We start from the raw sequence: 416629 nt of genomic DNA, 5'->3' as shown, positions 1-416629 counted from the left end.
GTAGTCATTTTTTTAGTTGCACACACAAACTTTATTGTTCCACCTTTAGAATTGTTTCACATTTCAGAACACCAGCATTTAGGATCCTATACCTATGTTTTCAATAGAAAATGAGTAATTGACAGAACATAAAATGATCTTGTGGCCACAAGACATCTAAATAAAAAAAATGCTTTATCATTTTAACCAGTTAAAAATTCTGATTTTACAGAGGGGTGACAAATCATTTTGGCAATGTATGTACACTGTACAAATTATGATCTAAGACAATGAGAAACAAAAGAAGGCGCCTCTTAGTGCAATAAAATTTCAAATGTGGAAATCCTCCCTTTATGTGATATACTCACAAGTGGAGCAGCACCAAGCATGCTAATTGATGCAGACTGAGATCTCACAGTGTCTCAGCTCACTGAACCAGGGTGTGGAGTCGGCTACTCCCAGCTGGGCTTAATCAGCCTCACAGTAATGAAGATGTGAACGCAAAAACGTTGTTTACGAATAAAACACCATGTATTAAAACATATTAAAATCTTTAGGGCTGATTTGCATGTCAGACTCTTAAAAACAGATACGCTACACATTTCTCAGCCTTGAAGAGCGGCCGTTACAGCTACACAACAGTAGAACTACTTTTGGGAGCAACCTGTTATTGGACACACATCTGAATCTTATGGGATTCACTTTGTGGGACTGTGCACATCCTAAGATCCCTCAGTGGTAACAATTTTTGAAAGTTTGTGTTGCTTACACTGTACAAATTTGCTTGACATAGTGATAAATGTACCCTTTCTCGCTAAACTCAGCGGCTTTGGCCATCCAAAGCACAGCGCTCTGAGGGGACGTTTCCACCTCTAAACCAATAGCCGTGCTAGCATACAGAACAGTGCCAAATGACTAGCACAGCTATTGGTTTAGAGGTGGAAACGTTACCTCATTTAAAAAAAGAGCAGTGTTGTGGGTGGCTGGAGCCTCTGAGTTTAGCGAGGAGGCTGCGGCACAGGAAGGGTACGTTTATCACACTTTTTTATAAAGTGATGACTGAAAGTACTATTTATTTCTAGTGATGGTAAATCCTAGCATTTTTAACCCATAGGATTTACAATCACTTTAAGATTTACATGTGAAGTTATTTACCTTGGGGGTTATGTAAGGGTTAGCGGCTATTTAAAATGAGTGCTCTATGGATTTCTGTTTTATTAATATGATCCTCAGAGCACGGCAAGTAAAACATAAAGAAAAAACCTGCACATAAGTGGTTAAAAAGCATCATGACCATGCAGTAATAATAACCTTTCAGCGCACTGATAATGTCAAAAATGGATATACCCTCAGGAAAACATATTTGGAAAGCACTTTAAAAGTCACTTGTAAAAGTCTTGGTAAAATATTCTAAACAATTCCCCATTGATCCCAAAATAGAAAAAATGATATTTTGGGAGGAACCCAGTCCTGCTTTTAATATGCAGTAGAAATGTTTCTATAATATAGAGTTCAAAAAGTGTATAGAACATGTTGTAATACTTTATGTATGACTAAAAAATAAAGGAAAAAGAAAATAAGTAAAGGCAATGCATCTATAATTGCAGTGTAAATAGTTTGTGTGTAAGACTGGCAGGTTTCAAATCATATTATAAATGCACTTTATTTAGTTTATACTCCACCCACAGACACCCAGAAACTGAAGCAGTCTTTTATCCAGCATGCAAGAGGATAGTACAGTACAGCCAATGAGATGCAGTACTGCCCGCCCATAGAGAGAGAGACCTGTTCCTTTGCTTTAGACGACTGATGGTAGTCAGACGGCAATTTCATTTTAAAATGTATCCAATAAATAATGTTTAATAGTATATTTAAATAATCTGAGTAGGGTTAGGTTTCTTTAATATGTAATTTAGTTTATTTAATTGGTAGTTTAATTTAATTGTAGGATAATACTTAGAGTAAGTTAATTAATAGTTTAATATAGTTTATTTTAATTCTACAGGTAAGTTTACATTTATTTGAAGATAGGGATGTTATAATGTTAATTTAAAGTTAGCAGGTTTTTAGGTTTAGGGGTTAATAGCTTAATTTAGTTTTTGGCAATGTGGGGGCTGACGGTTTAGGGGTTAATAGGTTTAGTTACTGGTAGTGATATGGGAGGCCAGAGGTTTAGGGGTTAATACGTTTATTTAGTGGCGGCAGTGGCGGGGAGCGGCGAGATAGGGGTTAATAAGTTTATTTAGGTTGCTGCGATGTCGGGGAGTGGCGGGATAGGAGTTAATGAGTTTATTTAGGTTGCGGCGATGTCGGGGAGCGGCGGGATAGGGGTTAATAAGTTTAGGTTGCGGCGGTGGCGGGATAGGGGGTTAAACATTTTAGTATAGTGGCGGCGTTTAGTGATAGGGTATAAATAAAGTTGGGAAAAAGCCGAATAGACTCAAGATCGATGACTGCTAGTTAACAACAGTCCGATGCACATCGCCCCGTATTTGGTGCACGTCTTTTTGCCGTCTTTTTTCATAAATAAGGAGAGCGTATTGATATACGCGGCCGCAATGTTAGGCGTTAGCTCTGTTTAACTGTAAAAAACTGTCAAAATGCACTGAGATATAGGAGGTGGTTTTTAACAGTTTAGAAATCAGTTTAAGTCTACCTAGGTTTAGCTTGCAGCAAATAATACCAAAAGAACAAAGCAAATTTTATGATAAAAGTAAATTGGAAAGTTGTTTAAAATGGCATACATACCCTATCTGAATCATGAAAGTTTAATTTTGACTAGACTGTCCCTTTAAGGTGATAAAAAGATTGCCTTCCAATACATTTCAATTATTTATGACATATAATTGGACCTTGTGGGACAATTTGACCCAGGTGAAATATAATAGGGGTGGTATACAGGGAGAGCCTATTCTGGTTAATAACTGTTTTTCACTAATAATATGGGATCCATCAACAGAGTACCATCAAGCTCTTATGTTAAATATCAGTCTGTTGAACTTTATATCTTTTAGACTGCTGGCTAACTATGGTCATATTAGTTCATTAGGTGCCGGTGTGATCAAAAAGGTCTAACCAGCTTGCATGCTCCTGAAGGGAGCTGGAGCTCATCAGGGGCCCATGTCATATGGCATCGAGAGGTTCAGTCGCTGTAATCCTGCACACCTATAAGCACCAAGTAGAAGTGTAGGCTCCAAGAGGATATGTGAGAGGGGATCAGGATCTATTATATCATCAATTTATTTGCTTCATGTTCTTTGGCATATATGTATATAAATAAATATATGTTATATATATATATATATATATATATATATATGTGTGTGTGTTTGTATATATATATATATATATATATATATATATATATATATATATTACATATATAATATGTTAGTAAATATTAAAAATATTGAATATTGTTGGAAATATCTTTAAAGTTCATTATAGAGGATATATATTTAAAAAATAATGTATAGTACAGGTAATGATTAGTAATTTTATTAAATCTGAAATTTCATGTCATACCTTATTTATTATTATTGAAAACAATTTCCTTGTCAAGGGACCTGCAATTTCTTGGGGCTAGGGGGGCACCAAATAGGACTTGTCCCCCGGCACTTCATGCCCTTGCTAATTCTAAGGGTTTATTGAAATCTGCCATGCAGTCATCTGAAGAATAAAAGGACCATACGAGATAAACCTCCTATTACATCCTTATGTGAAGAAAGAGAGTTGTTAACTTGTAGAGGTCTTCAGCCTAAGATTCGTAGGGGGGAGTAACCCCTAGGTCGTCACCTAGTTGACGTCACCTCTCCCATCCCAGGGCATCACTCATCTCTCTCCCTGCCCGCTCACAAGGCCCTGACCGACTGCCAGCTAGGGTATCAACTACCAGCCAGTAAGGCAACCTTCTCTGACGAGTCATGCAACACGGCAGAAACAGGCCGGAGGCTACATAAAAACCTGGTCTTACAGGGCTAGCTCACCTAAACCTAATGTAAACTGGTGGCAGCATCTAAACCAAACCCCTACTGACAGACGGTCAGGGCCCCTTTCGGTGTCTGCAGCGCGGCACGGGTTCCACACGCTCAACGGCAGAGAGAGTTGTTAACTTGTAGAGGTCTTCGGCCTAAGATTCGTAAGGGGGAGTAACCCCTAGGTTGGCACCTAGTGGGCATCTCCTCCCCATCCCAGGGCATCACTCATCTCTCTCCCTGCCCGCTCACAAGGCCCTGACCGACTGCCACAAGAGGAAAGATAACTACTCTTGCCGCAACCTTACACCAAAAAATATGTCCAGTAAATATTATGTTTTTTTTTATATACAACAGTTAACAAAGCCATCCGCCAGGAGTACTCCATCAGGGCGATAAAGAGCCTAATTTTCAGCCATTATAGAGTCATGCCTGATGACAAAGCCGCCTAAAGCCGTGACCGCTCTTCCCACCACCCTGTTCAACTTCTTCCTCACATTGTATGCTGTCCTCTGTGTGACTATGTACCTCCAACACAATCATAAAACCACATTGGACCACCCTATTTTCACACTGTGGAGCCAAGCACACAACCAGCAAAGGTCTGAAGAACCCCAAGTCATTGCCACCCAGGTGTATAACAATAATGTGAGGTTTCCCCAACCTCCTGTGTGAGTCCTGGAGAATAGCTGGTAACTCATCCCAAATCAAACCCCTGCGGCCTAGACAACGAATGCTCGCTCTGGTGGATGGAAATCCTAGTTGCTTCCCGTCTGGCAAATGTAGTGCCCTGATGGCTGCTCAATGAATAAAGGAATGCCCTATTATCCATACCCGCACTGGTGGGGAATTCATGCCTGGAATAACACGATAAGTACACTCAGTAAAATCTCACAGAATTTGGAAACAAAAGACATTAGACACTAACCCAGTTCCCCTTACCTTCTGGGCCAGGGATAGGATATATAATCCCCTCCCAATCACAATGTGGGTTTTTCTTTTTTTTTTATTCACCCTGTATGGGTCTAATGTATAGCTTGTATCTCCCTGACTTCCACTGCCCCAGTTTCTTTATTTCCATGCTAGAAGACCCATGAGCCGCTATGCTCGTAGCTGCTCTAATCCGAAATGAATGTGGGACAACCTTACCCAGGTCAAGCCCCAACTCTGTTGCGATCTTATTCAAAACTTTACGGAACTGGAAAACAGACAACGACCTGCCATCCTCATGGATGAGCAGTTGATCACACCCTGAAGGCCTCAACTGATGGTATAACTCAAAGTTCCTGACCGGACAGCATTCAGGTACCTCGTGTCTGCACATGTTCCATTTTAATGCCACCAGAACCACCGGTTCTTGATGAGGCCACCAGTTCGCCGAGCCTTAAAGCCCCTGCAAACGCAAATGAGAATGCTGTGCGGAATAACAAAACCTTGTATGGAGATATGCATATTGATGGTAGCCTGCCAACCAGCTCCCTTAAACGAAGAGGCGTGATGGGCTCCCTGGTGTCCTTATGACGAGGGGCTAACCAACCCCAACCCTTTAAAACTTACCTAACCAAGAACGCCCTTGAACAATCCGCTATACCAAATGCCTTGTTAAAGAAAGCCACTGCAGCTAACCTACTCTGTACAGCTAGTTTAGATACCCCTTCTGTTTGCAAGCACGCCAACCATTCAAGCATCTGTACCTGTGTAGCCTGGTGAATTATGAACCCCTGCTGCCTGGCAAAAGTCTCCCAAGCCCTCCAATGTTTCTCATACGTGGTCCATGTTTGTGGCGCCAAAGATGCCCAGACTAAGGGGATAATGGTTTTCCATCCTCTACCATCTGCCAAAGAAAGGATGGGCAAGTCAGGCCTGTTATTTCTGACTTAGGAGCTGTCTGCCTAAAGAGATCCCACTTAAACCTAGATAGGGTGTCTGCTATAACTTTCTGAACCCCCAGCACATGCCTCGCAGTGAACAAAATGTTATGCTGCAGGCAGCGCCACACCAGGTGTCTCATATAGGTGACTACCACTGGCGAGGATGCAGATAGGTGATTAATAAAGTACACAATGCTCATATTATGCAACCAAAAAATTACTGCCTTATTCGCTAACTTCCCACCCCACAATTCAATGGCCACAATGATTGGGAATAGCTCTAATAAAGTGAGATTCCTCGTCAAACCAGAAGAATTCCAGCCCTGCGGCCATGAAGCCACGCTCCATGCCCCCTCCAGGTATGCTCCGTACCCGAATGCTCCTGCTGCATCAGTGAATAAGTGCAATGTTTGATTTGAGAGTGGTTCATCTCTCCAAAGGCATATGCCATTGAATTTATTCAGAAATTCCTCCCATACCCAAAGCTCATCACACATGTCCCGTGTTACCCTGATATGTTTACGTGCCCCACAAGGCCCTTTCAGCTGACCCTCCAGTCTTCAATTGAAGACCCTCCCCATCGGGATAGCCCTACCTGCGAAATTCAAGAGACCCAACAACGATTGCACTGCACAAACCACCTGCAATAGGCGGTCAACCTTGTCCTGCGGGAGTCTGCAGACTGCCGCCACTGTGTCTATCTCTATGCCCAGGAAAGTGAGGCATGTACAAGAACCTTGTGTCTTGTCCTCTGCAAATGGTACCCCGAACCTGCTCATCATGTCCTGCATAATGTCTATCAATGTCCACACATCCCCAGAGCCTCCCCATCCCCAGACACCTTCTGCACCACCCAGTGAAGAAATGAGCTGAAACTTTCGAACAGAGTGCATGACAATGAGCAACCCATTGGAAGGCACCTGTTGACGTAATATGCACCCTTAAACTTGATGCCCATCACATGAAAGGATGAGGGATTCAATGGCAGTAACCTGAAAGCTGACTCTATGTCTAATTTTGCCATCAGGGCTCCCAACCCTTTGACCCTAACCAGTGCCAAAGCGTCATCAAATGACTGGTAGTGTACAGAGCTCAGCATAGGGTCGATGGCGTCATTGACTGACTCCCCTTTCAGGTATGACAAGTGGTGTATCAACCTAAACTTGCCCGTGTGCTCCTTCGGCACCACCCCTAAGGGTGACACGACCAAATCTGGGTATGGTCGTTCCCAGAAAGGCCCCGCCACCCTACCCATCGCAAGCTCCTTCCCTAATTTCTCTCTCACTACCTGTAGTAATTTGCTAGCCAACTTGTTTCCTATGGACCGATGCCCCCACTACAACTGAAGCAACTGGAATCTTAAACCCGTCCTCCAACCCAGATAACAGAATCCCAGCCACCTCCCTATCTGAGTATCTCGCCAACCATGGCGGCATTGCTAATGGATTGAGTGGCGTTGGCGTCCTTAGCCCCAGGACCCCCTCTGGTATTAGCTTTCTCAGGCCCTGTCTCCCGCTTCCTACTTCAATCTGCTCTGGGGTGTGGGCCACTTCAGTATCTGCAGATGTGCCGAAAGGAACAACTCGTTCACCTGTCACACTGCTTGTCCTGAAATTTCCAGCACTCCCTTCCCTTCCGTTTCGGACAGGTTGGAGCCCGTGGTGTACCCGGATGTGCTCCAATTGGAGATGCAGACGCACCCTCAATCCCCAATTTAGACCACAGGTGCAAGTCCTGGGTGCCAAAATGAAGGAGGGAGATGCCCACCATCTTCCTCCTAAAGGCCATGTCGTACTCCCGCCATGCCACATCCTTATACCTAGTGTGAATATCACCTATGGTATCCTCATATTTAAATATATTATGACCCTGCGACGGTCACTTATCCAAGTAGCACGTTGTCAATACTCTAACACAACGTTGCCATTCCTCATAAGTCTCTGGTCTATTTATTTTCTTAGGGCCAGTACCGTCTGCAGCCCGCTCCTTGGCCCTGTACGCCTCAGGTGAAAGCTCAAAGATGTTCACTTCTGCGACCATCCTGAATCTTTCTCTCTAATTTCGCCTTTAGATGCCCGTATAATGAGTGAACCAGACAGGGATAAGTATCCCCCTGTGCTGCCACTTTTCTGCTGGTCAGCTTCCCTATCCTGGAAATGTCATTTCTCGCAACTTGCTCTGCAGGAACTAGCTCGCTCCCCGGAACCGGCCCTGCCTTGGCCTTGACCTGCACTGTCACCAATTTTTTTTATCATTTTGAACATTTCCTTCTGACCTTTCCCCATTAAACCCAGGTGTTCATCGCTATCAGAACCTGACTCACTAGATGTAGTGGCAATGTCTGCGTGTGTGGAAGTGCCCAAAAAAAAACTCACCGCTGTGGGCCAATAGCTGACTTGTTCCAGACGCGGAAGGCTGCATGCCGGAAGTTGAAGTGCAGATTGCAGGTTGTGAGGTCCAGAGGCCGGCTGCGTACAGGCTGCTGCACCACCCTGCTCACTGAGATTACTTGGCACACTCTGTGGAGACAAACCAATATGGGGAGTACTCTGGGCAAATGAGGGGGCCCCCGAGGGGCCACCTGCGCTACTTACACCCCCACTTGCATTTCCACACATCCCCAGAGCCTCTGCCACCGCTCTCTGTATCATCTCCTCATTCACACCACTGAAATGACATGCTGACGTAGCAAACGTGCTCTGCACTATTCCTGAGGTATTAACATATGGAATGAAGGAAAACAATGAGGATACTCAGGAACTTGTAACCAAAGTGGTTTATTCAAACAGACAGGTGAAACACTAAACAGTGTACAAGGTAGGCAGGATCTGACGTGTTTCACGCATATTAACATATGCCTGTGCGCTATTGTCATTTGCAGCCATCATAGGACTGTCATAATTCCCTGATAATGGTCCCCTGCAATGCCCCCTGTTGGCATTCCATGCGCTACCATATGCATCCTTCCCGTTCACAGCCCGCCTTCCATTGATATCGTCTGCGCCACTCACACACTCATTGCCCCGCCCCACATCATTCCTTCGCTCCGCAGCACTCCCTCTCACCGGAGCATGCAACACCCTCTTTGATGGAGCCTTCCCTCTCGTCTTCCTACTGCTCACACTACTTCCCCCACCCCCAAGAGGAACTTACTTGGGGCTGAATTAGGCGAACTTCTACTCGACTTGCTCCTTGATCTTCACCGCCTACGCATGTGTCCACGCTCCTCCCCACTGCATACGTCAGAGGAGGAGGTAGCATGCGGCACCTCATGCGTAGGGGCGCAGTCTAGCACCAATAACAGCCTAGCACAAGGGGAAGCCTGCGACAGGCCACTGCCATTGCCACCAACACCTGGACTGCTCCCCCCAGCCCTTGAACCGCTGGGACACGTGACCGCCCCCAGGGACTGAGCCATAGACAGAACAGTCGCTAAGGCCGCAGGAGGCAATGACTGCAACTGCTGCCATGCGGCCACCAACCAATCCCTTCTTGGGGCCTAGTAATGGGGACAACCAGGGAGTGTGAACTAGAGGGGACCCCTAGAGAACCTGGGGCATAAGAGCTATCTCAGATATTGACTCCACTGCCCTTGCCTGCCTACCCAATCCCCTCCTCACTGCCTGTCTGTGACTTATGGCTGCTCTAGCTGGTGTTTTGGGTTGAGGGGTGGGGGATACCACATCTTCAACAACAGATCCACTGCTCTCCCTTCAAGGTCCTCTTCTAGATGCCGGAACTTCTACCACATCATGGAATCTTTTAGGAGGTATAGACTTCCTCTTCGCTCGCTCCATCATCCAGATCCCATGACTGTGACACCACGAGAAGGCACCCTTGAACTCTGGATACGAGGAACAAAGAGGCCGGATCTACTGCAACAAGAACCTATAAAGGTAAGCAGAGACACCCGCCCCCAAACTTGCAACAATGTAACCCACACCTAGCACACTCCAGACTTCAAGTCAGTTATCCCTTAATTTTGTTACAGGCCCACTAGAGGGCCCTCCACTGCCATGATCGTCTCTAACATATTGACTTTGCACAGTTATTTCAGTCTTAAAGTGACAGTAAACTTTAGCTAATTGAATGCTATATATGTAATCTTTGCCATTAAAAAAGTATATGTGTCCTTTTTTTTTAATCTATCCATGAAAAGGGTTAAATCCGTACCTATAGTAATTTTTTTATTACAATGTTATGCTGGCCCACTGGGATGAACTTTTTTTTTTTAATGAAAAAAAGCCAAAAGAAGAAATGAAAGGGAGCAGAGGGACAGAAGATACCATGTAGGATTATATATCTTGTATTACAAAAGTATATACACTTTTTAAGAAAATTATTATGTGGTTTTGCCTGTACAATAATATATTTTTCATTGCAACATTAAAGTCTGAAATTTAAAATTAAAGTTTCATGATTCATGCAATTTTACAAACCTTTCCAATTGACTTCCATTATCAAAATGTGCACAGTCTTTTTATATGTACACTTCATGAGGCACCAGCTCCTACTGAGCATGTGCAAGAGTTCATAATATACATGTATATGTGGTTTATGATTTACTGTTGGCTGTCACATGATAACAGGGAAAAATGGAAGGAAAAAATCTACTAGTCGTTTGAATTTCAGACTAAGGGCCCAATAATCTAAAGGTCTCTTGGCTTGCAAGATTATTAAAGAATCCTCACCAGTAGTTCTATTTCCCAGGTGTCTCGCTAAGGGGTGTATGCTGCATTTTCGGATGGGGAGATGATGCATACATTACAAAAGTACACAATAAAATTTGTATTATAAATATCTTACAAAACAAATTATTGAACCATTCACAGAAAAAATATACAGTTAAAAAATGTATTGCTAAGGCACTTAAAAATTGTAACAAAATTGTTCACCAAAAATCGTATTTTACCAAAAATGTAAAATTTGTGTCTAAATTACACAGAAATAAAGCGTAAATTGTAATTTAAGAACACTGGCTGTGCAAAACACACACAGAAATTCATACTTATAAGTACAAAATACCGCATAATTTTTTTTTCCGTAAAATGGGCTGAACATGAGCTTTCCATGTGTGTATATGAAATTGTCTCAGTAATCCCAGCTTAATTCTGTAAAGAGTTTCGCACTACAGATCTTACAGTTTTCAACAAACTAAAATATAGTAAGCTTTTCTCAAAACACTCAAAATACTTAATACCCTAACAGAAAAACAAATGCATACGAAAATATTGGCGATTGTAAGATGCTATATGCAGAAAGCAGCGTAATGTGATTTATAATGGCTGCGGATTTAATTTTTAAAGTGCGCCCCTTGCTCACTGCTAACTTCGCTTTAGGGAGCAAAATGTCCCTTTACAGTGAGCGCTATTACTTTCAATAGGAGACATCTCGTCACTCTCAGGGACTGACACTTTTCTATGATAATTCCACCAGGGCAGTCCCTGCGAGAGTCGGTGAGAAGAACAACATCTGATCTGGTGAAGTATAGATAATCGGTCCCTAATTGCTAATGCATTGTATTTTTATTAACCCCTTAGTTAATGCGGTGTTTGTGTTTAGCTGTAATTTTCCTCTTACTCATTTAATGTACCCACACATATTATATACTGTTTTTCTTGCCATTAAATGGACTTTCTAAAGATGCCATTAGTTTCATCATATCTTTTAATTTACTATAAAAAAAAAATTATAATGAAAAATAGAAAAAAAACCACACTTTTTCTAAATTTGAACCCCAAAATTTCTTACTCATCTACAACCACCAAAAAACTCCCATGCTAAATAGTTTCTAAATTTTATCCTGAGTTTAGAAATACCCAATGTTTACATGTTTTTTTGTTTTTTTGCAAGTTTTAGGGCAATAAGTACAAGTAGCACTTTCCAAACCATTTTTTTTTTTCAAAATTAGCGCTAGTTACATTGTAACACCGATATCTGTCAAGAATCCCTAAATAACCCTTCACATGTATATATATTTTTTTTTTTAGGAGACAACCCAAAGTATTGATCTAGGCCCATTTTGGTATATTTTATGCCACCATATCACCGCCAAATGCGATCAAATAAAAAATTTTTTTAACTTTTTCACAAAATTTAGGTTTCTCACTGAAATAATTTACAAACAGCTTGTGCAATCATGGCACAAATGGTTGTAAATGCTTCTCTGTGATCCCCTTTTTTCAGAAATAGCAGACATAAATGGCTTTGGCTTTACTTTTTGGTATTTAGAAGGCCACTAAGTGCCGCTGCGCACCACACTTGTATTATGCCCAGCAGTGAAGTGGTTAATAAGGTAGCTTATAGGGAGCTTGTAGGGTTAATTTTAGCTTTAGTGTAGTGTAGTAGACAACTCAAAGTATTGATCTAGACCAATTTTGGTATATTTCATGCCACTATTTCACCGCCAAATGCGATCAAATAAAAAAAATTGTTCACTTTTTCACAAACTTTAGGTTTCTCACTGAAATTATTTACAAACAGCTTGTGCAATTATGGCACAAATAGTTATAAATGCTTCTCTGTGATCATTTTTTTTTCAGAAATAGCAGACATTTATGGCTTTAGCATTACTTTTTTGTAATTAGAAGGCCGCAAAATGCTGCTGCGCACCACACTTGTATTATGCCCAGCAGTGAAGGTGTTAATTATGTAGCTTGTAGGGAGCTTATAGGGTTTATTTTAGCTTTAGTGCAGAGATCAGCCTCTCACCTGACACATCACACCCCCTGATCCCTCCCTGACCCCTATCAAACAGCTCTCTTCCCTCCCCCACCTCACAATTGTCAATGCCATCTTAAGTACTGGTAGAAAGTCTGCCAGTATAAAAATAAATGTATTTGTATATAAGGGAAGCTGGATCAAGGGATGCATCAATTGTTGAAAACTCCTTTAGGTACTATCCAGATTGACCACAAAGTGTGCGGTTTCTCAATGGCACTAAAGGAAAACTCACAATAGTGTAGTATGCCAATATGAGGAAGATAACCAAAAAGGAAAGTACTTACAGGATGTACAGATGAGGGTTTATTGAAGACAAAATTACAGCTTCTTATTGTAGAAATATTAGCGTTTATTGTGCCCAACGCGTTTTATTGGTCTCTCACCGCCTATCTCAAATGCTTGAAAACTTCACAAAATAGCTATAAACACTTCCGCGACCATAGCGGTTTTAATTTATACAATAAACACCATCCCTTTTGGCAATCAATTTAGTGTTCCGGTTTAGGCATGTTACAATAAACCATTGTTTAAAAACATAATTGCTAAAAATGTACAAAGTTACATCGTTGTATAATAATATTTATTAAAACAAAAATGATCAAAGCTTAAAAAGCATTTGGCGTTATAAAAATAACCATTTTACAATTTAACGAAGTACTAAACCAATCACAGTGTTAATACGTATTCAAAACAGTAGCATTCGTAAAAAAAAGTGAGCAATCCATATCTATACAATTCAGTCCTCAATCGAGTCCTTTCCGATCACTTGATTCCATGATCCAACCCGCTTCTGTCATAAACATCTTGCTCGGTTCCCTTTCAAGTGGTATAAGCCACTTAGTCCCCATTCAGGTTCGCTTTACAGAGTCTATCATAATCTGCCTTACTTATTAACGAGAGTTAATAGGAAAGGAGTTTTGAATATCTGACGCATCCCTAGGTCCAGCGCCTCTTATTCAGATAGTGCAAACTTTCCAATTTACTTCTATTATCTAATTTTATTTGTTCTTTTGATATGCTTTGTTAAAACACATAGGGCTAGATTATGAGTGGAGCACAATTTATCGCTCCAGCTCGTGTGTTAACTGCACTATAAGTAAGCTTTTTGCACGAGTCGGGTATCGAAAGTATTTTAAGTTGAAAGTAATAAGTTTTTGCACATGCGCTCACTCAACGCACAAAGTCAATGGAAATGAAAAAGTGGGAAAAAACACCCTACTAATGCGCAAACCCAATCATATTTTCTCCATTGAGCTAACCGAACATGAAAATATGAATATTTTACATTCCAATATTCTTCTCATAGCAGACTATGATTTGTTTATTCATAAATACATATCTCTCCCTCTCTCTCTCTCTCTCTCTCTCTCTCTCTCTATATATATATATATATATATATATATAAATCAGCACAGGTCGATTTTGGGCCTTTACAATTTACCAGGAGTGCTTCTACCATCCTCCTTTGCTATATATATATATATATATATATATATATATAATTAAAGATTTGTGGATGGAAAAATTGCATTAACTAGTTACGAGTGTTTTATAGGCAATATGTAAAACTACAAAGCCTATAGATGGTCCCAATACTTACAAAATGACTGTATTAGAACAGAAAAAAATGGTGCAGTCCCATAAATTAATATCTAAATAAGAAAAAAAAGGGAGATATAGTGATACATAATAATATCACTAGAAAAGACTGGGAATTCAGCACTCTTTTATAGTATCAAAAAAACAGAACACTCCTTAGAATAAAGTATCAAAATGTAAGGTTTATTTGTGCAAAATACTGAGCAAGGGCCCAGGGCAGAAACAACATCCAGGTTGGCACAAGATACTACATTTAGCGTGATTAAAACACTAAAATTTAAACAAATACATTATCTTAGTTTAATGGATAGAACCGGCCCCAGTGTCTAACAATGCAGGTAATGAAAAACTGGCAGGGATATATCTACCAAAGAACAAAATAAACACAGTATATGCGGTATAATATATATGACTAGGTGTGTACAGACCAGTAAGGCCCGTTCAGATACTCAGACCCATATAGGTTTTAGTGACAAACTGAGCTGAAACGAATAGAGGACCAATACTGTCTGGGCACAGCCACCATAGTTAATTAACTAATACATATGTATCTTAATGTACAAACAATCATATAGCTTATAACATATTAAATGTGTTTTATATGTACAAGGTAGGCTAACTGCGTGGCCACGCATAGAGAGTAGAAAAGAAGGCTCAGTATATGTAGGTAGTAGGGCGGAGTAAAGTAGCTGTTGCTGATAGTAAATAAAACGGACAAGTAATTTGTCAAAAACTGTTCTTAGTTTTGAAAACTGGATCAAGTATAGCTGTCCATTTGTTAGTAGCAAACCATTATTGCAGTTGGAGCTGATATGTTAGATCAATCTCAGAGTTCAGCAGAAATAAAGTCGTTTTTTAAAACCATCAGTTTAGATAGTACATAGCGGAGCCAAGGCAGTCAAGCACACAAAGGACTGAGCGCATTAAGCATAGGGTTAGTATTGCAAAGACACGATGCAGGAGGATACCTCTTTAGTGATTCCGTACCCCTCTGTCAACTGCACCTGTTTCAAAAGCATACATCAACATGTACCCAACAGTCCTAGACAGTGCTGCTCCACACAGGAGAACTTCTCTTTCAAAAATCACAATACGGCTAGCTTGCTTCTCTGCTTCACCAAACACCAGGATACACCTGTCAGCTCAAATTTCAGCTTAAACTTTCAGCGTGTTTGAACTGGTACTCCGCCACAAACAAAAACCAGCATATTAGATCACGAGGGACAGTCAGCCAATTGATGACGCGCGTCTCACCCCCTCGTACATATGAAACACATTTAATATGTTATATGCTATATAATTGTTTGTACATTAAGATACATATGTATTAGTTAATTAACTATGGTGGCTGTGCCCAGACAGTATTGGTCCTATATTCGGTTCAGCTCAGTTTGTCACTAAAACCTATAAGGGTCTGAGTATCTGAATGGGCCTTACTGGTCTGTACACACCTAGTCATATATATTATACCGCATATACTGTGTTTATTTTGTTCTTTGGTAGATATATCCCTGCCAGTTTTTCATTACCTGCATTGTTAGACACTGGGGCCGGTCCTATCCATTAAACTAAGATAATGAGGGATATCTATCAAGTCGTCAACCGCAAATACTCTGGAATTCCGCAGCGTAATTGTGGCGAGCCTGATTCGACTTAGTTATCAAAGCCTACAGCTCGGCAAAAGTTGAAATTTGTGACGTAACATACGATCCGCCGGTCTCAATCCGACACAGATCGATGCTTACGTCATTACAGATGTTCCAAATACAAATTCTGCACTATCTGACAACTTTTGCAAGTTAACAAATTTCTAACAGGTACGCTCGCCACTATTCTGACCCAGCGTACCTGGTTTACAATCCGCCACCCTGGAGACTGCGGATGCCATAGGAATCAATGGGAGTCTGAAAGCAGCGAAAGCTCATGTTCGATGCTGACAGATATCCCAATTGATTTCTATGGTAGAAAACAAGTTACGTTTACACCTAACACCCTTACATAAGCCCGAGTCCAAACACCCCTAATCTGCTGCACCGACACCGCCACCACTAAATAAAAGTATTAACCCCTATCCTGCTGCTCCCGGACCCCACCGCAACTAAATAAAAGTATTAACCCCTATCCCGCCGTTCCCAGAGCCCACCGCAACTAAATAAATGTATTAACACCTATCCCGCTGCTCCCGGACCCTGCTGCAACTGTAATAAAATAATTAACCCCTAAACCCCTGGCATCCCACATCACTACCACTAACTAAACCTATTAACCCCTAAACCGCCAGCCCCCCACATCGCCATAAACTAAATTAAGCTATTAACCCCAAAACCTAACAACCCGCTAACTTTATATTAAATATTAACTCATCCCTATCTTATAATAAATATAAGATAGAATTAAAATAAACTATATTAAACTATTAATTAACCTACCCTAACTATTATACTAAAATTACATTAAACTAACAATTAAATTAACTATATTACATATTTAAAAACCTAACCCTACTCAAGTTATTTAAATCTACTATTAAAAATTACTAATTTACAGAAAAATAACAACGTAAAGTTACAAAAATAAAAAAAAAACCTAGCCTACAATAAACTAGCAATGGCCCTTAAAAGGGCCTTTTGCAGGGCATTGCCCCAAAGAAATCAGCTCTTTTACCTGTTAAAAAAAATACAAACACCCCCCAACAGTAAAACCCACCACCCAACCAACCAACTCCCACAAATAAAAAACCTATCTAAAAAAAACTAAGCTCCCCATTGCCCTGAAAAGGGCATTTGTATGGGCATTGCCCTTAAAATGGCATTTAGCTCTTTTACTACCCAAAGTCCCTAACCTAAAATTAAAACCCACCCAATAAACCCTTAAAAAAAAACCTAACACTAACCACCAACGATCCACTTACAGTTTTCGAAGACCGGACATCCATCCTCATCCAAGCGAAGTCTTCATCCAAGCGGGCCGAAGTCTTCATCCAAGTGGGCAGAAGTCTTCATCCAGATGGCATCTTCTATCTTCATCCATCCGGCGCGGAGCGGCTCCATCTTCAAGACATCCGGCGCGGAGCATCCTCTTCTTCCAACGTATGTTGAAGAATGAAGTTTCCCTATAAATGACGTCATCCAAGATGGCGTCCCTTACATTCCTATTGGCTGATAGAATTCTATCAGCCAATAGGAATTAAGGGGTAAAAAATCCTATTGGCTGTTGCAATCAGCCAATAGGATTGAGCTTTCATCCTATTGGCTGATCCAATCAGCCAATAGGATTGAGCTTGCATTCTATTGGCTGATTGGAATAACCAATAGAATGCAAGCTCAGGTAAAAGAGCTGATTGACCTTTTATACACACACACTAATTACAAGCAAACATATCACAGGTGAGGATGGTTACCTTTAATAGCCATTCAAACCCCTTTGTGTCAACTTGTGTGCATGTTATCAGGCCAAATCACCAGGGTATGTAAACTTTTGATCAGGGTCATTTGGGAAGTTTCTATTGTCATAATGATTTAAAAAGAGTAAACACAGTTGATTGATAATAAATGGCTTCAGCCAGACACTAACCATGAGTGAAAGAAACGTTTTTGTGTTATCATTCATATTCTCTGAAAAATGGCCAAGAAATCATAAATTCTGCCGGGGTATGTAAACTTATGAGCACAACTGTATATATATATATATATATATATATATATATATATATATATATGTGTGATATTTATGGGTTAAAATATATATCTATACCTATATATAATAAATCCGATATCGCTTGCGCAAAACAGTTAGCGCTACACTCATAATCTAGCCTATAGCTAGGTAGGCTCAGGAGCAGCAATATACTGCTGGGAGATATCTGCTGATTGGTGGTTGCACATACATGCCTCTTGTCATTTTCTCACCAGATGTGATCAGCTAACTTCCAGGAATGTATTGCTGCTCCTTCAACAAAGGATACTAAGAGAATGAAACAACTGCAGGTTATAAAATGTATGATACATTGTTCCTTTATGTTTCTTTTTGTAAATTAAATAGTTTATTTGCTCTTTGATACCACAACCCATCAAAATCAGCTAAGCTTGCAGAGAGATCAGACATCCTTATTTTATCACTCAAATGCATCCCTTTCTTATCTCTGTGTCTATACAATTCTTAGAAAGAACAATTGAAAATGAACATGTCAGAACTTTATCTTTTCCACTCTCCACTGGGAGTGTAATTTCTTCTTCTGACTGTGTTTACATAGCTTGCTTATAGCCAATACTTAAGAATAAAACCTTTCAGTATAGGTAGGGATACCACAGGCAAAATCAGCTATTTGAAATGCTGATATGAAGGCAAAGGAGCATTTTGTAAACAATTTAATGCGCTCCAGGGAGTAAAATTGATTATTGGGAACAAATTAAAGGGGAGAAAAATTTATGGAAAACTGTCCCTTTAAACTCCATCTAAATTATTGCTAACATTCCAGATCTTTTTATACAAAGGGAAAAGTTTACCATCACTTTATCAAGCCTATCCTTGCCTATATCTCCCTAATTTGCAGTCTGTTATCTTCAATGCTGACAGCCAACAATGGAGATTTTCTTAACAGAATCACAAGTGACAAGCCCTGTGACAAATGTTGTAATTAAAATGTGTTTACTGTCCCTTTAAGTACCAAGACATTTAAAAAAAACATTTTTTTTAGATTCAATGACATACATTTTTAAATTAGCAGAATGTCACATTTTTGTACTTGTGCATTTAAAAAAAAAAATATATAAATGTTTTTGTCCACGTGCACAGTTAATATTTTGCACCAACTCTTTGTTTTACCAGAACAGATAGCTTTTGTATTGCACAGTAGTTGCTTTATATACATTTCAGCCAGTCCAGGATAACATTGAATGGAGGAATTTGTTATTTTTTTTTCTTTTTAATAAACTTTATCAATAATTAATACAATTAACAACTGTTTTTAACCTTTTAAAGCTGTTATGCCGTTCCATTCCGTCATAATTAGACTGGGCTTTAAAGCCGTTATGACGGAATGGAACGTCATAACTAACGGCTGTCCTGAAGCCTTCTGTGCTTCAGGGATTTAATCGCGGTCTGGAGGGCGTTCCTAGGATTGTAGGGACGCCCCCCAGATGCGATCCAATAATTGAAATCTCGCGATCGTATGCACGATCGCGTAGTTTCAATTTGTCTACATCGGAACAGTTGTTCCGATGTAGGCACTTTAACCCTGTCACGAAAGGGTTAATGGATCTGAAAATAACACATTTCAAAAGGCAAAATTAGTGACAAGTAATCTGTGACAAAAGGAGAGCTGGATCATTTTGAAATTAACCAACTGATTGCCAAAACCAAAGATATATACCAAATATGTCTATTGTAGTCTAAAGTTATCGTTGCTTACAAAAAAATAAATTAAAACATGATGGTGATGCCTTGTACTGTTGACTTCAAGTGCATATTAATTTAATTATTATTTTTTTAAATGTAAATTTAGCCTTGAGGAACAAAAACTACTGCTAGGTTTCATACACATGTTACTATTGCTTGATGACATGTGGCATATGTGCATAGCCACAAGCTAGGTCCCCATAGGATATTGCTATTGTGTTAAACTCTGTTGCAGGGGTTAAACACAATCCTTTAGAAAAACTATAATATATCTATAAATTAATCCCTATAGCCTTTAATAGTGTATTGTGTAGAAAAATAATTACATGAGCACTGTAATGTCTCTTCTCATTGGTGCATACACCCAGGGCCGCCACAAGAAATTTACTTAACCATTGATCATTCCCCCCGCCGCCTTTGACGTGCAATTTTTGACCAAGTGACTAAAACGTATATGCACTTTATTTTTAAGTGTAGTCAAACTTAAAAATGTTGTAAAGTTAGTAACACACAAACACAGAAACACACAGACATACTCATACACTGAAACACACACTCACACATAAGGATTTACATATAGGCCTCTATTTATCAAGCTGTCAACCACAAATACGATGGAATTCCGCAGTGTATTTGTGGCGAGCCTGATTCGCCTTAGTTATCAAACCCTACAGACCGGCAAAAGTAGAATTTAGTGACGTAACATACGATCCGCCGGACTCAGTCCGACACAGATCAATGCTTACGTCACTACAGATGATCCGAACGTAAGTTCGGCACAATCTGACTACTTTTGCTAGTTATCAAATAACTAGCAGGTACGCTCTGCACTTTTCCAGTCCAGCGTACCTGGTTTTCAATCCGCCGACCTGGAGGCCGCGGATGCCATAGGAATCAATGGGAGTCGGAAAGCAGCGAAAGCTCATTTTCGCTGCTGCCCGATATCCCATTGATTCCTATGGGAATGTCTACACCTAACACCCTAACATGTACCCCGAGTCTAAACACCCGTAATCTGCCCCCCCTACACCGCCGCCACCTACTTTATACTTATTAGCCCCTAAACCGCCGCTCCCGGACCCTGCCACAACTAAATAAAGTATTTAACCCCTAAACCGCCGCTCCCGGAGCCCACCGCCACCTACATTATACTTATTAACCACTAATCTGCCCCCCTACACCGCCGCCACCTACATTATATTTCTTAACCCTTAATCTGCCCCCCTACACCGCCACCACTATATTAAATATATTAACCCCTAAACCTAAGTCTAACCCTAACCCTAACACCCACTCACTTAAATATAATCTAACCAAGTCTAAATAAATTTTTCCTATTTAAAACTAAATACTTACCTATAAAATAAACCCTAAGATAGCTACAATATAACTAATAGTTACATTGTAGCTATCTTAGGATTTATTTTTATTTTACAGGCAACTTAGTATTTATTTTAACTAGCTACAATAGTTATTAAATAGTTATTAACTATTTAATAACTACCTAGCTAAAATAAATACAAAAGTACCTGTAAAATAAAACCTAACCTAAGTTACAATTACACCTAACACTACACTATCATTAAATTAATTACCTATATTAACTACAATTAAATAACATTAAATAAAATTATCTAAAGTACAAAAACAAACACTAAATTACAGAAAATAATAAAATAATTACAAGTTTTTTAAACTAATTACACCTAGTCTAATCCCCCTAATAAAATAAAAAAGCCCCCTAAAATAATAAAAAGCCCTACCCTATACTAAATTACGAATAGCCCTTAAAAGGGCCTTTTGCGGGGCATTGCCCCAAAGTAATCAGCTCTTTTACCTGTAAAAAAAAGTACAATACCCCCCCAACATTAAAACCCACCACCCACACACCCAAGCCTACTATAAAACCCACCCAATCCCCTCTTAAAAAAACCTAACACTAACCCCTTGAAGATCACCCTACCTTGAGACGTCTTCACCCAACCAGGCCGAAGTCCTCCACAAAGCCGGCCAGAAGAGGTCCTCCAGATGGGCAGAAGTCTTCATCCAGGCAGCATCTTATATCTTCATCCATCCGGCGCGGAGCAGGTCCATCTTCAAGACATCAAACGCAGAGCATCCTCTTCCAATGACATCCAACGACTGAATGAAGGTACCTTTAAGTGACGTCATCCAAAATGGTGTCCCTTGAATTCTGATTGGCTGATAAAATTCTATCAGCCAATCGGAATTAAGGTAGGAAAAATCCTATTTGCTGGTTCAATAAGCCAATAGGATTGAAGTTCAATCCTATTTGCTGATCCAATCAGCCAATAGGTTTGAGCTTGCATTCTATTGGCTAATTGGAACAGCCAATAGAATGCGTGCTCAATCCTATTGGCTGATTGGATCAGCCAATAGGATTGAATTTCAATCCTATTGGCTAATTGCATCAGCCAATAGGATTTTTCCTACCTTAATTCCGATTGGCTGATAGAATTCTATCAGCCAATCAGAATTCAAGGGACACCATCTTGGATGACGTCACTTAAAGGTACCTTCATTCAGTCGTTGGATGTCATTGGAAGAGGATGCTCTGCGTCGGATGTCTTGAAGATGGACCTGCTCCGCGCCGGATGGATGAAGATAGAAGATGCCGCCTGGATGAAGACCTCTGCCCGTCTGGAGGACCTCTTCTGGCCAGCTTGGATGAAGACTTCTGCCCGTCTGGAGGACCACTTCTCCCGGCTTCGTGGAGGACTTCGGCCCGGTTGGGTGAAGACGTCTCAAGGTAGGGTGATCTTCAAGGGGTTAGTGTTAGGTTCTTTTAAGGGGTGATTGGGTGAGTTTTAGAGTAGGCTTTGGAGTGTGGGTGGTGGGTTTTAATGTTGGGGGGGTATTGTACTTTTTTTTACAGGTAAAAGAGCTGATTACTTTGGGGCAATGCCCCGTAAAAGGCCCTTTTAAGGGCTATTTGTAATTTAGTATAGGGTAGGGCTTTTTAATTTTTTGGGGGGCTTTTTTATTTTATTAGGTTAATTAGTTTAAAAAACTTGTAATTATTTTATTATTTTCTGTAATTTAGTGTTTGTTTTTTTTGTACTTTAGATAATTTTATTTAATTTTATTTAATTGTATTTAATGTAGGTAATTAATTTAATGATAGTGTAGTGTTAGGTGTAATTGTAACTTAGGTTAGGTTTTATTTTACAGGTACTTTTGTATTTATTTTAGCTAGGTAGTTATTAAATAGTTAACAACTATTTAACAACTATTGTAGCTAGTTAAAATAAATACAAAGTTTCCTGTAAAATAAAAATAAATCCTAAGATAGCTACAATGTAACTATTAGTTATATTGTAGCTATCTTAGGGTTTATTTTATAGGTATTTAATTTTAAATAGGAATAATTTATTTAGATTTATTTAAATTATATTTAAGTTAGGGGGTGTTAGGGTTAGACTTAGGTTTAGGGGTTAATACATTTAATATAGTGGCGGCGGTGTAGGGGGGGCAGATTAGGGGTTAATAAATATAATGTAGGTGGCGGCGGTGTAGGGGGGCAGATTAGGGGTAAATAAATATAATGTAGGTGGCGGTGGGTCCGGGAGCGGCGGTTTAGGGGTTAAACACTTTATTTAGTTGCGGCGGGGTCCGGGAGCGGGGTATAACTTTATGTAGGTGGCAGCGGTATAGGGGGCGGAAGATTAGGGGTTAATATGTATAATGTATGTGGCGGTGGGCTCCGGGAGCGCCGGTTTAGGGGTTAATACATTTATTAGAGTTGCGGTGGGCTCCGGGAGCAGTGGTTTAGGGGTTAATAACTTTATTTAGGTGCTGCGGGGTCTGGAGCGGCGGTATATGGGGTAAACAGTATAGTATAGTGTGGGTGTTTAGTGACAGGGTACCAAGAAAGCTGTAAAAAAGCCGAAGAGCAGCGAGATCGAAGACTGTTAGTTAACAACAGTCCACTGCTCATCGCCTCATACTTGGTGCGCGGCTTTTTGACAGCTTTTTTGGTAACTTTGGAGAACGTATTCAGGTCCGCGGCAGCAATGTTAGGCGAACTTAGGTTAGCGTATTGGTGCCGTTGAATGCAAGAAAGTTGACGGCTTGATAAATAGAGGCCTTAGACACTCTAGCAGACACGAAAAGAAACACACAAACACACTCAGACACAGACACCCAGACAGACACTCAGCACTTGTTTACATTGACCTGACAAGTAATGAGGTAGACTACAGTTTTGTCAAAAAGGAGATTTACAAGTTAAAATATGGAGTTCTGATCATCTTTTTTGTCAAGGAAGATGCCAACTATATGATGACAACAGCATGCAGTGGCTGAAAGGAAGGGCCCTAAACTGCCTAAAAACAATTTAAAGTGAATGTAAATTTTGATGTTTAAGTGCCCGGTTTTTAAAACTTTGATTAAAAACAGGGGCACTTTAATTCATCAAAATTTACATTTCACTCCTGTTGTGACAAAAAACTTACCTTATAAACTTCACAGCAGCTGCTGCTTCCTCCGGTCTCACAAGCCATTTCTGATGTCAGAAATGATTGATAGGTCATCCTCCAATCACAGATTCCCCCCCCGGGGGATTCAGTGTCTGATTCACTGCTGTGATTGGAGGAAGCCAGATACCTCATTTTAGACCCAGGAAGAGGCTTTGAAACAGGTGGAGGAAGCTGGAGCTGCTGTGAAGATTAAAAAGTAAGTTTATTTTCACAACAGGAGTGAAATGAAAATATTGATGAATTAAAGTGCCCCTGTTTTTAATCAAAGTTTTAAAAACCGGACACTTTAGCATCAAAATTTACATTCACTTTAAAGGTTAAGTGGTGGATTGGTGACTTAAAGGGACGTAAAACCCAAAATTGTTCTTTCATGATTCAGATAGAGAATACAATTTTAAACAACTTTCCAATTTACTTCTATTATTTAATTTGCTTCCTTCTCTTGTTATCCTTTGCTGAAAGGTTTATTTATGAAAGCTCAGGAGCAGCAAAGAACCTAGTTTCTAGCTGCTGATTGGTGGCTGCATATATATATATATACCGATTGTCATTGGCTCACCCATGTTTTCAGTCAACAACCAGTAGTGCACTGCTGCTCATTCAACAAATAATACCAAGAGAGCAAAGAAAAAGTGATAGTAGGAGTAAATTAAAAAGTTGCTCAAAACTGCATGCTCTATCTGAAATCATGAAAGAAAAAATTTGTGTTTCATATTCCTTTAAGGAAAGGCCTCAATGGTCTCAAAATCTGTAGAAAGATGTGAATATTCAGTAGTAAAGTCAAAATGTCCTAAAATGGAACAGACAATGGACACACACACACACACACAAACTCAAACACAAACTTGCACATACAACCAAAGAAACACCCACAAAGACAGCATCAGAAAACACACAAAGACATACACACTCATAGACACCCACAGAAAACACACACACACAGAGACACCCACAGAAAATGCACAAAGACATACGCACACATCCTCACAGAGACACCCACAGAAAACACAGACATATGCACACACCCTCACAGAGACACCCACAGAAAATACACACACATATGCACACACCATCACAGAGACACCCACAGAAAACACAAAGACATATGCACAAACCCTCACATAGACACCCACAGAAAACACACAGACATATGCACACACCCTCACATAGACACCCACAAAAAACACACAGACATATGCACACACCCTCACAGAGACATCCACAGAAAACACACAGACATTCATACACACAAACCCTCACAGGGACATCCACAGAAAACACAGACATACATACACACACACACCCTCACAGAGACATCCACAGAAAACACACAAAGACATAGACACCCACCCTCACATAGGCATCCACTGAAAACACACAAAGACATACATACACACACACACCCTCACAAAGACACCCACAAAAATGCCCAAAGAAATATGCACATACCCTCACAGAGACATCCACAGAAAACACACAAAGACATACACACCCACCCTCACAGAGGTATCCACAGAAAATACACAGACTTACACACACACCCTCACAGAGAAACCCACAGAAAATGCACAAAGACATACGCACACACCGTCACATAGATATCCACAGAAAACACAGACATACATACACACACCCTCACAGAGACATCCACAGAAAACACACAAAGACAAGAACACCCACCCTCATAGAGGCATCCACAGAAAATACACAGACATACATACACATACCCTCACAGAAACACCCACAGAAAAGGCACAAAGACATACGCACACACCCTCACAGAGAGATCCACGGAAAAAAATACATACACACTCATAGAGACATCAACAAAAGCACAAAGACATAAACACAGACACCCACATTAACACTCGCAGGAGGTAAAATTTCTGCACATTGCTATCCCCTAAATCAACAGTGAGTGACATGCATAATAAAAAATAGCAGAGATTAAAAGATCATTCTTTAAAGAATCGTTTTTGTAAATGTGCAAACAAAAATACTTCTGTGAATTCAAAATTGTTCATTAATGATCTGTCAGAATGGGTAGATGAAGAAAAGTACTTTTAAAAGGTTGACATATGTTTGGGGTTTTTTTCCTCTCCATTTTCCCCAACCAAGAGCACCACTTCAAATCTGGTGTACAAATGTTCCCATCTGTCAGCTGTACTTATGATTTTGAAAATGCTGTAATCTATATGGTCTTGGTGGAACCATAAGCTGTGGTACTCAGTCTGGTTAAATGCAGGATTTAGGCTTGTTTGTATGTATTTCAAAATGAAGTCAGCCGTAGTGTAAACTGGGCAGTGTTAAGTTAACCTGTCTCATTTCAAGCACTAAGCAATCTTAGCCTGAGAATAGCACATGTAAAAATCTTAGATAAAATGCCTCCTGGCATCTGGAAAGTCCTTGCATAAAGGGGAATGTAATTCATATATATATATATATATATATATATATATATATATATATATATATACAGACATCCCAAGTCTCGCAGAAGCTCCGGGAGTCTCCCGGATTGAAATAGCTGCTCCCTGACGCCCGCAAATCAATTTGGATATCCTGGAAGTTCAACCTAGTACGGCAACTAACTTACTATGGTAAAATTTCTTCAGCTAGAAACAGAGCGTGCATAGCGATTTTTTGTGTGATGACCACACAAAACAAATCGTTATGCATGCTCTGTTACTAGGCAGTAACTAAACTGGTTGTTTGGTCTCGCGATCGCTGCCTTTCTGAACTTCAGCAGTTTTGTGATTGGCTGCTGTCTGCTTCATTTGCATTCATCTGTGTACAGTGTTCCAATTCCAGTTGCTGCGGTACTAGTTAGATCATATACTACTGTCTACACCGAGGATTGAAGTAAACAGTGATTCAGATTCAAACGTGGTATTTAACAAGAATGCTGATCTAATGTGATAGGCCTACACCACTGCTTTATAGCCCTTTACATACACAGGCCAATCATGAGTACATAACTGCTGCTTTTATACACTAGTTATTCTTGTTATAATTTGCTTATAGCATAGTAGCATGGTAGTGTAGGGTTGCAGGATGTAACTGGGGTCTAAATTATACCTTTTAACATGGCAGATTTTTTTTATTGCATATGTAATTTTTTATATTTGGGGGGGACCTCCCTGAAATGAGTTTTTGCAGGTTGGGATGTCCGTATATATATAAATTAAAAAAAATAATATCTGCCAAAAGGGCACCTACCATTTGTGTATTGAGGAGGAAACATTTCTGCATGGTTTCAAGTATAGAATTTCTACAGCATTGTCAAATCAACATAAATATACTGCTGCATATTGCTAAAAAAAAATGTGTTTTTATGGACCGCTGGCCCCACCATACAACTACCACATTAAAGTTACAATCTGAAATTGCACAAAGAAATAAAAAACGTTTACTAAGTAAGTCCTACCTCCTCTGCAAATGAAAGTGATCTGCCGTCTGACTCAGGCACAAACTGTACAAACTGAAGTGCCAAGTCTGTTTCACACTGTGCATAGTGGTTTAGTGCACACTCAGAAATCCTCTCAAATGCTAATGCTTTACTCCTTGTAATCACTTTTCCTGCGCTCAACAGCACTCTGCCAAAATTATTATTATTTTTTTAATAATAGTTGTGCTTGCCTCATGGGGACCCGCTGGCCCAGTGGGCCCCTGACAGGAGTCACCCCCTGGTACACCCCACACATTCACTTGCCGTTTTTTATTCTTTTAATATAAACATGATAATTACCCTAATTCTAAAACAACTATGCATAACCAATGCTACCTAATAATGGTATTGATTACAAGTAGAGCACAGTCAATAAAAGGGGGAACATTATATTAAGCTAGGCCCCATGCAAAGAATAATGCTCAACGAAAACATCTTAAAAAGGGATAATAACCCCAATTTTTTTCTTCCATGATCCAGATAGAGCATGCAATTTGAAGCAACACTCTAATTTACTCCTATTATCACATTTTCTTCATTCTCTTGGTATCTTTATTTGAAAAGCAGGAGCCGGACCATTTTTGGTTCAGAACCTGGGTAGCACTTGCTGATTGGTGTCTAAATGTAGCCACCAATCAGCAAGCGCTATCCAGGGTGCTGAATCAAAAATGGGCACAAAAGTTATATAAAGAAAATAAAGTTTTGGAGTAGAATTAAAGGGATATGGTATATGACAAGGGGCGTGACTAGGAAATGGTTAAAGGTGTATGTGTGTGCACGTGTGCGTGTCGGTATGTGAGTAAAAGTGTGTGCGTTGTTGTGTGCATGTGTATGTGTGTGTATTTGACAAGTGTTTTATTCTTAAAGACACAGCCTAGTCAAAATTAAACTTTCATGATTCAGATAGGGCATGCAATTTTTGGTATTCTTTCTTGAAAGCTAAACCTAGGTAGGCAGTCAGTCATATGCTAATTTGTAAGCCATTGAAGGCCACCTCTTATCTCAGTGCATTTTTACAGTTTTTCACAGCTAGAGAGCGCTAGTTCATGTGTGCTATATAGATTACATTGTGTTCACTCCAGTATAGTCAGCAATGATTGGCTGAAATTCAAATCTGTCAAAAGAACTGAAAGGGGGCAGTCTGCAGAGGCTTAGATACAAGGAAATCACAGAGGCAAAAAGTATATTAATATAACCGTGTTGATTATGCAAAACTGTGGAATGTGTAATAAAGGGATTAACTATCTTTTAAAACAATAAAAATTCTGGAATAGACTGTCCCTTTAAGTTTCATTGAAATAGTATAGCACATAACTGAATGAAATCCACTACTTGAGTGCTAAGCCAATGGACAGCAAAAAATCCGCTCATGCAAATTCAACATAAATTTTACTTATGTGAAGAAATTAACACACCTCTCCTATCTGACATACAGATGCTAGCGTACAGTATATCATGAAAGATAAAAAACAGTTTGGACTTGTTATATAATTGTAAACATGTATTGAGCTCATGTTCATGAGATAACATTTTTGCGTTTTACTTGTAGACCTTGCATAATGATTATGTACAAATATAAATTATATAATCATTATATATAAATACTCTAACATGAATGGGTTAAAAATCAATTAAATTTAGTGAATCAAAACTTTTAAATTTAGAAACTATACGATACAAGGATACTTTTTAAAGGGATACGAAAGCCAATTCTTTTCTTTCATAATTCAGATAGAGCATGCAATTTTAAGCAACTTTCTAATTTACATTTAGCCATCAATCAGAAAGCGCTACCCAAGTGCTGAACCAAAAATGGGCTTGCTCCTAAGCTTACATTCCTGCTTTTTCAAATAAAGATATGAAGAGAACAAATAAAAAATAATAATAGGAGTAAATTAGAAAGTTTCTTAAAATTGCATGCTCTATCTGAATAAAAAAAAAATTGGGTTTCATATCCCTTAAAAAAGAATTGCTATTTTTATTTGCCATTTAAAGGGAGCATGCAATTTTAAATTTCTTTCAATATTGTTTCTGTTATATAATTTGTTTTTTATTTTATTAGTATCCGTTGTTAAAAAGTATACCTAGGTAGGCTCAAAAGCTGCTGATTGGTGGCTGCACATATACACATCTTGTCATTGACTTTGAGCAAACTCCCACTGCTCCTTCAGTAAAGGATATCAAGAGAATAAAGTGTATTAAATAGAAGTAAGTTGGAAGCCGTTTAAAATTGCATGCTCTTTCTAATTCATAAAAGAAAAAAATGGGGTTTCATGTCCCTTTAATGAATTCAAGACAACATTTTCCTATTTTCTGCATCACAGTTTAAATTGGAACAAACATCTACGGCATGGTAAACAACAAACTGAAATTTGGGGGAGCACCTACCCCCCCCCCCCCCTTAAGTTGTTCCATGCCTAAATCTTATATATAAATCGTATATAAGCTATAAATAGTAAAAAGACCATCCTTAACAAATCACAATCACCCTGACCCACCAACACACAATGAACCCTATCACTATAAAAACAGAGTATTGGTTACAGAGTATATCCTAAACCACAAATGATCGTAAAGGAACATGAAACACAATTTTTTTTCTTTCAGGATTCAGACAAAGAATACAATTTTAAAGAACATTCCAATTTACTTCTATTATTTGTTTCAATTTTCAGATATCCTTTGTTGAAGAAATATCAATGCACATGGGTGAGCCAAACACAAGGCATCTATGTGCAGCCACCAATCAGCAGCTACTGAGCCTATTTAGATATGTTTTTCAACAAAGAATATAGAGAGAATGAAGCAAATTAGATAGTAGACGTAAATTGGAAAGCTGTTTAAAATTGCATGCTCTTTCTAAATCATGAAAGAATAAATTTTGATTTCATGTCCCTTAAAAAAAAAAAAAAAATCAGCTCCATCCTGACGCAAAGACCACTTGTAATCCAACAGATCTAACTAAAATAATTCAGTAACCTATAGTTGATGTAAAAAAAATGACTCCAAGGGGTCGATTTATGAAGCAGCGGATGCTGCTTCCGACCCACTCCGCTTCCGTTCCGCCTGAAGCGGAAGTTAAGAAGCAGCGGTCCTAAGACCGCTGCTTTTTAACTCGTCCGCCACCTCTGAGGTGGCGGACAGAATTCAGCTCGATCGAATACAATCGGGTTGATTGACACCCCCTGCTAGCGGCCAATTAGCTGCGAATCTGCGGGGGGCGGTATTGCACCAGCAGTTCACAAGAACTGCTGGTGCATTGATAAATGCCGACAGCGAATGCTATCGACATTTATCGTTGTGCAGCGGACATGATACGCTACATTGTTTCATGTCCGCTCGCACAATAATAAATTTACCCCCAGGAAGATACATTAAATACATGAAGTCAGACCATATTTCAGATGAAAGGTATCTAGAAAATGTGTCCATTTTGTCTCTCTAAACAAAAGGGCTTTAGTTCTATAATGACCTCCACACATTCTAGAGGCCTTTTGCAGCACCATAAACTGAAGTTGTCTGACCTGATTACTGTTTTCATGAACGTGCGTCCGAATGGTTATATAGTTAAGCTCTGAAGAATAGAAGATTTATGCTGGCTGATGAACTTAATTTTTTTCTGCAGTGTCCATTATATAAAAAGGTCACATGGACATTTCAGCAAATAAAACCCAGCTCCTATCATCTCTAAAAACATTTTTTTTTTATCTGTATACAAATTAAAGGAACACAATAACCCCATTTTTTTTCTTTTATGATTCAGATAGAGAATACAATTAAAAAAATAGAAGTTTCCAATTTACTTATATTATATAATGTACATTTTTCTCATTTTGTTGAAGAGATATCTAGATAGGTAGCGTGCACATGTCTGAAGTACTACATGACAGGAAATAGTGCTGCCGCCTAATGTTTAAACAGCTGTCATATAGTACTGCATACACGTGCACACTCCTGAACATACCTTACGGCTTTTTAACAAAAGATAACATAAAAACTAAGGAAATTTGATAATAGAAGTAAATTGAAAAGTTGTTTAAAAATTGTATGTTCTATCAATTTGTACATCTGTTCTAACCCAACACTTGCCTATTGGTTAATAGTAGCTATAGTGCAATACAGAGCTTCACGTGGCAAAAAAAAAATGCCTTCGAAATTCCATTAAAATATGTTTAAAAATGCTGAACAGATTTATCAGTCACTGTTGGAATCAGAAGCATAACTAGAAACCACAGGGCCCAGGTGCAAGAATCTAAGAAGGGCCCCCCACCCCCCAAAAAAGTGAATTTGATACTTATCTTTTGTTTTTTCTTTTTTTTTTACATTTAACACAAAAAAAAATGTGAATCAGATTACATGTCTACAAAAGGAGGTACCCTGTGCCCACAGTCTGTGAGATGGTCTGACCCCCTATTACTATATATAGTGACAACGTTTAACCCACCATTACTGTATATAGTGAGTCAGTGACACAGTCTGTAATCTGCCGGTGAGATGGCTGGCCTGACCCTACCCGCCCCGGTACTTTATAAAGTGACCACTTTATAAAGCAATTGCGACCTCTGCCCCCCCTGTAGTTTCGCCCCTGGTTGGAATAATCCTGTGAAGAAGAAGTTTTGTCCACTGCTCCCTTTGCATGCCCCTGGATCATAATTTAAAGGGACATGCCAATTTTCCATGATTCAGATAGAGAATACAATTTTAAACAACTTTCCAATTTACTTCTATTAACTAATTTGCTTCCATCTTTTGGTATCCTCTGTTAAAAGGGATACCTAGACAGACTCAGGAACACCACACACTAATGGGTGCTAGCTGCTGATTGGTGGCTGCACATAGTTTATTTGCCTCTTATCATCTGTTCTTCCTATATGTTCAGCTAGCTCCCAGTAGTGCTTTGCTGCTCCTTCAACAAAGGATACCATTTTAATGAGGCAAATTGGATAATAGAAGAAAATTGCAAAGTTGCTTTAAATGATATGCTCTATCTGAATTATGAAAGAAGAAATTTGGGTTTAATGCCCCTTTAAGTCGAAATGGGCTGTCAATCACCTGAGTATTTCTTTGACTCCAACAGCTGAAAATACAGTGGGACTTACTTCAGAATGTTAAAGAGAATTAGTACTAAAGCTTGTTGCCTAGTTTTGTATTAATGCTCACTTGTAATTAAAGGGACAGTAAAGTCATAATAGACATTCATGATTTAGACAGCATAAAAATGTTAAACAACTTTCAAATGTACTTCTATTATTTAATTTGCTTCCTTATTTTGTTATCCTTTGCTGAAATGTTTATCTAGAAAAACTCAGGAGCAGCAAAGAATCTAGGTTCTAGCTGCTGATTGGTGGCTGCATATATATACTGATTGTCATTGGCTCACTCATGTGTTCAATTAGTAACCAGTAGTGCATTGCTGCTCCTTCAACAAATGATACCAAGAGAATTAAGCAAATTTGATAATAAAAGTAAACTAGAAAGTTGTTTAAAATTGTATGTTCTACCTAAATCATGAAAGAAAAATTTTAGGTTTCATGTCCCTTTAAGAAACAGGCAATACATCTGTAAAAACCTCATTGTAGCATTTTTGATTTTATGATAATTTTTGTCTACATTAATTTGAGCACCAACAGAAAATTAATTTTAACTTGCTTCTCCATATTAAAACTGGACTCCTGTGTCTACCAGTAAGTATACCAACTGTGAACCAGGTGGGACAACGGGACCCAGGCGGCATTGGACAGTGGAGCACATAGAACAAGAATATTCTGGCTAATACAATCTCACAATAATTGGACCAGGTGTAACCATGGGACACAGGGGCAAATATGAAGACTGCTATGTGAAACTTATATCTGTTGAATTTGAAAGGGACGTAAAACCATATTAACTAATTTGCTTCCTTCTCTTGGTATCCTTGGTTGAAAACCATACATAGGTAGGCTCAGTAACAGCAATGCACTACTGAAAGCCAGCTTCTGATTGGTGACTGCACATATATGTATCTTGTCATTGTCTTACCCTATGTGTTCAGATAGGTCCCAGTAGTGCATTGCTGTTTCTTCAACAAAAGATACAAAGAGAATGAAGCAATATATGTAATTTGGAAAGTGGTTTAAATTTGTACGCTCTACCTGAATAATTAAGAAAAGGTGGTTTCATGTCAGACTCGTTACAGGTTGGGCATAGATTACAGTGGAAGGAACGGCAGGAGCATCATCTCATTCTTAGACCCAGTAAGCACATATATTGAGATACCCCCCTCAAATGTTATACAATAAATGTAATTTTAAGCATTTCTTTCAATTTACATCTCAAATTTGCTGCATTTTCTTGGTATCCTTTTTTGAACACTAAATCTAGGTAGGCTCATAACAGCTCAGAAGTGTGCATGTCTTAAATGGCCAGTAAACCCACAAAATAATATTATACAATTCTGCACTAGCAGCTAGATTACGAGTTTTGAGTGCTATAGGGAAATTAATGACCGCAACATTTTCGGAATTATTTCACCTCCCTATAGTGCTGCTATTACAGGTTTTAAAAAAGCAGGCTTGTGCGGGCGATATGGTTGCTTTGAGCTCCATACCGCACGCTGCTTTGACGTGCTCGTGCATGATTTCCCCATAGACATCAATGGGGAGAGCCGGCAAAAAAAAGCCTAACAACTGCGATCGCAGAAAGAAAAGCTCCGTAACGCAGCCCCATTGATGTCTATGGGGAAAAGAAAAAGTTACATTTAAACCTAACACCCTAACATAAACCCTGTGTCTAAACACCCCTAATCTGCTGCCCCTAACATCACCGCTACCTACATTACAGTTCTTAACCCTTAATCTGCTGCCCCTAACATCGCCGCCACCTACATTAGTTATTAACCCATAATCTGCCGCCCCCGATATCGCTGTCACCCACATACAGTTATTAACCACTAATCTGCTGCCCCTAACATCGCCGCCACCTACATTACAGTTATTAACCCCTAATCTGCTGTCCCCAATGTCGCCGCCACTATACTAAAGTTATTAACCCCTAAACCTAACCCTAACTTAATCATAAGCCTAAATCTAACCCTAACACCCCCTAACTTAAATATAATTAAAATAAATCTAAATAAACTTTATCCAGCCGGCAAGAAGTCTTCATCCGGGCGGCCTCTTCCATCTTCATCCAGACGGCGAAGTCCTTATCGAGATGGCAAGAAGTCTTCATCCAGACGGCATCTTCTATCTTCATCCATCCAGCACGGAGCGGGTCCATCTACAAGACATCCAGCACGGAGCATCCTCTTCTTATGGTCTTCGCTGGAAAATGAAGTTTCTCTTTAAGTTATGTTATCCAAGATGGCGTACTTTACATTCCTATTGGCTGAAAGATTTCTATCAGCCAATAGGAATTAAAGGGGAAAAAATCCTATTGGCTGTTGCAATCAGCCAATAGGATTGAGCTTTCATCCTATTGGCTGATCCAATCAGCCGATAGGATTGACCTCTCATTCTGATAGATGAAGACTTCTTGCCGCCTGGATGATGACTGGATGGATGTCCGGACTTCGATAACTGTAAGAGGATTGTCGGGGGTTAGTGTTAGGTTTTTTAAGGGCTTTTTGGGTGGGTTTTTTTTTTAGGTTATGGTTTTGGGAAATGTAAAAGAGCTAAATGCCCTTTTAAGGGCAATGCCTATCCAAATACCCTTTTCAGGGCAATGTTTAGCTTAGGTTTATTTAGACTAGGTTTTTATTTGGGGGGTTTGGTTGGGTGGGTGGTGGGTTTTACTGTTGGGGGGTGTTTGTATTTTTTAACAGGTAAAAGAGCTGATTTATTTGGGGCAATGCCCCGCAAAAGGCCCTTTTAAGGTCCATTGGCAGTTTAGTGTAGGCTAGGGTTTTTTTATTTTGGGGGGGGGGGGGCTTTTTTATTTTGATAGGGTTATTAGATTATGAGTAATTTGTTTTTATTTTTGATAATTTCGTTTTTTATTTTTTGTAATTTAGTGTTTATTTTATTTGTAAGTTAGAAAATTGTATTTTAATAATTTAACTTATTTTTTTTTATTGTAATGTTTGTTTGTAGTGTAAGGCATGTTTTATTTTAAAGGTAACTTTGTATTTATTTTAACTAGGTAGTTATTAAATAGTTAATAACTATTTACTAACTAGTCTACCTAGTTAAAATAAATACAAACTTACCTGTGAAATAAAAATAAAACCTAAGCTAGCTACAATATAACTATTAGTTATTTTGTAGCTAGCTTAGGTATTTTTTTTACAGGTAAGTTTGTATTTAGTTTTAAATATGAATTATTTAGTTAATAATTGTAAGGTTTATTTAGATTTATTTTAATTATATTTATGTTAGGGGGTGTTAGGCTTAGGGTTACGTTAGGGTTAGGAGTTAATATATTTATGTAGAGTTAGTGATGTGGGAGGTCAGAGGTTTAGAGGTTAATAATTTATTAAAGTATATTTTGTTGTGGGGGGCTTGCAGTTTAGTGGTTAATAGGTTTATTATAGCGGCAGTGTGGGCGGACGGCAGATTAGGGGTTAATTATATTTAAATAGTGTTTGCGATGCGGGAGGGCGGCGGTTTAGGGTTTAATAGGTTTATTATAGTGGCAACGATGTCGGGGAGGGGCGTAATAGGGGTTAATAAATTTTAATAGTGGCTGCGATATCGGGAGCAGCAGATTAGGGGTTAATACATTTATTATAGTGTTTGCGATGCAGGAGGGCCTCGGTTTAGGGGTTAATAGGTAGTTTATGGGTGTTAGAACTCATAACTACTGACTTTAGATGGCGGTACGGATCTTTTCGGTATAGGGTGTACTGCTCACTTTTTTGCCTCCCAGGCAAACTCGTAATACCGGCGCTATGGGAGTCCCATTGAAAAAGGACTTTTTTAAAAGTGCGGTAATGACGTTGCGTGACGGCCAAAAAGGTGTGCGGTACACCTATACCGACAAGACTTGTAATAGCAGCGTTAGGGAAAAAGCAGCGTTATGAAGCATAACGCTGCTTTTTCTCTCATAACGCCAAACTCGTAATCTAGCTGATAGTGCAGTATAATTTAACATCAGCTTAGCTCCAGCTTTCTACCTGAAAGGATTTCAGAAAAAAATTCCTACGAAAATTACTTTTACAGTACGCCGCTCCTGGCTCTACTGAGTGGGTCTGTTTGTTTTCCCTAAGCGCATCGGGCACACTGTCTATTCACAGCCGGCCATTAAACTCAATGTAGCTTGCTCCTGCTACCAGACCAGAGCGGGAGTGAGCTACATTGAGTTTAATGGCACGATTGAACCGGATGTGAATAGACAGCGTGCCCGATGCGCTTAGAGGGAAACAAACAGACCCGCTCAGTAGAGCCAGGAGCGGCGTACTGTAAAAGTAATTTTCGTAGGAATTTTTCTCTGAATTCCTTTCAGGTAGAAAGCTGACGCTAAGCTGATGTTTATTTTGTGGGTTTACTGGCCCTTTAAGTACTCTATGGTAGTAGTATTTTGCATCATTGTTTATACCTTAGTTATACACTGTTGCAAACACTGCTGCCATAGAGTATTAAAGACACATGCACGCTCCTCAGCTCTTATGAGCCTACCTAGATTTAGTCTCCAACAAAAGAATACCAAGTAAAATTAAGCAATTTTGATAATAGCAGTAAATTAGAAAGTTGTTTTAAATGTCATGTTCTTTGTACATAATTAAAGTTTCATTTTGACTTTACTATACCTTTAATTCCCTATAAAATGTCTAAGTATGAGTAATAAAAACTTTGTAAAGTCATTTTATTATTGATTTTGTCTTTTAACCTGCAACTTAACTCTGAGAATTGTGTTTTTCCACTGATCTCTATATAGACTTGAATGTATTGTGAAGAATCCTCACCCTGCACCATTCTCCTTGGAAATGGTTAAATATACATAGGAGTGACAGTCACGAAGAATGTAATCAAACGCAGTCACAAGGAGGGGCGGAGCCAACATGCAGCAGACTCTTTAAACACAAAGCTGACTTGTAATCTGCATCCATTCATAAAAACAGACTGCATATTTTATATAAACAATAGCCCATAGTGAATGATTACTGCACAGTGTTTTTAAGAGTTTAATAAATGTGTATTACTTTTATGAGAAAGGCTTCTGCTATTTGAAACTGTTAGCCTGACAGTATATTCTTAGGCAAGCACTTTACACACCAGTGGTAATGCTCTAAACCTTGTGAGTAAAGACTCAGCACCTTAAAGGGACATGAAACCCTACATTTTTCTTTCATTATTCAGATAGAGAATACAATTTTTAAAAAGTTTCCAATGTACTCCTGTTATCAAATTTCCTTTGTTCTCATGTTATTCTTTGTTAAAGAGATACCTAGGTAGGTAGCGTGCACATGCCTGAAAAACTTATATATATATATATATATTACTTTATTGTGTAAACTTATACACAGTGATTGCTTGATCAGTTTATGGACACCTCTATATCTCACTCTTGTTGGCCACAGCAAATAAGATAAGATAAACATGTTCTAGTGGCTTTGCAAAGGATATGTCCCTAGACTGCAAAAAATAATTCCATCGTTGCTAGTAAAGCAACAATTTTAAATACTTTTAAAACACTTATTTTGTAGGCAGATCTTTTTCAGTACTTCTTTGGTGATATATTAAGAATATGTTAAAAAAAAAAAAAAACTTTACTTCCCTTTCATTATTTGAATAAAACAGGCTTATAACTGGAAGTTCATTTACATTTAAAGGGATATTTTAGCACACAATTTTAAACGTCTTTCCATATTACTTCTATTACGTAATTTGCTTTGTACTCTTGGTATCCTTTGTTGGAAAGCATACCTAGATACTCTCAGAATCAGCAATGCACTGCTGAAGCTAGCTGCAGATTGGTGGCTGAACATTTATGCCTCTTTTTATTGGCTCACCCAATGTTTTCAGCTAGCTCCTAGTAGTGCATTGCGTGTTCCATTAACAAAGGATACCAAGAGGATGAAACAAATTTGACCATAGAAGTAAATTGCAAAGCTGTTTAACCCCTTAACGACCGACGACGTATGCCATACGTCCTCAAAAAAAAAGCACTTAACAACCGAGGACGTATGGCATACGTCGTCGGTTTAACAGAGCACTGGAAGCGATCGGAATCGCTTCCAGCTGCTCTAACAGTATTGCAGGCTTGCCTTGAGGTCTAGGCATCCTGCAATACTGTTCCCGAGTGCCGGGACCGGATTGATCACTCCCCCACGAGTGATCACTTCCGGTTTCGCTCCACGTGGAGCCCGGCAGTGTTTCAGAGCATCGGAAGCGATCGGACATGCTTCCGATGCTCTGATTGTGTGCTAAGTGCCTCGGTGGGTCGAGGCACTTAGTTAGTTATAAAATAAAAGTAATAATAAAAAAATAAAAAAAAACGTATATTAAAAAAAAGCCCTAAATAGCCCCCCCCCCCCCTTCACTAGGCATCCAAGATGGCGATGCCCAGTGCATCATGGGGCCTCTGGGGGTGTCCCTAGCCTGCCTCATCATAGGGGCAAGCTAGGGTCACCCAATCTGAGCCTCCCACCCTAAAAAAAAAAATAATAATAAAATACCCCATTTGTCTGATCATGTCAATATTTGTAAATATTGACTATGATCAGTGTGGATCTCCCTCCCTCTCCTCACTTGCCATTTTGTTGGAGAGAGAGAGAGACCTGTATTTAGCAGAGAGAGAGATTTATTTCTTTTATTTGTTAAAAAATATAGAACCAAAGGCTCTTTTCAGAGCCATTAACCCCTAGCTTGCCAGTGATCACTATATATCACTGGCAGTAACATAGGTGCACTTTTTTTTTGCTGCATTTTGCTGTCTGTGCATTTTTTAGGGGTTAATTTTGTTGTTATAATTTTTTAAAAACCCAAAGGCTCTTTTCAGAAACATTTAGTTAATTTAATTTAATTTTCAGAGCCATTAACCCCTAGCTTGCCAGTGATCACTATATATCACTGGCAGTAGCATAGGTGCACTTTTTTTTGCTGCATTTTGCTGTCTGTGCATTTTTTTAGGGGTTAATTTTGTTGTTGTAATTTTTTAAAAACCCAAAGGCTCTTTTCAGAAACATTTAGTTAATTTAATTTAATTTTCAGAGCCATTAACCCCTAGCTTGCCAGTGATCGCTATAAATCACTGGCAGTTGCATAGCTGTACTTTTTTGCTGTCTGTGCATTTTTTTTAGGGGTTAATTTTGTTGTTGTAATTTTTTAAAAACCCAAAGGCTCTTTTCAGAAACATTTAGTTAATTCAATTTAATTTTCAGAGCCATTAACCCCTAGCTTGCCAGTGATCGCTACAAATCACTGGCAGTTGCATAGCTGTACTTTTTTGCTGTCTGTGCATTTTTTTAGGGGTTAATTTTGTTGTTGTAATTTTTTAAAAACCCAAAGGCTCTTTTCAGAAACATTTAGTTAATTTAATTTAATTTTCAGAGCCATTAACCCCTAGCTTGCCAGTGATCGCTATAAATCACTGGCAGTAGCATAGCTGTACTTTTTTGCTAGTTAATTTAGTTAATTAATTTAGTTAATTTAATTTAATTTTCAGAGCCATTAACCCCTAGCTTGCCAGTGATCGCTATAAATCACTGGCAGTTGCATAGCTGTACTTTTTTGCTGTCTGTGCATTTTTTTAGGGGTTAATTTTGTTGTTGTAATTTTTTAAAAACCCAAAGGCTCTTTTCAGAAACATTTAGTTAATTTAATTTTCAGAGCCATTAACCTCTAGCTTGCCAGTGATCGCTATAAATCACTGGCAGTAGCATAGCTGTACATTTTTGCTAGTTAATTTAGTTAATTAATTTAGTTAATTTAATTTTTTTTAGTAATTGTTTTCTGTGACAGATACAAAAATGTCACAGAAAAGATATAGTGCTGAGGAGGCGTATGCCATCCTTGCGTCAGAGTCAGATGCCTCTATTTCTGACTCAGACCCCAATTTTGACCCTGCCATGTGCTCAGATACATCACTAGATGCAGTCTCAACTGATAGTGATGTATCTGTGGCTGCTAGCCCCCCTGCCAGCCCTCCTGCTAGCCCCCCTGCCAGAAGGAGGCGTGTTGCTGCCATTGCTGCTGAAGAGTGGGTAACGCCTCATCTCCAGAGGCCAGATATCCCACCCTTCACAGCAAATGCTGGCATAAATATAGATGTGGCAGGTTTTAGCCCCCAGCAGTTTCTGGAAGTGTTTCTGGGCGATGATATATTGGGGAACATTGTCGCCCAAACTAATTTATATGCCCATCAGTTCCGTGCTGCAAAGCCTGGAACATATTTGGCAAAGCAGCAATGGGCCCCCATCAATGTGCCAGAATTCAAAAAATTCTGGGCATTGACTATGCTGATGGGCATCATAAAGAAACCCTCCATTCGCTCCTACTGGAGTACTAGCCCCATCTGCTCTACCCCCATTTTCTCCCAGACTATGTCGAGGAAGAGGTATGAAATGATTCTGCATTTCATGCACTTCAGCGACAACAGCCTGTGCCCCCCTAGGGAGCATCCCCAATTTGACAGGCTGTATAAAATCCGCCCCCTGATAACCCACTTTTCTGCTAGGTTTGCAGAGGCTTATACACCTGGAAGGAATATATGCGTTGATGAATCCCTAATGAAGTATAAGGGAAGGCTGGGATTCAAGCAGTATATTCCTTCCAAACGCTCCAGATATGGGGTAAAGGTGTATAAGCTCTGTGACAGCGAGACTGGGTATACTCAGGCCTTCCGGGTGTATGAGGGAAAGGATAGCCACCTTGACCCTCCAGGTTGCCCAGAACATATGGGAACCACTGGCAAGATTGTCTGGGACCTGATATTACCCCTAATGAACAAAGGGTATCACTTGTACTTAGACAATTTTTATACAAGTGTCCTTTTGTTCAAGCTACTGTATTGCTTTGATACAGTAGCTTGCGGTACAATTAAAAAGAACCGCGCAGGTTTCCCAGGACAGCTTGTACGCACCCGGCTACGAAGGGGGGAGACCTCAGCTCTGCGTCAAGAGGAGCTGTTGGCACTGAAGTACAGAGACAAGAAGGATGTATACCTTCTTACCACCATCCACACAGAGAGGACGGTGGCGGTTTCTGTACGTGGCAGAGCTGAGATCATAAGGAAGCCAGTGTGCATCAAGTCTTATAACCGGCATATGGGTGGGGTTGATCTGGCTGATCAGCTGCTGCAGCCCTACCTAATTATGCGGAAGACAAGGGCCTGGTACAAAAAGGTTGCAATTTACCTAATGCAGATTGCAACCCACAACGCTTTTTTGTTGTTCAAAAAAGCAAACCCCAGAGTTAAAAAGACTTTTTTACAGTTTCAGCTCCAGATTATTACGGGGATTTTGTACCATGATGCACCTGCTCCCCGGGCGGTGATGGGAGAGAGCAGAGTTGGGGCTACCCATTTTATTTTTAAAATCCCCCCTACTGCCACAAAGCAGAAACCACAAAAAAAATGCAGAGTCTGTACCAAGAGGGGGAAGAGAAGGGACACCATATATTACTGTCCTGATTGCCCTGGACAGCCTGCACTCTGCATTGGGGACTGCTTCAAGCGGTACCATACAATGGTCAATTTTTTAAAAAATAAATACATTTGCTGTTACATATATATATTTTTTTTTTTGGTTATGTTTACAGTTAGATGTTTTTTTGTTTTTTTTACTTTTACTGTGCCAGATTTTTACATTTCACTACTCTATTTTTTTTCTAAAATTGGGCCTGTTTTTTTTTAACCAAAACCCCTGTCAAACCTATGCATGGGGGACATAGGTGTTCTCAGGGTGCCTTGCAGAAAACAACCTGAAGTATGTTTTTGTAATAACTTACAACAGTCTCTCCTAAATTATAGTCAAAAAGCAATGTGTCTGTAAAAATGAAAATTGAAAAATTACCACCATACACTTTCTCCAATTTTTTGGGCTAAAACGGTTGCTTCAAAGGCATCAAAGCACACCATATACAATACCTTGGGGTGTCAACATTTAAAAAATATACACTTTGAATGCAATAAATAAAAGTGGGGTATGCGATAGGCCCCAAACTAAAGATAGGCCTATCAGAAGAAATACTCTCATTTTTAATAACTAAAATCACAAGTCATAAAATTGTAACATAACCTTCCCAAAATCCTGGCAAACCTATGCATGGGGGGCATAGGTGTACTCAGGGTGCCTTGCAGAAAACAACCTGAAGTATTCTTTTGCAATAACTTACAACAATCTCTCCTAAATCATAGTCAAAAAGCAATGTGTCTGTAAAAATGAAAATTGAAAAATTACCACCATATACTTTCTCCAATTTTTTGGGCTAAAACGGTTGCTTCAAAGGCATCAAAGCACACCATATACAATACCTTGGGGTGTCAACATTTAAAAAATATACACTTTGAATGCAATAAATAAAAGTGGGGTATGCGATAGGCCCCAAACTAAAGATAGGCATATCAGAAGAAATACTCTCATTTTTAATAACTAAAATCACAAGTCATAAAATTGTAACATAACCTTCCCAAAATCCTGGCAAACCTATGCATGGGGGGCATAGGTGTACTCAGGGTGCCTTGCAGAAAACAACCTGAAGTAATTCTTTTGCAATAACTTACAACAATCTCTCCTAAATCATAGTCAAAAAGCAATGTGTCTGTAAAAATGAAAATTGAAAAATTACCACCATATACTTTCTCCAATTTTTTGGGCTAAAACGGTTGCTTCAAAGGCATCAAAGCACACCATATACAATACCTTGGGGTGTCAACATTTAAAAAATATACACTTTGAATGCAATAAATAAAAGTGGGGTATGTGATAGGCCCCAAACTAAAGATAGGCCTATCAGAAGAAATACTCTCATTTTTAATAACTAAAATCATGTAACATAACCTTCCCAAAATCCTGGCAAACCTATGCATGGGGGGCATAGGTGTACTCAGGGTGCCTTGCAGAAAACAACCTGAAGTATTCTTTTGCAATAACTTACAACAGTCTCTCCTAAATCATAGTAAAAAAGCAATGTGTCTGTAACAATGAAAATTGAAAAATTACCACCATATACTTTCTCCAATTTTTTGGGCTAAAACGGTTGCATCAAAGTCATCAAACCACTCCATGTATAATACCTTGGGGGGTCAACTTTTTAAATATAATCACATTTATGGAAAACAAATAAATTGGGGTATGTTAAAAGACCCCCAAAAAAGACAATAGGCAAAGAAAATATGTTAAATGTGAAAAAAAATCACAAACACATGTCAGACATTTGGCATTGCACCGCCCAAACAAGCCACCAAACCTATGCATAGGTGGTATCACTGAACTCAGGAGATGTTGGTGACCACATATTGGTGTCTTCTTTGGTAGTAACACATAACAGGATCTGTGAATCCATGTCTAAAGTACAATGTATGTGAAAAATAACACAAAGAAATGAATGCCCAATAGTTTGACAAAGACTAGTGGTTGAATTAGTGTATGGAAAGTGTTAAAACACCTGCATTTGAAATACCCTAGGATGTCTACTTTTCAAAAATATATGGTTTTATGGGGGTAAATTACATTGGCCGGCTTCAGAAATGTCTTAAATAGAACATGGGTGCATGGGATGTGAAAAGGGGAAGTGTAAAAAATGGAATGCGCTTCCTAAAAATAAGGCCTTCTAGCCCCCAGAGAACCCAACACACCTATACATGGGTGGTATCACTGTACTCAGGAGATGTTGTTGAACACATATTGAGGTGTTTTTTGGCAGTAACACATAACAGGAACTGGGAATCCATGCCTAAAGTACAATGTGTGTGAAAAATAACACAAAAAAATGATTACCCAAAAGTTTGACAAAGACTGGTGGTTAAATAAGTTCATGGAAAGTGTGAAAATACCAGCATTTCAAATACCCTAGGGGGTCTACTTCTCAAAAATATATGGTTTGATGGGGGTAAATTCCATTGACCAGCTTCAGAAATGTCCCAAATAGGACATGGGTGCATGATGACCGATGTGAAAATTCCAAGTTGAAAAACTGGAATGCGCTTCCTAAAATTAAGGCCTTTTAGCCCCCAGAGAACCCGACACACCTATACATGGGTGGTATCACTGTACTCAGGAGATGTTGTTGAACACATATTGAGGTTTTTTTTGGTAGTAACACATAACAGGAACTGAGAATCCATGCCTAAAGTACAATGTGTTTGAAAAATAACACAAAATAATGACTACCCAAAAGTTTGACAAAGACTGGTGGTTGAATTAGTGCATGGAAAGTGTTAAAATACAAGCATTTGAAATACCCTAGGGTGTCTACTTTTCAAAAATATATGGTTTGATGGGGGTAAATTCCATTGACCAGCTTCAGAAATGTCCCAAAAAGGACATGGGTGCATGATGACCGCTGTGAAAATTCCAAGTTGAAAAACTGGAATGCGCTTCCTAAAATTAAGGCCTTTTAGCCCCCAGAGAACCCGACACACCTATACATGGGTGGTATCACTGTACTCAGGAGATGTTGTTGAACACATATTGAGGTTTTTTTTGGTAGTAACACATAACAGGAACTGAGAATCCATGCCTAAAGTACAATGTGTGTGAAAAATAACACAAAATAATGACTACCCAAAAGTTTGACAAAGACTGGTGGTTGAATTAGTGCATGGAAAGTGTTAAAATACAAGCATTTGAAATACCCTAGGGTGTCTACTTTTCAAAAATATATGGTTTGATGGGGGTAAATTCCATTGACCAGCTTCAGAAATGTCCCAAATAGGACATGGGTGCATGATGACCGATGTGAAAATTCCAAGTTGAAAAACTGGAATGCGCTTCCTAAAATTAAGGCCTTTTAGCCCCCAGAGAACCCGACACACCTATACATGGGTGGTATCACTGTACTCAGGAGATGTTGTTGAACACATATTGAGGTTTTTTTTGGTAGTAACACATAACAGGAACTGAGAATCCATGCCTAAAGTACAATGTGTTTGAAAAATAACACAAAATAATGACTACCCAAAAGTTTGACAAAGACTGGTGGTTGAATTAGTGCATGGAAAGTGTTAAAATACAAGCATTTGAAATACCCTAGGGTGTCTACTTTTCAAAAATATATGGTTTGATGGGGGTAAATTCCATTGACCAGCTTCAGAAATGTCCCAAAAAGGACATGGGTGCATGATGACCGATGTGAAAATTCCAAGTTGAAAAACTGGAATGCGCTTCCTAAAATTAAGGCCTTTTAGCCCCCAGAGAACCCGACACACCTATACATGGGTGGTATCACTGTACTCAGGAGATGTTGTTGAACACATATTGAGGGTTTTTTTGGTAGTAACACATAACAGGAACTGAGAATCCATGCCTAAAGTACAATGTGTGTGAAAAATAACACAAAATAATGACTACCCAAAAGTTTGACAAAGACTGGTGGTTGAATTAGTGCATGGAAAGTGTTAAAATACAAGCATTTGAAATACCCTAGGGTGTCTACTTTTCAAAAATATATGGTTTGATGGGGGTAAATTCCATTGACCAGCTTCAGAAATGTCCCAAATAGGACATGGGTGCATGATGACCGATGTGAAAATTCCAAGTTGAAAAACTGGAATGCGCTTCCTAAAATTAAGGCCTTTTAGCCCCCAGAGAACCCGACACACCTATACATGGGTGGTATCACTGTACTCAGGAGATGTTGTTGAACACATATTGAGGTTTTTTTTGGTAGTAACACATAACAGGAACTGAGAATCCATGCCTAAAGTACAATGTGTGTGAAAAATAACACAAAATAATGACTACCCAAAAGTTTGACAAAGACTGGTGGTTGAATTAGTGCATGGAAAGTGTTAAAATACAAGCATTTGAAATACCCTAGGGTGTCTACTTTTCAAAAATATATGGTTTGATGGGGGTAAATTCCATTGACCAGCTTCAGAAATGTCCCAAAAAGGACATGGGTGCATGATGACCGATGTGAAAATTCCAAGTTGAAAAACTGGAATGCGCTTCCTAAAATTAAGGCCTTTTAGCCCCCAGAGAACCCGACACACCTATACATGGGTGGTATCACTGTACTCAGGAGATGTTGTTGAACACATATTGAGGTTTTTTTTGGTAGTAACACATAACAGGAACTGAGAATCCATGCCTAAAGTACAATGTGTTTGAAAAATAACACAAAATAATGACTACCCAAAAGTTTGACAAAGACTGGTGGTTGAATTAGTGCATGGAAAGTGTTAAAATACAAGCATTAGAAATACCCTAGGGTGTCTACTTTTCAAAAATATATGGTTTGATGGGGGTAAATTCCATTGACCAGCTTCAGAAATGTCCCAAAAAGGACATGGGTGCATGATGACCGATGTGAAAATTCCAAGTTGAAAAACTGGAATGCGCTCCCTAAAAATAAGAGCTTTTAGCCCCCAGAGAACCCGACACACCTATACATGGGTGGTATCACTGTACTCAGGAGATGTTGTTGAACACATATTGAGGTTTTTTTTGGTAGTAACACATAACAGGAACTGAGAATCCATGCCTAAAGTACAATGTGTTTGAAAAATAACACAAAATAATGACTACCCAAAAGTTTGACAAAGACTGGTGGTTGAATTAGTGCATGGAAAGTGTTAAAATACAAGCATTTGAAATACCCTAGGGTGTCTACTTTTCAAAAATATATGGTTTGATGGGGGTAAATTCCATTGACCAGCTTCAGAAATGTCCCAAAAAGGACATGGGTGCATGATGACCGATGTGAAAATTCCAAGTTGAAAAACTGGAATGCGCTTCCTAAAATTAAGGCCTTTTAGCCCCCAGAGAACCCGACACACCTATACATGGGTGGTATCACTGTACTCAGGAGATGTTGTTGAACACATATTGAGGGGTTTTTTGGTAGTAACACATAACAGGAACTGAGAATCCATGCCTAAAGTACAATGTGTGTGAAAAATAACACAAAATAATGACTACCCAAAAGTTTGACAAAGACTGGTGGTTGAATTAGTGCATGGAAAGTGTTAAAATACAAGCATTTGAAATACCCTAGGGTGTCTACTTTTCAAAAATATATGGTTTGATGGGGGTAAATTCCATTGACCAGCTTCAGAAATGTCCCAAATAGGACATGGGTGCATGATGACCGATGTGAAAATTCCAAGTTGAAAAACTGGAATGCGCTTCCTAAAATTAAGGCCTTTTAGCCCCCAGAGAACCCGACACACCTATACATGGGTGGTATCACTGTACTCAGGAGATGTTGTTGAACACATATTGAGGTTTTTTTTGGTAGTAACACATAACAGGAACTGAGAATCCATGCCTAAAGTACAATGTGTGTGAAAAATAACACAAAATAATGACTACCCAAAAGTTTGACAAAGACTGGTGGTTGAATTAGTGCATGGAAAGTGTTAAAATACAAGCATTTGAAATACCCTAGGGTGTCTACTTTTCAAAAATATATGGTTTGATGGGGGTAAATTCCATTGACCAGCTTCAGAAATGTCCCAAAAAGGACATGGGTGCATGATGACCGATGTGAAAATTCCAAGTTGAAAAACTGGAATGCGCTTCCTAAAATTAAGGCCTTTTAGCCCCCAGAGAACCCGACACACCTATACATGGGTGGTATCACTGTACTCAGGAGATGTTGTTGAACACATATTGAGGTTTTTTTTGGTAGTAACACATAACAGGAACTGAGAATCCATGCCTAAAGTACAATGTGTTTGAAAAATAACACAAAATAATGACTACCCAAAAGTTTGACAAAGACTGGTGGTTGAATTAGTGCATGGAAAGTGTTAAAATACAAGCATTAGAAATACCCTAGGGTGTCTACTTTTCAAAAATATATGGTTTGATGGGGGTAAATTCCATTGACCAGCTTCAGAAATGTCCCAAAAAGGACATGGGTGCATGATGACCGATGTGAAAATTCCAAGTTGAAAAACTGGAATGCGCTCCCTAAAAATAAGAGCTTTTAGCCCCCAGAGAACCCGACACACCTATACATGGGTGGTATCACTGTACTCAGGAGATGTTGTTGAACACATATTGAGGGTTTTTTTTGGTAGTAACACATAACAGGAACTGAGAATCCATGCCTAAAGTACAATGTGTTTGAAAAATAACACAAAATAATGACTACCCAAAAGTTTGACAAAGACTGGTGGTTGAATTAGTGCATGGAAAGTGTTAAAATACAAGCATTTGAAATACCCTAGGGTGTCTACTTTTCAAAAATATATGGTTTGATGGGGGTAAATTCCATTGACCAGCTTCAGAAATGTCCCAAAAAGGACATGGGTGCATGATGACCGATGTGAAAATTCCAAGTTGAAAAACTGGAATGCGCTTCCTAAAATTAAGGCCTTTTAGCCCCCAGAGAACCCGACACACCTATACATGGGTGGTATCACTGTACTCAGGAGATGTTGTTGAACACATATTGAGGGGTTTTTTTGGTAGTAACACATAACAGGAACTGAGAATCCATGCCTAAAGTACAATGTGTGTGAAAAATAACACAAAATAATGACTACCCAAAAGTTTTACAAAGACTGGTGGTTGAATTAGTGCATGGAAAGTGTTAAAATACAAGCATTTGAAATACCCTAGGGTGTCTACTTTTCAAAAATATATGGTTTGATGGGGGTAAATTCCATTGACCAGCTTCAGAAATGTCCCAAATAGGACATGGGTGCATGATGACCGATGTGAAAATTCCAAGTTGAAAAACTGGAATGCGCTTCCTAAAATTAAGGCCTTTTAGCCCCCAGAGAACCCGACACACCTATACATGGGTGGTATCACTGTACTCAGGAGATGTTGTTGAACACATATTGAGGTTTTTTTTGGTAGTAACACATAACAGGAACTGAGAATCCATGCCTAAAGTACAATGTGTGTGAAAAATAACACAAAATAATGACTACCCAAAAGTTTGACAAAGACTGGTGGTTGAATTAGTGCATGGAAAGTGTTAAAATACAAGCATTTGAAATACCCTAGGGTGTCTACTTTTCAAAAATATATGGTTTGATGGGGGTAAATTCCATTGACCAGCTTCAGAAATGTCCCAAATAGGACATGGGTGCATGATGACCGATGTGAAAATTCCAAGTTGAAAAACTGGAATGCGCTTCCTAAAATGAAGGCCTTTTAGCCCCCAGAGAACCCGACACACCTATACATGGGTGGTATCACTGTACTCAGGAGATGTTGTTGAACACATATTGTGGGTTTTTTTTGGTAGTAACACATAACAGGAACTGAGAATCCATGCCTAAAGTACAATGTGTGTGAAAAATAACACAAAATAATGACTACCCAAAAGTTTGACAAAGACTGGTGGTTGAATTAGTGCATGGAAAGTGTTAAAATACAAGCATTTGAAATACCCTAGGGTGTCTACTTTTCAAAAATATATGGTTTGATGGGGGTAAATTCCATTGACCAGCTTCAGAAATGTCCCAAATAGGACATGGGTGCATGATGACCGATGTGAAAATTCCAAGTTGAAAAACTGGAATGCGCTTCCTAAAATTAAGGCCTTTTAGCCCCCAGAGAACCCGACACACCTATACATGGGTGGTATCACTGTACTCAGGAGATGTTGTTGAACACATATTGAGGTTTTTTTTGGTATTAACACATAACAGGAACTGAGAATCCATGCCTAAAGTACAATGTGTTTGAAAAATAACACAAAATAATGACTACCCAAAAGTTTGACAAAGACTGGTGGTTGAATTAGTGCATGGAAAGTGTTAAAATACAAGCATTAGAAATACCCTAGGGTGTCTACTTTTCAAAAATATATGGTTTGATGGGGGTAAATTCCATTGACCAGCTTCAGAAATGTCCCAAAAAGGACATGGGTGCATGATGACCGATGTGAAAATTCCAAGTTGAAAAACTGGAATGCGCTCCCTAAAAATAAGAGCTTTTAGCCCCCAGAGAACCCGACACACCTATACATGGGTGGTATCACTGTACTCAGGAGATGTTGTTGAACACATATTGAGGTTTTTTTTTGGTAGTAACACATAACAGGAACTGAGAATCCATGCCTAAAGTACAATGTGTTTGAAAAATAACACAAAATAATGACTACCCAAAAGTTTGACAAAGACTGGTGGTTGAATTAGTGCATGGAAAGTGTTAAAATACAAGCATTTGAAATACCCTAGGGTGTCTACTTTTCAAAAATATATGGTTTGATGGGGGTAAATTCCATTGACCAGCTTCAGAAATGTCCCAAAAAGGACATGGGTGCATGATGACCGATGTGAAAATTCCAAGTTGAAAAACTGGAATGCGCTTCCTAAAATTAAGGCCTTTTAGCCCCCAGAGAACCCGACACACCTATACATGGGTGGTATCACTGTACTCAGGAGATGTTGTTGAACACATATTGAGGGTTTTTTTGGTAGTAACACATAACAGGAACTGAGAATCCATGCCTAAAGTACAATGTGTGTGAAAAATAACACAAAATAATGACTACCCAAAAGTTTGACAAAGACTGGTGGTTGAATTAGTGCATGGAAAGTGTTAAAATACAAGCATTTGAAATACCCTAGGGTGTCTACTTTTCAAAAATATATGGTTTGATGGGGGTAAATTCCATTGACCAGCTTCAGAAATGTCCCAAATAGGACATGGGTGCATGATGACCGATGTGAAAATTCCAAGTTGAAAAACTGGAATGCGCTTCCTAAAATTAAGGCCTTTTAGCCCCCAGAGAACCCGACACACCTATACATGGGTGGTATCACTGTACTCAGGAGATGTTGTTGAACACATATTGAGGTTTTTTTTGGTAGTAACACATAACAGGAACTGAGAATCCATGCCTAAAGTACAATGTGTGTGAAAAATAACACAAAATAATGACTACCCAAAAGTTTGACAAAGACTGGTGGTTGAATTAGTGCATGGAAAGTGTTAAAATACAAGCATTTGAAATACCCTAGGGTGTCTACTTTTCAAAAATATATGGTTTGATGGGGGTAAATTCCATTGACCAGCTTCAGAAATGTCCCAAATAGGACATGGGTGCATGATGACCGATGTGAAAATTCCAAGTTGAAAAACTGGAATGCGCTTCCTAAAATTAAGGCCTTTTAGCCCCCAGAGAACCCGACACACCTATACATGGGTGGTATCACTGTACTCAGGAGATGTTGTTGAACACATATTGAGGGGTTTTTTGGTAGTAACACATAACAGGAACTGAGAATCCATGCCTAAAGTACAATGTGTGTGAAAAATAACACAAAATAATGACTACCCAAAAGTTTGACAAAGACTGGTGGTTGAATTAGTGCATGGAAAGTGTTAAAATACAAGCATTTGAAATACCCTAGGGTGTCTACTTTTCAAAAATATATGGTTTGATGGGGGTAAATTCCATTGACCAGCTTCAGAAATGTCCCAAATAGGACATGGGTGCATGATGACCGATGTGAAAATTCCAAGTTGAAAAACTGGAATGCGCTTCCTAAAATTAAGGCCTTTTAGCCCCCAGAGAACCCGACACACCTATACATGGGTGGTATCACTGTACTCAGGAGATGTTGTTGAACACATATTGAGGTTTTTTTTGGTAGTAACACATAACAGGAACTGAGAATCCATGCCTAAAGTACAATGTGTTTGAAAAATAACACAAAATAATGACTACCCAAAAGTTTGACAAAGACTGGTGGTTGAATTAGTGCATGGAAAGTGTTAAAATACAAGCATTTGAAATACCCTAGGGTGTCTACTTTTCAAAAATATATGGTTTGATGGGGGTAAATTCCATTGACCAGCTTCAGAAATGTCCCAAAAAGGACATGGGTGCATGATGACCGATGTGAAAATTCCAAGTTGAAAAACTGGAATGCACTTCCTAAAATTAAGGCCTTTTAGCCCCCAGAGAACCCGACACACCTATACATGGGTGGTATCACTGTACTCAGGAGATGTTGTTGAACACATATTGAGGTTTTTTTTGGTAGTAACACATAACAGGAACTGAGAATCCATGCCTAAAGTACAATGTGTTTGAAAAATAACACAAAATAATGACTACCCAAAAGTTTGACAAAGACTGGTGGTTGAATTAGTGCATGGAAAGTGTTAAAATACAAGCATTTGAAATACCCTAGGGTGTCTACTTTTCAAAAATATATGGTTTGATGGGGGTAAATTCCATTGACCAGCTTCAGAAATGTCCCAAAAAGGACATGGGTGCATGATGACCGATGTGAAAATTCCAAGTTGAAAAACTAGAATGCGCTCCCTAAAAATAAGAGCTTTTAGCCCCCCGAGAACCCGACACACCTATACATGGGTGGTATCACTGTACCCAGGAGATGCTGCTGAAGACATATGAGGGTGTTATTTGGCAGTAACCCTTAATATTATCAGTAAATGTATTCTTAAATTGCTATTTTGTCAAAAAATCAAATTATTTTTTTTCCCCCCCAAACTTTGGCATAGATTGGTGGTGAAATGGTTGCATGAAAAAAGTCAAAATACCCCAAGTTTAATACCTTAGGTTGTCTTCTTTTAAAAAATATATACATTTGAAGGGTTATTCAGGGATTCATGACAGATATTGGTGTTACAATGTAACTATCGCCAATTTTGAAAAAACATGGTTTTGAAATAGCAAAGTGCTACTTGTACTTATTGCCCTATAACTTGCAAAAAAAGCAAAGAACATGTAAACATTGGGTATTTATAAACTCAGGACAAAATTTAGAAACTGTTTAGCATTGGTATTTTATGGTGGTTGTAGATGTGTAAGAAATTTTGGGGCTCAAAGTTAGAAAAAGTGCATTTTTTTTTCATTTTTTCCTCATATTTTATATTTTTTTTTATAGTAAATTATAAGATATGATGAAAATAATCATATCTTTAGAAAGTCCATTTAATGGCGAGAAAAACAGTATATAATATGTGTGGGTACAGTAAATGAGTAAGAGGAAAATTACAGTTAAACACAAACATCGCAGAAATGCAAAAATAGCCTTGGTCCCAGATGGTCAACAAATTGAAAAGTGGTCTGGTCACTAAGGGGTTAAGGTGAGTGAAATATAAAACTTTTTTGCGCTGCCTAATGGGGTAAGCCTTTTACTCCTAGGATATTTTCCCCAAAAAATATCTAACTTAGGTGTACAGGAGAGGTTTTGGAAATTTTTTGGAGTGTAGGCGCAAGTGAATGCTTTTACCCCTGTCTTGATTATTCAGTATCCTTATCTAAGGTAATTGTATAAAAAATTTGACACTTGTTTAAATAACAAATATATTTATTTGAAAAATAAGAAAAGAAATCTCTTTAAAAATTCCAATATGGACTTTGTGACACATGGTTTACAAGTTCTGATAGGTATTGTAACTAATATGTGAAGTCTATGACTAGTGTTACAAGATTAATGGTATAGGTGTATAGTAACAATATGTTTGGTAATGATATATTTAGTGACAATATGTTCATAAGAAATGCAATGAAACAACCTATGTGTTTGGATAATGTTTTAAAAATTAGGACTCGTTAGAGTGTTGTACCTAGTGCATTGAAAACCTAGTACACAGTCTGAAAAGTCAAATTTACAGTTTGGAAGGGATCTTTATGTTTGTAGAGTTTTGCTAATCCAAATATTTCTAGTTTTGCTATATATATAGAAAAATATTCTTGGTGCTTGTTCCTGGTATCAACACTTATTAGCTTTCACATAAATCACTGTCATATGAGAGAGGAAAGGAAAATGTTTGGACATTTGTTGCTTAAAATCTTACAAGTATTTGTTGCTTGAAATCTTACAAATATTTCATAAAACATATATTGCTAAAAAATGTAAACATATATATTTACGGTTAAAACTGTATTTCTGCAATTATAAAACTGTATTTCTGCAATTATAAAACATATATTGCTAAAAATGTAAAAATATATATTAAAGGTTGAAACTGTATTTCTGCAATTTTAAACTAGCTCATAGTCGGCCGACTAGTGTATGGCAATTTAAATTGCACAGGAAATTTTTTATATTCGTTGGTAACCCAGTATCAATGTTAAAAGAAAGAAAAAAACCACCGGTGGATTTGTTATTTGAAAGTCGTTTTTCTTAAAAGCTTTTTTTGAATAATTTGTGTCGGTTTATATTAGACACTCCTATTTGCGCCAGTATCCTTGAGTGTTTAACACTGTCAATATGTGTTGAAATAAGAACTATAATTACCACAGCTCTACGGTCTAGGGAAGTATTAGAGTAAGGAGCGTTAAGACTTACTGTACTCCTAGCCGATTCTGGAGCCTGGTTCGAGTTGTTGCGCTCTTTTTTGGAGGATGTCGAGTTCCGCTGACTGTGTGCAGCTCCGTTTCTCTTCTGATGTGGGTAGTCTTTGTAACGGTCTGCTGGTATAGACTGAAGTGCTGGAGTAGATACAAATTGGAAGTGTTTTTCTTTGAAGGCTTTGATCCGTCTTTTACCGCTTATCCAAAAAGCGGAAGGTGTAAAAAAACTGGGCTTATATCAGGAATAGTTTATAGCCTCAGTAGGTGAAATCTTTTCTTTGTTAGTATTTCGCTACGCGTTTCGGCCGTTACACTGGCCTTTTTCAAGCTGTAATACTGTGTGTTGGTTTGGCGGTCTTTTTATCTGCACAATATCTTCAATTAGATACTTAGTGTTCAATCATTCAATTTATTTTTCAATGGATGGGCATGCAGCTGTTTTAAGTTGTCTTTGTAGTTACATTTTATGTACCACCCATAGATGTAACAGTATTCGTTCCTAATTATAAAGATGTAGGTAATTTTCTTTGTGGTTACATTTTGTAGCAATAATCATTCATAATTGTAATGAAGTCGAGAGCGAACAACTTTTTGCATGCAGATATAGTAGTAGTAGCTAATGCGTGTTAAAAAGTGCGTGTTAAAAATGTTTTTAAACTATTCTGATGTGAGAGAGTGTAAACACGAATTTCTGAAGATATAGACAAAATTTAAACAAAATTTAAACAAAATTTAAACAAATTTCTGAAGAGATGAAAAATAGAATAAAAAATACTTGGTAAAGTCAGAGGATAAAATGCTTTGTCTTTTGTTGAAGATCATTTGGTAATAATATATTTGTATATGGTATGTTTATACTTTTATTAAAAAACTTATTTTAACCCTCATATTCCTTTGTTGAGGAGACCTATGATTATCTGAAAGAGGTTTTTGAATATGTTTAAACAAATTCGTGATCCTTTGTTGAAGGGTTTAGAGATTTATGATTGTATGGAAAAAATGTATGATTGTATGGGAAAGAATGTAGGAAAAAATGTTGGAGAAATATTTTTTCAGATATAATACGATCCAAAATATATATATATATATATATATATATATATATATATATACTTCTCCAATCTTAGTTGTTTTTTGAAGAATTAGAGATTTTTCTATCTGAAAATTTTTTTCTTTTTTTGTAAAAAGATTTTTTCAAAATTTCATCATATTGTGAGGACTTATATTATTGACTATTTGGGGGTATTTTATTGTTTTAAGAAGCTGTTAAGGTTGAAATCTATATTCAGACCCTTTGGCTGTAGTGTTTGTAATTTAAAAATCCATTTTGCTTCTGCTTGTAGTAGTGCTGTGGATTGGTTACCCCCTCTAATGTTTTTCTTTATCTTTTCTATAGCTGTAAAATTAAAGAATTTTAGATTGCTGTTATTACATAGTCTGAAGTGTTTTGGGACAGGTAGTTCTAAATTTCTTTTCTCTTCTGAGTTTTCTATAGACAGGATGTGTTCACGTATCCTTTCTCTTATAGTTCTTTCTGTTTCTCCTGTATATTGTAGATTGCATTTTTTGCATTCTATAAGATAAATTATATTTTTGTCCATACACCTGATAGTATTGTTTATCTTGTATGTTTGTTTCGTATTATTAGATGTAAATGTGTGGGTCTTTTTTGAGTGCCTGCAGGCCTTACAGATATGGCAAGGATAAAAACCTTTTAGCTCAGTTCCTAGTACCCCTTTCTCAACGTTTTTACATCTGTTATTCTTCATTGATGGTGCTAGTCTATTTTTTAAAGTGTTTGCTCTCCGATATATGAATCTTGGCCTTTTTGGTAGTAGAGGTCCAATATCTGGATCATAGCTTAGGATGTTCCAGTGTTTATTTATGATTTTTTCTATTGCCTGCTTATCTTCTCCATATTGAGTGATAAATGGTACATTTATTCTGTCTATTGTTGTGTTTGGAAGTTTATTTTTCTTGGTATTGTGATTCAGGATGTCTGATCTATTAGTGTTCCTTACTTCTTCTATATCTTTTTCTATTTGTGATATATTGTAACCTCTATCTATAAATTTTTGTTTAAAAATTTCACTTTGTTCTTCAAAGACTTTGGGATCATTGCAGTTTCTTTTTAATCTTAGAAACTGTCCTTTAGGTATGTTTTGTTTCCATCTTTTTAAATGGCAGCTTTCCCAGTGGATGTAATTATTTGCATCCACTTCTTTGAAGAATGTTTTTGTATTAATTTTTTCATTATTTGTTGAGATTTCTAGATCTAAATAGCTGATTTTATCTTTACTGAAGGTGTGTGTAAAAGTTAAGTTTTTATTGTTATTGTTCATGGTCTGTATGCAGTTTGTCAGATCTTCCTCATTGCCTTTCCATATAAAAAAGAGATCATCTATGTATCTCTTGTACAGTATAATGTTCTTTTTGTATGGACTATTGTTGAAAAAATTGTCTTCCCATAGGCCCATGAACAGGTTTGCGTAACTGGGGGCGAATTTTGTGCCCATGGCAGTCCCGCAAACCTGTTCATAGAAAGCCCCATCATATAGGAAGTAATTATGTGTTAAGATAAAATTGATTCCATCTAAGATGAATTCAATTTGATTTGGTGGCATTCCACCTTCAACAGTTAGATAGTGTTTGATTGCATCTATTCCATCACTGTGCTTTATACATGTGTATAGTGATGAAACATCACATGTTGCTAGTAAATAATCTGATTCCCATGGAATTTCCTCCAGTATTTTTAGGAGACTGGAAGAATCTCTTAAATAAGAGTCTAGTTTTTTCACATGCAGTTGAAGAAACTTATCTATATATGCAGATAAATTAGATGTCAGGGAGTTTATTCCCGATATTATCGGACGTCCTGGAGGATTTTTTAAGTCTTTGTGTATTTTGGGGAGTCCATAGATAATAGGAATTCTCGGATAAGTTGGGTATAAATAGTCGTATTCTTTGTCAGTTATAATTCCACATGTTTTAGCCTTCTCTAGGTGATGTTTTAAGAAGATTTGATATACTCTAGTGGGGTTACTAGTCATTTTCTTGTATGTATTAGTATCATCCAATAATTTAAAAATCATATCATTATATTGTGATTTGTCCAGGATCACTATACCTCCCCCTTTGTCTGCTGGTTTAATGATAATTTCATTGTTCTTCTCTAATTCTGTTATTAATAGTTTTTGTTTTCTAGTAAGGTTCTGTTTTTTTGTCTTTTTTTCTTTTAAGTTACTTATGTCAGTTGTTATTAATTTTTCGAACGTGTCTATATATTTACCTTTTTCATTTTTGGGGTAAAAATTTGATTTTCTTTTTAGGTCAGTGTGTATATAGCCTTTTTCATCTTTAAAGAAAGTTTTTGTTTCCCTTATTTTGTTGGTTTCACCATTAGATGTTTCTATTGGATTTTTTATAAAATATTTCTTTAATGTCAAATTTCGGACAAATTTGTGTGCATCTATAAATGTATTAAATTTGTCTATTGTTTGAGTAGGTGCAAAAGATAGCCCTTTATTCAATATTTGTTTTTGTTCGTCATTAAGCTGAATTTTGCTAAGATTATATATTCCCTGTTGGGTTTTTACTTCTTTCTTTTCATTTCCTGAAAGTGTGCCCTCTGATGATATTGTTGTTCTTTTTGATCTTTTTGGTCTCCCTCCTCTTGTTCCCCTCTTTCTGAATTTCTTCTCTTTCTTCTCCCTGAGTTTTGGTTTGGGCCTAGTTCTAAAAAAGAGGGATGTTGGTTTATGTTGGTTGTGTGTGGTGTGTTTTTATCTTCTTCCCTTCTTGGTTCTTTTATTTCATTCCTTTTTGGTATTTCATAATTTTCTAGAGCTGAGAATCTATTGTAGTTGCTAAATGATTTATTGTGTGTATTTTGGTATCCGTTATAGGTGTTAACTGATTGGTAATGTGCTCTTTGTTGTTCATGTGTTCTTTTATAATCATTATGATTTTGATAGTATGTTTGGTTGTGCTGAAACCTCACATGTTCTTGAGGTCTCCTATTACGCCAGTAGTTATTCTCATTGTAGTAGTTGTTATAAGGTTCATTTCTATAGTAATTATGTTGTACGGAGTCTGTCTGGTGGTAGTTATTTTTTTCTTTTTTGTATTCTACTCTTTGCCAGGATGGTCTTAATCTATAATCCTTCTGTTCTCTTTTTTCAATTTTTTTTCAATTCTGTTATCTCAATCTTAATGAAATTGAAAAAAGAGAACAGAAGGATTATAGATTAAGACCATCCTGGCAAAGAGTAGAATACAAAAAAGAAAAAAATAACTACAATGAGAATAACTACTGGCGTAATAGGAGACCTCAAGAACATGTGTGGTTTCAGCACAACCAAACATACTATCAAAATCATAATGATTATAAAAGAACACATGAACAACAAAGAGCACATTACCAATCAGTTAACACCTATAACGGATACCAAAATACACACAATAAATCATTTAGCAACTACAATAGATTCTCAGCTCTAGAAAATTATGAAATACCAAAAAGGAATGAAATAAAAGAACCAAGAAGGGAAGAAGATAAAAACACACCACACACAACCAACATAAACCAACATCCCTCTTTTTTAGAACTAGGCCCAAACCAAAACTCAGGGAGAAGAAAAAGAAGAAATTCAGAAAGAGGGGAACAAGAGGAGGGAGACCAAAAAGATCAAAAAGAACAACAATATCATCAGAGGGCACACTTTCAGGAAATGAAAAGAAAGAAGTAAAAACCCAACAGGGAATATATAATCTTAGCAAAATTCAGCTTAATGACGAACAAAAACAAATATTGAATAAAGGGCTATCTTTTGCACCTACTCAAACAATAGACAAATTTAATACATTTATAGATGCACACAAATTTGTCCGAAATTTGACATTAAAGAAATATTTTATAAAAAATCCAATAGAAACATCTAATGGTGAAACCAACAAAATAAGGGAAACAAAAACTTTCATTAAAGATGAAAAAGGCTATATACACACTGACCTAAAAAGAAAATCAAATTTTTACCCCAAAAATGAAAAAGGTAAATATATAGACACGTTCGAAAAATTAATAACAACTGACATAAGTAACTTAAAAGAAAAAAAGACAAAAAAACAGAACCTTACTAGAAAACAAAAACTATTAATAACAGAATTAGAGAAGAACAATGAAATTATCATTAAACCAGCAGACAAAGGGGGAGGTATAGTGATCCTGGACAAATCACAATATAATGATATGATTTTTAAATTATTGGATGATACTAATACATACAAGAAAATGACTAGTAACCCCACTAGAGTATATCAAATCTTCTTAAAACATCACCTAGAGAAGGCTAAAACATGTGGAATTATAACTGACAAAGAATACGACTATTTATACCCAACTTATCCGAGAATTCCTATTATCTATGGACTCCCCAAAATACACAAAGACTTAAAAAATCCTCCAGGACGTCCGATAATATCGGGAATAAACTCCCTGACATCTAATTTATCTGCATATATAGATAAGTTTCTTCAACTGCATGTGAAAAAACTAGACTCTTATTTAAGAGATTCTTCCAGTCTCCTAAAAATACTGGAGGAAATTCCATGGGAATCAGATTATTTACTAGCAACATGTGATGTTTCATCACTATACACATGTATAAAGCACAGTGATGGAATAGATGCAATCAAACACTATCTAACTGTTGAAGGTGGAATGCCACCAAATCAAATTGAATTCATCTTAGATGGAATCAATTTTATCTTAACACATAATTACTTCCTATATGATGGGGCTTTCTATGAACAGGTTTGCGGGACTGCCATGGGCACAAAATTCGCCCCCAGTTACGCAAACCTGTTCATGGGCCTATGGGAAGACAATTTTTTCAACAATAGTCCATACAAAAAGAACATTATACTGTACAAGAGATACATAGATGATCTCTTTTTTATATGGAAAGGCAATGAGGAAGATCTGACAAACTGCATACAGACCATGAACAATAACAATAAAAACTTAACTTTTACACACACCTTCAGTAAAGATAAAATCAGCTATTTAGATCTAGAAATCTCAACAAATAATGAAAAAATGAATACAAAAACATTCTTCAAAGAAGTGGATGCAAATAATTACATCCACTGGGAAAGCTGACATTTAAAAAGATGGAAACAAAACATACCTAAAGGACAGTTTCTAAGATTAAAAAGAAACTGCAATGATCCCAAAGTCTTTGAAGAACAAAGTGAAATTTTTAAACAAAAATTTATAGATAGAGGTTACAATATATCACAAATAGAAAAAGATATAGAAGAAGTAAGGAACACTAATAGATCAGACATCCTGAATCACAATACCAAGAAAAATAAACTTCCAAACACAACAATAGACAGAATAAATGTACCATTTATCACTCAATATGGAGAAGATAAGCAGGCAATAGAAAAAATCATAAATAAACACTGGAACATCCTAAGCTATGATCCAGATATTGGACCTCTACTACCAAAAAGGCCAAGATTCATATATCGGAGAGCAAACACTTTAAAAAATAGACTAGCACCATCAATGAAGAATAACAGATGTAAAAACGTTGAGAAAGGGGTACTAGGAACTGAGCTAAAAGGTTTTTATCCTTGCCATATCTGTAAGGCCTGCAGGCACTCAAAAAAGACCCACACATTTACATCTAATAATACGAAACAAACATACAAGATAAACAATACTATCAGGTGTATGGACAAAAATATAATTTATCTTATAGAATGCAAAAAATGCAATCTACAATATACAGGAGAAACAGAAAGAACTATAAGAGAAAGGATACGTGAACACATCCTGTCTATAGAAAACTCAGAAGAGAAAAGAAATTTAGAACTACCTGTCCCAAAACACTTCAGACTATGTAATAACAGCAATCTAAAATTCTTTAATTTTACAGCTATAGAAAAGATAAAGAAAAACATTAGAGGGGGTAACCAATCCACAGCACTACTACAAGCAGAAGCAAAATGGATTTTTAAATTACAAACACTACAGCCAAAGGGTCTGAATATAGATTTCAACCTTAACAGCTTCTTAAAACAATAAAATACCCCCAAATAGTCAATAATATAAGTCCTCACAATATGATGAAATTTTGAAAAAATCTTTTTACAAAAAAAGAAAAAAATTTTCAGATAGAAAAATCTCTAATTCTTCAAAAAACAACTAAGATTGGAGAAGTATATATATATATATATATATATATATATTTTGGATCGTATTATATCTGAAAAAATATTTCTCCAACATTTTTTCCTACATTCTTTCCCATACAATCATACATTTTTTCCATACAATCATAAATCTCTAAACCCTTCAACAAAGGATCACGAATTTGTTTAAACATATTCAAAAACCTCTTTCAGATAATCATAGGTCTCCTCAACAAAGGAATATGAGGGTTAAAATAAGTTTTTTAATAAAAGTATAAACATACCATATACAAATATATTATTACCAAATGATCTTCAACAAAAGACAAAGCATTTTATCCTCTGACTTTACCAAGTATTTTTTATTCTATTTTTCATCTCTTCAGAAATTTGTTTAAATTTTGTTTAAATTTTGTTTAAATTTTGTCTATATCTTCAGAAATTCGTGTTTACACTCTCTCACATCAGAATAGTTTAAAAACATTTTTAACACGCACTTTTTAACACGCATTAGCTACTACTACTATATCTGCATGCAAAAAGTTGTTCGCTCTCGACTTCATTACAATTATGAATGATTATTGCTACAAAATGTAACCACAAAGAAAATTACCTACATCTTTATAATTAGGAACGAATACTGTTACATCTATGGGTGGTACATAAAATGTAACTACAAAGACAACTTAAAACAGCTGCATGCCCATCCATTGAAAAATAAATTGAATGATTGAACACTAAGTATCTAATTGAAGATATTGTGCAAATAAAAAGACCGCCAAACCAACACACAGTATTACAGCTTGAAAAAGGCCAGTGTAACGGCCGAAACGCGTAGCGAAATACTGTGGTACTAACAAAGAAAAGATTTCACCTACTGAGGCTATAAACTATTCCTGATATAAGCCCAGTTTTTTTACACCTTCCGCTTTTTGGATAAGCGGTAAAAGACGGATCAAAGCCTTCAAAGAAAAACACTTCCAATTTGTATCTACTCCAGCACTTCAGTCTATACCAGCAGACCGTTACAAAGACTACCCACATCAGAAGAGAAACGGAGCTGCACACAGTCAGCGGAACTCGACATCCTCCAAAAAAGAGCGCAACAACTCGAACCAGGCTCCAGAATCGGCTAGGAGTACAGTAAGTCTTAACGCTCCTTACTCTAATACTTCCCTAGACCGTAGAGCTGTGGTAATTATAGTTCTTATTTCAACACATATTGACAGTGTTAAACACTCAAGGATACTGGCGCAAATAGGAGTGTCTAATATAAACCGACACAAATTATTCAAAAAAAGCTTTTAAGAAAAACGACTTTCAAATAACAAATCCACCGGTGGTTTTTTTCTTTCTTTTAACATTGATACTGGGTTACCAACGAATATAAAAAATTTCCTGTGCAATTTAAATTGCCATACACTAGTCGGCCGACTATGAGCTAGTTTAAAATTGCAGAAATACAGTTTCAACCTTTAATATATATTTTTACATTTTTAGCAATATATGTTTTATAATTGCAGAAATACAGTTTTATAATTGCAGAAATACAGTTTTAACCGTAAATATATATGTTTACATTTTTTAGCAATATATGTTTTATGAAATATTTGTAAGATTTCAAGCAACAAATACTTGTAAGATTTTAAGCAACAAATGTCCAAACATTTTCCTTTCCTCTCTCATATGACAGTGATTTATGTGAAAGCTAATAAGTGTTGATACCAGGAACAAGCACCAAGAATATTTTTCTATATATATAGCAAAACTAGAAATATTTGGATTAGCAAAACTCTACAAACATAAAGATCCCTTCCAAACTGTAAATTTGACTTTTCAGACTGTGTACTAGGTTTTCAATGCACTAGGTACAACACTCTAACGAGTCCTAATTTTTAAAACATTATCCAAACACATAGGTTGTTTCATTGCATTTCTTATGAACATATTGTCACTAAATATATCATTACCAAACATATTGTTACTATACACCTATACCATTAATCTTGTAACACTAGTCATAGACTTCACATATTAGTTACAAGACCTATCAGAACTTGTAAACCACGTGTCACAAAGTCCATATTGGAATTTTTAAAGAGATTTCTTTTCTTATTTTTCAAATAAATATATTTGTTATTTAAACAAGTGTCAAAATTTTTTATACAATTACCTTAGATAAGGATACTGAATAATCAAGACAGGGGTAAAAGCATTCACTTGCGCCTACACTCCAAAAAATTTCCAAAACCTCACTAAGGGGTTAAACCTGCATGCTCTATCTGAATCAAATAATTTGGGATACATGCCCCTTAACATAAAAGTGTAATAAGAAAATGCTTTAATTTGCTAGCACAAACCTCATAAAACTATGACAAATCAAGAGCAACACAGCACAACTGGGAGCTAGCTGAACACAGATAATGAGCCAATGACCAACCATTTCTCTATCTCTGGAGCTAATTTACCTATGTGTTAAACCATTTGCAGGGGGTTCAACAACTCATAGATAACCATATACAAGGAAGAGCATAATAATAAAATGCTTTAAACAATTAGAGCATTTTTTTGCACTTGTATATGCCTTTAAACTATAGTTATAGAATAATTGTATCTATGATACAATATATTAGATTTGCAGGCAGTTTTCAATTTAATAATTATAATCTATTTAGTATATAAGTGTTATTATATAGAGAATTATAACTGTTTATGTTGTTGCTGATCTATGCAAAATATGCCATAGCTGTTTGCATGTAATCAGTTGAGCAGGAAGTGGCATAATCTACATGTTCTTACTGATTTCATAAACACTCAAAGTCAATCTGATTCAATTTGTGGCTTTCCAAGCTCCAGTTGCTGCTGCTGTAGTGAGCAACATCTGTTCGAGTCCACCTTAAGAGAACAAAGCTAAGAAAGGCTTTGAGAGAGTGAGAGGAGGGGTCAGATGCTGAATGCTGGTGCATGAGAGAGCGCTACACAATCTGATGGGGATACACAATCTGTTACTATCACTTCTCTTCTCCCCCTCCCTTTGCTTTTTTCTCTCACACTCTTTTCGCTCCCTCCCTCTATATTTCATCCTCTGTCTTTCTCGCTCTCTCTTTTTTTCTCCCTCTATTCCTCCTGGTTGGGTGCTGAAGTTGGGGCGGATGGCAGCAACACATCTCGGCTAGAGAGCATCGCAGCCTCTCCCGGACAGCTCCTTTCCAGGCAGCAGCTGCGGCAGCCCCCTGTGCAAAGCGAGTGGTAAGATACGACCTGCAATATAAAATATAACAACTCTCCTCTTCCTTATATCAAATATAACAACCCTCCTCTTCCTTTAGCACCTTTACCTTCCTGCAATCACTTCACCCCCACAGCACCAATATGTCTGCTTTATAAAAAGAAAATAAAGGCACAATAAGACTGTGTGATAAATAAATAATTATAGGAGAAAAAAAAAGAGAGAAACTGCTTGCAGGGTCTACCCTTAAAAAAAAAAATGATGGCAGAGTGAAGTCATCCTTAGAATGCTGCAGCTTTATTGAAATACTTTAAATGGCTCATAAATATATTTTATTATATTTGTATAGTTTATGTATATGATTAGTTTTTCTACCTTTTTTATATATGTGCTGTACATTATTTGAGCGTTTTTATTCTGACATCTGGATTGTGCATTTGTCTGGTGCTGCAGTAGCTGGATTTGCACTATAGCAGCATCACACCAGCAGTTTAGCAGCTACAGAGGGATGTAGAGTTGATACTGGCAGCTGCAACAGATATGGGAGGGGAAATAGAGGGGGAACAACATACCCGATCATCAGGAAAAACCTTATCAAAAAACGTGAGTGCTGGAGGCGGTGATGGAGGATGAGAAATAGGGGAGGGGGAGAAACAGAAAGGGAGGGGTGATTAGGAGGGAATATCATGACAATATTTACAAGTTATACATTTAGTAATTATTACCCACTCTTTTTCAGTTTAATGGTGTCATATTCTTGCTGTGGGTAACACTGATTTTTAATGGAGGGTAACGAATCACTGTATGTGCTCCCCAGTCCCCCTCTCACGGTGAATTAAGGTCATTGTCGAGTTCCCAGTATATTCCAAGAGTTGGGGGAGGAGAGATGCATAATATTTATGCCTTTCTCTAATGCATTGCTTTAAAGCCCTACAGTTGTAGGGGAGGAACGCCCACTGGATCTGGTTGCTGTGTTTGTAAATTCCTCTATGATCATTGCACATTGTGCACACACTGGGCAAATATTGATAAATGTTTACTAATTGCTATGAGTTATTTGTTTAACACGTATGCAGCATCCTTCTTAGAAATAAGCCTTCTGTGCTGCAGCAAATCAGACATGAGAGGACTAAAAAAGGGCTCATTTTTTTCCTGGTTATTTCTATGTTTATTTGTTAATCTGAACAGGAGACTGTCACTCCCTCTTCCTTTAAAATGTTGCTAGTCAGTGAGTTTTTGATCATTGGACCCTATGTGTTTGTATGTACATGTATATATCCATCTTTCTATATGTTGTTTTCAGACACATATATATATTAACACCCACAGATAGACAGGGAGACAGACATACAATAGATAGATATATAGATTAGATAGATAGATAGATAAATGGGTGTATATATATATATATATATATATATATATATATATATATATATATATATATATATATATATATATATATATATATACACACACATCTATATAGATAGATAGATGGGTGTATATATATATATGTATATATATATATATATATATATATATATATATATACACACACACACACACACATCTATATAGATAGATAGATAGATAGATAGATAGATAGATAGATAGATAGATAGAGATAGATAGATAGAGATAGATAGATAAAGATAGATATATGTGTGTGTGTGTATATATATATATATATATATACATCTATATAGATAGATAGATAGATAGATACAGATAGATAGATAAAAAATAGATAGATAAAGAAAGATAGATAGATAGATAGATATAGACAGGTAAATAGATAGACAGACAGACAGATAGATGGATAATGTAATCATATCTTAATTTTTACCTCACAAAAATGCAAATCTCTATTCTTTCTGTTTTTCTAATTACCTTACATTTCATATGGCATTAGTGCAGCAAATAAATTATTGAAAGTGTATTATAAGAAATGCCCTTTTAAAAAAGTACCATCTATTAAATCTTTACACTCTATTGGCAGTTTATCTGGGTTAAAAAGATAAAGTTTCAAAATAAAATGTTGCATATAACTGTATGTTGAACTTCTACAATGAGATTAAACTCAGAGTTAAAGTCAGCTGCAGAGCAACAGTGCACTACTGGTAACTAGAGAACATGGCTGGTGAGCTAAGAGGCATATGTGTGTAGACACTGTCACTCGCTAGCTCCCAGTAGTGCATTGCTGCTCTTAAATCTGCCTAGGTATAGTTTTCAGCAAATTATATCACAATAGCAAGTTAAATTTGATAACAGTTATAAAATAAAAATTCTCTAAAAACTGCATGCTCTAAGTGAATCAGTAAAGTTACATTTTACATCCATAACCCGTTTAAGCAAAATATCAGTTTGTAATGACATAAAAAAAAAGGCAATTGTACAATTATGGGAATGGACACTACACACCTGTGTTTTCCTAAATAACGCCCAAGAGATACAATGCAGCCTATCTAGTACTTCTAATATCCCATCCAACACCATTTGTCTAACTCATTTTCTACACATAAAGTGTTCACAAATTGTATCTGATCTTATATATATATATATATATATATATATATATTATACACATATTAACACATAAATATATATGTATCTAAGCATATACTAAATGTACATATATATATACATTGCAGTCTATGAGAGCACACAGTTCCCCTAGACCGCAATGTAAAGGCACTTTCAGTGCCATTTTTTTCTCACCCCACTTCTACCAACTTTAAATCCCCAAAACTGCCTAGTGCATTTTTTTTTATTTAAAAAAAAAAGCAAATTTTTTTAAATTAAAAAACTATAATGCCCTCTATTTTGAGGGCATTTGGGATAATTTTAGAAAATTAACCAGAGGTCAGATTTCTGGTTAATTTTCGTGGTGCTAATTGCTACCGCAAGGTCGTGGTAGCAATAACTGGCCACTTGTAATGGCCGGTTAATAATTGCGCTTGCACAAACGGGCAAATTTGCCCGTTTGCTGGAGCGCAATAATTTAGCGCTCCACTTGTAATCTAGCCCAAATTACTTTGTGTAATACATTTTAGACCATATCCTTATGATTAGAAAACAGTATGTGTATATGGAATTTCTTTAACCGCTTCATGCCATTAGGACAACATGGAACGTCCAAACTTATATGGCGCCCTGCACCATAGGCAGCATCGTAGGCAGTTCCTCATGATCCGATCCCGGCCTTAAAATCACGTGATTGCATCAGTGATCTTGGGATTTAATTTTTCTAGCAAGTGTTTAGATTAAAACTTCATTCCGATGTTAAATACTTGCTACCAGCATGAAGGGATTCAAATTTTAAAGGACAAGAAATCCAATTTTCTATCTTTCATGCAATTTTAAACAACTTTCTAACTTACTACTATTATCACATTTTCTCCATTCTGTTGGTATCTTTTGTTGAAAAGCAGGATGCAAGCTCAGAAGCATGAACGTGTCTGGAACACTATATATGGCAGCAGTTTTGCAGGAATGGTATCCATTTGTAAGCTGTAGATGTCAGCACTATTTCCTGCCATGTAGTGCTCAGACACCTAGTATCTCTTCAACAAAGAATACCATGGGAACAAAGCAAATTTAATAATAGAAGTAAACTGGATTTTTTTTTAAATTGTATCCTCTGTCTCAATAACAAAATAAAAAGTTTGGGTTTCATATCCCTTGGAGAGAAACATAGTCGGGTTTCATAAAAGTACACATGTATCTAGTTCGTAGGATAGCTTTATGCTTAGTCCAGTCATTCTTAAAGTGTTTGTTATTACCACCTCTTGTGGGAGTTTGTTCCATGAATCAATCACCCTTTCTGTAAAGAAGTGCCTCCGTAAATTACTCCTGAATATACTACTCTTCAGCTTGAGATCATGACCTCTTGTTCTTGAATTTTTCTTTTTATGAAAAATACAACCCCAGCTTTACTAAGCCCCTTAAAGTAAAGGTAAAGTTGGAACAATTTGAAGACACAAATTAATCATTCAAGACCTAAATAAACTAATCGCTAAGTTTTTTTCACTAACTTTTTCTATACTTATGAAATAAAACATATTTATAATTCCCTACTGTTGTGATCTTTACTCCTCCCAACCGCTATTTCCATATTTTCTATTGAGTGACGTATAGAGCGGTCCCACCTGCTCTATACGTGTTTCCAAAGCGAGTTCACGATCCTCAGATCAACTGCTCATGCACGAATCGACGATTCTTTCCCTACTGCGCATGCGATAATCCTCTACTCGTTTTTCTGATGCTCATGCATTATTTTTTCTTATTACCTACTATTGGAATTCCAGAATAACACTACTAGGCATGCGCGAAACGGGAGCGCGCTTGTATTTAGAAATGAAGCAATAAATCTTATTGCATGCGCACATGATCTTGGAGGCAGATGACCAACCCTTAAAAAAACGGGTTGAATTTGCCGGCAAAGAAACAGTGAGTACAAACAGCAATAACTTACTTTAGAATGCTAATTAAAAAAATATTATGAATGAAACTCATATTCGTTTTGGGCAAAGAATATTATTACAGTTTCATAGCGAGTTAACTTTACCTTCACTTTAATATACTTGAACGTTGCTATCATATCACCTCTTTCCCTTCTCTCCTCTAAGCTATACATATTTAGGCCATTGAGCCTCTACTGGTACGTTTTATTTCTTAGACCATGTACCATTTTGGTAGCCCTCCTTTGCACAGATTCCAGTTTGTTTATATCCTTTTGGAGATATGGCCTCCAGAACTGCACACGATACTCAAAATGAGGCCTACCCAATGATCTGTAAAGTGGCATAAGAACCTTACTTTTTCTGCTGCAAATACCTCTACCAATAAATCAAAGCATTCTGCTGGCCTTACTTGCTGTAATACTACATTGTTTACTAAATTTTAAATCATCTGAAATAATTCCTAAGTCCCGTTCCTCATTTGTAACAGTAAAGTGTCATTGAGTCTGTAATTAGCATTTGGATTTTTCTTCGCTAAATGCGTAATTTTGCACTTTGCCCAGTCATTTGTCCAATCCTCCAATTTTTGTGTATCACTTTTCATTTTGTCTACCCCCCTGGAACATCTATTTTATTACACATTTTTGTATCATCTGCAAACATACTCTCCCCTGTAGCCCTTTGCTATTACTATATTACATAGAGCATGTAGTTTTAAGAGAGTTTTAAATTTACTTATATTAGCAAATGTAGTTTGTTCTTTTGGTATCGTTTGTTGAAAAGCACACTTAGGTAGGCTCAGGAGCAGCAATTCACAATGGGCCAGATTACAAGGGGCGTGCTATTTAGCGCTTTCGCTTGTGCGCAAACACTGCCATAAGTAATATTTTAACGCAAGAGGGTTAGTGCGCATATTACAAGTTTTACAAGTTGAAAGTAAAATGTTTTTAAATATGTATTTAAAAATACATAATACATTTTCTCCTATGTGAAGAACACTAGAATGTAAAATATGTTCAGTACATACAGTAAAACACATTCTAAAATAATAAAATTTACTAAAAATGTTTTTTCATGTTTTTAGGTATCTATGTATTTATGTATGCGTGTGTGTGTGTTTTTGTACACACACATTTTATATGTGTATATATTTAGTTATATACATATATAAACACATAAATACGCATATACAGTGGATATAAAAGTCTACACACCCCTGTTAAAATGTCAGTTTTCTGTGCTGTAAAAAAATGAGACAAAGATAAACAATTTCAGAACTTTTTCCACCTTTAATGTGACCTTTAAACTGTACAACACAATTGAAAAACAAACTGAAATCTTTTAGGTGGAGGGAAATAAACAAAAAACCTAAAATAACATGGTCTTATAACTGGGGAGGTAGCTGTGTTCAGAATTAACCAATCACATTCAAAATCATGTTAAATAGGAGTCAGTACACACCTCTCATCATTTAAAGTGCCTCTGTTTAATCCCAAATAAAGTTCAGCTGCTCTAGTTGGTCTTTTCTGACATTTTCTTAGTCGCATCCTACAGCAAAGCCATGGTCCACAGAGAGCTTCCAAAGCATCAGAAGGATCTCATTGTTAAAAGGTATCAGTCAGGAGAAGGGTACAAAAGAATTTCCAAGGCATTAGATATGCCATGGAACACAGTGAAGACAGTCATCATCAAGTGAAGAAAATATGGCGCAACAGTGACATTACCAAGAACTGGACGGCCCTCCAAAATTGATGAAAAGACGAGAAGTAAACTGATCTGGGAGGCTGCCAAGAGGCCTACAGCAACATTAAAGGAGCTGCAGGAATATCTGGCAAGTACTGCCTGTGTGGTACATGTGACAACAAACTCCTGTATTCTTTAAATGTCTGGGATATGGGGTAGATGGCAAGACGGAAGCCTTTTCTTACAAAGAAAAAACATCCAAGTCAGGCTACATTTTGCAAAAGCACATCTGAAGTCTCCCAAAAGCATGTGGGAAAAAAGTGTTATGGTCTGATAAACCAAGGTTGAACTTTTTGGCCAAAATTCCAAAAGATATGTTTGGGGCAAAAACAATACTGCACATCACCAAAAGAACACAGTGAAGCATGGTGGTGGCAGCATCATGCTTTGGGGCTGTTTTTATTCAGCTGGAACTGGGGCCTTAGTCAAGGTAGAGGGATTTATGAACAGTTCCAAATACCAGTCAATATTGGCACAAAACTTCAGGCTTCTGCTAGAAAGCTGAACATGAAGAGGAACTTCATCGTTCAGCATGACAACGATCCAAAGCATACATCCAAATCAACAAAGGAATGGCTTCACCAGAAGAAGATTAAAGATTTTGAATGGCCCAGCCAGAGTCCAGACCAGAATTCAGATCGAAAATCTGTGGGGTGATCTATAGAAGGCTGTGCACAGGAGATGCCCTTGCAATCTGACAGGTTTGCACTGTTTTTGCAATGAAGAGTGGACAAATCTTACCAAGTCAAGATGTGCCATGCTGATAGAGTCATACCCAAAAAGACTGAGTGCTGTAATAAAATCAAAAGATGCTTCAACAAAGTAGTAGTTTAAGGGTGTGCACACTTATGCAACCACATTATTTTAGTTTTTTGTTTACTTCCCTCCACCTAAAAGATTTCAGTTTGTTTTTTCAATTGAGTTGTACAGCTTATAGGTCACATTAAAGGTGGAAAACGTTCTGAAATAATTTATCTTTGTCTAATTTTTTTACATCACAAAAACCTGACATTTAAACAGGGGTGTGTAGGCTTTTATATCCACTGTATACATATATATATATATATATATATATATATATATATATATATATATATATATATATATATACACTGTGTGCAGAATTATTAGGCAAATGAGTATTTTGACCACATCATCCTCTTTATGCATGTTGTCTTACTCCAAGCTGTATAGTCTCGAAAGCCTACTACCAATTAAGCATATTAGGTGATGTGCATCTGTGTAATGAGAAGGGGTGTGGTCTAATGACATCAACACCCTATATCAGGTGTGCATAATTATTAGGCAACTTCCTTTCCTTTGGCAAAATGGGTCAAAAGAAGGACTTGACAGGCTCAGAAAAGTCAAAAATAGTGAGATATCTTGCAGAGGGATGCAGCACTCTTAAAATTGCAAAGCTTCTGAAGCGTGATCATCGAACAATCAAACGTTTCATTCAAAATAGTCAACAGGGTCGCAAGAAGCGTGTGGAAAAACCAAGGCGCAAAATAACTGCCCATGAACTGAGAAAAGTCAAGCGTGCAGCTGCCAAGATGCCACTTGCCACCAGTTTGGCCATATTTCAGAGCTGCAACATCACTGGAGTGCCCAAAAGCACAAGGTGTGCAATACTCAGAGACATGGCCAAGGTAAGAAAGGCTGAAAGACGACCACCACTGAACAAGACACACAAGCTGAAACGTCAAGACTGGGCCAAGAAATATCTCAAGACTGATTTTTCTAAGGTTTTATGGACTGATGAAATGAGAGTGAGTCTTGATGGGCCAGATGGATGGGCCCGTGGCTGGATTGGTAAAGGGCAGAGAGCTCCAGTCTGACTCAGGCGCCAGCAAGGTAGAGGTGGAGTACTGGTTTGGGCTGGTATCATCAAAGATAAGCTTGTGGGGCTTTTTCGGGTTGAGGATGGAGTCAAGCTCAACTCCCAGTCCTTCTGCCAGTTTCTGGAAGACACCTTCTTCTAGCAGTGGTACAGGAAGAAGTCTGCATCCTTCAAGAAAAACATGATTTTCATGCAGGACAATGCTCCATCACACGCGTCCAAGTACTCCACAGCGTGGCTGGCAAGAAAGGGTATAAAAGAAGAAAATCTAATGACATGGCCTCCTTGTTCACCTGATTTGAACCCCATTGAGAACCTGTGGTCCATCATCAAATGTGAGATTTACAAGGAGGGAAAACAGTACACCTCTCTGAACAGTATCTGGGAGGCTGTGGTTGCTGCTGCACGCAATGTTGATGGTGAACAGATCAAAACACTGACAGAATCCATGGATGGCAGGCTTTTGAGTGTCCTTGCAAAGAAATGTGGCTATATTGGTCACTGATTTGTTTTTGTTTTGTTTTTGAATGTCAGAAATGTATATTTGTGAATGTTGAGATGTTATATTGGTTTCACTGGTAAAAATAAATAATTGAAATGGGTATATATTTGTTTTTTGTTAAGTTGCCTAATAATTATGCACAGTAATAGTCACCTGCACACACAGATATCCCCCTAAAATACCTATAACTAAAAACAAACTAAAAACTATTTCCAAAACTATTCAGCTTTGATATTAATGAGTTTTTTGGGTTCATTGAGAACATGGTTGTTGTTCAATAATAAAATTAATCCTCAAAAATACAACTTGCCTAATAATTCTGCACTCCCTGTATATATATATATATATATATATATATATATATATATATATATATATATATATATATATATATATATATATATATATATATATATATATATATATATATATATACAGTGTATATAAATATATATATATATATACACATATTTAGACATGTATATGTATGCATGTATACATTATATCCCTTTCCATTCAAATAACTTGTAATATACATATAACTTTTAGCCCTTATAACTTTTTAAAATATTTATATGAATATTTTTTATTAGATAGTGTATACATGAGTGTAACACTTTATTTTAACAACTTATATTTAAGCCCTAACCCTTTACACAAGGACTTCAGTCGTGCTAACCCAAAGAGCCCAAATTTACTTTGCACTTGTGTGGTCACGTTTACTTTTTACTTGTAATACACACGAAATTTAGCGCAGGAGCGATATTTCAATATGGTGAGCTCTAACATTAGGGCGCCACTTGTAGTCTAGGTCTATGAGAGCTAACATCTAGTCTTTGACTCACCAGATGTGTTACACTACCTCCCAGTAGTGCAGGGGTAAAACAGTTATATTTAAGCAATAGTGCAATAGGAAAATATGCTAACACAATACAGAATTTTCTTTTTGCACTTTAATGTCATTTTAAGCACTAATAGTAGTGTGCCATAATTATATTTATCTTACATTAAATAATATTTTACTGGTGAGTAAAGGGAGATTCTGTTGTTTTTTTTTACTTTTTAGAAAAGTTGAGGGGGATTTTTACATTTTAGAAAATCAGTGCATATCGTGTCCCTTTAAAAAAAAAAAAAACTTCTAATAATCCCTTCTAGAACAACACTGAACCAATAGAAGCTATATGGTAAAGATCTGGCTCTGAATCAGCTTATGTTTATTTTTAGTAAGGAAACGAAAATGGCTAGATTTTGAATGTTTAAAAGTCAATTTGTTAGAGAAATTAAATTGTTTTGCAGTCCATAGACATACACCTTAAAGAGCCACTTGAGTATTTGTTATCTCCTTAAGGGACACATATATTAATTCCTACACTGACCAATCATGTTTCCCTGCAGAATTATAAATTATACATGTTGCAGAGAGGAACATAAACTGTTCATATACTGCTGCACTTTACGTGTTTCTCCCTGCAGCATGTTTAACTTATAGCTATACAGGAAAACTTGGTAAAGGTGGCAACCAAATCAAAAGTCTGAAACAAATTCCCCAACAAGACGTTAAAGGGACACTCAAGTCAAAATTAAACTTTCATGATTCAGATAGAGCATGCAGTTTTAAACAACTTTCCAATTTATTTCCATTAACAAAATGTGCACAGTCTTTTTATATTTAAACGTTTTGAGTCACCAGCTCCTACTGAGCATGTTCAATAATTCATAGAACAAACATTTATGCATTGGTGATTGGCTGATGGCTGTCACATGGTACGTGTATGCATTTGTGATTGGTTGATGGCTCTCACATGGTACAGGGGGAGTGGAAACAGACATAACTTTTAAAATTGTCAGAAAAAAATCTACTACTTATTTGAAGTTCAGACTAAGTGCTGTTGCATTGTCTTGTTATCTTGCATTTGTTGATTATGCAAATCTACTGTTGACTGGTCCTTTAATTGTATATTTTTGAGGTCTCCTATGCATTTCTTCTGTTTCTTAACCATTTCCACACTATCATCTTCTTCTTATGCATTGAACATTCTCACTTGTTCTCTTACCAACCTTCTTTCATCAGGTTTTACTCAATATTATCATTATTCTTCTCTTTTAATCCACCATACCCAATGTAATCCATATTTCATACCTCACAAAATATTCCAGAACTAGGGAAGTGTAGGAAACCTATGGAAGGTGCCAAGGAATCCAAGGTGCAGAGTTAGCGTGTTACCAGGTCAGATGGGTTCAAACAGGGCATGGGTAGGATTGAGGTGACCCAGAGGCAGGCAGGAGGGATAGAGTTCCCAAACCTGGACTATGAGGAAGAATGTGGGACAGTTTCATATATTTATCCCTCCTGGACTCTGCAGAATACTCCCAGATGACAATGCAATTGGTTTCTGGTCATTTTGGCATAATCATTTATTAAATGTTTGGGTGTTGAGGTTGGTGTTTTTTTATTTCTAGTTATTTTTGGTCTTTGGTGTATGTGTGCACATATATTAGATTATCCTTTTCTTGATGTGTGATGAAGGGGCATGCCTGTCCCAATCTGGATTTACCTTCATCTTACACCCTTATACACACACACACACACACACATATATATATATATATATATATATATATATATATATATATATATATATAGACACACAACATCTCACAAAAGTGAGTACACCGCTCACATTTTTGTAAATATTTTATTATAGTAAACCATTTCTGTGTTGATTTTGATGTATGTTTTGGATCATTACCACAGCCCATTTTAAGCTTTTTGGCAGATATATATATATATATATGCTAGACATTACGTGCTATCTCTTATTCAGTTCTTTTACTTTGGTTTATAGGTTAGGCATGTATTGGTTCCTTGCATGGTGGCGGGTTAGCCGCAACCGATTGGCAATGATACTTTTCCTAAACCTTGGTCACCAGCTTATTTGCATATTTTGTTGCTATGGCAACCAGTAACTTAGTGAGGCACGGAGCTTCTTGTTTATGCCACGGCAGGGTGCCGTGATGAGTGGGTCCCTCGTAACAATTAAGTGCTTTACCGCAACTTAAATAGACTGGACCAGGTAGATAAATATTGAATGAACAATTGGGCTTGAATCAGCCTCAGTAAAGTGGAAACTGTCATGTGTTAACAGAGTGGCGATCGTAGCATTTCTAAGTCTTTTCCACCGGCTGTTCTATGTGTATTGTTGCTATGGCAACTAACAATCTAGTGAGGTATGGCGCTTACTGTTTACGTCACGGCCGTGAGGAGCGTGTCCCCCGCTACAACTTAGTGCTTCATCGCAACTGGAATATACTGGAACAGGTATTTAGGTATTTAAATATTGAATTAGAATGATAGAGTTTGAACTACCTTTAGTAAAACAGTATAAACATGTACCGGAGGTAATATGATGTTTCTGTGAACCTGGATTATGATTATATGATTTAGCTCAATTACGGTCCTCAGATATTATGTTTCCTGGTGTCCATCTAGGTTGTTAAACATAAACACTATCAATCACTAGACACTGCACTAACTAGGTATATTATGTACACAGTTCACCTTAACCAGGGTGCTAGGGGACACATGTGGGATAGTTGTATATGTATCACGATTTTTGAGATGATACTATTGTGTATGCCATTACAATACAGCACATTATGGGAATGAATATATTTTTCAAATGTATTTTCACATGAAATGCTCTTTGTAATATGTTGTTTTTTTTATTTTTATGCTTATATAGAGCTCTTCTGTTATTGAGTATGATGCCCTGTGCACTAGGCTCTAGATCAGTGTTTTTCAACCAGTGTGCCGTGGCACACTAGTGTGCCGTGAGAGATCCTCAGGTGTGCCACGGCAGACTGACAACAGTGTGACATATTTTTTAAACTTTGCTTGTTTTTTACTCCCAGTGCAGGGGTAGTTTGTAGGAGGCATGGAATAACAGCACAATACATACAGTATGTGTTTTTTTGTTTGTATGTGTATATATATATGCTGTATTAGGCTACAATATGTGATTTTTTTTAAATTTTGGAATGGTGGTGTGCCACGGGATTTTTTAATGTAAAAAAGTGTGCCACGGCAAAAAAAGGTTAAAAATCACTGCTCTAGATAGCCAGTACTTGTTTATTGAGGATCACTATGACAACTGTTTTTTGGCGCAATTTCTTCACTGGGGGAGGGGCTTATTTTGTTTAAATTTTCAGTTGAATGCAGTTTTTGTTTGTCTGAGGAAGGGGAGTGTGCCCCCGAAACCTCACGCTTGATTAAATACTCACCAAAAGACCAGAGAGTGCTTTCCTTCATTTATATACATATCCGCTAGCACCCTGGCATTTAAACTTTGGAAGTGACAGTGCTCTCATTGAATCATTATATATATATATATATATATATATATATATATATATATATATATATATATATATATATATATATATATATATATATATATACAGTATCTCACAAAAGTGAGTACACCTCTCAAACTTTTGTAAATATTTTGTTATATCTTTTCATGTGACAACACTGAAGAAATTACACTTTGCTACAATGTAAAGTAGTGAGTGTACAGCCTGTATAACAGTGTAAATTTGCTGTCCTCTCAGAATAACTCAACATACAGCCATTAATGTCTAAACTATTGGCAACAAAAGTGAGTACACCCCTAAGTGTAAATGTCCAAATTGGGCCCAATTAGCCATTTTCCCTCCCCGGTGTCATGTGACTCATTAGTGTTACAAGGTCTCAGGTGTGAATGGCGAGCAGGTGTGTTAAATTTGGTGTTATCACTCTCGCACTCTCTCATACTGGTCACTGGAAGTTCAACATAGCACATCATGGCAAAGAACTCTCTGAGGATCTGAAAAAAAGAATTGTTGCTCTACATCAATGTTTTTCAACCAGTGTGCCGTGGCACACTAGTGTGCCGTGAGAGATCCTCAGGTGTGCCGCGGCAGACTGACAACAGTGCGGGGGTGTATTTGAATGAATGTCAATATGTCATGTATAGTTTGTAGGAGGCATGGCATGACAGCACAGTACAGTGTGTGTGTGTGTATATATATATATATATATATATATATATATATATCCTGTATTAGGCTACGTGTGATTTTGTAAAATTTTGGGATGGTGGTGTGCCACAGGATTTTTTAATGTAAATAACTGTGCCACGGCACAAAAAAGGTTGCAAATCACTGCTCTACATAAAGATGGCCTAGGCTATAAGAAAATTGCCAAGACCCTGAAACTGAGCTGCAGCACGGTGGGCAAGACCATACAGCGGTTTTACAGGACAGGTTTCACTCAGAACAGGCCTCGCCATGGTTGACCAAAGAAGTTGAGTACATGTGCTCAGCATCATATCCAGAGATTGTCTTTGGGAAATAAACATATGAGTGCTGCCAGCATTGCTGCAGAGGTTGAAGGGGTGGGTGGTCACCCTGTCATTGCTCAGACCATAAGCCGCACACTGCATCAAATTGGTCTGCATGGCTGTTGTCCCAGAAGAAGCCTCTTCTAAAGATTATGCACAAGAAAGCCTGCAAACAGTTTGCTGAAGACAAGCAGACTAAGGACATGGATTACTGGAACCATGACCTGTGGTCCGATGAGACCAAGATAAACTTATCTGGTTCAGATGGTGTCAAGAGAGTGTGGTGGCAACCAGGTGAGGAGTACAAAGACAAGTGTGTCTTGCCTACAGTCAAGCATGGTGGTGCGAGTGTCATAGTCTGGGCCTGCATTAGTGCTGCCGGCACTGGGGAGCTACAGTTCGTTGAGGGAACCATGAATGGCAACATGTACTATGACATACTGAAGCAGAGCATGATCCCCTTCCTTCATGGACTGGGCCGCAGGGCAGTATTCCAACATGATAACGACCCCAAACACATATCCAAGATGACTACTGCCTTGCTTAAGAAGATGAGGGTAAAGGTGATGGACTGGCCAAGCATGTCTCCAGAGCTAAACCCTATTGAGCATCTGTGAGGCATCCTCAAACGGAAGGTGGGGGAGCGAAAGGTCTCTAACATCCACCAGCTCCATGATGTCGTCATGGAAGAGTGGAAGAGGACTCCAGTAGCAACCTGTGAAGCTCTGGTGAACTCCCTGCCAAATTGGGTTAAGTGAAGTTAAGTGCACGTGCTCAGCATTATATCCAGAGGTTGTCTTTGGGAAATAGACGTATGAGTGCTGCCAGCATTACTGCAAAGGTTGAAGGGGTGGGGGGGTCAGCCTGTCAGTGCTCATACCATACACGGCACACTGCATCAAATTGGTCTGCATGGCTGTCGTCCCAGAAGAAAGCCTCTTCTAAAGATGATGCACAAGAAAGCCTGCAAACAGTTTGCTGAAGACTAGGACATGGATTACTGGAACCAAGATAAACTTATTTGGTTCCGATGGTGTTAAACGTGTTTTGCGGCAACCAGGTGAGGAGTACAAAGATAAGTGTGTCTTGCCTACAGTCAAGCATGGTGGTGGGAGTGTCATGGTCTGTGCCTGCATTGGTGCTGCCGGCACTGGGGAGCTACAGTTTATTGGGGGAACCATGAATGCCAACATTAACTGTGACATACTGAAGAAGAGCATGAACCCCTCCCTTCGGAGACTGGGCCGCAGGACAGTATTCCTACATGATAACGACCCCAAACACACCTCCATGACGACCACTGCCTTTTTAAAGAAGCTGAGGATAGAGGTGATGGACTGGCTAAGCATGTCTCCAGACCTAAACCCAATTGAGCATCTGTGGGGCATCCTAAAACGGAAGGTGGGGGAGCGCAAGGTCTCTAACATCCACCAGCTCCATGATGTTGTCATGGAGGAGTGGAAGAGGACTCCAGTGGCAACTTTTGAAGCTCTGGTGAACTCCATGCCCAAGAGGGGTAAGGCAGTGCTGGAAAATAATGGTGGCCACACAAAATATTGACACTTTGGGCCCAATTTGGACATTTCCACTTAGTGGTGTACTCACTTTTGTTGCCAATGGTTTAGACATTAATGGCTGTGTGATGAGTTATTTTGAGGGGACAGCAAATTTACACTGTTATGCAGGCTGTACACTCACTACTTTACATTGTAGCAAAGTGTCATTTCTTCAGTGTTGTCACATGAAAAGATATAACAAAATATTTACAAATATTTGAGGGGTGTACTCACTTTTGTGAGATACTGTATGTATATATATATATATATATATATATATCTGCCAGAAAGCTTAAAATGGGCTGTGGTAATGATCCAAAACATACATCAAAATCAACACAGAAATGGTTTACTGACCACAAAATCAACGTCCTGCCATGGCCATCCTAGTCCCTTGACGTTAACCCCATAGAAAACCTGTGAGGTGAGCTATACAGGAGGTTCCACCAGCGTTTACCTCAAAATTTGAAGGATCTGGAGAGATTCTGTATGGAGGAATTGTCTCAGATCCCTTGCCATGTATTCTCAAACCTCACCAGACATTATAGGAGAAGACTCAGAGCTGTTATCTAGGCAAAGGGAGGTAGCAAAAAGTATTGACTAAAAGGGTGCCAATAATTGTGCTACACATATATTTAACAAAGATTGTTTTATTTGGAATAACCTGTGTTGTGTTTTCAATTGTTTGATATCCATGAGACCAGAGTATTTTGTTTACTTTTTGAACAAAAGATCAAAAGGTTAAACATTAAAGATAATTGTTCACAACCTTCTTTGCTAATATTTACCAAGGGTGCCAATATTCGTAGATGGCACTGTGTATATATATATATATATGTATATATATATATATATATATATATATATATAGTCCATGTAAAAAACAAGGTAACAGCACCACAGCACACAATCTTCTTTTAAAGGTGAAAAATCTTTATTTGAGGTTTAGCAACCAGTAAAAAGCGACGTTTCGGACCTACATAGTCCTTAATCATGCATGATTAAGGACTATGTAGGTCCGAAACGTCGCTTTTACCTTGTGGTGCTGTTACCTTGTTTTTTACATGGACTGTATACACTGGAGTTTGGCTGATACTCCTTGGTAACGTGCACACAGGTGGGAAAGAAATTTTACTAAAACCTATGGTGCTGGATTCAACTCACTTACTTATATATATATATATACACACACACACAGTAGTGTTCAAAAGTTTGGGGTCATTTAGAAATTTCCTTGTTTTCGAAAAAAGCATATTATTTGTCCATTAAAATAACATCAAATTGATCAAAAATACAGTGCAGAAATTGTTAATGTTGTAAACGACTATTGTAGCTGGATATGGCTGATTTTTAATGGATTATCTAAATAGGCGTACAGAGTCCCATTATCAGCAACCATCTGTCCTGTGTTCCAATGGCACATTGTGTTTGCTAATCCAAGTTTAAAAGGCAAACTGATCATTAGAAAATTATTTTGCGCCTTTAATCAGCACAGCTGAAAACTGTTGAGCTGATTAAAGGCGCAAAATAAACTGGCCTTCATTAGACTAGTTGAGTATCTTGAGCATCAGCAATTGTGGGTTCGATTAAAGGCTCAAGATGGCCAGAAACACAGAACTTTCTTCTGAAACTCGTCAGTCTATTCTTGTTCTGAGAAATTAAAGCTATTCCATGCGTGAAATTGCCAAGAAACTGAAAATCTCGTACAACACTGTGTTCTACTCCCTTCACAGAACAGTGCAAACTGGATCTAACCAGAATAGAAAGAAGAGTGTGAGGCCCCATCAATCAAATACAACTTGTGGGATGTGCTTCAGGAAGCATGGGGTGAAATCTCTTCAGATTACCTTAACAAATTAACAACTAGAATGCTGAATTTCCTATTCAAACTTATTTCATGAATGTTTTCCTGGAAAATAAGGGATTTTTTACGTAACCCCAAACTTTTGAACGCCAGTGTATATATATATGTATGTATATATATATATATATATATATATACAGTCTACTGACCAAAGACATATTTTTCTGGGACAAGGAGGTAAGGGGGACTTGTGAGTGTGGTGACCAAACTTTTTTGTGTGGATGGGACCACAGTGAGATGGGCGTGGCCATGGGAATGTTGAGGTCAGGGCATGGCATCAGTGTGTGTGTGGTCCAAGTGGAGTCTGTAATTTCCTGGGTGGAGCTGGTGCTGTCCCAAATATCTGAAAAACGTATCCTGGCTGGAGAAGCTGTAGGTTATATAGTGGGCAGACCACTCAACCCATCACAATTCCACAGGATCTGGGAGGGTTGGCCATCTACAAATGGATTATGAAATTTGATTGACATACATTTTAGGGGGTTATGGTTCTTTGAGACGAAGCAAGTTAATTTGGACAATAGTTCCAGAACTATTTTCATTTAAAAAGCATATATAATAATTTGTATGTGCATTCTCTGCAAAAAATAAATAAATCTATAACATTATTTTTGAGGTGCTTTTGTAATCATTTCATTTGTGCATATACATTTTGTATTTAATCTGTAGACTGTAGGCCCTTCCTGCTCCTGTATCAATTTGCATTATTATGTCTAATTGTAATGTATAGTACACTCCAATAATTATTTGCTCAGCTCTGTGAAAAAAGCTGGCATATTAGATTTTTTTTTTTTTAACAGATTATTATTATTTTATTATTATCGGTTATTTGTAGAGCGCCAACAGATTCAGCAGCGCTATAAACAAAGGGGGAGTACAACAAAACAATTATAGGGATCAAATGGGTAGAGGGCCCTGCCAAGAGTTGCACTGTTGTAGTCAGCTCTTAAGAAGGTGATCTACAGACAGCTGGACTCTTAGGCTTACATGCTAAGGGGGTTCAGGGGATAGCAATGGAGGAGTGGACCTGGTATAAAGTAAGGTAAGCGTAGGTTGTATGCATCCCTGAACAGTAGAGTCTTTAGGGAGCGCTTGAAGCTTTCAAAACAGATAATGTTATTATTAATAATTAATTATAATAATAATAATTGGAATCTGTTTGATTGAATTAAATAGTTTGTAGTGTTATTATTATTATTATCATCATCATCATGTATTTATTAAAGGGGCATGCTTCACAAAATGCGTTTTGTTGTTTTGTTCCATTCTAAAAGATAGTCTTTCAAAATGTATTATTGTTTTTTTTCCGAATATACTGCAATTACTTACTTGTACAGTGTCAAAAGAACTGAAATAAGGGGCAGTTTGCAGAGGGTTAGAAACAAAATAATCATTGAGGTAAAACGTGTATTAATATAACTGTGTTGGTTATGCAAAACTAGGGAATGGGTAATAAAGGGATTATCTATCTTTTAAAACAATAAATATTCTGGTGTAGACTGTCCCTTTAAAGCTCCATCTTATATGAGAGGAAATTACACTGCTGTCTCATACAATGGCTATATTCTTTTGTAGTGGATTGTCACAAAATATAAACTAAATAATAAGTGAAAATATTTTTGTATCGTCCTGTTTCTGATTTTAGTACTAAGAGGTAACATATAAATAATTATTAATTTTAATAATAAACAATATTAATATATATTCTGTGGTACAAAACAGTATAGACGTACAATATAATGAGTTTAGTATAATTCAAAGTATTAAATGTCAAGCTTTTTACACTATTTAGTTTAACCCCTTGAGGACCACTCATATAAGATAAAAACTTGCCCAAAAGACCAGAGAATTTTTAGCATTTTTGCCATAACTTCATTTAACCCCTTTGCCTAAAAAGACGTGTATATATATATATATATATATATATATATATATATATATATATATATATATATACATATATATACGTTGTGCAGTATTTTGGCTATCATATCACATGACGTATATATACGTCGAAGCTTCAGGAAGCTCCAGCAGTCTCAGATTTTAAATTGATGGTAAATCCTAACGTTTGCGAAACACTAGGATTTACCAGTGGAACAAATAAACTAGACTTTCAGTCATGATACTTCAAAGTTCCTTTATTTGTCTGAAGCTTTAACTGCACTGAGCTCCTCAGGCAGTCCACGGCAAAGAGTGCTGAGAGATGACGTTTCCACCTCTTAGCCAACAGCCGTGCCTATTGGCTAAGATCACCTCACAGCAAAATAGCGTTCTGCCGTGGGCTGCCTGAGGAACACTTCAGACAAATAAAGGAACTTTCTGCATGAAGTATTTTATACTTCGTGACTGAAAGCTCCCTTTATTTGTTCCACTGGTAAATCTTAGCGTTTCACAAACACTAGGATTTACCATGGCTTTAAGTTACAGCCGAGAACTGGAGTTCCTGAGCACCAGACATCTGACCGCATATGGAGCCACAGCACCAAAATGAGGGCAGATGCCAGATTGTCTGTGTTATTGTGTGTAACGATCATCTTTTGGTGCCGACGGGAGGTGTGGGAGGGAATCCGGGAGGCGGGTGGGTGGCCCAGCAATGGAGGGGGAGGGAGGCAGCGGAAGTGCGATGGGCCGAAATAAAAAAAAAAATAAAGGTAGAGGGAGTGAAGGGGTGCTACAGAAAAATGGTAGGGTGGGGGTGTGGGGGACAGCTGCCAGTACTAAAAATGAAGGCACTAGTTAGAGGGTGGGAGGATTAGAGAGCTGTTTAAGAAGAACCATGGAGGTTGGAGAGCAAGGGGGATCCTACACAGTAGAAAATATAAAAAATAAAAAAATAAAAAATTTAATAATAAAAAAAGCCTTTTATTTTCACGTTGGCAGACTGTCTGCCAGTACCTAAGATTGGGGGTGACCAGTGGGGGGTGAGGGAGAAAATAGAGATGTTTGGGAGGGATTAGGGGGTGGGAAGAGTCAGATCAGAGGGTGATCACTACATTATAGCTAAAATTAACCTTAGAAGCTACCTAATTAACCCCTTCACTGCTGGGAATAATAGAAGTGTGGTGCGCAGCTGCAATTAGCAGCATTCTAATTACTAAAAAGTAATGCAAAGCCATGTGTGTCTGCTATTTCTGAACAAAGGGTATCCCAGAGAGGCTTTTACAATCATTTGTGCCATGATTGCATAAGTGGTATGTACATAATTTCAGTGACAAACGCAAAGTTTGTGAAAAAGTTAACAATTTTTTTTATATGACCGCATTTGGCGGGGAAATGGTGGCATGAAATATACCAAAATGGGCCTAGATCAATACCTTTGGGTTGTCTACAAAAGGTAAATAAAAATTTTTTTCAATGTACAAAATTTTTTTTGGTGTCACATATTGAACTAAAGTATTACTAACAAAATAAATGAATATATTGAGATTACATCAAACCTAGAAATTTACATAAATAAAAAATAATAATAATAAATAAATATATATATATATATACAGTGTATATATATATATATATATATATATATATATATATATATATATATATATATACTGTGTATATATATATATATATATATATATATATATATATACAATACAGTGTATAAATATATATATATATATATATATATACACACACACTCACGTTTTAGTAGTTTCCAAATAACGCAGCACTTGCTGGTCTTTCTATAGCACACTGTTTGTTTAAAGGGACAGTTCACCCAAAAATTTTCTCCCATTTAAATTGTTCCCAGTGATCTATTTTACCTGCTGGAGTGTATTAAATTGTTTACAAGTAGCTCCTTTACCCCTATTTTGGCCTTTAAAATATCTGATTTAGCTTGTGGTTTCCCAACCTATACTAAAAGTTTTGATACTGGAGTCTCAGCTATTGAATAAGCCTAAGTAAACACAGCCAGCAAAATAATTGATACACACAGTGTGGTGCAGGATAGTTAAGTAATAAAATGATAATTTTCCATTGTTCTCTCTATGTATTGAGCTTTAGTTTTCCAGACACATATAAGATAAGGAAGCAAGTGTGTGGACATAAAAGTGATAACATAATAAGATCTGATATTACCTGAAGCTAATAGGATGTGGTTAAAAAGCACAAAACCAGCTACTTCATATACACAAATAAGCATGAAAATGCAATTTCTCATACATTTTATACTCTGCAGCTGGTTTAACAAGTCATTGAAATTATATTAATATAAAAGCAGTATTACAGTGTACTGTCCCTTTAATGTTGACTACATATTAGGGAGTAGAGGTAGATATCAGTTTGATGTTAGAAGGGTTAGATTCACTGAGAGTGAGGTAGAAACAGCAGACAAACTAATTGGGTCTGATAGGGAGGAACCCCCGATTGCCATAAATGTAGCACACACAGAGACAACAAAGATTGACCCACAAACTCAGGTAGTAAGACCAAAAATAAAACCTATTCTAACCCAACCCCCACCAAGATATGAGTACAGAAATGACAACAGAAATGATAACAGAACAGAAAATATTAGCAAATACAAATGTGACTCTCACAGATATTGATAAGGTTTTTCAGTTGCGCCCAAAAGAACCTGAAGCCCCCCTTCAAAAGTACAAAAGTAAATATAAACCAAAATTCCCAGGTGTTACAACAGGAGTCACAACTGCAGACACAAGAGCAAGTAAAACAAACTTGATAGCCACAGAGGAGGGGACAATACACAAAGTACCATTAGATAATGTCACCAACATTTCTGACTATAATTTGAATGATATGGAAAGAAAAGTACTTAAGAAAGGGCTTAACTTTGTTCCTTCTTCAAATTTAAATTTATTTAACATGTTACTTGATGTGAATAAATTGATCAGAAATGTAATCCTTAAAAAGTTTTTTCAAAGATAAGGATAGGAGGATTATTGACACAACCAATCACACACTAACTAAAGAACTACGGTTAACATTCACTGAGGATTGTGATGTAGGAGCATTAGATTATTTATATTTAGAAGGGGAAGTATGAGGTACTGAAGCAGTTAAACTCCCAAAATTTCAAAGCAAATCTAATTTTTACCCTATACAAAACAGAGGTCAAACCGTAGAAACATTTCAAAAGAGAGTGGAAAAAGACCTAACCACTCTGGCAGAGAATGTACAAAAGACTATCAACAAACATAATTTAACTAGTAAGGAAAGACTAGCTTTAAAACAATTACAAGATATGGACAATCTTACAATCAGGGCAGCTGACAAAGGTGGATCTATTGTTGTGATGAATAGAGAACAATTTATAACTGAAGCTCTCAGATAACTTGAGGATTTAGAACAATATACACAATTAAAGCAAGATCCCACAGCATTATATGAGAGAGAATTGAGACACCTTTTAGATGAAGGCAAAGATCTAGCAATCTTTGACGACAATACCTACAAATACCTATGTGTTAAGGATCCGATAACTCCGGTCTTTAATCACTTGCCTAAAATTCATAAGCCAGGTCCCCAAATACAGGGTTGCCCGATAATCAGCGGTATTGGTTCTCTCATGGAACATCTTTCACAATGGCTGGATGCAATCCTCCAACCTTTTGTGGGAGGTTTGACCAGCCATCTAACTGACACCAAACACCTTCTGGGCCTACTCAGGGAGCATGAATGGTCAGAATGCATGATGTGGTTAACTATTGACGTGAAGGCCTTATACTCTGCAATACCCCATAAGGATGGCCTTAGAGCGATATATCTTTTTCTCCACAGATCAGACCAGTTTAGTGAGGATCATTGTGAATTTATTTTAAGGGTAACAAAATTTCTTCTTGCACATAACTATTTTTGTTTCGAGAGTGAGTTCTATCTCCAGAGATGTGGGAATGCTATGGGGGCGAAATTCGCCCCCTCCTACGCTAACCTCTTTATGGGGTGGTGGGAGCGGTCCCACATCTATGGAGATGGAAACAAGTTTAAGAACAGCATTGCCTTCTATAAGAGGTTCATTGATGACCTGACCTTGATTTGGGATTGTGAAAAGGGAGACATTGAAGAGTTTATTAAGGCCATAAACACCAATAATATAGGTCTCTCCTTTACCTTTGAAGTCAAATAAATTACCTAGATGTCACTCTAACAGGTGTATATAGTAAAAATGGAGGTCATATTGAGACAAGAATCTACCGAAAACCTACAGCTAAGAACACAATATTGCATACAAAAAGCAGTCACCCCAATAGAGTCTTTAAGGCTATTACAAAGGGGCAATTTGTTAGAACACTCAGGAACTGCTCACATGGGGTGGTGTTCATCAAACAAGCAGATGAACTAACAGAGAGGCTGTTATCGAGAAATTACCCCAAAAGGATGGTTAGGGGTATCAGAGAAGATGTTGAGAAAAGAGAGAGGGATGATTTACTGTTAAATATCAGGAGATCCTCTAAAAGAAACATAGAAGGATGTGAAAAGATGACATTTCTCACAACATATAGTGAGCAGTTTGGACAAATCTGTGAGATAATACAGAAACATTATCCACTATTAAAGGCAGATGATGATTTAGTGAATGTAGTAGGGAAAGGTTGCAGATTTGCCTACAAAAGGGGTTTAACTATTGGTAATAGGGTGGCCCCTACATGCTTGAGAATTAAGTGCACTAACAAACAAAGCTCGTGGCTAACAGTGAAAGGGGTCTATAAGTGTCACAACACCAACTGTAGGGCCTGTGAATTTGTACAAATGGGCAATGGTTTTCAGAGCATTACCTTTAGAGAGATGTTCCAACATAAGAGATGCTACAACTGTAGAGCCACGTATGTGATATATTTACTCACCTGTTCCATCTGTAACCTACAGTATGTAGGTATAACCTCCAGAGAAATTAAGTCACGTATCCGTGAACACGTGTGCAATATTAAATCAGGCATGTTAACCACCATGAATTTCAATATCCACCATAATAAAAGTCCAGAAAGTTTGAGATAGACCATAGTGGAACCTATACCTGTCCCACATGGGGGGGGGGGGGAATAGAGATCAGCTTCTAGCTAGAAAGGAGGTTTATTGGATATTGACACTTAAAACACGTAAACCACAAGGGATAAATAGTGAATATGACTTAATCAATTATTGGAATTAGACTTTTCTAAGATTATTATAAAATATGACTGTGTTGTATTTTTTGCAGTGGTCTGTTCATTTACTATCTAATGATGTACACCACTGCACTCTTCAACTCCTGTATATGATGCTATGTAAGGACAAGTGAGCAAATTATTATAATAATGTTTTTCCATCTATGCACGATCTTATGCTATGTACATATCCATTTATATGTCTAAAACTACCCCTATATTTGAGGCAGTATGCATATCCCTTTAAATGTCTGAACACCATTTGTGGTTCCAAGAAATAAAAAATAACAAATATAGTCTTACAGGGTAACATAAACTTGGGACAGTAAGAACCTACAATGTTTAAGGACAGAGTGCATGGTTTTTTTCATAGTTAGCAGTCACTAAAAGAGTATTCCAGAAAATCAGCTAATAATCAGTTTAGTAACGGTTAGCTGTCTGGAATACTATATTTCTAATCTGTATAATACACAGTCAAGATGCAAAAATAATTGTAATGGCCTCACAATTATAAGTGGTAAATGAAATTTTGACAATTAAATGTAAAAAGTGATGTCAATTGTTTTTAACCAATCATGTTCTTGTTTAAAAAAAACACCCGGTTTGCTTGCCAGTAATTATGCTATGACTAAGGCCCACACAGCCGAAACGCGTCAGACTAAATGACAAGCAAACTTTGATACCTAGAGAAAGTGTCGCTGTGAAGGATGACGGTGTCTTCTATGTTTTTAAGTTGAAATTTGGAATAAAAGTGGTTTTATTCAAGCAAGCTCCAAGGGTTGTACTTGCAAATTATTTCTTCAGTACATTTTAGTGACATCAACCTGACTTGACAAAGAAAAAGTAAAATAGACCAAACCTAGTAAACTGTAGTACAGGTTAAAAAAAAACATTTTCCAAACAGCCAAGGACTGGAAAAGATTTGGATTTCGGAATAGTTTGGATTTTGTAATATTTGCATCTGTAAAATAGCACAGTTTGGAGATGAGAACTAAGTATAAACAATATTATCTTATGTAATTTAGGCAATATTTACATGTCATAATACAGCTTATACATGCAACCTAAAGGTAGTTTTATATCATTGTTAATACTTGTGTATACATAGTACAATCAGAAAGATTGTACAGTACTGTAATCAGAAAGGTAATATTTGTTGTTTTAAATAAATAAGTATATACTATTATTTGCATTTTAAAAATGAAACCAAAGACACAGACAGAGAATATTGTGATATACAGGCGGGAAAATATAGTATTTTTTTTATTTCAAGTGAAACATTATTGCAATGTATATTCATTATTTATTTTGCAGCCTTCTGCTGTAAAATACATTTAAAATGTGTACTTGTTTCACTTTCTCCCAGGGAGGCTTGGGTTAATAAGTTTAGGCACTTTATGTGAGCTTTTTTTTACTTTTCCCTCACTCACTAAGCTTCTGGGGTGTCACATGCTTTTAAAAGGTGGATTATCAGTTTTGCATCAACAATCATGATATTAAAAGCTTTCTTTGCAATAGTAACTTGCATTTAAGCCTATTAGTGCTGTGTTGTTAGAATCAGCAGTATATGGCTCACATGAACTAGCTTCCCCTGTTGTGAAAAGCAAATACAAAAGCATGTGATCATGGGGCTGTTTTTAGGGACTTAGAAACAGATAGAAAAGTTGAGGTTTAAAGGTTAAAAGTATGTTAATATTACCATGTTGGTTGTGCAAAGCTGGGGAATGGGTAATAAAGGCATTATCTATCTTTTTAAACAATAACAATTTTTGTGTTGACTGTCCCTTTAAGGGAATACAAGAGGCCGGGCTACCCCAGTCTGCACACGTGCAAACAGATTTTGTGCTATATCTGTATATTAGTTGGTGATTGGTTAGCAGGGGATATTTTGTTATGTGGGACTGGGAAATCAGTTAAAAGAATAAACATAAAACAATATAGTAATTTGTCAAAAGAAAGCTGAAGTTTTTATTGCAAAATTATTCTTATATATGAAGGTTTATAATCATGTAGTTTACAATTTGTGTCCCTTTAATTAAAAATTTTGGATTTTAAAATAAGTTTGGATTTTGGAATTATGGATTTGGGGATTTTTACCTGTAACCAATTAAAATAGAAGCACATTTTTTTAATTTTTATTATATGCCAATTTAAATATAAAAAAGAGCAGCAAATTTTAGCAACAGCATCTCTACAATGATTACATCATAAGAAGCTGAAAACTGCTAAATATATCCAATATGTATCTCAGAAGCCTCTCCTGGCCTTAAACAAATTGAGCAATTGGAGAGTGCTAAAGTGACCTTAAAGGGAGGTAAATGTGTACTACGAATGTCAAATATGCTATAATGTGTAAGTATATGCCTCAAGGCAGACCATGCTGTTATCTGAGATGTCATTGTAGAAAATGCAGCAAATAGAACAGGTTGCAAGCAGGAACTGTTAGCACTTTCCCTTTGCCGCTCTGCTCCTTATCAGGCTGTAATCTTTAAACAGCGCTGTGCTCTGGCTGCACTGTGTAAGTTTTCCTTAACATAGTGTAGACACAGAGAAGTGCTGTTTGAAGAGGACAGTCAAATACAGAGCAGCACTGCAAAGCAGCAGTGCATTGATTGATGACCTTCAATGCTTTAGTTTAACTGCCTAATTTAAAATTGAATTTTATTTCAAACTGATCTGCAGAAACATTTTAATTTAAAAACTCTCATTACAGAAAGCTAACAAAAGGTTCTGCCTCTGGGAGTATATGCAAGCAAATGTGAAATGATAAAATGTTTTGTTTGTCTAATCCCTGAAAAAGTGCTAACATTAGCACCAGAGCCACAATGCTCTATCTGAACACATTTAATGAGCCAATGACTAGAGGCATATGTGTGCATCCACCAATCACCAGTTAGCTCTCAGTAGTGCATTGCTGTTCCTAAGCCTACATATGTATGCTTTTTAACAAAGAACAAAGTTAAATTAGTAAAAGAATAAATTGAAAGGTCTCTTAAAATGGCATGCTCTATCCGAATCATGAAAATTGACTTGTCCCTTTAAGTTGTTCATTTGTTGTCATGGCAACCTTTTTGCCACAGGATGCTGCATTACAAGTGGCAGTTGCAGGCAGAAAGGTTCTCTACTTCAAAACATACCTGCAATCTAAAAGAGGCACCATTTTGGTGGCTGATGCTTAAAGGAACATTAAAGTCAATGTTGATTTCCCTATAAAATAGAATTATGCAGAGTAAAACTGCTTTGTATTGTACTTTACACTAGTGGTGACCAACCATTTTTTTATGCAGGGCCAACCATTAATGAATTTTTATACAAAGGACCAATCCCAAATGGCACAATTTGTTGTGGGCCTCATTGCATTACACTCACACTGCTAAATTTAACACTATAAAATAAAATTAGATTATAAAATACATAGGTATTTAGTTACTATTAATGATTTTAGTTTAACATTGTGTGCTACAAAATGACACATGCCTAATTACCTAATGAGAAGTGTGATTTTTTTAAATATTTTTTTTATAACTAATTACTGATGCTGGTTTTCTGCTCAGTAGTGCTGAAGTCCACGCAAAAATCCTTGGAAGGCTTTATTTGGCACTCAGGCCATAGTTTGGTTGGGCCTTCTCTACCATACCTCCCAACATTTCTCGTGGTAAGTGGCCCAAAAACATCAGGATGGTGGGCACACAGATGGGCCTTGGGTTTGTCTAGGCTCATCATGGCACAGGCAGTCATTTAAAACTGGGACACCAAAGAGCTGCGGCTGGGGGCTAGACCTCCAAAGCTCTGTGAAGTATGCTCTACACAATGATTGCTTGTTCAGTGCAGGATCTCATTTATATCTGTCCCTAATTGGCCTCAGCAAAATAAGACGAATAGATATACTTGAGGGTTTTCAAATAATGTGCCACAGGCCAGCAAAGTGTAGCTTTAAACACTTTTAAAACATTTATATAGTTTACAGAAGTTTGTGCAGTGACATGCTTAGGTTTGGAAATAAACTATGCAGAAATACAAAAAATACTTTAAAAAACATGAAACATTTCTTGCTTTTGTGTAAAATTGGTGCTTTTCCCACACTCCCTAGAGAGGCAAAAATGTAAATTAGCCAACTTGAACCACATTACCCACACCATAATTTCTCAACACCTTGTCCTCAAGTACCCCCAACAGGCCAGGTTTTCATTATAGCTGAACAAGTGCGCAAGGGAAATAATTAGCTTATGGATGAGAGCAGGTTAGTAACCATGGTTACTGATCAGCTGATTACTTCACTTGTGCACTGGTTCATCTATAATGAAAACCTGGCCTGTTGGGGTACCGCAGTTGAAAAACACTGACCCACACCATACTCATGGCCCCGCCCCTCCTACCAGGGCTCTGCCCACCAAATACCGCTGGGTCACTGCCCACAAATCTACCTCACCTACCTGTCCTGGGAGGAATGCGTTGAGTACTTGTGTACAAATACAAATACAACTTCTACAGGTGGAGAGGAATATGCCTCTGAAAACGCATAAGATTTATTGAGACCAGAAATATGTATTTATTATACAAAACAAAACTGTTAAACACTTTAAGGTGAAGCAAAAAAAAATAAAAAAATATTACGTCTTTTTAATCCCAATCCTTACTTCCTGCCAAGAGCTTCCCTTCATATTATCACCAGCTATTTCTCACTGTATATATACAGTGCTTTGGTGTAATAGTGTGAGGATGCAGTATGGAATGTAGGCCAGACTGATTGGGCATCTTGCCTAGGGTCACAATCAATTTAGATCTGGATTTGCTTTTTATAATTTGTCACTATATTGAACATACAGTTGGGTTTTTCGTCCCTGCCATTTAAGGAATTTTTGTTAAAGGGGCATTCCGGTGTAAAAAGAAAATTCTGTATTTCATTAGGACATTTTTTAAAACAAATTCCCTTTGTTTACTATGTGTTTAACTCCTTCAAAAGGGTTAATTGTTTGCAAAGTTGCAGTCCTGGAACAGGCCTTTCCTACTCCCACCAATGGCTAGAGTATACGCATGTATGCTTGCGTCTCATTTCTTTGCAAGCTATAACTAGGGTTGCCACCAAGCTGGTAAAATTGTAATATAGAAATAAAGATGCTATCAAGGTCTAACTTCTTCTAAGTGTATATGAATCCAATTATAAAAAAAAGATTAGTTCTTAATTTATGATGTATGATAATTTATGCAAATGTGTGCTAATGAGCCTTGCCATTATTTTATTTTTTTCAGAAAAGGTGACATCCCTAGCTATAACCTTATCTGGACTGTCACAGGAGCACAACCTCAACTATGCATTTAACCCCTCTGCAGAGGGTTATCTAATAAAAAAAGATCATTTTCTACAATAGAACATCCCTTAAATTAAACTTTTATGCACCCAACTCTTCATAAGAGTTCTGGTATTTCTTTCTTTTTTTTTTTTTTCTTAGTAATTATTAATAATATAACTTATTTCAGTAACCAACATGTTCTCCAGTGCCAAATAATTAAGGTTGGGTCACATGATGGGAGCTAGAAAGAATAGCCTTTGCTTTGTAACTCAGTCGCTCTCCCACCTTGGTTAGTTTGTGCCAGAGGATATGCAATTGTGCAACTATCCTGTACAAATATGGCAGCCTTTTTGTTATTGTACGACGTATAGCAATACTGCAAGGGACATCTTGGAAGCCCTGTCACTAAATTATCCTGATTACAGGGTCAGATGGGACATATATATATATATATATATATATATATATACACACACTCATATTTATACATATGCACACATACTCATATTTATACATATGCACACATACTCATATTTATACATATGCACACATACTCATATTTATACATATGCACACATACTCATATTTATACATATGCACACATACTCATATTTATACATATGCACACATACTCATATTTATACATATGCACACACACTCATATTTATACATATGCACACACACTCATATTTATACATATGCACACATACTCATATTTATACATATGCACACACACTCATATTTATACATATGCACACATACTCATATTTATACATATGCACACATACTCATATTTATACATATGCACACATACTCATATTTATACATATGCACACACACTCATATTTATACATATGCACACATACTCATATTTATACATATGCACACATACTCATATTTATACATATGCACACACACTCATATTTATACATATGCACACATACTCATATTTATACATATGCACACATACTCATATTTATACATATGCACACATACTCATATTTATACATATGCACACATACTCATATTTATACATATGCACACATACTCATATTTATACATATGCACACATACTCATATTTATACATATGCACACACACTCATATTTATACACACACAGGTCCCATTTGGCCCTGCAATTATTTATATAAATATTTAAAGTCTCCTCACTTTTTCATCAAATCTCCACTCTCCCTAACCTACTACCACCAAGAATGAAGTTTAAAGTTACTTTTAATGACAATAGATTAGATACTTGTATATGTTTAATATTAAAACACAATAAACGTATTCTGTCTGCTTATTTAATTACATAAATTCAATTATTGGCACAAAGCAAACACTTCAGGGCTTACGAGTTATTAAAATAGGGTAAATATAACTTCAATTGGAAAAAGAAATGCTTATCATTCATCAGCTTTTCTTAGGGTTTCCAAAGCTTTCTTTTTTTCACTGCTTTCCCATGTCATATGACATGCTACATAAATTGTCACGGGGCAGCCGAACTGTCAACAACGTCTATTTGAATGGAAAAGAATGATTTTGCTTTAATAAAATGATTGCATTTATCATTGCCAGAAATTGTGACAAACACATTTAATTTTGGGATCAGACATTATATTGATGTAATTAAAAGCAGACAAATCAATTACAAAGGAATGCCTGAAGTATTTAACAGACTGTATGCACTTATTATGTTACACACATCTGAAAAAAAGACATGCAAAGCAAAAAGAATCTAATTTTGTACACAAAGGAGCAGTTTGACTTTGTTTTATTTAGTTAAAGGCACATGCAAGTACTAATGCATGAACATAAAACTTATAATTTTGTTCCATAAACAATGTTTAATTTGGCAGAATGAAAACACTTTGCAATGTATTTCATTGTTTAATTTGGCTATTTTTGCTGTAATGTGTATATGAAAATGGTAGTTTCAACTCCCCCCGAAAGACGATGGAGTATTACATTCAGTTGGATGTAGAACCCTGACTGTTCTACATGCTGCACACTGATTGGATGTTATGCGTACTAGCTTGTTTATATCTGTCCCAAATAAACAACCTTCAAGAGGCTTTAAAAGGGGTGTCTCCTGGGAGTGCAAAACAATGCATATTTTTCTAACAAAAAAGTGACATTTTAAAATGATTTTAAAACATTAAGGGCCAGATTACGAGAGGAGCGCAAAATTGCTGATCCTGATCCTACCTAGGTATGCTTTTCATCAAAGGATAGCAAGAGAATGAAGCAAATGAGATGATAGGGTTTTATGTCCCTTTCAATCATTAACAATGACCTTTTGAAATCTTCTTTTCAATAGAGGTGCATTCTATTTTCTATCTGCCCCACTTCACTACAAGGAATCAATAGACTTGCATTCCTTGTTTGCCATTAAAAGCTTATTTTGTGCATTTGAAAATCTAAATATAATATCTAATAATGACGGTACCTATACGCAGCTTACTGTGCAAAATCAATGACTTCATTCCAGTAAATCGTAGTCTAAAAAAATACATAAAATACATTTTCATTTATTATTATTATTTAAAATGTATTATAAATATTTATCTTGCTCCATAGAAAAGCAATATTTACAATTTTGAAGATCACTGCAATCTTTATTATTCATCATTGTAAAATGATTTTACCTTTTATATTTTTTTAAACTTTATTTCTAAAGGGTCCATTACTTCCTCTCACAGCCACAGAAGGGGGCTGTGGTCTCTACAGGAAAGCAAGAGAGCAGATTTCTCTTTGATGTGGTTGGTAGGAGACACCTATAATAGCTGCAGTCAATTTATAGCTCATGCCCAGAAGATGTTTGCCACAAACAATGTGTGATAGTAGAACTTAAGTTCTGTAATGTCCACTCTCTTATTTCACTAAAGGCAGTGGTTACACTGAGAATTACTAATTTGCCAAGAAAACAAGTTTTTTTTTTTTTGTTAACAGGCTGTTTCTTTTTATGTTCACTTTGATTTAACATTTTTTTTAATTTTTTTTACTAAATGAGCACTATTTTATATCCCTTTTTAAACACAAGGAGAATGGCACCTTTTTTCGGACCAGAAGTTTTTATTGCAAGCAGTATTTGATTATAGCACACTGTGTGCAGTATAAGCTCCTGAGCCTTACTGGGAAAGAGGTGAGCGAGGGGACCTTCTGTGATCTCCTGCATGGGGTGTGTTATAATATAACACTGCACACAAGAAATGATTTTGCAATATGTGATAATTATTTATTTTGTCCCTTTTGCATGTAATTAGCTCAGAAAACTGAGCAAATTCTAATTCTGAGAACGTGCACCCTGCTGACTTCTCAAAGCTAATTTTGCTACATATCTGTCCCTAACTGGTTTTATTGAATACAAACTTCAAAACAATTTACTTTATACTAACTTTATAACAGAGAATAGCCTTGTTGTCTGCAGACTAGAGCCCAGATTGGCTCCTAATAAGCTAAATGATGGGTGGAGTTTGGCTATTAAAAAATAATTGCAGTAAAAAATATGTTAAATTGTTAAAACATTTAGACTTGGCTGATATGTTACTCTACAGCAACACAACATAAATGTCTTACTGTATAATGTGTGTGACAGTGTATGTGTAACTGTCTGTGTTGGACGATCTGGCTTCATATGATAAAGGGAGCGCGATCAGCACTCCCTTACCATATAAAGGCAGATGCCTTCTACCTATGACTTCAGTTTTAGACAGCCGGGACCTCAACATGGGGCAGAAGGTTGCATGTAGGTGCTATGTCACAGGTTACTTTGCCTAGTGTACCCTGTTGACGTAGTACCTACATGCAACCTTCTGCACCCTGAGCAGTGTTTGCTGATTGGTGGCTACATTTAGCCACCAATCAGCAAGTCCTACCCAGGTGCTGAACCAAAGACAGACCAGCTGCTATGCTTATTCCTCCTTTTCAAATAAAGATACCAAGAGAATGAAGAAAATGGATAATAGGAGTAAATTAGAAGGTTGCTTAGAATTGCATGCTCTATGTGAATCATGAAATAAAAAAATTGTGTTTAGTATCCCTTTAATGTTGCATACTGCAGTATTTGTGCTTATTAGTTTATAAGGGTACTTCCCATCAATGTTTTGATTGATGAAATAGAATTCTGAAAAGAATTTAAAAAAAAACTATAAATAAATTATAATACATTAGGTTCCACATGAACTAAAAATTAAAAAAAAAATACTATGCTCTTTATAGTTCTGTTTTAATATATTTAATTTATTGGAAAGAGATAGCAATTACCTTTAAAATGAGGGTTCTCGGGTGTCTGTGGCTAGTAAGGGAGCCTATCCAGTTTCTGTCACTTCCTGCCACTTATGTTTTGTGTCCCTCCTATTATGTCACCACACGTTTGAGGCAACTTCACCAGCGCTCCCATTACATACCTCCCAACATTAGTGGCTAGGTATTAGTGAGTCAAGAAGTTGAGGGGGGGCGTCACTATTGTCTTGCGAGGGGCTGGGGTCATAGGTTGATCATGGGTGTGTTTGGTTTGTTAATGGACGTTTCTGGCTAGAACAGTGGGACAAAGTTCAGAATTAGGGACTGTCCCTCAAAAATAGGGAAAATTTGGAGGTCTTCCATTAAGGCCCCAGAGTATCCTCCTCAATATACCGAGGATTAAAGGGACATGAAACTCAAAAATTATCCTTCATTATTTAGATTGAGGCAGAACATACAATTTTGAACAACCTTCCAGTTTACTTCAGTTATCAATTTTGCTTCATTCACTTTGTGTCCTTTACTTGAGGAACTTCAGTGTGTTATTGGGAACTAGCTGAAAATAACAGTAAACCAATCACAAGAGGCATATATGTGCAGCCACCAGTTAGCAGCTAGTTTCCTGAGCCTACCTATGAATACTTTTCAACTAAGAATACCAAGAGAACAAAGTAAATTTGATCATAGAAGTACATTGGAAAGATGTTCAAAATTGTATGCACTACCTGAATCATGAAAGAAAATGTTTGGGTTTCATATCTCTTTAACTGCTTGTAATGCCAGGGATCCCAAAAACAGCATTGGATCAGTGAATCCCGTTCATGACAAAGAAGCGTTTATCATTTGCACGCAGGCACTAATACAGATGGTGACAACGGGTCGTCATGTGCATCAAAATGTTAATTAGAGAGATATACAGTATATGAAAGTTATTAAATATATTTGTTAGAAGATTTTTTAAAATGGTGAATCAAAAACAACTTTTCAGATAAAAAAATATGTTCATTAAAGGGCTAGGAAAGTCAAAATTAAAATGGCATGATTCAGACAGAGCATGAAATTTTAAGACACTTTTAAATTCACTTCTATTTTCAAATGTGCTTTGTTCTCTTGTTATCCCTTGTTGAAAAAAGAATACACACATATCCTACACTAGTGGGAGCTGCTGCTAATTGGTTCCTGCGCACATTTGTCTCTTGTAATTGGCTATCTAGATGTGTTCAACTAGCTACCAGTAGTGCAATGCTGCTCATTCCGCAAAGGATAACAAGAGAATGAAGCTAAATTTGATAATTGAAGTAAATTGGAGAGTTAATTGAAATTATATGTTCTAACTGAATCAAGAAATAAAATTTTGGCTATTACCTTTATTTACTTTTATGATAAGGGCCAGCCTATTTTCTTTGAGAATTATGTCAGATTAAAATATTGCAAGATCTGCAATACACTGTACAAATAAATCCTTAATCAACCCTTTGTGTAAAGACAAGAGGAGGATTCCTTTTTTAATTTTTATAGCAATCTTATGACTATGAATTATGGCCATATGGAATAAGTTTAATATATATTTCCAAGAACCCTTAAGAAGACATAAACCAATATATTTCTTCTGCCTTGAGATAAATGATTTAGTGCAAACGCTGTGAATTATGACTACTTGCTTGTACTTTAAAAGGACATGAAACCCAAAATTTTTCTTTTATGATTTAGATAGATCACGCAATGTTAAACAACTTTCTAATTCACATCTATTATCAAATTTTCTTTTTTTTCTTAGTATCCTTTGTTAAAAAGCAGGAAAATATACTCATGAGTGTTCACATGTTTGGAGCAATATATGGCAGCCGTTTTGCAAGAATGTTATCCATTTGCAAGAGCACGAGATATCAGCACTATTTCCTGCCATGCACTGCTTCAGACAACTACCTAGGTATCTCTTCAACAAAGAATAACATGAGAACGAAGCAAATCTGAAGTAAATTGGAAACTTTTTAAAATTGTATGCTCTGACTCACAAAATAAACTTTTGATTGGACTTCATTTTGTTTTAGTGAAATACAGCATAATGTGTTTATCTAATTGAACCAAAGTCTATAAACAGTTTTAACTTGTTTTATAAAAAGATTGATTAGATATGAAGAAATGTTATGGTGAAAAACAAGATTTGTATTCATGTTAATAAGAAAGACAAGATAACAGTGCAAGAATTCAAAACATTCAGCAGATTATTTAAAGTAAATATCTTTGGGTTATTGGTTCATGTAAAAATGTAATTATAAACATCATATTAGTTTTTATATGTTGAGATGTAGTCTTGTGAATCTATTAAAATAGTGATGGGAGAAAAAATGTCCCTATATAAATGTTGCCTGATTTTATTTTATTTTTTGTAATTGTTTTCTCGATATGTTTTTGTTTTTTTTTATAATTTTTTATCCAACAACATGAACAACAGTACAGGTTATATATCATGACGCTTATAGTTGCCTATAGTCCGTATGCACATATCATTGGGTTTTTTGTTTTTTTTTAACACACAACCACTACAAGCAAAGACACAAAAAAAAAACAAAAAAAAAAAATTTAAAACTAAAACCATTACATTCTCCTATTGGAAAAGATGTTTCTCTGTAGAAATAATATGTATATACAGGTTGACATAGGTTAGCAAATTTACTGTGAAGTGTTGTTACCCCAGGATTATTAAGTAGCTTGGCTGTAATATGAGCTGTATAGTGGGGTCAGGACCAGACTGTCAATAATATAATATTGATTGTATATGTTAATCGCTATTTGGGATATCCTCTGCATCTTGCATATGTAGCTTGTTTGTTAACTGTAATTCTCTATAAAGACATAAAGAGGATACCGTTATACAATTTCTGCTATACGTATTAGGGAATACTATCAAGTCCCCTATATTAATAAAGCTTATTGTCAAGCCCAATGTATTATTGTTTGGATATGCTGCCTCATTGGGGAAGTCTGGGAAGAATACAGTTAATGTACACTTATTCAATAGAAAATCACTGTGTCATTTTTAACACAGAAAGTAATTGTATAGACTAGAGGTTACTCGTGTTGGACTGGATTTCTAGGGAAGGCTGTTTATGTTAACTCTGTACTAAAACGATGAGAGAGTATACTATTATACAGTGCTTGACAAATCTGTTTAAAAATTAAGAGCCAGTAAGAATATTTAGGAGCCAGACAATGTGATTTGTATATAGATATATGGAGAATAACTAAAAAGGTTAGGAGCCAGGGTTAAAATTCTAGGAGCCAGTGGCTCCCAAGCTCCTGGGTTTGTCGAGCCCTGGAGTATAGTAATGTTTTCATATCAGGTATACTATGGGTTTTAGTAAACTGAAATGTAGAATAATATGCGTGTTTAGAAGGGGTAGAGTGAGCCATGTATATGTATTATACGTATAATTGTCATCCAAACTGTGAAATAAGAAGCTTGATATGGTTTTTGGAACTAATACAATGTAAGATTGTTCCTATATGTGCATGGCATGTTAGAGCTAAAGGCGGGCATGTAATATAAAATTAAAATAGAGATACAGGGATATACTGTGTAAGTATTTTTAAATTCATAGTGGATTTGCAGTAGGTTGGCTTGTAATTTTTTTTAGCAGTGCTGAGAGGATTACCACAATTAAAACGGATCCATCAACATAGTAAGTAAATGGAAGCATTTCACCGCAGCGGCTAATGTTAAACATGGCTCATGAGAGCACAGGTCACAGCAAACAGTAAACACAAATTGTTATTACTTAAGGAGAACGATTAGATAAAATCAAACTAAAAAAAAATCATAACTTAAAACAGTAGCACATAACCTTAACAATATGTTGTAACAGTCCCACATGACCAGACTCCGGTCGGTTTCTCCGATATAGATCTACATTAAACTAGGGGAGATTGTACCAGTAGTCTACCACTGTGTGGTGGGTTGAGGCATCTGTACGTGTAGTCAGTGTTCCGTAGATAACAAAACAGGATAATAGCCAGCAGAGCTCTACCCTGAAGTGTCAGAGAATCGTAAGAGCTAATTAATATAGGTGGGTGCTTGACCCATAGCATCTTTGTTGAACCTATTATCCGATGCCCATTGACCTGTGAATGTATGAGGTTGAAGCCATCAGTATCTGCAAATAGTTCCACTGTAGGTGTTAGCGTAGGGGTTAGCGTTAGCTGAGTCGCCTGCAATTGTAATCTTCTATATAACTCCCTACCATGTTGCTGGTTTATAGCTTGAGAGATAGCTTTGTTTAGTGACTGTTGGGAGAAAGAATAAATGCCAGAATCACACCACAGTGAGGGCGTGCTCTTGTTCATCATTTTGTCTTTCATATCTGTAGTGGCTTCCTCCTCCCTGAGCTGTGGTGCGAAGTATTGAGCCGATGCAGTTAAGTTATGCAGTGGAATCCCCATCTGCCACCCCTGGAATCTCAGTTTGTTCTATCTGGTGTACACTCTGGAATCATGCAAGCCCTCTCATTGAATTGGCGCCTTTTTGAAGCAGAGCACAAGGGATCTCTGATTCGGGCTTCTGTAAGTAGTCTTTGGAAGGAATATTCCAGCTTGTTTAATGCCGGTAGAAATAGGTCCTGTAGAGAAGTTATCAGGTCTTGTGTTTGGAGAACTGATTCAACTGGAAAGGTCTCCATTGTTGCTTCCATAGCTTCTGTTGCGACAACTGGGGGCTAGGGCCGATGGTACACCCTACACTAATAGATTTTCGACTGGAGAGGACCAGGACACGATTACCCAGTAAGAAATAGGCAGTGGGGGGTTGAATGGTCGCCTTGGAGCAAGAAAAACTGCAGATTTTTAGAATTTTAGAGCGGAGCTCTTGCCGTTTGCTTCCACTCGATAGTCCTGCCCACCGGAAGTCCCGTTTTCTCAATATATTTATACACAAGTTATGTTTGCTTCTTTACAAACTTTGGATGTGTTCCTGTTACAGAGTTAGGTTGATCATCCATTCCAAGTAGATCTATTAATGGAACACTACTAGGGAAAAGTAATGTTACAAGCATAATCCTTAAAGGGATATTAAACCCAATTTTTTTCTTTCATGATTCAGATAGAGCATGCAATTTTAAGTAACATTATAATTTAGTCCTATTATCAATTGTTCTTCGTTCTCTTGGTATCTTTATTTAAAAAATGCAGGAATGTAATCTTAGGAGCCAGCCCTTTTTTGGTCCAGCACCCTGGGTAGCGCTTGCTGATTGGTTGCTATATTTAGCTAATAATCAGCAAGTGCTACCCAGGGGCTGAACCTATAATGGGACGGCTCCTAAGCTTACATTCCTCCTTTTTCAAATAAAGATACTGTACCAGTTTACTTCTATTATCAAATTTGTTTTGTTCTCTTGGCATCCTTTGTTGACGAGCATACCTAGGTAGGTATCATGCTTGCTTCTGAAGCAGTTTGTGCAAATTCTCCTGCCATCTTGTGCTATGTATAACATTCTTGCGAAACTGCTGCCATAAAGTGCTTCAGACATGGGCATGCCCCTGAGCCTACCGACCTGGGTAACAAGAGAAAGAAGTAAAATAAATAAATTGGAACTTTTAATAAGTTTTGTTATTTTTAAATTTACATTCTATCTTTAAAGCGACAGTGAACACCTTGAGATTTGTGTATAAAATGTTTATTTATACACAATGAAACTACTTTGCAATATATTTTCATTATTTATTTTTCCTCCTTTTCATGTAATTTAGGTCTGGAATGCAAGCTCAATCTGATTGGCTGATTGGATCAGCCAATCGGATTGAACTTGATTCTGATTGGCTGATTCCATCAGCCAATCAGAATATTCCTACCTTAATTCCGATTGGCTGATAGAATCCTATCAGCCAATCGGAATTCGAGGGACGCCATCTTGGATGACGTCCCTTAAAGGAACCGTCATTCTTCAGTTAGACGTCGCCGGATGAAGATGGGTCCGCGGTGGAGGTCTTCAGGATGGATCCGGTCCTCATCGGATGAAGATAGAAGATGCCGCTTGGAAGATGATGGTTGCCGGTCCGGATCTACTCTTCTTCCCGGATAGGATGAAGACTTTGGAGCCTCTTCTGGACCTCTTCAGCCACCGGATGATGGATCGCCAGCCCCCGCTTGGGTTGGATGAAGATTTTGGAGCCAGGACCGATCGGTGATACCCGGTGAGGTGAAGACAAGGTAGGATGATCTTCAGGGGCTTAGTGTTAGGTTTATTTAAGGGGGGTTTGGGTTAGATTAGGGGTATGTGGGTGGTGGGTTGTAATGTTGGGGGGGGGTATTGTATGTGGGTTTCTCCAACATAGGTGTGTCCGGTCCACGGCGTCATCCTTACTTGTGGGATATTCTCTTCCCCAACAGGAAATGGCAAAGAGCCCAGCAAAGCTGGTCACATGATCCCTCCTAGGCTCCGCCTACCCCAGTCATTCTCTTTGCCGTTGTACAGGCAACATCTCCACGGAGATGGCTTAGAGTTTTTTAGTGTTTAACTGTAGTTTTTCATTATTCAATCAAGAGTTTGTTATTTTCAAATAGTGCTGGTATGTACTATTTACTCAGAAACAGAAAAGAGATGAAGAATTCTGTTTGTATGAGGAAAATGATTTTAGCAACCGTAACTAAAATCCATGGCTGTTCCACACAGGACTGTTGAGAGCAATTAACTTCAGTTGGGGGAACAGTGTGCAGTCTCTTGCTGCTTGAGGTATGACACATTCTAACAAGACGATGTAATGCTGGAAGCTGTCATTTTCCCTATGGGATCCGGTAAGCCATTTTTATTAAGATAGTAAATAAGGGCTTCACAAGGGCTTATTAAGACTGTAGACTTTTTCTGGGCTAAATCGATTCATTATTAACACATATTTAGCCTTGAGGAATCATTTATTCTGGGTATTTTGATATGATTATATCGGCAGGCACTGTTTTTGACACCTTATTCTTTAGGGGCTTTCCCTAATCATAGTCAGAGCCTCATTTTCGCGCCGGTAATGGCGCACTTGTTTTTGAGGACAGCATGGCATGCAGCTGCATGTGTGTGGAGCTCTGATACATAGAAAAGTCTTTCTGAAGGCATCATTTGGTATCGTATTCCCCTTTGGGCTTGGTTGGGTCTCAGCAAAGCAGATTCCAGGGACTGTAAAGGGGTTAAATATAAAAACGGCTCCGGTTCCGTTATTTTAAGGGTTAAAGCTTCCAAATTTGGTGTGCAATACTTTTAAGGCTTTAAGACACTGTGGTGAAATTTTGGTGAATTTTGAACAATTCCTTCATACTTTTTCGCAATTGCAGTAATAAAGTGTGTTTAGTTTAAAATTTAAAGTGACAGTAACGGTTTTATTTTAAAACGTTTTTTGTGCTTTGTTATCAAGTTTATGCCTGTTTAACATGTCTGAACTACCAGATAGATTGTGTTCTGAATGTGGGGAAATCAAGGTTCCTTCTCATTTAACTATATGTATTTTATGTCATAAAAAATTTAGTAAAAATGATGCCCAAGATGATTCCTCAAGTGAGGGGAGTAAGCATGGTACTGCATCATCCCCTACTTCGTCTACACCAGTCTTGCCCATACAGGAGGCCCCTAGTACATCTAGTGCGCCAATACTCCTTACTATGCAACATTTAACGGCTGTAATGGATAATTCTATCAAAAACATTTTAGCCAATATGCCCACTTATCAGCGAAAGCGCGACTGCTCTGTTTTAGAAAATTCTGTAGAGCATGAGAACGCTGATGATATGGTTTCTGAAGGGCCCCTACACCAGTCTGAGGGGGCCAGGGAGGTTTTGTCTGAGGGAGAAATTTCAGATTCAGGAAACATTTCTCAACAAGCTGAACCTGATGTGATTAATTTTAAATTTAAGTTGGAACATCTCCGCGCTCTGCTTAAGGAGGTGTTATCCAATTTGGATGATTGTGATTATCTGGTCATTCCAGAACCACTATGTAAAATAGAAAAGTTCTTAGAGGCCCCGGGGCCCCCCGAAGCTTTTCCTATATCCAAGCGGGTGGCGTACATTGTTAGTAAAGAATGGGACAGGCCCGGTATACCTTTAGTACCTTCCCCCATATTTATAAAATTGTTTTCCTATAGTCGACCCCAGAAAGGACTGATGGCAGACAGTCCCCAAGGTCGAGGGGGCGGTTTCTACTCTACACAAGCGCGCCACTATACCCATAGAAGATAGTTGTGCTTTCCAAGATCCTATGGATAAAAAATTAGAAGGTCTGCTAAAGATGTTTGTTCAGCAAGGTTCCCTTCTACATCCAATTGCATGCATTGTCCCTGTCACTGCAGCCGCGTGTTTCTAGTTTGATGAGCTAGGAAAGGCGATTATTAGTAATTCTTCTTCTTATGAGGAGATTATGGACAGAATTCGTGCTCTTAAATTGGCTAATTCTTTCACCCTAGACGCCACCTTGCAATTGGCTAGGTTAGCGGCGAAAAAATTCTGGGTTTTGCTATTGTGGCGCAGAGCGCTTCGGTTAAAATCTTGGACAGCGGATGCGTCTTCCAAGAACAAATTGCTTGACATTCCTTTCAAGGGGAAAACACTCTTTGGCCCTGACTTGAAAGAGATTATCTCTGATATCACTGGGGGCAAGGGCCACGCCCTTCCTCGGGATAGGTCTTTTCAAGACCAAAAATAAACCTAAGTTTAAGCAGGAAGGTAATACTTCTCAAGCCAATCCAGCCTGGAGACCTATGCAAGGCTGGAACATAGGAAAGCAGGCCAGGAAACCTGCCACTGCTACCAAGACAGCATGAAATGCGGGCCCCCGATCCGGGACCGGATCTGGTGGGGGGCAGACTCTCTCTCTTCGCTCAGGCTGGGGCAAGAGATGTTCTGGATCCTTGGGCGTTAGAAATAGTCTCCCAAGGTTATTCTCTGGAGTTCAAGGGGCTTCCTCCTAGGGGGAGGTTCCACAGGTCTCAGTTGTCTTCAGACCACATAAGAAGACAGGCATTCTTACATTGGGTAAAAGACCTGCTAAAAATGGGAGTGATTCATCCTGTTCCATTAGGAGAACAAGGGATGGGGTTCTACTCCAATCTGTTCATAGTTCCCAAAAAAGAGGGAACGTTCAGACCAATCTTCGATCTCAAGATCTTGAACAAGTTTCTCAAGGTTCCATCGTTCAAGATGGAAACCATTCGAACACTTCTTCCTTCCATCCAGGAAGGTCAATTCATGACCAAGGTGGATTTCAAGGATGCGTATCTACATATTCCTATCCACAAGGAACATTATCGGTTCCTAAGGTTTGCATTCCTGGACAAGCATTTCCAGTTCGTGGCGTTTTCTTTCGGATTAGCCACTGCTCCTAGGTTTTTCTCATAGGTACTAGGGTCCCTTCTGGCGGTGCTAAGACCAAGGGGCATTGCTGTAGTACCTTACTTGGACGACATTCTGATTCGAGCGTCGTCCCTTCCTCAAGTATAGGCTCACACGGACATTGTCCTGGCCTTTCTCAGATCTCACGGATGGAAAGTGAACGTGGAAAAGAGTTCTCTATCTCCGTCAACGAGGGTTCCCTTCTTGGGAACTATAATAGACTCCTTAGAAATGAGGATTTTTCTGACAGAAGCCAGAAAAACAAAACTTCTAGACTCTTGTCGGATACTTCATTCCGTTCCTCTTCCTTCCATAGCGCAGGGCATGGAAGTGATAGGTTTGATGGTAGCGGCACTGGACATAGTTCCTTTTGTGCGCATTCATCTAAGACCATTACAACTGTTCATGCTCAGTCAGTGGAATGGGGACTATTCAGACTTGTCTCCGAAGATACAAGTAAATCAGAGGACCAGAGACTCATTCCGTTGGTGGCTGTCCCTGGACAACCTGTCACAAGGGATGACCTTCTGCAGACCAGAGTGGGTCATTGTCACGACCGACGCCAGTCTGATGGGCTGGGGCGCGGTCTGGGGATCCCTGAAAGCTCAGGGTCTTTGGTCTCGGGTAGACTCTCTTCTACCGATAAATATTCTGGAACTGAGAGCGATATTCAATGCTCTCAAAGCTTGGCCTCAGCTAGCGAGGGCCAAGTTCATACATCAACCATCAGGGGGGAACAAGGAGTTCCCTAGCGATGGAAGAAGTGACCAAAATCATTCTATGGGCGGAGTCTCACTCCTGCCACCTGTCTGCTATCCACATCCCAGGAGTGGAAAATTGGGAAGCGGATTTTCTGAGTCGTCAGACATTGCATCCGGGGGAGTGGGAACTCCATCCGGAAATCTTTGCCCAAGTCACTCAACCGTGGGGCATTCCAGACATGGATCTGATGGCCTCTCGTCAGAACTTTAGAGTTCCTTACTACGGGTACAGATCCAGGGATCCCAAGGCGGCTCTAGTGGATGCACTAGTAGCACCTTGGACCTTCAAACTAGCTTATGTGTTCCCGCCGTTTCCTCTCATCCCCAGGCTGGTAGCCAGGATCAATCAGGAGAGGGCGTCGGTGATTTTGATAGCTCCTGCGTGGCCACGCAGGACTTGGTATGCAGATCTGGTGAATATGTCATCGGCTCCACCATGGAAGCTACCTTTGAGACGAGACCTTCTTGTTCTAGGTCCGTTCGACCCACTCCAGCTGACTGCTTGGAGATTGAACGCTTGATCTTATCAAAGCGAGGGTTCTCAGATTCTGTTATTAATACTCTTGTTCAGGCCTGAAAGCCTGTAACCAGAAAAATTACCACATAATTTGGTATATCTGTTGGTGTGAATCTGCAGGATTCCCTTGGGACAAGGTTAAGATTCCTAAGAGTCTATCCTTCCTTCGAGAAGGATTGGAAAAAGGATTATCTGCAAGTTCCTTGATGGGACAGATTTCTGCCTTGTCCGTGTTACTTCACAAAAAGCTGGCAGCTGTGCCAGATGTTCTAGCCTTTGTTCAGGCTCTGGTTAGAATCAAGCCTGTTTACAAAATTTTTGACTCCTACTTGGAGTCTCAACCTAGTTCTTTCAGTTCTTCAGGGGGTTCCGTTTGAACCCTTACATTCCGTTGATATTAAGTTATTATCTTGGAAAGTTTGTTTTTGGTTGCAATTTCTTCTGCTAGAAGAGTTTCAGAATTATCTGCTCTGCAGTGTTCTTCTCCTTATCTGGAGTTCCATGCAGATAAGGTGGTTTTGCGTACTAAACCTGGTTTTCTTCCAAAAGTTGTTTCTAACAAAGACATTAACCAGGAGATAGTTGTACCTTTCTTTGTGTCCTAATCCAGTTTCAAAGAAGGAACGTTTGTTGCACAACTTGAATGTAGTTCGTGCTCTCAAATTTTACTTAGCAGCTACTAAGGATTTCAGACAAACTTTGTCTTTGTTTGTTGTTTATTCTGGTAAACGGAGAGGTCAAAAAGCAACTTCTACCTCTCTCTCCTTCTGGATTAAAAGCATTATCCGATTGGCTTATGAGACTGCCGGACGGCAGCCTCCTGAAAGAATCACAGCTCACTCCACTAGGGCTGTGGCTTCCACATGGGCCTTCAAGAACGAGGCTTCTGTTGATCAGATATGTAGGGCAGCGACTTGGTCTTCACTGCACACTTTTACCAAATTTTACAAGTTTGATACTTTTGCTTCTTCTGAGGCTATTTTTGGGAGAAGGGTTTTGCAAGCCGTGGTGCCTTCCATTTAGGTGACCTGATTTGCTCCCTCCCTTCATCCGTGTCCTAAAGCTTTGGTATTGGTTCCCACAAGTAAGGATGACGCCGTGGACCGGACACACCTATGTTGGAGAAAACAGAATTTATGTTTACCTGATAAATTTCTTTCTCCAACGGTGTGTCCGGTCCACGGCCCGCCCTGGTTTTTTTAATCAGGTCTGATAATTTATTTTCTTTAACTACAGTCACCACGGTACCATATGGTTTCTCCTATGCAAATATTCCTCCTTAACGTCGGTCGAATGACTGGGGTAGGCGGAGCCTAGGAGGGATCATGTGACCAGCTTTGCTGGGCTCTTTGCCATTTCCTGTTGGGGAAGAGAATATCCCACAAGTAAGGATGACGCCGTGGACCGGACACACCGTTGGAGAAAGAAATTTATCAGGTAAACATAAATTCTGTTTTTTTTACAGGCAAAAGAGCTGAACTTCTTGGGGCATGCCCCGCAAAGGGCCCTGTTCAGGGCTGGTAAGGTAAAAGAGCTTTGAACTTTAGTAATTTAGAATAGGGTAGGGCATTTTTTATTTTGGGGGTCTTTGTTATTTTATTAGGGGGCTTAGAGTAGGTGTAATTAGTTTAAAATTGTTGTAATATTTTTCTTATGTTTGTAATTATTTTTTTATTTTTTGTAACTTAGTTCTTTTTAATTTTTTGTACTTTAGTTAGTTTATTTCATTGTAGTTATTTGTAGGTATTGTATTTAATTAATGTATTGATAGTGTAGTGTTTAATTGTAGGTAATTGTAGGTATTTTATTTAATTAATTTAATGATAGTATAGTGTTAGGTTTAATTGTAACTTAGGTTAGGATTTATTTTACAGGTAATTTTGTAATTATTTTAACTATTTTAGCTATTAAATAGTTCTTAACTATTTAATAGCTATTGTACCTGGTTAAAATAAATACAAAGTTACCTGTAAAATAAATATTAATCCTAAAATAGCTATAATATAATTATAATTTATATTGTAGCTATATTAGGATTTATTTTACAGGTAAGTATTTAGCTTTAAATAGGAATAATTTATTTAATAAGAGTTAATTAATTTCGTTAGATTTAAATTATATTTAAGTTAGGGGGGTGTTAGTGTTAGGGTTAGACTTAGCTTTAGGGGTTAATACATTTATTAGAATAGCGGTGAGCTCCGGTCGGCAGATTAGGGGTTAATAATTGAAGCTAGGTGTCGGCGATGTTAGGGAGGGCAGATTAGGGGTTAATACTATTTATTATAGGGTTAGTGAGGCGGATTAGGGGTTAATAACTTTATTATGATAGCGGTACGGTCCGCTCGGCAGATTAGGGGTTAATAAGTGTAGGCAGGTGGAGGCGACGTTGTGGGGGGCAGATTAGGGGTTAATAAATATAATATAGGGGTCGGCGGTGTTCGGGGCAGCAGATTAGGGGTACATAAGGATAATGTAAGTAGCTGCGGTTTACGGAGCGGCAGATTAGGGGTTAAAAATAATATTCAGGGGTCAGCGATAGCGGGGGCGGCAGATTAGGGGTTAATAAGTGTAAGGCTAGGGGTATTTAGACTCGGGGTACATGTTAGGGTGTTAGGTGCAGACGTAGGAAGTGTTTCCCCATAGCAAACAATGGGGCTGCGTTAGGAGCTGAACGCGGCTTTTTTGCAGGTGTTAGGTTTTTTTCAGCTCAAACAGCCCCATTGTTTCCTATGGGGGAATCGTGCACGAGCACGTTTTTGAGGCTGGCCGCGTCCGTAAGCAACTCTGGTATCGAGAGTTGAAGCTGCGTTAAATATGCTCTACGCTCCTTTTTTGGAGCCTAACGCAGCCTTTATGTGGACTCTCAATACCAGAGTTATTTTTATGGTGCGGCCAGAAAAAAGCCGGCGTTAGCTACGCGGGTCCTTACCGACAAAACTCTAAATCTAGCCGTAAGACTTTGCTGATATATTATTCTGTAGCAGCACAACAGAAATGCAATTTAATTACAAGGTGTTACTGACCCTTTAACCTCTGATTATCTTGTTTGTATGTTTATAGAATGACATGATCACAATTTATTTGATAAGAAAAGATGGCGTTAAAAAAAATGGAAGCTTTATCTATAGTCCCCTTACCGCTATTATATTTTATTATTTTCTTTTAACCTAGCTTCTTCTATGTATATAAGCTAGGTATCGGAGGAGATAATTTATATTTTATTAGAATATGACAACCCTAGTACAGTCTTTAATTCTTATTGTAGCCACTATAAAATATTACTCATAAAAAGTAAATAAGAAAATATTTTCTTTTTTTTTGACTAGCAAATCGAATAGTGCACGGGTTAAAAATTAGTTTTGTCCAAAAGATTTGTTTCAGTTTTTTTAAAAAAACGTTCGGTTTGGCTGAATTTCATCCATACAGGCATTCGTTTCGGAGGCATATTGGATTTGGCTTTGATACCGTTATTTCCAATGGGAACAGTAATATAGACAATTAAAATTAATAAAAAATCTTACATTATAGCATTCAATTAATAGAACTTTCAACCTACTTTTAATGTCAAAAGAACATACGACTCCTGTATGACTAAAATCCAGTTTTTAGTGCCTGACCGGTTATCCATAACATCAGTTATTTGTAACACTATGGCAGGATTGGACAGGGGACAATGGACAAATGGATAGTAAGACCCCCTGTACATCATTACAAACACATTTTTTTAGAAAATTCAGTGACTTCAGACCCTGTGAAGTCTGCTTTATAATCTCTCTCAATGTTTGATTATCTGGCGGTAGAAAGTAATTAAGCTCTTTGGGAAACAGTTTTTTAGTTTCACTTTAAATAGAAGAAATGCAAAGTGCAATTAAATTTGTACTAGATACACATAAATATAAAAAGTATGACCCTATTTGTTAAAGTTAAGCAGAAACTGTGAAACCATAATCAGCATTTGTAAATTCTGATTATGCAAAGTTTAAATGTAATAAAAGTTAATTTGAAGTGTAAAATTATATAAAATACAAAGCACAAAGTGTAAATGCAGCAGAACTCTCATATCTTGCAATAATATATTGCACTGGGTTTGTCTCTCCTTCACATACAGAAATGCAGGGAACGCCCCTTGGAGAAGTAAACAAAAGCTGCGTTTTGAAAATTTCACTAAGGATCTCTCAGTGCTGGAGGAACATTTTAGAATATCTCACCTGAGCTACGAGGTTTTGAATATCAGGCCCTAAGTCTCAAGGTGAATAAATGTAAAACTTAAGTCAAACATTGCCCAGAGAATAATAGTCACAGTTAGCTACTTACAGCAACTATTTCATTATTTGAACAAACTTATTAACTAATTATAGATATTATATTGAAAACGAACCACATACCCATTACTAGTACATCATACCCACTAGTGTACATATGTGTATATATATATATATATATATATATATATATATATATATATAAAAGCATAAAATAAGCTGCAGCACTCCAAATTTCTTTTTGTGTTATTTTATTACAAGCAGTAAGACATAGGCGACGTTTCGGGCTTTCGCCCTTTCTCAAGCCAAGTGATTAAACACATAGTTAAGGCCTACTTTTTATAGGCTAGAAGTGTAGAAAAAACACAGGTGCAAAACATGACAGTAATTGAATTTTAAAGAAACAGTGTTATCTGTGACATCAAATATTTTCATATTCTTTTTATATAGCATTGATGCAGCAATGTAACATTTTTAAGTGCAGGAATTAAAAAAACAATGTAACATATATTTATATATATTGCATTAAGTGAATACTGTGTTTTCATATATAAAAAATTATATTTTTGTGATTTTTTTAAACCAATTATGTGCATTTATTTGTTGGTGCATTAAATAAGTAAAAAACTATTAAAGGGACAGTCTACACCAGAATTTTTATTGTTTTAAAAGAAAGATAATCCCTTTATTACCCATTTCCCAGTTTTGCATAACCAACACAGTTATAATAATATACTTTTAACCTCTGTGATTATCTTGTATCTAAGCCTCTGCAAACTGCCCCTTTTTTCAGTTCTTTTGACAGACTTGCAGTCTAGCCAATCAGTGCCTGCTTCCAGATTACTTCACGTGCACGAGCACAGTGTTATCTATATGAAATATGTGAACTAAAACCCTCTAGTGGTGAAAAACTGTTAAAATGCAATCTGAAAGAGGTGGGCTTCAAGGTCTAAGAAATTAGCATATGAACCTCCTAGGTTAAGCTTTCAACTAAGAATACCAAGAGAACAAAGCAAAATTGGTGATAAAAGTAAATTGGAAAATTCATGAAAGTTTATTTTGGCCTAGACTGTCCCTTTAATTTTAAAATTATCTGATTTGGTTAGTTGACACCAACAAATAGTTGTTAATCATTTAAGAAGTGTTTATCTTTTAAGATGGATGTTAAGGAGAGCTGAAAACTAATAAACCGCTAAAGCTAGAGTGGACATGATTCAGATGAATTTATATAGAAAAATATCAATACAAAGTCTAATGATCCTAAATCTATACCTGGTGACTAAGGTTAACAAAGAAAATCATCTTTTATAGAAAAATATTTTTTTTATTTTTTATTTTTAATTTGATATTGTTATTTGTAACCTGGTTATACATTGAATATAAGTTTTTGTAGATTTGGCTTCCTTTGGCCTAGATTTAGAGTTCGGCGGTAAAAGGGCTGTTAACGCTCCGCGGGTTTTTTTCTGGCCGCACCATAAATTTAACTCTGGTATCGAGAGTTCAAACAAATGCTGCGTTAGGCTCCAAAAAAGGAGCGTAGAGCATTTTTACCGCAAATGCAACTCTCGATACCAGAGCTGCTTACGGACGCGGCCGGCATCAAAAACGTGCTCGTGCACGATTCTCCCATAGGAAACAATGGGGCTGTTTGAGCTGAAAAAAAACCTAACACCTGCAAAAAAGCAGCATTCAGCTCCTAACGCAGCCCCATTGTTTCCTATGGGGAAACACTTCCTACGTCTGCACCTAACACTCTAACATGTACCCCGAGTCTAAACACCCCTAGCCTTACACTTATTAACCCCTAATCTGCCGCCCACGCTATCGCTGACCCCTGCATTACACTTTTAACCCCTAATCTGCCGCTCCGTAAAACGCAGCCACCTACGTTATCCCTATGTACCCCTAATCTGCTGCCCTAACATCGCCGACCCCTATGTTATATTTATTAACCCCTAATCTGCCCCCCACAACGTCGCCGACACCTACCTACACTTATTAACCCCTAATCTGCCGAGCGGACCTGAGCGCTACTATAATAAAGTTATTAACCCCTAATCCGCCTCACTAACCCTATCATAAATAGTATTAACCCCTAATCTGCCCTCCCTAACATCGCCGACACCTACCTTCAATTATTAATCCCTAAACTTCCGATCGGAGCTCACCGCTATTCTAATAAATGGATTAACCCCTAAAGCTAAGTCTAACCCTAACACTAACACCCCCCTAAGTTAAATATAATTTTTATCTAACGAAATAAATTAACTCTTATTAAATAACTTATTCCTATTTAAAGCTAAATACTTACCTGTAAAATAAATCCTAATATAGCTACAATATAAATTATAATTATATTATAGCTATTTTAGGATTAATATTTATTTTACAGGCAACTTTGTAATTATTTTAACCAGGTACAATAGCTATTAAATAGTTAAGAACTATTTAATAGTTACCTAGTTAAAATAATAACAAATTTACCTGTAAAATAAATCCTAACCTAAGTTATAATTAAACCTAACACTACCCTATCAATAAAATAATTAAATAAACTACCTACAATTACCTACAATTAACCTAACACTACACTATCAATAAATTAATTAAACACAATTGCTACAAATAAATACAATTAAATAAACTAGCTAAAGTACAAAAAATAAAAAAGAACTAAGTTACAGAAAATAAAAAAATATTTACAAACATAAGAAAAATATTACAACAATTTTAAACTAATTACACCTACTCTAAGCCCCCTAATAAAATAACAAAGCCCCCCAAAATAAAAAATTCCCTACCCTATTCTAAATTAAAAAAGTTACAAGCTCTTTTACCTTACCAGCCCTGAACAGGGCCCTTTGCGGGGCATGCCCCAAGAATTTCAGCTCTTTTGCCTGTAAAAGAATAAATACAATACCCCCCCCCAACATTACAACCCACCACCCACATACCCCTAATCTAACCCAAACCCCCCTTAAATAAACCTAACACTAAGCCCCTGAAGATCTTCCTACCTTGTCTTCACCATCCAGGTATCACCGATCCGTCCTGGCTCCAAGATCTTCATCCAACCCAAGCGGGGGTTGGCGATCCATAATCCGGTGCTCCAAAGTCTTCCTCCTATCCGGCAAGAAGAGGACATCCGGACCGGCAAACATCTTCTCCAAGCGGCATCTTCGATCTTCTTCCATCCGGTGCGGAGCGGGTCCATCTTGAAGCAGGCGACGCGGATCCATCCTCTTCTTCCGATGTCTCCCGACTAATGACGTCCCTTAAAGGAACCGTCATTAGTCGGGAGACATCGGAAGAAGAGGATGGATCCGCGTCGCCTGCTTCAAGATGGACCCGCTCCGCACCGGATGGAAGAAGATCGAAGATGCCGCTTGGAGAAGATGTTTGCCGGTCCGGATGTCCTCTTCTTGCCGGATAGGAGGAAGACTTTGGAGCACCGGATTATGGATCGCCAACCCCCGCTTGGGTTGGATGAAGATCTTGGAGCCAGGACGGATCGGTGATACCTGGATGGTGAAGACAAGGTAGGAAGATCTTCAGGGGCTTAGTGTTAGGTTTATTTAAGGGGGGTTTGGGTTAGATTAGGGGTATGTGGGTGGTGGGTTGTAATGTTGGGGGGGGGTATTGTATTTATTCTTTTACAGGCAAAAGAGCTGAAATTCTTGGGGCATGCCCCGCAAAGGGCCCTGTTCAGGGCTGGTAAGGTAAAAGAGCTTGTAACTTTTTTAATTTAGAATAGGGTAGGGAATTTTTTATTTTGGGGGGCTTTGTTATTTTATTAGGGGGCTTAGAGTAGGTGTAATTAGTTTAAAATTGTTGTAATATTTTTCTTATGTTTGTAAATATTTTTTTATTTTCTGTAACTTAGTTCTTTTTTATTTTTTGTACTTTAGCTAGTTTATTTAATTGTATTTATTTGTAGCAATTGTGTTTAATTAATTTATTGATAGTGTAGTGTTAGGTTAATTGTAGGTAATTGTAGGTAGTTTATTTAATTATTTTATTGATAGGGTAGTGTTAGGTTTAATTATAACTTAGGTTAGGATTTATTTTACAGGTAAATTTGTTATTATTTTAACTAGGTAACTATTAAATAGTTCTTAACTATTTAATAGCTATTGTACCTGGTTAAAATAATTACAAAGTTGCCTGTAAAATAAATATTAATCCTAAAATAGCTATAATATAATTATAATTTATATTGTAGCTATATTAGGATTTATTTTACAGGTAAGTATTTAGCTTTAAATAGGAATAAGTTATTTAATAAGAGTTAATTTATTTCGTTAGATAAAAATTATATTTAACTTAGGGGGGTGTTAGTGTTAGGGTTAGACTTAGCTTTAGGGGTTAATCCATTTATTAGAATAGCGGTGAGCTCCGATCGGAAGTTTAGGGGTTAATAATTGAAGGTAGGTGTCGGCGATGTTAGGGAGGGCAGATTAGGGGTTAATACTATTTATGATAGGGTTAGTGAGGCGGATTAGGGGTTAATAACTTTATTATAGTAGCGCTCAGGTCCGCTCGGCAGATTAGGGGTTAATAAGTGTAGGCAGGTGTCGGCGACGTTGAGGGGGGCAGATTAGGGGTTAATAAATATAATATAGGGGTCGGCGGTGTTAGGGGCAGCAGATTAGGGGTACATAGGGATAACGTAGGTGGCGGCGATTTGCGGTCGGAAGATTAGGGGTTAATTATTGTAAGTAGCTGGCGGCGACGTTGTGGGGGGCAGGTTAGGGGTGAATAAATATAATACAGGGGTCGGCGGGGTTAGGGGCAGCAGATTAGGGGTACATAAATATAACGTAGGTGGCGGTCGGCAGATTAGGGGTTAAAAATTTTAATCGAGTGGCGGCGGTGTGGGGGGACCTCGGTTTAGGGGTACATAGGTAGTTTATGGGTGTTAGTGTACTTTAGGGTACAGTAGTTAAGAGCTTTATAAACCGGCGTTAGCCAGAAAGCTCTTAACTCCTGCTATTTTCAGGCGGCTGGAATCTTGTCGTTAGAGCTCTAACGCTCACTTCAGAAACGACTCTAAATACCGGCGTTAGAAAGATCCCATTGAAAATATAGGCTACGCAAATGGCGTAGGGGGATCTGCGGTATGGAAAAGTCGCGGCTGAAAAGTGAGCGTTAGACCCTTTAATCACTGACTCCAAATACCAGCGGGCGCCCAAAACCAGCGTTAGGAGCCTCTAACGCTGGTTTTGACGGCTACCGCCGAACTCTAAATCTAGGCCTTTGTTTCTTATTTCTTATGTAAATCTTGATCTAAATTGATAGAGAAAAAGAGAAAGACATAATTTATTGTATACAAAGCACTGGTTAAAGGAACAAAAATTTTTTTAAAAAAAATAATAGGATCTGGTAGGGTTCGGGGGGTGGGGGTACTGGGGGGGGGCAGCTACACTACAGAAAAAAACGAAAAAACTACTAAAAATAAAAAAAAAAAACACTTTATTTTTTGGGGAAAACTGGGTACTGGCAGACAGCTGCCAGTACCCAAGATGGTGGCAAATAGGTAGGTGGGGAGGGTTAGAGAGGTGTTTGGGGGGGATCAGGGAGGTTGGGGGTTAAGGCAGGGGTCCATCACAGCTGAATAATTTAAAAAAAAACAAAAAAAAAAACCACCTTTTATTTTAGTACTGGCAGACTTTCTGCCAGTACTTAAGATGGCGGGGACAATTGTGGGGTGGGGGAGGGAAGAGAGCTGTCTGGGAGGGATCAGAGGGTGGGATGTGTCAGGTGGGAGGCTAATCTCTACACTAAAGCTAAAATTAACCCTGCAAGCTCTCTACAAGCTACCTAATTAACCCCTTCACTGCTGGGCATAATACAAGTGTGGTGCGCAGCAGCATTTAGCGGCCTCCTAATTGCCAAAAAGCAACACCAAAGCCATATATGTCTGCTATTTCTGAACAAAGGAGATCCCAGAGAAGCATTTACAACCATTTGTGCCATAATTGCACAAGCTGTTTGTAAATAATTTAAGTGAGAAACCTAAAATTGTGAAAAATGTCACTTTTTTTTTTATTTGCTCGCATTTGGCGGTGAAATGGTGGCATGAAATATACCAAAATGGGCCTAGATCAATACTTTGGGTTGTCTACTACACTACACTAAAGCTAAAATTAACCCTTCAAGGTCCCTACAAGATCCCTAATTAACCCCTTCACTGCTGGGCATAATACATGTGTGGTGCACAGCGGCATTTAGTGGCCTTCTAATTACAAAAAAACAATGCCAAAGCCATATATGTCTGCTATTTCTGAACAAAGGGGATCCCAGAGAAGCATTTACAACCATTTGTGCCATAATTGCACAAACTGTTTGTAAATAATTTCAGTGAGAAACCTAAAGTTTGTGACAAATTTTGTGAAAAAGTGAACGATTTTTTTTATTTGCTCGCATTTGGCAGTGAAATGGTGGCATGAAATATACCAAAATGGGCATAAATCAATACTTTGGGTTGTCTTCTAAAAAAAAATATATACATGTCAAGGGATATTCAGAGATTCCGGACAGATATCAGTGTTCCAATGTAACTAGCGCTAATTTTGAAAAAAAGTGGTTTGGAAATAGCAAAGTTCTACTTGTACTTATTGCCCTATAACTTGCAAAAAAAGCAAACAACATGTAACCATTGGGTATTTCTAAACTCAGGACAAAATTTAGAAACTATTTAGCATGGGTGTTTTTTTGGTGATTGTAGATGTGTAACAGATTTTGGAGGTCAAAGTTAGAAAAAGTGTGGTTTTTTCCATTTTTTCCTCATATTTTATATATTTTTTATATTAAATTATAAGATATGATGAAAAAAATGGTATCTTTAGAAAGTCTATTTAATGGCGAGAAAAACGGTATATAATATGTGTGGGTACAGTAAATGAGTAAGAGGAAATTACAGCTAAACACTAACACTGCAGAAATGTAAAAATAGCCATTGTCATTAAGGGTAAGAAAACTGAAAAATGGTCCGGTCATTAAGGGGTTAAAGTGTGCAGAGACTGGTAAATCTAACATGCCTTTACGTATGGTATATTTATGTTGAGTAAGTCTATCCTTTATTTTCTGACTTGTTTCCCCTATATAAATTAGTCCACATGGACATTTTAATAAATATATCACATGATCAGTTTGACAAGTATATAGCCCATTTATATTATATTGTTTTCCTGTATAAGGGTGTGTCACCTTATCTCCTCTTATAACACTATTACAGTGTGAGCAATTATAGCATGGAAAGGTGCCTTTTTTACTTGAAGTTAACATTTTAGTTTTGCTACTACCTATGTCTGTTTTGACTAAATTGTCATATAGATTCCTAAGACGTTTATAGGACAATAACGGGGGATTTTGAAACTCTTTAATGTCTTTATAACTATTTTTAAGGATGTACCAATGTTTTTTAATGACTCCAGTTATTTGTCTACTACATATATATATATATATATATATATATATAGAACAAGCAATGAAAGTAAGGTAAAGGCGCTTCGAAGGAATATGTATATGTTAAGCCACCATGTGGATGTCTATTCCATTCAACCCCTATAAAGGCTTCATAAACAGTTCGCTGTAAAAAGCCAGAATGTCCAATCACAAGATGTGCAAGGATTCTGTAGGGATGCCTAGGTGTATTCTGAAAAACACACAAGGCACACATAAACAAGTGAGCATAAATGGCTCTACTAATATTACTGATGTTATAGCTGTGACACCAAAAGCTCTACACATACAGGGTGCAAATACCGCCAAAAATACACAAAACAAGACACACACTGTCAAAGGCACAAAGTATGTAAGTAGCACCAATCAGAATACAGCTAATGAAATGAATACCATAGGCCTTTGATCAGGTTTTTCACCAGGTACAGGACAAAACTGGGATAGGGCAGGAGAAGAGGTACCCACAGAGGATAAACAAAAACACCAAGTATCAGTAACATCTACTAATGATAACATCTATAATGTAATTAACCTCTCCACTGCCACTCTATCTAATATGCAATTAAAGGTTCTCAGTTACGGCCTAAATTTTGCCCCCACTACTTCATTTAACCTTTTTAATACAATGTTAGATGTTAACAGGCTAATCAGAAATTTAACCTTGAAGAAATTCTTTCATAGTGCTGATAACACTACAGATACTAGTGAATTTTTGACACAGTCACATAAATCCACTCTTGATGTTGTACATCTATCTTTCTCAGAGTCTTGTGATATGTTGTCTCTGCATGAACTTAAAAGACAGGGGACCAATGAGACTGAAACAGGGACTATCAAATGTCACAGTGGTTTTAAGAAACCATCTGACTTCTACCCATTACAGTGTCGTGGTCCTGTCTTAGAGACTTTCTTTAAAAGGATTGAGAGGGACCTCACTTCCCTGGCCTCTACTAAAACTGAAATCAACAACAGTAGGCCGAATTTGTCCTTCAAAGAGAGACAGGCACTGTCAGAACTACAACAAAATGACAGTTTGGTCATTCGATCCGCCGATAAAGGCGGATCTGTTGTTGTTCTTGATAAATCTGAATATGTCAAAGAGCCCCTTAGGCAACTCCACAATGACGTAAACTATCAGAGACTAGACAGGGATCCCACTTGGTGCTTTCAGAAAGAACTTAAGTGCCTTTTGGATGATGGTTTGGAGGATGGGTTCTTTGACCAAGACACACATGACTATCTGTTGGTGGAACACCCGGTAGTGCCCATCTTCCACCATCTTCCAAAGGTGCACAAATCCTTAATTGGAGTACAGGGAAGACCTATAGTCAGTGGGATAGGTTCCCTCTTGGAACACCTGTCCCAGTGGCTAGACAGCATTCTGTATCCTCTACTCTCCTCCCTACAGAGCTACCTGAAGGATACCAAGGATTTATTAAATCTTATGGACACCTTTTGTTGGGATGTTGACAGACACATGTGGTTAACAGTAGACGTAGTGTCACTGTATTCTACCATCCCACATGAGGAAGGTCTCAAGGCTCTATCTTATATTTTAGAGAATTTTTCTGATTTGAACACTGATTTGGTGAAATATGTGGTTAGGGCGACAGGTTTCACCTTGACTCACAATTATTTCCGTTTTGGAGAGCAATACTATCTCCAGAGATGTGGGACAGCTATGGGGGCCAAATTTGCGCCCTCATACGCCAACATCTTTATGGGTTGGTGGGAGCTGTCCCACATCTATGGAGATAGCAATGAATATAGAGTTAATATCGCCTTTTATAGGCGATATATTGACGATTTGCTCTTCATATGGCAGGGCTCTGAGGCCTCTCTCTTTGAATTTCTTGGTCTCTTAAATTCCAATGATGTCGGTCTTAGTTTCACATTTGAGATGAACTCTAGGACCATTAATTACCTGGATCTGACTTTGACTGCAGGGGATGATGGAAAAATCATGAGCAATATGTACAGGAAGCCTATATCTAAAAACACTCTGCTACACGCAAAAAGCTGCCATCCTGTACATGTCCCTATGGCAGTAGCCAAGGGACAGCTCATCAGAGTTAAACGGAACTGCAGCAATAGTGATACTTGCAGAGCACAAAGTCTAGAAATGCAGAACAGAATTAGAGAAAGAGGTTATTCTGGACATGTAATAAACAGAGCACAGAGACAGGTAGACTTACTGGATCGTCATTCTCTTTTGAACGAATCCAATCGTCAGAATGTAAAAGAGAATACCAACGCACAACACAAGGTCACTTTTGTGACGGACTTCAGTACTGACTACAAGGATATCTGTAGGATTGTCAAGAAACATTTTAGTTTGCTATCTGCAGATGACAGCCTTGTAAGCTGTGTGGAGGGTGGCTTGCGTTGCTCTAATAGGAAGAACAGGACCCTGGGAAATATTCTGGCCCCCTCAGAGGTTTTGGCAAAAAAAACAGACGGACAAAGCTCATGGTTGCAACATAGGGGGATGTACAGGTGCGGCAGATCAAGATGCAGGCCGTGTGAATTCATCATTGCATCTGATGATTTTAGATCAGAGGTCACTGGAGAGATCTTTAAGATATCTTCCTGCCTAAACTGTACATCCTCCTATGTTATCTATCTATTATACTGCTTGGAGTGTCATCTTCAGTATGTAGGGCTTACCACTACTGACGTGAACACTAGAATTAGAAACCATCTTTCTACAATCAAATTGGGTGAAGCCAGTACCCCACTGGTTAAACATTTCCGAAATTTTCACAACAAAAGTAACTCCACACTTAGATGGCAGGCCATTGAACATGTCAAGGCACCATCTAGAGGAGGTGACAGGAATCAGCTGCTCAGCAAGCATGAGATGTTTTGGATCTTTAAATTGCGTACTAGAGTACCAGAGGGTCTTAACTCCGAATACGATTTGATCAACTATTGGAAATAACAATTACAGTGAAATTTACATCTCACGCATGCCGAGCATATACCACACACACTCTCTTTTTCTCTACATTTTTGCTCCAAATTTAGAATTTATTATTCAAAATTTAAAATGTGATATTTGGTATTTTAGGGAAAATTTTTAAAGCTTGAAATCTGAAAATCAACTTTCTAAAATCAACATTTATATTCAAATTTACATTTTCCTATATATATGTACACATATATACATTCCATATATTGATTTTGTTATCTGTACTCTCCTGGTAGGTCATTATCCATTAGTGGATAGACTGTTTATGCAGGATATACCCTTTGTCTATTGAGGACTGTGCAGGCACCTTGTTATCCACACTTACTCCTAGTATATTCTTAGGACTCTTTTATAATCATATATATATACATCATATTTCCCATTATATTTATGGATACCATTCTTGCTATTTCCCTTAGTATTTCCAGGCTTCTATAGTTGTGCAATCAACTAAATTAACCCTTTATACATCCGGGTCACTGTTACCCCCTTGTATTGATACATACCTGTTACTTTAACATGGTAGGGAATTCAATGAAAAATACAATATAATGTATATAATGTTTGTGATTAGGGCATTTAGGTACTACAGCAGTCCTTATTTTGATACTCTTCCCATTTGTCACATTCCTAATAAGTTGGTATATATATACATATATTTTCTATATATATTTTTGTTTACATATTTTTGTTTACATACTTTTGCTCATATATTCATATATACTTATTTACATGTTGGGATGTTTCTGGAGTAAGGTGTGTGTTTTAACTCTATTACTGTGAGCACTCTCTGTCCTCAATATATGTTCTCTCATCTGTAACATTGCCATACGCTTTAGGGGCTCTATTTATCATTCCAATTCTCCTATATTTTCTCCTAAAAGTTCTCATGAGAAATAATTCTCCTATTTATTATTCAATAATACTCCTAAAATTGGGCAAGTTTGACTGTAATATTCTCCTACTCTGTTCTAACTCTCCTTGGAGAACATGTTCTCCAAAAAAAGGGTTAAAATAGATCTTTTTAGTCGTATTTCATATAGTTCTCCTAATAATTCTCCTAGTTACAAATTTATCATTTATATTCTCCTGTGGAGGACTGACAGTTCTCCTGCAAGTTCCTACCTTAAAGTTCTCCATAGCTACAGTGGAGAACAGAATTAGAAATCTATTCTCTACCAGTTGTAGAAGCAGTTACACACACAAAAAGGGCTCTACAAGGTGCAAAAATTATCTGTAACAAAGCACAATAATAATGGTTATTGGAGTGCAATAATAATTTATGATGGAGTAAAAAAAATAAAATATAATGGAGCACCAAAATAATATATAACAGAGCACAAAAATGATATCTATTGGGGCATAAAAATAAGATATAAAAAAGCGTTAAAATTGATGCACAAAAACAATGAAAATGTAGATCTATTTCATATATGAATGTTTGCTGAAGAGGGGCGTTAACAAAGCTACTTGGAAGGCTGTATAAAGATTTCTATTGGTTTATATATGATTGACATGGAGAATAGTTGCTTATTTTTAGTGATAAATAAGGAGAAGATACTAATCCGACTGGAGAAATTTATCATTAGTTCTCCCCAGCTCTCCTCAGCTCTCCCATGGAGAAAAAACTACTTTTTTATGATAAATATGGGCGCACATGTACTCCTCTCCTAAGGAGAGCTGTGGAGAACTGATAGGAGAACAGAAAGGAGAATTCCCCAAATGATTGATAAATAGAGCCCTAGGTGTAGTATTTAACATTTAACATATGCTCCAACTTTTACTGCTTCCTCTTTCTATTGTTTATCACTCACAGCCTCCACCTAATTGATCACCTTTTTTGGTGTGGCCTGTGAGTATGTTAACTGAGATGTCAGGGAGTGTTTGTTTTTCATTCATTCATTTTCTAAATTTACAAGTGTGACCATTCTATTGGTTTTAACATTGTCCAATAAGTGTTGTTTCTGTCTTTTAAAAAGCCAGCACACCAGACTCCAATTAGCTATGATTACGGTTTTCACCGAAACATGTTAGCGGAGCTTCTTGTTTACACTGATATGCTGGATCCCCCTGTCGCTTTTTTATCCTAAGTGTAATTTAATAAAGACTTTGTTTTAAATTTTGCAGCCTGGATATTACTTTCTTTTTTGGCTATATATATATATATATATATATATATATATATATATATATATATATATATATATATATATATATATATATATATATATATATATATATATATATATATATATATATATATATATATATATATATATATATATATATATATATATATATTGAGAGAGAGAGATAGAGTTTCAGTTAACCAAGAGTTCAGACCCTATGAAGTCTGCTTTATAATCTCTCTCAATGTTTGATTACATGGCCGTAGAAAGTAATTAAAGGTACACTGAACCCAATTTTTTTCTTTCATGATTCAGATAGAGCATGCAATTTTAAGCAACGTTCTAATTTACTCCTATTATAAAATTTTCTTCATTCTCTTGGTATCTTTATTTGAAATGCAAGAATGTAAGTTTAGATGCCAGCCCATTTTTGGTGAACAACCTGGGTTATCCTTGCTGATTGGTGGATAAATTCATCCACCAATAAAAAAAGTGCTGTCCAGAGTACTGAAAAAAAAAAAAAAAAAAAGTTTAGATGCCTTCTTTTTCAAATAAAGATAGCAAGAGAACGAAGAAAAAATGATAATAGGAGTAAATTGGAAAGTTGCTTAAAATTGCATGCTCTATCTGAATCACGAAAGAAACAAATTGGGTTCAGTGTCCCTTTAAGCTCTCTGGGAAACAGTTTTTCAGTTTCACTTTAAATAGAAGAAATGCAAAGTCCAATTACATTTGTACAAGATACACATAAATATACAAAGTATGACCATATTTGTTAAAGTTAAGCAGAAATTGTGTAAGCATAATCAGAATTTGTAAAATTACAATCCTAAATACACTGTTGTATACAAAATAAAATCCAAAACATAAAGTGCAAAGTTTGAATGTAATAAAAGTTAATTTGAAGTGTAAAATTATATAAAATACAAAGCACAAATTGTAAATGCAGCAGAACTTTCATATCTTGCAATAATATATTGCACTGGGTTTGTCTCTCCTTCACATACAGAAATGCAGGGAACGCCCCTTGGAGAAGTAAACAAAAGCTACGTTTTGAAAATTTCACTAAGGATCTCGCAGTGCTGGAGGAACATTTTAGAATATCTTACCTGAGCTACGAGGTTTTGAATATCAGGCCCTAAGTCTCAAGGTGAATAAAAGTAAAACTTAAGTCAAACATTGCCTAGAGAATAATAGTCACAGCTACTTACAGCAACTATTTCATTATTTGCACAAACTTATTAACTAATTATAGATAATATATTGACAAACAAACCACATCCCCAATACCAGTACATCATACCCACTAGTGTAAATATGTATATAGATACAGTATTTTACAAAAGTGAGTACACCCCTCACATTTTTGTAAATATTTCATTATATCTTTTCATGTGACAACACTGAAGAAATGACACTAAGCTACAATGTAAAGTAGTGAGTGTACAACCTGTAAAATAGTGTAAATTTGCTGTCCCCTCAAAATAACTCAAAACACAGCCAATAATGTCTAAACCATTGGAAACAAAAGTGAGTACACCCCTAAGTGGAAATGTCCAAATTGGGCCCAATTAGCCATTTTCCCTCCCCGGTGTCATGTGACTCATTAGTGTTACAATGTCTCAGGTGTGAATGGGGAGCAGGTGTGGTGTGGTGTTATCGCACTCACACTCTCTCATACTGGTCACTGGAAGTTCAATATGGCACCTCATGGCAAAGAACTCTCTGAGGATCTGAAAAAAGAATTTTTGCTCTACATAAACTTGGCTTAGGCTATAAGAAAATTGCCAAGACCCGGAAACTGAGCTGCAGCACGGTGGGCAAGACCATACAGTGTTTTCACTGGACAGGTTCCACTCAGAACAGGCCTCACCATGGTCGAGCAAAGAAGTGGAGTGCACATGCTTAGCGTCATATCCAGAGGTTGTCTTTGGGAAATAGACGTATGAGTGCTGCCAGCATTGCTGCAGAGGTTGAAGAGGTGGGGGGTCAGCATGTCAGTGCTCAGACCATACGCTGCACACTGCATCAAATCGGTCTGCATGGCTTTCGTCCCAGAAGGAAGCCTCTTCTAAAGATGATGCACAAGAAAGACCACAAACAGTTTGCTAAAGACAAGTAGACTAAGGACATGGATTACTGGAACAATGTCCTGTGGTCCGATGAGACCAAGATAAACTTATTTGGTTCATATGGTGTCAAGTGTGTGTGGCAGCAACCAGTTGAGGAGTACAAAGACAAGTGTGTCTTGCCTACAGTCAAGCATAGTGGTGGAAATGTCATGGCCTGGGCTTGCATGAGTGCTGCCGGCACTGGGGAGCTACCGTTCATTTAGGGAACCATGAATGCCAACATGTACTGAAGCAGAGACTGGGCTGCAGGGCAGTATTCCAACATGATAATGACCCCAAACACACTTCCAAGATGACCACTGCCTTGCTAAAGAAGCTGAGGGTAAAGGTGATGGACTGGCCAAGCATGTCTCCAGACCTAAACCCTATTGAGCATCTGTGGGGCATCCTCAAATGAAAGGTGGGGGAGCGCAAGGTCTCTAACATCCACCAGCTCTGTGATGTTGTCATGGAGGAGAAGAGAATGACTCCAGTGGCAACCTGTGAAGCTCTGGTGAACTCCATGCTCAAGAGGGTTAAGGCAGTGCTGGAAACAAATGGTGGCCACACAAAATATTGATACTTTGGGCCCAATTTGGACATTTCCACAAAGGGCTGTACTCAATTTTGTTGCCAACGGTTTATACATTAATGGCTGTGTGTTGAGTTATTTTGAGGGGACAGCAAATTTACACTATTATACAGGCTGTACACTCACTACTTTATATTGTAGCAAAGTGTCATTTCTTCAGTGTTGTAACATGAAAAGATATAATAAAATATTTACAAAAATGTGAGGGGTGTACTCACTTTTGTTAGATACTGTATATATATTGAGAGAGATAGAGTTTCAGTTAACCACCTTTGTGCAAATATGATCTCATACAGTCAAAAAGCTAAAAATGCAGAATTTTTACTCAAGTGGGTCAAAATATCTGGTTTGTGAATATATATATATATATATATATATATATATATATATATATATATATATATATATATATATATATATATATATATATATATATATACTGTATATATATATATATATATAAAAAATTGTTTTATTTTTTCCACTAGTCTATCAGTTCCAGTAATACATTGAAGTTGATGAGTAAGAAATGTTTTTTTATATATTTATCATTGACTATATATATTTAGATATAGGCAGCATCGGGGAAAGGACTCCTGAGAATACTCGCCCTTGACCAAAGAAGACTGTTCATGTGCACAGCCACTTAATGATGTCATTATAAATGAAACAATGTGTACGTCAGCTCCTGGGGGCAAGTTTCCACATTCAGAATGCAAAGTGAAAGAAAAAGAAAAATTAAATATTTTTAGAACACCAGTCTTTTAGATTATTCAATAATTAATTAATTTCAAAAATATTGTTTAAGAAAATATAGATAAATGTTTTAGCCATTTAATTTATTAGTAAAAGTGATTTATCAACAGAAAATGTACTTTGTGTTAGATCATTCAATAGAAAATAACTTTATTGTCAGATATTTACAAATGATCCAAATGAAAATATTTAAAGGACCACTCAATTCAGTAGAATTACACAATTAACAAATGCATAATAAAAAGACAATGCAATAGCACTTTCTCTTTCAAATAAGCAGTAGATTTTTTTTTCTGACAAATTTATTTTTTCTCGTATTTTCTGCTCCCCCCCTGTATCATGTGACAGACATCAGCCAATCAGAGACTGGTATATGTATATCATGTTAGCTTGTGCACATGTTCAGTAGGATCTCGTTCCCCAGAAACTGTGTATATAAAAAGACTGTGCAAAATTTGATAATGGAAGTAAATTGGAAAGTGTCTTAAAACTGCATGCTTTATCTGAATTTTAAAAGTTAATTTTGACTTGAGTGTCCCTTTAAAGGGATAGGAAAGTCAAAATTAAACTTGCATGATTCTGATAGATCATGTCATTTTAAGACTCTTATAAATTCACTTCAATTTTCAAATGTGCTTCATTCTCTTGGTATCCCTTATTAAAAAAGAATACGCACATATCATACACTAGTGGGACCTAGCTGCTGATTGGAGCCTGCATACATTTGTCTCTTGTGATTGGCTAACTAGATGTGTTCAGCTATCTGCCAATAGTGCAATGTTGTTCCTTCAGCAAAGAATAACACAAGAATTAAGCAAATTTGATAACAGATGTAAAAAGGAAAGTTGTTTAAAATTGTATGTTCTTTCCAAATCAAGAAAGAAAATGTTGATGTTTCCTATCCCTTTAAAGGGACACTGAACACAATTTTTTACTTTCATGATTCAGATAGAGCATGCAAATTTAAGCAACTTTCTAATTTACTCCTATGATCAATTTCTTCTTTATTCTCTTGCTTTCTTTATTTGAAAAAGAATGCATCTAAGCTATTTTTTGGTTCAGGCTCATGGAAAGCACTAGTTTATTGGTGGGTGAATTTATCCACCAACAACAAGAACAACACAGTGTGTTCACCAAAAATGGGCCGGCATCTAAACTTACATTCTTGCATTTCAAATAAAGATACCAAGAGAATGAAGAAAATTTGATAATAGGAGTAAATTAGAAAGTTGCTTAAAATTGCATGCTCTATATGAATCACATATGAATCACGAAAGAAAAAAAATGGGTTCAGTGTCCCTTTAACTGTTTCTAGTGTCTAAGAGATATTCATAAAGCATAAAATAGAATGAAAATGGCTTATATAAATGTTTGCAATCCAGCATTAAAATAAGATTGTGCAGTAGACTTTCAAAATCTATATATGAGAGTAAAAGGGATCAAAAACTATTAATATATAAACATGAATACAATTTACAATACCCTTTTAGGAGCAATGAAAAACACCCCCCCCCCCCCCCCAGAAATGAAGACTGACATATTAGTATATTAGTTGAACTTATACATGTTTTTTGCAGTGTTAAACATTTTGCGATGCTGTGATGTTGTATTGATATTGTCGTTTAGAAACCTCTTTGCCAAAAAGAATGTTGGTATATGGTGCCATCTAGTGTCTGTAGAACTTAACACAGACATTAATAGATTTTTAACTAAAAGAATATTATAGTCTGCATTTTAGGCTGGATGTAATTAAATATATAGGAATATTTGTAAACACTATACAATGTATATATTTAATTTTAAAAGTATAATTCTAGGAATTGATTTTATTTCTGACTATTAAATGAATACCTGGCAGCCTTGAAATGAATTTGAATATTAGCCAATTAAAATAAATGCTATTTATATATAATTCAATCTAACAGGATGCACTCTCTGGATTTACAAGATCCCAAACTTTATTGTGAACGCTTTCGGGGCTTTCACCCCTTCCTCAAACAAATTTAAAGCGACAGTCTAGTCCAAAATAAACTTTAATGATTCAGATAGGGCATTTAATTTTAAACAACTTTCCAATTTATTTTTATCACCAATTTTGCTTTATTCTCTTGGTATTCTTAATTGAAAGCTAAACCTAGGAAATTCATATGCTAATTTATTAGACCTTGAAGGCCGCCTCTAAGCTGAATGCATATTGACAGTTTTTCACCACTAGAGGGTGTTAGTTCATGTGAGTCATATAGCTAACACTGTGCTCACGCACGTGGAGTTACCTAGGAGTCAGCACTGATTGGCTAAAATGCAAGTCTGTCAAAAGAACTGAAATAAGGGGGCAGTTTGCAGAGGCTTAGATATAAGATAATCACAGAGGTAAAATGTGTATTAATATAACTGCTGGTTATGCAAAACTGGGGAATGGGTAATAAAGGGATTATCTATCCTTTAAAACAATTCTGGTGTAGACTGTCCTTTTAAGTGAGAACAAACCATATTATATACCACATGTGAACTCCCCCCCCCCCCCCCAGTGCACAGCCTATCAGAAGACAAGTAATCAAATCAATTACAATTATATCAGCTGTACTCCAGGTCACAAATCATTATAGCTGTAAATCAAAAAAATCATTATTCAATATATAAACAAACAATTCTCATAGTAAAAATGTTGTGTGTACATACAATCATGTGTACAAAGTGACCGTCAGTGACATAAATTACTTAAAGTATTCAATAAGGATTGTGAAATGTAGAAATAAGCAGCTTAAAGGACAAGTCAACACATTAGATTTGCATAATCAACAAATGCAAGACAACAAGACAATGCAATAGCACTTAGTCTGAACCTCAAATGAGTAGTAGATTTTTTTATAACAAATTTCAAAGTTATGTATATTTCCCCTCCCCCTGTACCATGTGATAGCAATCATCCAATCACAAATGCATATATGTATAGTCTGTGAATTCTTGCACATGCTCAGTAGGATCTGGTGACTCAAAAATTGTAAATATAAAAGACAGTGCACATTTTTTTTAAATGGAAGTAAATTAGAAAGTTGTTTAAAATGACATGCTGTATCTGAATCTTGAAAGTTTAATATAACCTGAGTGTCCCTTTAAAAGAAAAAAGTCTCGGATATTAGCTGAAAGTTTGTTGAGAGATCGCTGTAATTTTAACAGCTATGATATCTTGGGGTATCTTGTATCCAATTGTATCGGTTACTTAGGTGAAGTGAGCGTTCCTCTGTGTTCCGCTGTGTGAGGCTAGTAGCCTTTATGCTGATAAGGTCAGGAGCTGGGCCGTCATGCGGTTCCAATCAGACTAGTCTGTCAGCGTTGTAGCAATTATCCAAGTGTTCAGCGTATGACTTAGTTTGAATAAGGCGATGCTCAGATGTAGGTGAAACAAAGATTCTCACTGTAGGCACTAGTTACGGTAGTTATGTGTAATGACCCTCATATTTACAAAGGAACAATTGACACCCGTTTAGCCCTATAAGGATCAGCGTTCAAATGTACATCAGATTTTAGGGTATCAGGTAAAAAGGTGCATCTACGCGTTTCGGCTGCAGGCCAGCCTTTATCAAGAGGACTACCACTTATCCCAGATACATCTATATGTTTTTAATACAAATATGTTGAATATTCAGGCAGAACATGTGCTTTGTTATGTTTTAAACAGTGCCGGCACTATACTTGTTTATTATAAGGATATTTTATCCTTAAATAAATTTGCATTTTTATTTAAACACTACTGTTTTTACATAGGTGCTTTATAAATCCCTATTGTACAATATTCCTTCCAAACACAACAGGCAAACTATTCTAAAACACTATGGCCTAGATTTAGAGTTCGGCGGTAGCCGTCAAAACCAGCGTTAGAGGCTCCTAACGCTGGTTTTGGGCGCCCGCTGGTATTTGGAGTCAGTGATTAAAGGGTCTAACGCTCACTTTTCAGCCGCGACTTTTCCATACCGCAGATCCCCCTACGCCATTTGCGTAGCCTATCTTTTCAATGGGATCTTTGTAACGCCGGTATTTAGAGTCGTTTCTGCAGTGAGCGTTAGAGCTCTAACGACAAGATTCCAGCCGCCTGAAAATAGCAGGAGTTAAGAGCTTTCTGGCTAACGCCGGTTTATAAAGCTCTTAACTACTGTACCCTAAAGTACACTAACACCCATAAACTACCTATGTACCCCTAAACCGAGGTCCCCCCACACCGCCGCCACTCGATTAAAATTTTTAACCCCTAATCTGCCGACCGCCACCTACGTTATATTTATGTACCCCTAATCTGCTGCCCCTAACCCCGCCGACCCCTGTATTATATTTATTAACCCCTAACCTGCCCCCCACAACGTCGCCGCCAGCTACTTACAATAATTAACCCCTAATCCACCGACCGCAAATCGCCGCCACCTACGTTATCCCTATGTACCCCTAATCTGCTACCCCTAACACCGCCGACCCCTATATTATATTTATTAACCCCTAATCTGCCCCCCTCAACGTCGCCGACACCTGCCTACACTTATTAACCCCTAATCTGCCGAGCGGACCTGAGCGCTACTATAATAAAGTTATTAACCCCTAACCCGCCTCACTAACCCTATCATAAATAGTATTAACCCCTAATCTGCCCCCCTCAACGTCGCCGACACCTAACTTCAATTATTAACCCCTAATCTGCCGACCGGAGCTCACCGCTATTCTAATAAATGTATTAACCCCTAAAGCTAAGTCTAACCCTAACACTAACACCCCCCCTAAGTTAAATATAAGTTTTATCTAACGAAATTAATTAACTCTTATTAAATAACTTATTCCTATTTAAAGCTAAATACTTACCTGTAAAATAAATCCTAATATAGCTACAATATAAATTATTATTATATTATAGCTATTTTAGGATTAATATTTATTTTACAGGCAACTTTGTAATTATTTTAACCAGGTACAATAGCTATTAAATAGTTAAGAACTATTTAATAGTTACCTAGTTAAAATAATAACAAATTTACCTGTAAAATAAATCCTAACCTAAGATATAATTAAACCTAACACTACCCTATCAATAAAATAATTAAATAAACTACCTACAATTACCTACAATTAACCTAACACTACACTATCAATAAATTAATTAAACACAATTCCTACAAATAAATACAATTAAATAAACTAGGTATCACCGATCCGTCCTGGCTCCAAGATCTTCATCCAACCCAAGCGGGGGTTGGCGATCCATAATCCGGTGCTCCAAAGGCTTCCTCCTATCCGGCAAGAAGAGGACATCCGGACCGGCAAACATCTTCTCCAAGCGGCATCTTCGATCTTCTTCCATCCGGTGCGGAGCGGGTCCATCTTGAAGCAGGCGACGCGGATCCATCCTCTTCTTCCGATGTCTCCCGACTAATGACGGTTCCTTTAAGGGACGTCATCCAAGATGGCGTCCCTCGAATTCCGATTGGCTGATAGGATTCTATCAGCCAATCGGAATTAAGGTAGGAATTTTCTGATTGGCTGATGGAATCAGCCAATCAGAATCAAGTTCAATCCGATTGGCTGATCCAATCAGCCAATCAGATTGAGCTCGCATTCTATTGGCTGTTCCGATCAGCCAATAGAATGCGAGCTCAATCTGATTGGCTGATGGGATCGGCCAATCGGATTGAACTTGATTCTGATTGGCTGATTCCATCAGCCAATCAGAAAATTCCTACCTTAATTCCGATTGGCTGATAGAATCCTATCAGCCAATCGGAATTCGAGGGACGCCATCTTGGATGACGTCCCTTAAAGGAACCGTCATTAGTCGGGAGACATCGGAAGAAGAGGATGGATCCGCGTCGCCTGCTTCAAGATGGACCCGCTCCGCACCGGATGGAAGAAGATCGAAGATGCCGCTTGGAGAAGATGTTTGCCGGTCCGGATGTCCTCTTCTTGCCGGATAGGAGGAAGCCTTTGGAGCACCGGATTATGGATCGCCAACCCCCGCTTGGGTTGGATGAAGATCTTGGAGCCAGGACGGATCGGTGATACCTGGATGGTGAAGACAAGGTAGGAAGATCTTCAGGGGATTAGTGTTAGGTTTATTTAAGGGGGGTTTGGGTTAGATTAGGGGTATGTGGGTGGTGGGTTGTAATGTTGGGGGGGGGGTATTGTATGTTTTTTTTTACAGGCAAAAGAGCTGAAATTCTTGGGGCATGCCCCGCAAAGGGCCCTGTTCAGGGCTGGTAAGGTAAAAGAGCTTGTAACTTTTTTAATTTAGAATAGGGTAGGGAATTTTTTATTTTGGGGGGCTTTGTTATTTTATTAGGGGGCTTAGAGTAGGTGTAATTAGTTTAAAATTGTTGTAATATTTTTATTATGTTTGTAAATATTTTTTTATTTTCTGTAACTTAGTTCTTTTTTATTTTTTGTACTTTAGCTAGTTTATTTAATTGTATTTATTTGTAGGAATTGTGTTTAATTAATTTATTGATAGTGTAGTGTTAGGTTAATTGTAGGTAATTGTAGGTAGTTTATTTAATTATTTTATTGATAGGGTAGTGTTAGGTTTAATTATATCTTAGGTTAGGATTTATTTTACAGGTAAATTTGTTATTATTTTAACTAGGTAACTATTAAATAGTTCTTAACTATTTAATAGCTATTGTACCTGGTTAAAATAATTACAAAGTTGCCTGTAAAATAAATATTAATCCTAAAAAAGCTATAATATAATTATAATTTATATTGTAGCTATATTAGGATTTATTTTACAGGTAAGTATTTAGCTTTAAATAGGAATCATTTATTTAATAAGAGTTAATTTATTTCGTTAGATAAAACTTATATTTAACTTAGGGGGGTGTTAGTGTTAGGGTTAGACTTAGCTTTAGGGGTTAATACATTTATTAGAATAGCGGTGAGCTCCGATCGGAAGTTTAGGGGTTAATAATTGAAGGTAGGTGTCGGCGATGTTAGGGAGGGCAGATTAGGGGTTAATACTATTTATGATAGGGTTAGTGAGGCGGATTAGGGGTTAATAACTTTATTATAGTAGCGCTCAGGTCCGCTCGGCAGATTAGGGGTTAATAAGTGTAGGTAGGTGTCGGCGACGTTGTGGGGGGCAGATTAGGGGTTAATAAATATAACATAGGGGTCGGCGATGTTAGGGCAGCAGATTAGGGGTACATAGGGATAACATAGGTTGCGGCGGTTTACGGAGCGGCAGATTAGGGGTTAAAAATAATATACAGGAGTCAGCGATAGCGGGGGCGGCAGAATAGGGGTTAATAAGTGTAAGGTTAGGGGTGTTTAGACTCGGGGTACATGTTAGAGTGTTAGGTGCAGACGTAGGAAGTGTTTCCCCATAGGAAACAATGGGGCTGCGTTAGGAGCTGAACGCTGCTTTTTTGCAGGTGTTAGGTTTTTTTTCAGCTCAAACAGCCCCATTGTTTCCTATGGGGGAATCGTGCACGAGCACGTTTTTGAGGCCGGCCGCGTCCGTAAGCAACTCTGGTATCGAGAGTTGCATTTGCGGTAAAAATGCTCTACGCTCCTTTTTTGGAGCCTAACGCAGCATTTGTTTGAACTCTCGATACCAGAGTTAAATTTATGGTGCGGCCAGAAAAAAGCCCGCGGAGCGTTAACAGCCCTTCTACCGCCGAACTCTAAATCTAGGCCTATATATATATATTTTTTTCACACCAATCAATTTTCCTCTCTAGCAGAGCGCTAACCCACTGCTCCCTTTCCCTTTTTCATAGTTCTATACCCCATTTTATGAGAGATTAGTGTGGTATTCTGAGTTTAGCTTATACTCTGACAACTTAGTAGCTCTCATACACACACCCATTCTTCCTTTGTCAGTTCTTTGCAGTGTGGCTTATACTGTGAGTTTTAGAATAAAATAGGTGCCTTATATTGTTTATTTCATTTTATTACCTAAAAGTTTGTTAGCCAACATTCTGAAATATTGTCTGGAGCACTCCTTTTTTATTGTTTTGTTCTAATTTCTAATTAATGAACTTTTCACATCAGTATTTCTTAGAGTTCATTAATTAACAATGTTTACTTAAAGGGACATTAAACACTTCCAGATGTAATATATAATGATAAATAGTATATATATATATATATATAAAAAAAAATCTGCAATATACTTTCATTATTTATTTTGTCTGCTTTTCCTGCATTTCCATTTTGAAATTGTGAGCTTTTTAGTTCCTTTTATAAATAGAAGTGCAGAACACTGTTATATTCCACACAACCATTGGCTGCACACTGTAGTGACATATTTATAACTGTCTCTAATTGGCCACAGCAGAGAAGGTACAACATAGTAGCTCCCTTTGTTTAATAAAGACTTAAACGTTATACTTATTTTGTCAATATTTAAACAGCTAATGAAACTTTAAAAATACATCTACATGTTATTGTCAGACTGATTTTTTTCTTTTGAATGCATCATGCTATCTAGCATTAATTAATTGTTTAATATCCCTTTAACCCTTTAAGGACACAGCTTTCAGTTTGCTCAGTTGTTTTATGACGGAAAAATTCCGTCATATGTCCTTAAGAGGTTAAGTAGCTAGTAAATATTATCTTTAGATAGCACAAATTAAGAAATTATGATTAAGCATATGTATTTGTTATCTATTATCTATCTATATCTATATATCTATCTATTTGTCTATCCATATTATATTAATACATATAATTGTAAATATAATTGACTTATGATAAAGAATCTTGGTTAGAATATAAAAAGAGAAACCTGATTTTCTTGCATTCCTCAGCTTTCTCATTGTGTAAATGATACACGGTTCTTGCACATATTATGTGTATGCAAACATGTCCTTATGAGCTGTTTTCAATACTTGTGACATGAACCAAAGGGTGTGAGATTCTTATGTGGGAAAATATACATTTATTAAAAAATAAATAAATGCAGCATAACTTCTACATATAATCATAATACACTATGTAATAATTTTATAATTGAAGAAAACCTGAAAGCTCTTTAAAAAAAAAAAAAAAAATGCTGTGTCTGAAGTGTGAAACTTATTTTTTTAATTTAGTTTTCTCTTTAATCACTATTTTCATTTCAAAATCATGTTGTGAACAAAAACAGTGAGCTTTTATTTCCCTTTATGGTTACAAATGATATTTTTTTAGTTAGATTTTTGTTCTGCTCTTGTTTTGTGTCAAATAATTATCATTTCTCCTGTTAAGTGTGGTCAGTCCACGGGTCATCATTACTTCTGGGATATTATCTCCTCCCCTACAGGAAGTGCAAGAGGATTCACCCAGCAGAGCTGCTATATAGCTCCTCCCCTCTACGTCACCTCCAGTCATTCTCTTGCACCCAACGAATAGATAGGATGTGTGAGAGGACTGTGGTGATTTAATTAGTTTATTACCTTCAATCAAAAGTTTGTTATTTTATAATAGCACCGGAGTGTGTTATTCATTCTCTGGTAGAATTTGAAGAAGAATCTACCTGAGTTTTTTTCTATGATTTTAGCCGGAGTAGTTAAGATCATATTGCTGTTTCTCGGCCATCTGAGGAGAGGTAAACTTCAGATCAGGGGACAGCGGGCAGATTAATCTGCAAAGAGGTATGTAGCAGTTTGTTATTTTCTGACATGGAATTGATGAGAAAATCCTGCCATACCGTTATAATGTAAACTCAGCCTTAAATGCAGTAGATGTAGCTGGTATCAGGCTGTCATGTATGTATATTTTACACTTCAGTATTCTGGGGGATGGTACTTCACTGGATTATACTGTATGCATAGACTTAACCTAATTTGCAGGGACTTGCAATAGGTTTTAAATAACAATTAATTTATTGAGGTTAAACGTTTTTTTGCTGGCATGTAAAAACGTTTATTTCTCTGAGGTACTGGGTGAAAAAATGTTTTGGGCACTATTTTCTCCACTTGGCAATAGTTTTGTTTAATTTAAAGCAGTTCACTGATCTCTCTCACTGTTATGTGTGAGGGGGAGGGGCCATTTTTGGCGCTTTTACTACGCATCAAAAAATCTCAGTCAGAGGTTCCTTTTCTTCCTGCATGATCCGGTTCATCTTACAGAACTCAGGGATCTCCAAAGCCTTGTTTGAGGGAGGTAATCATCACAGCAGAGCTGTGAAGAGTGTAGTTTACTGTGATAAAAAACTTTTTTTTTTTTTTTGTGTATTTTTTCTGCTGCCAGGGTTAGTTATCCTTGCTAATGGGAACAATCCTTTGCTAAAATTGTTTATTTCTTACAAAGATTTGATGCTATAACTTAGTTATTCTCAACTGTCATAATTTTTTCTGTGCTTCTTATAAGCACAGTTCGTTTTCATATTATTGTAAATTACTTAAAAAGCATTTCCAAGTTGCTAGTTAATTGCTAGTGTGTTAAACATGTCTGATTCAGAGGAAGATACATGTTCTATATGTGCTAATGCCAAAGTGGAGCCCAATAGAAATTTATGTACTAACTGTATTGATGCTACTTTAAATAAGAGTCAATCTGTACAAATTGAACATATTTCACCAGACAACGAGGGGAGAGTTATGCCGACTAACTCGCCTCACGTGTCAGTACCTACATCTCCCGCTCGGGAGGTGCGTGATATTGTAGCGCCGAGTACATCTGGGCGGCCATTTCAAATCACATTACAGGATATGGCTACTGTTATGACTGAAGTTTTGGCTAAATTACCAGAACTTAGAGGCAAGCGTGATCACTCTGGGGTGAGAACAAAGTGCGCTGATAATATTAGGGCCATGTCAGACACCGCGTCACAGGCGGCAGAACATGAGGACGGAGAACTTCATTCTGTGGGTGACGGTTCTGATCCAAATAGATTGGATTCAGATATTTCAAACTTTAAATTTAAGCTGGAAAACCTCCGTGTATTACTAGGGGAGGTGTTAGCGGCTCTGAATGATTGTAACACAGTTGCAATACCAGAGAAAATGTGTAGGTTGGATAAATATTTTGCGGTACCGGCGAGTACTGATGTTTTTCCTATACCTAAGAGACTTACTGAAATTGTTACTAAGGAGTGGGATAGGCCCGGTGTACCGTTCTCACCCCCTCCGATATTTAGAAAAATGTTTCCAATAGACGCCACCACACGGGACTTATGGCAAACGGTCCCTAAGGTGGAGGGAGCAGTTTCTACTTTAGCTAAGCGTACCACTATCCCGGTGGAGGATAGCTGTGCCTTTTCTGATCCAATGGATAAAAAATTAGAGGGTTACCTTAAGAAAATGTTTGTTCAACAAGGTTTTATATTGCAACCTCTTGCATGTATTGCGCCTATCACGGCTGCAGCAGCATTTTGGTTTGGGTCTCTGGAAGAGACACTTCAATCATCTACACTAGATGAGATTACAGACAAACTTAGAACCCTTAAGTTAGCTAACTCATTTATTTCAGATGCCGTAGTACATTTAACTAAACTTACGGCTAAGAATTCCGGATTTGCCATTCAGGCACGCAGAGCACTGTGGCTAAAATCCTGGTCAGCTGATGTTACTTCCAAATCTAAATTGCTTAATATACCCTTCAAAGGGCAAACCTTGTTCGGGCCCGGGTTGAAGGAGATTATCGCTGACATTACAGGAGGTAAAGGCCATGCCCTGCCTCAGGACAAAGCCAAACCTAGGGCTAGACAGTCTAATTTTCGTTCCTTTCGTAATTTCAAAGCAGGAACAGCATCAACCTCCTCTGCACCAAAACAGGAAGGAGCTGTTGCTCGCTACAGACAAGGCTGGAAACCTAACCAGTCCTGGAACAAGGGCAAGCAGGCCAGGAAACCTGCTGCTGCCCCTAAGACAGCATGAATCGAGGGCCCCCGATCCGGGACCGGATCTAGTAGGGGGCAGACTTTCTCTCTTCGCCCAGGCTTGGGCAAGAGATGTTCAGGATCCCTGGGCGTTAGAGATCATATCTCAGGGATACCTTCTGGACTTCAAATCCTCTCCCCCAAGAGGGAGATTTCATCTGTCAAGGTTATCAACAAACCAAATAAAGAAAGCAGCTTTCCTACGCTGCGTACAAGATCTTTTATTAATGGGAGTGATCCATCCAGTTCCGCGGTCGGAACAAGGACAAGGGTTTTACTCAAATCTGTTTGTAGTTCCCAAAAAAGAGGGAACTTTCAGGCCAATCTTGGATTTAAAGATCCTAAACAAATTCCTAAGAGTTCCATCGTTCAAGATGGAAACGATTCGAACAATTCTGCCCATGATCCAAGAGGGTCAGTACATGACCACAGTGGATTTAAAGGATGCTTACCTTCACATACCGATTCACAGAGATCATTACCGGTATCTAAGGTTTGCCTTTCTAGACAGGCATTACCAGTTTGTAGCTCTTCCATTCGGACTGGCTACGGCTCCAAGAATCTTCACAAAGGTTCTGGGTACTCTTCTGGCGGTACTAAGACCGCGAGGAATTTCGGTAGCTCCGTACCTAGACGACATTCTGATACAAGCTTCAAGCTTTCAAACTGCCAAGTCTCATACAGAGTTAGTACTGGCATTTCTAAGGTCGCATGGATGGAAGGTGAACGAAAAGAAGAGTTCTCTCTTTCCACTCACAAGAGTTCCCTTCTTGGGGACTCTGATAGATTCTGTAGAAATGAAGATTTACCTGACAGAAGACAGGTTAACAAAGCTTCAAAATGCATGCCGGGTCCTTCATTCCATTCAACACCCGTCAGTAGCTCAATGCATGGAGGTGATCGGCTTAATGGTAGCGGCAATGGACGTAGTACCTTTTGCACGCCTACATCTCAGACCGCTGCAATTGTGCATGCTAAGTCAGTGGAATGGGGATTACTCAGATTTGTCCCCCACTCTGAATCTGAATCAAGAGACCAGAAACTCTCTTCTATGGTGGCTTTATCGGCCACACCTGTCCAGGGGGATGCCATTCAGCAGGCCAGACTGGTCAATTGTAACAACAGACGCCAGCCTACTAGGTTGGGGCGCTGTCTGGAATTCTCTGAAGGCTCAGGGACTATGGAATCAGGAGGAGAGTCTCCTTCCAATAAACATTCTGGAATTGAGAGCAGTTCTCAATGCCCTTCTGGCTTGGCCCCAGTTAACAACTCGGAGGTTCATCAGGTTTCAGTCGGACAACATCACGACTGTAGCTTACATCAACCATCAGGGAGGGACAAGAAGCTCCCTAGCAATGATGGAAGTATCGAAGATAATTCGCTGGGCAGAGTCTCACTCTTGCCATCTGTCTGCAATCCACATCCCGGGAGTGGAGAACTGGGAGGCGGATTTCTTAAGTCGTCAGACTTTTCATCCGGGGGAGTAGGAACTTCATCCGGAGGTCTTTGCCCAGATACTTCGACGTTGGGGCAAACCAGAGATAGATCTCATGGCGTCTCGTCAGAACGCCAAGCTTCCTCGCTACGGGTCCAGATCCAGGGATCCGGGAGCGGTTATGATAGATGCTTTGACAGCACCTTGAACCTTCGGGATGGCTTATGTGTTTCCACCCTTCCCGATGCTTCCTCGATTGATTGCCAGAATCAAGCAGGAGAGAGCATCAGTGATTCTAATAGCACCTGCATGGCCACGCAGGACTTGGTATGCAGATCTAGTGGACATGTCATCCTGTCCGCCTTGGTCTCTACCTCTGAAACAGGACCTTCTGATTCAGGGTCCATTCAAACATCAAAATCTAACTTCTCTGAAGCTGACTGCTTGGAAATTGAACGCTTGATTTTATCAAAACGTGGGTTTTCTGAGCCAGTTATTAATACCTTAATACAGGCTAGGAAGCCTGTTACCAGAAGGATTTACCATAAAATATGGCATAAATACTTATATTGGTGCGAATCCAAGAGTTACTCATGGAGTAAGGTTAGGATTCCAAAGATATTGTCTTTTCTACAAGAAGGTTTAGAAAAGGGGTTATCCGCTAGCTCTTTAAAGGGACAGATTTCAGCTCTGTCCATTCTTTTGCACAAACGTCTGTCAGAAGTTCCAGACGTTCAAGCTTTTTGTCAGGCTTTAGCTAGGATCAAGCCTGTGTTTAAAACTGTTGCTCCACCATGGAGTTTGAACTTAGTTCTTAATGTTTTACAGGGTGTTCCGTTTGAACCCCTTCATTCCATTGATATCAAGTTGTTATCTTGGAAAGTTCTGTTTTTAATGGCTATTTCCTCAGCTCGAAGAGTCTCTGAGTTATCTGCCTTACATTGTGATTCTCCTTATCTGATTTTTCATTCAGACAAGGTAGTTCTGCGTACTAAACCTGGGTTCCTACCTAAGGTGGTCACTAACAGGAATATCAATCAAGAGATTGTTGTTCCATCCTTGTGTCCTAATCCTTCCTCGAAGAAGGAACGTCTGCTACACAATCTAGATGTAGTCCGTGCCCTGAAATTTTATCTACAGGCAACTAAGGAGTTTCGGCAAACGTCTTCCCTGTTTGTCGTTTATTCTGGCCAGAGGAGAGGTCAAAAAGCTTCGGCTACCTCTCTCTCGTTTTGGCTTCGTAGCATAATACGATTAGCCTATGAGACTGCTGGACAGCAGCCTCCTGAAAGAATTACAGCTCATTCTACTAGAGCTGTGGCTTCCACTTGGGCCTTTAAGAATGAGGCTTCTGTTGAACAGATTTGCAAGGCTGCAACTTGGTCTTCTCTTCATACTTTTTCCAAATTTTACAAATTTGACACTTTTGCTTCTTCGGAGGCTGTTTTTGGGAGAAAGGTTCTTCAGGCAGTGGTTCCCTCCGTATAAAGAGCCTGCCTGTCCCTCCCGTCATCCGTGTACTTTTGCTTTGGTATTGGTATCCCAGAAGTAATGATGACCCGTGGACTGACCACACTTAACAGGAGAAAACAAAATTTATGCTTACCTGATAAATTCCTTTCTCCTGTAGTGTGGTCAGTCCACGGCCCGCCCTGTTTTTTATGGCAGGCTAAAGATTTTTTTTAGATTATACTCCAGTCACCACTACACCCTTGGGCTTCTCCTTTCTCGTTGGTCCTTTGGTCGAATGACTGGAGGTGACGTAGAGGGGAGGAGCTATATAGCAGCTCTGCTGGGTGAATCCTCTTGCACTTCCTGTAGGGGAGGAGATAATATCCCAGAAGTAATGATGACCCGTGGACTGACCACACTACAGGAGAAAGGAATTTATCAGGTAAGCATAAATTTTGTTTTTTCAGCTTCCAAATACTTAAATTGGAGACAAAAAATAATCTTCTGAAGCTGTAGTTTGATGAGTACAAAACAGAAATCTATCGGCTTTGTGAACTGTCAATAGAGTTTGTTTTTTTCTCAACAACTATCGACAGGCTTACATTTTTTTTTTTATCAATAATGTACCCTTAACTGTATGCATTTAAAAACATATATCCATGTAAAACAAGCACAAGTATCCTGTCCAGATTATTCTCTTTGGAGCATATATAAATTGCTATTGTTCAGCACATCACATATAAATTAGTAGGGAATGTGATTAATTACCTTGTTTATGTCTATGTTTATAGTCTATGTTTAAAGGAACACTGTAACTAAAATTTTTCTTTTGTGATTCAGATTGAGCATGAAATTTTAAGCAACTTTCTAATTTATTCCTATTATAAAATTTTCTTCATTCTCTTGGTATCTTTATTTAAATGCAAGAATGTAAGTTTAGATGCCAGCCCATTTTTGGTGAACAACCTGGGTTGTCCTTGCTGATTGGTGGATAAATTCATCCACCAATAAAAAAGTGCTGTCCAGAGTACTGAACCCAAAAAAAGCTTAGATGCCTTCTTTTTCAAATAAAGATAGCAAGAGAACGAAGAAAAATTGATAATACGAGTAAATTAGAAAGTTGCTTAAAATTGCATGCTCTTTCTGAATTACAAAAAAACAATTTTTGGTTCAGTGTCCCTTTAAATTTGAATTTGCACACAGTTCCCATTAAGCTTATTAAATGCTTTCAGCTTGAAGTATAGTGCTTACATTTTTGCTATTCTCCTCTAGTTGTAAAGGCTAAAAATGTCCTTTACAACTAGTATTTTCAAAATGTGAAATACATTAAAAACATGTAAAACACAAGCATATTCAATAACATTTTACGAATAATGAAGAATTAACACGTATATTTGACAGATAAAAGGTACTTACAAATATTATGGTATATCTATAAAAGGTATATGTTACAAACTGCTATTTGTAACTGGCCCTTTAAATGAAAAATTGCCCTGCTTCCATGGATCGTGGAGAAGCCTATTTGCCAGCCTCCTTCCTCATGACTATGGCCCCTGGAAGATTGTGCCCCTGAGAACATATTAACTTTTATTGGGTGTGTATGGCCCTTTAAGAACCATCTGGGGACATATTGTGACTTTGGTGAACAATGCCCCTTTAAGACTATGTCCCCAGACCTGTAAAATAGCTTGTCCCTGGCTTTCTCCCACTTGGTTCAGTGAATGGGACTTGCTGAGCCAGGTGCCACACAGGCAGAGTGTTCCACAGAGGGGGAGCACTGTTACAGAGGCGTTGGTTTTCATTGTGTGCCATTAAGTGCTATGTGACAGACCCTTCGGTCAGAACTAAAGAGATAACTTTGTTCAGCTTCAAGAAGCATTCTAAATACAAGTTTGCTGGGATCAGCTCTAATTAAGTTTAGTGAAAAACATTCCCATTGTCTAATCAGACTGCTAGTAGTGATAAGGTGGACTGCATTGTTTTCTTGTGTGTAATGTTATCTGCTGTTATGGCCTGTCAAAGGGCGTTGCCTCTCTATCTAAATGCATCAAATGTGTGATTGGGGATTTTATGCCTCCCCCTGAGAGTGTCTTTTTTGCATGTAACCTCAATAAAAAGCAGGCTGTGTGTTCCAGCACATCAGACCTATTCTGACCCTCTAACTTGCAGCTTTGACTCATGTTTGTAATGGACAGCTTCAGCTATAATCACTACAGGGATTGCTATGCTCTATATACTCCCTTAGCTACTGAGCTCCTGTAAGAGCTCTTGTTCCTGATCCTGCTTCGCTCTAAAGAAGGAAGAGGTTCACCTACTGGAGCCTGGTCGTAGGTCCAGGGCGCAGAGCAGACGGCGAGATACCAGCCCAGCAGCGGTGGTTCATAGAGTCTGCATTACTGATGGTGGCTACGCAGCAGTCTATAGTGTCTATGGTGCTGCTGCTCCTTTGGTGAGCGCTAGGAGCATCCTTTTCAATGGTCCAACTTCCAGCCAGCCTGGAGGCAACCGTAACATTTGGCGGCAGCGGTGGGATAGCGTCCTAGCGCAAGGAGCAGCACCCCAACAGCACTGGTATCGTAGGAGAGTTATTGAGGGCAACGCTAGCCCTGCGCAGCCTCCCTACCTACAGCAGCATGGAGCTGACAAGATACTGGTCAGAACCCTGTGAAGAGCACCTCAACCGGATCCGTCGCTATGAGGGCGCGGATTTCATTCCAGAGGTAAAGAGGCGGCTAGTCCGATATGGTCCAGACCCTGCGCAGGAGGTAGTCAGTCGCATCATCCGGGAATTGGATACGGAGAACAAAGCGGCACGAGCCTTTGAGCACCAACTGTGGAGTTTGAGGGTATGGACACCTGGTCTCCAGCGAGAAAGTGAGTTACAGGGAGCGGAGAGCAACAACCTCCCTCCCCAGCGGCAGCCGGAGTTACAGGGAGAGGAGAGCAGCGACCTCCCTCCCCAGCGGCAGTATACCATGCAGAGGGAAGAGACAACCAGTCTCCTTCCCCAACCAGAGATACCAGAGGCAGCAGGCCTCATAGACTAGTCCTGGGAGGACCCCCAGCAGGCAGGCGGAGATGGGACCGCAGTCTCTCTACCGGCCCTACAGGGATGCTGGGCAGGCGGCCCAGATCCCCAGCGACAGACCCAGCTACAGGGAGGGGAGAGCATCGACCTCCCTCCCCAGCTGGAGTGTGCCTTCCAGGGAGAGGAGACAACCGGTCTCTCTCCCCAGCCGCAGCATGTTCCACAGGAAGCGGAGAGCATCGACCTCCCTTCCCAACGGCCACCGGAGTATCAGGAGGAGGAGGTAAGCCAATCTCCCCCTCCCCAGCTAACTCCTAACTTGGCCCAGGGTTAACAGTGGAGATGTTAACCCCCACTGACCCCCACGTTCCCTTTGCCACCGGGCAGGACTATGCCCCAATTCCCCCGGCAGAAGAGCTGGCATCAGGACAGAGCGCTGCTGGCCTCTGCCCTACAGACCCCCTTGTTACAGGACTGGCCTGCAAACCCCTCACCCCAGCAGAAGCGCTGGCACCAGGGCAGAGTGCCGTTGGCCTCTGCCCCCCAAGTACCATCAGCTATTTGCCCAGCTGCGCCAGGAAGGCCGAGGATGCTACACTTTCATCCTACAACCTGGAACCTACAGGCCAGTACTACGTATTGTGGGGGGGGGGGGTACTTTGCTGCTAACGTTTATTTGTGGGTGGGTTGCGAGACTAACTTAGGCACTGACCGGCAGAAGGTCAGGTGCCTGGTTAGTCTCCCTCCAAAAGGGGAGATATGTTACAAACTGCTATTTGTAACTGGCCCTTTAAATGAAAAATTGCCCTGCTTCTGTGGATCGTGGAGAAGCCTATTTGCCAGCCTCCTTCCTCATGACTATGGCCCCTGGAAGATTGTGCCCCTGAGAACATATTAACTTTTATTGGGTGTGTATGGCCCTTTAAGAACCGTCTGGGGACATATTGTGACTTTGGTGAACAATGCCCCTTTAAGACTATGTCCCCAGACCTGTAAAATAGCTTGTCGCTGGCTTTCTCCCACTTGGTTCAGTGAATGGGACTTGCTGAGCCAGGTGCCACACAGGCAGAGTGTTCCACAGAGGGGGAGCACTGTTACAGAGGCATTGGTTTTCATTGTGTGCCATTAAGTGCTATGTGACAGACCCTTCGGTCAGAACTAAAGAGATAACTTTGTTCAGCTTCAAGAAGCATTCTAAATACAAGTTTGCTGGGATCAGCTCTAATTAAGTTTAGTGAAAAACATTCCCATTGTCTAATCAGACTGCTAGTAGTGATAAGGTGGACTGCATTGTTTTCTTGTGTGTAATGTTATCTGCTGTTATGGCCTGTCAAAGGGCGTTGCCTCTCTATCTAAATGCATCAAATGTGTGATTGGGGATTTTATGCCTCCCCCTGAGAGTGTCTTTTTTGCATTTAACCTCAATAAAAAGCAGGCTGTGTGTTCCAGCACATCAGACCTATTCTGACCCTCTAACTTGCAGCTTTGACTCATGTTTGTAGGGGACAGCTTCAGCTATAATCACTACAGGGATTGCTATGCTCTATATACTCCCTTAGCTACTGAGCTCCTGTAAGAGCTCTTGTTCCTGATCCTGCTTCGCTCTAAAGAAGGAAGAGGTTCACTTACTGGAGCCTGGTCGTAGGTCCAGGGCGCAGAGCAGACGGCGAGATACCAGCCCAGCAGCGGTGGTTCATAGAGTCTGCATTACTGATGGTGGCTACTCAGCAGTCTATAGTGTCTACGGTGCTGCTGCTCCTTTGGTGAGCGCTAGGAGCATCCTTTTCTACGGTCCAACTTCCAGCCAGCCTGGAGGCAACCGTAAAAGTATATATAAATATTATGTTTACATTATTTTGTAGTATGTGCACATTAAAAGAGATTGATTGGACACTCATCTTTTTAAAAGCTATTTTTTATCCATATTTTGGCCTCCACCAACGTTCTCCCTTGATAGTCTGCCTGTGACCCACAGCATTTTTTTTTAAAGCTGCATCACAGGGTAGTTTGCCCAAACATAGCAACATCAATTGCTTTAAAATATCACGTTCCTCTACTGGATCATTATTATAACACTCAAGGTGATATGTAAGGAGTTGTGAGAATGTTGCAATTGCCCTTTATTGTGTCTGTTGAATAGGTTTACTTGGCCAGCTAAATTAAAGGGACATAAAACAGGTTGAGATCTGTGCATATCCTAAAAGGTCTAATTAATTACAAATAGTTTGCATAAAAAAAATGTTTAAAAATTTCTGGCAAGTATTTTAAAATATTTTTCAAAAATAAGCTAAATTAATTACATAGCTAAGCTGCCTGGAGAAGCCAACTCCACCCCCCTTATCAGTGTATAGACACAGGCACTCACTGCTGGTGGCTAGACCACGCTATCAAAAAACAAGCCCCATTGAGAGACCAGCAACGTACAGGGTACAATGCTGGTCGTTAAGGCATTTACAAGCTACCATCGTATATAAACTTACAGACAGTGCCAGAATTTAGTTACCATCTGATAAAAAGATCCAAAAAAATATATTCTGATTCATTGATAACCCTAATTATAATAAAAATCATGTAGGACAAATATATATTATCCTATATAATAAAAGACAAGAGTTTGTCTGAAGCCGTCATGCGCAGTTCAGACAAACTCTTGCCGCGAGGACCCGGCAGCTCAGCTGTAACACAGAGGCGCGCGAGGACCCGGCAGCTCAGCTGTAACACAGAGGCGCGCGAGGACCCGGCAGCTCAGCTGTAACACAGAGGCGCGCGAGGACCCGGCAGCTCAGCTGTAACACAGAGGCGCGCGAGGACCTGGCAGCTCAGCTGTAACACAGAGGCGCGCGAGGACCCGGCAGCTCAGCTGTAACACAGAGGCGCGCGAGGACCCGGCAGCTCAGCTGTAACACAGAGGCGCGCGAGGACCCGGCAGCTCAGCTGTAACACAGAGGCGCGCGAGGACCCGGCAGCTCAGCTGTAACACAGAGGCGCGCGAGGACCCGGCAGCTCAGCTGTAACACAGAGGCGCGCGAGGACCCGGCAGGAGAGAGAGAGAGAGAGAGAGAGAGAGAATGAGAGAGAGAGAATGAGAGAGAGAGAATGAGAGAGAATAACATAACACGGCCCGTGTCAACGGGCTTTAGGACTAGTACATCATATTGCATTTCTTAGATTAATTAATATATGTTTATAATATCATATTTACTTTGGTGGCATCTAGTGTATAACTGTATATATCTGTATTTCAGAGAACACTAATAAAATTGCAGTTCTGCTCCACTGACTAAATACCATATCCAGCATCAACGAATAATATTGCCAAGGAATTTCCTGGCAATGATTATTGTTTATAACAGGAGCAATGTGTTAAAAATTGATGTGTTTTCAAACAGGGGTTTAAGTGACACCTTCACAACTAAACTGGTTTATTTGGCCAATAGATGCCCTCAATATAAACAAAAAGAAAAGTAAATATAAAATGTCTGGTTTGAAACAATGCCGTTTAAAAAATGTTACATAGTATATTATACGTGTAATTAAAGTGAAGGTAAAGTTTTGTCTTTCTGCAATGATTATTTAATGTATCACCTTGTAAAATACACAGTCGCTAATTTTTTTCTTTTTATTTACATTACATATTTTGTTACTAAATGTATTTGATTCTCCCCTACCGTTCCATTACAAGCTCCGCCCATGATCCATTTTCTGTCTGTTTAGCTTATGATGTATAGAGCGTTCCCACCCGCTCTATACATGCCTACAATGCTCATGCTCGGACAAGATAACCACTGCGCATGCGCAAAACATCGACGATGGTACAAAATGCGCATGCGTTAATGCTTGTTATAAACAAGCCTGTTACGTATTGCTGCTGAAATTTTTTTTGGGTCTGTAAGCATGTGCTAAACGGGGCCGCGCTTGGTTTTCCAGGGAGAGGAAGGAATCTAACGCATGCACAGAGCTTTGAATATAGCGGTGACGTCAAATGTCGGCTGCCTAACGGCCAGGAAGTCAATTGGCTGTTGTGAAAACGTGACCAGCAGGATAAAAATATATATATATATAACGGGTTGAATCGTACGCTTGTTAGATTGCGACTAAAAACGGATAAAACTACTAATAAAGGTAAAAATTTAAATTTTCATGAATGAAAGTGCCATTGATTTGTGCTGTATTGCTGATAAGTGCATAGTAATACAGCAAACTTTACCCTCACTTTAATAAAGAGATAAAAGTGCTAAATTAAAGGGATATGAAACCCAAAAATGTTCGTCTTAATTTAGATACAGCATGCAATTTTAAACAAATTTCCATTTTAGTTGGTATCAAAATGTCTTTATTCTCTTGATATCCTTTGTTGAAAAGCAGTGATGTATGTCCTGGAACGTGAAGATGTCTTTAGCACTATGACAGTAGTTTTCAAAGAATGTTATACATTTGCAAGAACACTAGATTTTTTGTTCCACACATGTATACGCTACCTAACTATCTCTTTAACAAAGAATACCCTGAGAATGAAGAAAATTTGATAATAGAAGTAAATTAGAAGATTTATTAAAATTAAACATTCATGAACTTTATGATTCAGATAGAGCATGCAATTTTAAACAACATACCAAAAGAATGAAGCAAATTTGATGACAGAAGTAAATTGGAAAGTTGTTTAAAATTGCATGGTCTATCTGAATCATAAAGTTTAATTTTTACTTTACTGTCCCTTTAAAAGGACAGTAAAATTAAACTTAAATTGATTGAAAAGTGCATGCAATTTTAATCAACTTTCCAATTTATTTCTATTATCAATTTTGCTTAGTTTTCTTGATAATGAGTAATCCTAGGTTAGCTCATAAATGTGCACATCTTTAGCAATCTGGTAACATTGTTTGCAATAATGTTTATAGCAATGTTATACATTGTTGCAAATACTGCTGCCACAGAGTGCTAACTCCTAAGCTCCTACCAGCCTATCTAGCTTTACTCTTCAACAAAGAAAAAAAGCAAATTTTATAATAGAAGTAAATTGGAATGTTGTTTAAAATGGTATGTTCTGTCTGAATCATGAAAATTTAATTTTGACTTTACTTACTAAATTTAAGGGTATATAAAAGTGTAAAAGCAAATGTAATAATGCTCTTTTATTCTTGAGCTATTGCTTGCATATAACAATGTGTTTAACCCCTGCATAACCAAATCAGCACCAGAGCAGAAATGCATTATTGGAACCTAGCATAAGACATCTGATTTGGCAATAACAATAAGCATATGTGTGTAGCCACCAATCACCATTTAGCTTCTAGTAGTGCATTGCTTTTCCTGAGTCTACATAGGTATGTTTTTCAACAAATGATACCAAGATAACAAAGTAAATTTAAAGGGACAGTCTACTCCAGAATTTTTATTTTTTTAAAAGATTTTTTATTTTTTTAAAAGATAGATAATCCCCCATTCCCCAGTTTTGCATAACCAACACAGTTATATTAATACACATTTTACTCTGTGATTACCTTGTATCTAAGCCTCTGCAGACTGCCTCCTTATTTTAGTTCTTTTGACAGACATGCATTTTAGCCAATCAGTGCTGTTTCCTAGGTAACTCCACGTGCTTGAGCACAATGTTAGCTATATGGTTCACATGAACTAACGCCCTCTAGCTGTGAAAAACTGTCAAAATGCCCTGAGATAAGAGGCGGCCTTCAAAGGCTTAGAAATTAGTATATGAGCCTACTTAGGTTTAGCTTTCAATAAAGAATATCAAGAGAACAAAGAACATTTGATGATAAAAGTATATTGTAAAGTTGTTTAAAATGGCATGCCCTATCTGAATCATGAAAGTTTAATTTTGACTAGACTCAATTGACAAGTCTCATAAAATTGCTCTATCTGTACCATGAAAGTTTAAATTTGGAGTTTCATGCTCATTTAAGTAGTAAAAAAAAAGTTATTCTGTGGCCTTTGGGAAATACTGTAACAGCAAAGCTATACATTTTTAATGTAGGTATGACTAACAGTATGACACCGTTGCAATACTAATGTGTCTCTGCTGTTTTTCCCTGTCCAAGGTCCTGCAAATGCTTCACCCATTTAGGGCAAGATTACGCATGGAGGAGTATTTTGCGCTCTGTTTCGAGCATTAAAACCACTAGAAGTATGTTTTTTGCGCTAAGAGATTCACACTCATATTTCGAGTTAAAAGTAAAAAAGTTTGCACTGACAGCTAAGTCGCAACATTGCATTCCCCCATAGACTTCAATGAAGCCAAAAAAGTTGAAAAAAACACCCACAAGTTGCGAAAACACAATTGCGGTTATTTAAAAAAGCAACATAAGAAGATAATATTGCATATTTCATAATCTTAAACATAGCAGAATATGTTCTATTTATTCATAAAGAGATATTTATATACATATATACTGTACACACACATATATATATATATATATTGGCAAAGGAGCATTTTACATTAGAACAGCAGAATATTAAAATAAGATATTTCATTTGTTGACCCTGTTTCCGAAAGTCTTCTGCAGTTTACAAATTAAGTGGTAAAATAGAAATTGTTATATTTTTTACATATTGTGTGCAATTTACATTGGCAACAGTCAATATGCCAGTAACCTGCTTCCTTGTTTGCTGTCCTGCAAAATGTCCCTGGGATATTTGTTCAAATGTTACCAAGTACGCAGGATCCAATCCAGCCTCTAGTTTTACATAGTTATATTACAAAATAAGGTGGATAAATAAACAAATATTTATCTGCCTCACTCCACAAGACTCTCTCCTAGTTTTGGAAGCTTCAAGCGCTCCCTAAAGACTCTACTGTTCAGGGATGCATACACCCTACACTAATCTCTCCTTACTCCATTAGTATCTGCCATGAACCCCCTTAGCATGTAAGCCTAAGAGCCCAGCTGTTTGTAGTTCACCTTCATAAGAGCTAACTTTAACAGTGCGTCTCTCGGCAGGGCCCTCTACCCATTTGATCCCTATAAATGTTTCCTTGTATACCACCTATGTTTATAGCGCTACGGAATCTGTTGGTGCTCTACACATAACCGATAATAACAATAAGAAATAACTTTAATAAGGCTGAGTTGAAACTGGTGGTGTTAAAGGGACAGTCAACCATAGAATTGTTATTGTTTTAAAAGATAGATAATCCCTTTATTACTCATTCCCCAGTTTTGCATAACCAACACAGTTATATTAATATACTTTTTACCTCTGTGATTACCTTGTATCTAGGAACCTTCTTCCAGCCCCCTGATCACATGACTGTGACTGTTTATTATCTATTGTCTTAAATTTAGCATTGTATTGTGCTTGATATTAAATAACTTTCTGTGCCTGAACACAGTGTTATCTATATAGCCCACGTGTACTTTCTGTCTCTTTGTGTTGAAAAGAGATTTAAAAAGCATGTGATAAGAGGCAGCCCTCAAAGGCTTAGAAATTAGCATATGAGCCTACCTATGTTTAGCTTAAACTAAGAATACCAAGAGAAAAAAGCAAATTTGATGATAAAAGTAAATTGGAAAGTCAATTAAAATTAAAAGTCCTATCTGAATAATGAAAGTTTAATTTATACTTGACTGTCCCTTTAAGGTTAAATTGTAAAGCTCTTAATTAACTGACTGGTGTAAATTGTTTTTTTGCAGTTTACTTTGTGCCTGAAAATTTGGTAAGATGTTATACATAACCATTCACCCCCATTTTCATTTAATGCACATATTTTCTGAAATTTAAGTAAAATGAAAGGAATAGAAAGGTCAAAAATAAAATGTGCATTCCAATTTGAAATGTAAGCATTTTTGCAATATACTTGTATCAGCAAAAATGTTCCTAGTAAAAGTTACTGTTTTTCAGTGGCATATGCACATATGCTGTGAAGGCTTGTGCATCAGCATTAAGACACCGCACTTTTTCTGAGAGTCAGCAGTGACTTGTATGACACAAATTATGTCTTCATAAGCAATACACACCATCTTCAGCTCTCTGAGCATGCCCTCACAGCATATGTGCGTATGACACTGAAAAACAGTAATGACTTTTACGGTCAGCATTTTTGCTAATGAAAGTACATTGCAAAAATGCTTATATTTCAAATTGAAATGTACGCATGAACATTTCATTTTTGACCTTTCTATCCCTTTAACGCCTCAGAATGTTTTTTAGTGATTATAGCAAGATGGCCTGAGCATGCAGGCCTCACCTGTGATTGGTTCAGCCAAAGTACAATAACACAAATAGTGTTTAATATCTACTAAACTAAGAAATTAGTTCTTGTTAATTAGTCTATTTCAGACTCTTATGTATAGTTAATATTTTTTCTCCATGGTTTTTAAACAATAAATTAATATAATTATGTATTATTATTTTTATATATATTCAATATTTAAAGTATTAAACATTCATATTTATAGTACCTTTTGTTTGTAAAAGTGAACATACTTCTTAAAAGGACAAGAAACCCAACATTTTTCATTCATGAGTTAGATAGAGAATACAATTTAAATCAACATTCCAGTTTAGTTCTGTTATTTAATTTGCTTCATTCTTCAGATATCCTTTGTTGAAGAAATAGTAATGCACACGTGTGAGCCAATCACACAAGGCATCTATTTTGAAATACTAGTTATTAAAGGGATAGGAAAGTTAATATTAAACTTACATGATTCAGATAAAGCATGTCATTTTAAGACACTTAAATTAACTTCTATTTTCAAATGTACTTTATTATCTTGGTATCCATTGTTAAAAAATAAAATATGTTCATAATCTACACTATTGGGAGTTCTGTGGTGATTGGAGCCTGCACACTTTTGTCTCTTGTGATTGGCTGACTAGATGTGTTCAGCAAGCTCTCAGTAGTGCATTGCTGTTCCTTCAGCAAAGGATATCAAGGGAATTAAGCAGATTTGATAAATGAAGTAAATTGGAAAGTTGTTTAAAACTGTATGTTCTATCTGAATCATGAAAGAAAGAAATTGGGTTTCATGTCTTTAAGGGAAATTTTATACTTTACACCAAGGAGAGGTTGTCAAATTTGAGACATTTAAAGGGACAGTAAACACCTTGAAATTTGAATAATTTATTTAATTATCTTGAGCTCTTTTCATGTAATTTAGCTCTGAAAATACAGGATTTTTAAATTATCAGTGCTGGATATGCAATGACACAAAAGGCTTCTCCAAATAAGACAACTGTTGGGTGGAGTTTGGCTATTGAAAAAAAATTGCAGCATTTGGAATTGGCTGATATGTTATCCTATAGTAAGAGAACAGAAATGTCTTGTAATTACAAGGTGTTTTCTGGCCCTTTAATTGCATCATGTGACAAGCTGAAAGTCGTTAATGAGGTCAGTAGGAATTGTACTCACAATATCATATTTCTGCTCCAATAGACATGAATGGAAGACAAAAAAAGCCTTTTGCTGACGTAGTTTGTTGAGCGCAAAGCGAAGATCTGACACTGCTAGATGCTATTATTTTTATTGCCAACTGTTTAACCCTTTGAGTGCTAAGCTGAATTCTATATTTTTCTGTTTTTTACTATTTTAAAAAACCTTTTTTTTTTAAACTTTTTTTATTTTTCCCCCCAGATCCCCAAGACGTATACCAATTTTAAATAAAGTTGCGCAGTGATGTCATCACGCCATTACGCGTGACGTCACCGCACGTAACGTGAAGCCCCAGCGATGCCTATCACTATGCAGGCCCGATCGCCGGGGTAGGAGCTGGTGGGGGCCCCCAGATTGGAAAAAAATAGTTGAGTGCTAATGACGGCTCTGAGCCGTCATTAGCACTCAAGGGGTACTGCCAGCCGAAGATAAAAAACTATAGAAATCTAGCATTTTTTTTTTTTAACTATGTTTGATTAAACATTTTTTTAGTATATTGTCCTCTTAACAATGAAATTGCTGCTTTTTGTCTTGCTATCTGTTATGCAGAATATAGAATTCAGACTTGTGTCACCATTTTTTCATACCATTCATACCAGAACAGTATTTATATCAGGAGGGATAAGCAACTTACAGCCATGGGCCACATGCAGCCCTTTTTCACTAGTTTTTGTCGACCCTGAGAAAAGCAAAACTTAGAATGTGTGCTATAGATTTGTGGCCCTAGGAAAAAGCAGAACTGAAAATGTGTGCGTTTGGGGATTTTTGGTAGGCCATCTGTAGGGGAGAACTGAAGATAGTGGGTACTTATCTTTACTGTGGCCATGTGTCACTGGATATTTTTTTAGAAATATATGATTATTATTTTTGAGTTTAATTGTCATAAATTTATATATGGCCCTTAAAGTGATAGTAAACGTTCCTCTTTGTCTAAACAGATCCAGAATGTTAGTGAGATTTTAGATGGCGTTTAATTCATCAGTTGTAATGAAAATGCGCTATAACTTAATATTCTCCAATCAGCGCTCCTAGTTATCATGTAGATCAGTGATGTCCAAGTTCATAACACATGGGGGCCCCAAATCAATATTTTTAAGTCTTAAAGTGATAGTAAACTTTCCCCTTTGTCTAAACAGATCTGGAATGTAGAATATTTTAGATGAAATTTAATGAAGATGCCCTATAACTTACTTTTTAATATAGCGCTGAAATTCAAACTCCCCATGTTCCGGCCGCCCACTTCAAAAGTAATATTTTTGTTGAGCTAACGGTTTGGAATATGACTCCCTATTTAGGGACTACGTTATTCCCAAATAAAAACACACACACTCAACTTGTTGGGGTAAAAAGGCCGCAGCTTGTTTATTAACAACATCTTAACATATAAATAAAACAGATAAATATCCCCTAACATAAACTTAACTGTAAGAACCCCATGGGGCTTGCCATGTAACCCATTGTATCTCCGTTCCACAGGTCCCCTCCGGAACCGTAATAGACCTCTCCTGCCTGGCAGGAGGTACCCCAGCAAACTTCACCACCACCAAAGGCAAGCCCCACCGCCAAGCTGCGACATAGACGTTCAACTGCACTACCGTAAATCCAGGGAGGGAGGGAGGGAGCTTCTTTCACCGTCAGGTCCGGACAGAAGGTGAGCTTACTTCCTGCTCACAGTCCTTTAAAGACTCCCTTGAGGTCCCCACCCCCTATCCTTACCTCACACCCGGTTCCCCTAACTTGCCCTGCTCTGGGGTCAAATGCCCTTCTGAAATAGGCATTTCTCCAGGGCAGGCATGACCCCCTATTTAGGGACTACGTTATTCCCAAATAAAAACACACACACTCCACTTTTTGGGGTTAAAAGGCCGCAGCTTGTTTATTAACAACATCTTAACATATAAATAAAACAGATAAATATCCCCAAACATAAACTTAACTGTAAGAACCCCATGGGGCTTGCCATTTAACCCATTGTATCTCCGTTCCACAGGTCCCCTCCGGAACCGTAATAGACCTCTCCTGCCTGGCAGGAGGTACCCCAACAAACTTCACCACCACCAAAGGCAAGCCCCACCGCCACAAGGCTGGCTTATAGCCGGACCCCGCCACCACCCAAGGCCTTTTCAACCCCTTCTCTCAAATTGAAATTAAACAAATGGAGCCCCACCTCGTTAAGGTGGACTCCACCTCTCAAAAAGAAACATTCCCCCGATCCTCCTTCAAACTCTACGTGCCGTATGGACACCCCACCGTTCCGCTCCACAAACTTACTCAAAATTCTGTTAACTTTCCTCCGTGATAACTCAAGCCTACGCACATTCCAAGCCTCTCTCCACCTCAATCGAGGTGCAATCTCTGACCATACTATTCTTAGCCCAGGGAACAATTCCCATAAGTGGAGTAAATCTCTTTTAATCCTGTCTATTAATTCTTTTTGAGAGATGAAGCCCAAATCATTGCATGTATCACCAGCATTCCTGGGGGGCTATACAACCTAGCAAACTCAACTATTTTCACTATCACCTGGTCCCATCTCAATCCCCGATATCCAAACCACCGTATCCGCACGGTCTCCCCATCGAAGCCCAGTTAGCTCCCCCCATCTCTCGTCATCGCTGCTTTCCTGGCCCAGTATATGTAGGAATGACCAATAATCCAACATTCCCTGCCATGCAACCCTGAGGGGAGAAAGGACACACTAAATTATCAAGTCACTACGGACGTAAGATCTAAAACTGTTAGAAGCCCACCTCCCAATCCTCCTAATTCTTGCATCTGACATTCCCAGCATTCTCGCCTCTATTGCGGCCCCAATCCGGAAGGAGTGGGACCCAAAGTCAAGCTGTGGGAGCCCCAAAGCCACCAGCACTTTTCTGAAAACCGAAACAAACTGGAATCGCGATAATGTATCCCCGTTCCTGTGAATAAGCAACAGGCCGTCCCCCTCCGCTCGCACCTCCAAAAATGCAGACACCGCCTCCACCGGGCAACATGCCCCCCCAATTTCCCGAAGGATAATAGCTCTCCCCCGACCGACTTGATCCGTTTTTGAACGCCGCAACCATATAAAAAGGTTCCGCCCTTGAAACCACACATCACTTCGTTGTATAACCCCCCCGTCTCTCTTAGATGCGCCCACTATTTCCGACACCCGGAATGCCGCAAAAAAGGCTAACACATATGCCGCCCGAAAAAGCACCACTTCATAATTATCCAAGGAAACCGAAGCCAGGGCTCCCACCACCCTCTGCAACAGCGCAAAGACTACCGGCCTCCTCGAATACTGGGCCCTACTTCCCTTGCACAAGCCTTTTGCCGCCATCCTCACCACAAATGACTTTGTAACATCATCCCAACCCAGACATTGACATAGAAAGGCGATCGCCGCCAGCCTTCTTCTAACCATGGCCCTGGACACCCCTTGTCTCCCCCACTCTCCCATCCATCCCAATAAGACTGTCAACCAACTCCCGGCCATCATGGCCCCCCTTGCTCCTTTGAGCACCCCACACCATCTTTCCATACCTGTGAGTAAGCCTTCCATGTGGATTCCGCTAAGGCCCCCCACGAACCAACATCATCAAGCCCCGAAGTCCACCTTCCACACTTCCCCCGGGCACTGAGTCCCTACCTCCTCCGCCAATGGAGCCAGCTCCCGAAACCTGTCCCACTGGAAACGTGAAAGAGAATCAGCTATCCCATTGGTCTTACCAGGCACATGCACAACCCTGAACAGCACATTACATCTCAGGCACTCCAACACAAACAGCCTGAGGAGGACCACCACCGGAGGTGACGATACTGTCAAGGAATTCACCGCAGATACCATCCCCATGTTATCTAAATGGAAAACCACTCTCCTGTCCCTCAGTAGCCGCGGCCAAATGATCAGGGCCACCAATAGCGGGAACAATTCTAGGAACACCAAGTTCCTAGTCAGGCCCACCGTCTCCCAGTCCTGCGGCTAAGGTCCTGCGCACCATTTGCCTCCCAAGTAGGCTCCGAAGCCATGGGCCCCCGATGCATCTGTAAACAGGTGCACGTCGGGGTCGTCCCATCCGTCCTTCTGAATTAGTGACCGCCCATTAAAGTCCCCGAGGAAACTCACCCATATTGCCATATCCTCCTTTAACCCCTTCGTCAAGCGCACATGGTGGAAAGGCTCTTTGACCCCCACTGTAGCCAGGGATAGCCTCTGGCAAAAGACCCTCCCAACCGGGATGATTCTGCACGCAAAATTTAGCTTGCCCAGCAGGGATTGCATTTCTCGCAGCGTCAGCTTCTGACGCCCCAAAGCCTGCCATAAAACCCCACACAAATCGGTCACCTTGTCCTCCGGCAAGCTACACTCCATCTTTTCTGAGTCAATGCGTATTCCCAAGAAACTCAGTGCAACGCAGGGACCCTCTGACTTATCTGCTGCCACCGGAATACCAAATTCCTTGGCTACCACATCAAAAGCATCCATCAGTCTCTGGCATGCAGTGCTGCCAGCAGGGCCCACAAACAGGAAGTCGTCCAAATAATGGAGCACGGAAGACACTCCCGCGACCTGCTTAATTTCCCACTCCACGAAGGAACTGAATTTTTCAAAATAAGAGCATGAGATGGAACAGCCCATCGGCAAACATAAATCTACAAAATACTGTCCCTCGAAAGAGCATCCCAGTAGGTGGTGGCATGTCGGGTGAACAGGCAGCAGCCGAAAGGCTGCTTCCACATGCACCTTTGCCAAAAGTGCCCCCGCACCCGCCCTTTTTACCAAAGCCACCACGTAATCAAATGACGCGTAATGGACGGCCGCCACTTCCGAATCAATCCCATCGTTTACCGAGGAGCCCCTCGGATACGACAGATGATGTATCATGCGGAACTGCCCCGGGACCTTCTTCGGTACAACCCCCAGCGGGGACAGCCTCAAGTCAGGCAAAGGGGGAGATGCAAAGGGGCCCGCCATCCACCCCAATGCTACCTCCCTGTTCAACTTCTCCCGAACAATCCCCGGAAAATCCCTGGCCGACTTCAAATTCCCCGCCCCTCCGTTCCCTTTCACGTCTTGAAAGGGTATGGGGAAACCCGAGCTGAAACCCGTTAAAAGCAGCTCAGCGTCCCCCCGCTTCCCCCTCACTTTAGCGTACAGCTCTAGCCACGGGACCATCCTTCTGATGTCCACTGGCGTCTTGCCCCGCCAGACCCACCTCCCCTGGTCTGCCCCCAGTCCTTCCTTTCGTAAAGCATTTGGCGTACGAGTGAACTCCCCCGCATCCCGAACATTCGTGCTTGTATTTGCGCGACGCCCCAAACCGGCACTGCCCGTCGTTGAACTGGAAGCAGAGGCCCTTCCTAAGGGCCACTGCTGCCCCGCTCCCTGATGCCCCGGAATGTAAACCCCCCCCAGTCCGAAAGGGCTGTGACCCCCTCAATGGAGTCATTATCTCTAGCCAGATTCCCATGTCCCTGTCGTCCCACCTCATGTCAGGGCAGACGGCTATCCGTTGACGAAACTGCTCGTCATATCTCCACCACCCCATCCCCCCATAAGTACGGTACGCTGCCGAGACCTCATCAAAGTAACAAAACAGGGCAGAACCCTGATCAGGGAACTTCTGGGCCATCACACTTGCTAGTATACAGAATGCCCTGGACCAATTAGCGAAGGTTTTCGGAATCTTTCGATACCGTTTCTTTCGCTCCTCCTCTTCCTTCTTCCCTTGCTCCCCTTTTGGGTCCTCCCTCAGCTCCACAAATTGATCTAATGGAAGGAGAGAGAATAACTCCAAGAACTCCCTCTTCCATATCTTTTCCTTCACCTCCGCCGCCAAATGCAACCCTAAGGGGCCAATCAAACATAGGCATGGCCTACGCAGCGCCTCATCAGACACTCTGAAAGATACCACCTCCGAAGTTCCAGCCGCTACCTTCGCTCCCCCTACCCCCCCAGCTGCCTCGCCTACGGTCCCCCCCTGCCCTAGCGACGCCACCGACCCCGGCGTCTCACTCTGGCCCGCCCCCAGGGCTACGGCCACCATCGCCCCTGCTCCCACCCCGCTTGCGCTCGTGCCACTAGGACCCCAGGCCCCGGCCGGGCTCTCTTGACCTTCCATCCTCGCAATCAATTCTTTCAAACCTCTCAACAACTCATTCTGTGTCTCAGACCCATTCCCCTGCGGTGTAATAAGTGAATTTGTACCTCTTGGCGTCCCTGCATCCGACCCATGCGCCGTCTCTGCTCCTGCATCCCTTGAAGTCCTGGCCCTGCTTGACCTCCTTCCTTCCCTCCTCGGCGACTCCCGACTTCTCTCTGGAGTCCTCCTCCTAGGCCTGGACTCCCTTCGCCTATCCTCACTCCGTCTTTCACGAGTCCGTTCCGTCCGCGCCCAAGTGGGTGACATCCTCCTTTCTCCCCCGGCACTGCTCCTGAGACCACCCCCGCCTCCGGATGAGCTCCCGGCGTCCACTGCGAGACCATTCTCTCCTCTGCACATCCTCCACCTGCAACTGCATGCCAGAAACATCATCAACAACCCCTCTCCTTCCCCTGCCTTCCACCCTCCTGGCATTGCCACCCCCTCTTCCCCTCTCCCCCACGCTCCTCAGCGGTGAGATCAACCCCAAAAGCTGCGCCAAGGCATCAAGTTCCCCCACCTGGCCAGTTGTTGGCAGCTCCGGTGCGTCTACCTCCTGCCGCCCGTCACCATCAAAGTCGCTAGGGATATCCTCTATGATTAGGGAGTCCCCGTCCCTTTCCCGAGTCCTGTCGAGCTCCGGTCTCTGAACTGCAACTGGGGTGGAAACCGCTGGCACTAGCACAGAAGACAAAAACAAAAGGGGGGTGGAGAAAGCGAGCATACTCCCCCGACCCTGACTGTGTGCGTGTGAAGGGAGGGGGGACGGGACGAGAAAAAAAAAGGGGGGGGGCTGGGGAAGGACCAGAAAAAGGGGGGGGACAAGACAAAAAAGGGGGGGGAGGAAGTCAACCCCAATCCATGTCCAGGCTTATTCCACTGCCTACCTACACACGAAACCCCTCCAGATACCCTCTAGAAAAAAAAACTCCCACTCCTGTGGCCCCGTGTGTGCTCACCCCCGCTTTACTAGTCCCCATGCGGGGCCTGCACAACCCCCTATGTGCTACATTTATGGCCCCCCTTTTTTCCAGGCCCCTTGCTGTCTTAAATCCCTTTCCTGCTGTGGCCCCCCTGTGGGCCCCTCTCCCTATTCTAAAGCCCCCTATTGCTTTTCTTGCTCAGGCCTGATTCATGCCCCCCCCCTCCTGCGCTTCTCATCCTAGTCCTCCGTTGGGCCCCCTTTGGTCACCTAACCAAACCTTTGTGCCTGACTACCTTTGGCCTCATGTGGGCTCCCCTCCGTTAACCTAAATCACCCCCTTTTCACCTAAATAAACCGATGCCTCATTTGTCCCCCCCGCTCCCCTACATACCCCTCCACCTGCACTCCTTTCATTTGCCCCCCCCCCTTCATTTACCTAACTACCTACATGCCTGCCCTGGCCTCATTTGGGCCTCCCGCCCGCTCGCCCTTGCCGCCCCCCGCATCCCCCAGCCTCATTTGGGCCCCCATGCAGACTTTCAGGCCCCCCTCCAACACCCACGCTGCCCCCGTCCCTTGCCCCGTCTCCCCCGCTGCCATCCTTCATAGCTGCCTGATATCAGCTCTTTACACCGCCACACAGCACCCCTTGTCTTCGATAGCCCAGCTGCTTACCTCTCGACCCAGCCAATGCTGCCTCCTCTGCGTCCTCCGCCTGACCGGCTCCCGATCCGTCCGCTGCACTGCCCACGAGGACCTCCGCCATCACGTCACTTGTCTCTGTCTCCTCTGCGGGCCGCACCTCCTCCCGGTCGCCCGTCCTCTGGCCCGTCCGCCGCCACCTCCAGCCGCTCCTCCAGCTGATCTTCCTCTTCTCGGGCCACCGTGGGGCTAAGCCGCTCCGGCGGTTGTGACCGCCGCACAGGCCTGGCCCTTGAAGATGGCTCCGCCCCCGCTGCCAGCTCCGGATCACCGCCGCCTCCAGGTAGGACACCAGCTGTCTGCATCTGCTCCAGGAGCTACTGAGGGCCTCTTTCCCTAGCAGCAGTTGCAGCAGCTGTGATCAGGTCCTGAATGGCTGACATGTGAGCGGGTAAGTACCCTCACATTCTCTCCAGGCTTGATGAGGTGAAAGATGCAGAGCTTCTTTCACCGTCAGGTCCGGACAGAAGGTGAGCTTACTTCCTGGTCACAGTCCTTTAAAGACTCCCTTGAGGTCCCCACCCCCTATCCTTACCTCACACCCAGTTCCCCTAACTTGCCCTGCTCTGGGGTCAAATGCCCTTCTGAAATAGGCATTTCTCCAGGGCAGGCATTCTACAATCAGCGCTCTTGCCATACGGCACATTTGTTGTAGCTAGAACCCAAATTGCAGAATGTTTCAAACTGTTAGCTTAACAAAAATATTACTTTTGAAGTGGGCGGCTGGAGCATGGGGAATTTGAATTTCAGCGCAACTTTAAAAGTTATAGCGCATGTTCATTACAACTGATAAATTAAACTCCATCTAAAATATTGCTAATATTGCAGATCTGTTTAGACAAAGGGTAAAGTTTACTATTACTTTAAGGCTTCTAAAATATTGATCTGGGGCCCCCATGTGTTATAAAGTTGTTCATCACTGATCTATATGATAACTAGGGATTGGCGATTGTTTTTAAACATTCAAAATTTAAAACAAACTTATATACGTTCATTTAACTTGAATTTCGAATGTTTTTATAACATTCTAACATTCTTTTTTTGAATGTTTGTTTTCGAATTTTATAGAACATTGAAAAATATTTGTTTGAATAATCGAATGTTTAGCTATGTATTTTACATCAAAAATATTACTAACATTTTATTTTGACTTAATTTTCTGTTAATATTTGTTATCAATTTCTAAATAGGGTTTCTAATCTAATAATATAAATGTAATATTCAAATTTTATTTATTTTAATTTTAAAGAATTATTGCTACCATTCAGATTTCAAATATCCGTATTTCACTGTCCTGTATTATGAACTGTCATTTTGTTGCTACAAACTTCTATGTGAAGAAAACTTTTATTTGAAGGTCAGTTTGCCTTTAAAGGGACAATCTACACCTTAGTCGTCTTAAAGTCTTACCTTAGATTAACCTGCAAATAGCCTCCTGCACCCTTTCTATATCATGCAGCAGGAACAGTAAAACAGTTATTTTAAAATGAATATTGTTTCTGGCCAGTTTGAAATGGCTGCCAAGCTCCGCCCACTGATAAAATCACAATCTGGGCTGCATCTAGGCACTCTGCTGAATAGCATTGACAGCCTGTTGAATTCAACTAGTGAGCCTTTTGTGATTGGAAGCCATATGCAGCCCAGATCGTGATGTCATCAGCGGGCTGAGCTTGGCAGCCATTTCAAAGTGTCCAGAAACAATATTCACTTTAAAATAACTGTTTTACCGTTCCTGCTGCATAATATAGAAACGGTGCAGGTGACTATTTGCAGCTTAATCTAAGGTAAGACTTTAAGATGACCAAGGTGTAGACTGTCCCTTTCAACAAAAAAAATCCAAAAGCAGCTAGTGTAATATTGTTACACTTTAAAAACTTGCCACTCGGGATGCTGCATGCTAGACATACGCTCTAGTGCAAGGTAAGTATCCCAGTGTCCTTTGAATCTCTGTGAGACTGGCACGTCACCTTCCTAGTGGCTTGGCAGCAATCCAACGATCGCTTCACTACTAATCATAGCTTTGTGCAGTCCAGTTGTGCATGATATACACAACCCGTGAGTGCTATACCTTCCAAAAATTGTGACTGGATATCAGGGACTCAGGAAGTTCACTGGGGCCCATCATCATGTTGAGAGGGGTGGTGTCATGGATGGTTATTGGGTGGGATTGTGGGTGTGTCTGGTTGGTCAGTTTGGGATTTTGGACAGGTTGTGGGCATGCCTAGGTGCTCTATGGGTAGGGCTAAGGGATATGCTAAAAATAGGAACAATAAAACTGTCTCAGAGGGACAGGAGGACATAGCTCAGAATCAGGGAGTGCCCCTCTCAAATAGTTGGGAGGTTTGCCTTGAGCCAGCTGAGACTCAATGCTGTGTGACTACGGTCCTAAAGGTTTTTTTTTTAAAGGGGAACTGGCCTTCTAATAGAACTTTGCAGCAAAAAATGTGGACCTAAAAGTTCTTAGCACAAGACAGTGAATCATTTTGATTTTATTGTGCACTATATATATTTTTTTCACTTTTTGGTGCTTATTTTTATTATGCTTGTGAAATTGACACAGTAGTGTGGTAATATATTTTATTGTTGTTTTAGGTTTACTGATGTTGTATAACACATAGCAAAATATTTTTCAAACTAGAATAATGTATTTATTGAATCTGAATGTTGCCTCTGTGGTTATTATATTAACTATTTTAAACAATCACCTAGATTACGAGTTTTGCGTTAGAGGCTATGCAGTGCTAACGAGCAGTTTTCCCTCACCGCTCACTTACAGACAGCGCTGGTATTACGGGTTTTTACAACCCAGACAAGAAGTGAGCGTTGAGCAAAATTTTGCTCCTTACCGCACTCCAATACCAGCGCTGCTTACGTTAGCGGTGAGCTGGTGTAACCTGCTCGTGCACGATTTCCCCATAGGAATCAACGGGGAGACCCGGCTGAAAAAACACACTGCAAAAAAGCAGCGTAAAACTCCTTAACGCAGCCCCATTGATTCCTATGGAGAAATACATTTTATGTCTACACCTAACAACCTAACATGAACCCCGAGTCTAAACACCCCTAATCTTACATTTATTAACCCCTAATCTGCCGCCCCGACATCGCCGCAACCTACATTATATTATAACCCCTAATCTGCCGCTCCGGACACTGCCGCCACCTACATTATAATTATGAACCCCTAATCTGCTGCCCCCAACATCGCCGACACCTACATTATATTTATTAACCCCTAATCTGCCGCCCCCTATGTCGCCACCACCTACCTACATTTATTGACCCCTTATCTGCTGCCCCCAATGTCGCCGCCCCTATAATAAACATATTAACCCCTAAAACTAAGTCTAACCCTAAACCTAACACCCCCTAACTTAAATATAATTAAAAGAAATCTAAATAAAATTACTATAATTAACTAAATTATTCCTATTTAAAACTAAATACTTACCTATAAAATAAACCCTAAGCTAGCTACAATATAACTAATAGTTACATTGTAGCTAGCTTAGGGTTTATTTTTATTTTAGAGGCAAGTTTGTATTTATTTTAACTAGGTATAATAGTTATTAAATAGTTATTAACTATTTAATAAATACCTAGCTAAAATAAATACAAAAGTACCTGTAAAATAAAACCTAACCTAAGTTACAATTATACCTAACACTGCACTATAATTAAGTTAATCCCCTAAATTAAATACAATTAAATACAATTAAATAAAAGTACAAAAAAAAAAAACCCACTAAATTACAGAAAATAATAAACAAATTACAATATTTTTAAACTAATTACACCTAATCTAATCCCCTTAACAAAATAAAAAAGCCCCCCCAAAATAAAAAAGCCCTACCCTACACTAAATTACAAATAGCCCTTAAAATGGCCTTTTGCGGGGCATTGCCCCAAAGTAATCAGCTCTTTTGCCTGTAAAAAAAATTACAAATCCCCCCCAACATTAAAACCCACCACCCACACAACCAACCCTACTCTAAAACCCACCCAATACCCCCTTAAAAAAAAAACTTACACTAACCCCTTGAAGATCACCTTACCGGGAGAAGTCTTCATCCAACCGGGCCGAAGTCCTCAACGAAGCCGGGAGAAGTCTTCATTCAAGCCGGGCGAAGTAGTCCTCCAGACGGGCAGAAGTCTTCATCCAGACGGCATCTTCTATCTTCATCCATCCGGCGCGGAGCGGGTCCATCTTCAAGACATCCGACGCGGAGCATCCTCTTCAATCGAGGGTACCTGTAAGTGACATCATCCAAGATGGCGTCCCTTCAATTCTGATCAGCCAATAGGATTGAGCTCGCATTCTATTGGCTGATTGGATAGAAGATGCCATCTGGATGAAGACTTCTGCCCGTCTGGAGGACCATTTCGCCCGGCTTGGATGAAGACTTCTCCCGGCTTCGTTGAGGACTTCGACCCGGTTGGATGAAGACTTCTCCCGGTAAGGTGATCTTCAAGGGGTTAGTGTTAGGTTTTTTTAAGGGGGTATTGGGTGGGTTTTAGAGTAGGGTTGGTTGTGTGGGTGGTGGGTTTTAATGTTGGGGGGGATTTGTAATTTTCTTTACAGGTAAAAGAGCTGATTACTTTGGGGCAATGCCCCGCAAAAGGCCCTTTTAAGGGCTATTTGTAATTTAGTGTAGGGTAGGGCTTTTTCATTTTGGGGGGGCTTTTTTATTTTGTTAGGGGGATTAGTTTAGGTGTAATTAGTTTAAAAATATTGTAATTTGTTTATTATTTTCTGTAATTTAGTGGGGGTTTTTTGTACTTTATATACTTTAATTTAATTGCATTTAATTGTTGTTAAATTAGTTAATTTATTTAATTATAGTGTAGTGTTAGGTGTAATTGTAACTTAGGTTAGGTTTTATTTTTCAGGTACTTTTGTATTTATTTTAGCTAGGTAGTTATTAAATAGTTAATAACTATTTAATACTATTCTACCTAGTTAAAATAAATACAAACTTGCCTGTAAAATAAAAATAAACCTAAGCTAGCTACAATGTAACTATTAGTTATATTGTAGCTAGCTTAGGGTTTATTTTATAGGCAAGTATTTAGTTTTAAATAGGAATTATTTAGTTAATGATAGGAATTTTATTTAGATTTATTTAAATTATATTTAAGTTAGGGGTGTTAGGGTTAGATTTAGGGGTTAATAATTTTAGTATAGTAGCGGCGATGTTGGGGGCGGCAGATTAGGGGTTAATAAATGTAGGTAGGTGTCGGCGATGTTAGGGCCGGCAGATTAGGGGTTAATAATATTTAACAAATGTTTGTGAGGCGGGAGTGCGGTGGTTTAGGGTTAATATATTTATTATAGTGGCGGCGATGTCTGGTTCGGCAGATTAGGGGTTAAAAATTAAATTTTAGTGTTTGCGATGCGGGTGGGCCTCGGTTTAGGGGTTAATAGGTAGTTTATGGGTGTTAGTGTACTTTTTAGCTCTTTAGTTGAGTTTTATGCTATGGCGTTATACCTTAAAACTCTTAACTACTGACTTTAAAATACCGGCGCTATGCAAGTCCCATTGAAAAAATAGGATACGCAATTTACGTAAGTGGATTTGCGGTATTTCCAAGTCTGGCCAAAAAAGTGAGCGGTACACCTGTACCTGCAAGACTCGTAATACCAGCGGCCGTTAAAAAGCAGCGTTAGGACCGACCAACGCTGCTTTTTAAACCTAACGCACAACTCGTAATCTAGCCGAATGTGTTTTTAATATAAAGTATTTTGGTGTCTATTCCAGCTTCCAGTTGATAAGTAGTTAGTTATTTCCATCCAAAAAATTCCAATCAATCAGAAACTTATTTTGTACAGTTTTTAACATGATGTTTGGATTTATCTAATTCATGGGCCTTGGTGTCACTTGAAAGCCCATTTTGGTTGTTCGTGCATTGTGTTTTTTTTTTTATTTTCTAACTAAATGTTCTTGTGCATGTTCAGTGCACATGGTAATAAATAATGTTCTCGTCTGATTTTATAAACAGGTACATTTATTTAACCTTTTTTTTCATAAAAAAATAAGTAAATTATATATAAATGATTAGGAGTTATGAATGAATCACCTAGATGACACAAGCTAGGTACGCATTTAGTTGCCCACCACTTGAGATGTGCAAGTTTCGTATAGGTTATGTCACTGTAATTTGCAACTAAAAATGTTTTGTTATGTTGTTTTTTTAAAAAAAATAATAATAATTTTACCATGGCTATAAGTAAACAGCATACTATGAACATATAGGCAGTATATTCACATGTTGTTGTGACTCTAGATAGGTAAAATGTCATTGTTTTTTTTAAGGGTCAGCAGAAAATTGATTACAACGAGCTCTATTTGCAATTGATTTTCCTTGCATATTTACTTATGTTTAAACCATGCACAAAACTCAATTTAAATCTCTTATGTAGATCTTTTAATGTTTAAATTTCTACATATCTCATATTTGAATTCAAGAGGTATATACTGTTGTGAATAAATAGTTTAGGCTTTTCCTAAAGTTTAGAATTTAACTGATGTACCATGACAATTTTTTAATCTTGCATGGCAAGTAGGTCAATTATGCTGCTGACTACATTTTTCATTAGCCAAAAGTCAAAAGATTTAATTTCTTTGTGGAAGCAAATAACTTCTTGTCTTTCACCCACAGAGAAAATCCATTTCCTTGAAAAAAATATTGACATGTTACTTAGAAATGTAACTGTTTGCAGGCACTATTTGAAATCTGCAGTTTTGCACAGAAATCATTGTTTCTCCATTCTTGAGATAGATATCTGTAGAATAACTGAATATTAAATGTATTGCTTTGTCAAAAGGCATCAGACACTCTAAGAGCTAGATTTGTCAAGTCATTCAAGAGAACCTGCAGTCAGGATTTATCAAGCAGCGGTAATCAGACCGCTGCATCCCTACCCTGTTCTCCACCTCTTAGGTGAAGAGTTTCAATCTCCCCGGTTTCTTCCGACGGGGGAGATTAACATATCTTGCCCGCGTATGATTGACTGTGCACGGGCAGGGAGCGGGGTTGAACGCGAGTGCAAAGGAGCACTTGTGTGCAATGTGAAATAAGAACTGGGGCGGACAGGGGCAAATATGTCCGCCCCTGTCCCTCATGGATTGATAAATTAAGATCTTAGGGTCAATTTCCATGCTATAGTTGTGAAGATGTTTGAACAACTGTACTGTTCTAAAACAAACAACAAAAACTAGCAAAAGAAAAAACAAGCAAACAAACAAAGAAAAAACCCAAAGAACTAGTTATCTTATTTGGTGATCTTTGCATTCTGGATTTTTAAGCATTTGAAACATCATGCCATAATGTACAGAGGCTATAAGAATTTGATAATATACACTTTAAAAAAAGAAAAGAATGTATTGAATACTAAATTACGTATATATTTTGACTTCCTTTTTATATACGCAGAACTTCTAGCAGCAATTAAGTACTGAATTCTAAAAGACCTTCATAGAAAATAAGGGCTGGATTATAGTTTTTTAACATGCCCTATACTGACCATATTACAAGTAGGGTTGCCACCTTGGCCATGTTTTCCTGGACACTTATGAATTATGCATGCTGCAGCGTAAGCAGGGAGGACCATGAATTTGGCCTCTGGACATCACATAAAAAGTGATGATGAACAGCACAATACATGTTCCTCACTGCACACCCTACAGCATGTGTAACTGATAAGTGTCCTGGAAAATATGGTAAAGAAGCTTGAGAAAGGAGAAATCCGAAACATGTTGCTTCTTTTGGTCCTATGAGGTATCCATAGTTTGAGGGATTTGACACAGCCGACCCGATTCTGACTTTAACCGCAAAGTACAAAGTTTGGCATCTTACACCTAACGGGACATTTTCGGGAACTGACAAGAGTTGTTCTTATCCTTGTGGAGCTGATTTCCGCTTACCTAATAGTAAATTTGGTTATACAGTACTTTCTCTTGTTAAATGTATCCAGTCCACGGATCATCCATTACTTGTGGGATATTCTCCTTCCCAACAGGAAGTTGCAAGAGGATCACCCACAGCAGAGCTGCTATATAGCTCCTCCCCTCACTGCCATATCCAGTCATTCTCTTGCAACTCTCAACAAAGATGGACGTAGTAAGAGGAGAGTGGCGTATTATAGTTAGTTTTTTAACTTCAATCAAAAGTTTGTTATTTTTAAATGGTACCGGAGTGTACTGTTTATCTCAGGCAGTATTTAGAAGAAGAATCTGCCTGCATTTTCTATGATCTTAGCAGAAGTAACTAAGATCCATTGCTGTTCTCACATATTCTGAGGAGTGAGGTAACTTCAGAGAGGGAATGGCGTGCAGGTTTTCCTGCAATAAGGTATGTGCAGTTAATATTTTTCTAGGGATGGAATTTGCTAGAAAAATGCTGCTGATACCGGATTAATGTAAGTTAAGCCTTAAATGCAGTGATAGCTACTGGTATCAGGCTTATTAATAGAGATGCATACTCTTATAAAAATGTAATATAAAACGTTTGCTGGCATGTTTAATCGTTTTTATATGTGTTTGGTGACAAAACTTATTGGGGCCTAGTTTTTTTCCACATGGCTGGCTTGATTTTTGCCTAGAAACAGTTTCCTGAAGCTTTCCACTGTTGCAATATGAGTGGGAAGGGCCTATTTTATTGCTTTTCTGTGCAGCTAAAAATACTGACAGAGACATTCAGCTTCCCTCTGCATGATACAGGACAACTCTGAAGGGCTCAAAAGGCTTCAAAGTCGTGTTTGAGGAGGGTAACAATCACAGTAGTCTGTGGCAGTTGTTGTGACTGTGTTTAAAAAACGTTTTTGTCATTTATTATTCTGTTTTTGTTATTAAGGGGTTAATCATCCATTTGCAAGTGGGTGCAATGCTCTGCTGACTTGTTACATACACTGTAAACATTTTGTTAGTGTAACTGCCTTTTTTCACTGTTATTTCAAATTTTGTCAAAATGTATTTCTCTTAAAGGCACAGTAACGTTTTTTTATATTGCTTGTTAACTTGCTTTAAAGTGTTTTCCAAGCTTGCTAGTCTCATTGCTAGTCTGTACAAACATGTCTGAAACAGAGGATACTTGTTCATTATGTTTAAAAGCCATGGTGGAGCCCCATAGGAGAATGTGTACTAAATGTATTGATTTCACCTTAAACAGTAAAGATCAGTCTTTATCTATAAAAGAATTATCACCAGAGGGGTCTGTCGAGGGGGAAGTTATGCCGACTAACTCTCCCCACATGTCGGACCCTTCGCCTCCCGCTCAAGGGACGCACGCTAATATGGCGCCAAGTACATCAGGGACGCCCATAGCGATTACTTTGCAGGACATGGCTGCAATCATGAATAATACCCTGTCAGAGGTATTATCCAGATTGCCTGAATTGAGAGGCAAGCGCGATAGCTCTGGGGTTAGACGAGATACAGAGCGCGTAGATGCTGTAAGAGCCATGTCTGATGCTGCGTCACAATATGCAGAACCTGAGGACGGAGAGCTTCAGTCTGTGGGTGACGTCTCTGAATCGGGGAGACCTGATTCAGAGATTTCTAATTTTAAATTTAAGCTTGAGAACCTCCTTGTATTGCTTGGGGAGGTATTAGCTGCTCTGAATGACTGTGACACAATTGCAGTGCCAGAGAAATTGTGTAGGCTGGATAAATACTATGCAGTGCCGGTGAGTACTGATGTTTTTCCAATACCTAAAAGGCTTACAGAAATTATTAGTAAGGAGTGGGATAGGCCCGGTGTGCCCTTTCCCCCACCTCCTATATTTAGAAAAATGTTTCCAATAGATGCCACTACACGGGACTTATGGCAGACTGTCCCTAAGGTGGAGGGAGCAGTTTCTACTTTAGCAAAGCGTACCACTATCCCGGTTGAGGACAGTTGTGCTTTTCAGATCCAATGGATAAAAAATTAGAGGGTTACCTTAAGAAAATGTTTATTCAACAAGGTTTTATTTTACAGCCCCTTGCATGCATTGCGCCTGTCACTGCTGCGGCGGCATTCTGGTTTGAGGCCCTGTAAGAGGCCATCCATACAGCTCCATTGACTGAAATTGTTGACAAGCTTAGAACTCTTAAGCTAGCTAACTCATTTGTTTCTGATACCATTGTTCATTTGACTAAACTAATGGCTAAGAATTCCGGATTCGCCATCCAGGCGCGTAGGGCGCTATGGCTAAAATCCTGGTCAGCTGATGTGACTTCAAAGTCTAAATTACTCAACATTCCTTTCAAGGGGCAGACCTTATTCGGGCCTGGTTTGAAAGAAATTATTGCTGACATTACTGGAGGTAAGGGTCATACCCTTCCTCAGGACAGGGCCAAATCAAAGGCCAAACAGTCTAATTTTCGTGCCTTTCGAAATTTCAAAGCAGGTGCAGCATCAACTTCCTCTGCTTCAAAACAAGAGGGAACTTTTGCTCAATCCAAGCAGGCCTGGAAACCTAACCAGTCCTGGAACAAGGGCAAGCAGGCCAGAAAGCCTGCTGCTGCCTCTAAGATCTAGTAGGGGGCAGACTCTCTTCGCCCAGGCGTGGGCAAGAGATGTTCAGGATCCCTGGGCGTTGGAGATCATATCTCAGGGATATCTTCTGGACTTCAAAGCTTCTCCTCCACAAGGGAGATTTCACCTTTCAAGATTATCTGCAAACCAGATAAAGGAAGAGGCATTCCTAAGCTGCGTACAAGATCTCCTTGTAATGGGAGTGATCCATCCAGGACAGGGGTTTTATTCAAATCTGTTTGTGGTTCCCAAAAAAGAGGGAACCTTCAGACCAATTTTGGATTTAAAGATCCTAAACAAATTCCTCAGAGTTCCGTCATTCAAGATGGAAACTATTCGAACCATTTTACCCATGATCCAAGAGGGTCAGTACATGACCACAGTGGACTTAAAGGATGCCTACCTTCACATTCCGATTCACAAGAATCATCATCAGTTCCTGAGGTTTGCCTTTCTAGAGAGGCATTACCAATTTGTAGCTCTTCCATTCGGGTTGGCTACAGCCCCAAGAATTTTTACAAAGGTTCTGGGCTCACTTCTGGCGGTCCTAAGACCGCGAGGCATAGCGGTGGCTCCTTACCTGGACGATATCCTGATACAGGCGTCAAGCTTTCAAATTGCCAAATCTCATACAGAGATAGTTCTGGCATTCCATTAAGCCGAACAAAGAAAAGAGTTCTCTATCTCCTCTCACAAGGGTTTCCTTCCTAGGGACTCTAATAGATTCTGTAGAAATGAAAATTTACCTGACGGAGTCCAGGTTATCAAAACTTCTAAATGCTTGCCGTGTTCTTCACTCCATTCCGCGCCCCACGGTGGCTCAGTGCATGGAAGTAATCGGCTTAATGGTAGCGGAGATGGACATAGTGCCATTCGCACGCCTGCATCTCAGACTGCTGCAATTATGCATGCTCAGTCAGTGGAATGGGGATTACACAGATTTGTCCCCTCTACTAAATCTGGATCAGGAAACCAGCAATTCTCTTCTCTGGTGGTTTTCTCTGGCCCATCTGTCCAAGGGTATGACCTTTTGCAGACCAGATTGGACAATTGTAACAACAGATGCCAGCCTTCTAGGTTGGGGTGCAGTCTGGAACTCCCTGAAGGCTCAGGGTTCATGGACTCAGGAGGAGAAACTCCTCCCAATAAATATCCTGGAGTTAAGAGCAATATTCAATGCTCTTCTGGCTTGGCCTCAGCTAGCAACACTGAGGTTCATCAGATTTCAGTCGGACAACATCACGACTGTGGCTTACATCAACCATCAAGGGGGAACCAGGAGTTCCCTAGCGATGTCAGAAGTCTCCAAGATAATTCGCTGGGCAGAGACTCACTCTTGCCACCTGTCAGCGATCCATATCCCAGGTGTAGAGAACTGGGAGGCGGATTTTCTAAGTCATCAGACTTTTCATCCGGGGGAATGGGAACTCCATCCGGAGGTGTTTGCTCAATTGGTTCTCCATTGGGGCAAACCAGAATTGGATCTCATGGCGTCTTGCCAGAACGCCAAGCTTCCTTGTTACGGATCCAGGTCCAGGGACCCAGAAGCGGCACTGATAGATGCTCTAGCAGCGCCTTGGTTCTTCAACCTGGCTTATGTGTTTCCACCGTTTCCTCTGCTCCCTCGTCTGATTGCCAAAATCAAACAGGAAAGAGCATCGGTGATATTGATAGCGCCTGCGTGGCCACGCAGGACCTGGTATGCAGACCTAGTGGACATGTCATCCTTTCCACCATGGACTCTGCCTCTGAGACAAGACCTTCTAATACAAGGTCCTTTCAATCATCCGAATCTACTTTCTCTGAGACTGACTGCATGGAGATTGAACGCTTGATCCTATCAAAGCGTGGCTTCTCCGAGTCAGTAATTGATACCTTAATACAGACACGAAAGCCTGTCACCAGGAAAATTTACCACAAGATATGGCGTAAATATCTTTATTGGTGTGAATCCAAGAATTACTCATGGAGTAGGGTTAGGATTCCTAGGATATTGTCCTTCCTCCAAGAGGGTGTGGACAAAGGATTATCAGCTAGTTCTTTAAAGGGACAGATTTCTGCTCTGTCTATTCTTTTACACAAGCGTCTGGCAGAAGTTCCAAACGTTCAGGCATTTTGTCAGGCTTTAGTTAGAATTAAGCCTGTGTTTAAACCTGTTGCTCCTCCATGGAGCTTAAACTTGGTTCTTAGAGTTCTTCAAGGGGTTCCGTTTGAACCCCTTCATTCTATTGATATCAAACTTCTTTCATGGAAAGTTCTTTTTTCTGATGGCTATTTCCTCGGCTCGAAGAGTCTCGGAGTTATCTGCCTTACATTGTGATTCTCCTTATCTGATCTTTCATTCAGATAAAGTTGTTCTGCGTACAAAACCTGGGTTTTTACCTAAGGTGGTTTCTAACAAGAATATAAATCAAGAGATTGTTGTTCCATCATTATGTCCTAATCCTTCTTCAAAGAAGGAACGTATTTTGCATAAATCTAGACGTAGTCCGTGCCTTGAAGTTTTACTTACAGGCTACTAAAGATTATCGCCAAACATCTAACCTGTTTGTTGTTTACTCTGGACAGAGGAGAGGTCAGAAGGCCTCGGCGACCTCTCTTTCTTTTTGGCTTCGGAGTATAATCCGTTTAGCCTATGAGACTGCTGGACAGCAGCCTCCTGAAAGGATAACAGCTCATTCTACTAGAGCTGTGGCTTCTACCTGGGCCTTTAAAAATGAGGCCTCTGTTGAATAGATTTGCAAGGCTGCAACTTGGTCTTCCCTTCATACTTTTTCCAAATTTTCCAAATTTGATACTTTTGCTTCTTCGGAGGCTGGTTTTGGGAGAAAGGTTCTACAGGCAGTGGTTCCTTCCGTTTAAGTTCCTGCCTTGTCCCTCCCATCATCCGTGTACTTTAGCTTTGGTATTGGTATCCCACAAGTAATGGATGATCCGTGGACTGGATACACTTAACAAGAGAAAACATAATTTATGCTTACCTGATAAATTTATTTCTCTTGTAGTGTATCCAGTCCACGGCCCGCCCTGTCCTTTTCAGGCAGGTCTAAATTTTAATTAAACTACAGTCACCACTGCACCCTATGGTTTCTCCTTTCTCGGCTTGTTTCGGTCGAATGACTGGATATGGCAGTGAGGGGAGGAGCTATATAGCAGCTCTGCTGTGGGTGATCCTCTTGCAACTTCCTGTTGGGAAGGAGAATATCCCACAAGTAATGGATGATCCGTGGACTGGATACACTACAAGAGAAATAAATTTATCAGGTAAGCATAAATTATGTTTTTATTGATGCAACTTAGTATATTGCACTGAGAGGAGTTTCTTTCATTCGTTTTCAGAACTCGCTACTTATCACACTACGGATCAACTGGGACTATTTGGCTTGTTTTATGTAGACTCAGAGAAGTCACTTTATATCGGACTTGTGAATATTTTAAGTTTATATGCATATTTTATTTTAAATGTGTGTGTATTAAAGTGAACACTTTATTTATTTATTATACTTTTTAAAAGTTTGCACTATATTTTAGCTAAAGATCATATTTTGATTTTAAAGCGCAAAAAGTATTAGTTTTAACTATATTCTTTTGATAAATTTTAGGGATTTATTTTTCTTTTTGTGTATATAGTGCCTAGTATCCAGCGCTTTTTCTCTTGTAAGATGTATCGAGTCCACGGATTCATCCATACTTGTGGGATATTCTCCTTCCATACTGGAAGTGGCAGAGAGAGCACCCACAGCAGAGCTGTCTATATAGCTCCTCCCTTAGCTCCACCCCCAGTCATTCTCTCTGCCTGCTTAACTGCTAGGAAGGGCAAAGAGGAGTGTGGTGACAAAAATGTTAGTTTTTATTTTCTCAAGCAAAAGTTTGTTATTTTAAATGGTACCGGTGTGTACTGTTTACTCTCTGGCAGAAAAGGGATGAAGATTTCTGCAAGGAGGATGATGATCTTAGCATTTTGTAACTAAGATCCACTGATGTTCTCACAAGGGCTGAAGAGTACAGGAAAACTTCAGTTGGGGGAACAGTTTGCAGGCTAAACTGCATTAAGGTATGTTCAGTCTATTTTTTTCTAGACAGACTGTGTTATTTCTAGAAAAGGCTGGCAATATCCCCATGAGGGAAAGGTAAGCTGTATTCAGTAAAAGAGGAATCCAAGCTTGCATAAAGGGCTCATAGTTACTGGTGACACTAATAGGAAAAAACGTTTTGGTTTAATTACAAATAAAACGTTTTTTGAGGGATTTTAAGGGGTCTTTGTGGCTTGTTTAAGGGTTATTAACCCACATGGCTAGTTTAAGAAACACTCTGTGGTGTTTTTTAGGCCCTATAACATCGAGTGAGGTGGATGGGGCCTATTTTCAGTTGCACAGTTTATTTACCTCAGAAGCATCCAGCTACTTCTCCAGAGATTCCTGCTGTATTTGAGGGCTGTAAAGAGGTCGTTCCTAAAGGGCAGGTAGGCGCCACAGCAGAGCTGTGGCAAGGTGCTGAATGTTATTTTACCGGTTTTTAAGTTTTTTCAATCCGGTTTTTACATTAAGGGGTTAATTGTTTATTTGCATAGTTGTGCAAAGTTACTAAGGCTTTATGGTGCTACTGTAAAAATGTTGTCTTTTCTCCAAGAAGGATTGGAGAAGGGATTATCAGCTAGTTCCTTAAAGGGACAAATATCTGCTTTGTCTATTCTTTTACACAAACGTCTGGCAGATGTCCCAGACGTTCAAGCGTTTAGTCAGGCCTTGGTCAGGATCAAGCCTGTATTTAAACCTGTTGCTCTGCCATGGAGCCTAAACTTGGTTCTTAAAGTTCTTCAAGGGGTTCTGTTTGAACCTATGCATTCCATAGATATTAAGCTTCTATCTTGGAAAGTTTTGTTTTTAGTAGCTATCTCTTCGGCTCGAAGAGTTTCTGAGTTATCTGCTTTACAGTGTGACTCGCCTTATCTTATTTTCCATGCAGATAAGGTGGTTTTACGTACCAAACCTGGATTCCTTCCTAAGGTTGTTTCTAATAGGAATATCAATCAGGAAATTGTTGTTCCTTCGCTGTGTCCTAATCCTTCTTCAAAGAAGGAACGTGTGTTGCACAATCTTGATGTGGTTCGTGCTTTAAAGTTCTACTTACAAGCAACCAAAGATTTCCGTCAAACTTCTTCATTGTTTGTTGTCTGTTCTGGTAAGCGGAGAGGTCAAAAGGCTACGGCTACCTCTCTTTCTTTTTGGCTGCAAAGCATCATCCGTATGGCTTATGAGACTGCTGGCCAGCAGCCTCCTGAAAGAATTACTGCTCATTCTACTAGAGCAGTGGCTTCCACATGGGTTTTTCAAAATGAGGCTTCTGTTGAACAGATTTGTAAGGTGGCGACTTGGCCTTCGCTTCATACTTTTTCAAAATTTTACAAATTCGATTCTTTTGCTTCTTCGGAGGCTATTTTTGGGAGAAAGGTTCTACAAGCAGTGGTGTCTCCTGTTTAAGGAACCTGTCTTGTCCCTCCCTTCATCCGTGTCCTAAAGCTTTGGTATTGGTATCCCACAAGTATGGATGAATCTGTGGACTCGATACATCTTACAAGAGAAAACAGAATTTATGCTTACCTGATAAATTTCTTTCTCTTGTTATGTATCGACTCCACGGCCCGCCCTGTCTATTTAAGACAGGTAGTATATTTTTATTTAAAAAACTTCAGTCACCACTGCACCCTATAGTTTCTCCTTTTTCTTCCTAGCCATCGGTCGAATGACTGGGGGGTGGAGCTAAGGGAGGAGCTATATGGACAGCTCTGCTGTGGGTGCTCTCTCTGCTTTTTTTTTAAAGTATTTAAACCTTTTTTCTTACCAGCCACTTGTAATACCAGATTTTTAGTGTAGGGTCACGCTAAGGATGACACACCCTGATCTGTTGGTTGCGCTCCACTTGTAACCTTATATAGGAAAGAGTTGAGGGTTTAGGAATTTCATGATTACCCTTTGTGAAGCACGAATATAAATAGGTTAGAGAAAGCAACAGGAATGACAGCGGGCCAGAGCTTTCACACCATGGTAATCCTGTAAAATGCAAGACTGCTATTATCAGAAAGCCTAAAATAAAACCTTTAAAGGGATTTCCCTCTATTTGAATACTCATTCATTCACAACATTATCATATCCATTAAATTTGTTCTATTACCTCATCAATATCAGGAGCATAATAGATTTAAAACAATATTGTCCAACATAAAATGTTTATTCACTGTAAGAGCAATAAAATTGTGGAACTCATTACCTAAGGAGGTAGTAAATTCCGATACCTTAGATGGTTTAGACACATTTCTGTCTAGAAACATAATTCAGGCATATGATTGTTGTTGTAAATGGGTCACCCTTTTTAATGAGATTAATTTAAAGGGATAGGAAAGTCAAAATTAATCGTGCATGATTCACATGCAATTTTAAGACACTTTTAAATTCACTTCTATTTTCAAATGTGCTTTGTTCTCTTGGTATCCCTTGTTGAAAAAAAAATACACACATATCCTACACTAGTAGGAGCTAGCTGCTGATTGGTGTTTGCACAAATTTGTCTCCTGTTATTGGCTAACTAGATGTGTTCAGCTAGCTGCAATTCTGTTCCTTCAGCAAAGGATAACAACATAATGAAGCAAATTTGATAACAGAAGTAAATTGGAAAGTTGTTTGAAATTGTATGTTTTGTCCAAATCATGAAAGAAATTTTGGGTTTCCTGTCCTTTTAATCTCAGCTATAGCTTTTTTTTGTAAGTATATTAGGATTTGTATAGGTTAAACTTGATGGTCTTTTTTCAACCTCATCTGCTATGTTACTAGGTTACTATGTAATAAACTATTAACGTGGCCCCTACATCACCTCTACCTCTCCTAATTTTCAATCCTAAATGCTCTTTATCTTTTCACCTGAGCTATTCCAATTCTTCCTGTTTGGATACAGCTGTGTTTTTCAACTTCAGTCCTCAATTATACTAACCAGATTTTCATGACCTTCCAACTGTCCCTATTTGAGAAGGTCAGTCCCTGATTCTGAGCTCTGCCCCACTGTCCCTTTGAGACTGTCATATGTTCCAATTTGCAGAATTTCCCTAAACCCCATCCACAAAACACAAAGACACGCCCACAAACTGACCAGAAACACCAGCTGACCAACCAGACACGCCCACAATCCCACCCACTAATCAAAAATGATCCCACTCCTCCCAAAATTGCTCCTCACACAAGATGGTGACAGTGACCAATTAATCTCTTGAGTCCCTGGTACCCAACACAAATTTTAGGAAGTATATGATATTTTAACTGGAGCACAGGTGAAATAATCAGCTAATGGGTGAGAGCAGGTAACCATGGTTACTGATCAGCTGATTATTTCACCTCTGCTCTAGTTAAGATATCATAAAAATCATAAAAAACTACTGCACGGAGCAGTTTTTAGGGGTTAAAAGTGGGCAGGTGTGGGATTTTAGGAAAAACCTCACTGAAAAGTGCCTTTACATAGTGGGTCTATGGGAACTGTGTGTTCCCTGTAAATATATATGTATGTGCTTATATACATAGATATTTATGTGTTAATATGTGTATATACACTTATTAATACGTACATAAATATATACGCATATAGTCATATACATAAATATTTAAATTTGCTGCACGACTTACCCCCTTCGCTGCACTATTTCTCATGCCGTGACTATCGGCTGACAACGAGGCTCCCATTGGAGCCTATATAAGCGCGCTCTTGTGAGCGCAAAGCTTCCATGAAATGTGTTCGCATTGCACCTAACTTGTAATACCAGTGTACATTAGCATGTGCTGTTATTACTAAGTTGAGCGCAAATATCGCTTTCGCGGAAGCAATATTTTGCGCTCAATTTGTAATCTAGCCCTAAATGTGTTTTATGAGCACAATATTGAGGTTATTCCCTGCCTCCCTTTAGTCATGGGTGCTGCCATGTTGAAATCTAGCTTTCACTACATCCCAGTGCTGACCTGTTTGCACATGTGCAGCAACTCCTTTTCAGATGCCTGCAGTGAAATTTGGGTTACATAATGGCTGCACGCTTTAGAGGGAGGGTACATGAAAAGTATTTAGCGTTTAGTGTCCCTTTGCTTTGTTCTTTTTGTATCCTTTGTTGCAGGGTTTACCTAGGGAGGCCCAGGAGCAGAAAAAAAACTGCTGGGAGCTAGCTGGTAATTGGTGGCTGCCCATATAGGCCTCACTGTATGTGATCAGCTAGCTCCCACTAGTGCAGTGAGAATAAAGCAAGTTTGATAATAGAAGTAAATTGGAAAGTTGTTTAAAACTGCATGCTCTATCCGAATCATAGAAGTTTAATTTTGACTTTACTGTCCCTTTAAGGTTGCATGTAGTTTAGTGATTCAGAAATGGCAAGTGAAAATAATACTGATAATGTTTTTTTTTCCCTTGGGTTTATTTTAATATCTGCAAGCACTGCTGTGGGAAACATACCGTGATCGAAGCATACACATTAATATTATGCACAGTACTATATTGGGAAAGGGTCATGTTTTGAAAGCTGAGTTACATCTTCTACATGACCCCTCCACATATCAACCCTCCCATAATACCTAAACCCTCTAAAAATAAATGTTCTTCAACCTCCTCTAGCCTTGCAGTAACAGGCATTTTCATCTTTCCTTAGGTCTTATAATTAAAATAATTTCCTTCCTGTATAAATAGAAAAATGATACAGATTTATCTGATTAACCAATCAAGATTCTGGATAGTTGGACAGTTAAAACCCAACAACTCTTCTGATTGGTTTATGAGACTAACCAGTGAGCACTGCGTGTGCAACAGCGCTGTTTGTGCAGACGATGTTATCTCCATCCATTTCTTTGTTTCTAGCTTCTGTAATACTGTATATATATATTGGCATTTTAATATGTTTTATTTATATAATATAGAATGTTTATTTGTAATTATTCTTTATTTATTGTTAACCCCTTAAGGACCAGCGACGTACCCTGTATGTCGCTGGCCTTTTTTTGGGACTTGATTGTTTTATAGTGCGGTCTTGCCACCAGCGTTGAGACTGCTCTATTCCACAAAGCCTGCTGGAGGGAGGGCATTAATAGCGTGTTCTTGCTAGACTTGTGCTATTATGTCCTGAAAAAACCCCTTAACGACCAGTGACATACAGGGTACATTGTGGTCATTAAGGGGTTAAATTATAGATTTATGTTGCTGACAAAACTTGTTTTACCAGCCCATGAGATTTATTTAGAAAAATCAGACTGGGATTAAATGCTAATTTAGACAAATTGCTTAATAAAATAGTTTGTGATGTTTGTTTTAATTAATGTTAGTTTGTCTAGGGAAATGCACATTTCTTCAATGGCTAAAGGACTATAGGGATATATTTAGAGAGGAGAAGACTTTGTAGTTCATCACTTTTTCAACATGATATGTGGCACATACATTTCAAATACTGCTGTCTGACTTTTTTAACTCTTTACTTATATATTTGATGCTTCAATAGCTAAGCATATAGCCTATTACATATCTCCCAGCGGCTTCAGATATTGGGGGATTGTTGTGGGTTTGGAGGTCTGCCCCCTGTCCCTCTTGCACCTTATTCCATCACAGAAAATGTTGCAGTTTCTAGGGATGGTTCTGCCCATATCTTGAGATGGTTCTGCCCACAACATAACCAGGCAGCACCCATTGCACACCATGGCACTGTCCCTCCTATTACGCCTAAGACAACAAAACACTGGTGGGCCCCTGTCTACAAGATTATGTGACTGAATTCTACCCTGTTTATTTGTATGTATACCGTTTTAATGTATCTTTAAAGGGACAGTAAAGTCAAACTTAAAGGGCCACTAAACCCCAAATTTTTCTTTCATGATTCAGATAGAGAATACAATTTTAAAAAACATTCCAATTTACTTCTATTATCTAATTTGCTGCAATCTTTAGATATCCTTTGTTAAAGAAATAGCAATGCACATTGGTGAGCCAATCACATGAGGCATCTATATGCAGCCACCAATCAGAAGCTACTGAGCCTATCTAGATATGCTTTTCATGAAAAAATATCAAGAGAATGAAGCAAATTAGATAATAGAAGTAAATTAGGAAGTTGTTTAAAATTGTATTCAGTGGGGGGTAGTTATCAAGCCGTCTACTTTTCTGGCTTCGCCGGCCCAATACGCCCGCCTAAGCTCGCCTACCTTCGCCGCCGCGGACCTGAAAAAATACGCCTAAGTTATCAAATAAAGCTGTCAAAAAGCCGCGGGGCGATGAGCAGCGGACTGTGACAGTTATCACTCATCCGATCTCGCTGCTCTTCGGCTTTTTCCCAGCTTTATTGCTAGCCTGTCACTAAGCACTCACACTAAACTGCACTGTTCTACCCCCTATACCGGCGCCCCCGGAGCCTCCCGCAACTCAATAAAGTTACTAACCCCTAAACCGCCGCTACTAGACCCTGCCGCAACTCTGATAAATGTATTAACCCCTAAACCGCCGCTCCTAGACCCTGCCGCAACTCTTATAAATGTATTAACCCCTAAACCGCCGCTCCCGGAGCCCACCGCCACCTACATTATACCTAGTAACCCCTATCCTGCCCCCCCTATACCGTCGCCCTCTATAATAAAATTATTAACCCCTATCCTGCTGATCCCGCACCTCGCCGCAACTAAATAAATAGTTTAACCCCTAATCTGCCGCTCCCTGAACCCGCCGCAACCTATAATAAATTTATTAACCCCTATCCTGCCCCCCCTACACCGTCGCCACCTATAATAAATTTATTAACCCCTATCCTGCCCCCCACTACGACGCCGCCACTGTAATAAATTTATTAACCCCTAAACCTAAGTCTAACACTAACCCTAACGCCCCCCTAACTTAAATATTAATTAAATAAATCTAAATAATATTTATATTATGAACTAAATTAATCCTATTTAAAACTAAATACTTACCTTTAAAATAAACCCTAATATAGCTACAATATAAATAATAATTATATTGTAGCTATCTTAGGATTTATTTTTATTTTACAGGCATCTTTCAATTTATTTTAACTAGGTACAATAGCTATTAAATAGTTATTAACTATTTAATAGCTTACCTAGCTAAAATAAAGAGAAATTTACCTGTAAAATAAATCCCAACCTAAGTTACAATTACACCTAACACTACACTATACTTTAATAAATTAATCCTATTCAAAACTAAATACTTACCTGTAAAATAAACCCTAAGATAGCTACAATATATCTAATAGTTACATTGTAGCTATCTTAGGATTTATATTTATTTTACATTTAACTTTGTATTTATTTTAGCTAGTTAGAATAGTTATTAAATAGTTATTAACTATTTAATAACTACCTAGCTAAAAGAAATACAAAATTACCTGTAAAATAAATGCTAACCTAAGTTACAATTAAACCTAATACTACACTATCATTAAATTAATTAAATAAACTACCTACAAATAACTACAATTAAATACAATTACATCAACTAACTAAAGTACAAAAAATAAAGAAAGCTAAGTTGCAGAAAATAAAAAAATAAGTTACAAACATTTTACAAATATTACAACAATTTTAAGCTACTTACACCTAATCTAAGCCCCCTAATAAAATAACAAACCCCCCAAAATAAAAAAAATGCCCTACCCTATTCTAAAATAAATAAAGTTCACCGCTCTTTTACCTTACCAGCCCTTAAAAGGGCCATTTGTGGGGGCATGCCCCCAAAAGTTCAGCTCTTTTGCCTGTAAATGAAAAATACAACCCCCCCCAACATTAAAACCCACCACCCACATACCCCTAATCTAACCCAAACCCCCCTTACAAAAACCTAACACTAATCCCCTGAAGATCATCCTACCTTGAGTCGTCTTCACTCAATCAGATTGAGCTCGCATTCTATTGGCTGATCGGAACAGCCAATAGAATGCAAGCTCAATCTGATTGGCTGATTGGATCAGCCAATCGGATTGAACTTGAATCTGATTGGCTGATTCCATCAGCCAATCAGATTTTTCCTACCTTAATTCCGATTGGCTGATAGAATCCTATCAGCCAATCGGAATTGAGGGGACGCCATCTTGGATGACGTCCCTTAAAGGAGCCTTCATTCGTCGTAGTCCGTCGGTGAAGAAGGAGGTTCCGCGGCGGCGGAAGGAAGATTCAAGACCAGGCTTGGAAGATGACATCGCCCGGATCGAAGACTTCTTCAGCGCCGCCTGGATTATGACTTCATCGGATGGAAGATTTCTTCAGCGCCCCTTGGATGATCACTTCTGCCGGTCCGGATGTCCACTTGGGTTCCATCGCTGCTCGGCTGAGTGAAGACGACTCAAGGTAGGATGATCTTCAGGGGATTAGTGTTAGGTTTTTGTAAGGGGGGTTTGGGTTAGATTAGGGGTATGTGGGTGGTGGGTTTTAATGTTGGGGGGGTTTGTATTTTTCATTTACAGGCAAAAGAGCTGAACTTTTGGGGGCATGCCCCCACAAATGGCCCTTTTAAGGGCTGGTAAGGTAAAAGAGCGTTGAACTTTATTTAATTTAGAATAGGGTAGGGCATTTTTTTATTTTGGGGGGGTTTGTTATTTTATTAGGGGCTTAGATTAGGTGTAAGTAGCTTAAAATTTTTGTAATATTTGTAAAATGTTTGTAACTTATTTTTTTATTTTCTGTAACTTAGCTTTTTTATTTTTTGTACTTTAGTTAGTTGATGTAATTGTATTTAATTGTAGTTATTTGTAGGTAGTTTATTTAATTAATTTAATGATAGTGTAGTATTAGGTTTAACTGTAACTTAGGTTAGCATTTATTTTACAGGTAATTTTGTATTTCTTTTAGCTAGGTAGTTATTAAATAGTTAATAACTATTTAATAACTATTCTAACTAGCTAAAATAAATACAAAGTTAACTGTAAAATAAATATAAATCCTAAGATAGCTACAATATAATTATTATTTATATTGTAGCTATCTTAGAGTTTATTTTACAGGTAAGTATTTAGTTTTAAATAGAAATAATTTATTAAAGTATAGTGTAGTGTTAGGTGTAATTGTAACTTAGGTTAGGATTTATTTTACAGGTAAATTTCTCTTTATTTTAGCTAGGTAAGCTATTAAATAGTTAATAACTATTTAATAGCTATTGTACCTAGTTAAAATAAATTGAAAGTTGCCTGTAAAATAAAAATAAATCCTAAGATAGCTACAATATAATTATTATTTATATTGTAGCTATATTAGGGTTTATTTTACAGTTAAGCATTTAGTTTTAAATAGGATTAATTTAGTTCATAATATAAATATTATTTAGATTTATTTAATTAATATTTAAGTTAGGGGGGCGTTAGGGTTAGTGTTAGACTTAGGTTTAGGGGTTAATAACGTTATTATAGAGGGCGGCGGTATAGGGGGGCAGGATAGGGGTTAATAGGTATAATGTAGGTGGCGGTGGGCTCCGGGAGCGGCGGTTGAGGGGTTAATACATTTATTATAGTTGCGGTGGGCTCCGGGAGGCGGCGGTTTAGGGGTTAAACTATTTATTTAGTTGTGGCGAGGTGTGGGATCTGCAGGATAGGGGTTAATACATTTATTATAGAGGGCGGCGGTATAGGGGGGGCAGGATAGGGGTTAATAGGTATAATGTAGTTGGCGGTGGGCTCCGGGAGCGGCGGTTTAGGGGTTAATATGTATAGAGTAGCTTGCGGTGGGCTCCGGGAGCGGCGGTTTAGGGGGTAATAACTTTATTTAGTTGCGGCGGTGTAGGGGGGACAGATTAGGGGTGTTTAGACTCGGGGTACATGTTAGGGTGTTAGGTGCAGACAGATCCCATAGGAATCAATGGGATGTCTGGCAGCAGCGAACTTGTACTTTCGCTATGGTCAGACTCCCATTGATTCCTATGGGATCCGCCGCCTCCAGGCTGGCGCTTTGAAAACCAGGTACGCTGGGCCGTAAAAGTGCCGAGCGTACCTGCTAGTTTTTTGATAACTAGCAAAAGTAGTGAGATTGTGCCGCACTTGTGTGCGGAACATCTGGAGTGACGTAAGAATCGATCTGTGTCGGACTGAGTCCGGCGGATCGAAGTTTACGTCACAAAATTCTACTTTTGCCGGTCTCGAGCCTTTGATAACTAAGGCGAATCAGCCTCGCCACAAATACGCTGCGGAATTCCAGCGTATTTGAGGTTGACGGCTTGATAACTAGGCCCCTCTATCTGAATCATGAAAGAAAAAAAAATGGGTCTAATGTCCCTTTAAACTTTCATGATTCAGATAGAGCATGTAATTTTGAACAGCTTTTCAATTCACTTCTATAATCTAATTTGCTTTGATCTTTTGGTATCCTTTGTTAAATAGTATATTGAGGGAGACTCATGAGCTGCAATGCACTAGTGGGAGCTAGCTATTGATTGGTGGCTGAATATATATGACTTGCCATTGGCTCACACAATGTGGTCAGCTAGTTCCCAGTAGTGCATTGCTGCTCCTTCAACAAAGGATACTAAGAGAATGAATCAAATGTGATAATAGAAGTACATTTTAAAATTGTATGCTCTATTTGAATCATGAAAGAACAATGTTGGATTTCATGTCCTTTTAAGATTTTAGTATTTTTTTAAACAACAGTTTAATATTTATTTTAATGGTGTTAATGAAATCTAAGTACCAAAGTGGCAAGAGTATTGTAGTAATTCCTTTTATTAGATTAACAATGCATTTTGAATCAATTTGAAGGAATTTGCTAAAATATAAATAGAATGTTCTAATCTTTTATTACATTATTGACACCAGAGAGTTATGGGATCCATCACAAACTTGTACTTGTTTTTTAGTATAGGATTTCTAAATTTGTCTGGTATTGTAAGTGTGTTTTCCCAGTGATCACAATCTCAAAATGTTTCTACTGGTAATACCCCTGAAGCACAAAATCTTTACCTCTCAGAAACAACACAAAATCCTTATCTGCATCATTAAGCTCACAATTTCATAATACAAAATCTAGATGCATAGGATTAAGGACAAAGAAAATGGCAATTTTGTGGGTTTACCAATTACATCACAGGTTGAATGGACTATATGTTGATTGATCCCTTTAACGGGACACTAAAGTCAACTTTCATGATTCAGAAAAAGCATGTAGTTTTATTAACCTTTTTTTTAAATGCACACTTTCTGAGACACCAAATCCTACAGAGCACGTGCACGTGTTCACTGCCTTCTTTAATATAGAGTGCTTTGAAATGCTATTTTTACCATCACTTTATTAGTACTTTGCATTGAGATAATTCTATACTCTATCGGAATCCTGAAAGAAAAAATATGGGTTTCATATCCCTTTAAGAAATCATCATTTTTTGCACTATTATTTGTTAATATCTTTTTGTTAACTTCTGCAAATGGGTTAAATACATAAGTAAAATCAGCTCTGGAGCAACAGTGCACTACTGATTTTCAGCTGAACGATGCTGGTAAGCCAGTTGAGGGGCAGCATATGTGCATAAGCGCCAATCGCTAGCTGTGTTCATCTCAGGAGCCAAAGTGTATTACTGTTCTGTGGCTGACTCTTCATCCCTCCCAGTCAAATAGATATAGGCAAGCAATTGTGCTATAAGAAAATGCTCTAAAAGCATCTTCTTATTGGAGTTGTATGCCTCTAATTAATTAAAACAGTAGCTATTCAAATAGATTGAAATGGGTTAGAAAATGCAGCTAATACTACCAAAGTTGTCATACAAGGTTTTTACATAGCAAGCTCTAATGCATTAGAATGGAGCTTTCCTTCATTCTATTTACCCTTCATAGAACATTTTGCATGTTTGGTATGGTTTCCCCTGAACACTAGTTTTATAGCTTTTAAATTAAGACTTTAAAGGGATAAGAAAGTCAAAATTAATCTTGCATGATTCAGATAAAGCATATAATTTTAAAACACTTTTAAATTCACTTCTATTTTCAAATTGCTTTGTTCGTTTGGTGTCCCTTGTTGAAAATGAATTGGCACATATCCTATACTAGTGGGATCTAGCTTCTGATTGGTGCTTGCACACATTTGTTTCTTGCAATTGGCTGACTAGATGTGTTCATCCAGCTGCCAGTAGTGCAATGCTGTTCCTTCATGAGTCTAGGTTTGGCCATATAAATGCAGAACCATTCAATCTCTTGTCTGTTTTTCGTTTTCTAGCTACTGAGGAAATTGTTGAAATGAGAAAAAGGCAACAGTCACAAAATGAAGAAACCTCCACTGTGTCTCAAGCTCCCGAGAACCAAAGGCCGAACACCTGTTGTTTTTGCTGGTGCTGTTGTTGCAGCTGCTCATGGTATGTCATGCAGTCTATTTGGTACCATATCTAATACAGGTAAATAAAAGCGCTACTGTAAATTACCAAAACATTAAGAAATAACTATTGTCCAAATGTTCCATCATGATCTCTTTTGTGTAAATTTTAGGGTCACATTGGGCAATCAGACAAAAAGAAGCAACAATTGCTATTGGCCCTTTCAGTACTGCACCATTTATCAGCCTGTGCTGAACCAGTATTTAAAGGGACTCAATTATGCACTCAATTAATTTAACCGGACTGTAAAGTCAAAATAAAACTTTGATGGTTAACACAGGACATGCAATTTTAACCAACGTTCCAATTTACTCCAATTGTCAAATTTGCTTAGTTTTCTTGGTATCGGAGCTCCTATGAGACTACATAGATTTACTCTTCAACTGAGGATACCAAGAGAACAAAGAAAATTTGATAATAAAAGTAAATTGGAAAGTTGTTTAAAATTGCATGTTCTCTGTACACGATAAAAGTTACATTTTTATTTTACAGTCCCTTTAAACATCACTTTCTTTGAGTAACCCACATAAATCAGAAAATATCTTTGGTTTGTGAAAATTATCAAAAAATGTCACAAAGCTGCCACCCAGAATACAAAGAGATTATGTTTTTTCTATAGCACACCTAGTAAGTAACAGTACGCGAGCCATTATTTTCTAATTTTTTAATCATTTAGCAACAATTTACCTACAATAAATATCGGATTTTAAAAAGTCTATACACGTTTCCTAATATCGATTAGTAATTGAAAATTAGAAGTAAAAAAATATTATTTTTCTAGTTTGGTTTATGCAGAAAACAAGCAGGAAAAAAAATATCCAACCCTAAAATATTAGATAAATTAGACAAAATTACATAAACTAGCTAATTGTCCTTTAGCCCCTAGACAAGAAGCAAGTGGAGCAGAATAAACTGTAGCTGAGACATATCTTCTACATCAGACAAGTAAAGAGGCTTCCTCAGGGGTGGAGACAAACCATAGAACAAGCAATTATGCTTTTGTTTGTTCCCTGGTTAAGAGCTTTTCTTTTTTTGTGTAATCAAATGAAGGGAGTCTCTAAATCTGAGCCAGTGAATAAGCATCTATGAATCTCCCTAAAGGGATACAAACCCCAATTTATTTTCTTTTATGATTTAGATAGATCATTCAATTTTAAGCAACTTTCTATTATTGTACATTTTTCTTTGTTTTATTGCTATCTTTATTTGAAAAAGCAGGAATGTAGGCTACATGTAGACACCAATCAGCAAGAACTACCCAGGTTCCGAAAAAAAAGGGCCGATTACTAAGCTTTACATTCCTGCTTTTTAAATAAAGATAGCAAGAGAACGAAGAAAAATTATAATAGGAGTAAATTAGAAAGTTGCTTAAAATTCCATGCTCTAGCTGAATCATTAAACAAAAAATTTGGGTTTAGTATTCCTTTAAGTGTACAGATTAAAGTTAATAATACAACATTTTATGCATATTGTATAAAGTGTTTTGGTGTGGAGCAGAGTTAGCAGGCCTATGGGAACATTTGGTGGGCATGTTCAGTATGCCCAACACCTGCTTACTTGATTGCTCTGGTGGAAAGTGTACCTAGAATTTTTTTTTGTTTTCTTCAACTGTTTGGGTGCTCTGTTGTTTAGTCTTGTTCTCTCTGTATTTCATAACCAAGAAAATATACCCCAGGCTGTCCTGCAGCCCGAAGAGAGCCCCAATACACATTGCTGAAACCATCCAATAAATGCCCAGACACCATACCAGACTAAAACGTTATGACTATTATAGATATTGTAAACTTTTATTGATCATTTATATTTCTACAAGTATAAGACTGTGTAAGGTAGTCATGATAATTAAATTGTAAAGCACCATGCTGTCCATATGCTCTAGTGTCACCAATCTCTGCATTTCCTATGTTGTTGTGTGAAACTCATATAAACATAGATTTTGATGGCACATAAGAACTAGAAGGACCATTGAGTCTATATTTCCTTCTATAGTGTATACATAAAATCACATGGAAGTCAAAATTAAACTTTTATGACAAAATATTTAAAATAAAGCTTAACATTTTCTTCTAATAAAATTTTTTATGACTTGTATCCCTTGTTGAAATGTAGCTTTTTTGGTGAGAGCATACTGAGGTAGACTGCATGTGGCAGTAGTATATGTAGCAATGTTATCCCTCTAGAGGGAGCTTTAGGTTGCAAGTAGTTTCAACCACTTCCTGCTTAAAATAGCTTATAAACATGTGAGTTGTATAGCTAGAAGCACTGTTTAATAAAGAACACCGTTTAAATAAAACGTGCACATACCTTTTGATAAAAGACATTCAGCCAGTATGTGCGAAAAGTATGAACAGAGTTGAACCTCCCTCTACATGCTGTTTGTATAACATTTCTACACAGACTGCTGACACATACTGGCCAAGATAGGTTCATAATCCTGAATATTTCAGTATGCCGCCCCTGCAGATTCACGGCCAATCTTTTTTACAGGTAAAAGAGCTGATTACTTTGGGGCAATGCCCTGCAAAAAGCCCTTGTAAGGGCTATTTGTAATTTAGTATAGGGTAGGGCTTTTTATTATTTTGGGGGGCTTTTTTATTTTATTAGGGGGATTAGATTAGGTGTAATTAGTTTAAAATTCTTGTAATTATTTTATTATTTTCTGTAATTTAGTGTGGATTTTTTTTGTACTTTAGTTAATTTAATTTAATTGTAATTAATTTATTTTAATTTAGGTAATTAATTTAATTATAGTGTAGTGTTAGGTGTAATTGTAACTTAGGTTAGGTTTTATTTTACAGGTACTTTTGTATTTATTTTAACTAGGTAGCTATTAAATAGTTAATAACTATTTAATAGCTATTCTACCTAGTTAAAATAAATACACACTTGCCTGTAAAATAAAAATAAACCCTAAGCTAGCTACATTGTAACTATTAGTTATATTGTAGCTAGCTTAGGGTTTATTTTACAAGTAAGTATTTAGTTTTAAATAGGCATTATTTATTTAATGCTAGGCATATTTATTTAGATTTATTTAAATTATATTTAAGTTAGTGGGTGTTAGGTTTAGGGTTAGACTTAGGTTTAGGGGTTAATAACTTTAATATAGTGGCGGTGACGTTGGGGTTCGGGGTGGTTTAGGGGTTAATAAATATAATGTAGGTGGCGGCGATGTAGGGGCGGCAGATTAGGGGTTAATAAATATAATGTAGGTGGCGGCGGGGTCCGGGAGCGGCGGTTTAGGGGTTAAACATTTTATTTAGTTGCAGCGGGGTCTGGGAGCGGTGGTTTAGGGGTTAATAAATATAATGTAGGTGGCGGAGATGTAGGGGGGCAGATTAGGGGTTAATAAGTATAATGTAGGTGACGGCGGTGTACGGGAGGCAGATTAGGGGTGTTTAGACTCGGGGTACATGTTAAGGTGTTAGGTGTAGACATTCCCATAGGAATCAATGGGATATCGGGCAGCAGCGAACATGAACTTTCGCTGCTTTCAGACTCCCATTGATTCCAGGGCTGCGGATTGAAAACCAGGTTTGCTGGGCCGGAAAAGTGCCGAGCGTACCTGATAGAAATTTGATAACTTCCAAAAGTAGTCAGATAGTGCCGAACTTGCGTTCTGAACATCTGTAGTGACATAAGCATCGATCTGTGTCGGACTGAGTCCGGCGGATCGTATGTTACGTCACTATATTCTACTTTTGCCGGTCTGTAGGGTTTGATAACTAAGGCGAATCAGGCTCGCCACAAATACGCTGCGGAATTCCAGCGTATTTGCGGTTGACGGCTTGATAACTAGAGGCCAAAGTGTCTAAACAAGTTTCTGTCAGTCCCATCATTCAAAATAGAGACGATCAGGTCGATTCTGCCCCTAGTTCAAGAGGGACAATTCATGACGACAACAGATTTGAAGGATGCTTACCTTCTTGTACCAATCCACAGGGATTACTTCAGGTTCCTAAAATTCGCATTTCTGGACCAACACTTCCAGTTTGTGGCCCTATCGTTCGGTCTGGCGACTGCCCTAAGAGTCTTTACGAAGGTTCTGGGTGCGAGAGCCAGAGGTATTGCAGTGGCTCCTTATCTGGACGATATTCTGGTCCAGGCTCCGTCCTGCAGTCTGACGGAGGAACACTCGAGGGCTCTTCTCCTTCGATCCCACAGATGGAAGATAAACGAAGGAAAGAGTTCTCTGGTTCTCAGCAACAGGGTGGAATTCCTGGGTACGATAATAGATTCCTTATCCATGAAGATATTCTTGACAGATCAGAGACGTTACAAGATTGCATCCAGCTGTCTTGCCCTTCAGACCTCCTGAAGGACATCTGTGGCCAGGTGTATGGAGGTGATTGGGCTCATGGTATCCAGCATAGATGTCATTCCATACGCCAGGTTCCATCTCAGAACTCTTCAGTTGTGCATGTTGAGACAATGGAACGGCGATCAATCAGATCTATCCCAACAGATATCTCTGGACATCCAAATGAGGGAATCCCTCTCTTGGTGGATCCACCTGGGAAGAAAACTGTCCCAGGGGACATCCTTCCTAAGACCATCCTGGGAGATTGTGACCACGGACGCAAGTCTATCAGGATGGGGAGATGTTTGGGGTGCCAGAAAGGCACAGGGCAGGTGGACTTGAGAGGAGTTGAGTCTACTGATAAATATTCTGGAACTCCAGGTGATATTCAACGCTCTGAGGGCTTGGACCCCCCTGGGGTCGTCCCGATTTAGAGGGGAACAAGAAGCTCCCTAGCCATGAGGGAAGTATCTCTGATTCTGGAATGGGCAGAGAACCACAATTGTTCGCTCTCAGCGATCCACATTCTGGGTGTGGACAACTGGGAAGTGGATTTTCTCAGCAGACAATCGTTTCATCCAGGGGAATGGTCTCTCCATCCCGAGGTGTTCGCGGAGATCTGCAGCAGATGGGCAACGCCGTCAATAGATCTCATGGCATCCAGACTCACATTCAAGCAACCCAGATATGGGCCACGGCCCAGGGATCCCCAGGCAGAGCTGATAGATGCCTTAGCGGTAAACCTACTTTACATTTTTCAATCGTTGCCACTTCTACCTTGTGTAGTGACCTGCATCAAGCAGGAGCACGCTTCGGCTATTCTGATTGCTCCGTCGTGGCCACGTAGGACGTAGTTTGCGGATCTGGTGGGGATTGTCATCATCTCCTCCATGGAGGTTACCCTGCCACAGAGATCTGCTAGTTCAGGGTCCATTTGTACACCAAAATCTCGATTTTCTGAGGTTGACTGCATGGAGATTGAACGCCTAGTCTTAGCCAAGAGAGGTTTTTCAGAGAGAGTGATTGCTACTCTCATTCAGGCCAGGAAGCCGGTCACTCGAGGCATCTATCATAAGGTGTGGAGGGCCTACTTGTCCTGGTGTGAGGAAAGTGGATATCCCTGGCACAAGGTTAGGATATCCAGGATTCTGGCCTTTCTACAGGATGGACTGGATAAGGGTCTTGCTGCCAGTTCCTTAAAGGGTCAGATTTCGGCTTTATCTGTACTGTTGCACAAGAAGCTAGTGGAGCTTCCTGATATTCAGTCCTTTGTTCAGGCTCTGTCTAGGATCAGACCTGTCTTTAGAAATTCTGCTCCTCCTTGGAGCTTAAATTTGGTCCTTAAGATTTTGCAGAGGGCTCCATTTAAGCCTATGCATGTGCTTGACATTAAACTTCTTTCCTGGAAAGTCCTATTCCTACTGGCTATTGCATCGGCTCGCAGAGTTTCTGAGTTAGCGGCCTTGCAATGTGAGCCTCCTTACCTGGTTTATCACTCTGATAAGGCTGTAATTTGCACTGGTTTTGATTTTCTTGCCAAGTTCGTGTTGAATTATAACATCAATCAGGATATAGTAGTTCCTTCCTTGTGTCCTAACCCTTCTTCGTCAAATGAAAAGGTTGCTTTATAATTTAGACGTTGTTCCAGCCTTGACATTTTATCTTCAGGCCACGAAGGTATTCAGACAGACTTTGTCTTTATTTGTTGTGTATTCAGGGAAGCGCAGGGGGCAGAGGGCCTCTTCCACTTCACTGTCTTTTTGGTTGAGGAGCATTATCCGTCTGGCCTATGAGACAGCGGGACATAAGCCTCCTCAGAGGATTACAGCTCACTCAACTAGGGCTGTGGCCTCTTCTTGGGCCTTTAAGAAAGAGGCTTCTATGGAGCAGATTTGTAAGGTGGCGACTGGGTCTTCTTTACATACTTTAGCAAAATTTTACAAATTTGATGTTTTTGCTTTGATGGAAGCAGCTTTTGGGAGAAAGGTTTTGGAGGCTGTGGTGCCCTCAGTTTAGGGTCTGCCTCTTTTTTTTCCCTACCGTTTTTTTAATTCAGTGTCTTCTAGAGTTTGGGTATTTGTTCCCACAAGTAATGAATGAAGCAGTGGACTCTCCTCCCATTAAGACGGAAAATATAAATTAATTTCCATCTGTGGGAGGAGAGTCCACTGCTCCCGCCCGTTTCTCTGGTGGGCGGACCTAAATTTAATTTTGTTCTTCTGGCACCATTCATACCTTGATATTTCTCCTACTGTTCCTTGTTCCCTTGGCATAATGACTGGGGGATGAGGGGAGTGGGGGAGGTATTTAAGCCTTTGGCTGGGTGTCTTTGCCTCCTCTTGGTGGCCAGGTTCTTAATTCCCACAAGTAATGAATGAAGCAGTGGACTCTACTCCCAAAGATGGAAAATAAATTATCAGGTAAGCATAATTTATGTTATTCTTCATACTTTTGTTTAAAACTCATTTAGGTAACGATATAGAACAGGTTGGCAACTATGAGCTTAATTGATAGTTGATTAAAAATCAGTAGGGAACCAAGTTTCTAAACACCTGATGAAGGAGTTCACCTTGAAACGTGTAGTGTTGAAGAGTCTGGCCAGACCCATTCGTTTCTTTGGCTTAAAAGTGCAAGTATTGCTCTTTTATTCTGTTGCATTATACAAAAGTGATTATTCAAGGAATAATTATTATTATAATATACTTTATTTATGAAGCGCCAACATATTCTGCAGAGCTGTCCATGGATACAATTCATTTAAATAAAACAATGATATAAAACCTGTAAGAGACAGGATAAAATTTGCAAACACATACAGGAGGAATTGAGGGCCCTATTCCCGTGGGAACTTACAATCTAGAAGGGTAGGAGGTTGAGAAACAGGAGGTGAGGACTGCAAGATTGAGAAAGATGTTAATGCAGAGTTAGATGAGGGAAATGTTAGGTAAGTGAATTTAATTTATTGAGACTATAATTGTCTTGTTAAACGTTAGATTATTGTTTTTATATATTATTATATTTATACCGTATTTCTATAAAAAAATATTTGCTTGTACAGTATATAAGTATGCTAATTTGATATGTTTTTTAGATTTTTTGAAAAAATAATTTTAATAAATTGAACAATTATTTTAAGCATTTGTGCTCTGTATTTTATGTAAAACATTTATTATAAATGGTCTACATTGGTCCTAAAAATTACACACTTATTAGCAACCCTTGCCCAAGGATGCATCATAGCGACTATGAAAATATTGTTATTTATTGCATGAATTTTGTAAGTTATGGTATAAGAGGAAAGCATATTACAATAATTGAGAATAGCAGAGTGCATAGCTTTGAAGAGAATAGGCACGGGGGTGTAAATGATAACTTTCTAATACTTCAAAGGGTTCACCAAAAGTACAGGATGAAAGCATATTTCTGTGGATGAGAAATGTGAGAAAAGGATGCCCTTCTTTAAAACTAGTAGATGGCTAGCTAAGAGGAAATGAAAGTAGAAGATGAATGGAACAGCCTCTTATCCCTCACTAGTGAAGAATTAACAAAAACAAAAATGGGAACATTATTATGTATACTGTTTTACTGGTTATAATAAAGAGTCATCTGTGGCTTTGAACAACTATGAAAAGGTCATCATTGATAAAAAAACAAAAAAAACAAAAGTGATTCTCCTCTGGTAATTTTTATTTTGTTTTTATACACTTCCCTATGTGATTTTTTTAGTACATGTAATACTACTTTTTGGTTCTGAATGGAGATATATACCATATATTACAGCTTCATGTCCCCAGAACAATAAAGTAACCCAGTCAGTAGTTTTTGATAAGGTCATGAGTGTCCATGGGGGGGGGGGGATTGAACACCCAATATACACTATATATTTATAAATATACTTCCCCCACCTGGCATTTTAAAATCAACCATATGATAGAGAAATAGCCATGTGATCCTTCATTTGAAGTAAAGAGACTTTACTGCTAATTATGTCTTGTGTTGTTTTATTTTTGTTAGAGATGGTAGTGCGATCTTGTTAACCAATCACATTAGTTTTTGAAGTTCAGGTCAAGTAGGAGAGATCAAGTTAAGAAATATAGAAGATTAGGTTGACTTATTTTTACAGTAGGAGTTTGTGGGTGCATAGAAAGAATGTCCTACTTTTATTGCCAGATCTTCAAGCCAATCCAAATCTGTGGTATATTTACAGGTTACCAGGACTGGCCTGCTTCCTCTCTGAAGTCCTATCTCAGTACATATGTCCCAGTTTTTGGGGACTGCAGCAGCTCTACCAGGGACATGTCCTCTACCCCCCACAACACAGCTATGCCACACCCATTATATGCATTGGTCTACCCTCTCACATGAGCCCCACCCACAAAACACAGATAGATTACTGACCTCAAGTTCCCTACCCCCCTTGTCCCAGAAAGTCCCTGTGAAAAGATGGGAGGTATATATTACTCTTAATCTGGTGTATAACAGTTTGAGAGATTTTTACATTTACCATATGCAATGTAAAGGGTCAAGTGACCCCTATTTGAAAGTTTAGATTTTTCTTTTTTAAACTTTTTAGTGCCAGGGGCTCCAAAAATGTGTGTACTGCTGGAGGCCATGCACATTTTCACAATTTTGCCATGTATCAGTTTTGACTTTAGTATTCCTGAGTGTAGATTTCTTTTACAAGATATGACGAGTCCACGGATTTCATCCTTACTTATGGGATATCGCCTCCTGGTCAGCTGGAGGAGGCAAAGAGCTCCACAGCAGAGCTGCATATATAGCTCCTCCCTTCCCTCCCACCCCAATCATTCTCTTTGCCTGTGTTAGTGATAGGAAGAGGTAAAGTGAGGTGTTAGTTTAGATTCTTCAATCAAGAGTTTATTATTTTTAAAGTGGCGCCGCAGTGTGCTACTTTGTTCTGGGGTGAGCCTAGACCAAATCAGTCTCTTCCATAACAAAAGAGAAGCATTTGGTGGCTTTACAGCCATGGGAACTTGTGGGACATAATTCTCACTGTGCCTCCCATACTGATGCTGCCCTATTTGTAAAGTCTGAGGCAAAAGTAAAACTCAGTACTTTTTATTTCCACAGGCCAATGTGAGGAGAAAATTAGGACCTCGCAAGCTGGGTGGACTGCCTTTGCTGTCGGACAGATTGAGGTAAGTGTTGACTTTTATTTCTGGGGTTACAGGAGACCAAATCAGTCTTGGAACGAGGGTAAACAATCCAAGAAGCCTGCTGCTGCTACCAAGTCAGCATGAAGGGGCGGCCCCCGATCCGGGACCGGATCTAGAGGGGGCAGACTTTCTCTCTTTGTCCAAGCTTGGATGAGAGATGTTCAGGATCCCTGGACACTAGAAAGGGTATCAGTTGGAGTTAAAAAAATTCTTTCCCAAGGGGAAGGTTTCTTCTTTCACTATTGTCGGTAGACCCGATAAAAGGAGAGGCGTTCTTACGTTGTGTAAAAGACCTCTCCACTATGGGAGTAATTTGACCCATTCCAAAACAGGAACAGGGCCAGGGGTTTTATTCAAACCTTTTCGTGGTTCCCAAAAAAGAGGGAACATTCTGACCTATTTTAGATCTCAAGAGTCTAAACAAGTTTCTTAGAGTTCCATCCTTCAAGATGGAGACTATTCGAACAATTCTTCCATTGATCCAGGAGGGTCAATATATGACTACCGTGGACTTAAAGGATGCATATCTTCATATTCCTATCCACAGAGATCATCACCAGTTCCTGAGGTTTGCACTGCGGGGCATTGCAGTGGCGCCTTATCTGGACGATATTCTGATCCAGGCGTCATCTTATCAGCTGACAAAGTCTCACACCGACATTGTTCTATCCTTTCAAAGGACTCACGGGTGGAAGGTGAATCTAGAAAAGAGTTCACTAATTCCACGGACAAGGGTTCCTTTCCTGGGAACTCTAATAGATTCCATATCCATGAAAATCTTTTTGACGGAAGTCAGAAAGTTAAAGATTCTGAATACATGCCGATCCCTTCAGTCCAATCCTCGGCCATCAGTGGCTCAGTGCATGGAGGTAATTGGATTGATGGTGGCGGCAATGGACATCATTCCGTTTTCATCTCAGACCTCTACAACTGAGCATGCTCAGACAGTGGAATGGAGATTATGCAAATTTGTCTCCTCAGATAGATCTGGATCAGGAGACAAGGGATTTTTTTTCTTTGGTGGTTGTCGCCGGATCATCTGTTGCTTCCGCAGACCCTCATGGGTGATAGTGACAATGGACGCCAGTCTACTAGGATGGGGCGCAGTCTGGAATTCCCTGAAGGCTCAGGGTATGTGGATTCAGTCGGAGTCTCTACTTCCAATAAATATCTGGAGTTGAGAGCATTATTCAATGCGCTTCAGTGTTGGCCTCAGTTGGCTTCGGCCAAATTCATCCGATTTCAGTCGGACAACATCCCCACTGTGGCTTACATCAATCATCAGGGAGGAGTTCCTTAGCGATGACAGAAGTATCTAAAATAATTTGGTGGTCAGAGGCTCACTCTTGTTATCTGTCAGCAATCTACATCCCAGGAGTGGACAACTGGGAAGCGGATTTTTTGAGCAGATGTTTCATCTGGGGGAATGGGAACTCAATCCGGAGGTCTTTGCCACCCTGATTCTCAGGTGGGCAGACCGGAATTGGATCTGATGGCGTCTCATCAGAATGCCAAGCTTCCAAGATATGGATCCAGATCCAGGGATCCTCAGGCCGAACTGAAAGATGCCTTGGCAGTGCCTTGGTCAACCTAGATTATGGTTTTCCGCCATTTGCTTTCCTTCCCAGGGTGATTGCACGGATCAAACAGGAGAGGGCTTCGGTGATTCTAATCACTCTTGCATGGCCTCGCAGGACTTGGTATGCCGATCTGGTGGACATGTCCTCTCTGCCGCCGTGGAAGATTCCATTGAGGCAGGACCTTCTCATTCTGGGACCCTTCCATCATCCGAATCTAATTTCTCTGCAGCTGACTGCTTGGAGATTGAAGCTTGATTTTATCTAAGCGGGGTTTTTTTGATGCGGTTATTGATACCTTGATTCAGGCACGCAAACCTGTTGCTAGAAGAATTTACCATAATATATGGCGTAAATATCTTTATTGGTGCGAATCCAAGGGCTACTCATGGAGTAGGGTTAGGATTCCCAGTATTTTCTCTTTTCTCTAAGAAGGATTAGAGAAAGGGTTGTCAGCAAGTTCCTTAAAGGGACAGATTTCTGCTTTGTCTATTTTGTTACACAAGCGTCTGGCAGATGTTCCAGATGTTCAATCTTTTTGTCAGGCCCTGACTAGAATCCGGCCTGTGTTTAGACCAATTGCTCCTCCTTGGAGTTTGAATTTAGTTCTTAATGTTCTTCAAGGGGTTTCGTTTGAACCTATGCATTCCATAGATATTAAGTTATTCTCTTGGAAAGTTTTATTTTTGGTGGCTATTTCTTCTGCTCGCAGAGTGTCTGAGCTTTCGGCATTACAATGTAATTCTCCTTATCTTATTTTCCGTTCTGATAAGGTGGTGTTACGTACCAAACCTGGTTTTCTTCCTAAGGTTGTTTGTAACAAAAATATTAATCAGGAAATTGTTGTTCCTTCCTTGTGTCCTAACCCTTCTTCTAAGAAGGAGCATCTGTTACATAATTTGGACATAGTCCATGCCTTGAAGTTCTACTTGCAGGCAACTAAGGATTTTCGTCAAACATCTTCATTATTTGTTGTTTTTTTCTGGAAAACGTAGGGGTCAGAAAGCTACGGCTACCTCTCTTTCTTTTTGGCTGAAGAGTATCATCCGTGTTGCATATGAGACTGCTGGACAGCAGCCTCCAGAACAAATTACGGCTCATTCTACTAGGGCTGTGGCTTCCTCATGGGCATTTAAAAATGATGTTTCTGTTGAACAGATTTGCAAGGCTGCAACTTGGTCATCTCTTCACACTTTTTCCAAATTTTCCAAATTTGATACTTTTGCCTCGTCTGAGGCTGTTTTTTGGGAGAAAGGTTCTTCAAGCAGTGGTGCCTTCCATTTAGGTTCCTGTCTTGTCCCTCGCTTTCATCCGTGTCCTATAGCTTTGGTATTGTATTCCATAAGTAAGGATGAAATCCGTGGACTCGTCATATCTTGTAAAAGAAAAGGAAATTTATGCTTACCTGATAAATGTATTTTTTATCCACGGCCTACCCTGTTGTTTTTTCTAAAGACAGGTTTTTATTTTTGTTAAACTTCAGTCACCTCTGCTCCTGGGCTTTTCCTTTCTCTTCCTAACTTCGGTCGAATGACTGGAGTGGGAGGGAAGGGAGGAGCTATATATACAGCTCTGCTGTGGAGCTCTTTGCCTCCTCCTGCTGACCAGGATGCGATATCCCATAAGTAAGGATGAAATCCGTGGACTCGTCATATTGTAAAAAAAAAAAAAATTATCAGGTAAGCATAAATTTCCTTTTTCATGTATAATGGAAAACTAGATATTGCTTTTTTTGAGGCAAAATTTAGATTTCATCTATTGCCTTTTAATGAAAATGTGTTTTTCTCCATATTAAACAATATATATTTCTTTCCTAAGACATGGAGAGTCCACAACGTCATTCCAATTACTAGTGGGATATTCACTCCTGGCCAGCAGGAGGAGGCAAAGAGCACCCAGCAAAGCTGTTAAGTGTCATTTCCCTTACCCATAACCCCCAGTCATTCTCTTTGCCTCTGTCAATGGAGGACGTGAAGTTGGTGTCTGAAGATATTATTCCTTTTTTGGGTACTTTTCCCTGCAAGCAAGGATTTGGGTTTAGCTGTGTCCACATCAATCTCTTGAGTAAGAGTAGTGATGGCTTTTAAGCAGTTAGAAAGTGGCAAGGTGGTCCTTGCTTTGTTTTCTATATTTGCTGCCCTAGGTATAGAAAACCAGAGTTGTTTACTCTGTTCTTTCTTTTTCTACAGGTCTCTGATAAAAGTATGTGTCCTTTCACACCTTGTGAGCTGTCTTCCTGTCTGACAGCTGCAATGCAGGTAAGTTTCACTTGTATTCTAGGTACTGGAGACTTGCACTATCTATTTTAATTATGCATTAATTTTCATGGGACATTTATAATCCTTTATTGAGATTTTTTTGGGGCAGTTTGCAGGCACTATTTGTATGTGAGAGACTAAGGGGTTAACAGCTTTCCTTATAGGTTTGGGATGGCTTCTGATGTTATGGCTTTATGATTTTTATTTTCAACAAGGATCTCTAGTGATGGGATTTTGTTTTTTTAAGTAGGGAATGTTTTAAACGGTTACTTATGGCACCGTTTCTTTTGATGCCGCTCACGTGACCTGCCGATCTTCCGCTTCTGATTCTGAGCGGAGCGGTGTCATTCCTGTAAGTTTTTCTTCGTTATGGCTGTAAGATATCATCTGGCCGACTGGAGAGTTCTTAGTTCATTCAGTTTCTGAAGGTTACTGTAGGGCACCTCAGCTTCCGAGGTGTAGAGGTGTATTTTTTATTTATTTTGCCTAGTGTTTTGAGGAAAAAACTAGTTTTCTTAAACATTCCTTACTTTTTGGGTACTTTATCAGCTATGGATAATGAACAGGAGTCTCTTCCTTTTGATAAATGCTTATTATGTTTGGGGGCTCAGATTGTCTTACCTATGCAATTTTGTTCCTCATGTTTAGAAAAAAAAACTTAAAATGTAAGATAAATTACTTGTTTCTGAGCCTAATATCTCTCAGAATGATGCTGTTCAGTCAATGTCACAGCTCTCTCCTCAAACGTCCCAAGCCTCAATGGCTTCACATACAGTGCCCTGCAGTTTCTCTCAGCCTCCTGGAGGAGTGTATTTCCCAATAGATTTTGCTGCACAGATATCTTCGGTGGTATCTGCGGCTTTATCTGCTTTTCCCATGATGGGGAAGTGCAAGAGGAAATCTAAACATTCTGATAGTAAGGTGTCTGTCCGATCTGCTGCTGGGAACCTCCCCTATAAGTCTGATGAGGAGGATACTTCAGTAGCTTCTGAGGGTTAAATCTCAGACTCTGGACAGTATAAATCCTTTGACTGATTCTGAAGAAGTAAACTTCAGATTTAAGCTTGAACACCTTCGTTTACTTCTAAAGGAGGTACTGGCTACTTTGGACAACTCTAATTCTTCTGTCGCTGTCAACCCTTAGAAATCTATTAAGCTTAACAAATACTATGATGCTCTTTCCTCTGTGGAAGTGTTTCCTGTTCCAGACCGTGTGTCGGAGATCATTGCAAAAGGAATGGGATAAGCCAGGGATTCCTTTTTCCATGTCTCCTGTCTTTAAAAAGATGTTTCCTGTTGCTGACTCTATTCGAGACTCATGGTGCCTAAGGTAGAAGGGGCTATTTCTACTCTGGCCAAGAGAAGCACGATTCCTATAGAGGATAGCTATTCTTTTAAGGATCCCATGGAAAAGAAGCTGGAGGCTTATTTAAAGAAAATGTATGTTCATCAGGGTCTACAATGACAACCTGCAGTTTATATTGCAACAATAACAACTGCAGCATCTAGTTGGTGTGATGCTTTGTCCAAATTGATTTTAGAGGAGACTCCGTTAGAGGAGATCCAAGATAGGATTACGGCTCTCAAACTAGCCAATTCCTTTATCTCTGATGCTAACATGCAAGTCATTAGACTGGGAGCCAAGATGTCTGGCTTCACTGTCCTAGCCCACAGGGCTCTGTGGCTAAAATCTTGGTCAGCTGATGTTACCTCCAAGTCCAAGCTCCTGTCGCTACCTTATAAGGGTAAGACCCTGTTTGGTCCTGGTCTGGCAGATATAATTTCTGAAATTACGGGTGGAAAGAAGAATAGACCTAGGGGAACGTAACAATTTTCATTCCTTTCATAACTTCAAAGGTCAAAAGTCTTCCTCTACCTCCTCCAAGCCGGAGCAGTCTAAGTCCTCTTGGAGATCCAATCAGACTTTGAATAAGGGAAAGCAATCAAAGAATCCTTCATCTAAAATTAATTCAGCATGAAGGGTCTGCCCCCAGTTTGGGATTGGATCAAGTGGGGGGGCAGACTTTTCTTGTTTAGGCAAGCTTAGATACGCAATGTCCCAGACCCTTGGGCTATGGACATAGTATCTCAGGGTTACAAAATAGAATTCAAGACTCGTCCTCCCAGGGACAGATTCCTCCTCTCAAGGTTATCTGCAGATCAGGTAAAAAGAGAGGCATTCTTAAGCTGCATTCCGGACCTTTCCTCCCTGGGAGTGATTGTTTCAGTCCCAGTAAGGGAACAGGGTCAAGGATTCTATTCAAATCTGTTTCTGGTTCCCAAAGGAGAGGGAACTTTTCAACCCATTTTAGACCTAAAATGTCTCAACAAATTTCTCAGGGTACCGTCCTTCAAAATGAAAACCATTTGTTCCATTATTCCTTTGGTCCAAGAGGGTCAGTTTATGACGACCATAGACCTGAAGGACGTGTATCTTCATGTTCCCATCCACAGGGATCATCACCAGTTCCTGAGATTCGCTTTTCTAGACAAGCACTTTCAATTTGTGCTCTTCCGTTTGGCCTTGCCACAGCTCCCAGAATTTTCGCAAAGGTTCTGGGAGCTCTCTTGGCAGTTGTCAGGTCTCAGGGAATTGCGGTGGCGCCTTACCTGGATGACATATTGGTTCAGGTGCCATCTTTTCAAGTAGCAAACTCTCATACAGAGATCTTGTTGCCTTTTCTACGTTCCCACGGATGGAAACTGAATCTTGAGAAGAGTTCCCTTATTCCAGCTACAAGGGTGTGTTTCTTAGGGACCATTATAGATTCCCTATCTATGAAAAATTTTCTGATGGAGGTCAGAAAATACAATGTTCTCTTCTCTTGCCTCTCTATCCAGTCTACTGTTTGGCCATCAGTGGCTCAATGCATGGAGGTAATTGGTCTGATGGTCACTTCCATGGACATCATTCCTTTTGCTTGCTTCCATTTGAGAGCTCTGCAATTATGCATGCTCAGACAATGGAACGGAGACCATTTGGATTTTTCTCAGAGGATAGATCTGGACTAGTTGACAAGAGACTCTCTCTCGTGGTGGATTTCTCAGGATCATCTGTCTCAGGGCACATGCTTCCGGAGACCCTCCTGGGTGATTGTGACCACGGAAGCCAGTCTGCAAGGCTGGGGAGCAGTCTGGGACTCGTTAAAGGCTCAGGGCCTATGGACTTGGGAGGAGTCTTCTCTCCCCATAAACATCTTGGAGTTGAGAGCTTGGCCTCAGTTGTCCTTAGCCCGGTTTATCAGATTCCAGTCGCACAACATCACCTCAGTGACATCAACCACCAGGGAGGAACTCGGAGTTCCTTGGCCATGAAGAAGGTGGCTCAGATTATTCAGTGGACGGAAGCTTACAATTATCTTCTATCAACTATCCACATTCCAGGAGTGGACAACTGGGGGGTGGATTTTTTGAGCAGACAGACCTTATTGCTATTTCTTCTGCTCGCAGTGTTTCTGAACTGTCGGCGGCTCTACAGTGCGATTCGCCTTTCCTTATTTTTCATGCTGATAAGGCGGTCCTTCATTCTAAATTGGGGTTTCTCCCTAAGGTGGTTTCGGATATAAATATTAATCAGGAAATTGTTGTTCCTTCACTTTGTCCTAATCCTTCTTCTCAAAAGGAACGTCTGTTGCATAACTTGGATGTTGTGCGCACTCTAAAATTCTACCTACAGGCTACTAAGGATTTTCGTCATTCTTCTGTCCTGTTTGTTTGTTTCTCACGAAAGCGTAAAGGTCAGAAGGCTACTTCTACTTCTCTTTCCCTCTGGTTGAGAAGTATGATTCGTTTTGCTTATGAGACTGCTGGACAGCAGCCTTCTGAGAGAATTACGGCTCATGCCACTAGGGCTGTCTCTTCTTCTTGGGCTTTCAAAAATGAAGCTTCCGTGGAACAGATTTGTAAAGCGGCAATATGGTCCTCTCTGAATACTTTTTACAAATTTTCCAAATTTGATACTTTTGCCTTGGCTGAGGCCTCTTTTGGGAGAAAGGTTCTTCAAGCGGTGGTGCCTTCTGTTTAGGTCTGCCTGTCTTGTTCTCCCTCCCTGTTCCTTCCGTGTCTTATAGCTTGGGTATTGGTTCCCACTAGTAATTGGAATGACATCGTGGACTCTCCATGTCTTAGGAAATAAAATAAAATTTATGCTTACCTAATAAATTTCTTTCTTTCCGGACATGAAGAGTCCACGACCCCACCCTTAAGATTAGACAGTATTTTTTGTTAAACCTCAGGCACCTCTACACCTTTACGTTATCTTCTTTTTCCATTTCCCTTCGGCTGAATGACTGGGGGTTATGGGTAAGGGAAGAGACACTTAACAGCTTTGCTGGGGTGCTCTTTGCCTCCTCCTGCTGGCCAGCAGTGAATATCCCACTAGTAATTGGAATGACGTTGTGGACTCTCCATGTTCACAAAGAAAGAAATTTATCAGGTAAGCATAAATTTTATTTTGAAAATTTTATTTGTAAAAGCCATTGTTTCCTTGAGTATTCCAATACCAGATTTACAGTATCTCACAAAAGTGAGTACACCCCTCACATTTTTGTAAATATTTTATTATATCTTTTCATGTGACAACACCGAAGAAATGACAATTTACTACAATGTAAAGTAGTGAGTGTACAGCCTGTATAACAGTGTAAATTTGCTGTCCCCTCAAAATAACTCAACACACAGCCATTAATGTCTAAATCGTTGGCAACAAAAGTAAGTTCATCCCTAAGTGGAAATGTCCAAATTGAGCCCAAAGTGTCTATATTTTTTGTGGCCACCATTATTTTCCAGCACTGCCTTAACCCTCTTGGGCATGGAGTTCACCAGAGCTGCACAGGTTTCCACTGGAGTCCTCTTCCACTCCTCCATGACAACATCACAGAGCTGGTGAATGTTAGAGACCTTGCACTCCCCCACCTTCTGTTTGATGATGCCCCACAGATGCTCAATAGGGTTTAGGTCTGGAGACATGCTTGGCCAGTTTATCACCTTTACCCTCAGCTTCTTTAGCAAGGCAGTGGTCATCTTGGAGGTGTGTTTGGGGTCCTTATCATGTTGGAATACTGCCCTGTGGCCCAGTCTCCAAATGGAGGGGATCATGCTCTGTTTCAGTATGTCACAGTACATGTTGGCATTCATGGTTCTCCCAATAAACTGTAGCTCGCCATTGTGCCGGCAGCACTCATGCAGGCCCAGACCATGACACTCCCACTACCATGTTTGACTGTAGGCAAGGCACACTTGTTTCTGCACTCCTCACCTGGTTGCCGCCACACACGCTTGACACCATCTGAACCAAATTGGTTTATCTTGGTCTCATCGGACCACAGGAAATGGTTCCAGTAATCCATGTCCTTAGTCTGCTTGTCTTAAACAAACTGCTGGCTTTCTTCTGCATCATCTTTAGAAGAGGCTTTCTTCTGGGACGAAAGCCATGCAGACCAATTTGATGCAGTGTGTGGCGTATGGTCTGAGCACTGACAGGCTGACCCCCCACCCCTTCAATCTCTGCAGTAATGCTGGCAGCACTCATACGTATATTTCCCAAAGACAACCTCTGGATATGACGCTGAGCATGTGCACTCAACTTCTTTGGTCGACCAAGGCGAGGCCTGTTCTGAGTGGAAGCAGAGTCCTAAACGATAGGAGAGACAAAGGTGCCTGATAGTGTAATAACAAAAACACAATCAAAATATAAGTACGTGAGTGCAAATGAATACTCACAAACCAAGTTGCAAATCCAGTGCAATAATCAGCAGACCGAGGCTTCAAAGCCGCTCGGTTGACTCAATCCACTCAAAGCAGCAACTGGGCCAGGTACAACAGGCGTTCTCAGTTCGTCACCAGCACTAACACACCATCTGATCGACTTGTAGGAAACACCTATAGATGCACTGTGGTGGCTGGAACGTTACTTTCCAATATCCAAAAGCAGGAGCAAGGTGGGAGTAAAATATATTTTTATTTGCTTTAAAAACAATTAAAATCAACAGGAGCACAGCAACGCGTTTCTCAGCGAATGTGCCGTTTCATCAGGCTGTCTCTGTTCTGAGTGGAACTTGTCCTGTGAAACCGCTGTATAGTCTTGCCCACCGTGCTGCAGCTCAGTTTCAGGGTCTTGCCATTCTTATTATAGCCTAGGCCTACTTTATGTAGAGCAACAATTCTTTTTTTCAGATCCTCAGAGAGTTCTTCTTCATGAGCTGCCATGTTGAACTTCCAGTGACCAGTATGAGAGTGTGAGAGTGATAACACCAAATTTAACACACCTGCTCCCCATTCACACCTGAGACCTTGTTACACTGACGAGTCACATGACACCGGGTAGGGAAAATGGCTAATTTGGCCCAATTTGGACATTTCCACTTAGGGGTGTACTCACTTTTGTTGCCAACGGTTTAGACATTAATGCCTGTGTGTTGAGTTATTTTGAGGGGATAGCAAATTTACACTTTTATACAGGCTGTACACTCACTACTTTACATTGTAGCAAAGTGTCATTTCTTCAGTGTTGTCACATGAAAAGATATAATAAAATATTTACAAAAATGCGAGGGGTGTACTCACTTTTGTGAGATACTGTATATAGGTATTAATAATTGTAGTGACAATATTAAAATTACTAGAGATTATTTTCTTCCTAAACACAAAATCAAGATTACCTGGTTTACAAAGCCAAACTACTCCACAGAGTTGATTAAACCTCAAGGTCTATGTATTCTAAACTACACACCTTAAAGGGACACTCAGGTTAAATTAAATTTTCATGATTCAGATAGAGCATTTAATTTTAAACAACTTTCCAATTTACTTCCATTAAAAAATCTGTGCACAGTCTTTTATATATACAATTTTTGAGTCACCAGATCCTACTGAGCATGTGCAAGAATTCACAGACTATACGTATATGCATTTGTGATTGGCTGATTGCTATCACATGGTACAAGGGGAGTGGAAATATAAATAACTTTGAAATTTGTTATAAAAAAATCTACTACTCATTTGAAGTTCAGACTAAGTGCTATTGCATTGTCTTGTTATCTTGCATTTGTTGATTATGCAAATCTAATGTGTTGACTGGTCCTTTAAGCAGAATAAATATTCAGAATAGGCCTTCATTCATAGAAATACCCATCCATTAATCTTTGAAAATAGACCACCTTTATTTTTTCACTGATATATTATTTATTGTTCATTCTAGCTATAGTATTGAGATATAGGGGCCTATTTATTAAAGGTCTTGCGAACCTGATCCGGCAATACGCTCTCCGCATTTAACATTGCACCAGCAGCTCACAAGAGCTGCTGGTGCAACGCCGCCCCCTGCTGACGCACGGCCAATCGGCCACCAGCAGGGAGGTGTCAATCAACCTGATTGTACTCGATGCTCTGATGAGGCGGACAGGGTTATGGAGCAGCGGTCTGCTTCATAACTGGTGTTTCTGGCAAGTCTGAAGATTCACCAGAAACACAGGCCCACAAGCTCCGTTCGGAGCTTGATAAATGGGACCCATAGTAGTAATAAGGAGAAGGAACAATAGTAATTAAGAATACCCAGATAAAATGTAACCCCATAAATATTAATATTTAGTAAAGTTACACTTTATGGAGCATAAAACGCTACAAGAGGTTTATGGAAATACTCCTGGATAACTACAGTAGGAGGCAGATTACAAGCTACAAATTTTTGAGCAGTGCTTACCACAGGGTTAAGGAAATATATACTGTTGGCATCTTTGTGACCAACAAAATTATCTAATTGTAAGCTTGTTTTTTAGTATATTTTATAAATATTTTATATATTTTTACATACAAATAAATATTTTTTTGTATAATTATGTTTTTTTTTTAATAAAAAACTATAACTCACTAGTTATATGAGTGATTTTTAGCATGGCCACGCCATCAATTGAAAGTATAGGGTGCACTAAAGAGATGTCGGCAGTGTTAAACATTCTCGGCTAGATTTAGAGTTTTGTCTGTAACGACCCGCGTAGCTAACGCTGGCTTTTTTCTGGCCGCTCCTTTAAAATAACTCTGGTATTGAGAGTCCATATAATGTCAGCGTTAGGCTCCAAAAAAGGAGCATAGAGCATATTTAACGCAAATGCAACTCTCGATACCAGAGTTGCTTACGGACGCGGCCAGCCTCAAAAACGTGCTCGTGCACGATTCCCCCATAGGAAACAATGGGGCTGTTTGAGCTGAAAAAAAACCTAACACCTGCAAAAAAGCTGCGTTCAGCTCCTAACGCAGCCCCATTGTTTGCTATGGGGAAACACTTCCTACGTCTGCACCTAACACCCTAACATGTACCCCGAGTCTAAACACCCCTAGCCTTACACTTATTAACCCCTAATCTGCCGCCCCCGCTATCGCTGACCCCTGCATATTATTTTTAACCCCTAATCGGCCGCTCCGTAAACCGCCGCTACTTACATTATCCTTATGTACCCCTAATCTGCTGCCCCTAACACCGCCGACCCCTATATTATATTTATTAACCCCTAATTTGCCCCCCACAACGTCGCCTCCACTTGCCTACACTTATTAACCCCTAATCTGCCGAGCGGACCGCACCGCTATCATAATAAAGTTATTAACCCCTAATCCGCCTCACTAACCCTATAATAAATAGTATTAACCCCTAATCTGCCCTCCCTAACATCGCCGACACCTAACTTCAATTATTAACCCCTAATCTGCCGACCGGAGCTCACCGCTATTCTAATAAATGTATTAACCCCTAAAGCTAAGTCTAACCCTAACACTAACACCCCCCTAACTTAAATATAATTTAAATCTAACGAAATTAATTAACTCTTATTAAATAAATTATTCCTATTTAAAGCTAAATACTTACCTGTAAAATAAATCCTAATATAGCTACAATATAAATTATAATTATATTATAGCTATTTTAGGATTAATATTTATTTTACAGGTAACTTTGTATTTATTTTAACCAGGTACAATAGCTATTAAATAGCTAAGAACTATTTAATAGCTAAAATAGTTAAAATAATTACAAAATTACCTGTAAAATAAATCCTAACCTAAGTTACAATTAAACCTAACACTATACTATCATTAAATTAATTAAATAAAATACCTACAATTACCTACAATTAAACCTAACACTACACTATCAATACATTAATTAAATACAATACCTACAAATAACTACAATGAAATAAACTAACTAAAGTACAAAAAATAAAAAAGAACTAAGTTACAAAAAATAAAAAAATATTTACAAACATAAGAAAAATATTACAACAATTTTAAACTAATTACACCTACTCTAAGCCCCCTAATAATATAACAAAGACCCCCAAAATAAAAAATGCCCTACCCTATTCTAAATTACTAAAGTTCAAAGCTCTTTTACCTTACCAGCCCTGAACAGGGCCCTTTGCGGGGCATGCCCCAAGAAGTTCAGCTCTTTTGCCTGTAAAAAAAAACATACAATACCCCCCCCAACATTACAACCCACCACCCACATACCCCTAATCTAACCCAAACCCCCCTTAAATAAACCTAACACTAAGCCCCTGAAGATCATCCTACCTTGTCTTCACCTCACCGGGTATCACCGATCGGTCCTGGCTCCAAAATCTTCATCCAACCCAAGCGGGGGCTGGCGATCCATCATCCGGTGGCTGAAGAGGTCCAGAAGAGGCTCCAAAGTTTTCATCCTATCCGGGAAGAAGAGTAGATCCGGACCGGCAACCATCATCTTCCAAGCGGCATCTTCTATCTTCATCCGATGAGGACCGGCTCCATCCTGAAGACCTCCACCGCGGACCCATCTTCATCCGGCGACGTCCAACTGAAGAATGACGGTTCCTTTAAGGGACGTCATCCAAGATGGCGTCCCTCGAATTCCGATTGGCTGATAGGATTCTATCAGCCAATCGGAATTAAGGTAGGAATATTCTGATTGGCTGATGGAATCAGCCAATCAGAATCAAGATCAATCCGATTGGCCGGATGAAGATGGGTCCGCGGTGGAGGTCTTCAGGATGGAGCCGGTCCTCATCGGATGAAGATAGAAGATGCCGCTTGGAAGATGATGGTTGCCGGTCCGGATCTACTCTTCTTCCCGGATAGGATGAAGACTTTGGAGCCTCTTCTGGACCTCTTCAGCCACCGGATGATGGATCGCCAGCCCCCGCTTGGGTTGGATGAAGATTTTGGAGCCAGGACCGATCGGTGATACCCGGTGAGGTGAAGACAAGGTAGGATGATCTTCAGGGGCTTAGTGTTAGGTTTATTTAAGGGGGGTTTGGGTTAGATTAGGGGTATGTGGGTGGTGGGTTGTAATGTTGGGGGGGTATTTTATGTTTTTTTTTACAGGCAAAAGAGCTGAACTTCTTGGGGCATGCCCCGCAAAGGGCCCTGTTCAGGGCTGGTAAGGTAAAAGAGCTTTGAACTTTAGTAATTTAGAATAGGGTAGGGCATTTTTTATTTTGGGGGTCTTTGTTATTTTATTAGGGGGCTTAGAGTAGGTGTAATTAGTTTAAAATTGTTGTAATATTTTTCTTATGTTTGTAAATATTTTTTTATTTTTTGTAACTTAGTTCTTTTTTATTTTTTGTACTTTAGTTAGTTTATTTCATTGTAGTTATTTGTAGGTATTGTATTTAATTAATGTATTGATAGTGTAGTGTTAGGTTTAATTGTAGGTAATTGTAGGTATTTTATTTAATTAATTTAATGATAGTATAGTGTTAGGTTTAATTGTAACTTAGGTTAGGATTTATTTTACAGGTAATTTTGTAATTATTTTAAATATTTTAGCTATTAAATAGTTCATAACTATTTAATAGCTATTGTACCTGGTTAAAATAAATACAAAGTTACCTGTAAAATAAATATTAATCCTAAAATAGCTATAATATAATTATAATTTATATTGTAGCTATATTAGGATTTATTTTACAGGTAAGTATTTAGCTTTAAATAGGAATAATTTATTTAATAAGAGTTAATTAATTTTGTTAGATTTAAATTATATTTAAGTTAGGGGGGTGTTAGTGTTAGGGTTTGACTTAGCTTTAGGGGTTAATACATTTATTAGAATAGCGGTGAGCTCCGGTCGGCAGATTAGGGGTTAATAATTGAAGTTAGGTGTCGGCGATGTTAGGGAGGGCAGATTAGGGGTTAATACTATTTATTATAGGGTTAGTGAGGCGGATTAGGGGTTAATAACTTTATTATAGTAGCGGTGCGGTCCGCTCGGCAGATTAGGGGTTAATAAGTGTAGGCAGGTGGAGGCGACGTTGAGGGAGGCAGATTAGGGGTTAATAAATATAATATAGGGGTTGGCGGTGTTAGGGGCAGCAGATTAGGGGTACATAAGGATAACGTAGGTGGCGGTCGGCAGATTGGGGGTTAAAAAAATTTAATCAAGTGGCGGCGATGTGGGGGGGCCTCGGTTTAGGGGTACATAGGTAGTTTATCGGTGTTAGTGTACTTTAGAGCACAGTAGTTAAGAGCTTTATGAACCGGTGTTAGCCCAGAAAGCTCTTAACTACTGACTTTTTTCTGCGGCTGGAGTTTTGTCGTTAGAATTCTAACGCTCACTTCAGACACGACTCTAAATACCGGAGTTAGAAAAATCCCATTGAAAAGATAGGATACGCAATTGACGTAAGGGGATCTGCGGTATGGAAAAGACGCGGCTGAAAAGTGAGCGTTAGACCCTTTTTTGACTGACTCCAAATACCGGAGGTAGCCTAAAACCAGCGTTAGGAGCTTCTAACGCTGGTTTTCACGGCTACCGCCAAACTCCAAATCTAGGCCTCTCTGTTTTTTTTACCATTGACTTGCCATAACAGATAGTGTGCTTTTCTGATCGTGGGCCTGCAATATTGACCCCCCACACACACTCAAATGTTTTATATATATATATATATATGTACAGTATATGTATATATATATATATATATATATATATATATATATATATATATATATTGTATATGTTCTGACATTGTCACATGATTCCTGATATAAAACAGTTTACTGGAAGTCTGTCCTCAGAGCTATAGTGCCATTCCTCGGGCAAATGTAGAAAGAAAGACCATTATTCCAATTGTACTCAGGCCCTAGAAAAGACTAGCTATGTCCCCCACCCCCTCCCAGAAATTCATTGGTTTAAAAAAAACACTCTGGGCTAAAACTGACCTAAATTTTTGGTAATGCATTAAAACACTTATGTACTCGATGCCCCTTGTTGAAAACTCGCCGGAAATAGAAGTTATGAAGCAGCGGTCTAAAGACCGCTGCTCCATAACTTGTCCGTCTGCTCTGAGGCTGCGGACAGAAATCAACCCGATCGGATACGATCGGGTTGATTGACACCCCCTGCTAGCGGCCATTTGGCCGCAAAGCTGCAGGGGGCGGCATTGCACCAGCAGGTCACAAGAACTGCTGGTGCAATAATAAATGGCGACAGCGTATGCTGTCGGCATTTAATGATGTGCGGCGGACATGATACGCTACTTTGTATCATGTTTGCTCACACATTGATAAATATGCCCCTAATAACCTAGTGTTTCTTAACTTGTAGTACTGTAGACTGTCAAAATGCATACATAAGTTTCAGGCTCATCTAGCTGAGCAGTGTTTTAGGGAATCATTATGATAATCATCATAAATACCAAATATTTATTGTGACTTAAAGGGACACTGTACCTACATTTTTTTCTTTCGTGATTCAGATAGAGCATACAATTTTAAGCAACTTTCTAATTTACTCCTATTAATAAATGTTCTTTATTCTCTTGGTATCTTTATTTGAAATGCAAAAATGTAAGTTTAGATGCCGGCCCATTTTTGGTGAACAACCTGGGTTGTCTTTGCTGATTGGTGGATAAATTCATCCACCAATTAAAAAGTGCTGTCCAGAGTTCTGAACGAAGAAAAAAGCTTAGATGCCTTCTTTTTGAAATAAAGATAGCAAGAGAACGAAGAAAAATTGATAATAGGAGTAAATTAGAAAGTTGCTTAAAATTTTATGCTCTATCTGAATCACAAAAGAATACATTTGGGTACAGTGTCCCTTTAACAGAGAAACATATAAATTAACTTCTAAAATATAATATTAATCTATTGTATACTAGCACAAGAAGGAAGGTAGACTTTCTTTCTTGAGTTTATTTACAAGTAATATAGGTCAACAAATGGGGGAGCAGAAATAAAAGCAGCAATCTATGTACCTCACTACATTACATCACAGCAATAAATCCCTCTTTACAGCAATACATATTGAATTTTGCATTATCTCACTTGTAATGTCTGTAATAAAGGTGCATAATTACTGGACTGCTGGGCAGATCAGCAGAGGTTTAATGCAGCAGACTCCCTACTGCCTAAGCAAGTGCTGTGTATTTGAATTCTGTCCGTGAGGTGCTGCGGAGCAGTGGCAGCACATCAAACGCTTTACAGTGTGTGAACCACATGGGAGCTCTGTTCTCCCTACAAAAATAGTGGTGGAACTGTGTTCCCAAGAATTCCCACTCAACCTCTGTCTGTTAGATATTATCATTTTTTTATTTTTTTATTTATTTTATGTAGTCCTATGCCCTGAACTGCATTACCTGAGCTTGGGTATTATATTTTGTATTAGATCCAATTCTGACATTAAATTTATATAGAAGAGTGTTAATATATTGTAACTTATGGAGTAACTCCTCTAAAATATATGTTTTGCTAGCATGATTAAAGTTGTGGGAATTTGCACTGATATCTATAGCTGAATAGTGTAATTTGAGGACTACATTATCCATGATGCATTTCACTGTAGCAGAAAGTAAAATAATGAAATCAGAGGTTTTTTTTTTAAATACAGATAGGATGATATTTAATTGCAAGTTTATGCACTGGAGCTGTAAAAGTTAAAGCACACAAGTTACATGTCAATATCATTCAGAAGAAACAACTTCTCTTTATTTATGATTTCAGTGTTTCAAGATATAAATTGAAAGGATGCATAAAGGTTTTTGAAAACTATTTCAAAGCTATAAAGAAATTATTATTATTATTATAAATTTAACATAAATTTGGGCGTGGGTGTTGCACATGGCGTTGCATTCACATGACAGACTTGATGGAACTGTCTAATCAAATTATACAGAAAGCTTGTTTATTGTATACTAGCCATGGAAAAACAACTGCTACAGGTATTACAGTACACAGTTACAATATCTGTTCAATACTTCATGCTTAAAGGGACATTAAGCACATTGAGATGGTAATATAAATTGATAAATTGTATAAATAAAAAAAACTCTGCAATATGCCTTCATTATTTATTTTGTCCCCTTCTCCTGTAATTCCATTTTGAAATTGTGAGCTTTTCAGTTCCTGTTAGAAATGGAAGTGCAGCACACTGTTATATTCCACACAGCCATTGGGGCCTATCTGTCAAGCCCCGTGTTATACAGTTATGAAGCAGCGGTCACAAAGACGCTGCTCCATAACCTGTCCGCCTGCTCTGAGCAGGCGGACAGACATCGCCAGAATTCAACCAGATCGAGTACGATTGTGTTGATTGACACCCCCCTGCTGGCTGCAGATTGGCAGCAAGTCTGCAGGGGGCGGCGTTACACCAGCAGCTCTTGTGAGATGCTGGTGCAATGCTGAATACGGAGAGCGTATTGCTCTCCGCATTCAGCGAGGTCTTGCGGACCTGATCCGCACTGTCGGATCAGGTCCGCAAGACCTTTGTTAAATAGAGGCCATTGGCTGCACACTCTAGTGACATATGTATAACTGTCCCTAATTGGCCAAAGCAGAAAAGGTAACCTAAGTTACAACATGGCAGCTTTCATTGTTTTATATTCACTAAAGCCTTACACTTATTTTGTCAATATTTAAACAACTAATGAAACTTTAAAAAATACATTGTTATTCTCAGCCTAATGGTTTCTTTGAATGAATCATTCTATCCATTATTATTATCCGTTATCTCCATAGTTAAACACATCTCTATACATATAAATCCACGTTTCTCTATGTATGTGTATTGTCAATGTAAAATCCCTGCATCTGCTTTTTTTCCCTAACACCCGAGTTATCCTATCTTTGAGCCCTTATAACATTTGTGTGCAATATATTTTTTACAATATTTTTTATTAGGCAGTATTAATATGAGTGTAACTGTACTTTGTAATGTATTTTTGAAGTGTTTCGTTAAACTTTTTTGTTGCGGAAAACTGTTAACTACAGCTCTTCGAGCGCGGAAAGGATTGTTGTGTAAAAGGCAATTCCACGCGAGCAATCATGATTTTTCAAGACTTGTCATATCTGCGCAACAAAATTTGCTTGCGAAAAGACCATACTGCGCAATATGGTCTTTTCACAAGCAAATTTCGTTGCGCAGATATGACAAGTCTTGAAATCTTGCCCTTAGTGTTTAATGTCCCTTTCATTTTTATACCATTTTTAATATATTCTGCATCAAAAACTTAAACAAATGGAAAGGAAAGTGAAAAATTAACCCTTCATGATTCAAGTAGAAAGTAGTGTTATAAAGTAATGGAAATGTTCCAGAGTAAGAGTGAGTTGCACTTGTGATTATATTCCTGTATATTAGAGATCTCTGCCCTTTTTTAATATCTTGGAATTACAATCACAATCACTTGTGCCAGAGTGAAGAGATTTAGATTATTTTATCCTTAGGGGCCGATTTATGAAAGTGCGAGCGGACATGATACGATGTAGCGTATCATGTCCGCCGCACATCGATAAATGCCGACAGCATACACTGTTGGCATTTATCATTGCACTAGCAGTTCTTGTGAACTGCTTGTGCAATGCTGCCCCCTTCAGATTTATGGCCAATCGGCTGCTAGCAGGAGGTGTCAATCAGCCTGATCGTATAGGATCAGGCGGATTGATGTCCGCAGCCTCAGAGCAGGCGGAAAAGTTATGGAGCAGCAGTCTTTAGACCGCTGCTTCATAACTTATGTTTCCAGCGATAATTTGGCCCCTCCGTACGAATTTCAAATGGTACTTCCATTTTTCCTTCCCTGTGCATCATGTGACAGAAATTAGCCAATCACAAAATGCATATACATATATACTGTGAACTCTTGCACATGCTCAGTAGGAGCTGGTGCCTCAGAAAGTGTGCATTTTGATAATGAAAGTAAATTGGAAAGTTTTTTTTAAAATTGCATGGTGTATCTTAAAGTGATGGTAAATCCAAGGGTTTAACAAATGCTAGGATTTACCATCACTAAAAATCAAGTGGAGTCTAAGTGATGAGATATGGAAAAAAAAAGTTGCTAAACTCACTCTCTGTGCTTTTGCACAGTGCTAAACTCAGCGGCTCCGGCTGCCCACGGCACATGATTTTTCTACCAATGAGGTGCCACTTGCACCTCTAAACCAATAGCCGTGTGTGCATACAGAACACTGTCAGTTGACACATAGGGTTATTGGTTCAGAGATGCAAACACCACCTAACTGAAGGAGAGAGATGTGCCATGGGTGGTCGGAGCTGAGTTTAGCGCTGTGCAACGGCACAGAAATATGTAAAAAACGGTGAGTTTAGCACCCTTTTTTTACATATCTCATCACTTAAATTCCACTTGATAGATAGTATTATAGATTATAAAATATAGTAAAGATAGAAAAATACCAGGGTATATAAGATTACCCTAGAACAGCAAGGGATTGATACACGGCACACAAAAAGACATTCAAAAATGTATAATTTATTTCCAAGAATACAGTTAAGTATATAAAAGTATTTTATCTGTCAGTGTCAGTCACCACTATAGACAGCAAATTCTAAAACATTTCAAGTGCAAAGAGACCTAGTTCTTTCCCTATTCTACCAATCAAAAGTAGACATCATAAACAGTAAGGGGTTAACCAGTAAAATTGCTGTTTACAACGAAATATATGATGAATCTGCTGTTGGGACATATGTTAGATAGGCAATATACATGCTTAAACAGGTAGCTGCAGTCCAAACAAAAGTGAACTAGATGATATATAGAAAAGCGCTTTATCACTCCTTATATATACAGGTGAATCTCCTCTTTAAAGCAGACAGACATACCGCAGCTATTTCTGCTGCATAGAGAGTCAATAGCAAGTATTATTTCTCGGTTGGAAAGCACAACATATACTTAGCTTTGATCCTCCGGTTATGTTGTTTCCACTTGTCTTCTGCTTGCAAGCATCTGCGATGATTTCTTGGCGTGTGACGTCAACAGCAGTAGGAGTGGCGGAGCGTCACCAGGGACTGTAAGTGGCTGTAGACAGAAGGAAGCTTTTCATTGGTTGAGAGACGCCCAGTTGATTCGGTATTTCGCTGTGAAGTTTGCCAAGAACTTTGACAAAGTGCAATATCACAAAGTACTGTGTATAATCACCTCTCATGCAGGCACGTCCTTTATTGCATTCCAGTAGCACACCTTTAGAACCACTCACTCCACTGCCGGAGTGACATCAGCAAAACGATAGCTCACTTGAATTGTGCTGTTGCATATATAAAGCCAGAATGTCTCTTAAGAAACAGAAGATTCAGGGAATAGGTCTAGACTGATGCACTAGAAATCCTGACCCACGGTACAGTCGACAAGTACCTGGGTATCACAAACACATAGTGCCAACGCACGTTTCTCCCCCACCTCCAGTATGTGTTACAGGGGATCATCAGGGCATATAGAGTCCTCACCGGACTTCCTCTTTTATGCAGATACCTGATTGCTTACAGGTGATTTTCCCAAGCAACCTTGCAACACCTTAAAGCTGTATCGCCTTTAACCCTGTATACATAAAAATCACAGAGCTCTATATTGTGTGAGAAAGTAATAATTAGTTACATTGGTTCAACCTAATTCCTGGTTACCCCCAAAACTTTCAATACACACAAAAAAAGAGATAGAATTTACCCTCTATCCTGGCGTACACTTCAAACAGATGTTTATCTCATTTTAAATAATTATTTATAAGAAGTGGACAAATTCAAGCTTATCATTCAAACCTTTTGGTAATCTAGTTCCCAATCTGTAGATCCATTTGGCCTCTTTTTGCAAAAGGACCCTATCATTGTTACCACCACGTCCATTCGTGATGCCTTTATCTATTATGATAAACTTTAATGAATCTACATTTTTGTTATGTACATTACAGAAATGCCTAGCAACGTTAGTTTCTCTGGAGTGGACAATATCGTCTCTGTGCTCCTGTACTCGATCCTTTACCATTCTTTTGGTTTTTCCAACATAGAAGGCCGGACAGGAGCACCGTAGAAGATATATTACCCCTTCCGATCTGCAGTTAAAAAAGAATCTTATGTCAAAGATCTTTCCATCCTGGACAGAGAATTGTTTTGTGCTATCCATGTGGGCACAGTAAACACAGTGCCCACATGGAAAGCTACCTTTAATACCTCTGTCCTTTCTTAGCCAGTCAGAAGCCAAAGGGCCCCTTGAGAATTGGCTCCTCACCAATTTGTCCTTTAAACTCTGTGCTTTCCTAGCTGTCAGAAGTGGGGTATCTCCCATCACACTTTTCACTTTTTCATCTAGGGATAAAAATTTTGAATGTCTTTTTGTGTGCCGTGTATCAATCCCTTGCTGTTCTAGGGTAATCTTATATACCCTGGTATTTTTCTATCTTTACTATATTTTATATCAATTTTAAGGGTGGCACCATTTAGCATAAATTAGCAATATTACCTACTCTCTCACACCCCCTATATAAGTATTATAGATTAGTTTATTTTCATTGTATTTTAGTTTAGCTAATTGTAGTTAATTTATTTAATTAATTTAATGATAGTGTAGTGTTAGGTGTATTTGTAACTTAGGTTAGGATTTATTTTACAGATAATTTTGTAGTTATTTTAACTAGGTAGCTATTAAATAGTTATTAACTATTTAATAGCTATTGTACCTAGTTAAAATAAATACAAAGTTGTCTGTAAAATAAATATAAATCCTAAAATAGCTACAATGTAATTATTAGTTATATTGTAGCTATATTAGGGTTTATTTTATAGGTAAGTATTTAGTTTTAAATAGGAATAATTTATTTAATTATAGGAATATTATTTCGTTTCATTTAAATTATATTTAAGTTAGGGGGATGTTAGGGTTAGGGTTAGACTTCGGTTTAGGGGTTAATAACTTTATTATAGTAGCGGTGACGTTGCGGGCGGGAGATTAGGGGTTAATACATTTATTATAGTGGCGGCGAGGTCCGGTCGGCAGATTAGGGGTTAATAAGTGTAGGTAAGGTAGCGGCGACGTTGGGGGGGCAGATTAGGGGGTAATAAATATAATATAGGGGTCGGCAATGTTAGGGGCAGCACATTAGGGGTTCATAGGGATAATGTAGGTTGCGGCGGTGTCCGGAGCGGCAGATTAGGGGTTAATAATATAATGCAGGGGTCGGCGATGTTGGGGTCTGCAGATTAGGGGTTAATAAGTGTAAGGTTAGGGGTGTTTAGACTCGGGGTTCCTGTTAGGGTGTTAGGTGCAGACTTAGAGAGTGTTTCCCCATAGGAAACAATGGGGCTGCGCTAGGAGCTGAATGCTGCTTTTTTGCAGGTGTTAGTTTTTTTTCCAGCCAGCTCAGCCCCATCGTATCCTATGGGGATATCGTGCACAAGCACATTTTTCCAGCTTACCGCTATCGTAGGCAACACTGGTATTGAGAGTTGAAGGGAAGGTAAATTATGCTCAGCGCTCCCTTTTCTGAGCCTAACGCAGCCACTCAGACAACTCTAAATACCAGCGTTGTCTTAAGGGTGCGCTGGAGAAAAAAGCAGCGTTAGCACCGTGGGTCTTTACCGACAAAACTCTAAATCTAGGCGATAGAGTAGTAAGATGGGGAAAAAACATTAAAGGATTTAGATCAGGGCTCGACCAACCCAGGAGCCAGGAAGCCACTGGCTCCTAGAATTATACCCCTGGCTTCTAACTTTTTGGATTATTCTCCTTATATCTATATAGTAATAACGCTGTCTGGCTCCTAAAAGTTTTTCTGGCTCATAAATAGTCTTACTGGTTCCACTGATTTAGATAATTAAATATTTATCGTTTTTACTAATGAATTCGCTGTTTTTTGTTTTTTTAACTCACCCTATATATTGGACTACCTGGGAAGTCCCAGCAGTACAATTCATATAATGAAAAGTATTATAGTATATTTTTGTTTGATAACATAGTATTAGATGAACAATATTATATCAATGGCACATTACTTTGTAAAATTATAGCTTGTATAGTATGTAGTAAACGTTTCTAGCATAGGGTTAATTTTCATATGTGTTGTTAACTGAATGTAAACCATTAAAGGGACATAAAACCCATTTTTTTTTTCATGATTCAAATACAACATGCATTTTTGGTTAAAAAATTGTCTTCATTCTCTTGCTATCTTTATTTGAAAATCAGGAATGTAAGCATAGGGGCCGGCCCATTTTGGTTCAGAACCTGGGTAACATTCGCTGATTGGTGGCTAAATGTAGTCACCAATAAGCAAGTGCTACCCAGGTGCTGAACCAATAAATGGACCGGCACCTATTCTTACATTCCTACTTTTTCAAGTAAATATAGCAAGAGAATGAAGACAATGTTTAAATAGGATTAAATTATAAAGTTGCATAAAATTGCATGCTGTATCTGAATCATGAATGAAAAAAATTGGGGTTTGTGTCCCTTTAAATTGCGTCTTGAGGTGTCAGCAGTGCTTAGTATACATTTTAATATAGTAAAAGGCAAATTGTTTATTATTATTTTTTTATTGTAAATGTTTTGGACAGTAAGAACTATTTAATTTTCCAAACTATTAGATTGTCTTAAGTTGAACAATTATGGAGGATGATTCGTTAGTGACTTCTCTTTATTTAATATATGATAGGTTTGTAAACTGTGATTGTTTTTTTCTTTTATTTTTGCTCAGCTTACATTCCATGAGGCATTCCCTATGAAATACATTTTTCAAATGTTTATAAATATTGAATAGCTGAAAATATTTAATTAACGCTTGGATGGATTCTGCAAACCACAAAAATATGAAGGATTCATTATTAACTACAAGTGAAAAATTATTTTTCTTTTATCACATTATAAAAATTTTGTAGTATAGATTTTTATATGGTAGATGTACCTTTTCTTTCGGCCAGATTACGAGTTTTGCGTTATGAGGGGAACGGTACTAACTTGCACGTTATTGTCACCGCTCACTTACCTACAGCGCTGGTATTACAGGTTTTCAGAAACCCGGTGTTAAAAGGCAAGAAGTGAGCGTAGAGAAAAATTGTGCTCCAAACCGCACTCCAATACCAGTGCTGCTTAAGTCAGCGGTGAGCTGGTTGTACGTGCTCGTGCACGATTTCCCCATAGACATAAATGGGGAGATCTGGCTGTGAAAAAGTCTAACACCTGCAATAAAGCAGCGTAAATCTCAGTAACGCAGCCCCATTGATTCCTAGGGGCAAACTAAAGTTATGTTTACACCTAACACCCTAACATGAAGCCCGAGTCTAAACACCCGTAATCTTACACTTATTAACCCCAAATCTGCCGCCCCGATATCGCTGGCGCCTACACTATACTTATGAACCCCTAATCTGCTGCCCCCAACATCGCCGACACCTACATTATACTTATTAACCCCTAATCTGCTGCCCACAACATCGCCGGCACCTACATAATGTTATTAAACCCTGATCTGCCACACCCAACGTCGCCGCCACTATAATAAACATATTAACCTCTAAACCGCTGTATTCCCGCATAGCAAATACTAGTTAAATATTATTAACCCCTAATCTGCCGCCCCTAACATCGCCGCCACCTACCTACATTTATTAACTCCTAATCTGCCACCCCCAACGTTGCCGCCACTATATTAAATTTATTAACCCCTAAATCTAAGTCTAACTTTAACATACCCTAATTTAAATATAATTAAAATAAATCTAAATAAAACCTACAATTATTACCTAAATTATTCCTATTTAAAACTAAATACTTACCTGTAAAATAAACCCTAAGCTAGCTACAATATAACTAATAGTTACATTGTAGCTATCTTAGGTTTTATTTTTATTTCACAGGCAAGTTTGTATTTATTTTAATTAGGTAGAATAGTTACTAATTAGTTATTAACTATTTAATAACTACCTAGCTAAAATAAATACAAATTGACCTGTAAAATAAAACCTAACCTGTCTTACACTAACACCTAACCTAACCCTACAATTAAATAAATTCCCTAAATTAAATACAATTAACTGAATTCAAAACAATTAGCTAAATTACAAAAAAACCCCACTAAATTACAGAAAATAAAAAACAAATTACAAGATCTTTAAACTAATTACACCTAATCTAATAGCCCTATCAAAATAAAAAAAAGCCCATCTTTTGTGATTATGATTGTGAGTATACAATTTTAAACAACTTTTCAAATTTACTTCTATTATCAATTTTGCTTCATTCTTTTATTATCTTTAATTATAATTTTGATTTATTCAACACAATTATTTTATTAGTACAGAATCTCCTGCTAAAGAATTGGAAAGCAATCAATGCGCCTAAATTTGCTTATTTTAAAAAAGAATTAATTAGGCAAATTGTATTAGAACAATATACTATTCAGAATTTTGAGAACAAGCGTTTGAAGTACTTCTTTTCCAAATGGCTTAAAAGGGCTAGATTTATCAAAGGCTAGGCAAACTCTATATGTGTCTCGCCTGTAACTGTGCCTCACTTCGCCTCCGGAGAAACGCACATGTGTGCCTGAATTTATAAAAAAAATAGACGTAACTTTGCACAGGCGAGCTGGGGCGTAATAATGTTAAATTTCGCCTGTCTGAAACAGCATTTACTCCCTATTTATTCCCTATTTATCACAGTACATCCCTATAAATATTTACGCCGCCATGTTTTGGTTATTAAAAAAAGTTTTTTTAAGTTAATATTTAGCTTATATTTATAATATATAATGTTTATGTGCTGTTTTTGCCATATGTTGATAATTTAAGATCACAAAAATAAATATATCAATATATATATATATATATATATATATATATATATATATATATATATATATATATATATATGTAAAAAACTGTTGGTACCCATGTGTGCCAGTGGAAGTGCAAATTTCAGGCAATAACAGTCTCTTCTTGGATTTCCAAATCCAACTAGTCTGGCCTTTCAATAAGACAGAATATGTTCTCCAGAACATTCATGCAGGTCACTTCCCACTATTCTGGGCCCAATAATAATGGAATTATTATAATGCAATTATCATATTCTGTTGGTCGGAATACAAAAGGAATCTAAATCTAATCTAACCCATGAGGTGAGTGGGGAGGGGAGGCATGCGTGTTTTTGTTTTTTCTCCCTTTCCTTTCACTGTTATGTATATATGCTCGACACCATGCTGATATAAAATGGTAAAAATTCCAACAAAGTGAATGTAAGATGTTAAAGATACACGTTCTTGATTAATTGGTTGTTCCCATATATATGATGTATTTTTTGTTTTGTGTTATCTTGCCCTGTGGGGCATCAAACTTATTGTTTGCATTGTATACACTTAGTTGGTCTCAATAAAAATATTTTAAAGAAACTGTCTTCAGCAACCTCCTCTTGTTAACAGAGTTTGGCTGTTCTTCACCCAGTTTTATTTCTTCTACACAGCGGTTTCTGTTTCAGTTAATGATTGTGCTTCAACCTACATATTAAATTAATGATCATTAGCACTTGTTTGGTATAATTGTTCAATCATGCATAACTATATGCCTACAAAATCCCTGACTTTGCGCAAGTCTACCTAAAATTATTTATGCTGTTTTGAAGGCAAAGGGCCACCCCAAATATTGATTTAATTTAGATTATTCTTCTGTTCACCCAATTTTATTAATTGATAAACTATTAACATTCCTACCGTTAAAAGCATTCTTACTTTACAGCATTTATTCACACCTGCCTAAAACTTTTAGATAGTAGTATGTCTTCTGTATGTGTTTGTGTGTGTATGTGTATATATATATATATATATATATATATATATATATATATATATATATTATTATTATTCATTATTTTTTAGGTAAAATTATTTAGAATAGATTTTTGGTATAAAAGTGTATTTTGTATTTAGATTTTACTGCACATTTTTGAATTGCAATTGAATAGGTTAAAATAGGTAATAGTTCAGCACCCTGGATAGCGCTTGCTGATTGGTGGCTACATTTAGCCAAAATATGGACTTCTGACTTAACAATGCTTAGTTAACAATATAACCAACTATTTCCACACAAATTTTACCAAATCTCAATAAATCTAATAGGACTTCCAGTAAAATATAATTAAACTATTTGGCCCAAAGTAGTCTTATAATACTTCAAATAATCAACCAGAGATTTTTACACAATTTTATCAACTCAACATATACCAACCAATATGGCATTAAATAGTTTCAACTAGGCCACAACAACTAGTGCAATTTCTAAAATATACCACAGTAACTCAAAGGAATTTATAAATATTAATGCCTGACCCCTTACTCAATAACAATTTTACTTAGTTCTAGAATATTAAATATATGAAGTACACTGGTCTATTTAATATTAGCGTTGCAATTATAAAGTACCCTTTTAAATACCAGCTTGAATTAAACTACAACAATAAAGAATATCTTTGCTTTAAAACATAAAAAATATAAAACAACCACTAATACATTACTAGTAACCAATATGAGAGTTCAATGTTCCAGATAACTCTATTATCATTTGTGGGGAAATATTGCACCAGTTTTGGAAGAGAATTAAGTCTGATAATCTCTTATCCAGAAAGAGGGTCCCAACAGGATTTGTCTTACAGAAAACTATGATCGCACACTCGCATTCCTCTGTAAGCAAAATGACAGCAAGGAAGAATCGCAACAAGGACCACATGCAAGGCTCAGTCAGTCACCAAAATAAGCAGCAAAAAAAAGGGGCCTTCTCTCTCTGTGCAAAGAGCTTTTGTCAGAGACCAAACTCCTCCCCATTTCTTAATCACCCCATAGAATCTGGATACACCCTTTGAGTCTCAGTTTCTCATTGGTTACTGGGAAATGTAGCTCTCCTAACAGCCAAACCTTTTGGTTGTAGTACTCATTTTAGCCCATCGGGGGAACAACAACAGGAATGGGAATGAGAAATATATGTCTAGATTACGAGTTTTGCGTTAGCCTTAAAAAGCAGCGTTGAGGTGTCCCAACGCTGCTTTTTAACGCCCACTGGTATTACGAGTCAGGCAGGAGAGGGTCTACCGCTCACTTTTTTTCCGCAATTTTAGCATCCCGCAAATCCCCTTACGTCAATTGCGTATCCTATCTTTTTAATGGGATTTTCCTAATGCCGGTATTACGATCGCTGGAAAAAGTGAGCGGTAGACCCTCTCCTGGCAAGACTCCTAATGCATTTTTTTTCCATTCGACGGTGACTGAAGAATGAAGGTTCATTTAAGTGACATCATCCAAGATGGCGTCCCTTCAATTCCGATTGGCTGATAGAATCCTATCAGCCAATCGGAATTAAGGTAGGAAAAATCCTATTGGCTGATTGGAACAGCCAATAGAATGCGAGATCAATCCTATTGGCTGATTGCATCAGCCAATAGGATTTTTCCTACCTTAAATCCGATTGGCTGATAGGATTCTATCAGCCAATCAGAATTGAAGGGACGCCATCTTGGATGACGTCACTTAAAGGAACCTTCATTCTTCAGTCGCCGTCGGATGGAAGAGGATGCTCCGTGTCGGATGTCTTCAAGATGGACCCGCTCCGCTCCGGATGGAAGAAGATAGAAGATGCTGCCTGGATGAAGCCTTCTGCCCATCTGGAGGTCCTCTTCTGGCCGGATCAGATGAAGACTTCTGCCCCTCTGGAGGTCCACTTGTGCCCGGCTGGGTGAAGACGGCTCAAGGTAGGGTGATCTTCAAGGGGGTAGTGTTAGGTTTGTTTAAGGGGGGATTGGGTGGGTTTTAGAGTAGGGTTGGGTGTGTGGGTGGTGGGTTTTAATGTTGGGGGGTGGTATTGTATTTATTTTTACATGTAAAAGAACTGATTACTTTGGGGCAATGCCCTGCAAAAAGCCCTTTTAAGGGCTATTTGTAATTTAGTATAGGGTAGGGAATTTTATTATTTTGGGGGCTTTAATTTATTTTATTTAATTGTAGTTAATTGTAGGTAATTTATGTAATTAATTTAATTATAGTGTAGTGTTAGGTGTAATTGTAATTTAGGTTAGGATTTATTTTACAGGTAAATTTGTACTTATTTTAACTTGGAAGTTATTAAATAGTTAATAACTATTTAATAACTACTGTACCTAGTTAAAATAAATACAAAGTTGCCTGTAAAATAAATATAAATCCTAAGCTAGCTACAATGTAACTATTAGTTATATATTCTAGCTATCTTAGGGCTTATTTTATCAGTAAGTATTTAGTTTTAAATAGGATTAATTTATTTAATTGTAGTAAATTTATTTAGATGTATTTAAATTATATTTAAGTTAGGGGGGTGTTAGCATTAGACTTAGGTTTAGGGGTTAATAAATTTATTATAGTGGCGGCGACGTTGGCGGCGGCAGATTAGGGGTTAATACATTTCATATAGTTGCGGCAACGTTGAGGGGGGCAGATTAGGGGTTAATAAATATAATGTAGGGTTCGGCGATGTTAGGGGCAGCAGATTAGGGGTTCATAGGGATAATGTAGGTGGCGGCGGTTAATAAGTGTAAGATTAGGGGTGTTTAGACTCGGGGTTCATGTTAGGGTGTTAGGTGCAGACATAACTTTTATTTCCCCATAGGAATCAATGGGGCTGCGTTAGGAGCTGAATGCTGCTTTTTTGCAGGTTTTTTTCAGCCAGCTCAGCCCCATTGTTTCCTATGGGGAAATCGTACAGAAGCACGTTTTGCCAGCTTACCGCTACCGTAAGCAGCGCTGGTATTACAGTGAGATGTGGAGCTAAATTTTGCTCTACGCTAACTTTTCTGAGGCTCACGCCGGCTTGAAGAAAACTTGTAATACCAGCGTTGGCTTAAGTGAGCGGTAAGAAAAAAAGGCTTGTTAGCACCGCACAGCCTTCCCGACAAAAACTCGTAATCTAGCCGATACATTTTTAAAATATTCTGTTTCTCAATTACAGGGATATATATATATATATATATATATATATATATATATATATATATATATAATATCTATTTAAAGGGACAGTCTAGTCCAAAATAAACTTTCATGATTTAGATAGAGAATGTCATTTTAAACAACTTTCCAATTTACTTTTATCACCAATTTTGCTTTTGTCAGTATATAGCAGGGTTATTATATAATTTATTTAATAATTATTCTTTAAAATAACCTCCAATTAAAATGCATATACGAAACAATTAAAATCGATTTTTATTCCTAAATTCTTTAGATTAATTAAAATTTATGAACACATTGAATTATATTTATAGAAACCAGATTATGAATCAAATGATACAAACTTATGCTGTTACAATATTGTATACAAAGATCACAAAATACCAGAATATGGACCGTTAACTTAACAATGCTTAGTTAGACAATATATCAAAATACTTTAACCTCCAATTGATATGCCAATTTATCTGAACTGAAATAACCTCAGCTACAATAAGGCAAATTCTAAAATATGTAGCTGCAAATATAAATATACTTAGCAGTAAATATGACTAGTTTTAAACTACACAGGACTATAAACACAGGCTTAAAATACAAAGTATGCTCTTTAAAGGGACACTGAACCCAAAATTTTTCTTTCGTGATTCAGATAGAGCATGCAATTTTAAGCAACTTTCTAATTTACTCCTATTATCAATGTTTCTTTGTTCTCTTGCTATCTTTATATAAAAAAGAAGGCATCTAAGCTTTTTTCTTGGTTCAGAACTCTGGACAGCAGTTTTTGATTGGTGGATGAATTTATCCACCAATCAGCAAGGACAACCTAGGTTGTTCACCAAAAATGGGCCGGCATCTAAATTTACATTCTTGCATTTCAAATAAAGATACCAAGAGAATAAAGAACATTTGATAATAGGAGTAAATTACAAAGTTGCATAACATTTCATGCTCTATCTGAATCACAAAAGAAGAAAATTGGGTTTGGTGTCCCTTTAAATATACCAGCTGTAATCTAACTATAGCCTTAGAATGTCCTTGATTTAAATATTATATATATTTAACAATTTCTTATACTTTATCAGGTCACCAGTTTGAAAATTCAGTTAATATCCAAATATGTCTATTGTCATATGTTTTAGGAGAATTATGCTCATTTGTAAGAGAATTAATCTTAATATTCTCTTATCCACAAAGAGTGTCTCAACGTATTTGTCTTACAGAAAATTGTGTTCGCACAGTGGTCTCTCTATAAGAAAAACATGGCAACAGTAGGATTGCAAGCAGTCACCAACCAAAAGTTTTCCACCAAGATCCTTTCTCTCTCTGTGCAGGGAGTTTTTGTCTAAAACAAAACTCCTCCCCATATCTTAGTCATTCGATAGATTTGGATACACTCTCTTCTCTGATTGGCTAATGGGAAATGTAATTTTAACAGCCAAATGTCTTTTGTTTGTAATTCTGGATTTAGGCCATCGGGGGCAGCAGACAAGAAAAACACTTTCATTTTCAACACTGCTACAGTTTAATCATCTAACCTTAAATTTTTTATTCAATATACTATAATATTTTGTATTAATAAACTTATCTGATCAGCATATATGTGTCCCATGTAATACAATTTAGCATGTATTTATAGAGACTAAATATGGGTATGCTTCTAGCATGATATTAGTAAGCAATTATACTGTGAATTATTTGCTCTCCCCAGAATCATAGCATTTAACATCCTGACATTATATTGTATCAAATGAAATACAGTGTATTTCACGTTTCTAATAATTTTTGAGTGCATAGATTTATGTTTATGATCAATATTAATAGGGCATCTTGTTGTCTGAAAAATCAAGAAACAGACTTTGTTATGTTGAAATAAACATTTATACATTTACTATACATCTATTTATTAAGTTCAGCAAATACTTATATAATATGTTACTGTTAGGCACTGCTTCTTAGGTCCACAAATACACATTTTTATACAATATTGAAAATTATACAAGTTGTAATTTAAACATAGTTGTACTTTAAAAATGAATTTCCAAGTTACAATGCAACGTGTTTCTGCTAGTCAGTACAGATGTTTATCCGAGGTTTAGGGGCAATTAACAGGTCTGTGCTAATTACTATATTCTCAGAATTTCTGTTTTCTTATCTGACTTATTCACAGACTCTTGTCTCCAACATCCCATAATGTATGCTGGCTTGGTTGATTATCAGGTCCCTATTTGCTATCCCCTGCGGAGCTGTGAGCTTCAAAGCTAAATCTTTTGTTCTTTCCTGTGTAACCCAGAAGAAGGGGGGTTTGGTATGTTATTGCTACAGCCCACACAATTCATGTCAGAGGAGACATTAGCTGATCTGAAGTACCAAAATGTATTTGATACACATGTAGTTTATTCAATGCTATTTACAGATGCCCTGACATAATTCCCCCTTCCAATTTTAAATAGATGTAGGACACATGTATTTGAATTGGCTTAAAGTCAGTGGTACTTGGTGAGTGTTTTTGCAGCATGCATCATAGACAGTCTTCTATGAAGAGAGTCTTTTATTTTTGAGCCCTTATGCTCATTAGCTAAACATCTTTAAACTACAATATTTCTTTAGTGTATTTGGAGATATGATACTTCATTCTCCCTCTATGACGTGTAGCTCGGATCTAGGATGGCACGTTTGCAACTGATTAATATGGACCCATTTATCCATAAAAGTATCATTTTTAGGGATCCTAATCTTATAGGCGACTGGAGATATTTTGTCAGTAATAACACAAGGACCCTTCCATGATGGAAGAAATTTCTTCTCCTTAACCTGATCTTTTCCAAAATTATAAAGATAAACGTTATCATTAATTTAATGTTTCTTTTTAGATATTTTGAGATCATAATAGGTTTTAGTGGCAGTTGCAGCCTTCTCTAAGTTCCTTTAAGCAAAGGCATTGTCAGGAAACACCTTAGTCCAACCCCCTTTCCCTTTAAAAGCCTCGAACCTGCAGCAAACAGGTGCTTAGTAATTTGAGTTGGTATCATAACATGTACTGAGCTTGAGCTTGTCTCAGACATTTTGTATCTATCCTATCTACGAGTGATTTCTACTTGGATATGGCATACGCTATCTGCTATTCCTACTCAGCACATCTTGTACCTCTGCAAAACTGCAACTGACATTCATAACCAAACCTGCAGTTCGTCCCATTCAAAACACAGGATCCATCTACTCACAGTGATTGAATCTCACATCTGCTGACACGCAGCACTACTCTCCAAGTCTTTCACTACAACCACTTTCTGCATTAACAAGCCGTTACCGACTTCCAGAGCGGATTCCGTCTCTCCCTTGTGTGACGTATTGCACACGTGACTAGTTACCGATCAGCTGTTGAGCGGAGCGCTCAGGAGGAACACTTCTCATTTGTAATCCGTTACGCACCTTCTCTCTTCATCTTTTACAGGTATATCTGGAAATAATCTGCTCTGTAGTTCAGTGCATCCTCTCCCTGCCGTTTAATCCGCTCTCCTGTGCATTCCATTCACGCTCTCCTATCTACTTTGACTGAAACAACGGACCTCTATGAAAATCCTATTAATGGACTTTACTAGTGATTTAAAAATACAGTGTCCTGTAATTAGACATATTATAACAAAGCCACTATTTGATTAAAAGGGAACTGGAACCTTTTCAAGTGATTCAATTGTACATAACTGTCAGTCCTGGTTGCTGATTACTTGTACTACCTGTTACTCATTATTATACTCGCACTCCTAGCTATATCTGTAATCTGACATACCACAGAATACAGACGCTACTGTGATACATATACCACTTAGGTCTACAGCTGAGATCCATATCCCTCTAATCCTGACATATTACTGAGCCCACCAACATGGATCCAGTAGATCTACCCCAGGTGGTATATAACTTGTCCCAAAGAGTAGACCAGTTAGGTCAGGGTTTACGTGAACTCCAATTGGAAAACCAGACATTAAGAGATATTATTAAGGACACCATGACTAGGAGGAGTCCACAACCAGAAGTACAGCCTGAACCTCTGGTGTCTATGCCAGATACTTTCTCTAGTAACCGCAAAACATACCGGCAGTTAAAAAATTCCTGCAGTCTTTTATTTCAGTTAAAGCTCAAAACCTATAGCACCGATAAGATCAAAGTTTTAACAATGATATCATTCCTAAGAGGAGAACCCCGTTTATGGGCAGATACTTTATATGAATCAAATTATCCCAACCTGTCGTCACTACACCTCTTTATAACAACCATGGATGAACTGTACCAAGACACGAACCTTCAGTTAACCGCTAAAACAAGCATGAGGAACCTCAGACAAGGGCGCCGTCCAGTAGAGGATTACATAACTGAATTTAAGCAATTCTCAACAGACTCTTTCTGGAACACGGTAGCACTCAAAAACCAGTTCAGGATTGGTCTGTCAGACCCAATTAAAGATGAATTGGCACGTACCGATTTACCAGACTCACTAGAAAGCCTCATGCGTCTAGTGATCCAAATTGACCGCTGAGTCCGCGAAAGGAGGGCAGAACGTGGCAGTCAGGAGGTAACCAGCAGAGCATTCCCTACAGTACGTAGCATCACATGCCCCAAAAAATTCTGCAGAACCTATGGAGATAGGGGTTTTGAGGGGACCACTGACACCAGAAGAACGGAATCGCAGGAGGTCTCAGCTGTTGTGTATGTACTGTGCAAATCCAGAGCACAATGTAAAGGACTGTCCAGTTCTTCAAAGGACTAAAAGAAGTAAGTGTACACATACTCTCACATCCTGTCCATCTAATAGTAAACCAACTTACTGCCATCTCTCTTTAACTTTGCAGTGGGATCAAAGCAGAGTGACAACTGATGCCATAGTGGACTCAGGAGCTTCAGGGAATTACTTGGATAGTGTTGTTGTTAAAACCAATAAAATTCCTCTTGTGTGTAAACAGCAACCTGTGTCGATTCGAGTTATTGATGGCTCTAATATCCCCACAGGTCCGATCACCCACCAAACAGTCCCTTTAATGCTTACCACTCTTTCAGGTCATACTGAATTTATTGTATTTGACGTTCTTCCTTCGCCGATCTTCCCTATAGTGCTAGGGTTACAGTGGCTCCAATTGCATCAACCAACCATAACTTGGAAAGATCTATCAATAGCTCTCACTTCTGATTACTGCATGAATACCTGTTACCCTCAAACTTATGTACTGCAACTCTCCGACACTGAGTTCACACCCCCAGATGTCTACAATGATTTTGCGGACATCTTCAGTAAAAAAGAGGCAGAAACACTGCCGCCACATCGCATCTATGACTGCCCGATAGATCTACTACCTTGTGCTGTCGTTCCCCATGGACATCTTTACCCCCTAAGCCAACCTGAATTACAACATCTCAAGACTTATCTCGAGAACCTGCACAAAGGGTTCATCAGGCCCTCCACGTCTCCTGCGGGGGCAGGAATTTTTTTTGTACGGAATAAGGACTCAACCCTCAGGCCAATCATCAACTACAGGGAACTCAATAAGAAAACTATAAAGAATAAATACCCACTCCCTCTCATACCTGAATTGATAGAAAGACTACAACATGCAAAAATATTTACCAAACTTGATCTCTGCGGGGCCTACAACCTTGTGCGAATTCGGGAGGGTGATGAATGGCTGACCACATTTCGAACATGGTACGGATTGTACGAATATCTGGTGATGCCATTCGAACTATGCAATGCCTCTGCAAGCTTCCAATTCTTCATAAATGATGTGTTTAGGGATCTTTTGGACGTCTGTATAGTCATCTACCTGGACGATATCCTGATCTACTCCAAAGACCTTACTGAACATATCACACACGTCAGATGGGTGCTTAACAGGCTTCGTACACATCAGCTGTTCGCCAAACCTGAGAAGTGTGTCTTCCACACTCAGAGTATAACTTTCCTTGGTTACCACATTAGTCCAGCTGGCATACAGATGGAAGACAATAAGGTCCAAACCGTTAGAGACTAGAGGTAATTTTACATCCCAGTCTTTACCCGTTTCACTCACAAACGTTTTGAGGATTTTCACAATGGACTGGTTGTAACGCTCTACACCACCACTTGAGACAGTTCTGTATGCAATATGGAGCTTTCTTTTGAATCCTAGTATTTTCCACATTTTGGTCATCACTTGTGAAGTGGGTTCCCCGATCGGATTCGATTCTCCGGGGGAAACCAAATCTGGAAAACGTGGTTGATGAGCAATGCTGTGCATGTTTCAGCACTATTGTTAGGTGCACTGATGCACTCTACCCATTTAGTGAACAGGCATGTCACTGTTAACATGTATTTGTTACGTCTAGATGACCTATTTACTGGACCAATAAAATCAATTTGTATATCTGACCATGGCATTACCATCCTCCTTTTCTGCAATGGCTCTCTATGCGTTGGTGCAGTGGGTTGGAACTGTGGACAGATTAAACAACCTTGACAGTAGGTTTGAACATCTTTCAACATATGCGGCCAAAAGGCGTAATCACGCAATATTTTATACATTAATTTGGCACCATGATGACCAGATGTGGGGGCATCATGGGCATGTTGAAGCATGAGACCTCTGAACTATGAAGGTACCACCCATTGCTGGATGCTAGTTTTGGAGGTTCTAATTAACAAACCATCTTGTAACTTGAATTGTGATTTGGATTTCATTAAGATTCTTAGATCTTCCTTGCCAATACCGTCCTCTTTTTTGAGATGGGGTTGCTTTCATGATCTTCTATGTGTTTATAGAAGATGCCTACAATGGGGTCTTCTTTTTGACTAGTGATCAGGTCCTCACTGGGAGAATCCTGACTCCATTGTACCAGGTTAGGCTCACTTTGTTGTTTAGCCTGGTTTCTGTTAATGGCTTCTACCTAAATTGCACGCATTAAGTGGTCGATATTAAGGAGTTCTCCAGTTATGGCTCCTTGTTTAGTTAATGAATCTGTAAGATCATTGCCTTCCTTATCAGGACCTTGAACCCTGGAATGACCCTTGGTCTTTTTCCAGTGTATGGTTAAATCATTGGACACCACTAGATTATCAATCAGCTTGCCATGTTTGACTGGTTTGTTGTTATTTTCTGCATGCCATTTCTTTTCCAAGTTGGCAGGTATTCAGCAAGACTGTCACACATGCAATTTGAGTCAGTAATGATCAAAAATTCATGAATACCATGTTCAATAGCCATCTCAATGGTTTTTAGAACAGCAGTTAGTTCTGCAACTTGACTGGATCTTGGTCCAATGTTGAAACCTACAGAAATGTTTGGAATCCATTTGCCCAAGTTATACCAATGCCGGCGACTAATCTGCACTTATTTTCAATAGTGGTATGGTAAGAACAACCATCAACATATACCCAAGGTAATGCTTGATACTGGTCCTCATTGTATATTTTATACGTGGAAAGCAATTGTTCCTCCAGGAAATCATCTTCTAATAACTCTTTCCCATGATCCTTAGCAGTACAGTTATGGAGTTCAACAAGCCCCTGTGCGACTGGATTATTTTTATTTTGCTTGTAGCAAATTTCTAAAGGCCAGCCTTGTAAGGAAAGAGTCCAAGCTTTTATGCGGCTATTAGACAAATTTCCATCTCTTATTCTCTCACTTTGCAGATATAGCATAGGCTGGTGGGCTGTTTCTACAATAATTTTCTCGCCCTGTATATAGCTGCAGAAATTTTGTAGAGCTCATACAGTAGATAAGAGGTTTTTTTCGCAATCGCTAAATTTTATTTTTACTGGGGATAGAGTTTTGTAGTGACTGCTTAAATTATCATGCTTTTGGTATAAAACAGCACTCATGCTTATATCTGTGTAACCTGTTTCTAAGTAGAAAGGTTTACCACATTCAGGGTACGCTAAGCAAAATGCTTGAGTGAGTTTTCTCTTCATCTCCTTGATGGCTGTCTCTTGAGCCTCATTCCAGTGCCATTTCATATCCTTCTTTAGAAGAAGTAGCAGTGGTTTAGCTAATTCTGCATAATTATCAATAAATTTGTGAGAATAATTAATCATACCCTTGAATGATCTCAATTCCTTTAAGTTAGTTGGGTTCTTAGAATTTATTATAGCTTCCACATTTTTCTTCTGAGGATTTAACCCTTCAGAAGTAACTTCATGTCCCAAGAAGCTTACATGAGTGCGGCACCATTGAGCTTTTTTAAGTTGGCTGAGGATGTGTTTAAGTTCTGTAATGTGTTTTTCAAAGTCTGTGCTTTTGATTAAAACATCATCAACATAAGATAAGGTCCCCCTTTCCAGTGCATCAGGCATAGCCTTATACATGAATACAGCAAATTCATGTCCTGAATTTATGTATCCAAACGGTAGTCTTTGGTATGCATACTGGACCTTTTGGAACGAGAATGCAAGTTTATACTGGTCCTCTTCATGTACCTTTATGGTCCAATATCCCTGTGCACAATCAATGGCAGTGAATATTTTGGATCCCTGCATCTGTGCTAGGCACTGTTCAATATATGGCCAGGCCAGCCAGACATGTACACTCATTTGTTTAGTTGTCTTAAGTGAGCACACAAACGCCATTGTCCACTGGGCTTTAGAACACCTAGAATAGGATTTTTGTAAGAGCTATGCACCTGTCTTATAATACCTCTTTCTTCCAAGTTCCTTATGATTTCTGCAAGAGAATCATATGAGGCTAAAGGAAGTCTGTATTGTTTAACAAAGACAGGGGGTGCATTGGGATCTGTTTGGATTCTTGCAATGTGCAAGTCTGTGGTCCCACAGTCATAAGAATCCCTAGCAAAAATATCCTTGTACTCCATCAGGAGTTCTCGTAGCTGTCGGCGTTCATCATCACCGGAACAGCCATTAGCTAAAGATATTTGCTCTTTGACTTTTTGCTGAAATCCTGGAAAGATTTCAGGCTGTCCTATCTCATAGACTTCTTACAACCTAGAGTTGAGGTCCCCTTGATTATCATTTACATTGCCCCATGACTTTGGGGAATGGGGTATTCTTGCTCTTTGATCGGCTGATCAAATACTAAGGAGGCTTATTCAATTTTACAGATGCCTTCTTCTAAGCTGAAGGGATAAATAGACTGAATTGTAAATAGTCCCTCTGGCATAGATGCAAAGGATTGTTCTATTAATTGTTCTTCAGTTAAGTATCCTTCAGATATTAGCCCAATTACATTATTCTGGAATCCAAACCTATAATAACTTGATTCCAGTGCATATCCTATGGTAGTTCCCTTGGATAAGGTTATATCATGTGGGGTCATGTTATGCACAATTCACTTTTTTCATTCCACCTTCCATCATCAATAGCAATATTTTTATCCTTAATTGCAAGCATATCCATAAAATCATTTAAATCATCCGCAATGTTAGACCTCTTTTTAACATGGCCTATAACGTCCATCTTAAGGATATCGCCCTGAGTGAGGGGTAATTTTGGGAAACATATTTCAACACTATGTATAGATTCATTTGATTCACTTCTAGTAACAGACATTATTATATTGGCTTAGTATTTGGTTAAATTAAAATGCTAATACAATTTTGACCAAGAAGAAGAAAAAAAATACTAATAATATTAATATTAATTTTGAAATATGAATAAAAAAAAAAATTATTTTTTAAAAAAATAATTGTAATATTTTTTTTTATTTTTTTATAATCTCTATTTACTACAAATATATTATATCAATTTGATAAATTTAATAATCTCTACTGCAGTGTCAGTATATAGCAGGGTTATGATATAATTTATTTAATAATTATTCTTTAAAATAACCTCTATTTAAAATCCATATACAAAACAATTAAAATCGATTTTTATTCCTAAATTATTTAGATTAGTTCAAATTTATGAATACATTGAATTATATTTATAGAAACCAGATTATGAATCAAATAATACACACTTATGCTGTTACAATATTCTATACAAATATCATAAAAAATATACCTTTACAATTTACCTTATTCACAATGAATCGCATTAAAATACCACAATAAAATACCAGAATATGGACCGTTAACTTAACAATGCTTAGTTAGACAATATAACAAAATACTTTAACCTCCAATTGATATGCCAATTTATCTGAACTGAAATAACCTCATTTAGCTACAATAAGGCAAATTCTAAAATATATAGTTGCAAATATAAATTACTTAGCACTAAATATGACTAGTTTTTAACTACACAGGACTATGAACACAGGCTTAAAATACAAAGTATGCTCTTTAAATTTACCAGCTGTATAGCCTTAGAATGTCCTTGATTTAAATATTATATATATTTAACAATTTGTTATACCAGTTTGAGAATTCAGTTAATATCCAAATATTATAAAAGTATATGAGAGAGTAGAAAAAAATTGCTGATATTTTAGCACTGGTGCCACCCTTTATAATATATATAAACAGACTATACAGGGAGAAAATACTCCAGAACATATGTTAGTGTTCTGAAAAAGCAAGAGAATAAAACACAGGCACACAGAAAGAAATAAAAATCAAACAGATTTATTATCCCACATCACATTCAGTGGATCATTGTTGATAGCTAAGCCTCACCATTAAAGTGAACAGTTTATATACAAAATACACCACAATATCAATGGTAAAGAGCAAGAGGACAGGGCATAAGCTACCTAAGCATACGTATGCTGCAAAAAGCCTAAATTGAAAGATATCTACTGCACAGAAAAATAGTGAAATTTAAACCAATCTCTGTACTATAGGTTCCATACATGCATGCATATGAACATGGTTAATGGCCTAACATTGCCTACTAAATATACTCAACAAATGGAGGATATAAGTCCTTGCACATTATAAGCCTGATCGCATCTTCCAGGGAGTTTGGGATGACAAGCGTGAGACAGACAGCAGCAATTCCTGCTGTCACCTCGGTCATAAATACTGTTATATAAACAGAAGATAGTACTTAACTTTGATGTCTTGTTTCTCTGTTTCCAGCAAGAGTCCACAGCATGTGTAACGCTATCTGGGCGTGTGACGTCACAAGAGGAGGACTCATTATGCCCTGATGAACCCCTCTGAACCACTTGCTGGGGGGGTGAAACGGTCGTTGGCTGTGTTGTGTTTTACAAGTTCAGGAGACAAGTTGACTATGCTCCTGACTACTAGTTGATATATGTGGTAAAGTAAAGGTGACAGCGTGATTGCAACTTTACAAGTCTGGATGGACATTTGCTAACCTATTACTATGCTTGAAGTGCTGATAAGAGAGCGCATGTATTACCCTGTGGAGTAAAAGAGGATTTGTGCTGTACGGATGATCTAAGAAGCGTGAGTTATATTTTCACATATGGAACATTTAAAGATGTGTGAATTGGGATTATCTGTGGCAGTCTTGAGGCTTATGATATGCTGAAGGATCACTGAGGGGAGCGTGAATTTGTGGAGTAAAGACCTGGTACATCTTGGTATTTAACTTTTGTATTTGGTTGTGCCTGTTAACGAGTAGAAGCCTGGTTCTTTCATTGGTGGCTAAGTACCAATACAGCGGATACATTTGGGAAGTACTCCCTTTTCACAGAATCTATTGCAGACCGGTGACGGCTATATTGCTCCTCCTCTTGTGACGTCAAACGCCCAGATAGTGTTACACATGCTGTGGACTCTTGCTGGAAACAGAGAAACAAGACATCAAAGTTAAGTACTATCTTCTGTTTATATCACAGTATTTATGACCAAGGTGACAGCAGGAATTGCTGCGGTCTGTCTCACGCTTGTCATCCCAAACTCCCTGGAAGATGCGATCAGGCTTATTATGTGCAAGGACTTATATCCTCCGTTTGTTGGGTATATTTAATAGGCAATGTTAGGCCATTAACCTTGTTCATATGCATGCATGTATGGAACCTATAGTACAGAGATTGGTTTAAATTTCACTATTTTTCTGTGCAGTAGATATCTTTCAATTTAGGCTTTTTGCAGCATACGTATGCTTAGGTAGCTTATGCCCTGTCCTCTTGCTCTTTACCATTGATATTGTGGTGTATTTTGTATATAAACTGTTCACTTTAATGGTGAGGCTTAGCTATCAACAATGATCCACTGAATGTGATGTGGGATAATAAATCTGTTTGATTTTTATTTCTTTCTGTGTGCCTGTGTTTTATTCCCTTGCTTTTTCAGAACACTAACATATGTTCTGGAGTATTTTCTCCCTGTATAGTCTGTTTATAAAATCCAAATATGTCTATCGTCATATGATTTAGGAGAAATATGCCCATTTGTAAGAGAATTAATCTTGATATTCTCTTATCCCCAAAGAGTGTCCCAACGTATTTGTCTTGCAGAAAACTGTTCGTACACTGGTCTTTCTATAAGCAAAAAATGGCAACAGTAGGATTGCCAAACAAAATTTTTCCACCAAGATCCTTTCTCTCTCTGTGCAGGGAGTTTTTGTCTGAGATAAAACTCCTCCCCATGTCTTAATCATTCGATAAATTTGGATACGCTCTCTTCTCTGATTGGCTACTGGGAAATGTAATTTTAACAGCCAAATATCTTTTGGTTGTGATTCTGGATTTAGACCATCAGGGGCAGTAGACTAAAAAAACAGTTTCATTTACAACACTGCTACAGTTTAATCATCTAACCTTAAAATGTTTATTCGATATACTATAATTTATTGTATTAATAAACTTATCTGGTCAGCATATATGTGTCCCATTTAATACAATTTAGCATGTATTTATAGAGTAAATATGGTTATGCTTCTAGCATGATATTAGTAAGCAGTTATACTGTGAATTATTTGCTCTCCCCAGAATCATAGCATTTAACATCCTGGCATTATATTGTATCTTAAATGAAATACAGTATATTTCACGTTTCTAATAATTTTTGAGTGCATAGATTTATGTTTATGATCAATATTCATAGGACATCTTGTTGTCTGAAAAATCAAGATGCAGATGTTGTTATTCTGAAATAAACATTTATACATTTACTATACAGCTATTTATTAAGTTCAGCAAATATTTATCTAATATGTTACTGTTAGACACTGCTTTTTAGGTCCACAAATATAAATTTTTATACAATATTGAAAATTGTACATGTAATTTAAACATAGTTGTACTTTGAAAATGAATTTCCAAGTTACAATGCAACATGTGTTTCTGCTAGTCAGTACAGATGTTTATCTGAGGTTTAGGGGCAATTAACAGGTCTGTGCTAATTACTATATTCTCAGAATTTCTGTTTATCTGACTTATTCACAGACTCTTGTCTCCAACATCCCATGATTGCTATCCCCTGCGGAGCTATGAGCTTCAAAGCTAAATATTTTGTTCTTTCCTGTGTAACCCAGAAGAAGTGGGATTTAGTCTGTTATGGCTACAGCCCACACAATTCATGTCAGAGGAGACATTAGCTGATCTGAAGTACCAAAATGTATTTCATACATATGTAGTTTATTCAATGATATTTACAGATACCCTGACACTTTGTTTGGAGGTTCATATGCAAATGTCTAAGCCCTTGAAGGCCGCCTCTTCTCTCAGGGCATTTTGACAGTTTTTCACCACTAGATGGTGTTAGTTCATGTGTGTCATATAGATAACACTGTGCTCAAGCACATGGAGTTCAAGTGAGCCAGCTCTGATTGGCTAAAATGGATGTCTGTCAAAAGAACTGAAATAAGGGGACAGTTTGCAGAGAGTTAGATACAAGGTAATCACAGAGGTAAAAATTGTATTTTTATAACTGTGTTGGTTATACAAAACTAGGGAATGGGTAATAAAGGGATTATTATTTTATTTTTAAAACAATAAAAATTCTGGTGTAGACTGTCCCTTTAATGCACTTATAATTTCCTAGCCTTAATAAACTATTTGTTCATATGATGTGGGCTATCTACTATAATTTAGCATGTATTTTTGAGACTAAACATGGGTACACTTGGAACATATATATATATATATATATATATATATATATATATATATAGTCTGTAAGTAGCAGTCTGATGTGATTAATCATATAGCCATACTATTAAGTCATTATATTCTTAATTATTTGCTCTTTATAGAATCATAGCAATTAATGTGCTGGTATTATATTGCATTTTTGAGCATATATCTTTATTACATACATACCTGCAATATAATTTTGTTAGAACCAATATAATTATATATATATATATTTATATATATATATATATATATATATATATATACATTATTTCATTTAATAGGAATACATTGTACATCAATAAACATTTATTATATAGAATGATAGGTGATATATAGTGTAGGGATATAATGGTTACTCCTTCACTGTTAAACCCTTTATATGTTTTCTCTCCTATGTACATATATACATAATAAATACATGCAAGTATTCTTATTTAAACTCATACCCCCTTGTCCCTCCCTTATAGGTATGTCCACTAGTTAGCAGGAAAGGGCCTTAAACATCCAATTACACGTTAGGCAAGCCTATATAAATTTGCATAGTAGAATGGGCAGTATGCAGTCTATGAGTAAGGCTCCATAGGAGCTGAAACGCATCAGACAAGCCCATCTTTGTGCTCCTAACAGCCCTTACACTCCGGCCATGCTACTATCTTGCCTGCAAACAGTTTTCTCTACTTTTTGCAGAGCTAATGCTGTTTTTATGCACTCTATATCTAAATAAAGGAACCTTGTTTTGAGCTGCTTGTCCGGACTTTCTTTCAATTTTATATATATATATATATATATATATATATATATATATACATTATTTCATTTAATAGGAATACATTGTACATCTGTGGACACCCCTTAATATTTAGTGCATAAAACTATATGATACAATTCATGGCACACATTACATAGGCATTCATATACCAGTATCTACTAGTCATATTTGGAACCTCATTTTTACACCAGGGGCGCGATCCGATATAGATCGCAGTTTGCGGCGCAAGCGAGGGAACCCACGTCGCCCGCAGTTTCAGCTCGCAACTCGAGCCATCCAAAATGCGGCGCCGTCACTTGCTAAAGTGGCGCAAGTCTCACAAACCAGCGATGTCCAGAAATCTGCGTAAGTACAGATTTTTGGAGTCGCCAGTGACTTGCGCCACGTTAGAAACTGCCGGCGCCTATAAAACCTGACTAAAGTCTAAATCACCCGCACTGTGTAACACGCCTCCCTAACATAGCCCGACACGCCTAACCCTCTATCCGCTATCCCCCCTCACTATCCTAACAATAAAAAAGCTATTAACCCCTAAACCGCCGCTCCCGTACCCCGCCGCAACCTAATAAAGTTATTAACCCCTAAACCGTCGCTCCCATACCCCGCTGCCAGCTATATTATATCTATAACCCCCTAAAGTGAGCCCCTAACACCGCCGCCATCTATATTAAAATTATTAACCCCTAATGTAAGCCCCTAACACCGCCGCCATCTCTATTAAAATGATTAACCCCTAATATAATCTACCTACCCCGCCGCCAGCTATATTATCTATATTAACCCTAAGTATATTATAGTTAATATAGGTATTACATTATATATATTAACTATATTAACCCTAATTATATTAGGGTTAATATAGTTAATATAGTTACTATAGTATTTGTATTAACTATATTAACTCTATCTAACCCTAACACCCCTAACTAAATTTATATTAAATTAATCTAATTCATTTATAAACTAAAATATTCCTATTTAAATCTAAATACTTACCTATAAAATAAACCCTAAGATAGCTACAATATAATTAATAATTACATTGTAGCTATGTTAGGGTTAATATTTATTTTACAGGTAAATTGTTAATTATTTTAACTAGGTATAATAGCTATTAAATAGTTATTACATATTTAATAGCTACCTAGTTAAAATAATTACCCAATTACCTGTAAAATAAATCCTAACCTAAGTTACAAATACACCTACACTATCAATAAATTAAATAAACTACAAACGGGTGGTTTTAGAATAGGGGTATGTGGGTGGTGGGTTGTAATGGGGGGGGTATTGTATTTGTATGCAAAAGAGCTGAATTCTTTGGGGCATGCCCCACAAAAGGCCCTTTTAAGGGCTGGTAAGGTAAAGAGCTTTGAACTTTTTTAGAATAGGGCAGGGAATTTTTTTTTATTTTGGGGGTTTATTATTTTATTAGGGGGCTTAGAATAGGTGTAATTAGCTTAAAAATCTTGTAATCTTTTTTTTTATTTTTAGTAATTTAGTGTTTGTTTGTTTTTTGTAATTTAGTTTAGTTAATTTAATTGTATTTTTAGATAGATGTTTGTAGTTTATTTAATTTATTGATAGTGTAGGTGTATTTGTAACTTAGGTTAGGATTTATTTTACAGGTAATTGGGTAATTATTTTAACTAGGTAGATATTAAATAGTTAATAACTATTTAATAGCTATTATACCTAGTTAAAATAATTAACAATTTACCTGTAAAATAAATATTAACCCTAACATAGCTACAATGTAATTATTAATTATATTGTAGCTATCTTAGGGTTTATTTTATAGGTAAGTATTTAGATTTAAATAGGAATATTTTAGTTTATAAATGAATTAGATTAATTTAATATAAATTTAGTTAGGGGTGTTAGGGTTAGATAGAGTTAATATAGTTAATATAAATACTATAGTAACTATATTAACTATATTAACCCTAATATAATTAGGGTTAATATAGTTAATATATATAATGTAATACCTATATTAACTATAATATACTTAGGGTTAATATAGATAATATAGCTGGTGGCGGGGTAGGTAGATTAAATTAGGGGTTAATCATTTTAATAGAGATGGCGGCGGTGTAAGGGGCTTACATTAGGGGTTAATAATATTAATATAGCTGGCGGCGGTATAGGGGGATTAGATTAGGGGTTAATAATTTTTATATAGGTGGCGGCGGTGTAAGGGGTCAGATTAGGGGATAGATAAGGTAGATGACAGCGGTGTAAGGGGTTCTAATTAGGGGATAGATAAGGTAGATGGCGGCGGTTTTAGGGGCTCACAGTAGGGGGTTAGTTTATGTAGATGGCGGCGGGGTAAGGGAGCGGCGGTTTAGGGGTTAATAACTTTATTAGGGATTTCGGGGGGGGATCGCGGTTGACAGGTAGATAGACATTGCGCATGCGTTAGGTGTTAGGTTTATTTTAGAAGATCGCGGTTGACAGGTAGATAGACATTGCGCATGCGTTAGGTGTTAGGTTTATTTTAGAAGATCGCGGTTGACAGGGAGATAGACATTGCGCATGCGTTAGGTGTTAGGTTTATTTTAGCAGCCAGTTTAGGGAGTTACGGGGCTCCAATAGTCAGCGTAAGGCTTCTTACGGCTGCTTTTTGTGGCGAGGTGAAAATGGAGTAAGTTTTCTCCATTTTCGCCACGTAAGTCCTTACGCTGCATATTGGATACCAAACTGCGCTGGTTTGGTATACCTGCCTATAGCCCAAAAAACTACGGGCGACGGCAGAAATATACGCGCGTAACTTCTAGGTTACGCCGTATATGTGATACCAAACCAGCGTAAATATTGGCGTCGCCGGCTTTTGCGGGCGACGATTTTTATCGGATGGACCCCCAGATTCCTGAAACAAAGAAAAATAAATGTTGTTTTATTTTGAAATACAGTCAAATATTTTAAATTCATCAATACAGCTACCCACTCAATACAGCAGACACTTATCTAATATAGTATATCAGGCATAAAGGTATATCTCCCAGACCAATATATACAGTATATTATTTATATAATCTAAGTATTTTAAATAGATCTGATAATTATACAATTCATATATTTAAGTTTTAAAGTTTTAATCTTATATGCTTTCAAAATACACATGTTTTTAAAAGACTTTCTTAGATACCTTTAACTCAGACGAGGAGTCTAGGGTTTTGTATATTTAACTCAGTATGGAATAATTAACACTTAGATGATAGACATTTACATTTCCTGGTCATCCAGGAAATGTATATCTCAAACTGCAGACTTCTCTCTGACTACAGGAGGTCTATGATGAACTGACTCTTTAGGCAGGAAACTCCATATATGGGCATTCAAACCTGAGAGTGTCGTGTGATAACAATCCCTCTGAAGTGACCTGCCTTTTTATCTAAACAAATGTCTGCTCCTTTGTACTCTGAGATGTGTATTTGGTCATAAAGAGGGATTTGCATTTAGCAATGGTCTAAGCATTTCATATAATATTGAAATATTACATATATGTGGATATATATCAATCAAATATCACTCACCAATACCCTGACACATCCAATCATCGATAAATCTACCCTTTGGTATCACCTGAAATTATAATGTCATATGGTCTTCTTAATATTTAGGCTAATTTGCTCTTGTAGTACATATAAGTGATACAACATGGTTTTTGAAGAAAAAAAAAACATGTATTTCTTTCTTATGACATGGAGAGTCCATGATGTCATTCCAATGGCCAGCAGGAGAAGGCAAAGAGCGGCCCATCAAAGCTGTTAAGTGTAACTTCCCTTACCCATAATCCCCAGTCATTCTCTTTGCCTTTGTCAATGGAGGATGTGCAAAGTTGGTGTCTAAAGATATTTAATCCTTTTATGGATACTTTTCCCTGCAAGCAAGGATTAGGGGCTATGCTGTATCCATGTCAATCTCTTTAGTAAGAGTAATGGTGGCTATTAGCAGTTAGAAAGCAGCAAGGCTGTTTTTGCTTTATTTCTAACATTATTGCTACCCCTTCATTGAAAGCCAGGGTTGGTTACTCTGTTCTTCCTTATTCTACAGTGCATGCAGTTTTTCTCTCATTATATATAGCGGGATATGCACACTTTCATTTTCAGGCACCATTTTAAGTCACAGATAAATGATGCGACTCTTCCCGCGGTTGGCAGTGTATTTGGCGTGATTAGCCCTGTTTAGTTGCATCACTTACTTTTTAATATTTGCAGGATGCCACTAGGCGGAGAAAATAATGTATTCTAAATTTTAAAGGCCGGCCATATATGCGGACTGAAAGCTGGTAGTGAAAATGATTTTTTTCCTTTAATTTTATCTAGAGATGAATATTTACCTTTTTTGTTTATAAAGGTAGTTTCTCTTATGGGATTTATTTCTAGCTAAATGCCCTAAATGTACCTGCAATTATCTTTTCAGGATGTATTCTCCTGGTAAATACTGAGGTTTTTATTGTACAGATAAATAATGAGTTTTTATTGTGCTTGCCGCTATCAGGTGGCAGCTAAATGCTAATTATGCTCCTAAGGAAATAGGAGCTGAGTTACTTGTTTAAAAGAAGAACATGTATAAGCATAGGTACTTACAGTTTACTTTTCAGGATGTATTCTCCTGATAAATTCTGTGTTTTTCCTGTATTTGCCACCATCTGGTGGCAGCTCAATGATACTTTGCTCCTTTTATTTTTTAAGGTGCAATCTTTCTTCTCTTTTTTATATGTTATGTGTATGCAGCCTATTTTCAATCTCTTTCATAATATTGAGATTGACGTGCTGTTGGATTATCCTTTTATAACATGTATATGTACTTCTGACTCTGATAGGTTTAATTTTAACCTATGTTGTCTAATGAACATTATTTATGTTTCTATTGAAGTCTTGGAGAGACTTCAGTCTTGACTGAAGAGTTATGAAAGAAAAGGTTCTAAAGGACTTTTTACTTTTAAAAACCGCTCACGTTACTTCTGCACTTCCATTGTACAGGAGCTGAGTTCAGTAAATCTATTTATAGCCCTCTGGTAGCGCTGGATAAGAAAAACTGGCTGGGACCCAGGATTCCCAGGTTCTTATACGGGAGCGGCTGTGACACAATCAATGGGCTCTATTACAAGGAGCTCGGATAGCTCAGTTGGTTGAGCATCAATCTTTAATCTGAGGGCGAAGGGTTCAAGTCCTTGTTTGGAAAGTACATTGGCCGTGGCCTTGTGATTAACTCTGATGCTTCTGGTATGGATGACTTTCTGGAAAAGCATTTCCAGTTTGTTGCACTTCCGGTTGGTCTTGCCACGGTTCCCAGAATATTCATCAAGGTTATGGGGGCTCTATTGGCAGTGATCAGATCCCAGGGAATTGCTGTGGAGCCTTATTTATACACATCTTGGTTCAGGCGTTTTCTTTTCAACTAGCAAAATCTCATACAGAGATGTTGTTTTCTTCTCTACGTTTCCACAGGTGGAAATTTAATCTGAAAAAGAGTTCCCTAGTTCCAGCTACATGAGTGTGTTTTCTCGGGACAATCATAGATTCCCTGTCCATGAAGGTTTTCTGATGGACGTCTGAAAATCCACACTTCTTGCTTCTTACTTTTCTCTCCAGTCTGCTATTTGTCCATTAGTGGCTCATGCATGGAGGTGATTGGTCTGATGGTGGCTTCCATGGACATCATTCCTTTTGCTCGGTTCCATTTGCGGTGCTGCAGCTTTGCATGCTCAGTCAATGGAGCGGAGACCATTCAGATTTATCGCAGAGGATAAATCTGGATCCCCTAACAAGAGATTCTCTTGTGGTGGATTTCACAGGAACTTCTGTCTTGGGGCATTTGCTTTCTAAGACCTTCCTGGGTGACTGTGACTATGGGTGCCAGCCTGTTAGGCTGGGGTGCTGTTTGGGGTTCTCTGAAGGCTCAGGGCCTGTGGTCTCAGGAAGAGTCTTCTCTTCCCATTATCATTTTGGAATTGAGAGCAATCTTCAATGCCCTATCAGCGTGGCCTTAATTATATTTAGTCCGGTTTATCTGATTCCAGTCGGACAACATCACCTCAGTGACTTACATCAATCACCAGGGAGGAACTCAGCGTTCCTTGGCCATGAAGGAATTGACTCACATTCTGCAGTGGGCGGAAGCTCACGATTGTCTCCCATCTGCTTTCCACATTCCAGGAGTGGACAATTGGGAAGCAGATTTTCTGAGCAGACAGACTTTTCATCCCGGGGAGTGGGCTCTCCATCAGGAAGTGTTATCTAGGATAACCCTAAGGTGGGGGGTTCCGGAGTTGGATCTGATAGCGTTTCGTCAAAATGCTGAGCTACCAATGTACGGTTCAAGGTCAAGAGATCCTCAGGCCGCCCTGATAGATGCTCTGGCGGTCCCTCTGGATTTTGGGCTAGCATACCTCTTTCCTCCATTTGCTCTCCTTCCTCGAGTCATTGCTCATATCAGCAGGAGAGAGCATCTGTGATTCTTATAGCTACTGCCTGGCTTGCAGGATCTGGTTTGCGGATCTAGTAATTATGTCATCTCTTCCACCTTGGAAGTTACCTCTGAGGAAGTATCTTCTAATTCAGGGTCCATTCCTCCATTCAAATTTAGATTCTCTGCAGCTGACTGCTTGGAGATTGAATGCCTAGTCCTGTCTTGACAAGGTTTTTCGCAGGCAGTCATTGATACTATGCTTCAGGCTCATAAACCTGTTTCTCGTCGGATTTACCATAAAATATGGTGTTGATACCTTTTTTGGTGTGAAGCTAAAGGTTTTTCTTGGAGTCGGGTGAAGAATCCCTGAATTTTATCTTTTCTTCAGGATGGCCTGGAGAAAGGTCAAATTTCTGCTCTGTCTATCCTTTTGCACAAATGTCTGGCAAAATTACAGATGTTCAGCTTTTGTTCAGGTCCTGGTCAGATTCAGGCCTGTGTTTAATCCACTTGCTCCTCTTTGGAGCCTTATCCTAGTTCTTAAAGTTTTGCAGCAGGTTCCGTTTGAGCCAATGCATGTTGTTGATATAAATTGTTATCTTGGAGGGTTTTGTTTCTCCTTGCTATTTCTTCCACTCGCAGAGTTTCTGAGCTTTCAGCTCTGCAGTGTGATTCCCAGTGCCTTATCTTTCATGCATATAAGGCGGTCCTTCGTACTAAATTGGGGTTTCTCCCTAAGGTGGTCTTGGATCGAAACATTAATCAGGAAATTGTTGTTCCTTCTTTTTGTCCTAATCCTTCTCCTAAGGAACGTTTTTTGCATAATTTGGATGTTGTGCGCGCTAAAAATTTCCTTTCAAGCTACTAAAGATTTTCGCCAATCTTCTGCCCTGTTTTCTCTGGAAAGCGTAAGGGTCAGAAGGCCACTTCTACTACTTTTTCCTTCTGGTTAAGAAGTATGATTTGTTTTGCTTATGAGACTGCTGGACAGCAGCCTCCTTAGAGAATTACGGCTCATTCCACTAGAGCTGTCTCCTCATCTTGGGCTTTCAAAAATTAAGCTTCAGTGGAACAGATTTGCAAGGTGGCAACATGGTCCTCTTTGGATACTTTTTCCAAATTTTTAAAATTTGATACTTTTGCCTCGGCTGATGCCTCTGTTTAGGTCCTCCTGCCTTTTTCTCCCTCCCTGTTCATTCCTCATACCCAAGTCCTCTAGCTTGGGTATTGGTTCCCACTAGTAATTGGAATTACGTAGTGGACGTTCCATTTCATAGGAAAGAAAACAAAATTAATGCTTACCTGATAAATTTCTTTCTTACTGGACATGGAGAGTCCACAACCCCGCCCTCTTTTTAATTATAATTCAGCATTTTTTTTTAGTAAACCTCAGGCACCTCTATATCCTTGTGTTTTCTTCTTTTTCCATTTTCCTTCGGCTGAAAGACTGGGGATTATGTGTAAGGGAAGTTAAACTTAACAGCTTTGCTGGGTGCTCTTTGCCTCCTCCTGCTGGCCAAGAGTTGAATATCCTATTAGTAATTGGATTGATGTCGTGGATTTGTCTGAAAAGAAAGAAATTTATCAGGTAAGCATAAATTTAGTTTTTTATAAGTAAAAGATAAAATTAAATATGACTTACTTCTTGGTGTTACCCTAGTGAAAACAAACTTGTGTTCGAGAATATCCTACTTATTTACAGAAGGGTTTGACAAATCCATAGAGCCATATCGTTTAAGTTTAGTTCAGGCTTTTTGTTCCCTATATAAAATTGTTCCCTAGCGCCTAAATAAATATAATGGCTCATTAGTACTCTGGGTGGTTTTATAAAAATTAAGCAGCTTCAATCTACAGAATCATAAACATTTCAAAATATGATTCATACTATAGCCTTCAAATATGCCATCAAAATGATGTTTTATTAGTATGTGCCAATTGCTAATTATACTATATAGTATGGAAAGTCAATTCTCGAAATACATTGACTATGTCATCTTTTTAGTTAAATTGCTTGACTTTCTCTAGACAAAATAAAGTGTTGTACTACATTGCAGCCTCACTGTTAGGAATGAAGAGAGAGGAGAACATGGAAGACCAACACACACAACAAAATTGGAGAATATACAGGTTGTAGAAGAATGGTAAGTTACTGATTCATTTGTTATAATTAAAAAAAAAAATGCTTAGTGGGCTATAAAAGAGCAATATTGAAATGTACTAAGGTATTAGAGCATTTACAGTATCGTTTGCCTATAACAAGTAGTTTAACCCATGCTAACACAGTAGAAATACCGCTAGTGACTTGCAGAGCACTGCTGGCCTCAAGCCAGAAACGCTGCTGATCCAATTAGCAGCTCTAGTCACACGACTTATATGTGGAACTATTGCTCCTGATTGGATCAGTGGTGTTTTCTGTGAGTCCCAGGCAGTATTTCTATTGTGTGTTTAACTCTTTTGTGGGGGGTTAACACATAGCAGCCTTGGGTCAATAGTCATAAAATGCAATGCTCTAACTATCATGCTCCTTTAATTAGATTCCAATTAATAATTTTAAATACAACTACAAAAATATTTTTATATTTTCAAACTTGTCCATTGAAAATGCAATCTTAATTGGGATGCAAATTAGCCATTTTCTGTTGATGATCAAACTGATATATTTTTTTCTCTTTTCAGACAAAACAGTTTCTAGAATTACACAGGGCAAAACTGTTCAGTGTTCAATATATTCTATATTCAAATAAAAGTTTTTTTTTTGTATTAATTATACTTAATTTGTAAGTGATCTTGGGAATGACTAGAAATCCCTTTCAAAATAAAAGTCTCCATTTAATATAACATGATTATTGCTTCAAAATACCAACGTGTATTAAACAAATTATATATCAGATAGAAGCTCCCACTGGCTTTATAAAATGCTAAATGAATGATCTAAACATACATTAATTACCACCCTGGAACATTTGTTACAAATTATCTTTCCAACAGTGCAGATCAAAGAAATATTTGTAATTATGACACAATAGTACTGAACATTTAGAACATAGGAATGTCTTCTTGGATTTTAAAATTATATGAAATTGAGCCCATTAAATTCAAAGAATAAAAGTAATTATGGATGTTTTTATAGATAAAACAAAGATAATTTGCTTTCATTTATACCAGATGATGTCCTTTCATTATATCAAAGTATTGATCTTTTTAATATATATAGTATTTTCAATAGTTCTTATGTTAGTGCTTGTTTCTTGTTTTTTCTCATTTTATTTTTTTTATTTTGTAGAAATGTTTTCTATGTGTGTTTGTCAAAATTTTGAATTGACTAAACCATTGGTTTTAATCTAAATATATACTTTCAAAACAATCAAGTCAATGCATTATCTTAGCCCACCTAGCTATCATTTACTAAGTAGGAGCTCCCTCTCCAGGGGGGCAGGAACAGAAATGCACCATGCCCATTTTAACTAAATATAAAGAGATACCCCCCTTGTCATTCCTAGTTCTGTACATCTTAGGGTGGACGGAGCTAGGTTCCCCTTTCCTAGGTACCTTAACGTGTGGTTATCTTCCACCATAGTTGCTGCTTTTTAGGCCCTGTGTTCCGGGTTATCCTGGCCTATAGGAGGCAGCGGTACCTCCTTGCTGTTTGTGTCAACTGACGCTCCAGGTATTCCAAAGGTTACTTTCTATGGGTGCCGCCATTATTCCCAGAAGTGCACCATTGACCCGCGGCTAGGTTCAGGGGTTACGTGGGCGTCTCTTAAATGTTTGCTAGGCCAGGAGGGCCTTTGTTTGTAACAAAGTTCAGTAGTGGTCTTCTGATGCACTGTGCCTATGGAGCTGTAAGTCCTGAAGGCTGGGGTTAAGCAGCCAAGCAATTTTCTATATAAGCCTAATGATGCTGAGTGTTTTCCTGTACCTGATGCTGAAAGCTCTGATTTAGAATTTGAGAAATACATTTCCAATGTGCCTTTCTCCAACATAGGTGTGTCCGGTCCACGGCGTCATCCTTACTTGTGGGATATTCTCTTCCCCAACAGGAAATGGCAAAGAGCCCAGCAAAGCTGGTCACATGATCCCTCCTAGGCTCCGCCTACCCCAGTCATTCTCTTTGCCGTTGTACAGGCAACATCTCCACGGAGATGGCTTAGAGTTTTTTAGTGTTTAACTGTAGTTTTTATTATTCAATCAAGAGTTTGTTATTTTGAAATAGTGCTGGTATGTACTATTTACTCAGAAACAGAAAAGAGATGAAGATTTCTGTTTGTATGAGGAAAATGATTTTAGCAACCGTAACAAAAATCCATGGCTGTTCCACACAGGACTGTTGAGAGCAATTAACTTCAGTTGGGGGAACAGTGTGCAGTCTCTTGCTGCTTGAGGTATGACACATTCTAACAAGACGATGTAATGCTGGAAGCTGTCATTTTCCCTATGGGATCCGGTAAGCCATGTTTATTACGATCGTAAATAAGGGCTTCACAAGGGCTTATTAAGACTGTAGACTTTTTCTGGGCTAAATCGATTCATTATTAACACATATTTAGCCTTGAGGAATCATTTTATCTGGGTATTTTGATATAATAATATCGGCAGGCACTGTATTAGACACCTTATTCCTTAGGGGCTTTCCCAAAGCTTAAGCAGAGCCTCATTTTCGCGCCGGTGTGGCGCACTTGTTTTTGAGAGGCATGGCATGCAGTCGCATGTGAGAGGAGCTCTGGTACTTAGAAAAGACTTTCTGAAGGCGTCATTTGGTATCGTATTCCCCTTTGGGCTTGGTTGGGTCTCAGCAAAGCAGATACCAGGGACTGTAAAGGGGTTAAAGTTTAAAACGGCTCCGGTTCCGTTATTTTAAGGGTTAAAGCTTCCAAATTTGGTGTGCAATACTTTTAAGGCTTTAAGACACTGTGGTGAAAATTTGGTGAATTTTGAACAATTCCTTCATGTTTTTTCGCAATTGCAGTAATAAAGTGTGTTCAGTTTAAAATTTAAAGTGACAGTAACGGTTTTATTTTAAAACGTTTTTTGTACTTTGTTATTAAGTTTATGCCTGTTTAACATGTCTGAACTACCAGATAGACTGTGTTCTGAATGTGGGGAAGCCAGAATTCCTATTCATTTAAATAAATGTGATTTATGTGATAATGACAATGATGCCCAAGATGATTCCTCAAGTGAGGGGAGTAAGCATGGTACTGCATCATTCCCTCCTTCGTCTACACGAGTCTTGCCCACTCAGGAGGCCCCTAGTACATCTAGCGCGCCAATACTCCTTACTATGCAACAATTAACGGCTGTAATGGATAATTCTGTCAAAAACATTTTAGCCAAAATGAACCCTTGTCAGCGTAAGCGTGGCTGCTCTGTTTTAGTTACTGAAGAGCATGACGACGCTGATATTAATATCTCTGAAGGGCCCCTAACCCAGTCTGATGGGGCCAGGGAGGTTTTGTCTGAGGGAGAAATTACTGATTCAGGGAACATTTCTCAACAGGCTGAACCTGATGTGATTGCATTTAAATTTAAGTGGGAACATCTCCGCATTCTGCTTAAGGAGGTATTATCCACTCTGGATGATTGTGAAAAGTTGGTCATCCCAGAGAAACTATGTAAAATGGACAAGTTCCTAGAGGTGCCGGGGCTCCCAGAAGCTTTTCCTATACCCAAGCGGGTGGCGGACATTGTTAATAAAGAATGGGAAAGGCCCGGTATTCCTTTCGTCCCTCCCCCCATATTTAAAAAATTGTTTCCTATGGTCGACCCCAGAAAGGACTTATGGCAGACAGTCCCCAAGGTCGAGGGAGCGGTTTCCACTTTAAACAAACGCACCACTATACCCATAGAGGATAGTTGTGCTTTCAAAGATCCTATGGATAAAAAATTAGAAGGTTTGCTTAAAAAGATGTTTGTTCAGCAGGGTTACCTTCTACAACCAATTTCATGCATTGTCCCTGTCGCTACAGCCGCATGTTTCTGGTTCGATGAACTGACAAAGGCGCTCGATAGTGATTCTCCTCCTTATGAGGAGATTATGGACAGAATCAATGCTCTCAAATTGGCTAATTCTTTCACCCTAGACGCCACTTTGCAATTGGCTAGGTTAGCGGCTAAGAATTCTGGGTTTGCTATTGTGGCGCGCAGAGCGCTTTGGTTGAAATCTTGGTCGGCTGATGCGTCTTCCAAGAACAAGCTACTAAACATTCCTTTCAAGGGGAAAACGCTGTTTGGCCCTGACTTGAAAGAGATTATCTCTGATATCACTGGGGGTAAGGGCCACGCCCTTCCTCAGGATCGGCCTTTCAAGGCAAAAAATAGACCTAATTTTCGTCCCTTTCGTAAAAACGGACCAGCCCAAAGTGCTACTTCCTCTAAGCAAGAGGGTAATACTTCTCAAGCCAAGCCAGCTTGGAGACCAATGCAAGGCTGGAACAAGGGAAAGCAGGCCAAGAAACCTGCCACTGCTACCAAGACAGCATGAAATGTTGGCCCCCGATCCGGGACCGGATCTGGTGGGGGGCAGACTCTCTCTCTTCGCTCAGGCTTGGGCAAGAGATGTTCTGGATCCTTGGGCGCTAGAAATAGTCTCCCAAGGTTATCTTCTGGAATTCAAGGGACTTCCCCCAAGGGGGAGGTTCCACAGGTCTCAGTTGTCTTCAGACCACATAAAAAGACAGGCGTTCTTACATTGTGTAGAAGACCTGTTAAAAATGGGAGTGATTCATCCTGTTCCATTAAGAGAACAAGGGATGGGGTTCTACTCCAATCTGTTCATAGTTCCCAAAAAAGAGGGAACGTTCAGACCAATCTTAGATCTCAAGATCTTAAACAAGTTTCTCAAGGTTCCATCGTTCAAGATGGAAACCATTCGAACTATTCTTCCTTCCATCCAGGAAGGTCAATTCATGACCACGGTGGATTTAAAGGATGCGTATCTACATATTCCTATCCACAAGGAACATCATCGGTTCCTAAGGTTCGCATTCCTGGACAAACATTACCAGTTCGTGGCGCTTCCTTTCGGATTAGCCACTGCTCCAAGGATTTTCACAAAGGTACTAGGGTCCCTTCTAGCTGTGCTACGACCAAGGGGCGTTGCGGTAGTACCTTACTTGGACGACATTCTGATTCAAGCGTCGTCCCTTCCTCAAGCAAAGGCTCACACGGACATCGTCCTGGCCTTTCTCAGATCTCACGGATGGAAAGTGAACGTGGAAAAGAGTTCTCTATCCCCGTCAACAAGGGTTCCCTTCTTGGGAACAATTATAGACTCCTTAGAAATGAGGATTTTTCTGACAGAGGCCAGAAAAACAAAACTTCTAGACTCTTGTCGGATACTTCATTCCGTTCCTCTTCCTTCCATAGCTCAGTGCATGGAAGTGATCGGGTTGATGGTAGCGGCAATGGACATAGTTCCTTTTGCGCGCATTCATCTAAGACCATTACAACTGTGCATGCTCAGTCAGTGGAATGGGGACTATACAGACTTGTCTCCGAAGATACAAGTAAATCAGAGGACCAGAGACTCACTCCGTTGGTGGCTGTCCCTGGACAACCTGTCACAAGGGATGACATTCCGCAGACCAGAGTGGGTCATTGTCACGACCGACGCCAGTCTGATGGGCTGGGGCGCGGTCTGGGGATCCCTGAAAGCTCAGGGTCTTTGGTCTCGGGAAGAATCTCTTCTACCGATAAATATTCTGGAACTGAGAGCGATATTCAATGCTCTCAAGGCTTGGCCTCAGCTAGCGAGGACCAAGTTCATACGGTTTCAATCAGACAACATGACAACTGTTGCGTACATCAACCATCAGGGGGGAACAAGGAGTTCCCTAGCGATGGAAGAAGTGACCAAAATCATTCTATGGGCGGAGTCTCACTCCTGCCACCTGTCTGCTATCCACATCCCAGGAGTGGAAAATTGGGAAGCGGATTTTCTGAGTCGTCAGACATTGCATCCGGGGGAGTGGGAACTCCATCCGGAAATCTTTGCCCAAGTCACTCACCTGTGGGGCATTCCAGACATGGATCTGATGGCCTCTCGTCAGAACTTCAAAGTTCCTTGCTACGGGTCCAGATCCAGGGATCCCAAGGCGGCTCTAGTGGATGCACTAGTAGCACCTTGGACCTTCAAACTAGCTTATGTGTTCCCGCCATTTCCTCTCATCCCCAGGCTGGTAGCCAGGATCAATCAGGAGAGGGCGTCGGTGATCTTGATAGCTCCTGCGTGGCCACGCAGGACTTGGTATGCAGATCTGGTGAATATGTCATCGGCTCCACCTTGGAAGCTACCTTTGAGACGAGACCTTCTTGTTCAGGGTCCGTTCGAACATCCGAATCTGGTTTCACTCCAGCTGACTGCTTGGAGATTGAACGCTTGATTTTATCGAAGCGAGGATTCTCAGATTCTGTTATCGATACTCTTGTTCAGGCCAGAAAGCCTGTAACTAGAAAGATTTACCACAAAATTTGGAAAAAATATATCTGTTGGTGTGAATCTAAAGGATTCCCTTGGGACAAGGTTAAGATTCCTAGGATTCTATCCTTCCTTCAAGAAGGATTGGAAAAAGGATTATCTGCAAGTTCCCTGAAGGGACAGATTTCTGCCTTGTCGGTGTTACTTCACAAAAAGCTGGCAGCTGTGCCAGATGTTCAAGCTTTTGTTCAGGCTCTGGTTAGAATCAAGCCTGTTTACAAACCTTTGACTCCTCCTTGGAGTCTCAATTTAGTTCTTTCAGTTCTTCAGGGGGTTCCGTTTGAACCCTTGCATTCCGTTGATATTAAATTATTATCTTGGAAAGTTTTGTTTTTAGTTGCAATTTCTTCTGCCAGAAGAGTTTCAGAATTATCTGCTCTGCAGTGTTCTCCTCCTTATCTGGTGTTCCATGCAGATAAGGTGGTTTTACGTACTAAACCTGGTTTTCTTCCAAAGGTTGTTTCTAACAAAAACATTAACCAGGAGATTATCGTACCTTCTCTGTGTCCGAAACCAGTTTCAAAGAAGGAACGTTTGTTGCACAATTTGGATGTTGTTCGCGCTCTAAAATTCTATTTAGATGCTACAAAGGATTTTAGACAAACATCTTCCTTGTTTGTTGTTTATTCCGGTAAAAGGAGAGGTCAAAAAGCAACTTCTACCTCTCTCTCTTTTTGGATTAAAAGCATCATCAGATTGGCTTACGAGACTGCCGGACGGCAGCCTCCCGAAAGAATCACAGATCATTCCACTAGGGCTGTGGCTTCCACATGGGCCTTCAAGAACGAGGCTTCTGTTGATCAGATATGTAGGGCAGCGACTTGGTCTTCACTGCACACTTTTACCAAATTTTACAAGTTTGATACTTTTGCTTCTTCTGAGGCTATTTTTGGGAGAAAGGTTTTGCAAGCCGTGGTGCCTTCCATTTAGGTGACCTGATTTGCTCCCTCCCTTCATCCGTGTCCTAAAGCTTTGGTATTGGTTCCCACAAGTAAGGATGACGCCGTGGACCGGACACACCTATGTTGGAGAAAACAGAATTTATGTTTACCTGATAAATTACTTTCTCCAACGGTGTGTCCGGTCCACGGCCCGCCCTGGTTTTTTTAATCAGGTCTGATATTTTATTTTCTTTAACTACAGTCACCACGGTACCATATGGTTTCTCCTATGCAAATATTCCTCCTTAACGTCGGTCGAATGACTGGGGTAGGCGGAGCCTAGGAGGGATCATGTGACCAGCTTTGCTGGGCTCTTTGCCATTTCCTGTTGGGGAAGAGAATATCCCACAAGTAAGGATGACGCCGTGGACCGGACACACCGTTGGAGAAAGTAATTTATCAGGTAAACATAAATTCTGTTTTCTTTCTTAAGACACAGTGAGTCCACGGATCATCAATTACTGTTGGGAATATCACTCCTAGCCAGCAAAGCTGTTAAGTATCACTTCCCTTCCCACAACCCCTAGTCATTCTCCTTGCCTTCAGTGGAAGAAGAAGGTGAAGTTTTAGGTGTCTGTTTAAGATTTCTTCTACCAAGAATTTTTTATTTTGGAAGCCTGGGCAGGTTTGCTCTGATCTTCCCTGACAAACTGGGTCTAGCTGTACTCAACGTTAGTCTCTTCAGTAGGGCTGTGGTAGCTTTCAAGCAGTTAGGAACTTGTGAGGTGGGCCTCTGTCAGGGTTCCTTTAAGTCTCCTGTGGAATCAACAGAAATAGTTCAAATAAGTTTGTATAAGATGTAACTGTAGGTTTGTACACCTTTAAGTAATTCCTAATTTGTATGTAGCTAGCAATAAACACCCAAGAATCATTGCTTTGAATCAGAGTGAATAAAGTAAGCTTTAATATACTTAATGGAGAGTTAAACACTATGTCACAGAGTGGTTTAAACAACTCCTTATTAAGCTTAAAGAGGAATATATTCTCAACTACCTTTAACTATAAAAAGTCTGATGATGTCTTTAAGAAGACAGAGTAGTTAATAAGTAATGTGAGACAAATTGTTACTGTAACAGCGCAATGTTGTACAGGTTAAATGAGGATTACACAGACTGGAACATGACATAGTTACTAGTATATACCTAGGAGGAGTATCTTGAGCTCAGAGGGTAAGTAGTCCAGAGATGCACGCTACAGAGGAGCGTGTAGGATCCTCCTTGAAGACTTTGTTGACAGGAACCAGAAGACAGTAATGCTGAAATGTAATCAGCTTCAATAGAACAGCTGACAGACAAGGAAGCTGGATGCGTCTGAACTGCTGCGTGACAGCTGAAAACTCACTTGTAGATGGAATTAGAGAGCTGCTTACAAACAATCCTTGAAGTTGTAATAATTTAGGCAGGAGGTTTACTTAATCCACTTATGTGTTAAATGAAAGCGTAGCTGAAGCAGCAAGATTCTCTCAGGAAGGAAAATCAGGAAACAGGACCTGGAACCCACTAACAGTTCAAGATAGAAAACTGTTAGTGAATGAAATTACCAAGCAATGTGCAATAATAGGAGGAGTCTTAAATACAGGTTGCTGCAAGTTGCTTGAGTAGAATTAAAGGTATATACACAGCAGCAGACTGTCTAGGAAATTCTTAAAGGGGAACACACACATATATACAAGGAAACTGTCACAGCATCACTCAGATTTCCTAACTTATTGCTGACAATATGTAAAAAGCCAGAGTAGGCTTACTCTGTCCTTTTTGTGATCCACAGGTCTCTGTGAAGAGCGGCTTCCTCTCATACCAGGTGAGCTGTCCTCCTGCCCAGCCCGGCACGGGTGGTAAAGGATCCTTTCTGCCTCAAGACAGGAAGAACAAATCGAAAGGACGTCAGAGTAATTTTCGTTCCTTTCGTAACTTCAGAGGTAAGGCTTCCACCGCCGCTACCAAGCAGGATCAGTCCAAGCCTTCTTGGAAGCCCAGTCAGTATTGGGACAAGGGGAAGCAATCTAAAAAACCCGCAGCTGAATCTAAGTTAGCATGAAGGGTTTGCCCCCGATCCGGGATCGGATCAAGTGGGGGGCAGACTCTCTCAGTTCTCGCAAGCTTGGGAATGAGATGTCCCGGACCCATGGGCAGTGGATATAGTTTCCCAGGGGTACAAGTTAGAATTCAAGACTTTTCCTCCAAGGGTCAGTTTCCACCTCTCAAGATTATCTGTAGACCAGAAAAAAAGAGAGACATTCTTGAAATGTGTTCAGAATCTTTCCCTCTTGGGAGTGATAGTTCCAGTTCCAAGTCAGGGTCTCAGTTTTTACTCCACCCTGTTTGTGGTTCCCAAAAAAGAGGGAACCTTTCAGCCCATTCTAGATCTAAAGCTACTAAACAAATTCCTCAGAGTGCCGTCCTTCAAGATGGAGACTATACGTTCCATTCTTCCTCTGATTCAAGAAAGTCAATTCATTAAGACCATAGACTTGAAGGATGCGTACCTGCACGTTCCCATTCACAGGGATCATCACAAATATCTGAGGTTTGCCTATCTAGACAAACATTACTGATTTGTAGCACTGCCACTTGGTCTCGCCACAACTCCCAGAAATTTCTCAAAGTTCCTGGGAGCTCTGTAGTTAATCAGGAAATTGTTGTTCCTTCTCTCTGTCCTAATCCTTCTTCTCATAAAGAATGATTGTTGCACAACGTAGACGTTGTGTGGGCTCTTAAAGGTCCTGGGAGCTCTGCTGGCCGTAATTCGGTCTCGGAGTCTTGCTGTGGCACCTTATCTGGATGACATTCTGGTTCAGATGCTATCCTTACAACTAGCAGAATCCCATACAAAGATCTTGTTGGCATTTCTTGGTTGGAAAATCAATATGTCGAAAAGTTATCTTGTTCCATCTAAAAGAGTGACCTTCCTAGGAACCATATTAGACTCTCTGTCTATGAAATTTTTTATGACGGAGGTCAGAAGAGCCAAGATTCAGGAAGGCCTTGAGAAGTTGTTATCTGTCAGTACCCTCAAGGGTCAGATTTCTGCTCTATCCATTCTGCTGCACAAGCATCTGGCAGACATGCCGGATGTACAATCCTTTTGTCAGGCCCTGGTCAGAATCAGGTTGCTCCTCCCTGGAGCCTTAACCTTGTTCTTAAAGATTTACAACAGGCTCGGTTTGAGCCTATGCATTCCATAGATATTAAGTTATTATCTTGGAAGGTTTTGTTTCTTACTGCTATTTCTTCTGTTCTGAGGGTTTCTGAACTCTCAGCCTTTCAGTGTGATTCTCCTTATCTCATATTTCATGCGGATAAGGCAATTCTCCGTACCAAGTTTGGTTGTCTTCCTAAGGTGGTTTCGGACAGAAATATTAATCAGGAAATTGTTGTTCCTTCTCTCTGTCCTAATCCTTCTTCTCATAAAGAATGATTGTTGCACAACTTAGACATTGTGTGGGCTCTCAAAGGTCCTGGGAGCTCTGCTGTTGGTAATTTGGTCTCGGAATCTTTCTGTGGCACCTTATCTGGACGACATTCTGGTTCAGGTGCTATCCTTACAACTAGCAGAATCCCATACAAAGATCTTGTTGGCATTTCTTCCTTCCCACCGTTAGAAAATCAATATGGAGAAAAGTTCTCTTGTTCCATCTACAAGAGTGACCTTCCTAGGAACCATTATAGACTCTCTGTCTATTAAAATTTTTATGATGGAGGTCAGAAGAGCCAAGATTCTGTCTGCTTGTCTGTCACTACAAGCGGCGACATGACCATCAGTGGCCCAATTGCTCAGTTCCATTTGAGACCTCTGCAGCTATGCATGCTCACTCAGTCGAATGGGAATTATACAGATGTATTTTAGAAAATAGTTCTGGATCAATCAACAAGGGACTCCCTACCCTGGTGGCTGTCGCAAAAACATTTGTCACAGGGGACGTGTTTTCAGAGACCCTCTTGGGTAATTGTGACTACAGATGCCAGCCTGTTGGGTTGGGGAGCAGTCTGGGACTTGTTGAAGGCGCAGGGACTTTGGTCTCAGGAGGAATCTGCTCTACCCATAAACATTTTGAAGTTGAGAGCGATCTTTAATGCCTTGACGGCTTGGCCTCAGCAGGCCTTAGCACAATCTATCAGGTTCCAGACGGACAACATAACCTCAGTGGCCTACATCACCCACCAAGGGGGAACTCGGAGTTCCTTAGCCATGAAGGAAGTGACTTGGATCATCTAGTGGGCTATCTGCCATCCACATTCCAGGAGTAGACAATTGGGAAACGGATTTTCAGAGCAGACTTTCCATCCTTGGGATTGGGAACTCCATCCGGAAGTGTTCTCCAGGTTAACAACCAAATGGGGGTTACCAGAATTGGATCTGATGGTGTCTCTTCAGAGCACCAAGCTCCCAAAGTACAGTTTGAGGTTGATAAAACCTCAAGCCTTTCTGATAGATGCTCTGGCAGTTCCTTGGAACTTCAGGTTGGCATATCTCTTTCCTCTGTTTGCTGTCCTCTGTTTGCTGGCCTCGCAGGATCTGGTATGCAGATCTCATAGAGATGTGATCTCTGCCTGATTTTAGCTAAACATGAATTTTCCTATTCAGTCATGGAGACCATGATTCAGGCTTGAAAGCCTGTCACTAGAAAGATTTACCATAAGATATGGCGTAAATATCTTTATTGGTGTGAGTCTAAAGGATTTTCTTGGAGTAAAGTCAGGATCCCAAGGATCTTATCTTTTCACCAGGAAGGCCTCGAGAAGGGGTTATCTGTCAGTACCCTCAAGGGAGAGATTTCTGCTCTATCCATTCTGCTGCACAAGCGTCTGGCAGACTTGCCGGATGTACAATCCTTTTGTCAGGCCCTGGTCAGAATCAGGTTGCTCCTCCCTGGAGCCTTAACCTTGTTCTTAAAGTTTTACAACAGGCTCGGTTTGAGCCTATGCATTCCATAGATATTAAGTTATTATCTTGGAAGGTTTTGTTTCTTACTGCTATTTCTTCTGCTCTGAGGGTTTCTGAACTCTTACCTTTGCAGTGTGATTCTCCTTATCTCATATTTCATGCAGATAAGGCAGTTCTCCGTACCAGGTTTGGCTTTCTTCCTAAGATGGTTTCGTACAGAAATATTAATCAGGAAATTGTTGTTCCTTCTCTCTGTCCTAATCCTTCTTCTCATAAAGAATGATTGTTGCACAACTTAGACATTGTGCGGGCTCTTAAATTCTATCTGCAGGCTACAAAGGACTTTAGTCAGTCTTCTGTATAGTTTGTTTGCTTTTCTGGAAATCGTAAGTGTCAGAAAGCTACGGCCACTTCTCTTTCTCTCTAGTTGAGAAGTGTTATTCATATGACTTATGAGACTGCTGGACAGCATTCTCCTGAGAGAATTACAGCTCACTCCACTAGGGCTCTGTCTTCCTGGGCCTTCAAGGATGAGACCTCTGTAGAACAGATCTATACGGCTGCGACTTGGTCTTCTTTGCACACTTTTTCTAAATTCTATAAATTTGTGTCAGGGTGCCAGGAATCAGACTGAGACGAGAAGTTCAAAAATAATCACACCTTTATTAATAGCAAAAAATTATAAAAAGTCCACAAGTCAAATAACAAGCCAGGAGTCAAAACCAGAGCTGGTAGTCAGACGAGCCGAGTCAGGAGCCAAAGCGAATAGTCAGACGAGCAGGAATCAGGAACAAGGAAAACAGCAGAGTCAGGAACAAGCCAAGGATCAGGAACCAGGAAGAACGTCAGGCAGCCGGGTAATACACAGGAACGCTCACAAACAGGTCTGAGACAATGCAAAGGCAAAGCATACTGAACAGAGGCCCTTTAAATAATAAGTGATGACACTTATTCTGAGACTGCATCCTGTCTCACATGGATGATGCACACCAGTCTGGCCATAAAAGGAAGTGCAGGAATTGAGCAGCATCCCCCACAATGCACCATAGTCAGGAAGAGAGGTGAGTAAAATGGTTGCCAGCAGCACATGGCAAACATAACAGGGAAAAAACCCTGACAGTACCCTCCCCTCAATGACCCCTCCCCCGCGGGAGGACAAAAGGCTTATTGGGTAAAGGAGCCCGTAAGGCACGGAGGAGGGCGGGAGCATAAACATCAGAGGAGGGAACCCAAGAACACTCCTCCTGGACCGTAGCCTCTCCAGTGAACCAAATACTGTACACGGCCCCTGGACATACGAGAGTCAATAATGCTACTGACCTCATACTCCTCAAGGGTGTCAACAAAGATAGGACGGGGACGAGGCAACACAGTGGTAAACCGATTACAAACCAATGGTTTCAAGAGGGAGACATGAAAAACATTGGAGATGCGCATAGCAGGAGGAAGGTCAAGAGCTTAAGCCACAGGATTAACCCGTCGGAGTATTCAAAAAGGACCAACATAACGGGGAGCCAATTTATTGGAAGGCACACGGAGGTTCAAGTTGCGGGAGGACAGCCAAACTCTCTCACCAACCTGGTAGGAAGGTGCGGGCAGACGCCTATGATCAGCCTGGATCTTTTGGCGCTGCATAGGCAATCCTGAATCTGCACCCACGTGGAACGGAGTTGCCGGAGATGCTCCTCCAAAGCCGGAATACCCTGAGACATGAATGAATCGGGCAACAAGGATGGTTGAGACCCATAATTCGCCATGAATGGGGATATCTTGGAGGAAGCATTAATAGCACTATTACGAGCAAACTCTGCCCAAGGTAACAGTTCAGACCAATTATTGTGGTGATCTGAGACATAGCAAGGGAGGAACTGTTCTAGAGCTAGATTAGACAGTTCCGCAGCCCCATTGGATTGAGGGTGATATGCCGAGGAGAAGGAAAGCTGGATCCCCATTTGAGCATAAAAGGAACGCCAAAATCTGGAGACAAACTGGCTACCCCGGTCCGACACTATCTTCTTGGGTAACCCATGTAAACGGAAGACCTCCCGGGCAAAAATTGAAGCAAGCTCCTGAGCGGTAGGCAGCTTCATCAAGGGAATGCAATGTGACATTTTAGAAAAACGGTCAACCACCATAAGGATAATAGTATTGCCATTGGAAACAGGGAGCTCGACATTGAAGTCCATGGAAAGATGTGTCCAAGGACGCTCACCATTAGCAATAGGTTGAAGAAGACCCACAGGAAGACGTTGAGGAGTCTTATTCTGTGCACAAACTGAGCAGGAGGCAACATACACAGCAACATCAGAACGAAGACCTGGCCACCAGAATTGTCGAGTGACAGACCAAATCATTTGGTTCTTGCCTGGGTTACCTGCGGCTTTAGGATAGTGGTAAGTGTGCAAAAGTTTAGTTAGAAGATTCAGAGGAACAAAACACTTACCACTAGGTTTCTCAGGAGGTGCATTGGTTTGTGCAGCCAGGATCTCCTCCCCCAAGGGAGAAGTCAAATTAGTACGTATGGTAGCAAAATTATGGTCAGGAGGTATAACAGGAGTAGGTACAGACTCCTCCTTGGACAGAGGCGAAATTGTTGAGAGAGGGCATCAGCCCTAACATTACTACCAGGCAGGTAGGAGACCACATAATTAAACCGAGACACCCATCTGGCCTGTCGGGGTGACAAACGTTTTGCTTCAGATAGATAAGTTAAATTCTTGTGGTCAGTAAGAATGAGCACTGGCACGCTAGTACCCTCAAGAAGATGCCTCCATTCCTTAAGTGCCCAAATTATGGCCAATAATTCCCTGTCGCCAATTTCATAATTGCACTCCGCTTGAGACAATTTCTTAGAGAAGAAACCACACGGATGCAAGGAACCGTCAGGCGTAGGGCGTTGAGACAAGAGGGCACCTACTCCAGTCTCAGACGCATCGACCTCAAGAACGAAAGGTAGGACAGGGTTAGGATGAGCCAGAACTGGAGTGGCAGCAAAGGCAGTTTTAAGACTATCAAAGGCCTTAATGGCAGTAGGTGACCAATGGAGTGGATCATTCTCTTTACGGGTCATGTCTGTTATAGGTTTGACCAATGAAGAAAAGTTTTTAATAAACTTTCTATAGTAATTGGCGAAACCCAAAAAACGCTGAATAGAAAGAAGACCTACTGGGCGAGGCCACTGCAGAACTGCAGATAACTTGTCAGGATCCATGGAGAACCCTTCAACGGAGATAACATAACCTAGGCAAGTTACTTGAGTCTTATGGAACTCACATTTCTCAGGTTTACAAAACAGGCCGTTCTCACATAGTCTCTGAAGAACCCATGTAACATCAGAACGATGAGCCTCAAGTGTGGGTGAGTGTATGAGGATGTCGTCTAAGTACACCACAACACACTGTTGCAACATATCTCGTAGGACATCATTAATAAATTCCTGAAAAAACAGCTGGAGCATTACATAGGCCAAAGGGCATTACAAGATACTCATAATGCCCGCTCCTTGTGTTAAATTCTGTTTTCCATTCGTGGCCCTCCTTAATCCTAACAAGATTGTACGCTCCTCTCAAATCAAGTTTAGTAAAGACTGTAGCTCCCTTGAGGCGGTCAAAGAGTTCCGTAATAAGCGGAATAGGGTAAGCATTCTTAATGGTAAGACGATTAAGACCCATATAATCAATACATGATCTTAACTCGCCACCCTTTTTCTTCACAAAGAAGAAGCCAGCCCCTGCAGGGGAGCAGGATTTGCAGATGATCCCCCGTGACAGAGCATCGGCAACATACTCCTCCATAGCACAATTCTCTGCAACAGATAGAGGGTACACCCGGCCCCGAGGAGGAATAGCTCCGGGTTGCAGGTCTATGTCACAATCGTAAGACCGGTGAGGAGGCAACGTACCGGCACGCACCTTGTCAAACACGTCTAGGAACTCTCGGTACTCCTCTGGCAATTGAGAAACTGAAGAAGTGAACAAGACTTTAACTGGATTCCGAAGACAAGTGGAAATACATTGCTTGGACCACGACAAAATTTCGGACCTGCGCCAGTCGTGACTGGGATTGTGCTTTTGGAGCCAGGGATAACCCAGAACAACCGGAAAATGCGGAGAGTTTATCACCTGGAACTGGAGGGTTGCAAAATGGAGAGCTCCAACAGCCATGGACAACGGAGCAGTTTCGTGAGTAACGAGTGCGGGCTTAAGGGGCCTGCCATCAATGGCCTCAATAGCAAGCGGAACGGACCGAGGCAAAACAGGAATGGAGTGCTTTGATACAAAAGCACTGTCAATGAAATAGCCCGCAGCACCGGAGTCAACAAGAGCCTGGGTGACTATGGAGGAGTCCACCCAGGAAAGGACAACCATGACCAAAGGTTTCTCCTTAAGCGGTTCCGGGGACGAGGATAAACCACCCAAGGTCTGCCCCCGACAGGACCTTAGGTGTGAATGTTTCCCGGCCGTATAGGACAAGACTTCAAAAGGTGGCCCTGTAACCCACAATAGAGGCAGAGCCCCTCCCTCCTCCTAAAGGCCCTCTCCGGAGAGACGCGTGAATCCCAGCTGCATCGGCTCAGCAGTATCTGGTGACTCGGGACCAGGAGGCATGGGAGTAGAGGGAGGCATGGGTGGGAACGAACACGTAGGGAGGCTTCCGCAAGCGCTCCTTGAAAGAGGGCCTCTCTCTGAGTCTGATGTCAATTAGGATCTAAAAAGACACCAATGCCTCGAGATCCTCTGGTAAATCTCTGGCAGCAACTTTGTCTTTAATCGCATTAGAGAGCCCATGAAAGAAGTCGGCAACAAGGGCTTCATTGTTCTAATCTACCTCTGCGGCAAGCGTACGGAACTCAATAGCATACTGAGCAACAGATCTTGTACCTTGCTGAATGGACATGAGTCGTTTAGCAGTAGAGGAGGAGCGAGCCGGAATATCAAATACCCTTCGAAAGGAGGCCACAAATTCAGGGTAATTTGAAATCACGGGTTTATTAGTCTCCCACAAGGGATTAGCCCAGGCAAGAGCTGTGTCAGAGAGTAACGAGATGAGAAATCCCACCTTAGCTCTGTCAGAGGGAAACGCCTGAGGTAACATCTCAAAGTAAATGCCCACCTGGTTCAAAAACCCTTTGTACTGAATAGGATCGCTTCCATATCGCTGAGGAAGAGGTGCAGAACCGGACATGCTCCTGGTAGGCATAGGTGCAGCAGCGGAAACAGGAGCAGCCATAACTTGCGGGACACTTTGGTCCAAATATGCAGTGCGAGTCAGCAGGGTTTGCAGGGCTAGTGCAGTGATCCTGTACATCCATCCTAGAAATGATGGCAGGTAAAGGTGGATTATTAGCACTATCAGGATTCATGGCCTTTGCGTAATGTCAGGGTGCCAGGAATCAGACTGAGATGAGAAGTGCAAAAATAATCACACCAGGAATCAAAACTAGAGCTGGTAGTCAGACGAGCCGAGTCAGGAGCCAAAGCAAATAGTCAGACGAGCCAGAATCAGGAACAAGGAAAACAGCAGAGTCAGGAACAAGCCACGGGATCAGGAACCAGGAAGAACGTCAGGCAGCCAGGTAATACACAGGAACTCTCACAAACAGGTCTGAGACAATGCAAAGGCAAAGTATACTGAACAGAGGCCCTTTAAATAATAAGTGATGACATCACAATTCTGAGACCGCATCCTGTCTCACATGGATGATGCACACCAGTCTGACCAAAAAAGGAAGTGCAGGAATTGAGCAGCATCCCCCACAATGCACCATAGTCAGGACGAGAGGTGAGTAAAATGGGTGCCAGCAGCACATGGCAAACACAACATGGAAAAAACCCTGACAATTTGATACTTTTGCCTCGGCTGAGGCTTCTTTTGGGAGAAAGGTTCTGCAAGCAGTGGTGCCTTCTGTTTAGGTTATCTGTCTTGCTCTCCCTTATCATCTGTGTCCTCTAGCGTGGGTATTGATTCCCAACAGTGATTGATGATCCGTGGATTTACCATGTCTTAAGAAAGAAAACAAAATGTTTGCTTACCTGATAAATTTATGTATTTCTTGACACAGTGAGTTCATGGCCCTTGTTTTCAGACAGTTTTTTTATATAAACCTCAGGCATCTCCACACCTTGTGTTATTTCCTTTCTCTCCTTTTCCTTTGATCGAATGATTGGGGGTTGTGGGAAGGGAAGTGATACTTAAGAGCTTTGCTGTGGTGCTCTTTTCCTCTGCCTGCTGGCCAGGAGTGATATTCCCAACAGTAATTGATGATCCGTGGACTCACTGTGTCAAGAAATAAATACATTTATCAGGTAATCATAAATGTTGTTTTTTCACCTGTTCACCTGTTCCTGCAGAGTTTATTGCTTATGTCTGATAGACTTTGGGTCTGCAGAATTTGCCTACTACCTCATATGATTGGTATGATTCTAAATCATCTGCTTCTATTGAATGTCCTGTTTCTGATGCTATCAAGCAAATATTTTCATCTGAATTTGCAAAACTAGAAAAGCAGATGTTGGTTCCTGAGAAAATTGCGACTAATTTTCCTTTACCTAAAGATATTTACAAAAGGATTTTCTTTGCCTACTAAAGTAGATGCAATGGATTAGAAAATTGACTTTAACTTAAAGAGGTCTTTTTTTGTTAGAAGGTGCCATGTTTCACTCAATCTTATCCATGTTTTCAGTCATTAAAGCTGCAGAAAATTGTCCCTCCTCCTTTCAAGATAATCTACCCTCTTTAGATGACGAACACATGATTACATAATTTTACGCTGATATTGGTCACTTGATACATTTTTATTCTGAAGCTAAATGTGTTTAAATGCAAAGAATATGGTTACTACCAATCTGGTCAGAATAGAACTTTGGTTAAGACATCGGGAGGCACATTTGGCATCCAAATGTAATCTTTTAAATCTGCAGTTTGATCCTACTATGTTTTTAAGAAGACTCTGGAAAATTTAGAGGCCTATTTATCAAGCCGTCAACTGCAAATACGCTGGAATTCCACAGCGTAATTGTGGCAAGCTTGATTCGGCCTAGTTGTCAAAGCCTACAGACCGGCAAAAGTTGAAATTTGTGACGTAACATACGATCCACCAGTTTCAATCCGACACAGATCGATGCTTATGTCATTACAGATGTTCCGAATACAAATTCGGCACTATCTGACACCGTTTGCAAGTTATCAAATTTCTAACAGGTACGCTCGCCACTATTCCGGCCCTGCATACCTGTTTTTTAATCCGCCACCCTGCAGGCCGCGGATGCCATAGGAATCAATGGGAGTCTGAAAGCAGCGAAAGCTTATGTTCGATGCTGCCAAATATAACATTGATTTATATGGTAGAAAACCAGTAACATTTACACCTAACACCCTAACATAAATCCCGAGTCTAAACACCCCTAATCTGCCGACCCAACACCGCGCCACTAAATAAAGTTATTAACCCCTATTCCGCTGCTCTCGGACCCCACCGCAACTGTAATAAAATTATTAAGCCCTGGCCTCCCACATCACTACCATTAACTAAACCTATTAACCCGTAAACCTAACAACCAGCTAACTTTACATTAAAATTACTTCATCCCTATCTTATAATAAATTAACTTACCTGTAGAATTAAATTAAACTATATTAAACTATTAATTAACCTACCCTTACTATTATACTAGAATTAAAGGGAAACTTCATTCTACGTTGACCATCGTAAGAAGAGGAGCTCTGTGCCGGATGTCTTGAAGATGGACCCGCTCCGCGCCGGATGGATAAAGATAGAAGATGCGTCTGGATGAAGACTTCTGCTGGCTTCAATGAAGACTTCGGCCTGCTTGGATGAAGACTTCTGCCGCTTGGATGAGGATGGATGTCCGGTCTTCAAAAACTGTAAGTGGATCGTCGGGGGTTAGTGTTAGGTTTCTTTAAGGGTTTATTGGGTGGGTTTTATTTTTAGAGTAGGGTCTGGGCAGTAAAATAGCTAAATGCCCTTTTAAGGGCAGTGCCCATACAAATGCCCTTTTCAGGGCAATGGGGAGCTTAGCTTTTTTAGATAGGCTTTTTATTTGGGGGGGTTGGTTGTGTGGGTGGTGGGTTTTACTGTTGAGGGGGTGTTTTTTTTTTTTTTTTTTTTTTACAGGTAAAAGAGCTGATTTCTTTGTGGCAATTACCCGCAAAAGGCCCATTGGTAGTTTATTGTAGGCTAGGTTTTTTTTTTTTATTTTGGCAGGGTTTTTTTTTTATTTTGATAGGGCTGTTAGATTAGGTGTAAATCTTTTTTATTTTTGATACTGTGGTTTTTTATTTTTTGTAACTTAGTGTTTATTTTTTTGTAATTTAGAAATTTTTAATTGTAGATTTAAATAATTTGAGTAGGGTTAGGTTTTTAAATATGTAATATAGTTAATTTAATTAATAGTTTAATATAGTTTAATGTAATTTTAGTATAATACTTAGGGTAGGTTAATTAATAGTTTAATATAGTTTAATGTAATTTTAGTATAATAGTTAGGGTAGGTTAATTAATTGTATAATATAGTTTAATTTAATTCTTCAGGTAAGTTTTAACTTATTATAAGGTAGGGTTGAGGTAATTTTAATGTAAAGTTAGCGGGTTGTTAGGTTTAGGGGTTAATAGCTTAATTTAGTTTATGGCGACGTGGGGGGCTGGCGGTTTAGGGGTTAATAGGTTTAGTAAGTGGTAGTGATGTGGGAGGCCAGGGGTTTAGGGGTTAATACATTTATTTAGTGGCGGTGGGTCCGGGAGCGGCGGGATAGGGGTTAATACTTTTATTTAGTTGCGGTGGGGTCGGGGAGCGGCGGGATAGGGGTTAATACATTTATTTAGTTGCAGCAGGGTCCAGGAGCGGCGGGATAGGGGTTAATAACTTTATTTAGGTTGCGAAGGGGTCTGGGAGCTGCGGGATAGGGGTTAATAACTTTATTTAGGTTGCGGTGGGTTCCGGGAGCGGCGGGATAGGGTTTAATAACTTTATTTAGGTTGCGGTGGGGTCCGGGAGTGGCAGGATAGGGGTTAATAACTTTATTTAGGTTGCAGTGGGGTCCGGGAGTGGTGGGATAGGGGTTAATAACTTTATTTAGGTTGCGGTGGGGTCCGGGAGTGGCGGGATAGGGGTTAAACATTTTAGTGGCGGTGTTTAGAGACAGGGTATAAATAAAGTTAGTAAAAAGCCGAATAGCAGCGAGATTGATGACTGTTAGTTAACAACAGTCCACTGCTCATCACCCCGTACTTGGTGCGCTGCTTTTTGTCGGCTTTTTTATATAAATATGGAGATTGTATTCAGGTCTGCAGCCACGATGTTAGGCGAGCGTATTGGTGCCGGCGAATGCAGCATAGTTGATGGCTTGATAAATAGGCCTCCTAATCTCTAAGAGATCTGGGAGGAAGAATTCTTTTTTACCCTAGGATTCTAAATCAAGAAAATCTTCCACACATTATTTTTGTCAGAGAGCACAAGCCAGTGCCTCCAGAAATACAGTTTCTAAAAAATCCTATCAATCCCAATCTTAGAAGCCCTTAATTTCCACAAGAGGGGAATTTAGAGGAAGGTCTATTCCAGGACAACCTTCAAAGTCACAATTACGATTTCTCCTCCTAAACAGTTCAGTTCCTGTGGGAGCTCGCTTAGTTAAGTTCTTTCATATTTGGGGGCATATTTATCAAGCTCCGTATGGAACTTGAAGCCTCGTGTTTCTGGCGAGTCTTCAGGCTCGCCAGAAACACAAGTTATGAAGCAGCGGTCTAAAGAACGCTGCTCCATAACCTGTCCGCCTGCTCTGAGGTGGCGGGCCGAGATTGCTGGAAATTAACCAGATCCAATACGATCGGGGTGATTGACACCCCCTGCTAGCGGCAGTCTGCATGGGGGTGGTGTTGCACCAGCAGTTCATAAGAACTGCTGGTGCAATGATAAATGCAGAGAGCGTATGCTGTCGGCATTTATCGATGTGTGGCAGACATGATTCGCAATATCGATCATGTCCGCTCGCACCTTACTAAATAGGCCCCTTGGCCTCAACATATCCAAGATCCCTGGGTACTAAAGATTGTAACCATAGGATACAGGCTAGAATTCAAGAAATAGATATTTGGTAAGTAAGAAAACTGTGTAAATTAATTCCTTTAAAATAAATTGTTGCCTGCCCCAGTCTTCCTTAACCTTATGTTCAAAGATAGTGTAGCTGCAGATTTGGCAGTGCTGTGTCGCTTCGGGAACCTGGCTGAATATTTATACTTCTTGCTTTTCCGGTCACATCAATCATTTTAACCTCCAAAAGATAATATTCCAAAATAGTTTAGTAATGTCACACAATGGATAGAACAAAAGGAAGATACTCACAAGATTCAAAACGAAAATAATAAAGTTACCTTATATGCTTTTTATTTGCTCTTGATAAAGGCAATATAATTGCTTAAACACATACACCTTTGAAGTATTGTTTTTTAAATAAATTTAACCGGGCTGTATTTTATCGCTGTCTTGATGGTCATTCTTTTTTTTTTTTTAATCTTGTGAGTGTCTTCCATTGGTTCTATCCATTGTGTGACGTTACTACACTATTTTGGATTATTATCTTTTGGAGGGTGAAGTGATTGACTTGAACGAAAAAGCAAGAAGGGACACAGCGCCGCCGAATCTGCATCTACGCTGTTTTAGAATTCAAGAAGAATCCTCCAACCATTCATTTTGTTCGATCACCTATTCCTGTAAAAGAATGAATGAGGCAAATAATCTGCCAGTATGTGGAAGATTTACTACTTGCAAAATGAATCCAAAAGTTGTCTCAGCCTCAGGGATTTTACTCCCACTTGAAAAAGATGATAGATGGACGCAAATTTTAGATTGCAGGGCTCTCAATTGCCACCTGAAGGTACAATCATTCAAGATAGAGTCTATTCTGACTGTGATTTCCCTAATTTCACCAGGTAACTTTCTGGTATCCATCAACATATTATCACATACCTATGAATATTATCCATGTGCATTTTCTAACATTTTCAGCAAATTCTCAGCACTGGCAGTTCAGAAATCTGCCCTTCGAGATTTCCTCTGCACCCAGAATCTTTACAAAGAACGTTGTTTCACTAATTGGAGAGATCAGGAAGAGACCCTTCAGATTCTTCAGTCCTTTGGTTGGTTAATAAATTGGAAGCTAAGTCAGCTACAGCCTTTTTAACAGACTGTGTTTTAGGTGCATTTGTTTGCCTTCTTTAAGAGAAAATAAAAGATTTGATAAGGTTTTTTAAGAACCTTTGGGTTTGCAATTATCTGAAAGAAAGAAATTGGATGAAGTCCCTTGGCAAATTTGACTTTAACGATTCACCTTGTAAGATGGTCTTGCTGGAAAATGAGACTGTTTCAAATTTTCTTCCACAAACATTGGAACAAGAGATTTCCCTTATCCCAAAGGGTCATATTACCAGCCTCTCTGAAGAAGTATTTTGTTTGGTGGATTCAACAATTAAACCTATCTCAGGATCTCAGCCTTGTAGGATTTCAGTGGATTCAAGTCACAACAGACTCCAGCAGTTATGGCTGAGGGACTCTTTGTCAATATTGTCAAGCTCAGGGGTAATTAAACAAGAGACAATATTCTCTGTTTGCAGGCATCCTGGAGGTTGTTGCTGTCTTTCAAGTCTTAAAGGCTTTCAAGAGGGTTCTGCAAGTGAAGTCAGTCACATTAATGTCAGACAACCAAACAGCAGTAGCCTATATCAAGTATCAAGGAGGAACAAGGAGTCATTTAGTCCTTTGGGCTGTAGCCTCAATTTTCAGATTGGCACAGAAAAATCTTAATCAGATTACAGCAGTCCATCTACTAGGTAATTTAAATGTGGAAGCAGACTTCATGAGAAGATCCAAGATTTTTCCACTTGAGTGGCAACTTCACAGAATAGTTTTTTCTCACCATGTGGGGGTTTCCAGATATGGACATGATGGCTAACAATCTCAATTGCCAGGTCAACAAGTTCTTTAGTCAATTTCCAGTTCCTGGATCATGGGGAAGTGATGTGTTCAGACAAAATTGGGATTTTCAACTGGGTTACATTTTATCTCAGTACCTTTTATACTAAGTCTCTTGAAGAGAATAAAGATGGAAAAGAGATTTATCGTGATTCTTCCTTATTGGCCCAGTAGTCTGGTCAACAGTTGGTAATTCAGGCACATTGGTTTCTCCCAAATTTAAGAGGAGTTCTTCATCAGGGTTATATACCTAATCAGAACACAAAGAAATGTCATCTGGCTGCCTGGCTACTGAGTTGTTAAGGTACAGTAGGATGAATATTCCTGTTCTAGTCATTGTAATTCTTTTAAAAGCTATAGAATTTAGGATGTTTTTTCCACATGGATTTCTGCATGTGAGAATTCTCTGGATAACTTTCAGCTCTATGATCTGCTTTATTTTTTAAATGATGCTTTCAGTAAGGGTTGTCTTTCTCTACACTCAAAGTCCAAGTCTCAGCAATTTCAGCAATATCAGGTTTTCGTTGAGCACAGGAACCTCTTACATTCCAGTTTTTTAAGGCTCTTTCTCACATTAGACCTAATATACGGTATTGAGTTCCTCCTTGGGATCTACCTTTGGTCCTGGATGTATTAATGGTTTCACCTTTTGAGCCTTTCAAGGCAGCCTTTTTATGGTTTATGACCTTGAAGACTGTATTTTTGTTAGCCATTACCTATGCATGTTGTGTTTGTGAACTCCATGCCTTGTCTATGTAGGAACCTTTTTTGGCCTTTCATAAGGATAAATTAATATTATGGACAGTTCCTGTATTTTTGCCGAAGGTTGTTTCAGAATTTCATTAATCTCAGGATATTGTTTTACAACACTTTTTCGATACAAATAAATTAATAGATGGATACACCTATATATTCTGAATGCTGTCAGATGTCTCCATTATTATGTGTATAGAAAGACTTTCGTCAGTCAAGCCGACTTTTAGTTATCCCCTCTGGGCCAAGAGAGGATAGTTAACCAGCAAAGACAACACTATCTGCTTGGATTGTTTGTTGCCCATCAAAATCTTATCAACTTCAAAACAAGCAAGCTCCTGATTGTTTGAAAGCACATTCAGCCTGGGCTATGGCAGCATCCTGGGCAGTCCACAATGTGGCCTCTGTGGACGAAGTTTGGCAGTCTGCAGTCTGGAAGACTCCTCACACTAAAATAAATTATATGTGGTTCAGTCTTCTTCTGCTAAAATTGGCAGGAAAGTCATCCATTATGTTCTTTCATAATAATTTTTTTTAGTATTCTTTGGTGGCTTATTTCCCACCCTTGGAGTTTTATAAAGTGTTGGTAGTCTCTCACCTGGCAAGTGATAGCTAGGTAGGCTTAGAAAACAAGAAATTAAATCATAGCTTTTATCCTAGCTAGCACTTACCAGGGGTTCCCTACCCTTTCTCTAGTGTCCTTTTCTAAGATCGACAGAACTAGGAATGACAAGGGGGGGGGATATCTACTTATATTTAGGTAAAAGGGGTGTGGTACATTTCTGAAGGGACTAAGGAGGAGGCTAAGATATAGAAATTTCATTTTTTTATTTAATTTCTTGTTTTTCTAATTTACGTTTCATGATAAAGTGTAATAATAGACACAGTGGGCTGGCTCCATTTCAATCTAAACTAATTTTCTTCCAAAGTACATTTTCTGTGTATTCATGAGGTTTTCAAATTCAATCCACTAAAAAAAATGTTTGAATACCACATGATAATGTTTGGCAAATGCATTTGTGACTGTAAATCTCCCCCCTTTATTTCATGATGCAATTCCACATCTGTAGTAAGAAGTTACATAAAATTATGTTTTTACTTTTTCAAATTCTACCTTTTGGACCTGATGAAAATACATTTATTTCATAAGATGTTGAGAGTCCACAGGAACATCATGGGGCCTATCTATCAAGCTCCGAACGGAGCCTGACGGCCCGTGTTTCGGGCGAGTCTTCAGACTCACCAAAAACTTAAGTTATGGAGCAGCGGTCACAAAGACCGCTGCTCCATAACCCTGTCCGTCTGCTCTGATGAGGCGGACAGGAATCGTCGAAATTCAACCAGATTGAGTTGATTGACACCCCCTGCTGGCGGCCCATTGGCCACGAGTCTGCAGGGGGCGGCTTTGCACCAGCAGCTCACAAGAGCTGCTGGTGCAATGCTGAATACGGAGAGCGTATTGCTCTTCGCATTCAGCGATGTCTTGCAGACCTGATCCGCACTGTCGGATCAGATTCACAAGACATTTGATAAATAGGCCCCATTATGTGAGGGATTAAAATTCCAGTCCAAAAAGGAGGAGGCAAAAACTTCACCTCGTACTCCAAGCAATCCTCTACTATACCCAGTTAATTTTTTGTCTCTAGAAGAAGGTGAATTCTGAACTGCTTTTATTCTTCACATCATTGATGGGGTTCTCTAACCAATTTGAGACTCATTATGCCCCTCAAGTGTCTCATTGACAGAGGGGAAGCCAAGAGTTCAACTTGGAAGTGAGCATCTTCTCCCAGTGAGAAATATGCCATAGTCCCACAATGTGAATTTACCTGCCAATACCCTAGTGTGCAGTGTGCTGCTCATTTAGATTCTTGGAACTGTGCATTCATTTTTCTTGGATGGGCTTTTCTACTGAATACTTTACCTGGAGTATATTGTAAAGGAAAGTGTAACAGATAAGGAGAAAATGTATCTTCCATGGACCATTGACTATTTAGTACAACAAATGATTAGTGTACACATAGCCTAGGGACAATCGACACTCATGTGGGCACTTTTGGCACATTTTAGTTTTCATGGTCAAAAATGGCCTCTAGCACTAGCACTTGTAGTCTGCACTGGGGATAGTAGTGAAGCTTATGTCAATGATAGGGACCACTTCTCCAGTAACAAACAAGGAGTTAAGAGCTGCAGTTTTGACACACAAAATGGTAAAAAAAAACATAGGTAATTTCTTCTCTGTGCAGTAGGCATCTTTGAAGTTCACAAGCTTTTTTTCTGTGGTCCATTGAGATGGTGAGAGCCGTATTCTGCATATTGGAGCTTTATTTATATACTTATTTTTTTAAAAAAGTGTTAATTTATGCTCTCTTTTGTATTTATTTTGTTTGTGTATCTTGCTTTCTTGTGTAGTGTCCCTAGACAGAAAATGCCAGTCCTCAAGAGGCTTACCTGTGCACGGCCAGGGATGAGCTAAGAAAACGTTATTAGCTTGGCTGGTGCCCTGGGGTGTGCTGTCTGCTGTCCAATGTTGGATGCGGATAAGTAAGCTGAAGATAGCAAAACAGCAGAAAAGGTAAGTGTCATGGGAGCTCATGCTATTATTAAAAATAGCCTTGATTATGTGACCTTTTCTAAGGATAGCATTATTTGTAGTGCTAAATTCAGAAAATACCTTGCTTTGTTAAAAAGCCTTTGAAGACACCATCATGTGCTTGGTTGTTATGTATGAAGACCCTGTCATTCTTGATTCAGACCTTTCCTCCACATTTGACCACAGCTTGTTTATTGGATTTTGTTTCTGGTCTGACCCTCTTCTGTACTGTACATTCTGAGCTGTGTATAGTGTTGCTGATATTTGGAACTGTTATTCAGATTACCCTTATGCCAGGTGTTTTGATACCTGGTTAACTTCCCTGCTTCTTGACTATTCTTCTGTTTACTCCTTGGCCTCTGATGCATGGCTCTGATTCTGCTTTCCCTGTAATGATTACACCCTGTTCCTGACTACCGCCTGCAGTAATCTCCTGCAATACTGGTTCCAGCCTGCAAAAAAGTTAACATTCTATTTACTAAAAAGTTATCATCCCAGTTCTTGTAACAGAATTGGTTCAGTGGTTTTTCTCCAACGTCTTCTTGGTTCCCAAAAAGTAGGACACTTTTCAACCTATTGTGAATCTCAAATCTCTAAACAAATTCCTAAAGGTTCCCACCTTCAAAATGGAAAACATTTGCACTATTCTTCCTTAAGTTCAGGAGGGTCAGTTTATCTCAGTTTAACTTAAAGTTGCTTATTTGTGTACCACAGTTCACAAAGACCATTTAAAGTTCCATCAGATTTGCTTTCTAGACACAAATTACAAGTTTGCGGTGCTTCTGTTTGGGCCTTGGCACTGACTGGGTGTTAACAAAGGTACTGGGAGCCTCATTGTTGTGGATTGAGCTCAGGACATCTTAATAGCACCTTATCTGTATGTTTTTTTTCTGCAGGTGTCTTCAGCTGGCAGTTGGATATAAAGAGACATTGCTACTGATGATGCTCCACAGACAAAGGGATTTATTTTTCTTCAATATTAAGTCTCCTTTCTTGAGTTAATTATAGACTTGGTTTCCATAAGATTGACTCTAACAGAGGAGTTCAGGACCAAGATGCAGAAAGTGCGTGCTTTTATACAGCACAACCCTCTTCCAAATGTTGCTCAATGCATGGAAGTAGTGGTGCTGATGGCTGCTGCTTTAAATGGAGTTTAATTTATCTGGCTTCATCTGAGACCATTGCAGCTCTATCATTTGTGTCAGTGGAACAGAGATCACAAGGATTTGTCCCAGGTTTTCGAGGACAATAGATGCTCTGCACTCTCAGACATTCCCTAGCTCTGTAGACTGGTGTCCTTTGTGACAGAGCTAGGCAACCTCTGAGAGTGCAGAGCATCTTCTGTCCTCGAAAAGCAAATTTACTTATACACATTTTATAACACAGGGTGATCTTCAAGGCTCTTTAGAGTTGGCCTAGTACATGACGGGAGCTGTTCATCAGATTTCAATTGAACAGTGTCACAGTCCTGGTTTACATCAATCATCAGGGGTAATTTGGAGTTATCTGATAGTGAAGGAGGTTTCATCACCCCCTGATATCGGCTATTTACATGCAAGAAATCAATAATTGTGAAAAGGATGCAGTCAGAAGTGCCTTCATCTGGGAGAGTGGTCTCTGTCTGCATCTGGAAGTATTCGACCAGAACATGAGACATTGAGGATTGACAGAGATAGGGCTTATGGCCACCCACTTGAATTAGAAGCTTCTTTGTTTTTTTGTGCAAGAGCTCTAAATGCTCAAACAGATCTTCTGCATGCCTTAGTGGTACCATGGTCATTAAGTGCCATGTAGCTCTATCTGCTGCTCCCCAGAATGATAGATAGAATCAAGTAGTAGTGGGCCTCAGTAATTACTCTGGCTTGGCCTTGCAGAATATAGTATGCATACCTTATGCAGATGTCATCTTGCTACCAGGGCGTCTTCCTGTTAGGAGAGATCTTTTCTCCCAGAATCTCTACTTTAATAAGGACCTCAGGATTGGCGATTGAACTCCTGATTTTGTCCAATAGAGGTTTGTCGAACAAGGTGATTAAAAACCTTTAAGCTAGAAAGCCTGTACCCAGGCGTCTTGGCATGGTGAGCAGTTAAGGCTACCATTCGTAAATCTTTTAGATTCATACTGTCCTAGAATTTCTTCAGGATGGTTTGGAGAAAGGTTTGTCAGCAAGCTCTGTTAATGGTCTGATTTCTGCCATTTCTGTACTTTGTCACAGGAAAATTCAGACATTTGACCAGTTGCTAATTAGACTCAAACCTCTTATTCATCAAGCTACTCTTTCTTGAAGTCTCAGTTCGTTTCTGAGGGTGATTAAAGCTCATCTTTTAAAACCAATACATTTCCTCATTTATGATCTGTGCTGGCAAGCTACTTTACAGATCTTCCATCAGGATAAGCTGCTTTGTGACCCAGTTATTATTTTTTTCATAAGGAAATCTATGGATATTATGAGGAGATTACTGTTCCTTCCTAGTGTCTGGTGCATAATAATTCTATAGACCAACTTCTCTATACCTGGATTCTATTACAACTCTCATATTTTATATGGAACAGGCTAAGTCTTTCATTTTTTCTTCTGCTTTTTTTGTCCCATTTCTCTGGACCTCACAAGAACCACAAGGCTACTGAGAAAAGGACATCTTATAACAGGGAAAACTCCCATTGAGCATATACTGTTCATGCCACTAGAGCAGGACTTCTTGGTCCTTTCATAACAATACCTCTTTGGATCAAATCAGGTAGGTGGCTAGTTGGTCTTCCTTTTATATGTTTGCCAAGTTCTACTATTTCAATGTTTATGTGTCATGCCAGGAGTTGGACCAGCCTGCTTGGCTCTTTCTTTGTTTATTTTCCAAATGTGGACATTATCTTACCTGATAAATTTAATTGTTTTATAATTTTTATTTTTTATAAACATTGTATAATGGAATGTTTCTAAAAAACAAATAAAGTTGACAATAAACTTTGACTGCCATAAGACGTTACAAAGTATTGAATAAGAAGGTTTTAGATCTCTATTATTATGCATTTGCAGAGATATTTTAGAGATAGCAAGGAAAAGATTGACATAACACTGCACATAAATTCTACGAAAGTTCAATGCCTCATCAAATATCAGTCAAAAAGATTAAAAATATGTATATAAATGTGTGTTTATATTGTATATTATATATATATATATATATATATATATATATATATATATATATATATATATATATATATCCCTTAGGGTATGCTACTTCCCAATACCTCTTGTGTGCAAATATCTATAACTCACAAAATGATTTTAAGTCTAGTATTGTGTGAACTCACCAAAATAATCAAAACTAAATTATATAGATTATATTTGTCTATGAGAAAATTGCCTGTGCACTTTAAAAATAAAATAAAGTTTTACATTTTTTTATTAATGCATTAAACTATAGTTTATTATCAAAATATGGCTGTGTAATATATTTACTATATTGAAACAGCAAGAAAGTTCAATGTATCATTATCTATCTATTTAAATATATCAATAATTGCACCTAAATCCCTTTATATGTATTCCTTGATAGTGGAATGCTGCTCTGATTTCCCAGAAGATGATAGGAACCCTAAATAATTTATATAATTATAACTTGGATTTTAAATAGTTGGATATTTATTTTAAGTCATTTTGCTAGTGGATATTTCATGTGTAGTGGAATGTGAAAATGTAAATATAATGCATTGGGATCCAAATGAGTTCCCACAGCTTCTAAATCTGGGAAATCCTCATTCTGGGAAGGTAAGACACATCTTTATTTTGGCCTGCAACCAAATTACAGTTTAACCTCACATAGCAAGGCAGCCAGCAAAATGAGATCAGACTGTTTAGAAGCATTTGTTTTAATTTTAATAGGTCTTGGGAATCAAATATATGTTTACAAATCATGACCAACAGCTATCTGCCTAGCTAAACTAAACAAGGTTTTAGGAAGAAAAAAAAGACTATATGAAGTGAATATTTGAGTGAACTAAAAGGGAATGATATGAAAAGACATTTAGGAGGAAAAGGTACAAAAAATAGATTTATTGGTACTGTGTATTAAAGGGACATATAAGTTAAAATTAAACCTTCATGATTCAAAAAGTTTGTGTAATTTAAAAAAAAAATGTTTTTTTTTTAATTTGTATTATAATTGTATTACCTTTTGCTGAAACAGTTTCTTTTTATTAGAACCATACTGAGGAAGGTATGCATGTGTCTTAAAGGGACAGTCTAGTCAGAATTCAACGTTCATGATTCAGATAGGGCATGTCATTTTAAACAACTTTCCAGTTTACTTTTATCATTACATTTGCTTTGTTCGCTTGGTATTCTTTGTGGAAAGCTAAGCCTAGGTAGGTTCATATGCAAATCTATTATCATGTATGCTTTCTTGTATTTGACAAATTCAAAACTATTTTGTCTGCTAAATCAGTGTTTCTCAACCGCGGTCCTCAAGTAGCCATAAGAGGCCAGGTCTTTACTATAGCTGAACTAGAGCACAGGTGAAATAATCAGTTGATGGATGAGAGCAGGTTAGTTACCATGGTTACTGATCAGCTGATTATTTCACCTGTGCTCTAGTTCAGTTTTAATAAAAACCTGGCCTGTTCGCTGGACTTGAGGACCGCGGTTGAGAAACACTGCACTAAATTACAGAATGTTATATTCTGCATGTAAAGTCATGCTTTATAGGTTATGTGTATATTTTGTTATGAAAATGAAAATATACAGTAGCACCCTGCCTTCTTAACTGACTAATACACAAGCCAAGAGGATAAACACAAAAACCTAAATAAGAGCATATAGTAAATAATCACAACTTATTTTACATATTTATGGTGCTCCATATTCAATATTATAACAAATAAAATAATCTTATATTAATTATAATATAATAATATTATATTAATATAATATGATATGAAATATATAGTAATATAATAATATATTAAACTGATTGGTAAACTTCAAATTCATGTGTTAAAGGGGCATGATAGTGCAATGTAAAATTATTTAATTCTTTAGAGCATTTTATTATTGTAGAAATGGTCACAGGTAATTAGGATTAAACACATAGTTAAAGGGATATTGTAATCAACTTTCTTTTCTTTTGTCTTTTTATAAAAATGTATTTTTTTTTTATTTTTTTTTAACTGATTTGAATAAATCACAATTTTCTTGTCATACTTCACCATTAAAGCAGTCACAGTTGTCTTTTTCAGTAACAATTAGTAGGAAGTACAAAACCAATACTGCAGTATTTTTAAACACCTGTATTACTTTATACTCTTATAACAGTATATATTTAAACATGTAACTAATCAATTTACAAGCTCTGGGATATATGAAGTATAAAGAAACTTAATAATTAGAAGTTAAGCTATATAAACATATTATATTACCAAATGTAAAACATTCTTTGGATACATCTAGTGTTTTATGGGGAAACCGTGATGGGCGGGAGGGACTGGGCGTGTTGTGGGTGGAGCCAGTTGGAGCTGGAGGAGTCTGGGAAGGGTGGTGGTGAGAATATGAGAGTTGATCACAGTTGTGTGGGCATAGGGGGCAGCTACTATGCTGGGAAGGCTAAAATTAGTTTTAGTGTGAGCTGATTTGGGATGAAATTTATTCACAGGCTGACAATGTAGACTCTCACAGCTCTATTAGTGGAGATCGACAAGCCATACAAGCATGATAGATAAACAGGATAAAAAACTATGATACATATTAAAATGTCCTATTTTATAATCAGCAAAAGAAAAACTTTAATTTTTCTTTAAATCAAACCCAATATTCCCGTGTTGAAGTCTGGATTTGTATTGTAGGTTTTACTATTTGTAATGAAGATATTTAGAAAAATAAGTTTAAAAAAACATTTAACCTGGAGATAAATAACAACTGGTAATTTTATTTAATAGTACAAACATTTTTAATCTCATGTGTACAGTTATGGGAACTTTTGTATATGTAAAAATGAGTGCATATGACATGGCATTAATAAATCATAACTTTTTTTTTTTTTTTTTTTTTTTTTTTAGCCAAGAACCCACTACAGACGAAATTCTGTCTTGGTCTCACAACTTTGACAAGATGATGAAAAGTCCTGCAGGAAGAAATCTATTCCGAGAATTCTTACGCACAGAATATAGTGAAGAAAATCTTCTTTTCTGGCTAGCATGTGAAGAATTAAAGAATGAACAAAACAAGAAACTAGTTGAAGAAATGGCAAGAAATATATATGAAGATTACATCTCTATACTTTCACCAAAAGAGGTATAACTACTGCCCCAGCAAAATTATATCCCTGAAGGTTTTTAATATGAAAATGTCATGAAAATGTAAGGAAATTATTTAACTTAAAGGGACATTAAACACAAACTCTAAACTACATGATTATGAAACTTCATATATACGAATAATTTTGCAATGAAAACTGCAGCTTTATTTTGTCAAATTACTATATTGTTTTATGTTTATTTGTTTCATTGATTTCCATGTCCCTAAGAACAAAATAACCCTTGCTAACCAATCACAAGTTTATATTTAGTTATAGCACAAACACTCAGCTAGATTACGAGTTTGGCGTTATGAGTGAAAAAGCATTGTTATGGCCCATAACGATGCTTTTTCCATAACGCCGGTATTACAAGTCTTGTCAGAATAGCTGTACTGCACACTTTTTTTGCCGTCACGCAACATCAGTACCGCACTTTAAGAAAAGTCCTTTTTCAATGGGACTTCCATAGCGCCGGTATTATGGGTTTTGCTGTGAGGCCAAAAAGTGAGCGGTACAGCCTAAAATGACAAGATCCGTACTGCCATCTAAAGTCAGTAGTTATGAGTTTTTCGTTACACAGCTGTAGCATAAAACTCATAACTAAACTGTCAAAAAGTACACTAACACCCATAAACTACCTATTAACCCCTAAACCGAGGCCCTCCCACATCGCGAATACTATAATAAACCTATTAACCCCTAAACCGATGCCTTCCCGCATCGCAAACACTATTTAAATATTATTAACCCCTAATCTGCCGTCCGCCCACACCGCCGCTATAATAAACCTATTAACTCCTAAACCTAAAGTAACCCTAACACCCCCTAACTTTAACATAATTAAAATACAGCTAAATTAAACTTACAATTATTAACAAAATAATACCTATTTTAAACTAAATACAAACTTACCTGTAAAATAAAACCTAAGCTAGCTACAATATAACTAATAGTTATATTGTAGCTAGCTTAGGTTTTATTTTTATTTTACAGGTAAGCTTGTATTTATTTTAACTAGGTAGACTAGTTAGTAAATAGTTAACCATTTACTAACTACCTAGCTAAAATAAATACAAATTTACCTGTAAACTAAAACCTAACCTGCCTTACAATAAAACCTAACATTACAATAAAATAAATTAAATTAATACAATACATTTATCTAAATTACAAAACAAAATAAACACTAAATTACACAAAATAAGAAACGAAATTATCAAAAATAAAAAATAATTACTACTAATCTAATAGCCTTATCAAAATAAAAAAGCCCCCCCAAAATAAAAAAAAACCCTAGCCTACACTAAACTACCAATGGCATTCTTCATGGTTGTCAACAAAGATAGGACGGGGACGAGGCAACACAGTGGTAAACCGATTACAAACCAATGGTTTCAAGAGGGAGACATGAAAAACATTGGAGTTGCACATTGCAGGAGGAAGGTCAAGAGCATAGGCCACAGGATTAACCTGTCGGAGTATTCGAAAAGGACCAACATAACGGGGAGCCAGTTTATTGGAAGGCACACAAAGGTTCAAGTTGCGGGAGGACAGCCAAACCCTCTCACCAACCTGGTAGGAAGGCGCGGGCAGATGACTACGATCAGCCTGGAACTTTTGGCGCTGCATAGAACGATGAAGGCAATCCTGAATCTGCACTCACATGGAACACGTGAATTCCCTGAGACATGAATCGGGCAACAAGGATGGTTGAAACCCATAATTCGTCATGAATGGGGATAACTGGGAGGAAGCATTAATAGCACTATTATGAGCGAACTCTGCCCAAGGTAACAATTCAGACCAATTATTGTGGTGATCTGAGACATAGCAATGGAGGAACTGTTCCAGAGCTTGATTAGACCGTTCTGCAGCTCAACTGGATTGAGGGTGATATGCAGAGGAGAAGGAAAGCTGGATCCCCATTTGAGAACAAAAGGAACGCCAAAATCTGGAGACAAACTGGCTACCCCGGTCCGACACTATCTCCTTGGGTAACCCATGTAAACGGAAGACCTCCCGGGCAAAAATTGAAGCAAGCTCCTGAGCAGTAGGCAACTTCTTCAAGGGAAAGCAATGTGACATTTTAGAAAAACGGTCAACCACCATTAGGATAACAGTATTGCCATTGGAAACAGGGAGCTCGACAATGAAGTCCATGGAAAGATTTGTCCAAGGACGCTCACCATTAGCAATAGGTTGAAGAAGACCCACAGGTAGACGTCGAGGAGTCTTATTCTGTGCACAGACTAAGCAGGAGGCAACATACACAGCAACATCAGAACGAAGACCTGGCCACCAGAATTGTCGAGTGACAGACCAAATCATTTGGTTCTTGCCCGGGTGACCTGCGGCTTTAGGATAGTGGTAAGTATGCAATATTTTAGTTTGAAGATTCTCAGGTACAAAGCACTTACCACTAGGTTTCTCAGGAGGTGCATTGGTTTGTGCAGCCAGGATCTCCTCCCCTAAAGGTGACGTAAAATTTGTATGTATGGTGGCCAAAATATGGTCAGGAGGTATAACTGGAATAGGTACAGACTTCTCCTTGGACAGAGGCGGAAATTGGCGAGAGAGGGCATCAGCCCTAACATTCTTACTACCAGGCAGGTAGGAGACCACATAATTAAACTGAGACAAAAATAGCGCCCATCTGGCCTGTCAGGGCGACAAATGTTTTGCTTCTGATAGATAAGTCAAATTCTTGTTGTCAGTAAGAATGAGCACTGGTACGCTAGTACCCTCGAGAAGGTGCCTCCATTCCTTGAGTGCCAAAATTATGGCCAGTAGTTCCCTGTCGCCAATTTCATAATTTCAATTTCTTAGAGAAGAAACCGCACAGATACAAGGAACCGTCAAGCATAGGACGTTGAGACAAGAGGGCAACTACTCCAGTCTCAGACGCATTGACCTCAAGAACAAAAGGCAGGACAGGGTTAGGATGATCCAGAACTGCAGCAGCATCAAAGGCAATCTTAAGACTCTCAAAAGCCTTATTGGGAGTAGGTGACCAATGAAGTGGATCATTCTCCTTACGGGTCATGTCAGTGATAGGTTTGACCAAGGAAGAAAAGTTTTTAATAAACTTCCTATAGTAATTGGCAAAGCCCAAAAAACGTTGAATAGAGCGAAGACCAACTGGGCGAGGCCACTGCAGGACTGCAGACAACTTGTCAGGATCCATGGAGAACCCTGCAATGGAGATTACATAACCTAGGAAGGTTACTTGAATCTGATGGAACTTACATTTCTCTAGTTTACAAAACAGGCCGTTCTCGCGTAGTCTCTGAAGTACCCGTGTAACATCAGAACAATGAGCCTCAAGTGTGGGTGAGTGTATGAGGATATCATCTAAATACACCACAACACACTGTTACAACTTATCTCATAGAACATCATTAATAAATTCCTGGAAAACAGCTGGAGCATTACATAGGCCAAAAGGCATTACAAGATACTCATAATGCCCACTCCTGGTGTTAAATGCTGTTTTCCATTCGTGGCACTCCTTAATCATAACGAGATTGTATGCTCCTCTCAAATCAAGTTTAGAAAAGACCGTAGCTCCCTTGAGGTTGTCAAAGAGTTACGTAATGAGCGTAATAGGGTAAGCATTCTTAATGGTAAGACAATTAAGACCCCTATAATCGATGCATGGTCTTAACTCGCTACCCTTTTTCTTCACAAAGAAGAAGCCAGCCCCTGCAGGAGAGCAGGATTTGCGGATGATCCCCTGTGACAGAGCATCGGCAACATACTCCTCCATAGCACAATTCTCTGCAACGAGAGAGGAAAAACCCGGCCGAGGAGGAATGGCTCTGGGTTGCAGGTCTATGGCACAATCGTAAGACCGGTGAGAAGGCAACATACCGGCACACACCTTGTAAAAAACGTCTTGGAACTCTCGGTACTCTTCAGGCACTTGAGATACCGAAGAAGTGCACGGGACTTTGACTGGTTTCCGAAGACAAGTGGAAATACATTGCGGAGACCACAACAATATTTCGGACCTACGCCAGTCGAGACTGGGATTGTGCTTTTGGAGCCAGGGATAACCCAGAACAACCGGAAAATGCGGAGAGTTAATCACCTGGAACTGAAGGGTTTCAAAATGGAGAGCCCTAACAGCCATGGATAATGGAGTGGTTTCGTGAGTAATGAGTGCAGGCTGAAAAGGCCTGCCATCAATGGCCTCAATAGCAAGGCGGAACGGACCGAGGCAATACAGGAATGGAATGCTGTGATACAAAAGCACTGTCAATTAAATAGCCCGCAGCACCGGAGTCAACAAGAGCCTGGGTGACTATGGAGGAGTCCACCCAGTAAAGGACAACCGTGACCAAAGGTTTCTCCTTTAGCGGTTCCGGGGATGAGTATAAACCACCCAAGGTCTGCCACCAACAGGACCCTAGGTGCGAGCGTTTAACCAGCCATGTAGGACAAAACTTTAAAAGGTAGCTTTGTAACCCGCTATAGAGACAGAGCCCCTCCCTCCTCCTAAAGGCCCTCTCCGCCGTGGAGAGACGCGTAAATCCGAACTGCATCGGCACAGCAGTACCTGGTGACTCGGGACCAGGAGACATGGGAGGAGAGGGAGGCATGGGTGGGAACGACAACATAGGAGACAACGGTACAGAAGGCTTCTGCAAGTGCTCCTTGAAAGAGGACCTCTCTCTGAGTCTGATGTCAATTAGAATTAAAAAAGACACCAAAGTCTCGAGATCCTCTGGTAAATCTCTGGCAGCAACTTCATCTTTAATCACATCAGAAAGCCCATGAAAGAAGGCGGCAACAAGGGCTTCATTGTTCCAACCAACCTCTGCGGCAAGCGTATGGAACTCAATGGCATACTGAGCAACAGATCTCGTACCTTGCTGAATGGACATGAGTCGTTTGGCAGCAGAGCAGTGGCGTCACTAGGGTTGGTGTCACCCGGTGCGGTAAGTTATGGTGTCACCCCCCCCCCCCCAGAAAGCAGACACACACAAAAACACAGGCAAACACACATACAAACACTCAGACACACTTAAAACATACTCAGATGCAAACACAAACACTCGGAAACACACTCAGACACACACACAAAAATACACACACAAAAACACTGAGACACACACACTTACAAAATATATAAACTGCACTGCATTAATTATAAAGCGCATGCCTAGAGCTGCTCCCTGGCTCAGCACAACATCAAATGAAAGATAAACAGAGCACTCTAAAATAAATCACTAAAGAAAAGTTTTAGGTGCAAACTATGAAAATTCTGCTCTCTGACTCTGTTCCAAGCCTGTCAGTACACAGCCTCGGGCCGCGTGCCTACCGCTTCTTATGGCCAATCACCTATGCACTCTGCCCACCCCCAGACCCCCGCCCGCCCTCCTACCTGTTCAGTGTGCACTTAGTGTACCGTAACCGTAATGGTCTGGTGGGCATCATACGTGGCTCCTTCACTTTAAAGACAGTGTCAAACAGTCATGCGGTCAGGTGCCAGGCATCCCCTCATGATTTGCCAGTTCCCGTTTAGAGAGACAGCACAGCAGTGAGTGACTCCACTGCTCCACATGTCACTGAGCAGTGAGCACAGATAGGCAGGCAGGTTTAGGCTAGCAGCGCAACTTTGCAAGCCCCACGGCATGCCCACAACATTCATAGCGAAATTGGGCAGGGGAGAAGCAAAGTACAAACAAGCAAAAGCAGCCGGGAAAACTATTTGTTGAAATTGCAGCACTGGCTCAAGGGGCAAAAAAATTGTGTGTCTACAACTTCCCCAGTCCCACCAATGTTCACAAATGCCAGCCCCTCTAATAAAAAAAAATCTATGCATCTCAACATTGTATTTCTTTGAATTTCAATAAAATTTTTAAAAAAAAAAAATTTTTTTTTTTTGGTGTCACCCCCTGGAGGGTGTCACCCGGGTGCGGCCCGCCTCCCCCTAGTGACGCCACTGCAGCAGAGGAGGAGAGAGACAGAACATCAAATACCCTTTGAAAGGAGGCCACAAATTCAGGGTAATTAGAAATCACAGGTTTATTAGTCTCCCACAAGGGATTAGCCCAGGCAAGGGCCATGTCAGAGAGTAAAGAGATGATAAATCCCACCTTAGCTCTGTCAGAGGGAAACGCCTGAGGTAACATCTCAAAGTAAATGCCCACCTGGTTCAAAAACCCTCTGCACTGACTAGGATCGCCTCCATAACACTGAGGTAGAGGTGCAGAACCGGACATGCTCCTGGTAGGACTAGGTGCAGCAGCGGAAACAGGAGCAGCCATAACTTGTGGGACACTCTGGTCCAAATGTGCAGTGCGAGTCAGCAGGGTTTGCAGGGCTAGTGCAAATTGATCCAAGTGGTGATCCTATTCCTCAATCCTGGAAATGATTGTAGGTAAAGGTGGATTATTAGCACCATCAGGATTCATGGCCTTTGCATAATGTCTGGGTGCCAGGAATCAGACTGAGACAAGAAATGCAAAAATAATCACACCTTTATTAATAACAAAAATAATAAAAAGTCCATAAGTCAAATAACAAGCCAAGAGTCAAAACCAGAGCTGGTAGTCAGACGAGCCGAGTCAGGAGCTAAAGCGAGTAGTCAGACGAGTCGGAATCAGGAACAAAGAGAACAGCAAAGTCAGGAACAAGCCAGGAATCAGGAACCAGAAGAGATGTCAGACTAGCCAGGTAATACACAGGACCTCACAAACAGGTCTGAGACAACTCAAGGACAAAGCATACTGAACAGAGGCCCTTTAAATATTAAGTGATGACATCATAATTCTGAGACTGCAACCTGTCTCACACAGATGATGTACAACAGTCTGACCATAAGAGGGCGTGCAGGAAATGAGCAGCATCACACACTCTGAACCAGATTCAGCAAGAAAGGTGAGTAAAATGGCTGCCAGCAGCACATGGCAAACAAATCAGGGAAAAAAACCCTGACAAAAGGGAAACTTCATTCTTTGTTGACTATCGGAAGAAGAGGATGCTCCGTGCCGGATGTCTTGAAGATGGACCCACTCCACACCGGATGGATGAAGATATAAGATGCCGGCTGGATGAAGATAGAAGATGCCGTCTGGATGAAGACTTGTGCCCGCTTAGATGAAGACTTCTGCCGCCTGGATGAGGATGGATGTCCGGTCTTCGAAAACTGTAAGTGGATTGTCGGGGGTTAGTGTTTATTGTTTTTTTAAGGGTTTATTGGGTGGGTTTTATTTTTAGCTTACGGTTTGGGCAGTAAAAAAGCTAAATGCCTTTTTAAGGGCAATGCCCATCCAAATGCCCTTTTCAAGGCACTGGAGATCTTAGGTTTATTTAGATTAGGTTTTTATTTGGGGGGTATGGTTGTGTGGGTGGTGGGTTTTACTGTTGGGGGGTTTGTATTTTTTTTACAGGTAAAAGAGCTGATTTCTTTCCTTTTAAGGGCCATTGGCAGTTTAGTGTAGGCTAGGGGTGTTTTATTTGGGGGGGGGGGCTTTTTTATTTTGATAGGGCTAATAGATTAGGAGTAATTCTTTTTTATTTTTGATCATTTCGTTTTTTATTTTGTGTAATTTTGTGTTAATTTTTTTGGTAATTTAGATAAATGTATTTTATTAATTTAATTTATTTCATTTTATTGTAATGTTAGGTTTTAGTGTAAGGCAGTTAGGTTTTATTTCACAGGTAAGTTTGTATTTATTTTAACTAGGTAGCTAGTAAATAGTTAATAACTATTTACTAACTAGTCTACCTAGTTAAAATAAATACAAACTTACCTGTGAAAACAAAATAAAACCTAAGATAGCTACAATATAACTGTTAGTTATATTGTAGCTAGCTTAGGTTTTATTTTACAGGTAAGTTTGTATTTAGTTTTAAATAGGAATTATTTAGGTAAAAATTGTAACTTTAATTTAGATTTATTTTAATTATATTCAAGTTAGGGTTAGGGTCAGGGGTTAATAGGTTTATTATAGCGGTGGTGTGGGCGGACGGCAGATTAGGGGTTAATAATATTTAATAGTGTTTGCGATGTGGGAGGGCGGCGGTTTAGGGGTTAATAACTGTAATGTAAGTGGCAGCGATGTTAGGAGCAGCAGATTAGGGGTTAATAGTTTTATTTATGTGGTGGCGATGTTAAGGGTGGCAGATTAGGGGTTAATAAAATTATGTAGGTAGCGGCGATGATAGGGGCAGTAGATTAGGGGTGTTTAGACTTGGGGTTTATGTTAGGGTGTTAAGTTTAAACGTACCTTTTTCTTTCCCCATAGACATCAATGGGGATGCGTTACGGAGCTTTTGTTTCCTTGAGCGCAGGTGTTAGGCTTTTTTTTTTTGCCGGCTCTCCCCATTGATGTCTATAGGGAAATCGTGCACGAGCACGTCAAAGCAGTGCTTGTATTTGGGTGAGGTATGGAGCTCAACGCAATCATATCGCCTGCACAAGCCGGGTTTTTTTTAAAAACGGTAATACCAGCGCGATAAAAGGTGAGCGGTGAAAATAACGTACAAGTAATTAGCAAGCAGCCATAACACAAAACTCGTAATCTAGCTGTCTGTTTGCACATGTGTAGACTGGGGTAGCATGCTCTCTTGTATTTCCTTAAAGGGACAGTCTACTCCAGAATTGTTATTGTTTAAAAAGATTGATAATCCCTTTATTACCCATATATTATAATAATATAATTTCTTCTGTAAAGGTAAGACGAGTCCACGGATTCATCCTTTACTTGTGGGATATTATCCTCCTGCTAACAGGAAGTGGCAAAGAGCACCACAGCAGAGCTGTCTATATAGCTCCTCCCTTAGCTCCACCCCCCAGTCATTCTCTTTGCCTACTCTAAGTACTAGGAAGGGTAAAGTGAAAGAGGTGATAAAATATTCGTTTTTAATTTCTTCAAGCAAGAGTTTGTTATTTTAAATGGTACCGGTGTGTACTATTTACTCTCAGGCAGCAGATGGATGAAGACTGCTGCCTGGAGGATGATGATCTTAGCATTTGTAACTAAGATCCATTGCTTTTCCCACAGAGGCTGAGGAGTACAGGAAACTTCAGTGTGAGGAACGGTTTCATGCTATGCAGCAGTGAGGTATGTTCAGTCATATTTTTCTGGAGAGACTGTGTATTTCAGAAAGGCTGACATTATACCCAGGAGGGTAAGGGTAAGCAGTAATCCTAGCGCTAAAAGAAGGGCATTACTTAGCTTGCATATGGGGCCAATTACAAATATGGTTAACACTGAATTGCAAATGTTTGTGAGCAAACGTTTTTTGATTTGGGAGTGCTTTAACGTTTTTGTGGGCAATAACGTTTTGGGCAGACTTTATTAAGGGCACACATGGCTTAACTTTTGGGTCTCAGAACCCACATGGCTAGTTATAACTGCTCTGGTGTGGTTCTTTAAGGCTGTGGAGACATCGCGCCTCAGATGCGCAGTTAGTTTTATCAGCAAGCAGCAAGCTCTAACTCCTGAGGGCCCTGGTGTATGTTTTGGGCCAAATCGAAGCTTTTACCCCACATTTTCGATCCCTGAGGGCAGGTAGTGGCAAGGTGCTGAGAGTGTTTTTTTCCGGATCTGGGCCAATTTTCGATCCGGTTTGCAAATTAAGGGGTTCATTGTAAAAAAAAATTGTGCTGCAGTCTTAACTACCTCTATTGTGTCTACATACAAAATTTTGAAAAATTTGGTGCATGTTTAGGCTGTTTTGCAGAACGTGTATGCTTTTTTTTCTTAAAGGCTCAGTACTGTTTTTTAAGATTGTTATTTTTTTCACTAAATAAAGTGTTTTCATGCTTGTTTATAGTCATTACTAGCCTGTTCAACATGTCTGACATTGAGGAAAGTCAATGTTCAATATGTTTAGAAGCCATTGTGGAACCTCCACTTAGAATGTGTCCCTCATGCACTGAAAGGTCAATAAATTGTAAAGAACATATTTTAGCTACTAAAAGTATGTCGCAGGATGATTCTCAGTCAGAAGAGAATCAGGTTTTGCCATCTAATTCTCCCCAAGTTTCACAACCGTTAACGACCGCACAAGCGACGCCAAGTACTTCTAGTGCGTCTAATTCTTTCACCCTGCAAGATATAGCCGCAGTTATGAATACTACCCTCACAGAGGTTTTATCTAAGCTGCCTGGGTTGCAGTGGAAGAGCAGTAGGTCTGGTGTGAGAACAAACGCTGAGCCCTCTGACGCTTTATTAGCCATTTCCGATGTACCCTCACAATGTTCTGAAGTGAGGGATTTGCTGGCTGAGGGAGAGATTTCTGATTCAGGAAATATGTTCCCTCAGACAGATTCAGATATGACGGCTTTTAAATTTAAACTAGAACACCTCCGCTTATTGCACAGGGAGGTTTTAGCGACTCTGGATGATTGTGACCCTATTGTAGTTCCAGAGAAATTGTGTAAAATTGACAGATTCCTAGAGGTTCCTGCCTACACTGATGTTTTTCCGGTCCCTAAGAGGATTTCGGAAATTGTTACTAAGGAGTGGGATAGACCAGGTATTCCGTTCGCTTCCCCTCCTACTTTTAAGAAAATGTTTCCCATATCTGACACCGTGCGGGACTCATGGCAGACGGTCCCTAAGGTGGAGGGAGCTATTTCTACCCTGGCTAAGCGTACAACTATACCTATCAAGGACAGTTGTGCTTTCAAAGATCCTATGGATAAAAAATTAGAGGGTCTTCTGAAGAAAATATTTGTTCACCAAGGTTTTCTTCTCCAACCTATAGTGTGCATTGATCCTGTAACTACTGCAGCGTCCTTTTGGTTCAAGGCTCTGGAAGAGGCTCTTCAGGTTGAGACCCCATTAGATGATATTCTGGATAGAATTAGGGCTCTCAAGCTAGCTAATTCTTTCATTACAGATGCCACTTTTCAATTGGCTGAATTAGCAGCAAAGAATTCAGGTTTTGTCATTTTAGCGCGTAGAGCGTTATGGCTTAAGTCCTGGGGGGGTTAGTTATCAACGCGTCTACTTTACCTGCCTTCGCCGGCCCAATACGCCCGCCTAAGCTTGCCTCACATCGCCGCCGCGGACCTGCAAAAATTCGCCTAAGTTATCAAAAAAGCTGTCAAAAAGCCACGCACCAAGTACGGGGCGATGAGCAGCGGACTGTGATAGTTATCGCTCATCCGATCTTGCTGCTCTTCGGCTTTTTTACAGCTTTCTTGCTAGCCTGTCACTAAGCACCCACACTAAACTACACTGTTCTACCCCCTATACCGGAGCCCCCCGCAACTAAATAAAGTTAGTAACCCCTAAACCGCCGCAACTCTTATAAATGTATTAACCCCTAAACCACTGCTCCCGGACACTGACGCAACCTACATTATACCTAGTAACCCCTATCCTGCCCCCCCTATACCGTCGCCCTCTATAATAAAGTTATTAACCCCTATCCTGCTGATCCCGCACCTCGCCGCAACTAAATAAATAGTTTAACCCCTAAACCGCCGCTCCCTGACCCCGCCGCAACTATAATATATGTATTAACCCCTAAACAGCGGCTCCCGGACCCCGCCGCAACCTATATTAAATGTATTAACCCCTATCCTGCCCCCCTACACCGTCGCCACCTTTAATACATTTATTAACCCCTATCCTGCCCCCCACTACACCGCCGCCACTGTAATAAAATTATTAACCCCTAAACCTAAGTCTAACACTAACCCTAACACCCCCTAACTTAAATATTAATTAAATAAATCTAAATAATATTTCTCCAACATAGGTGTGTCCGGTCCACGGCGTCATCCTTACTTGTGGGATATTCTCTTCCCCAACAGGAAATGGCAAAGAGCCCAGCAAAGCTGGTCACATGATCCCTCCTAGGCTCCGCCTACCCCAGTCATTCTCTTTGCCGTTGTACAGGCAACATCTCCACGGAGATGGCTTAGAGTTTTTTAGTGTTTAACTGTAGTTTTTCATTATTCAATCAAGAGTTTGTTATTTTCAAATAGTGCTGGTACGTACTATTTACTCAGAAACAGAAAAGAGATGAAGAATTCTGTTTGTATGAGGAAAATGATTTTAGCAACCGTAACTAAAATCCATGGCTGTTCCACACAGGACTGTTGAGAGCAATTAACTTCAGTTGGGGGAACAGTTTGCAGTCTCTTGCTGCTTGAGGTATGACACATTCTAACAAGACGATGTAATGCTGGAAGCTGTCATTTTCCCTATGGGATCCGGTAAGCCATGTTTATTAAGATTGTAAATAAGGGCTTCACAAGGGCTTATTTAAACTGTAGACTTTTTTTGGGCTAAATCGATTGATATTAACACTTATTTAGCCTTGAGGAATCATTTATTCTGGGTATTTTGATTTAATAATATCGGCAGGCACTGTTTTAGACACCTTATTCTTTAGGGGCTTTCCCAAAGCATAGGCAGAGTCTCATTTTCGCGCCGGTGTTGCGCACTTGTTTTTGAGAGGCATGGCATGCAGTCGCATGTGAGAGGAGCTCTGATACTTATAAAAGACTTCTGAAGGCGTCATTTGGTATCGTATTCCCCTTTGGGTTTGGTTGGGTCTCAGCAAAGCAGATACCAGGGACTGTAAAGGGGTTTAAAGCTTAAAACGGCTCCGGTTCCGTTATTTTAAGGGTTAAAGCTTCCAAAATTGGTGTGCAATATTTTCAAGGCTTTAAGACGCTGTGGTGAAAATTTGGTGAATTTTGAACAATTCCTTCATGTTTTTTCGCAATTGCAGTAATAAAGTGTGTTCAGTTTAAAATTTAAAGTGACAGTAACGGTTTTATTTTAAAACGTTTTTTGTACTTTCTGATCAAGTTTATGCCTGTTTAACATGTCTGAACTACCAGATAGACTGTGTTCTGAATGTGGGGAAGCCAGAATTCCTATTCATTTAAATAAATGTGATTTATGTGATAATGACAATGATGCCCAAGATGATTCCTCAAGTGAGGGGAGTAAGCATGGTACTGCATCATTCCCTCCTTCGTCTACACGAGTCTTGCCCACTCAGGAGGCCCCTAGTACATCTAGCGCGCCAATACTCCTTACTATGCAACAATTAACGGCTGTAATGGATAATTCTGTCAAAAACATTTTAGCCAAAATGAACCCTTGTCAGCGTAAGCGTGGCTGCTCTGTTTTAGTTACTGAAGAGCATGACGACGCTGATATTAATATCTCTGAAGGGCCCCTAACCCAATCTGAGGGGGCCAGGGAGGTTTTGTCTGAGGGAGAAATTACTGATTTAGGGAACATTTCTCAGCAGGCTGAATCTGATGTGATTACATTTAAATTTAAATTGGAACATCTCCGCATTTTGCTTAAGGAGGTATTATCCACTCTGGATGATTGTGAAAATTTAGTCATCCCAGAGAAACTATGTAAAATGGACAAGTTCCTAGAGGTGCCGGGGCTCCCAGAAGCTTTTCCTATACCCAAGCGGGTGGCGGACATTGTTCATAAGAATGGGAAAGGCCCGGTATTCCTTTCGTCCCTCCCCCCATATTTAAAAAATTGTTTCCTATGGTCGACCCCAGAAAGGACTTATGGCAGTCAGTCCCCAAGGTCGAGGGAGCGGTTTCTACTTTAAACAAACGCACCACTATTCCCATAGAGGATAGTTGTGCTTTCAAAGATCCTATGGATAAAAAATTAGAAGGTTTGCTTAAAAAGATGTTTGTTCAGCAGGGTTACCTTCTACAACCCATTTCATGCATTGTCCCTGTCACTACAGCCGCATATTTCTGGTTTGATGAACTGCTTAAGGTGCTCGATAGTGACTCTCCTCCTTATGAGGAGATTATGGACAGAATCAATGCTCTCAAATTGGCTAATTCTTTCACTCTAGACGCCTCTTTGCAATTGGCTAAGTTAGCGGCTAAGAACTCTGGGTTTGCTATTGTGGCGCGCAGAGCGCTTTGGTTGAAATCTTGGTCGGCTGATGCGTCTTCCAAGAACAAGCTACTAAACATTCCTTTCAAGGGGAAAACGCTGTTTGGTCCTGACTTGAAAGAGATTATCTCTGATATCACTGGGGGTAAGGGCCACGCCCTTCCTCAGGATCGGCCCTTCAAGGCAAAAAATAGACCTAATTTTCGTCCCTTTCGTAAAAACGGACCAGCCCAAGGTGCTACGTCCTCTAAGCAAGAGGGTAATACTTCTCAGGCCAAGCCAGCTTGGAGACCAATGCAAGGCTGGAACAAGGGAAAGCAGGCCAAGAAACCTGCCACTGCTACCAAGACAGCATGAAATATTGGCCCCCGATCCGGGACCGGATCTGGTGGGGGGCAGACTCTCTCTCTTCGCTCAGGCTTGGGCAAGAGATGTTCTGGATCCTTGGGCGCTAGAAATAGTCTCCCAGGGTTATCTTCTGGAATTCAAGGGACTTCCCCCAAGGGGGAGGTTCCACAAGTCGCAGTTGTCTTCAGACCACATAAAAAGACAGGCGTTCTTACATTGTGTAGAAGACCTGTTAAAAATGGGAGTGATTCATCCTGTTCCATTAAGAGAACAAGGGATGGGGTTCTACTCCAATCTGTTCATAGTTCCCAAAAAAGAGGGAACGTTCAGACCAATCCTAGATCTCAAGATCTTAAACAAATTTCTCAAGGTTCCATCGTTCAAGATGGAAACCATTCGAACTATCCTTCCTTCCATCCAGGAAGGTCAATTTATGACCACGGTGGATTTAAAGGATGCGTATCTACATATTCCTATCCACAAGGAACATCATCGGTTCCTAAGGTTTGCATTCCTGGACAAACATTACCAGTTCGTGGCGCTTCCTTTCGGATTAGCCACTGCTCCAAGGATTTTCACAAAGGTACTAGGGTCCCTTCTAGCGGTGCTAAGACCAAGGGGCATTGCAGTAGTACCTTACCTGGACGACATTCTGATTCAAGCGTCGTCCCTTCCTCAAGCAAAGGCTCACACGGACATTGTCCTGGCCTTTCTCAGATCTCACGGCTGGAAAGTGAACGTGGAAAAGAGTTCTCTATCCCCGTCAACAAGGGTTCCCTTCTTGGGAACAATTATAGACTCCTTAGAAATGAGGATCTTTCTAACAGAGGCCAGAAAAACAAAGCTTCTGGACTCTTGTCGGATACTTCATTCCGTTCCTCTTCCTTCCATAGCTCAGTGCATGGAAGTGATCGGGTTGATGGTGGCGGCGATGGACATAGTTCCTTTTGCGCGCATTCATCTAAGACCATTACAACTGTGCATGCTCAGTCAGTGGAATGGGGACTATACAGACTTGTCTCCGAAGATACAAGTAAATCAGAGGACCAGAGACTCACTCCGTTGGTGGCTGTCCCTGGACAATCTGTCTCAAGGGATGATGTTCCACAGACCAGAGTGGGTCATTGTCACGACCGACGCCAGTCTGATAGGCTGGGGCGCGGTCTGGGGATCCCTGAAAGCTCAGGGTCTTTGGTCTCGGGAAGAATCTCTTCTACCGATAAATATTCTGGAACTGAGAGCGATATTCAATGCGCTCCAGGCCTGGCCCCAGCTTGCGAGGACCAGGTTCATACGGTTTCAATCAGACAACATGACGACTGTTGCGTACATCAACCATCAGGGGGGAACAAGGAGTTCCCTAGCGATGGAAGAAGTAACCAAAATTATTCTTTGGGCGGAGTCTCACTCCTGCCACCCGTCTGCTATCCACATCCCAGGAGTGGAAAATTGGGAAGCGGATTTTCTGAGTCGTCAGACATTGCATCCGGGGGAGTGGGAACTCCATCCGGAAATCTTTGCCCAAGTCACTCACCTGTGGGGCATTCCAGACATGGATCTGATGGCCTCTCGTCAGAACTTCAAAGTTCCTTGCTACGGGGCCAGATCCAGGGATCCCAAGGCGGCTCTAGTGGATGCACTAGTAGCACCTTGGACCTTCAAACTAGCTTATGTGTTCCCGCCATTTCCTCTCATCCCCAGGCTGATAGCCAGGATCAAGCAGGAGAGGGCGTCGGTGATCTTGATAGCTCCTGCGTGGCCACGCAGGACTTGGTATGCAGATCTGGTGAATATGTCATCGGCTCCACCTTGGAAGCTACCTTTGAGACGAGACCTTCTTGTTCAGGGTCCGTTCGAACATCCGAATCTGGTTTCACTCCAGCTGACTGCTTGGAGATTGAACGCTTGATTTTATCGAAGCGAGGATTCTCAGATTCTGTGATCGATACTCTTGTTCAGGCCAGAAAGCCTGTGACTAGAAAGATTTACCACAAAATTTGGAAAAAATATATCTGTTGGTGTGAATCTAAAGGATTCCCTTGGGACAAGGTTAAGATTCCTAGGATTCTATCCTTCCTTCAAGAAGGATTGGAAAAAGGATTATCTGCAAGTTCCCTGAAGGGACAGATTTCTGCCTTGTCGGTATTGCTTCACAAAAAGCTGGCAGCTGTGCCAGATGTTCAAGCCTTTGTTCAGGCTCTGGTTAGAATCAAGCCTGTTTACAAACCTTTGACTCCTCCTTGGAGTCTCAATTTAGTTCTTTCAGTTCTTCAGGGGGTTCCGTTTGAACCCTTACATTCCGTTGATATTAAGTTATTATCTTGGAAAGTTTTGTTTTTAGTTGCGATTTCTTCTGCTAGAAGAGTCTCAGAATTATCTGCTCTGCAGTGTTCTCCTCCTTATCTGGTGTTCCATGCAGATAAGGTGGTTTTACGTACTAAACCTGGTTTTCTTCCAAAAGTTGTTTCTAACAAAAACATTAACCAGGAGATTATCGTACCTTCTCTGTGTCCAAAACCAGTTTCAAAGAAGGAACGTTTGTTGCACAATTTGGATGTTGTTCGCGCTCTAAAATTCTATTTAGATGCTACAAAGGATTTTAGACAAACATCTTCCTTGTTTGTTGTTTATTCAGGTAAAAGGAGAGGTCAAAAAGCAACTTCTACCTCTCTCTCTTTTTGGATTAAAAGCATCATCAGATTGGCTTACGAGACTGCCGGACGGCAGCCTCCCGAAAGAATCACAGCTCATTCCACTAGGGCTGTGGCTTCCACATGGGCCTTCAAGAACGAGGCTTCTGTTGATCAGATATGTAGGGCAGCGACTTGGTCTTCACTGCACACTTTTACCAAATTTTACAAGTTTGATACTTTTGCTTCTTCTGAGGCTATTTTTGGGAGAAAGGTTTTGCAAGCCGTGGTGCCTTCCATTTAGGTGACCTGATTTGCTCCCTCCCTTCATCCGTGTCCTAAAGCTTTGGTATTGGTTCCCACAAGTAAGGATGACGCCGTGGACCGGACACACCTATGTTGGAGAAAACAGAATTTATGTTTACCTGATAAATTTCTTTCTCCAACGGTGTGTCCGGTCCACGGCCCGCCCTGGTTTTTTTAATCAGGTCTGATATTTTATTTTCTTTAACTACAGTCACCACGGTACCATATGGTTTCTCCTATGCAAATATTCCTCCTTAACGTCGGTCGAATGACTGGGGTAGGCGGAGCCTAGGAGGGATCATGTGACCAGCTTTGCTGGGCTCTTTGCCATTTCCTGTTGGGGAAGAGAATATCCCACAAGTAAGGATGACGCCGTGGACCGGACACACCGTTGGAGAAAGAAATTTATCAGGTAAACATAAATTCTGTTTTCTATTATGAACTAAATTAATCCTATTTAAAACTAAATACTTACCTATAAAATAAACCCTAATATAGCTACAATATAAATAATAATTATATTGTAGCTATTTTAGGATTTATTTTTATTTTACAGGCAAATTTTAATTTATTTTAACTAGGTACAATAGCTATTAAATAGTTATTAACTATTTAATAGCTTACCTAGCTAAAATAAAGAGAAATTAACCTGTAAAATAAAAACTAACCTAAGTTACAATTACACCTAACACTACACTATACTTTAATAAATTATTCCTATTTAAAACTAAATACTTACCTGTAAAATAAACCCTAAGATAGCTTCAATGTAATTAATAATTACATTGTAGCTATTTTAGGATTTATATTTATTTTACAGGTAACTTTGTATTTATTTTAGCTAGTTAGAATAGTTATTAAATAGTTATTAACTATTTAATAACTACCTAGCTAAAAGAAATACAAAATTACCTGTAAAATAAATCCTAACCTAAGTTACAATTAAACCTAACACTACACTATCATTACATTAATTAAATAAATTAACTACAAATAACTACAATTAAATACAATTACATAAACTAACTAAAGTACAAAAAATAAAAAAAGCTAAGTTACAAAAAATAAAAAAAATAAGTTACAAACATTTTAAAAATATTACAACAATTTTAAGATACTTACACCTAATCTAAGCCCCCTAATAAAATAACAAAGCCCCCCAAAATAAAAAAAATGCCCTACCCTATTCTAAATTAAAAAAGTTCAAAGCTCTTTTACCTTACCAGCCCTTAAAAGGGCCTTTCGTGGGGCATGCCCCAAAGAATTCAGCTCTTTTGCCTGTAAAAGAAAAATACAACCCCCCCAACATTAAAACCCACCACCCACATACCCCTAATCTAACTCAAACCCCCCTTAAAATAACCTAACACTAATCCCCTGAAGATCATCCTACCTTGAGTCGTCTTCACTCAGCCGAGCAGCGATGGAACCGAAGAGGAGATCCGGAGCGGCAGAAGTTATCCTCCAAGGGGCGCTGAAGAAATCTTCCATCCGATTAAGTGATCCTCCAGTCGGCGCTAAAGAAGTCTTCCATCCGGGTGATGTCATCTTCCAAGCGGCGCTAAAGAAGTCTTCTATCCGGGCGATGTCATCTTCCAAGCGGGGTCTTCAATCTTCAATCTTCATCCCGCCGACGCGGAACATCCTTCTTTCCCGACGGACTACCGACGAATGAAGGCTCCTTTAAGGGACGTCATCCAAGATGGCGTCCCTTCTATTCCGATTGGCTGATAGGATTCTATCAGCCAATCGGAATTAAGGGAGGAAAAATCTTATTGGCTGATTGAATTAGCCAATCAGATTGAAGTTCAATCCGATTGGCTGATCCAATCAGCCAATCAGATTTTTCCTACCTTAATTCCGATTGGCTGATAGAATCCTATCAGCCAATCGGAATTGAAGGGACGCCATCTTGGATGACGTCCCTTAAAGGAGCCTTCATTCGTCTTTAGTCCGTCGGGAAAGAAGGATGTTCCGCGTCGGCGGGATGAAGATTCAAGACCCTGCTTGGAAGATGACATTGCCCGGATAGAAGACTTCTTCAGCGTCGCTTGGAAGATGACATCGCCCGGATGGAAGACTTCTTCAGCGCCGACTGGAGGATCACTTCATCGGATGGAAGATTTCTTCAGCGCCCCTTGGAGGATAACTTCTGCCGCTCCGGATCTCCTCTTCGGTTCCATCGCTGCTCTGCTGAGTGAAGACGACTCAAGGTAGGATGATCTTCAGGGGATTAGTGTTAGGTTATTTTAAGGGGGGTTTGGGTTAGATTAGGGGTATGTGGGTGGTGGGTTTTAATGTTGGGGGGGTTGTATTTTTCTTTTACAGGAAAAAGAGCAGTTTTCTTTGGGGCATGCCCCACAAAAGGCCCTTTTAAGGGCTGGTAAGGTAAAAGAGCTTTGGACTTTTTTAATGTAGAATAGGGTAGGGAATTTTTTTATTTTGGGGGGGCTTTGTTATTTTATTAGGGGGCTTAGATTAGGTGTAATTAGCTTAAAATTGTTGTAATATTTTTTAAATGTTTGTAACCTATTTTTTTTATTTTTTGTAACTTAGCTTTTTTTATTTTTTGTACTTTAGTTAGTTTATGTAATTGTATTTAATTGTAGTTATTTGTAGTTAATTTTATAATGATAGTGTAGTGTTAGGTTTAATTGTAACTTAGGTTAGGATTTATTTTACAGGTAATTTTGTATTTCTTTTAGCTAGGTAGTTATTAAATAGTTAATAACTATTTAATAACTATTTTAACTAGCTAAAATAAATACAAAGTTACCTGTAAAATAAATATAATTCCTAAAATAGCTACAATGTAATTATTAATTACATTGTAGCTATCTTAGGGTTTATTTTACAGGTAAGTATTTAGTTTTAAATAGGAATCATTTATTTAAGTATAGTGTAGTGTTAGGTGTAATTGTAACTTAGGTTAGTTTTTATTTTACAGGTAAATTTCTCTTTATTTTAGCTAGGTAGCTATTAAATAGTTAATAACTATTTAATAGCTATTGTACCTATTTAAAATAAATTGAAAGTTACCTGTAAAATAAAAATAAATCCTAAGATAGCTACAATATAATTATTATTTATATTGTAGCTATATTAGGGTTTATTTTAAAGGTATTTAGCTTTAAATAGGAATAATTTAGTTAATAAGAGAACTATTATTTAGATTTATTTAATTAATATTTAAGTTAGGGGGGTGTTAGGGTTAGTGTTAGACTTAGGTTTAGGGGTTAATAAATTTATTACAGTGGCGGCAGTGTAGTGGGGGGCAGGATAGGGGTTAATAAATGTATTATAGGTGGCGACGGTGTAGGGGGGGAAGATTAGGGGTTAATAAATTTAATATAGGTTGCGGAAGGGTCCGGGAGCGGCGGTTTAGGGGTTAAACTATTTCTTTAGTTGCGGCGAGGTGCGGGATCAGCAGGATAGGGGTTAATAACTTTATTATAGAGGGCGGCAGTATTGGGGGGGCAGTATGGGGTTACTAGGTATAATGTAGGTTGCGGCGGTGTCCGGGAGCGGCGGTTTAGGGGTAATTATATTTATTATAGTTGCGGCGGGGTCAGGGAGCGGCAGTTTAGGGGTTAATACATTTATTATAGTTGTGGCGGGGTCAGGGAGCGGCGGTTTAGGGGTTAATATGTATAGAGTAGCTTGCCTTGGGCTCCGGGAGCGGTGGTTTAGGGGGTAATAACTTTATTTAGTTGCGGCGGTGTAGGGGGGGGACAGCTTAGGCGTGTTTAGACTCGGGGTACATATTAGGATGTTAGGTGCAGACAGCTCCCATAGAAATCAATGGGATGTCTGGCAGCAGCGAACTTGTACTTTCGCTATGGTCAGACTCCCATTGATTCCTATGGGATCCGCCGCCTCCAGGGCGGTGGTTTGAAAACCAGGTACGCTGGGCCGGAAAAGTGCCGAGCGTACCTGCTAGTTTTTTGATAACTAGCAAAAGTAGTCAGATTGTGCCGCACTTGTGTGCGGAACATCTGTAGTGACGTAAGAATCGATCTGTGTTGGACTGAGTCCGGCGGATCAAAGCTTACGTCACAAAATTCTACTTTTGCCGGTCTCTAGCCTTTGATAACTAAGGCGAATCAACCTCGCCACAAATACGCTGCGGAATTCCAGCGTATTTGAGGTTGACGGCTTGATAACTAGGCCCCAATGTCTGCTGATGTGTTATCAAAAGCTAAGCTTTTAGCCATCCCTTTCAAGGGTAAGACCCTATTCGGGCCTGAACTGAAAGAGATCATTTCAGACATCACTGGAGGGAAAGGCCATGCCCTTCCTCAGGATAAGACGAATAAGATGAGGACCAAACAAAATAATTTTCGTTCCTTTCGGAACTTCAAAGGGGGTCCCTCTACCTCTTCCCCTGCCGCAAAGCAAGAGGGGAATTTTGCTCAATCCAAGTCAGTCTGGAGACCTAACCAGACTTGGAACAATGGTAAATAGGCCAAGAAGCCCGCTGCTGCCACCAAGACAGCATGAAGGGTAGCCCCCGATCCGGGACCGGATCTAGTAGGGGGCAGACTTTCTCTCTTCGCTCAGGCTTGGGCAAGAGTTGTTCAGGACTCCTGGGCTTTAGAAATAGTAACCCAGGGGTATCTTCTAGATTTCAAAGATTCTCCCCCAAGGGGGAGATTCCTTCTTTCTCAATTGTCTTTAAACCAGACAAAAAGAGAGGCGTTCTTACATTGTGTAGACGACCTATATACCATGGGAGTGATCTGCCCAGTTCCGAAAACAGAACAGGGACAAGGGTTCTACTCCAATCTGTTTGTGGTTCCCAAAAAAGAGGGAACCTTTAGACCAATTTTGGATCTCAAAATCCTAAACAAATTCAAAATGGAGACCATTCGGACTATTTTGCCAATGATCCAGGAGGGTCAATATATGACCACCGTGGACTTAAAGGATGCGTATCTACAGATTCCTATCCACAAAGATCTTCACCAGTTCCTCAGGTTCGCCTTTCTGGACAAGCATTACCAGTTTGTGGCTCTTCCCTTCGGGTTGGCCACAGCTCCCAGAATTTTCACAAAGGTGCTAGGGTCCCTTCTGGCGGTTCTAAGGCCGTGGGGCATAGCTGTGGCGCCTTATCTGGACGATATCTTAATCCAGGCGTCAACATTCCAACTAGCCAAGTCTCAAACGGGCATCGTGGTGGCTTTTCTAAGATCTCACGGGTGGAAGGTAAACATAGAAAAGAGTTCACTTATCCCTCTCACAAGAGTTCCTTTCCTGGGAACTCTGATAGATTCGGTGGACATGAAAATTTTTCTGACGGAGGTCAGGAAATCATAAATTTTATCCATCTGCCGAGCTCTTCATTCCATTCCTCGCCCGTCAGTGGCTCAGTGTATGGAGGTAATCGGCTTAATGGTAGCGGCAATGGACATAGTTCCGTTTGCTCGCTTGCATCTCAGACCACTGCAACTTTGCATGCTCAAACAGTGGAATGGGGATTATGCAGATTTATCTCCTCAGATAAATCTGGACCAAGAGACTAGAGACTCTCTTCTTTGGTGGTTGTCACAGGATCATCTGTCCAAGGGAATGTGTTTCCGCAGGCAAGCGTGGGTCATAGTGACGACGGACGCCAGCCTATTGGGCTGGGGTGCAGTCTGGAATTCCCTGAAAGCACAGGGATTGTGGACTCAGGAGGAGGCTCTCCTCCCGATAAATATTATAGAACTGAGAGCGATATTCAACACGCTTCAGGCTTGGCCTCAGCTGGCGTCGGCCAGATTCATAAGATTCCAATCGGACAATATCACGACTGTAGCATATATCAATCATCAGGGGAGAACAAAGAGTTCTCTAGCGATTATAGAGGTTACCAAAATAATTCAATAGGCAGAGACTCACTCTTGCCATCTATCAGCAATCTATATCCCATGAGTGGAGAACTGGGAAGCGGATTTTCTAAGTCGTCAGACTTTTCATCCGGAGGAGTGGGAACTCCATCCGGAGGTGTTTTGCACAATTGATTCAGCAATTTGGCACACCAGAATTGAATCTGATGGCGTCTCGTCAGAATGCCAAACTTCCTCGATACGGGTCCAGGTCAAGAGATCCTCAGGCAGTACTGATAGATGCTCTAGCAGTACCCTGGTCGTTCAACCTAGCTTATGTGTTTCCATCATTTCCTCTCCTTCCTCGTTTGATTGCCAGAATCAAACAGGAGAGAGCTTCAGTGATTTTGATAGCACCTGCGTGGCCACGCAGGACTTGGTATGCAGACCTGGTGGGCATGTCATCTCTTCCACCATGGACTCTGCCACTGAAACAGGACCTTCTGATTCAAGGTCTGTTCCAGCATCTAAATCTAGTTTCTCTGCGACTGACTGCTTGGAGATTGAATGCTTGATCTTATCCAAGCGGGGGTTCTCTGAGTCGGTCATAGATACCTTGATTCAGGCTCGAAAGCCTGTCACCAGGAAAATTTATCATAAGATATGGCGTAAATATCTTTATTGGTGTGAATCCAAAGGCTACTCATGGAGTAAGATCAGGATTCCTAGGATTTTGTCCTTTCTCCAAGGATTGGAGAAGGGGCTATCAGCTAGTTCCTTAAAGGGACAGATATCTGCTTTATCAATTCTACTGCACAAACGTTTTTGGGAGAAAAGTTCTTCAAGCAGTGGTGCCTTCTGTTTAACCATCTGTCTTGTCCCTCTCGTTCATCCGGGTCCTGTAGCTTTGGTATTGTATCCCACAAGTAAAGGATGAATCTGTGGACTCGTCTTACCTTTATAGAAGAAAAGTAAATTTATGCTTACCTGATAAATTAATTTCTTCTATGGTAAGATGAGTCCACGGCCCGCCCTGTCATTTTAAGACAGATTATATTTTTTTATTTAAACCTCAGTCACCTCTGCACCTTGTAGTTTCTCCTTTTCCTTCCTGTACCTTCGGTCGAATGACTGCGGGGTGGAGCTAAGGGAGGAGCTATATAGACAGCTCTGCTGTGGGGCTCTTTGCCACTTCCTGTTAGCAGGAGGATAATATCCCACAAGTAAAGGATGAATCCGTGGACTCGTCTTACCATAGAAGAAATTAATTTATCAGGTAAGCATAAATTTACTTTTTTACCTCTATGACTACCTTGGCCTCTAGTTATCAAGCCGTCAACCTCAAATACGCTGGAATTCCGCAGGGTATTTGTGGCGAGGCTGATTCGCCTAAGTTATCAAGCCCTACTGCCCGGCAAAAGTAGAATCCAGTGACGTAAGCTTCGATCCGCCGGACTCAGTCCGGCACAGATCAATTCTTACGTCACTCCAGATGTTCCGAACGCAAGTTCGGCACAATCTGACTACTTTTGGAAGTTATCAAATGACTACCAGGTATGCTCGGCACTTTTCCGGCCCAGCGTACCTGGTTTTCAATCCGCCGCCCTGGAGGCGGCGGATCCCATAGGAATCAATGGGAGTCTGACCATAGCGAAAGCTCATGTTCGCTGTTGCCCGACATCCCATTGATTCCTATGGGAGCTGTCTACACCTAACAGCCTAACATGTACCCCGAGTCTAAACACCCCTAATCAGCCCACCGCCACTCTAATAAACGTATTAACCCCTAATCCGCCGCTCCCGGACCCCACCGCAACTATAATAATTATATTAACCTCTAAACCGCCGCCCCCGGACCCCGCCGCCACCTACATAATGCCTATTAACCCCTATCCTGCCCCCCCTACACCACCGCCACCTATAATAAATTTATTAACCTCTATCCTGCCCCCCCTACACCGCCACAACCTATAATAAAATGATTAAAACCTAAACCTAAGTCTAACACTAATCCTAACACCACCCTAACTTAAATATTAATTAAATAAATCTAAATAAATATTACTCTTATTAAATTAGTTATTCCTATTTAAAACTAAATACTTGCCTATAAAATAAACCCTAATATAGCTACAATATTACTAATAATTATATTGTAGCTATTTTAGGATTTATATTTATTTTACAGGCAACTTTGTATTTATTTTAACTAGGTACAATAGTTATTAAATAGTTATTAACTATTTAATAACTACCTAGCTAAAAGAAATACAAAATTACCTGTAAAATAAATCCTAACCTAAGTTACAATTAAACCTAACACTACACTATCATTAAATAAATTAAATTAATTAACTACAAGTAGCTACAATTAAATACAATTAAATAAACTAACTAAAGTACAAAAAAACAAACACACACTAAATTACAGAAAATAAAAAAAGATTACAAGAATTTTAAACTAATTACACCTAATCTAAGCCCCCTAATAAAATAAAAAAAAACAAAATAATAAAAGTCCCTACCCTATACTACATTACAAACTAACCAGCTCTTTTACCAGACCTTAAAAGGGCTTTTTGCGGGGGCATGCCCCAAAGTAATCAGCTCTTTTGCATGTAAAAAAAAATACAACCCCCCCCCCAACATTAAAACCCACCATCCACATACCCCTACTCTAACCCACCCCCCCTTAAATAAACCTAACACTACCCCCCTGAAGATCTCTCTACCTTGAGTCGTGTTCACCCAGCCTGGCCGAAGTCATCATCCAAGGGGCGCTGAAGATGTCTTCCATCCGATAGAAGTCTTCATCCAAGGGGCGCTGAAGAGGTCTTCCATCCGATAGAAGTCTTCATCCAGGAGGCATCTTCAATCTTCATCCATCCGAAGCGGAGCCATCTTTAAAGCAGCTGACGCAGAGCCATCCTCTTCCACCGACGCCTACTCGCCGAATGAATATTCCTTTAAGTGACATCATCCAAGATGGCGTCCCTCGAATTTCGATTGGCTGATTCTATCAGCCAATCTGAATTAAGGTAGGAAAATTCTGATTGGCTGATCCAATCAGCCAATCAGATTGAGCTTGCATTCTATTGGCTGATCGGAACAGCCAATAGAATGCAAGCTCAATCTGATTGGCTGATTGGATCAGCCAATCGGATTGAATTTCAATCTAATTGGCTGATTGAATCAGCCAATCAGATTTTTCCTACCTTAATTCCGTTTGGCTGATAGAATCCTTGGATGATGACTTCGACCCGGCTGGGTGAACACGACTCAAGGTAGGGAGATCTTCAGGGGGGTATGTGTGGGTTAGAGTAGGGGTATGTGGGTGGTGGGTTTTAATGTTGAGGGGGGGTTGTATTTTTTTTTACATGCAAAAGAGCTGGTTACTTTGTAATGTAGTATAGGGTAGGGACCTTTATTTTTTTTTATTTATTAATTTTATTAGGGGGCTTAGATTAGGTGTAATTAGTTTAAAATTCTTGTAATCTTTTTTTATTTTCTGTAATTTAGTGTGTTTTTTTGTACTTTAGTTAGTTTATTTAATTGTATTTAATTGTAGCTACTTGTAGTTAATTAATTTAATTTATTTAATTATAGTGTAGTGTTAGGTTTAATTGTAACTTAGGTTAGGATTTATTTTACAGGTAATTTTGTATTTCTTTGAGCTAGGTAGTTATTAAATAGTTAATAACTATTTAATAACTATTGTACCTAGTTAAAATAAATACAAAGTTGACTGTAAAATAAATATAAATCCTAAAATAGCTACAATATAATTATTAGTAATATTGTAGCTATATTAGGGTTTATTTTATAGGTAAGTATTTAGTTTTAAATAGGAATAACTAATTTAATAAGAGTAATATTTATTTAGATTTATTTAAATAATATTTAAGTTAGGGGGGGGTGTTAGGATTAGTGTTAGACTTAGGTTTAGGGGTTAATAATTTTATTATAGGTTGCGGCGGTGTAGGGGGGGCAGGATAGGGGTTAATAAATTTATTATAGGTGGCGACGGTGTAGGGGGGCAGATTAGGGGTTATAAAGTTTAATATAGGTGGCGGCGGGGTCCGGGAGCGGCGGTTTAGGGGTTAAACAATTTATTTTGTTGTGGCGGGGTCCGGGATCCGCAGGATAGGGGTTAATAACTTTATTATAGGTGGCGGCGGTATAGGGGGGGCAGGATAGGGGTAATAGGTATTATGTAGGTGGCGGCGGGGTCCGGGAGCGGCGGTTTAGGGGTTAATACATTTATTATAGTTGCGGCGGGGTCTAGGAGCGGGGGTTTAGGGGTTAATAACTTTATTTAGTTTTTGGGCGGGGCTCCGGGGGCGCCGGTATAGGGGGTAGAACAGTATAGTTAGTGTGGGTGCTTAGTGACAGCTTATCAATAAAGCTATAAAAACGCAGAAGAGCAGCGAAATCGGATGAGTGATAACTATCACAGTTCGCTGCTCATTGCCCCGTACTTGGTGCGCGGCTTTTTGACAGCTTTTTTGATAACTTTGGCGAACGTATCCAGGTCCACGACGGCGATGTGAGGCGAGCTTAGGCGAGCGTATTGGGGCCGGCGAAGGCACGTACGTCCGGAGCTTGATAACTAGAGGCCCTTGTATCTAAGCCTCTGCAGACTGACTTTTTATTTCAGTTATTTTGACAGACTTGCATTTTAGCCAACCAGTGCCCTTTTATAAGTAACTCCAAGGTTGTGAGCACACTTTTATATTTATGGCACACATGAACTAACGCCTTCTAGCTGTGAAAAACTGTCAAATGTATTCAGATAAGAGGCGGCCTTCAAGAGCTTAGAAATTAGCATATGAGCCTACCTAGGTTTAAGTAAAGTAAATTGTTTAAAATTACATGACCTATCTGAATCATGAAAGTTTAATTTTGACTTTCCCTTTAAGGTGGGTTTAGCAAGATTCAATTTAGTTAATATTGCAAAGAATAATTTTCCGATTATGATTGTTGCTGCAAAACGGATAATCCACCTTTTAAAAGCATGTGACACCATAGAAGCTTAGGGAGGGAGAGAAAAGTAAACAAAATCTTGCATAAATTGCCTAAAAGTATTAACCCAAGCCTTCCTCAGAGAAAGTCAAACAAGCACACTTTTTAAATGTATTTTACAGCAAAAGGCTGCAAAATAAACACTGATCATATATTTTGCAATAATGTTTCACTTGCAGTAATAAAAACATTTTGTGCCAGATTACGAGTGGAGTAATATTTATCGCTCCCGCTCGCACGCTAACTCTGCTAGAAGTAAGCTTTTTGCGCCCGTCAGGTAGTCCTCATATTAGAAGTTGAAAGTAAAACCCAATGCGCACAAAAAGACGAAGCTTGAATATCATGACCGCGTTAACATATTCACCTATGGAAGTCAAGGGAGTAAGAAAAGTAGGGGAAAAATCTAACACCCTACTTGCACGCAAACCCAATCACATATTTTCAAGTGCGCTAACCTGAAATGAAAAAATTACTATTTCACATTCCAATGTTCTTCACATAGCAGAATATGTTCTTTTTATTCATAAATACATATATAGTATATATAGTGATATATAGGAATATCTATTTATAAAGACAGAACATATTCTGCTATGTGCATAACATTGGAATGTGAAATATTTACATTAAATACGCAGTATAACACTTTATTAAAAATGAATTTGACACAAATATATGTCTGTAAATACATTTATAAACATATAAATATATCAGGGGTGGGCAAGACGCGGTCCGCGGGTGCATTTTGAGGTGACCGCCTGTATTTTCAGAGCCTGCATAGTAAGAGAAAGATTTCACCATTGTAGATGTGTGAGAAATGTATCTCTTATTTATGCAGACTGCTAAACATGTGGCCTATCAGCACACAGGACTCATATCGTGCCTCTTCAATGGACAGAGACAAGAAGTTTCCGATTGGACCCCCTTCATTATATGCTTGTCTCTGGTATATTTTTCTACTGCTACGCGCTGATTGACTGCCCGCTCGAGGCCAGAGGAGCTCTACGGCAAAAGGAGTAAGGAGGGTATTGCTGGATGCTGGAAGGCACAATCACCCTGTAGTCAGCGATTATGCAGAAGGTAGAATACTCCAAGGTTCATAGGGGATCAAAGTAACTTGAACGATCTTAGTAACCCCTTGTAAACAGAGCTCTGGGAGGCAAAGGAATACGGCGGGAGTGGGCGTGGACACTGACTTGGAATCTGAGGACGGAGTGTTTGGTCTGACAGTGCTTATATCTGACAGTGTTGTATAGCAGCGATTAGTTATGCTATGGGAGGCAAAGGGTTATCGTTGAGTGGGCATGGACACTGACTTGGAATCTGAGGAGTGTTTGATCTGACAGTGCTTGAATCTGACAGTGCTGTATAGCAGATGGACATAAGTAGATGCTATGTAAAGTTGGATCTGCTATACAGCACTGTCAGAGTCACACTGTCAGACCACACACTCCTCAGATAGAATTCCAAGTCAGTGTCCACACCCACTCCCGGTTTAGCTGCTTGTTCACTGCTGGTATTTTAGGTGAGACGTAGACACTGTACAAAGCGATCATAAAAGACCACAATGTTTGTAGTAGTTTTGTGCCCCCTCCTCAAGTTTGGGCAAAGTGTCACAGTGCTAAAATGATAAAAGACCTTTAATAAGACATCTGTAATTCCTAGATAAGTATAAACTTTGAGTATTGATGTAATGTGGAGTAAAGGGAAGCATGAAAGGAAATGGGGGGACTGAAGGCTGCTACAAGTGCAGTCAATGGATTGCAAAATGAATGACATATAAGCTGACCAATGATGGTAAATCATGTGATGCATAAAAAATAAGTAAAACTTTGCTTTGAGTTACAGAGTGGGTCAGATGAGAGCCGGAATGGTGGTTGTTTAGTGACTCTGAACATAACGAGTCCCCTATTGAATTGTGTGTCCACTGAACTGCTTTGATCTGGGTCTGTGTGTTGAGAGTAATCTCTATTGGAGGACCAGCATTAAGTAATAATTGAGCATGAGTCCCCTATTCTATGTCTATGTCCACTGAACTTCTTTGATCTGGGTCTGTTGAGAGTGATTTTTAATGCTGTATGTGTCACCATTTTCACCTAGAAAATACAATTTTCAGTCAGCAGGTCCTATTGTTATTACAAATACAATTTTCAGCCAGCAGGTCCTATTTGTACCAAAAATACAATTAGGTCCCTGTCTGTGTTTTGAAAATTTGCTTTGTTCCCCGTCTGTGCACCTCAAAGCTATCTTGCCAGTACAGTAGTACACTGAAGAGTATGGTACATTTTAAAAGAGTTCAATCAATGTCAGAAATAAGTGCAAAGAAACGAAAGACATAGAATTTTATTATAAAATGGGAGTTTTTCTTCACAATGGTGAAGTGTATTTTATGCCATGCAAGTGTGGCAAATGTTGAAAGACATTTTAAAAGCATGCATGAAAGTTTTGATAAAGATTATCCATTAAACAGCGAATTACGCAAACAAAAAGTAAGGGAGTTTAAGTCCAAATTAAATGCCCAACAATAATTTTTCATTAAACCCAATATTATATCTAAGGCTATGTGTACCAGAGACGATGAGTTTCCAGATTTCCTTTCGTATCATTGCATCATTCATCAGCAGGCCCTCTGTTGTAAAATTTTGAATAGGCGTCATATTATGGGGATCTGCGTGAAAATTGTAAACTCCATTCGAGGAAAAAGTCTGCAGAGGAGAATGTTTTGTGCTCGACTAGCAGAAAACTAATCTGAATATGGAGAATTGTTATATCATGCAGATGTACGTTGGTTAAGAGCATATTTTTACAAAGATTCAGGGACCTATTACAAGAGGTAAACGTTTTCTTAGAATCAAAAGGTGAAACATATGTTGAACTTAGTGATTATGCTTGGTTGATGGATTTAGCTTTCGTTGTCGACATAACTAACCATCTGAACGAATTAAACTTACAATTGCAAGGAAGAAACAAAACAATAGCTGAAATGATTGGATACGTTCATACTTTCAAAAACAAGTTAAAGCTAATATCTTCTCAGTTGATGAAGGACGAACTGATACATTTAAAAAATATGTCTGCTGAAATGTCAAAAAATGGAAGACCATTAAACAAAGAGAAATATCATAAGGAAATAATGACTCTTCATTCAGAATTCGAGAAACGTTTTCAAGAATTTACTCGATCGGGTTGTATTGTGGCGATGTCTGTCCGCCTGCTCAGAGCAGGCGGAGAGGTTATGGAGCAGCGGTCTTTGTGACCGCTGCTTGATAACTGCTGTTTCTGGCGAGCCTGCAGGCTCGCCAGAAACACGGGGCATCAAGCTCCATTCGGAGCTTGATACATATGCCCCATACACTTGTATATGAATGTATCTCAATGGTAAGGCCTATGGCTGCCTTTTTTTTTTTTCTAACACCTGAGACCTCATATCTTTGAGCACTTGCAACTTTTTTTTGTGCAATATTTTTCTTTAATAATTTTTATTAAACAGTGTTATGATTGTAACTGTACTTTTAAATGTATTTTGATGTGTGATGTGTAACACTTTTTGTTTTGCTAAACAGTTAATCAGAGCTCTGGGTTGCGCTATCCTGGCGCGCATTAAATTCAATTGCGCTCAAGCTATCGCGTTTACTTTCAACTTGTAATATGAGCGCTACATGAATCTGACATGCAGCTAATTTATTGCACGCCCACAAACGGGCAAATAAGCAGGGCCAGATCTCTGGTTAATTTTATAAATGTCCACTAATTCCCCCAAAATACAGTGTAGTGTATTATATTTAAAAAAAAATTGTAGCATTTTTATTTTTTAATAAAATAACTGCACTAGGCAGTATTTTGAGGGTAAAGTTGCTGGGAGTGGCTTTACATTGCTGTCTATGAGAACAGTGTGTTCCCTGTAAATATATGTGCTTATATACATATAAATATATGTGTTAATATGTTTATATATACATATTAACACATAAATATATATGTATATAATCATATATACATATATATTTAATATCGCTGCGTGACAACCCAATCGCTGCTCTTAGGTTCTATGCCGTCTCTGACGGCATCAGAACGAGGCTTACATTGGAGCCTATGGAAGGGCGCTGTCATGAACACATTGCTTCCCAGCAATGCGTTTGCTTTGCTGTCAACTTGTAATACCAGCGCACATTAGCGTGCGCTGGTATTACACAATGGAGAGCAAATATTGCTTTCATAAAAGTGATGCTTAGCGTTCCACTTGTAATCTGGCCCTAAAACTTTACAGTTACTTTGTCAATAATTAAACAGCTAATGAAACTTTAAAAAATACATCTACATGTTAGTCTCAGACTAATTTTTTCTTTGAATGCATTATTCTATCTAGTATTTATTTATGGCAAGATTACAAGTCGCGTGGCAAATCTGTTTTTAACAGTTGCGAAAACACTGCGCGTGTTAAGGCTTTTTCGCATTTGGGTTTGTGCAGGTATTACAAGTTGCAAAATAACTTATTTTGTCTGCGCGTTAACCCGCGTAAGCCAAAAAGCCAAATCACGTGCGCCTTCACGTATTCCCCCATAGAAGTCAATAGAGAAGACAAATAGAAAAAAACACTAAAACCCTAATCTGTTGCGCAAAGCCCACAATGTATTCTCCTCGAAAAGTGTACGTGAAAATGTGAATATCTCATATTGCAACAATGTTTTCTTAACGGAATATATTCTATTTATTTATAAATAAATATTTTGTCCTTTTTGCAATAGTTAGTTATTTGTATGACTATTACCAACTGACCCTCTAAATGAACCTAGAACCCAAATGATTGGATTGGAATCTATGCTGTAATGTACAATAAAGATTAATAATAAAAAAAAAACATTGGCCTTTAGGTCACTTTAAATGTGGAAAGTCTTTACTTCAGGACAGATTTTTAAAAAAAATCAGATTTGAGATGTAGATTTTCTAACAATAAAATTATTGCTTTTTATCAATCAATTTTAAAAAAATACATAAAAGCATATACAACATTAAGGGCTCCATGTACTAAGCCGTCAATTCATCCGTTATTTTAGACGCGGATAAACTCGCCGTTACTCGCCGCGGGCGAAATGGTGTCCGCTGTCACTATGTACTAATAATCCCCCAATAAATAGACAAGTCTAGCCCGCCGCGAGCAGTCGCGGATTATTGATAAATTTGACGCCTCGCTCGCCGCGACTAAGCTGATGTACTTAACTTTCAGTTGAATTGTCTGGCCAATTATTAACACGTGACATGCAAGGTGTCACGAACATCATAGTAGTCGCGGGAATAGAATTTTGCTCCTATAAAAGTTCAACTTATCTAAACAACTTTATTATTGTTCAAAAATTTTTGAAGAGTGATAACAGAGCGTTATTTTTGTAATATTTATTTACAATTTGGATATGGCTTCATCTGGATCTGATAATATATAAATATTAATATAAAAATAATTATAAAGATTGACAACTATACAATACAAATTTAAAATATAGATTACTCTTTAATTACAGTCGACAAATTTGGCGCAATTTATGTACATGGAAATGAGAGACAAATTAGACGCCAGTTATGCTGTACAATGCTGATATTACTGCTTTTTATATATGTCTAGACTGGCGTCTAGATTGACTTTCCTATTGTTTTGTACCTTGCCCGCCACCTAAAAGGTGGCGAGGCAAAAATAACGAGGTGGGAGCGGAAATTTTAGCGAGCGGACAAATAGATTTTTTAGTACATTCGTTTTTGGCGAGTTGGTGGTCAAATGTGTCTAATTACAGTGAAAAATGGAGAGGTAGCGAGGTTTGGCGGATAAGTACGCTCGCAATTTTAAAGATGCGAGTTTGAACATAGTTGACGACTTTGTACATATCAGTTTGCGAGTTTTGACGCGAGATTTGTTGTGGGTAGCTCGCTGACTGCTTAGTACATGGAGCCCTAAACATAAAATGAAGAATGATAAATTGTATTATAGGTGCAAAATGTATTTACTAACATATTGCCATTGTTTTAGCTTTTTTATCCATGTAAAACTTTGTATAAAGACAAATATATATATATTGACACGCTTCTTTCACATATTCAGGTCAGTCTTGACTCCAGAGTGCGAGAGGTAATCAATAGGAATTTGCTGGATCCAACTCCGCATATGTATGAAGATGCGCAACTTCAAATATACACCTTGATGCACAGAGACTCTTTTCCAAGGTTTTTGAACTCACAAGTTTACAAGTGTCTTCTGGAAAGTACAGAAGCCTTAACTACTGAATCTTAGTTCAAAAATTTTGAATAGCATATCCTTTTTTTCCTTTTGTTAACAGAACAAATACATAGTTTAATAACATAAGACACTGAGTTCCTGGAGAACTTCAGTCCTGCACTACTCAGGCTACTGTGAAGAATAATAAAAATCTTCTGGTCTCTGTCTCCATATTCCAAGGTCTTTCATGCTTGAGTTTGAAAAATTACAACGGAATTGCCATTTTTAAACACTATTCACTTGAGTATAAAACGACAGTGGCATATTTTATGGACTATGAACAGAATCCTTGTGTTTTATCATACTGCATGTGCAAGGGTAGAAACTTATCTTTACTCACCTCTCATTGGTTGCAATATATTTAACCAATTACATTAAAAAAGTAGTTAAGAACAATTTATGTGCAATACAACCTTATGTTAAATAATGAAAACAAACCTTGGCTAGGTTTATATTTCTTGGCTTAATACGAAACGTTTAAAGAAAACAGATATTTTGATTGGTGTATGAAGTGGGATATTTTCAATCCAATATGTTTGTACTTGAGACAGATTAATATTGTTAGGGAAAGGAAGAGGGACTGGGAGTTTATATTTCCACATACATTCACTGCCAAACTGTGACATTTCTTTTATTTTTGTTACAGAGTTTGCAATGTCAAAGAAGCACAAACCATTTTTTAGAATATAATGTCTGGGTGACCAAAATTTATGAATTAACATTGTTTATTGTTGTAAGGAAAAAAAAAAATATTTATGTACATTTCAGATGTCACATACATAAATTGATTTAGTAAAACTGGCAATTCAGTTTTAACATTGTTGTCTAACATGTATTTCAGCAAAAAATAATATTAATAAAGAGCTTGATACTTTAATATTTGAAGGTAAAGTATAAATAAAAAAAAGTTTATCTACATGTAGCATTTTAAAATATTTTGATGAAGCATCTGTCTTTTAAAAAAAATAATTTTCTTGAATGAGAAATACTTTTGAGTGCTTGGTTTTTAAGTTAAACAAAAAAGTTGTATTTTAGAATTGATATAGAAACACTTTTTTTTATATAAAACAAAGGAAATCTCTCAGCTTCTAATCTAACTGTATCTCTCCTTGAATAGCAGGGAGCTGAAGAGACCAGCATTAAAACCAAACTTTTATTATATAAACAAAACACAAGGGCGGCAAATGCAAAAAAATGGTGTTGCTGCTATAATTTTATATACACAAAAACACATTTTATGCATACACACACATATATGTATTATATATATATATATATATATATATATATATACACACATTCACACAAAACACATTTTATGCACACACACACACACACATATATATATATACTGTATATATAAAAAACTGAGAATTTGCATATCTAATTTGCATATCTTACCAACAATTCTCTTGTGCATTGGAAACATTGCATATTAAGAATTTCTGGGGAAAAGCAAGCGGGGATACTTGCCTAGATGTACTAATTTCCTATGCAAATATTTACATTGATTTTTATATATATATATATATATATATATATATATATATATATATATATTATAATCACACACACTTCCATACACAGTGCACAAATATGCTTTTGCCATTTTAAAATTCCTTTAAAAATATTTCAACTTGTAAAATCACTATTGTCTCTATATGATGCAAAATGTGATATGTATATTAGCACATTTTGCTAATTCTATTATTAACCATATTAACAATAAATTGCTTGTTTCAAACTTTAAATGCATGAGTTGTGACTGGCAAACCTGGCCTTATTTTGTTTACACTTTTATTTTTATGTTTTACTACCTCTTTTTTTATTGTTTGGTTTAGCAAATTAACTTCTTTTGTTTATTTTTTACTTGAAGTGTGTCTTTTTCTTTGCATGGTTCCATTACTAGAAAAACAAAACAAACAAAAAAAAAAAACGTGTTTTTAGATGTTTTACATTTGTAATTTGTACAGAAATCAGGAGAAAATTATTTAAAGGGCTATTCTCTGTTCCCTATGCAACTATTTTACCTATGTTAATGTTTCACAGAATAAGATTTAAATAGGTTTTAAAGAAACACTAAACGTTGTTAGTAGACAAAATATATGTTCTGTTTACACCAAGATTACTCAAAACTCTTGAATATTCAAGACTTTTTAAAACATTATTTATAACAGTTTTAGATAAAATGCAAGACTAAAATATTTATTATAAGTTATAAGATAAATACTTGTATTGTCTAATGTTGATATGCTATTATATATATATATATTATTTATGTTGGCCACATTAATTTGCCACATGAATAAAAGTGTAATAATTTGTAGAAAAAAATATCTATTAATTATATATATATATATATATATATATATATATATATATATATATATATATACGCAGCAAAAAATATTAATTTTAATTATTTTAGTTTTCAAAAGAATGTGAATAATAAAGATATTTATCTTTCCTAGTAATATTTAAATTTTTGTGTTTTGAAAACCTGCAGATACTAAAATGTAGTAGCAGGAAAATACTCCCTATATGTATTTATATTTGCTGTGTTCTATTTTATTTTTTAATACATTTTAGATGTTATGGTGCTAAGGGGCGCAATAACATAGCGCAACTTTATGTAAGTAAATATATAGAGGAAGATCTAGGCGTAGATTTCCGTTAACCTGTAAGCTGTTGTGCAGAGTCAATTTGTTTATATTTCACAACTTCAGCCTTCAGAAAGGAATATCTAGATCTTTTTTGTTGTATAGAAAGAATTTCTGAGAGTAAATAGCCCTTTTTGTGTGCTGTATTAAGGGACAGCAAGGAAGAAGAGTATGTAAACTCAAATTTTAACTAATGTGACCCTTGTCCCAAAAAAAGTCAGGGCTTTAACTCTCAATTTGACGTATCCCTATCTTTTTGACTTATGGGCAAATCATACTTACTGATTTGTCATATTTTGATAAATTCATTAATAATCCCAATGGATTTAAGATGTTTGAATGCATGATAACTATGTTTATTAAATAGTGGATATTACCACTTTCAAGAACAATAACAACTGCATGGGTAGTGCTTGTTCCAGGTTTTCTTTTTCACTTGTGTTGAAATGCACATGTTATGTGATTGTTTCAGATTTAAAAAAAAAATTGGCCAAAGTTGCAATTCAGCTTTGACTTGAATGAATGAAACATATTTTTTCATTCACTAACTACATTGGATGTCATAATTGACCATTGTTTTAGATGTAAATGAACAAAGTTTTCATAATAAATATTAGAGATTAGTTTCTGTTAATTAAGTAATTGCTAACTTTGTTGCAAATTATTTCTGAGAACTCATTACAGCCTAAATAATTGTACATGTCACTATTTTTTTGATTAAATAAGAAATATTGTTATTTATATGAGTTTGATAGTATTTGTTGATTATACATTTGAGTTAGCATTTTGGATCAACACTTTAAATTTTATTTTTCTATGTAATAGATGCTGGGTTTTGCAACACTTAACTACTAAAGGGGTAACTTTATATCCTAAGCCTTGATAAAATAATTGTGAGGAATCAGAAGGACCACTGTGATAAAATATAACTAATTATAATTTTTTGACCATTTTCTTAAGGTTAGCCCATTTTGTTTATTGTATTATAAATTTTGATTCCTTGTACTATATGTATATTTATATACTGACTTCACCTGTGTATGGTGGATATCAGTTCCAACTAAGTCTTGTTCCATCATTCCAAAAATCACACTGAAAAAGTGTTTTGTAATTTGATAATGGGATCTTAAAACCATCACTTCCTTCAGATACTAAAATCACAACAAATTCAAAACTGTTCTATGTCGATCAATGGTTTTTTTTTTTTACAAATAGTCATCTTAAAAGCTGACACAAGATTAGAAATTAAATACAAAAAAGTGCCCCTCTAGTAGGGCAGAAATTATTGCTGAACCATTCTGCTTGCTACAGCTTGTTGTACAGTGCGTCAACATTCATGGTGTAGATTGTTAAAGGGATACTAAACACAATTTTTTTTTCTTTTGTGATTCAGATAGAACATGCAATTTTAAGCAACTTTCTAATTTATTCATATTATCAATTTTTCTTCGTTCTCTTGCTATCTCTATTTGAAAAAGCAGGAATGTAAACTTAAGAGCCAGCCCATTTTTGGTTCAGCACCTGGGTAGAGCTTGCTGATTGGTTTGCTACATTTAGCCACTAATCAGCAAGAGCTACCCAGGTGCTGAACCAAAAATGGGCCGGCGCTTAAGTGTACATTCCTGCCTTTTCCAATAAAGATAGCAAGAGAACAAAGACAAATTGATAATAGTTGTAAATTAGAAAGTTGCTTAAAATCACATGCTCTATCTGAGTCATGAAAGAAACAAATTGGGTTTAGTATCCCTTTAATAAAGTCAAATGCTGCAGCTGTGTATGGTGTGTGGTCAGGAAGGGTGAGTTCAATTTTCTTTTAAAACATATATTTGAATGCTAAATAAACAATTAACACATGAGTGTGTAAAATAAAATAAATTAAAGGGACACTGAACCCAATTTTTTTCTTTTGCGATTCAGATAGAGCATGAAATTTTAAGCAACTTTCTAATTTACTCCTATTATCAAATTGTCTTCATTCTCTTGGTATCTTTATTTGAAATGCAAGAATGTAAGTTTAGATGCCGGCCCATTTTCCGTGAACAACCTGGGTTGTCCTTGCTGATTGGTGGATAAATTCATCCACTAATAAAAAAGTGCTGTCCAGAGTCTGAACTAAAAAAAAAATATTAGATGGCTACTTCTTCAAATAAAGATACCAAGAGAACGAAGAGAAATTGATAATAGGAGTAAATTAGAAAGTTGCTTAAAATTGTTGCTCTATCTGATTCACAAAAGAAAGAAAAAATGGGTTCAGTGTCCCTTTAATGTTAATAGTGCAGTTTATTTTTCAATGAAAAGTCACCAGCAAAACTGTTGCTTGTATTATATCGGTAACTTTATGTATCTTTATGTTGGTAATATGCAAACCATTAAAAGAGAACAAAGATAAGTACTGATAAGTGGTATATCAAAAAGTTACTAATGCAACTCTTACGTCTGTAGTTGCACTCAAGTTAAAGGGATACGAAACCCAAAAGTTTTCTTACATTGTTCAGATAGAACATGTGATTTTAAACAACTTTCTAATTTACGTCTATTATCAATTTGTCTTTGTTCTCTTTGTATGTTTTGTAGAAAAGCAGGCACATGAACTCAGGATTGTGCCCATTTCCTGGAACACAATATGGCAGCAGTTTTGCAAGAAGGTTATCCATTTACAAGAACACTAGATGGCAGCACTATTTCCTGCCATATAGTGGTCCATACACATACCTACAAAGAGTACCATGGGAACTAAGCAAATTTGAAAATAGAAGTAAATTTGAAACTTTTAAAGAAATGTATGCTCTATCTAAATCACAAAGAAAATGTGTAGGTTTTATATCACTTTAAAGAACTGCATTCTCGCTTTACAAGATATAAGTAGGTTTAGGGTGACCATATTGCTGCTTTAAAAAAGGGATACATGAAAAATACATATGTCAGGGTTCTTATACAAAACATTTCTTTAAACAGCCCTGACATGTGTATTTTTCATATGTGTCCCTTTTTAAAGCGGCAATATGGTCACCCTAGTAGGTTGCATTTCTTGTTTTATATTTGGTGCTAGGTAATAGCCCCTCGCCCTTGCACTGTGGCTGCTTTTAGTTTCAGCACAAATTGTCATTTATCAAGATGCCAGGAATGCCAAAGATTCTCTAATGTTGTAGTCAGATTCAACATTGGCTTTATGGAATGAACAATTTACAAAGCACATTTACACCAGTGTTAGGGGAAAAAATGTAGTACTGGTTTTAAATAAAATATAGGAATAAATAATATGTTTATTAGATTTTTATTTATTTTTACAAACTCTTCCCTGAGCACATAATAGCTAAAGTTTTGTTATATGTTATTAATTAGTATGTAACAATAAATATAAAAACTGTAATTCATAATTTAAAAAGAAAAAAATGTATTCTTAGAGTAGCATTAAAATAAACTGTTATAACATATATTTATGAATATGTATTTCAGACTGGGTTTCATAGTTTGTTCATATGAAAATTAATTTGGGATGTAAATGTGATAAATTATTGTTAACATTAGAGTCACTTTTGCATCTGACATTAAAGGAATACTAAACCCAATTTCTTTCTTTCATGATTCAGATAGATCATGCAATTTTAAAGGGACAGTCAACACCCAGGAAAACTTTATCCCATACCTTAGATACACAAAAAAAAATGTGCCTGCACCGCATCCCATCTTCAATACCACTAACGTTATGTGTCTAATCTTCGAAAGAACATACAGTTTTTAGTGGTAGATATGGCCGCCAAACTCCCCCCACTGTTACGTAGGAGGCTTCTTCTTAAAGTCATCCACCAATCAGAATCAAATCCTCGGCTAGATTCTTTACACGCGTTCACGGAGACACTTTCGCATTAGCAATAGAACAGCGTCCCTGTGAACGAGGATTGAATTCAAACAAGAAGGGGACAGAGGAGGGGGAGGAGTTTGCGGCCATATCTATCGCTGAAAACTATATGGACTTTCGATGATTAAACATATAACGTTAGTGGTATTGAAGATGGGATGCGGTGCAGGCGCATCTTTTTTTGTGGATCTAAGATATGGGATAAAGTTTTCCTGGGTGTTGACTGTCCCTTTAACCAACTTTCTAATTTACTCCTATTATCATTTTTTCTTTGTTCTCTTGGAATCTTTATTAGAGAAAGCAGGAATGAAAGCTTAGGAGCCGACCCATTTTTGGTTTAGCACCCATGATAGTGCTTGCTGATTGGTGGCTCCATTTAGCCACCAGTCAGCAAGCATAACCCAGGTACTGAACTTAAAATGGGCCAGCTCCTAAACTTTCATTCCTGATTTTCAAATAAAGATAACGAGAATTAATCAAAATTGATAATAGGAGTAAATTAGAAAGTTGCTTAAAATTGCATGCTCTATCTGAATCATGAAAGAAAAAAAAAATGAGTTTAGTATCCCTTGAAACAATGTTCAGTCAATTTGCTCCCCAGAGAAAATGCATTTACAAACTAAATACTTGGTGGTCTCTTCATTAAATCTACTAATTATATATTTTTTTGTATAAGGTTAATTTTCTAAGGCTTAATGATGGAAGTTACCTATGAATTGTATATCCCTTTTATTGCAATGCAGAAGAAAGAAAACAGTATTTAAAAGTATGTGAATGCTGTAAGCATTATTGCATTAACTTTATATTTTTAGCTGAAAGAGATTCAGCAGTTTAACCTAAAAAAACATTCTGTCTTGTTAACAAAAATGGATGTAAATTGTTGCGCTGTAAAAGTGAAAATGTCACTATTGTTGTACATTCAAATAAGATGTTAAAGAAGCAAAAAAAAAAAAAATTCAAAACCCTATAAATTTGAGTTCTGAAAATATGATATGCTTAAAACAGTTTTGCACCTTTTATAACTAATAAAGTATATTTATTTAAACTGCTCATGTTTTGAGTATTACAGACTTATGTGCACTGCAACTTTTACACAAGAACATCATTGAGGGAAAAAGATGATCGCATGAATTTAGATTTTATTGGAAGATGCTCAAAACTGTATAATTACTGTAATGTATTTGGAATTTGTTTTTAACTTGAACTTGCACAGTAAACTGTCTGTCTAATTTGAGTTTGCACATAATCCTTTTTTTAAAAAATTTGATTTTAATATGCATTGACTCTCTTCATAGTCAGTTATTTGCTATTATTTTAGATGTGTTAGACTGGGTAAAATAAAATACACCTTTACTAAAAATGTGGTGGTTTACAGAACGAAAACAAAAAACAGTTTATTAAACCTTAAAGGGACAGAATGATTGTTATCATGTATGTGAAAGAACACTTTTTAAACATTTGTAAAACACAAAACACTACAGTGCTAAAATTAAATATCCACTACAAAAGTCTTACTTATGAATGAAAAGATAATAAATTCCAAATCTGTATGAAAACCAGTAATGTGCATCGGATTAATGCAGTCCTTTCTTCTTAAAGGGACAGCAAATGAATTATAATTATTTTATTTGCTTCCTTCTCTTGTTATCTTTTGCTGAAAGGTTTATCTAGGTAAGCTCAGGAGCAACAAATAACCTAGGTTCTAGCTGCTTATTGGTGGCTGCATATATATACTGATTTTCATTGTCTCACCCATGTGTTCAGTTAGAAACCAGTAGTGCATTGCTACTCCTTCAACAAATGATACCAAGTGAATTAAGCAACTTTGATAATAGAAGTAAACTGGAAAGTTGTTTAAAATGGTATGTTCTACCTAAATCATGAAAGAAAAATGTGGGTTTCATGTCCCTTTAAAACCCCGTGAGTGCTAACGACGGCTCTGAGCCGTCGCACATTTTCCCAGTCAGGTGCTGACGACCGTTCAGAGCCGTCGCTAGCACTCACCCAACTTGAGGGCAATCTGGGGGCTCCCATCGACTCCCGACCCGGCGATCTGGCCTGTATAGAGACAGGCATCGCCAGGGCTTCCCGTTTCATGCGGTAATGTCACGCACAAAACGTGATGACGTAAATGTATTTAAAAATTTACAATGCACAATATAGGGAAAGGGGGCATGTTGCTTAGAAGCCTGTATCGCAGGCATCTAAGCAGCTCCAGACCCCCAAGACCCACTGTTGGAAAGATAATTGTCTAGTATTGGGGATCGGGGGGGGGGGGGTAAAAAAAATATATGTAAAAAACAAAAATACCAAGTAGCGACATCACATGGTCCCTAGTTATTTTAACTGTTGTAAGTAGAAACTGCTTGTGGGAATAAAATAGGTTTTAAGGATTTCACACTATTGTCCTTACATTCCTTTGTGCACTATTTAAACATGTTAATTTGCACAAAAATGTTAAACTAATTCTATTTTAATTTTGAAGCAGAAAGTGCGCCTGAGTTTTAAGGTCTGATTGCCCCCTGGATAATAAGTAGATCTTCCTCTGCTTTAATGCTTTACAGTGACATTCCTGACAAGCATAAAAAAACGTTAATAGAGGAACACCCAGTCTACACAAAACAAATAAGAGCATTATATTTTAAAATGCCCTTTTTTGAGATGTCTCTTTAAAGTTCAATGATACACATGGATATAGTGGGTAATAATTTTCTCAGGAAAAAATATCTGAATTATATTAATAAGCATTATTAAGTATGTAGCATACTCAAGGAACTAGGGTTGCCAACACGGTCAGTATTTTTAAGATTCAGGTCAAAGTTGAAAATAAGGATTAAATATAAAAATAAAAATGCTATCATGATCAAAGGTCTTCTAGGTGTGTTAAAATCTTATTATAAACCATCCGTCTTTCAAAATCGATTATATCAAACAGCGGACCTTATCTCAATTTTTTCTACGCAATTCCAATTGATTAGAAGAGCTGCTTGTTTTATATTGTAACTGGGCAAACACAGAAAATGATAAGAAATGCGTACTACAGGCTTTTCAAGGATGGCTTTGCATTTGTTTTCATAGATCTTCATAGAGGGAAACCGTGTGGCCAAAGCATGTATAAGTAACAATTACATATAAATGTATGTAATTCTATAATGAACATTTTAGAAACATCCAGACACTTCATTGCAATCATAAATGGGTCCATATTTAACTAGTTAACCATTTTCATAGTATAAAAGTGTTTTTAAACTAGTAAACAATCTTGTTTATTAACATATAATTAGCAGCGGAAAACTTCAGCAAATATAAAGGGATGGGAAGAGCCAAAAATGTCTGCTCAAAAGACGCCTAAATGGGTTTTTAAGAGGTCACTGCTGTTGAATAAGAAATTAACAAACATATTGTGAGAATCTGCTTTTTTTTCTGATGGATTGGAATAGAATTGTCAATATCTATCAATGCAAGGTTCATAAAGTTAATGTAGTACAAAACCTTTGAAATACATAATAGCTGTTTGTAATGGCTTCAAATGTAAAGAATTTGCAAAAAGAAACAATCGGATCCTTCTACAAGTAAAGTTATGTTAAAGAGCCCTACAGCAAAAAAAAAGGTTTCTTTTGTGAGTATGAAAATAATGCTTTAAATTAAAATCAGATTCAAATTATGTTTTAACAATTATATATATAATCAAATGCCAAATATAGCCACAAGCAGTGGCATTTGGTTCTTTACAGTGTTGGATTTATCGGTGTAAATTTACAACACAAAGATCTGTGCAAATCCAGATCTCTGTGCTCATTCTTGCCATGGTGTATGACTTTTGATATTAAACTGTCTTTAGCAGCCTTACCTTGTTAGCAGAGTGACTGTTCCTCACCCAACTTTATTCCTCCTACACAGTTATTTCTGTTTCAGTTAATGATTGTGTTTCAACCTACATATTAAATTGATGATCATTAGCACCCGTTTGTTATAATTGTATAATCATGGACCTGATTATATGCCTACAAAATCCCTGGCTTCTGCAAAGTGTATCTAGAATAATGAATGCTGTTTTTAAGGCAAAGGGTGGTAACACCAAATATTGATTTTCTTCAGACTTTTTTTCTGTTCACTCAATTTGCATCTTGTTAATTGATAAAAAATAAAGTATTAAGATTTCTATTTTTTGAATCTGCATTAGCAATTTTGGTCGTCTGTCTGTCCAAGGATTCACTCATGCTTCTAAAGAAACAAAAAGTCACAAAAGTAAATAGGCATTCTCAATTTAGGCGACAACTTGCCAGGTTGTCCAACTTAAAGGGACACTGAACCCAAATGTTTTCTTTTGTGATTCATATAGAGCAAGCAATTTTAAGCAACTTTCTAATTTACTCCTATTATCAATTTTTCTTCGTTCTCTTGCTTTCTTTATTTGAAAAAGAAGGCATCTAAGCTAAGGAGCCAGCCAATTTGTGGTTCAGAACCATGGACAACACTTGTTTATTGGTGCTGTCCAATCAGCAAGGACAACCCAGGTTGTTCACCAAAAATGGGCCGGCATCTAAACTTAAATTCTTGCCTTTAAAATAAAGATACCAAGAGAATGAATAAATTTGATCATAGGAGTAAATTAGAAAGTTGCTCTATCTGAATCATGAAAGAAAACAATTGGGTACAGTGTCCCTTTAAAGGGACACTGAACTCAAAATTTTTCTTTCGTGATTCAGATAGAGCATGCAATTTTAAGCTACTTTCTAATTTACTCCTATTATCAATGTTTCTTCTTTCTCTTGCTATCTGTATATGAAAAATAAGACATCTAAGCTTTTTTTCTTGGTTCAGAACTCTGGACAGCAAGGACATCCTAGGTTGTTCACCAAAAATGGGCCGGCATCTAAACTTACATTCTTGCATTTTAAATAAAGATACCAAGAGAATAAAGAGCATTTGATAATAGGAGTAAATTAGAAAGTTGCTTAAAATGTCATGCTCTATCTGAATCACAAAAGAAAAAAATTGGGTACAGTGTCCCTTTAAGAACAGTATGCAGGCTAATAATACAGTATACACAGTAACTAATAACCCACTATAAAAAAATGAAAAAGTGGTAAACGGCACTTGCTAATCTTTAATACTAATACAATTGTCACATTTTGGGGTTTTTTTAGACAATAAATCAGTGCAAATTCACACATTTATAGATCAACAAAACTAACAACTCACCACCCCCTTGTAACACCCCAAACTTCTATCGGTGATATTAGTGCAATGACATGCTAACCAGAAGTGATGTCTTCTGTGTCACCATACTAACTAATATACAAATAATAGAGAACAGTAACATAAAATAATAAATGTCAATCATATAAAATTACATTTGATCATGACAATACATATGAATCCTACATCATGTAGAAGACTAATTATTATACCAAAGATACACCCATACATTGTGATTTAACAAGTGATTGTGACCTATGTGAAATTTAAAATCATAAGACGCAGCCATAGTTGCACCAGTTAAAATTATGCTCAGACCATAAACATGGTATTATGTCGAAATACCAACAGACAAGAGATCCAAATGATACCACCATATACAACTATGCCTGATTAGTTTTAAATGTTGGAATCTGTTCAGAATGGTAAAAAGACCGAAAGCAGAGTGTAAAATGCTTCGGTTCTAAACTAATTAAAAGTTGCAAAACATTTTACTATGGATAATTGTGAGTAGAGAGACACAATTTTAAATTGGAACCACAATTCACAATCAGATAGATAAAATGTGCCAATAGACCAGGTGACCCATTTGACATCTGGTGGTCCTGCCCAATCATTAAACCTTTTTGGGAAAAACTGCACACTCTCTGCATCACCCTGGGGTCAGTAGGGGACCTACAGTTAAATGAGGTTTCTTTCATCATTGTGAACCTGTTTTGTATAAAAAGCTCATTTATGTCAGATTACGGTAGTTGGTCCTGTTGTCGGGACTCCGACCGCAGTTATACTACCTGTATATGTTCATATTATTGTTCATTTTGCAACTTTTTCTATGATTCCTCAATAAAAACAAATTAAAAATAAAATAAAAATAAATCTGTCAATAGACAGAGGAAAGGACTAATAATAATTCAAGCAAAAAATTCAAAAGGTAATTAGAAATGGTTATAAGCAATTTTACAGGAAGCAATGCCAATCATTCAGGGTGTTAAAGGGACATAAAACAAGTTGAGATAGATACCAAATATAATAATATGTACTTCTACATGATGTAGTATTAATATGTATTGCTATGACCAGATTTAATTTTATATGATTGACATTTATTCTTTTATTTTGCCGTTCTCTTTTATTTGTATACTTGTTATTATGGTGACACTGAACACATCACTTCTAGTCAGTATGACAGACCGGAAGTGCACAAGTAATGCTGGTGGGAGTTTGGCCTGTTAAGAGGGTGTGAGTTTTTGGTTTTGTTTATCTATAAATGTGTGAATTTGTACTGCTTTATTGTCTGAAGATGAGGCTTACAACCCTGAAACATCACGATTGTACAATAAATATTAAAAAAATCTGCAAGTTTCGCTTCCTACTGTGGAGTTATAAAATATAATTATAGGATAAGATAGTATAAGAATAAGGATTTATATTATTCAGGATTTAGTTAGCAATGGGTTAAATCCGTTTACTCCCGGAAATTCATTGCGTGGTATATCGGTTTTGGGCCTGTAAAGGTCTCAAATATATTCAGCAAATAGTCTCTTCCTCTGGACAAATTCTCTCTTTTAACAATTTAATACATTTGTTAGAGCTCCCTAGATCTAGTTTATTTGCATATTTTCAAATACGCCACTTTGTCAATTCGTAGGACTGGAACGTCGATGCCAATTATCAATGGTCTGAAATTAATGAATGTATTAAAAATTTTTCTTCAGGTACATTCACAATATCTCTTTTATATAATATAATGCTAGCCAAACAGGGACAAATGCACTTATATAAATTGTTCACTTATTGGTCTCAACATTTCCCCCGTTTTGAACTAGCAAATATTAAATATAGTTTTTCTGCTTTAGAGAAACTAAATATATCAGCTAACTGGAAAGAATCACACACTAAATTAATACAGAACTTACCCCTTTTAAATTGTCTAAATATTCTTTAGGTACAGACCAGTATTGTCCAAAATGCCACCTGGAAAAGGCTGATATTCTGCATGTGTTTTTCTATTGTCCTAAAATAAATCAATTCTGGGGCAAAGTCAATCATTGGTATGGAAAGCTATATCATGACAATTTCAAAATCCAAGCCTATCATGTAATATTTCTTATACATTTCAATCAAGAAACGGTTGAACCAAATAATATTAGGATTCTGAACACCCTAATTATGGTGACCAGACTCCTGATTCTGAAAAACTGGAGGAACCTGCTTTCTCCAAGTTTTTCTAGTTTTCGTAACTTGCTTCTTCAACAAAGTTTTTGAGTCATATACAGTAATACAGATTTTTTTTTTTAAGGATAGGGTCCAAGACCTCTTTAAAAATTGGAGCCCAATAATAAATCTATATCCCCATAAAATTCAAAAACAAACCCTGGTTCCTTTAGTCTTTTAGGAAGCCTTTCGAGAATTTTTTTAAGATGACATTTTTCATATTAGGATCCTATCAGTTGAATATCTGATCTGACAATGGTAATTAAATTGGTTTCTGATTAGTTCATGTTTGGGCCAACATAATAGGGAAACGGAGCCTGAGGGAGAGAGTTGTATAGGGTTTTCCTTTTTTTTCTGTCCCACTGTTTTCTTTATTATATGTTTTATTTGAGGAATAATATAATGTCCGAAGCATCCTAGAGAAATCTATGTTTGAAGTATAAAGTATTGTTACAAAATACAAATCTTTAAGGGTAAATGGTCAATTCAAGTGTAGATTTTTATGTTAGAACTTTTAGCTTTTTCTTTTGTTATATAACATACTGGATGTTTGAATTCCTATTTCAGTTTGGATTTTCCTTTTCTGTATAAAATGCTTCGGAAGATTAATAAATAAATATGCAAAAAAAAAAAAAAAAAAGCAATGGGTTTAATCCCTTTGAAGGGCATTACATTAGAACAGTGACTTTTACATTCAGAACAGTTGCTCATGTCAATCAAAAACACTATTTAGTGCTAGATAGGAAAAAAATTCTTTGAAATTACTATTAAGTAATGCTATTGAACTGTGCATGAGTAAATTTAAAATAGTATTATCTATACATCAGGCAAATTCATGAAGTTTTATAAGTATGTTAAGCTAGATATAATTAGCCTTTCACTCATGATATGGACTAAGATCTAAGATGTATATAAATACAGTGAACTGGAACTAAAATTGTGTTATCTAATACCCTCTGATCTCTGGTATTGTATTGATTGTTACGTATTGTGATAATTAATAAAGAGATGTGTGTCAACTAATATTTGATAGTTATAAGTATTGTTTAATCTGTTAGATAACCCATTTATTATTAGATTTATTAAATCTAATTGAGTCATAAAATACTTATAATTAAAGAGGAATTCTTAACTAAGTGCATCTTTCTCTCTCATTAGTGGCAGCCCTAGACCTACTATGACATTCACTTTTTTAATTGTTTTGATAGTGGGGTATTAGTTATATATACCGTTGGTAAGCTGGACACTCCGGCAAGTTGTCTCCTAAATTAAGAGTGGCTATTCACTTTTGGGACTTTATATTTAGTTTTTGAATATGAACACCCAGTTCTGTAACTATACCCTCACTTTGGTTTCTTTGAAAGCAAGCATGAGAGAATCCTTGGACACACGGATGACCAATATTGCAAATACCGATTCTAAAGAAGTTGATGAAAACTTTACAGGGACATTTACTTTCTCTAAGGAAGATGCCACAAGAATCTGGTTTGAACCACTGCCAACAAAACTTATAGGTTAGACTTAATTTAAACTGCTAAAACTGCAGAAAAAAAGAGACGGATTTACATGATAGTTATCTTTCGGAATATCATAGACGTAAACTTATTCCAAGAGGTTTCCAATTAAAAATATTGCTAGAAAAGAATTTTGCACCAAGATGTATTGGAACAATATTATCATTTTAGACTCTACTTTTAGTGTTTTAAACATTCTGGACAGATTGCAACGTTTCAAACTAATCTGGCATAGTTGTTTATGGTGGTATCATTTGGCTCTCATTTCTGTTGGTATTTTGACATGCTATCATGTTTATGGTCTGAACATAATTCTACCTGGTGCAACTACGATGAGGCTTATGGTTTTAAATGTCACATATGTCACTATTGCTTGTCAAATCACAATGAATGGGTTTATCTTAGGTACAATCAGTCTTCTACATGATGTAGGATTAATATGTATTGCCATGATTTAATTTTATATGATAGGCATTTATTCTTTGATTTTCTCTATCATTTGTATACTTGTTAATATGGTGATATAGAACATGTAATTTCTGGTCAGTATGTCAGACCAGAAGTGCTCTAGTAACCTCGCCAGGAGTTTGGCGTATTACGAGGGGGTGAATTATTGGTTTTGTTACCTATAAATGTGTAAATTTTTATTGTCTGAAGAAGGGATTTACAACCCTAAAACATCACAATTGTATAATAAATATTAAAAAAAACAGTGAGTGCCGCTTCCCATTTTTTCATTGTTTTATTATTTTAATAGTGGGGCATTAATTACAACACAAAGAAAGTCTGTCTTGAAAGCACATAGCTAGATTAAAAGCAAAGTGGAAGGTTAGTTACAGCATTTGGCAAAATGGTGATAGGCCCAGGTCTACATCAAGGTCTCTTGATGTAGACCTGGGCCTATCACCATAGTCCCTTGGTCCCTAACCTATAGCCACACAATGCATGCCTTCAATAATTTCCCTAGACACATACAAAACATGGAAATGGACTACATTCTCAAACCAGACTGGGTACGCATCACATGACCCGGCAAAACTCAAAGCCCTGGTTGTTAACCAGCACTCACTGCCAGTTGCCCAGCTTTCAGTTACTTAGGCACTTAACCCCAGACAAGTCTGGGTGCAAAGCCCTTAGGGAAATTACAAAACAAAACAAGAAAATATTTTTTACGTAAAAAAAGGGAGATAAATTAGTATCCATGCAGATTTTTTGTTTTGTTTCTGAGAATAAATTAATAAATTATAAGTAACTATTTATGATGGAATGTGCATATTTATTAATTAAAAAGATTACAAAATTTAAAATCCTTTTAATGAAGCTTTGTCTGACAGCTTTGAGCATGACGCAGCTTCAAGAATCTGGTGCACTCTTTTGTTCAGCTTACAAACATATGTGCATCAATTTAGGTCAGTAGTTCTATTAGAATTCTGTTGTTTATGCTAGTGATGTTTTTCCTTTGGGTAAATACGTCAAAGTTGTCAGTTTATTCTTTGTTCGGTAGTGAAATTTAAAGGAACAGTCAGTCTACTTGAACATTTTTATTGTTTAATGAGCAGTAAATCTTCCAGGTGAAGACTTCCCTGAAACTAGGTATGCTACACAAATCAAAGCTTTAAGCCAAGCTGCCAAGGTGATTGCAATCGTTTTCTGTCCCTTGTGGGGACCTGAGAAATGGATAAACAATGAAGAAAAATGTCTGAATTCTTTAGTGGCTTGAAGATAAAATTTCAAGGCCCTAGCTACATCCAAGTTTTGAAGTAATCTCTCTTTAGCATTTTTTGGCACTTGACAGACTAATGGGACTACAATTTCCTGATTGATGTTTTCAGAAGAAACAACTTCATGAAGGAACGTGTAGGTTGTTCTAAAAACTTCTTTGTGTCTAAGGAGCCGAGTTATCAAGCTCCGAATGCCCTTGTTCCTGCACGAGCCTTCGCTGGAAACAGTAGTTATGAAGCAGCAGTCTAAAGACCACTGCTCCATAACTTGTTCGCCTACTCTGAGGCTGCGGACATCAATCTGCCCGATCCTATACGATTGGACTGATTGACAACCCCTGCTAGCGGCCAATTGGCTGCGAATCTGCAGGGGATGGCATTGCCAAGCAGTTCACAAGAACTGCTTGTGCAATGATAAATGCAGACATAGTATGCTGTCGGCATTTATCGATGTGCGGCAGACATGATATGCTACATCGTATCATGTCCACTAACACTTTCATAAATTGGCCCCTAACACTTGATCTGAAAAACCTTTCTGAGACAAAATCAGACGTAAAATTGTCATGTCATCAAATTGAGAGATCTGAGCTTTTGATGGAATAAGGGACCTTGAAACAGAAGGTACTTCCTACATTTGTACTAGATCTGTGTACCAAATCCCATGAGGCCATTGCAGAGGAATTAGAATCATTGAGCCCTTTCCTGTGTGGTTCTTATTCTGGATAAAAAAAACATTAAGGAAAGAGGGGGATATTTATCAAAGCCTCAACTATGCTGCATTCGCCGGCACCAATACGCTCACCCAACATCGTGGCCGCGGACCTGAATACGATCTCCATATTTATAAAAAAAGCCAGTAAAAAGATGTGCACCAAGTACGAGGCGATGAGCATCGGACTGTTGTTAAGTAGCAGTCATCGATCTCGCATCTATTCGGCTTTTTGCCAACTTTATTTATACCCTGTCACTAAACGCCGCCACTATACTAAAATATTTAACCCCTATCCCGCCACTCCCGGACGCCGCCACCAACTAAATAAAGTTATTAAGCCCTATCCCACCGCTACCGGACCCCGTCGCCACCTAAATAAAGTTATTAACCCCTATTCTGCCGCTCCCGGACCCTGCCACCACTAAATAAATGTATTAACCCATAAACCTTCATCCAGACGGCATCTTCTATCTTCAGCCATCCGGGGTGGAGCGGGTCCATCCTTAAGACATCCGGCATGGAGCTTCTCTTCATACGGTCACCGCCGTAAACTGGAACTTCAATGCAAGTGACGTCATCCAAGATGGTGTCCCTTGCAATCTTATTGGCTGAAAGGTTCCAATCAGCCAATAGGATTAAAGCTATTAAAATCCTATTGGCTGTTCCAATCAGCCAATAGGATTTGAGCAGCCCTCATCCCTTTTAAAGGCCATTGGTAGTTTATTGTAGGCTAGGGGTTTTTTTTTTTTGCGGGGCTTTTTTATTTTGATAGGGCTATTAGATTAGGTGTAATTCTTTTTTATTTTTGATCATGTGGTTTGTTTGTTTTTCGTAATTTAGTGTTTTTTATTTTTTGTAACAGCGTTTATTTTTTTGGTAATTTAGTAATTTTCAATAATGTTTAATAGTACATTTAAATAATATGAGTAGGGTTAGGGTTTTTTAATATGTAATTTAGTTAATTTAATTGGTAGTTTAATTTAATTGTAGTATAATAGGTAGGGTAGGTTAATTAATAGTTTAAAAATAGTTTATTTTAATTCTTATTTTAAGATAGGGATGTTGTAAATTTAATTTAAAGCGGCTTGTTAGGTTTAGGGGTTAATAGCTTAATTTAGTTGATGGTGATGTGGGGGGCTGGTGTTTAGGGGTTAATAGGTTTAGTTAGTGGTAGTGATGTGGGAGGCCAGAGGTTTAAGGGTTAATGCATTTATTTAGTGGCGGCGGGGTCCGGGAGCAGCGGGATAGGGGTTAATAACTTTATTTATAATAATATAATAATAACTAGTATTTATATAGTGCCTTTCTCCCAGTGGGACTCAAAGCGCTTTTTCAGCGCTCGCTCTCGGAATTCACCAAATCGGCAGCTAAATAGTAATAGTTGTTATTATTTCACAAAAGGGTTATACAGACTGCGCAAAAAATAGGATATATATGCTTTAAGATTTTATGGGGTATTTCTCCTAAATCCCCAGGACAAAAGATATACAGGAAACGTTATATAAAATCAGAAAAGCGCCAATTCAGGCTTAAATACCCAAAAAAGAGAGCACAATATATAAAAAAAATGAGAATTTTATTCTTCAACAAATGTTAAAAAGAGATCCTAAGAATATCACTATACAAATGAAAAAAATAGCAATAATGATCGCTCTGATGGAGAGTTTAAAATAGTACCTTATACAAGAATTCCTCAATGCACAATAGGAGATCCGCAACGCGTTTCCGCTGAAAATAACTTCAGCCTTTGTCAAGCATCGATGCTTGACAAAGGCTGAAGTTATTTTCAGAGGAAACGCGTTGCGGATCTCCTATTGTGCATTGAGGAAAAGAAGAAAGGATCAGCTGTAGAGCCGGCACCCCACTGCTCAAACCAGACACTCCCCCACTGACAAACCAATCAGCGCCCTAACCGGAGTAGGCGTGAAAGCAGGAGTAGACAGAAGTGTTTGTAGCTGGGGAATTTGTGAGGCTTCAAGATCAGCTGCAGCAGAGACACCGGTCTGCTTACTTGGAGGTATTTACTTTCACACAGAGGCATCGGTCCTCATAACGAAGACAAAACCCTTCACATAGAAGTTGAACTTTTAAATAGCAGTAAGGAAGGATCATCAGACAGGTACCTGTAGCACCAAATGTATATGTAAGAGCACTACTACCCAAAAGCACTGTGCTAATCTAAAGAAAGTACGGACATTATCACTACTTTGAGAAAACCTCTGAACTTTTGTGGAAATATCTGTGCAATTCTAGCGCTAAATAAATCCCCTATTATTAGGAGACACGATTTTACTGCTTTATATCGTGGACTAAGCTTATATGAATACAGCAATTTAAGCAAAACTTATATATTGTTGATAGATGTGTTAGACTGATACTGAGATATATTATTTTAGCTGTTTCTAACATTATGTGGTTATGTCAGTCTGATTAGTTGCTTTTTAAGATTACTAACATAGTATACTAGAGATTGGCCAATCTTATTATTTTACACTTTGAATTCTTGTATAAGGTACTATTTTAAACTCTCCATCAGAGCGATCATTATTGCTATTTTTTTCATTTGTATAGTGATATTCTTAGGATCTCTTTTTAACATTTGTTGAAGAATAAAATTCTCATTTTTTTTTTATATATTGTGCTCTCTTTTTTGGGTATTTAAGCCTGAATTGGCGCTTTTCTGATTTTATATAACGTTTCCTGTATAGCTGTTATTATTACCCAATTTAATGGTACTCATTTTATCGACCTCAGAAGGATGAAGGGCTGAGTCGGCCCTGCCGGGATTTGAACCTGTGACCTTGGATCTTTTAAACAGGCTTTTGTTGTAGTCAGGGCATTTACTAACTGAGCTCCCTTACTGGCTGGATAGGGGTTAATAACTTTATTTAGGTGGTGGCGGGGTCCGGGAGCTGCGGGATAGGGGTTAATAAATTTATTTAGGTTGCGGCAGGGTCCGGGAGTGGTGGAATAGGGGTTAATAACATTATGTAGGTGTCGGCGATGTTGGGGGCGGTAGATTAGGGGTGTTTAGACTCGGGGCTTATGTTAGGTGTTAGGTGTAAACGTTACTTGTTTTCAACCATATAAATCAATGGGATATCTGGCAGCATCAAACATAAGCTTTCGGTGCTTTCAGACTCTCATTGATTTCCATGGGATCCACGGCCTCCAGGGTGGCGGATTGAAAACCAGGTACGCTGTCCCTGGAATAGCCGCGAGCGTACCTGTTGGAAATTTGATAAATGGGAAAAGATGTCAAATAGAGACAAATGTGTATTCGGAAATCTGTAATGATGTAAGAATCGATCTGCGTTGGATTGAGACCTTCGGATCGTATGTTACATCACAAATGTAACTTTTGCCAGTCTGTAGGCTTTGATAATTAGGTTGGATCAAGCTTGCAACAATTACGGTGCGGAATTCCGACGTATTTGTGGTTGTCGGCTTGATAAATATCCCCCTGAATGACCAGGGAACCACTAGAGCATCTATTAAAAACACTTATAAAATAACATTCAATAACATACAATACTGGGTTAGCTTGTAATTCAAGCAAGAGGCCATCCCCAATTATTCTAAGTCTGATCAAATACCTCCTGTTCAAGGGTCATTTGTTGGGGTGAGGGAACTGACAACTATGGAAGTTATCTTCCCAGTTGTCCACACACTAATGTAAATTGTTGAAATCATGCAATAATGGTGTTATGCCAAAGTCAGAATATGGGCTACCTTTTCTACTGCTAAGGCACATATCCTTCTGCCTTGATGATTGATATAAGCCACTTACAGTGATATTGTCTGGCTGAAACCTCAAAAAAAGACTTTTGTCTTAACAGGTGCCAACTCTGGAGAGCCCTTAAGATTGCATGAAGTTCCAAGGTATTGATCAGCAAACTCTCTGCACTTTACAGGATCCATAAACTGAACTCCAACACATCAGGCTTGCGGCCGTGGTAATTACTACCCAATTTGAATGGATAAATGAGGCTTTCTGAATCAATGATTGATGAGTCTGTCACTAAGTTAGATAAAGTCTTGTCTTCTTGAAGTCTAAACAGATCATCTGAGACAGATTGTTGTAATCTCTATTCCCCTGTTGCAACATTTGTAGCTGCAAAGAAATTAAGTGGAATCTGGCAAAAGGTATGGCATTTGAAGCTGCTACCATAAGACCAACTACTTCCATGCAATTAAATAGTGTAGGAATAAGAGTTTGACAGAGAAGAGCACAGGGCTTCTGCAATTTGACTTTGTGAACATCTGTGCACTAAAGATAATATATTTTGAAAGGTTTCCATTTGAAAGTTGGAACTTTCAGAAATTCTTTTGAGATCAAATGTCGGCCTGTAAGTCCTGTCTTTGGAACAATGAAAACCTTTAAGTACAAGTAGTCACTACCATGGCTTCTAGGTCTGTTCCACATGCCAAGAAAGCTCTAGCCTTCAAAGGATCTTTTGGAAAATGAAACATGAGGAATCTTCCCTGAGGAGGGCAAGACTGGAGGCCCTTATGGTACCGCTTGGAAATTATGTTCAGTACCCAAGAAAATGAACAGATTTTTCACATGCCATCTAAAAAAAGGTTCAGTCTGCCTCGCACCAGAACTGATTCTGGGTTGGGGGCCATACCTTCATGCTGATTTGGAAGAAGGGACATGCTTTTTTGGTCTGTTTGGACTTAGACCAAGAGGAACCAGGCTTTTATGTGGACTTGGAGGTTTCTGACTTCTGAGACACCGAAAAGGAGGACCTTTGTGTGTTGGGATGATGAAAAGATAGAAATTATTTAGTGGACTTAAACCTGCCCTTAGCATTTGTCTTGCGGCTCCTTTACCTCCAGTGATGGATACTTCTAGCAATTATAGCATCCAGTCCAGATCCAAACAAGATCTTTTCCTGAAATGGGAGAGAAAGAAGACTGTTTTTATATACTATATCAGCACACCATCAGTTCAGCCATAAGGGTCTTTTAGTCAAAACAGCCATAGCAGCACACTTTACATGTAATGCAAGCTAATTTAACAGCTGCATCACAAATGCATAAAATATTATATTTTTTTAAATATATCATTATAAATTTCCTACCACGGGAATGCTGAGGCTTGGCAGGGGCAGGCTACTGTTGAGGCTTGGCACTGGCAGGTCTTTTTTAAGCTTGGCAGGGGCAGGTTACGGCTGAGCCTTAACAGGAGCAGGCTACTGCTGAGGCTTAGCAGGGGCAAACTACTGCTGATGCTAAGCAGGGGCAGGTTCTTGCTGAGGCTTATGTGTATTAAAGTGTGTGAGTAGAAATATATATCAAATATGTCCCTGAGGGGGAGGGATATTGCCCTAACCCACAGGGGGTGCTGGATGCAAATTACAAAGTAAATTAAATCAAAGGAAAAATAGGTAGCACCCCCAAAGCATTCACCAAAAGCAACAATATTCTCTAGACAAAACAAAGTCTCACCCCACCACTGTAGGGACAAAATATTAAAACATAACTTTTAATAACACTTTCAAATATATAAACACACATTTAAAAACAACATTTACTAGGTTAAAAGATATATAGGCAAGTAAGGTCAGATGCACGTAAATCCAAATAAGGCTATAATCCTATTAACCTCAGTCCAGTACAAAGTGGGTAATTATCCCCATTGATCTGTTACACAAATACAAAAGATCCCTTTCTATGGCCTACTGCTGACTCATAAGCCTCCTCTCGCTTTTGGTGAGTGCTTTGGGAATACTACTTATTTTTCTTTTCATTAAATTTACTGCTGAGGCTTAGCAGGGGCAGGTTAATGCTGAGGGTTAGCAGGGGCAGGTTACTACTGAGGCTTGGCAGATTGGAAGCAGGCACCTCTTACAGAACGTGGTTCCCGTCTGGACTGGACAAAGCTCCAGGCTGAGTTAGAAGATTACCCCACACCTGGGTTAGATTGAGGGCCCAAACTAAGGATAGGAACAGGTAGCCAAGGACATGGTAGAATTAAAGTCAGAATCCACATGAACAGCAAAGTACAAAACTGTAAACAGAGTCCAAGTCCAAACAAAAGGGTTTAGAAAACAGAATCCAGAGGCAGAAGAATAATCTTGGTCAAAAGCAGAATAACAGTCGGCAGGTGCAGGATAAACAAGCAGAGGCTCAATGTCATGGCAGAAAGTGGTAAGCAAAGCAGCCCTAAATAGTCTGTACTACATACAGCTTACAGACATGTGGAGCCAGAGGGCCAGTCAGTGTAGGCAGCAGGTCTTCAAAATAATCAGGCTGAGCCAGAGCCCTCCAGTGCCTGAGAGGGAAGCCCCTTGATTAGGAACACAGAGGCCTGGGAGCAATTCTGACACAGTCCCACCTGCTCTATACATGGGATACATTGTGCACATGATTTATACGTTAAGAAAAGTCCACTATTAGAACTAGGAAAAGCCACAGCCATTTTCTATGTGAGATATTAATATCCTGTACTGATTCTAGTCTAAAGCATCACAAAATAAAAAAACAGGTTTTTACAATAAACAAAGATAAAAAAAGAGAATAATCATTTTTTTTTTTAAAATACAGGGAGTGCAGAATTATTAGGCAAGTTGTATTTTTGAGGATTAATTTTATTATTGAACAACAACCATGTTCTCAATGAACCCAAAAAACTCATTAATATCAAAGCTGAATATTTTTGGAAGTAGTTTTTAGTTTGTTTTTAGTTTTAGCTATTTTAGGGGGATATCTGTGTGTGCAGGTGACTATTACTGTGCATAATTATTAGGCAACTTAACAAAAAACAAATATATACCCATTTCAATTATTTATTTTTACCAGTGAAACCAATATAACATCTCAACATTTACAAATATACATTTCTGACATTCAAAAACAAAACAAAAACAAATCAGTGACCAATATAGCCACCTTTCTTTGCAAGGACACTCAAAAGCCTGCCATCCATGGATCCTGTCAGTGTTTTGATCTGTTCACCATCAACATTGCGTGCAGCAGCAACTACAGCCTCCCAGACACTGTTCAGAGAGGTGTACTGTTTTCCCTCCTTGTAAATCTCACATTTGATGATGGACCACAGGTTCTCAATGGGGTTCAGATCAGGTGAACAAGGAGACCATGTCATTAGATTTTCTTCTTTTATACCCTTTCTTGCCAGCCACGCTGTGGAGTACTTGGACGCGTGTGATGGAGCATTGTCCTGCATGAAAATCATGTTTTTCTTGAAGGATGCAGACTTCTTCCTGTACCACTGCTTGAAGAAGGTGTCTTCCAGAAACTGTCAGTAGGACTCGGAGTTGAGCTTGACTCCAACCTCAACCTGAAAAGGCCCCACAAGCTCATCTTTGATGATACCAGCCCAAACCAGTACTCCACCTCCACCTTGCTGGCGTCTGAGTCGGACTGGAGCTCTCTGCCCTTTACCAATCCAGCCACGGGCCCATCCATCTGGCCCATCAAGACTCACTCTCATTTCATCAGTCCATAAAACCTTAGAAAAATCAGTCTTGAGATATTTCTTGGCCCAGTCTTGACGTTTCAGCTTGTGTGTCTTGTTCAGTGGTGGTCGTCTTTCAGCCTTTCTTACCTTGGCCATGTCTCTGAGTATTGCACACCTTGTGCTTTTGGGCACTCCAGTGATGTTGCAGCTCTGAAATATGGCCAAACTGGTGGCAAGTGGCATCTTGGCAGCTGCACGCTTGACTTTTCTCAGTTCATGGGCAGTTATTTTGCGCCTTGGTTTTTCCACACGCTTCTTGCGACCCTGTTGACTATTATGAATGAAACGCTTGATTGTTCGATGATTACGCTTCAGAAGCTTTGCAATTTTAAGAGTGCTGCATCCCTCTGCAAGATATCTCACTATTTTTGACTTTTCTGAGCCTGTCAAGTCCTTCTTTTGACCCATTTTGCCAAAGGAAAGGAAGTTGCCTAATAATTATGCACACCTGATATAGGGTGTTGATGTCATTAGACCACACCCCTTCTCATTACAGAGATGCACATCACCTAATATGCTTAATTGGTAGTAGGCTTTCAAGCCTATACAGCTTGGAGTAAGACAACATGCATAAAGAGGATGATGTGGTCAAAATACTCATTTGCCTAATAATTCTGCACTCCCTGTATAATGCATATATATATATATATATATATATATATATATATATGTATATAAATATATATATAAAGCATCCCACACATGTACTGTATACCAATAATGCCCTAGCTCAAATATATGAATAATTCATTTAAAAGTTTCGCTATTATTTTTAAAGTAAAAAGATTATTTTCACACATTGAAAAAATTGTAAATTGATATTGTCATTTCACACTGTACAACAGTATTGATGCAAACTCCACGGCAACAGGGCTTTTGCTACCCTGGCAACTTGCTCGAATGATATAAAAAATTTAAGTACAGAAAAATCTTTAAAATATTCAAATGACGTCTCACATTTGTCTTTTTGTAAGGTTTTCAAATTGAAGGTCTTTTTTAGATTAATAAAAACTAGTCAATAAGCCTGCCCAGAGGGCAGTCTAATTATTTTTTAAATTACAGATGTAGAAACAACTTATTTTGTAACTCTTTAAATATTTAAGCTACAGGTGTAGCAATATTTTAATTTTAATGGACTACTGTCTTAAATATATAAAAAATATTTTCTATATAATAAACTACAGATATAGCCACACTCTCGCCTAGATTACGAGTTGTGCGTTAGAACCTCTCCTGTCAAGCCTGGTACCGCATTTAAAAGTCAGTAGTTAAGAGTTTTACACTACAACACCGTAGTATAAAACTCTTAACTAAAGTGCTAAAAAGTACACTAACACCCATAAACTACCTATTAACCCCTAAACCGAGGCCCTCCCACATTGCAAACACTAAAATAAATATTTTAACCCCTAATCTGCCGCTCCGGACATCGCCGCCACTATAATAAATATGTTAACCCCTAAACCGCCACACTCCCGCATCGCAAACACTATTTAAATATTATTAACCCCTAATCTGCCGGCCCTAACATCGCCACCACCTACCTACATTTATTAACCCCTAATCTGCCGCCGCCAATGTCGCCGCCACTATAATAAAGTTATTAACCCCTAAACCTAAGTCTAACCCTAACACCCCCTAACTTAAATATAATTTAAATAAATCTAAATAAAATTACTACAATTAGCTAAATTATTCCTATTTAAAACTAAATACCTATAAAATAAACCATAAGCTAGCTACAATATAACTAATAGTTAAATTGTATCTAGCTTAGGGTTTATTTTTATTTTACGGGAAACTTTGTATTTATTTTAACTAGGTAGAATAGTTATTAAATAGTTAATAACTATTTAATAACTACCTAGTTAAAATAAATGCAAATATACCTGTAAAATAAAACCTAACCTAAGTTACAATTACACCTAACACTACACTACAATTAAATTAATTACCTAAATTAAATACAATTAATTACAATTAAATAAAATTATCTAAAGTACAAAAAAACCCCACTAAATTACAGAAACTAATAAAGAAATTACAAGAATTTAAACTAATTACACCTAATCTAATCCACCTAACAAAATAAAAGAATCCCCCCAAAATAAAAAAAGCTCTACCCTACACTAAATTTCAAATAGCCCTTAAAAGGGCCTTTTGCGGGTCATTGCCCCAAAGTAATCAGCTCTTTCACCTGAAAAAAAAATACAATCCCCCCCCCCAACATTAAAACCCACCACCCACACAACCAATCCTACTCTAAAACCCACCAATCCCCCCTTAAAAAACCTAACACTAACCCCCTGAAGATCACCTTACCGGGAGACGTCTTCACCCAATAAATACAAAGTTGCCTGTAAAATAATAATAAACCCTAAGATAGCTACAATGTAACTATTAGTTATATTGTAGCTAGCTTAGGGTTTATTTTATAGGTAAGTATTTAGTTTTAAATAGGAATTATTTAGTTAATTGTAGTAATTTTATTTGGATTTATTTTAATTATTTTTAAATTAGGGGTGTCAGGGTTAGGATTAGACTTAGGTTTAGGGGTTATTAACTTTATTATAGTGGCGGCGACGTTGGGGCGGCAGATTAGGGGTTAATAAGTGTAGGTAGGTGGCGGCGACATTGGGGGCGGCAGAGTAAGGGTTAATAAATATAATGTAGGTGTTGGCGATGTTGGGGTCGGCAGATTAGGGGTTCATAAGTATAATGTAGGTGGCGGCGGTGTCCAGAGGGGCAGATTAGGGGTTAATAATATAATGCAGGTGTCAGCGATGTTGAGTGCAGCAGATTAGGGGTTAATTAGTGTAAGATTAGGGGTGTTTAGACTCAGGGTTCATGTTAGGGTGTTAGGTGTAGACATAAATGTATTTTCCCCATAGGAATCAATGGGGCTCCGTTAGGAGTTTTACGCTGCTTTTTTGAAGGTGTTAGGTTTTTTTCAGCCGGCTCTCCCCATTGATTCCTATGGGAAAATCGTGCACGAGCACGTTTAGCCAGCTCACCGCTAACGTAAGCAGCGCTGGTATTGAGGTGAGATGTGGAGCAAAATTTTGCTCTTCGCTCACTTTTTTGCGGCTAACGCCGGGTTTGGAAATACCCGTAATACCAGCACTGTCTGTAAGTGAGCGGTGAGCATAAACTGCTAATTAGCACCGTACAGCTTCTAACGCAAAACTCGTAATCTAGGCCTCTATTTGGACGAACCAGTGTCCTAAATAAATACAAAATGTCTTCTCTTTAAATTATATCTACTTTAAGTAAATTTTTTTATATACAACATTTTTAGTAAAACAGACATCACTACTGACACTTATACATACACTTCCTTTCAAGTGTCAATATGTACATTATATATATATATATATTACAAATGCTTATTATAGTAGTGTCAGTGTCTACATTATTTATACAGTCACTATGCATTGTGACTGTATAAATAATGTGTACATTGAGCCTACTCCCAATAATAAACCTAACACTTCTTTACCTATATTTCCGCCATCCCCAAAAAATCGCAAGTAAAACTAAAATTAATAACCCCTTAACCGTCAACCACCCACATTGCAATAAACCTAATTACCCTATTAACCCCTAAACCACAAAATCCCCACATCGCAATAAACCTAATTACCCTATTAACCCCTAAACCACAAAACCCCTACATCGCAATAAACCTATTTACCCTATTAACCCCTAAACCGCAAAACTCCCATCATCGCAATAAACCTATTTACCTTATGAACCCCTAAACTGCAAAACTGACTCATCGCAATAAACCTATTTACCCTATTAACCCCTAAACGCCCAAACTCCCACATCGCAATAAACCTAATTAACTAATTAATCCCTAAACCGCCAAAACCCACAATGCAAATAACTATTTAAATAACTAAGCCCCCTAACCTAACACCCCCTAACCTAACACCCCCTTAAATTAACCCAAATTCCCTAAACTAATACATTCTAAAGTTACAAAAAATAAAAAAGGCTAACATTACACAAAATAAAAAAATCAAATTACCAAATTTTACAAAATTAAACCTATTCCCTATGAAAATAAAAAATCCCCCCAAAATAAAAACACCCCCTACTCTAAGAATAAACTACCAGTAGCCCTTAAAAGGGCTTTTTGCAGGGCATTGCCCCAAGATAATCAGCTCTTTTACAAAAAACACACAAAATCCGCTCTAACAGTAAACCCCCCCAACCCACCAAACCCCACAAAATAAAAAAACCTAACACTAAAAAAACCTTTCTTTGGGTATTGCCCTTAAAAGGGCATTTAGCTCTTTTACTACCTTATCTAATAAAAACAACCCCCCCCCCAAAAAAAAACTTAGAAAGACCTAGTCTAACCCCCCAGGTTGCTACTCACCATTCCTGAAGTCCGGCAGAGAACATCTTCTTCCAGACGGGTCCATCATCTTCATCCACAGCGAAGGCAGCCCGGAGCGGAAATGTGGAGCGGTGTTTCCAGTTGGGCGATCCTCAGAGGCGGCGATGATCCTTGGTAGCTGTTCCCGGCGGCGGTGCCCCGCGGCGGCGTGGAGGTTCCTCTTCATGTGATCGTCCGCCACACACTGAAGATTAAATGCAAGGTACCCCATATTTATTGGGGTACCTTGCATTCCTATTGGCTGACATTTTCAAATCAGCCAATAGGATGAGAGCAAGTGAAATCTTATTGGTTGGTGAACAGCCAATAGAATTTCACTTGCTCTCATCCTATTGGCTGTTCACCAACCAATAAGATTTCACTTGCTCTCATCCTATTGGCTGATTTAAAAATGTCAGCCAATAGGAATGCAAGGTACCCCAATAAATATGAGGTACCTTGCATTTAATCCCTTTTTTTTTTTATACTTGATGCGGGCGGTTAGTTTTTTTTTTTTAATACTTGATGCGGGCAATTAGTTTTTGCTTTTGTAATACTCCATTTGCCTTTGCTGCTTCCACCAGCATCCCGGTGGATTCCGAAAATGGCAGGGTGGTGAAAGAATCCACCTTCAGTCGGTGGATTCTTTCACCACCCTGCCATTTTCGGACGGGCATTACAAACGCAATTATAGTATAGATTCTTTAGAAAATCCATATAGCACCTGAGCCTACCTCAGTATTTTCTCATAGAAAGGAGCTACACTTTAACAAATTATACTAGGAAAAAGGTACATTTTATCAGTAAAATATTTTGTTAAACTGCATGAAACTTTAATTTTGACATCAACGTCCCTTTAAAATGTCAATTATAAAATTATTTACATAATTGTTAATTGCACATGAAATAAATGTATTTAGGGCCAGATTATAAGTCGAGAGCTAACTGTAACACCTGAGCGATATTAATTTAATCGTGGCTGTTTGCATGTGTCAGGTTTTTCGCTCATATTACAAGTTGAAAGTAGATGCAATCGCTTGAGTGCAATTGAATGTAATGTGCGACGGGACAGCGGGACATCTGGTTAACTGTTCCGTGAAACACAAAAGTATCACAAAACAAATAAAAAATACATTAAAAAGTACAGTTACACTCATAATAATAGTAATACAAATTATTTAAAACAAACATTGCACAAAAAAAAGTTATAAGGGCTCAAAGATATGAGGTCTCACATCTCTAAATATGTATATGTATGTATGATATATATATAGATAGATAGATAGATAGATAGATAGATAGATAGATAGATAGATAGATAGGCAAATAATTTAGTTCTGGAGTCGCAGTGTTGAAATCAAAACTTTCAGCTTTATTATCCTTAAAAAACAGGTATACAGGAATGCTGCCCTTCAGATAACATCAACAAGCTTACGTGTTTCGGCTGTATGCCGTAGTCATAGCTCAAGATAGATAGATAGATAGATAGATAGATAGATAGATAGATAGATATAGATATATATGTGTATATATGTATTTGCAAACATATATACACTTAAAAGCACATAAATAAATATGTATACATATATAGACATATGTAGAAGTGCATCAGAATCTTTTGCAGTCAAGTAGATAAAAACATGAAAAAGCATATCCAATATTCATATTTAATAAAGTGTTATAGAGGCCCATTTATCAAGCTCCGTATGGAGATTGTGGGCCCATGTTTCTGGCGAGTCTTCAGACTCCCCAGAAACAGCAGTTATGAAGCAGCGGTCACAAAGACCGCTGCTCCATAACCCTGTCCGTCTGCTCTGAGCAGGCGGACAGGAATCGCTAAATTCAACCCGATCGAGTACGATCGGGTTGATTGACACCTCCCTGCTTTCGGCCAATTGGCCGCGAGTCTGCAGGGGGTGGCGTTGCACCAGCAGTTCTTGTGAGCTGCTGGTGCAATGCTGAATACGGAGAGCGTATTGCTCTCCGTATTCAGCAAGGTCTGGCGGACCTGATCCGCACTGTCGGATCAGGTCCGACAGACATTTGTTACATAGGCCTCATCGTGTGAAATTGATGTCAATATTTCACATTCCAATGATCTGCACATAGTATTTTTTAAATAGATATTCCTATATATATATACATATATATCTGTATATATCTATACCTAGTATAGATATTGTAAGGAATCCACTTTGCATTTTCCACTTGTTCCATGTTTTCACAAGTCACCTGACTTAGCCTATTTAGGTGTTCACCTGTGTGCAAAAAGGTGCTTAGTTATTTTTCTTGTAGCAGTTTACAGCTCTCCTGCTCAATGCAGCTACTCGCCTAAATACCAAGCTCTCTCTTTTGGATTACAATTTGTTCATTCAAAATAGAACCAGTATTTCATACTGCAAGTTTCTACAACGCTACATCTCTACGAAACCAGCTACAAATTCTGCTGCTTATTACTTTATATCAATCTGTGCTACACACATCCAAGCCTCTCTCACTAAACGGCAGTCTCACTGTAACTGAACAAACAAGATTGGCGTAACATTCTAACTTGGCACATTGCTGAACTGATTTCAAAGATCTATTGTAAGTTGGGACTGTTTTCTCTCACTCCTTACCTGCAAGCACAAGATTTGTTTGTTTCTCAGCGTCTGATATTTTAGTCAGATCTCTCCGCTTGTGCCGCTGTCACTCAGCACATTGACTCCTTCCATCTCCAAAACTGCACGGCAATATCGCAGTCAGCACAAACAAGTACCAATCACTGCTCTGTGATATCCTCTGTGCACGGATACATAAATGGACACTTTACTATTACTGCTAAGCTGAGTTCCAGTTATTTTAAGCACGGTTCTTTTGATTTACTTAGCGTGTACCAAGTGTGTTATTCTGAGCTTATTATCAGGATTTATACAGAGTTACCTACACATTATAAATATACTAAAGTTTCTTATGCATCCAGTACTTATCTCTCACATTTGGGACTTCCTTTACTTTATGTACTGAACAATACAGTACATCTGAAGCCTAACGGCTAGATTTGGAGTTTTGTCGGTAACGACCCGAAAAACTAACGCCGGCTTTTTTCTGGACGCACCATAAAAATAACTCTGGTATTGAGAGTCCACATAAAGGCTGCGTTAGGCTCCAAAAAAGGAGCGTAGAGCATTTTTAACGCAGCTTCAACTCTCGATACCAGAGTTGCTTACGCAAGCGGCCAGCCTCAAAAACGTGCTCGTGCACAATTCTCCCATAGGAAACAATGGGGCTGTTTGAGCTGAAAAAAAACCTAACACCTGCAAAAAAGCCGCGTTCAGCTCTTAACGCAGCCCCATTGTTTTCTATGGGGAAACACTTCCTACGTCTGCACCTAACACTCTAACATGTACCTCGAGTCTAAACACCCCTAACCTTACACTTATTAACCCCTAATCTGCCGCCCCCGCTATCGCTGACCCCTGTATATTATTTTTAACTCATAGAATTTGTACAAATACTTAATAACAATAATCAGCAAGTCACATTATCAGTAGAATATGACAAAAATGAAATACATTTTTTAGATTTAACTCTTTACACTATAGATGAAAAAATCCACAGCAAAACATACTTTAAGAAGTGTGACACTAACACCTACATTAGACATGATAGCTGCCACCATCCTAACTGGCTAAAGTCAGTACCAAAAAGCCAATTCCTAGGAATACGCAGGAACTGCAGCAATATAGATGATTACGAACAACAATCAAGAATACTCAAAGAAAGATTCATACAAAAGGGATATGAACATAGAGCTTTAGAAAAAGAAAGAAAAGAAGTTGGAAATAAAATAAGATCAACCCTGTTAGAAAACAAACACAAAAATGAGACCTCATTTAACAATAATTTCCCTAAATTTGTGACCACATTTAATGTAGAACATCATACAATCAAAAAAATTATACAAAAGCACTGGCACATTATAAAGGAGGATGAATATCTAGGACCTATAATGCCAGCTAAGCCCACAGTTATCTTCAGAAAAGGACAAAATTTGAAACAAAAATTAGCTCCCTCACTCATAAAAGGCATAGCCCCCAAAAAACCTTTACAAATAAGTAACATGACAGGTTTCTTCACTTGCGGCAAATGCAAAGGTTGTAACTACACCAGAAGAACACACAAAACATTTGACTCCACAGTTACGGGAAAAAAATTTGAAATAAAAGAATTCATTACTTGCAAAAGTAAAAATGTGATATATTTGTTGCAATGTGGCTGCAAAATCCAGTATTTAGGACAAACGTCCAGATTTTTAAAAACAAGAATCATGGAACATCAAAATAAAATAGAAAAGAATCATGATGACCACGGAGTGCCGCTACACTGCAACAATTGTGAACATTTCACAAAAGAATCCTTTCTATGGATAGGAATTGAGAAGGTTGAACTTCATTGGAGGGGTGGTAATCTGGCAAAACAACTAGACCAAAGAGAATTAAAATGGATACATACACTTAGAACATATGCCCAATGGGGTCTAAATAAGGACACAAAAATTGCTGCCTTTGTCTAAAAAACTCTTAACATAGGAAAGGGGGGACAAAATAAATGATAAATTCAAAAGATGAAAATATGGGGCCTAAATAAATCAGTAACATTCTTGTTGAGGTGAATACGATTATAAGGACACACACACAAAAAAAAAAAAAAATAAGGGGGGCAAAATAAATATGTATTTATACAGACAGTTCATGTCATATCATCACACCTAATGTTTATATATACACATATTGTACAAAAGAATATAATTCTCACACTTAATTTCAAGAAATTATATGCAACACACAAGTCGCTGAGTCAATATTTAACATTCAATAAATATAGAAGTCTATTTATAATATGAATGTTTAATTATGAAAAGTATCTTTTCCAACTTGTAACAAACTTCTAAGTGGCAATTTATTCTACCTCCTCTAAATATTTGGATAAGCAGAATTCATATAAGAAACTTTGTATCTGTGAATAACACTTATGTCTTTTTATTTTGAGAAAATCAGAAACTGTTTTTCATTGGACATTCGATAACATGTGATACCCACTGACATATCAGACCTGAATGGGAACCTAAAATAGAGAACTACCTGAAAGGGAACTACAAAACATCACTATACCACAAACTGAATTTCATTGGACAACCTATAACATGTGATCTTCACTGACATACTGGACCTGAAAGAGAACTTGAAACAGAAAACTACCTGAAAGGGAACTACAAAACCGGCAAAAATGATGATATCTACAGAAATTTTATATTTTAAAACAAACTTATAGTTTCTAATATAATTAATATTGTTTTTTATGTTTTTTTAGATGTTTATTTTAAATTTACAATTGAAATTTTTAATCGGGTGTAAACCTGCTCTCCTCCAATGGGGAAGCAGGTAGCGTAACTGACATGTATTTAAAGGCCGCCTGTGCAGCGGAAAGGTATGCTTTGGTTTGTAAAGCACTTTTATTGCTCTTGAGAAAGACGGCTGGGACCGTTGAAACGCTTTTGCGTTGAGCCAAATAAAGACAAACTTTTTTACTGAATCTTTGATATTGTCTTTTCATATTGGGAAGGAGCCGGTAACCTGCAATATACACTGTGAGTAGATATTCACCTTTGTATGGTGTATTGTCTGATATTTCAGCACCACTATTTTGCACCTAGACTTATACAACTGAGGAAGGAAAGGAAAGGAAGATACCAACGACTGATACAAGCTGAACCAGCGCCTCCAGCTAGCACACCTGATATTATTTTTAACCCCTAATCTGCCGCTCCGTAAACCGCCGCTACTTACATTATCCCTATGTACCCCTAATCTGCTGCCCTAACATCGCCGACCCCTATATTATATTTATTAACCCCTAATCTGCCCCCCACAACGTCGCCTCCACCTGCCTACACTTATTAACCCCTAATCTGCCGACCGGACCTGAGCGCTACTATAATAAAGTTATTAACCCCTAATCCGCCTCACTAACCCTATAATAAATAGTATTAACCCCTAATCTGCCCTCCCTAACATCGCCGACACCTAACTTCAATTATTAACCCCTAATCTGCCGACCGGAGCTCACCGCTATTCTAATAAATGTATTAACCCCTAAAGCTAAGTCTAACCCTAACACTAACACCCCCCTAAGTTAAATATAATTTACATCTAACGAAATTAATTAACTCTTATTAAATAAATTATTCCTATTTAAAGATAAATACTTACCTGTAAAATAAATCCTAATATAGCTACAATATAAATTATAATTATATTATAGCTATTTTAGGATTTATATTTATTTTACAGGTAACTTTGTATTTATTTTAACCAGGTACAATAGCTATTAAATAGTTAAGAACTATTTAATAGCTAAAATAGTTAAAATAATTACAAATGTACCTGTAAAATAAATCCTAACCTAAGTTACAATTAAACCTAACACTACACTATCAATAAATTAATTAAATAAACTACCTACAATTACCTACAATTAACCTAACACTACACTATCAATAAATTAATTAAATACAATTCCTACAAATAAATACAATTAAATAAACTAGCTAAAGTACAAAAAATAAAAAAGAACTAAGTTACAAAAAATAAAAAAATATTTACAAACATAAGAAAAATATTACAACAATTTTAAACTAATTACACCTACTCTAAGCCCCCTAATAAAATAACAAAGACCCCCAAAATAACAAAATGCCCTACCCTATTCTAAATTACTACATTTCAAAGCTCTTTTACCTTACCAGCCCTGAACAGGGCCCTTTGCGGGGCATGCCCCAAGAAATTCAGCTCTTTTGCCTGTAAAAAAAAAACATACAATACCCCCCCCCAACATTACAACCCACCACCCACATACCCCTAATCTAACCCAAACCCCCCTTAAATAAACCTAACACTAAGCCCCTGAAGATCTTCCTACCTTGTCTTCACCCTACCAGGTTCACCGATCCGTCCTGAAGAGCTCCTCCGATGTCCTAATCCAAGCCCAAGCGGGGGGCTGAAGAGGTCCATGATCCGGCTGAAGTCTTCATCCAAGCGGGAGCTGAAGAGGTCCATGATCCGGATGAAGTCTTCTATCAACGGCATCTTCAATCTTCTTTCTTCCGGATCCATCTTGCAGACCTCCGACGTGGAACATCCTCTTCTCCCGACGCCTACTAGCCGAGTGACGGTTCCTTTAAGGGACGTCATCCAAGATGGCGTCCCTCGAATTCTGATTGGCTGATAGGATTCTATCAGCCAATCGGAATTAAGGTAGGAATATTCTGATTGGCTGATGGAATCAGCCAATCAGAATCAAGTTCAATCCGATTGGCTGATTCGATCAGTCAATCAGATTGAGCTTGCATTCTATTGGCTGTTCCGATCAGCCAATAGAATGCAAGCTCAATCTGATTGGCTCCCGCTTGGATGAAGACTTCAGCCGGATCATGGACCTCTTCAGCCCCCCGCTTGGGCTTGGATTAGGACATCGGAGGAGCTCTTCAGGACGGATCAGTGAACCTGGTAGGGTGAAGACAAGGTAGGAAGATCTTCAGGGGCTTAGTGTTAGGTTTATTTAAGGGGGGTTTGGGTTAGATTAGGGGTATGTGGGTGGTGGGTTGTAATGTTGGGGGGGGGGTATTGTATGTTTTTTTTTACAGGCAAAAGAGCTGAATTTCTTGGGGCATGCCCCGCAAAGGGCCCTGTTCAGGGCTGGTAAGGTAAAAGAGCTTTGAAATGTAGTAATTTAGAATAGGGTAGGGCATTTTGTTATTTTGGGGGTCTTTGTTATTTTATTAGGGGGCTTAGAGTAGGTGTAATTAGTTTAAAATTGTTGTAATATTTTTCTTATGTTTGTAAATATTTTTTTATTTTTTGTAACTTAGTTCTTTTTTATTTTTTGTACTTTAGCTAGTTTATTTAATTGTATTTATTTGTAGGAATTGTATTTAATTAATTTATTGATAGTGTAGTGTTAGGTATACAAAAAAATAAAAAAGTAGGTAGGTAATTGTAGGTATTTTATTTAATTAATTTAATGATAGTGTAGTGTTAGGTTTAATTGTAACTTAGGTTAGGATTTATTTTACAGGTAATTTTGTTATTATTTTAACTAGGTTCTTAGTTCTTAACTATTTAATAGCTATTGTACCTGGTTAAAATAATTACAAAGTTGCCTGTAAAATAAATATTAATCCTAAATATTAATCCTAAAATAGCTACAATATAATTATAATTTATATTGTAGCTATATTAGGGTTTATTTTACAGGTAAGTATTTAGCTTTAAATAGGAATAATTTAAGAGTTAATTAATTTCGTTAGATTTAAATTATATTTAACTTAGGGGGGTGTTAGTGTTAGGGTTAGACTTAGCTTTAGGGGTTAATACATTTATTAGAATAGCGGTGAGCTCCGGTCGGCAGATTAGGGGTTAATAATTGAAGTTAGGTGTCGGCGATGTTAGGAAGGGCAGATTAGGGGTTAATACTATTTATTATAGGGTTAGTGAGGCGGATTAGGGGTTAATAACTTTATTATAGTAGCGGTGCGGTCCGCTCGGCAGATTAGGGGTTAATAAGTGTAGGCAGGTGGAGGCGACGTTGAGGGGGGCAGATTAGGGGTTAATAAATATAATATAGGGGTCGGCGGTGTTAGGGGCAGCAGATTAGGGGTACATAGCTATAATGTAGGTGGCGGCGCTTTGCGGTCGGCAGATTAGGGGTTAATTATTGTAGGTAGCTGGCGGCGACGTTGTGGGGGGCAGATTAGGGGTTAATAAATATAATACAGGGGTCGGCGGTGTTAGGGGCAGCAGATTAGGGGTACATAAGTATAACGTAGGTGGCGGTCGGCAGATTAGGGGTTAAAAAAAATTATTTGAGTGTCGGCGATGTGGGCGGACCTCGGTTTAGGGGTACATAGGTAGTTTATGGGTGTTAGTGTACTTTAGAGCACAGTAGTTAAGAGCTTTATGAACCGGCGTTAGCCCAGAAAGCTCTTAACTACTGACTTTTTTCCTGCGGCTGGAGTTTTGTCGTTAGATGTCTAACGCTCACTTCAGAAACGACTCTAAATACCGGAGTTAGAAAGATCCCATTGAAAAGATAGGATACGCAATTGACGTAAGGGGATCTGCGGTATGGAAAAGTCGCGGCTGAAAAGTGAGCGTTAGACCCTATTTTGAGTGACTCCAAATACCGGCGGTAGCCTAAAACCAGCGTTAGGAGCCTCTAACGCTGGTTTTCACAGCTAACGCCAAACTCCAAATATAGGTCTAAGTTTTGTTCTGCTTCCTGTTATTTACCAAATTTTATAACAGAGACAGCTATTGAATTTATCCATTACTTTATTTACAAATATTAATTTCCTTTCACTTTCAGGCATACAGTCTATGCTATTTAATAGCCTGTTTAAGAAAGTGATACAAATACATTTTTTCTCAAGTCTGCAGTTGTGATCTTTTGCTCCTTCTTCATCAGGCATTACAGATATATATTGTACCAAAAAACATCAGATATATGTAGAAATATGTATTTATGAATAACGAAACATTGCTTCATTGACTTCTATGGGGGGAATAGGTTAACGCGGTCACAATATTATAACTTAATTTTTTTGCATACATCTGGTTATAACGCGCGAGTGAAAACATTTTAGTTTCAACTTGTAATATGAGCACTACCCAATATTCTGTTTTCATTTACTGTTTGCAAGATGACTGCCTTATGATGTAAAGTTAAACATGCAATCCAACTTACAGTTTAGTAGAATCCAGCAGAGTAGCTTAACTCAGACAAATTCCACAGCAGATATTTATGAATCCTTCAAGCTTTATTGTTGCAAAACAAGAATTCTGAGGTTCCAGAAGTGGTAATTGCCAGGTAAAAAGAATTTGCCTCTACAAAGCTATTAGCAGAGAGTTCTAGCAAACTTACACATTGAAAGTGAAACTAATTTACACACACAAGTGAAACAAAAATGGAGGCAGGAAGTGACCTCAAAAAGGTCAGAGGTAGCACATAGAATATACATTAAATTGAATACAATAATAAAACATAACACTAGAGGGAGCACAAGAACTAAAATAGCATTTAAAGATGTACATATGAATATATGGACAGAACACCCAATGTGTGCAAAAAACTTACTTCTAGTGAAGCAGCATGCGAGCGGGAACGATAAATACCACTCACTCATAATATGGCCCTTAATGGGTTAAGAGTAAAAGCTACGTTCACGCACATTTATGCAGTCATCATCGATATGGAATCAATTAGATAACCAACAGGTTTTGCTTTCATGTTGACTAAGTATATTTTTGCATTCATGTACGTTTGGGAAATGTTTTTGCATGGTATAAGCTAATGGGGGCTAATACAATATGTGTTTATGTTTCATGTTTTCCAGTAATTTTGCGAATTTTACTTTTTTCCACTCCATCTGAAGGGACTGGATTTCATACTGTATAGTTAAGTATGTGGTGTTTTTTTCTGGCCCTGCTGCAACATCTTGCACAGTGATTGCTTAGACACTGTGTGCCTGCCTACTATATGTAAATGTGACATAGCAGTTGGTGTTATCTGATCTGACATTAAAGGGGGCATTATGGTCTCTAATTGCCTATAACGCCTGCTGTGTCATAGAAAAAAGCTTTTGTAAAGAAAGACTGCTGCTACTTAACCCCTTAAGAACCGGGCATTCCAGACAAAAACTTCCCTAAAAGACCAGAGCATTTTTAGCATTTTTGCTATCACTACATTTAAACAGAAATAGAGCTTTTTTTATATTTACCTATCAAAACTATATATATATATATTTTTTTTTTAGCAGACAACCCAAAGTATTGATCTAGGCCCATTTTGGTATATTTCATGCCAACATTTCACCGTCAATTGCGATCAAATGAAAAAATATGTTCACTTTTTCACTAACTTTAGGTTTCTCACTGAAATTATTTACAAACAGCTTGTGCAACCATGGCACAAATGTTTGTAAATGCTTCTCTGGGATCCCCTTTGTTAAGAAATAGACATATATGCTTTGGCGTTGCTTTTTAGTAATTAGATGGCCACTAAATCCCGCTGCGCACCACACTTGTATTATGACCAGCAGTGAAGGGGTTAATTACGTAGCTTGTAGGGTTAATTTTAGCTTTAGTATAGAGATCAGTCTCCCATCTGACTCATCCCACCCCCTGATCCCTTCCTAACCCCACTCAAACAGCTCTCTTTCCTTTTTTAAATGCTCCCTAAAGACTCTACTGTACAGGGATGCATACAAACTACACTAACCTTTCCTAACCACAGTTCCTCTCCACCTTTGCTATTCCCTTGAGCTCCCTGTAAGCCTATGAGCCTAGCTGTTTGCAGATTAACTATAAGAGATGACTACAACAGTGCATCTTTTAGCAGGGCCCTCTACCGATTTGATCCCTATAAATGTTACTTTGTATATCATGTCTATGCACATAGAGGAATATTTTATTTAGTTTTTTGTAGAGCGCCAACAGCACTTAGATTCCGATAGAATTCTATCAGCCAATCTGAATTAAGGTAGAAAAAATCCTATTGGCTGATTGGATCAGCCAATAGGATTGAGCTCGCATTCCATTGGCTGATTGGAACAGCCAAAAGAATGCAAGCTCAATCCTATTTCCTTATTTGATCAGCCAATAGGATTGAAGTTCAATCCTATTGGCTGATCCAATCAGCCAATAGGAATTTTTCTACCTTAATTCAGATTGGCTGATAGAATTCTATCAGCCAATCGGAATCTAAGGGACGCCATCTTGGATGACGTCACTTATAGAGATATTCATTACGAAGAAGCCGTCGTTTGAAGAGGATGCTCCGCGTTGGATGTCTTGAAGATGGACCCGCTCCGCGCCGGAAGGATGAAGATAGAAGATGCCATCTGGATGAAGACTTCTGCCCGTCTGGAGGACCACTTCTGCCGGCTTCGTTGAGGACATCTTGCCTCTTGGACGAAGACTTCTCCCGTTAAGTGAATTTTCAGGGGTTAGTGTTAGGATTTTTTTAAGGGTGTATTGGGTGGGTTTATTTTTTTAGGTTAGGGCTTTGGGCCTGCAATAGAGCTAAATGCCCTTTTAAGGGTAATGCCCATCCAAATGCCCTTTTCAGGGCAATGGGGAGCTTAGGTTTTTTAAGTTAGTATTTTATTTGGGGGGTTGGTTGTGTGGGTGGTGGGTTTTACTGTTGGGGGGGTGTTTGCATTTTTTTTTACAGGTAAAAGAGCTGATTTCTTTGGGGCAATGCCCTGCAAAAAGCCCTTTTTAAGGGCTATTGGTAGTTTAGTTTACGCTAGGTTTTTTTTTTATTTTGGGGGGGCTTTTTATATTTTGATAGGGCTATTAGATTAGGTGTAATTAGTTTAAAGATCTGTAATTTGTTTTTTATTTTCGGTAATTTAGTGTTTTTTGTGTGATTTAGCTAATTTAATTAAATTTATTTAATTGTATTTAATGTAGGTAATTTATTTAATTGTAGTGTAGTGTTAGGTGTTAGTGTAACTTAGGTTAGGTTTTATTTTACAGGTACATTTGTATTTATTTTAGCTAGGTAGTTATTAAATAGTTAATAACTATTTAATAACTATTCTACCTAGTTAAAATAAATACAAACTTGCCTGTAAAATAAAAATAAACCCTAAACTAGATACAATGTAACTATTAGTTATATTGTAGCTAGCTTAGGGTTTATTTTATAGGTAAGTATTTAGTTTTAAATAGGAATAATTTAGTTAATGATAGTAATTTTATTTAGATTTATTTAAATTATATTTCAATTAGGTGGTGTTAGGGTTAGGGTTAGACTTAGGTTTAGGGGTTAATAAATGTAATATAGTGGCGGCGACGTTGGGGGCGGCAGATTAGGGATTAATAAGTGTAGGTAGGTTGCCGCAACATTGGGGCGGCAGATTAGGTGTTAATAAATATAATGTAGGTGTCGGCGATGTTGGGGGCAGCAGATTAGGGGTTCATAAGTATAATGTAGGTAGCGGCGGTGTCCGGAGCGGCAGATTAGGGGTTAATAAATATAATGCAGGTGTCGGGGGCGGCAGATTAGGGGTTAGTAAGTGTAAGATTAGGGGTGTTTAGACTCGGGGTTCATGTTAGGGTGTTAGGTATAAACATAACATTAGTTTCCCATAGGAATCAATGGGGCTGCGTTACTGAGTTTTACGCTGCTTTTTTGCAGGTGTAGACTTTTTCTCAGCCGGCTCTCCCCATTGATGTCTATGGGGAAATCGTGCACGAGCACGTACGACCAGCTCACCGCTGACTTAAGCAGCGCTGGTATTGGAGTGCGCTATGGAGCACAATTTTGCTCTACACTCACTTCTTATCTTTTGATGCCGGGCTTCTAAAAACTCGTAATACCAGCGCTGCAGGTAAGTGAGCGGTGAGAAAAAACTGCTTGTTAGCACCGCACAGCTCCTAACGCAAAACTCGTAATCTACCCATTTGACTTTTGCAAGGTATTGTATATATACTGTATATATATATATATATATATATATATATATATATATATATATATATACACATACATACATATCCACCTTTATATATATGTTTGTATGTATCTCAGGCCCTTTGCTTGCTTTTTTTTTCTAACCCCCAAGATCTCATATATTTGAGCCCTTATAACTTTTTAATGCAATATTTTTTTGTAATCATTTTTATTAGATAGTGTTATTATGAGTGTAACTGTACTTGGTAATGTATTTTGGACGTGTTTTATGCAACTTTTATGTTTCCCGGAACAGTTAACCAGAGCTCTAGCCTAAATCGCAATTGCGCTCACGTGATTGTGTTTACGCTCAATTTGTAATACGAGTGGTAAGCCCGATGAGCACAAACCCTTGCGATAAACCCCTTATCGCTCAAGCACAAACAATTGCGCTTCACTTGTAATCTAGTCCTTAATAGGTTAATTATTCATTTGATTATTTCATTTGATCAACTTTTCAGCGGTTCTTTATTGTAAGGGGAAAATAATCAATACCTTAATAATAACAATTTAAATTGCATTTAACTACAGAAGAAGAATTAATACCTTAATAATAACAATTTAAATAGTTTTATTTAACTAAAACAAAAACATTATAGGTTTCACTTTCATTTTTACTGATTGGTCTTTACTCATCACACTTAGAACTTGAACCAATCTTCTATTTATTTAGCTTCTTAAAACTTAGCAAGGGGTTGATTCTGAGCACATAGAATTGCAGGGGAACAATGGAATTAAAGCACAGTAAAGTCAAAATAACTTTCCATTGACTTCTATCTAATTTGCTTCATTCTCTTGGTATCCTGAGCATACCTAGACTCATGAGCAGCAATGCACTACTGGTAGATAGCTGCTGATTGGTCGCTACACATATATGCCTTATATTATTAGCACGCCCAATGTGCTCATCTAGCTCTAGTAGTGCATTGATATTCATTCAATAAAGGAATAAAGAGAATGTAGTAAATTTGATAATAGACGTAAGTCTGAACTAGTTGTTTATAATTGTATGCTCTAGCTAAATCTTAAAATAAAAACATGGGTTTATGTCCCTTTAAAGTGAAGGTCAATTTGGATGAATTAGTGCCCGGTTTTTAATAAACCTATTAAAAACAAGGGCACTTTAATTAATCAAAATTGACATTTCACTTTTTTTCTTCAAAAACTTACTTTTTAATCCTGAAAACCGCTCCAGCGATTCCCCCGGCCGTCGGAAGCCTTTTCTTACGTTAGAAATGACGAATCCGGCTTCCTCCAATCACGGCTTTCATCATGGCCTGATGAAACACTGTGATTGGAGGAAGCCGGATTCGTCATTTTGGACCCTCAAAGAGGGCTTGAGACAGGCTGAGGAAGCACTGCAATGGCTGTCAGGATTAAAAGATAAGTTTTTGAAGAAAAGGAGTGAAATGTCAATTTTGATGAATTAAAGTGCCCTTGTTTTTAATAGGTTTATTAAAAACCGGGCACTAATTCATCCAAATTGACCTTCACTTTAAAGTGAAGGTAAACATTGGTGAATGAAAGCCCATTTTTTAAAAATACTATCAAAAACAGGGGCACTTTCATTCATCGAAGTTTACAAAGCAGCCGTTTTGTTAAAAAAAATACCTTTATTTCTTTTCATTGCTACAGCAGCTCCCCCCACATAGAGATCCTCTATTCACACGTCAGCAATGACTAATCCGGCTTCCTCCAATCACAGCTTTTCCCCCAGGGTAGTCATTGCATGAGGCCATGCTGTGATTGGAGGAAGCCGGATTAGTCATTGTTGACATGTGAATAGAGGATCTCTATGTGGGGGAAGCTGCTGTAGCAGTGAAAAGAAAAAAAGGTAATTTTCTTAACAAAACGAATGAAAGTGGCCCTGTTTTTAGTTGAAAGCTAAACCTAGGAGGTTCATATGCTAATTTCTTAGACCTTGAAGACTGCCTCTAATCTGAATGCATTTTGGCCACTAGAGGGCATTAGTTCATGTGTTTCATATAGATAACATTGAGCTCATGCACGTTAAGTTACCTAGGAGTGAGCACTGATTGGCTAAAATGCAAGTCTGTCAAAAGAACTGAAATAAGAGGGCAGTCAGCAGAAGCTTAGATACAAAGTAATTACAGAGGTAAAACGTATATTATTATAACCGTGTTAGTTATGCAAAACTGGGGAATGGGTACGAAAGGGATTATTTTTCTTTTTAAACAACAAAAATTCTGGTGTTAACTGTCCCTTTAAGCCAAACAGCAGGTTCTACTTGTATTTCTAACTATCGTTAAAGTTCCCTCACTAAATAATTCAATAAATATATTTCACAACATTGAGTAAAACCACTGGCCATCGTTTGTTGTTGTTTGTGTAAAAATCAATGCTTCCATACACGCAGGCTGTTTTGCAGTAAAAAAACATATTATTTGCATTGGTTTCATTCATGGCAAAAGAGTGCCATCTACTGGCCTTAGCTATAATTGTTGTCCAAAATATTCACACGTCAGCAATGACTAATCCTGCTTCCTATAAATCACAGCATTCCCCCCAGGGTTGTCATTGCATGAGGCCATGCTGTGATTGGAGGAAGCCGGATTAGTCATTGCTGACGTGGTGAATAGAGGATCTCTATGTGGGGGGAAGCTACTGTAGCAGTGAAAAGAAAAAAAAAGGTAATTTTTTTAACAAAACGGCTGCTTTGTAAACTTTGATGAATGAAAGTGCCCCTGTTTTTAATAGTATTTTTTAAAAACGGGCTTTCATTCACCAAAGTTTACCTTCACTTTAAGGTCTATTTTTCAACTTTGTATGTTAATTTTATAACATTGTTGCCATGAAGAAAAAGCATGTTATTTCTGCAGACACAAAACCAAGAATAGCTTGAGAAATGTTGTACGTTAAAAATTAACTTTTATTAATCACTTTTTTAAAAAGACAGCTTTGGTGGATGATAATGCTGCCCTGAAGATTTAAAAACACACTCACTGTGCTACGTGAGAAAACAGCATGTTGTGATTATGCTACAGAAGTAGAACTGGTAGTACTTAGAGCAGTAGATTGTAACTGAGAAATATTCTCAAGAGCTAGTATGGAGAGCTATAGTCTCTTGGTCCTATGTTGCTCTCAATAGTATCTGGATTGCTTTTCTCATATATGTGATTGAGAGTCTTTATATTATAAAAAATATATATTAACGTTATACTGTTGCCCTTGAACTTGGCAATCTAAGACTGCTAATATATGTTGGTGCTTAAAGTGTGAGTACTGACTAAGGTGGCAGTTTACACTGGATAGATATAACAATCTTGCTGCTTTAGGTTATTTTATGCATCACCAAACAGTAGAAAATAGGTACTGAAACAGTTTTTTTAGAGATGAGAGGTATTGTTTAAAGGCTATCCCCTCTGTAAAATATCATAAGTTATGATATAGCATCTATTAGTCTTATAACATAATGTTAGTGGAATAAAAGTTAATTTTTAACGTACAACATTTCTCAAGCTGTTCAAGGCACAGTAACTTATTTAAACTACTGAAATAAATGTTATAACAGTGCATAAAAGCATTCTTTTTTCTAATGACTAACCTGCCTCAACAGCAGTACTAGTCATAAACAGTACTAAATTGTATCCCTATGCTTACGCACTGCTCCTATAGTGTTTAATATGATTCACTGATATATATAACAGACAATATTACAAAACACTATAAGAGTAACCATAAAGCTCTATCAATACAAAAAGGTTCTAATATTTCTTTCTTTGCTCGTACAAAACCAAGAATATGTGGTATCTTCTAGAAGAAAAAAATGTCCAAAGTAATCTACAGAACTTCTGGGAGAGCATGACATTCTGAATGGATTAATATAACTAATTTACCACAAAAAATTAAACATTACAAAATGAATATATAGTCTCATGCATGCTACATAATCAAAAACTAATCCTTATGTCTGGATTAATAATATTTGGATTACAATGTATCTTAAAGGGACAGTTTACGCAAAAAAAAATGTTCCCAGTGATCCACTTTACCTGCTGGAGTGTATTAAAATTGTTTACAATTATGTCCTTTACCCTTATATTGGCAGGGGCCAGATTGGCCTACCAGGATACCAGGAGATTTCACGGTGGGCTGCAGCAGCTGGGGCTGGAAAGCTAAAATTTAAAGGGCTGACTAATGGATGCAACTGGGTTGTAGGGTGCTTATATAACACCAATCTGACTTTTTATTTAATACAAAGTAATATAATTTAATTCTGAAAAAAATATTGGAGGAGTGTCTCAGTAATCCCCTTTAAGAAAAATGGGGACGTGTGCATTCTACCAACTCAACGGAAAATAGGGCTGGTCTTTATTTTTTTCCAGGGCTGCTTTTTATTCCCAGTCTGGCCCTGTACATTGGCATTTGAAATAGTTGATTTAGCCTGTGGTATCCCCACCTATTCTGAAAGTTTCTGACCTTAGATAGCTATAGATAAGCTGTGTAAAACACAGCATCATGCAAAATTACACTCCCATTGGGTTATAGAAGAGATATGTTAATTTTACATTGTTCTCTCCAAGTATTAGTCTTTGGTTTACGGACAGATAAAAGATAAAGAAGCATGTATATGTACACAATGTGATAAAGTAATGAGATATGTTTATACCTACAAACTCAATACATTTTATTAGGTTGTGGCTTTGAAACACAAAATCAGCTGATTCATATACACAAATAAATCTTAAAAAGCAAATTTCATAAATGTTTTACTCTGCAGTTAGTAAAAAAAAAGTAATTGGAAACATATTAAGGGAAAAACATTTTCACGGTATACTGTCCCTTTGAATACAAAAACTTTCCTCAAAAAGCACTTTATTGATTTTTTTGGTTTGTTTTGTTATTTAATTAAAAAAAAAAAAAAGATTTTAATATTTTTTTTTTTAAAATCATTTATTTTTTTATCCCTCCTGTTTTAAACACTGATTGTGCACACACCAGTGGAGTATTTAGGTTTGGTGCGACTTCAAAAAGTGCTGCCCTCCAGAAAAATCTGCTGCCCTAGGCAAGTGCCTTGTTTGCCTAGGCCAACAATATGCCCCTGGCAAAATGAGTATGTTTTTTTCTCTTTAAAATAACTATTATTCAAGTTTATATTAGCTCTAAAAAAATATCCAAGCTTCCTGTGGATCACTATGAGCAAACAGACTTTTTATCTACTCGTTGCTCTTAGTGGGTCCCACAGAACAAATTAAAAAGAAATTCAATAGCAGTTGTTTATCCATTAGTTTTTCATCCACTATGTGTAGGAATCTAAAATTAGTTTCCTTTCTCCCAAAAAATGTTGAAGAGCTAAAGATTTTCAACCATATTTTATTACTCTAGACGTTCTAAAGAGAAAATGCGTTTTCTCCCTGAATGAAATATCAGATGTTACTTATATTTATGCACTTTCTGGAGAGTCCAGATTATATATAAGCAATATCTTATATATAACAAAATTGTGCTTGGACATATTGTTCTTGTTTTTGTTGATTTGATTGTCTCTTGAATAAGCCATAAAGGTATTTCAACACCAAATTGTGTTTTACAGCTGTGAAGCTCATCATAAATACACAACCTCCTTAAAGGGACATTCAAGTCGTCCCCCAAAAAAACTTTCATGATTTTAAATAGGGCATATCATTTTAAACAACCTCCCAATTTACTTTTATCACCAATTTTGCTTTGTTCTCTTGGTATTCTTAGTTGAAAGCTAAACCTAGGAGGGTCATATGCTAATTTCTTAGACCCTTGAAGACTGCCTCTAATCTGAATGCATTTTGGCCACTAGTGGGCATTAGTTCATGTGTTTCATATAGATAACATTGAGCTCATGCTTCGTGAAGTTACCTAGGAGTGAGCACTGAATGGCTAATATCCAAGTCTGTCAAAGAACCTGAAATAAGGGGGGCAGGTCAGCAGAAGCTTAGATACAAGGTAATTACAGATGTAAAACGTGTATTATTATAACCGTGTTAGTTATGTAAAACTGGGGATATGGGTAATAAAAGGGATTATTTTTCTTTTCTTTTTAAACAACAAACATTCTGGTGTTGACTGTCCCTTTAAGCCAAACAGCAGGTTCTACTTGTATTTCTAACTATCGTTAAAGTTCCCTCACTAAATAATTCAATAAATATATTTCACAACATTGAGTAAAACCACTGGCCATCGTTTGTTGTTGTTTGTGTAAAAAATCAATGGCCTTCATACACGCAGGCTGTTTTGCAGTAAAAAAAACATATTATTTACAATGGTTTCATTCATGGCCAAAGAGTGCCATCTACTGGCTTTAGCTATAATTGTTGTCCAAAATATATACTTGCAAAACAACACAAAGCCTGAATAGCAAGGAATGTACAAAATTACAAAACCATTTGCTTCCATTTTGCAAGATTATTTTATTTTTAGTATAATATATTTCTGCCACATTTATTTAAGCATATGTCAATGACTGCTTCAATATAAAATTAACATTTTAATTATTTGAATGAATTACATATATACTATGTACAGTTATTTTGGAACTAAAACAATAGCTATCACTACACTGATATACTAATGGTATTCATTTTAAATTATTTATAGGTTAAAATCTACACAAAATTATATTATTAAAGGGATATGAAAACTCAAATTTGTTTCCTTCATGTTTCAGATAGAGCATGCAATTTTAAGCAACTTTTTTGATTTACCTCATATTCTCAGTTTTTCTTCATTCTCCTGGTATGTTTATGTTGAAAAGCAGGAATGTAAGGATAGGAACCGGCCCATTTTTGGGTTCAGCACCTGGGTAGTGCCTTGCTGATTGTTTGCTAAATGTAGCCACAATCAGCAATCGCTAAGTTTACACACATAATACAAAAATACATATTTCATTAGCATAAGTGTTATTAGATGATAGGGCCAACCTATCATATTTTACCAAAATGTCCAACAATACAAAATTTAAAAGAAAACATAAAGACTTTGAGTCAGATGACAAGTGGTGCGCTACCTTTACTTTAGCTTGTGCATTAACTCCTGCTCAAAGTAAATTTTTAAACGTAGCTGAGTTTAGCGAGGCGTACTACAAGATGAAGTAAAAAATTAGCGCAAGAGAGAAAGCCTAATGTGCGCTAACTTCAGGAGTTTGGATATCACAAACGCGTTAACTTCTTCTGCCATAGACCTTCAATGGAGCGTGCTATTTTAAAAATCTAACACTTATCGTTCTTGCGATAACCCAACACCGCAATAGACAAACTGTGCTAAAGCCAAAGGTAGTTATGATTATGAATATTTTATATTCCAATGTTCTTCACATAGGAAAAGTTCTTTTAGTTTTAAATATGTTTTCTATAGAAATCTGATGAGTTTTTGTTATATATATATATATATATATATATATATATATATATATATATATATATATATATATATATATATATGGGGGTGTATGAGAGAGTAGGAAATATTGCTAAAAGTTAATTCTGGTGCCACCCTTGAAAATAGATAAGAATGTTACATACAGAAAGACAAGGTTTCAGACCATATATTAATGGTTTGAAAAAGCAAGGGAATTAACACAGGCACACAAAGAATGTATTACATATATAAAATGTATTGTCCCATATCACATTCAGTGAAACACTGTATTTGGCCCAATCACACAATATAAAGTGAACACCATATACAACACACCTAGTCTAAGGTAAAAAATGGATCAGATGGATATAAACTACCTAAGCATACGTATGCCTCCATAACCTAATATATCAACTTTGCACAAATATCCAAGTTGCAAAAATGACATGTGCACAAATATGTAAACATGTACATATATCGTAAATCAAATACCTAGAATACATAAGAATGTGAATGACAATAATCAAATGTATAACGCCAAGCAGCGTAATAAGTTAATGCATACGATAAAGGACTGTCTCACTATGTAGACAGCAACGATTTCCATATGTTTGTCTGCAAACAGTCCCATAGTACACCTGACAGCAAATGGAAAAGGAGTCCTTCATGCAAATGAAAAAAATGATTCTTACTGTCACTCTATCTCCAATAGGTGATGCGTGTAACAATTGCAAACAAAGAAAGCAAATAACACTTAGCTTTTTCCGTCTTGTATCCAAAAAGCCTTTTTCAAGCATTCCCCTCTCTCTGAGGCGTCTGACGTCACTGAGAAGGGGAGTGGTGTAACCTTTGATGGCCTCCAATCGGCTCTGTAGATGAAGATCTCTTCCCACTTGCAGTGAGGAAATCAGCTGCTACCGGGCACCTAGCCGCACCGAGAAAGAAACCAGGCTTTCCCTAGGCTGATGAATGAAAAGGAGGCTCTTACCAAGATATACCCAAACACGCCCTCAGAGGCTCTCTCTTCTCAGTAGGTAGACAGATTAGAAACAGCATGTAATAACACCCGCAATTAGCATCCATTCGCCTGCATATACTCCACAGGTGGGTGCATTCACGCTTATGTAGCAGTCTGTTTGTAAAATAGTTACACACGAATCAATCCTTCTTATATTAGGTTACAAATATTCCACAAATGAGTGCTTTACAGGGTTTTGCATTTGCTCTCCAGGCAGCACTCAGCAAGTATGCAAACAGGTTAAACAAATGTCCATAGAGGCTAGATTTGCACTAGAATCCTCTGTTTCACCTTAGACAGTTCATATAGACAGGAGCTTAGTCGACATACTCCTGAATAAACACAACAGTGTTAAAACACAACATTACCAACGACCGTTTCACCCCCACAGCAAGTGTGTGTCACAGGGGTTCATCAGGGCTTCATTGAGTCCTCACCGGACTTCCTCTTATAAAGGGCTCACCTGATATTCCTCAGGTGTTCCTCCCACTTAGAAGAAAATTTCTTAAAGGTATATTCACATATCAAAACCTGTTGTTTATGTTAAACAGTAAAAATACTGAAAGGTTGTGAGAAATACATTTTAAATTGGTCCTGATTAATTCCTTGGCATTCCAAAACTTATTTAACACAACCCACATAGGGTACACCTTATATTTATAGCACATATTCTGTCTGTTAATGGATTATTCTACCAACTATAGGAAACTAGCACACTCCAGCTTGTCATTAAGACCTACCGGGTATCTAGTGCCTAGTCTATATATCCATTTTGTTTCTTTCTGCAATAACACCTTTTCATTGTTACCACCTCTACCGTTCGTTATACCTTTATCTATTATAACAAATTTCAAGGATTCCACATTTCCATTGTGGAAAGTACAGAAGTGTCTTGCCACATTTGTATCATTAGCATGAAGGATGTCATCCCAATGCTCCTGTACCCGGTCCTTTATTAGCCTTTTCGTTTTGCCAACATAAAAAACCGGGCTGTCTTTTATATCCTTCCGAAACTGCATAAGAACATAAAATGCCCACCAGGAAGGCCGATTGTTTCGGGGATAGGCAGTGCAACTGAAAAGGTAGGGGAATATGTGGATACGTTTTTGCAACCATTTCTTCTTTCGTTAACATCATATGTTAAGGACACTGCGGATCTACTCAGGAAATTAGATGGACTAGTAGTAAATGAGAATACATTATTGGCCTCTCTAGATGTGGAGGGGTTATACTCCTCCATTCCCCACGAAATAGGACTTCAGGCAATAAAGAAAGTTCTGGACACAAAAGGTCCCCTTCATTTGGAACATTCTGACTTTGTCATCTCCCTGCTTGAATTTGTCCTTCAGAATAATGTGTTCACATTTGATGGACAAATTTATAAGCAGATACGAGGAACAGCAATGGGGGCAGTATGTGCCCCCATGTATGCTTGCCTCCATTTGGGGGCCTGGGAGTCAGATATCTTTGAACAGCATAGTAACACTTTTAATGATAAGGTGCTAATGTGGGTGAGATATGTGGATGATGTTCTTGTCTTATGGAATGGAACCATAGAAGAATTTAATGAGTTTGTCCATACACTTAATCATAATGACAGAAACATCATCCTCACATCGGAGACCAATAATAAAGAACTACATTTTCTAGACATCACAATCAAAAAAGAGGGTTTGAAGATTGTGACTGAAAACTTTAGGAAAAAGAATTCTACTAATAATATCCTGCATGCAGATAGTAGCCACCCATCTCATCTGATCAAGGGTATGCCTTATGGACAGTTTCTCTGGTTAAGGAGAAACTGTTCATCTCTAGCAAAATTTGATGTACATGCAGGTTTAATGAAAGAAAGATTTCTCAAAAGAGGATACTCAAATAAATGTTTGAAAAAGGCTCTCTGGAAGGCACGAAGGACCCCCAGAGATGACCTGTTGTATAATAAGAAAGCAAAGTCAAATGAGGCCCAAATCAGATTTATTACTAAGTTCAATAATCAATGGCAGAATATCAGATCAGCACTGATAAATAACTGGCATATACTCACTTTGGATGACAAAGTTAGAGATATGATTGGTGAAAGACCATTATTGACGGCCAGGAAAGCACAAAGTTTGAGAGATTTGCTAGTAAAAAGTCAGTTAGTGAGGGGCCCTTCGAATGATGATTGGCTTAGAAAGGATAAAGGGATTAAAGGTAGCTATCCATGTGGGCACTGTGTATACTGTGCCCACATGGACAGCACTAAGCAATTCTATACTCAAGGAAATAAAATATTTGACATCAAATTTTTCTTCAACTGCAAATCTGAAGGGGTGATTTAACTTCTCCGTTGCTTGTGCCCGGTTTTTTATGTTGTCAAAACGAAAAGGCTAATAAAGGACCGGGTACAAGAGCATCGGGATGACATCCTTCATGCTAATAATACAAATGTGGCAAGACACTTCTGTACTCTCCACAATGGAAGTGTGGAATCCTTGAAATTCGTTATAATAGATAAAGGTATAACGAACGGTAGAGGTGGTAACAATGAAAAGGAGTTATTGCAGAAAGAAACAAAATGGATATATAGACTAGGCACTAGATACCCGGTAGGTCTTAATGACAAGCTGGAGTATGCTAGTCTCCTATAGTTGGTAGAATAATCCATTAACAGACAGAATATGTGCTATAAATATAAGGTGTACCCTATGTGGGTTGTGTTAAATAAGTTTTGGAATGCCAAGGAATTAAGCAGGACCAATTTAAAATGTATTTCTCACAACCTTTCAGTATTTTTACTGTTTAACATAAACAACAGGTTTTGATATGTGAATATACCTTTAAGAAATTTTCTTCTAAGTGGGAGGTACACCTGAGAAATATCAGGTGAGCCCTTTATAAGAGGAAGTCCTTTGACGACTCAATGAAGCCCTGATGAACCCCTGTGACACACACTTGCTGTGGGGGTGAAACGGTCGTTGGTAATGTTGTGTTTTAACACTGTTGTGTTTATTCAGGAGTATGTCGACTAAGCTCCTGTCTATATGAACTGTCTAAGGTGAAACAGAGGATTCTAGTGCAAATCTAGCCTCTATGGACATTTGTTTAACCTGTTTGCATACTTGCTGAGTGCTGCCTGGAGAGCAGATGCAAAACCCTGTAAAGCACTCATTTGTGGAATATTTGTAACCTAATATAAGAAGGATTGATTCGTGTGTAACTATTTTACAAACAGACTGCTACATAAGCGTGAATGCACCCACCTGTGGAGTATATGCAGGCGAATGGATGCTAATTGCAGGTGTTATTACATGCTGTTTCTAATCTGTCTACCTACTGAGAAGAGAGAGCCTCTGAGGGCGTGTTTGGGTATATCTTGGTAAGAGCCTCCTTTTCATTCATCAAACTAGGGAAAGCCTGGTTCTTTCTCGGTGCGGCTAGGTGCCGGTACAGCAAATTTCCTCACTGCAAGTGGGACGTGATCTTCATCTACAGAGCCGATTGGAGGCCATCAAAGGTTACACCACTCCCCTTCTCAGTGATGTCAGACGCCTCAGAGAGAGAGCGGAATGCTTTGAAAAAGGCTTTTTGGATACAAGACGGAAAAGCTAAGTGTTATTTGCTTTCTTTGTTGCAATTGTTACACGCATCACCTATTGGATAGAGTGACAGTAAGAATCATTTTTTCATTTGCATGAAGGACTCCTTTTCCATTTGCTGTCAGGTGTACTATGGGACTGTTTGCAGACAAACATATGGAAATCGTTGCTGTCTACATAGTGAGACAGTCCTTTATCGTATGCATTAACTTATTACGCTGCTTGGCGTTATACATTTGATTATTGTCATTCACATTCTTATGTATTCTAGGTATTTGATTTACGATATATGTACATGTTTACATATTTGTGCACCTGTCATTTTTGCAACTTGGATATTTGTGCAAAGTTGATATATTAGGTTATAGAGGCATACGTATGCTTAGGTAGTTTATATCCACCTGATCCATTTTTTACCTTAGACTAGGTGTGTTGTATATGGTGTTCACTTTATATTGTGTGATTGGGCCAAATACAGTGTTTCACTGAATGTGATATGGGACAATACATTTTATATATGTAATACATTCTTTCTGTGCCTGTGTTAATTCCCTTGCTTTTTCAAGCCATTAATATATGGTCTGAAACCTTGTCTTTCTGTATGTAACATTCTCTTCTCTTATATATATATATATACACAAATGTTTCTGCACACCTTACAAAATTATTTTATTACTTCTTATGTGTGCAAGCAACCAACCAAATAATTACACAAAATAGAATATTGCCGCACATCCACTACTATATTATAAAAACATTTTAAATATTGCAAAAAAATCACCTAAGCTCATATTTTAAAATTGGGATCTTAGTCACACAATATGAAAATTAACAATGAAAATGAGTGAGTGAATGTTGGGCTATCTGCTACAAATATTATCTAAAGGGATATTATATATCCATGAAAGGGCAAGGATATTATATTCCTCTAGGGCTATAGGGACCCCATTAGTGCTTAGACTGTTACTTCTGAGAGGGTAAACAGGGGCAGAGAGAAATTGGAGAGGAAACGTGAGAGTGGAAAAAAAGATAGCATTAAGAAAGAGTAGAGAGAAAAAAAGTAAGAGTGAAGAGATATGAGAGCGGAGAGAGAAAAGGGTGAAATGAAAAGATATGGCTTGAGAGAGAGGGGAGGGGGTAAAATAGAGAATTAGAGAGAGGAGGCAGTGAAGAAAGATAAATGAGAGATGATAATTATAAAACAATTGTTTCCAGGTCTGCTATCAACACTGCACTCTCTCAGTTCAACAACATTTTTCTGTCCAGCTGTTGTCTTCCCCAGAACCCTAGTTGAAGTTGCTAAATATTATGCACTTATTTTTGTTAATTTATTACTGAATGTAGCATTACTTAATTTATGGTTTAAAACAAACAATATTATAAAATTACTTCACAATAAGGTGTTTCACATTGGCTAAACATATGCAAAGAAGAGGGTGGGTTAGTGGGTGTGGTATATGTGGAAATATATATTTAAAAACACAAAGATAATTTTCTTCAAAGTGAAAAACATTGGAATGTAAAGTATTTATATTCAAAACACAATAAAACAATAATTATCAAACTTGAATAATAATGCTATTTTATGTTTCAAGGTATTTAACTGAAAAGGATTTTAAAGGGACAGTAAAGTTAAAAAAAAATCTTTCATGATTTAAATAGGGCATGTAATTTTAAACAACTTTCCAATTTACTTTTATTACCAATTTTGCTTTGTTCTCTTGGTATTCTTAGTTGAAAGCTAAATCTAGGAGGTTCATGTGCTAATTTCTTAGACCTTGAAGACTGCCTCTAATCTGAAAGCATTTTGACAGTTTTTCACCACTAGAGGGCGTTAGTTCATGTGTTTCATATAGATAACATTGAGCTCAGGCACGTGAAGCTCCTAGGAGTCAGCACTGATTGGCTAAAAATGCATGTCTGTCAAAAGAACTGAAATAAGGGGGCAGTTTGAGAGGCATAGATACAAGGTAATCACAGAGGTAAAAAGTGTATTTATATAACTGTGTTGGTTATGCAAAATTGGGGAATAGGTAATAAAGGGATTATCTACCTTTTTAAACAACAAAAATTCTGGTGTTTACTGTCCCTTTAAGTATATATATATATATATATTATATATATATATATATATATATATATATATATATATATATACTTAAAGGGACAGTAAACACCAGAATTTTTGTTGTTTAAAAAGGTAGATACCAAGCAAGGCCTGGTTATAAATGGAAGATATTTGAGACCAAGCATTGTACATGCTATTTCTCCTTTCAGTTAAAACCCCAGGGAGAAAGTGTGTGTATTTGATTATGCAGTTGATAAACTGTGTTCTGGGTCCCTGGGGTTTGGGATAATTGGAGAGATGGTGGGCCATTATCCCAGACAGCTGTGAAGCTGTCCAGCAGCTAATCACAGGTGTGGCTAATTAGAAGTTGTGAGGGTTTAAATAGCAGCCTCACTTAGGCCTTGGGAGAGAGTTACACAGCTATAGAAGCTGGTGTGTGTTTGTTACACTGTGTTAAAAGACTTTTGTTCCTGTGAACTGTAAAAGGACATTATTTTGACAAAGCACTTGTGGAATGCTGTGAAGTGCTGGGACATACTTGTAAGTACTGACATTTACAAAACGCTGAACGCTGCTCCGTTGAGCACAAATTTTGTTTGTACTTGAGCGCAACCATTTACTTTCAACTTGTAATATGCGCACTAGTTAGTGTGGTTGCAATATTGCTTATCGTGTCCCATGTTAACATTAGTGCACCACTTGTAATCTAGTACTTTAATGGGACAGTCTAGTCAAAATTAAACTTTCATGATTCAGATAGGGCATGCAATTTTAAACAACTTTCCAATTTACTTCTATTATCTAATTTGCTCAATTCTTTAGATATCCTTTGTTGAAGAAATAGCAATGTACATGTGTGAGCCAATCACACAAGGCCTTTATGTGCAGCAACCAATCAGCAGCTACTGAGCATATCTAGATATGCTTTTCAGCAAGTGATATCAAGAGAATGAAGCAAATTAGATAATAGAAGTAAATTAGAAAGTTGTTTAAAATGACATGCTCTTTCTAAATCATGAAAGAAAAAAATTGGGTTTCATGTCCCTTTAAGGGCAAAAAATATGATTTTGTGTTTTTTACAGAAGAGATATCAAAGGTCAATCCCCTTTATGTGGGAAAAAAATAACCATAACTATAAAATAGGGGTAAAACCCAGTCAACTATGGAGTCGACCACAAATATGTGAATTTTGTAAAAAAAATAAAAAAATAAAAAATCAGAGAGCTTGTGACTGTAAATAGACATCATTTATATAATCCTAATTAAATACATCCAGCCCGTGCATTAAAAAGGCCTAAGCTTGAAAACAATGGTGAATTTTCCTAGAACTGTGAGTCCAATAATTTTATGATTTCATACACATTCAATGTTCCCATATACCCACTTATTTTAGCTGAGATACTGTGTACAAAAGGACAATTTTCATCAAGAATGAAAGGTCGATAAGAAGTTTTATTTAAAGTACTCAATAAACAGTGAAGCCCATATGCACAGTTATTGATCAAAACAAATGACTGAAAGCCACTCAGTATGCAATTTAAAAGGGACAGTCAAGTCCAAAAAATCGTTCATGATTCAAATAGGGCATGTCATTTTAAACAACTTTCCAATTTACTTTTATCACTAATTTTGCTTTTTTGTCTTGGTATTCTTAGTTGAAAGCTAAACCTAGGAGGTTCATATGCTAATTTCTTAAACCTTGAAGGCCGCCTCTTATTGTGAAAGCAATTTGACAGGTTTTCACTACTAGAGGGCATTAGTTCATGTGTTCCATATAGATTACATTGAGCTCACGCACGTGAGTTTACCAAGTAGTGAGCACTGATTGGATAAAATGCAAGTGTGTCAAAAGAACTGAATAAGGGGGCAGTTTTCAGACGCTTAGGTACAAGGTAACTACAGAGGTAAAATGTGTATTATTATAACTGTGTTGGTTATGCAAAACTGGGGAATGGGTAAAAAAAGGGATTATCTATCTTTTTAAACAACAAAAATTCTGATATTGACTGTCAATTTAACAACAAAAGAATATGTGTTAAAGGATTGAGGTTTACTCTTAAAGGTATTTAGTTTAAAACTAAACTACATTTCTCTTTACAAAATAAAGGAGTATATAAGGAATGTAACAAAGAATGCAAAAAAAGACAAACCCTAAAAGTTTTTTAAAGTACACAAATAGCAAAAAAATCTAAGAAGGACAATATAGGTACATTAAAGGGATACTAAACCCAAAAAAAATTATTTCATGATTCAGATAGATCATGCAATTTAAAGCAACTTTATAATTTACTCCTATTATCAATGTTTCTTCATTCTTTTGTTATCTTTATTTAAAAAGAAGGAATGTAAAGCTTAAAAGTCGGCCATTTTTTTTTCTAACACCCCACACCTGCCACTTCTAACCCCTAAAAACTGCTTAGTGCAGTTTTTTTTTTTTTTTTAATGCTAATATTTTTTAATTTATTATAGCTACTACACAATTTATTTTAGGGGCTATTGGGCGACAATTTAAAAATTAACCAGAGATATGAGCTTGCGGTAGCAACAGGTAAAATGGATAATTGGGAACAAAATAAAGGAAAGAAAGTTTTGGGTAAACTGTCCCTTTAAATTATTTATGTAGCTATGAATGATATTAAGATTGCTTTTCAAACATTAGAGTATATTCCAATCCTTCACAAAAGCTTTTCAAATTATTTATCTACCAAAATCTTTAATAGTGATTTATGAAGATTTGATAAGCTTTTCTAAGGGATTATACTGCCGTCAATTGTGACCTAATCATTATACCTGTTTTTAGTGCAGCAGCAAACATTGTGACCTAGAAAATATGGAACCAAATTAATATGGTTCTGGCTCCCAGGTTTTTACTATTAACAACCCATAGAACACAGACATTTCAAATACTATTACCATACCTTTGCTTCATGCGTTTTTGTTGAAATACTAATTCACAATAATTACAATGAGGACATCAGAGGTCTTATGGTAGATGGACTGGAATGCAGTTTCAAGCTGCCCATTAAGATATAAAATGTAGGCGGGGCGTGTCCGGGCTTAGGCTGAAGATGGCCGCAAAACTGAGAGCTCTGCAGACTGAATTACATTCCGCCATGTAATAAAATATTTAGATGCCATCAAGCTTAAAATCTTAATCCACTAGAAAGGGAATAGTTCCTGGCTAAGGCAATATCTTTTTTTTGTGCAACCTCAGGGTCTCTCGACCGGACTGCTGGGTTTATTCTTGCGGCCTCCACGGAGGGAATCCTCAGCACCCCCCCGGGAAAACCGGGGTATATGGAGATATTTACAAAATCTTCTTTTACACTACCCAGACAGAGAATAATCGCATATCATGGAGGAAGACCCTCTACTACATGATTCAAGCCCTGTTTGCAAAAGCCGATCTGCAGATAAGCCGCAGATTTGATCGCCTCATGGCCACTGACAGGCGCCCTTGCAGAGACACTTTCTGGGCCTCCTATAAGCGGTGCCGACAATATCGAATACGCAGTGTTGGCGCAGATAAGCAGCGGGATGAGAACGCATACACCAGAGCTGCTTTTCCGGAAAGGGGAGAGGAGTGAAACCAACCCTGAGGAGGTAAACTTGGGAGGTGATGGTGAGGAAGTCCGGAGCTCCCCTAGATCATTGCTTGCCTGGGGGGATGAGTAAGAACGGCAGGAGTTAACCCCTAACGGGCAAACACTAAGGGAGGCATGGAGCGGTTTGTCCTCGCTGAGGATCTCCAGGTCATCGTTGCTTACCGGGTCACATGGAGGAGAGCGGCCGGCTCCCCAGTGATTGGTTCTGCCGGTGAGAGCTTAGAGTGGGTAGTCCCCTGTTGTCCTGGCATTTTGAAATTCTACGGTGTTCCGGGAGGTGCTCTGGACTGGGACAGCCGTGTCAGAGTCGGGGTAGGTTGAGGACCTTGCTATAGTGGGGATATGTGGAGGGCCGGGAGATGGTCGTATCATCAGAAGGCTCAAGACATCCTAATACCCCTGTGAAAGTCGGGCCCGAGTATAGTGGAAACCCCCTACCGGAGGGCTTGATATAATACCCTGCCTTTGTCTTGGACTCGGGCTCTTGGATGAAGATCGTGAGGTCCGAAGTTAAGGCCCAGAATGCTATGAGTTACATAGTTGGACTTCCACACTCCATATTGCAGGTTTACTTGCTTTGGGAAATGCCATATATAGTTGTATATTTATATATTTAAGCCTCAGCTTAGGTGAACATGCACATGTGGGTGTCCTTTATAAAATGTGGAGACCCGGCATGTAGATATAGGTTTTATATTGCCAATCGATTTAGGCCTGTTAACCTCAGCCCACAATATAAATAGTCAATATGCTTGGAGAATCTATTGTCACATATGGGATTGATATTACCCCACAGATAAATTTTGCATAGCTAATTCCCTAGCCAATAAGAGTTAATTGACATAAAGCACTGCAGAAAGCTTATCTCCCCCTACACAGCATTCAGCTTGCATGACGCTGGCTCTTATTTTGGTGTGTTGAAGCATTATAGTACTGCACTTCCTATGGACCTCTCCTAGCAACTGAATCAGATGACTAATTTTAAGAATGCATAGTTTAAATGTTTTACATGTGTGTTAAGTTCTGATGTGCATATTTTTTACCCCAGGTTGGTTAAAGGCAATGGGTAACCCTTAATGAAGACAAAAGGAGGCTTAAAGTGATGCTAAAACTATCCCTTTTTTAAAATCAGATCCGGAATGTTAGCGATATTTTAGATTGAATTCAACATGTAAAAACTCCAGTGTTCATAAACCAACTGCAATAGTACGTATAATCTAATGCGCACTCACCCACATTGAGTTACTACATCCGGATTAACATGCAGTAGTCAAGGTTGTGTAGGAACTTTTGGGAGGCTACAAAGGATATCATTTGAGGGGATGGAATTACTTTTATCCTCTAACCCGCAGACTGTGTAGCCGTATCCAAGACGGCCCTCTTCTCACTCCCATAATCCACCAGGTAAGGTGACGTCAGTAAGTGGGCTGTAACTGGAGTCAGCTGCACTGGAGCTGATAGAGACTTAGTGGAAAGCCTTTGCTAAACGATCCTCCAATACAAAAACACAGCTCTCCATCCTTAAAACATCAATTTATTGAACAAATCATTAAAATTATATTCAAAATGGTTCACATAAAGATTAACTTACGTGTTTCGGCCAGTAAAAAAAATTTAAAAGAATAAAAAATACCTAATTTACTAATACAAAAAACTCTCCTCTCTAAATGTTTTCTAACATTTAACCCTAATGTGACTGCGAGAGCTCAAAATTTGTTAGCTAAAACTTTCACTATACCATTGTAAGCAACAATTCTAACAGATATGATGATAATAAACGGTAGTAATGATATAGATTATAAAATCCTAACAAGCTGCTCATATTAAAGACATATATATTCACCCAAGCTTGTCCTAATACCAATGTTAATACACAGTAATATGAGAAAAGGAAAAATCTATCTATAGCGCATTTTTCTCTCATGACTGTCACAGCTTGTAGTTAATCACTGGAGATGGCAGTGTACAAGGCATTTAACACTGAGAGCTTTGTTTGAGACTATGGAAGGGCTCCTTATAAAAGAGACCAAGTTACAGTGGGATGTTTGGACTTCTTGAATCATTATATAAAATTGCAGATTATACCCAGAGGTCTCAGGATATATACACAATTCCGTACCTTTGATGTGGATAACAAAGAATTTATTTAATCATGGAACAGTGTACTCTCTGAATGCTCCATGCGCTTGATGCTTCTGCTATTAGATTATAAAAAACAGTTGTCTAAAGAGATTGATGAATTCCAGTTAGTGTTTAATGAACATAGTAAAGAAAATTATTTTGTTTTATTTGATAAATTAGAGCTTAAGCAAAATCATTGATAATGGAAACCAAGCATTCTAAGTTTATAAGGGAAATATCTGATTATAGTGCATATCAGGTATACATTTGGAAAAAGAGGCAGCAAGCTCAATACAGACAAAATCAAATACAGGACAGACCACGTAGTAGATCTAGATGGAGGCAAAGGAGAAAGGTAAATAATAAGAGTAATGTTTCCATACTGTTAAGTTGAGTCTGAAGATATACAGTATTCCAGTGGGGATGAGAACAATGTGGCCCCCACTAATTTAGTTAATCAACAGGTTAAGGCTCCCCAGTATTGAAACTTGTAGTTAGACCTAAAACATCCATAACGAACGATAGAATAGGAGATAAAGTTAACTTAGAGCAGGATTTTCCATTAGTAACCAACACATGGGAAGGGGGAGGGTGCAATCAGAAATTCACACAAGATGGGTATCCACTCAAGGGAATTCAGTCACACACCAAAAACAAGCCCACTCAGTGATTAGCCTACCTGATATTTCTTTGGCATCAAGAGAAATTAGAGTTATTAGCTTAAGTTTAAGCTTTGCACCAACAATGAACTTTAATTTGTTTCAGACCATAATAGATGTAAATAAATTGATCAGAAACATCACTCTTCAAAAACATTTTCCCCATGTTACAACTGATCCAGATTCCCCCTAAAAAAAGAATGGTAATATATAGAGTGGTACTATAACAAATCCAGTACCCTCCAGCTTGTATTAATCTCTTCAGTTAAGGATCAGCGGTTTAAAATATTGGTTATATTATAATCGGTCAGGTCCCTAGAACAATTTAAAATACATAAAGGAGCCCCAAACAACTCCCACCCGTCCTTGACATGTTTCACCAAACGGCTTTTTCACAAGGATGAGGCGTGCCGTCCTCAACTGCATTTATTGCTGTAAAATCTCGGGAGGTTCGATATTATGACGTCACAAGTAGTTTCAATCCATCAGTTATCATAGGCATCTTTATGTCTACTTTCAGTTCTTTTGCTGGGACAGGACCTTTGTATATCATAGACCATACTGGTCCTAATATTAGAGGGATTTGTTAAAGTTTGTTGAATTACAAATGGTAATGTATATATGGATGAGCAGTTTAAAGTTAATTTTATTATCTTAAAATTTCTGGATATCAGATGACAAATGATTTACGCAAAAATATAGAGTTAGAATTATTAAAGATCATATTTTATTTTAATAGTGATTTTTAATCTCCCAGCAAAATTATGCATTTGTGAATATTATAAGTGATATAAGTAATAATATTTCAATTTAAAGTGTGCATCAGTGAATCTTCTCAAACAGTTTTTGGGAATGTGAATATCAATATTGTATTGGAATAAATATGTCAAAGCTGTGTAAATTTATTTTGTGATTATTACATACAATCAGCAAGGTAACAAGTTTTGCGGTACGGCTATACTGCTGAAAAATTGGCCTTTGCGCACGGAATGACAGTAACCCCCCACCCAACCAACCCCCAAAATAAAAAAAACCTAACTCTAAAAAAACATAATCTACCCATTTCCCCTAAAGGGGCATTTGTATGGGCATTGCACTTAAAAGTGCAATCAGCTCTTTTGCTGCCCATAAAAAAAATAAAAAAGCCCTAATCTAAAAAAAAACACCCCCCCCCAAAAAAAACAAAAACTAACACTAACCCAAAAAAATGTACTCGCAGTTCCTGAAGTCCGGACATCCATCTTCATACAGGTGGCGACAAGTCTTAATCCAGGCGGCGACATCTTCATCCAGCGCGGGGACATCTTCCTTCTTCATACCGGTGGAGTTGTGGCGGCACAGAGCTGAGCAGGACCGGCGGCATCGACGTGGAGCCTCCTCTTCATTTGATCTCCGCCGCACACTGAAGATTGAATGCAAGGTACCCCTTTTATATTGGGGTACCCTTGCATTCTTATTGGCTGAAAAATTCAAATCAGCCAATAGGATGAGAGATGCTCAAATCCTACAGGGAGTGCAGAATTATTAGGCAAATGAGTATTTTGACCACATCATCCTCTTTATGCATGTTGTCTTACTCCAAGCTGTATAGGCTCGAAAGCCTACTACCAATTAAGCATATTAGGTGATGTGCATCTCTGTAATGAGAAGGGGTGTGGTCTAATGACATCAACACCCTATATCAGGTGTGCATAATTATTAGGCAACTTCCTTTCCTTTGGCAAAATGGGTCAAAAGAAGGACTTGACAGGCTCAGAAAAGTCAAAAATAGTGAGATATCTTGCAGAGGGATGCAGCACTCTTAAAATTGCAAAGCTTCTGAAGCGTGATCATCGAACAATCAAGCGTTTCATTCAAAATAGTCAACAGGGTCGCAAGAAGTGTGTGGAAAAACCAAGGCGCAAAATAACTGCCCATGAACTGAGAAAAGTCAAGCGTGCAGCTGCCAAGATGCTACTTGCCACCAGTTTGGCCATATTTCAGAGCTGCAACATCACTGGAGTGCCCAAAAGCACAAGGTGTGCAACACTCAGAGACATGGCCAAGGTAAGAAAGGCTGAAAGACGACCACCCACTGAACAAGACACACAAGCTGAAACGTCAAGACCTGGGCCAAGAAATATCTCAAGACTGATTTTTTCTAAGGTTTTATGGACTGATGAAATGAGAGTGAGTCTTGATGGGCCAGATGGATGGGCCCGTGCCTGGATTGGTAAAGGGCAGAGAGCTCCAGTCCGACTCAGACGCCAGCAAGGTGGAGGTGGAGTACTGGTTTGGGCTGGTATCATCAAAGATGAGCTTGTGGGGCCTTTTTGGGTTGAGGATGGAGTCAAGCTCAACTCCCAGTCCTACTGCCAGTTTCTGGAAGACATCTTCTTCAAGCAGTGGTACAGGAAGAAGTCTGCATCCTTCAAGAAAAACATGATTTTCATGCAGGACAATGCTCCATCACACGCGTCCAAGTACTCCACAGCGTGGCTGGCAAAGGGTTTAAAAGAAGAAAATCTAATGACATGGCCTCCTTGTTCACCTGATCTGAACCCCATTGAGAACCTGTGGTCCATCATCAAATGTGAGATTTACAAGAAGGGAAAACAGTACACCTCTCTGAACAGTGTCTGGGAGGCTGTGGTTGCTGCTGCACGCCTAATGTTGATGGTGAACAGATCAAAACACTGACAGAATCCATGGATGGCAGGCTTTTGAGTGTCCTTGCAAAGAAAGGTGGCTATATTGGTCACTGATTTGTTTTTGTTTTGTTTTTGAATGTCAGAAATGTATATTTGTGAATGTTGAGATGTTATATTGGTTTCACTGGTAAAAATAAATAATTGAAATGGGTATATATTTGTTTTTTGTTAAGTTGCCTAATAATTATGCACAGTAATAGTCACCTGCACATACAGATATCCCCCTAAAATAGCTATAACTAAAAACTACTTCCAAAACTATTCAGCTTTGATATTAATGAGTTTTTGGGTTCATTGAGAACATGGTTGTTGTTTAATAATAAAATTAATCCTCAAAAATACAACTTGCCTAATAATTCTGCACTCCCTGTATTGGCTGATTTGGAAAATTAGTGTAGAGTTATTTTCTTTTTATTTTGGAGGTTGGTTGGGTGGGGGGTTTTACTTTGTAATTTTTTTATGTAAAAGAGCTGATTTCTTAAAGGGACATGAAACCCAAATTTTTTCTTTCGTGATTTAGAAAGAGCATGCAGTTTTAAACAACTTTCTATTTACTTCTATTTAATTTGCTTCATTCTCTTGATATCCTTTGCTAAAAAGCATATCTAGATAGGCTCAGTAGCTACTGATTGGTTGCTGCACATAGATGCCTCATGTGATTGGCTCACCCATGTTCATTGCTATTTCTTCAACAAAGGACATTTAAAGAATGAAGCAAATTAGATAATAGAAGTAAATTGGAATGTTGTTTAAATTTGTATTCTCTACCTGAATTATGAAAGAAAATGTTTAGGTTTAGTGTCCCTTTAAAGGCAATGCCCTACAAAAGGCCCTTTTAAGTGCTATTGGTAGTTTATTGTTAGATTAGGGGGTGATTTTCTTTGGGGTGGCTTTTTTTTTATAGGGGTATTATTATTTTGGATAATTTTGTTTATTTTTGTAATCTTAGATTTTTTTTATTTTTCGTAATTTTAGACTTTTTTTTTTTTTTTTTTTTTTTTTTTTTTTGCAGTTTTTGTTTTGTTTTTTGTAGTCTTAGGATTTTTTTAATTTTGTAACTTACGGCTAGATTTAGAGTTTGGCGTTAGCCGTCAAAACCAGCGTTAGAGGCTCCTAACGATGGTTTTGGGCTACCGCTGGTATTTAGAGTCTTGTAGGTAATGGTCTAACGCTCACTTTGCAGCCGCGACTTTTCCATACCGCAGATCCCCCTACGCCATTTGCGTATCCTATCTTTTCAATGGGATCTTTCTAACGCCGGTATTTAGAGTCTTGGCTGAAGTGATCGTTAGAAATCTAACGACAAGACTCCAGCCGCAGAAAAGTCAGGAGTTAAGAGCTTTCTGGGCTAACGGCGGTTCATAAAGCTCTTAACTACTGTGCTCTAAAATACACTAACACCCACAAACTACCTATGTACCCCTAAACCGAGGCCCCCCCCACATCGCCGCCACTCTAATAACATTTTTTTAACCCCTAATCTGCCGACCGCACACCGCTGCAACCTACGTTATCCCTATGTACCCCTAATCTGCTGCCCCTAACACCGCCAACCCCTATATTATATTTATTAACCCCTAATCTGCCGCCACCAACGTCGCTGCTACCTTACCTACAATTATTAACCCCTAATCTGCCGACCGGACCTCACCGCTACTATAATAAATGTTTTAACCCCTAAAGCTAAGTCTAACCCCAACACTAACACTCCCCTAAGTTAAATATAATTTAAATCTAACGAAATAAATTAACTCTTATTAAATAAATTATTCCTATTTAAAGCTAAATACTTACCTGTAAAATAAACCCTAATATAGCTACAATATAAATTATAATTATATTGTAGTTATTTTAGGATTAATATTTATTTTACAGGCAACTTTGTATTTATTTTAACCAGGTACAATAGCTATTAAATAGTTAAGAACTATTTAATAGCTACCTAGTTAAAATAATTACAAAATTACCTGTAAAATAAATCCTAACCTAATTTACAATTAAACCTAACACTACACTATCAATAAATTAATTACATGAAATACCTACAAATAAATACAATTACATAAACTAACTAAAGTACAAAAAATAAAAAAATTAATTACAAACATAATAAAAATATTACAACAATTTTAAGCTAATTACACCTACTCTAAGCCCCCTAATAAAATAACAAAGCCCCCTAAAATAAAAAAATGCCCTACCCTATTCTAAAATTAAAATAGAAAAGCTCTTTTACCTTACCAGCCCTTAAAAGGGCCTTTTGTGGGGCATGCCCCAAAGAATTCAGCTCTTTTGCCTGTAAAAAAGAGGCTCCAAAGTCTTCATCCTATCCGGGCAGAAGAGGAGATCCGGACCGGTAACCATCTTCATCCAAGCGGCATCTTCTATCTTCATCCGATGACGAGCGGCTCCATCTTGAAGACCTCCGGCGCGGATACATCCTCTTCTTCCGACATCCTAAGTCCGAATGAAGGTTCCTTTAAATGACGTCATCCAAGATGGCGTCCCTCGACTTCCGATTGGCTGATAGGATTCTATCAGCCAATCGGAATTAAGGTAGGAAAAATCTGATTGGCTGATTCAATCAGCCAATCAGATTGAGCTTGCATTCTATTGGCTGTTCCGATCAGCCAATAGAATGCGAGCTCTATCTGATTGGCTGATTGGATCAGCCAATCGGATTGAACTTGAATCTGATTGGCTGATTCCATCAGCCAATCAGATTTTTCCTACCTTAATTCCGATTGGCTGATAGGATTCTATCAGCCAATCGGAATTCGAGGGACACCATCTTGGATGACTTCATTTAAAGGAACCTTCATTCGGACTTAGGATGTCGGAAGAAGAGGATGGATCCACGCCGGAGGTCTTCAAGATGGAGCCGCTCGTCATCGGATGAAGATAGAAGATGCCGCTTGGATGAAGATGGTTACCGGTCCGGATCTCCTCTTCTGCCCGGATAGGATGAAGACTTTGGAGCCTCTTCTGGACTTCTTCTTGCCGCTTGATAGAAGACTTCAGCCGGATGATGGATCTCCAGCCCCCGCTTGGGCTTGGATGAAGATTTCAGAGCCTGGATGGATCGGTGATACCCGGTGTGGTGAAGATAAGGTAGGAAGATCTTCAGGGACTTAGTGTTAGGTTTAGTTAAGGGGGGTTTGGGTTAGATTAGGGGTATGCGGGTGGTGGGTTGTAATGTTGGGGGGGTATTGTATGGTTTTTTTTTTTACAGGCAAAAGAGCTGAATTCTTTGGGGCTTGCCCCGCAAAAGGCCCTTTTAAGGGCTGGTAAGGTAAAAGAGCTTTTCAATTTTAATTTTAGAATAGGGTAGGGAATTTTTTTATTTTGGGGGGCTTTGTTATTTTATTAGGGGCTTAGAGTAGGTGTAATTAGCTTAAAATTGTAATATTTTTATTATGTTTGTAATTAGCTTTTTTTATTTTTTGTACTTTAGTTAGTTTATTTAATTGTATTTATTTGTAGGTATTTCATGTAATTTATTGATAGTGTAGTGTTAGATTTAATTGTAACTTAGGTTAGGATTTATTTTATAGGTAATTTTGTAATTATTTTAAATAGGTAGCTATTAAATAGTTCTTAACTATTTAATAGCTATTGTACCTGGTTAAAATAATTACAAAGTTGCCTGTAAAATAAATATTATTCCTAAAATAGCTACAATATAATTATTCGTTATATTGTAGCTATATTAGGGTTTATTTTACAGGTAAGTATTTAGATTTAAATAGGAATAATTTATTTAATAAGAGTTAATTTATTTTGTTAGATAAAAATTATATTTAACTTAGGGGGGTGTTAGTGTTAGGGTTAGACTTTAGGGGTTAATACATTTATTAGAGTAGCGGTGAGGTCCGGTCTGCAGATTAGGGGTTAATTATTGTAGGTAGCTGGTGGCGACGTTGTGGGGGGCAGATTAGGGGTTAATAAATATAATATAGGGGTCGGCGGTGTTAGGGGCAGCAGATTAGGGGTGCATAGGTATAATGTAGGTTGCGGCAGTGTACGGAGCGGCAGATTAGGGGTTAAAAAAATATGCAGAGGTCAGCGATAGCGGGGGCGGCAGATTAGGGGTTAATAAGTGTAAGGTTAGGGGTGTTTAGACTCGGGGTACATGTTAGAGTGTTAGGTGCAGACTTAGAAACTGTTTCCCCATAGGAAACAATGGGGCTGCGTTTGGAGCTGAACGCTGCTTTTTTGCAGGTGTTAGGTCTTTTTCAGCCCAAACTGCCCCATTGTTTCCTATGGGGGAATCGTGCACGAGCACGTTTTTTAAGCTGGCCGCGTCCGTAAGCACCGCTGGTATTGAGAGTTGCAATGGCGGTAAATATGCTATACGCTCCCTTTTTGGAGCCTAACGCAGCCCTTCTGTGAACTCTAAATACCAGCGGTATTTAAAAGGTGCGGGGGAAAAAAAGCCAGCGTTAGCTACACGGGTCATTACCGACAAAACTCTAAATCTAGCCGTTAGGTTTTTATTTTTAGGTTATTTTATTTTTTTCAAATAGTAATGTTAAGTTTATATACGGCTAGATTTAGAGTTCTGCAGCCAAAGGGGTGCGTTAGCTACACGTGTATTTTTCCCCCGCACCTTTTAAATACCGCTGGTATTTAGAGTTCACAGAAGGGCTGTGTTAGGCTCCAAAAAGGGAGCGTAGAGCATAATTTACCGCCACTGCAACTCTCAATACCAGCGGTGCTTACGGACGCGGCCAGCTTCAAAAACGTGCTTGTGCATTATTCCCCCATAGGAAACAATGGGGCAGTTTGGGCTGAAAAAGACCTAACACCTGCAAAAAAGCAGCGTTCAGCTCCTAACGCAGCCCCATTGTTTCCTATGGGAAAACACTTCCTATGTCTGCACCTAACACCCTAACATGAACCCCGAGTCTAAACACCCCTAACCTTACACTTATTAACCCCTAATCTGCCGTCCCCGCTATCGCTGATCCCTGCATTTTATTAACCACTAATCTGCCGCTCCGTACACCGCCGCAACCTACGTTATCCTTATGTAACCCCTAATCTGCCGCCCCCAACGTCGCCGCCACCTACCTACAATTATTAACCCCTAATCTGCCGACCGGACCTCACCGCTACTCTAATAAATGTATTAACCCCTAAAGTTAAGTCTAACCCTAACACCCCCTAAGTTAAATATAATTTTATTCTAACGAAATAAAATAATTCTTATTAAATAAATTAATCCTATTTAAAGCTAAATACTTACCTGTAAAATAAACCCTAATATAGCTACAATATAAATAATAATTATATTGTAGCTATTTTAGGATTAATATTTATTTTACAGGCAACTTAGTATTTATTTTAACCAGGTACAATAGCTATTAATAGATTTATTTTACAGGTAATGACAAAATTACCTGTAAAATAAATCCTAACCTAAGTTACAATTAAACCTAACACTACACTATCAATAAATAAATTAAATAAACTATCTACAATTATATCAACTAAACTAAATTACAAAAAGAATTCTGCTCTTTTGCCTGTAAAAAAACCCACCCACATACCCCTAATCTAACCCAAACCCCCCTTAAATAAACCTAACACTAAGCCCCTGAAGATCTTCCTACCTTGTCTTCACCACGCCTGGTATCACCGATCCGTCCAGAAGAGGGTCCGAAGTCTTCCTCCTATCCAGCAAGAAGAGCTCCTCCAGAGGGTCCAAAGTTTTCATCCATCCGGCGCGGAGCAGGACCATCTTCAAGCAGCCGACGCGGAGCCATCCTTCTTCACCGACGGACTAACGACGAATGAAGGTTCCTTTAAGGGACGTCATCCAAGATGGCGTCCCTCAAATTTCGATTGGCTGATAGAATCCTATCAGCCAATCGGAATTAAGCTAGGAAAAATCTGATTGGCTGATTCAATCAGCCAATCAGATTGAGCTCGCATTCTATTGGCTGTTCCGATCAGCCAATAGAATGCGAGCTCAATCTGATTGGCTGATTGAATCAGCCAATCAGATTTTTCCTAGCTTAATTCCGATTGGCTGATAGGATTCTATCAGCCAATCGAAATTTGAGGGACGCCATCTTGGATGACGTCCCTTAAAGGAACCTTCATTCGTCGTTAGTCCGTCGGTGAAGAAGGATGGCTCCGCGTCGGCTGCTTGAAGATGGTCCCGCTCCGCGCCGGATGGAAGAAGATAGAAGATGCCGCTTGGATGAAGATGTCTGCCGGTCCGGATGTCCTCTTCTGCCCGGATAGGATGAAGACTTTGGACCCTCTGGAGGAGCTCTTCTTGCCGGATAGGAGGAAGACTTCGGACCCTCTTCTGGATGGATCGGTGATACCCGGCGTGGTGAAGACAAGGTAGGAAGATCTTCAGGGGCTTAGTGTTGGCTTTATTTAAGGGGGGTTTGGGTTAGATTAGGGGTATGTGGGTGGTGGGTTATAATGTTGGGGTGTATTGTATGTTTTTTTTTTTTTTACAGGCGAAAGAGCAGAATTCTTTGGGGCATGCCCCGCAAAAGGCCCTTTAAGGGCTGGTAAGGTAAAAGAGCTTTACAATTTTTATTTTAGAATAGGGTAGGGCATTTTTTTATTTTGGGGGGCTTTGTTATTTTTTGGGGGGGCTTAGAGTAGGTGTAATTAGTTTAAAATTCTTGTAATCTATTTTTTTTTTTTTTTTTTTTTTTGTAATTTAGTTTAGTTGATATAATTGTAGATAGTTTATTTAATTTATTTATTGGTAGTGTTAGGTTTAATTGTAACTTAGGTTAGGATTTATTTTACAGGTAATTTTGTAATTATTTTATTTAGGTAGCTATTAAATAGTTATTAACTATTTAATAGCTATTGTACCTGGTTAAAATAAATACAAAGTTGCCTGTAAAATAAATATTAATCCTAAAATAGCTACAATATAATTATTATTTATATTGTAGCTATATTAGGGTTTATTTTACAGGTAAGTATTTAGCTTTAAATAGGATTAATTTATTTAATAAGAATTATTTTATTTCGTTAGAATAAAATTATATTTAACTTAGGGGGGTGTTAGGGTTAGAGTTAGACTTAGCTTTAGGGGTTAATACATTTATTAGAGTAGCGGCAAGGTCCGTCGGCAGATTAGGGGTTAATACTTGAAGTTAGGTGTCGGCGATGTTAGGGAGGGCAAATTAGGGGTTAATACTATTTATTATAGGGTTTTTGAGGCGGGAGTGAGGCAGATTAGGGGTTAATTACTTTATTATAGTAGCTGTGAGGTCCGGTCGGCAGATTAGGGGTTAATAATTGTAGGTAGGTAGCGGCGACGTGGGGGGAGCAGATTAGGGGTTAATAAATATTATGTAGGGGTCGGCGATGTTAGGGGCAGCAGATTAGGGGTACATAGGGATAATGTAGGTGGCGGCGGTGTGCGGTTGGCAGATTAGGGGTTAAAAAAATTTAATAGAGTGGCGGCGATGTGGGGGGGCCTCGGTTTAGGGGTACATAGGTAGTTTATGGGTGTTAGTGTACTTTAGAGCACAGTAGTTAAGAGCTTTATGAACCGGCGTTAGCCCAGAAAGCTCTTAACTCCTGGCTTTTCTCTGCGGCTGGAGTCTTGTCGTTAGATTTCTAATGCTCACTTCAGCCAAGACTCTAAATACCAGCGTTAGAAAGATCCCATTAGGGGGATCTGCGGTATGGAAAAGTCGTGACTGGAAAGTGAGCATTAGACCCTTTCATGACTGACTCTAAATACCAGCAGGCGGTAAAAACCAGCATTAGGACCCCCTAACGCTGGTTTGGACGGCTAATGCAGAACTCTAAATCTAGGCGTTATAGTTTAAGCTTAGGTTTTTTTTTTATTTCACAGGTAAGTTTTTACTTATTTGAAGGTAGAAATATTGTAAGTTTAATTTAAAGTTAGGGGGTGAATTTAATTTAGTGTGTCGCTATGTAGAGGGCCGGCGGTTTAGGGGCTAATAGGTTTAGTTTAGTAATTGCGATGTGGGGGATCAGCAGTTTAGGGGTTAAATATATATATTTAGAGATATATGCATTACTTTACTATATGGTTTATCTGCTGGTATTGGAGCTGAATTTGAGATGTATGCATTACTTTACAATATGGTTTTATTTTATCTGCTGTTATTGGAGCTTTATTTGAGCTATATGCATTACGTTTACTACATGCTTTTATCTGCTGGTAATCAACATTTCAGTTAAGCTGGTGCTTTAGTGCAGTAATTCTCAACCACAGTCCTCAAGTACCCCCAACAGGCCAGGTTTTCATGATAGCTGAACATGTGCACAGGTGAAGTAATCAGTAACATCATGGTTGCTAATTTTCTCAAACCCATCAGCTGATTATGTCACCTGTGCACTGATTCAGCTATAATGAAAACCTGCCCTGTTGGGGGTACTTGGGGAAACAATGCTTTAGTTTAATTTAAGCTACCTCTATAGGGTTCATATATGTATTTCTCTGACGTATCATAGAGAGTGCCTCACCAGCCTATGACCTCACCGCACGTCACTGAGTCTGATTCAGAATAGAATATGTTCTGTATATTCACTGAGATAATCAGTGAACACAATTGTTTTCTCCCACCATCCTAGAAACAGATTTGCATATGTGGAAGCACAGGATATCCCCATTGCAGTTCCTCTGATTTGAAGAAAAAATTGCATGCTGTTATCATTTAGTTTTAAATAAATAAAGCTATACAAAAAACTACTGCACCCCTGCAAGGGTAAAGGCAAATTGAAAAAAATAAAGTATATCTATTCCTAGGTAAAAAAAAAAAAACTGATATAAGCCACTAAAGAATTTAATGGTAATATACATATATTAGCCATTACAAGCCTTGTTGGTATAGCTGTACTGCAAGCCTTTTAGCCTGTAACAACGTCAGTACCGCACTCTTAAAAATGACGTTTTCTAATGGGATTCTCATAGCGCTGCCATTACGAGTTTTGCGTTCTGGCTAATAAAGCTGTGTTACAGCCTAAAACAACAAGATCTGGAACGCCATGTAAAGTAAGTAGTTATGAGTTTTACGCTACAAATCTGTAACATAAAACTCATAACTAAAGTTCTAAAAAGTAGACTAACACCCATAAACTACCTATTAACCCCTAAACCGAGGCCCTCCCGCATTGCAAACACTATAATAAATTTATTAACCCCTAATCTGCCACTCCCCGACATCATCACCATTAAGCTAATTATTAACCCCTAAACTGTCGCCCTCCCGAATCGCAAACACTATTTAAATATTATTAACCACTAATCTGTCTTCTGACCACATCGCCCCCACTATACTAAAGATATTAAACCCTAAACTGCAAGCTCCCCACAACAAAATATACTAAATTAAAATAGTATTCCCTAAACCTAACAACCCCCTAACTTTATATTAAATTTCCCTAGCTTAAATTAAACTAAAACTTACCAGTCAAATTAAAAAACTAAGTTTAAACTAACAATTAAACTAATATAATTATTAAACTAAAATTAAACTAACTACCAATTAATAAACTAAACTACATATTAAAAAAATCCTAACACTATTACAAAGTATCTATTTACAAAAAAATACTAAATTACAAACATTAAAATCCCTAGCCTACAATAAACTACCAATAGCCCTTAAAAGGGCCTTTTGTGGGGCATTGCCCCAAATATATCCTACCTAACTATCCTACCTAAGTTACCCATTGCCCTGAAAAGGGCATTTGTATGGGCATTGCCCTTAAAAGGACATTTAGCTCTTTTACTGTCCAAAACCTAAACAAAAAAAAACACACCCAAAAAACCTTAAAAAAAGCCTAACACTAAACCCGACAATCCACTTACAATTTTTGAAGTCCCGCTTGAATGATCTTCATCCCGGCGTTTAAGTGCTCATCCAGACGGCCTCTTCAATCTTCATCCCGGCGTGGAAGTCCTCATCCAAGTGGCAAGAAGTCTTCATCCAGGTGGCCTCTTCAATCTTCATCCAGACGGCCTCTTCAATCTTCATCCCGGCGTGGAAGTCCTCATCCAAGTGGCAAGAAGTCTTCATCCAGGTGGCCTCTTCAATCTTCATCCAGGCGGCATCTTCTATCTTGATCCTGGTGGCGTGGAGCGAGTCCATCCTGAAGACACCCGGCGTGGATCATCCTCTTCATACGGTCGCCACCGTACACTGAAACTTCAATGCAATCGACGCAATTCAAGATGGCGTCCCTTGCATTCCTATTGGCTGAAAAATTTGAATCAGCCAATAGGAATAAGAGCTGCTAAAATCCTATTGGCTATTCAAATCAGCCAAAAGGATTTAAGCAGCTTTCATTCTATTGGCTAATTCGAATTAGAAAGAATGAGAGCTGTTTAAATCCTATTGGCTGATTTGAAAAGCCAATGGGATTTTAGCAGCCCTAATTCCTATTGGCTGATTAAAAATGTTCAGCCAATGGGAATGCAAGGGACGTCATCTTGAAACGCGTCCCTTGCATTGAAAATTCAGTGTACGGCGGCGACCGTATGAAGAGGATGCTCCATGCCGGATGTCTTTAGGATGGACCTGCTCCGCACCGCCTTTATTACCCATTTCCCAGTTCTGCATAACTAACACATTTATAATAATATACTTTTAACCTCTGTGATTATCTTGTATGTAAGCCTCTGCAAACTGCCCCTTTTTCAGTTCTTTTGACAGACTTGCAGTCTAGCCAATCAGTGCCTGCTCCCAGATAACTTCTCGTGCACAAGCACAGTTATCTATATGAAATACGTGAACTAACACCCTCTAGTGGTGAAAAACTGTTAAAATGCAATCTGAAAGAGGTGGGTTTCAAGGTCTAAGAAATTAGCATATGAACCTCCTAGGTTAAGATTTCAACTAAGAATACCAAGAGAACAAAGCCAAATTGGTGATAAAAGTAAAATGGAAAATTGTTTAAAATTACATGCTCCATCTGAATCATGAAAGTTTTTTTTGGCCTAGACTGTCCCTTTAACGCACCGCAAACAGTCCATTTGCACAACCGTAAACTCCCCATTTGCACAAGGTTGGATACCAAGCTAGCCATGTCCCGTTCCTTGTCCTCACTGATGTAATTTTACGGTCTCTTCCTCCACCCAGCCACGTACAACACCAAGGGTCCCCGAAAGGTGACACCAAGCCCCCTGGGACGCCTGCTGTGTTTGGTCTTCCACCTCCTCAAAGCCACCTTCCTCCTCTGACTCCTCTTCTTCAGACTCCTCTCTCTGCGTTGCCTCTCTCTGCGTTATTATAAGGTGTGTTAAGTAGTACTATTCTTATCAGTTTAATCCCTGTTCCATCCCCTATCAGGGGACGTGTATATGGCATGGATTTTAGGAACCGGGAGATGGAAAAAGATGCTTGGTCGGTCCTCCTACTTCAAATTTGTGGCACTGCGCGTGCAATCTAATGTGCCATCAGATAGGAGTGGTGTGTTAAGTAGTACTATTCCTATCAGTTTAATCCCTGTTATGTGCCTTTTTTATTGGTTTGGTTTTTGAAGCCACAGTGCTGTAGCAGCGGCCAGAAAAATTGATGTTTGTTTCCCAGGCAGAAAGTGCCCTAAAACATTGCGGCTTGAACCCTAGTTGGTGGCGGATGAGTCACGCAAGTCATCCGGCATTCGAAGATAAAATACAGCACAGTGTGGACCGTTTTTAGCCCAAGGCAGCTCATCTCATCAGGCCTTTTTTACTCGAATGTATCACCCAATGTCAGTCCCTTCAGGATCCATCCCTCATTCATCTTAATAAAGGTGAGGTAATCTAGACTTTTTTGACCTAGGCGACTTCTCTTCTCAGTGACAATACCTCCTGCTGCACTGAAGGTCCTTTCTGACAGGACACTTGAAGCAGGGCAGACCAGAAGTTCTATTGCAAATTGGGATAGCTCAGGCCACAGGTCAAGCCTGCACACCCAGTAGTCATAGTCTGCTACTTGTCGGTCGAGTCGTTCTCTGAGGGTGGACCCCGAAGGGCTGTGGCAATGTATAGGAGTTAAAAAGCTCTGCATGTCCTCCATCAACAACACGTCTGTAAAGCGTCCTGTCCTTGCCGGCGTGGTCGTGGGAGTCGTAGGATTACTTTCACCTCTTCCCCTGTTAGATTCCCGTTGTGCTGTGACATCACCCTTATACGCTGTGTAAAGCATACTTTTTAATTTAGTTTGGAACTGCTGCATCCTTTCCGACTTGCGGTAATTCGGTAACATTTCAGGCACTTTATGCTTATACCGGGGGTCTAGTAGCGTGGACACCTAGTACAGGTCGTTCTCCTTCAGCTTTTTTATACGAGGGTCACTCAGGCACGACAGCATGAAAGCCCCATTTGCACAAGGTTGGATGCTGAGCTACTCATGTCCCGTTCCTCATCCTCAGTGATCTCACTGAAGGTATCTTCTTCCCCCCAGCCATGTACAACACCATGGGTACCAGATAGGTGACAACGTGCACCCTGGGATGCCTGTTGTGGTTGGTCTTCCTCCTCAAAGCCACATTCCTCCTCTGACTCCTCTTGCTCATAATACTCTTCCAGCGTTGCCGCTGATCCAGCAAGCGATGCTGATAAGGCTGTTTCTGGTGGTGATGACCACAACTCTTCCTCTTCCTCTTCACGCTCATCTACAGCCTGATCCAGCACTCTTCACAGGGCACGCGCCAGGAAGAAAACAAATGGTATGATGTCGCTGATGGTGCCTTCGGTGCGACTGACTAGGTTTGTCACCTCCTCAAAAGGACGCATGAGCCTACAGGCATTGCGCATGAGCGCCCAGTAGCGTGGAAAAAAATTCCCAGCTCCGCAGAGGCTGTCCTAGCACCCCGGTCATACAAATACTCGTTAACGGCTTTGTCTTGTTGGAGCAGGTGGTCGAACATTAGGAGTGTTGAATTCCAACGTGTCGGGCTGTCGCAAATCAAGCGCCTCACAGGCATGTTGTTTTGCCACTGGATATCGGAAAAGTGCGCCATGGCCATGTAGGAACGCCTCAAATGGCCACACACCTTCCTGGCCTGCTTCAGGACTTCCTGTAAGCCTGGGTACTTATGCACAAAGCGTTGTACGATCAGATTACACACATGTGCCATGCACGGCACATGTGTCAACTTGCCCAATTTCAATGCCGCCACCAAATTACTTCCATTGTCAGAAACCACTTTGCCGATCTCCAGTTGGTGCGGAGTCAGTCACTGATCCACCTGTGCGTTCAGGGCGGACAGGAGCGCTGGTCCGGTGTGACTCTCTGCTTTCAGGCAAGTCAACCCCAAGACGGCGTGACACTGCCATATCCGGGATGTGGAATAGTACCTGTAGAGCTGGGGGGTGCCATTTATGTGGAGCAAGACGCAGCAGCAGAAGAGGACTCAGCCGAGGAGGTTATGGAAGAGGATGGAGTAGGAGGAGTAGAGGAGGTGGCAGCAGGCCTGCCTGCAAGTCGTGGCGGTGTCACCAACTCCTCCTCTGCAGAGCCACGCATTCCATGCTTGGCAGCCGTCAGCAGGTTTACCCAATGCGCAGTGTAGGGGATATACCTGCCCTGACCATGCTTTGCAGACCAGCTATCAGTGGTCAGATGGACCCTTGCCCCAACACTGTGTGCCAGACATGCCATTACTTCCTTTCGCACAATCGAGTACAGGTTGGGGATTGCCTTTTGTGCAAAGAAATTTCAGCCGGGTACCTTCCACTGAGGTGTCCCAATAGCTACAAATTTTTTGAACGCCTCAGACTCCACCAGCTTGTATGGTAAAAGCTGGCGGGCTAAGAGTTCAGACAAGCCAGCTGTCAGATGCCGGGCAAGGGGGTGACTTTGTGACATTGGCTTCTTACGCTCAAACATGTCCTTGACAGACACCTGACTGTGGGCAGATGAGCAGGAACTGCTCCGGAAGAGAGACGGAGTGGCGGATGGTTGAGAGGGGGCAAGGAGGACAGCAGTGGTTGACGTGGCTGAAGATGCTGGACCAGGAGGAGGATGGCAGCTTTGAGTTTGTGTGCTGCTTCTACTCATGTGTTGTTCCCATAGGCGTTTGTGATGTGCGATCATGTGCCTTTGCAAAGCAGTTGTACCTAGGTGGGTGTTGGACTTCCCACGACTCAGTTTCTTTTGGCACAGGTTTCAAAGGCCATCGCTGTTGTCAGAGGTAGACACACAAAAAAAATGCCACACTGCTGAGCTCTGCGATGACGGCATTCTGGTGGTGGCAACAGCATGCGTTGATTGGCGTGCTGTCTGGCTGACCCCGGGTGCCGATGCATGCTGTCTGTGCCACTAGCTCCTTGCGACGACCTCCCCCTGCTTCCAACTCGTCTCCTCCTCCTCTCTGTCTCCCCATCTGAACTTTCCCCCTGTTCTTCTTCTCTTCTAGCGGGCACCCACGTGACATCCACGGACGCATCGTCATCATCAACCGCTTCACTTGTATATGACAAATCAACAAAGGAAGCAGCAGCGGGTACAACATCATCATCATCACACCGTACGTCCATGTCTGTAATGCTGCCTGACTGAGACATATCGCTGTTATCTACATCCTCTGTCAATGATGGTTGCGCATCACTCATTTCTTCCAACTGATGTGTAAAAAAACTCCTCTGACAGATCAAGTGAAGCGGCTGTGGTGCTAGTGTTGGTGGTGGAGGCAGGCGGGCGAGTGGTAACTTGAGAGGTGCCTGAAGATAAGCTGGAGGAGGATGGTGCGTCAAGGTTCGGAGCGGAAGCTATAGAAGATTGGGTGTCCTGTGTTATAAAGTCAACTATGTCCTCCTCAGAACTTTTCGAGTTCATGGGACGTGGCCTCTGAACACTGGGCATTATTCTAGTGCCAAAGGGAATCACAGCACCACGACCATGATGGCACCTGCGGGGTGGCCTGCCTCTGCCTGTCATTTTTTTTTTAAATGTACACTTACACTACTATTAAACAAGATATGAGTGGTGGCAATGGGCAAGTGGGCACAGTATACGCTGTGAGCCTGACACAAAAAAGCAGACTGATGTTTCACAGTCCAAAAAGTTTTTTATTTTTTTAAATGTACACTTACACTACTATTAAACAAGATATGAGTGGTGGCACTGGGTTTAATGTTCTGGTATAAACTAGTATCCTGATATTTTATAGGACCACTCAGTCTCACACCTTACCTTGGGCTCATTAAGATCTAACTTATAGAACCCTGTTGTGCTCATAGATCTGAGGGTCACTACTGTAAGGATACAGTGTGAAGATGTTATTAGAGAAATATAAGGAATGAGTCAATCCTATGATATGGCAGATGAAATAGGATTGCTCTAATTCCAGAAAAAGTAACAGTCAGAATAAATGAAAATCTGTTCCCAGAGTAAATTTCAGTCTTCAAATCCAGACATATAAAATATATACAGTTGTTTGCACACTCTCATACAGACACACTATCTTCAGCCTTAATTGTGCAGGCTATTAGCACTGTAATTGATTTATCTTCATATGAGCAATATAAGTCTTAAGAGAATTATGCAGGGTTAGTTTCAGGCACAAGCAGCAAGCTTATGGTTAAATGCTTAAATGTGAGAAGCGTGATAAGTTGTTTGCAATCAAGTAAAAGTCATTCAACAAGCAGCAATAACAAGCAGACAGATTTGTTTACCAGAAGCTGTGTATAAGCATGAGAGGAGTAACATATGATTCCACAGTGATATTGTTATTATACAGACCGGAGTATGCTGTGTGAAGGTGAGTACAGACCGGCATCAGAAACTTGTCTAACAGTTGTCCTGTGAGCTAAACCGGAGAGACAGGCAAGCTATCTGTGATGAAAGGCAGTGTGTGAGCTGCAGCAGCCGTTTGAGTACACAGAGGAGCTGGGAGTGATGTCACTCCCAGGCCAGGCTGCAGTCCAGAGAGTAGAGATCTGTGAGCAGGCAAAACCAAACGATATCCAGAATTGGAGTTATGTGACAATCTTTCAGAGGAGACTCAGGAGAGATGCTGCAATGTCACAGAATACTAGAGATTCAGATATCCAGGTAAGTGTAATACAAAGAGGAATCCCTACTTAGACAGCAAGGAATGGCTGGGTCAATATCAAACAGCATACACAAAGGTACTGAATTAAATTACCAAGCAAAGGGTAACACTAGGTGGAGCCTTAAATACTGCTGTGGTAATTAGAATTTAAAGACACAGTGAAATAAATTATGACAACCCTGACACTGGGCAAGTGGGACCAGTATAAGCTGTGAGCCTGAAACAAAAAAGCAGACTGATGTCTCACAGTCCAAAAAGTTTTTTTTGTTTTTAAATGTACACTTACACTACTATTAATCAAGATATGAGTGGTGGCACTGGGCAAGTGGGCCCAGTATAAGCTGTGAGCCTGAAACAAAAAAAGCAGACTGATGTTTCACAGTCCAAAAAGTTTTTTTTTTTAAATGTACACTTACACTACTATTAAACAAGATATGAGTGGTGGCACTGGGCAAGTGGGCACAGTATACGCTGTGAGCCTGGCACACACGCTGGCAGGCAGGCAACTGCAATTTAGATTACACTAGCAAACTGATGTTTCACAGTCAAAAAAGTTTTAATTTTTTAAATTTACACTACTGTTACACCAGATATGAGTGGTGGCACTGGGCAAGTGGGCCTGGCACACACGCTGGCAGGCAGGCAACTGCAATTAGATTACACTAGCAGACTGATGTTTCAAAGTCAAAAAAGTTTTATTTTTTTAAATTTACACTACTGTTACACCAGATATTAGTGGGGGCACTGGGCAAGTGGGCACAGTATACGCTGTGAGCCTGGCACACACGCTGGCAGGCAGGCAACTGCAATTAGATTACACTAGCAAACTGATGTTTCACAGTCAAAAAAGTTGGATTTTTTTAAATTTACACTACTGTTACAACAGATATGAGTGGTGTGGCACTGGGCAAGTGAGTCTGGCACACACGCTGGCAGGCAGGCAGGCAACTGCAATTAGATTACACTAGCAGACTGATGTTTCACAGTCAAAAATTTTTTTTTTTAAATTTACACTACTGTTACACCAGATATGAGTGGTGGCACTGGGCAAGTTGGCCTGGCACACACGCTGGCAGGCAACTGCAATTAGATTACACTAGCAGACTGATGTTTCACAGTCAAAGTTTTTTTTTTTTAAATTTACACTACTGTTACACCAGATATGAGTGGTGGCACTGGGCAAGTGGCTTGGCAGGCAGGCAGGCAACTGCAATTAGATTACACAGGGAAAAAATAAAAATAAATAAATGATGTTCTAGCCCTAAAAAGGGCTTTTTGGGGTGCTGTGCTTACAGCAGAGATCAGATGAGTCCTTCAGGACTGTAGTGGACACTGAATACACTAGCCTAGCTATCAATTTCCCTATTAAATCACCAGCAGCTACACTGTCCCTCCTCTCACTAACAATGCAGCTTCCGAATGAATCTAAAATGGCTGCTGTTCAGGAGCTGGGAGGGAGTGTCTGCTGCTGATTGGCTGGAATGTGTCTGCAGACTGTGAGATACAGGGTCAAAGTTTACTCAATGATGACGAATAGGGGGCGGATTGAACATTGCATATGTTCACCCGCAGCGGCGAACACGAACATGCTATGTTTGCCGGAAACTATTCGCCGGCGAACTATTCGCGACATCACTATTGTCAATACATAATATCATAAAATATATCTCTATTATAATTTTTGAATACAAATGTTTGAATATAAACCAAATACACAATAAAATGTAATCTTTTTTTAAATTAATACTGTATTAGTATTTTTAAGACTGTTTTGAATTTTTTTTGTATATTTCTAAAATTAATTTTCTATTTATCTTTTTTATATTGGTGCCAATATTCCTTAGTTGTACTACTTATAGTCTAACACTGGGTTATTACTTCTAACACTGTTGGGATTATTTAGATTTATATCTAATTTTATTGTATACTATAGGCTATACATACAAGTGCACACTTTATTATTTTTATCACATTTATCACTTAACTAGCCACAATATGAAGTATTTCTTTTTTTACTTGGGTTTTATACTCTTTAATAATCACTTAAAACAGAAACTAAAACATATTTCTATCTAAGGTTCTAAGGGGTCTATTTATTATTGTGCGGGTGGACATGATCCGCTGTAGCGGATCATGTCCACCCCACAACAAAAAATGCCGACAGCATACGCTGTCGGCATTTATCATTGCACCAGAAGTTCTTGTGAACTGCTGGTGCAATACCGCCCCTTGCAGATTCTAGATTTTCTATAGTAGATGTTTTTGAGACATATGAAATTGAAATTCTCGCTGTAAAATATCCCTTTAAATGATACATCCAATTTGATTGGCTGCAAGCTGTTTAAATAGAGGTATCCAATATTGTGTTATTTAGAACTTGATAAAGGCCTGGAAGGGGCTGAAATGCATTGCTCTATCTTGTTGTATAGTTTAAATAAATATTTAAACTATTTTATCCTATTCCTGTTGCTGGTGTATCTCAAGATGTTTAAGTCCCTTTTAGCGACTACTTTTAGCTTCTAAGAGCATCTGTAGTATGCTACTGTTGGAGACTATTAAGTGATCTTAAAGGGACAAGAAACCCCAATAAATTTTTTTTTTCTTTCATGATTCAGAAAGAGCATGCAATTTTAAACAACTTTCCAATTGACTTCTATTATTTAATTTGCTTCCTTCTCTTGTTATCCTTTGCTGAAAGGTTTTTCTTGAAAAGCTCAGGAGTAGCAAATAACCTAGGTTCTAGCTGCTGCTTGGTGGCTGCATATATACTGATTGTCATTGGCTCACCCATGTGTTCAGTTAGAAACCAGTAGTGCACTGATGCTCCTTCAATAAATTATACCAAGAGAATGAAGCAAACTTTATAATAGAAATAAACTGAAAAGTTGTTTAAAATTGTATGTTCTAACTAAATCATGAAACACCTTGAACATCAGGTTCCTTCCAAGTAATGGCTATTAGGAAAGCTCACATTGGCGGTCAGCGTGAGAAGTTCCGGCTCTACCAGTGTGGATCGTGGTCTACTGTGACGTCATGAGCAAGCATTAGGAAAGGTTGCATTGGCGAGGAGTGCTCAGATCTCTATTCCGGATATCTACATCGTAAGAGCCATTAGTGCTCTCAATGCCTAAAAGATCTTCAATCCTGTTAGTAGTTCTATGTGTGCGGGTCTTGGCCCCTCTGTCCGTACGTATTTCACCAGGAATATCTCCCTGTCCCTTACAGATCTATCACTGCCACGACGCCATCTTGGAGAAACGACTCTGGTTTCCTTCAATTTGGACTGTGTTTTGTATTCCAGAGATACGTTTGTTATAATGTTATGATATTTTATGTTATGATACTTTGTGATTTGTTAGGTAACTGATTTCACTAGTGATTCATTGTATATTTTTTTGCTTCACTTCGCACATATATTTATATTTCTATTACCATTAAATTCTTTAGTGGCTTATATCAGTTTGTTTTTTACCTAGTAATAGATACACTTTTTATTTATTTTTTCACTTTGCCTTTAGCCTTGCAGGGGCGCAGTAGTTTTTTGTATAGCTTTATTTATTTAAAATTTCCATCCCTTTTTCTATTACTTGTTAAACTCTTAGGGGAGAGTTTATTACTACTGCTAGAAGGTTATAGCTCTAGCACTTTACATTTTCCACCCCTTTTTTTGGTACTGAAGAAATGGCTGATTCCTTCTGTAAGTATTTGAATCATAACAGATATGGTATATCATTGACAGGAGAGCATAATACTCTGATTCAGTTTTTGGATTTATCAGTCAGGAGTTCTGTAGGGAAGGAAAGAATTGAAACAGATTTATACCGAAAACCTGCAGCAGGTATTACATTTTTAACATTTGATTCATGCCATCCACGCCACACAATTTGTGGCATACCAAAGGGGCAATATATAACACCAAAACGAAATTGCACAACCCAAGAAATGTATAGTAAACAAACAAATAGAATCACTAAACATTTAAAAAGCACAGGGTATAGTGATATAATTTTAAATAAAGCTAAACAAGAAGTTGATGATATTCCCAGAAAGGATCTTCTAAAGTATAAAAATAGGAGATTTTTGGTAAACCCCCCCCCCCAAAAAAAAACATATTTTATAACTACATACAGTTTAGAATATAATTAAATACAGTATGTAATATTGTTAAATAATCTTTACTGATACTATACACTGATCCAATACTCAATGATATACTGCAAGATGGTTGAAACTTAATTTCCAAAAAAAGGTAGATCAATAGCAAACTCTGTCTCCTTCGGCTTTTTTTTTTTTTAAAAGAATACGTGTTGGCTAAAAAACCGCAAAGGTTTTTTTAAAGGTAGAAAACAAATGTGTAAAACATGTAATTTGCTGAATGAAAGGGATTACGTTTAGTTCCACTACCAACAATGGCAAATACAAAAAAAAAAAATTTTTTATCACTTGTGCCACTACACATGTAATTTATCTGTTGACCTGCTGGGGGTGCAATTTTCAATATGTGGGGAAAACAAAAAGACCCCTCAAGGATAGATTTATAGAGAAGATCTATTGAGGATCCTGATTCTGATACACCGGTAGCAAGACATTTCAGGGATCAACATAATTCAGATGTTAATTTACTAACTGTACAGGGAATTGATCATGTTCTAGTATGGAAAAGAGGAGGTGATAGAGAAAATAAACTTAATTTACATGAAATATTTTGGATCTTTACACTACTGTTCCTATAGGCTTAAATACACAGAAAGATCTTGATCTCTATCAGGCCCATTTATCAAAGGGCTTGCGGACCTGATCCGACACTGCGGATCAGGTCCGCAAGACCTCGCTAAATGGGGAGAGCAATACGCTCTCCGCATTTAACATTGCACCAGCAGCTCACAAGAGCTGCTGGTGCAACGCCGCCCCTGCTGACTCACGGCCAATCGGCCGCCAGCAGGGAGGTGTCAATCAACCTGATCGTATTCGATCGGGTTGATTTCCGGCGATTCCTTTCTGCCTGCTCAGAGCAGGTGGACAGGGTTATGGAGCAGCGGTCTTTGTGACCGCTGCTTCATAAGTTGTGTTTCTGGCGAGTCTGAAGACTCGCCAGCAACACGGCCCTTCAAGCTCTGTACGGAGCTTGATAAATGGGCCTGTAAGTGTGAACTAAATCTAAATGTTGAAATTGTTTTGATAAATCTGAAACTTAAGTTTCAATTTAAGAATTATTACTAATGAAAAGATCTTAATATTTATGTGTAAACTAAATATACATGCAGAATATGCTTTGTTAAAGCTGAAACTTAAGTTTCAATTTAAGAATTGTTATTATTAATGGAAAGATCTTGATCTCTATGTATGAACTAAATATAAATGTGGCAATTGTTTAGATAAAGCTGAAACTTAAGTTAACTTACTTGCAATACAGTTTGCTATTGTTTGCTTTGTAAAGTTTTCAATAAAGATGGACTTTTTACTTACATGAACTGCTTGGAGTGTTGCCTGCTACATTTTGGATATATGTCACTTTCACCTTGTGCACAAATGGGGTAACTTGACACTTTTATTTTCAAGCAAATGTTCAATTTCAGCTCTGTAGCAGGGTTTTTGCTTGCAGATTTCCAAACTCAGAAGTGACCTAACACCAAGACCAGAAATGGATGCAGCAGTGTACCAAAGAATGGCTTCAATGGGTTATACCTTACACATTTAATTTTCATTTTGAAGAAAATCTATTATATTTGAAGATTTTTTTGTTGCTACTAGAACACTTTCTACATGCCACTGTGATACCACATTTGTATTACTGTCTTCTGCCTAAGTTTTATCTCTATGTTAAAATGATATAGTGCAATCTAATCTATATAGTGTAATTAGCTTCTTTTTAAAGAGCTAATTGGGTTTATTCGTTTTGCACAAATGCATTCTTGTGTATTATTTTGTATCCCTGGTTTAAGTTTGTACTCTTTAGTTTAATATGGTATTTCATCATTCTAATTAAAGTTTTATGCAATTGAAAAATTGGGTAGGGTGGGTCTTTAGGTGGAAAGGGGTGTATTGTGATGGGAGGATAGCCCTGTGGTGTGGGGTGTATTTGCATTTGGGTTGGGATTATGTCTATGGCTGGGTATAAGTTTAACTGAAGTGAGTGGGTCACAGTTATGGTTTATTATGGTTGAAGATTAAAGTTAGGGTCAATAATATTGGGCAACTGGCAGAGTTAATACCATGGGGGGGGGGGCAAAGCGAACCCTTGTATTTGATGCAAATGTGTTTAATAGGTGTTTTTTTTTAGATAAGGGTATCCTCATAAATAACCCCGCCCCTTTTCACCCCCCCTAGTGGATTTTTGGGAAATGGTAAAAAATGTGTTTCTTTATTCTTAAAGGAGAATCTAAATACCAATTTTCACATCTGTAACATCTGTTTTTTGCGATATAGGTATCCTCATTAATAACCCCTCCCCTCTTCACCCCTCTTAAGTGGATTTTCAGGAAATGGTAAAACACGTTTTTCTTTATTTTTAAAGGAGAATCTAAATACCAATTTTCACATCTGTAACATCGTTGTTTTTTTAGATATAGGTATCCTCATAAAAAAATTCACACACACCCTTTTCACCCCCTAGGGACGTACTTTCCAGAAATCCTTCCTTAGTGGGTGCCTACATCATTAAAACAATGTACCTTCCAGATTTCACGTTCCTAGCTTAAACAGTTTAAGCTGGTCGTTGATGAGTCAGTCAGTCATATAGTCAGGACTTCTTTGAGATATATATATATACACACACACACACATATATATATATATATATATATATATATATATATATATATATATGAAGCAAAGTGCACTCCAGGCCTCAATCCACATTAGCCTTGGGTGCTATGCCAAAAGAACAGATAGCAAACGAACATGAAGCACTCCAAAGGTCTTATATTTTTGTCACTTTATTGTGAAAGTTTTCGGGCATAAATTAGCCCGTCCTCAGACTTACAAAGTTACAACAACACTTACCACCAGCTGTGCTTAAATCCCATCACCAAACAAATGTGACCACGCTCTCCACGGTAGATGCGCCTCCCAGAAGCGAGTGACGTCATCATCCATGGCAACGTGTAGAATACTACAATTTAAACAGATCAAAAACATAATGTAACAAAGAAACATCCTGTTAACTTCCTAATCATAACAAGTAATCATAGTAATACCATAAAGTAATAATATCATGCAGTGTCAATACCGCCGCTCATTGTGTGCACACATGATTGGTTACCATAGGAACCAAACTTAAAGCTGTAATGTCAAAAAAAGGAAGCAACGGCACTCAATGGGGGGGCGGGACAGTGCAGTAGTTAAGGCAACAAATACATTTACATTCTAATCAGCAACCTAACTAAATAGCTATACCAGCAATCATCAAATATCCAAGATGTATAGATCAAACAAGAAATATTTACACAGCATATTGCAGTCGGTACTTTAAATCAGCACACACTCGGGGCAAAATAACCAGGTTGCTAGGCAACCAAAAAACATAAAAATAGCAGTGTACATTGTCAGAGATACAAAGAGCAGAGTACATTATCAGAGATAGAACATAGAAATTTTGAGAGAGCGCCACACGACAGAGAGTGAAAAACATTATGGCTTAAACTCATAGGTTACCAAAAAAGGTATTAAAACCCAGAGTAGCGCTCACAACTGTCATGCGGGGTTCTTCCAAAACAGAAGCAAAATACCTGGCAATCCAATACAAATAAAATAAATATAAATATAAATAAAACCTGAATTACATTTGAGACCTGGATATCCTGAGACAAACTCAAATAGTGATATGTAGATAGGCTCATGTTTTAGAGAGCTAGGTAATATAATTGCTAGGCAGCCAGGCATAAAACAAGAAAAAAGCAGAATAGAATAGGATGTATATTATTATTGAAAACACGCAATGTGACAGTAAGAAAAAGGCTAAAACTCATAGGGTGCCCAGTATCAGGCATTAAAAACCAACATGAGTAGCAAAAATCACTGTCACATAGCGTGTATTCAAACGTGGAGTAATGAATAAGTGGATCTCAAAGATGGATCGTGGATCTCAGTCAATGGTATATAATATAAATTAAATACTGAATTGATCATTATTCAATGGATCATGGCTCCCAAGAAAATTATTCGATTTTTATGGTGGTGATTATAGAAACACCTGCCAGTCTAATTGGGTATTAAGCCCATTGGGGACAAGGGTGTCTAACTGGAATGTTCATTTCGCTTCTTTCTGTAGAAGCAACCGGTTTCTGTCCCCTCCTCTTGGAAGTGGCGGTACATGATCTATGATTGTGTACTTAAGGTCCATCACATTATGCTGTAATTCCAGAAAATGCCTGGCTACTGGTTGTTCTGATGAGCCCTTTTTAAGTGCCGACTTGATTGCAGATCGATGGTTCGCCATGCGGGTACGCAGGTCGTCGGAGGTCTTACCCACATAATACAACCCACAAATACAATGTAGGAGATATACTATATAAGTGGTGGTACACGTGAGGCGAAACCTATGTTTATAGGTCTTACGTTTGTGTGGGTGGGTAAAACATGAGCCGGTTATAAGGCCTCCACATGTCGTGCATCCAAGGCATCGGAAGACACCAGGTTTCTTAATGTCTAACCATGTTGATGGTCTATAGCTGTGTACTGGGTCAGTTTTAATCAAAAGATCACATAGTGATTTTGACCTCCAATATCCCACCCAAGGTGGTTCAGTTTTAAATAAAGGTAATGATTTATCTGTATTGATAATTTTCCAATGTTGTTTTAAGGTGTCCATAAGTGGGTCCTTATCTCCAGTGAATGTGGTCACAAATGTCATCCTTTTGGCCTCTTGTTTGGATTCTTTATCATGGCCCATCAGTATGTCCTCACATTGTTCAGACAATAATTGTCGAGGATAACATCTTGTCTCAAAACGTTGGACCATTTCAGTCAATTGTTTATCTCTAGTATCCATCTCAAAATTGTTTGGAGTGCTTCATGTTCGTTTGCTATATATATATATATATATATATATATATATATATATATATATATATATATATACATACAGTATTATAGTTTTATTTCAACAATTGTTCACAGACACACTGTTCTTATTAACCCTCAAAAAAACCAGAAACAGCCTTTTTCTCACAGAACCCCCCCCCCCCCCCCAGATTTTTTAACATGGTTAAATAGTTCCCTTTCATGTGTATGTAGAAACGTTTAACGTTTTCTGTTGTAGTAATGGAGAATAAGGAAGGACGGCTAGTAAAAAATAACACAGCTCCATTTTTCTGACTGGGTTGGGATCTGGCCCTTAGAGAACAAATGGACACATTATTTTAAAAAAACTTCTGATACACATGACGTTGTGATTTATTAATCAGAAAAATGACCTAATAGAAATGTAAAGCATCTTGTCATATTCATCTTGAGGGCTACAGTATTACATTGCAATACTGAGCATTATATACGTTTAATGCTGTTTGGCAGTTGTACTACAAATAAGCTCAATATATTTTTCTTATAGCCAAAAAAAAAGGTCTTTACTTCTAGATGTTTCAAGCTCTATAGATAAAAATACATTCTTCATACCAACTTCTAAGAAAAAAAAATAGCATTGACATGAGATAAATTGAAAATTCCAAAAGTATTCCAGGCAATAAATCCATCTGATGAAGTGAAGTTTGATTGTGCTGACTTTGGGCTTATATCAGCAATCATACACATATTTTAGTTATCAGTATGTGGTCTGTGACTATAGCAACAAGAGCTTAATCATATCTTTCTTTCTGTTTTATTCCTAAATATTGCAGAACTAATCATGGGCACATTGAAGTATACACAGTTTGCATCTATTAAATCTATACTGTTTATTTCAGTTCACTTGTATCTAAATGTAACTGAAAATAACTTTATTTTGTTCCATTCCACTAGAGAAAAAAAAACAATGGTCTTAGTTTCCTGTACTGTAAAACTCCACTACAAATGTTTCACATTATACCAAAAAGAAATCAACATAATCTCTCATTTATATATTTGATATAAGTTATTTGTGAGTAGACATATGCCAGACCACCTAACTGATAGTGAGAATACTGTCCCAATTTTTGCAGGACAATCTCTGTTTTGGCCTCCTATCCAGTGGTATAATTGCCCCCCATGGAATCATAGAATTTGACGGTAGATGACAACCAAAAGGCCCATCAAGTTTACTCATATAACTTGTGCAATGTAAACTTACATATTTAGGGCTAGATTTCAAGTGGAGCACTATTTTGCTTTCCCACGCGCAAGTTATTTTTGTAAGACAGAGGCTTTTGGCGTGCATGGGGGAGCGCTTATATCACAAGTTGAAAGTAAAAAGTTAGCACGCAAGTGAAAACACGATACGCACAAAAAAAGTGGAACTTCGAATATCTCAACCGCACT

At 38.6% G+C, this 416629-nt stretch overlaps 1 protein-coding gene across 1 annotated transcript; it reads left to right on the top strand.

Moving 5' to 3' along the window:
• The first annotated feature begins 65089 nt into the window (after window positions 1–65089).
• RGS17 (regulator of G protein signaling 17) lies at window positions 65090–323944 on the top strand. The gene is made up of 7 exons (XM_053711810.1): window positions 65090–65268; window positions 113993–114133; window positions 127720–127860; window positions 191787–191922; window positions 255664–255750; window positions 289293–289527; window positions 323598–323944. Exons 4-7 carry the CDS (start codon window positions 191807–191809, stop codon window positions 323784–323786), a joined length of 627 nt encoding a protein of 208 aa, XP_053567785.1. The 5' UTR covers window positions 65090–65268; window positions 113993–114133; window positions 127720–127860; window positions 191787–191806; the 3' UTR covers window positions 323787–323944.
• The last annotated feature ends 92685 nt before the right edge of the window (window positions 323945–416629 follow it).

The sequence above is a fragment of the Bombina bombina genome, chromosome 4, assembly GCF_027579735.1.
Source record: "Bombina bombina isolate aBomBom1 chromosome 4, aBomBom1.pri, whole genome shotgun sequence".
Classification (NCBI taxonomy): domain Eukaryota; kingdom Metazoa; phylum Chordata; class Amphibia; order Anura; family Bombinatoridae; genus Bombina; species Bombina bombina.
Note: the sequence above shows the minus strand (reverse complement) of the source record. Positions and strands in the feature narration are given on the sequence as shown.

Bases quoted from the DNA above. Each gene is read 5' to 3' on its own strand.
- RGS17 (XM_053711810.1), top strand. From the start codon at position 191,807: ATGAGAAAAAGGCAACAGTCACAAAATGAAGAAACCTCCACTGTGTCT. The intron at 255,751-289,292 runs GTAAGTTACTGA...TTTTTTTTTTAG, and splicing joins ATACAGGTTGTAGAAGAATG to CCAAGAACCCACTACAGACG. The intron at 289,528-323,597 runs GTATAACTACTG...TCACATATTCAG, and splicing joins CTATACTTTCACCAAAAGAG to GTCAGTCTTGACTCCAGAGT.